The sequence below is a fragment of the Polypterus senegalus genome, chromosome 16 (genome assembly GCF_016835505.1).
Source record: "Polypterus senegalus isolate Bchr_013 chromosome 16, ASM1683550v1, whole genome shotgun sequence".
NCBI classification, from domain to species: Eukaryota; Metazoa; Chordata; class Cladistia; order Polypteriformes; family Polypteridae; genus Polypterus; species Polypterus senegalus.
Window position 1 is genome coordinate 472579 of NC_053169.1, and position 559398 is coordinate 1031976.

Consider the following 559398-nt stretch of genomic DNA (forward strand, 5'->3'; position numbering starts at 1 on the left):
ACAGATATTCAAATAGGAATACTAGGATTTTTTTTTTTAATTAATGTCTACCACAACTATTAAAACAAGGCAAATCCATCAACATCCCTTTGCACACCCTGAGTGACAAACTTTAAAAATGAGTGTCAACACTCTGTTACCAAGGGTGGAGGTGATTTGATTGCGACAGAACGACTCTTAGGAAACAAAACAAGCAAGTGAGACATTAGGACAACAACTATGACTAAGTGACAATTAGAACAGCAACTAATTACATTGTGATTTATGTGCATTTATTTCTATATCAAGTTTCTCAATTTAAATGTATATACAGCTGTACAATGTAAAAATACATTTTTAAATGACTCTATACAAAATAAAAACTATGAACTTATTTAAATAAGATACAAATAAATAACAGTTATAAACAACATGCTTAGCAAAACCAGCAACTTCAAGCAGATGGCATAATTCAAATAATTAAAAGCAAACTAAAAACACTAACAGTTCCCCCAAGTTAAAACTAGCTAAAATAATTCATATGACATAATTTGTAATTTAATTGTTCCCTTGTTTATTTTGAAATCAACCTCATTATAGTTAATGTATTTAATAATATTTATACAATAGGATTAATTTTCTAGATTGTGTAATCGGACTGGGAAATCGAAGAAAATGAAGACATTGCTTTTCTCCTTGCCTGGGAAACCAATTTTTGGCGTAGCTCTCGAACATCATTCATTAGTTCTCGTTCTCTATTTTCAAACTCTCTTCTTCCTCTGCCTGAAATAACTTAAAAAAAAAAAAAAAAAAAAAGGCACATTTGAACATAATGTATACAACATATGAAATTTTTATTTCTTAGATGAAAGGCATAAATAGAATTTCACTTATAAAAATGGTCTTAAAGGAACACTCCACCCCAAAATGATGTTTTCTCTATCTGTGCTACCCTTCTAAGACCAGTTAAACTCTATGTGATCCAAGCAGACCTCGTGTTGTTTATTTGATACATGGGTTGCCCACTTGCTCTGGTGTGATGGTATGCATCTGACCCCATTCCCTCGTGGCAGCCTTTTCCTCTTCAGACTGGCAACTCATTTTCGAAGTTTCCTTTCAGAGTCACTCATCGAACAGACCACTCTTAGAGTCAAAGTGTTTTGCTGTGAAAATATGATGGTAGTTGCTACAGCACTGGCCTGGGTTAGCAACTCTAACCTAGTTGTGTCAAGCCTTTGCTTTCTATTTATTGCGATTTTCACTCAACCATTGCCCACCACGCAAAGTTATCAGTCATTATCATTACAGCTATAAACTTTGTTCATGTAGCCCAAGCTAGTGCAATAAAGTCGCACCATGCTGCTGTTGCCAGCGTATAATGTCAGACAACAGAAAAAGCCAATAAGACCAATTTTCTCATTTGGTATTACCATTTTTGATTCGTTTGACGCTCCTTCTACAATTTTTGAGTGTTTTTACATTTTTTTCCTAACCCTAGCAACAGGACTGCCACACAGAATCACAGACACTTGTCTTTTTATAAAGGTGGAATACCTCCCTGCGTGGATTTTGCATGTTCTCCCCGTGTCTGTGTGGGTTTCCTCCCACAGTCCAAAGACATGCAGGTTAGGTGCATTGGCGATCCTAAATTGTCCCTAGAGTGTGCTTGGTGTGTGTGTGTGTGTACACACCCTGCGGTGGGCTGGAGTCCTGCCCGGGGTTTGTTTCCTGCCTTGCACCCTGTGCTGATTGGGATTGGCACTGGCACCAGCAGACCCCTGTGACCCTGTAGTTAGGATATAGTGGATTGGATGATGGATGGATAGATGTAATTCACATGCAAGGTCAGATAAAGGGTTTGAGCTTGAAATTGTTAATATAATTTTTTTTCTGGTAAACACCACTGCCATTCTAAACTTCTGAAAATCAAACAAATCAAAAATCACATTTTTATTTTCATACAAGCATCTGCACTTTCATATATTTTAATTAAAATCTCTTTACATAAAAGGGCTGTGGAAATTCAGCAGTAGTCCATGCATTGCTGTTATATAAAAAGCAAGGGAACCTTAGGAGTACGAGACTTTAAAAATAAAAAAGGCAGGTAAGCACTAAAGGAAAATCAGCCTGCTCTAAGTTTATGGTCCTCTTCATTATTGATCTTCTGGATAAAAACAGCTGGAAATATCCTGGCTGTGTATTTTTGTGTTGTTAAGGTATTGGCTGTTTCACTACAAGACCCTGGCCACGCTAAAGCGAACAGACGACTAAAGGAATATTGAATTCTTTCAGCCGTACATAAAGTAAAGTATAATAAATACCAGGAATTTCATAATAAATTATATGCATTTGTATAAAATGGTTAGTGATGAACTGCACGAAAAGTGATACATAAAATAAGAATATATTGATCACACATGTGTTTGTTAGTTTGTGTGTTTCATTTATAATTACTGGTGCAGACTGAATTAGTTTATCCTTAAAAGTCTGTTTTAACTTCAGGAAGTGGGGTTATTGTTATATGCATGACCATGACTTGTAATTCTTCACCTAGGGCTGGTTCCAGCATAGTGCCCAATTCCCCAGCAGTCACAAGCCAAGTGTGGAGGGACTGTGGTATTACATAATTTCTGTTAAATCACAGATCACGTTTGGCACAGTTTCTGTTATAAATCAACAAACACCTATGTATAATTTGAGATACGTGGCTCTTTTGCTTAAAACATGCTTTTGCAGACGAATCTCTTTTGCTGGCTTTGAATGTTTCACAGTGCATGGACACCGCCATGATCCCCTTCAGCAGGGTCCTGCATTCAGTGTGAGCATCAGGGACTTTCCTCATGCTTAATGCAAAAATAAATTCATATAATGCATTTATGTAGAAAGAATATAATCTATACTAATAAAAGGCAAAGCCCTCATTCATTCACTCACTCACTGACTCATCACTAATTCTCCAACTTCCCGTGTGGGTGGAAGGCTGAAATTTGGCAGGCTCATTCCTTACAGCTTACTTACAAAAGTTGGGCAGGTTTCATTTTGAAATTCTACGCGTAATGGTCATAACTGGAAGCTATTTTTCTCCATATACTGTAATGGAGTTGAGCTTGATGGCTGTGGGGGGCGGAGTTTATATATATATATATATATATATAAATATAAAAAATATATATATATATATATATATATATATATATATATATATATATATATATATATATATATATATATATATATATATATATATATATATATATATATATATATATATAAATATATATATATATATATAATGGTCAAAAGAATTAAAGGAACACTTTTTAATCAGAGTATAGCATAAAGTCAATGAAACTTATGGGATATTAATCTGGTCAGTTAAGTAGCAGAGGGGGTTGTTAATCAGTTTCAGCTGCTGTGGTGTTAATGAAATTAACAACAGATGCACTAGAGGGCAACAATGAGATGACCCCCAAAACAGGAATGGTTTAACAGGTGGAGGCCACTGACATTTTTCCCTCCTCATCTTTTCTGACTGTTTCTTCACTAGTTTTGCATTTGGCTACAGTCAGTGTCACTACTGGTAGCATGAGGCGATACCTAGACCCTACAGAGGTTGCACAGGTAGTCCAACTTCTCCAGGATGGCACATCAATACGTGTCATTGCCAGAAGGTTTGCTGTGTCTCCCTGCACAGTCTCAAGGGCATGGAGGAGATTCTAGGAGACAAGCAGTTACTCTAGGAGAGCTGGAGAGGGCCATAGAAGGTCCATAACCCATCAGCAGGACCAGTATCTGCTCCTCTGGGCAAGGAGGAACAGGATGAGCACTGCCAGAGCCCTACAAAATGACCTCCAGCAGGCCACTGGTGTGAATGTCTCTGACCAAACAACCAGAAAGACTTCATGAGGGTGACCCAAGGGCCCCATGTCCTCTAATGGGCCCTGAGCTCACTGCCCAGCAGCATGCAGCTCGATTGGCACTCGCCATAGAATACCAGAATTGGCAGATGCACCACTGGTGCCCTGTGCTTTTTACAGATGAAAGCAGGTTCACCCTGAGCACGTGACAGAAGTGAAAGGGTCTGGAGAAGCCATGGAGAACATTATGCTGCCTGTAACATCATTCAGCATGAGCAGTTTGGTGGTGGGTTAATGATTGTCTGGGGAGGCATATCCATGGAGGGTCACACAGACCGCTACAGGCTTGACAAAGGCACCTTGGCTGCCATTAGGTATCAGGATGAAATCCTTGGACCCATTGTCAGACCCTATGCTGGTACAGTGGCTCCTGGTGCACGACAATTCCTGGCCTCATGTGGTGAGAGTATGCAGGCAGTTCCTGGAGGATGAAGGAATTGATACCATTGACTGGCCACCACACTTTCCTGACCTAAATCCAATAGAACACCTCTGGGACATTATGTTTTGGTCCATCCAATGCCACCAGGTTGCACCTCAGACTGTCCAGGAGCTCAGTGATGCCCTGGTCCAGATCTGGGAGGAGATCCCCACAACACCATCTGTCATCTCATTAGAAGCATGCACCGATGTTGTCAGGCATGTATACAAGAACACAGGGGCCATACAAAGTGCTGCGTACAATTTGGAGTTGCTGCAATTAAATTTTGGCAAAATGGACTAGCCTGCCACATCATTTTTTCACTCTGATTTTTGGCGTCTTTGAATTCAGGGCTCTGTAGGTTGATCATTTTCATTTCCATCAAGCGATGTGGCATCCTTTCGTTCCTAACACATTACCCAGTCTATATCAGTATAGATATCCAGGAGGATTTCTTTTTCCCATTGAGATCTGATGTGTTTTCAAAGTGTTCCTTTAATTTTTTTGAGCAGTGTATATATATATATATATATATATATATATATATATATATGACAGCAACACTCATAACAATGTCAATCATGTTACGTTATTATTAAAACGTTTCCTTTTCTTTTTCACTACTTCTTTAACACACTACTTCTCTGCTGCGAAGCGCGAGTATTTTGCTAGTATAGCATAAAACCAAGTCATATGATAGAAAGGGAGAGGTTCTGCCCTGGTGAATCAGTTAAACAGTGCCATACAACCATTCAACAACTTTTACATATATATATATATTTTTTAAACACCATAAAAGTGCAATTTCAGTTAAAAATACCTAATTGATTTACTTTTACTCTAATTACATGCAAGAATGAAGTATTTTGGCTAACATTTTAACCAAATGCAGTTTAAAACTGACTGCTTATTTAAACACACACACACACACACACATTCTGCAGCTGATTTACAGAACCCTTCCTTCTTTGAGTCACAGATGTTGAATATAATTTGCAGTAACTGAGCACAGCTCTTGAAAGCCATCTAATGCTAATCAATTTAAGAAATACAGTGTACCAAATAGCAAAATACCTAAACTCAGCCGTGCTTTTAAATGGTAAATGTTCTCTGCCTCTGAACTGTAAAGATTACTGCACACAAACAACAACTATATCAAATATTACTTCAAATATTGACTTACATTGTACTGAAGAATCGGATGAGGAAACATCATTTATGCAGCTGTTCTGACGAGGAGACAAGTACGTGTGATCTATTTTGCATTTTGTAGAGCAGGAAGGCTTCGCTCTCAAATCACATAATCTCTCTAAAATCAATATGAGGGAAGGGTCACACACAGTATAAACAAGCCACTCTATGTAATGTTTAGATAATGAACACCAATACATTTGGTTCAAAAATACAGCTTTATAATTGAACTATGGTGCGGTAAAAAGATACATGTGTTACTTTAATGTTATTTTTTTCCTACCATTACACAAAGTAATTAAGCTGCGGGTGCATAAAATTGTGGCAAATGAGAGCATATGGGAATTCCCCACCATTATGGGGCATGGGGCAGTCTGATGAAGCCTGCTCAGCTCTTTACCACCACAACCAGAACAAGGTGACAGCAAATTAATAAGATGAAATCATTTACAGTAGTATGCATTATTCTAGTGAAGAAAAAAAACCTTAAAACTCACATTTCTACTTTGTATTCCTCAATCTTAAAAGTGTATTCCAGATGTTGATGAAAAAAGCTGGTCATATCAGTGAGATATAATGAAATCTAACCAAATGGTTATACTGTAACCCATACAGGTAGAGTAAAGTACCAATTTCACAATCAAGAGAATTCTCAAATGGCCTCATAAAATTACCGTTAAGTGTTCATCAGCTTGAAGAGATTACTATATAATTTTTAGAATTCATTACTCTATTCTTAAAGTGTAATAGTCTATAAAATTGCAGGGTGGCTTAAAACAACTCAACAGCATGACAAGAAAATCATACAGGATATCCAGCACTATGCTGCTGCAGATGATTTAGCAAACACAAATCATACAGGGATCTAAAACCACATCCAAAGATCTCTGTACCAAAGTTGATGGACAAGCCTGTTGGGCTGAATTACCTGTTCTTGTCACAGTTGCTGTATTGTTGCTCCAGATATTACATAACATGCAGAGTTGAAAATCTGAATGAGACTACCAGGCCAATAGGAACACAAAGAACAAGTCCACAGATGTGCCTTTTGAGCTCCACAAAAAAACGTTTTCAGTCATTAAAGCTACAGATGAAACTGACCTTCCAAAGTGGTCTTTTAACGTGAACTATCCAGGAACAGGGTGCAGAAACCAACTGAACAACAAAATGGTAACATGTGTGTTTCTCATAAGTTTATAAGAAGCAATGAAATACATAATCCTGTATCCAAATTAAAATACACATGTCTGTGCAGTTAACTTCTATAAAAGTTAAGCTAGTTTATACTAAATGTTGAGTAAGTGAATGTACTCGCTGAAAACCAAATGATGAGGCATCTTTGTGAAATGTGCCAATAAACTGACAAATTTCCCACAAACCAGTGCAAAAGCTAGATACATTTAGAAAATGGGCCTGCAAAAAATAAATATGATGATTCTGTACTATAAAGACAATACTGCACAGGAAGTAGGGCAGAGAACCAGAGTGGATAATAGGCTCTTTACAACACATTATTAAAAGAGTACAGCGATCAGAAGATAGTACTACAAAATGCAGTATGACATTACTCACTATGTCAGAAGTGTCACTTAAAGCTGCCTGTCTATTTAAATAGTGTCAGTCGATGGATGTTAATACAGAAGTTGTTCGGGGGTCATAAGTCTAATACGTAATTAGAAAGATAAAAGGTTTCAGAGCAAGTGGGTTAAAATAAAAAAAAAAAACTGGGACAGATTATGATTTTTCAAAGAATTACATAATGTAATGAACAACAAACAAGTACTGTATCATTATGTGCTTTAAATAGCTACACTAGGAGTATGATTGGAAAAAAATATCCACTTCAAGTTTAAAATTAAAGAGGAATGCTGAAGTTAAAATATGTTTTCAAGAAAAGGCTGGAAACAACTGACATTCCCATACTAATTAATTTTTCAAATCAACCTTTTCTCATAATCAAGAACATAAAAAACTTGACAAAAGAAGAGGAGACCTTCTGTCCAACAGGCTTGACTGTTTAGGTAATTGCTAAGCTGTCCCAGTATCTCATCAAGATGCTTCTTAAAGGTTGTCAAGGTTTCTGCTTCTGCTTCAACTACATGACTCAGTAGTTTGTAGTAGTAGTTTGTCTCAGATTTCTCAGTGCTTCCCGGCTTCAGTCTTAAATGCACTTTTCATTAGTGTCCTCACATATGTAATTCGACATTTACTTGAAAGAATTTGGCTATGTCTCTTCTGCTCAAGACTAAACAGGTTTAATTCTAGGAGCCTGTCAAAGCAGGACATGTCTTGAAGTCCAGGGCTGCACCTGGTTGCTCACTTCTTCACAGCTTTTAGTTCTGCTATGTCTTTTTTGCAGCATGGTGACCAGAACTGTACACAATACCTCAGACGTGGTGTCACTAGTGCATTATATACTCTAAGAATAAGAATAATAATTCTTTGCATTTATATAGCACTTTTCTCACTACTCAAAGCGCTCAGCAATTGCTCAAGGGCCCAACAGAGCAGAGTCCCTTTTGGCATTTTACGGGATTCGAACCGGCAACCTTTCGATTCCCAGTGCAGATCCCTAGCCTCAGAGCCACCACTCCGCCTATAATAATAATAAGAATAATGTACCTTGATTTAAATTGAACAATTTTTTCTAATTACTTCTGCAACCTGCTTAGACAATGTGAATGTGAAGCCCTAAATCCTATTCAGAGCTTACTTCTTGAAGCAACAACCCTGGATGGGAATGTTCGTGCATCACAGGACAGACATCGTAAAGGGCACGTTTTCACTTACTCACTCACTCAAATTGGTTATTTTAGTGTTGTTAATCCACTTTGAATTACGTTTTAGTACTGCAGAGGCAAAGCCAATGTCTCTGCAAGATGTGCACCCATACACTAAAATTTTGCAAACTTCACATTGCGCACTTTCTATGTTTTTATTTTCCTAAATAAATGAATGTATTACATGACATAAACGAGTAACAGATGACTGCCTCACCTGAAGAACTTTCACTGTGTCCAGATGCATTCTGTCTTTGCTGTACCACGTGTTCCATTCCCCTGGTAAAAAACTGGTTACGACGAGCTTCTGCCAAGGCACTGGCTTGCATCTCCTCTTCCAACTGCGCTTTTTTCTCCACAACTTCCTCCCACTGCAAAGGTAAGAAAAATAAATACTGTAATACTGTACTGTAAGATGTAGGTAAGATGTAGGTAATATGAAACATGCAGGCAGTATGGAGTAGTGGTTAAGGCTTTGGACTGCAAACCCTGAGACTGGGGGGTTCAAATCCTGCTACTGACACTGTGTGACCATGCCTTTGATCCAAGTGGACAACCAAAAAGAAATGTAACCAACTGTATCAAAAATGTTGCAAGTCACCTTGGATAAATGCATCAGCCAAATAACTAAGTGTAATGAAACATTAAAACAGCAAATTAATAAATCACTTTGTAATCATATTTAAGAAAATATGAAAAGAACTGGATCATTGGGACACACATTGAGACCATGGTCCTCAGCCGAAAAAGGGTGGAGTGCCCTCTCAGGGTTGGAGGCGAGATCCTGCCCCAAGTGGAGGAGTTCAAGTATCTCGGGGTCTTGTTCACGAGTGAGGGAAAAATGGAGCGCGTGATCGACAGGCGGATCAGTGTGGCATCCACACTGATGCGGGCTCTGCATTGGTCTGTAGTGATGAAAAAGGAGCTGAACTCAATTTACCAGTCGATCTAAGTTCCTACCCTCACCTATGGTCATGAGCTGTAGGTAGTGACCGAAAGAACGAAATTGCGAATACAAGCGGCTGAAATGAGTTTCCTCCGCAGGGTGTCTGGGCTTTCCCTTAAATTATAAGGTGAGAAGCTCAGTCATCCGGGAGGCGCTCAGATTAGAGCCGCTACTCCTCCGCATCGAGCTTCTGATCTGGATGCCTCCCTGGCGAGGTGTTCCGGGCACGTCCAACCGGGAGGAGGCCCCGGGGAAGACCCAGGACATGCTGGAGGGACTGTGTCTCCCGACTGGCCTGGGAACGCCTTGGGATTCCCCCGGAAGAGCTAGAAAAAGTGGCCGAGGAGAGGGAAGTCTGGGCATCTCTGCTCAAGCTGCTGCCCCCGCGACCTGATCTCAGATTAGCAGAAGACGATGGATGGATGGATGAAATGAACTGCCGTCCTGACCAGGGATGACTCCTGCCTGTAAGGATCTAGTCTCAGCAGCACTGAACTTAAAAAAAAAAAAAACAGGTTTGAATATTTTATGCTATTTAAGAAAACATAAAAATATTAAAATTTGTACCATATCCTCTTCTCAAGCAAATTTTTACATAAACACAACCATAGAGCATACATACACATGTATTTAAAAAGGTACCAGTGTTAATTTTTGGTAAAACATGAGCTACATTTAAATTCACCCCATAGTTCTGAAGTATATTCAAATGCCAAAACACAAATCAGTTCACAACTAGTCATGAGTAGCACAGATGCTCTATTACATCATTCAAAAATGTATTATAACCATCAAAATAACAGTGCACAAATGATGCCAATAACATCTGGAAGGGAGTTATTAAAAGGGCCAAAACTGAAACTAAAACAGTAATTCTCAGATTTAGGCAAGTCTGTTAATGACCATATACTGAAATAGCTCACCTTAATACCCTGCACTTCTTGCATTAAATCAATAAGTTGCCCTTCCTTCTTCCTAGTCTCCTCAGCAAGGTGAGCTAGCTCTTGATAGTGTCGCTCCCGGTCCATATCTGCCATTCTTTGTCTCTGAAGCATTCTTACTTGCCAGTTGGTATCTTCACACAAACGATCTGCCTCTGCCAAGGACTCCTCCAAGATCTGATTGGAGAACATTAAGAGAAATGCAAAAAAGCCCAACATTACCTGTGAGCTAAGTGCTGTTTTAAGTAGACAGGGCTAAATATATGTAGGATGGCTCCTCAAATATTCCCTATGTATCTGCTTCATACCATTGCTGCTAAAGAAGGTGCCACCAGTTACTATATATGAAGATTTACACACATTTCTCAACAAAGACAGTAAAGATTTGACGAAAAATAGACAAAAAAAATGGTATTTGTTTTCACACGCGTGTGCATAGGTGACGGTTTAAAGCAGGGGTGTCCAACTCCGGACCTGGTGGGCCACAGTGCTTGGAGGTTTTCATTCTATCCATCTTCTTAATTAGTGAGATGTTTTTGCTGATGATTAACTTGTTTTGCCTTAGTTTTAATTAACGTGAGTCAGACCCCTTGGTTGTTTCTTTTTCCTTAATGAGTAGCCAAACAATAATGAGACACAAAACCAGCTTCCCTGAAAATAAAGGAAGGTGAAGGTCTCGGTCATGTTGGTCTGCTCAGGTCACCAAAACATCTTGACGGTGGTCTTAGAAAAAACAGAAACTCAACAGTCTGCTGTGGCAGAATGAGAGCTGCAACAAGTCATGATATTCAATAACAGCTTTAATTAACAGCAAAAATTGGTTTCTCATTAAGAAACTGGTTGGAGTTTGACGTTCCAATTTAGCTGGTCATCTGGTGGCTCGTTTCACATCTCATTCCTGTTTGGTTGCCATTTAATGAAGAAAGGAATCACTTCAGAGGACTGAATCCTTAAAAACAGGGCTATTAAAATGAAGTGAAAAGGAGATCATTAGCAGTGAAAACTGCTCACTGATTAGGAAAAGGGTTAGAATGAAAACCTGCAGCCACTGTGGCCCACCAAAACCAGAGTTGGAAAACCCTGGTTTAAGGGCTCAGGTCATGGTAATTCTCAACTAATCCAGTGACACTGAGTGATAACACACTCTCTTTTTCTCCCTCTGCAGACCAGAACACTGACAGCTCTCCTCCAATGACATCACTTCCGGTGTCCAATCACCTGGACACCCCTCTTCCTGCCCAGCAACCATATGACCAGAGGAACCACCTCTTTTGACAGTCAGAATAGGACTCTGGTCTAAGAAGTCTTGTATTGCATTTTAACACATGTTTTTTGTCGATTTCAACTTTATAATAGGCAGGGTTGGCTATAAGGTGCCTGTGTCCTCTGTTTCTATTAATTGGTTCAATCAACTCTCATTACCTGTTATTAAGATTTAGATGAAGTTCACACTAAATTTAAAAAGTGAATACAGGTAATTCCAAAGGTTCAAAAACCTTAACCACCCTATCAGAAATATGAACATTTTCTATAATTGGAAATGTCAACCTTTCCACTTGATGAAAACTGTAAATGAACTGATCTAGAGGAAAAAAAATATTCACTTTTATAAAAAAAAAAATAAAATATGAAAAGGCTGAACCTTTTTTTTCGCAGAGTCCTGGATAACATCTGTGTCTATCAGACTCCGCATCATACGTTCTTCCACCTCAGCCTTTCTTCTCATGGCATCCACTTGTCCTTTTATTTCTCGATTTATTTTCTCCTGTTCTTTAGTAAGTTCCTGGTTATAAAAATGAAAACAAATATGGAAATAAGAGATCAGAATTGAGAACACCAAAATATTTACTTACATTTGATCCAAGTCAAAGCTGTCGATATTTTCTGTTTGCAAGAATCCTTGAAAATTATCACTTCAAGATTCATGCTTCTTACAAATACATTTGACTTTTTAAAAATATACATTTTACTGGATCATTAGTTTAAACTGACCACATGTAGAATTCAGCTCATGCCACTTCCTTTGGCTTGTGGTGCCTTCCAAAGTATGTTATGAGAATGAAAGAACATCCTACACTACACATATCCTATTTCAAAAGAGTTAATAGGACTATCAGGTCCAGACTGTTTTCTTCACATCACCTGTATAAACGAGCTTTCACTGTAGTTTAAACTGGTGGGAGGACAAGGTGAAACACTGTTCTTTATTTTGTGAGGTGATTTAACGGCGTTATTAGTTTTCACCCATGAAGATGAAGTAGATTACAACCACAATATACTGCACTGAATGAAGCCAGTCCTTTACAAGTACAGATTCAAGTGAATCAACAACATTGTCAAACACAGATAGTGTAGAAAAGCAGGCAAATGCAATATGCATTTAAAATGTTTAATCCCTACCTGTTCCAAAATCCTCCTTTGTGTTTCTAGCTCCATTTGCCTCACCTCGATGTCTTGAACCACATTTGCCGTCTCTTGTTCTCTCAAAGATGCCTGAAACAAAAAGCCAAAAAAAATACAATTACAAGAATGTTATGGCAATGAGACACATAGTAAATGTTTCTTTCAACACAAACAAACAATTGCTAATGTTCTTCAAGAAATTACTAAGGGAGGCAACGCTCAAGAAAAGACGAGTAAATCATTCTCATTACAGTATTGCTCACAAAATTTAAAATTACACAACAGAAAAGAATAAACAAATTTACATTGTTATTTTACAAGAGCACAAAAAATGACTGAATATCAGACACACTGAAAATCAGACTTACTTATTTTTTTCAAATGTGATTTATTTCAACCAACCCATTAAGCAAAGGAGGTTCACGTGTATGGCAAGATTTTGAAATTAAATGCTTTTCTTTGACCAGTTGTAATTACATTCTGATCAGTGTTATTCATTAGTTATACACACAAACACACACATATACTTTTCTATTTTTGTTGGCAACAGTGAAGGCAGAAGGAATAGTAATCGGTCATGTCTGAGAGTGTCATGTGACTGGGAAAACTTCATTGCAAAGGACGAAGACTGATGTTATCTGTTTTTGAAATTCTTAATAGAGTTTTATTTATTTATATATATATATATATATATATATATATATATATATATATATATATATATATATATATATATATATATATATATATATAAAAAATATATATATACACATATATAAACTGCTCAAAAAAATTAAAGGAACACTTTGAAAACACATCAGATCTCAATGGGGAAAAAGAAATCCTCCTGGATATCTATACTGATATAGACTGGTAATGTGTTAGGAACGAAAGGATGCCACATCGTTTGATGGAAATGAAAATGATCAACCTACAGAGCCCTGAATTCAAAGGCGCCCAAAAATCAGAGTGAAAAAATTATGTGGCAGGCTAGTCCATTTTGCCAAAATTGAATTGCAGCAACTCAAATTTATGCAGCACTTTGTATGGCCCCTGTGTTCTTGTATACATGCCTGACAACATCGGTGCATGCTTCTAATGAGATGACAGATGGTGTTGTGGGGATCTCCTCCCAGATCTGGACCAGGGCATCACTGAGCTCCTGGACAGTCTGAGGTGCAACCTGGTGGCATTGGATGGACCAAAACATAATGTCCCAGAGGTGTTCTATTGGATTTAGGTCAGGAAAGTGTGGTGGCCAGTCAATGGTATCAATTCCTTCATCCTCCAGGAACTGCCTGCATACTCTCACCACATGAGGCCAGGAATTGTCGTGCACCAGGAGCCACTGTACCAGCATAGGGTCTGACAATGGGTCCAAGGATTTCATCCTGATACCTAATGGCAGCCAAGGTGCCTTTGTCAAGCCTGTAGCGGTCTGTGTGACCCTCCATGGATATGCCTCCCCAGACAATCATTAACCCACCACCAAACTGCTCATGCTGAATGATGTTACAGGCAGCATAATGTTCTCCATGGCTTCTCCAGACCCTTTCACTTCTGTCACGTGCTCAGGGTGAACCTGCTCTCATCTGTAAAAAGCACAGGGCACCAGTGGTGCATCTGCCAATTCTGGTATTCTATGGTAAATGCCAATCGAGCTACATGCTGCTGGGCAGTGAGCTCAGGGCCCATTAGAGGACATGGGGCCCTTGGGTCACCCTCATGAAGTCTTTCTGGTTGTTTGGTCAGAGACATTCACACCAGTGGCCTGCTGGAGGTCATTTTGTAGGGCTCTGGCAGTGCTCATCCTGTTCCTCCTTGCCCAAAGGAGCAGATACTGGTCCTGCTGATGGGTTATGGACCTTCTATGGCCCTCTCCAGCTCTCCTAGAGTAACTGCTTGTCTCCTAGAATCTCCTCCATGCCCTTGAGACTGTGCAGGGAGACACAGCAAACCTTCTGGCAATGACACATATTGATGTGCCATCCTGGAGAAGTTGGACTACCTGTGCAACCTCTGTAGGGTGCAGGTATCGCCTCATGCGACCAGTAATGACACTGACTGTAGCCAAATGCAAAACTAGTGAAGAAACAGTCAGAAAAGATGAGGAGGGAAAAATGTCAGTGGCCTCCACCTGTTAAACCATTCCTGTTTTGGGGGTCATCTCATTGTTGCCCCTCTAGTGCATCTGTTGTTAATTTCATTAACACCACAGCAGCTGAAACTGATTAACAACCCCTCTGCTACTTAACTGACCAGATTAATATCCCATAAGTTTCATTGACTTTATGCTATACTCTGATTAAAAGTGTTCCTTTAATTCTTTTGAGCAGTGTGTATATATATATATATATATATATATATATATATATAGCATCCGGAAAGTATTCACAGCGCATCACTTTTTCCACATTATGTTATGTTACAGCCCGATTCCAAAATGGATTAAATTCACTTTTTTACTCAGAATTCTACACACAACACCCCATAATGACAACATGAAAGAAGTTTACTTGAGGTTTTTTCAAATTTATTAAAAATAAAAAAACTGAGAAGTCACATGTACATAAGTATTCACAGCCTTTGCTCAATACTTTGTCGATGCACCTTTGGTAGCAATTCCAGCCTCAAGTCTTTTTGAATATGATGCCACAAGCTTGGCACACCTATCCTTGGCCAGTTTCGCCCATTCCTCTTTGCAGCACCTCTCAAGCTCCATCAGGTTGGATGGGAAGCGTCGGTGCACAGTCATTTTAAGATCTCTCCAGAGATGTTCAATCAGATTCAAGTCTGGGCTCTGGGTGGGCCACTCAATAACATTCACAGAGTTGTCCTGAAGCCACTCCTTTGATATCTTGGCTGTGTGCTTAGGGTCGTTGATCTGCTCAAAGATGAACCATCACCCCAGTCTGAGGTGAAGAGCACTCTGGAGCAGGTTTTCATCAAGGATGTCTCTGTACATTGCTGCAGTCACCTTTCCCTTTATCCTGACTAGTCTCCCAGTTCCTGTCACTGAAAAACATCCCCACAGCATGATGCTGCCACCACCATGCTTCACTGTAGGGATGGCATTGGCCTGGTGATGAGCGGTGCCTGGTTTCCTCCAAACGTGACGCCTGGCATTCACACTAAAGAGTCCAATCTTTGTCTCATCAGACCAGAGAATTTTGTTTCTCATGGTCTGAGAGTCCTTCAGACCACTCTACCATACAGGCCTGATTAGTGGATTGCTGCAGAGATGGTTGTCCTTCTGGAAGGTTCTCCTCTCTCCTGGTGGTTTCGAACTTCTTCCACTTACAGATGATGGAGGCCACTGTGCTCATTGGGACCTTCAAAGCAGCAGAAATTTTTCTGTAACCTTCCCCTGATTTGTGCCTCAAGACAATCCTGTGTCGGAGGTCTACAGACAATTCCTTTGACTTCATGCTTGGTTTGTGCTCTAACATGAACTGTCAACTGTGGGACCTTCTATAGACAGGTGTGTGCCTTTCTAAATCATGTCCAATCAACTGAATTTACCACAGGTGGACTCCAATGAAGCTGCAGAAACATCTCAAGGATGATCAGGAGAAACAGGATGCACCTGAGCTCAATTTGGAGCTTCAATGCAAAGGCTGTGAATACTTATGTACATGTGATTTCTCAGTTTTTTTATTTTTAATAAATTTCCAAAAACCTCAAGTAAACTTTTTTTATGTCATTATGGGGTGTTGTGTATAGAATTCTGAGGAAAAAAATAAATTTAATCCATTTTGGAATCGGGCTCTAACATAACAAAATGTAGACAAAAGTGATGTGCTGTGAATACTTTCCAGATGCACTGTATGTGTGTGTGTGTGTATATATATATATATATATATATACACATATATATATATATATATATATATATATATATATATATATATATATATATATATATTATATATATATACACATATACACACACACGTAATTACGGATACAGCACACTTTCAACTTGAAAGCTCACTTGCCAAAATAGAATTAGAAATACCTTTAATCAGAATTGTATCTAGACAAAATAATAACTGTAGTTATCCAGAATAGCACATGGCAAAAATAAAAGAAATTAGAGGATTAATTTGACTCCAATAGATCCAGATTTTACTGAAGGCCTGCTTTGTTATTACTAAGCTCTACATTGAATTTTGGTACATCTAAATATTTGTGTGATGCGTTTTGCGGAGGGCCAGTACAGATTTTCCAGGACAACTGGTGCACATCCACTTTAAAAATTTGGTAGTCTACAAAAGATTCAGTAGTAAATTCTAAGCTTGCTAGCATACATGCTCTCTGAATTTTCAAAATGGAGTGCCACATGCATAATGCAGGGAGCAATGTTAAGAGTACATGAATTTAGTTTGTAAACTAAAACACTATGCTGAGCATGAAGTAAACATAGCACATTCTAGTTTCCACTCTGCTCATTATGCACAACTTTTTTTTTAGCAAACAAACAAATGTATAAAAAAATGAAAACAAAAATGCAGAGGATCAGGCTCTATGAAAATAAATCTACTAAATCATGTCACGTACTAGCTCACCACCTCACAGTGTATGGACTCCAGTATTGCGAGTCCTTCTATATGGAGCTTACTTGTTTACCTAATGCTCAAATGGGTTTCCTTCCACAGTCCAAACACAATAAATTAGCCTGGTGTTTAGGTGGGTGTATCTTTTGTGCTACAGAAGACGGGTGATCTGTCAAGGCTTGTCTCTTGTCTTGGATGCAATGCGGCCAGGAGAGGTTTCATACAGGTTAAAGCTAGTTCAGATAATGTATGGAGGTTGGAAAACAAACCACAAAAATTCAAAATCAGAAGAATTGTGCATGACTGTACCTGAACGAGCAACAAGAAATAAAAGTGCTACATACCTTTCTATTAATTTCATCATCCAGTCTATGCAACTCCATTTTTTTCTGGTCCTGCTGATATTTCAAAAACCGTCTCCGGGCTGCTTCGAGAAGATGCAGCTCCTTTATTTTTAATTCACGTTTCATTGCAGCTAACCTAAAATAAACCATTTAGAGTAAAGTGTGTAGCTACCCCATCATCCAGCAAATCACTTTAACCTTGTGAGTGAAATATGTATTTCAATTTTTAATATAATCTTCCACTACAGAATGAACAACATTACTTAAAAATATTAAAAGGGATTTCAATCTTTAAAATTTAGTTTTTCTAACTTTCACTTAGCAGACTTAAAGCAACCTAACAGCATAACTGCTTACTAAGCAATGTTTAACTGCTGTCGAAACCAATGGTTAGATATACCAATAGCTACGTTTCTAATGATGGAAAAACAAGAATATATATTTTTAAACAAACTATTACAGACAAGTTGCCAATGCAAGTTCAATATTCAGTTTGTTTACATGTAATCTCTTTAGAAACCTCATACACTCTTTGGAAAAAAATGTTTTTCAGACTAAGCACCATGATATAAACTTTAAAATGGAAGTGAAATTTCACAGACTGACACACAACAATGGGCATCAGCTCTGTTTAACGTGCTGCCCAGGGCATCACCTATTCCAAAGACTCCCCTATGGCAAATGCCGTTGAACAGTGAAAGCTTAAAAACAAAAAAAGTTGTCTCAACCCCAGATACACTTATTACAATTTATCAGGTCTGAGCTTCTTCTCAGCATCTACTGTGTATATATATATATATATATATATATATATATATATATATATATATATATATATATATATATATATATATATATATATATATATATATATATATCTGCACACTAGACAACTTGGAGTTTTTTTAATCCTATTTTGCCTCTTTATATTTTGTATTGCCCTTGAATGCTACAGCATATTTTGTCAATTTATAGTTTTATATATATACTAGCAAAATACCCGCTCTTCGCAGCAGTGAAGTACTGCCTTAATATTTTTATTAAGAAGAAAATGAAACCTTTTTAAACTCAGGGAAAATATACCAATAATTATTTGTTAAGGATCTCTTTGTATACCACATTGTCAGTTCGGCCCTCCGGTTGTAATATGACCAAGCTGTGTGCTGAGCTTACTCTTGAGCATGTAACGTACAGTTGGCCATGTGAACAGTAATCTTGTCTGAAATCTCACAGCTTGGATTGCTGCTGTCATAATCGGTTTGAGTTTCATGGTTTGTTTCAATTACGACAGTATTTGTAGGACTTGTGTTGAAGTGACATTCGGCATCTGTCAAGCGTTGTAAGTATACAACCGGTTTCATCGATAACTTCACATCCAGCTTTTGAGAGTTTAAACATTCATAAACATCAAAGTGTCCACTACTGAAATCGTCACCTGTCAATCTAAGATGTTTAAGAGGCATTGGCGGTTGTCGAAAGGTGTAAAATATTTAGCCATTTCGGTACACTTGAAAGAGACAACCGAACAATTCAGCAGCAGCCATCAACTCACATGCAGAACCATAGGTGAAGGGCTTAAGCATTTCACTCTTCTAGTGCTTCTGTGTAGTCTAATTATCTCCTGCACCGTCATCAATCCACACCTTGAACCTGTCCTAGTCATTCAATACATAAGACACAATGTTCCTCCGGATATCAAGAGTGAGCCTGATATGGCCATGCAATATGTAACACAGAGAATGGAAAAGGTAGGTGCCATCTCCAGGCATGGAAACCACTCGGTAAGTGACAGTTCTTTGATCGATGGTGATCACCTTGATAGACATGTTAATGCGGGTTAGGTTGGAATGATAAAGGAAATGGGTACCTGAACAATGTAAAGTAAGTCTAAAATACCTACACAATAACTATAATCGTAATAAACAAACAATAAAACAGCAGAGAAGCCGTGGATTAAATAAAAAGGCTGTAGTTATCAGCAGGGAGACGTGAATCCTGTGGCGAAGCAAGGAAGGGAATGTAGAGACCGGAGCGACGGACGGCCTTATATAGGCAGGCAGCCAACAACGTGGGAGACGTTGGAATGGGGGACCCAACGCCGCCTCACATGGTGACCGAGATGCAGGCTATGGACGTATATATGTACGCAAGTAGGATTCAGTTAGTGTTGGCAACCCGTGTACCAAAATTTCTTGAAGATGGGCCCATAAGTAACAAAGACTGTTGAAAGTTCAATATGGCGGCCGACAGTGGCATCATACTACCGAAATAAGTACGTACATTGGTTTCAGTTAGCGCAGGGAAGGCACCTGGAGGATTCAGAGTGTGGAGAAACTCTAGAGACAGTGTGTGTATTAACTTGTGGATTTTTCAGTGAGTATTTGGTGGCAGCGTCACAAAGTTGCTTCCGCAAGACTGGGTAGGCTGCGGAGCTCAGCTCAGAGCGAAATGAGGTGAATGGGAGGGGAGATAATGACGCGACTCCTCCACCCGCCTTAACTGTCAATCCCCCCACAAAGACCGTTTCTCGGAATTTGCATAAGCACAGCCCTTCACCCGCAATTTTAACTTAGTTACAAAGTGATCAAATCTCTCGTTTATATCCTGCATCCTCTCATTAAACATGTATCCCGCATTAGCCGTGGGCATGACAAACGCCAGCGGCAGCCTGTCTATGAACTTGATTTAAACTTTAGGTTTACACCGTGCTTTGTTTCCGAAGTAGCTGTACTCATGAATATGGTTGTATGTGTCACTCACTCGCTTCTTATTGTTTCGCTGCCTTCTCAATTGTATAATGCATGTTTTCTTCAGCGTTTTTTGGAGCTCTTCCTTGTTTTCTACGTACTACGTTGACAGTCAGTTCACATGATTACGTGGGAGGCGTGATGATGCCACACAAAACTCCGCCCCCCCACAGCCATCAAGCTCAACTCCATTACAGTATATGGAGAAAAATAGCTTCCAGTTATGACCATTACGCATAGAATTTCGAAATGAAACCTGCCCAACTTTTGTAAGTAAGCTGTAAGGAATGAGCCTGCCAAATTTCAGCCTTCCACCTACACGGGAAGTTGGAGAATTAGTGATGAGTGAGTGAGTGAGTGAGTGAGGGCTTTGCCTTTTATTAGTATAGATATATATCACACACACACACAGTACAACCCTGGCTTGCATCAGGGCCACAGGCACAGGGACTTCAGAGCTCAGCCTTGTTGGACTCCGTGGCCACCACCAGGGGGAGCTGCATGGCTTAACGAGCCTGTGTGGGCTGGAAAGCAGCCACACCCAGAAGTACCACCTGAATTAGGTTAATCATCACCTGAAGCACTTCTGGGTAGGCTATATAATGAGCCAGCAGTCACCACTCCAGAAGCCAGAGTCGGGAGGAGGAGGAGGACAACGTTTGACGTGAGGAGTGGTGGTGAAGAGTGTGTTTGCGTTTTGCATTGGTGTTTTTGTTCGGTGCTTTGTGGCACTGTGCTGTGGCTGAGGGACACGGGGAAGACGTGGCCCCCAGCTGAAGAAAAATAAAGATTTGTTTTATTTTTATGTGTGCCATGCTGTCTCTCTGTGCCGGGTCGGGCGCCAATATAGAGCCTTTCCACAATATATATCTCAAATCTTTGTATCCTGTGTTGTTCTTGTATGTTGCACCAATATTACAAAGATAAATTCTTACTACAAAATAGTATATTTATATATAATATAAATAAAGTGAATTCTGGTTTTGATTCTGACTTTGCAAAAACAAAGAACTAGAAATATATTTAGTTAAGAAAAGTAATTTACAAGATGCTACTAAACTTTCATATTAACATCTATTTTTCAGAAAGGGTAGAGAGGTGAATCTAAAATACTACAAACATTTTAATCACAGATATAGCATGTACCATAATTAATCATACAGAACATCATGCATCTATACCCAAACATAAAGTAACAAAACAAAAATTAAATGATTTATGTAGGACGAATGTCCAGCAAAAAAGTCAGATCAAGGGTATGAAGTAGATCTTCTAATTATATACTGAGGGATAAAATCTCAGAGCAAACTTCAGGAATTCTAAAGAACAAAAACCACTTTTACCTGCTCCTTTGGTCCATCAGCTTCTGCTCTTCTTCCAATAATAACTTTCTCCTCTGCTCTTCAGCTTCTTGCAGGAGCTCCTGCTGTCTGTACCACGCATCATCAGCAGCCTTACGCCTTACTGCTTCAGCTTGAAGCTCATGTGTTATCTGTCTGAAAAACAGTGCGAACTACATAAGTATTTCTGCCATGTAGCTTATTTGGAACATTTTTCTTTACCACCATTCATAACAAGCAATGTGATAAGTTAACACGGCTTTAAAAAGGTATAAATATACAATGCAAAGCTATAAACAAATATTTTCGGGCAGACAAAAAAGTCTCTTGGAGAGAAGTAGTTTGCTTTAATCCACCATTTTACTATATATCGTGTATGCATGTGTGTGTACACACACACATATACATACTGTGGAACTGGACCCGGACAAAGACAGACGGACATCGTTTGCTCACACAACACACTCATTTATTTACAAATATATTTACAGTTCTGTCAGTGCACTACCCAGTTCCTCCAGCACCAATCCCCCAAAGTCCAGGCCTCACAGTCTCTAGTGCCTTTTCTGGCCGCCTCCACTCCACTCTCTCTCTCTCATCTCAGTCCTCTTCCACCCGACTCTTGCTACTGAATGAAGGGAGGCGGCCCCTTAAATACCAGCCCGGATGGGCTCCAGCTGCTTCCCGGCAATCCCCCGTGGACCCTCCCCCGTGTGGCGGAAGTGCCGGCTGTGCATCCGGAAGCCCTCCAGGTGTCCCCAGTCTTCTTCCCCCCCAGCACTTCCTGGTGTGGCGGAAGTACTGAGGTCCAGGGTTCTTCAGGCACCGGGGCGCCGCGTGGCGGTGGCCATGGGCCCCTACAGGGTTGGGCTTCCAAGCCCTCTACCCGTGGCCCCCAACACAACCAGGGCGGTCTGGAGGAGGCACAAGCCCTCCTCCGGTCCTCCTGGGTGTCCCGGCTGGGCTCCACCCCCAGCCACATGCCACAATACACACACACACAAAGTGGAAACAGAAGGTTTTCAGACCCTCAGAGACCTTACCTTTCCTTTAAATATTCCAGCTCTTGTAAACGAATTCTCTCTCTTTCTTGAGACTGGTAGTCCACAATAAAAGCAGGGTATTTGTTAAACACTGGATACTGTCCTCTGGTTAAGGGCTCAAAGTCATCGAGCATGAACGAGGGATGAATTTCTTTAGGTGTAGTTTCCATTAATCGATAAGCTTCCTTAATTACTGAATTAATGTCCAAGGTATTATGGTGGTGAAAATAGTACTAAATGTGTAAAAACAGTGAATGGTTGAATTAGTACAATGTTTTAAACATAAAACAATCATTACTGTTAAAAGCAAAACAATCAATCTGTAGCATACCTCAAAGTCCTCTTTTAATGAGCAGTGTAGCAAAGCTGATCTGGAGGAAATGATATAGGACACATTCACCATTAAAAGAAAGGATGGATGGTTGGAAAAAATGTTGTCAAACAGTTTGAGCCATTCATCTCGTGTAAGCACCTCTGAAAACACAGTTTCTAGTAAAGGCCAGGCATAAATCTGAAAAGGGATATAGAAAACCATTTATGAAGAAAGAAATGTTCTGGAGTAGGTGGAAAACCTTATTTTCTTGAACAAGTAATTTTTGTTTTAATGAGAGAAAATCTAACTGTATTAATCAATATGTGTTGCTAGTCCGACAAGTTCTAAGCATTATGTATGCTAATAATCATTCAAAATGTTAAGATGAGACATCAACACACTGCCACTCCTGTCCACCAGGCAGTGGCTGCCCCTTCTTGCCTTTCTAGTACTCATGTTGCTGTAGGATAACCACCCTTAGGGCTATTAAGGTATCTAGTAGACACTATTGAAGTAGTCACATAACTTAAATCTGCTGGGGCTTTATTTTGAAGATCTTTTCAGGGGTCTGTGGGATTTCTATAGCCCCTGTGCTGGTCGCTACTCCTTTTATCTTTACAACTTACAGTACATGTACACAGGAGCATATACATTTGGCAGATTTATATGTGACAAAATTGACAACTGACAAAACTGAAACAGCAATAAATTAATGTTTTGAATAAGCAAAAAGTTAAAGCACGTTAAGACCCGTTTTCAATTTTTGTTTCTTGCTTAAAAAAATATTTATACTCAAAAGATAACTCAGCTCATGCATCAAGAAGGTCTTTTTTCACTTTTATTACCTGTGAAGTTATATTGCACTTCACAAAGTGCTGGAGCAATTCTTTGTCATGATGTGAAATAATATTCTCAATCATACTTAGCACATTTAAAGGAGGGTTGGGGAAGTACTCAAACCAATGCTGGCACCAATTCACTAAAAAATAAAACAAAAGGAAAAAATAAGAACAACTTTTAAATATACCAAGTTTTTTTTTTTCCCCAAAATAAAATTGGTAAAGATACTAAAGGTAAACTCACTAATAAATGTGGCAATAACTTCAAAACAGATCAATTGGTTGTTCTGGAAGAGTTTTACAAACGGAAAAGCCACCAATGGAAGATAGCGCGTTTCCCCAAAGATAGCTGACCAGTGAGCCAGAGCGGAGAGTATCCTGTAAAGAAAAAATGAATATCTATGACTAATGCAAGGCATGGAAATAAGAAATGCTTAACTGTCAGGTTAATCAAGTTGAATTACAGCAAATGATTACTTTTTGTTCAGTCTGTAAAATATACTTTTAAATGGCATGTAAAATCTCACAGGAAAGAGATTTAACTGCTGGCATTTATATGTATTTGCTTAGCAGATGCTTTCATCCAAATCAAATTATAAGGCAGATCAACATAGTCGAGTAACATCAGTCTAGGGACTGTTCTAAACAAGTGTAGAAGGACAGGATACATAAGTTGATCACCACAAGTGAGGAGTTACAAAGCTATACAATAAAAATATAAAGAATATGATAGATATCTACAGAGCAAGAAAACCATTCATTCACAGCTTGACAGATCTTCACAGAACAGTTCAGTGTTCAATGGCTTCCTAAACACTTTGAGGGAGTCAGCAGTTGGGATGGAGGTGAGTGAGCAGCTTGTACCACCAACTAAGAGCTACAAATGAATTTAACTTTATCACAATGAATGAGCAATAACAGAATCTGTGCTTTAAGCTGAAGAATAAATGATAGATGATGCTTATACTAAATACAAATGAGCAGAAAGCATAACACACACCTCTGCAAAATTCGTTCCAACCTCTGGCTCTTGATAGGATACTCCTTATGAAGCTGCTGGTATGCAGAATGAGGGCCTTTGTCAATTAAGTTACTATAAGCAGCATGGTTTTCAGGAAGGCGGAGAAGGGAACGCCAGACAAACATCCTAAAACAATAGCAAATTTAAGCTTAATTTGCATGCTTATTGTATTAATTAGAGTACAAGAGATTAGAAAAAGTACAGCTTTGTAAAAACAAGCAAATATCAAGAAACTCAAATCAGTAAAAACAAAACTGCTGTATATAAACATAAAACACTATCTAAATGTATAAAGACTGTTCAAAACATTTTATTTTACAAAATAAACACATTAATACTCTTGTTATGATGTTCAGGAATCTTTTCTGTGCCACTCAAATAAAACGTTTTTTGTAGCTGACTTGACGTCTTGGACAGCGATATAGCACACAGAGGTCTCTCTTCAGAGTGGGGGGACAGTGATAGTCAACATGAGGCAAGGTCAAAGGAATTGGTGAGGGTGACATCGATTTGAATTTGCAGTTTCACAGAGCAGCTTTTGCAACCCATGCAGTGTGAGCAAAGAGGGGTGGGCAACAGCTGTTCTGGCAACCATAAGCGACAAAGCAAATCAGAATAAACCTGACTGGTGTAATATGGACGCTGTATAGCGCCCAACCCGACACAGACGGACACCAGAGGCACGTACTGTATAACAACATTAAGACCTTTATTTTTCTTCATTTGGAGGGCACGTCTTCCCTGTGAACCCCCCAGCCACAACATAGTCCCAAACCACAGTACAGTCACCAAGCACCTTCTTCTCTCACCACCACTCCTCCTCACCAAGCTTTGTCCTCCACCTCCTGACTCTGGCCACTAAGTGGTGGTTGCTGTCTCCCTTTTATCAGGCACCCGGAAGGGCTCCAGGTGGTTGTTTGCTGACATCCGGGTAAGGCAAAACCAGTGCCCAAAGGGGGCCAGCCACTCCTGTTGCAGCACCCGCGGCGGCGCCTGCGGAACCCCACAGAGCTGCACAGAACTCCAAACCCCATGAAGCCCTGGGGGAGTCCGAGGTAGCGCTGCAACCCAGGGGTGCTGCCATCTAGCGTCCAGGGGAAGACACTGGGCTTCCTGGTTCACCGACAAAAGCGTGATAGACATATGCACCCCGACAAAACCGCAATGGACAAATGAGCACCGACAAAATCGCCATAACAAAATCGTGAGAGAGGCCAAGAGAGTGGGACGCCCTTGCTGCAATTCTTCCTACATATGCAGGGCGTGATCTTAAGGACTATCTGCATGCCGCGCTGATGGCATGCCACGTCTCATAATATTGACTTCTAAAATAAACATCATTATATGTGCTTTAAACTAGTAATTCATTTTTAATGAAACTTTCTCGATTTTGTCGGCGCATTTTAATCGGCGCGCATATGTCTATCGCAGGTCGCGGGTCACAGGGCTTCCCACCCTTGTCCCCCTGGCAGATGTGGTGAATGGGCGTCCCAGCCAGGCATGGGCCCAGGCCATCTGTCACACTGGTTATATGGTCCTTTTGAGATAAACAATCAATTTGGATTACACCCTCAACATTATAAATTGTTCAGTGTGCTCCGGATGCTCCCGAATATCATTGCAATTTCTTTAATTGTGTCAATTAAGTTTGAACTCTGGGTAATAGTGATGTAGCAATGTTTCAGCCCTACTTAGGATACAATTGAGTTTCACCCAACCTGAATTCATTAGCTCAAGATTCTCTTTGGATGATACAACAGGTGATCCCATATACTAGACGAAAGTCTTCCTCCATAGTGACTTTGAGAAAACCATTTCAATAGAATGATAAACATTAATGAACATTTAAAAGCACAAAACAAGTATGGAAAAGGATTCTCGAAATGTTGTTTTTGTGTCTCTGTTTTAGTCTCTTAAAGATGTCGTCATTGTGAATTGTGTATAAATGAGCATACTCCTTTAAGAGAAATACCCATGATGCTGTGTGCTTCAACCTGATTGGTGAGTCAATGCAAACAAAAAGAAGCTGCTTCTGGTACTACTGAAGGTTTGCTTGGCAGCAAGCAAGTGAATGAGTGAGAGAGAGAGCAACAAAGATGTACTTTTGTCAATTCAAATGTAACATCTACATTTGAATCTATTTGAGTAGCAGAACTTTAACAAGTGTTCTGATGAAAAACAAGCACACCTGTGTTAATTACATTAATCATTACATCAATCAGTAATACATTTAAGAATACATTAAGAAATATGTTTGTCTGAATAATATACAGTACATAAATACATTACGTCATTGTCTATTGAGGCCACATTTTCAGTGCTAACCTTGATACGGATTTTAGGCCATACCGCTCACTTCGGCTTTGGAACATTGGATGCTTTATTTCGGGAGTCAACAATCTGGGCATCCAACATGACAAATTAAACATGAGCAAGATTTGTACATAAACTGTAAAAAAGATTTTACTGATCTATAGACATGTGTGTCTACATGTCTGAAACAACTTGGCCCCTAGGGGTTCTTTGAAATTTTTTATACTTATTCTTCACAGAAATCTGTCAGAAAAGTTCAGTTTTCACTAGGATATTCTAGATATAACATGACCACATGATCATAATACATTTAGGCAACATGTATCTACTTCAATAATGCAGAGGCCGATGTCATTATTTAAAATATATTTGAAATCACAGCAGCATTTGCTTAATAACCATACCTTTTTTCTGCAGTTTAAGCAGCATATTTAAAATACAAAACTATGCTTGGACATTTAAAGTACAGAAAGATATTTGTAGACATTTACTTTTGATCTTTTAATAACTTTTCTAATATCATACCTGTATTTGGTTGGATATTCCCCAAATTCTTTAAGCAAGGCCTGTAATCTTTTCTTGTTCAACCCCTCTGGCAATTCATTCTGAGTAAAACAAAAAAAAAAATCCAAAATTCCTTAAATGTTTTTTTTTCATTTCAAGCTAATAAGTTGTCAAGCAAAATGAAATTTTTTATTGGCTAACTAGAACGATTACAATAAGCAAGCTTTCGAGGCAACTCGGGCCCCTTCTTCTAGTTGCCTCGAAAGCTTGCTTATTGTAATCTTTCTAGTTAGCCAATAAAAGGGGTCATATTGCTTGAATTCTCACTACATTCATAACACGGTACAGCACCCTAGTACTATAAGCTAATGAGTTCAAAGAAGATAGATAGATGATAGATGATAGAGGATAGAGGATAGATGGATACTTTATTAATCCCAAGGGGAAATTCATATAATCCAGCAGCATCATACTGATACAAAAAACAAAAGAACAATATTTAATTAAAGAGTAATAAAAATGCATGTAAAAACAGACAATAACTTTGAATAATGTTAACATTTACTCCCCCGGGTGGAATAGTCGCATAGTGTAGGGGAGGAACGATCGCCTCAGTCTGTCAGTGGAGCAGGACAGTGACAGCAGTCTGTCACTGAAGCCACTCCTCTGCCTGGAGATGACACTGTTCAGTGGATGCAGTGGGTTATTCATGATTGACAGGAGTTTGCTCAGCGCCCGTCGCTCTGCTACAGATGTTAAACTGTCCAGCTTTATTCCTACAATAGAGCCTGCCTTACTCACCAGTTTGTCCAGCCGTGAGGCGTCCCTCTTCTTTATGCTGCCTCCCCAGCACACCACCGCGTAGAAGAGGGCACTTGCCACAATCGTCTGGTAGAACATCTGCAGCATCTTATTTCAGATGTTGAAGGACGCCAACTTTCTAAGAAAGTATAGTTGGCTCCGACCTTTCTTACACAGAGCATCAGTATTGGCATAAAGCCATAAGCACTGCTAATTGTAATCAATTTAGTAAAACACCAGTTCAGCCATTATGTTGGTTAATGCAGTTTAGTATCACTTGGCAGTTTTAAGACATCCTTAATGACAATTCCTCTTAAGTCATCCACCACCACAGCCGTCAACGGTTTTCTCCGGCCTCATTTTGCACCTCAATGACTGCCTAACTCTTCACACGGGTATTTCTTGCCTTTATCTCCTCGTGCCCACACATTTGCGGATGATTTCAAAGCTTTACAATAATTTGTCTTCCTTTCTTTCAGTGAAACTTCACATATAAATACTAAATGTTTATTCAGAGTTTTATACTTTAAAACTATTTGCCTATCATTTCCCTTAGTTTTTTCCTCTCCTCTTCCTTTCCCTTCACGAAAACCCACTCAGTGTTCATTCAGTCTTTACTACTCATCTCATGTCCATATAATAAAAAAAAAAAAACAGCTTTAAAAACTACTTTATGCCAGTTTCTAAGTTGCTGTCACCCTGTTCTTTACTAATAACATGGTCTGAGTATTTACACATATTTGTAACTATAATGTGTACAATTAATTTTGTTTCACAATGATATATTAAAAACCAACCTCTTTATCTGTAAAAGTGCTGTCGGGTGGTGGTCTTGGCACTCTGGCTTTGATGGTCTCCCCACCTGATTTTGGTGGTCTCTCAGATTTCGTTTTCATTCTCTGATAAGATGCTTGTTTAGAAGGTTTGGACACATTAGACTGTTCAACAACTTTGACTAAAGGTGGAGGGGGCTGCAAGGAAAGAACAAAATCTTAAAAGAGGAAAAGATTACACACACATGTTGTAAAAAATAATAATAAACAGAAATTGAATGTATAAATCAAGTTGTATTGGCAATTCAACAGTTTAAAAAGTATTACTTAAAAGGAAATAACGGTGTTACATTTGACCAACTATTGATAACTTTTAAATTCAGACGCTACCATTCTACAGCTCTGATCATGAACAGTATTACGTTTCATTATTGAGAAGAAACAATGCAAAAAAAAAGACGGTTATGTATACGGTTTACAAATTAAGTATAGCCTTATTCATCTGCTGCTTTTAAAAACTGAGAGAAATGTATCATTTGGAAGGTTTTAAATTCGCTGTTCAAAACCCCTGTCGAACTTTCGACTAGTGTGGGTGCATTTCAAAGCTTGCTTATATATTACGTCTCATTTTGTAAAGTGGTGTTAATTTCTGAAATGTTACTAAAGTGTCAGTCGTGTGTAAACGGTCTGTTAAATGTCTCCCAAGTTTGGACCCCTTGGGCTTATAGCTAAAACGTACAAGAGTCATTTGTCTTGCAAGACTAAATTTGAAACTGCCGGGGCACTTTGAGAAGCGTGCAAGATGAACCTAAGAGCCGAGGTTTATTTCGCATTCCATTTAGACATTTGTATTGTTTTAAATACTTTGTTGTGTTTTGCTGTTTTAATCTTTATGTTTTTAACTTTCCCCAAAAGTAAATATAGATTACTTATTATTGTGTCCGTTATTCCGATGATGCACTGTAAAGTGAACCTGTAACGCACTATGCCTAATATGGATTAAAAGCATCTTATCCGCGGTCACCCCTAGAATAAAAAGTGTTGGGTTCGACAAAAATGTATCTCGCTTCAGGGGGCATTCGCGTAACCTACCTTCTGAATCTTTGACTTCTGTTTTTGAAAATATTTCCTTCAATTTTTAGAAGGACAAGTTCAATTCAAATAAGTTCATCGCGTAAACCTTACCCTGCGATCGCCACGCTGGATGGTATTTTTTACGAGTCGGGGCTCTGCTCGCTGCGTTCTTGGTTCTCTAGACCATTCTGCCCTTTTTTCTTTTATTTCCCACTTAGGTAAATTCTTAGGACCCGTGGTGTTTCTCTGTCGTGTCATCCTCGGCTGTTCTTCACTCAGTCGTCGTTATCTAAAACGAAGTTGTTTCCGTCTTCTGTACGACCTTGCGTAAGGTTCCTCTAGTCTGAAGTCGTGGGCAATTGAATTGGTTTGGTAGCGTGATATCGTCTCTCGACTGGAATGTGATTTTAAAGAATATCACTGTAGCATCTAAAAACACCAATCGCCAACGCCCCCCCCGATTTAAATGTATACGTCGTTTGTATTTATACCCGCTTAGGGCTTTTGGATGATCCCATGTATTTTCTTTCTATGCCTTTAAGTGTGTTGGTACTTTCCTGCACACGTTCTAGGGATGGCGCAAGGTCTCTCACTTTCTCATATATTATATTCAATCCATCCATCCCACTATATCGTAATTACAGGGTCACGGGGTCTGCTGGAGCCAATCCCAGCCAACACAGGCCGCAAGGCAGGAAACAAACCCCGGGCAGGGCGCCAGCCCACCAAAGTATTATATTCAATTCAATTCCTTATTGTCATGTGTACAAGTACCATGTACAATGAAATGCTTGCTTGCATATGCCCCCGCTGACAGTGAACATAGACAAAAAAAAAACACAACACAATAAATAAATAAACGAATATAAATAAGTAAATAAATAAAACCAGAACCCTAGGAATAAATACAGTGGCAGAAGTATATGTGCAGGTAGCAGTAGATGTGACACAAGGTTACTGACTGTTCAGGAGACTGATTGCAGTTGGGTAGAAACTGTACCTGAACCTGGAGGTAACGGTCCAAATGGACTTTAGTCGCTTCCCAGGTGGGAAGAGGGTGAAAAGTGACAGTGCAGGGTGGCTGGGGTCCCGCCCGATACGGTTTACTTTCCTGAGACAGCATGTAGTGTGGATGTCCTGGATCACAGGGAGCTGTGTGCCCGTGATCTGCTGTGCTGTATTCAACACCCGCTGCCGAGCTCTGCAGTCCTGAACTGAGCAGTTGCTGTACCAGGATGTGATGCATCCTGTCAGGATGGATTCCACAGTACAGGTACACCTGTAGAATCTGCACAGGGTTGTGGGGGAACATCGGGGCCTTACTCAGTCTCCTGAGGAAGTAGAGGTATTGTTGGGCTTTCTTGACTACTGCCACAGTGTGACTTGACCATTTAAGGTCATCAGTGAGGGTGACTCCGAGAAACCTAAAGCTGCTGATTCGAAGATTCATATATAAGCATATATATATATATATATATAAAATTATATTATATTATATTATAATATATATATATTTTTTTTACTTGTTTTGAGCACCGTCTCAAAATTTCTCTTATCTATTCTTTACGACAAGCTTCATTTCTCCCCTCACATGCTCCTCCTTTTGGACGTTTCCGCTTATTCTCCGTCTTCTTTCCAATTTCATACATTTGCAGTATGGGAGTCATGTTCTAAAAAGGCACAGACACCGAAGCACTGTGGCTCTGGAGCTAAGCATAATGTAACAGCAAATATTAATATTTTTGCTTTATATATACATTGGATTCAGAAAGTTTTCATACCTTGCCATATTCTGAGCATCATAATGTATTGAAGATTTAATTTTAAATGAATAAACCTGCCATTTTGCCCAACAATCTACACTCAATGACCCATAATGACAAAGTGAAAACGTGTTTTCAGAAAGATTTTCAAATTATTAAAAATCAAAAACTTAAATATCTCATTCATACAAGTATTCAGACCATTAATTCACTGCTTTGTAGAAGCTCCTTTGGCAGCAATTCTAGCCTTCTTGGGTAAAGTCTCTATAAGCTTTGAGCACCTGGATTTGGGCAGTTTATCCCATGGAGTTAAGTCTGTGCTTAAAAGACAGTCAAAGACTTGTGTCAAAGTCACTCCAGTGTTATCTTGGCTGTATGCTTCGGGTCATTGTCGTGCTGAAAGATGAATAAATGACGCTCCAATCTGTGGTCTCATGCACTCTGGCACACATTATCTTATATCATCTCTCAGTATTTAGCTGCATTTATCATTCCCTCACTTTTGACCAGCCTCCCTGCCACTGCCACTGAGAAGCAACTCCACAGCACAATGCTGCCATCACCATGTTACAACATAGCAAAGGTATTTGGCAGGAGATGAGCAGTGCCTAGTCTTCACCAGACACAGAACTTGGAGTGTCATCAACCGTGGTCTCATCTGTCCCAAGAACCTTTTTCTTCATGCTCCAAGTGTCCTTTAAATTATCATATGCCATTTACTCAAGTGTGGTTTCTATCTAGTCACTCTACCATAAACACCTGATTGATGGAGTGCTACTGAGATGGTCATGGTTCTGATAGGTTTTCTTCACTCAGCATAGGACTACTGAAGCTCTGTTTGAGTGACCACTGGTTTCTTGCTTACCTCACTTTCTTGCCCATTAACTCAGTTTCTCCAGACGGCCAACTCCAGGAAGTGTCCTGGTGGTTCCAAAATTCTTCAGGTCACACTGATACTGATAGAAATGGTTTTATCCCCTTACCCTGATCTACAGTATGCCTCACCACAGGTCAACAGAGATTTTCTTGACTTTATGGTCTGATTTTTGTCGAGACACTCAGTGTGAATTGTGAAACCCTATGTACAAAGGGACAAGTGTGCCTTTCTAAACAATGTCCAGTCAATTCAATGGGCATAGGGAGACAACGATCAAATTACTGACACAACTGAAGGGCAATTAAAGCAAACAGGATGTACATGACCACAATTTGGACTCTCAGTATTTATATACACGAGAGATTGCAGGTTTTTTTTTGATAAATTTGCAATCCATTCTGAAAACATGAACAGAAGGAACACCAGTGCTGCATAGTACAATGGGATTCCTCCAAACAAACTAGTTGTGAAAGCTGTACGATATGTTAAAATTCTTACCTTATTAACATCTTGTGTAAGTGACTGTACACTGTAAATATTAAGACTTCCATTTCCCATCAAAGCTACTATGTGGTGTCCATTTGGGCTGATAACCGCAGAACTGATGCCATTGTCAAGACTTCCAATGTCAAATATCAGTTTACAAGTCTGAATATTGATAAATCGCATTATGCCATCTTGACTCAGACATCCAAGGATCTAAAAAGAACAGACACAATTTCATTACATGCCTTCCTACTGCCATTTGAATCTAAAATAAAAACACTTTATAAGCCGATTTAAAAATTGTAAACTTTTGAGACTGATGGTACTGCTCATGTACCACTTGTGTTATGGTTGTGCAATGGTAGAAGAATCAAGGTTAAGGCTTGATGAATGAATTATGTTTCATCAAAGTCAATAATCTAACCCTTATTTGCAACAGTAGCCATCATCGATGTTTCTTCAACCATGTGACAGAGCTGATTTTCAATAAAGTTCAAACAGCGTCTTAAAAGAGACTTTTGAGATGTTGAATTAACTGTATGGAACAGAGCAAAGGAAATCAGATGGTTCAATCAAGACGTCACGGAAGGAAGCTTATATCTGATGAAGAGGTGAGAAAAAGCTATGCCCTCAATTTTGAAGACAAAAAACAACTTGTTTACTATAAAAATCAACATTCATCATTCTTCGTATATTAGCAAGTATTTGTTTTCCTGGTGGAAAATATTCCCATTATGTTAAAATAAAAAAAAGAAAAAAACAGAATAGTAAATATGTAACTTCTTTTTATATTGTGGAATAATTGGAGTTTATGGTTGAATAATAAGACAACAGAGTATTTTATTTCAGTATAGCAGAATTTGCCATTTTTACTAATTCAATACTGATAAAGCAAACATTTGGAAGTGGGTTAAATAAAAGCACTGCTCATCTTCAATGATAAAATATGTAATCTAATATTAAGTTAATAATTTGTGAAATGCTAAAGTAGACAACACAAACCTGGCTAGATCCACCATCAAAAGGATCAGGGAGAAATTCCAGGTGACGAACAGTACGGACTTTTGGTGGCATTTGAATTATTCTTAGAAGCTGCTTGTTATCCAAACACCACAGGTGAAGAAAATTAGATTTTCCACCAGCAACCAACATTCGCCCATCTCTGTAATAACATTGCAATGAAACATTAAAAACGAAAAATAATTGTGCAAAGGTTTATAGCGTCACAGGCTGTTGACAGGTTTTTGTTTTCAATTTGGAGTCAAGTCAAAATGTTGCCTCAAAAAAAAAGAAAGAAAGAAAAAAAAAACAAATAGCAGAACTAAGAATTCAAATTGTTTAACTCCAATTCTTAAATCTCCACACTCGCTTTTTAGTTGTTTTGGGCGAACTGCAAAATCCTCCTTCATTAATGTAACAGAATTTATTAAAGCCTACAAACTAGTTAACACAATGGCCTTGTTATGCAGGCTATCTTACAATTCTAAGGATTACTAAGACTTCAGCATTTAAATTTAAAATGAAGACCCATTACTTTAGCAATCCCTATCCTTATTAAAAGGTGCTATAGGTCAGCAGTTGATGCTGTAAAAACATGTCCTTTACTTATCCTGAATTATCTTCCATTTTCCCATTATGGTCATCATTCGTGGCTAAGAGTATGAGAGCCACTTGCCATTTGTTGAGATTGACAGCTACTGTTACAATTGTTCTCAAAATTGATACCACACTTTATACAACTCTGTAGTAGCAGCAGTAAAAAGAAAAAAGAAAAAAGTAATTGAGCACAAAAACCTGCTCAACACGGACTAAGCTCATCTGACTACTATACTTATGATAGCACACTTTACTAAAGAATGATTTTATGGCATCCTTTGTATTTCTTTGTAAATGAGCTTACACATTGCCTTCCAGAAATCAGCAAAATATTTCCAACACTAGAAACACGCAGGACCTCCAGTCCTCCCACGATCAAGGTTCCAGCACCAGTATAGTCTGTGAGAACCAGCAGCTTGCCCCACAATATGTGCTTGATGCTTAGCGGATGCTGGAGGTGCCACTCTTCTCCTTGCTGTCATGTTATGGACTTCTGCAAATTGTATCACGCTCAGCATTTGTTGCTGCTCATCCTATCTTTCTAACATGTCACCTTCTTGATCAGTTTCTAATGTAGTTCACGGTCGAAAATACGCAAACCCCGATATCTCCACAGAGGCGGCTGCCAGCAACATGTTTTGTCTGACCAGTGTGCAGCACATCTTAAGCTTTCAATTAAAACCAAGATAAAGGTTCTAACCCCAGTGGTTTGCAAGTAATTACATGGCAGGCAGACACTTTTCCATTTTAAAATATAGATGGATTTGGGACAAAGATGCAGAGCCAGGCTTTTATAAACCACAAGTATTTAAAATAATTTTTAGAAAAATCTGCTGATAAAAAAAGATCTGCATGTTTTTCCAGCAGGAATGTTGAATATCATAGTACAACTGTAATCCTGTATATGTTTTTCATTGTGCAATGTTTCTCAAATGACTCAATCTTCATTTTACACAGTCATCACCACAATCACAAATTATCAAATAAGTGGAAACAAAGGAATGAACAACAATGATGTTTCCCTGTGGCACCAATTAGAGCGACTTCCTTTGACCACTGCCAGTCAGTTACTTACGATTAATTGCTTGTTTCACGTCTCTCATCTTTCATCAGCTAGGCCATTGGGGATGGCTCTTGGAATAACAGGATATAATTTTGTTGTGTTTTTTTTTCCTAAATAGATAGGCTGACTTTTTTTAATGAAAGACTTTTCAAAACATTTTAACATTTTCATTTATGGGTCTGGTCTTTTCGGTTTCTTTTAGGTCAAGACACACACAAATATTTTTATAGTCAGTTCAATCATTTTGAAAACTGCAATTTAAAATCCTGGTGGCAGATATAATTTCACTACTTTCTAGCAGCAAAGGATAATAATTTTGGAGGGCAAATGTTTTTAGTGAGGTAGTTACACCTCGAAGATATGGTTAATATTTTATTGTACAAATAAAAAATATTTTTAACTTCCAACTCTCCCCAGAACTGCTTTACCAAGAAGGAATTAAAAAACAATGTGTAAATATATAGATACTTTTATACATCTTAATGAAAGGGCATCTTCAAAACCTATATAAATACATATAAAAAAAACTATACTTTAAATTATATATAAAATTAGTATCTCTTCTTCTTCTTTTGGATGCTCCCTTTAGGGGTTACCACAGAGGATGATCTTTTTCCATATCTTTCTGTCCTCGTCATCTTGCTCTGGCACACCCATCACCTACATGTTCTCTCTCACCACATCCATAAAGCTTCTTCTAGGCCTTCCTCTTTTCCTCTTCCCTGGCAGCTCTATCCTTAGCACCCTTCTCTCAATATACCTAGCACCTCTCCTCTGCACATGTCCAAACCAATGCAATCTCGCCTCTCTGATTTTGTCTCCTAACCGTCCAACCTGAGCTGACCCTCTAATGTTCTCATTCCTAATCTTTTCCATCCTCGTTACACCCAATGAAAATCTAAGAATCCTTAACTCTGCCACCTCCAGCTCTGTCTCCTGCTTTCTGTTTAGTGCCACCGTCTCCAACCCATATAACATAGCTGGTCTCACTACTGTCCTGTAGGCCTTCCCTTCCACTCTTGCCGATACCCGTCTGTCACAAATCACTTCTGAAACTCTTTTCCACCCTGCCTGCACTCTCTTTTCCACCTCTCTTCCACACTCCACATTACTCTGTATTGTTGATCCCAAGTATTTAAACTCATCCACATTCTTCAACTCAGCTCCCTGCATCCTCACCATTCCACTGACCTCCCTCTCATTTACACACGTGTATTCTGTTTTGTTCCTTCTGTCCTTCGTTCCTCTCCTCTTTAGAGCATATCTTCACGTCTCCAGGGTCTCGACAACCTGCTCCCTAATATCATTAAAGATCACATCATCATCAGCAAACATCTAACTCCACGGGGACTCCTGTCTGATATCCTCTATCAACTTGTTCATCACTAATATATATAAAAATGTCAGTCTGTCACACGTTCACTAGAGAACTAATGGGGCAAGAACTTTGATCTTAGTGTTAATCAAAGGTTCATACCCGATATGTTGTGGAAATTCTGGTAGGCACAAAAAAGCCCATCTACTAACCCTAACTACAAAGAGCACTATTTCATTTATGTTAGGTAGAATGCCCAGAGGGGACTGGGCGGTCCCGTGGCCTGGAACCCCTGCAGATTTTATTTTTTTCTCCAGCCGTCTGGAGTTTTTTTTCACCCTGGCCATCAGACCTTACTCCTTTTCTATGTTAACTAATGTTGTCTTATTTTAATTTCTTATTTTGTCTTTTATTTTTCGCTTCTTCATTATGTAAAGCACTTTGAGCTACTTTTTGTATGACTATGTGCTATATAAATAAATGTTGTTGTTACTGATGATCCACCAGGACATGGTACATACAGTACATGTTCAGAATTCATAATCAAGTGTAAGTTCATATATTTGTAAACAATGGCCAGAGAGTTTACACATTTATAACTAGCTTTTTGAAGCATTTCATTTTTGGAACATAGGTCCATGTGTTTCACTAGTAAACACTAAAATCCTAACACCACAATACTCAATATCATTTTCTTTCTCATTATTCATAATTTCTGTCCTTCAGACAGTACAGATTGATCTAAAATAAAATAAAATGATAATAAAGGTTTACTTTTTTAATAAGTCACATAACACCAGTTATTAGATGCTGCCTTACCTGGTAACTGCAAAAGATTTATAATGTATTTTTTGTCCTTCATCAGGCTCAGGTAGCTGGTATTTACATTGCAATGTATCACTCTCCCATGCAAAGATGGAACCATCTTTAAAACAGCTCAAAATGATATTGCTTAGTGGTAAAAAGAAGACCTGGAAGATGAAAAAAATATATAATTTTTTAGAAGAAAAAAATAAAGTGTCATTAGGTACAGAAATAATACTTTACTAATTGCTTTTATTTTTATACATACACAGTGTCCATCATAAAATGCAATCCACTACCTAGGAATTAGAGTGCCATTACCCTAACTTTAACTATATAATTACATTTTCCTTGATAAAAAAAAGAAATAGGGTTCAAAATGATAAGATTATCATAACAATAGCAAGCAAAACTACATTTTTGTTTCTCATGTACTTTCTTATCTCAAGCTATACAGAGCAAGATAGAAAGTACATGCAAAATTCAAAATTTACAGAATTGCTCAGTGTAAAAAAGCCAATATGTGCAAAGCGTAACAGATGAGCAAACAGAACATTAATTATAAATAAAAGATGTGTAGCACACTGACCTACAGGGGACAACCTATGAAAAGGAATAAAGGGGTTAATATTGACATAATTTTAATCATCTAAGCAAGGTGCAGAATAGAAGTTGAGGGACATTAAGCTTAGACTTGAGTCATTCGCTCTGTGCAGAAAATTGCAATACAATGCATGTCCCTACTGTAACAGGCTAAGGGAATTAAACTTCTTTAGTGTGGAGCAGAGATAACTGAACGGGAACTCATTTCAGATTTTCAAAAGCCATCAATAAAACTGATCCATTAGAATGATTTCATCTAAACGGTAACAGTTAAACATGCACTAGGACACCAGCAAAACTTAAGAGGAAGCGCTTTTAATAGTGAAACAGAGTCATCACAGAAAGAAAGGATTGTGTGAATTTAGAACCACATCTGGAGTCACATCACTGAAGCAAAAACCCTGATAAATTTTAGAAAAGCTTGATGGACAGAATGATCTATCGTTTATTAAAAAAACAAAACTAAAATAATCCCTTGTTTACATTTGTGCATTTTATAAAGTAATTAACTCTATGTTACAGTGAAAACAGCTTTTTAAAAGTACAGTACAGTATAGAAAATGATAAAAAAAAGAAGTGATTTGTTTATTTACTTTAATTTGAATTCAAACAAAAACAGCTTTTCATGTTTAAACAATCAATTGCATTGTATTTGGAAGATAAAAGTTTATTCTGAAATTAAAGCCTGCAACACGTTCCAAAAACGTTGTGGTAGGTGTAGTGTAGGGCTAACAGCAATGTGTTGAAATAGGTGAGGCAATCGCGTTATCAAATATATATAAACACATCTACGCGTGGAAGTGTGCGTGTCTGTCTGGTCTGTCTTGGAAGTGCAAGGCTACAGCATGAAGCTCAAAGAAATCGGCTCTGTTGCCAAAGTGAAACCGGCGAGAAAAGAGGAACCTACTTAGCCGCTAATACACAAGCGAGGCAAGCACATCGGCAAAAATAAACCTCAGAGGAAAAAGAACCTCGCTTAGCCACTAATACACAACCGATGTGATTAATTGATCCAAGTACCAGAATTCATGGTTTGTAGGAGCCCGGACTTTTTACAGCACAGGCTTACACACCTAGGAGTATATAAGCAGCTTCCAAAAAAGGTCTGGTCTTTAAAGAGCAAGGGTGGGTTGAGGGTCAGCTTGCCAATTTTCCAACAGATGTGTCAGTGAATGTTCCCCAAAGAGAAATAGGTTAGATTTTGGATATTTTACCCTCTACAGTGTACAATATAACTGAATCTCTGTGCATAAAGGGCACAACCGAAAACCACTTTTGGAACAGCAGGATCTCCGATCGCTCAGACATGACCATCTTAAAAACCACCTTTGTGTCTGCAAAAGATACCATGACATAGGCTCGAGAATACTGCTTACATGCAAAGCAGAAGCCACTGTCCAAAAGCGCCACTAACGTCTCTGGGCTTAGTCTCAACCGAGATGGAAAGGAGCACAGAGGAATTAAGTTCTGTGGTCCACAAAGCCAACACTTCAAATAGTTTTTGGAATAAACAACCACTGTGCTCTCCAGGGCAAAGAGAAAAAGGACCATCCAAACTGTTATCAACATCAGGTGGAAAAGCCAGCGTTTGTTATGGTATGGTGGTATGTCAGTGTCCATAGCATGGGTAACTTGGAGGGGGTACCATTAAGGCAGAAAGATATTTACAAATTTTGGAGTTACATATGCTGCCATTCTGATGCGGCTTTTCCAGCCATGTCTCTGCACTTTCCTGTAAGGCAACGCCAAACCCCATTCTGCCAAGCTTACAAGTGCCTGGCTGCGTAAGCAGAGAGTGAGGGTACTCGATTGGCCTACCTACAGTCCTGATCTGTCAGCACCTGAAATACACACGGCGCATTATAAAGTGCAAAATACAGCAACAAAAGCCCCATACTATTGAGAGGCTGAAGACTCACATAACGGATAAATGAGGAAATATCTAATGGCTAAACTTGACCAATGTATGCCTTTAGTGCCCAAAACGCCAAATAAGAGATATAAAAAGAAATGGTGATGTGACACAGAGGTAAACACTCGACTGCGCCAACTTTTTTAGAACACATTGCAGTCATCAAATTTGACACAAGTGCATATTTTCAAGAGAACAATTCATAAGGTAAAACATAACACCAAAAGTGTTGTAGTGTTTTCAATATAATACAGAGTGCTTAGAATTTACAAATCACTTCTTTAGGTTTTCATTATCATTTTCCATACTGTACCAACCTTACTTTGGGACCGTGTTGGTATTATAACACATTTCATAATATACACACAATAATTGCAAACAGTCATCTATTCATTATTAAAAAAGGTCAAAAACATAAGACTGCTAACTTAAAATTGCAGAAAATGAAAAGATGGTAGGCCTACTCTCACCTAGACAACCATCTCTTTCAGATTTTACCATTACGGAAACATTACTGGTCACAATAGCGCAAACAGTTTAAAAATTCAGGTCTGGCTCCCTTCTTTATTTAAAACTTCTCCATCCAATCTAAACTGTGTGTATTTTAAAATCACTTACTTGAAATATTACTGAACGGGAGTGCGATTCTACTTTACTATACTGTTTCATATATTTGTGTTCTGCGCAACCTATTTTTCCATTTCCACTATACACTCACCTAAAGGATTATTAGGAACACCTGTTCAATTTCTCATTAATGCAATTATCTAATCAACCAATCACATGGCAGTTGCTTCAATGCATTTAGGGCTGTGGTCCTGGTCAAGACAATCTCCTGAACTCCAAACTGAATGTCAGAATGGGACAGAAAGGCGATTTAAGCAATTTGGAGCGTGGCATGGTTGTTGGTGCCAGACAGGACGGTCTGAGTATTTCACAATCTGCTCAGTTACTGGGATTTTCACGCACAACCATTTCTAGGGTTTACAAAGAATGGTGTGAAAAGGGAAAAACATCCAGTATGCGGCAGTCCAGTGGGCGAAAATGCCTTGTTGATGCTAGAGGTCAGAGGAGAATGAATGGGCCGACTGATTCAAGCTGACAGAAGAGCAACTTTGACTGAAATAACCACTCGTTACAACCGAGGTATGCAGCAAAGCATTTGTGAAGCCACAACACGCACAACCTTGAGGCGGATGGGCTACAACAGCAGAAGACCCCACCGGGTACCACTCATCTCCACTACAAATAGGAAAAAGAGGCTACAATTTGCACGAGCTCACCAAAATTGGACAGTTGAAGACTGGAAAAATGTCACCTGGTCTGATGAGTCTCGATTTCTGTTGAGACATTCAAATGGTAGAGTCAGAATTTGGCGTAATCAGAATGAGAACATGGATCCATCATGCCTTGTTACCACTGTGCAGGCTGGTGGTGGTGGTGTAATGGTGTGGGGGAGGTTTTCTTGGCACACTTTAGGCCCCTTAGTGCCAATTGGGCATCGTTTAAATGCCACAGGCTATTTGAGCATTGTTTCTGACCATGTCCATCCCTTCATGACCACCCATCCTCTGATGGCTACTTCCAGCAGGATAATGCACCATGTCACAAAGCTCGAATCATTTCAAATTGGTTTCTTGAACATGACAATGAGTTCACTGTACTAAAATGGCCCCCACAGTCACCAGATCTCAACCCAATAGAGCATCTTTGGGATGTGGTGGAACGGGAGCTTCGTGCCCTGGATGTGCATCCCACAAATCTCCAACTGCAAGATGCTATCCTATCAATATGGGCCAACATTTCTAAAGAATGCTTTCAGCACCTTGTTGAATCAATGCCACGTAGAATGAAGGCAGTTCTGAAGGCGAAAGGGGGTCAAACACCGTATTAGTATGGTGGTCCTAATAATCCTTTAGGCGAGTGTATAATGTGATAGTGTCATGTATTATAAATACAATTTAAAAAACACAATTTATATCATGTTAGGAGTATGGAAGTACTGTAACATCAACAGAAATTTCTAGCAACTATGTTGGCTGGCAATAAAAGTTCAAGTTTATATAGTATATGTTAAAATATAATTGGAAAAAGGGACTTATCTATAATATAAAGCAAGTATTTCATTGACAAGTAGACATGCCAGGTATTGTCCAGGATTGGGCTGTTCCACCCACTGTATATCAAGCAACAAGTTCAAACATGAGCCATAAAAATCAGAACAAGAAAGAAAAAAAAATAATAAAATACTCCACAACTCAATCAAAATCAATTAAGTAATTGCAATAACAACATTTGTTTGTATTACAAAATAGGACTGTGATAACATCAATGCTTTTGCTTGTACAAAGCGATTACTCCTTTTCATGTAAACATTATGCAGATGTTCAGGAGATGCATTTTCCTACAGTCCAAACATAATGAAATGGCATGAATACAAAAGAAGTTCTACTTGTGTAATTGCTAAGAACTCCCTTGCCTTGGCACATGCCCAGCAGCCAAGCAACATTACTGAAGACTTTCTTTTTCTTGTATTTTAAACCACAAACCAAATAATTTCACATCACTACTGCCATGTTTTATTATTTTGAATTACACAAAGGACCAAGACTGTGCTTGTGTAAACCCTCAAACACGCGAGGAGGAATTCATATTTGTTTGTTACAGTGCTTAATGATTATTCTGATGTACAGCTAGCTCCTTAGTCGGTTGACCAGACAAACGTCATTTGCAATAAACAAGCACAGGAGACTGTGTCAGTGAATTTCTAATAGACTTTAACTGAACATGCATTGTTACGTGTGTTTTCCTACTTTTATTATAACACCATCAATATTAGGGCCGCTATACATTTCATCACATCAACCATTTTCCAAACTCTGGAAATTCACTATTAATTAATTAATCTATGCTATTCTTTGTCTACCTAAGTACTATTCCCATGCACAACTATCTTTACAGATTACATTTTATTTTTGAAACACTTGGTTGAATATTTTATACATTTTTACCAATCTGCATAAAAACATGGCTTCTCAAGGCATAATACAGTAAGTTAAAGGTAGATAAGTTTTAATATTGCATTTCCATGATGCTGGATCTAAGTTTAAAGCAATCTGCACTAAAAGAATACTACATCCAAAAATGTTATATTTTATATATTACTTACCTCATGTAATTTGTAATTATGGCTGAGAAAAAAATATAGTCTAATGTTTACATGGAGAATGAAAATAAACTTTCTATGTAGAATGGGCATCTATACCAACATTGGACAACAGCTAACAAAATAAAAAATATTCATGAAAATACATTTCATGTTACTCATGTCATATAATCTATAATATAATTGTGAATTTCCCCTTGGGATTAATAAAGTATCTATGTATCTTCCAAATGTCAAGTCATCCAGTTGTATGCTCACAATGGGCAAAAATCAAGCATTTTTTGCAAAAACATTGGTCAAGAATCCTGTCTTTAAGTCAACAGCTCAGACTAGTGATTTCCAAGGCATAAGCTGCTTAGTATTTATTTAAAAATCTTTTAGCAAACAGAACATGGATTTTGCCCATTGTGAGTTTATAACAGGGTTATTTGTTGTGTGGATTATGCGACACAAGTAATGTCAGATTTTTTTCTTGGATATTTTATATTGTTTGCCGTGATCTACCTTTTGTCTACATACACTCCCGCTCTATCAGAGTTTGTTATCTCTGTTCTCCATGAAAATATGAGATTAAAAAATTTTTGGCAATCAATACAAAACTACAACTGGTAAGTAACATATTAGAAAAATATTTTTTGCCTGGAGTATTCCTTTAACTGCTTAACATAACAGTACATTCTCAAACTGCTTTGATCCAGAGTTGCATTGAGGTGAAGCTACAAAAAGGACATAGCAGCGCTAGAAAGGGTCCAGAGACGAGCGACGAGGCTGATTCCAGGACTACAGGGGTTGAATTATGAGGAAAGATTAAAAGAGCTGAGCCTTTACAGTTTAAGCAAAAGAAGATTAAGAGGTGACCTGATTGAAGTGTTTAAAATTATGAAGGGAATTAGTACAGTGGATCGAGACTTGTATTTTAAAATGAGTTCATCAAGAACATGGGGACACAGTTGGAAACTTAAGGGTAAATTTCGCACAAACATTAGGAAGTTTTTCTTTACACAAAGAACGATAGACACTTGGAATAAGCTACCAAGTAGTGTAGTAGACAGTAAGACGTTAGGGACTTTCAAAACTCGACTTGATGTTCTACCAACAGCATGGATGAAACCAGCCCTGACTGGAGCACCCGTCCATCAAATGATCCACAAACCCAGACTCACACAAGACAAATGTAAACTTACTAATTAACATTACGTGTGTTTTTGAGGATGTTTGAGGGTGACCAGAATACCTGAAAAAAAAGCTAGGACAATATGCAAAATTCACTCAATGACTGTGTGTGCGATTTGAATCCACCACACTGGATCAATGAGACAGCAGCAGTAAACAATGTGCAACCCATTAAGATCCAATCTGTTCAAAATATCCCCATTACTATAATATTCCAAAACTAATGTTTTGAGTGAATAAATTATTTACACAATGCAGCTCCATTGCAAAGGGCTGCCAACTAAATAAAATATCATTACTCAATATCATTTCAGCAGTGAAGACTGCAGGTGCTCTCTGAAATTAAGAATTCTTGTTTCTATCATCCTTGTGGTTTTTCGCTAAAGTCATACTTGTACTGACCTTTTGTATGCCTACAGTCTGACGAACGTTGAGTTTCCTTTTCCTCTGAAAGGTGTCTAGATCCCAGAGCTGAGCTGTATCTGATGAAGTGGTGACGGCAAATCTACCAGATCCATGAACTGAGATTGATGACACGGATGATTCATGTCCTCTCATCCAGCTTACAAGCTCCTTAGTAGCTGTATAAAAGATTCACAGGGGGAAAAAAGTAATTAAGTAAATAAGACAGGTTTTCCAAATCTGGCTTAAACCTAATGTTTATTTGGTATAATTTCTTTTTATAAACTACCAACTGCATTTCATAAGCAGGCTCTTCAAGAATGGTCATGTTCTGAGATGATACATGACTGTTGTAGGTCACAGATTATGTCTTCATTGAGGACAAGGTAAACTAACTGGTGAAACGGTGTATCCTAAATGAAACAGAGCCAAACACTGAGAAAACACTAGTGGTGGATGTTAAGCAATGCAAAAGACCACTCTGACATTTACATGTCAATGGCGAGGATTTGAAGGTGGTGTGCCCTGTGTTGGCTGGCATTGGCTCCAGCAGACCCCCGTGACCCTGTGTTTGGATTCAGCGGGTTAGGAAATGGATGGATGGATGGATGGTGGCACACTCATATCCAATATTTTAACATGATAAAAAAAAAATCCCTTTGAGAGCTTACCAGACCCTGTTCTTTCTGAGAAGTTAGATATGTTATAGGAAGAAATGAACCATCTATGTTATTTAAAGCACTTGTTTACCTGCTCCGTCATTATGTGATGTGACAAGATCTCTACAAAGACAAGAAATGGCTGCAAAGTGTTGTGGTGGCAGTGGTATTACTAATATTGCCATATGTACAGAATGCCATGAAATTCTTACTAGCATGTCTGACCAACATGCAACAGGTCATGTGCACCGTTTCAAAAAAAAAAAAAAAAAATCACAGGATATTATGTCTGCAACTAGACTCATGTAAATGTCTTAAGAATCATCCCTGATCCATTGCATCCCATACTGCCTTCATTTACTCTCCTTCCAACTGGTTAATGGCGTAGGTCTATCACAGAATGGGACTACCAAGATTAATAACAGTACTGACGTGAGATTAATTTCCTTGACATTAGTACCTTATGCACTGATTTAGTGCATAGGTGTTTGTGCTAAACGTTTTGCAGTGTGCTATTGTCCTTATATTAAATTTTACCCGAAAACGTCCACAAAATATAATACTTGTAAAGGTGATGTATGTATGGCAAATAGGTAAGTTAAAGGTCATTAAACTGTTCAGTTTTATTTATTTATTATTACCTGCTTTTTCTGATTTCGGCGTAGTGGGGAAGCTATGGAAACCTGAGCAGCACTGTGTGCAAAGCTGAAAAACCCCTGGGGTGAATACCAGTCCATCACATTGCATACACATAAGCAGTGACCAAATTGTAACTTTCTGAGGTGCAACATTCACAAAGTAGTCAGCTACTCTGGAGATTCCACCTTGCCTCAATTTTAATGAGTATGGTTACGTTTAAAAGTGTGTCAAGCCATTCCATCCAAGGCTGAATCCTGCTTTGGGTAACATAAGATCCTTTTAGCTTGTTCAGAAAATTGACAAATAGATAGCAGTCTATCTTAAAATCAAACTTGCAAATGGTCAGATCAGAAATAATTGTGGGTGCAGCATAACAGACTTTAACAGAAAAGTAGAATTGGTACAATATGGATAAGTGAATTAGTTCTTTTACTGTTTAAAAACTATTACTGTATAGATGTTTGTAGTCAAAGTCTTTAAAATAAAAAAGATGTCCCAGCACAACCCTATATAAAAGAATCATGGATTGTCCATATTTTTTCTTTTCATAATATTATTTTAAATAAAAGTTTCAGTACACTTGTGTTTATACAGTTGACAGTACCTGTATCATAACATTTAATGGAGTAGTCAGCCAGAGCCACCAAGTATTCCGTACCCCTTCGGAGACAGAAGGCCAGAGCAGTACATGCCTGACCAGTCTTTTGAACAAGGGTAAACCTAGAAAATGCAATGATATAGTAAAGAATGATTTACTTCTACAATACAACACAGAGTGGCATAATTTTACATTTTACACCCTTACTTGTTTCTGCTAATGTCAAACATGTAGATATTTCCATGATGGTCCCCTGCCAAGAATGCGTCTCCAGTCGTACTGAAGGCAACATGCAAAAAGCGAATGGTCTTGGTGTGGATCCCTCCAGCACTCCGGAAAACATTAACTATAACCCTGTTTAAAAGAAACAAAAATATGGCATATTAAGAAAATTAACTTTCAATAATAAGCAGGGAGCCACAAATAACTTTAAGGATTTGTTTAATTATTTCAAGGAAACAGAAGACACAAATCCAGCATGCATTTAGCACTCAAGTGAGTAGTACTAGGGTGTTGTACCGTGTTAGCCATTATGAATGTAGAGATGAGCCAAGCAAAGTGACCCCTTTTATTGGCTAACTAAAAAGATTACAATATGCAGGCTTTCGAGGCAACTCAGACCCTTTGATTAGATCTTGCCTGAAGAAGGGGCCTGAGTTGCCTCGAAAGCCTGCATATTGTAATCTTTTTAGTTAGCCAATAAAAGGTGTCACTTTGCTTGGCTCTTCTCTGCACTCAAGTGAGAAATGCATTCAAATTTCATGCCATATATGACTGACACAGAAAATTATGAAGACACTTCACTAAAGAGGGGACTGGGCGGTCTCATGGTCTGGAATCCCTACAGATTTTATTTTTTCTCCAGCCGTCTGGAGTTTTTTTGTTTTTTCTGTCCCCCCTGGCCATTGAACCTTACTATTATTCGATGTTGATTTATTTTGTTTTAAAATTTGTGTCTTTCATTTTTCTATTCTTTAATATGTAAAGCACTTTGAGCTACTGTTTGTATGAAAATGTGCTATAGAAATAAATGTTGTTGTTGTTAAAGGCTTGGGGGTACAATCTTTGTTTTATAACAAAAGCAAGACATGCAAGCTGTAAGAAGGGGTCACAACTAAAAGAATATATTTTTCAAATGAATCGCACTCTCCTAAACCTTCTTATTGAAGAAGTAAATCAGATACTTTTTTAAAAAAAAATTTTCAGGGCTATGTTAAGCTAATGCATATTTAGGTTACCAATACCCATATCCTAATCATATTCTTAAAATCATACTGTAAACTTGTCCAGGGTCGCAGTGGCTTCATATTTCTACCTGTGCTAATCTAACAGTAAGCATCCATTTTAATCCTCTCTTATTGCTCTCTGTTGAAAATGTTTTCACATTGTAAAGAAGATGGCAGGTTGAACTTTTTCTCTCCAAAACATTGTCAACCCATGGAACTGTGGGTTTTCTCCAGGTACTCGAACATTCCTTCCACATCACAAATATGTGCATTCTAATTTTACCGCAAGTTAAGAGTGTGTGTGTATGTGTGTGACAGAGAGAGAGAACAGGCCCTTTAAAGGAAACACACTTCTTCTATGGTTAGCTCCTGTGGAGGGTCTGGACCCCTGCTGTCCTAACTAAGCAACTTTCAAAATATTAGGTTATGTTGGACAGAGCTGTGAAACAATAAGTGCACCCCATAAAAAGGTATGTGTTTTGTATGTATGGATATTTGATTTTCTTCTTCTTCTTCTTCTTTTGGCTGTTCCCAATAGGGGTTGCCACAGCGGATCATCTTCTTCCATATCTTTCTGTCCTCATCATCTTGTTCTGTCACACCCATCACCTGCATGTCTTCTCTTACCACATCCATAAACCTTCGCTTAGGCCTTCCTCTTTCCTGGCAGTTCTATCCTTAGCTTCCTTTTCCCAAAATACTTCATTTTTAAAAAATATTCTTCAATTACTGTTTTTTCCAGTTAAGACTGCTGGCAAAGCCTTTTTTTTTTTTGTTTTTTAACTTTAAGAAGGTCACACATGCCTATATTTCACCCTGCCTGGATTACTTTAATTCTCTGTACACCGGGGTTAGGTGGTCTTTTCTGTATCGCCTACAGCTCATTCAAAATGCAGCCGCTAGGCTTTTAACTAGAACTCGGACGTGAGTACACATTACCCTGATATTGGCTTCTCTTCATTGGCTACCTGTTAGTTTTAGAATCAATTTCAAGCACTTATTGCTTGTTTGTAAATTTGTAAATGGTTTAGCACCGAGTACACCTTACCAGTCTCTTCTTAACCGTACGCCCATCTCGGTCTTCAAGATCGTCTGACCAGTTGCTGGTATCTCGGACAAGGCTGAAGCACAGGGGCGATTGTGAGTTTGCAGTGGCTGCTCCACGGCTCTGGAACAACCTAACACTACAGATTAGCTTTGCTCCGAAAACTGACCATTTTTCAATTCAGACTGAAAACATATACTTTTCCAAAAGGTTTTTAATTCAAACTAAAAAGGGCTGTTGGTTTGTATTTTATATATTGGATAGCCACTGTACATTATACACGTTGACTGCAATTATGGAATGTTTTTCGGTTATACTAGGTTATGTCATTTATTGTCTTTCTATTATTATTATTTAATGTGCAGCACTTTGGTGTTTTTATATAGGTGCTTTATAAATAAAGTTGACTGGACTCAATTAAGGCAGTCAAACTAAAAAATAACAGTGAAAATGTTTACTTACAATTATTTACACACAAAAAAAAAATCTGAATTGTAACTGTGGATAAAATACATTATATGTACAACCTTCGCATCAAAAGCTGGTGTTGCCTTCTTCAGCAGAAATAACCTCTTGAATATGTTTCTTGTAATTGTCCATCAGTCTCATTCATTAACTTAGAGACATTTTTGTCCACCCCTCTTCAACTGTGTGATATTCACGGACTTTCTTGCATATCCTGTCCACGTCAATCGCCCCTCAAGCACTCAATTCAGCTAAAATTTAAGCTCTGATCGGACAGTTCCACAGCCCACCAGTTCTTCTTTTCGGGATTTGCAGGAGGGTTTTGTGTCATTGTCTTGTTGCTTCATTTTTGTTTCTTTAGTACAACATGAATTCCACGGTTGATTCTATGATGGCAATCTAGCCAGGCCCCGAGGCAAAAAAAGTAGACCCAGACCATGAAGCATGACAATTTGAGAAGTAGCCGTTCAGGCAGAGAGAGGCATGTTGCCATCATCCAGAATGGAGTACTAGCAGTATAGCATCTTTAAACTTTAGAAATTGATGGAAACACACATCAGTGTGGACGGGGAATTTGTAGAGCTGTAAACAAAGTATACATTTGAATAATATCAAATAAATAAGTCACATTGACTATGAAAATTAACAGGTTGATTATTTGGTATGACCCTCGTGTTCTATGTTTTTTCAGACTGATTACTGGGTGGATGTAAATTTAAAAAAGCAGTAATAAACAAGTTCATACTGGTGTCTGCACTTTAGAAACTCACTGCTTTATTCCTTTCAGAAAGAGGTCGGAGTCAAGATACTAAACACTGACCAGTGACTGTAAAAACAAGACTGCTCGATTAAGACTAAAGGAAAAGCAAAGAAATCCCACTTAACTAGGAATGGATTATTTCTGGGTCTTTACTGGGAAAACAACCCAGAAAAGTAGGAGCAATATATGGTTTCTAATTTCCCATATTCGTATTTATTTTTTTTTATGGTGCATTGTTTAGCAGTGTAGCCTCTCAGGTGGGTTTGAAATCTTTGCCCCATCCCGTACTAAAACGCATATATTAGGATAACCGACATCTGTACACTGCCTCAGCGGTAGTGTGGACCCTGGAATTGACTGGTTGCCCCCCTCAGTCGGTTCGTGCCTTTCACTCGACGCGTCTAGGTCGGACAAGGGAGCCTGAAATCTCTGCGACCCTGAAGGGCATCAAGCGAAGCCGGTTTTAAAATATTACGTTCTTCTTTATTTTAATAAACTAGCCTCCTAGTAGACATTTGAATCGAATAAGAACTGAGCAGTTTGTTATCTTTAGTTGGGACGATCTGCCACTGTCAGACCATTTGTCTCATGTAGTTAAGCGGCGGAATCTATTCAATGAATGAACTTCTAGAACAACTGCCTACCATCTCGCAACTCAACGTGTACAGCATAGAACCAAACTAGGGATCGAATGATACACTTTTACACTTAAAAGAACATTCAAAATGCGGCAGCGTCCCTTAGGAAGCCCTTGTCAAAACCCCAAAAGGCAGCTAACTGTAACAGAAGTCCCCCCCGAACGCCTCTCCACTTACCCGTCACTGAGGGACGGTATCGGCTTTCTGTACCAAATCTTGCCGTGCTCTTTTGATCCAATGTCCGTCGTCTGCATGTCTGAAGACACCGGGCCCACGGTCAGCCGTACCCTTAATGAACTCGAGGTCGTAATTCACTTCCAGCCGAATCCCTGGCTTGAGTTGGTTTCCAAGGCATGAAAGACACAACTCGGCGCCTAACGCAGCGGGAAATTTAAACGGTTTCGGTGTCCGCAAGTTCGTTCGATATATCAAGGCCTGACGTTGGGTTCACATTCATCGTTGCAACAAGCCAAACAAGGGTATCAAAAAATAAAACGTTGTCGAGCATTGGCTGTACTGTAATTATAACAAAAGGGATATGCAATTGACTGTTTACGCTCGACAATCCAAGAAGGAAAACAATCAGAGACGATACAGGAAATGTACCTTTAGGCACGAGGCTTCATGGGTAATGTAGTTTTACTCCGCGTGCGCGTGTGTTGCCGGACTCGCAGTTTTCCAGATGGTCGAATTTAAGGTTTGCTCGCTTTATGTGTTTTCTTTTCACAATTAAATCGATTCATTCGTAGAAAAATGCCTCTTTGTATACATTTTTTATTCATAAATATTTTCATTGCGAAATTGATGTTAAAAGTGGTGATACAAACAAACTAAGTAACTTTTTAAGGTACAAAAATATGGATTCTCGAATTCATAACAGTATATTATGTTTTTTACATCTGACAGGGCTGTTTCCATAAATCTAGAAATGTTAAAAGTGAAGGGGTGATTTTTTTTCCTATATACTGTACTTTGCATCCCACTCCAGTCCAGTTGGTGGCGGTAATGCACCTTAAGTTGGTCTGCCAACCACCATAATAATAATGCAAAAGAAGAAAAGAAAAAATAATGTAAGCCTGTCGCAGTGTGTGGATTTGGGGATTCGGCTGGTTTTGCAGCTTTCTGAAGTATTTTGAGTTTTCTTTGCAAATAAAACAGCCATTTGCTTAAAGCTTTGCCTCTTTTAATGGAGAGATGCAGATGGTAAAGTCACTGTCACTTATCGTGCCCAGTTTAGCTAATTGTGACCCCCCCCTTTGCAGATGGGGATTTGTAACTTCCTATTTAATATTTTTGCCTTTGCCAAATGGTCAACATTAAAACTACAGTAGATTCAAAAAATATTCCAACCTTTCTCTATTTCGCTTTGTGCTAAAATAATTTATATTTATTTTTTCTTATCTAACTACATTCAAAATGCACAGAATGACAAAGCGAAAGCAGCATTTTAGAACGTCTGGTAAAGTTATTAAAAAAAAAAAAACTTAACACAATGATACACATATTCATACCCTGTACTATGACATGTACTGTATATTTGATATAATGCATCCCATTCGATCGGTCATCAATGATGTTTTTGGAATCCATCTGAGGTCAATTCAGTTAATTGGACTGAATAGGGAAGGCACACACCTGTCTGCAGAAGCTCAAAAAGTTGGGCAAAATCCAAGCCATGATATCAATGGACTTACTTGCCTATAGACAGGATGGTGTGAAGGCACAGATCTGGGGAAGGCTACAAAAAATTCCTTCAACACTGAAGGTTCCCCAGATCACAACTGCCTCCAGAATTTTTAAATGGAAAAAGTTGGGCCAACAACTATCGAGAACTTGCCATCCAGACAAAACTGAGTAAATTGGGTTGGGGTGGGGAGACCATGGTAAGAGTGGTGACCAAGAACACAATGGTCACTCCAGCTGAGCTCCAGAGAACCTATGTGGAGATGGGAGAAACTTCCAGAAGGACAGGCACCACTGGAACACTCTACTAATCTGTGGCTTTATGACTGAGATGCCAGGCAGAAATCTTCCATCAGTAGAAGACACATGGAGGGCCACTTGAAGTTTGCAAAAAGACATGTGACTGTGAGAAACAATGATTTACATATATATATATATATATATATATATATATATATATATATATATATATATATATATATATATATATATATATATATATATCCTTTATAACTATATATATATATATATATATATATATATATAGTTTTGTGCAAAAAGTATTCAGTCCCTTTGAAAGCCATCATAATCTTCTTCAGGACAAAAGATTTGTACAAATACTTATCCATTAAGTATTTTAATGTGAACATTTATGCTGTAACAATAAATTTCCAAAGTCAAAATAAACCAAAGTGGCTGAAATGCAGAATTTAGTGCAGGAAAAGTGGATGAAATTTGATGTCGCCTACATCTACAAACTGGTGGCATCAACGTCAGACAGAATTGCAGTTGTTCATTACTCATTACACACTATTTGATAAGATTTATCTAGAAGTGACTTATTTTTGTTTTATATATATATATATATATATATATATATATATATATATATATATATATATATATATATATATATACTGTGTGGTGCTGCTGGTGGGGAGACAAGAGTACAAATCGCCTTGCATATACACACACCTCTGATTCATAACTTTAAACTACACGGATAAATCTATAATTATTTCACAACACTACATCAACTAATGAGAGTGCAAACCTCAACGGAAATCCGTAAATGACAGAGTAAAATTAATCGATTAGCTTTTTCACAGGAACAATAATCTGATCAAAATGTTTAGGAAAATATCTCTCGAAATACAATCAATACAAACGATATACCATATACAAAAAGAGACTTCGTGTTCTCCTACATTGCTCGTTAATTCAACGTATCAACGTATTTATTCAACGTATGGTTCCTGCTTGCATACGCATGATACCTTCTAAAACAAGCTTGCCGTCAGCCCCAATTTGCCGTCTAAACCTTAATTTAGTCTGCAAGTGTCGTTATGTCTATTTTTAGAACCGAAAGCCAATCCTTTAAAAGCGCATCGTCACCGTGAACACTTAGCTTGGTGTTTTCACCGTTGGAAAGATGAATGTTGATTGACAAGCGATCACCCAATGATAAGAGGGAGACGGGAACAGGAGGCCAATAATAAGCATTGACGTTTCCTTGACCGCACCCATTAGTCGCGCGCATGACTTTTCTTAAAGGTAATGTCGCTTTTTTTTTCCTCCCCTCACAAGCAGTCGCAGAGAGGAAGTTCGCGTGTATGCAGAGGAAACAAGTCGGGGACGTCCACGTCAGGCAACTCACTTTCACGTTACAGTACCAGTCATTTCATGGAGGTTAGAACGAGTTGTTAAAGTGAAGAGTTCGCAATTGGAGAGGTAACTTTGGATTGTGCTCGTCTTTGGAAGCTGACAAAACTGCAAAGGAAAATCCACGAGTGACACTTTTACAGTGAAGATGTCAGATATTGGCGATTGGTTTAAGAGCATCCCGTTCATCACTCGATACTGGTTTGCTGGGTCAATTATTGTTCCTCTGATTGGAAAACTTGGACTAATCAGTCCGGTGAATCTGGTATTATGGCCGGATAACTTTCTTTACAAATTTCAGGTAAGGGGCGTGACGGCTTGGACACCTCACTGTACGAATTGCTGATCACCTTTTTACGTGTAAAAACTCGAGATCTGTTCAGATGTTTTCACGATTTTTTTTATTTTGATATACTTAATTATTCGTCGTTGGGTATTTGTTTGTAGTGTCATTACATTATAAGTAAAGGGCGGGCGATTTCAAGTATGACTTAATAGTGGTATGTTGTTAACAGCATGCACTGTAGATAAATCTTTAATATTTGTAATCAGTAGTACCACCTATCAACTGAAATATTTGCTAGAAATCAGTGGCTCATATAAATGACAAAAATATTTCTACAGTGTAGGCTTTTCTCGTAGTAGGCCGTGTAAGTGGGTATAGCGTGTTGATAGTAGATAGGGGCGGGCCTTAAGACTGAAATGTGGCTTGGCCAATAAGAGGAGAGGATTAGGCCATTTAGTCCCTCCTCCAGGAATAGTGTAACGTAATTTCCGTTATTCAAATTGTTCTTCTGCAGGTGGAAAACAAATGCATTGTCTTCGTCAGAAATACTTTGAGATCAGTTTCAGTATTTTTGTCCGCTGCGTAGGAGAAAACCCGCAAATAACATAAACCATTAGATGTCTACCCGTGCAAGACGTCTCTCTTTGTGGGTTTCCCTGTATTTTTTCACCCGAAAAACCCTCATTTTTGGGCCACTTGAGGACCAGATTTTGTGCAGGAAATTACACCTTTATGACAAAGAGTAAACCTGTAAGTGTCTTTGCAGAAATGAGAAGCGCTTGAAGTTGTGCATGACGCATAAAGCAGACCCAAGGAGTTCAACCTTTAATGGAATACACGAGATCAAAGTTACTTTCTTTCAGAATTTTTTTTTTAAATGGGGAACGGTAATAAAGGCCAGTGGAGTATTGTTTAATGCTTTTTTGAGGTTGCTGATTACGAATATGATCAACATTGTTGCCTCTCACAACTTAGACCCCATGTACCTTCCATGTGTGTATTTTGAAGGTTTACTTTGGGTACTCCATTGTTTTCTCCTCCAATTTCATGTAGGTTCACTGTTATCCCGTATCTATTTTATCCAATCCAAGGTCACATCTGTGTGGTGTTTTTGTATAACAATGAAGCCCCATCCTTTTATGTAGTTTGGCCTGCTTGACTTCATTTGGGTTAGGCTTTTACTCAAGACTATTCCCTGCAGTTCACAACAGTTCAGAAACGCTGACACTTATTCTTACTCATCCATTTGGGGTCATCGGTTAGCCTAACGTGTGTCTTCACCCAAAGCATACTAGCGCAAGCAATAACTTAAAACTCGGGATGATAATCGCTGTACCCCAGTGGCGTCCATGTCACAGCAAATAGAGGAAAAATAATGCCAATAGTGTGCATCATCAGAAAATTAAATACAGGCAGAGGATGTTTGTGAAGTTCATTGTCGTGTGTACATAGTAGAGTGAAATTTACAGTACACATGCATGTCTCCTTGAAACAGTTGAAAAATAAAAACAAATAATATACTTAGCATGCAATATATATATATATTATATGTATGCAATATGTATATAAACTGCTCAAAAAAATTAAAGGAACAATTTGAAAACACATCAGATCTCAATGGGAAAAAGAAATCCTCCTGGATATCTATACTGATATAGACTGGGTAATGTGTTAGGAACGAAAGGATGCCACATCGTTTGATGGAAATGAAAATGATCAACCTACAGAGCCCTGAATTCAAAGACGCCCCAAAAATCAGAGTGAAAAAATTGTGGCAGGCTAGTCCATTTTGCCAAAATTTAATTGCAGCAACTCCAAATTGTACGCAGCACTTTGTATGGCCCCTGTGTTCTTGTATACATGCCTGACAACATCGGTGCATGCTTCTAATGAGATGACAGATGGTGTTGTGGGGGATCTCCTCCCAGATCTGGACCAGGGCATCACTGAGCTCCTGGACAGTCTGAGGTGCAACCTGGTGGCATTGGATGGACCAAAACATAATGTCCCAGAGGTGTTCTATTGGATTTAGGTCAGGAAAGTGTGGTGGCCAGTCAATGGTATCAATTCCTTCATCCTCCAGGAACTGCCTGCATACTCTCACCACATGAGGCCAGGAATTGTCGTGCACCAGGAGCCACTGTACCAGCATAGGGTCTGACAATGGGTCCAAGGATTTCATCCTGATACCTAATGGCAGCCAAGGTGCCTTTGTCAAGCCTGTAGCGGTCTGTGTGACCCTCCATGGATATGCCTCCCCAGACAATCATTAACCCACCACCAAACTGCTCATGCTGAATGATGTTACAGGCAGCATAATGTTCTCCATGGCTTCTACAGACCCTTTCACTTCTGTCACGTGCTCAGGGTGAACCTGCTCTCATCTGTAAAAAGCACAGGGCACCAGTGGTGCATCTGCCAATTCTGGTATTCTATGGCGAATGCCAATCGAGCTGCATGCTGCTGGGCAGTGAGCTCAGGGCCCATTAGAGGACATGGGGCCCTTGGGTCACCCTCATGAAGTCTTTCTGGTTGTTTGGTCAGAGACATTCACACCAGTGGCCTGCTGGAGGTCATTTTGTAGGGCTCTGGCAGTGCTCATCCTGTTCCTCCTTGCCCAAAGGAGCAGATACTGGTCCTGCTGATGGGTTATGGACCTTCTATGGCCCTCTTCAGCTCTCCTAGAGTAACTGCTTGTCTCCTAGAATCTCCTCCATGCCCTTGAGACTGTGCAGGGAGACACAGCAAACCTTCTGGCAATGACACATATTGATGTGCCATCCTGGAGAAGTTGGACTACCTGTGCCAGCTCTGTAGGGTCCAGGTATCGCCTCATGCTACCAGTAGTGACACTGACTGTAGCCAAATGCAAAACTAGTGAAGAAACAGTCAGAAAAGATGAGGAGGGAAAAATGTCAGTGGCCTCCACCTGTTAAACCATTCCTGTTTTGGGGGTCATCTCATTGTTGCCCCTCTAGTGCATCTGTTGTTAATTTCATTAACACCACAGCAGCTGAAACTGATTAACAACCCCCTCCGCTACTTAACTGACCAGATTAATATCCCATAAGTTTCATTGACTTTATGCTATACTCTGATTAAAAAGTGTTCCTTTAATTCTTTTGAGCAGTACTGTATATATATACATACACAATCATATGTAATATTTAGAATATTCATTTGCAAGTATGGACAGATGTCTGTAATACAATCAGATTGTGCTAACTGTTCATTTACTCAAATCTACTCATTATCAATATTATGTAAAACTAGCCACACCACCTGTTGAAGACATGAATAGAATCATTAAAAAATATTGGCTATTTCGTGCTCTGCGTGTACTTTCAGTGCCTTTCCTCCATGTTCACATGTGCCTGAACCCCTCTTGACCGGTGCTCCGTCTCTCGAGTGCGCTCCCGTACAGCCCACTACTCCGGCTCTCTCGTTATTTCCAAGGCGACTTTCGCACTTCCTGTCCGGTTTTCTACTTCCCATCTCTAATGGCGACACGCTCCGCGGGCCTCCTATGCCGTTACTCCCCCTCATGCGTCTCACATTTGCACTTCCTCTTTCGTCTCGCCACCAACACCAAACTGACCAATCAGATTGCTCAAAGGGACTGGATACACACACACACACCCTAGCGTTTTATTATGTGGTAGAGAGAGGCCTGACAGAGTGCGCCGCCGTGGTTTGATTCCCAGTCCAGTCGCTGAGTGAGTAACGTTTGCACCTCTACCCTATGTGCGTGACTTTTTGGTTTCTAATCATGTCTCCAATGATAAATGGGTGCTGCTCAGCACTACTCCTATCATACTGTTCCCCCAAGTAATCATATTCGTTAACCCTATCCTAAGACGGCATTCTTGGAGTGCAAATCATTTTAAAAAAGAAAAAAAAAAGCGAGGGGTTAAATAAAAGGCGCCGCATTACAGGAGGTAGTGGAAATAAATCACTAAACACAGAATGCGTAGGTACAAATAAGAAAAATAAAAATGAAACAAGAGCCCTGATTGGAGGACATGTTCGCTTGGCTGGTACAGCTCAATATATTAGAATATCATTGAAACGTTAATTTATGTCAGTAATCCATCCATCCATTATCTAACCCGCTATATCCTAACTACAGGATTACGGGGGCCTGCTGGAGCCAACACAGGGCACAAGGCAGGAAACAAACCCCGGGCAAGGCACACACACACACGCACACACACACTAGGGACAATTTAGGATCGGCAATGCACCTAACCTGCATGTCTTTGGATTGTGGGAGGAAACCCACGCAGACACGGAGAGAACATGCAAACTCCACTGGGAAACGAACCCGGGGTCTCCTAACTGCAAGGCAGCAGCGCTACCCACTGCACCACCGTGCCATCCTATTTCAGTAATTCAATTCAAAAAGTGAAATTTGTATAAATTCATTACACACAGAATGATCCATTTCAAGCATTTATTTCTTTTCATTTGGCTGATTATGGCTTATAGGTTATGAAAACCCCAAATTCAGTATGTCAGAAAGTTTAGAATATTGTGAAAACGTTCCATATTGTAGACTGCTGGTGTCACAACTCCACTCGGCTAATTAACCCAGAAGACCCCGAGCCTTGAAATGGTCTCTCAGTCTGTTTCAGTAGGCCACACCATCAGACTGCTGACCTGACAGACGTCCAGAAGGCAGTCATTGAGACCCTCACTCCACAAGGAGGAGAAGCCATAAAGGAAAGATGGCTGTCCAAAGAGTGCTGTAACCAAGCATATTAATGGAGAGTTGAGTGGAAAGAAAAAATGTGACAGCAGAAAAAGGAGCTGTCATTACTGATTTAACGTAGTGCTATTGTGAAAATAGCCCCGAATTGTCCTTAATAATGGCTCCGAAGTGCTAAAAGTACATGTAGTGATGCTGGTAGTTCTTCAAAGCCTAAGACAAACTGTGAGGTGCTTCCCGTGAGTGAAAAGAACCAAGAATGGAGGAGCCGGGGAGTACCTGCAATAGGCTAGGATATGTTTTTTAAGATATACATGTAAAAACGTGTTTAAAGTGTACGTGTGTAGAATCATCATCTCATGAGGGTTAAGCTAAAAAATTAATCACTTTTAGTCGAGAGAGAGCGCACAAGTATAATAATGTACAATGTATTTAATTATCATTTAACGTTGGTAATGTCTTATTGTGCGTAGTTTATCAATTAATCTTTATCATAGGTATGTATTATGAAGGATACCAGGGCATCAGCGAGCTCTAAACCCCCAAACACGAATACACAAAGAGGTTAAAATAACGGAAGGTTTATTCAGTCCACCCTCACCGAGTATCACAAGCGCACAATAAACAAGTGTTCTCTTTCTCTCCTTAATTCTCTCACCGCCACACTGCCCTCCTCCAATCAAGTGTTGCCTGCCTTCCTCCCAGCTCCGACTCACCCGGATAAGGGAGTGTGGTCCCTTTTATTACAGACCCGGGAGCACTTCCGATGCCAGGGCAATTGCCCAATGGAAGCACTTTTGGGTCACATGGAAGCCCATTATAACAGGGAGCTTGTCTTTCTGCAGCGCCCTCTCATGGCACCCTGTGACCCCAGCAGGGCTGCCCTGCTAGACTAAGGTTCCAACTGGGCACGGATATCTGGGGCTGCTGCCATCTAGTGGGCTGGGGGCAAGGGGAGAGAAAGAAATCCTCAGTGGCATCTTTCCTTTTCAGTGGGCTGTCCGTCCATCACTTCTGGTCCTTCTTTCTGGGTCTGATCCCTTTCTTCTCCCCAGCTAGGACGCCCATATGCCGGTTAGGAGCCTTCCATCCAGGAAAGGAACCATCCCCTCTTCTGCCGTGGATGCTCATCCAGCCCTTGTGGCATCTACAGTATGTAAATGGAAAACAGTTTATATACAGGGTTCGCTGCTAGCCGTGGTTTCAGGCATCGACGTTAGGCCTTGGAACATGTCAGCTGTGGATCTGCTGTACGTAACTTAGGTGTGAGAGGTTTTGCCTAATTCCTCTAGATCAGTGCTTCCCAGACTCGGTCCTGGGGACCCCCTGTGGCTGCAGGTTTTCATTCTAACCCTTTTCTGAATGAGTGACCTGTTTTTGTTGCTAATTAACTTCTTTTGAACTCATTTTAAATGATTTGCTCTTGAAAACTCAGACCCCTTAATTGTTTCTTTTTCCTTAATTAGCAGCCAAACAATAATGAGATGTAAAATGAGCCAAAACAACTGGTGTCCATCATACAATACCTGAAAATAAAGAAAGGTGAAGGTCTCGGGAATGTTGATCTGCTCAGGTCCTCCAGTGCGCTTAGAAAGAGAAAATCAATAATTTCAGAAATGTCTGCTAATGCACCACGAGAGCAACAACAAGCCACAGAATTAAAGATCGGGTTTAATTAATAACGAGAACTGGCACCTCATTAAGCAGCTGGTTGGAGTGAAATTGGTTTGCGTTTGAGGCCTGACTTAGTCGGCCTTCTGTTGGCTCCATCACTTCACTTTACATTTCTGTTTGGGTGCCATTTAAGGAAAGGAATGAAGACATTCAGGGGAACAAATCTTAAAAAAGGTAATTCAATTAAAATTCAATTAAAATAAATTCACAAGAAGTTAAGTAGCAGCACAAACAGGGTACTCAAAAAAAAAAAAAAAAAAAAAGGGGTTAGAATGTAAACCTGTAGCCACGGTGGTCTTCCAGGACAGGACTTGGGGACCCCCTGCTCTAAATCGGGGGCACACTGTGGCTGCAGATTTTTTGTTTTTTTGTTCCAATCAACTTCTGTTTTTAATTGGACTCCTGGGCTAATTAAGTGATGTGTTATTTCCCAGATTCTGTGTTTTGTGAACAGTATAGAAATTAGGAAACTGAGTTTGTTTAAAAGAAATATTAAAATGTACTAAGCAGTTATATGGGAACAATGTTTTTTTTTTTACTTTTTAACAATATTTTCATCTTGATTTTCATCCTACTTTTCTAGGTGTTCTAATTGTTTAATTAATCCATTATTTACTAATTAGTGGGTCTGACACTGAAGTACTTGCAGCCTTTGATCATTCAGTGTTTGCCTGGGTGTCTGCTCTTCTCGTTTTAATTGTCATTATTAAGATACAACGAAGGGGGAAAAACTGCACAGAGAGGGGACAAAATAGAATGAAATCAACAAATGAGAGTTAAGCATTTAAATCTTTAGCAAAAGCAGAAATATTTGTAAATGTCTTATAAATGTAAACATCATGCTGCTGTGCTTTTCTGAATGTAAAATAAGAGAAAAAAAATACCAGCTAATGAAATGTCACTGATTATGAATCTGGTTGGAACAAAAACCTGCAGCCACAGGGGGTCCCCAGGACCGAGTTTGGGAAGCACTGCACTATATATATTTATGTGAATTTCCCCTTGGGATTAATAAAGTATCTATCTATCTATCTATCTATCTATCTATCTATCTATCTATCTATCTATCTATCTATCTATCTATCTATCTATCTATCTATCAGTGTTTCCCAACCTCAGTTCTGGGGGACCCACTGCGGCTGCAGGTTTTTTTATTCCAATCAACTTCTGTTTTTAATTGGACTCCTGAGCTAAATAAACACATCACTTAATATCTCCCAGGTTATGTGTTTTGGGAACAATATAGCAATTAGAAAACCATCCATCCATCCATCTACCATCCAACCCGCCATATCCTAACTACAGGGTCACGGGGGTCTGCTGGAGCCAATCCCAGCCAACACAGGGCACAAGGCAGGAAACAAACTCCGGGCAGGGCGCCAGCTCACTGCAGGGCACACATTAGGGACAACTTAGGATCACCAAATGCACCTAACCTGCATGTCTTTGGACTGTGGGAGGAAACCCACGCAGACACGGGGAGAACATGCAAACTCCACGCAGGGTCCTGGGTCTCCTAACTGAGAGGCAGCAGCTCTACCCACTGCGCCACCGTGCCACCCCAATTAGAAACCTAAGTTTGATAAAATTATATAATATATAATATAAATATATATATATAATATATAATAATAAAATAATACATATATTATTTTATGAATATATATATATATATATATATATATATATATATACTGTATGTATGTATGTATGTGTGTGTGTGTGTGTGTGTGTGTGTGTGTGTGTGTATATATATATATATATATATATATATGTATAGATATGTGTGTGCACCAAGCAGGTATATAGGAATGATGTATTTTTTTCTTTTTAACAATATTTTCATCCTACTTTTCTAGGTGTTCAAATTGTTTAATTAATCCATTATTTACTAATTAGCGGGTCTGACACTAAAGTACTTGCAGCCTTTGATTATTCAGTGTTGTTTGCCAGCGTGTCTGCTCTGCTCCTTTTTAATTGTCATTATTAAGATACAACGAAGGCTTAAACGGCACAGAGAAAGGGCGAAATGAAATGAACTCGGCAAACGAGAGTTAAGCATTTAAATCTTGAGCAAAAGCAGAAATATTTCTAAACGTCTTATAAATGTAACAATCACGCTGCTGTGCTTTTCTGAATGGAGAATAAAAGAAAAATAATAGCAGCTAATTAAATGATCAGCGCTGTCAGGTGTTGTCACTGATTAGGAATCTGCTTGGAACAAAAACCTGAAGCCACAGGGGGTCCCCCACAGGACCGAGTTTGGGAAACGCTGCTCTAGATGACTAGAAGAGCAGCGGCCATACAATGCAAGAAGCTTTTATTAGGGTTAGCCAGACCAGTTTATAGCGTCATTGCAGTCACACATACAGTATGTGACGTTCATCATGCCGCACGTTGCGACCCAGCTGGAGAATCACAAACACGACGGTCTCAGACGTACACCACGGGTCACTAACGTGCTTTGGTGCATTCGGACATTCAATTTATGAAACACGGCATTAACGGTGCCCAGCTTATAAACAAGAGATTGTCATCATTTCTTTATGCAAGTGGAGCCAGAGGCTGTGAAAATAAAAACCTGAAGGGTAAACGTAATGCTGCAAGCTAATCCTAAATAAAGCTTTTAAGGTCCACTTTTCCACTAATTCTTTGACAAATCTATGTTAATAAAGACAGACATTTTTAACTTCATGTCTGGGCATCACTCAAACAGCTCAACTGATTTACATAAAATTAGATATGTAAACTCTTCTTGGTCCCAATCCGAGTATACGCGTCTTTGCCTGAGGCAGCTTTGCTGGGTAATCTTGCCATGAGGCACATTATTTTCTTACATTACTAGGGGGCTCTGCCCCCTGCTTGCTTTGCTCACCAACCCCCGGTTTTGGTTAACCGGATATACAATTTAAAGAGATTGTTATTTTCATGGGAATTGTTACATATGCATTATTTTCACTTTTACTTTAAAATGTTGGTTAAAACAATATTTGGAATTAACTTTTCTTCAAGATCGCATTGAATTTTGATTCTGTGTTTGGAGTTTCATCGTGACAACGTAACATATAACTGCTCGTGAGTGAATTTTGTTTCTTTCTCTCTAATAAATAACCCAACTTTTTCAAATGTTTGTCCCTGTGATTTGTTAATTGTCATAGCAAAAGCAATTCTAATGGGAAACTGTGAACGTTTTAATACGAATGGCATATCAAGATCTCCTTTTGTGTCTAACGTTATTCTCAGAATATGTACTACATTACCTTTCTTGTTGCCCATTTAAAATTTTACACGTTCGAATTGTTCGACCAGTTGTTAATACATTGCATAGCCCATCACTCGTACATAAATTACGCAATAACATTACGATGCATCCTTCATTCAACAGTAATTTGGCCAGTGGAAGACCGGACAGTGTTAACGGTTGTAGATATTCTTCATGATATTGTAAGTTGATGTTTTCATCTTCCGCACCATCACCACCACTGCCCTCATCCACCTGGAAAGAGGAAATACATATGTAAGAATGCTGTTCATAGATTACAGCTCGGCTTTCAACACCATCATCCCCTCAAAACTCGTCTTGAAGCTTGACGACCATCTGCAGATGGATTTTCTCTTTCCTCACAAACAGGCCCCAGGTGGTGAGAGTTGGCAAACACACACCCTCATCACTCATTTTAAACACAGGAGCGCCACAGGGCTGTGTGCTTAGCCCCCTCTTGTATTCCTTGTTCACCCACGACTGTGTTGCAAAACACGGCACAAACACCATCATCAAGTTTGCAGACGACACAACCATCATAGGCCTTATCACTGACAACGATGAGACGGCCTACAGTGAGGAGGTGCTGGCACTGAGAAATTGGGGCCTGGATAACAACTTGTTTCTTAATGTCAGCAAAACCAAGGAGCTGATCGTGGACTATCGGAAACAGCAAGGCGGAGAACACCAGGCCATCTACATCAGCGGCGTAGAAGTTGAAAGAGTTAAGCCGCTTCAAGTTCTTCGGAGTAAACATCATCGAGGATCTCTCGTGGACCCTTCACATAGACACTGTGGTTAAGAAAGCTCACCAGCGGCTCTACTTCCTGAGGAGGCCGAGGAAGTTTGGCATGAATGCCAACATCACCTCAAACTTTTACAGGAGTGTGGTCGAAAGTCTGCTGACGGGTTGCATTACCGTCTGGTATGGGAGCTGCTCTGCCAGCAGCCGGAAAATCACTACAGAGAGTGGTGAAGGCAGCAGAGCACATCACGGGCAAGAATCTCCCTGCCACTGAAGACATTTACCTCCATCGGTGCTTGCGTAAGACGAGCAGCATCATAAAGGACCACAGCCATCCAGCACACCAGCTGTTCTCCTTGTTACCGTCTGGCAGACGATACAGGAGTCTGGCTGCTCGGACTACAAGACTTAAGAACAGTTTTTACCACCAGGCCATTCGACTCTTCAACATCAACACCTGAACACCCACATACTCTTACGTTACACCTACATTGCACTACTCGCACACAAACTGTACCTGCATACACTCTGAATACTGACTGGAATATGCATCTGTACTTTATAAAACATTATCTGTGCAATAAGTGTCATTTGTACTTGCTGCTCATTCAACTCCTATTGCTCTATAACTTCTTTTAAAATGTACACATTTTATTGTATATAGCCAGTCTATTTTTAACTTGTAATTTTTTTGTTATTTTTAATTATTTTTTAGCTTTATTGGATCTAGGCTGAGTGACTTGTTTTTCTCGTTATACACATTTCATTGTATGTTGACCCTGTGTTAACCTATATATGACAAATAAACCTAAACCAACTGTTTCAGCAGAGTCTATTGATATGCATGTAACGAATTTGCCATGTAACCGATTGACACTTTTCGCGTTAATTCGTTTGACTTCATCGTTTCTAGGTGCCATATTTAGATGAATGGGTGATTCTAAACTGTATCCTTGTAAAAGTGTGTGTGTGTTCATAAGGAAGCCCTATAATGGATTGGTGTCTGTCCAGGTTAAGTGCCGAATGCACCTGATGACCGTGGGTCTTGTTTGAAAAAAGTTGTAAGTAGGGCGTGACTTGAAAGAATCTCGTGGCAAAAGTCTCCGTCTCGCAGGACTTCCTTCCAAAAAGTCACGTCTCGTCGCAGGATTTTTTTTATTATAATAGAGAGATGAGAATGGGAAACACTTTAGTTTAGGGTACTGCAGGAATGCATTTGTTGCGCATTTACTCTTGTGTAACGAGATTTTAACAAAGGCTTCCTTTGGTCGTTGAATGTAACATGTAGACTACGGTGAAATTATACCTTGCTTCTGCTAATCATTTGTAAAATGAAAGTCTAACTTGAAAAATTACACAGGCAACCAAGTACAAAATCGTGCATCTGTTATTAGGGATAGTCAAAGATTGTCGAATCAAGAGGCTCATTGTCTGTTCAAAAGTCAAGCACCAATTGGCGCGTTTACATGCGCTTCAATAACACGGTTATTCACCGTGACCTGATTTCTAAAATGCCGTGTTATCTTTTAGAGAAATAGAGAAATTGGATTATCGGGTTATTGGCTTCTGTGAAACCCGATTATCTGAGGTAGATCTCTCCAGGATTTAATCTGTCAATGTGGCCATTTAAATCCATAATGGGGTTACCGTTAAGGATTTTGTTGTCTGCGCATGTATTTGCTTCACGCGCACACTTTCAGCAGCCTCTGGTAAAAGAGTCCACAGAATACATCTCCAGGAGCAAATGTTCAGGCAATCTCGTTATTTATTCTCCTGACTGAAGTTAACCGTGTCAATATTTCAGAAATTGATAAATTAAGCTGAACGTACAGTGTTAAACTCAGCCACACAATCTTGAGAACAGTATGGTAAAACGTTGTAAGCAATACGTTACCTAGTCAGATTACTTTGTAAAGTAACGAGCAATGTAACGCATACCTTACTAAGATAAAAATACTGCACTGGGTATAAGGCAAGAAGCACACATACTGGTATGCCAGGCCTTTGCAGGGCAAGCATCAGTTGACTAAACAGGTTTACAAAATTCAAGAAAATTATCACGGGCATCATGCTTATTTTGGTATTTATGGTGGATGATAATGATGACGTGCACATTTTATTTTGCCAAATTACAAATACAAATCAATTATTGTCTAAGTGTAACCAGCGCTTATTTCTCCTCCATAAACTCAAACTATTTAAAGTAGACAAGGACCTCATGTTGTCCTCTTTCTCGCAGTCTGATCCAGTCTGTGGTCACTTTCAGTTTCATGCCTGGTTTAATAGTCTGACAAACCAAAACTCAAAAAAGCTCCAGCAGATTGCAAAGTATGCAGTTAAAAGTTATTGGGACTGATGGAGATGATTTGACAAGTGTGTGCGTGTCAGAGGGCAGGCAATGTTAAAGAAACTGGAAATCATGTCAACTGATGACCGACATCCATTACATGGAGAACTAAAGTTCACTAAATCAGGAAGGAGAGTCGCTTTGAAAACCCACACAAATCGCTCCAGAAACTCCTTTCTTCCTAGTGCCATATGACTTTTCAATAAGAAATATCAGAGATAATGATTAAGGTTTTGATATATATCCTGTAACCTTTTTTTTTGGTGTAAATATGTATTATCTAACTGCCTTACCCTTTACCTTACCTTACCTTACCTTACCTTAACCTTTCTTGTTTCTATTTGTCTGTTTTATTTCATTCTGTCTGTTATTAGATGCAACTGAGAAGGCAAATTTCATGTTTTCTTGTGTAAACGTAATTAGGGCCTGGATAACAACTTGTTTCTTAACGTCAGCAAAACCAAGGAGATGATCGTGGACTATCCGAAACAGCAAAGCGGAGAACACCAGGCCATCTACATCAGCGGCGTAGAAGTTGAAAGAGTTAACCACTTCAAGTTCTTCGGAGTAAACATCATCGAGGATCTCTCGTGGACCCTTCACATAGACACTGTGGTTAAGAAAGCTCGCCAGCGGCTCTACTTCCTGAGGAGGCCGAGGAAGTTTGGCATGAATGCCAACATCACCTCAAACTTTTACAGGAGTGTGGTCGAGAGTCTGCTGACCGGCTGCATTACCGTCTGGTATGGGAGCTGCTCTGCCAGCAGCCGAAAATCACTACAGAGAGTGGTGAAGGCAGCAGAGCACATCACGGGCAAGAGTCTCCCTGCCACTGAAGAAGACATTTACCTCCATGGGTGCTTGCGTAAGACAAGCAGCATCATAAAGGACCACAGCCATCCAGCACACCAGCTGTTCTCCTTGTTACCGTCTGGCAGACGATACAGGAGTCTGGCTGCTCGGACTACAAGACTTAAGAACAGTTTTTACCACCAGGCCATTCGACTCTTCAACATCAAACGTGTGACTAAATAAAGAAACCCGAAGGGGAACTCCAGAAGATTACTTGTGGATGTAAACGCCGATTGTTAAGACACAAGGTTTCGGCCTAACCGGGTTATTCACCTTAACCCATAAACACCCTCAGTGCTCACATCATAGCATTTAGGCTTGAGCTGATTTCCCAAAAGGGCCTGTGTGCTCTCGTTGTGCTCCTGTGGGGTTCCCAGAGTTACTTCAGTTTCTCCTCCCAGTCCTAAAAATGTGCTTTTGAACTTTAACTGGAAACTTGTAAGATACCCCAGTGTGACTGAAATGGAGTCTCTGTTCTTAATTGTATTTGTTACAATCCGCTTTATCTGTATCTCTCTGGGATTGTGAACAGAATACAATGAATCTGAGTATTGATGAACACACATATGCAGACTCTGACACTTGTTTGTCGTATTTATAGCGTAATGAAACGTGACGTATGACAGAATTACAGAAGGGGTTAAGATGACCATTCCATTGGTCAATTAACAGTTAAGTCAATGGGTGGATCTCAAAATAAAAGGATTAGCAAGTTTGTCACGTATTCTTACTATTATTACCTATTACTGACATTATTAGAGACCTATATAGCTGCATTCATGGTGCTCTCAGATTTTATTTTATGAAACCCATGTTCATTTTGTTTTGTCATATGCTATAATAATTTGAATTACTATATATGACTTGGTCAATAAAAATTGTTTAGCTGTGTTGTCTTATTTTTACAGATCTGGCGGCCAATCTCATCAACACTGTACTTTCCAGTAGGCCCTGGAACAGGATTTCTTTATTTGGTTAATCTCTATTTCCTTTATCAGTACTCTTCGAGATTAGAAACAGGTACGAGCCTGTTCTTTTTAATACGGAGTTTTTCTTAAATCATGTAAATAAGACTAGAACAATTCTGCTTTATAATAAATACATCTATATCTTTTCCTCCAGGTGCTTTTGATGGACGGCCAGCGGACTACATGTTCATGTTGCTCTTCAACTGGATTTGCATAGTCGTATCCTTTTGGTTATTGAAGCTCTCGAAGGCAATGGTGTGACCTTTAAAAAAGATTTACGGTAGTCTCCTGTTATGTTGCCACAACAAAGCACTATTTCGTTTATTATATTCTTCTAGTTGTGCAAGGTAAGATGGTGTGCTGGCCACATAGTATTTTGTTAATAAGCAGTGATGTCTGATGGGTTGTTACCGCAGGTACCTTAATTGAGTAATAGTAGGAGGAAAAGCATTCTGTTTCATGTTATTATATTGAACAAATATAACTTTATTCCAAGCAACCTACCTTAACTTGTATTGCTGGGGTTTTATTAAGTCTGATGTGGAGACACAAACACATAAAATTCTGAATTCTTTATGCTAGATATCCACTTAAGTAGCAGACTTTTCCTCACTCTAAATAGTAAATACACACACACACACACCAATCTGCCACAACATTAAAAACGCCTACCTGATATTGTTTAGGACCCCCTCATGCTGTCAAAACAGCTCTGAGTCCTCCAGGCATGGACTCCACAAGACCCTGGAGGTGACCTGTGGTATTTGACACCAAAATGTTAGCAGCGGATCTTTTAAGTCTTGTGAGTTGCAAGGTGGGGCCTTCACAGATCAGATTTGTTTTTAAAGCACGTCCAACAGAGATACAGGTAATCACCTTGAACTCTTGGTCATGATCCTCAAACCATTCCTGAGCAATTTTTTGCAGCATGGCAGGGCGTGTTGTCCTGCTGAAAGAAGCCACTGTCATCAGGGAATACCATTGTACCACTGCCATGAATGGGTGTGTGTGGTCTGCAACGATCTTTAGATAGGCGGTACTTGTCAAAGTAACATCCACATGAGTGCCAGGACCCAAGGATTCCTGACAAGAGCATCAAACTGCCTCCACTGACTTGCCTTCTTCCCATAGTGCATTCTGCTGCCATCTCTCTCTTTCCCAGATAAATGATGGCACGCACACCTGGCCATCCACATGATCTAAAAGAAAACTTGATTCATCAGACCAGGCCACTTTCTTCCATTTCTGCATGGTCCAGTTTCAATGCTCACATGCCCATTGTAGGTACTTTCACTGGTGGCCGGAGGTCAGAATGGGCACTCTGACCGGTCTGTGGCCAGCATTTAGTTTCTCAGCAATTTGTGCTACAGTAGCTCTTCTTTGGGATTGGACCAGATGGGCCAGCCTTCACTCCTCACACGCATCATTGAGCCTTGGCTGCCCATGACTAACCACTGCATGTTGCGAACATCTTACAAGACCTGCCATATCGGAGATGCCCTGCCCCAGTCGTCTAGCCATCACAATTTGGCCCTTGTCAAAGCCGCTCAGATCCTTATGCTTGCCCATTTTTCCTGCTTCCAACACCTCACCTTCAAGAACTGACTGTTCACTTGCTTCATAATATATCCCACTGCTTGACAGGCGCCATTAGGTAGACAGACAGATAGATAATTTTTTTAATCCCAAGGGGAAGTTCACACACTCCAGCAGCAGCATACTGATACAAAACAATATTAAATTGCAGAGTGATAACAATGCAGGTATAACAGACAATAACTTTGTATAATATTAACGTTTACCCCGGGTGGAATTGAAGAGTCGCATAGTGTGGGGTCTCCTCAGTCTGTTAGTGGAGCAGGATGGTGACAGCAGTCTGTCTATCTCTGAAGCTGCTCCTCTGTCTGGAGATGATCCTGTTCAGTGGATTCTCCATGATTGACAGGAGTCTGCTCAGCGCCCGTCGCTCTGCTACAGATGTCAGACTGTCCAGCTCTGTGCCTACAATAGAGCCTGCCTTCCTCACCAGTTTGTCCAGATGTGAGGCGTCCTTCTTCTTTATGCTGCCTCCCCAGCACACCACTGCGCTCGCCACAACTGTCTGATAGAACATCTGCAGCATCTTATTACAGATGTTGAAGGACGCCAAACTTCTAAGGAAGTATAGTCGGCTCTGTCCTCTCTTGCACAGAGCATCAGTATTGGCAGTTTATCATCCAGCTGCACTCCCAGGTATTTATAGGTCTGCACCCTCTGCACAGTCACCTCTGATGATCACGGGGTCCATGAGGGGCCTGGGCCTCCTAAAATCCACCACCAGTTCCTTGGTCTTGCTGGTGTTCAATTCAATTTTTGAATTAAGAAAATTAAATTGCACTATTGTACTTAACGAGAAATTTAGAGGTACAGGAAATCCATGAATTGGTGTGTGTAAATAATACTTGTCAATTGCATTTTTATTTAGTAGTTGTACTAATATGTCCAGAGCCATCGCCTGTATTTGATGTGACATAGTGGCACTCATTGATTTGCTTTCCAAAAAAATCCCAAGAACACATGCAAATATTTTGAAATGCTGTATACACAAATGGGCATTGTATGTTTGCCTAATGAAGTAAACGCCTTGTGCAGGGCTAACGTTTTTCTTCAGTCTTTGTGTATTTTTTTTAAATGTAGCCTTCCCGCCATTGAACTGGCACGTTACCTGTGACATAGGATGAAATGTCACTCGTGGGATTCACATTAAACACATCCCACTACATTTTAATAACCAATGGGTCCAATGAAACAGTTATATTTCAAAGTAATGATTTGTAAACACTCACTCCTTTTTTTTTTTTAATTATTTGAATGCAACCACCATGTAAGCACTCCGCACAATCATAGATAGGAAACAACAAACGAAATATAAAAAAAAATAATATAACCCATTTATTAAACACACCACTCAAGGGATATTATCGCAGTTTGACTTAACTCGGGCAATTTATCCGAGTTACAGCACAAGTAAGGTTCACACATAGAAATCAACACTAAATATTATATATATATTGTAAACAAGGCGCTATATAGCAACCGACCCGGCACAGAATACGCAGAGGCACGTGTTCACACTCAAGGATCTTTTATTTTGTTTCTTCAGCCGTGTGACACGTCTTCCCCATGCCACACAGCCCAAACACAACCAAACACTTTCCTGGCACCACCACTCCTCCCAGGCAACCTCGTCCTCTTCCTCCCGATTCTGGCCTCGATCGCTGGGAGTCAGGCCCTTTTATACCCCACCCGGAAGTGATCCAGGTGCCTGACCAGCTGGTCTTAATTGCACCTCCGGGTGGGGCTGATAAACCGTCCAGTGTGGTGGCTGGTTCTCTGCAGCACCCCCTAGCGGCCACCCCATCTCCCAACCGGTCTGCTGTGGTGGACTCCATGTCCCATGGAGCCACGGGGGAGATTGAGGAGGAATCCACTGCCAGGGAGACTGCCCCCAAGCTCCCCGGGGAAGGTATTGCAATGTCCATGATGGCTCCCCCGGGACGTATGCGGCAGAGGCGTCACAATATATATAATTAAATTGTTGCCGTGCTTAGTTGGAGCTCATATGTTGTATACAACTTCACATGTACTCACGGAACTTTCACTGCACTTCACATTTACCTCCGTGGTGAAACTCAGGAATCTCACAGCTCCGTCTGGGATGACGCCAGTAGCTTCGTCTTGATGTGGGATTTATTTACGTTCCCTTTTTAAATAGCAAATTCATGTAAAGTAGGCATCCGATTCTTCATTTGTCTGTCCCTGCCCCTTTTTTTTTTTCAAAGCCAAGCTAAGCTCTCTTTTTCATCCGCGTTCCAATGAGCAAAACCCGCTCGATGCCTCTCGCGTTTAACACTGACCACCAAAAAAAAAACTTTTCGTCTCTCTCTTTTTTTTTTTATTTTAATCCGCTCTCCACAACCTTAGTACCAGCGTTCTCTTTTCTTTTCTTTTTTTTTTTTTTAAATACTCATTCAACACTGTCCCCCACCTCGCTCTGTCTCCATCCTCTTCCTCTCCCCTCAATCATTGGAGTACTGAGGACGCGCTGTATCTTGACTGGTAGTAAATAGCGCCAATCACATCTCTCGTCCTGCTTTCCCCAAAGCATAGAAAAGAAAATTTAAAAGTTGTGTCACTGAGGCGTGGGCGGCATGGTGGCGCAGTGGTAGCGCTGCTGCCTCGCAGTTAGGAGACCCGTTGGGGTTCGCTTCCCGGGTCCTTCCTGCGTGGAGTTTGCATGTTCTCCCCGTGTCTGCGTGGGTGTCCTCCCACAGTCCAAAGCCATGCAAGTTAGGTGGATTGGCGATTCTAAATTGTCCCTAGTGTGTGCTTGGTGTGTGGGTGTGTTTGTGTGTGTCCTGCGGTGGGTTGGCACCCTGCCCAGGATTGGTTCCTGCCTTGTGCCCTGTGTTGGCTGGGATTGGCTATGGCAGACCCCCGTGACCCTGTATTCGGATTCAGCGGGTTGGAAAATGGATGGATGGATGTCACTGAGGCTTACTTCTAAGTTTACTATTATACCCGACCAGTAACGGCGCCCTGCACGATAACATGCAGTGAATCCACTTGACTTGAGCATTCCTAGTTTTCCTCCTCTTTCTCTGCACGTTTATCATTCGTGTGCTCAGAGGTTGATGCGCCTGCTGGTTCCTGAGCAGCTGCTCTTTTCTCCACCTTAGCGGCCCACTTCTTCTCTTCTTCCGTCGACATCTCTTCGTGTTAAAACTGATTAGGTCAGTTGTTTGTGTTGCAATTACGTAGTACATTTTTAAAAAAATTTTCACTTAAGCTGGTACTTAAATAATAATGATTTAAAATATGAAGCGGCAGGGGAAGTGACAGCGAAAGTGGTGTGGATGAGAATGGTGCCTGTACGCATGCGCCGCATGCTGCTGAGTTGATTCTCCATTTTCCAACCCGTTGAATCCGAACACAGGGTCACAGGGGTCTGCTGGAGCCAAACCCAGCCAACACAAGGCAGGGCGCCAATCCACCACAGGACACACACGCACCCACACACTAGGGACAATATAGGATCGCCAGTCCACCTAACCTGCATGTCTTTGGACTGTAAGAGGAAACCCACACAGACCCGGGGAGAACATGCAAACTCCACGCAGGGAGGACCCGGGAAGCGAACCCGGGTCTCCTAACTGCGAGGCAGCAGCACTACCACTGCGCCACCGTGCCGCCCTATACAATTCTACAATAAAATAAAAATAAAAAGAGGAATAACCTTGGAGGTCAATCTTCATCCCGAAAGCGGATAGTAGACGTCACGTAGTATATGTGTACCAAATTTCAGGTCAATCGGTCAAATGGTTTGCGAGCTACAGGTGATTTAAAATCCTGGACAGACAAACTGACAGCCACGGTAGCGTATCATATATAAAGACTAGGAGGGTGCCACATAAAATTCTGTATTAGTTTTCAAAATGTTCCACAATGATAGTAGTTTTGGAAGTTACTACACCCTGATTTTTGCTTAAAATGGTCTATGTGTGAAAGTCAAAAATAGCAGAATGACGTTTGCCAATTCGGTTCTTTTCTCTGACCCTGAGCAAGTCACGTAGCTCATCTGCACTCCAGTTAAATGTAGTTGTGCTCTACCCTGGTGATGTAAGTTGTTCTGGATGAGGCTTTGGCCAAATAATGAAAAAGAGTAGTAAAAGACACACTTCTGTGAAAATGATCTCTTGTTTTATGTTATTTCTTTTTTTCTTTAGATGTACAAACTTATGGGTGTGAAATAGAGAGAGAGAGATGTGAAAGGCACTATATAATAGATAGATACTTTATTAATCCCAAGGGGAAATTCACATAATCCAACAGCAGCATACTGATACAAAAAAAAAACAATATTAAATTAAAGAGTAATAAAAATGCAGGTAAAAAAATGTTACTATTCTGTTCAGCTCGATCTTAAATGAATTCCTTGACAGTCTCTCAAACAGATCACTGGTATAATAATGGATATGCAGGTAAGGGTGATATGTTTCTCCATTTTTTTGTAAATATACAACAGATTTGAATCAGTAGCAGGTCTTAATAATTTCTTTCTGCCAAAATATTTTGCTGACAGTTGATGCTTAGTAGTGGAGTTGCATAGGGAGAGCAGCGTGAGTTTTATAACACTGGGCAGAAATGTGGAGTCGTAAGTCTAGCAACGCGCCTAAAGTGCACCACCTTTCTAGCACTGAAATCAGTAGATCTCTGTGGTCCTAAAACATTCCTAGGCTTCTTTTGAAAAGAGTAAGGTGCTCCCCAGTGTCTTGGCAAATCTGTCCACCACAGCCTCGTCCATTCTGGTCCCCTAATCATTCCCTGGCCCTTTGGGACTAACAGTCTCTCTCAGCCCTTCACTACCTCATAGCTAATGAACGCTGAAAGCGCTGTCACGAAATGGCTGCCGTTGTATCATCCAGGTAGATGCTGCACATTGGTGGCGGTTGAAGTGGCTCCCCACTGTCCATGTAAAGTGCTTTGAGTAACTAGAACATGTAATTATAATTAGAACAAAATTGTAAAAAAGAAGATTGGTCTAGGGCAGTGGCTTTTAACATTCAGTCCTCGGAGCCTACTGTGACTGCAGGTTTTTGTCCCAATCCATTTCTTCTCTTAATTGGACTCCTACCTCAATTAAGCAAGCTGTTATTTCCGAGTTTTTTTTTTTTTCTTTTTTCACAGGGAAATAATCATAACCATTACAAACTGTTTGTGCTATATTTGTAACAAATTTAATATATGTTAGATGAGAAAGAATTTATTATTTTTCCTTTTAAATACTGTTTTTATTTTTCAATGTTCTGGTTATTTGGACCACGATTTCTGAATCTTTTTTTCCCTCACAACCCAATTTTGCACTTCTATGTGTCTTGGAGAATCACCTCTAATCATTAAGGTAGGGGTGGGTGTGTGAGTGGGACATTCCCCTTGTAGGGTTGCTACTGCAGACCTTATTGGAGCAAAATAGTTTGCTTAAACTGCCTGCGGTGACCCATCACAAGACACTCTACAAGTGACTATAACTGTGAATCTCGACTTTGAGTGACCCAAGTTCAGACAACACATGACCCATAGTTTAAGAACCTATGATTTAGATAATATCTCTCACACACACACACACACACATATATACAGTGCATCCGGAAAGTATTCACAGCGCATCACTTTTTCCACATTTTGTTATGTTACAGCCTTATTCCAAAATTGATTCAATTATTTTTTTTCCTCAGAATTCTACACTCAACACCCCATAATGACAATGTGAAAAAGTTTACTTGAGGTTTTTACAAATTTATTAAAAATAAAAAAAACTGAGAAATCCCATGTACATAAGTATTCACACCCTTTGCCATGAAGCTCAAAATTGATGCACTGTGTGTGTGTGTGTGTGTGTGTGTATCCATATATATCCATCCATTGTCCAACCCGCTGAATCCTAACTACAGGGTCACGGGGGTCTGCTGGAGCCAATCCCAGCTAACACAGGGCACAAGGCAGGAATCCAATCCCGGGCAGGGTGCCAACCCACCGCAGGACACACACAAACACACCCACACACCAAGCACACACTAGAGCCAATTTAAAATTTCCAATCCACCTAATCCCTGTGGGAGGCAGGGTGCCAAGCCAATCCCAGCTAACACAGGGCACAGGGACCCACACACACCAAGCACACATTAGGGACAACTTAGGATGTGTGTGTGTGTGTGTATATGTATATATATATATATGTATATATATGTGTATATATATGTATGTATATGTGTATATATGTATATATGTATGTATATGTGTGTATATATATGTATATATATATATATATATATATATATATGTGTATATGTATGTGTATATGTATGTGTATATGTATGTATATATATGTATATGTATGTATATGTATGTGTATGTATATATATGTGTATATGTATGTATATATATGTATATGTATATATATATATATATATATGTGTGTGTGTGTGTGTGTGTGTATATATATATATGTATATAGGGCGAGTGGTAGCGCTGCTGCCTCGAGGGTAGGAGAGGCCTGCGTGGAGTTTGCATGTTCTCCCCGTGTCTGCGTGGGTTTCCTCCGGGTGCTCTGGTTTCCTCCCACAGTCCAAAGACATGCCGGTTAGGTGGATTGGCGTTTCTAAATTGGCCCTAGTGTGTGTTTGGTGTGTGTCCTGCGGTGGGTTGGCACCCTGCCCAGGATTGGTTCCTGCCTTGTGCCCTGTGTTGGCTGCGATTGGCTCCAGCAGACCCCCGTGACCCTGTATTCGGATTCAGCGGGTTGGAAAATGGATGGATGAATATGTATGTATGTATGTATGTATATAATGCGTGTGAGAGAGAGAGATATTGTCTAAATCATAGGTTCTTAAACTATGGGTTATGTATTGTCTGAATTTGGGTCACTCAGAGATTTTTTTTTCTATAATTTGCTTGAACATTCTAGTTAATTTTGCGACTTCTCTCATCATGCTAAGTATCTCTTGCAGTAATGATTTAATTGCGCAAATCCGAGAGACATGCAGCGGGCCAAGGGGGGCAGAGCCTTCCCTACTCGAGTGCCAGCCTCAGGGTGTTTCTTACCTCCACTTGGCTAACGAATGAGAGAAGTACGCAACGGATTTTTCTATAATTCTATAACCAATGTACCACTATACTGCCCTAGGTGAAGTGCAGGGGCTTCTTTCATAAAACTTTGCATGGATTTGAGTGTGAAAATATGCCCATAACAAATAAAACAAAATCCAATTTATAAAACATGGTGTATGTACATTTCTACGTAGTCTACTCTAGTTTTTTCCTTTGTGACATTTCTGTGTTATAATTGATTTTTCTATCTTCCCCCCCAGCTGTTGATGATCCCCCTTATCATGTCGGTCCTGTATGTGTGGGCTCAACTGAACAGAGATATGGTTGTATCATTTTGGTTTGGCACTAGATTTAAGGTAAAGTATGATATTTGCTTTTAAAATCGAATTAGAAACGAGAGAGCCTGGTATTGTGGAGGGAGAGCAGTTCTTATGCAGGAGGCGTAATGGCTCATGTATTCATATCTAAACTTTAGGCCCTCTATTAACAGTTCACAAATAGAAGTACTACAAGATCATGAAAAATTTCACATAAGAGGAAACCATTCAGTTGGTCAAGCTTAATAATTTAGTTAACAGCTAAGACGTCCCAATATCTCATCCAGACACATCTTAAAGATTCTCAAAGTTTCTGCATCAACTACGTGACTCTCTGGTTGTAAGCATTTTCTGCCCACACTAAAGAATAAGTTTGGAGTATTTTTCAAGTCGAGTTGTTTCCTCGCAATGCTCTATGTGCATTTGCCATGCAGAATTGTGTTCTATAATTAAGTGTTTTCTATAAATTATAAAAAAAATATCTGCACTGGCGCTTTACAATGGAGGCTATGTGGCACAGGGGAAAAGCTTAAAAACTTGCCAAATAAGCCCATTTTTGTGCTAAACAGTTGTAAAGTACTATTGTTTTTTTTTTATTTTCTTTTTGATTTGACATTCTTTTATTAATCCACAAGTGGAAATTGTCTTTTTGCATGACCTTTGGAGGCCAAAGCACAGGGCCAGCCATTCTACAGCACCCTGGAGCAATTTCTGAGTTAAGTGCCCACCAGAGGAAGATTAGCCCTGCTGGCAGTGATTAGATTTGAACTGGCAACTTTCTGGATACCACCACGGATCCTTAGCCTCAACTCCACCTTTTACACTTACACTGTAAAATAGTTCATACTTATCATTTTTGAACAGAAACATCAACGTTATCAGATTTGTCCATTTTACAAGAAATCCGCTGTGTGTGATAGCTCAGCACTTAGTCCTTCAGCACAAAATCACAGCAAACGTTTTTGTGCCACATGGTTGATTTTTATTTTGATTTACAGTAATCCCTCCTCGATCGCGAGGGTTGCGTTCCAGACCCCCCCGCGATAGGTGAAAATCCACGAAGTAGAAACCATATGTTTCTATGGTTATTTTATATATTTTAAGCCCTTATAAACTCTCCCACACTGTTTATAAATATTCCCCGCAGAGTTATACAGCATAATCCCTTTGTATTCTCTTAGATATTAGGTAAGATTCATTGAAATTATGTATATAAACACACTGTTTATATACAGTAAAACCTAAATATTATTTTAAAGATATTGAGTGTCTCCGATATCACATGTTACAGCCATTACGATAGACAGGCCACCAGCAATAAATACGTACAATGCAACAATAAAAATAGTATACAGTACAGTAAATGTGTGTGTACAGTGACACTAAACGTACGTACATGTACTAAGTACTGTAAGTAGAAAATTAATTATGGTTACTCACCAACAATGACACGATGACTTGTCCGATAACAATGAGTTTTATTTTACTGCACAACAAAGGAGAGCGTTACAGCCCTTAAAGGAGCCACTTCAGGCGATTGTGTAGCACTGCCGTTGTTCTTCTTCTGGCAGACTTCAATCCAAATCCCTAAAGCAGATTCCATCCAGACTACTGCCTTATTACATCCACTTACAACTTGTTTTGCACCCTGGTTAAAAGGACACTGCGGCCGTAGATCTTATATTCCTTTCCTACTTTTTAAATAAAAAGAATCGTAGCCTTCCACAAATCCAAAACGTTTACCTTTTCGGCAGTCGTTAACATCTTCCGTTTGCGCTTGGGCACGGCCCCTGAAGAAGTAGCAGATCGTTTTGGAGCCAAAATGAAGGACTTGACTATGCACAAAGATAAACATAAAAGTTAACTCTTTACACAGAGAAACACGTTGATGCTGAATGAGCGAGACGAGACTTCCTGGTTAACACTGCATTCAGCAGGCAGGAACTTAACTGCGTGCTCTGATTGGTTAGCTTCTCAGTCATCCGCCAATAGCGTCCCTTGTATAAAATCAACTGGGCAAACCAACTGAGGAAGCATGTACAGGAAGTAAAAAGACACATTGTCTGCAGAACCCGCGAAGCAGCGAAAAATCCGTGTTATATATTTAGTTATGCTTTCATATAAAATCCGCGATAGAGTGAAACTGCGAAAGTCAAAGCGCGATATAGCGAGGGATTACTGTACTACCATATTTACGTGAGAGCTCACATAAGCGAACAGAAAATGTATCCTTACCACAAGAAAAATAATACCAGGAATATGCGATAAAATGACTTTCTAGATCCCTTTTGTTGTCTCGAACATGCAACGGAAACACAGAAGGCATATTATCATATATCGAATTCTTTGCCATTTCGCCTGTAAGTGTTTGAGTTTTTGTTTTCCAGTTTTGTTTTGTGTAGGAATGATATTTTTAAAAATGTATAGAAAATGCATTTAGAACAAAATTCCATGGGGCAAATGCATATATGCCATGTTTGTGAACAAATCATAATGACTTGAAAAATACCAAAGGTATCCTTAAAGTGGGAGTTCACAGATGCTACAAGTTAATCTAAGTAAATAACACCCATAGACACAGGCTTCCTAGAGGACAAGGGTGGAAAACATCCTGTGATAATCAAATATTATGTCTGCTGTCTTTGAACTTTTGCCCAGCATTAGTGACTGTACTTTGGTTTTTTAAAGGTGGTGATCCATGTAATAGACAGGCAGTGTGGTGTAGTGGGTAACGCTTTCCACTCCTGGCACCATGTGTGACCCTGAGCAAGTCACTTGACCTGCTTGTGCTCCAATTGGAAAGCCAAAAGAAATGTAACCAATTGTATCATAAATGTTATAAGTCTACATATAAGTATATGTAAATGTAATTCCTAAAATCAATTCCCACTCCTACTCCACTGTAATCTTCTTCTTTCAGCTGCTCCGGTCAGGGGTCACCACAACAGACCATCTTTTCCCATATCTTTCTGTCATCTGCATCTTGTTCTGTTACACCCATCACCTGCATGCCCTCTCTCAACACATCCATAAACCTTGTCTTAGGCCTTCTTCTTTTCCTCTTCCCCGGCAGTTCTATCCTTAGCACCCTTCTCCCAATATACCCAGCATCTCTCCTCTGCACATGTCCAAACCAACGCAATCTCACCTCTCTGATTTTTGTCTCCCAAACATCCAACCTGAGCTGACCCTCTAATGTCCTCATTTCTAATCCTGTTCATCCTCGTCACACCCATTGCAAATGTTAGCATCTTTAACTCTGCCACCTCCAGCTCTGTCTCCTGCTTTCTGGTCAGTGCCACCGTCTCTAACCCATATAACATAGCTGGTCTCGCTACCGTCTTGTAGACCTTCCCTTTCACTCTTGCTGATACCCGCCTGACACAAATCACTCCTGACACTCTTCTCCACCCTGCCTGTACTCTCTTCTTCACCTCTCTTCCACAATCCCAATTACTCTGTACTGTTGATCCCAAGTATTTAAACTCATCCACCTTCACCAACTCTACTCCCCTCATCCTCACCATTCCACTGACCTCCCTATCATTCACACACATGTATTCTGTTTTGTTCCTACTGATCTTCATTCCTCTCCTCTCTAGAGCAGATCTCCACCTCTCCAGGGTCTCCTCAACCTGCGCCCTACTATCGCTACAGATCACAATGTCATCAACAAACATCACAGTCCACGGGGACTCCTGTCTGTTCTCCTCTGTCAACCTGTCCATCACCAATATATATAAAAAAGTCTGTCACACGTTCACTAGAGAACTAATGGGGCAAGAACTTTGATCTTAGTGTTAATCAAAGGTTCATACCCGATATGTTGTGGAAATTCTGGTGGGCACAAAAGAGCCCATCTATCTCACTACCGTCCTGTAGACCTTCTCTGTCACTCTCGCTGATACCCGTCTGTCACAAATCACTCCTGACACTCTTCTCCACCCTGCCTGCACTGTCTTCTTCACGTCTCTTCCACAATCCCCATTACTCTGTGCTGTTGATCCCAACTATTTAAACTCCTCCACCTTTGCCAACTCTACTCCCTTCATCCTCACCACTCCTCCTACTCCACTGTAATGAGTAAAGAAATTCCATCTTTGTTTGTAATAAACGGTCTTTTGCTGCTGCTTAGTAACCATAGTCTACACAACAGCAACATTTGACTTCAGAGCAGGAGTGAAAATTTTAAAAATGTGTAGAAAATGCTTAAGTTTAGAAAAGAATTTCATGTGGCAAATGCATATAGACTTAGACTTCAATGTTAATGAAACAAAGGGAGATCTGTGGAAATTAAATACAATTTCCATAGTTAAACAGAACAATTCTTTCAATATTAAAAATAATCTTTGTGTTCCACTATTAAAAAAATCTCCTTTCTCGTTGTCTACTACAACCACAACAACACAGTCCTCCAAAAATAGCCTTGAAACAATTTTGAGTTCATAACTAGGCAGTAATTTAGTGGTTATACAATGTTATAAAAAAAAAAAGTTATACTGTGTATTTAAAAAAAAAAAAATGAAAGGTTTGGGAAAGTAATTTTGTTTGTCTTTACCGTCCATCCTTTGAGTTGTTTTATTGCCAACAAGTTACCTATTTCTGTTTTGTTTTTTTTTTTGTTTTTAATGAAGGAAAAGTTGATCTGAATAAATCTTGGTTTGATAAAACGTTTTCTGTCTTTCTTTAAAAGAATTGTTAAAGCCACTTTTGTATATTTCTAATTATTTAAACAGTTGTGATATGGTTTCCACCCTTATTTTTAAGAGATTATATAAAGAGAGTTAACGGTCTTCTTTACAAAAACATATCTAATATGTTCCAGTCAATGAATAATTTTTTCAAAGCAGAAATAGTGTAAAATATTTTTTTGTATGTGGTTCATTCATCTTGTAGTTTTTGTCTATTTCTTTTCTCTAGGCCTGCTACTTACCTTGGGTAATTCTTGGGTTCAACTACATTATTGGAGGATCGTAAGTGATTTCTTTTTTTTAATTTTTTAAAACCATTACAAACCCTGGTTTTCTCAGTGATGGCTCTGGTGGGGGGCTAACATGAGCAGAAATAGTGTTGTGGGGGACTGAGGCCAAAACAAAAGAAGATAAGAACAAAGGATACACTACAAGCAAATCTTTCACTTCAAAGTTAAACATATTTATATATGACTAGCTGTCCCCCGCGGCTCTACCCATGCAAGCAGTGAAACAGGACAAACTTTAAAAATCTATAAACGAACAGGTATCGCTAGCTAAGCGGAGGCAAGGTACTCTCTAACACGTGGTGAGAGGTAGACCGAATCGAATGGAGGCTGGCACATGAATGAGGAGGGCCCCGCCTGGCTCCCCAATCCTGCGGTCCTGCTCGGCCTCCCACTCCTGACAACTCGCTTCCCCCTCCCCTTGGAGGGCAACCTCTGTCTCACATTAGAATGAATAAATCGCTCCTGCAAGTGAACTATAATAGTCTGCGTGATGAGAGAAGTCGCTAAATCAACCGGAATGTTCAAGAAAATTCTAGAAAAAAAACCTGATCTAAATCCGTTAAGTAGTTCTCTCATGAAAAGTAGACAGGCTGACAGGCCGACAAACGTTCGATTTTATATATATATACACTGCTCACAAAAATTAAAGGAACACTTTAAAGAAACACATTAGATACATCAGATCTCAATATGAAGTTGGATATCTATACAAATAACGACAGGGCAATGTCTTAGGAACAAAAGGATGCCAAGTCTTTTAATGGAAATAAAAGTTTTCTGCCTACAGAGGGCTCAATTGTGTAGACACCCTAAAATCAGAGTGAAATGAAGATGTGGCAGGCTAGTCCATTTTTTCAAAAACTTAATTTCTGCTACTCAAAATGCTTTTCAGTATCTTGTGTGGCCCCCACGAGCTTGTATGCACGCTTGACAACGTCGGAGCATGCTCTTAATCAGATGACGGATGGTGTCTTGTGGCATTTCCTCCCAGATCTGTATGAGGGCATCCCTGAGCTGTTGTACAGTCTGAGGAGCAACCTGGCGGCGCCTAATGGACCGAAACATAATGTCCCACAGATGTTCTATTGGGTTTAAGTCAGGGGATCGTGAAGGCCATTCAATTGTTTCAATTCCTTCATCCTCCAGGTACTGCCTGCATACTCTTGCCACATGAGGCCGGGCATTGTCGTGCATTAGGAGGAAACCAGGACCTACTGCACCAGCGTAGGGTCTGACAATGGGTTCAAGGATTTCATCTCGATACCTTATGGCAGTCAGAGCACCATTTCCTACGCAGTAGATGTCTGTGCGTCCCTCCATGGATATGCCTCCCCAGACCATCACTGACCCACCACCAAACCTGTCATGTTGAACACGTTGCAGGCAGCATATCGTTCTCCTTGTCTTCTCCAGACTCTTTCACGCCTATCACAGCTGCTCAGGGTGAACCTGCTCGCCTGTAAAAGTACAGGGCCAGTGGCGGACTTGCCAATTCTGGTGTTCTTGAGCAAATGCCAGTCGAGCTCCACGGTGCTGGGCAGTGAGCACAGGGCCCACTACAGGACGCCGGGCCCTCAGGCCATCTTCATGAAGTCTGTTCCTGATTGTTTGGGTAGAGACATTCACACCAGTGGCCCTCTGGAGGTCATTCTGTAGGGCACGAGCAGTGCTCAGCCTGTTCCGCCTTGCACAAAGGAGCAGGTATCGGTCCTGCTGATGGGTTGAGGACCTTCTACGGCCCTGTCCAGCTCTCCGAGAATAACAGCCAGTCTCCTGAAATCTCCTCCATGTTCTGGAGATTGTGCTGGGAGACACATTAAACCTTCTTGCTGCAGCACGTGTGGATGTGCCATCCTGGAGAAGTTGGACAACCTGTGCAACTTCTGTAGGGTTAAGGAATCGCCTCATACTGCCAGTAGAGATGATTACTCAAGCCAAAACTAGCACGAGTGGAAAACCAGCCAAAAAGATCAAGAGGGAGAAACTTGAAATGACCTCCACATGTAAAACCAGTCCTGTTTTGAGGGTTTTCTAATTGTTGCCACTTTAGTGCACCTGTCGTTAAGTCCATGAACACCAATACAGCTGAAAGTGATTAACAATGACCTCAGCTGCTTAACCAACCAGAAAATTATCAGACAGGTTTAATTGATTTCATGCCAGGCCCAATAAAAAAAAGTGTTCCTTTAATTTTTGTGAGCAGGGTATATATATATATATATATATATATGTACATAAGACACATTTTGTGCTGAAATGTGTGAAGGTTGGGAACAGGCACTGATACAGCATGCTGTTGCACCCACCACACAATAAATCATTTCAGGATCCCAAAATTGAACCCGAGCACAGCCGTGCAACGGGTGACACCTCAGCACCACACTAGTTTGAATGGAGTGGAACAGTGTGAGGTTTTACACAGTGGCTGGAGTGCCAGTCCTGCCAACAACCCCCAAGTTTTCCCTGCAAGTTGGAGGACCTGGATGCAGGTTCATATCATACCCCAGACGGAGCGATTGCAGGTTAAGGGCCTTGATCAAGGGCACAAGAACATGTACCTGTAGTGGCCCATTAAGGTTATACTTAGTGTATCTTACTAATTTTTTCCCTTTATAATTGAAATTTTAAGGCCTAACTCCAAATTAAACTCCCAACCACCCACGCCTTGGACTCCCAACTCTGTTAACCTCGGTAGCATTAACCCTGAATTCAATGTAAAAACGGTTAAGCCCGAGTGTCTCGCAAGTTAAGCTGTTATGATCCAATGTACCGTATTAAGCCCAACTATTGCTCAGCACAGTATTTTGCTGCCTTCTAGTGGATTTTTTTTCTTCATGCTGGGGAACAAATCATGCCTATTTATATCTGTTTTAACACAGTAGTTCTTCAATATTCATGAATGAGGCAGAGCCTTCAACAAAATACACAATGGCGTGTAAATGAAAATCTGTAAAGCAAATTTCAGAACAAACTGAACCATTAGTTGAATCAAGCAATAGCGATGACAGAATGGGTCATCGGATGTCGACATAGATAGAAAAACTGATGCACTGCATGACTAAACCGCTGTGATATGCCTGGCAACTTCAGTCACGTAGTGGGTTACAGTAAAACGAAAAACGATTGCAATCAGGTGGAAGGACGAGAAAGACGTTCGCCCCCTAAGTGCTGTTCACAATGTAGCAGCAGAGTCACTATTCCTCACTCTGTGATGGCCTACAGTAACACAAACTGCAGCCTCCATCGTACGGATTAGACACTGACATTATACTCTCACATGTACAAGTGACAAGACAAAATATTATAAAAAAAAAAAAAAGTACGTAAAGGAACAAGCATCTGCTGTCCAGATCGCGGTGTCATGGTGTGCATTGGTGGCTATTTCAAAACGCATCACATGAAGGACGTGTACTAAATCTGCATCGGTGCAGCAGTGGAGACTCGACAGACGTTTCCTATCATATTTATGTTGACCTTGTGGTATTTTCATGTTTCACGTAGCCACATTTTTTTTTCTTCTTGTTTTTAACATTTTTGGCCCATTTGTCTGGTGGTAAACGTAATGCTAAGGAGGTTAACAGTTGTCTTGCATTGCAGTACAGTAAATGGTTTTCAAAGCTCATTTCATTTTAAAGTGCAGTAAACACATTTTTCTATGTATCAGTTAAGTTTTAAAGTGACAGTACCAGGGTATACATTTTTTTTTTTTTTTCAAAAAAAGAGGTACAATGAAATGAATCATTTTGACTAACTCTGGTCTCCATATTTATACCTCCACCTTTATTTACAGAATTGTGAATGAACTGATTGGAAATCTTGTTGGCCATTTGTACTTCTTTTTGATGTACAAGTACCCTATGGATCTGGGAGGCAGAGTGCTTTTATCAACTCCACAGTTTCTGTAAGTAGCAACAAAACCACATTGATTTACCTAGCAGGTTTTGATACACGAAATGAGGTCAAATTATTTTACAATAGTAATGACTTAACAGAGTTACAAAAGAAAGAAAAACTAAACCATTAAACCAGTAGACAGTTTTCTATGTCATGACATTCTTGATGTTCTAAATTACAATTTATCTTCTAATAAAATATATTTTTTTTTTTTGCCCTCTTGTGGATGCCGGAGAACATTACAGCCAGACATGGACACCTGATGTTGGGTGTTTTATCTATATACTAGCAAAATACCCGCGCTTCGCAGCGGAGAAGTAGTGTGTTAAAGAAGCAATGAAAAAGAAAAGGAAACATTTTGAAAATAACGTAACATGATTGTCAATGTAATTGTTTTGTCACTGTTGTGAGTGATGAGTGTTGTCATATATATATATATTTACACACACATACATAAACATATATATATATATACATATCTATACATATACACATATATATATACATATATACACATACATATACATACATATCTACATATATACACACACAGCTATTTCGTATCAGTGCAATACGCTGTTTGTTAAAACGGATGACTCCGCTCTTACGCAAGTCTGCGTGGATATTATGAACTATCGATTTGTTCAAGTTCTATTTAAATTTTAAATAGAAGGAATTTTTATTTAGTCAACAGAAATATCTTTGGTAGGAATGGTAAAAACAGACAGGAATATTATTCGTGAATAAATCAACTCAAACCTTAAACAACTTATAATATTTTGCTCTCCATAAAAATTTATCCTGTCTAAATTATACAAGTTAGAAATAAAGTAAACGTTAAAAGAACAAACATTCACATTTCTTTACTCTTATGTAATTTTATATAAAAAATAAACTTAGATTTTAAATATCCCAAAAGATTTTGCTCTCCATAAAAATATATCCTGTCAAAATGATACAAATTCAAATATGAACATGCTGCATAACAAAACCTGGAAATATAAATCAAATGTGTTCCTTTCAGCAATAACAAATCAAATCATTCAGTTGTCTTTGCTCATATGTCATTTTAGAGCTGGACGCCTGGCATCTTTTTTTGGCCACAGGTTCGTTTATGTGTGGTGTGAGGTTCTGTGTTGTGGAGATTCTCAGGATGGATTGCAGGTGCGCTCGGTTTATCAGCAAAGTGCGATTTGGGAACACCGTAGTGACGACTTGGTTTAACATTACTTGGCAACAGGGAAAGTGAGGCAAGGTGCACTGGTGCATTTGTGTCTCCCATAAAAGCAGCTTCACTTGAAATCACTTTGTGATTGTGCACGGGTTAAAACGTCCGCTGAAGTGTCAGATTCTTATTTAATTATGCTGCTTTCTGTATCTTCTGCATTGCATTCAGGTTAACCTGATGTTTTGTCTCATAGTGCCGTCTTAGATTAAATTCTGTAATTACAGCCACATTAGCTCCACAAATGAGACACACGGGTTTAGTAAACATATACTCAGCCTCCCATCGGTTTTTAAAGGCTCTATTTTCAGAATCAACTTTTCTCTTCAGCATCGTGTGAGCTAGCTTCGCAATAACTTGATTAACTCGGTAAGTGTTCGGCAAGGCAGCTGAAGCGCTGCATTATGGGATCTGTAGTTTATTGTGTTACCAGCGCTTCATATACCCGGGCTTTAATAACAATAATACAGTATATAAAATGATCTCGCGGGCTGGATATAATTACACGCCGGGCGGATGTGGCCCTGCCCTTGAGTTTGACACATATGGACTAAATAGAACTTGAAAAGATATATTTTTCAAATGTGATCGCGCAATTCAGATAGAGTTGACGCAAGACTACAGCCTGCATGCCTCAATAAGTCATCCTCCCTCGCTCTTACTTTTTACCGCTCATCTAATGAATACACTGAGTATGGCTTTACCAAAACAATCATTGATGGCAAATAAAGTATCCATTATTCGAGTATGTAGATCGGGATATATATACATATATATACCCGCGTATGCAGCGAGAAGTAGTGTGTTAAAAAGCTAGAAAAAAAGGGAACATTTTAAAAATAACGTAACATGACTGTCAATATACAGTATTTGTTTTGTGAGTGTTACTGAGTGTTGCTGTCATCAAGGATTTGATTATCATTATTTCTTTCAATCAGGTTCGTATTTGTAGGATGTGTTGTGTTCAAGTTACATTCCGTGTTTGTCAATCGTTGTAAAGATGACAGGTTTCATTCATCGATTCGTTTCTTACTGCATCAATAAACAGCTCGTCTTCTTCTTTATCTGAGACCTGACACACTGCATGCACGGGTTTTTTTTACACTGTCTTCCTTTAGCGGGACATTGACTTTTTCCAACGTGTGCTTTGTTTTGGATTTATGAATATGCTTGTATGTATGAGACGCTTCATATTTTTGCTGCCTTTTCAATTGTGTAATTCGGTTTTTGTTCAGCTCTTTGGAACTGTTGCTTTTATCTGTGCACTGCGTCAGTTCACGTGAGCCTTCGGTGTACATGCATCGAAGGTTCCCAGCTGTGCTGGTGCCATCTCGTGCTATGTCCATGGCTGTATTTAATGTTACCTTAGTCCTGGCACTTAAAACTTTCTCTCGCAGTTTCGCTGAGTTTGTACCAAACACCACCCTGACCATCTCATCTTCCTCTGCATAAGCACAGTCCTTAACCCGTGAATATTTAGTGGAGTTTGCTATTGGATTGCCGCTGACGGACGGCCTTATATGGGCAGGCACTAAATTACAAACGCCAGCGGCAGCCTGTCTATGAACTTAATTTAAAGTGTAGGTTTACATCGTGCTTTGTTTCCAAGTAGCAGAACTCATGAATATGGTTGTATATGTCACTCGCTCGCTTCTTATTGTTTCGCTGCCTTCTCAATTATATAATGCATGTTTTCTTCAGCGCTTTTTGAGGTCTTCCTGGTTTTCTATGTACTGCGTGATTACGTGGGAGGCGTGATGATGTCACACGAAACTCCGCCCCCACGGCGTTGAAGCTCATCTCCATTACAGTAAATGGAGAAAAACTGCTTCCAGTTATGACCATTACGCGTAGAATTTCGATATAAAACCTGCCCAACTTTTGTAAGGAAGCTGTAAGGAATGAACCTGCCAAATTTCAGCCTTCCACCCACACGGGAAGTTGGAGAATTAGTGATGAGTCAGTGAGTGAGTGAGTGAGTGAGTGAGTGAGGGCTTTGCCTTTTATTAGTATAGATATATAAAGGAGAGTTGGGATCGGAGAGACTGTGTTTGTGGGTTTGTGGAGGGATTAAGGCCTTGTTCACACGGGCGTTAAGTTTTTGGATAAACGAACTTGCTCTGAACGTCCTGGACGTTTATGTTGCATTTTGTGGTGGCGATCGATTGACTTCTACACCGGCGTTCGTTTGTCTCTGTCTAACACCAGCCTGCAGCCCAAATTGTAGTTTGTGTGTTAACCTGTGGAGGCAGTGTTGGGAACTGGATATGAAAGCCCTTTTCGTTTTATTTGAGGTGCTTCCTTTCAATATGGACCATTTTGCTATGTTAGATATTAATCTTCTTGTTTTAAAAAATACTCGTAATATGGCGACGTAGGGAGAGAAAAAATCGGCGCCACTACTGGGTTCATCCTCTGACTGCACAACGTCGGGTTCAAGGAAGTTTTTTTGTGCTTTATGAGGAAATGCGAAAATTTCCGCGCAAGTTTTTTTAATTACTGTCGGATGTCGGTTTCCACTTTTGATTGTCTGCTGCAGCTGGTGCAATGCCACATTGCACGCCGATCAACCAATATGCGACTTGGTGTTAGCCCCGAAGAGAGACTACTTGTCACTTTGAGGTAAGGAAACAGTAGTCGAGTGTGCGCTTACACCGGTGTTATGCACTGAAATGCCGATCCCCGCTCCTCCGAAGCGTAAAATAAACGCGTAGAAAACGAACTAGAAGCGGTTTCCTTGTGTTTGTTGGGTTTTGAACGCCAAGAAAAAGCTGCATGCAACGTTTTTTTGATGGCGTATTAACGCGCAGCCGGACAAACGCACGTCACCAAAGCCCGTGTGAACACTCTCATTGACTCCTACGTGTAGAAAACACTCTGCGCTTGATCCGCTCACCGGACGCTACGAACGCAAAAAAAACGCTCGATTTTAACGCCCGTGTGAACAAGGCCTAAGAGTTAAGGCGGGTGGGGGAGTCACGTGATCATCGCCCCTCCCATTCATGTCATTTCATTTCGCTCCGTTATTTTTCCTTAGTGTTTAGTCCTTTCTCCTTTACTAATTTACTGTTTAGTACCTGCGGTATTTACACAGTCACTCATAAATGGGGAGAAGACTCCGTGCATAAAATGGGTATTGAAACTACCTTGGAAGACATGCAATCAACGAGGCCATTAAACGAATCACATGAGAGGTCTTCTAGGTTGGTAAAAAAGCGCTTGGCTGCCAAAATCAGATGATTAAACGAATCTCAACAAGAATCGACTTCTACGTTAGAAAAAAAACAATTCGCTGCCAAAATCAGGCGGTTAAACGAATCTAAAGAAGACAGGATTTCTAGATTGGGAAAAGGACGATTGGCCGCTGAAACCAGGCGGTTAAAAGAATCTGAAAAAGACAAGACATCTAGATTGGAAAACCACGATCCGCTGCCGGAACTAGCCGGTTAAACATGCAGCGAAGCGTGCCAGGTCTGCTAGTCTTCTTCTATAATACGCTACCGTGGCTGTTCGTTTGTCTGTCCAGGATTTTAAATCACCGGTAGCTCGCAAACCGTTTCACCTATTGACTTGAAATTTGGTACACATATTCTACGTGACGTCTACTATCCGCTTTCGTGGTGATGATTTGTATTACTTTTTATTTTATTTTATTGTAAAATCAAGTCTCGGCATCGTGCAACAGTGTGGCCGTGCGGCGCATGCGTATGGGCGCCGTTCTCATTCCCTACCACCTTCGCGAATCATTCTTGAGTCAGATTGAAGACTTATTTAAATGCCAGCCTAAGTGAAAAATGAAAGAAAACGTACTAAGTAATTGCAGCACAAAAACTGACTTAATCAGTTTTAACGCGAGAAGATTCCGACGAAAGAAGAGAAGCAGCGGGCCGCTAGGGTGGAGAATAGAGGAGCTGCTCATGAAGCAGCAGTGGCATCAACCTCTGAGCAAACGAATGCTAAACAGAGACGGAGAAAGAGCATGAAAACTAGGAATGCTCAAGTCAAGTGTATTCACTGTACGTTATTGTGCAGTATACTGTTCCTGGTTGCTTTATAACATAGAAAGATTATAGAAACATGAATTAGTATAAATGCATAAAACATTAAGTTTGAAATAGGGATGCGATGTGTTGTTTTCTTTTTTCCTCTGGGTTAAAATTTTTTTGTAGTCTGTTTAACACCTTAGGACAGGAGTCTGCAGTTAGAACATTAGAACAATCCAGATAAGAACAGGCCATTCAGCACAGTGAAGCTCTTCAGTCCTGTCCATTTAATTCTTATAAAAAAACATCAAGTCGAGGTTTTGAAAGTCCCTGAAGTCCTACCGTCTACCACACTACGTGGTCGCTTATAAGTGTCTGTGGTTCTCTGTGTGAAGAAAAGCTTCCTGATGTTTGTGTGAAATTTCCCCTTAACAAGTTTCCAGCTGTGTCCCCGTGTTCTTGACGAACTCATTTTAAAGTCACCGTCTCGATCCACTGGATGAATTCCCTTCATAATTTTAAACAGTTCACTCAGGTCTCTTCTTGCTCATCTTTTGCTTAAGCTGAAAATAAACGTTGGCTCATAAAAATGAACATATCAGGAGTGTGATTTGAACCCATGCCTCCATATGGAGACTGGAACACTCTGATAGTAGGGAAAGAAGTGAAGTCCTTGAGTTTGACCCCATCGACAAAGTGGCCATCTTGACTGGACCTAAATGAATTGTTTGAAGGAGATTTCTATTATCTCTTCTCGCCAATTGAAACATTTTAATGCATACAGAACTGCAAGTTTTAAAAATAATTTTATTGAGTCACGTTATGAGTTTTCATTACCGGTAGGCCATAATCAGCAAAATGAAAAGAAATAAACGCTTGAAATATATAATGAAAGTTTCACTATTTGAATTGAATTATGTTTCATGTTGCGTTAAAGGTATTTGTTGCGTTGTACGTTTTCGTTCTGTTTGGCTTTAAAATTAACACGCAAATACTTTTTAAACTTGCATTTTTTCTGCAAAATTTCAGTAAAAATATTGGTAATGAACTTTTTGTCAATATCGCAATTGAATTTTGATTCTGTGTTTGGACTTACATCGTGAAAACGCAACGTACAACTGCCTGTGAGTGAATATCGTTTCTCTCTATTTAATAAATGACTTTTTCGAATGTTTGTCCCTGTGATTTGTTGATTGTCATAGCAGAAGCTATTCTAACGGATAAACGTTTTAATACAAATGACATATCAAGATCTCCTTTGGTGTCTAATGTTATCCCCAGAATATGTGCTACATTACCTTTCTTGCCGCCTGTTAAAATTTTACATGTCAGAATTGTTCGACCAATTTTGAAAACCACTAATCTTGTTCCATTGTGTAGCCCATCACTCAGACATCAATTCCACAATTATATTACGATACATCCTTCATTCTACAGTAATTCGGCTGGTGGAAGACCAGACGGTGTTAATGCTTATACATATTCTTCATGATATTGTAAGCTGATGTTTTCATCTTCCACAACATCACCGCCAACTGTTTCAGCAGAGTCTATTGATACGCATTTAACCAATTTGCCATGTAACCGATCGACAGTTTTCACGTTAATTCATTTGACTTCATCGTTTCCCTGTGCTAGGATTGCCCGTGTACTCATTTCTTCTGTTGATATTCTTTAATAAGATTTGGACGCAATACATCTTCTTTTATTGAGAACTTAAAGTGAGGAAAACGTAAAAATTTATAAGAGCTGAGAGCGCAGGAACTATGTCTGACAAAACCATTCAGAAGAACGAGAGGTGAGAGGACCGTGGGCGTGATTAACTCAATCGTGCAATGTCATTTTTTTTTGTGTTCATTAGGAAAATACAACAATGATACTTTCATGTCGATACAACCAATTTAATGTGAATACGGGGAAAAAAAAATACATTCTATATATCGGCTCTGATAAGAACAGAAGTGGTTGAGTTGTGTGTTAGCAGTCGACAAGCCACACAGGTGGTGCAATGATAGCGCAACTTTTTCACAGTAAGATTGTGAGTTTGTGTTGTCCCCATGTGACATATTGAAAGAAAGAAAAAAAAATGTATTTTTTTTTTATTTAACAAAAAAAATTCCACTGTGCACCCATGGGGTAGACGGCCGGGGGGGGCACACCCCCTAGTAACCCCTTAAACCTATAATGGTTATGTTATATCACATTGATGATTTAAAATGGTTTCCTTTTGTATTTCAGGTATCGTTTCTTTCCCAGCCGGCGGGGTGGAGTGTCTGGTTTTGGAGCACCTCCACCTAGCAGGAGACCAGCAGGCAATGAGCAGGATGCAGCTCGAGGAGGATTCAGACATAACTGGGGTCAGGGACATCGACTAGGAGATGAATGAAGGTTTTTTTTTTTTTTTCCATCGTATGAGCAAGGACTTTATACAAAAGAAAAAAACAAAAAAAAGTACTCTGTAAATTGATTTTTCTTTTTTTTTTTTGTCCCCCTCAGAAGGTGAGGTTTTGTGCAGGGGTTCTATCTAGTGTCCACGTGAGGACTGTGAAGTATTGATAATGAAATAATGAAAATCTAGCTGCAAATTTTGAAGCACATTTTCTTGATGCTGTCGATTTGTACAGATAAAAATCTTAAAATGATATTATTATTTAGACAGCCAAATGTTGTAATAAAAGTGCAGAAACAAAAAGGTTTCCTCATAGGTGACTTCTGGTACGTCAACATCTTTTTTTTTTTTTCCCTCTTTCTGTGAGCATGCATTTTTTTTAAGCTTAAAGACAAAAAATTTGCAATTACATTTTACTGATGTAAAGTTGGTTTACTCCCATCTTGCAAAAATCTTGTCTTAAATAAGTAATTCCACCCAAAAGTGCTATATTTTTATATATTACTTTACTCCATGGAGTTTGTAGTGATGTCTAATATAAGGTTTTACTCACATAATTTTAATGCAGATGATCACATTTCTTATACCATATAAATGAATGGTGACCAAAGTCAGACAATAGCAAAACGTCTCAAAATGTCCATGGGAGGAAAAGAAAAAAAAAAAAAAATTGCACGTTATTTGTGTCTCAAGCACTTTGTCGTGATCTGCTTTTGGGTCTCGGGGATGATGCCGGTGGGTCTTGAGTTGCTGTTGTTTATAATGTCAGTGTGTCGTGAGTGGGTTACGACGGGTCACTTCTCCCACGATTGCGCTCAGAGCACTTTGCCTTGTCAAGCTCCATTTAAGGCTCGATTTCCCTCAAAGGGGAGCCACTCGGACGATCAGGCTTAAGTCCCTAAGGAGGACCCTGCGAAAGACACTTAACATGGGAAATAGTGGGTTGTGACGCTGGCATAATCCATATGTGAAGCAGTCCTGGGCTAAACAGATGTATTTTTACTACAATATTGTTAAAAATTGGCATATACTGTCATGAACTAAACTGGATTACGTTTAGACACACCCGAGCATTGAAAGTGTAGACTTGCCTACCGTTGTTACATTTCAATTCATATCTACAGTTGGAGTATCTTGCCATTATTTAGCATCGGTCTGTGAAACTCGTACTTGTGCATATCCGAGATGATTCAGCAAGCAGAGGCAGATTCTCTTCCTGATAATACACTGAGGTTCACTCAAAAGAGGCCTCGAATGTTCTGTAATAACTCATTAGGATGAAGAAAACTGAACGAAAACAACTTGCAATGTGCTCCGCAGTATATGGACCTTTGAACAAGCCGGGATGCCCCTGCGTCGGAGCGATGAGGTAGGTGCCGGACAACTGTCGCGACATCCGTTTGCAACTTCAGGATGCATGTCACTCGTACCCCTTCACTTAGTCACTCGACTTCTTATCAGGATGGTGGTGTAGAGTATGCAGCAACGTGTCTTCATGGTGCAAATTTGTTGGATCACCAATTCATTTAAGCGATGTCAGAATCGACAGGGTGATCGTGAGTTAACGGAAGGTGACTTCCAGCAAGTTGGAGCAACGTGTCGCACATTGGCAAGGAGCATGGCAGAAATCGAGTCCTCCTTTGGCAACATGGCCATTTCAAAGGGGACTTTGCCCACTACGGTCGGCGGATCTGACGCCACCAGACGTCTTCCTTTGGGGTCTGCTCAAAGGAAAAGTCCACCGGAACAAGCTTCGCTTGGAAAACATCCAACGTGAAATTGCTGCTATTCCACCCCGATAGGCTTGGTGATATGTTCAGGAACATGGACCGCCGCATCAAAATGTGTCTGGCGGAAAATGGAAACCACTTCCAGCATAGCATACCATGCCATCGATTCATATACGTCAAGGTGTGGAGCGTATTTTGTTGGTTCAGATTGCTTCAACCTAACGGGAGTTGCAACAGAATATTTGGGGCCTCTTTCGAGTGAATCACCCTGTATTTTTCACTCACTTTTCTTTAACTTTTAAGTTTTAGTTGCACTCTCCTCTCCTGTGAAATGCAGTGTTAGCCAATGACTAAACTGTTACTGGGCTGGACTCCTGACCAATGAATGAGGCGGATCTACAATGCAAGGCTAGTTTGTGTCTTCGCATCTTCTGGTTTAGTTCACGAGAGAAGTGACTTGTTTAGCGGTATTTTAGTGAGAATACACGTGTTCTGTGAGCAAACGACGGGATGACTTGACGTGTGGGTTGTGCAACTCAAGTAACGCGCGAGGTTTTCACGGGCATTTTGATACCATTGACTGTTGGTCACCATATACGCCAATTCTATCGGAAACGTTCTCTCCGTTCCACGTGAAAACATGAGATCGAATGTTTCTTGTAAATAACTACAAACTAAATAGTGTAAGTAACATAGCAAAGTATCATTTTTGAGTTGAGTTTTCGTTTAATGCTTTTTTTTTTAACATGGAAGAACGTCTGAGATTGAACGATTCAAAATCAAAAGTGCAACTTAAGCATCGCCAAGATGGGAATGTAATCTTCCAGAGTTTCTGCCGTTGCGAGGGACGTTGTTGTTTCTTCTTCTTCTTCTTTTTTGTTTTCTGTTCCTAACCAAAGGTGTCTTATAATGTAGAACTGATGATGCCTGTTGTTAATATAAGCAGAAGTCCCTGTAGATTGGAATAATGTTGTAGTGCAATATTCTGTTTATATGTGTGATCGGAATCATTCATTAGTTTAATTCATTTTTGAAATTGCCTGTCCTGTCTGATTGTGGTGTCACATTTTTGGCTTAAACACTTGCCATGAAACAAATTGGTTTTGATAACAGATATGTTAACAGTTTATATTCTGCAGATTATTTCTGTCATTTAATATTTTTACAGCACTGGCACCTCGCAGCCCAGCATTGGATAAGCAGGTTAGAGAATAAATGAACGAATGAACGGACAGATTTATTACACGTGTCCCTCTCCTGTGCTAGACATACTGTATTTGTAGAGCTTTTTGGATTCTCAGCCTGCATAAAACACACAACTTGATTTGTTTTTTTTTTTTTCATAATAAAATGAATCATTTTCTACAAATGACGTCTGTTATACGCCCATAACTTTGGCAGTGTGTGCAGATTTAGTTGCACTTCTGTGCCCTCTTACTTTATTTTCAAGCGAATATTTGCCATTTGGCCGTGTGTGCTTCATTTATTTACAGATTCTTCAAATGCATTTCAGGGGTGTCAATGACATTTTTCTGTTATGTGTTTCTGGGCCCGTTCTTTAGATTACAAAAGAATCAAATTACTGCAAAAGAAACACCGTTAACCATTTACAGCGGCCCCGTGTGTGTGTGTGTGTGTGTGTGTGTGAAGCCTTTGGAATCACCGGGTTTTCTGGATTACAGTTGAAGTCGGAAGTTTCCATCCACTGAGGACGAATTCTTTAAAACTCACTTTATAAGCCCTGCATAGATTTTATACTCACTAACTATAAATGTGGCATTTTGTTTAAAACCATTGAGTTTGTGAAGGGCTAAAGTCCATTTTTTCCAACAGTGTTCACAGACCTCAGAGATTTTCACTTTTTATCGACTAAATCGCAGTGCCAGTCTCAGTCACAAGTCTCCATACACTTTGGTAGCTTTGACTTTAATTGTTTCGCTTGAGCCAAACGTTTGGGTCGCCTTCCAGAAGCTTCTAATGATAAGTTGTTGGAACTTTGGCCCATTCCTCCAGGCCGAACTGGGGTAACTGGGACAGGTTGGTAGGCCTCCTTGCTCACAAATGCTTTTTCAGCTCAGATTGAGGTCAGGGCTTTGTGATGGCCACTCCAACACCTTGACCTTGTTGTCCTTAAGCCATTTTGTCACAACGTTCGAGGCCTGCTTGGTGTCCTTTGTCTGTTTGGATGACCCATTTGCGACTAATCTTCAAGTTCCTTGCTGGGCTCTTGACATGTTGCTGCAGTGTGTCTCCGTCATTTTCTTTCCTCGCCATACCACCCACTTTATGAAGAGCATCAGATCCTCCTGCAGCAAAGCACCCCCACAACATGACACTCCCAAAACCCCTTGTATTGTGCTTGGTGGCTGAGATGTTGTTCTTTGGCTTGTATGCCTCACCCTTTTTCCTCCAAACATAACGATGGTCATTATGGCCAAACAGTTCGATCTTGGATTCATCAGACCATAGGACATTTCTCCAGAAGGTCAGATCTTTGTCCCCATGTGTCATTGCAGTCTTAACTTTTTTATAGAGGTTTTGGACCTGTGGCTTCTTCCTTGCTGTGCAGCCTTTCAAGTTATGTTGATATCGGACTTGTCTACCTGTTTCCTCCGGCATCTTCACAAGGTCCTCTGCTGCTGTTCTGGGATTCATTTGCACTTTTTGCCCCAAAGTCCGGTCTTCTCTGACAGACTAGAGTGACGGCTGTGTGGTCCCGTGATGTTCATACTTGCATATTATTGTTTGTACAGATGAACATGGAACCTTCAGGCATTTGGAAATTGTTCACAAGGATAAACCAGAGTTGTGGAAGTCCACCATTTTTTTTTCTGAAGTCTTGGCTGATTTCTTTTGATTTTCTGATTATTTCAAGCAAAGAGACAGTGAGTTTGATGGTCGGCCTTAACTTCATTCCACATTTTGACTCCCAGTTTGGCGAATTGGCTATCGGAAGTTAATTGTCTAAAAGGCTTGACATCATTTTCTGGAATTTTCCAGGCTGTTTAAAGGCTCAGTTAACAAAGTGTGTAAAAACTGAAAATGAAAATAATAAAAACTGAAAACTCTGTCTGTGAATATTGTTGGCAATTACTATAAAATCTGTGGAGGGATTATAAAGTGAGTTTTAAAGAATTCACCCCAAGTAATGTAATGTAATCTTGAGACTTCAACTGTAATTGGTCAGAAAATGTAATCTGATCTTCGCTGAGCTAAGGCAGACATTTTGACAAACACAATACGCTTATACTAATAATTCAAATAAGTACAGCCAGTCCCCGGGTTACGTATGAGATGGGGACTGTAGGTTTGTGTTTGTATGTAAATCAGAACGGGTCCATTATTTTAATAAATGCTATTGGTGGCCGACTGTAACTAACCAAGTGCTCTGCCAATGAATGATGGAGTTTCACTCCTCTCTGGTCTTTTTATTATTTCTACTTTATTTTCCATGGTGATGGTTTTTCTGTTCTTTACTGTATCATCAGATTTGTGTTTCAGAGACATTGCTGATGGGTGAAGACAAAAGGTTAAGATGAGCTCTTCTGCACAGCACTGTATACACTATCACAGCAGGAAGGCACCCGTCGTCAACACGTCTCATGTACTGAACAAGTGTGTAACAGTCCAAGCAGGCTTGCTATTGAGAATGAATGGGGGTGGCGAGGGGGGCGTCACCATTCGCCCACCACACAGTCCCCTCCATTACAGTATGCTGCCTGCAGCGTCTGCCCTCCGAGAATGAACAGGGTGTGACCAAAGGCGGGTAGTGAATCGCTCCCATTCAATAGGCAGCCACCTGAGGCCCCATTCACCCTCAATGGCCTCCGTTCAGCCACAACCGGGTCACGGCTTGCAGCATCACCAGCCGCCCACCGAGAACGAACTGGGCAGCTGTGTGTGGTGCATGGGTGGGCGGGTTGTGAAACGCCCCCCTCCGCTCCATCCAGTCAGGAGTAGTAGCTGTGGTGGGCGGGCAGCAAACCGTCCCATCAAGCCTCAGTCCTGCACATGAGTGGTAGCTGTGGCCCCGGTGACTGTGGACCCCGGGTCACCGCTTGCCGCCCACTGAGAATGAATGGGGTGCGGCCCTTACTGCCCCATTCATCAACCGGAGCCGCCCGAGGGACACTACACTGCGCGAGCAGCGAAATCGCCTCCGTTCAGCCACTGCTTGCAGCGGCCCCAGGCCAAAGATGACGGAGCGGCAGTTACTGAGGCGCCTGCGTCGTGTCCCCCAGACAGAAGAAGGAGCAGCTGCAGCCCCGTTTGTAAATCATTTGTCGGATGTCCGTAACTTGGGGACTACCTTTGCAATCAGTAATTCTTTATCGAACACACCCATCAAAACATTTAGTGTGCTGTGCAAAAAGTAAGTGAACCCGTCCTGGCTGAATTTCCTTTATAAGCTACAGATCAGACCAACAGAGTGCAACTGCATCCCAAAATACCTGTGAGGTCAGTCACGTCACACGTCAGCATCCTGTAACCCCACAACGTCGGTCACAAAATGCCCAGTTACACTATGGCTGAGAATAAGAGTTGTTGGGAAGGTTCTATGACTCTGAGGGCATTTAGGTGACCTGCGTCCTACCTATTGTGGCCTGCAGTTAGACGCTTCTCAGTTAGACCTGCACAACGTTCAGGAGGAAGTCTGAACCGTTCTTCCTTATAGAGCTGCTTCAGCTCAGCTAGGGGTGCAGTGAGAAACGACACACTCTTAGAAATTTGTCAAACGGTACCAATTTTTCGTATGCTATTTTTACTGTGGTTGAGAACATCAGGATGACTTTGTTTCTTGTCCCCCTCATGCCAGTAGAGCCATAGAGGAGAAAAAAAATAGAAGACAAAGCTGCAGCGGGTGAGGCTACCCCCTTATCCACGTGCCAATACTGTATGAAATGGTGATAATTCATGTCCCGTATTGCACTGTTAGGAAAAAAAGATCAAAAAAAGACGGGATACCAATATGCCACACTGTTGACGGACAGCAACTAATGTCTCCTTTTACGTATGAGGCGAGATGTAACCCCGTCTTTATCACATCACATCACGTGATTACAGACTAGTGCCTGAAGAAGGGGCCTGAGTTGCCTCGAAAGCCTGCATATTGCAATCTTTTTAGTTAGCCAATAAAAAGGGTCATTTTGCTTGACTTGTCACTACATCCATAATGGCTAACATGGTACAACACCCTAGTACTGCTGTCATATGTTGTGAAACAGTTGCCAACACACCGCCTGCTGTCACATTTAGGACAGTACATGGGTTTCTCTGCACACTTTTCTTGTGTTTTTATTCTGCTGCTTGCACATGAGGGGGTAGGATGTCACTGCCTCAGAAAGGCGTTTACTGTCCCAGAGGGGAAATTTGGAAGTAGCAGTAAAATATTGTTACACAGCTGCAACAAAATAAGGATATGACAATTATTTTCAAAGTTAGTGTAAATCGGCCATAAGAACTACTACGAAGAACTTGCACAATACATGATAATAATTCAGAACTCTGAACATCCCAGATGATTCTGCTCCACTTGGGATGAGACAGGTGGAGAAAATAAGCCAAACTAAGGAACTGCTTATTTATTCTATACAGGAGTAGACATAAAGGTGGTACAATCCTGCAGGTACTCGGGGGTCCACATCAGTGACCAGCTGAACTGGTCTATTAACACAGAGGAACTACAGAAGAAAGGGCAGAGCCCAATTATTCTTAAGGAGACCGTGTTCCTTTAAAGTGGAAAGTGACATCTTTTTTACAAGTTCTACAGCTCAATGAAACTCGGCGAGGTGTGCTGGGTCACTTACAGAGAGGCCCACCAAATCAACAAGCCGATCAAGAAGGCCGGCTCAGTTACGGGGTGCCTTCTGGACCTGCTGGAGGTAGGAGTGGAAGGGACAATGAAGAAAAAATAAAAAAAAAACTGATGGACATTTCTGATCAATTCTGCACACCTGTCTTTGGGACACACAAGCATGAAAGACTTTGAGCCAACAAATCAATCAACATGACTATGTTAAGAAACACTCCTAGGGCTGCTTCATGCCTACAATAACACACCTTTATCATACCTCACTGGGAATGCTCTCTTGACAAGTCGAGAAAGGTTTTATTTTATTCTTCTTCTTTAATGTAAATCTTGTGAGAGTTTCAAGGGAATTGTTTGTTATTTTTCTAGAGCTTCTGTAAAGGCCACATTTCCATTGGTCATCTATCAATATTGTACAGGGCCTTTCACATTATCTATCTATCTATCTATCTATCTGTCTTGCCTACTATACTAAAATCAGGATCTATCTATCTATCTATCTATCTATCTATCTATCTATCTATGTGTAATATAGTGGTTTTCATTATCTACCTATCTATATATCATTTAGCACCTTTCCTATCTATCTATATATCATACAGTACCTTTCACATCTATCTATTATATAGTGCTTTTCATGTCTATCTTATCATATAGAGCCTTTCACATCTGTATTATATAGTGCCTTACATATCATGTAGCACCTTTCACATTTATCTATTATATAGTGCCTTTCACATCTATCTATTCATATCTATTTATCTAAATATTTATTGCTCTGTTATGTCTCACCCTTGGAAACTTAAATCAGCAGAATGATGGCATGTGAAACTTTGGAAACCCAAGGAGGGTTGCTGTCCATGTTATAAGTGGTCTGTGGTACTCTGCGGGTTTTTAAATAAACAATCGTGTCCCGAGTGCGTGCAGGCACAGGACGGGGTGCGGGTGTACGCATGATGGCACCACTCCAGTGTTGATTGCGGTGCTTGGCCGATTGTGCAAATTCAAGCGGATCAGTCAGGTGCCTCATTCATACCTTGGAGTGGACGGAGGGTCACATTTGCACCCAATCAGGCCCATATAAGCGAAGCCTGAACTGCAGAGTAGAGGTCAGAAATACAAGAACAGACAGAGACGGCAGGATTGGAAGACGCCAACGTGCGAGGGTGGAGGCAGGTGGTCGGGAGCGAGCGTCAGTGAGAGGGCCCTGGGGCTGAAGAAGGGGCGCTCCGATTAGGCGGTGGTGTCGAGTAGGAGCGGCCTGTTAGGCGATGTCTCCCACAGACGCTAAAGGACAGGACGTGGGAGATGTTTGTGGGGGCTCAGTGTTGCACCCCATCGATGCCAGTGACCTGGTATTTGGGACCCAAGGCAGGTATTAAGGGTTTAGTACACCAGTCATAAGGAGATCTCCTTTGGGTGCAGGATCCAATCCAGGTAAGCCAGGGAGATGTCGGATTTTAGAAGGCTGCACCAGGGTTTATGATTTTTTTTTTAAAGGACTTCTTCCTGCTGTGATTTTTAACCTCATTTTAGATAGATAGATAGATAGATACTTTATTAATCCCAAGGGGAAATTCACATAATCCAGCAGCAGTATACTGATACAAAGAAACAATATTAAATTAAATAGTAATAAAAATGAAAAAAAATTAAAATAAAATGAATGTTCGCATTTACTCCCCCGGGTGGAATTGAAGAGTCGCATAGTGTGGGGGAGGAACGATCTGCTCAGTCTGTCTCTGAAGCTACTCCTCTGCCTGGAGATGATCCTGTTAAGTGGATGCAGTGGATTCTTCATGATTGGCAGGAGTCTGCTCAGCGCCCGTCGCTCTGCCACAGATGTCAAACTGTCCAGCTTTAATCCTACAATGGAGCCTGCCTTCTTAACAAGTTTGTCCAGGCGTTAGGCGTCTTTCACCTTTATGCTGCCACCCCAGCACACCACCGCGTAGAAGAGGGCACTCGCCACAACCGTCTGGTAGAACATCTGCAGCATCTTACTGCAGATGTTGAAGGATGCCAACCTTTTTAGAAAGTATAGTGGATATATGTATTGGATATTCATTTAGAATATTTTAACCTTCACTACCACTTTGATTTTATTGGATTATTTGTTTGTGGATTTGATGCGCTGCACTTTTGAGCACTGTTTTTGATTTTTGGTTTTAATAAAAGCACTGACACTTGTACACCCACCCCTTGCTCTAAGTGTGTGTCCTCATTTGCCGGGCTCATTTCGGCTCGTGACTAACAACAGTTCGGGTTTAAGACGCTAATGGACCATCATAGTCTGACAGATCAACTTGCTTTGGTTGAAACTGCTAGAGTTGACTTAGTGCCCAACATGCCTCATAGAACAGACAGACAGACAGATACCACTAAATTCGATTCCGTTTTGTTTAAAGTGAATTCAGAATTTAATAATTGACTTACCTCACTTATGACTTACAAATCCATACACAGCCCACAATCGAGGGAAATCCATTCAAACTGTAAGGAATTTTTACCTTAAAAGTTCTTTGCCAGGTCTACTGTTACTGCGTCCTGAAATGGCTGTAAAAACAGATGTTGAATTGAAAACCAAATATCGTTAGTAAAGGAATAATAAGAAAGGAAATGGTTTGCTTGAATATGTAGTGTTTTTATTGAATAACAGCAGATGGACAACGGGTTAAAAATCTTTCATCAGTAAAACGTTAGTGTATAAACCTCCCCAATGTGACACTATTGCAGAATTGCAAAGCTACAAAGTATGTAAAATATGAAATCCGCACTGTTCCTCTAAATGCACTGATGCGTCATTATTCCCCTTGAAAGTTAACTCTGAGCACCAAACAGACTAACACTACAGAGCCGCTTGTTACACTGGTATATAAGGCTGAAGGTTCAAATGGATAATACTGTACGAAACAGCGCCCCTAACCCCCCCACCCTTCATCTCCCTATTGCACTTCTAGGAAAAAAAAAATCACCAAAAAAAAAAGACGGGATACCAACGTGCCGCACTCCGATGGACAGCCACTAGAGTCTCCTCGGTGCGTGTCTGAGGGCCGACGACTGAAATCAAACTATCAGAGAATATTATCGAACACGTATGCTGCCATAGTAGTTGTGGTTCTAAGATTGTAAAACATACTGTTAGGAGATCTATTAGCACTTACTGTATATAACGTTAGAGTAGTAACTTGCACCAATTAGAAATTTAACAAAATTCCTCAAACAATACAGAAAAATATTTACAAGGTCAATTTTTGTTAAAATGCAGTAGTACAATTATGGCACTCTGGAAAGTTGCTTGTGCAGTCTCCTTTTTTATATATATATATATTATTGAAATGCAATAATTGATTTCCAGATACGAAAATATATCTTTTTATCATTTTTTCTCTTCAAATTGAAGATCTTCTGTACAAACGAGTCAAAGTTCACAAGTCTGAGAACAAAGCAGAAGAGACAAAGAGAACAGAACATTAATCATTTTGTCACTTTTTTCATACCTTGTAGTATTCTCTTAAAAAAAGGATCTCCATGACCATGAAATCTTTTAAGTGGGGCCCGATATGGATGGATAGATAATCGCTTCAGGATACCGAATTCAAATCCCATTTTTTGTGGAGTTTGTATGATCTCTCCCTCTGGTTGCTTCGATTTTTTTTTTTCTCTTTTTCTTTTGAAACATACCCGTTAGATCAGTTGGTGACTCAAGTTGGTGGTTGACTGGCATCCCATCTGGAATGGATTTCAATTTTCTACACCGTCTTACTCCACTTGAGGGTTCTAACCGCAGCAAGAGCCCATCTATCTATCTATCTATCTATCTATCTATCTATCTATCTATCTATCTATCTATCTATCATATAGTGCCTTTCATATCTATCTATCTATTTATCTATCTATCTATCTATCTATCATATTTCTTTTCTTTTGAAACATACCCGTTAGATCAGTTGGTGACTCAAGTTGGTGGTTGACTGGCATCCCATCTGGAATGGATTTCAATTTTCTACACCGTCTTACTCCACTTGAGGGTTCTAACCACAGCAAGAGCCCATCTATCTATCTATCTATCTATCTATCTATCTATCTATCTATCTATCTATCTATCTATCTATCTATCTATCTATCTATCTATCATATAGTGCCTTTCATATCTATCTATCTATCTATCTATCTATCTATCTATCTATCATATTTCTTTTCTTTTGAAACATACCCGTTAGATCAGTTGGTGACTCAAGTTGGTGGTTGACTGGCATCCCATCTGGAATGGATTTCAATTTTCTATACCGTCTTACTCCACTTGAGGGTTCTAACCGCAGCAAGAGCCCATGCAAGGCAGGAACACCATCTATGACAAGACCCTCCCTTTCACTATCAAATTCAAAGCCTTGCATCCGTCCCTTGAAATCCCCCTTGACATTATTGCCAATCTGTTTCACAGACCTGATTATAACTCTAGGTGTATTTCCACCCCACATGCGTTTAAAAAAAATGAAAATAAAATAAAAATTACGAGTACTGTCTCCAGATACACAACACTGATCTTTGTGCGCTCGCAGCGCAGCATCGCATGGCTAACTGTGCAATTGTGCTGTCCACAAATTCGCACAGTTAGGAAGTGTATGATGCTGACCAGTATACTGTTAAGGTGATGACATCAAGTGTCACCCACTCGACAGCCTGTTAACTCCGCATCATAAGCAACAACAACATTTATTTTTATAGCACATTTTCATAAAACGATGTAGCTCAAAGTGCTTCATAAGATGAAGAAAGAAAAGTTAAAAATAAAAATATACAAATAACATTAGGCAATCTTATATAGAAACGTCTACACGTGGAAGTGTGTGTCTGTCTGTCCGGCCCGGAAATGCGAGGCTCCAGCATGAAGCTCAAAGAAAGCAACTCTGTCGCCAAAGTGAAACCGCCGAGAAAAGAGAGAAACTCTCTGAGCCGCTAATACACAAGCGAGGCAAGCGCGTCGGCAAAATGAAACCGCTGAGAATAGGGAACGTTAATCACTAATGCACAACTGATACGATTGATTGATTGATTGATTGATTGAAGTGCCAGAATCCATGGTTTCTAGGAGTCTGAACTTTTTACAGCTAGTAGTAAATAACAAAGAAAGAGAGGGAGGTCAGTGGAATGGTGAGGATGCAGGGAGTAGAGTTGGCAAAGGTCAAGGAGTTTAAATACTTGGGATCAACAGTACAGAGTAATGGGGATTGTGGAAGAGAAGTGAAGAAGAGAGTGCAGGCAGGGTGGAGTGGGTGGAGAAGAGTGTCAGGAGTGATTTGTGACCGACGGGTATCAGCAGGAGTGAAAGGGAAGGTCTACGGGACGGTAGTGAGACCAGCTATGTTATATGGGTTAGAGACGGTGGCACAGGAGACACAGCTGGAGGTGGCAGAGTTAAAGATGCTAAGATTGGCAATGGGTGTGATGAGGATGGACAGGATTAGGGATGAGGACATTAGAGGGTCAGCTCAGGTGGGATGGTTTGGAGACAAAGTCAGAGAGGCGAGATGGTGCTGGTTTGGACATGTGCAGAGGAGAGATGAGGGGTATATTGGGAGAAGGATATTAAGGATAGAGCTGTGAGTCAAGAGGAGAAGAGGAAGGCCTGAGCGAAGGTTTATGGATGTGGTGAGAGAGGACAAGCAGGTGACGAGGGTGACAGAATAAGATGACGAGGACAGAAAGATGGGAAAAGATGATCCACTGTGGCAACCGCTAAAGGGAGCATCCAAAAGAAGAAGAAGAAGAAGTAAATAAAGAGTTAAGTAAGGTCAAATGGCAGGGAGGACAGAAAAAAAACAAAAAAACAAAAACTCCAGAGGGCTGGCGAAAAAATAAACAAAATCTGCAGGGGTTCCAAGGCCACGAGACCACCCAGCCCCCACTGGACAAACAATACCCACATTGATAACAAAATAACAAAAACATATGTGGGAAAACATATTTTGAAAATAAGTCTACAAAAAAAAATTCTAAATCAAAAAATAATCTGACAATTAACTCCCAAAGCAATAGAGTGTTTTAAAAGGTCAAGAAAATGGCTGTAAAAATATAAAAGAAAGTCCATATCATGAAGAAATAAATCAAAATAATGTCATTAATGTATTAATTTAATTACAATAAGAACTTGTGATTATACGGTTGTTCTTGTTCATCTGTGAATTATGCCGGATTATACAATATGTGACAGAAGATTTTTGTGTGTAAATTGATGTACTGTATTTACTCGCATATAAGTCGGGTCTTGAAACCTGAAAAATTGGTCATAAAATCAGACCCTGACTTATATGCCCGCTCAAAAATATGACAATTAATTTTTTTTTTAAAACATCTTCTTGCTTCCTCCAATCACAATTCAGTTTCTCAGACTCATCGAATTTTGTTGTAGCACCGCAGTTACCAGTTTCTTTTGCTACTTCAACAACGTTTAATTTAAAACCATCTCCATATTTTCTTCTGATTGAACGCTCCATCGTAGATAAGGGATGCTCTTATTATAAAGGTGTATGAGGGTGTGAGATACAAAAAAACACAAATCAGTGCTAATGTCACTTCGGAATAGTTTGGGTATTACCGTGCGGTCGCGTAGGCACAATACATTGAAAACAAAGGCCGTGTGCTCCGTGGTTACTCTCTCAGGTGGGCGTTAGCATATCATAATCTCTTGCACCAATAGCGTGAGTTTTCCGCAATTGACTTATATGACTGACATTATAAAAAAAACAGAAATTATACAGTAAAATCAAGCCCCGACTTGTCAGCGGGAGAACTTAAACGCAAGTATATACAATAATTGAAGATAGGGCTTGTCTGTAATATTTGTGAATTTCCCCTTGGGATTAATAAAGTATCTATCTATCTATCTATCTATCTATCATATAGTGCCTTTCATATCTATCTCTCTATCTATCTGTCTATCTATCATATAGTGCCTTTCATATCTATCTATCTATCTATCTATCATATAGTGCCTTTCATATCTATCTATCTATCTATCTATCTATCTATCATATAGTGCCTTTCATATCTATCTATCTATCTATCTATCTATCTATCTATCTATCTATCTATCTATCTGTCTATCTATCTATCTATCTATCTATCATATAGTGCCTTTCATATCTATCTATCTATCTATCTATCTATTATATAGTGCCTTTCATATCTATCTATCTATCTATTGTATAGTGCCTTTCATATCTATCTATCAGTCTATCTCTATCTATATTACAGTGGCATGGAACAGTTTGGGCCCCCTTGCCTAAAATGTCTATTGCTGTGAATAGCTAAGTGAGCAGAAGATGAACCAATCACCAAAACTCTTAAAGTTCAAGATGACACATTTCTCTTTTAGCATTTTATGCAAGATGTGTGTATTGTTTAAGTTTTGTATGATTGTACAGTGAAAAAAGGAAAGGAACACCATGCAAACTTGGGCACCTCAAGATATTTGAGGTTCTCAGATAACTCTTGCCAAGGTGGTCTCAGACCTTCATTAGCTCATCAAGACTATGGCTTGTTCACAGTCATCGTTGGGAAACCCCATGTGATGCAAATGTCAAAGCTGACTAAAATCTCGGACTCCTCAAATCTCATCCCAAGAATCAGCAGCCATGGGCTCCTCAAAGCAGCGGTCTAGCACTCTGAAAAGTAAAAGAATTGATGCTGACAAAGCAGGAGAGGGGGCGACAAGAAGGTATAAAGGTAGGCCCAATCTGTTTTAAAGCTTTAGAATTGGAATAAATTTGCAAAGCTTTCTGTTTTCACTTTGTCATTATGGGTTAGAGGGGTAAACATCAATATCAATGTAAGATTAAATCGACAACACAGTAAAGTGTGCAGAAAGTAAAAGGGTTTGAATACTTTATGAAACACTGTATGTGAGTTACATCTACCATCCACTATAATATCCAACCATCCCTTCATGTTTTGACTGTAACAGCCAGAGTTTACCCCACCTACATCTGGTCCAAGGGGGCTCCTTAACCCGGTATGTGGCATCAGCCCATCGCAGAACACACCTACCCCATGCCTACAATTATTTCTTTTAATCTTAACAGTTCACCCGCTCATCCAGCTAAAAATGTAACTGACCATCCCAAACAGAGTCAGTCTTGGTGTTGCCCAAAGGGATAGTCAGTTCAGTTTGGACAAGCTGCTTCTTACCTCTTGTTGTGTCACTTCTGAAGGTTTGTCGACCACTTTGTTCAAATCCTCCTCCCTCGTCTCCGGCGTCTTGCTGCAGTGCTGATGGAGTATCGGCGTAACAGTTTTTGCGCTGTCCGTTGTCGGACTCTGTCCATTTTTCCTCTCACCATTCATCTTCTGATATTGTTCCATCCAATCCAAAGTTCCAGACTTGAGTCCCGACCGATTGTCTTTAAACCAGCGAACGATATCCGTTCGAGACAATCCCGTTTTAAGTGCTAACTGGTCGTACTCCTCGGGCGATGGCCACTGAGTTCGTACAAAGACGCCTTTCAGAAGTTCCTGAGAGGCCTTACTAATGGGGACATGACTAAGTGTGGAGATGATCACTGAAAGTGCTGATGCCTTAGTCTGTCCTCCATGACCCAGTATTCCGTTGTGTGCTCCTTGGTCAAGTGCTTTTTCTTTATCAGCATTCACAGAGTTCAAAAGGACTTCTTCAACACAGGTTCTTACCTTTTGTTTATCTAATAAACTGTCCTCAGCATCTGTTTTAGGAACCCTGGGGTCTCCTAAGAAGTTATCTGTATCACCTTGTGACGGAAAGCAGGTTTGATGTAAGGTGCGCTCCACCGTCTTGGCTGGTTCTGGGCCACTGCCCTTGCAGTTTTTCAACGACATCTCGATATTGGGATTCTGAGGCTTGCTTAAGTCGTGAATTACGTCTTTCATTAAAAAGTCATTTATAACACCCTTTTGAGTCCGGTAGCGTTGGTCGCTAAACCACTTCTTAATCTCACCTCTTGAGAGTCCGGTGGCCTCAATCAGTCGGTAGACCTCCATATCTTCTGGAAATTGCTGTTTTGTAAAGCTTCTCCTAAGTTCAGAAAGTTGTTCCTTTGACTTCTTTCGTTCCAAAAACAAATGAGATCCGTTAAACTCCAAAGATGAGGACTGTGAATGTGTAACTTCGATAACGTTTGCCCGTTTCACTTGCTGGTCCACAACTGGAGTGGGTAAAGGCCGCTTGGTTGCCTGCATGTTATTCGCTACAGTAACTGTGATTGGAGAACAAGTCATCGTTGACCCATTCGCCATCTGGGTCAGCACCAAACTAGTTTGTCCTAGAAACTGACAAGGGACGGTGTGGATTAGGGATGGTGGGGTTTCAGTTGTCGATGACAAATGATTAGGCAAAACGGCGAAAGCAGGCTGCACTGGCAGGATGGTGCCATTGAACATTTTCTTTCTGGCTTCTTCTACTTCCTCTGGTGACCAACTAATGCCTTGCTTTAGGCGCTGAGCTGTAAACCAGACTTTTATTTGTTCCTCAGGATGTTTTGATGCTGCAGTCAGCCAAGAGAGTTCTGCTTGGGTTGGATAGGGGAACTTATTGAATGCAGTAATAAGAGTTGTGTTGATATCTAACAGTGGATTGTATTTAGAAGTGTTCAGAGGAACAGCAACTTTTGGTACCAAGCTGTAGTTGGGAGGTCGCTGAAGAGAGGGCATAACATGAGACAGACCCTCTTGCACTGTAGGATCTGGTATGATCACTGTTCCATTTATGGCAAATGCTGGAAACGTGTCCTTAATTATCAGCGGCCTAGGAATATGTAGATCATCGGCCCTCCGGGGTATTCGGTTGGTCTCCATTTTGGCCTTTCCAGTTTTCATAGTGGAGGTTTTGTTCACAGGTACAGATGAAGGAGCGTCACTTGTGATCACAGTGGCAGGGCTCAGGTTGATGACGCTATTTGAGCCCTCGATGGTCTGTTCCAGAATGGTCTGGATGTTGTTTTTGATCAGCTTCAATTTGAAGTTGTTCACCCCGGGGTGAGATTTGAAATTGTGGTGAGATAACGTGTCGTACTTCTTTGTGCTGAAGTTGCATTCGGCACAGACGTAAAGTGGGTTGAGAATAACGTTGGGATGGCTAGAATCCACATGCTCAGTAAATTTATTTAAATCTTGCGTAGAATAAGGGCAGTACTTACATTCATAGCCGCCTTGTGGCTTCCACTGATGTTGTCCATCCTGTGATATTTTTTCCAGCATTGCATTCACCTCTTCATTTTGGTCAAGGCTGCCCGAATTCCAGGTACCATTGTCTGGTAGAGTGTGTGAAGACCCATTTTCTTTGACTTCATCATCAGTGCCTTTGACCTCTTCAGGGTCATTATCTTCATCCAGTTCGGATGCCCTCACCATACATGGAACAGTTGATTTCCTTTTGCTGGCCATTGCCCGGATTTAACATGAAACTGTATTTCAGGTTCAGATAGTGGTAAGTGCATGTATCCACGAGTGCAAATGATGAAGACTGGAGCCCAGTCTTACTGTATGGATGGAATGCTGAGGTTGAATGACCTCCAATATCCACTCCAGGGGAGTACTTCAGGAGACCTCATCCCAGACTGCTTGACCTAAAATTAAGAAATGAAAAAGACAAAGTGTGAAACCAATATCAGGTAACGCAACGTCCAGTCAGAGGGGATGTCACACGTGATGACTGCAGTTGCAGATCTCTTGCCCAACTAGGACCAGCTGCGGATGTCAAATAGGAGGTAGGTCCATAAGTATTTGGGCAGTGATTCCATTCTCATAATTTGATTCTGTGCGCCACCACAATGGATTTGAAATGAAGCAATCAAGATGTGATTGAAGTGTAGACTTGCAGTTTTAATTGAAGGCGTTCAACAAAAGCATTGTAGGAGCCATTTAGAAAAGACAACCATTTTTACACATGGCTGCCCCATTTTCAGGGTCTCAAAAGTATTTAGACAAACTAACATAATCATGAATGTAAAGATCATTAACAATCCTCGATTGAAAATCCTTTGCAGTCAATGACTGCCTGAAGTCTGAACCCACGGCCATCTCCAAGTGTTGGGTTTCCACCCTGCTGATGCTCTGCCAGGCCTTTACTGCCGCTGTCGTCAGGTGCTGCTTTGTCATTGGACTTTCTGCCACCAGTTTTGTCTTCAGCAAGTGAACTGCATGTCCGGTTGGGTTGAGGTCAGTTGATCGACATGGCTATTGAGGAATATTCCACTTCTTTGCTTTGAAAAGCACTTGGTTTACTGTCATGGTATGTTTTGGCTCCTTGTCCCTCTGTTCTGTGAAGCGTCGTCCTATCAGTTTTGCAGCATTTGTCTGAATCTGAGCAGACAGTACAGCGCCCTGGACACTTCAGAATTCATCCTGCTACTTCATATCTATATATATAAAGGAGAGTTGGGATCCGAGAGACTGTGTTTGTGTGTTTGTGGAGGGATTGAGAGTTAAGTGGGGTGGGGGAGTCACGTGATCAACTCCCTTCCCATTCACGTCATTTCATTCACTTCATTCCGCTCCGAGCTGACGTGGTCTTGCGTTCTTTTTCCTTAGTGTTTAGTCCTTTCTCCTTTACTAATTTACTGTTTAGTACACGGTACTCACACAGTCACTCATAAAAGGGGAGAAGACTCCGTGCAAGTATTGAAACTACCTTGGAAGACATGCAATCAACGAGGCCATTAAACGGATCTCAAAAGAGGTCTTCTAGGTTGGAAAAAAAAGCGCTTGGCTGCCAAAACCAGGCGATTAAACGAATCTCAACAAGAAACGACTTCTACGTTTGAAAAAACACGATTAAACTTCCCAAATCAGGCGGTTAAACGAATCTAAAGAAGACAGGATTTCTAGATTGGGAAAAGGACGATTGGCTGCCGAAACCAGGCGGTTAAAAGAATCTGAAAAAGACAGGATGTCTAGATTGGAAAAACCACGATCCGCTGCCAAAACTGGCCGGTTAAACGTGCAGCGAAGCGCGCCAGGTCTGCTAGTTATCAATAAACATCAGCGATCCACTTCCAGAGGCAGCCATGCATGATCACAAGATAACACGGCCTCCACCGTGTTTCACACATTGGATCGTGAGCCATTTTCTCTTCACCATACTCTTCTCTTTCCCTCATTCTGGTACTTATTGATCTTAGTTTCATTTGTCCAAAGAAAATCGTTCCAGAACTAGACTGACTTTTAAGAAATGTTTTCTGGTAAAATCTAATCTGTCCTTCCTATGCTTGAGGTTTACCAGTGGTTTGCACCTTGTGGTAAACCGTCTGTCTTTACTTTCATGATGTCTTCTCTTGATTGTAGACTTTGGCCATGGCAGGCCTACCTCTTGGAGAATGTCCTTGGTTTGGCTAAATGTCATGAAGGGGTTCTTCTTCACCAAGGACAGAATTCTGCGATCATCCAGCACAGTTATCTTCAGTGGTTGTCCAGACCTTCTGGTGTTGTTGAGCTCACCGGTGTGTTCCTTCGCTTTAAGAATCTACCAGATGGTTGACTTGACCACTCTTGGTGTTTCTGCTGTCTCTCTAAAGGGTTTGTTTTGTTCTCTCCGCCTAATGATGGCCTGTTTTTACTTGCATGGACAACTGTTTGGTCCTCATATTGAGAGATCACAGTGACAGCGTCCAAATGCAAATTCCACACTTCTACCTGCTTAATAGTTAATGAAATAATGAGGGACCTGCTCACACCTGGCTATGGAACAGCTTGTCCGTCAAATGTCCGAATGCTTTTGCAGCCTTAAAAGTGGGGGGGACCATGTATAAAAATGGCTGTCATTCCTAAATGGCTCATACAGGGTGCAGCAGAAATAACTCCCACATTTCGAAAAATCACTGTGGGGGTCCCCAAAGCGGGTAGAGGGGTGCAGTCCATTCCGTTAGGTACGGTACATAATAAAGTTTTCAGTCGTCACCTTGCCGTGGTCGGGTGAGGATTGAGGCTTTTTTCAAAAATGGCGAATCTGTAGCTGTGACGCAGAGGGTGTTTCGCACGCGGTTCGGTTTACGTGCTAATGAAAGTATTCCAGACCGGAAAACGATTTTGCTGTGGGTTCAAAGAGTAAGGGCAACAGGAGGTTTTCAAACATCGTCCTCGATCCTTGGACCAACTAAAGGAGACTATTCAAGAAGTGTGTATGATATTTCAGTTCAACCCTTTGAAGTAATGCTGAACGCCTACACTTTAATCATGTAATTATTTCTTCATTTCCAATCCATTGTGGTGGCGGATAGAGCAAAAATGATGAGAATTGTGTCACTGGCGCAAACTGTATGTGACTGCATAACAACTTCTCAGCACAGTTTCACAATTTCCAAAGTATTGCAAGCGCGCCTCTTTTCTCAACTCTACTTCAATGTTAAAATTGGAACTTCATCAGAGCTTTCTCAGCTCACAACCTGCCTCGGTGAAATTAAAACCTGGATGGTGCAGAACTCTTTAAAATTAAATTGCAACAAAACTGAACTCCTGCAAATTGGGACTAAAATGCAACTTAATATAATGAGCTCCGTCCCAGTCCACCTTGGCGGTGATCTCATCAGACCTGCCTCTACTGCAAAGAATCTCGGTGTCATTTTGATTCCTCCCTCTCTTATTCCGCCCACGTAAATCACATTAAGAGACTTTCCTACTTTCACCTCCGTCACATATCCCGTGTTCGCTCCTTCCTCTCCTTTTCTAATGCTGTGAAACTTGTCCCTGCTTTTATCACATCCGGCATCGATTATTATAACTCCCTACTGGCAGGTGCCCCTTCTAATCTTATATCACAGCTCCAGCTTATTCAAAACTCGACTGTAAGAGTCCTCGCTCGAACCAGCAGCAGCAAGCACATCACACCCATCCTGCTCTGTCTTCACTGGATCCTTGTGTCTTACAGAATCGAATATAAAATCCTACTAATAACCTACAAAGCCTTAAATAACCTCGCGCCAAACGACATCAGTGACCTTCTCCATCACTATGTGCCTGCCCGCTCACTAAGGTCCTCTGACTCTGGTAATCTTGTTGTGCCCCACACTAATTTTGGGATTAATAAAGTATCTATCTATCTATCTATCTATCTATCTATCTATCTATCTATCTATCTATCTATCTAATCTACACTCCATGGGTGACAGCAGGGCCTTCAGCTGTATAGCGAGTGCCCAGACTCTGGAATGACCTACCGAAATGAATCAGGTCAGCTGACTCCATGAATTCTTTTATAAAACAACTCAAAACTCATCTGTTCAGGAAGGCTTTTAGCTCTACTTGACTTCATTCCCCTTCTCTCAGTTTACCTCCATGTCAAGATGCTCAGGTAACCTGTATGTGTGCGAGACCATCAATCATGTTGTCTGTTGGGCTTTCTCTGAATTTACTGTCTTAATCTTCTTTATTTATTTATTTGGTTTGTACAATGCTATATACTGTATACCCTGCCGTTCTTTCTTATATTCTGGAAGTGCCTTGAGCATGGGAAAGGCGCTATATAAATAAAATGTAGTATTATTATTATTATTTTCCTGACAGCCAATAACATGCTGCCTGACGGAGCTGGTACCCGCGTGATCGGTTTATATGTCAATCAGGGTCTCAAACAACGCCAAATGAGGTGTGAGGCCTCGCCACAAAAAGCAGGCCAAGAACTTCAAAAGCCTGCCAGAAAAGGTTCAGCCCAATACAGCCAGACCCCAATTACTACATGCTGCCATTAATTACAGTGGTGTGAAAAACTATTTGCCCCCTTCCTGATTTCTTATTCTTTTGCATGTTTGTCACACAAAATGTTTCTGATCATCAAACACATTTAACCATTAGTCAAATATAACACAATTAAACACAAAATGCAGTTTTTAAATGATGGTTTTTATTATTTAGGGAGAAAAAAAAAATCCAAACCTACATGGCCCTGTGTGAAAAAGTAATTGCCCCCTGAACCTAATAACTGGTTGTTCCACCCTTAGCAGCAATAACTGCAATCAAGCGTTATGATAACTTGCAATGAGTCTTTACAGCTCTGGAGGAATTTTGGCCCACTCATCTTTGCAGAATTGTTGTAATTCAGCTTTATTTGAGGGTTTTCTAGCATGAACCGCCTTTTTAAGGTCATGCCATAACATCTCAATTGGATTCAGGTCAGGACTTTGACTAGGCCACTCCAAAGTCTTCATTTTGTTTTTCTTCAGCCATTCAGAGGTGGATTTGCTGGTGTGTTTTGGGTCATTGTCCTGTTGCAGCACCCAAGATCGCTTCAGCTTGAGTTGACCAACAGATGGCCGGACATTCTCCTTCAGGATTTTTTGGTAGACAGTAGAATTCATGGTTCCATCTATCACAGCAAGCCTTCCAGGTCCTGAAGCAGCAAAACAACCCCAGACCATCACACTACCACCACCATATTTTACTGTTGGTATGATGTTCTTTTTCTGAAATGCTGTGTTCCTTTTACGCCAGATGTAACGGGACATTTGCCTTCCAAAAGTTCAACTTTTGTCTCATCAGTCCACAAGGTATTTTCCCAAAAGTCTTGGCAATCATTGAGATGTTTCTTAGCAAAATTGAGATGAGCCCTAATGTTCTTTTGCTTAACAGTGGTTTGCGTCTTGGAAATCTGCCATGCAGGCCGTTTTGCCCAGTCTCTTTCTTATGGTGGAGTCGTGAACACTGACCTTAATTGAGGCAAGAGAGGCCTGCAGTTCTTTAGACGTTGTCCTGGGGTCTTTGTGATCTCTCGGATGAGTCGTCTCTGCGCTCTTGGGGTAATTTTGGTCGGCCGCCACTCCTGGGAAGGTTCACCACTGTTCCATGTTTTTGCCATTTGTGGATAATGGCTCTCACTGTGGTTCACTGGAGTCCCAAAGCTTTAGAAATGGCTTTATAACCTTTACCAGACTGACAGATCTCAATGACTTCTGTTCTCATTTGTTCCTGAATTTCTTTGGATCTTGGCATGATGTCTAGCTTTTGAGGTGCTTTTGGTCTACTTCTCTGTGTCAGGCAGCTCCTATTGAAGTGATTTCTTGATTGAAACAGGTGTGGCAGTAATCAGGCCTGGGGTGGCTACGAAATTGAACTCGTGTGATACACCACAGTTAGGTGATTTTTGAACAAGGGGCAATTACTTTTTCACACAGGGCCATGTAGGTTTGGATTTTTTTTTCTCTCCAAATAATAAACACCATCATTTAAAAACTGCATTTTGTGTTTACTTGTGTTATATTTGACTAATGGTTAAATGTGTTTGATGATCAGAAACATTTTGTGTGACAAACATGCAAAAGAATAAGAAATCAGGAAGGGGGCAAATAGTTTTTCACACCACTGTATGTGCTGATACTGAACTAACGGGAACGTTTTGAAAAGTAACTGGAAGAAAAGGTGTAGTCGAAAAACCAAAAAGAGTCGAAAGCCACAGAATTCAGATGCACCATTAACAAAGCCGAATTACCAGCATGAGCCGAAACCGGAGAAAACTTTCAGGAATAGGATTTGATTTGAACAAAAGAACGACTGACGAAAAGGGTTTCCCAACTTGGATGGGAAGTGAACTTTTTGGTGGCCTTTTAAGAACCCGTCACATCATTGACAAAACCTCTGAGGTCACGCAGTTAACAACATGGAAAGCTTCATAACGATGAGAGCACAAATTGCGAAAACTGCGAAACAACAACAATGGAGGCCAGAACAGGACCAATTGTCCTTACAGGTAAACTTTTTGAGTATCATCAGGAGATACGTTTAAGAAAACAAACAAACAAAAAAAAAAAATGGACAACCTGGGAAATCACTATTAAAAAGACAAATCCAAGATGTGAAATGAAATCAAAGTTAAACGAACAGGCAAGAGGTCAAAACTGAATGAAACACACAATATTATTTAGAGCAAGGCTTTTTGATAGTGTTTTGGTATCTGCAGATCGAATAATGAAATGACCCTCTAGCCACCATTTTATCTCATCTCTGAGGCCGCGCCCCTAGAAACACAGGGAAGTGGACCTAACAACAGGAACTCAATATGGAGGCAATAAGGACCTAAAATGGTGTCCAAAACACAGCATGTAAACCAGGGGTGCCCAATGTGTCGATCGCGATCGACCGGTAGATCTCAAAGGCAGTGCAGGTCGATCACGTTGCATTCAAATAAAAATTTTTTTTTATGTTAGTCTATCAAATATCCTCCCTATGGCATTTGCCACTTGATTGACACACAGGGCGGCCAGTCTGAGATCTCTTCTCTTCTAACACACTGGTCATCCCGCACGCATGATGAAACGGGCGAGCTACTGCTTCCGATTTATATCGACTAAAGAAGGGATTTAAAAAAAAATTGTTTGGGGAGGCTATGGGCTGGATGTGGAACTGGAGGAGGATTTTTTTTCTCTCACAATGTCACAATCGAAGTGCGTTTGTCTGATCTGTCGATCTATCAGTGCTATTCCAAAGAAGGAAAATGTGGAAAGGCCCTTTCGAACTGTTCATAAAAAGTACGAAACTGACTTCCTTCCGAAAAGCGATCTGAGAAAGAGAAAGGAGAGGGAACTAAAATCACAGTTAATCGGACAGCCGTCATTTTTCACTCGGCTGAATTCAAAAGCTCCTCAACTGCATTATTCGGCTCTACTTATTTATGTGAGTCAGCCTTTTCCCACATGACGATTATTAAATCCAAATACTGTACCGACCATAAATGTATTGAACTGTTATTGTGCCATAAAGGTTATTCAGTTATACAAGGTACGGCAACATATATTTTATGTATAAAGTATACTCAGTAATACTCACTTTATAAATGCTATATATATATATAGCACTTTTAATGTAGGTAGATCATTTCGACCTGGTCTTTGTAAAAGTAGCTTGCAAGCCGAAAAACTGTGGGCACCCCTGATGTAAACCATAAAGAACTCTGAGCAAAAAAATGACAGAAGCAGAATCCTTGAAATCAAAATCCCCAAATTCAAGTGCGAGGTAATACTATTTAAAAACATGATATAAATAACGTTTTAGATCCGGAAACCAAGCTGTTAATCCATCAACTCATAGTAAAATCGAATTTTATGTTATAAAACCCCTCCAAAACAAAGAAAATCAGAAACAATAATAGCATACACAGACCCAAAATGGGGAAACTGGCTTATAAAGTTCAAATTATACTTTAATGTCCCAAAAATAACCAAACTATCTCACGGGGGGAGAGAAACTGTGAAAACTCTGGCTTTAAGAGACAAGTCGAAATGCAGAATCTTTCTAAATGCAAAGGTTTATTCACAAAAACAGGAAACCTAAATGCTGACATGGAGTTGATTAAAAGGCAATCCTAGGCGAACAAGTCCCAAAACTCAATCGAAGAGATTTTGCAAATCATTTAATCGTCAAAATACTCTCAGAAGCAGTGAATGGCGTCTATCAGTAAAATTACGAGGGACGTTCAGACAGTTTCCGCACTTTTCTGTTTTCGTTGGAAATGGTGAAGTTCGGGAGGAGTAGTAATTGGTCGTGTCTGAGTGTCATGTGACTGGGAGAACTGAATCACAAAGGAAGGTGACTATGTAGAAAAGCGATGTCATTTGTTTTTGAAATTCTTAATAGAGTTAAAAAAACAAAGTGAGGGAACTTTCTGAACGTCCCTCATAACATTAATTTGAATTGTTTCATTCAGAATTTAATATACAGTATATATTACAATTACCTCTGATCAAAACAATGCATATTGACTAGCTGAGTGATTTTAATTATTAATTTACAATTTAACTTTATTCAATAATTTGTACACCTGCATAAAACTAGTAACAAAATGTAATCATTGTAAAACATACTATAATAATAATAATAGTAAAAGTTACTGGTAGAAAACCATTTTTCACATTAACATGAATGCAATGTTTAAGAAAAGCAAGGCCCTGATCCTGCAATTGCTGATCGCTTTGAGTAGTGAGAAAAGCGCTATATAAATGCAAAGAATTGGTATTATTATTATTATTGAAAGCCCTTTGTTTTGGCTGGTGAGAAAGAAAGGTTGCTTTTGTGATGTTTGATGTGCTACATATTCACCAATTTATCAAAAACAAGCGGCCATAAATAATCGGCTCTCACAACCACAAAAAAAGAGAAAAAATAAATACGTTCAGCACACACAGAAAAGCGACTTTGCTAACCATCAAGAAATGTGTGTTTCACGCAGTACAAAGGTGTGAGGGTCAGCAGGAACAGAAAAGCGTTCCTTATGTAAATATGCTAATTTTATGCAAATGTGGAATTGCAAGCCATTGTGACTTTACAGCAGCGTTTCTCAACCTCTAAGTATTTGCGACCCGAGTTTTCATAACAGTTGTAATCGTGCCCCCCTAACATTTTTTTGAAATGTAGATGCGTATTTTAGTATACCTACTTAACTTTTATTGACATTTATCTAACTCTATATTTATTTTTCTAGTATGAGAATGTAGTTTAAGTTAAGTTGTTTCATATTTTTTATTCTTCTTTTCTTTTTTTCACATCCTCGCGCCCCCCTTTTTGTGACTTCCCCACAGATTGAGAACCACTGCTTTACAGCAATGCAACAATTATTCATAAAACAGTCTTGCACACTGAAAACAATTAACTGACCTCAAGAGCCACAAACGTTGCTTATATGTTCATTTGTGAATATTTATCTGTTTAAAATCATTGTTTTAACCATATACTGTATTACATATATTTTTTTTAAATATATGGTTAATGTAATTTATTTTGGAGATTTGTTGTTCACGTTTCCCTCCAACGACTCAGCTTGTAAATTCTGTAAGTTCACAGTCGAAAACCTTCTGTGAGTGCCACGTTTTGTGTGGCGCTGAATGGCAAAATGTAAAGTCGTATTTTCTAACTCTCTTGTTAGCTATCAGATACACGCTTTCCAGATAATTTTTATAAGTTGGAACAAAAAAAATTCAAAAAATGCTAAACTACAAAACAGGTGGCGTGGGGAGTGCTGTGACAACAGAGTGTCATTTGTAGAATGCCAAACATCCATCAAACATCCAAGCTGATTTCAGCGGGGTTGTGGAACGTGTGGGGCGGGGCCTTCCCCATTCTCATCGATAAGTGGGCGTGTCTTTTTGCTCCGAAAGCAGTACTAGTGGAGCAGCTCGCAAAAGTATCAATCGACTTCACGTTTTCGTCTAGGCCAGGAATGCGTATGAGCAGGCCCCAAAGTTCTGCTTGGGGGGCGTCGATGTCAACTGGCCGTAGTTCAACCATTAATTAACGAACAGATGTTGTTGGTCCTGTCTTGCGCCCTGTGTTGGCTGGGATTGGCTCCAGCAGACCCCCGTGACCCTGTAGTTAGGATATAGCGGGTTGGATAATGAATGGATGTTGTTGGTTTCCATGTATGTTAATCACTTACCACGTTACTTTCTCTGTTTTAAAAAGTCAGTTTCTTTGTGTGTACTAATTTTGTTATTTGGTAATATGTAAAATGTATATTTGCGATTTACCTGAGAATTTGCCACAGCGCTCTTCGCCTCCTCTCGGTGAAGAGCGCTAAACAAAAATAAACTAAATTGAACTGAATCTGAAGAGGTGGAACATCGAATTATCAATGTAACAAAAATCCAAGTAAGAGTACACCTACAACTTGTTTAGGGTGTGCTTGACTTGATATTTGGGGGTGATTAGCACGCGGAGCCGGGTCTGCGTATGAGTTGGACTGAGGCGAATCGTCCCACGAGCCTGTTGAATGCGCCAAACTCGTCCCTGTTGTTTGAGCCGTGTAATGCAGCACACGGCGAGGCTGCATCGATAAGTCGGAGTGCGTGGCAGGCCTGCGGGCTCATACCTACCTACCTACAGGTTTGCTTGTTTGTTTGTTTTTTCTTAAAATGTAGATTATGTAATAGTGGAAAAAAAACCCACCAAAGACTGCCAAGATGTCAACTACCAGCGCACATTATCACACTCTGTAAACAGTTCACTATACTTTAAAGGTTAAAAGAGTGCCATTTAGCTGTCAAAGACGATCGGAAGCATTGTACACTGTGCTGTTTCAAAATTAATATAGCGAACAAATAAAATTCTGTTCAACATTTGAGTGAACTATTTCACTATAAACACAAATGCATTTTATGCTAATTTCAGAAAAAGGAACCTGAATTGTCTGCGCATTCATTTTTAACAGTAAAAACCACTCCTGGAGTCATGCATTTAAGTATTTCATTATAGCCTGTACTGTGTACGCATGATAATAAACCTGAATTAGTATAAGTGAGTTAGAAAATGATTGAACGAATGAAATATTTAAATACGGCACAAAGGCTAACACCCCTTCCTCACATCTAACTGGGATGAGTTGAATTCATCGGCCAGTGTATAGGTGTCCTCATACAATCTGTCCGCGTCTCAAAGACTTCTCCACAAACTCAGAACTTGCCCACTATGTGGAAGTCTGTGTACATGCAAGACGGTACGGACACCTTCAAAAATATCGGTTCCTTATCGGCCACAGGGTTGTGTGGGTCCTCGTAGAACCAACCATTGCTTGACAAAAAGTCATTTAACACTGGGAATGGTTCTCTGCATATTTGGTTCTTTGGATCCTGAAAAGGGTTCTAATAAGTGGACAAAACAGAATTCTTTAATGTGTAGTAAGTTATCTCTCAGGACACTAATAGTCCAGGAAACCTGAACATAACCCGAGTTATTGTATGCAACAATTATAATTTTAAAATCATAAATTGGTATTTCAGAAATCTGTTCTCTGTTCGTGGTCACCTCTTAAATATCGAATGATCTTCCTGGAACTTTCGCATGGATGGTCCTTTATGAACCCAAAAATGTTTCCCCTATGGCATCGCTCTGAAGAGCCACTCTGGCCCCTTTATTTAAAAAAAAAAAATGCAGTTATGAGTTGGCATCCCGTCCACTAATGGAGGTCGATGCTGCCGAGATTTATTCTGATTAATAGCTTTCTAGATACACGGGTTCGGAAAATTCACGTCATTACTCATTGTGATGGCAAACAAATCCCTCTCGATATTTCTGCAGCAAACTAGGAGCTGCACATTTCGCACCGTTAATGGCTTCGCTCGTGGAGATTCGGCACTTGCTGCGATGCCCATCTCCCATTTGAGAGCCCCCGATCCAGTGTGTGCGTGTTTTAAAGCCACCTTGTGGCAGCTGTCAGCAGGCACACACAGGCTGAAAACCACAAACAAAAGGCAGTGAGGAAATAGTTGAGGGCAGACCCCCACATGGCTTTGAAGTAAATCAATCAGGTGGAACTCTCAGCAAATCGCAGCATCTTCCCGCATCCCGAGGACAAGTTCAAAAATCTCAGAAGAGTTAGGTGCTAGCTGGTGGGAATATTCCTGCAAGGGAGGATTTTTTTTTTCTTCCTTTTTGGAATTCGAACAAAGACAGGAAAAGCGAGCGTAGCAGAAGGGAAAAAAAGCGAGGCATGCTGGTTTAGCCGTGAGTGAGTGACACATCCACGGCGCAGCGTACACCGCGTCCACGCAGCCCTCTCGTCCGATCGAATGCGATCCACCGCACGTAGGACACATATTGTATTACCGACATTGTCCGATCAGATCGAGATGTTCTAGCAAAATCTAAAGCGGGTCTTTCGACCCGCACAGACCGCGCTTTGTGTGCATTCGCAGCTGGCTCATTGGTTTTGCTGGTAGGCGTCACCACCATTTCCTACATCATAACGCCACAAATCCGAAGGCACTGTACGACGCTGTACATAAAGGATCGACATCCAGGCTTACAAATGTATCCACCGTCATGCTCCAAAAACGATCATGTTAAGACAACGGGCGACAATGTCGGGTTATATTTTTCCTACGATACAGTATGCCAAAACCTCCAAAAATAACGAGAAAATATACAGATATCCGAAGCGACGTAACGCCATGTCGAAATCGGAAGCCATATTTTGCTGGTAATTTCGACATAGGGGGGTAGACATGTTTTTTTACCTCCTCCTCCTCATCCCGATTCCTTTCACATTTTGACAAACGTGTTTATTATAACTAAAAATGGCTTAAATATAACCCTTCAATAGCTGTCAGTCTGCTCCACTATTTAAGGGATCATTGTGAAATTCTGTAAACTTCGCGGCACAAGTTCTAATTTCAGACCTCCACGAAACAGATTTTAATACATCCATTTAAATGATCTAGGTGAGTGTGTACCCAAGGTATATGACAACTGTAGGAAACGGACGACCCGATGAGGTAAGAGCAGACAGTGCAGTTAAGTTTAGGACTTGTTTCGCTCACCGGCTGCTACCGATCGGAATCGCCAAACGCCGACTTTCCGAGTTTTCTTACCTGCCCTCCGTATCTGTGGTACACAACACGGGGTTACGCGGCGGCGCAACACCCGAGTGAGGCTCCCGCTTTTCTGCCCTAATGCTGATCGCCGGGATTAATTGTAAAGATTGTAACCGAAGCCTAAAGACAACAGTGGGGGGGTGAACAAAATTCTCGATCAGAGGGGGATCTACGCCAAAACCCACATGATCGCCAACGTCAGCGTGCGTATTTGCATACGATACCAGAAGCGCTGCCACCTTCGAGTTTTTATATTACTTTGGACTTGAACTTGAGAGATGCTTCAAAAAATCTTTAAATGCTGAAGGGGTTGGGGTCGGCCAACGGCGTTTCTTTCACTTTCTCCGAAGAGTTCATTGGTTATTTAGTTTTCTTTTTTTGAATCCAACTTGTTAACGACAGCAACCGAATTATTTTTTTTTTAATATTTAAATTTGAGCAGGGTCTTGCCGTCTGCACGTTTGCGTCGTTGTCACCAGTATCGTGGGCAGGGCCCGGGTTTTAAAAAAAAATAATCTATGCACCGCCACACCACGGCTAACACTCCAAAGGCAGCGATTGCTTTTAATGAGCTTGAATAGCTTGGGAAAATATTTACCGCTAAAAGAGTGGATTGTACGGACTAAGTGACCTGGAAACTTCGCTTGTCACCCACTGTGGACAAAATAGGGGGAAGGGCTTCATCGGACCTGCACCTCGTCACATTTTAGTGTCCCCTCGTGGGGGAGGCAGGCCATCAAAGTCAAAAATCGGTGACGCTTCACAATCGAACGAAGGCGCTTTCCCGTTTCTGGGGCTTCTAATAAGGACCAAATTAAATACTGTTAGTAAATGGCCCGCATAACCGTCGGCCTGTGCTTAAACCGAACGCACGCACTCACGCACTTCAGCGCTTGTCAGACGAATAACGAGTTTTACTGACTGAACGGTCCTTTTTAAGATACACGAAGCAGAAAATGACTAGATGTTAACGAAAGCACACTGGTTACACCTGCACATGAAACTTAATGGAAAAAAGTGTGACCCCTCAGTTTACACATGCACTTCTCGTGTAGCTTATTCAGTTTATTTTTATATGGCGCACTTCACTGGGTGCAGGCTCAGAGCGCTTTATAAGTTTTAATGTCATTTTTTATTGTATCAATATTAAACACACATTAGTAATACAAGTTATCCATTAACATTGAATGCAAACTTCAAAAAGAAAAGGATACTTTACATACAAGAACAGTTAAACCGTTATGTAAAAGACGGATTCAGATATTAACATTACAATCTGTTAAGAAATGAGCGGACAATTACCCCAATTTCTTCATCGTCTTCCCAGAAGAGATTTTTTAGGCATATATATATATATATATATATATATATATATATATATATATATATATATATATATATATATATATATATATACAGTATATAGATAGATATATGAATCGTCTTTCTTAGGGAGTCAATAGAATTTTCTAATTACGGATTTGACGGACCTAACAGACATTTCTTCTGTTTACCACTGATAAAGCCATCCAAGTACACACCATTCAAAATTTCCTCTATTTTATTCTTGGTTTTAGCTTGCAATAATTTTTTAAGGGGACGATAATGAGACCTGTTGTTCATTTGTCTCTGAGCCTCATAAATATACTGAGACCTACCCATTATACTGTATATATATATATATATATATATATATATATATATATATATATATATATATATATATATATATGCATTTTGTAAAGCACTTTGAGCTACATTTTTTTGTATGAATATGTGCTATATAAATAAATGTTGATATATATATATATACATACAGTGCATCCGGAAAGTATTTACAGCACATCACTTTTTCCACATTTTGTTATGTTACAGCCTTATTCCAAAACGGATTAAATTCATTTTTTTCCTCAGTACTAGGTTGTTGTACCGTGTTAGCCATTATGAATGTAGAGAAAAGCCAAGCAAAATGACACCTTTTATTGGCTAACTAAAAAGATTACAATATGCAAGCTTTCGAGGCAACTCAGGCCCCTTCTTTGCCTGAAGAAGGGGCCTGAGTTGCCTCGAAAGCTTGCATATTGTAATCTTTTTGATATTGTAATCTTTTTAGCTAGCCAATAAAAGGTGTCATTTTGCTTGGCTTTTCTCTACATTTTTTTCCTCAGAATTCTACGCACAACACCCCATAATGACAACGTGAAAAAAGTTTACTTGAGATTTATTTTAAAAATAAAAAAACTGAGAAAGCACATGTCCATAAGTATTCACAGCCTTTGCCATGAAGCTCCAAATTGAGCTGAGGTGCATCCATTTCTCCTGATCATCCTTGAGATGTTTCTGCAGCTTCATTGGAGTCCACCTGTGGTCAATTCAGTGGATTGGACATGATTTGGAAAGGCACACACCTGTCTATAGAAGGTCCCACAGTTGACAGTTCATGTCAGAGCACAAACCAAGAATGAAGTCAAAGGAATTGTCTGTAGACCTCCGACACAGGATTGTCTTGAGGCACAAATCGGGGGAAGGTTACAGAAAACTTTCTGCTGCTTTGAAGGTCCCAATGAGCACAGTGGCCTCCATCATCCGTAAGTGGAAGAAGTTCGAAACCACCAGGACTCTTCCTAGAGCTGGCCGGCCATCTAAACTGAGAAGGGCCTTAGTCAGGGAGGTGACCAAGAACCCAATGGTCACTCTGTCACAGCTCCAGAGGTCCTCTGTGGAGAGAGGAGAACCTTCCAGAAGGACAATCATCTCTGCAGCAATCCTCCAATCAGGCCTGTATGGTAGAGTGGCCAGACGGAAGCCACTCCTTAGTAAAAGGCACATGGCAGCCCGCCTGGAGTTTGCCAAATGGCACCTGAAGGACTCTCAGACCATGAGAAACAAAATTCTCTGGTCTGTTGAGACAAAGATTGAACTCTCTGGTGTGAATGCCAGGTGTCACGTTTGGAGGAAACCAGGCACCGCTCATCACCAGGCCAATACCATCCCTACAGTGAATCATGGTGGTGGCAGCATCAGGAACTGGGAGACTAGTCAGGATAAAGGGAAAGATGACTGCAGCAACGTACAGAGACATCCTGGATGAAAACCAGCTCCAGAGCGCTCTTGACCTCAGACTGGGGCGACGGTTCATCTTTCAGCAGGACAACGACCCTAAGCACACAGCCAAGATATCAAAGGAGTGGCTTCAGGACAACTCTGTGAATGTCCTTGAGTGGCCCAGACTTGAATCTGATTGAACATCTCTGGAGAGATCTTAAAATGGCTGTGCACCGACCTGATGAAGCTTGAGAGGTGCTGCAAAGAGGAATGGGCGAAACTGGCCAAGGATAGGTGTGCCAAGCTTGTGGCATCATATTCAAAAAGACTTGAGGCTGGAATTCCTGCCAAAGGTGCATCGACAAAGTATTGAGCAAAGGCTGTGAATACTTATGTACATGTGATTTCTCAGTTTTTTTATTTTTAATAAATTTGCAAAACCTCAAGTAAAGTTTTTTCACGTTGTCATTATGGGGTGTTGTGTGTAGAATTCTGAGGAAAAAAATGAATTGAATCCATTTTGGAATAAGGCTGTAACATAAGAAAATGTAAAAAAAGTGATGCGCTGTGAATACTTTCCGGATGCACTATATATATATATATATATATATATATATATATAAAGGTGGGTAAGAGCAGGTTTACAGTTGTGAGTATGTGAGGTCAGCAATTTGAGCACTTAGGAGACTAAACCTAAGTGCACTGGGCCATTGTGACATTCTTTGAGTTAATAAAGCTATCATGTCTTTTTCCATACAAACAACTGCTAACCTACTTTTTCCCACCCCTGTATATATATATATATATAAAGGTAGTTATAAAGCTTTTTTTTTTGGATGTTTTATATATGGGATGGCACAGTGGTAGTGCTGCTCCCTTGCAGTAAGGGGACCAGGGTTCACGTGCCAGGCCCTCCCTGCGTGGAGTTTGCATTTTTTTCTTGTGTCTGTATGGGTATCCTCCAGGTGCTCAGATTTAATCCCACAGTCAAAAGGTATGCAAATTAGGTGGATTGGCGATACTAAACTAGTCCTAGTGTGTGGTTGATGTGTTTGTATGTGTGTGTTTGCCCTGTGATGGACTGGCATCCTGTCCAGGAGATGGTTGGAATAGGCTCCAGCACCACTGCGACCCTGTTAAGGAAAAAGCGGGTTAGAAAACGATTGACAGAAAAATGAATATTTCATTTTGCCCATTTTTCTTAATATTCACTCCTATAACATACCTGGCAATACAGCATAACCTAAAATGAATTCTGACATGAACAGGCCAACATAGCTCATCAATATCTATATATTAAACTGTTTCAAAATAACATTAATCTGTAAAAATCACTTTGTTTTTTGACATATGTTAATTTTAAATAGGTTGTTGAATATTTCAAGAGCGCTATTTAAATTAGTGTAACCTTTGACCTCCTTTATTTAATAATAATTTTTTTTTTTCAAAGTCAGTCAGGCAGTCATTTTCTAACCTGCTTTGACCAAAACAGGGTCATGGGGGTCTGCTGGAGCCTATCACAGATAGCACAGGGCGCCAGTCCATCGCAGGACAAACACGCACATACACACACACACCCACCAAACACATAGGCCTAATTTAGTATTGTAAATCTGCATAACCTGTATCCTGTGTGGACTGTGGGAGGAAACCGGAGCACCTGGAGGACTCCCACACAGACATGGGGAGAATATGCAAACTCCACGCAGGTAGGAACTGGCATGCAAATCCTTGATCTCCTTACTGCACGGCAGCAGTGCTACCATTGTGCCACCATGCTGCCCTTTCTTTTTTTCAAAGTGTCTCTGGTAATCCTTTCACAGGTAGACCTCCCCCCTTTTAAAAAAGTGAAAACACTGTCACTCCATTCTGGTCTACAGGCAGTTAAAACAGACAATGTCAGACACAATCACAGTCCTGGAGACCTTGGCCAACCATTGGCTGCCCACCATTTCCTTTGCATTCTACAGTCAAAGTCTGTGCTGGGTTGTCTAATATGAAAATTCACGCAAACTCCACACAACAATTGAGTACAGAACTTCAGTCTTGTAGGATGCTGAATCAATCAGTGAGGCTGATGTGGCAAACGCTGAACATCCATTCTCTCCATACTTAACTGCATTTGCCCTAACAGCTCAAATGAAAGACGTTAGAAAATACAAGTACAATGAAATATATAATAAATGGCAAAACTGTTTTTCCCCACTTGAACTGAATATAGAAAATCAATGACATGAATATACTTTACAAAACTTCCCTGAAAATATTTTTGGGGTTTAGAAAATGGTTTGATGCTATATTATTATAATACATGAATACAGCAAAACATGTGGCATATGGGCATTTATTACAAAAAAGTAGAACTGTAAATCTGTTTGTATTTACTGAATGCCTCACTGCCTTTCCAGAACAAGCTCATATTTGTCTGCAGGCTCATAATTCTAAATAGTGTACCTCATGATGGATGTTGAGGTAATAAATCCAAATGAAGAAAGTGGCCTCCTGAAGCAACTCAAGTTTATTTCAGCTGCCATATCTACGGACCACGAGAGGGCAGCTACCCTGGTTGGTATGGGGGCCACGGGAATGAAGCATGGAAGCTCAACCCTATAGGGGCCTATGGTCACCGCTAGGGGACGCCCGGATGTCTGAAAAGCCCTGGAGTCAGCACTTCCGCCACACCTGGAGGTGCTGGGGGAAGGAAAACCAGGGACACCCGGAGTGCTTCCGAGTGCTCGTGCGGCACTTCCGCCACACCAGGAAGTGCCGCCGGAAGCTCATCGGGAGGCACCTGGAGCACGACCAGGTGAACATAAAAGGGGCCGCCTTCCTCCACTCAGTAGCTGGAGTCGGGTGGAAGTGGACGTAGCTTGGAGGAGAGGAGTGGAGGCGGTGAAGAGAGAGGCATTTGTGAGAGGCCTGGACTGAGGGTGATTGGTGCAGGGGCACTGGGTTGTGCGCACTTGTAAATAGGAGTAATGCACAATAAACATGTGTGTGGTTTGAAACCATCGGTGTCTGCCTGTCTGATGTCTGGGCTGCTCTCCATACTATCTATCTATCTATCTATCTATCTATCTATCTATCTATCTATCTATCTATCTATCTATCTATCTATCTATCTATCTAATCCTGCCAACTACGCTATCTATCTATCTATCTATCTATCTATCTATCTATCTATCTATCTAATCCTGCCAACTACGCTATCTATCTATCTATCTATCTATCTATCTATCTATCTATCTATCTATCTATCTATCTATCTAATCCTGTCAACTACGCTATCTATCTATCTATCTATCTATCTAATCCTTCCAACTACACTATCTATAATCATTGTCATTGCAATCTACAGGGTGGCCCATGAAAAACTAGCCCGCCTCCCTGGCGAAAAAAGGCGCCCTTCCATAAAGAAAGAAAGAACTTGAAATGCAAAAATCTTTACTCACTCTTTACAGAAAGTGCTGAAAATGATTCTTTGTGGAATGGAATACATGTCGCTCAGCTCGTACTCACACGTTTGCACTATGTCTACACAGCTTTCGTGATGAGGGTATTCAATCGGCGCGACACTCTGGCAGGAAGGCGGGCTACTTTTTCATGGGCCACCCTGTATTATCATTGTATTATAAATGTAAGTCGCCCCTTGGATAAAGGCATCAGCCAAATAAGTAAATATAAAATGTAAATGTAATGCCTTTCATATCTATCTATCTTCTTCTATAATACGCTACCGTAGCTGTTCGTTTGTCTGTCCAGAATTTTAAATCACCTGTAGCTCGCAAACCGTTTGACCTACTGACCTGAAATTTGGTACAGATATACTACGTGACCTCTACAATACGCTTTCAGGGTGATGATTGCCATCCAAGGTTATTCCTCATTTTATTTTTATTTTATTGTAGAATCAACTCTCTGCAGCGGGCAGCCCTGTGGCTCATGCGTACAGGCGCCGTTCTCATCCCTACCACCTTCGCCATCACTTCCCCTACCTCTTCATATCTTAAATGATTCTTGAGGCAGATGGAAGAAGTGAAAAATTATAGAAAACGTGCTAAGTAATTGCAACACAAACACTGACTTAATCAGTTTTAATGAGAAAAGATGCCGACAAAAGAAGAGAAGAAGCAGGCCACTAGTGTGGAGGAAAAAAGAGCTGCTCAGGTAGCATCAAGTGCATCAACCTCTGAGGAAAAAAATGATAAACGTACAGAGAAAGAGCAGGAAAACTAGTTATGCTCAAATCAAGTGTATTCACTGCATGTTATCATGAAGTAGGTAGTTACTGGTCTATCTATAATCATTGTCATTGCATCTATTATCATTGTATCATAAATGTAAGTCGCCTTGGATGAGGGCATCAGCCAAATAAGTAAATATAAAATGTAAATGTAATGCCTTTCATATCTATCTATCTATCTATCTATCTATTATATAGTGCCTTTCATATCTATCTATCTATCTATCTATCTATTATATAGTGCCTTTCATATCTATCTATCTATCTATTATATAGTGCCTTTCATATCTATCTATCTATCTATCTATCTATCTATCTATAGGTTAACATCCTGCTACTGATGCTGTGTGACCACGAGCAAGTCACTTCACCTGCCTGCACTCCAAATGGGAAAACCAAAAGAAATAATAACTTTGAGAAATGCTTCTATGAATGTGGTGGCCCCTGAATCATTAAGTACAAAAAAATAAGAGAATACATTTGACGAATTGAAGGCTCATTGCCCTATCTGTCTAGCACATTTTATTGAATTTCTCGGGCTAAATTGAAAATCTAAATTGATGGTATATGAGTGATTGTGGGTATATGTTAAGTGTGTGTTGCAGCAAACTGGTATAACCACCCAGGATTAGTTCCAACCATCTACCCTTGGATGTAGCTCCCAGAAACGTATCCATCTATTTTAATATTTAGTTAGTCCGGTTCACAGTTGTGGGGGCCTTAGCATATTCCAGAAAAAGCAGATGCAGAGCAGGATCTAACCCTGAATGGAATGTCAGTCCATCGCAGTCAGAGCTACAGTATCACATGGATAATAAACCACACTGTTTGTGAGAACTTAGAAACTACCAACTAGACTCAAATAAAAAACATGAAGATGTGAGACTTCTGAACTGGCCACCGTATCATCATGCTACTAGTCATCAAATGGTCTAAACAGGTCTTGAACCTCTGTCTACCTGGTGGTGTTCAAGACACAAAGTAGCACACAAGCCCACCCTTCACTTCCTGCGTCTCCTTCTTCAGATCCATGCTTATCCTCCTACAGCAAGTTGTCTGCGCTCCCCATCTTCTCCACTCTGCACTTAGTAATTCAGTTCAACCTCATGGTGAATCACATAGTCAAGGTAATCAGTGGGAATGAAGAGGAAGTGCATTTAGGACTGAAGCCAGAAAACACTTCTTTATTTGAAGAGTTGGTGACATGTACAGTTGGGGTCAAGAGTTTCCATCCACTCATATAACAGACATATATGTATTGGTCTGTCAATGGTTTCTACAACTGTTATTTTATGTGGCAGAATGATTGTACAACATATATCTTTATTACAAAAAAAAATCAGAAATTTAGTGCACGTTTTAATTTATTGTGGATTTAATGAAACCATCACAAGGTCAACAATATCCGTACACCTACTTAGATTATTATTTAAGTGGTACTGAAAGTTCCAAAATGTGTTGTAATTTGGTGCCTCTGAACTGCATGTTAGTGATCATCATGACTGACTACAGCAGTTAGCGTCTTCGTTTTGGGTTTGTTTGACAGCAGCACTCATTAGATTGACCAACACATGTTACAAATTGGAAAGTCCAAGGAGCTCAGTGCATATGTGACTGAAGAAGATGCGAGATTTGTATGAATCAAGAATCTCTCTTAGAGCCATTTCTAAACAATTTCAGATTCCAAGATCATCGGTTCAAACAAAAGTTCTGTGGAGCTGTAGACGCTTTGCCAAGGTCTGGAAGAAGACCCAAACCGTCACCCTCAGCTGATAGGAAATTGGTCGAATGGCCTGATATAATACTAGAACCACCACGAAACAGGTCTACTATGAACATGAAGCTGCTGGAACACCAGTGTCACTGTCCAGTGCCAAGCCAATTTTACATGAACAGACACTGGCGCTGTATAAGAAGGGTTAGACCAGACTGTACTGCCTGCGAAGGCTCAGGTGTTTTGATTCATTTAGCAAGCTGCTGGAAATGTTCTGTCAGTCCATAGTAGCCAGTGTGTTGTTCTAGTGGTCTCCTGGGTAAGCAACTTGAACTCAAAAGAAGCACAATGCCTGAAGAAACTTATCAGGAAAGTCTCCTCCATCACAGGACAAACCCTGGACACAATGGAAGCTGCTGTGGAAAAGAGGATGGTGGCTAAATTGGATGCCATCATGAAAAATCCTCTCCAGGAGGCGCTCTCTCTTGGAGTACTTCTAGCCAGCGGCTCATTCCACCATGGTGTACCAAGAAGCACCTCTGGTGGTCATTTCTGCCCGCTGCTATCAGGCAATGCAATGCCTCCTCTAGACCCTCTACTTGTTAAATTTCTTTTGCAATATCTGCACAATATACATTTTTTTTTTTACTTATTTATTGATTGGCTGTGTTATTTGCCTGATGAGTCCGTTTCTTATGTTCCTGCTAATATATGCATGTGAATTTTCCCATGGGATTAATAAAGTTGACCTAATCTAATCTAAAACTGACACCTTCAAGCTCGACTAAGTTTTTTAGTTGACCACATGGACAAAGAAAAAGCCTTCCAGAAGGAAATCAAAGGTCAGATGAGACACATTTTGAGGTGTTTGGCCACAATGACCAGAGGTATATTTGGAAGAGGCGGCACGGTGGCACAGTGGTAGCGCTGCTGCCTCGCAGTTAGGAGACCCGTCGGGGTTTGCTTCCCGGGTCCTCCCTGTGTGGAGTTTGCATGTTCTCCCGTGTCTGCGTGGGTTTCCTCCGGGCGCTCGGTTTCCTCCCACAATCCAAAGACATGCAGGTTAGGTGGATTGGCGATTCTAAATTGGCCCTAGTGTGTGCTTGGTGTGTTTGTGTGTGTCCTGTGGTGGGTTGGCACCCTGCCCAGGATTGGTTCCTGCCTTGTGCCCTGTGTTGGCTCCAGCAGACCCCTGTGACCCTGTTTTCGGATTCAGCGGGTTAGAAAATGGATGGATATTTGGAAGAGAAAAGGCGAGACGTTCAACCCCAAGAACACTGCGCCAACTGTTAAGGTCTGTGGGTGGTACCTTCATGCTGGGGGCTATTTTGTTGCCCGTGGAAGTGATCTGGTGCACTGCACAAATCAGAAGGAATAATGAAGAAGGAGGATTACCTCAGAATTCTTCAGCATAAACGCAAACCGTCAGCTAGAAGGCTGAAACTTGGATGGAACTGACAATGACCCTAAGACACACATAGAAGCTGTATTTTGGACTGTCTAAATCAGACTAACATTAAGTGTTTAGAATGGCCTTCCTAAATCCCTGAAGTAACCGTACTGAAAATATTTGGATTGTGCCTAAATGTCAGGTACGTGACAAGAAACCAACAAATTAGACTGAACTCTACCAGTTCTGCCAAGCGTAGGAGTCAAATGCCCAACCAGAATTCTGCCAGAAGCTTGTTGATGGCTACCAGAAGAGTCTGATAGAGGTGAAACTCGCTAAATCTGGGGTCCCCGGTGGCTGAAGGATTTCATTCTTACCCTTTTATTACTTTGTGGCTTGTTTTTACTGCTAATTAACTTATTTTGAATTAAATTTACTTGATTTGTTCTTGAAGACTCAGACCCCTTAATTGTTTCTTTTTCCTTAATTAGCAGGCAAACAATAATGATATATAAAATGAACCAAAACAAGACCAGCAAACTGTGTCCATCATAAGATATCTGACAATAAAGAAAGGTGAAGGTCTCAGGAATTCTGATCGGCTCAGATCACCAAAACGTTTTAATGGAGCTCTTAGAAATGAGAAGATCAAACATTTCGGAAATGTCTGCAATTGCACAGTGAGAGCAGCAACAAGCCATGGAATTAAAGAACGGGTTTAATTAACGACAAGACTCAGAGCCTAATTGAGCAACCGGTTGGAGTGAAATTGGTTGGAGTTTGAGGCCCTGACTTAGTTGGTCTTAGTTGGTGGCTCCCTCACTTCACGTTTCATTTCTGTTTGGGTGGCATTTGAGGAAAGAAATGAAGCAATTCAGGGGAACAAATCTTAAAAAGCAAGTCAATTAAAATGAATTCAAGCGAAGTTAATCAGCAGCCAGAACAGGTCACTAATTAAGAAAAGGGTTAGAATGAAACCCTGCAGCCACTGGGGAGTTGAGGACTGCTGCGCTAAAGGGACAGTGCGCCAAACATTAGGTGTTTTATGGATATTTTTGACCCTGAGATGATATCAGAAAGCCCACGAAACATTAAAACCTTTGCACTCAACTTCTGATTCTGTTTTCTTGTAGTAGTTTGTGCAATCATTCTGCAACAGCAAAAGAACAGATGTAGAAATCACTGAAAGCCCAAAACTCCACTGACGTACATGTCCGATAGATGAACGGATTTAAGATTATACATGATAAACTTTATTAATCCAATAGGGTTATTCAAATGTACAGAGCAGCAGAAACATATAAAAAAAAGAATACAGACCAACAGGACATGGAGCACATCCAATCAATCGATAAATCGGTGGGCAGAGGGGAACCCCCAGAAAACGTTAAAGCAGAAATCTCAACCACAAATAAGAAGTGTCTGGATGAAATATTGGGACGGCTTAGCAACCCAAACAAGTGACAAAATGACCAAATTGTCTCCAAATTCTTTATGTTCTCATGTTCATTAAGACAAGTATCGGTTTGTGAAGGTTCTTTAAATCCCAGCACGTGGCATTCCCAGGTAAATTTGTAAAGTGAAAAATTTTAGCTTTGGGTATTATGAAACCACATCGATTAAACTTTACTCATATTTTAGAGCCGTTTTCCAGAACAAATCCTCCGTAGCACAAAGCTATGCTTTACAATGCAGATCCATCCATCCATCCTCCAACTCGTTGAATCCGAAAACAGGGTCACGGGGGTCTGCTGGAGCCAATACAAGGCAGGAACCAAACCCACAAAGCACACAATTAGAATCGCCAATACACTTAACCTGCATGTCTTTGGGAGGAACCCGAAGGAAACCCACGCACACGGGGAGAATATGCAAACCGGTTCTCCTAACTGCGAGGCAGCAGTGCTACCACTGCGCCACCGTGCCGCCCAACGCTGAGTTACATAGACTATGTGTTAAATAGACTATAAATATTTAAATAGCAAATGTCATTCCCCTAAAAAACTGACAAGCTGTACCTGATTTCTTTGTCGTATTTAATATATGAAAACCGCCAAAATTTTCAACAAAATTGCGCAGCCTGACGTCCCATGACGCGCGCATAATAATACGAAATTGGAGGTTACTTCCGGGATTTCAGCCAATTACAGGAAGCGATAGCAAAGTGACCCGGATGTTCTACTTCTCATTCAGCATCAGTATGTAAAAGAAAAGGAAGTGTGTTTTTTTTGTTGTTGGTGTTTAATAATAATAATAATAATAATAAATTTTATTTAATAGGCGCCTTTCTTAGCACTCAAGGTCACCTTACAATGAAATTAAACAACATTAGTAAAATAAAAACAAAGAGAATAATAAATTAAAAAAGCAATAATTAGCAAACAGACAAAAATAACAAAATTAACTTGCAAGGTGCTTTGTGCAAAAGGCTTTATTTCCCCTTTATGGGCGAGTTTTCCTAAATAACAAGTACACATCACAAGGTAAGCCCTTATGTTCGATAACGTGAGAAAGGTAAATGTGTTTTTGAATGTGTAAAGTTGTAGCGACTCGATAGTTCAATTGGCAATAAGGAGTTTAAAACCGTTTGTTGTGACGAGAGTGTTCGGGAGTGAAAAGGGGCGGCATGTGATCTGTTTGAAAAGCTGGTAGATAAATCAGTAATATTCGTTCAAGTGTTGCATGTCATTTTACAGAATGGTGTTGTACAGCTTCTTGCAAGCTTAGAACCGAAGTATTAAAAATGAATGATGGTGTGCAGAAATGAAAAAGATGTTTTGCAGATTTCAGTGGGTTCATTGTTAAAAATATGCTGCTGTTTTTATTCCTTAGGAAGCAATATGATTATGTGTGTACCTCACTAACCAATATATCATCAGTATTTGTGCTTTTGCAAATTTAGTACGGAACTGACGTCAGCTAGTAAAAACTGATTATTTGTTTGACAGCCAGCTCCTTCGAAGCCCACTTAGTGTTCTGTTAACCCCCGAATAAACGAACCAAAAGCGGTGATTTTTTTTTCCCCCAACAACAAAATGTTATGTGTTACAGAGATATAAACACCACGACCTCAACTCAATCGCAGTAAGAAAGGCATGTCTAGTGGCCACTGCGGTACTGATGCCGAGTCGGTATACGTGCTCCGTCTCCGTACATAGGCGCTGTTCCAGCAGATGACGAAAGATGTGGTTTGTCATATTTTTTATTGTCTGTTTCTTGCGCATGAGAGGGTAGAATGGCAGTGCCGGACCCGCACGATCGGCGCGCCCCTTGTGTTACTGTAGGCTACCACAGTACATTGACAGCTGCTGGTTTGTGAACAGTGCTAGGACTTGGCACCGTACCTTGCCCGTGCACTGTATCCACGACAGTCCTACCCTGTAACCCGTGAGACTTTCGTCAGTACTTATTATTTCAGGATCAGGGACATATACCTTCTGCATAGATGTACATTCCATAGTTTGTACAGTTTTGGTGCTGGGTGACTGGCTTCATCATTGTCATCTTTATTAGTGAAATGTAGGTATTTCATAATGAGTGAAAAATAACAGGCAGTATGTGAATCAGTACCACCTCTAGACTGGTTTACCCTCTATGCCCCGTAGTGTAAGGTGACTGAAAAACACACAAAGTCGCCAACAACTGTGACATCCTAATGGTTTACTGTGACTTTTCATGCACTGCTCAGCATGGTGGTCTGCTTCAACAACTTTTCTCCAGCAGACCATCATTAACATATCGTAAGTAGTCCAGATTAGGGGTGGGCAAAGTCAGTTCTGGAGTGCCGCAATGGCTGCAGGATTTTGTTGAAACAGTCAGCCAAGTCAAATTGGGGAGCAGTGTGTTGCCGCACCTGCCACATGACAAAACAGCTTGGGATCCTAATTGACAGCCCCCACCCCAGGTAGACACACAGTCCAGTCCCACCCTCCGGAAATGACTCGCTATCTGCCACAGTCAGGTGTTAAGTGGGTGTCCCCATGCCCTGGCCCAGCCACTCGGGTCCCCAACAGTTGCTTAATTAGAAAACAGTCCTTGCCAATAATTACATTTCATGGCCTGTTAGTGCATTCTCATATCCTAGATATTTTTTTTTTCCTTTCTAAGGATATCATGCAAATAATTTTAAAGACTAAAACGGATGAGTAATTCTCAGTCCTTCACTTTTTTCTCTTCACTTTCATTTCAGGTATTTAATTAAACCAAATAGTGCATGATAAACACACATGGGTGTAAATGGAAACAAGCTAAATGGAGAAATGTTGGTGTCATTTGTCTCTTATTGTTAATAAGGAGAAATTAAAAACCGAGAATACGGCTGTTTAAAATAAGCAAATAAGTGTTCAAAATCTTAACGAGCGAGACAACTAAATTGAAGCAGAAATGGTACTTGAGCAGTAAGTGCTTCTTATTGACGAATTGGGTTTTAGCAAAAACCTGCAGCCACTGCGGCCCTCCAGGAGCGACTTTGCCCACCCGTCGTCTAGATAATCATGATCAACAGATATCTTTAGACCAAGTGTATCTGTAATTGGGCAACAAGGATGTGCAGGATTGTCCACAGTAGTATGATGCCAGCACCAAACGTAAACATCACTGAAACTCGGCAGGTTGGAATCTGCCAAACAGGTGTCAGTTTCACTTTGTGTGAAGATGGCTGATGACCAATTCACATTGTCTTCACTGTTGGTTGAGTCGAGCAATGGTTCAGTTTCAGTTTTGTCCTCAAACTGTCTTCAAGGCTTCTCATTTCTCATTGTGTTTTTGGTTGAAGGCTACACTCCACTCATTAATGTTAATTAAGTACAAAATTATAAAATAGCAGAACACACAGAAATATTCCTAATTTTTTACAGCATAATGTTATTTCATTTACTAGATTGCAGCAGCATACCGTCACAAGTGTTATTCGGGCTTAATTCTGTAAAGTGAATCATTACATGTCACCCCGAGTCTGTCTCAAGCTTGTCCGTATTTACGTATATTCCGATCCCAAGTCACGCTCGGGATTAAGAATCAGAATATCTTTATTGTCATTGTAACAAATACAGCGAAATTAGCTGCAGTCCCTGCGGTGTCAAAATATAAATAAATACAACAACAACATTTATTTCTATAGCACATTTTCATACAAAAAGTAGCTCAAAGTGCTTTACATAATGAAGAATAGAAAAATAAAAGACACAATAAGAAAATAAAATAAGTCAACATTAATTAACATAGAATAAGAGTAAGGTCCAATGGCCAGGGGGGACAGAAAAAAAAAAAAAAACTGCAGACGGCTGGAGAAAAAAAAAAATAAAATCTGTAGGGATTGCAGACCATGAGACCACCCAGTCCCCTCTGGGCATTCTACCTAACATAAATGAAACAGACCTCTTTGGATTTAGGGTTCTCACGGAAGGGCTTGATGATGATGATGGTCACGTGGACTTCTGGCTTTTAATCCATCCATCATTGTTGGAGCATCATGAAGCTTTGAGTAGCCACCACAAAGAAACCGGAAAAAGAAACAGAAGAGAGAGTTGGGGTCAGTACGGATTTTAGAGCCACCATGAATAGTTATTGTGATGAATTGAACATACAGAGTATCAGGATTAAGTTAAATTAAGTTAAATTGAAGTTATAAAAAGGCCATGTTAAAGTAATGTGTTTTCAGCAGTGTTTTAAAGTGCTCTACTGTATCAGCCTGGCGAATTCCTATTGGCAGGCTATTCCAGATTTTAGGTGCATAACAGCAGAAGGCCGTCTCACCACTTCTTTTAAGTTTTGTTCTTGGAATTCTAAGGAGACACTCATTTGAGGATCTGAGGTTACGATTTGGAATATAAGGTGTCAGACATTCCGATATATAAGATGGAGCAGATTATTTAAGGCTTTATAAACCATAAGCAGAATTTTAAAGTCAATCCTGAATGACACAGGTAACCACTGTTGTGACATCAAAACTAGAGAGATGTGCTCGGATTTTCTTTTCCTGGTTAGGATTCTAGCAGCTGCATTCTGCACTCGTTGCAAGTGATTTATGTCTTTTTTGGGTAGTCCTGAGAGGAGTGCGTTACAGTAATCTAGTCGACTGAAAACAAACGCGTGAACTAATTTCTCAGCATCTTTCAATGATATAAGAGGTCTAACTTTAGCTATGTTTCTTAAGTGAAAAAATGCTGTCCTAGTGATCTGATTAATATGCGATTTAAAATTCAGATTACAGTCAACAGTTACCCCTAAGCTTTTTACCTCCATCTTGACTTTTAATTCTAATGTATCCAGTTTATTTCTAATAGCCTCATTGTACCCATTATTGCCAAAATATAATTACAAAAGGATAAGAAGAAATAAAGTAGAACACAAACATTCAACATAAGACCTTAATTGCACATGGAACACTATTGCACTTCTGCATTGGAGGTGATTAGGTGGCATTCTGTGCCCTGATAGCAACAGGGTAGAAACTGTTGTTCAGTCTATTAGTCTCTGTTTTGATGCTCCTGTATCTTTTGCCTGATGGCCACAGTTGGAACCTGCCATGACCGAGGTGTGAGGAGTCTTTTAAGATGTTTTCCGCTTTCCTGAGGCAGCGAGAGCTGTGCACTTCATCCAGAGAGGGTAAAGAGCAGCCGATGATCTGCTGGGCAGTCTTTATGATCCGCTGAAGTGTTTTCCTCTGTGCTGTTGTGCAGCTGGAAAACCCCACGCAGAGGCAGTAGCACAGGATACTCTCAATAGAGCAGCAATAGAAGGACACCAGCAGTTTTTGGGGGATGTTATTTTTACTGAGGGCTCTCAGGACATTAAGTCTCTGCTGAGCCGCCTTCGCCAGCTCAGCTGTGTTCACACCCCAGGACAGGTCTTCCATGATGTGGACTTCCAGGAAGTGGAAGTCTGACACCCTCTCCTCACACTTAAAAACCATGGAGATTAAACAGCTTTTTCGTAGTTAACAATAAAATAAACTTTTCTGCAAGGTGTACTGTATGTAAACTTGCATCATTATAATCGGAGAAGTATTTTAAAACACAGATATTCCACATTTTAAAAATGCACAGGTAGAAATAGATATAATAGGTCACATCCTCATTTTAGCAATTTTGTGACCAGATTGGTTTCTTTGTTATTGTTTATTATCTATGTATTTGTTTGTTTTTTGTTTGAGTTTTGCTGTGTTCAATGTGGGTGTACTGATCTAATTCACTGGTGAACTTAGCGCACGCCTGTATTTAATGCATAGAACAGTCCATTAAATTAAAAATCCATTGCACTGCACACCAAAGGGAATGTGTGTTGAATGAAAACTGTGAAAGTAAGGTGGATCAACATGATGTGACCCATTTTTACCCATGCAGAGCCTTAATATGGAGTATTTGTGTGTTTTTGTTTATACAAACCGGATTCCAAAAAAGTTGGGACACTATACAAATCGTGAATAAAAACTAAATGCAATGATGTGGAGGTGCCAACTTCTAATATTTTATTCAGAATAGAACATAAATCACAGAACAAAAGTTTAAACTGAGAAAATGTATCATTTTAAGGGAAAAATATGTTGATTCAGAATTTCATGGTGTCAACAAATCCCAAAAAAGTTGGGACAAGGCCATTTTCACCACTATGTGGCATCTCCCCTTCTTCTTACAACACTCAACAGACGTCTGGGGACCGAGGAGACCAGTTTCTCAAGTTTAGAAATAGGAATGCTCTCCCATTCTTGTCTAATACAGGCCTCTAACTGTTCAATCATCTTGGGCCTTCTTTGTCGCACCTTCCTCTTTATGATGCGCCAAATGTTCTCTATAGGTGAAAGATCTGGACTGCAGACTGGCCATTTCAGTACCCGGATCCTTCTCCACGCAGCCATGATGTTGTGATTGATGCAGAATGTGGTCTGGCATTATCTTGTTGAAAAATGCAGGGTCTTCCCTGAAAGAGATGACGCCTGGATGGGAGCATATGTTGTTCTAGAACCTGAATATATTTTTCTGCATTGATGGTGCCTTTCCAGACATGCAAGCTGCCCATGCCACACGCACTCATGCAACCCCATACCATCAGAGATGCAGGCTTCTGAACTGAGCGTTGATAACAACTTGGGTTGTCCTTGTCCTCTTTGGTCCGGATGACATGGCGTCCCAGATTTCCAAAAGAACTTTGAATCGTGACTCGCCTGACCACAGAACAGTCTTCCATTTTGCCACACTCCATTTTAAATGATCCCTGGCCCAGTGACAACACCTGAGCTTGTGGATCTTGCTTAGAAATGGCTTCTTCTTTGCACTGTAGAGTTTCAGCTGGCAACGGCGGATGGCACGGTGGATTGTGTTCACTGACAATGGTTTCTGGAAGTATTCCTGAGCCCATTCTGTGATTTCCTTTACAGTAGCATTCCTGTTTGTGGTGCAGTGTCGTTTAAGGGCCCGGAGATCACGGGCATCCAGTATGGTTTTACGGCCTTGACCCTTACGCACAGAGATTGTTCCAGATTCTCTGAATCTTCGGATGATGTTATGCACAGTTGATGATGATAGATGCAAAGTCTTTGCAATTTTTCGCTGGGTAACACCTTTCTGATATTGCTCCACTATCTTTCTGCGCAACATTGTGGGAATTGGTGATCCTCTACCCATCTTGGCTTCTGAGAGACACTGCCACTCTGAGAAGCTCTTTTTATACCCAATCATGTTGCCAATTGACCTAATTAGTGTTTATTGGTCTTCCAGCTCTTCGTTATGCTCAAATTTACTTTTTCCAGCCTCTTATTGCTACTTGTCCCAACTTTTTTGGGATTTGTTGACACCGTGAAATTTTGAATCAACATATTTTTCCTTTAAAATGATACATTTACTTGGATTAAACGTTTGATCTGTCATCTACGTTCTATTACAAATAAAATATTGACATTTGCCATCTCCACATCATTGCATTCAGTTTTTATTCACAATTTGTTTAGTGTCCCAACTTTTTTGGAATCCGGTTTGTATATTAATAATTATTTGCTTTCCTTCTAGTCACCCTAAATAAATTCCAGTGATGGTTGTCCTTCTGGAACAGGGGTTCTCAACGTCCCCCTGTGGCTGTGGGTTTTTGTTCCAATCAGCTTCTGTTTTTAATTGGAATCCTGGGCTAATTAAGTGAACTGTTATTTCCCAGATTATGTGTTTTGGGAACACTATAAAAATGAGAAAACTTAGTTTGGTTAAAAATATATGTATATGTATATATGTATGTATGTATATATATATATATATATATATATATATATATATATATATATATATATATATATATATATATAAATGTACTAGGCACTTTATATAGGAATGATGTTGTTTTTTTTTTTTGTTTTTAGCAATATATCCATCTTGATTTTCATTCTACTTTTCCAGGTGTTCTAATTGTTTAATTAATACATTATTTACTAATTAGTTAGTCTGATGCTAAAATTGTTGCAGCCTTTCATGATTCAGTGTCGTTTACCTGGGTGTCTGCTCTGCTCGTTTTTAAGTGTCATTAATAAAGAATAATACAATGAAGGAAGAAAACTGCACAGAGAAAGGGTGAAATATAATGAAAGCAACAAAAGAGAGTTAAGCATTTACATCTATAGCAAAAGCAGAAATATTTCTAAATGTAAAAATCATGCCTCTGTGCTTTGTTAATGTAGATTAAGCGAAGAGAAAAAAATTACCAGCTAATTAATTGAGATCAGTTGTCACTGATTATAAATCTGGTTGGAACAAAAACCTGAAGCCACAGTAGGTCCCCAGGACCGACTTTGAGAACCTCCTGTTCTAGAGGCTTCTCCCATCTCCACATAGGTTCTTTGGAGATCAGCTAGCATGACCATTGAGTTCTTGGTCATCTCTCTCACCATAGCTCTTCTCTCCCAAATTTCTCGGTGTGGTCTGGTAAGAGTCAGGGTCATTCTAAACGTCTTCCATTTAAGAAGTATGGAGGCCAACTTTGCCCTTAGCAATTTGTTTATATTAGTTTCAGAATATTCTGGGGTTTAAGAAGGACTGGAGAAAGTAAAATTATGCATTTAAAATGTGTTCAGTAGTTTTGCAATATGACGCACTGCTCAGCAAAGCACTTGAGATTCAATTACTGTATTAAGTGAAGAATTAGAAGGAAACAGGATGTAGTGGTTATTAAAATGGGGAAAGTGGCAGCATTTTGTTTTAACTTGTATCCTTATAGTAGCAATAAAAGTGATAGTAAGCATTTATAAAATCTAGAGTGAATCTGCACATAAGACCCATAGAATTTAATCCCAGATGCAGTTGTAGTGTAAGACAGGTGTATTGAGCATTTTAAAGTTTAGAAATTGGTGGGTGAGAATGATTTTCATCTTGATGGCCCTTTTTCCTCCCCTGTTTCACACAGCACCTTTATACTGTATATTATGTTTTTGCTATTCTACAGTAAGATGAGTGCTGAAGCAGCAGACCGTGAAGCTGTGACTTGCAGCCGACCCTGCACACCTACACAGACATCATGGTTTGAATTTCTCTTGGACGATTCCCTCCTAGAACGTCACCTACAAAACCTATGTCCTGGTAAGATGTTTACACAATAAGCAAAGAGTGTTTTATATTTTAACTGCCATACTTTTTTCCCCCAAATATTTCATTTGTTGATTTGGTTTTCTATTTTGTGTAATTTTCCAGATCCTGCACCTGTGCCACTCATCATTCAGTTTCTGGAGCAAGCTTCAAAACCCACAGTGAATGAACAGAACCAAGTTCAGCCTCCAGCAGATAACAAGAGAAACAGGACGCTCAAGCTTCTTGCTCTCAAAGTGGCTGCTCATTTGAAGTGGGACTTGGATGCTTTAGAAAAAGGGTGTGATTATTATTATTTTATCAAAAATATGACAAGAAAAAGTACTTAAATTTCCATTTGTCTATTATTTTTTTTTTTTTATAAATCCACAGTCCATTATTTTTTATGTATTGTCAGGTCACTGCATTGTTTGAGTATGTCTACAACATTAAAAGCAACACATTATCATTAGAATGGTTTAGAAGAAGGTTTTAATATATTTTAGTTATGGTATAAAATTAATACAGCATCATGTTTCAAGATGTGTCTTAACATTAGTTTTGCCTTTCAGTTTGTCAATTCCAGTTCTCAATATGCTTTTGAATGAACTGCTGTGCGTTAGTAAAGTACCACCAGGAGTTAAACATGTGGACCTCGATCTCTCAACATTACCTCCAACTACCACTATGGCTGTTCTTGTGTACAATCGATGGTAAGATCTTAATATTAAATTTCCTCTTAAATGATTTATGGTTCCTCCACAAACCAGAACTAAATAAAGCTGGGTTGTTAATGTTATATTTTATTTTCATTTATTGTTTACTTACTCTGTGACCCTGCTGTGGATAAGCGGTTTTGGAAGATGGATTGAAGGATGTTTTACTTACTTGTGCATTTTGTACATTATAGGCTGTTGAGTAGAAATTGTTACCTTCAACATTGTTTCTTCAGTCTAATCCTGTAAAAAATTACTTACATGCACAGTAATGAGTAGATACAATATACTGTATATCATGTGGAATTAATCTGTAATGTTATTATAGACACTATTTTTAATAGAGCAGAAGAGCAACCATCCATCCTGGTACTTAGAATTGTTATATTATTACAGATATCAGATTTTTAAGAAAAGGTTGAAATTTGCTGGCGTACATTCTTATTTTATTAAAAATATTTTTATTCTCTCTCAGGGCTATTCGAACAGCAGTTAAAAGCAGTTTCCCAATAAAGCAAGCAAAACCCGGACCACATCAGCTGAACATGTATGTTGTGTCTAATATTAAAAATGTTAATGCCATTCTTCTTTGTACATACTGATTGATCTTCATTTAAACATATTTTTGATGCACGTTATTTAGGCTGAACCATGTACAGCAGGAAAAGGAATTAACAGAAAACATTTTAAAAGTGGTGAGTAGAATTTAATTATTTCATCAAATATCTATTTTTTTATGAATGATGACAAATGGCACTTTTCAGTTTGAAGTGAAGAAACACTATTTTTGAGAGAGAAATATTTTTACAATTAATTATTAAGCCATGTAAAATGTATAACTTACATGTATAATTAATTATTTTAAATATAATTATTACTTACAAAAAGTTAGCGCTTGGTAGTTTTTTTTCCCTGTTCTAATCCTCTGAAGGTATTTCTTTGTGGAATAATCAACATAAGTCTGCTATTGCAGATTTGATCCACTTCTGTCTGAGTGATATCCAGGTGGATGGCTCCCCATGTTCATCAGAGACCATTAGATGTTCTATTTTACTATTTGCTTGCCGGTTACTGGGTCAAGACAATGAATGGTGTGATAGATCTTCTTTTAAATAAGAGTCTTCACAAAGCATAAATGTTTGGGGGACCGTCCCCGTATAATATCCAAAGAACAAAGAAAGATAAAAACGCGTTGTATAGGATCAAAAACAATAAGTATTTGACAATCATTTATGTCAAGATGGCGTTTTTATACAGAGACAAAACAAAATGGAAACTGGAAGTGAGTTGGCAGGAGATGACGTCGAAGCTGTGGGATGGAAGCGACGTCATCAGTGATGGACTGGAAGTGATGTGGCATGGGGAGTGATGTCATTGGGAGGAGCCGGAAGATACGTCATCTGGGTTGGATGGATGTGACGTTTTAGGCTGCTATCTTTAGAGTCCGTCTGTGTATGTTTACTTCTCTTCTTTTTTTCTGACAAGAAGAAAGAGAGAGGCATCGTTACCGTATATCCACCCTTTGTCTCGCGATGTTTCACTCACCTTTGAGCTTACCGACTGTCTCCTAAGCGCACGTGTGTGACAATGGGCCTACCAAACCTTCTGTAAAATCCATTTAAACAGCAACCTTCTCTCTTCTAGAGAATTAAATTGTATTTTTCTAACCTTGTAAATATAAATTCCTGGCTATTTTTTGAATGAATAAGTAGAGGAGAAAAAATACCATTAGAAAGCAAAAAGTGTGTAGCAGATACTTAATTTTGGGTTGTTTCCACCTCAACTATCGTTAAGAAAATACGAAATTTGACGAACAAGAGGAAACCATTCAGTCCATCAGTCTCATTTTTTTAGCTAATAACTAAGCTTTCCCAATATGTCATCCAGATACTTCCTAAAGGTTGTTAAGGTCTTTGCTTCAACTCTCGCTAGTTTGTTCCCAACTCTGACAACTCTTTGTGTAAAGAACTGCTTCCTTGTCTCAGTAACAAATAACGTCGTCAGGAACAAGGAGACTGACATTTTTCATCTCAAAATACACTTCATATTATGAGCATGAAAAATACCTATGCCAGAAAAAGAAACACATTTTTAAAATCAACAGTTTTATTCAAAACAGCTGAATCCAAAATCTTGCAAAACAGTTTGCGTTAGAGAATTTCATTTTTGGGACCAACCCTTTAGATCAGTTACAGTGCAATATTATTTATGAAGTGAAACAACAGTGGAGTTGATTTTACATGTCATATAGAGGAGGATAAATGAGCCCTCATTACTTTTGTTCTTTTTTCATGAATGTTTCAAATGAATAATTGGTTCCAGTTGAATTAAACACCTGTTAACAAGAAAATTAACATAATTTTTAATTTGAAATATAAAACGTTTTCTAAGGGCTTTAAGTAAATTGCACTGATTTTAATTTATTTTTTTACAGAACTCTTGAGTATTTTTTTTTTTTTTGTTCTTCTTGATGAATTATTAGATGCACTGCTTTTAATGCACATGCTCCAGCTTATAGGATAATAAACTCTGTTTACAGTCTGCTCCAGTAAAAATAATCCCAAGAACTAACGTGACAGCCAGTTTTAAACTAGTAGTATAATTACATCTGCTGGGTATAATTACCCAGCAGAAAGCTTGTATTTGACAGATTTTAAACTATCAAGGATAACTGTTTATTCCTGAAAGTGCTTATTAAACAATGATCTCGCTGCCCTTGCATAACTTACAGTTGTTCTGTTCTTCCATTATTGTGCTAATAATTGAAAATAGGTTGTCGGCAACATTTTATTGTGTTTTATATCGCACTTCTAATTAAGTTTGTATATTTCCTAGTGTTGTTATTATTTAAATTATTGTTGTATTTTTTTCCTGAGATGATGATAAATGATATTCACTATAGATGCAAAAAAATGACATGTAGTATGACAGTCTTAATGCATGATAGAAAAGCGCTGGATCTGCTGAAGCTGAAACTTAAAAGGTGAAAGTAGGACTACTACAACAACTATTACTTTATCATATATAAGTTTCAAGTGATGGCAATTACAAGTATTTTGTTTAGATTAAGGCGATGGTGAACACATGCTTTCTTTTATTGATGAGACCTGCTGAATAACTGCAATTGATTACTTTCAAAGAAACTGATTTTTGCTTTTTATAGCTTAAAGAGCAAGCAGATGACTCGATTGCTGTCCTAGAAGCCATCCTAGGAATGAAGAAGGATTTCTATGTTCACACAATGAGAACTCTGGATCTCCTGGCTGTAGATTCATGTACTTCAAATGGGGAGACTGAATGTTCAACTGCAGGGCTCAAAATAAGCAAAGATGAGCTGCATTGCCAGGTGTATTTTCTGTTACTAGCAAATGATTATTCTGAGAAAACGAGGGAATAGGTTTAAAATATAACAATTAGATTTTACCATGATCAATTTGTGAAAATTTTTAACAAATATATCATTAATGCACAACAGTGTGACCCACATTTTTTAACCATGGAAATTTGAACTTCTTGCTTTATTTATTTTAAGGAAATGATCCAGCATCCTGAGTTCAAGGCCATTAGACAGGTTTTCTGTGGGAAGTCTGTACATTCTCCAGGTTTGAGTGGGGTTTTCTCAGACTAGTACAGTTTTCTTCCTCCAGGTTAAGTGAATTGGCGATTCCTAATTGGATCGGTAGCTTGAGTGTGGGTGGGTGTGAGTGAGTGAGCCTTATGATGGACTGGTACCCCATTCAGGGATATTTTGTACCATGTGCCTACTATTGTCGGCAATAGGCAAAGACCAACCCAATACCCACCCATTATATAAAGGAGGACTGATATTGCATTAGTTATCTAAGGCAGCGGACCCTTTTCATTTTTCAAACATTAAAAAAATATTTTGTTTTTTACTGTAGGTTTCATATGATCTGGGCACAGTCTTCTTTCAGCAGGGCTGTTCAAATTCCTCGTGTTATGAAAAGGCCAGGGAACATTTCTTAAAAACAAGAGAATTGCTTGCTAAGGTATTTGATAATCACTGTATTACTTCATGAATTAAATAAAATGTACTGTATAGCATTGTTTAACCAATTAGAAAGAGTAAAATATACACACGGTAAATGATAAGCACCGTCTTTTACATTTCTTTGCTGAATAAGCAGGTTAATAAATACTGGAGTGATTAAATTTTATTTTTTTAGGGATATTCCTATAGCCTAGATGAGCCAAGTTATGGTACATACACTAAAACACATCTTAGTAAAGATTCAGTAAGTAGGGTATAATTGAGCCTTTAGCTTAGTTGTTTTGCAATTTTTGTGTTTGTTAGTCAAAAAGTGTGAAATATATGATTTTTTTTTCCCTGTGTTCTTTGTTTCAGCTTGGTGCAAGAGCAGTGCATTGTAAGATTGATGAAAGCAGGTTAGCTGGATACTGCCAAGCATGTGGGGTTTTGACTGGATTATCCAAGGGTGATGATGGGCAATCTGTGATATATGGCAAGATACACGGCTTAGTCAAATCGGGAGAATATAAGGTAAAGAATGCTAAATAGTGATGTTGTTTATAGTTTTCTGTAAGTTTATGTGTCATGTAGGTCCCATTCACAATTAAGTTATTTTGTACAATGATTAGAGTAAACATTTTGAATATGAAATGTGTAACAAATGTGGGTGCTGCACTATATGTAGCAGCAGAGGAAAAGTACAATAAAGATATAACACACATGCTTAAATAATCTGGAGAAGGCATTTACTTTCTAAAGCGCATGCCTATTTCCCCATGGGATTAATAAAGTGTCCTATCTATCTATCTATCCATCCATCTTGAAAGTTCAGGTACAACCTTTTTCAAACTCCTGGTTAGACAAACAGTTTTTCACCTTAAAAAGAAATCACCTGCTCCATACACGTCTCTTTGTTGTCAATTTAACATTTTTGCCTCCAGTTTTAATGACAAGAGGTGTGTGCTATCTGTAATTTAAGCAATACCTATAAAGCAGTTTCTGTGCACTCCACCAGAAAACTGCCATTTGACAATTGTTTCAATTCCATCTGCACCAAATATCAGTTTTATGCTGCTGCCAGTCTTATAACTCCGCTAATTATATTTGTATGGCTGTTCCCTTTCCTGTATGAGAAATTGTTATGCTTATATCAGCCATTTTTATTATTTAAATGTTTTTAAGATTCTTTTGATTCTTTTTATTTTGTGGTGTATTTGAAATATTACTTTTTCTTTATTCTTTTTTTTTTCTTTACCAGGGAATAGTTGACATATTTTTAGAGGACAATGTAACCTTGAGTTTACCAAATCATTTTAGACAATCTATTCTAAGAGAATTCTTTCAGAAAGCACAGCAAGGGTAAGTACAATTCCACACCCTTCCTGCAAATCGGTCAACAATTTTATGCAAGAAAATACAGTAGTATGGCTGGGAACATTGCCCATTAAATAAACAGCATGGTGGAGCAACAGTTTTGTTTTCAAACAAAAACAGTAGTGTGGACGTAGTCTTGCATTCATTGCTTCCAGGTTAGCCTCCAGCGCCTGTTTAGAAGTTCTGGAATAAGTTAATTAAGTGTAAAGATAAGGAGATAAAGCAAGACACAGGACTATTTATTTAGCCCAGAGGCCAGAAATTGAAAATTAAATCTATACAGAAATTTGCTGTATGGACCTTCTGTGTTTTGAGGCTATTCTAAGACCTAATAGGCATTCATAGCCAGGAATGTGATGGCTTTTGTCTTCCCCTGTTATGCCGTCCCATTAAACTCCAGGATGACGAGAGCTTTTAGAACAAACATAATAGATATGGAAAAGAGTATAGAAGTTTGACCACAAACCATTAACATTTTAGTAGCAAATGGTTTTTAAAATATATATGCTGTGTTTTCTTGATTAGGTAATGTAAAGGTATTTAAATAATGAAGCCCAGTGCTGTCAATCAATAAAGATAAAGCCCGACACATTTCTTTTTTGTCTACTTTTGGAAATCTGAAAGTACTGCATAGGTAACTTTATAGTACTAGCTGATATTAGTGTGGGAATGATATTCACTGTATGGGCAACTAGATCAAACATTAGATGAATAATTCATATCCTTATTTTGTGTACTTGCTGTCTTTATATTTTTGTTCAGGAATAAAACTCTAGATGAAGTGTGTTATAAAATCTGTATATGTAATGGAGTGCGTGATGTCCTGGAGGGTGAAGTAATTAGTCTTCGATTTCGGCAGCTTCTGCTGAAACCAACAAAAGAAAAACTTGACTTTCTGCTTGAGGTAAGACTTTGCAACTAGAGAGTATAGTCATTAGGTATAAGCAATTCAGCAGCTTTTTATTAAACTGTATTTTTTAAGGCTTTATGACCTTAATCACAAGGTTATGCATAGCGAATTTAAATTTTGGAGCTTGACTTGCAATGCTGAGCATAGGGCTCCAAACATTCAGTTTGTATCAGTTAAATCGTTCATGAACTTAATGTTTTCTTAAAAAGATTATTTGATAGCTTCTTTATTTTGTAAGTGTTCAGGATTAAAGGGGTGATCAGTTTTTGAAGAGACATTTACATAAAGCTGTTTATTCTGAATTTCAAAAAGATTTAAAATGTATGTTTGCAGGTTTGCACAAGATCACTGCCTAAGGAGAAAGCTTCAGAAAGCATGAAAAAGAAAATGACTTCTTTTTTAAAGTAGGTGTTAATTCGTTTCATTCCTCTGTCAGTTTTATATTTTTTTCATTTCGGGGAAGAGTAAACCTGTAACCCTTGCATTAAGATCAGCTCTTGAAAAGTACAAATGGTGATAAAAAAAAACCTATGCTACAATTATCATAACTTCAAGATTTAGATTTTTTTCCTTTCTTTCTGCTGAATTATTAAAACCCCAGTAACCGCTCTCTGCACAATAACACCTGCTGCTTCGTGAGCAGCTCTTCTTCTCTCCACCCTAGCGGCCCGCTTCTTCTCTTCTTTCGTTGGCATCTTAAAACTGATTAAGTCAGTTTTTGTGTTGCAATTACTTAGTACGTTTTCTTTAATTTTTCACTTGAGCTGGCACTTAAGTCTTCCATCTGCCTCAAGAATGATTTAAGATATGGAGAGGTAGAGGAAGTGACTGTGAAGGTGGTAGGGATGAGAACGGCGCCCATATGCATGCGCCGCATGGCCACCCTGCTGCCGAGAGTTGATTCTACAATAAAATATAATAAAAATAAAAAGAGCAATAATTCCAAAACTTCACTTTTAATATAAAGCTGTAGTGCAGAGTTTCAGCGTAGTATATGTGTACCAAATTTCAGGCTACAGGTTATTTAATTTGGTTGACCTTTGACCTTGGAGGTCAACCGTCACCTCGAACGCGGATAGTAGTGGTCACTTAGTATATGTGTACCAAATTTCAGGTCAAACGGTTTGCGAGCTACAGGTGATTTAAAATCCTGGACAGACAAACGGACAGCGACAATAGCATATTTATAAGAAAGATCTGGTCACAGAAAAGGGGTTAAGAATGCCTCTTCTAGATGCAAAATGATTTTGTGACGGTATTTTTTTGTTTTTTAAGGAAAGCTACCTCCATGTGTTTTCATACATTCTTGACAATTGCTCCTATTAAAATAATATTGGCCTTCGCAATTTACTATAAGTCTAAAGACTATGTCATATTAGAACACTTTTCCAGCGACATAATCTTTCTGAGTTGAAGGCACGCTTCTGTGAAGACCACTCCCATAGTCTGGCATACCCAGCGACTCACTCCCACTAGTCTCCAAACAGGTTTGATTTTTTTCTCTTTAGTTGTAGGGATGGGCTCTGTGTATGTGAGAGCTGACAACCGATTAATGCTTATCTTGTAGTACATTGCATCTAATGCAGTGACAAGGAATAAGGAATGTGGGTGTTTTGGACCTTACAAACAGAAGAGGTGCTCCTCAGTTTGATGTCTCATTGTTTATGTACCACAACAAAAAGGAAATATAGAAAGGAAAGGGCTGAGATTGCAGTTCAACTTCCCATATGCCTATTAAGACTTCACACAGCACCGACTCTGCCAGACAACATACTACCTGCTTGTCAGAGAAAAGGGCGAGCTCGACCGTGCTGATAAATTTGATGTGCCCAGTGATTTTCAGTCATTTAAACTGACCTGGTCCTGCGATGAAGTCAACAAATGAAATTTAACATACCCTACAACTAGCAGTCCTGTAAGGTGGGATTGGCTTTAAAAGATATTAGTTATAGACATGGAATAGTATGGCGGCAGTTGCCCCAGTACCCTTCCTCACAGTCCTTCTCATGAACTTCAGTCATCACAAGCTTAGCTTCTTCCTTTGTAGATGTGCATTTGGATGCTAATAAAGTGGAAATAAAAAATAGTCACTATTCCAAGAGGGTATATGTACTCTCTGAGCAGTAGCTCCATGACTATATGTTTATAATGTTTTATATCAGGGGTCCTCAATCACAGTCCTGGAGGGCTGCCGTGGCCACAGGTTTTCATTCCAACTAGTTTCCTAATTAGAAAGCAGTCCATGCTGATAATAAAACTTGGTATTGAACTATTTGACTTGAGCAGTTTTAATTGCACTGTAGCGTTTCCTTCTGTGAGAACATTATCCATGTGTTTTGTGGACCCAAATAGATTTAAACTTAATGGTCCTTCCAATTCCCCTCTCATTCATTTCTAAACATTTTTTATCACAGATACTTCATGGTACGCATGTTAGCTGGAGAGCTGCTGGTTTATTGGTTATCTGCATCTCATTATTGATGTCTGATTAAGACAGTGGTTCTCAAGCTGTGGGGGCCCAAAGATGTGAAAAAAAGAAAACAAGAATCGAAAATATGAAAAATACATCTATTGAAACCAAAACAAATGAACTTAAACTACATTCTGATACTAGAAAAATAAATATAGAGTTAGATAAATGTCGATTAAAGTTAAGTAGGTATAATAAAATATGCATCTATGATATATCATTAATAAAAAAGAACAAATTGGTATTAGTAGGCTCCTTTCAAAAAACATTAGGGGGGTCCGATAAAACCTGTTATGAAAACTTTGTTCGCAAATACTTAAAGGTTGAGAAATGCTGGATTAAGAAAATGGGTAACAATTAAAACTTAAATGCAGCTGCTAAAATCTAAACTAGGCAATTAAGGGTTCTGAATGGTAACAGGCAACAGGACTAAAATTTAAGCCCAAAAAATGTATTGCTTTAGTAGTAAATGAAAGGATTCTAATTAAGAAATTGGTTAAAGTGAAAACCAGCAGCCATAGCAGACCTCCAGGACTGTAATTGAGGACCTCTGATCTACAAAGTAACAAAAAGTTGTCATCGATGAATAAAGGCACTAACATGGCATAAAGTTAAAAACCAACTTTCATTATCAGCAAAGATTGAGTTCTAATTGGGACACTGGCTGGAATGAAAACTCATAGCCACTGCGGCCCTCCAGGACCATGATTGGGGACCCCTGTTTTATATGATCCATAATTTATAAAACCATTTTAATTCTACATCCCAAACCTAATTTATATGTATGGAACAAAAGGATCTTGTTACTGATGACACATCAGTGCACATTAGGAGTTGGAATTTCCAAGTACAGTATGATACTGCATTATTGTGACACCTGCATCATTATACAAAAATACAGTTTTTAGCAATATATTAAATAGTGTTATTTGATTTTATGATGCATTGCATTTTTTTACGTTTTTTGGTTTAACTGAAGTTAAAGATTAAATCGTACCTCTACACGTCAAAATGTCAGTCTTTGAAATTATTTGTGATTTCTGCATTAAGTATAAATAAACCTTCATCTGATTCTACTGGGTTTAGAGGAGAGAATTGCTGTGACATTCTGAAAATAAAATTGAACCTAAACTCTCAACTTAAGAAGTGGTCTGTCCAGGTTTATAGAAATGTTTTTAGCTCCTCCATTGCTTGTAGTGAGTCTTCTGTTGGGCTGCACTTAGTCATGAAACACATCATATAACAAATGATGCATCACAAGCATTTTCTGTTCCAAAAAGGTATAGGCGAAGTATTGCCATGTAAACATTTACTGGATTGATTTTGTTTTTCTCTGCCTGTAGTACAAGTACAGTATATTTCTAAAATGCCTGTCTTTAACTGTACATATTTTAAACGGGATTTGTTTTTCAGTCAATACACTTTCTTTTCTGCTGTAGAGAAAAGTCAAGCAAAATGACACTTTTTATTGGCTAACTAAAAGATTACAATTTTCTGCTAAAAAATTAATTTTCTTATGTAAGATACAGTATAAAGATATCGTGTAAATAAATGACATCTTTCTGCTAAGGAATCTTTTATAGTTTTAAAAATTATAAGTATTGCTGACTTAATTCATATATAGCATATGCCTTTTGATTAATTCATTTGCATTTTTCTTCTAAACTTCAATTTAAAATTTAGTTTAGTTCAAGCTTTAACTTATGTGCCTCTATACTTTAATCTCAGGAATCTTTGTCTCAGCCTCGAGGACCTCCAGCTTGTTTTCATGCTTTCTTCCCATGAGCTCTTCGTAACATTACTGAAAGATGAGGAAAGAGTAGCTCTTGTAAATCAGATGAGAAAACGGTCATCGGCCATCAATCTGTCAATGAAGCCTTTGACTTCCTTTTATGATATGCCAGGTTAGTAGCTCTTCAATACTGGAAAACTGTGGAATATCTTAAGAAGAAGAAAAAAGTAGTAGTACTCAAAACAGGATTTCAAAGAAATATATAGAATAGTTGGCCAAAGGTTCTCGACTGTATTCATTAATAGAACCCAATACATTTTTGTTTGACAGGACCTATCATTTATTGGATTGTTTGCTCCTACTGTTTGTCTGCATTCACATTTTTCCAGTACTGGGGTTTACATCTCTCCATGAGTTTTGGAAAAATGATTACCGTGTACATAGGTGTATTTAATATATGTGAACTTTTTTTTTTTTTATTCCCTTGTGTCAGTTAATTTGTTTCTTTAGATGCTGAACCCGCAATTACTGCCAATAAACAGGAATAATCTAATAGCCAGTTTGTAGTAATTAATTTTGCACCTTAAATATTTGTGTAATTATTTAATTCTGAAATGCATGATTTTTACTATTTACTTTCACTAAGCGTTGTGGGTGGAAAATGGTCTCACAAGAATTGTCTTGATTTTAACTATTACATCACATAAAGGGTTAAACAGCCTGTACAGCGAGAAACGGGCTATTCGTGAATAAACTAAACAGAACTGAGCATACCACTGTTTGCACTCTGCTGCTCCTGTTTGAAGTCGGCAGCCCCTGCTAATTCTGCTGCTCTCACTGGCACTGGCAGCTATTAAATTATAGTAGGCATGTAATGAAGCAGACCTTTGCATTTATTTACTACAATGTGGTCTGACTCATGTATACATTCTTCTTTTATGGATTTATTCACTCTGAAAGTTCAACTCTGCTTTCATAAGCTTATCAGAAAAGGTACTTTATGTATCTTGGCGCTCTGATATGCTACAGATTTAAATGAAATGAATATAAAAAGGCTTTGTGAAATCAAGGTTAACATTTTATGTTGGCTTTCATTCCTAGTGCTATTTTTGACACAACAAACCTCGAGTTGTACTTTTTAAATTCTTACTAAGGGGATTTTTAGATGGCTACAATAAAAGTAGAAAGTGGAAAATTACGTAAGTTTAATTAAGTTAGGAGTTTAGTTTAAAGCAGAAAATAAACCCAGCTGTGGTCTTTGGTTAACTGGGTTAAATAGTCAAGGTTCACCGAGGTTCTAAAAGTCAGATACTGTATTGATTAACAAACACAGTACATCAGTCTGATGCTAATAAAAAGAACAGAGACAGTTGTCTTCCTTTAAACACATAAAAGCAGTTATATAAATTTATATATACAGTGCCTTCAGAGAATATTCAGACCCTTCCGTTTTACCATTTTGTTATGTTGCAGCCTTAAACTAAAGTCATTTAAATATGTTTTTCCCCTGACATCAAGCAAAACTCAATACACCAGAATAACAAAATGAAAAATGGATTTTAGCAATTTGAGCTAATTTATTAAAAATAAAAAAAATGAAACTATCACATTGGTCACAGGTATTTAGACCCTTTGCATTGATACTTTGCTCAGGTGCATCCCATTTTATTGACACCTTGTCTGGATTCACCCTGTGGTCAATTCAGTTAATTAGCGTGATTAGAAACAACACACAGCTGTCTATAGAAAGTCCCACAGTTGCACAGAAGCCAGGCCTTGAGGTCAGAACAATTTCCTGCAGAGCTTACGGACAGGATTGTGTCAAGGCACAGATCTGGGGAAGGCTACAAAAACTTTCTGCAGCAATAAAGGTTCCCAAAAGCACATTGGCCTCTGTAATTTTTAAATGAAAGAAGTTTGTAATGACCATGATGCTTATTAGAGCTGACCCCCTAACCCCTAACTGAACAACTTAGGGGCCCAAATAAGCTATTGTGATAAAGATAGATATGATATATATATATATGATATGTTGTGATAAAAGTGGCAGTTAAATACACGCATGATTCTTTATACACCATTTTTAATTTTTGCATTATCTGGTGTTAAGTTCTTTTAATGACAGTTTTGTTTTACCATTCACTTACAATAGGAGTACATATGGCACATTGCATTAAGAGAAATAAAAGTGTAAACAATGGAAAAAAATTGGAGGAGAAAGTCAAGATATACAGTATTGTCTTGAATCTTATTTGCGACTTTTTATTGAAAATTCCGCAAATGGATTAAATAGAGACAATTCTGTGTGTGCACTGTGTTGAGCTAACTGAATTCATGATTGCTTCTGTCTTATAGCTGTGCATCATCAATATACATGTATCTATTGCAAAATAAATTTATGGCGGGTGCCACTTTTAACCCATCTAAATGGATTTGTAATTTGTTTTATTTAAAGTAATCCAGGAAAATCAAACATGACGGATAAATGTACCTCTTCAATTAAATATAATAAACATATACAGTGATCCCTTGCTATATCGCGCTTCGACTTTCACGGCTTCACTCCATCGCGGATTTTAAATGTAAGCACATCTAAATATATATCACGGATTTTTTGCTGGTTTGCGGATTTCTGTGGACAATGTGTCTTTTAATTTATGGTACATGCTTCCTCAGTTGGTTTGCCCAGTTGATTTCATACAAGGGACGCTATTGGCAGATGGCTGAGATGCTACCTAATCAGAGCACGGATTACATATTAAATAAAACTCCTCGATTATATACGATATTCTGCTTGATTGTTTGATTTTCTCGGTCTCTCTCACTCTCTCTGCCTGACAGAGGGGGTGTGAGCAGAGGGGCTGTTTGCACAGAGGCTGTTTGCCTAGAGGATACGGACGCTCCTCTACAAAATGCCACTTTATCGCGGTGCTTCGGCATTACTTAAAAGCACGTATCGATTTTTTTGATTGCTTGCTTTTATCTCGCACTCTCTCTCTGACATTCTCTGCTCCTGACGGCGCTCCATTGAAGAGAAGATATGTTTGCATTCTTTTAATTGTGAGAAAGACCTGTCATCTCTGTCTTGTCATGGAGCACAGTTTAAACGTTTGACTAAAGGGTGTTATTTCATGTCTAGAGGGCTCTAATAATGTTAACAGTGTGGGAGAGTTTATAAGGGCTTAAACTATATAAAAATAACCATACAAACATATGGTTTCTACTTTGTGGATTTTCATCAATCGGGGGGGGTTTGGGGCTTCTGGAACGCAACCCCCATGATCGAGGAGGGATTACTGTAAATTAATTTTAAATGAATTCACACTAACAGTAAGTATTCTGAAAATTACAAAAAGTATGAAAACATAGCACTATGTGGTGTATACCATATATTCTTAAAGATGCTATATTTGATCTTTAAGTGTGACAAATCCAGAATTGTTGTTTATCTCCTGTTTGCCAGTTTGAAAGTTTCTTCATTTTTTTTTTTTTGCAGCTGAGTTGTGTTGAGAGCAGTAGTGATGAGGTTGGAAACTTTCCATAAAAAAATAGCAACAATATTTTATATTTCTTTTAATTTCTGATTTAATCTATCAAACTGACAGATACTACAATCTTTAATAAGATAATTATTCAAACTTTTTTGTTTTTATGGTGTACATGTCTCATTTCTACACATTGCTTTTCTTTCCTCAGCAACAGCAAGTGTAAGCATAGGACAACTAGAGCATCAGCTGATCTTGTCTGTAGATTCGTGGAGGATACGTCAGATTTTGATTGAGTTGCATGGTATGACTGAACGACAGTTCTGGAAAGTTTCTAGTAAAGTAAGGAATTTTATTATTTTAATATTGATGGTTGACTCTTTTCACTCTTATCAACAATAAGTTCATTTTACATCCATGTTAATGTGGAAAATATCAACACCAATAAAGAGATTAGTTGTAAGCACATGTACATTTACTAATCGCACTGTTGGACTTTTCACACTATGTTGGTCTGCAACATGTTTTGTTTTTCATGTTGAAAACTGCGTCAGGGGGAAAACTACATTACACTTTTCAGTACAGTTGTTTACTTTATTTTACAGTGCCTTACAAAAGTAAGCAGTTCTTCTGAAAATCATCACCATTCTCTGGATTTCAAAAGATAAACACACCTATTCCTCCAATAAGTGTTTTTAATGACAACCAAATGGCTCATATTTAAAACCAACATAAATAATTTGTCAGAAGTATATTTCTAAAAACAACAAAGTTGGAAAAAACAGTGCTTGCATAAATATTCAAACCCTTAAGGGTCCACTTCAGTATTCAAAAGGATTCAGTCCCCTTCCAAGTCCTCATCATTGCCTGAATTTCAGAGAATGGTGGTGAACCTTTAATTTTAAAAGATTTTTCTTCTATAACGTAGCAAAATAGTAATTCAACAAGGTACAGTTTTAGGCTCTTTAAGGCAAAAATTTCAGTCAGTGTTCTTTTAATGTTAATATTTGCTGCCTAATATTTTAGTAAAATATTTTGTAAACATGCATTGATTCCTGCCATATTGAGAAATCCAGAATTTTTGATATGAATTGATTATTCTTATGCACTGATTACAGTGTTGATTTGTTTTGTTTTTTTTTGCAGTGGGAAGTTCCTCCAGATTACAGCAGTGTGATTTTAGGAATTAAAGACAACCTTACGCGGGATTTGGTTTACATTCTTATGGCAAAGGGCTTGCACTGCATCGCCATAAAGGTCAGGTCATCTTGATTCACCACATTCTCTTTGTATGTACTGTATTAACTGAAAATGTTAACATTTCTTAAGCCTTCGATTGTTAAGGAATTCATTTATAACAATGTGTCTTTAGTGGGATAAAAGTAAAGCCTTTCAACTTTTAATGCAGACGTTGCAGTGTGGATTCAGAACTAGAAGATAACGTATTTAAGGACTTTGATATACTTGACAAAGTACAGTAGCATGTAAGGAATCAAATCCAAAACAGTCCACTACAGAAAAAAACATCAAAAACATTTTCAATTGACAGTGGACTCGGACAATATTCTACATACTTCATTTTGTTGCAGATTTATTTTTAAATGGTTAAATTTGCCATTTTTGCCAATTTTAATCTATATTCAATAACCCATAATGACAAAGTAAAAACATATATTCAGCAAGGTTTGCAAATAAAAAAAATAAATGTCTCATTCATATAAGATGCTGAAGGTGGCAGCATCATGGTATGGGGACAGGGAGACTGGTCAGAATTGAGGGAAGGATAAACAGAGCCAAAAACAGAGAGGTCCTTAAAGAAAACCTGCAACCTCAGACTTGGACAATGATTCACTTTTCGGCTTCTGTGTAGCAAGATTAGATATTAAATTTAATTAGCAGTAATTTTAAGATTTTGGAATGTTTCATATTTAATATTTTTCCAATTGTAGGACTTTATTCATGCCAGACAACTGTTTTCTGCCTGCCTTGAGCTGGTGACAGAGTTTTCCCCAAAACTGCGTCAGGTAATGCTGAACGAAATGCTACTTCTGGACATCACTGCTCATGAGGCAGAATTTGAAGGAAGCAGAGAGCGGCCACCTCCTGACCTCGTAAGCAGAGTCAGGGGCTACCTGGAGATGAGAATACATGGTGAGAAACAATGGAGAATAATTATGCTAGTTCTGCCAAATGCGGATTTCTCTCAAGCAGAGATGACAAAGATCTAATGTGCACTATCAGTATTGGGCAGATAAAAAGTGATGGATTACCTATTTGGAAAAAAAGTATAAAACCAACCTGATTCCCCAACAAATATAACCTGAGAAACCATAAAAAATCTTGTGTCCATGCTTAGCATTAGCTGCCATAAAACATAAGAAAACTAGGTTTTGTTCTGACATGAGAACAACGTTAGTGATGCGCTTACTACCTGCAAGAAAATTGTGGGTAATTCTAAACACTCATAACTCTCTACATTGCTCAGTCCATGAAACTGCCATCTAAATTGTTTGAGTGATGGTTGTGGACACCTTTCTTTAGGAATAAGTTAATATAATTTTGGTTTATAAAATGTGTGTTTTCTTTCCCTCTTTCCTTTTGACTTATGGTCATTTTGAATCTGTGTTTTTAAAATTGTGTATGTCAGCTGTTTCATAGCTCAGGTGTTTTTTTTTTTCTTCCTTATTTTAATAATGACCTTATTCTCTTCTAGATATTCCTCTTCGGCAGATTTTAGGGAAGGAGTGTGTTGCGTTCATGTTGAACTGGAGAGAAAATGAATACCTGACTTTGCAGGTCCCTGCAACACTTGTGCAAAACAATCCATATGTAAAGGTGAAAAAAAAATGTTTTCAATTTCTGATAAAGAGCAGCACTACTCGTTGCTCCGGGGACCTGGCTTGGAATCCTCACTTGGTCACCATCTTTTAGAAGTTTGCACTTTATCCCTGTATGCGTGTGTGTGTGTGTGTATTGGTGGTCTTGGGGCACTCCATTATCTTCCCATGCTACAAAGATGTGTATTTTACATCACTTCATAACTCTTACATTGGACCTGAATTCAAGATTGGTGATGTACTGCATGTATTAGAGTAACGCATGGCCAACAGGCATACTTTCCAGGACTGTCTCCTTACCAAGATGCGATCCAGCTCCCTACAACCAGAAAGTGTCATAAGCAGATTCAGAATATATAGGATAGTTTATACATTTTAATAAATTATATTGTCCATTCCAAATTTTCTGTACAGAAGTTGTATTTTATCTTCTAAAAAAGAAATCGTGCCAATGATTGTTCATTTTCACTTTCTACCTGTGTGGTCACAGTGTTGCCTTGATACATGGGATAATGGTGATTACGGGGTCATGATGTGTGTGTTGTGATGGGCTATAGTTGAAGTATCAGTTAAGAGTTTGATAAACTAATGTGATTTTTGAAGTAAATATGGACAATATGTAAAAATCTAATATATTTTAATTGCTTGAAATTTCCAAATTAGTTAATTGTATTATTGTGTAGTAATTGTTTGTAAGTATTCAATAAAATAAATCCAGAAAGCAAGTTATTGTTAAGGCTATGTTACTACTACTACTACTTCTACTAATACTAATAATAATAATAATTTATTATTGTTACTACTATTGTTTTTTGTAAGATTAATTGCATTATTGCTCTTATTTAATGTTGTCTACCAGTTTCTTCATTGTTATGTTTTGTTTTGGTTTTTTTTTTTGTGCTCCAGTTGGGTCAGCTGCTGGCAGCCACCTGCAAGGAACTTCCAGGACCTAAAGAGACAAGAAGAACAGCTAAAGATCTTTGGGAAGTTGTTGTACAAATCTGCAGTTTTAGTAGCCAACACAAACGAGCCAATGATGGAAGAATTAGCTTAATAAAGCACCGAGAATCCACTTTAGGGATTATGCACAGGTATTCCACAGTGTGTTGAATGCTAACTCTTGACCTGAAATCACAAGACAATCTTGAAATTAAGCAAATTTATTTTAAATCAGAGTGACAAAGTGGTGTCTCATGGATCTACAATCCTGGGTTTGAATCTGACACATGGCTATTGTCCATATTGATTCAGCATTTTCTGCCCATGTCTGCATAGGTGTTTCTCCTGGTGGTCCAATATTTCCTCTGTAATTCCTTAACTTGTACAGGTTATGTTAAATGGCCCTGTGTGAATATGAGTATGGGTTTGTGTGGGAGTGGGACCCTTTCATGGACTGGTGTCCTGTCCAATGCTAATGGGATACTCCTGCACCCTAATCCTCCCCACACACCCCATCCCCAAAATCTCCTATCAACCATGAGTTGGATTGAGTGAGTTTGAGAAAGAAATGTTGTATTACATTTAAGAAAATGTGCACACAGTATGAAGTCCAATACAAGCATTTAAAGTGTAATGTATATTTTTGTCTGTAATTAATATAAAACAGAGAATTCTTTCTCCGCAGATTCATTTTAAGAAGCCATAGTGGAATGTATATGGCATATGAAGTAAAGTGTACATTGAAAACTTATTAAAGTGTGTGACTTCTTTTTTTTAAATAAACAATCCGGTCATCTAAGTTTTGAGTAAATTTAATAAGGGACTGGAAATAAACACAGAAATATAGTACTAAATATTGATTGCTATGTACTTAACAAGTAAATAAGTAAATACATGACCAGGTAATTCCACATACTGTACTTCTTTTTGTGTTGTGTGGAGTGCCACTCATTTCTTGGCTTGCTTAACAGTATGCAGCAGTGCGTGAAAAACATTTGTTTGTTAAATGTTGTTGCTACATAACAGATCAGTTGTGGTTTACTCTTTTGCTGTTCACCTTGATTTCATTCTTCTGGTATTATTTAACATTCAGTATTGGAGAGATTAAATATATTGAATAATATTGCACAAATTAAGTATTAATAATGTTTAAGTATTTTCTGTTAGAACAAAAACTAGGGAATATGCAAATTTGACATTTGTACATCCATGCTTACAATGAGTTTCTTCTGGCTTTCTAATTGTAGGAGTGCATTTGTGGCCTTTATTCAGAAGCTGAGGGTGAGTCTTTTTACAGTTTAAAGTCTTTGCTTTTCCTTATTATACTGTACGTTTGACAGTATGAAACCTAATGCGGTATACAGTTTGCATTTTTGACAGTAGGTGTAAGAGGTGATACCTGAGCTTTCTTGACCATTCCCATGTACTTTTTCAAAATACATTGTGGGAACGAAATATTTATTCCACATATTTTGTCATGTTTTACAGTGAATTCACAGTAATGCCATTGCATTATTTTTTTCAGTATTATTCTCATTGTAAATCACTGAAATCCATTTGTCAGTGTTCTTAAAACAATAAATAAGAATCTACACCACTTTTATTATTAATGGCACAAGAAATAAATTCATAAAATAAAATACATTTTTCTGTACTTCCATAATTATTCTTTAGCAAGATTAGAAATGACATACTTATGAAGTATTTATTGCAATCATGTTTTTAATATTGCTTTTTTGCTTGTTTTGACAAATGTAATGTTTTAAGAATGTGGGAACTGAGTTTCCAGGCATGCATTGCTGTTAACACTGTAGGCGATGAAGCCTCTTGTGCAAACGTTCTGAGCTGGCACTTGTACCCACTGTGCAAGTCACTATATTAATAGTAAATAACAATAAGTGTTTCAGATTTTCACTCAGGCCATGACAAGAATGACGATTCATATGCAAAAGTAGATTTTAGTTTTTGCAAATGAAATTGGTTTGGGAAAAAAAGTCTTTACTGTAATCTATCCTTAGCCACTGTTAGAGGATATCCAAGCGGAAAAGATTTTGTCTTGGCTGTGCCCAAGAGAAATACCGGATTAGGAATACTCGTCTGCTCCTTGTGCTGTTGATGGTGCAGATGTTCAGTTAAAACTGAGTTTGTATGCGTTGATTTCTTTTTACCCTAGGAAACACTCGATATTAGTAGAAGCTGCACAATACATGTTTGTATCTTGTTTTCTTTCTAATTTTTAAATGCGATTCATTTGTATTTTGTTATCGAATATCTTGGCAGTCGGTTACATGTTCAGTGAATTGAATATATCCATGTTGTTCTATACGTCCTTCTAAAAACAGAATTTTGTTTTCTTCCTTTGACAGGAACCACTTGTGCTGACTACACTTGTGTCCTTATTTGTCCGGTTGCACAGCATTGTACGGGTTAGTATGAAACCTTGGTGCTTTGTGGTTTCATTTCACAATGTGTGGTCTTTCTTGTCAATTGATTTTTGTTTTTTTCCCCTTTTGCATCCAGGATGATATTGTAAATGAAGTAACTGCCGAACACTTGTCTATCTGGCCAACATCTTTACCCAAGTATGCTTTTTGTTTTTCTTATATTTTCTTGTCAAGTGAAGACGATTTTAAGTAGTCGTAATTACTGAACATGTTTAATTAGAGTATTATGTAATTTAATTGCAATATGAAGTGTGCCAGTTATGCAAAACTAGAGATAACAGCCATCCTTTGCTGTTCATGAAAGAAGGCTGTAATATTGGACAGGTGCACAGTGCTTATGGCTGTAAGCTCAAAAGAAAGAAAAATGGATAAATAACTTGGATGCTTACATACTTTATGTTTACATGTAAATTGTGTGGTAAAATGCTTGTGTGTGTGTGTATATATAGCATTTCCTTTTATACAATATCATAAGTAAATACTTCTTCATTGGATTTAGTTTTCATTGCGTTTCTGTATTAAGAACATGTACATTAAGAGCAAAAAGTTCTATTGGTATAGACCAGGGGTCTCCAACTCCAGCCCCGGAGGGCCACAGTGACTGCAGGTTTTCATTCTAACCCTTTTCTTCTTAGTGACATGTTTTTGCTGCTAATTAACATCTTTTGAAATCATTTTAATTGACTTGTTCTTGAAGACTCAGACCCCTTAATTCTTTCTTTTTCCTCAATTAGCAGCCAAACAATAATCAGGTACAAAATGAGCCAAAACAACTGGTGTCCATCACACAATATCTGAAAATTAAAAGGGTGAAGGTTTCAGGAACGTTAATCTGCTCGGGCCCCCAAAATTTTTTAACAGTGCTCTTAGAAAAGAGAAAATCAACAATTTTGGAAATGTCTGCCATTGCACAATGAGAGCAGCAGCAAGCCATGGAGTTAAAGAACGGGTTTAATTAACAACAAACATCGAAGTCTAATTAAGGAACTTGTTGGAGTGAAATTGGTTAGAGTTTGAGGCCCTGACTTAGTTGGTCTTCTCTTAGCTCCCTCACCTCACATTTCATTTCTGTTTGGGTGCCGGTTAGGGAAAGAAATTAAGAAATTCAGGGGAACAAATCTTAAAAAAAGCCGTTCAATTAAAATGAATTCACAAGAAGTTAATTAGCAGCACAAACAGGACACTCATTTAAAAAAAGGGTTAGAATGTAAACCTGCAGCCACGGTGGTCCTCCAGGACCGGAGTTGGTGACCCCTGCTCTAGACTAAGTAATGTGTTTGGCCATCTGTAAAAACTGACAATGATAGATAGATAGATAAGAACTTTATTTATCCCGAGGGAAATTCTTTTGTCATATACATGCTCAGTGCAACAAGAGGAATAAAGATAAGGTAATAAAGAGTTAAAAAGATCAGTAATAATAGTGCAAACAGAATAACTAAATAAACAGAATAACAACATAACTCTCAACAAAATATCAAATAACTATAACTAATAGTTTCTATTATAACTATATAACTTATTTGTGCAAAGAAACAAACAACTATAACAGATATAATAAATTACATATTATTAGTGCAAGTGGTAATGAAAAGTGGCTAGTGTTTATGCTATAAAAAAAACAAACAAATAAATAAATACCAAAAATATCTAAAGTTTACTGTGTGATGCGGATGGAGGAAATGGCACATGTGCTTGCATGCTGAAATGTAGTATAAAAATGAGTGCAGAATTACAGTTATAAACAAATACATCTGTATCAGAGATGTATTACAAGAACAGAAATGTAATAAAATTGTTTCTATGTTTTTACAAATAAATCTCAGCTAGGATTAGTGACTTGCTCAAGGTCACACAGCAAGTCCAAAGTGACAACTGAGCTTGAAATTCTTGTGCTTGAAAATCCACTGATGCGGCTAATGGACTACGCTGTCTTGACTGCTAAACCAGTTGATTAACTAAAAACTCAATTGATGTTTAATTTACGTCATATATAAATATATTTTTGTGGCATGCTAGTGTAGTGGGAACACTCGTGGACAAGTCGGTGTCTCTGGGTAGTTTGGTTTCCTCCCATATTCTAAAGAACGGCATGTTAAATTAATTGAGGATTCTAAACTTCCTGTGTTTTAAAGACTGTGGGTGTGCATGCCAAGGTGCCTAGAGATAAACTGGTTCAACATCAAACGTTGTGTCCAGTAGCTTTGCATAACTATATAAAGGAAAATAGACCAGGAAAACAGATTGACAGATGAATTGGTATGCAGTTTATCTTCCTTCAGTTCTGCTCTACACTTCAGCCCAGATTTTGAACAAATACACATTATACAGTACATACTGAATCTGTCTGGCTTCATTTCACTGTGCCATTGATACTTGGCAGTAGTACATGAACTTTTGTTTTTGCTTTTATTTTACCCTGGTCAGTGTTATCAGCTGTTGGACATTAACTTTTTATTAAGGATATTTTCATGAATTGAAAGCATTATTCCCACAGTGGTTATAGATAGCACAGACTAGCAGTTTTTGTCTGTCCTTATTTTATGTGATATGCTTTACTGAAAATCACTTTTTACCCTTGATGTCAAATTTTACTAGATAATTTGAAATGGTTTTCCTTACTATCATATACTCTTGTTTTGTTTTGTCTTTTTAAGTATTTTAAAAAAGGAAGTGTAATGTGAAGAACATTATATATAATAAAGATGAAGTAAATTGTATGTGTTTTTGTAATTCTTCCCCATTGTTGTTTTATAATGTAGTGGACCATTAAAAAAGCTTTATCTAGCTTTAGCATAAAACAGAATACATTTAAAAGTAAATTTTTTTCCCCTTCATATACCTGACCACCTGAAATATCATCATTTTTGTTGTCTTGTTGATCTGCTCTTCTGTCTGTGTTAGTTTGCAGTCTGTAGATGTGGAGGCTGTTGCTATCACTTTGAAGGAGGTTGTGAACCACGCATTGACGCTAAATCCAACTAACCATTCTTGGCTAATTACCCAAGCAGATATTTATTTTGGTAAGTGTTTCAGATTTGCGTGATGCGGAAATAATTGAATGATATATCTATCTATAGGTATATCTATAATTCTGTAATTCTGTTTTAAATTGTTCAAATGCAGTTGCCAGAAGGCCATTCAGGCAATAGTATGACTTGTTGTAGAGAAAAAAAAAACTCCATTTTAAAGATTTTAGTGAATTTCAAAGGAACAGGTTCACACAAAAAAAAGATAATACACACAAAAAAGGGGAAACTTCTTCTTTCTGTAGTCAGAATCTAGGTGTAGGATATGGCCCGAACACAGATAGGCAGACAGCGATGGTTCACCCAACACATGTTTAATATACATACTATTTACAAATAAGTGCAATACAACCCCAAAAGTCCAGGCCTCACAATGCCTTTTGTCTCTGTCTTCAGGCCGCCTCCTTTCCTCTCCTCCAAGACCTTGTCTCGTCCTCCCGACTCCAGCCATCGAGTGGAGGGAGATGGCCCCTTTTATCCCCACCTAGACGGGCTCCAGGTGCGTCTCAATCAGCTTGAGTGCTGGCGGAAGTACCGGCTGCGCACCCGGAAGCACTCTGGGTGTCCCTGGTCTTCTTCACCCCCAGCACTTCCGGGTGTGGCAGAAATGCTGAGGGCCAGAGCTCCAAAGGCATTGGGGCATCCCCTGGCGGTGACCACGGGCCCATGTAGAGTTGAACTTCCAGGCTCAGTTCCCGTAGTCCCCAAAGCCACCAGGGCGGTCGCCCCCACGTGGTCTGGGGAAGGCGTAAGCCCTCCTCCGGTCCTCCCGGGCGTCCCGGCTGGGTACCACTCCCAGCCACCTGTGACATAGGTTACATTTTTTTAAGGTTTCTGTCAGTTATCACATACACTAGGATTTACGTTTGACCTACGTACATGACGGTCGGAAAACTGCATGCCCTTAATGGCTGTCTGCCCAAGAGTTGATGGTTCTTTCTACTGGTTCAATCTGAGAGATGCACTGCCGTCACACAGAGCTAACATTAAGAACATTAGGGGGGGGTTAAACTGAATCTTCTGTTATCTAAGGCCACATTATATTCAAGTTCAAAATTAAGCAAACTAAAGTAAATTTACCATTAATATTAATGTAATGGATTTGGCTGATGCAGTGTCATTAATGCGTCATAATCATATGCCTTATACCGAACAGAAAAAGCATGTTTGATTTCCACTGCACATTTCAACAGAATTATTCTCATTAAGTTTCTGAGAACAGTGTTTGTGTTAATAGACTGCATATCGCTTTACAAGAGCTGATTTCTAAATACTAATTCATGTTGGAGATATTTCATTCTTTAACAACATCTGGCTTTTTAACAGACAGTTAAAATATTAAAAATAAGTCCAGACTTGCATTATGAGCTTGTATATAAGGATGCTACCCTTCTACTAATTACATATCTGGTGGTTTATAAAATCATCCATTCATCCATTGTCCAACCTGTTATATCCTAACTACAGGGTCACAGGGGTCTGCTGGAGCCAATCCCAGCCAACACAGGGCGCAAGGCAGGAAACAAACCCCGGGCAGGGCGCCAGCCCACAGCAAGGCACACACACACACACCCACATGGATATGGATTTATTTATTTACTTTTTTGTTACTTATTAATATTCTTGCCTAATCTTTTTTTCTTTTTCTTTTCTTGTAACTCTTTCTTTGACATCTTGTAAAACACTTTGACCTTGTATGGGAGTATGCTATATAAATAAATGTTGTTATTAAATTAGTGACTATGATCATGGTTTTAAATGTTAAGAGTGATTTTAAAAAATGACAATCCAGAAAACCTTTCAATTATGACAAACACTAGTGAGCATTTTAAGCTGTCACGAATCTGACCGTTGTCTTGCTTTGCAGTCACCAGTCAATACTCTGCCGCTCTGCACCACTACCTTCAGGCTGGAGCTGTGTGTTCGGACTTCTTCAATAAAGCAGTACCTGCAGATGTCTACACAGATCAGGCAAGTTTTGTGCCCTGCTTTCAAAATCCAGTTAGTTTTAACCACATACAAGTTGCTCTTTTTCGCTTTACGCTCTTCCCTACCATAACCTATTGTCTATAGGGGAAGGAGCGGAAGGTTTAGATTTGTCAAAAATTTTGATCTTCGTTTTCCGGTATATCTCGATGTTTTACGGTCTCCTGATACCAAAAATGTTGCTATCTCAATGACGGATGTGTGTGTCTCTGCATGTGTCTGTGTGTCACAGTTTCTTGAGATCGGTCTAAAGCTAAAACAGGTGGACAGAAAAATCCCAAACTCGAAACTTAAGCCTGTTATGAGATGACGATGTGCTGATTAGTTTTTGAGCCAAATCGTGCAAGAGAAAGAGGCACTCTAGAGCAAGAGTTCCCAAAGTGGTCGATATCGATCCCCTGGGGTCGATAGTTTCAATAAAAAAATTTGGGGGTCGACGACAGCTTAAATAGACCCCCTTACTACTGCTATTTGTTTACTTCAAAATATCTATGATTCCAATAGGTACCTAATTAAGAAGTAAAATAATTCAAAAAAACACATTACATACCAAACTTGCGAACGAAAAGGTAAAATGTGTCATTAAAAGAGTCACACGTAAGAATGCATGAAAATACATGTAGCACAAACATGTCTGTGCATTGTATTATCGAACGTATCAAAGCAAGTGCGGACATGAAAAACCGTTGCATGTCCGCACTTGCTCGCGGTGGGACGAGGCGACGGATATTCGATATTAGCAGAATCTATCAGTCTTGTACTGTCATGCTTTCATGAAACACTATAAATTGGTTCATTTAATGTGACATGTACTTATTTGTGATTTGAACTTTGAATATAATTATTTATTGAGGAGCAGTACAACGAAAAAAAATCAGAGGGCACAGTTTGAACAAAAATCTTCTGTTTCAAGTAAGTGCATACTTTATTGTTTTTTTTATTTTTATCACAGGGGCTGTTGAAATTGTTTGTTAATAAAAGTTTTTATTTGTTCAGATAATAATATGACTGAACCAAAAAAGAAATGCAGACAGTACAGCTTGGACTATTTGTACTTACTTTGAATTTACATATTTATTTCATAAATGTAAAAAAAAAAAAAAAAACTCTGCTCGCATTTTTCTACTTTAATTTTTATTAGTGCAGGTTTCGATATTAAATGTTGCACAAGATAATGCCATATTCCATAGTCCTTTTATCTTTTTCAATCATTAATTACAAGCGATTAAAATGAAAAGTTTGATATCTAGTGAAATATTTAATATCGAGTACTGTACAAATGTATTAATTTGAGTAAGTAAAGTAAGAGACTAGGGGGTCGACGATTTTAAAAGTTTTTGGTAAAGGGGTCTGCGGCCGAAAAAAGTTGGGGAACTCTTGCTCTAGAGGAACCATCAAATACCCTAATTCTTCAATGAATTATGAATTCTTCTCGTCACTTGCTATCGTAATGACTTATTTTATGATCAGAAAGATCAGCATCAGAGCGGTAAATAATTACTGAAATGTTATAGAATAGTTCGGGTCAACTTGGTTCCTAGGGCGCATAGCCTAACGACGCTCACATCCAATTTTATTTTTTATTTACCTATTATTTGTTATCATTGAGCTAATGAGATTTTGTGAAAATTTTTTATATGCCATAATTTTTAAAAATAAATAAGCAAAGTGCTTAACCTTGTGTACAGTGTTGCCAGGATTAGCTCTGGCTAGCCATAACCTTGAATTAAGATAAGTGGGTTCAAAAACGGAAGAAATACGCACCATCATTCAGGTTACCAGTAACCAATTTCTTGCCAATGAAATTGGTTTTTTTTCCTGGACATATAGTAACACTGTGAGTATTTTATGTGCTTTCAGGTGCTAAAACGAATGATACGGTGCTGTTCACATCTAAACTGCCACACCCAGGTGAGTACGTTATTGGAGAAGGGAAAAAAAAAAAGACTGATGCGAGGGTTCAGGTTTTATTTTGAAATACAGTTAATAAACACAGAGGTAATAGCAGACACCTAAAAAATAAATCTAAAATTCTGTCTAGTGTGTGATGTAATGTTGCATGTTCTGTCATATCTGTCAAGTACATGAGCATATGATTGGGCAGCTGAGAAGTTAATATTAGTGGCTGCCAAAAGTGCAGCAGATGGGCAATGCCACCACAGGGAAGCCAGATTTGCACATCCTGTGCTGCAGTAGAAATGGGAAATGTGGACAAAATGGTGTGCATGCTTTTATGCATCATTCCAATTTGAAACTCTGCACATATGATTTGAAAAGATGTTTTATGGTGACATAACTAGGTTCTGCTCATCGCCTGCCAAATATCATCTCTCTGGTGAAACATGGTGATGACAGCATCCCAGTGTGGTGATACTTATCAGATTTTTGGTTACACTGTATATGTATGCATTGGTGAAAAAATCCTTCAGTGGATTGTAAGACCACTGGCCACAGGGTTTATCACAACACTGCAGTGACCAGTAAGTGATTTGATTTCTGCACATTTATGCAGCATTTAAACTGTGCAAAACTCAATTTAGATGCATACAGGTATTCGTCCTTGATGGGTCACGGAATGAGACGTCTTGTTGAGCAGGATCCAGTCTGGGAAGGGCCACATCATAAGTTTGAACCAATCAGAATGGGATTAGAGTCTGTGTTTTCACCTGTCATTATTATAACACTGAGGTGATGTATCCAGCAGGGGGTGCTCTTTCTCCCCTGGGATGTGCCCTTTCTTGATGCAGAACAGACTAGAGCCAATACCATCCTCTTTGTAATCAATGGCAGAAATAATTACACGAGAGAAATATGATACAAAAAGAGCGATGTATTTAACTTGCTTTAAAAGATCACATGTATTCTCAATAATGCAATGTATGATCATATATATTCAGGCCGGAGAGAAGCCAAGGGACATCACAGTCAAGTGGGGGAATGCTGACAACCAGATGTGCCATGTGGCGGACATATTGATGGCACAGAGGAGCTTCTGACTTTGTGCTGGATCCTTGTCATTATAACAACTCACATATTTACATATTCATGGAATTCTTATCAGATATGGGCAACTACCAGACGGGTTGTGTGCCAAAATAAAATCTTCTCCTGTCCTCACCATTGATGGCTTCTGCAGACTGTGGCTTTGTTTTGGTCAAGCAGACATCAGCACTTTTAAAATCACCTGCTTGTGTGTCCTTCACAGGTTTTCTGTCCATCTCTCTTTTGTTTGCCCTCTAGTTTTCATTTATTTATCTCCCTAGCATTCACTCTCTCTCTCTCTCAGTTGAATCGCATGGCTTCGAAATAAATTTCACAGATTATATTGCCACAAAATAAACTTCTTGCTATAGATGATGTTTTCAGAAATGGACGGCTCTGAAAAGTTTTTTTGAAAAGTCTCTTTTTGTGAGGTTATAAACGATAGGGTAGTGCGGACAAAAGGCAAAAAATGAGGACTGTTGTCTACAGTTTTTAAACTAGAATGTAACGTGGATGGGCACTAAATGTCATTTTTATGATTGAATGCTTCATTGTAACCATGGCTGTATAGAACTGAAACAAGATGGTGTGTGTGTATCTCAGCTGCTACTTAACCTCCTTGCTGTTAACCCCTAGCATGACTTAGGCACGGAATTCTATGCAGTTATGGTTAAGCACAAGTCCGACTCGGGGTGACGTGTAATGAGCTGCTTTACAGTTTTAAGCCTGACTAACACTCGAGACAGTATTCTGCTGCCATCTAGTGGATGAAACAACATCACATTGCAAAAAATCAAATATTTCTGCAAATTTTGCCACTGTAAGGTAACTCTTCAGTATTCATTAGTGGACAGAGCCTTCAACTAAAAATACATTGGGAAAAGAAAAGCTGTCAAGGCAATTTTACAATAAACAATTTAAGCTGAACCATTGCTCGAATAAAGCGATAGCGATGACAATGTGAATTTGTCATCAGACACACAAAGTGAGACTGATAAATAATATGGTACTGTACGACTAAACCACTGTGAAATTTGGTCACATGAACTTTCAGCATAGTGGTATGGGTAGCTGCGTGGCAAGAAGGTAAAATAATTGCGATCACATACAAGGACAAGCAAGACTTTAGCCCCCAGTGCACTGTTCACAATTCGGCAACGGTCAGTATTCATGTCTGGGGAACTGTGGAAGTTATTAAGCCTTGCGGCTGCAATAATACAAAGAACTCGTCGATCATGCAGGTCGGACACTGACATTCTAGCAAGCAACAAAATAAAATATTGTAAGAATAGTGTGCAAACACAAATGCGTCTACTGTCTCAATTGCAACATGAGGCTGTGCATTGGTGACTGTCTCAAAACATGTCACACGAAAGACGTGTACTATATTTGCATCAGTACAGCAGCGGACACTGGATATGACTTTCCTGCTCTATTTATTTTGACATTTTGCTATTTACTTGTTTCTGTTACACCTAATAACATTTTCCTTGCTGGGGGGAAAAATGGATGCTTTTGGCTCGTTCTTCTGGGGGTAAATCTAACGCTAAGGAGGCCACAGCTTGGAGCCCACATGAAACATAATTTACTTTCAAATTATTACGCTTTGCTATTTTTTTAATATGGTTAATTACTCGCTGTAATGTAAAATAGTTCTTTTATGCGTATGTAACAATTTCCATGAAAATAACAATCTGTTTAAATTGTACATCCTCTTCCCCATACGCGAGTGGCAGAACTGCAAAGTGGCTATAGCGTGTAGCGTCCACCCGGGGGTTGACAAGCAAAGCGGGCAGGGGACATAGCCCCCTACTCGTCCACAAAATAAATTACAGTATATGCGTACATTGTATGTAAGTCTCTTGATGCTTATGACTGATGTGTATACACACTCTTAATAAAAACAGATAGAAGTGAAGCCAGAGGCGATCGATAGATAGATAGATACTAATTTTAGCATAGTAGGCAAGATAGATAGATAGATAGATAGACAGATACTTTATTAATCCCAAGGGGAAATTCACATACTCCAGCATCATCATACTGATAAAGGACAATATTAAATTAAAGAGTGATAACAATGCAGGTATAACAGACAATATCATTGTATAGTCACATAGTGTGGGGTCTCCTCAGTCTCCACACCACCGCGTAGAAGAGGGCGCTCGCCACAACCGTCTGATAGAACATCTGCAGCATCTTATTACAGATGTTGAAGGACGCCAGTCTTCTAATGAAGTATAGTCAGCTCTGTCCTCTCTTACACAGAGCATCAGTATTTGACAGTCCAGTCCAGTTTATCATCCAGCTGCACCCCCAGATATTTAAAGGTCTGCACCCTCTGCACAATCACCTCTGATGATCACAGGGTCCATGAGGGTCCTGGGTCTCCTACAATCCACCACCAGCTCCTTGGTTTTGCTGGTGTTCAGGTGTAGGTGGTTTGAGTCACACCATTTAACAAAGTCCTTGATTAGGTTCCTGTACTCCTCCTCCTGCCCACTCCTGATGCAGCCCACGATAGCAGTGTCGCCAGCGAACTTTTGAACGTGGCAGGACTCCGAGTTGTATTGGAAGTCCGATGTATGTTGGCTGAACAGGACTGGAGAAAGTACAGTCCCCTGCGGCGCTCCTGTGTTGCTGACCACAATGTCGGACTGTGTGAGAAGGTATCTTAAGGATATTTTATTGGGTTGTATCCCACACATAAGGCGCGATTCTACTGCATCGTATAAATACTGCACATTAAACCTGTTGCATAGTTTCTAAAACTTCTGCACAGCTGACTAAACGAAATGTGTTGACCCTTTTCTTTACCACAGGTGGCAATTTTGTGTCAGTTCCTCCGTGAGGTGGACTACATGACGGCTTTCAAGGCCTTGCAGGAACAAAACAGGTAATCGGTTCGTGCTGAGTTAGGGCTGTTTTTAAAAGTTTAACGTTACCCTAATCACGTTCTCTTTGTGCAGCCATGATGCCATGGATTCCTTGTACGAGTACATCTGGGATGTGACTATTTTGGAATATCTGACCTGTATCCTTTCCTGAGTGGGTTACAATAATTCATCTGATCAGAACAGGCCATTCAGCCTAACAAGCTCACCAATCCAATTTATGGCCCTTCAGAGAGAATTTGTTGGTGCCAGGCTGACAAATTGTTTCTCAAAGGTGGTTGATATATTTATTTATTTATTTATTTATTTATTTATTTTCCTTCACCACACCTTTTAGACATCCATCACAAAAGAGGAGAAACTGAAAAACGACAAATAGCGGTAAGTACTTTGGGATGAAACCCACTGGAGATTTGAAAGGTGGAGGGTCTTTTTCCTTTTGGACCTTTCGATTATTTGATGTTAACTCTGAGGAGGAAAGAATTTAAAGTTAAGTTGCTTACCAAGTTTTTCAGTCACAGACATCATTTAGATAATGGAGATAGTTGGCAGTGCGCTCTCATATGTACGCCTGTACGTACCCAGAGACTCACGCCAACTAGCCTACACCTCGCTTTCGGTTTGATTTTGTCTTTAGTTGTAGGGGCATCTCTGTGTGCGTGAGAACTGACAGCCAATAAATTCTCAGCCAGAAATAACAATTTGTACAATGAAGTGACGAGGAATAAGAAACACGGGTGTGGTCTTCCATTTGTGAGGTCCAGAAGCTCGTCTGGATGATGTGTCTTGTTTTATGTACTAAAAAAAGAAAACAAAGGGCAGAGACTGCGGTTCAACTCGCCATCCCTGTTAACCCTTTGTACAGCACCGGCTCGGTCAGGCAGCACGCCATTGGCTGTCATGAAAAGGGGAGAGAACTGTGCTGAAAGTCAACATTCATTCACTGATCGTGCATTGCTAATCCAAAGCCGGGTTGTGGCAACAACAGTCTTGCCAGTGAAGCCTTTCGGTCTCTTTCCCCAGACATACTTTCCAACTCATACTATGGGTTCCACAGGTCCTCCCAGCAAGCCCTGGGGGTCTCCTCTCAGGTGGTCATACCTGTAAAACCTCCAGAGGGAGGCGTCCAGGAGGCGCCCAAATCACTTCAATTGGCTCCTCTCGGTGCTCCTCTCCTGAATGTCTGTGCTTCTCTTCCTATCTCTAGGGTTCTTTGAAGTCGTCATTCAGTCACTAAATGAGTTTCCAGTCATGTAAATTGACAGGGTCTAGCAACAAGATCAGTGACGGGGTTGGCATGTCTGACATGCACACTGACTAGAAATCACAAAGTGTGACATCGGCCTGAGGTCTAAATGTCTGTCTCTCTGTTTGTCTGTCTACTAATTAATAAAACACCAAGGTCTGTGGGTCCGGTCCCTCGGAGCAATCTGATTGGTCAGTTTGGCTTTGGTGATGCTATGAAAGAGGAAGTGTGAGACACACAAAGAGGAGTAAAGGCACACACTGAGAGAGTCGTCTTCTATGATGGAAGGTACGAGACTGGACAGGAGATGACAAAGGCGCCTCGAAAATAATCTATGCAGAAGGGCCTATGGGATTGCGTTCGAGGAAAAGGAGACATTCACACGTGCAAATACAGAGCAAAGGCACCAAGCATGGGACACGTGGGGCAAAAGACAGCAAATATGGTTAAACTAGCCATGTGCGGCCAACTACGTTGCACGTGTTAAAGTTGTCTGTGACGGGCTCCCTGTTTAAACGCGGCCGCCAGTCGTGAACTGAACCCTTCGTCGCACAGCATTATGATTTTTTATAAGGGAAACAAAATTACAAAAGAAAACCCTTGGGTATTGATTCGATAGGAACAGTCCACTCAGAATCACTGTCCAAATCGTAATTACGTGGTGGTGTAGGAGCATTTCTGCTTCTGTCCGTTCACAGTCCATCTCGTTTTCACGACGCTATCGTTTCCTCTCGCGATCTCTTCTCAACCTTTCTCTAATCTCGCAGGTTGCTTTGTGGCAATCCAAAGAGTAAGGCAATATACACGGAGGGGACACATAGGTATCCAGGCTCTTTAAAGCATAAATAGGGATCACTTCACGGACATGTGAGCAAGCCACGGTACAACTGTGAGACGCGCAGCACTCGCCGGCTACAACGTAACGATAATAATTTCCAGAACGTGCTGTTACGTTGTCATTCATTTTACCCACTGTCTGTCTCTCATTCATATGTTACGTAGGCACGTACCTTTTATCTTCGGCAATCTCATTCTCTAACCAGGCCTCAGGAGCTAACCAGCGTAACACTGTCCACCACCCCTTTCGTTATTCTGGCACATTGTTGACATCCGTGAGTAACAACAACGTACTAAACTGGAAGGTGGTCTACACATGCGTGGAATTCACGGACAAAGAAAGATCAAGATCTAAATGAAGATCTCTTTAGTTAATTTAAAGCACAACAATTTGTTTAGTTTGAATGTCTGTGTTTTGAGGTGTGACTGGCGTACTGCAGTCTTCAGTAGTATAAACCTGGAGGAGATCCTTAATGCAATGTCTATGTTTTAGCTGTCTCTCTACTGCCATCTAGTGCTTCTTCTTCGAATTCATTCGCGGACAAACAAAGATCAAGATCCAAATGAAGATTATATAGAGAGATATACGAGTAATCAGCGTAACACTGTCCACCACCCCTTTCGTTATTCCGGCACATTATTGACATCTGTGAGTAAGAACAACGTACTAAACTGGAAGGTGGTCTACGCATACGTTGAATTCGCGGACAAACAAAGATCAAGATCTAAATGAAGATTATATAGAGAGATTATTCTATTACAGGCACTGTGCCTGTTTGCAGATACAAAGAAGGGGCGCCACATATTCATTCATTTTTTGGTAAAATCAGTCGTCGTGTTCTTTGGGGCAAAGAGGAAAAAGACCATCCAAGTGGCTATCACTGCCAGGTCCAAAAGCCACCGTTTGTAATGGTAGTGGTGGGTGCATTAGGGCCCATGGCATGTGTAACTTGCATATCTGTGAGGGCACCTTTAATTCAGAAAGATGATTTTTAGTGCCCGATGCCATCCTTTCCAGGGACATTTCCTGCATTTTCCAGCAGGATGTAACCAAACCACATCATTGTGCCCGGATTACAAGTTCATGGCTGTGTAAGCAGAGAGTGCAGGCACTCGACTGGCCTGCCAGCAGTCCTGACTTGTTTTGGATTGAGAGTGAGTGCCACATTATAAAGTACTATAAAATACAACCACGAAGGAGCAGCTGAAGACCTGCATAATGGATGAATTTTGATGGGGGTTCCTTTTGGTAAACGCCTCCATCTTGTGTCTTCAATAGGCTCATTGAATGGGTGATATGACACAGTGACAAACACTCGACTGGCCCATCCTGAGCGTGCTGCAGTCATTAGATTTGACATATTTAAAAAACCAAAAGGAAATCCGTAAGGTAAACCAACCAACAATGTGGTGTTGTAGCGTTTTCAATATAATACTTGGGGTTGGGAGAGAATTTGCAGATTCGCGCTTTTGTTTTTACTAGCATTTTCTATCCAGTTCAGCTTTTTTGGACGTGTGTGTGTGTGTGAGTGACCTGTACAAAAGTCCCATATATATATTTTTTGTTTAAATATACATTTTGTATTTGATGTTATTGGCGTGGACAAATCAGTGGAAAAAGTGCTATATGCTCAAATGAAAAGCGGTTGTCCCCTGTATACCTGCAGGCCTTTGAGATGTCGTCCAGTAAAGCAAAGCAAGTGTGACAAGAGATCGAGTGTTGCTTGTTCTACAAAGAGAGTCTAAAATGGCCTGGACACATTTTTGGGAACTCCTAGAAAAGACCCTAAATAATTGGATTCAAGCAATTTATTTTTTCCCCCAAGCTGCTTGTTTTTTTGAATTCTTATCACATACGTCTCCAGTCATCTAATCAGACGATTTCAAATGGAAATACCAAGTCACTGTCCTGTCTGGGGTCATTTGTGTGTCCCACGCTGAACATGGACCACAGAAAGCAAAGAGGAGAGAGTTACCTGAGAAGATCAGAACGGAAACGATAGACAAACATGTTCAAGGCAGACGCTAAAAGACCATCACCTCCCAGCAGTTTCCTGTTCCTGGGACAACAAAGCAAATGTTATGAAGAAGTTGAAGATCCATCAAGCTGTAGCCAAGCTCCCTGGGCGTCACTGCAAGAGGAAAATCAACCATAGAATGGCAGACAAAAAGTCAGGGACAACTTCCAAAGAGGTACAAGCTGAACTCCAAGGTCCATCAGTGCCTGATCCCACCATCGATCGCCTTCTGAGTGACAGTGGGCTCAGGAGGAGAACAGCAAAGCAGTTCAACAATATGTAAGACAAATGGTGAAGTATGACATGTTGAACTGGCAGCTGCATGTCACAAGTGTCGTCAGGTTGTTACTGAGCCCACATTTTAATGAATAATTATGGTCTGGCACTGGTGCGAGTAAGCAGACCCATTAGTGCTGTACTATATTACACAAAAGCTTAAACGAGTATGCATGTGTGACTGGTGCTGCACCTGTCACTTGTGGTCCCTAGAGGGTGCTGTTGAGCCAAACTCTAATGGAAATAATTAAAAAGGAAAATTTTGTTTTTCTTTACACCTGTTTTACTGGCTTGGTAAGTAATTAGGTTCCGTACCTCAGTATCAGTCAAAACAAGAGTTCTACTGGGTCAGCTTGTCCGATTCCACCATATCAGTCAACACTTAAGTGCTGCTGGGTCGGTAGTTAAAGTATGCTGTTTTACTTCCGTATCAATGAATACATAAATTATATCCGGCCGGCAAGTAAATATGTTCCATACCTCCATATTGGTCAGCACAAGCTTTTACTGGCTAGGTAAGTACCAGTACCTCTTGATCAATCAGATACTACATAAGTTCAACATGCCAGCTTACCACTGCTTGGTGTGCATTATTCCTGCTGCTTCATACCTCCGCATATGAGTGAGTGTGCACTGAAGTGAACGTCGCAGAAAAATTAAACTTGGCTGCTGCCGGCAATGAGCACATCTCGCAACCGTCAGGCAGAAGAAATCACACCATAACGGTAAATTCTGGGAGGAGTGAGAACTTCAGGTCCAGGACTCTAGCGTAGCACACTTCATGATTGCTAAGGGCTCAGCTAGTAATTGGTCTGCAAGAGCTGAAGATGAACGTAATGAGGTGCAGGGTGTCAGAGTCGGAATTTGTTTTGTGGCGCATTTTAAATGCCAGGCAGCGGGTGTGGAGAGTAAATTGTGTTCACTACACTCACGCACATCTATCTTCTGTTGTTCTGTCGTTTTCAGATCAAAGCCATCGGACAGACAGAACTGAATGCAAGCAACCCAGAGGACGTGTTGCAGCTCGCAGCACAAAAGAGAAAAAAGAAGTTTCTCCAGGCAATGGCAAAATTGTATTTTTAAGGTTTCTATGCAATAAATACAAAACAGAATAAATGCAGTTTATAATTTATATTCACCAAAAAAAGGTACATGGCTTTATTTTTCTCTTATAAAATAAACATTCAGGACAAAAGTTCTTCTATATATACATTTTTACAAAATACATATTTACAGTAAGATACAAAATATATTTGTAAACCAAAATAAGTATTGGCTTCATAGCACAAATCTACACCATACATCAGAAACAGAAGCTTTAGGTGAGGTATTTGAAATGTCTTCTGGAACAACCTGGACAAAGTTAGAACTGGCTCTTTGAATACCACAATGTGTAAAAAAAAATCAAATCCGCTTCTGAAGGAAGAACATTGCAAAATTACTGAAAATACTTATAAATAGGAAATATTATTATTTTAAATTATCTAATGTCATTAAGTTAATGTAATTCACAAGTCACATATAAATTACATCTCGAGCCAACTACATATTTACATGGTAAACAATTCCTGTTGCACTCTTCCAGGCTCGCCACCTATTAGAGGAATGTAAATGGAGGTTCACTTCACATAACACTGCAGGGAAGACCCCCAAAAAAAAAACTGCATTTTGCATAAACGTGGCTCAGACTCCAGCTTGCACAGTTTGGCAGTAACTAATTCACAACGTTGTTGAATGACACACAGTTCGTTACTTTTCCCCCAAAATATTGTTTAAAAATCTAAATAGTTTCTGGATAAAAGGCCTCATTTAATGGTAACTAATCAAAATTAAGGAGGACTACGTTAAAAAAAAAAGGCATGGCTTTTAAAATTGTAATAAAAAATAAAAAGACATAAATGTGTTGTATTCAAACAAAGCTTGGGGTAATTAGAATGTGAAATAAAAATCAGCGATTTTTGGAATGTTTTAAGTGTTATCGAAACTCCAAATGCAGGCCAGATCCTGGGTACGAGGGCCTCTCCGTCAGCACCAGCGGTGACAAACTCTGCTTCTGACCCCCTCGTCAACATGTCTCTGTTCTTCAAGCTGTGTTTTTTTTTTTTTTTAGGGAGAGTAAGGAAGGCGGCTAGACGATTGCTTACTTAAGGTACAAGATGATAACTTTTCAGTGCTTTTTGGTGGAGTCAGGATTCCTCCCACAGATGCTGGAGATAAACATCCTGGTGAAACTTCAGTCTGTTTCTTTAGTGCAACATCCTGAAATTAAAAAAGGTAAAACGTTTAAGGTTTTGACAAGTGACTATCACTAGGATAAAGCCAATATGGACATTTGTAATAACCACGTTGCAAAGGACAAAAATACTCCCTACTGATATTCCTTACCTTTAATTACTATGGCAAGTGTTCTACTCGCACTTTTAAATTAATTACAGGTAAATAACATTATAAAGTTTTCACAGGATGAGTAATGGTGGAGAGTAACACATTGACTGCCACTGTGCTAGTAGGTACATTTGTTCCTGACACCAATGTAAAGTTGGGGTGTTCTGGTGTTGGCGAGACCATCAGGAGGCGCTCACTTTGTGGATCCCATTGCTCCTTACAGTAACAGTTGGCAAAGTCCCGACTCTCTGTAGTCCAGGGGCCTCCAACTCCAGTCCTGGAGAGCTACTGTGGCTGCAGTATTTCATTCTAACCCTTTTATTAGAACAATCTAGACGAGAACAGGCCATTCAGCCCAACAAAGCTTGCCAGTCCTATGCACTTATTTGTTCCAAAAAAACAGCAAGTCGAGTTTTGAGAGTCCCTAACGTCTATCTGTCCACCACACTACTTGATCGCTTATTCCAAGTGTCCATCATTCTTTGTGTAAAGAAAAACTTCCTAATGTTTGTGCCTATTTTACCCTTCACAAGTTTCTAAGTGTTCCCGTGTTCTTGATGAACTCATTTTAAAATACAAGTCTCGATCCACTGGACTAATTCCCTTCATAATTTTAAACACTTTAATCATGTCACCTCTTAATCTTTTGCTTAAACTATGTATATTTTTCTTAATTAGTGACCAGATTTTGCTGTTAATTAACACTTTGCCTTATTTTTAATTGATGCACCACTTAAGACTCAGGCCCCTTCATTATTTATTTTTTTCCTTAATTAGCAAACAATATTAAGACACAAAATGAACCAACACACAAACAACCACCACCTCCGCCCCTCACACAATAACTGAAAATAAAGAAAGGTGAAGGCCTCAGTAATGTTGATCTGCTCAGGTCCACAAAACATTTTGACAGCCAGCGCTCTTAAAAAAAAAAAAGAAAATCAACAGTCGTGGAAATGTCTGCCATGGCAGAATGAGCACCGTGGAATTAAATAACGGGTTTAATTAGCAACGAGAATTGGCTTCAAATTAAGAAACTGAATGAAGTGAAGTTGGTTGGAGTTTGAGGCCCCAATTTAGTTGGTCATCTGTTGGCTCACTTCACATCAAATTTATGTTTAGGTGCCGTTTAAGGAAAAAAAGAATCAGATTCAGCGGTCAGAGTCTCAGGAAAAGTCAATTAAAATAAAAGGAAAGAGTTAATTAGCAGCAAAAACTGATCACTTACTAAGAAAAGAGTTAGAATGAAAACTTGCAGACACAGCAGCTTCCCAGGGCTGGAGTTGGAGACCCTTGCTGTAGTCATTAAAGATCTCTGGGCAACTTTCAAAAAGAGTAGGGTGTTTTCATTTCCCAATGTCCTAGCTAAATTGCCCACTATGGTCACGCTGACCCCTAAATCACCCCCTGCTCCTTAATGACAAACTCTGTCCTCTTCACTACCTAACAGCTAATGTGTTGTGAGCGTACTGGTGGAAGAATGGCTGCCATCTCATCCTCCAGGTTGGTGCTGCACATTGACGGTGATTGAAGTGACCTCCCTATTGTGTCTGTAAAGATCTTTGAGTAGAAAAAGACAATTAATTATTATTAGTATTAAAAGGAATGCTCCACACAGAAATGGTATTTTTTATGTTACTAACACCACATGTTATGTAGTGATGACTGAGAAAAATATTTTTAAATCTCATACCTGGAAAAGTCAAACAAAAAACAGATTGCCACAATACTGAGCTTTTCAATTGAAGACAATTAAAAATGAGGTGAGTGGCATGTCTTCAAAATTATAAGTGCAGTTTTAATGGCAATTTCCTGTTTATGATGTACTCATAAAAAATTATCAAAAAATGCATGTGTTTTCATGTTGTGAGGAATTGACAGGATAACTGACCAAAAAAAAAAAGTAAAACAATTTTATGCACTCGGCAAGGAAGAAACAATGTTGGAGAATTGCAAATATGGGTAATATGTGGGAAGAACAGAAAGAAAGTGCAGTTTGACAAAAAGCAGCAACAGTTAACGATAGACATAATGGATGGACTGGCACACCGAGTGGTTCCTTACTGGGCCAGGATTCCATCATGGAAGGACAGTGTGGATAGATGAGTTCCCCTCTAGTTAGGTTGGTTTCCTATTCCCTTTTTCATTCTGATGTAAGTTATAATGGATGGACTGCAAAGAAACGTTCATCCCCCCAGTATGACAGGTGGCATTTCTTTGAATGATTTTCTCATACACAGTTCTGCAACCTGACCACCACTTTGAGGGAGCCATCCATTTACATGAACACTTGAGCTGATGGACCCTTGGGAACTGATACTATAAAGTTCAAAGGAGTAGGGTGTAAGGTAATTTGCTTGTTCCCTGCACATCCTGGATGAGCCTCTGATGTGTACTTAGTGAAGGTTGTTGCTTCTTGGCTTTCAAATTGAGCTTGTGTTGGACTTAGGAAGTCATGGAAATGGATGGATGGATGCTGGGAAGGATATTTGTATAGTTAACTATTTTCACTCTACATTTTAAAAATGACCTTTTATTAGATATATTGATAATGAGCAGAATCCTTACCAGCATTGCCAAGTAGTTTGTGTGAGTTTGGATATTATGTCTATCGTCCGTTGCAATCTTCTTAAATTCCTTTGGGACTGCAGGCGAGTCTCCCTTTATAGTTTGAACAAAGGGTAACATCCAGTTTACACAGTTTGAAATAGAATCCCAATCAAGTCCTGTAGAGCATGAGAGAGGGAAAAAAAGAAACAATAAATTTTACAAATTTCATTTAGCTTAACCAACCAATTACAATCTCATGTAACTGTAACCCTGAGAATGACTTTGGCATTGTGTGCATTAAACAGAGTGGTAAGGTGTTGCATATTGATTTGCTCATGCTTATACAATACACACCACAATAACGACCCCATTAAATATATTGTAGTGTACAGCTTCTAATAAAGTGATGACAACAGGTTTACCAGGCTGTAGAGTAAAGTATTTGTCAGGTAAGGAAATCCCTGAATCAAATATTACATTCCAACATCGCCCAGCTATACATCCTCAGCAACTCCTCATTGTTCATTTTCAAAACATTAAGAGGCTGAAAGGTCAAGTTTTAAATAGGAAATAGAGAAGGATAGGACTAAAAATATTATTTGGGGATGGATACAAGTACAAATAGCCATTTGTAAATGAGCATGATAAAATAGAACATTATTCAAGCTCCCAAAGCACAGTGGGCCAGATGCAGAAGCTCCTTTGAGAAACTTAACTTCATTATTGTACCTTGTGCCCTAGTTAATATTACAGCCACCATGTGCAACACAATTGTTTCTGTTTTCAGTTTCTGTTTTGTAGGAAATATTCAAATATCCTTCAAGCATAAAGTAAGAATATTTGACAAGAAAATAACTTGAAATGCCAGCCCCCAATGCAACTGATCTCCATTGGGGGAAAAAAACATTCTGAACATAAAATTTTGTGTTCCTCTTCCTGACAGTTGACTTCTAGTTTGGATGAATTGTATATCCATGTGTAACTGTGCACAATAATGATTTATGACACTTAGTTTGTCATGTTAAAAACAACCACAAGCTTACCTGACACCTTCTGAACCAGCTCAAAGGACGTATAGTGGTAAAATGCAGCAGCTGCCAATACGCCATACTGATGCTCCAAACAATTGATATCAAGAATGCATAAATCTAAAAGCTAAATCATAAAAATGAATTAGTACTGTTTCAGTTTAAACAAATGATTCTTATTGACAAGCAATGCAGGTTCAAATGGGAAAAGCAAAAATAGTTCAGGACAGAACATTTTGGACCAAGTAAACTTTATACAGTATAGAATAGTCAAAACACCAGCACAGAATTCAACACAATATTGATCTTGTTCAAGAATAGCAACCATGGACATTTGATGTCCTCCTAGAGATTTTTATGCAAATGTAATAAATTGTAAAATTAAAAGAAAAAAAAAAAAAGAAACTCACTTGTGCTATTTGAATAAACGTCTCTTGATGAAATTGAGGTAGTAAGACATTCCTTTCTTCATCTAAAGAAGCCATCTGGATATATAACTTTAGCCATGAGATAACAGTCTCTGGGCATAAGTCCCAGTTTAATGCCTATTTAACATTGTAGGAGACACAAACAAATTTGAATTAGTATGATTCCAATCCCTTTCTGTCAGTCAGTCAGTCAATCATCCAACCTGCTATATCCTAACACAGGGTCACAGGGTCTACTGGAGCCAATCCCCTGCCAACACAGGGCACAAGGCACGAACAAACCCCGGGCAGGGCACCAGCCCACCACAGGGCACACACACATACTAGGGACAATTTAGGATCACCAATACACCTAACCTGCATGTCTTTGGACTGTGGGAGGAAATCAGAGCACACACGGGGAGAACATGCAAACTCCACGCAGGGAGGACCCGGTAAACTAACCCAGGTCTCCTTAATGCGAGGCAGCAGAGCTACCACTGCACCACCGTACCGCCCCCAATCCCTTCCTGCTTAATTTTATTTTTAAACGGTCATGCTGTCTATCCTTGACCCCTAAAAACTGTAAAGGCACTGCAGTTTCCTTGGCAATGGCTCTCAACTGTACAATCAGAGTAATTTAAAGACCTAAACAGAAAAACTTAAACAATCTAAATACAAATCTAGTAAATGGCATTTAAACAGGATAAAGGTCAATGGGTACTAACAATGCAATAGATCTGATTAAAAACCAAATAAACCTCATTTTATAGAAATTCATTCATTTTATGCACCTTGGGTTCTTTGACAGGTTGTGATAGAGGAACTTCAATCCACACACTCTAGTGCCATAAAAATGGGCGCCATTTAACCATGCAATCAGTTAGATTTATTTATTTGAATTTTTTTTTTTCAGAAGTCAGAATTTGGAAAAAAAATAAAAAGTTAAAATGTTCTTGCTTTTGGTGTGTACAATGTGAAGTCTTTTATTGACAATTTTTTTAATTGTTTCAAAAGTTTTTCAATATTATTATTTAGCCCTAGGTATGTTTACCACGTCTTTTGACTTTAACTTTGCTAGCATTTTGCAGTTCCTACCAGGCCGTAAAAGCATTGGCGTTTTTCTTCTGCATAAATAAAATCTAACATTTATCCCACTGCCAACCAGAAGAATGTTTAAATGGTGTGTGAAATAGACCTCCATGAGCCCTATTTTTTTTTTCCAAACTTTGCTAAAGTCTTTGTAATTTGGTCCACACTATAAAAATATGATTTAAAAAATTTTAAACTTCTGTTTAGCTCAATATTTTCTTTGTTCTTTTTTCCAAAATTATGAAGATGAATTAAAAGCAACCCAATCACACTAACATTTTAGCAAATAAAAAACCTTACCTTTAATACAATTAATTCCATATCTATAATTTCTTCAACGGTGCATGCACCATCCGTTACATAGGCAAACTCGTGTAATTTGGGAGGGTAAATTTCCTAAGTAAGAATACAAATTAAGCAAATCATTAAAAATGACAACTTAATACTCTTCAGATCAATATGCTTGTAATGCACTTTATTGGTAAATTACAAATATTTTTTATTAAATGTTATTGATTTTATTGTAATCACACAACATTCCATACAAATAGATCAATTTTAACAAAAATAGGATTGAAAACAAATTAAAAATTTAAAGTAAAATGTTTAAATGCAACTTTTTTTTAGTATCAGTCCTAAAGAAGTAAACACAAAAGTGCTCAGTGGGCAAGCTATCCCTTTACATTTTAACCTGTTATTTTAGACACAAAATGTACAAACACTTTCTACCCGTACTCCCTTTATTAACTCTTAATATTAAAAAAGGAAAATATGAGGTAAAATGATAGAACCAACACCAGTCACTAGAAATAAGACACCAGCTAAAAGCAGAAATAATGCATGCAATTAATTCCAATTGAAAAATCTGTCCATCCATTTTCCAAATTTTCTTATCCCAAGCAGGGTCTAAGATGTTTGTGTAGAACAAAACAAAAAACTAAAAGGCATGTATATGATGGGTGGCAGGGTGGTGCATAGGTAATACTGCTGCCTCGCAGTTAGGAGACCCGAGTTCGCTTCCCAGGTCCTCCCTGCGTGGAGTTTGCATGTTCTCCCCGTATCTGCGTGGGTTTCCTCCCACAGTCCAAAGACATGCAGGTTAGGTGCATTGGCGATCCTAAATTGTCCCAAGTGTGTGCTTGGTGTGTGTGTGTGTGTGCGCACCCTGCGGTGGTAACCCTGTGTTAGGATATAGCGGGTTTGATAAATGAATGGATGGATGGATATGATGTAAAGGTTTTGCTTTAGTTTGGAGGAAAAAAAAAAAAAAACTACAGAACATCTTAGAAATGAAACCAAACAACTCTAGAAATGTTGATAAAGAAACTGAATATTTTGAGCCTTTTCTTTCAGTCACACACATGCATGTTATATTTATTTACAGTCAGCACATATTTCATTATTTTCTGCCTTAGCACCAAGTCACAGTTTTATTGTTTCTACTGTATTATAAATTTCCTAGTTTAACATAACCAAACCTTAAAATGCAAGATGGATGAAAATGATGCTGTTGCAAGGGATATTGAAAAGAGCCTTGTACTTTATTTTTGAATTGGATAAATGCTAATACATTAATAGGGGTTAAAGGGGACAATACTTGTAAAGTAATATTAAAATATGCAGCATTTTAATACATGTGTTTTGTTTTGGTTGACCTTTAGTCTCTTAAGTGGTGGCATTTTGTTGCTGAGAGAGAACACGTGATATTCTGTAACCATATTAATAATTTACCAGAAAAGGCTGTCACAGCAAGGGAGAGATGGCTACAGATGTGGAAGGGGTGGAGTACTTGTTTATACTTTTCTTTCCTTTCATAAAACATTAACGTATATGAAAATTGACCTCAGTAATAAACACGTTTTTTTACATAACATTTCCATTTAATAAATAGAGCACAAAAAAAGAAAAAAAAAAAAACCCCAGTAAAAAATGTATATAAAATAAACTTGGACACTAATTATGCTAAAAAAAAACATGACAGTATATAAAGCACATTTTTGTGATACTAGTAAATAGTGTTTCTTCTATGATTTCCACACTGGCAGGTTAAAGAAATAGTTCAAATAAAATTCAACATTAACCTTAATTTTTTACTTTGAGAAATGTCTGTGGCAGACAGGAATTAAGTTTTTGACTTGCTTGCTAATTTGTAATGAACCTTAGCTGGTTGCAATACATAGAATGACAGAAAGGAAAGTTTGGCAATTTAAAACCCGACAAGTTGTACGTTTTTCAATACACTGATATTTTAAATTTTATTTTTTTTTTTTATATTTACTCCTTCTGTACTGTCAGTTTCATTCTGCAGATGCAGGGTTTGCTGTGGTTATGGTTTTAAAACCATGCAGTATTTACAGCCTTTGTTCTAGACTTTCATATGTACACTGATCACACCTTTCTCTGAACCGAACATTTGATGGCAGTGAAGCAGAAGTGTATAATTAGGTCAAATGTATTGTTATTTTGAATAACATTACCACCACATATGGATTGGATGTGGACCCTAAATCAATTCCTGGCTGAAACGTGCTCTGTGTGAATTTTACATTTCCTGTAGCTTGTATGGGTTTTCTCCAGGGACCTCTGTGTCCTCCAGTGTGTGCACATCGTTGAGCAGGTTTATGTAATCAGATGGACTGACCTCTCAGAAGTGGCCAGGCATGGGCATGTGTATGCTGTGATGGACTGCTGCCCTCTCGAGTGCTGAATCCTGACTTACACCAGGCTCCGCTCCTCACACTACTGAATTTTGATTTTTAAATCACTGAAACCAAAAAAATATTTGTACTACACTTATTATTTAAGTGCATGTTGGATTTGATTCTGATAGAACTCCACATACTTAGCACTTAAAATTATTACAACTGAAAATATTCTGTATATATTTTGAGATGATCACTTGACGTGTACAGTCAGGAGTCAAGTCCAAATAAAAGTGCTTTAAAGCACTTTTAAAGCAAATGGCATTGGGAGGATGCAAGATAAATATAGTTGAGAACCCAGAAAACACTGCAAATAACATTCTGATTGAATTAATTGTATTTACATAGGCATTAACAGGTCATATGAAATGATATGATAACTGGCAGTGATCTGTAAATTGGCATCAGCTCAGGGAGGCAAAGAGCTCACTACATTAAATACTTTTATACATGCAATGTTAGGTTAAATACTTTGTTAAATAAGGATGACCATTTGCGATTTAAAAAAATTCTTTACTCCTGCTTTAATGTTGTTGTGCACTCTTGCTTACAGAAAATTCTCTCCGACTATGTTTTAATTGTTTATGAGAATAACTACATTTAAACAATGGCACTGTGATGCCTATTGTTTTCATTTTACCTGCTATTGCACTTGTAACTAAGAACATTAAAGGAGTTATGACATGCTACAAGTGACACATTAGATCTGCATTTCAATTGATTTTGACCATCTAATAGTCTCCATTTAAGTACATTTTGAGTTGTTCTCCTTCCTTATACATTACAGTAAGTAACCAAGCACTTGAAATTGTGCCTCATATGGTCCAATGACCATTCTGACATGAAAAAAAATCTACATGTATTTTTTAGACACCTATCATTTGGAATCATTCTTTGTTTTACAATTCACAAAAAATAAATTAACATAACCAATGCTCCAATTTAGTAATGGAAGTGTATTATTTAAAAAAATTAAACTGAATTAGTGTTCAAACAATTCTCAGTTTGAAATTGTACGTGCTGCATTTTCACTGTCATTTTGTGTAATTTACTTCGAGTTGATTTACATTGTCGAACGACTCACTGTTTGAGACACTATATGGCAGTTTTTCTATTTACATCATCCAACAAAGGACCATATCATTTTGTTATAAATATTGTAAACCCTTGTTGTTTCTTGTATGAAACAATGAAAATTTTAAAAGCATAGATTCCACTAACCCATACATGTTTGTTTTACTACTTTGAGAAACATGAAATTCTGAGTTGTGTGTGAACTATTCTATTACGTAACAAGACACAAGTCACACTGTAAGTGTAGGAGTCAATCTGAGGGATGCGTTAAAATCTATTCATATCCCAGATGCTAATTCAGCCTGCTAGAATTGTGGAAGATCTAAATATGCAGCAACTGTCTCAATGAAAACCAAGTAATTATTCAACCATATTACTTTGCTGCAACCTCGGAGGAAACACAATTACACAAAAGGCTGACAATACGTTCTTGTGCATGGGAGCAAACTGATCAAAGCAGAGATGATATGAAATATACAAGTTTGTTCCTGGAATAATATACCACAAGAACCATCTGAAACAAACTTGAAAAATACTCACCTCAATTTTGGAAGCAATAAAGAGTGTTGTAATTCCAATTAGTTGTAACATATTTTTATTGATATTCTCCTGTGTTACCATAAACCGATCAAAGTAATCTTGAGCCAAATAGAAAGTTTCCCGATGCAGTGAATATACTTCACATACCTAAAAGAAATTAAAAACAACGCTTGGTACCTTTTCACCAATACCAAGACAGATAATTAAAGCCATCACCCATCATATATGGTTGCTATGAGGTACAGGTTTGCAAAAAGATGGCATTCCTTTATGTGCATATCACTGACTAACTACCCATCCATCATATTTCCAAAAATGCTTTTATGATTAGAGGGACATGGGAAGCAAAAGAGCAATAGCCAACCCTAGACTGGCCATCAGTCCATTTATTACAATGCATGTTTAAATTGGTCCAGTTTATTGCCTTAAAATGCTTCCTTTTAGCTAAACAAGTTGAATATGTATGTAAATATGTAGATTAGTGCTTTGGCATTTTCATTGCACTGCACTGGAAATGATACTCATTTGCCATCTTGCAAACTTAAGAGTACGCTAGGTAATCTGTTTTAAATAATCCACAAGGTTTATACACATACAAACATACACAAACCACAGTAAAGCTGAAAATAAGCATGAAGCTAGTACAACCTCTTCCATTTTAGTGTTATATCCCCAGTACTTCAACTGCCAATGAACTAAGAGCAGGTAGGATGAGTCTATAAGAAGTCTCCTCCAAGCATCACCACATTACAAAGCAAAGCGTTACATTGTCTAAAATATGCATGTAAGCCTCTATTTTTCTCTTTTATAGATTCAACCTACATTTTCTAACTTGTTTATCTAGGTCAGGATCAGAAGTAGCCAGTCCTTGTATTGGCATCACTGATTGCAAGGTGAGAAACAAGCCCAAATGCACTCATACCAGGCCAGTATAAATTAACATTATATGTAGATTTGGGGGGATCTGGGAGGAAGGTCTATACAAAAAAAGTGTCCAGGATGGGATTGAAATCAGGTCGCTGTAACTATGAGGAAGGAGACTGTGAGATTGTACATTTACACAAGGAAGAAGGTGGGTTTAGGAAGGAGGACACCAGGACACCACTTATAAAACAACCAAAAACAAACACACAAACTCACCTCTAGCAGCCAGTCAAGAAGAATGGCCCTCATTTTTGGTTGCAGCATTGGATGCTGATATAGAAAGCCTTTGTTGTGAGTGTATTTTACTTCTTTATTTAACATTCTTAACCACACATCATCAGAATTTGCCCAGCTTCAATTAGACAAGGGAGAAAAAAAAAAAAAAAAGATTTTTATTCAAATGAAACAATTTTAAGCAAAAGCAAATAAATCAAAATGAAACTATATTTTATAAAAGGATGAATTACCAGAATTAGGAGTATATAATATATGTTTGTGTACATTGATGCCACCATATTCAGTAAAAACAGAAAATTGTTTTTTGGTACCTCTTAAGGTTAAGCTTGTAGTAGGACTTAAGACACCAAACTGTATTTTTATTCAACATATGGCTTTTGATTGCATTTTTGTATTCATATTAATGTGCTACACAAGTTTAAAAAAAACACTCTTTATATGTGACCTTGTTTCTTCCATTTCTATCTGTACTGACTCTCAAGAGAAAATGATAAACCTTTCATCCTTTTCTATGCAGATTTTGATTTTCTGTAGTTTATAGGAGTACTAGGGTGTTGTTTACAGGTTAAACACTCAAAGCTTCTTTGTTATGTTTAATTACAACAAATATAACATTTTACCAGATTCAAATAAACCTTGTTGTAGAAAGGGGAAAATGGCAAACTACTAAAGAGTAAACAACTTATTCATATGAATATGTAAACAAAAAATAACTTACCTAAGATATGGCAAAGGTGATGGCTTTATAAATAGGTTTTTAAATCTATATTGTTTAAACCCAGAGAAATCTGTGGTGGTCTCAATTTCTTTGTGAGGTGTCTCAATTAGGATGCAAGGACTCGAAACTCCAGGTGCCCAACAGCTCTGCAAAAAAATAGATAAAAAAAATTCAATCGATACATATATATATATATATATTTTTTTTATTATGGATGGAGAAAAAAGAAAAACTTCACCAATCACAATATGTGTTGTTTATGGCTTAGGTTACCTCTTGGTCTAATCATAACACACTTTGTACCAATGCTCAGGTCCATATCAGAGGACCTGTGTTTGTTATTTTCTGAAATTGACATTACTTTAATTCACCCTACTTCGATGCATAATATTGTTCTACTGTACCCATTAAGTATACTTTTACAAAACACTATGCACATCTTTGAATTGGGGAAAAAGGAAACTGACAGAAAAAAAACAATTAGTTTACCTTAGTGTATAATAAATAAGGCGGTCATTTTGGAATCATTACTGATTAATCTAACCTTATGTCCTTCACGGTTTTCATTATCTTGTTGTAGAATGCACTAAGAAGGACACTTAATGTATATTCAATCTTAGAAATACTTAATCGATCTTCACTTTCATTACATTATGTATACATCTGTAGTATTAGATGTCCCTGATTTAAATTCTTTGCTATTCTCAGAAAACCAAAATAATTCAATTTTCAGTAATGCCTCAAAAGCATATTGTAATCTTTTTAGTCAGCAAATAAATGGTGTCATTTTGCTTGACTTCTCATATGACACACCTAAATGATCACTCATATAATCAAACAGTTTTAGAAATCATAGAATAGTTTAAGGGAAGTCTCCACAAAAACTGAGTGATTATGCAAAAAGACGACGACTAGTGAGGGAGGCCATCCGCTGTGAAGGATTTACAAGCTACAGAAGCTAAGACTGGAGAGACTGTGCATTCAACAACTGTTGCCTGGGTGCCTCACCAGCCATAGTTTTATGGGAGTGAGGCAAAGAGAAAGCCGCTGTTAATAAATGCATATGACATTTTGGTTACTGGAAGAAGGTTTTATGAGGAGTCCAAAATGGGGTTTTTTTGGTAATCAAACTAAAATCCATGCTTCAAGGTAAATTAAACAAACACATCATCCCCACCATGAAGCATGGCAGCATCAGGCTGAAGGGATTTTTTTCTCTGCAGCTGCACCCAAAAGGCTTGTGAAGTTAAAATGAATGCAACAAGGCACAGGGAGATCTAAAGGGTGCAAAAAAACAAAAAAACCTGCTCCTTGAGAGAAGATCTGTTTCTCAAGAAAACAACAACAACCCCAAGCATAAAGCCAAAGCAAAGATTAATGAGGACAAATTGCTCTGTCCAGATATGCAAAGCTTAGGGAGAGACCTGTGCACACTGACTCAAGGCTGTCATGGCTGCCAATGGTGTAATAAAATGTGAAAACTTCCAAGGGATGAAAAATTGTTATAGTCACTCTATTTGCAATCATGACTGGCTTTAGGTTTTTATATATAATTGGTTAAAAGTTTACTTTAGCTGTTGTCACACCTTCCCTAATTAAGTGAAAAGATCTGAATGTTAACTTTTCAAGTACAAGTGATTCAGTGTTCCTTAAGGATCCATCCAGCCATCCATTTTCTAACCCGCTGAATCCGTATACAGGGTCACGGGGGTCTGCTGGAGCCAATCCCAGCCAACACAGGGCACAAGGCAGGAACCAATCCTGGGCAGGGTGCCAACCCACCACAGGACACACACAAACACACCCACACACCAAGCACACACTAGGGCCAATTTAGAATCGCCAATCCACCTAACCTGCATGTCTTTGGATTGTGGGAGGAAACCGGAGCGCCCGGAGGAAACCCACGCAGACACGGGAGAACATGCACACTCCACGCAGGGAGGACCCGGGAAGCGAACCCGGGTCTCCTAACTGCGAGGCAGCAGCGCTACCACTGCGCCACCGTGCCGCCCTCCTTAAGGATAAAATATGAAAATTCTCAATGGGGTGAATATATTTTATTTGGCATTTTAAGCATTTACCCCCACATTTTATATGATGGATAGGAAAGGTATTATATAATAGGCATGTGAAAGGCACTATATAATAGACAGAGATACCGTATCCCTCTCAATATAAAACACACACACATGTATATGCACACCATACACTATATATACTATATATAATACTGTGTGTATTCCTGTTAAATCATGGATAAAAATAGTATCAACAATGCTTAACCCCATCCCCGCCTAAACAACATATACAAGTGCACATCCATCCTTGTTTTAAACAAGCTATCCATTTTCTAATTCTGGGAGTCAGTGTCTGTCTTGGCAGCACTCAGCACAAGGACCCTGGCACTCCCTCCCTCGCTCGCTCGTTCGCTCATACAGGACCAGTTCAATAAGACGGACACGTTTTTTGGGTTGTGTGAGGAAAAACTATGCAAACGTGGAGACAATGATCACATTTCTGGTTCCTTGGCTGGGGTTTGCACCTATGGTGCCAACCTCTTCACTGTCCTGTATATAGTGTATACTATGTACTGTAAATACTTACACGTACTGTATGCACATATAAATATTACAACTAAAATTAGAAACACACACACACACATAGAAAAGCAAGAAATCGAGCAAAGCGGCTAATCACAGTCGTTACAAAGCTCTTCGATGGAGGAGCTTCTATAAAAGAGCATAAACTATTTCTTGCTAACCTTACATTTTATGCCCGACTGCTGAAGTGCCACGCAAGGGACAAAGAGTGGTCTTGAGCAGAATTAGGCGGGCACACAGATGGGCGGGCGCAGGCGCGCGCGCGCGCACACACACACACACACCCGCCAAGCAGCAGGCGCGCCAGGACAGCCCGAGCCTCAACAAATGCGCCAGGCGGCTCACGCCGGTCACACAGCAGCTGTCATCACACTCGCGCTTTCTATCGCCACCAGCATATTTGTCGGGGGATGGGTGGGGGGTGTTAAACCCGCGGAAAGAACAATGATAACCCCCATTTAAAGATTATACGTGACCCCCAGGTAGTCGATTCGCCAATATCCCACTAACCTGTATTTCGTAGTTATGTTTCTTGATTACTGTTACCTCCGGTTCGTCCTGCAAAAAAGACGAACAAGTTTAATAACGCTTTATATATACACATATAAACGCAAATATAACTGCATACAAACATACTTTTATATACACACACACTAGATGTCTAATAAAAAAATTAAACTCCTCCCTTACTATTTGTATTTCAGATCTCCTTTTTCTAGTTGTACTGCTTCTTGGGGAACATCCAATGTCATTTCTGGCTTGTAATCGAACACTGCAAAGATAAGTATTAAATAGTATTAAAAATGTTTACGTAAAACTTATGTGAAAAGAAATATCAGAGTGCTCCCTATATATAAAAAGATCACCAACACAGATGTATGACATAAAACTCACCTGCGCCTTGACATCCTGCTGAAAAAGAGCTGATAGCTATAAAACAAAAAATATATACATAGTTTAGCCACATGTGCATTGATAAAGGTGACAAATCATCGAAATAACAATTGAAGCAAATTGCGGAACTACGCAAATTCAACAGCCAGTTGAAAAGGACACACGGCGGCAAAAGCTTACGAGAAAAAAAAAAAAAAAAAAGTAGGCAGACACAACGGAGAGGCACTGCCGGCTCCTCAAAACATAATCGTTTAGTATAAAAAATTCAAAATGCAACCCCCGCTGTAGTGTGCTGTATTTTTTGAGGCCAAACGTGGAATGAAGAGCCTCGCTGAACAGGCGCCGCTGGTTATTTTAGGAGGCTTCAGGCTCACCCTTCTCCGCGCCAAATTGTGCAAAAGCGGGCAGGACCGTTTTGGTCACGTACCTCAAAGGGCTTCCCTGCACGAGTCGCTGCCACACACACAGAGAAGCACAAATATACAAATATGTATAACGTGTGCTAATATTGCCTGCCTATTTCAAACAAATAAACGAGCTGACATCTGTAATCGTTACTCTTGACGTGCAAAGGGAAATATTCAATGACAAAGTCCACTATACCTTACTTTCATTTCATGTCCTTACAAAAAAAAATACAGCACTGTCAGGATTACATGAGCAGTTTTTCAAATACAGAAAACAATCCGATAACGTTATTAAACGACTTAACAGATGCAGCGTCCACAGATAATTACCAGAAAAGTTGTCCGAATAACCAACTCGATCGTAAATAAAAAAATATAACAGCAATGCACAGCGCCTGAATTGTCCTACAACGATTATGCCAGTACTCCTTTCCCCCTTTCGAAGGGGTAAATCATTGTATTTTGCAAATCCCGCGCAGTTTTCTACGCGCCGATTCCCAGCAAAGCCGCCTTACCGGAGGAGTGTGACTCTGCAGAGTGAGCGAGCATCAGTGGGCGCCGGCGCCAAGTCTTAAATTGTACCGGCACCCCTGCTACAGCGCATGCGCCCGTCCGCCGAGTCGGCCCTCCAGGGGCATCGCTTTCAGATTCGAAACCGCGGACGTTTCATCGTTCCTCCTGATGTATATCTATATGTTGCAAAATTATACATCCATTAATAGCTTCCACACTGGCTAAGAAAAGGAGGATTACATCGAAAGGACGAATATAAATTTTCTCTTCAGGCGTCTGCACGTTAGGCTTTTTTGTTAGATTTTTCATACTGATGATCCATATAAAAATAAACTGAGCAGCAACGGACACAATATTTATTATTTCTTCCATTATTGCGAAGTTTTAGCTTTGATTTATTTATTAATGTATGTGCACAATCGCCTTAATTTATTTGAGGCTGCGGTCACCAATATGCAAAGAATCGATTGGGTTGTACATACGCGTTGGGGTGGAGTTACGAGTGAGCATCAGCCAATGAAAAGAGTGTAAAATGGAGCCAACGTGAGCGGTACAAAATGTAAACAGACAGCAGACTTCCTGCTTCCAGTGTGACGTACCAGCAACCCCGGATGCGGCGTCCAAAATTTGAACAGGTTACAACGTGAGGCGGAGGTTTTCTTCCATTTGCATTACTTTGTGCATAACAAGTTACGAACGCGTAGCCCTTTATATTAACAATATGGAAACAATAATACTATACGATATACGGATCAACTTTTGTACTCGCTCAACAATCCCTTCAGAGACGATACGCGCTGCACCGCAGAAGCCCAGTTCAAGGTAAGAGTCCATCTCTGTCTTTTGGTGTACAGACTTGCACAGACAAACTTTTTGAAAGACAAGAATCGGATTAAACGAGATCAGTCACATTTAAATATAGGGTAACGTTTTTTGATACTGACTGAAATTTATTGTGTTAAAAGATAATATTCACATTTATCTACTGTATATTAGTAAAACTGCACAATGTATACTGACAAGTAATTAAAATCGCGTGAAACGAGATGTTAGAAGTCACACCAAGTAGATCGCATTTCCATCTGTCCATTTTATTATTTTTAGTCCCTGCATCTAGTTTAATTCATATTGTTAATTATTATTATTTATTTAACAGACACCTTTATTCAAGGCGACTCACAAAGTAAGTTATAATACGTACAGGAATGATTAGAAGGTGCAAGCATCAAAAGCAACAGAGGAAAAGCTAAAAAGCAAGCAAGAGGGACTCATACTAGTACTACTACTTACTATAATTATACCAGCAACTAGACTAAGACACACATCAGTATCTTAAACTCTTTTGTCAGTACATGATCGATCCTGTAGAAGAAACACTAAGCATTCCAAAATATTTAAAGAATAGGTATGTTTTCAAGATACATAATAGGAGGAAACTGGGTTCTGTTCAAAGATCATTCCACAGCTTTACCATAACAATGGAGAATCTTAGAAGAGAAGGAGCTGTCAATTGCTGAGGTCAGAGCAGAACTGGATACAAGGAGGAAACCAACTCTAGATGGAACAAAAATCGAATAAATCAATGTCAGTTAACCAATTAAGGCAACACACTTTAAATGGTTATAGTGAAACACAAATATAACAGTCAAAACCAAAGCAGATAATACTCTACTAAAGCACATACTATAACTATACCAACATTAAGTGTCACAAAGTACACTTCACAATCCTTTGTCATGACCCTTACTGCCCTCTTGGTATCCCTCGTATGTTTATGCACTGTTTTTGATTTTTGGTCCTTAACTTCTCCCTCGTCTTCTCTGGTTGTTTTTTTACAATTCCCCTTTTGCTTCCAATGTTTTGTTTACTACATCTCTTTGGCCTGTCTCCCTTTCCTTGAACATTTATTTATTTGGGCTCCATAGTTGTCAAATTACTTGTTGCTTCCCAATGGAAACTCACAGAATTGAGCACATAAGGGAATTAACTGGACATCTGCCTTCTCTAATCTGATTTACTCGGACTTAAGTTTTGTGGACTAACAATGCATCTAGCAAGTCCTTTCAGAACTGGTATCTTCCTGGTTGTCTGGTTTGATCCTTAATTCTGCAAAAATGTATGACACAGTAGCTTCTTTATTTGGGTGTAGCCGTGTTTGAGCTGGTATAGCCTAGGTGTTGGCATCCTTGGAATTCCCTTTTGTATTTTTTAAGTATAGTTATATAATTTGTCAAATATATACACACTCTTTAACCATATACATAAAAATCTGCTGTGCCTACAACATGGCTTTCAATCAAAAATTAATAAGCTACTAGCATTTTACAATGCTGCATGGTGTGCTAAAATTCCTTCAGACTGTGATTAATTTGTAAGTCAACATGTCCAGACTCTCAAATGAAACACAAACACACACACATTCCTCCAGAATTGGTCAAATCACGTTAAGGGGTGCCGAAAACATGTGATTTGGTTAAGGTTGAAATGATGACCCAGTCAAAATATTTTCCCCATTTACACCAATCGGCCACAACATTAAACCTACCTCCCTAATATTGTGTAGTTTAGGTCCTCTTCATGCCGTCAAACACATCTCTGAGCCAGTGATGCATGGACTCCACAGAACCTCTGAAGGTGTCTTGTGTTAACTGGCACCAGGATGGTAGCCATGGCCAAACCACCTTATTTTACTTCTCCTTGGCAGAACCTCCACACTTTTTGCCCCACCAATCTGGTCGTTCTCATCTCTTTCCTTTTCCAGCTTTGCTTACTGTACCACCTTCATTGGCTTACCTCACCCCCACACACCATAGTTAACGCCTGACACAGATTTCACAAAGTTTACCCTTCAATGCCAGAGACACGCCTTTGGAAGTCACAGTGGGGAACAGCTCCTGGAATTTCTTCCACATACCTGTCACCTAAGTAACAGAGCATCGTAACTTTCTGCAAAATAAGTCAAATTTGTAAATCTGAAGTTATAAATCGTGATCTTTTGAAGAGAGACACTTTCACGTCCCGCAAGTCACGTCATACTTACAACCCTTGGAAGCAAGTCCTGTGATACACATGCAGAGTAGGTTAGAGATAATGGAAGTAGGAAAATTCAAAAGTCTCAAATAAATGAGAGTAAAGATCACATTAGCGCAAACAAACGGAAAATATTACTCGGTGAAGTAACGGAACAGTGTTTGAGGATGTCTGGGGGAGAAGAGAGACAAGGCAGTGACTATAAACGTTCGAAGTGTCGTACGAAATGCAGATCACACAGCACGGGAGCAGCAAGCCAGCAGCTGTTCAAGCAAAGAGGAGGTAAAAAAAATGAAAGAAACAGTTATTTGTTTCCCATTGTTTCACTGTTTAAGAGGGGTTTCGGAGGAGCGACTGCATCTCCCTGGGGTGCGTTCAGCCCCTCTCTTCACAACGACACATAGCCATAGTGTAAAGATTGCATTAGCGCACACAAACAGAAAATATTACTCGGTGAAATAACAGAACAGTGAAAAGAGATCGAATAGTGTTTGAGGAAGTCTGATGAGGGAGGAGAGAGACAAGGCAGTGACTATAAACGTTCGAAGCGTCGTACGAAATGCAGATTACGAGGCACGGGAGCAGCAGCAAGCCAGCAGCTGATCAAGCAAAGAGGAGGTAAAACAATCAACTGCTTTTTGATTCTCATTGTATCGCCGTTAAAGAGGGATTTTGGAGGAGCGACCGCGTCTCCCTGGGGTGCGTTCAGCCCCCCTCTTCACAACGGCACATAGCACTTGGCAGGGGGTGGGGGGAGCAAGGGGTTGGCGAGCGAAGCAAGCAGGGGGCAAAGCCCCCTTATTACATCACAAAAAAACATAAGTCTTCCCTCCATTCTCAAACGTAGTACAAGCAGCAGTGAGCACAAGGCAGGAGGCAGTCTGCCAGTTCCATTTCTGGGCCAATTTAAAATAACCAGTAAACCCATTCAGTGTGTCTTTGGGGTCTGGGAGGAAACCCTAGCAGATAATAACTGGGTGCAGAATACAAAGTCTGTGCTGCAGCAGCAGTGGTGGTCCTACATTTTTTTGTGGCCCTGAAGCTTGAACTGTTACGGGGGGCTCTTTCAAACCAGCAGCGAGGTCTGAGTAACCACTCTTATCTCCTTCAACCACCACAAACTGTTAAAAAATATAACGACCACATCTCAGATTTTGATTTAAACTGCTGTACTGAATTATCTTGCACATCAAAGTCACTGGTTTGAATACAAAAAATTCTATTCCTTTTAGTTTTATAGTTTTATTACCATTTCATTTTCACTGGATTTTAATTGTCAGTCAGTCAGTCATTATCCAGCCTGCTATATCCTAACACAGGGTCTCGGGGGGGGTCTGCTGGATGTACATAGGTAAAATTGTTATTATTTATTGTAATAGTATTACAGTATATGTTTAGGTTTTATAATATTAGTCAGGCAAATAAAAAGTTACCAGAATGTTGTCCTTTACAATGACCGCAAACAACAAAATATGCTTTCATTTTATGATTATGACTAAAATTTTAATTAGCATTTAACCTTTTGTCCTAAATGTTAATAGTGTTTATGATTATTTTAATTATTTTATATTGAGTATATTTAGAATGAAACATCCTAAATTTCAATTTTTCTTTAAATATTTTTGTTTATGGCTAGCCTACATGATACTATAATAACCTTTTCATTTTTATTTGAACTATTAGTTTGTATTGAATTAAACTATATTAATAATAATATATTTTTGAAACATCCCTTCTCATTCAGTGGACACCTAAAATGTTTAAGCGATGCAGAATAAAGTCACTTCCTGGGCCCTAAAGCTTAAAACTTCACGAGTTTCATAGGAGATCCGTCCCTGTGCATGATAAACTAGGCAATTAAAAATAAAAAAAAGTACCAGTCAAATGTAAGAAACGCAAATCTATGAAGAAGTGTAGATAAAAGCCCACCTAAAAACGCCAAACAGTAAGCCAGAGCACCAATGTTTAAAACTCTTAAAACAAGGGACTTTTTGTAGTTCACATAAAAAAATGTAACTTCAGTCACGAATCCCTTTCAATGTCTGCTGAACACGGCCTTGTTCTTGTCTGAATCAGCTTATGTGAATAATTTTCCACTTTTAATAGAAGTTTTAAGCATTGCGAGGTCACAATGTGACACTTGAAACACAAGATTTTGTTTTCTAGTAAGTCAAAGGAAGAGTCTTCAGTATTCTAAACCGGATTCTATTCATCATCTTTGGGGCTTCTGACAATGAGATTCTGACCTGTCATTGTTTACACACGTCTTAAACAACTATTATCATACACCGATCATTTCTGTATTATCTATATCTATTATTTATTTATTATATATCTTACACATCAATATTGCTGCTACTTCTTTGTCCTATCTTTGCACAATGTCTTGTCTTGTTTGTGTTTTAATTTTAAATTTTCATTTATTATTTGAACATCATGTTGTTACACTGTGGACCCTGAGCTTTGCAATTTCGTCTATCTATATACTTGTATATGGTTGAGATGACAATAAAGTTCACTTTGACTGTCTACACATTTTTGTGTTCTCTGCAGTGACAGTCAATAGCTGAATGCACCTCAGGTAAGCCATCAGTAACGCATCGCCTGGGTGTTTTGTCAAGCAGATGGATTTTTATCTTGTAGGGCAGGAGTTCATAAACGCTAGGATTTCACAGTGGAGGGTACTGTATCATTGGCTCCAGCAGACCCCCGTGACCCTGTAGTTAGGATAGAGCTGGTTGGATAATGGATGGATGGTACTGTATCATTGGCTCCAGCAGACCCCCGTGACCCTGTAGTTAGGATAGAGCTGGTTGGATAATGGATGGATGGTACTGTATCATTGGCTCCAGCAGACCCCCGTGACCCTGTAGTTAGGATAGAGCTGGTTGGATAATGGATGGATGGTACTGTATCATTGGCTCCAGCAGACCCCCGTGACCCTGTAGTTAGGATAGATCTGGTTGGATAATGGATGGATGGTACTGTATCACCGTTGTGACACCTTTGTTGAGGTACAGTACATTTTTTTCCTTGATATTGCAGACTCATGCAGGCTTATTGGTAGCTCTTGCTCTGAGACATGAAAAGGATTTTAGTATTTTGCAGTAATTCCTCTTGTCAAAATCAAATTTGTGTTCGTAAGAATTGTTTATGGATGCTTTGAAATCACTTGGGTTTTTTTTTTTTGACTCACCGGTTACCGTTTGACTCCTCTTGGATGTCTAGTTATGCATGATGTTGAACTTTTTTGGCCCCCCCCCCCTATTTTTGGCCCCCTAGACCCTCATTTGTGTATCATATTTTGTGCAGGAAATTGCACCCTTATGGCAAAGAGTAAACCGATAGAAGTCGTCAGCAAAAATTATCAGAAGAACTAAGGGGTTGGGGATTGATTTTTTTTCGATCCTATTTTTGTAAAACTTGATTTATTTGTATGGAGTGTTATTTGATTTTAATAAAATCAATAAATTAAAAAAAACAAAACTTGAAGTCATGCATGCCACATTAACTGACCCCAGGAGTTCACCCCCAAATGGGGTACAAAAGGTCAAAGTTACTCCTGTTCACAAAGTTTTGCAAAAATTGTTAGTACAGGCAAGTGGAGTGACATGTTATTTCAAGGTTGCTGATCACAGATATGATCAAAGTTTTGATATTTTGATTCCTTACCGCTGGAAGCCGGAAGGTTAAAAATAACAAATATAAGCATGTGGGGTATCATTTTGGATGATATCAAGGTAAGAGATTATGAATATGATGTAATTTTTGATCCTTTACTAGGGACATAACCCTCTATGGACCTGAAAAATGACGTATTTCTGTTACAATTGAGAAATTTAGACTTGAAGCACACAATTTAATATTTCAGATCTAGGACGCAGTAGTCTCGTTTATTATTTACTTCAACCTCACAAAGTAAATCACTACATTTATTATAAACACCCTGAATTATGTCAGCATGTGCTATATCAAACTTTGTTTCTTTTCTTCAGCTAGATGACATGCTTTCTGGATAAGATTTGCAATGCTGGAAAGGGTCAAGTCCTAAGAGACAGTATTTGGGAATTTTATTTTGTTCTTATCATGATTTCAGCCACATATAATTTTATAGATCAGTGCCAAGGGCTTGGTGAATTCTTAGATTCTCAATGGATCAACACATTTCATGTAGACATTTACTGTCCTCGACAGCGGTTGTCATCCTTGAATTGAGATAATTTGAAGGTAAAGATGTAATACAGTGATGCTCAACTTCAGTCTGGTGTACACCACTGCGGCTACAGATTTTTTTGCCGCCTTCATCTTTTATGTATACTTCTCGCTTCGCTCGTCAACCCCACCGGCCTGCACTACGCGCCAGCCACTTCACGTCTCTGCCGTTTGCGTATGTGGATTTCACTTTCACCAAACAACAAATCTTAATTCTCGCAGATACGCTTCTTCATTGGGAAGAAACACTACTTTTCCCTGATGGCAACACGAGTTAGACGATCTACAAGTCTCCAACTCAGCTTTAATCTGAACAATATATTCGATCTCTTTTCGCTGTTCCGTTATTTCACAGAGTAATAATTTCCATTTGTTTGCGCTAATGTGATCTTTACTAGAATTTTTTTGAGACTTTTGAATTTTCCTACTACCATTATTTATGTCTAACCTGCTCTGCATGTTTATCGCACCAACGTTTTTGAATTCTTTACGACATTCTACTTTGTCATCTACTCTTTGCCTTTTATTTCTGGCCCCGGATGTGGTTAAATCTCTTGGCACAAAGTCTCGTCTCCTGGGACGTGAAAGTACCTCTCTGAAAAGGTTACGTCTCGTCCCAGGCTAAAAAGTCTTGTCTCAGGATTTTTTTTATTATAGAGATATTACATTTTAGTACACTTTCAAGTGTATTATTTTTCTAACCAATAATGGCGCTCTGCACGATAACGTGCAGTGAATACCCTTGACTTGAGTATTCCTAGTCTTCATCCTCTTTCTCTGTACGTTTAGCATTCGTTTGCTCAGAGGTTGATGCGCTTGCTGCTTCCTTAGCAGCTCTTCTTCTCTCCACCCTAGCGGCCCGACTGCATCTTAAAGTATCTATCTATCTGTCTATCTTTTTGCGTTAAAACCGATTAAGTCCGTGTTTGTGTTGCAATTGCTTAGTTCGTTTTCTTTAATTTTTCACTTAAGCTGGCATTCAAGTCTTCATATCTCAAATCATTCTTGAGGCAGATTGAAGAAGAGGTAAGGGAAGTGACAGTAAAGACGGGAGGGAATGAGAACGGCGCCCGTACGCATGCACCACACAGCCACCCTGCTAGCCACTGCCAAGAGTTGATTCTTCAATGAAATAAAATAAAAATGAAAAGAGGAACCACCTTGGAAGTCAATCATCACCCCAAAAGCAGATCATAGATGTCACGTAGTGTATTTGTACCAAATTTCAGGTCAATAGATCAAACGGTTTGCGAGCTGCAGGTGATTTAAAATCCTGGACAGACAAACGAACAGCCACAGTAGCATATTATATAAGAAGATAATTTCTTCAGTGTTTTTTTTGTTAGTGAACATTATGCTGAAGCTGCTACTGTCTTGTTGATTTGCTGTACCACAAGGTTCCCGGAAACGGGTGCAGAGAAACAGGATAAGAAGTACATCAGGTAAGCCTAGTTCTCTAGTTCTATTAACGTAGTGAAAGTTACTGTGCCTTCAGTAAGTTCACCTGACCTGGGAATACTTCCTGTGGTGCTCTTCCAGGTCAGGAGGAACCACCCTGGTTCCACAGCAGTTAATTCCCAAGAGCTCCCCCTGGTGGCTGCCACAGAACCCAATAGAGTAGCCCTATTGCACCACAATTCGCATGCTGCCCTGGCAGTTTCCATACCGGGGCTTGCCCGTGTATGGAGTAATAATCTGCCCATAGCATGTAATCTCCCAGTGTCTTGTATTCCTGGTCACCCATCCAGGAAAGAGAGACTGTGAACCACCCCAGGTGGGTCCCTTCCCCGCCCAACATGTCCAGCTGCAGCGGATAGGATGTCAGCCCTGGTGTACCTGCTGCCATAACTTGTCCCTCTCATGTCCACATTGTGGCACAGAGGAGGAAGATTGCAGCTCACTTCTTTTGGCTGCTCCCGTTAGCGGTCGCCACAGCGGATCATCTTGTTCCATATCTTTCTCTCGTTTCTGACCATCCCTTATTTTGGCTTTGTGGCCAGGTAAGAGTGCAGGGTCCTTCCCAGCCAGGACACCAGCCACTCCATCACAGACAATAGTGAAAAGAAGCAAGTCAACTCAGATTGTGGAGGAGCCAAATAAAAAAAAACACTTTGTCTCATTATAAATCAGAAGTGACAGGAATTATTATTATTATTAAAACCATTGCATTGCTAACTAGCCGTGCTACCTGTCAAAGTTGGGTTGAAACCCATGCAATCAACGTAGACCTCAGTGTTAACATTTGCAGTGCAGTGTGGCTGTGTCTCTGCCGTCCGACACGTGGCGCATCACAAGCTTTGGAGCTGCTTTTTATGAATCCTGTACCAAATGGTAGGTAACAGAGACAGACTCCACGTGGGCTCTGGTTCTTTTACTAAGGTGGATGCTTTGAAAATATTTCTTATACAAAATTACATGAAAAATACATGAATGGACAAAAACCCAAACAGACATCTCTCTCTTTATAATAGGATTATTTATTTATTGAATGTTTACATTGTGAGGACACACAAATATTGTGATTTATAAAGATACAGGTTACTTCTCTTTAACACTTTTTTTTTTACTTTATCAAAAAGAAATTGTAATTCTGTCAGTAAGTGCAAATAGCACAAATGTAACTTTACAAAAGAAGTTAAAATGAATTCAGGAGAAAATAAATAAAACTATAGATCCTACACCGTATTTTTTATGTATTTTTTGGCAAAGTGCTGTATCTTCCAGTAAGTCGAGTTCATGAAGCAGAAGTCTGTTCATTTAGGTAGCTGTGAGTTAATACACTTGAGGAAAACAAAGATGGTCTACTTCGTATGTACAAGCTATACACAAGTGGTTCAAGCAACAAAGCTGCCTTTTGGTTGCTTCAGGTACATCACTAGGATCAGAGCCATTTGTTAGCCTCTCTTAGGGCCTCCACCCAACATATCACACGTCTCCAAAGCAATCTGGCTGGGGCACCCATTGGCCGCGGGGCCTCAAGCAGTTGCTTAACACGCTTGTGCCAGGATGTGAGCCTGACAGATGGTCAGAACAAACCTATTTATCAGAAATAAACCAGAACTTTCAGCTTTCAAAGAACGGTACGCAAATTCATTTATTAAACTTGTAGCCAATTTCCATTGGCCGTTAGATTCAGAAAATAAAGAATTTCAAGATGTACATAATTATGTATTAATTAGTAACCAATAGAAAGCCGTTTTTTGACATACACAAATGCAAAGATTAAAAAAAAACTTTAGTGCTTCAAAAAGGAGCAAAATAATACACTTGCAGGTTATTAGAAATAAACACTACATTGTATACATATTACACGAAAACACACACAGCGTTTATTTTCAGATATCATTGTGGATTTTACATAAAGTTTTCAAATATCAAGTTTTTGCACATAACTGTTCCAGCCTTCTTATAACAAGATTTGCAGCTTATTGTTTTTTAGTGAAGTCTCCATAGCTTGAATGCAAAATTCTTTGCTTTGACCAGTGCATGCGTTTTGTTTTTTTTACATTTTTAAAATTGTGAGAATTGCTACAAATAGTGACTAGAAAATCTATGGTTTGAACAAAAGTCAGCTTTAAAGTCTGAATTGTTACAGCGCCCCTTATATATTACGACGTCAAAAGTTTAAATGGCCAAAAAATGAACAATAAAATGTCAACGTGGTCACCCTTCCTTCTAAATGTTACAAGTTAGAAAACGTTTTATGAGGACATAGCCAGTAGGCTCATTTGACTACAAGCAGAAGGAAGGCCTTGCGGCAGAGTACATCCCTGATTGATAGATGCTTGGGGGCAGAGCTGGCACAGTGACATACCAGCTTTCAGGGACCACTGAAGTTTCCTTAGTCCATTTAGTGGACAAACAATTAAAGCAATGCAGAATCGCGTAAACTAAAAAAAGAATGTTAAAAAGCAAAACAATATATAAAACAATATATAAAACGATATAAAAAGCTTCACATTTTGGAGCACACCGACCTAATGAATGGTACAGGTCTCTAATCATCTTGTTTATTTAAAAAAAAAAAAAAAATCTGACCTTACCGTGACCCTGAACCGGATTAAGCAAGTTTGTATGTTTTTTAAATTTTGTTATTGCATTTTGGAAAGGAGACTTTGATAGTCGGTCATGTTTATATCGTTCACGTTTATATCGTTCAACAACAACAAAAGCACTTATTTGCAGATTTTTTCGCTCGGTGACGAGAGTCGCTCGTTCAATACAAAGACAACACACCAGAACCATTAAGCATTTTGAAATTTGTGCTCCTCCGTGCAGTTCTTTCAAACAGAAATTAATTTTTTTTTGGCTGTGAAGATTTTCTTGAATGATGTAAACTCGATGCACTTAATTCAATCCCCTTCTTGTATCCAGTTGTTTAAATTTCAAATTTGAAAAAGCACTCAATTAATGTTATCATCGCGAAAGGTCATTCTAGTAGTTCTCGGGTACCAGATCAACACTGTCTGTACAAAATGCCCAGATTTCTAGCAATAATTAAAACAATCAAAATTTCGAAAAGTACAAAAAAAAAAGTTATTAAAAACGTCCTGCGACATTTTGATAAATGTTTAAATGGTCAAAAGATGTAAAGATTCCCAAATCGTCGCTATTAAAGAGTACTTTTTAGGTAAGCACACACAATATTTACACATCTGAATAAAACGTTATGGTACAACACCTTAAATATTAATGAGTCCTGTACATTTATGTAAAAATAACCGTGTATTTATAAGCGCACTAAAATTGCTGTCAAGTAATTTGTAAAGTGTACAGCTGAACTGTTGCTGACCCTGAGAATCATTCAGAAAAGTACAAAGTGTACGATAAAAGGCAGGATTAAGACACTTTTCACTCTCCTGAACACGGCCTTTTGCATAAAGCAGCTTGAGTACGAGTTATTTCGTATTGTATATACAGAGGCACATACCACATAAATCACACAAAAACGGATATGCAGTACGGTTTTTATATTGTATCTTCTACCTAAGAGCATTACACTTACACTCTCACTGTACCCACTCAAGAGGGAGACATTTTCCCGACAATTCATCATACGTTCGATGTGATTTAATTTATCCTGTGCTCCCAATTACCCAATTGTGAATTAATATGTAAGCTATTTGTGCACAGATTAGTGGAGTATACAAAGAAAAGAAAAAAAAAAAAAGGTAACAGAATTTCCAGGCACAGCAGACATGATTCAAGTTGCATGTGCTAAAAAAAATAAAAACACAACACACACAAGGTTTTTTAACCTTGATTAAAATTTGACTTGCCGTTAATAGAGACACTCAACTACTTATCACAAATAACACACACTTTAAGAAACTTCACATCAAATTTCATTCCAAGTCCAGAAACGCTACATTTTCACTTCTTGCCACAGAAGCTTTAAAATACATTTCACAATTATGTCCGATATAGCAGATTTAGTGAAATAACAGTAAGGGTGTCAAATCAGCTAGCGCTGTGCAGTCTCAGTCTCGAGGTGCTGTAGTGGTGGACGGTTTCAGTTTCTAACAACCTGAAGATTCTTGTAAATCAGGGGTTTGGGGTGATGTTTCAAACTCGGACCCTGGAGGGCCACAGTGGCCACTGGTTTTCATTTTAAACCCTTTCCCAGTCTCCTGTTGCTAATTTAACAGACATCTTTTGCCTTGATTATAAATTAGCCTGCTTAATTGTTTCTGTTTTCTCCAAGCAAACAAGGGATGCAAAGCAAGCAGATGACCTACTAAATGAGGGGTCTTGAACAGCCCTGAACTACGTGGAACACTGAAGGTATGCACCACTTCATTACTCAAAGAGAGTTGGGAGAATCTGGACTAGACTACCGAGATGTGTCAAGCTTTCTGTTTCAGTTACAACATTTTAAAAAGGATCTGGAGCAGATATTTGGACCACTTAGCCAGTCTGATGGACTGAATGGTCCCCTCAAATTTGTCAAATTCAGCTATTCAGTGAAAGACACGGGTGCAAATGGTATCTTACTTAGTCTGGTCATTTCTGGACTCTCTTTGCATCACATTATTATTGCTTGGATGCCAGTCAAAGAAGAAATTGAACAATTAAAATGCAAGTCAATTAAAAAAATGCACCACAGTATGTTTAATTAGCTTTAGTAACTGGTTAATAATTGAGAAAGTGGCAGAAACGAAAAGCATCTGGGAGGAGATATTTAAGTGCCTTGAGCATGGGAAAGGCGCTATATAAGTGTATTATTATTGTTTGGACAGCTTAGCCAAATGTTCAAATCTACACTGTATATAAAGTACAGCCACCATGGCCCACGGGGACATCACTGTTGCAAATGATCATCACATTTCCGTTGTATTCACTTCCTTCAGGAATTTTAAGAATTATCATTTGTGACATCCGTAACGTCCAGTGCCCTATCTGTCGGCTTTGTGTCCGATGCTAGAAGAATAGGCTCCAACCTCCCTGAAACAGATTAAGTGGGTTAGAAAACGTCATTTTTGATGTCGCATTTTCTCGTCCCATTCTGTTTTTGCATTTTGGGAGAAGTGTGACATTGGTGTTCATATTAATCTTGATTTGCAAAAAAAAAAAAATAAAATGAACTAAAGTCTAGCCTCTTTTTTTTTTAATGAAATAATTTAATGGATACAACAATTGCTACAAATAGAAAGTGGCCATAAAATGTAATTACTGGCTCACAGATAACTTCTGTTTTATATAAGGAAGTGACGACAGGTCAGCAGTCCATCACAAGTTGGTGTCCATGGGAATCCAATTCTCTTGTGAAGCTACCAGTTGGAATGGCATTCAAGGCAATATTTCCCACTGACGCTTACACATCCCCATACCACCATGTGCTGAATTGCCATCAGACTGGTTTATTTTTGCATTTAAGAGAAATCTGGACTATTAATTACGGTAGACATATTAAAGATTATGGGCTTGTAGAGAAGGCAGTGGACAAAAACTACTGGGTCACTAGTCCAATCCCTGCACCTGCCACAATGGGAAACCACCAGAACTTCACGTACCCTACTTATAGTCACATTGTAAAAATATTTTATTTGAGCAATTGTATCATATCCCTCTATTTGAAAAATACACTGGGATGTCTTTGTTATGGATAGAAAAAAAACAAAACAAATTTAATATACCCAAGTATCATTGTTATAAATTTTAGATAATCGTCTCTCTGCGTCGAGTTTGGATCTGCACGAATGTTCACACGTGCCTTAACATCAAGGATGAACATTCAGATTCATAAAATTCATAAAAATCGTGACCTTGAATGCAGTTGTGGACAACATTATTGGCACCACTGCATTTTAGGTGTGTTATGTATGGGTATCTTGAGAAATAACTGGAGATTTACCAACTCTACATTATTAATATTTAATAGTATGCCCAGAAGTAAGGAAGGAAAAGAAAAAAATGTTTGTGGTAACTTAGATGGAGTAGTTGATGGAAGCAAAAAGCTAAAATATGACCTGAACAGGATTATTTGCACACTTGGATGAAGAAGAGAATTCCATTCCCATTGCAGTAAAACTAGTTTCGCCTATGATCAATTGACATTGCTCACATGACTAAAATGAACCAATGAATGATGGCTTTAATATTTAAAAGGGCCACATTCACTCCCTGTTCCTTTTTCACAATGGTAAAGACAAGAGAAGCACTCAAAACCACCTGAAACACCAATATCACCTAACATCAGATTGTAAAAGAGTATAAAGGCCATTTCCAAAGACCTTGGGATTCCGGTTTCTACAGTCTGTAATGTTAAGAAGCTTTCTACTCATGGAGTTGTCAAGAAACTCCCAGGACGTGATGGGAGGAGGACAGTTGATCCAAGAAGTCTTGGAAAATGAGGGTGAATTATTAAAAATACACCACAACATCCAGCAAGTTCAAGGCATGCCTGAAGTATTCTGGACTGGTGGGTTTAACCTGCACCATATGCTGTGCACAAAGAAGAACTTGATGGAGGAAGGCCTACTGCTCAAAGACAGACGTAAAAAAAATCTTTGCCTGAACCCACACTGAGAAACCATAATCCTTCTTAGAAAATGTTCTGTGAACAAATGAAACCAAAGTTGGTCTCTTTGGCAGTACAGACCACGGGTACAATTATAGGTGAAGAAATTAAGCTTACAAGGAAAAGAACAGCATTCCACAGTTAAATATGGTGGAGGTTCCATAATGTTGTGTGGCCAATTCAGGAAACGAAGGCCGTGAACGTATTAAAGGAATCACAAAGTCCGAGGATTACAAAGGGATTTTAAGAATGAAATGTGCTACCTAGTACAGTATAAGCAATCTAGGTACGAGTTGAAGGTCATGGCTCCTCAAGCAAGACAGTGACCCAAAGCACACAACCAAATGTAATGACGAATGGTTTTAAAGAGGCATAAATGAACAGTTTTAAACTGGCCAGCAATGAGTCCTGATCTCTACTTAATTTGGAAACTTTGGAAAGACCTGAATTCTGCCGTTAGGGGGAAGAGAGGAATCCTGCACAGATGTTAGAAACTTGCAGACGGCTACAAGAAATGTTAGAAGGCTGTCAACATTGCCAAGCGTCGTGCAACAAAATATTAGTGAAGAGTGCCAATAATAAAGTCCAGGTCATTTTGTTTTTTATTCCCCTCAGAAATTATTACATCTTGGATGCATTTTTCTTGTTATATCAGCTTTTATATCATCAGGATCTTTCATTAGGATGTTCACAGTTATATAATTTTCCCATAAAATACCTAAATAACACAAAGGTGCCAATAATGCTCGCATGATGCAAACGACACATCTGTTCCGATAGTTCAAAATGTATTAAGTATGAATTTTTCCCAACTCCCACACAGAGTGGACACCACTAACTCGGCATCTGGGCTGAGAGTTCCGACCCTGGTATGAGAGCCTAAGACAAAGAAACACTTAATTTAAAATGTTTAAAAAGGTTTTTAACTTTACACTGTACTGTACATCTGTTCATTTTAAACCGTGGTACAATAGATTTATATGTTTAAACATTTTACAAACAAAGCTGGCGTAATAAACCCCTTTATTTATATATATATATATATATATATATATATATATATATATATATATATATATATATATATATATATATATATATATAATAAAGGTGGATGTGGTATTTTTAATTATAAGCCACTGTACTAATTCAAATCATCAAGGAGTCAGTATTTGAGCAAGTGAAGGATGAAAACAAAAAGTATATAAAAATACGCGTACACTATGTGTATAGTGTAGATTTTTAGCCCAATGACTTGAGCTGCTTGAACTAAGGAAGGACATTTAAAACAGGAAGCTTTCATAAGCAAGAATATATTCAAAGGAGTAACATAAAAAAAAAACACTATACACACACATTTTCCAGACACCGTCATATTAATAATTAAACTGCCTCTGGCAGGGTTGCTGTATGAAAAAACCACCTTGTTTATTTGCACGAGAAGGACACTCTTTGGCAAGGTTCTGGCGACGTAGGCTGCTGCGTGTTAATCTCTGCCTCTGCACATTCTCCTTGGCACGAAGAGCGAGTCGTGTATGCTTGGCTTCTTGCAAACTTGTGTGGGTGGCAATCGCAGCTGCATAGCAGCCAATATGTTCTCCCATTCTTGGAAGGCCTCCAAGCCTGAAACCAAACCAAAAAAAAAAAAAATACACACAATCATCTACAGCAGAACCGTGTCCATGAAGGTGTGCTACAAAAATGACAATACCACCCCAAGACACAAACATACACATGAACATTCTATCCCACTTTTTATTTTTCTATATGAAAATTGAAATTTTATGCCGTATAAATAAGTTGATAATGCAGAATTCTACTGTCTTCTCTTTATATTGAGGACCACATAACCGTTCTAAAATGTAAGACACTTATCACATATCATTGGGGGGGGCCCAAACATTTGCATGGTTCTCCTTTTCTTTTTTCACTGTACAATTATACAAAACAAAAACAACACACTAATCGTACATAAAATACTGAAAGGAAATGTGTCATCTAACTTTTAAGCCTTTTGGTGATAAGTTCATATTCAGCTCACTTAGCTCTTCACAGTAACAGACACTTTAAGCAAGGGGGCCCAAACTTTTGCATACCACTGTATTTAGAACTTCTATTCACTGAGAAAAATGTGAAACTTGGCAAAATGGCTAGTGCCGTTTTTTAAACAAAAGAAAAGTCAGAACTGTAGTGCAGGTGTGTGAGAAAAACAAAGATGAGGGGCCACAGAGCACTAATAGGGGAAGAGGCTAATCAGGTATGCAAGTGCATTTAGGAAGATCTGCACGGCCAGCTTTCATTTGCAGCTCTGCAGGGTCTATTAGGACAGTGCATACACTATGGAATAAATATTCTGAGTAGATGGAGAAGAGACAGAAAAAAAACACAAAAAGTAGGACCAGAGGGAACCAAAGACAGAGAAAGGGCCTTTCGGGTGAAAAGTCTCGGTGTGGAGCGCGAAGTTGAGTTCCCAGGGAGACAAATTGAACCTGCTGAGCAGCGGTTTAGAGCAGGGGAGATGGTGGGCTCAAGATGCATACCTGTGGAGACCGGCAGAGACAGTAGGAAGGCAAGATGAAGATGGGAGTTCAATGGCATCTCGTGCCTGCTGAACAAGTTCAGATTGAGAGCAGAGACACAGGAAGTTCACTAGTGGAATTTTATGCATTTTAACTATTTATTGGATTACTCCACTCCACTGTTTTTACGAAATGTATGAAATTCTGGCTTACTCAGAAATATCGGGTTTGGTTTTGCCGCAGCTTCCTCTGCATAGAAATATAAAATGATAAATTGAATTTGAAAGAATGGGTAACAGCCACATTAAAATGTAAAACTGCCAAAGAGAACAGGACTGCATAAGCCCATTTGGGAGCAGGATGGGGTGGGACTCGGCATCAAGGAGAAAGAAAAATGTCTTCATATGCTGACCCAATGCTGTGCGCCTTAAAGGTTTTTTTGACCCAGTACTTACTTTTTTTTTGTCCCAAACCTACTTTCTATTGATTGACCAACTTAACCTGTAGTCCCCTCAGTGATGTCAAATAATTCCAACTTTTAGAACAAATGACATTTAGGAAGTTCCTATGGGTGGATTTCAAACACAAAACCTGGTCAAATTTGACATTGTAAGTGTTAACTCAACCACAGGGCTACTAAACTGAATCTTAATCCAGAAGGTACCCGGTTCAGAGTGTGGATAATCCTGAGCAAATCACAAAACCTTTGTGTGCTCCAATATCCGATTTTAATAATAAAATACTGGCCTATAGTAGGGATGAGCGGTACACCGGTACTCTATAAGCATTTTGTTAAACAGTACTTCTGGAAGACCTCATGCTGAGCTCTTCGTATTTCCCCTTATCTGACAAGCCAGAGCTTTCATGGGGGGTCAGGGCCATCTTAACAGCATCATAGGACCTCGGGCAAAGTAGTGCGCTGTGGCCCCTGTTTTGATAGCAGAACAGGAACAAACATAGGCATCAGAAACATTGTGGGGCCCCCGGCCAGTGCCCATACGTTAAGATGGCCCTGCATGGGTGACCCACATCCAACCCAATCTTCGACGGGCTCTTAGCTTAAAAGTATGTAGGCCACCCAAATTTTGACATGATGGATAATTCAAAGGGGAACAGCTGCTTGTAGTCAATGCTAAGTGCGACAATGGCAAAGCAGAGAGGCATGCAACTTTGTGGCGCAACGGGGAGAGTTATCTGTTAATTGCATCGGGCCGTTTCAGTACTGGTACCGAGCTCCGAAAACTCGTATCGATACTAATGTCACAATTTTAGTACCAATCCAACACTAGCCAGGAGTTAAGCAAAACAACCTTACCGCAATAAAAGTTATGCTGCAGTTTGGGCCCAAATGCACTACAAAGTCATTGCTATACAGCAAAGTCAACTGCAGTTTTGCTTAAAGTCAATACGTTTCTAAAATTTTACCGTTTATAACAATGCCCAGGTTTCAGTCTGGTTTAATGCTTTGTTTCAGAGTTATCTTGTCTAATGACTCCTGACACAGTGGTCACATCATGTTCAGGGAGAGTGAAAATGAGTAAATTAGATTAGATGAACTTTAATGATCCCATGGGGAAATTCAAAGTTAAAACATTAGGATTCTATTACAAAAATTTCCATATATACATACTAGGGGCTCTGCCTCCTGCTCGCAGCGCTCTCCAACCCCTGGGGTTTGGTTAACCCGATATAGTTATTTTCACTTTTATTTTAAAACTTCAGTTAAAATAATATTTGGAATTAATTTTTCTGCAAGATCGCATTGAATTTTGAATCCGTGCTTGGATTTACATTGTGTCAACGCAACGTATAACTGCCCGTGAGTAAATATTGTTTCTTTCTCTCTAATAAATAAAACAACTTTTTCGAATGGTTGTCCCTGTGATATGTTAATTGTCATAGCAAAAGCTGTTCTCACAGGAAACTGTAAACGTTTTAATACGAATGGCATATCAAGATCTCCTCTTGTGTCTAATGTTATTCGCGGAATATGTACGAGGTGTGGCAGAAAAGTAATGAGACTGGCAACACTGCAAGCGATCTGGCAACGCTGCGCTGTTGTCCTTGATAGAGCACGTGTATCAGTACCCTCCCATAGCTCAGTGCGAGTTTCAACTCCTTTCGTTAACTACGTGATTTTTGTGACTGCTATTAGCGAAGTCGTGTTTTTGGTTGTGCGTCATGCAAAATGGAACAGCGGAATTTGGAGCAACGTTGTGCTATTAAATTTTGTGTTAAGCTTGGAGAATCGGCAAGTGTGACGTTTGAAAAGTTAAAACAGGCCAATGGGGAACATTCTTTATCCCAAGCTCAAGTTTTTCAGGGAGGCCTTCAACTTCGAAAACCAATGAAAACATCGAACGTGTGAACACTCTTGTGAGATCAGACCGTCGTTTAACATTAAGAATGTTGAGTGAACAATTAAATTTGAACAGATTTACCGTTCATCAAATTTTGACTGAACATTTGTACATGAGAAAGGTCTGTGCCAAAACGGTGCTGAAAAACCTCACAATTGAGCAGAAGGACAATCGAAAAAACGCATTCCTGGGGTTTCCCAGCTCCCTTATTCACCTGACCTCAGTCCGTGTGACTTTTTCCTAAACTGAAAAATGTCCTCAAAGGATGTCATTTTGGGACTTTAGAAAACATCCAAAAGAGTGTGACGGACATGCTGAAGACCATACCGGCTGAAGACTTCCAGCACTGCTACCAACAGTGGGAACAACGTCTCCATCGGTGTGTAGCTGCCCAACTACTTTGAAGGGGATAACATTGATGTTTGAAAAAAATAAAAACTTTGGTAAATAAAAAATCAGTCTCATTACTTTTCTGCCACACCTCGTACTACACTACCTTTCTTGTCGCCTATTAAAATTTTACATGTTAGAATTGTTTGACCAATTTTAATACAACTAATCTTGTCCTATTGCATGGCCCATCACTCATACATAAATTATGCAATAATATTACGATACATCCTCCTTTCAACAGCAACTCGGCCTGTAGAAGATCGGACAGTGTTAACGCCTGTAGATATTCTATGGGATATTGTAAATTGATGTTTTTATCTTCCGCACGATCACCAACAACTGCTTCAGTATAATCTATTGATACGCATTTAACCAATTTGCCAAGTACCTGATTGACAATTTTCACATTAATTCATTTAACTTCATCATTTCTCGCTGCCATATTTAGATGAATTGATGATTCTAAACTGGATCTTCGTATGTGTGTGTTCATAAGGTCCCGGTTAAGTGCCGGAATGCACCTGATGACCGTGGTCTTGTTTTAAAATACTTGTAAGTAGGGGGTGACTTGAAAGAATCTCATGGCAAAAGTCTCCATCTCGCAGGACTTCCTTCCAAAATGTCTCTTCAAAAAGGCACATCTCGTCCCATTAGTTTTTTTATTATAATAGAGAGAGATTACAGAAAAATTTTTAAAAATCCACACACTGTACTGTGCAAAAAAAAAAAAAAAAAAAGTAGTAAGTCACCCAAGAAAATGACTGTAAAGCTAGTTATCTGGGCACGGTGCTTTATATAACATACTGCTGCAGGGCTACCCAGTGCTGACTGGGGTGGAATAAAATGTAAAGTGTGGTCACTAAATAAATTTCAGTAGAAGAAAAAAATTTTGGCCCCAAACCAAAATTTCACTGAACAAACCCACCTTAGGGGAACAACTTTGGATGTCTGTGCCAAGTCCCAAAAGTGCCTCCTAGGAGCACTTCCCCATTTTACTGCAGGTGTGGTCACTAAATGCAGTTCCCTAAGGGGAAAAATTTCAGAGCGAACTGTAGCCTGTACTCTTCACCTGTACAAATGAAGAATCTCCGTAAAATCTGGCAGAGATCGGTTATAACGGTGTGGATTTGCTTACAGGACAAACACACAAGCACCAAATACAGCTTTTTTTTTTTTTTAATCTGAGCACAAACACCCATAATGCTTAATAATACCAAAAATTGATTACGTTTTTCAAAAATATATGATTTCATGTCAACAAAATAAAAGCAACATTTAACCTGGTGCTTACTAAGCATCACAAGCAAGGATCATTCTGCTCCAGTCTGTAAAACGGCACCCTGAGCATTACACATACTGCAAGTCTTACACACAGGAAGTAAAAATGTTAGGTCTGAATACGTACTGGGAGGTCTGAAAATCGAGAGTCCACCTTCTGAGAAGGATTTAGGAGTCGTAGTGGACTCAATGCTGTCATCTGCCAGACAGTGTTCAGAAGCCATGAAGAAAGCTAACAGATTGTCAGGGTATATAGCGCCTTGATGTGGGGAGTACAAGTCTAATGTGGTTATGTGCTGGCGAGGCCTCAGCTGGAGTACTGTGTGCAGAAATCAGTGCTGGAAACAGTTCAGAGAAGAGCAACTCGGCCGATTCCAGGACTACAGAGGAAGAAGAATGAAGAAATGAGGCGTTTCTGTTTAAGCAAAAGAAGATTTAAGACGAGTCCTGACTGACCGGTTTAAAATGATGAAGGGAATTGGTCTGGTGGATCGAGACGGTGACTTACAAAGGAGATCATCGAGAAAACAGGGCCACAGTTGGAAACTTAAAGGTAAATTTCACATGAACATTATGGAGTTTTTCGTTATATGGAGAACCACAGACCATAGTGACCAAGTAGTGTGTTAGACAGTAGGACTTTCAAAACACGACTTGATGTTATTTTGGAAGAACCGAGTGGATAGGACTTGTGAGCTTTGTTGGGCTGAATGGCCGGTTCTTGCCTAGATTGTTCTAATCTTCTTCACAAAATGATAGCTTTTGCCCTCCTTCAGACTTCTTGGGCATGGCGCTAACCCTTCTGTACATAGTCTGCAAGCTCAAATACTCCATAAACACCTTTCACAGCAGACCAGACTATTGACTAGACACAAAACAAAAACCTTGAGGCTTAAACAGGAGCCTTTAAAGTAACAGACAGACTTCCAAAAAAGGAAGCAAACATACCTCAGTATTGATTTTTCAGTAGACCTTCTGGTAGCTTCCTTCAGGCCATGGCGAAGGCTGTGCACTGCATAGACAGACATGCTGGGATGCTCTATGAGGAGGTTCTCCAAGGGGCTCATCTCCACCAGAACTGGGGCATGCCCACCTGCAGTAAAGCATGGAGGAGGCGTAATAAACCAGCTCTCCTCCAATGCACAGCAGTCCAGCTGGAGGAAGACGAGGTCACCGGTGTCACCAGGCACTTCTTGAGAAGATGAGGAGCTGGTCAAAGGGGTGTCGTGCTCAAAGGAAGAAAGGTCCTTCTCACAGGCATCTTCTGTAAAGGTGTTAGTGTGGCCATCTGAGGTGTTGTGTGAAAGTTGACAAAGGGGGACAAAAACAAAATGAGAGTGGAGTAGGGAAGAGAAACAAGTCCAATGAGAAACAGAATGAAAGGGGATACGGAGAATAGAATACATCCCAATTCATGCAGTACAATAAAGATGAAGCCGACATTCGCCAAGCAAACATCCTCAAACCATTTAATATAATTCAAGGTTCAGGGGTCTGTAGTATTGTATTGGACAACCAATTTTGTGTTTTAGAGTTAATTTGAACCACTTCGCAGAGATCGGTTTTCACTTTGACATCAAGTTATTATTTTTTTCTGCTGGCCAATGTCCAAAAATCCAAATTAAATCCAAGGTGATCCAATGTTGTAGACGAATAAAATATGAGAACAACCAAGGGGGATTACTTTTTATAGGCAAAAAAAAGGTACTTGGACCCCTTCACTTTTTACTCCGTTTGTTCCATTGCATCCACTGCTAAAATCTTTTGAATTCATTTCCTCCCTCATCAAGGAACACTCAAAATACCCCAGAATGACAAAGTGAAAACACAATTTTAGAATTTTTTGCAAATTTATAATAAAAAAATGTAAACGGATTATCATACCGACACAACTATTAAGGTGCACCTTTGGCAGCAATCACGGCCCGGAGTCTTCCTCGGTGTAGCATGACGAGCTTTGCACATCCGGATTTGGGGGATTGTCTGACCTCCTTCTCTGCAGAGCCGCTCACGCTGTGTCAGGTGGGATAGAGACTGGCGGTGGACAGCTATTTTCAGGTCTCTCCAGAAACAGTCGATTGAGGTCAAGTCCAGGCTCTAGCTGGGCCACTCAAAATATTCACAGAGTTGACTTTAAGCCATTCCTGTGTTGTGCTTGACCTGCTGGAAGGTGAACTTCTGACCCAGTCTCTGGTCCAAAGCTCCCTGGAAAAGGTTTTCACCAAGGATCTCTCTGTGCTTTCCTCTGTACAGCTGTCCCTCAACCCCGTCTAATCTCCTTGCCCCCTGATGTTGCCACCAATGCCATGGTATTGCCCAGGTAATCAAGTGGTGCCTGGCTGCCTTCAGATGTGAAGTGTAGAATTGAGGCTGAACCGTTCAATTTTGGTTTCATCAAACTAGAAACCCCCTGTTTCTCATGGTCAGTGTCTCTTTTAGGTGCCTTTTTCTGCATACTCCAAGTGGCTTATATGTGATTCTGTCATACACCCCAGATTTATGGACTGTTGTAATGTTGCTTGTCTTTCTGGAGGCTTCTTCAATCTCCACACAGGTTCTCTGGAACTCAGCTAGAGTGACCACTGGGTTCTTGGTCACCTTTCTAACCAAGGCCCTTCTTCCCTGATTGTTCAGTTTAGCCAAACAGCCATTTAAGAATTATGGAGGCCACTGTGCTCTTAAGAACCTCCAACGCAGCAGCTATTTTGTTGTTGTCTTCCCCAGATCTGTGCCTTGACACAATTCTGTCTTCAAGCCCTGCGTGTAATTCCATTTGACCTCGTGGTTTGGTTTTTGCTCAGCTGTGGGGTATTCTACAGACAGCTGCGTGCCTTTCCAAATCAGTCCAGTCAACTGAATTGACCCCAGGTGGACCCCCAACAAGGAGTAGAAACATCTCAACAATGATCAACAGCATGGGATGCACTTGAGCCACACCACAAGTGTCATGGCAAAGGATCTGAACACTTGTACCAATGTGACATTTCAGCTTTTTACTTTGAATAAATTTGCAAAATGCCCTAAAATCCTGTGATCCTGCGGTATTGAGTAAAACAAAATCAGTGTAAATGGTTTTAGCACAAGGCTGCGATATAACAAAATGTGAAAAAGGTGTAGGGGTCTCAATTGTATCTGAGGGCTCTGTATACCACGGCAGCCCCCAAGAACTCCAAGTTACGGGGAGAGAGCCCACATATTCTGTTAGGAAACTAGAGTAACCGGTCATTGTAGAAATCAAAAACTAATCAGTAATACAGAGCCCACCAAGATTCTGTTTTGTACATTCCTATTCCATTTTATCCTCTCCTGTATTATTCAGTTTCCTCGATTTGTAGCTTCAATAATGAGACAAATTCCTAACAACTATGGTTCCTATAAACAAAGCTTTAGATCTTGTGGAGTCAAGTGCCAATGTCAGAAATGATTTGTTACTGAAAAGATTACCCACACTTCCATATCACTTACCCAAATCCACAAGAATCCAGTCGTCCTCCTCTTCCTTTTCACTCAAGTCAGGCTCTGTGTTTGCGCCATCAGTATATGCAGGCTCCCCAAACAGGCAACTGGTAAACTTCTGGAACATGGTCGAAGGAGGAAGGAAACGTTTGGCTGCAGCTTTGTGGCGAGTGCTTTACGAAAGCGCAACGGGAGCTGCTCAGACAGGTAACTGTTTCTATTATTAAAGTGCATAAGTGTCAAGGTTCATATGAGGGAAGTACTTGGAAGGTTATTCATAGTTGTGGCTGGTCGCGGAATGCCCTGCAAGGCAAAAACAAAAGCATATTACGATAACCTCTTCACCAAAGTAGATGCTACCGTCTAGACACAATAATACATAAAAAGGCTCTTTTTATATTATACAGAGAGAGAACAAGGCATTGAGCGGCTACAATAAAGGAAATCTAATTGGCACATGTCACAGACATTGCACATCATTATTGGCCTAAAACAATACAAAGGGGGAATGAAAAACATTTCCTCACATAATGGAAGGCCCACTACAGAAATGCTGTTCATTAACTTAAATGTGATGTTACGGGAACGACAGTCAGTTATATACGACAAAACGAGATTCGTTCTGGACAGGACTGTAGTGCGGTGACACACATACGAGGCATGACGGCACAGCTGCTGCAGAGCAGGTTTAAATGCCAGCCAGATGGCAGTCTGTGTATCGTTTGCTCGGATTTTATTTTATGCCAGGCACTTCAGTATCTCTAATTAGCTCAGTACAAGTAAACTTGAGTGGCTAGTTCTCAGTGTGGATGAATGGAACTTTGTGCCCAAAGGGAAAATTTGGCTTTTCACAGCAGCTCTCTCTCTCTCAATATATATATATATCTGTACACACACACACACACACACACACAACCGGTGTCGGAGCTTGGTCTGCATTGCCCGTTTCCAGTGAGAGTTGGACTCCACCAGGGCTGCCCTTTGTCACCGATTCTGTTCATAACTTTTATGGAGAGCATTTCTAGGCGCAGCCAGGGTGTTGAAGGGGTCTGGTTTGGTGGACTCAGGATTGGGTCACTGCTTTTTGCAGATGATGTTGTCCTGTTTGCTTCATCAGGCCGTGATCTTCAGCTCTCTCCGTTGCAGCTGGGATGGGAATCAGCACCTCCAAATCCAAGACCATGGTCCTCAGCCAGAAAAGGGTGAAAAGTGCCCTGTCAGGGTTGGGGGCGAGATCCTGCCCCAAGTGGAGGAGTTCAAGTATCTCGGGGTCTTGTTCACGAGTGAGGGAAGAATGGAGCAGAAGATCAACAGGCGGATCGGTGCGGCGTCCACAGTGATGTGGGCTCTGCATCGGTCTGTCGTGGTGAAAAAGGAGCGGAGCCATAAGGCAAAGCCCTCAATTTAGCAGTCGATCTACTTTCTTACCCTCACCTATGGTCATGAGCTATGGGTAGTGACCGAAAGAACGAGATCGCGAATACAAGCGGCTGAAATGATTTTCCTCCACAGGGTGTCTGGGCTTTCCCGTAAAGACAGGGTGAGAAGCTCAGAGTAGAGCCGCTGCTCCTCCTCATTGAGAGGAGTCACATGAGGTGGCTCGGGCATCTGATCAGGATGCCTCCTGGACGCCTACCTGGTGAGGTGTTCCGGGCACGTCTAACCAGGAAGAAGTCCCGGGGAAAACCCAGGACACGCTGGAGGGTCTATGTCTCCCGGCTGGCCTGGGAACGCCTTGGGATTCTCCCAGAAGAGCTAGAAGAAGTGGCAGAGGAGAGGGAAGTCTGGGCATCTCTACTCAAGCTGCTGCCCCCGCAACCCGATCTCAGATAAGTGGAAAGATAGAGTGGGTACAGAAAGTATTCAGACCCCCTTTAATTTTTCACTCTTTGTTATATTGCAGCCATTTGCTAAAATCATTTAAATTAATTTTTTTCCTCATTAATGTACACACAGCACCCCATATTGACAGACAAAAAAAAAGAATTTTTGAAATTGTTGCAGATTTATTAAAAAAGACAAACTGAAATATCACATGGTCCTAAGTATTCAGACCCTTTGCTGTGACACTCCTATATTTAACTCCGGTGCTTTCCATTTCTTCTGATCATCCTTGAGATCACCTTCATCTGAGTCCAGCGTCCAGTGTTTGATTCTACTGATTGGACTTGATTAGGAAAGCCACACACCTGTCTGTCTATATAAGACCTTACAGCTCACAATGCATGTCAGAGCAAATGAGAATCATGAGGTCAAAGGAACTGCCTGAAGAGCTCAGAGACAGAATTGTGGCAAGGCACAGATCTGGCCAAGGTTACAAAAAAAATTTCTGCTGCACTTAAGGTTCCCAAGAGCACAGTGGCCTCCATAATCCTTAAATGGAAGACGTTTGGGACGACCAGAACCCTTCCTAGAGCTGGCCGTCCGGCCAAGCTGAGCTACCGGGGGAGAAGAGCCTTGGTGAGAGAGGTAAAGAAGAACCCAAAGATCACTTTGGCTGAGCTCCAGAGATGCAGTCAGGAGATGGGAGAAAGTTGTAGAAAGTCAACCATCACTGCAGCCCTCCACTAGTCAGGGCTTTATGGCAGAGTGGCCTGTCGGAAGCCTCTCCTCAGTGCAAGACACAGGACAGCCCGCATGGAGTTTGCTAAAAGACACTTGAAGATTCTTTGGTCTGATGAGACCAAGATAGAAGTTTTTGGCCTTAATTCTAAGCGGTATGTGTGGAGACAACCAGGCACTGCTCATCACTTGTCCAATACAGTCCCCACAGTGAAGCATGGCGGTGGCAGCATCAAGCTGTGGGGGTGTTTTTCAGCTGCAGGGACAGGATGACTGGTTGCAATCGAGTGAAAGATGAATGTGGTCAAGTACAGGGATATACTGGACAAAAACCTTCTCCAGAGTGCTGAGGACCTCAGACTGGGCCGAAGGTTTACCTTCCAACAAGACAATGACCCTAAGCACACAGCTAAAATAACGAAGGAGTGGCTTCACAACAACTCTGTGACTGTTCTTGAATGGCCCAGCCAGAGCCCTGACTTAAACCCAATTGAGCATCTCTGGAGAGACCTAAAAATGGCTGTCCACCAACGTTTACCATCCAACCTGACAGAACTGAAGAGGATCTGCAAGGAGGAATGGCAGAGGATCCCCAAATCCAGGTGTGAAAAACTTGTTGCGTCTTTCCCAAGAAGACTCCTGGCTGTATGAGCTCAAAAGGGGGCTTCTACTAAATACTGAGCAAAGGGTCTGAATACTTAGGACCAGGTGAGATTTCAGTTTTTCTTTTTTAATAAATCTGCAACAATTTCAAAAATTATTTTTTTTGTCTGTCAATATGGGGTGCTGTGTGTACATTAATGAGGAAAAAAATTAATTTAAATGCTTTTAGCAAATGGCTGCAATATAACAAAGAGTGAAACATTGAAGGGGGTCTGAATACTTCCTGTACCCACTGTAGATAGATAGAAAAAGATTTGTCACATCTCCCAGTACGGTCTCAAGAACATGGAGGAGATACCAGGAGATGGTCCGTTACGCGAGGAGAGCTGGACATCAACCCAGCAGCAGGACCAGTATCTGCTCCTTGGTGCGAGAAAGAACAGGAGCAGCATTGCCACAGCCCTAAAAATGACCTCCAGCTGGCTACTGGTGTGTACGTTTCAGACCAAACTGTCCCAGACAGACACCATGAGACTGGCATGAGGGCCCAACAGCCTCCAGTGGGACTGAGCACATGTGTGAACCGGGCGCCAGTGGCGAAGCTGCCAATTGTGGTGTTCTCTGGTGAATGCCATTCGAGCTGCACAGTGATGGGCTGTGAGCACAGGTCCCTTTTCAAGGTTTTAGAGTGTAGACTTGCACACTAATATGGTTTCTTGTATCAATGTGAGACGAGATCTTTATTGTCACATGCACTGTGAGTGTAGTGGGGGAATAATTAAATAGCAGCACATATGTAACGTAATTACAGATACATCAGCAGGTGGGTACTGTAACAGGGCATCTAAGATCAGGTTTCCAAGAGTTCAGTGGACTTGGGGCCTGGGGTCAGAAGCTGTCCCTGAAGATGATGGCAAGTGGTTGAGGCATCTTCAAGTCCAGCAGAAGGTATCAGAGTCTGCAGACCAACGGCGACAGACTGAACAACAGCTTCTTGCCACAGGTAGTTAGGCGACTCAACTCGGTGTTACCTCCGTCCCCGGGGTGTCCCATAGGCTCATATCTAATTACCCTTCTGCATTCCTGGTCCACTGTACACCACCTATCATCACCGACTGCCATTTGTCAATATGTCGTAAATTTGTACAGATGTTGTTTCTTGTTGTGCATTGCCTTATGTAAATCTACCCAACCCCTGTATTGCTTCTCTAATAAACAAAGACAGACCCGCCATACATGCCCAGCCAGAAGGATGCTGAAAGTAGCAGTTAGATGGATGTGAGGGTCCCCTGCCAGGATCAGTGCCAATGGAAAGACTATGAGAGACTGCACCTAGGGAGCCTCCGAGCAGCCATGAGTCGAGGTAATTCTTGGTAGCAAAAACCAATCAGGTCGCTTTCTGCTACCAAGAATTGAAAGCTCGGGCCAATCACAGCCCGTATCGGCTACCAAGAATTGGCCAATAACGGATTGGTCGGCTACCAAAACTCAGAAAGGGCGGGCCAACCTCTTGTCAGTTAACGTATTCTGCAAAAGCTCGTAAAGTCGGCACACCGGCGCTTTTCGATTCAATTTGAACTTTCTAAAAATGTTACTCACGAGTGTCGGTTTGTGCAGATAGATTTACATTCACGTGCACATTTCTGAATGATTGTGTTAAACATTCTTGGTGCTAAACGTGTAAAGACAGATATAATAAACATTGAATTGTATAATCAGTTTCATTTTTTATACTTGACACTAATTTCACAAATCGTTCATATCAATGCTAATACAGAATAATAATTATAGTTATACTCTATATTAATGATGTTATAAAATATGCTTATAAAATAGACCTACACCTTTAATACTCACGACGATTCTAATTGTGCTGTAGAACAGCTTTATAGTATATAAACATTTCCCTTTGCAATATTTCCAAATATTTATTTTTACCTACTTCAAATTAATTACATGTCAGCATCAACTAGAATATTACTTCCCAAATTTTATAAGTACATACAAACTCAAGGCTGTGCACTATTATGATTTATTCATTCTTATTGTAGCCCTCTTGATTATCTGTGCGGCCATCTCAGGCCATGGCACAGGTGCTATATAAGTAAGTGAAATGCATTATTATCTGTTAGAATTGTGATTCAATAGGATGGGCAGGCAGTTTCTTTAAGTGTGACTTTAACGGTGTGTGTTGTCCGTGTGTTCCTTGACAAACCAATCACTCATTAAGCACTTTTTGTTTAATCAATAAAGAAAAACAAACGACTACATCTGCAATGTAGGATTCAAACCACTGTTCGTTGAAGTTTTTTTTTTAATTTATTTTAGAGATATACTCTTCCATTCAGCAATGTCCCATGAGCAGGATTCGAACCCGGGTCCCTGCAATAATTTCTGGTAGATCGTCTCTCAAGAATAGCAGCTAAACCTCGACTAATACGCGATATTCTGGGAGCAAAGAATCACCCTCTGGACTTGGTAGCGATGCTCTGCCGGCATGCCCCCCAGTTTGGGCCCCCCTCCAGTGGCTCATAAAAGCTGTGGTTCAAGAGGGCAGCCTTACTGGGGAGGTCTCCACTAATTTGTTCCTGCTCTAGAAGTGCTTCACTGGCCAAGAACCTCAGGGGCCGCCATAAAAGGAGCCAGTCTGCCACAGCCCGAGAGTCAGGAGGGGGACGACAAGGCTTGTGGGGGGTTAGTGGAAGGAAGGATTGGGATAAAAAAAAAACAATTGAGGTCAAATAACAAATGACTTCATTTGAACCAGGGACTCTGGAGCTCTGCTACACCCCCTAGTGGTCACACTGTATCGTCATTTTTTATCGACTACCACGGTGTGTGTACCCGTAGATGGTATGACAATGAAACCCACCTGACTACCTGTATTTGAGTGTGGGTGCCAAGTTTTCTTCTTTGTACCTCAGTTTATTGCAGTATCTTTTTTTACATAAATACATGCATAAAATAAAAATGCGACCATTACAATGCACGGCATTTACAGTAATGAGTAGATTTTGTCCATAGCTGGTCTTCCATATCTTGACAAACCGTTCCCTGACCCAAAGCAACTTGAGAACCACTCGCTATATCGAATACAAAATTCATGAGGGTGTACACTGCAAAAAGAAACGCGTTTTGCTTCTACTGGTATTACTCTTGACATGTCATCTCCAGACTTTGATCAACACCCGTTAGTTAAAATAAAAAATAAGAGTTGGAAACGTATGGCTTGCAATACAAAATAAACACTGTTTGATGTTCGTGAACTTTATGATACTACACACTAAAAATATTACCGTAACGGTGCGCAAAAAAGTCGCATTTGGTGGCGCGACAGTTCGTGTGCTCAGATCATCTGTGCCATACTATTCCAAAAGTCAGCTTCCCGAATGTCCTGAACGATTCTTCCGAAGCTCTGGTTGTTCCTCTCCGCCCCTCAGTTAACGGCCGTGTCCCAAGGCGAGCGGACGTTACAGTTTACACACCGACTCGCCGTTTCCGCATGCGCATTACGCAGCAAAAAAAAAAATGTATATCGAATAATTACGAAGCACGGAAGCCGCGTTACGTCGCTGTGGGTTAAACAAGCCTCTGGACTGGCCGTTTAACGGTGTCCATCGCATAAGGAGACGGTATAACCAGCACATTAGTCTGGAATGCGGAGGTATTACAATCGTCAAGAAAGATCGCGTCCATTTTTTTTTTCTTACTTGATATGGAGGGTATCTCTAACAACTGGAGCCTCCGGGAGGGCTGACGTTACGAAGGAACAAAACCCGCCCGCATCTCGCCCTTCGAGTGCTCGGTACGGGCCAAGCGTCAGCTCGCCCAGTCTTTTGTTTTTTTATTTTTTCTTCACTTTATTTAACCATCAGTAGAGAAATGCAGCCATCGGGCAACACGAATGACATCCTTAAGTGTGCCGTCTTTCGACTCGGGTTCCACCTGATTATATGTTTTATTATTATTCTTTTTAATCATTAATCAAACATTAAAATTAATTTGCCTATGCAGCACGTTTGTATTTCACTCTGTCCTAACCCCCGTAGCGAAGCTACACCTCGGGCTGTTTCTCCTTGTTTTCCGGAGACGCGTCTTTACACAAAGAACTCTCACCCACCTGCAGTTACTTTATCTTGTCTCACTTGTAAACTCTTGGAAGGCAAAAAAAATAAGGCTTGATAAAAGCTTTGAGGTAGAAAGACAAAAAAAAATAATAATAGTAAAAAATATACATAGATTTTCTTCTCAGAAGAAAGTATAATTAATTTTCTGGACCTTCCTAATCCGCGCACAACATTTAATCCACTACTTCCTCGCACTTCCCTAGGTCCAAACTGACTTCTTTGTTATTGTTGTGGAGTATTAACAGCTGATCGCTAGTGACGTTTCTGGGCCCCGCCCCCATTTCGGATGACGTCACACTAGAGGCCAATGAAAAGGGTTCTCCTACTCCAAGGTCTCGTTTCAAAAGGTTGTCACTAACGCACGTGATCTGAGCCAGAGCGACAACTACAAACAAGTCCGGGCAGCGAGGAAAAGGAAGAGGAAAAAAAAAAACGTTCGATGGAGAAGTCAAGTTACCTCAGGAGACCGGGAGTCGCTAACAGACGCCGTTCCTCTGCCAGCATCAACATTTGACCGAATATGAATTATGATATTTGTATCCGGCCTACGTAGAATAATTCGTTTAGCTTAGCACTAATTTATGAACGCAGCATTAGATCCGTCATATGATGAAATTATTGATTTTGAGTAACTGCTGTGATTAATAAGGTAGATATAGTTCAAGCTGCTTTTTATTGTACATTGTACAGTTATTCTTCTAATGAACAGCCAGGTCGTTTATCACATTAAGCACTTACAGGTTCACATTTACTAGCCTTCACTTCACTTTTGTCTTTACTTGTGCACAAGAGACTTCAGCATTAGTTAAGTTGAGCACACAGGATTCCAGCATTCTTAACATTTTTCAGAAATCTCAAAATAGTCCTTAATTTCACAATGTGAAATAATAAATTGTAGAGAGGGTCAATAGAGCCATACGATCCATGGCTGACACTTCTTTCGACGAATATTAACTTGTTGTCCAACATGCCGATGCATTTCAGGACTTTACTTACTTCATCAGGACGAGACACTTAGAGACCTAAAGACAAACGGATTGCTTTCTTCTTATTGAGGCTTCGACATTCCATATAAATACAGTGCCCCCTCCATGATGTTCGGGACAAAGACCCATTTCTCTTTGATCAGCACTCCACAGTTTAAAATTACAAATCAAACAATTCAGACATCGTTATTAAAGTCATTTCAGGGGATTTGCAGACATTTTGGTCATACAACACAGTCCCCCCATTTCACGGCCCCACAGTGTTTGGGACAAATGGTGTCACCCCAGATGTTTGTGATCCCTCAGGTGGGTTTCATGGTTTCACAGTACACCTCGGTTTGCTTCTACCCTTTGCAGTCTGTAGTCGCCATTATTCAACATGAGGGTAAGAGCTGTGCCAATGAAAGTCGAAGAAGCCATTAGGAGGCTGAAAACAAGAATAAAACCATTAGAAATATTAGAAAAACTGTAAGATCACCAAAACCAACTGTCTGCCTATGCATGAAGAAGAAAGAACACGCTGGTGAGCTCAGTAATCACAACGGGTCTGGTAGGCCAAGAAAGACCTCCACTGCTGATGACAGGAGAATCCTCACTGTGGTAAAGAAAAAGCCCCCAAACGCCTGTCCGATAGATCAGACACAGTCTTCAGGGGGGCCGGTGTGTGTGTGTGTGTGTGCGTGTGTGTGTCTCAGAGACAACTATCAGCAGAAGACGTCACGAACAGAAACACAGAGGAGGCCACACTGCATGATGGAGACCACAAAAGCTGGACGGCAAGATTACAGATTGTGAAGGACTTGAAAGAGCCTGCAGGATTCTGGGAAAAGGTCAGGTGGACAGACGAGACAAAGGTGAACCTCATCAGAGTGACGGTGAGAGAAATGTGTGGGGACAAAAATGGAACTGCACAGGATCCAAAGCAGACCACCTCATCTGTTAAGCATGGCGACTTGGACATGTATGGCTGCCACAGGTCCTGGCACACTTCTCTTCATTGATGATGGAACTGCTGACGGTACGATGAATTCTGAGGTGTGGAGAAACATCTGATCTCCTCAGGTTCCAGTAAATGCACTTCATCCTAACACAAGATAATGATCCAAACATAAAGCTGAGGCAGTGCAGGAGTTTTATCAAAGCTAAAAAAAATGGAAAATTCTGGAATGGCCAAGCCAGTCACCTGATTTAAATCCATTTGAGCTGGCCTTCCATACGCTGAAGGGGACAAGCCCCCAGAAAGATGGCTGCACGAGAGACCTGGCAGAGCATCACCAGAGAAGACCCTCAGCGTCTGGTGATGTCTACGAGACACAGACGTCAAGCAGTCATTGCATGTGAGGGATTTCCGACAAAGTCCTAAATATGAGGGCTGTTATAAACCTTATAGTGCCACACCTGAAATGGGGGGACCGTGTAGAAAATGTCTTGTGTGACCAAAATGTGTTCAGTGAACCAAGAGAGTCGGGGTCATCAGGCGCTGTACAACTGAACACCAGCAAAACCAAGGAGCTGGTGGTGGATTTTAGGAGGACCAGGCCCCTCATGGACCCCGTGATCATCAGAGGTGACTGTGCAGAGGGTACAGACCTATAAATACCTTGGAGTGCAGCTGGATGATAAACTGGACTGGACTGCCAACACTGATGATCTGTACAAGAGAGGACAGAGCCGACTATACTTCATTAGAAGACTGGCGTCCTTCAACATCTGCAATAAGATGCTGCAGATGTTCTATCAGACGGTTGTGGCGAGCGCCCTCTTCTATGTGGTGGTGTGCTGGGGAGGCAGCATAAAGAAGAGGGACACCTCACGTCTGGACAAACTGGTGAGGAAGGCAGGCTCTGTTGTAGGCACTGAGCTGGACAGTCTGACATCCGTGGCAGAGCGACGGGCGCTGAGCAGACTCCTGTCAATCATGGAGAATCCACTGAACAGGATCAGGAGCAGCCATCAGAGACTGACTGCTGTCACCATCCTGCTCCACTGACAGACTGAGGAGACCCCACACTATGCGACTCTTCAATTCCACCCGGGGGGTAAACATTAACATTATTCAAAGTTATTGTCTGTTATACCTGCATTGTTATCACTCTTTAATTTAATATTGTTCTTTATCAGTATGCTGCTGCTGGAGTATGGGAATTTCCCCTTGGGATTAATAAAGTATCTGTCTATCTATCTATTATATAGTGCCTTATCTGTCTATCTATCTTCCATCCATCCATCCTCTTCCGCTTATCCGAGGTCGGGTCGCGGGGGCAGCAGCTTAAGCAGAGAGGCCCAGACTTCCCTCTCCCGGCCACTTCTTCCAGCTCTTCCGGGAGAATCCCAAGGCGTTCCCAGGCCAGCCGGGAGACATAGTCCCTCCAGCGTGTCCTGGGTCTTCCCCGGGCCTCCTCCCGGTTGGGCGTGCCCGAACACCTCACCAGGGAGGCGTCCAGGAGGCATCCTGATCAGATGCCCGAGCCACCTCATCTGACTCCTCTCGATGCGGAGGAGCAGCGGCTCTACTCTGAGCCCCTCCCGGATGACTGAGCTTCTCACCCTATCTTTAAGGGAAAGCCCAGACACCCTGCGGAGGAAACTCATTTCAGCCGCTTGTATTCGCGATCTCGTTCTTTCGGTCACTACCCATAGCTCATGACCATAGGTGAGGGTAGGAGCGTAGATCGACTGGTAAATTGAGAGCTTTGCCTTACGGCTCAGCTCCTTTTTCACCACGACAGACCAATGCAGAGCCCTCATCACTGTGGATGCCGCACCGATCCGCCTGTCGATCTCACGCTCCGTTCTTCACTCACTCGTGAACAAGACCCCGAGATACTTGAACTCCTCCACTTGGGGCAGGATCTCTCCCCAACCCTGAGAGGGCACTCCACCCTTTTCGGCTGAGGACCATGCTCGGATTTGGAGGTGCTGATTCTCATCCCAGCCGCTTCACACTCAGCTGCGAACCGATCCAGAGAGCTGAAGATCACGGCCTGATGAAGCAAACAGGACAACATCATCTGCTAAAAGCAGTGACCCAATCCTGAGTCCACCAAACCGGACCCCTTCAACACCCTGGCTGCGCCTAGAAATTCTGTCCATAAAAGTTATGAACAGAATGGTGACAAAGGGCAGCCCTGGCGGAGTCCAACTCTCACTGGAAGCGGGCTCGACTTACTGCGGCAATGCGGACCAAGCTCTGACACGGTTGTACAGAGACCGAACAGCTCTTATCAGGGGTCCGGTACCCCATACTCCCGAGCACCCCACAGGATTCCCGAGGGACACGGTCGAATGCCTTTTCCAAGTCCACAAAACACATGTAGACCGGTCGGGCAAACTCCCATGCACCCTCAGGACTCTGCTAAGGGTGAAGAGCTGGTCCACTGTTCGCGACCAGGACCGAAAACCACACTGTTCCTCCTGAATCCGAGGTTCGACTATCCGACGGACCCTCCTCTCCAGAACCCCCGAATAGACTTTTCCAGGGAGGCTGAGGAGTGTGATCCCTCTGTAGTTGGAACACACCCTCCGGTCCCCCTTTTTAAAGAGGGGACCACCACCCCGGTCTGCCAATCCAGAGGCACTGTCCCGATGTCCATGCGATGTTGCAGAGGCGTGTCAACCAAGACAGTCCTACAACATCCAGAGCCTTAAGGAACTCGGGCGTATCTCATCCACCCGGGGCCCTGCCACCAAGGAGTTTTTGACCACCTCGGTGACTTCAGTCCCAGAGATGGGAGAGCCCACCTCAGAGTCCCCAGGCTCTGCTTCCTCGTGGAAGGCATGTTAGTGGGATTGAGGAGGTCTTGAAGTACTCCTCCCACCGACCCACAACGCCCCGAGTGAGGTCAGCAGCGCACCATCCCCACCATATACGGTGTTGACACTGCACTGCTTCCCCTCCTGAGGCGCGGACGGTGGACCAGAATCTCCTCGAAGCCGTCCAAAGTCGTTCTCCATGGCCTCTCCAAACTCCTCCCATGCCCGAGTTTTGCCTCAGCAACAACGAAGCCGCGTTCGCTTGGCCTGCCGGTGCCTATCAGCTGCCTCCAGAGACCCACAGGACAAAAAAGTCCTATAGGACTCCTTCTTCAGCTTGACGGCATCCCTCACCGCTGGTGTCCACCAACGGGTTCGGGGATTGCCGCCTTGAACCGTCACCTTATCGTGGTGGAGGGGTTTGCGTGTCCCAATGATCCTAGGAGCTATGTTGTCCGGGGCTTTATGCCTGGTAGAACCACCCAAGGCAAACTGGTCCTAGGTGAGGGATGAGACAAAGCGGTTCAACAAACCTCAATGATGGCGAAACCTTTGGGCGACGTTTTCCCTTGCCTGGGCGGGTCACGGGCCCCCTCTGGAGCCAGGCCTGGAGGTGGGGCTCGATGGCGGCGCCTGGTGGCGGGCCTGCACCCATGGGGCTCGGCGGGCACAGCCGAGAGGTAACGTGGGTCCTCCTCCCCATGGGCTCACCACCTATGGGAGAGGCCAAGGAGGTTGGGTGCAGTGTGAGTTGGGTGGTGGCGGCGGGACCTTGGCGGTCTGATCCTCGGCTACAGAAACTGGCTCTTGGGACGTGGAATGTCACCTCTCTGAAGGTGAAGGAGCCTGAGCTAGTGCGCGAGGTCGAGAGGCTCCGGCTAGATATAGTCGGACTCACCTCGACGCACAGCTTGGACTCTGGAACCAATCTTCTTGAGAGGGGCTGGACTCTCTACCACTCTGGAGTTGCCCCCGGTGAGAGGTGCCGAGCAGGTGTGGGCATACTTATTGCCCCCCGACTTGGAGCGTGTGCATTGGGGTTTACCCCAGTGGATGAGAGGGTGGCCTCCCTCCGCCTTCGGGTGGGGTGAAGGGTCCTGACTGTTGTTTGTGCGTATGCGCCGAACAGCAGTTTGGAGTATCCACCCTTTTTGGAGTCTCTGGAGGGTTGCTAGAGGCGTACCTTCTGGGGATTCCCTCGTTTTGCTGGGAGACTTCAATGCTCACGTGGGCAATGACAGTGAGACCTGGAAGGGCGTGATTGGGAGGAATGGCCCCGATCTGAACCCGAGCGGTGTTTTGTTATTGGACTTCTGTGCTCGTCATGGATTGTCCATAACGAACACCATGTTCAAGCATAAGGGTGTTCATATGTGCACTTGGCACCAGGACACCCTAGGCCTCAGTTCAATGATCGACTTTGTGGTCGTGTCGTCGGACTTGCGGCCATATGTCTTGGACACTCAGGTGAAGAGGGGGCGGAGCTGTCAACTGATCACCACCTGGTGGTGAGTTGGCTTCGATGGTGGGGAAGATGCGGTCAGACCTGGTAGGCCCAAGCGTGTTGTGAGGGTCTGCTGGGAACGGCTGGCAGAGTCCCCTGTTAGAAGTAGCTTCAACTCCCACCTCTGGCAGAACTTCAACCACGTCCCGAGGGAGGTGGGGGACATTGAGTCCGAATGGGCCATGTTCCGTGCCTCTATTGTTGAGGCGGCTGACCTGAGCTGTGGCCGCAAGGTGGTCTATCTATCTATCTATCTATCATATAGTGCCTTATCTGTCTATCTAATCATGACGTCTGAATTGTAATTTTAAAATTTGGAGCAGAGGGGTGAATCAGGGAGAAATGGATCCTCTTCCCAGACATTTTGGAGGACGCTGCATATGCCCTGAAAAGGATATTCACAATAAAACGTTCCCAATAGTGAAGGATTCTGAAACACTCCAAAGGCAAAATGTCTGCAGTCTTACTTGTAAAGAATCTCATCTCTGTTTAAAGAGCGCTAAACTGGGAACCAGTTCTGGTGTGCCAATAACCCCAACATGTCACTTTATAAGTAAAACTGTAATAGTACTTTAGTGCAGTGTGCCTGAATGGGTCCCGTGCTCTTTCCATGGCCCGTTTAGGTGCCTCACTACCCTTAAAAGGCCCGCACGCTTTCGCCACACTTGATGGAATTCACTTTATGACTTTGACGGCTTGCTGTTTGCATAGACATCCCTGTCACTGGTGATGGAACGGCAGCTCATACTCTGTAATAAGTGTATATGTTTAATATGTCGCTGTGCTCGGTACAAAAATAGTTTATAAATCAATTTTTTTTTCTGCTCACATGTACAGCTAACACAAAGTCAGATTTTGCACACAGGAGTTCACCGTATAAGAACTGCCAGGCAAGCATTAGAAGACAAGACGGGGACAACTGCGAAATGGCCAACGTGTACAGTTTCCGTGTGTCAGAGTCAGCAGTCAGAAACTGTATCCTATTTGCCTTGTTTTGAATGCCATATTGGGGGTCTGCACATGGAGAAAGGGTATAAAGCTTTGGACCATCGCCCGGCACACCTTTTGAAGCCGACGAACATATTGGAGAGAACGTCATCCGATCTGGAAAATCCAGCGCAGCGACGAAAATGGCAGACTTTATACAAACTGATGACCCTGACTGAATACTCCCAAACTGGGTTCTTGTCATGGCTTCCTTTGTCTGTTATGCCGCGTAATCCGGCAATAAAGAAAGCTGTTATCTCTCCTATGTGATTTCTTACCACTGTATCACTAAGGGAGGGGTAATCGCCTTTTTATATTATCTCTCAATTATTAAAAAAAAAAATCTCGGAAGGAGGCGAGACGTGATTTTCTCGGAGACACTTTAAGCGTCCCATGAGACAAAAGGTCAGCTGCTGTACAGGCTTTTAAACGTTCGAAGCGCCACATTAGATGCAGATCACTCCGTATCTCTTTAGCGTGCGTTCAGCCCCCCTCCTCACAATGCGAGTGGCTGGCACATAGCGTGCCCCAGGGAGGTGGGTGTGGGCGAGCGAAGCCCCCTAGTATCTATATACAGTAGTTTAGCGTTATATAACATGCCACAATTACAAAAGAAGTTATTCCAACAATCAATCAATCAACATTTATTTATATAGCACATATTAATACAAACAAATGTAGCTCAAAGTGCTTTACATAATGAATAGAGAAATAGAAGACACAATAAAAGATAAACATAAGTCAACATTAATTAACATAGAATAAGGGTAAGGTCCGATGGCCAGGGTGGACAGAAAAAAAAAAAACTCCAAAGGCTGGAGAAAAAAAATAAAATCTGTAGGGATTCCAGACCAAGAGACCGCCCAGTCCCCTCTACCTGACATAAGTCAAACAGTCCTCTTTGTATTTAGGGTTCTCATGGAAGGACCTGATGATGATGGTCACGCAGACTGCTGGATACACCCTCCCTTTGAAGTTGTTTTCCCCAGTGACCTCTTCCAACTTCTCGAAACGGCGCACAGCTCTTCAGAACAGCCGCGTGGTCTTCATTTCCCCTCTGGTCGTGTGGTTAGGTGGTGCAGCAGCAGGGTGCTGGATGGTGTGCCATCATGCAGTGAAGCCGAGGTGTTTGATCTGTCAATTACAACTGAGCAGGCCTCACACGGCTCACTTGCAATTCTATTTTCCACCCTTGTTCCCTGCTCCATGAACCTGAAGCTCCACCGCCATCCACACAACCCAGGCCAGTGGGCCTTTAGCAGATGGAGAAGCTATGGTGGAGCTGCTGAGGTAGAGGTCTCTCTCGGGATATTGGATTTCCGCCTTGAGACTCTGCAGCAACTCCTCGCAAGTCCATTACGGCCTCTGAAGTACACTTGGCTGAATTGGACAGGAGGTCTTATCCTTATCCCACTTCTCACACCAATGTAGCACCGGTGCCAAGTGCCAGAATGGATCCTTGTGCTCTTTACATGGCTCTTTTAGGTGGCTCGCTATCCTGAAAAGGCCTTCCCGCACTAGATGGAATCCTGTTTGTCATTCCTAGAGATGTCCCTGCCGCTGGTAATGGAATTCCAGCTCATACTACGAGTGACTCATCCCTGGCTGATGCAACTTGTCGGCTCCATTACAATACAAACAGCTCTATTAAAAACTCACAGAGCTGCCTCTGTTCCCCTCTCGCTGGATCCGACGGGTGATCACCAGCAGGAGGTCGATTCTACCATTTCTTACCTCATCAGCAGAAAGGAATTGCTTCCCAATGCCAACTACCTCATTGATGAAAACCCACTGATATCTCAGTTTTACTCTGCCCCCAAAATCCACAGTTTGAGCAATCCTGTTGTTTCTGCAGGCAACGGCCCCACTACTCATAGATCAGCTTTCCTCAACCACTGGTTGAAGGTCTCCCTTAATACATGAAAGCAACGATGCTCTCCAATCGTTTGACAGTCTTGGGTTTCACAGCCCTGCTTGCTTATCTTCATCATGGACCTCCCCTCTCTGTGCAGTCATTCCTCACGCTGAAGGTCTCATTGCCCTCAGTCAAGGCGTTCAACAGACATCCAGTCTGGGATCCTCCCACGAACAACCTCATCAGACTGGCAGAACGGGTTCTTGCCCTCAGTGCTTTCTCTTTTGATAATAATAAATAAAGTCAGTGGCGTTGTGGTGGGTACTAAAATGGGACCTGGCTATGCCAACATCTCCTTTAGCTGAGCAGAAGAGCGTTTCTCTCTTCTCGCTTTGTGCCGGACCTGTACAAGAGCTACATCGATAATTGTGCTGGTGCTGCGTCTTGCTGCAAGCGTCAGCGAGGAGAATTGAATAATGCCTTTACAAGTTTCCATCCATCTCTTACTTTTACAGTTGACTTTTATACCACAACTCTGCCATTTTTAGATACCAGTCTTTTTTTTTTTTTTAATCAGATTTCTATAACTAAAAATGGATGCTACTCTGTTGGGCACTTGAGTATGGCCCTTAACCAGAAAAAGTGCTTCAGGGGTGCTGCTGTACAATGGCCGACACCTGTGTGCAGACCTCCTAAGGTCATGCAAAAAGACATTTTCTCCTCAGGGATTAATAAAGTATATACAAATCAAAAACCAAACACCTCTGTCTATTCCAATCCGCCCGTTCTTCTCACACAGTGACCTTCTTTACAGCTCCTTCCATCGCCATCATGCCAAGATACACCTCTCTGCCTCTTTCACGGTTCCTTGGACTCCTCTGCCTCTGCAATGATGAGGTAGACTTCTGTAATGAAGCATGAGGAGTTTCTGCATCTACATATAAGAGGATACGCTTCTCACGTTGTGGACAAGTCCCTCAGTCAAACCAGAAGTAGCATCCACTCTAAGAGGAACCACAATAATGAAACCCAGAGCCCATCAGTCTCGCTCTCTCTCCCTCACCCACAGGTCAATAACTAACATTTCCCAAGTTTGCAGACTGGTCCTTCCACAATGTCCTGAACTAGGAGTCCCAAACACTTCCAATAATGCCCACTAGAGGGGGGTATCACTGTTAAACCCCAGCTAGTAATAAGGGCAAGCACTGAAACTTTATAAAATAAAACATTTATTCTTCACAAAATGTATTGCAGTCACAATGATGCTCCACGGAGCACAAAGGCAAAATGGAATTGTCTGAAACACGAAGGCAATCCAAATCTAAGACGTCCCAAAACTGACTCGAAGGGCAATGTCAAAAAACAAAGCAGAATGTCAAGAGATTGAATGTCACAGAATTCACCATAAATACCATAAATACCACAACTCACCACTCCCAGGCACGTCTGAAATGAACCACCAGGAACTGAAGGAAACCCTCTGAATTTATTGGGGTGGGGTGGGCAGCAGTTCCTGACAGGGGTCTCCGTCTCTTGGGGGACCTCCCACAAATACATGGACTATAACACAGGTACCTTATATACATAAAAAAAAACAAAAACAAAGAATAATGCAAATAATCAAATATGAACAGAAAACACACAAAACATGAATGGACACACATGAGCCTTTTTTCTGATCTCCTTCTGTCGACCACCATCTGCAGCTCGCCTGCCTCACAGACAGCCACATTCCTCACCAGGCACTTTGAGCTCTAACAGTAGCCACGGTCTCACTTGCAGGTATGGTAGCTTACGGGCACCTCCCATCCAGTCTAACGGAGCTCGAGAGGATCTGCCACAAAGAATGGAGCAAGTCGCCCAAATCCAGGAGTGCAAAGCTTGTACAGACGTACCACAAAGACTCAAAGCTGGAATTGCTTCCACAAAGTAGATAGATAGATAGATAGATAGATAGATAGATAGATAGATAGATAGATATAGATAGATATAGATAGATAATGAAAGGCACTATATGATAGATAGATACTTTATTAATCCCAAGGGGAAATTCACATAATCCAGCAGGAGCATACTGATACAAAGAAACAATATTAAATTAAGTAGTAATAAAAATGAAAAAAATTAAAATAAAATTAAGGTTAGCATTTACTCCCCCGGGTGGAATTGAAGAGTCGCATAGTGAGGGGGAGGAATGATCTCCTCAGTCTGTCACTGAAGCTGCTCCTCTGCCTGGAGATGATCCTGTTCAGTAGATGCAGTGGATTCTTCATGATTGACAGGAGTTTGCTTAGTGCCCGTCGCTCTGCCACAGATGTTAAACTGTCCAACTTTAATCCTACAATGGAGCCTGCCTTCTTAACAAGTTTGTCCAGGCGTGAGGCGTCTTTCATCTTTATGCTGCCACCCCAGCACACCACCGCGTAGAAGAGGGCGCCACAACTGTCTGGTAGGACATCTGCAGCATCTTACTGCAGATGTTGAAGGATGCCAACCTTCTCAGAAAGTATATTCTACTCTGAGCTTTCTTACATAGAGCATCAGTATTGGCAGTCCAGTCCAATTTGTCATCCAGCTGCACTCCCAGATATTTATAGGTTTGCACCTTCTGCACAGTCACCTCTGATGATCACAGGGTCCATGAGGGGCCTGGGCCTCCTTAAATCCACCACCAGCTCCTTGGTCTTGCTGGTGTTAAGGTGTAAGTGGTTTGAGTCGCACCATTTAACAAAGTCTTTGATTAACTTTCTGTACTCCTCCTCCTGCCCACTCCTGATGCAGCCCACAATAGCAGTGTCATCAGTGAACTTTTGCACGTGGCAGGACTCCGAGTCATATTGGAAGTCTGATGTATGTAGATTGAACAGGACCGGAGAAAGTACAGTCCCCTGCGGCGCCCCTGTATTGCTGCACACAATGTCAGACCTGTAGTTCCCAAGACGCACATACTGAGGTCTGTCTGTAAGATCCATGTCCAGTCCACAATCCATGCCACCAGGTGTGAGTCTACTCCCATCTCAGTCAGCTTATCCCTAAGGAGCAGAGGTTGGATGGTGTTGAAGGCGCTAGAGAAGTCCAAAAACATAATTCTTACAGCACCACTGCCTCTGTCCAGGTGGGAGATGGATCGGTGTAGCATGTAGATGATGGCATCCTCCGCTCCCACCTTCTACTGGTATGCAAACTGCAGAGGGTCGAGGGCGTGACGGACCTGTGGCCTCAGGTGGTGAAGCAGCAGCCGCTCCATGGTCTTCATCAGATGTGACGCCAGAGCAACAGGCTGGAAGTCATTCAGTTCACTAGGACGTGATACCTTTGGGACAGGAGTGATACAAGATGTTTTCCAAAGCCTTGGGACTCTCCCCTGTTCCAGGCTTAGGTTGAAGATGTGCTGTAGAGGACTCCCCAGTTCCAACGCACAGGCCTTCAGCAGTCGTGGCGATACTCCATCTGGACCCGCTGCTTTGCTGGCACGAAGTCTCCTCAGCTCTCTGCTCACCTGGGCTGCTGTAATTGTGGGTGAGGATGTCTCACCTATGCTGGTATCAGCAGAAGGATGGGTGGAGGGTGCAGTACTCCAAGGTGAGAGTGGGTTAGGGTGGTCAAACCTGTTAAAGAAGTTGATCATTTGGTTTGCTCTCTCCACGTCTGTCTCGATGGCGGCACCCCGCTTCGAGCTGCAGCCAGTGATGATCTTCATCCCATCCCACACTTCCTTCATGCTGTTGTTATTGTTAAGTACTGAATAAGTCTATGAAGGAGAGATTTCAGTTCTGGATTTTTAATAAATTTGGAAACTTTTCTGGAAACGTGTTTTTACTTTGTCATTATGGGATACCGAGTTTAGACTGATGGGCAAAAATGGCACTTTTAACCATTCAAAATGAAATCTACAACACAAAATGTGTAGAAATTGAAAGTGTCTAAAAATACTTGTTACACAACTACATTTACAGACATCTAAAGCGACTGAACTGAACTAACAATGTAAGCACACATAAAGGCATTCAGAGTTACTTAATGTTCATGAAATACACAGGGAAGAAACACAATCAAAGTAAAAAAAAAAAAATACGTATTTTATTAAAGTTACATACCTCAACATAGCCATTTCACTTAATAAGCTGAAGGAAAAGAAGGTTATATAAAAAACACCACATTAAGCATTAAAATCTGAACATTATTTAGTACCATATTGTTTTTATTTTAACACTTATCTCTATTTATTAAAAAACCACATAATTTTGATGCACAGCAGGCTTGCCATCTTTTATTATATAACAGATAACCAAACATGTGCTTAGCTGTGCACTCAGTGTGTGTGTATATTATATACAAAAACAGCATTTATGTGTGTTTTTCTGAGTATGTGTATGTATGCATATATATATATATATATATATATATATATATATATATATATATATATATATATATATATATATATATATATATATATATATATATATATATATATATATAATATACACACACACACACACGCATATACTGTATATTAGCTAAGCACCAGTTTGGTAATTTGTAAGCAACATTATTATTATTTCAGAAAGATAAAAAATCTTCCATCCTTAGCAAAATTCTTTTATAAATTATTTTACAGATTTCTTCAGAAATTAACTTTTAAAACATATTCACTTATACCACAAACCTGTCTACAGACAAATACATTATTATTATTATTATTTTAATACAATTTAAACATATGCCTGCTTGAAGAATGTATGGAAGGATTGTTCTTCACAAGGGGCATGGAGGTGCAGTGCTTAGCGCTGCTGCCTCACCCTTCCATAGTCTTGGCTTTTGAATCCTGACCCGAGTTGGCAGGTGCCTTGAGCATGGGAAAGGCACTGTATAAATAACGTACATTATTAATATTACTCTCAATGCCTGCATAGGATTTCCTCCCACATCCCATAAACACGCCTGCCCTGTGTTATAGATCTGGGATAACAGGTCATTTCTCACTCAGCTGGGAGGTCATGATGAAGGACGAGTAGAAGGGGATTAAAGGAAGAAAAGTCGAGGATGTGTGCTTGTGTGGAACGGAGACCTGTAAGATGGTATTTTGTTAAATAAACAAGCCTTTTGAACCTGCAACGTCATTGATCCAGTTGTTGGCTGGGGTTTAGGGCTCTGCTGCATCCCCTGTAGGCCACACTTTATAATTGGCCACCATAAACTGACCCAGCATGAACGAGAGTGCGTGAGTGCATCAGTGTGCCCTGTGATGGACTTGGGACGCCATTCTGGTGGTCAATTTAGTTTGGACATTGGGGTATATCCTACTCTTTTGAAGGATGCCCAGGGATTTTTCTATTGACCACAGGTTTCATGTCTCATTCAAAAGGACAGTGCCAATTTTTACAGCACTGTACCTCCATCACTGCACTGGGGTATTGGGAGCCACACACACACCACTTGGTAATGGCCTCTCTAACACCAATGGATGGATATTGAGTTAATGTGATTGGCTGCAGGCTGCTAGGAAATGATAACTATTGTTTTCCTAATGGTATATATTGTAAAATAAAGTTCTCAAATCCACTTAATCCAAATCAGGTTCATGGTAGCAGAAGCACTGGGCACAAGTCAGGAGATGTCCTGTAAAGGGCGACAGTGCAATTCGGGGCGTTATATACTGTACTTCTATGATGTTTTATTTATTTGAGTCTTACCAAATCAGATCTGTTGTTATGGCACTAACAAATAAGTAAGCCTAATGCACTGTAATTTATATATTTAAACATGTTTTTGAAAAAGAATATAATAAAAGCTTGAATATAATGAAAAAGTTATATGCTGGGCACAGATAAATCTATTTACTTTAAATGTTTTATGATAGTTTACTGCTTATCATTAGGGCCTATAAAAATTCAAGTCTAGACCTCATGAAATGTCATCCCACCCACAATTCTTTTCAGCTCATTTTTTTACCATCATCAATTATTGAAAGCTGAACCCCTAGGTGGGACACAAGTGGCATAGCCGATAGTGCTGCCACCTCACGGCCCTTGGACTCCAGCTGAATTCCCTCTGGTGGAGTGCGAGTGCTCTCCCGGTGTACATGAGGGTCCCACCTGGAACTCCAAAGACGTCCTGTCCGGTTAAGTGACCATGCTAAACTGGTTTGGTGTGAGTGTGCTCTGTGATGTTGCTCTTCTCTATCATCTGAATATTTAAGTCGGCACATACCGCTCCAACTTAACAATATAAGAATTGTTGAATGTGTCCAGTTTTAAATTCAGTGACGAAACTACCAGGTAATTGAAATAAAAACCCACCCTACTCTGTGAAGTTGGGGGCGTAAGGTTTCATCAGGACAAGGAATCAAAATGCTTTTGTAAATTTTGTGGTGATGTACTTGTGGTGACTTAAAGTTGACTGCACTTGCAAAGGCTATTCAGCAAAAATATAATGGAAGATGACACAAATCTGTAATTATATTGGGAACATTTAAATTAATTGCCATCCTACACTCTGTATTAAATATATGCACCTTCAGGGAAAGAATGTCATTTGATAGCCGTACATATTTTCTAAGAATTAAACAAAAATGTTATCTTGGACTGTGGTAGGCTGGTGCTCTGCCTGGGATTGGTTCCTGCCTTGCGCCCTGTGTTGGCCGTGTTGGCTCCAGCAGACCCCCGTGACCCTGTGTTAGGATATAGCGGGTTGGACGATGACTGACTGACTGTTATCCAGGAAAATAAAAATGATTATCTGTATTAGCTTAGCACACATATGTAATTGAACATACTGTACCTGAAGTCCAGTATCACAGATGAACAAATTACAATAAACCGCAATATCCATCCACTAATTTTCTAAGTTCGGCGAAGGCTGTGGTTTTACAAAAATATATACACAGGTCTGTGCAAAAGTGAGTCAGGACCTGATTAATACTCCGCTTAGAAATATAAAGCATAAATAATACACTTGTCTGATCAATAACACTATTAAAATAACACCTCATTCACTGTAAACGTATCTGATAAATCTAAATTTATGACTAATTATAGTAATAAATAAATATCCAAATGTCCAAACCAACATTTAGTACTTTACCCAAATCTGATGCTCTATACACAACGAAAGGTGCGACTCCAAAGTTGGAAGTGATAGGCGACAGGGATGCTGGATAATATTATAAAAGCGGATTCTTACATTTTTGGCATACATTCAAACATACAGTTGTAAGAATGAAAAAGTGAACCCTTTGGAATTCCCTGGATGTCTGCCTTGATCTTTAACAAAAATGTGGAGTGATCTTCATGCAAGTCACAATTCTAGGCAAACACTCTCCAGCTAAACTAAACTGATGTCAAGCTTAAGAGAGTCTGGGTGATGCAACAAGTCAGTGACCCAAAGCACACAAGTAAATCAACTAAAGAAAGGCTGAAAAAGAAGACGACTGCTGCTTTGGTATGGCCAAGTCATAGTGCTGACCTTAACCCCACTGAGATCCTGGGGCGCGACCTGAAGAGGTCTGTGCAATAAATACAACCCACACATGATGATGAACTGAAACCCATTTGTAGGGAGGAATGGTCCAAACTTTATCCTCAATGTTGTGCAAGTCTTATGCTGCCTTCCAGTTACTTTGGATGTCAAAGTTGGGAATGACGTCACACCCAAGTTGACTGTATTCCAGTAAAAAAATTTGGAAAAACAGTACAAATGCTTCTAGGAAAAACTTTTCTGTGCTTGCTCTTTCGGAATGCAGCTACTGAACAACACACTACATGGCATTTTGTGCATCCACACACCGTAGCAACGTGTCCACAGATTGGACAGCACTGTGCGTACGACTGATTTAATGAGACACATATACAAAGAAGTTCTAATAAACAGTATAATACTACAGGCTTTCATGATGCATGTCACCATTTGGGATTGCTGTCATAATCTGAAGCGAAAGAGACAGACAGACAGACAGATAGATAGATATGAAAGGCACTATATGATAGATAGATAGATAGATAGATAGATAGATAGATAGATAGATAGATAGATAGATAGATAGATAGATAGATAGATAGATAGATAGATAGATAGATAGATAGATAGATAGATAGATAGATAGATAGATACTTTATTAATCCCAAAGGGAAAATTAAACTCAGACCAGCCCCGTGTTTCCAAGTAGGAAATCCAACTTGTGGGGGCGTTCCAGTTGAAAATTCCAAATAAGAACTTGGAAATTCAGACTTCCCAATTCAAATGGTGGAGGTTGTTGCTGCTGAAGAAGGATCTACAAAGGATTAAAATTAAGGGTTCACTTAATTTCTCCAGCCTGCACTCAGAATGTTTACTCAGTGTGCTCAATGAAGGCATGAAAAGTACAAGAGTGTGTGTGTGTGTGTTATTAGTTTAGTCAGATTGCATTCGTCTACAATTGTGATTTTAGATGAAAATCACACCACATTTTATTAGGAATCAATGAAGAACTCCAGGGAATTCCAAAGGGTTCACTTTTCGTTTTCTTGTCACTGTATGCACTTAATATGATTCTTCCAATTAAAGTTTTTAAAAGCACTTTACGTCTTAGAAACATGTCATGGTAAACTAGAAAAAAAGAGTAGGTAAACAAAGCCAGCTTTTACAGTCAACTCAATGGTAGTCATAAGAGCAAGAACCTGAGTGTAAATGCTTCTGATGTTCTATACAAATTAAACTGATAAGCAAATTAAAAAGTACAACTTTCATTTTAGGAACGTGAGACAGAAACCGTACTGACCCAAATTTCCATCCACTTTCAAGAACAGAAGCAAAAGGAGCCAAAGTCAGTCCCAGCTAAATTTCACAGTACTGTAAGTATACATTCAAAGAATTTTCAGCTACTTCTCATTTGATACCATTCCAAACTACAGAATCATCAGAACAACGACAAAGTACATTCAAATGTACATACAAAATACATCTTTCTGGTTATTTCTTAATGCAAAACTGCAACCTTGTATCTTTGTATTGAGCCTTTCATATAAAATAAAAACATCATGCATTTTTAAATACTGTATATACTGGGTGGTCCAGGTCTAAATTATGCAACTTTTAATGCAAGATTGCCTGTTATCGAGAAAAGGCGAACACATCACACCTGCTGTTCGACTGACAACTGTCTCCCCGCCATTTTGGAATGCAGGGCAGGTGCTGCCATCTATCGGCAACAAAAAGAATTTCTTGTGAATTCTCTATGTAATAAACTTAATAAGTTATAGCGTAATGAAAATTGCATAATTAGATCTGGACTACCCTATAGTATATATATACTGCATATGTCTACAAATATAAAACTGAATGTTTAAAATATGGTAGTGAAATTCTGTACAAATGGCACACTAGTTGCAAGGTCTGACAAATACTGACATTTTTGGACCTGCTTCTTGAAATAGAGGACTGCATAAGTTGTAATTCAATTTACTAGATTTAGTTAAAATACCAATTAAATAAAAATCCAAAAGCATTCTTTATGGCAAACCAGCAGGAAATCAAGCGTTCATGAAATACCCAAATCTGTACTGCCTTTGTCAGTCCACTCTGCAAACGCTGACTTGTAATATTCACCATTGTCTATCTTGTTGTTTACTTCATTCAAAGCATAATAGGAGTAAGGATCATGTTTAACACAAGAAAATTTTCTGCAAACACAGATCAGGTTGACAATGGCAATTGTAAGGAATCCTAATCCCAGGGCTGAAGTGATAGTAATCCAAACAGTCCTAAAATATAACAAAAAAAATAAAATTAGATACATAAGGTCATATCTAGGCAGTGCATTTTTAATTTGACACAAACAATGTATGTAGTCATTCCAAAATCACTCTTTAAGATATAAATCTGAATTCTCAAACCCACTTAATCCACATCAGGGACTTGGGGACCCTGCAGCAATAAGCACAAAAAAGGAAACACACCAAACACTCACACAGGGTCAATATACAGTTGTCAAAGGGCTATGGCACATTATGTAACTTTCCCAGTGCTTTTCCATCGTAGCCTTCATTGACATGATTTTAGCAAGTCAGAGGCAGTCAGGGGTGTTTTCCACTGAGGTCCAGCCTGACATACCCAGTAACTCCAGATAGTCTGTGACTCACCCCTCAAACAGAATGGAAAAAGAAAAAAAAGAAAAAAGATTGCAGCATAACTTGCCATACCTGTTCACCCTTCATATAGTGCCGGCTCTGTAAGGCAGCACATTATTGGATGTTTGAAAAACTCGCCAGCACGACTACACTGATACGTCAACACTCCATTGGTAAATGGGACATACCCTGCAATTATTATGGTCCAGCAATGAGATCCACAACTGCGTTCAGCCAGTCTGACTTATCCTATGACTAGAAGACGTGAGTGACATCATCTTGACCTGACTGTTAAAACCTAACCCACGTGTCTTTGGTAATGTGGGAGAAACATTGGGAGTACCTGAAGAAACCTCTCACAGACATAGAGAGAAAGTACAACAACAAGGAGTTGAACACAAGGTGTTGGATTCAAGGTACTGGACCAATAAAGAATGACTTAAGAACATTTATGTTGCGTAGAATGCCCAGTGTTGGGGGGCTGGGCTGTCTTTTGGTCTGGGTCCCCAGCAGATTTTGGTTTTTTAATTTTTTCTGTCCATCCTGGCCAACTGACCTTATCATCAGACTTGTACTTGCAGACTTAATGCTATATTTAAAGACTATATTTCTCTTAATTATCCATCCATCATCCAACCTGCTATATCCTAACTACAGGGTCACGGGGGTCTGCCATAGCCAATCCCAGCCAACACAGGGCGCAAGGCAGGAAACAAACCCTGGGCAGGGCGCCAGCCCACTGCAGGGCACACACATACACAAACACACACCAAGTACACACTAGGGACAATTTACAATGCACCTAACCTAACCTGCATGTCTTTGGACTGTGGGAGGAAACCAACGCAGATACGGGGAGAACATGCAAACTCCACGTATGGAGGACCCGGGAAGCGAACCCGGGTCTCCCAACTGCGCCACCCTCTCTTAATTATACAGCTATCATATGTGAGAATTATTTATTCATTGTATACATCTTATTCATTATTATTCTTTCCGAATTTTAATATGTATTTCTTTTGCTTGTAACTATTTCTTTGACATTTTGTAAAGAACTGAGTTACATTCTTTGTATGGAAACGTGCTATTAAAATAAATGTTGCTGTTATTGTTGGATTCAGATGCAATAGAGATAACAACTGTGCTGCTCTCAAATATCAAACTGTGAAAATGATATTGATCTTGAATGTGTTCTTAAGCAGAACAACAAAAGTATCACTAAAGGCATTCTTCTAACAATATAGTAAATAGAAGGAGCTTTTTATTTATTAATTTATATACTTCTAATGTATATAACTATTTCCTTGCCAGATGCATTTACTCAGAGGAACTTCCAAGGTCAGCATTGTCTCAGCTCTCTCGGTCTTCTTGCACTGACTAACCTGGCAGTATAGGAGGACTCACGACCCCAGATTCTTCAAACACTGTTTTTTTTCTAGTTGCAGGAATTGCACAAGAACTCATCCAAGATGAGAAACCATAAGTTCACAGAGTTCTGCACCGCCCAGGAAGTCTTGCAAAGGCACTTTGGTCTCACCTTTCTGATAACGGTGCCAGTGGGGCCACGGGCCAAGGTGGGATAGAAGTTTACTTGACCTCATCAACAAGTCAGAATCACTTTATGGCAGTCATTTCCAGGCATCCCAGAGACAGGGAAAAAAAAAAAAAACAAGAAGAACCCAAATGGATCTTTATGTTGTCACACACGTGCGCATGGGAGGCAGCTAAAGGGCTTGAGTGAAGGCAGTTCGGAGGCATGCCGGGATGTGGCAGAGTACACTGACTCTTTTTCTCCCTTGCCTGTAGACCATTCCCGGGGGATTCCACCTGGCTCTCTTGACATCACATCCGGGACCGAGCCAATGGAAGTCGACCTCACCAGCTCCGGCCCCTCTGAGGTCACGTCCGGCTGTGATCCAATGATTGAAGACCACGTGCTCGATCCTTATGACCTCACTTCCTGTCTCCCCCTTTAAAAACCTGCCCCTTTTCCCTTTTCCCTCAGTCTTGTTTTGGACTCCGTTGTATGCACTTCAGTGCTAGTTATTTTGATAAAAACAACTTTTGCAGCCGGGATACCATATGACACGGGTGGCTGCCCCAAACTTTTATCTGTTCATGTCTCGTTTTTGTGACAATGTTCACAATAAAAGAGCCACAATTCCTGTCCTCACTGGTAGGATAATTGGGCTTTCTACAAGGGCCTAGAAGTGCCACAGAGGAATCTCTACAAGTCATGAATTTCTAGAGCCATATAAAGAGGTACATTCCACTTTAGGAGCATGGCTCTTGAGTTTCAATTTGGAGGAGTCCCTAATAAAGGTAGTAGTAGTTTATTTATATAGCGCCCTTCACAGATAAAAGGTCACAGAGCACTGAACAGCAAATACAGTGTAAATACAACAGGTAAAACAAAACATAAACAACACCAATAAAAACAATAAATAAACAAACGGAACTATTCAGCACTGATTAAAAGCTTGTTTAAAAATAAATGATTTTAGTTGTTTTTTAAAAGAATCAACAGACTCGACTCCACACAGACCACAAGGCATGCTATTATAGTCTTGGTGCCACAGGCTGAAAGGCACGATCCCCACAGGTTTTTAGCTGAATGCGTGGGACAACGAGAAGGCCCTGTTGCCCAGATGTGAGAGTCCGACGAGCTGTATGGCGTTGGAGCAGGGTGGTTAGGTACTCAGGAGTCTGTTCATGCAAAGCTCTGAAAGTAAGTACCAAGTACACCTCCAGTGCACAGGAGACAGGGAGAGGCAAGAATGTGAGCGACAAAAGGCAATAAAAAAAATGAGGAGAGGAGCCATCTTGAATTTTCAATACCCTTTTCTGTGGTGTCCAATGTAGAGCCAGGGCAGCCAATACCATCAGACAAAATGAGCTGTGACTACATATACTGCCATATACTGTACATACACACACATAAATACTAAATATGTATTGATATATTTTTCAATTAGAGCACAGTCAGCCAAAGTGACTTCCTGAGTGTCACACAGGGAGTCAGGAGCAGGAACTGAGACAGGAACCTTTTGGTTTAAAATCCAATGTCATAAAGATTGGGCCGCTTTTTAAAAATACTACTACTTAACTTCATGACGAAATCTACTCCAAAATTGCGACAGTTAAGAAAAGGGAACACAAAACACTTTACAAAGAGATGCCAAAGTCCATGTTTATTGAAGATTGGTAAAGTTGATCAAGCTGTATCATTTCAGTTAACTAGCGAATGCCAAACTCAAGGATACTGGTGGAAATTAAGAGGAAATATATTAAAAGAAGGAAGATAAGGAAGCTGTTCTTTAAACAAACCATTGTGTGAATCTGAAATTACATTATGTAGTTCAAAAAGGTGACCCCGTTAAGTTTAGTAAAGGTTGAAATGTTGGGAGATTTTGTAGTGTTATGACAGGCATTTACAGCAAATGTATAAAGAATATACATGGCGACGGGCGCTGAGTAGACTCCTGTCAATCATGGAGAATCCACTGCATCCACTGAACAGAATCATCTCCAGACAGAGGAGCAGCTTCAGCAACAGACAGACTGCTGTCACCGTCCTGCTCCACTGACGAGACCCCACACTATGCGACTCTTCTATTTCACCCAAGGGGTAAACGTTAACATTATACAAAGTTATTGTCTGTTATACCTGCATTGTTATTACTCTTTAATTTAATATTGTTCTTTATCAGTATGCTGCTGCTGGAGTATGTGAATTTCCCCTTGGGATTAATAAAGTATCTACAGTATCTATCTATCTATCTATCTATCTATCTATCGATACTAAATCAAATTTGATCCATCCATCCATTATCCAACCCGCTATATCCTAACTACAGGGTTACGGGGGTCTGCTGGAGCCAATTCCAGCCAAAACCGGGCGCAAGGCAGGAAACAAACCCCAGGCAGGGCGCGCCAGCCCACCACAGATCAAATTTGAGAACAATCTATTTAATACCTCCATAATAAGGGCCTGCACAGACATTTTGTCCTTTTTCTTTTTCATTTTGGAATTCCTATTGACTCTTTTACCACCTTTTAATTTGTAAAGGTGGAAGTAGTCTCTGGGACAGTTTATACCAAAATCTGAGCTGCAACAATACTGGAACAGTTTTGTTTTTCAAACTAACATTATTAAATAAATACATTTAGTGTAACCCCCTTACTTATCAAGATGCCACTCATACACAACCTTTATTAAATATCAAGGTAAAAAGTCTTTACATAATTAACCATTACAAGCTCAATCATTTCAACTATAATTATTAGAAATGAGGCTGCAGTTACATCTAACTTGCCAGATGATAGATAACATTAGAGAACTTTTGTTTGTTGCCTATAGAAAATCATCATGATCTGTCAAGTTCCTTACCTTTTGTCACATTTAATCCTGGAAATGCAAATAAATATAACTATTTCCAACTGTACTTAAACATTATAACTCTCATACTAAAAGTGAAAATAAAACATTTTAAAAATCCTGAACAATTATTAAAATGTAATAAGTGAAATACCTGGTTTGGATAAGTGATCTGCCCCTTAGAGTAATAATTATCAGCTTGCTCAGGAATAACCAATCACACGCCATGCTAAATGGACCCCGCCTGACATCAACCACAGTAGTTCTGATTACTTCAGAATAAATCGATCTATTCCTTGAGAATTCCACTGCTACTGCAAGGCAACCCAAGGAATTCCACATGGATGGATAGGTGCTTTCACAAAAGCTCCCAGATAAATGTGTGGAAAGGCTCAAGTTAGCTACGAAAGACGAACTATCCCTCTAAGTACCATTCAGAGCATTACTAAGAAGTGGAAATTGTATGGCACCACCATCACCTTGCCTAGAAGACAGCATCTCTCCAAACTGGATGACTGAGCCAGAAAGATATTGATTAAGAGGCTAATGGTAGCATGAAGGACTTAAAAATTGTTCATGGCAAATATATGTCTGCCTGTGCATGTGACAACAACCTTACAAGCTTTAGACAAAGCTGGCCTGTATGGCAGAGTGGCAAGAAAGAAGCAACTACTGAAAAAGTGCCCCACTGAGTCTCATCTGTGCTTTGCAAAAAAACTCTTTGAAGATGCCATGTGGCAAAAGATTTTATGGTCAGACAATCCTTGAATAGGTTCCAGCTCATCATAAGTTGAAAACTCACTCACACGCACACATGTATATTAGGGGGCAATTTAACATCGCCAGTCTACCTAACCTGCATGGATCTGTGCGGGGAAACCAGAGCACCTAGTGGCACAGGAAGAACATGTAAATTTCAACCAGGCAGCACCTGGGGCTTGAACCCCAGTCTCCTTGTTGTGGGGCAGCAGCACTACCACTGCGGCCAGCATGCCCTCCATTTCTTAACCTATTCATCTGGTGCATAATCATGGAGGGCTTCCCATTAGCACTTTTTCTGTAGCAAGAAAGAGTAACAGTGGTTTATATGGTGACACAGTGACAATGCTACTACATCACATCTCCAGGTAACTGTACTCCAAGTCTGACCCTATATTTTCTGTGTGGAGTCTACACACTCCTATCAGCCTAACATGGGTTTCTCTGAGTATATTAATTTTCTCTCTCATCCTAAAGTACTAACATTAACTGGCCACTGTATACTAAAACCTGGACGCGAATGTGCTTGAGTGTGCACTGCAACAGACTAGCCTGTCATTCAGGGTTAGTTCTTGCCTTGTGTCTTAATACTTTTAGGAGAGGCTCTGGCTCCCACGACACTGTATGTAAAAGTGGATGGATTATTCTCACACACTGGATGATCTTTTAACTGACTCATGGTTCATTTTAGTCTGTACTTAAGGCACTATTGTAAATCTTGCACTTTCCTGCATCACCTCTTATCGGTCACTAAATCCTGCTAAGCAGTTAAAAGTTTGAGACCTAGTTGAAGCGCATATTCGATAGACAGATATAGTATAATGGCCAATGAATTATTACATTTCTAAGAAAGAGATAAATGATGCGTCTGTGTTTGATGGGGTTAATACCTACCAAACATTTGATTTTTCACATGTTTCCAGAATGCTTTTTCCTTTTGACCGAGGTTTGTCCTTCAGATGGTAGATCAAAAAGAATTAAAACCACTAAAAATAATAACACTACTAAAGCAAGCCTTTAGCTTCCTTATCCTTTTATTTATCTCGTATTTGGAGGAGTGTTCTCCTGCAAATACTTTCATTTAGTTCTGGAAAGTAATACTGGGACTTTCATACTCCTGCAACTCCCAGACACATACAATCTGTAATTAAGCACTGAAACTTGTTACACTGAAGGGCTGAAGTCATTAATCTCTTTTGTAACGTGACTATCAAGCTGTTCCAACAGATTTGTGGAATGGCCTTGACACCGTACTGCACTGCGGTGTCCATTTTAGAACAATCTCACTTCTGATTACTACCATATGTTATGCTTCAGCATTATCTCTTGTTGGGTTTAGGCCATATCGTTAGGAGGTTAATGGTTAAATCAATAAATACTGGTCATGTCATTTTTATAATTATCTTCTGGTACATTTCTGCTAGATGCATGTTATTTTAGCAATATTAGCTGAAACAAATCACACATTTTGTCAGAAATACAACATCAGAATTTTGTCAAATGTTTTGTTAACATCTGTATAAATCTACGTTTAACCAATTCCAGTTGTGCCTCCGTGTTCTCATGGAACTAATTATTTTAAAGCATTACCATATATCAAATTTATATCCACTCTTTATAATTATAAATTCTCGTGGTATTTACAGTATTAGTATGATGGAAAGTTTTGGCTTCTTCATTAATGCCTCCTTACATATTCCTTTTTCTCCCAGCTTATTATAAAGCAGTTATGAACTTCTTATTATTTTTCATATTGTATATCTCCTGTGACCCCTAATGAGGGTGGGTAATTAATGCAAATTGTTACAAACACGTGTAAAATACACACACACACACACACACATACATACATATACATATACACATACATATATATATATATATATATATATATATTTAGTACATGCAGAGTGGGATTCTAAAACATGATATGAAAATCTGTTTTGAGGACTGTAATGGAAAAAGTATCTGTCTCAAATAATCAAATAATAATCTGTAAAAAAACTGGGCCTAAAAAAATCTTTTCTTAAATAAATACTACTATTATGTGACCTATTAAAGCACTATATAATTCAATAATAGTAATTTTCACACAGTTGTGAAACTGCTCATCTATATATCAACCAAGCAAGACGCCGGACATGCAATATGCACATATCACATCTGGTATCAAGTGCTCCGCTTCATAAAGCCAGTGTTCATTGTTTATAACCAGAATTTAAAACTGGCCAGTAATTATTGATTACAGTTTCAAGAGACTAAATAACAGGGCAGTTCATGTTTTAATTCATTTCAATTCATGTTTTAAGTTTACTAAAATTTACATGGTCAAATTGTTAAGCTATCTGACGATTGATGCAGCGCTACCTTTGTGTTTTCAGGTTGAAAACAAGACCCACACTATGTAGTACATAAAGCCCGTGGCAATGGTTTTCTTCACCACAGTGAAAAATATAATTAAACTGAGTTTTAAGTTTTCCCACCCTGTCCCTCCTTCTGACAGCTTTTCCAAGGAGCAGACACAAAGTAATTTAAATGGCTGAACGAAAGAGGAATTAGTTAAGTTTGGGAAGGCAGCATTGCTGTTGTCTTTGGAGATGATGCCATCAACGCGCCATTAACTGGCTCAAGAAAAGGGTTAACGCTCGCGGGGATGGAGCTTTACAGAAGCAGGACTGTACAGAACTTCAATATATTTTTTTCTTTACTATACTGGGTGATATAAAATCATATACACAAGAATACAGAGTAATAAGTATGCATTAAATGGAAAAATGAACTGTTGTGCAAGAAGTAAATTCTAAAATAAATTTAGAAGTATTTTTTGACACATTTTCTTTCTACAGGCAATTTGAGGAAGTAAGAGATAAGGCTCACAAAATGATTAAAAATATACTGAAGGGACAGGGCATGACTGATTATTAGGGAGTGCTACACTTCCTTGCACAAACAAATTGGGTATCATGTGGCAGACAGTTAGATACACTGTTAGGCAAGCATTTTAAAACAGACCCTAACCTGAAGAAAAGGGCAGTTTTAAAGAAGTATTTGTGAAAGATGGGGAAATGAAAAGGCTAAAATGTTTTGTTAAATAATAAGGAAAAAAAACATATGGCTATAAAGAGATTAAAGAAAAAATATCATTTCAGAAAGAAAACAAAAGATGGTGTAAATATGTTGTGACAGATCATGTAACTGTAAAATACAAATCATGGGATGTTTTATGGGAACTCAAAAACACACCACATTGTACACTGAAATAGACAAAACTAGGAATTAAAACAAAACAAACTAGACTTGATGTTATTTTGGAAGAGTGGTGAGCTTTGTTGGGCTGAATGGCCTGTTCTCGTCTAGATTGTTCTAACATTCTAATGAAGAAAAGAAACCAGATGCAGCCAAAAGTATTGTCACCCCTCCACTATTTAAAAAAGAACCGCAATTTACGGGAAAATTTATCATGAAAAAGCCAATGTCAGCAGTGTCCTTCTGCTCTTTAGTAATTTTACAATCCAGCATTAAAAGCGATTTTCTCCCACTTGAGATCTCAACCTTTTTTTTAGTCCTTTTTTTGTTTTCTTTACAATAATGTATTCTAGTTGAAACTTATAAAGTATAAAAGTACACCAAAAATAGCAGCCTTTCTTTAGGCCGTATATCAGAAATCATTTTCACTCATAGGTGCAACCGTTAGGTAGACACCTTAGAAATAAAATATTTGTAAGCCTACTGTCTTACATTTTTAAATGACCAAAATGTGTACAGAAGGGCCATTCATAATATCAAACAAGCATTCAAAAACCTGAACAATTACTGAGTTGTTTACATTCTGTCTGGTGCCTACACAATTTCAGTAACTTGTTTTCAGCAAGCATTAAACCTTCAATATTTTCCCACAGGTCTACTTCTCAAGTGAGAATTTAAAATAATCTTTTCATTATCTGAATTTAGTTGAAGACTTACTCTGAAAAGTTAAACGTCTGCTTCTGTAACACAAGAGTTTTCTTCCAAGTATGAAATGATTGTGAATCGAGACACTGAGCAGCTGTGAACACAATATTACATTTTGTTACTTATCAGTAGTTTCCTGTAAAAGAGGAGCATCTACTGTACTCAAAAATTAATATTCAGATCGGTTCAGCTAAATATGGAAGACATGCCAACAAATAAAGTAAGTCTTTACTGTAAGTCTAACTACATTATAAATTTCTAAATATACAGTGCCTATAAAAGGTATTCACTCCCTTAGATGTTTTCACATTTTATTATTGTAGAACATTTAATTACAGAGGATTTGATCTTATTGAGACTAATAAACAGAAACAAAAAATCTAATGTCAAAGCGAAAGTGTATCTCTGCATAGTGATGCAAATTATTTATAGGTATAAAACACAAAATAATTGATCACACAAGTATTCACCTGCTTCAAGTCAGTATTTATTAGATGTAATTTTGGCAGTCATAACAGCCTTGAGTCTGCGTCCACAGGTCTCTCTCTCGCTATCTCTATTAGTTCTGTACATCTCGACACTATCGTTTTTCACCCCATTCTACAGTATTTTGTAAAACTGCACATTTTTTGCCAGGTGTCACTGGATCGTGAGTGAGCAGTGTTTTTTCAAGTCCAGTCATGAATTCTGAATCGATATGAGATCTGGACACTTGACTCAGCCACTCCAGGACATTAACATTATTTCTTTGAAGCCATGTCTGTGTAGCTTTAGCTTTATGCCTAATGTTGCTGTCTTGCTGGTCTTCTCCCAAGGTGCAGGTTTCTCGCACACTGCATTAGGTTCTTCTGCAAGATTCCACTGTATGTTGGTGCATGTGAATTTCCCCTTGGGATTAATAAAGTATCTATCTATCTATCTATCTATTCATTTTACCCTCACAAGCCTTTCAGGGCCTGCTGCAGAGAAACAACCCCACAGCCTGATGCTGCCACCTCCTGGAGTTGGTGTGTATTTCATAATGAAAGTGGCTGAGTAATCTGCTACGGTCAGCACACAAAACAGTTGCCTTGGGAGCAAGACTCAATGTTCCTTTATCTTTGCACATCAATGCCCTGTTGCACACTCGAAAAAGGTGATGTTTGTCTAAACACACTGAAACATTCAAATATGAACATGTAACAATGTTTTCAGATTTAGCATACATATACAGAATTAACAAAATGTTTTTAATGTAGAAAATTAGAATAGTTGCCATATTACAATGGAAAGATTTTTTTTACTTTTAAGTATATAGGAGAAAATGATGGCTATCATGTAGAACTAAGATAATTATGTTTACCCAGTTCTGAACTGTCTATACATTGCTAGTCAGTAATGTCTGACAGTAGTGGATATACAAACAAAATTACTTAATAGACAACCTTCAGTCTCTAAAGTTGCTTTATAACCAGTAGGGTCAAATTCATTTTTAATTTTAACATCCCAGACCTATTCATATCAATTTACCTCAATTTTTCATGTACTGCCTTACCAATTATAATGAAATGTGAACTTTCCAACACTCCCACTCATACACACTGGAACAGTTTACATTTATGAATCAAACTAGTACTCATATCTTTGAAGTACCTGGAAAAAACAATGTAAGGCTGCTCAAACTCAACACAAGCAGTGACCAGGTCAGACGTGGAATGTGACGTGGAAACCCTAACTACAGTGCCACAACATTCCTGAATGCATAATCAGATTATTTACTTGCCTATTTCTAAGGTGCCTTTTCCCTTATTACTTTGTATTTCCATCCCACACTTGCCTTCAATATTTAAAATGAATGTAATAGCACCCATTGCTACTGTTAGTATACCCCACTTTGTAACAATGGCAGTGAAGGTGAGGAAGAGCACAGAACGATGGTGGAGGACTTTGTTATGTAGAGCAGAGACTATCACCTGTAACTACGCACTGCCAAGACAAATAGTTGGTGGTAGACTTCCAACGTGAGATTAGCCAGAATGACAGAAGAGGAGGCACATCTGAACAGTACAAGTTCATGGTTACTGTGATGTGCACACAATAGAATGAAATTCTTACCTGCATGTCTCCCATACACTAGTGGCAATAATACAATACCAACATTGACATAAAAATAAAAAAACATTATCATACAGTACCTCAAATGCAGCAGATTACATATCTATCTTTCTATCTACTGTATCAATCTGTATATACTGTCACACACATGTACATGGGAGACAGTTTATGGGCTCAAATAAATGGATTTCCCCACCGGACCTGGTGATGGTGCTGCCCTCTAACTCTTTCTCCCTTGGTCCTGCAGACCAACTCAAGATACCTCAGCCTAATTCCTCTTCCGGTCCTCAGAATTTGTCTCCTAATACCATCAATTCCTTTTCCGCCCCTCATGATCCCACCTTTCCATGATGTAATTTCCTGTTCGAGTCCCCAGGATTCCACCCTTCAATCTACATCACTTCCTAAACCCACCTCTTCCTGTCTATTGTTTGTGTGTGTGTGTATATATATATATATATATATATATATATATATATATATATATATATATATATATATATATATATATATATATATATCTCGGCCATCTTGTAACCTCAGTCAGTTCTGTCTTGAACTCAATCTGGATAAGACTTTGTATCAATCTCTCTCTTTTTTTTTTTGCTTGTGTGACAAGTATACGGGGTGGAATCCCCAAATCGTTATGCTCTCTTGTGTCTCTATATTTTACAATACACATCCACACACAATATAAATAAGAGAACATGTACTTGTTATTATGAGTGAGTGTATAACAACCTTGTAACCTGTAGAAAAAAACTGTCTCTGAATCCAGTGGAAAACACAGACCTGCTATGTGAGGGTGAGAGTAGACACTTCTTTCTGAGGATGCAAAGGTCCTTTAACATAGGTGACAAGTTGGCAATAATGATTAGCATGCTATTCTATCCTGTAATCTGCTGGGGGTATAACACAATTTCAGAGAATACTAGGTGACTGAATAAACCAGTCATAAAGGACAGCTGTATTACAGGAATGACCCTTGACTCTTTAAAGACAGTGCTAGAAAAGACTCCACAACGGGTAGTTCTAGGATACCTTTAGCCACTGGCTGATCCCACAACAGTGTGATAAGAGGCATTACTAGGGCTCTTTTTGCGTAAAGCCATCAGAATGTATTAAATTTCTTCCTATTCTTTCTGTCTTCACCCTGTCCAGTTAAAATAGACACATTGGCAGTATACGCCAATGTGCATCAAGTATATTCTGTGTATGATTCTCGATCCTACATTTATGCAATAGTATGCACTTGTTTTTACTGTCATACATTATGACTTTATATTCTATATTGCTGTTGAAGCAGGTGAACTTCCTCTTAAAGAGTAATAATGTAATCAATCATAGTGCCTTTCACATCTTTGTGTATATATATGTCCAAATGCCATGTGAAATATAAAGGAATATTATTAGTATAACAAAATAGACATCTTCAGATACAGATTTAACTTACTTCTGTGTAATGTTCTTTTCATCTGCTCCAGGTAGGATGCATTACATTTTCCTGTTTCAGGATGGCACAGACAAGGATGCTCACATTCACAGATATTTTTGCAGGACTGGCCATAGAATCCTAAAGGGCATTCTGTGAAAGAGAATACCAAAAATTAAATTTCAATCATAAAAGTGTATATTTCCAAAACACATACTATTGAAATGAATCATCTTACAAAAAAACAAATACACCGTGCATTTACCATTTTATAGATAAGCCATGAGCAGGGTCTGTGAGTCTGGACTGCCTGCAGTATCAACAATGATGCTTGACTAATATGATGTATAGTTTAAGCTGTCAGGGATGCCAGGGGCCATGACCCAGCCGGGACGTCATGAGGGACCAGATGTGGGTCTGTGCCCACCCTGGATCACGTGGGGGTTGCCTTCCGGGTACAGGGTATGGAAGCTCCACCCTGTAGGGGCCCGTGGTCACCGCCAGGAGGCACCCCAATGCCTTGGGGACCTGTTACCCCAGCACTTCCGCCACACCAGGAAGTGCTGGGGGGGAAGACTTTGGACGTTACCCGGAGAGCTGCCGGGAGGATAGCCGGCACTTCCGCCACGCTGGGGCGTGGCCAAGGGAGGAATGCCGGGAACACCTGGTGCTCATCCGGGTACTGAATAAAAGGGGCCGTCTCCATTCATTCGAGGCTAGAGTCGGGTGGAAGAAGGACGAGGCAAGAGAGAGCTGTGGAGGCAGCCCGAAGAAAAGGCATTGTGTGGCCAGGACTGAGTGTTTTGGGGTTTGTGCACAACTGGGTCTTAGTGACCATTATTTGGGTCTGTGTGACCATTGAATTGTTATAAATATTGTAAATAAACGTGTGGTGGTTGAGAACAACATGTCCGCCTGTCTGTGTCCGGGTCAACTCCCACAAAGCATAACCTCCCTTGATTTGTCCTATTAGCCTGCTTGATCACTTCTGTACTCTCAAGACATGATCAATAATTAATAAGAGCTATTGGATTAAATCTGCACATATTATTGTTCTTCTAAATGTATTTTGGCTTGATTATGAATATTGAAAATATAATTGAGATTGTATTACCATCACTGCAGTTAGCACCCATCCATCCAGCATTGCAGACGCATCCACCTTGAAAAAAGGAGATTACTCTTAAAATGTTTTGAAATGACTATCAAAAAGTTTATTTGACTCGGTTAGAGCATCTGCAAATATATGAGCAGAGCACAGATACTGAGCATTATAATACAATGGGCAATTACTTTACATCCATCCATTTTATATAATCTGTTTTCACTTTGTACAAAGTTGTAGGAAGCCAGAGTTTATTTGGACACCAGTCGACCACAAAGAAGATTTCATTTACTCTTATGAGGCTGCTATGCAACCGTATTCATGGTTTTAGATGGAGGGAAAAATCTAAAACATTAAGAGGAAACCAGCATGAAAAAATATGCAAATTTTGAATGTTACTGTTGTGTCTCCTATTATACATCCAATTTACAAAAAAATAAATATCATCTGGTACACTTTGCAAAATTACAACATTTTGAAAAATTATTTTACTCTAAAGACTACTTAAAATAACTAACATGGGGTTTCCCACTATTTACTTACTGTATCAGAGAATAACTCAAATAACATTAATAACTTATCCTAACTTAATTAAAACAAGTTAGTATGTATAATTCTCCTATGAACAAACTTCATATTGCATGTTACAAAAGTAATATCATGAAACCAAAAGATTCAGTCAGCTTTTACTCACTTGGCGAACAGTAGCCATGGCCATCACAGAATGAAGGCTGACAGTCCAGGCTATTGCATGAAGGGCCTTTCCAACCCTCTGTACATTGGCATTTTCCATACACGCAGACACCATGCCCACTGCAGTCTTCTGGATCACATGGAGGCTCGTGTACACATAAGACAGTGGATATTTTTCTAGGGCACCTCCACATAGGATTTGAACTGCAATGTATTTTTATAACACAAATGAATATAAAAAAAAAGATCACAGACAAATACATTTAGGCTTGTAATTTTAGTTCATTCTATTTACTGCTCCTGCATCCCAATAATAATGTGTTTGGGTATTTGATAATGAATGCAAATAATATTTTCCTAAAATCACTATAAATAATGCATCAATTTTACAGACACATACAATGAAACATTCGTCATGAAGCACAGTTACTTCAGTAATGGTTACATTTAATAAGGGACAAGTGTGCATAATTAACAAACATATTTATGAATAGCCACTGTATTAAACATAGTAAAAGAAACAAACATGCCAATTGTTACTATATCCACTCTGTTGCTGTATAGAAAAGGAAAACATTTCTGTCTGACCCAAGATGATAATCTGCAGGACAGACAGTCATGAAACAAGTAACAACTAAGAGTGAAATGTCGTGGGGAAAGTTGCAATGCTGAAGAGCATTACAGAAAAAAAAAAAAAGAAGAGGCCGCTTAGCCCAACATAATTTGCCAATCCTATCCACATGATTTCTCCAAAATAATATTAAGTCAAGTTTTGAATGTTCTTAAAGTCCTAGTGTCTACCACAATACTTGGTCACTTATTCCACGTGTCTGTGGTACTCTGTGTAAAGAAAAATATTGTGATGTTTGAGCCAAATTTACCCTTAACAGTCTCTATTGCGTTACGGAACAATACAAATCTTTTCTTATTCTCCTTATAGGTGCAATATTTCAATAGTCATATTGATACTGGTGACAGTCACAGGAAAACTAATATTTGATTAATTTATTCATTCATTTTCTAAATGCAGAGCACTCTCACAAACACACACTTACACGCATATAGAGACAATCTGGATTCAGCAATCAACCTAAAACAAACAAAAAAAGCAGTACTAACAGACCTCTCATTCAATAATATGAAAAAGAAAAGTAAATGTTTACAAAAAAAAGAAATAGTTATATCACATATATACACAGTGAACGAATTTCAAATGATTAAACGAAACACATAAACAACAATTAGTTGTTCACAAATTTGATGGAGAAGCTGCACCTACTGTGCTGGAACACACTGTTTTGTTTTTTGCTGAAAGAAAAAATGAAAAATCAGCAACTGCCTCGTCTCACATACCAGTGATCTGATGGATAGCTTGCGAGAGAGCCATTTATAACCAGAGTAGCAGAACCACCACCATCAAGGTTAATGGCATTAACCACACCTTGCTCTTGTAAAAACTTTGCCACTTCCCATAGGCTTAACCTAAAAGAAAAGAAAATTAAAAGTAAGAATGTCTTTTTTAATACACGCTAATTAAGTGGAACCATACAACACATCAGTTTTAATCTTTTTCCTTTGGGATCATGAAATATACCTGTCCAGTGATCACATCAGACCCAAAGTAACAACATGAGTTGCAGTTTAGTTTAGCTACACATACATTATAAACCAGTTATTTACATTCTATAAAAATTTGCTATTAAGAATAATAAATTATCACTATGAAGAGTAAAATCATTTTAGCATTCCAATCCCAGTTTATTCTGTTGAACTCTGATAAAAATAAAATATATGCAGGCACAGGGGGTAAAATATAATAAATATTGCATAAATCAAAAGCTTTACACTTTCTAACTAAAAATATGGCTGTAGCAAAAGCCTGCCACCTTTGTGGTTCTCTAAGACCAAGACTGTGTGCCCCTGTTTAAAACAACCCCACTCCTGCAATGTCTTCAGCATCTTGTAAAAAGATTATTTTAAGAGACTTGACTGGACATGTCTATCATTTTTGATGTGTTTTAGTAAATTTACAGACTCATTTTACTCCATAGTTCCACATCTGGTTTTAAAGGCACTATATTATAGATTTCTTCAGTTTTTGAAACTGAACCACAACTTTTTTTTATTCTTAATTTGAGGGTCTGCTGTAATAACTGCTTTGCTAGTAACTTGTTATGAACAATCCAGAGTATTCATTAACTCAAGCAATAAAAACAAAAAATTACTGAATGATTCTTACCCTCTCTCATTTGTCTGCCCATCCATGTGGAATAAAATGAGCTTTCCTTCTTTGTTATGCCCAACTGCTGTTCTTGCAGACACCACATTAATAAACTTTTCAAATTTTCCTAAAATGCATATTTGAAAAACATAATTACAAAAACTTAACGCTAAATAACACATAAAACATTATTATAAATAAATTCTCTGTATGACACCAAATTATAACTTAAAATATGCTATTCAAGGCAGGACATCAAAGAAAATCATGCATCAAGGCCAAAATGAATAGTAAGAAACAATGGAAGAAAACACTTGATACACAGACAAATGAAGCACACAAGTTGGTAGCAAGTGACACAATTGTTTTTTATCTGCAGCTCAGATATGTATATCCACTGCGTAGCAGTATTCTGGTTACAACCTGTGAGGACACACCCATAACTACTAATGTGCATCCTAAAAATGGATGCCCAAAAGTGTGGCAAAATGTGCATCCGCCTATAACAGAATAATTCCTCAAACATTATACATAGCAGCCGACTAGCAGCTGAGCAATGGCATAACAAGAAGGGAATTGGGTCTGGGTGCGAGGTTGGGTTTCCTATGCCAAAGTTGCTGATTTTTTTTAAGGTTATGATTCGCTTACCTGTTTCTTGTGTTTCTTCACATTCAGCTTTTTTGCTCTCATTCACGTAGATTGTCCCATTTCTAAGAAGCCAAATGACTCCACTAATTAACTGAACAAAAGGGTTTTTTTGGTCCAATACATCATCTTCAGATAGGTAACTGCATAGAAAAATATAAGGAGAGTATTCTTTTTCAAACTGATTATTTTGTTAAATGTGAATATACAGTATAATAATAATAATAATAATAATAAAGAAACACTTATCATAATCCTCGCACTCATATTATCCCAGGTTTAGGATACAAGATAAAGTTTTATAAGTTTTCTTTTTCTTTTAACTTTTACTGAATTTATTTAAAGCATGTAACATTCCATACAATCAAGACAAACTTGACAAAACTAAAGTCCCATAGTTTTCTAATTTAAAAAAGTGGGACAATTTCAAGCTTAGTCTGTGATAATTTTATAGCGCCGTCTTATCTTCAGGTGACACGCTGACATAACGATTAGTTTAGCTGCCGTTTTTGGATTACATTTACATTTACTTGCTTAGCAGACATTTTTATCCAAAGGGACTTACAAAGGAGTGCAACATGGTGGTGCAGGGGGTAGCGCTGCTGCCTCGCAGTTAGGAGACCTGTGTTCGCTTCCTGGGTCCTCCCTGCGTGGAGTTTGCATGTTCTCCCTGTGTCTGCATGGGTTTCCTCCCACAGTCCAAAGACATGCAGGTTCGGTGCATTGGTGATTCTAAATAGTCCCTTGTGTGTGCCCTGCGGTGGGTTGGCACCCTGCCCGGGTTTTGTTTCCTGCCTTGCGCCCTGTGTTGGCCTGGATTGGCTTCAGCAGACCCTGTGACCCTGTAGTTAGGATATATCGGGTTGGATAATGGATGGATGGGACTTACAAAGGAGGGCTACATGGTGGTGCAGTGGTAGTGCTGCTGCCTTGCAGTAAGGAGACCAGGGTTTGCATCCCAGATCCTCCCTATGTGGAGTTTGCATGTTCTTCCCATATCTATGTGGGTTTCCTCCGGGTTCTCTGCTTTCCTCTGACAGTCCAATGACATGCAGCTTAGGTGGACTAGCAATACTAAATTAGCCCAAGTGTGTGGTTTATATGTGTGTGTGTTTGCCCTGCAATGGACTGGCATCCTGTGCTGGCAGGAATGGACTACAGTACTCCCTGCAACCCTGTTCAAGAATTAGCGAATTAGAAAATGACTGACTAACAAAGCAGGTCAATATAATTGAGTAACATCAGTTTAGGGTCTGTTTTGGACAAGTGCAACAAGACACGTTACAAAAGTTGATCGCCACACCAAGCAAGGGGCTATAAAGCTAACATAACAAAAACATGAACAACTAATAATATGACATCTGACAGATAGAACAGTAGAGTTATCAATCGCTTCTTAAATACAATAAGGGAGTCAACAGTTCAAGTAATAGCTACATATGAAAAGAGTCTTGATTGAGATCTGATACCACGCAGGGATGGCATCACCAGATGCTGTCCACTAGCAGACCTGAGTAGTTGAGAAGGAGCATTGAACATCACCAAGGGCTGACCCACTAACCACCCTGTAGGCAGGAATCAAGGATTTGCACTTAATCAGATTTAAAACTGTACATGTATTGCAGGAGACAATGTCAGTAGTGATGATATTAGAAGAAAACAAACTTGTCACATTAAAAAGCTGAATCGGCTGCTCAGGTGCCACTGTGTATGTCAATGGGTTGTAAGAGCAATGATCCAGAAGAAATGTCTCATATAGTTTAGTGTACACAAATATCGTAAAAAAACACTTAAAAAATATTCAATTTGAGTGTGGGTGTGCCCTGGAATGGAATGGCTCTCTGATTAAGGCTGTTGCCCACGTTCTACCCAGTGCTGCCAGGACAAGTGCCCCTCATGACTGCGAATTTAGCAAAGCAGTTTAAAAATGTACAGTATGTATTAGACATTATTTGATATTAATAATAATAAAAAAAAAAAACTCTGCTCAGTTTACTTTTAACTTTTTTCTCAGGATCATCGTAATGTACTTTGAGCTACTGTTTGTATGAAAATGTGCTATATAAATAAATGTTGTTTTTGTTGTTGTTGTACTGCCTAACTAAGCAAGATGTTATTTCCCAGTTTCAGTGTGTTGGGGTCAGTGTAGGAAATACAAAACTAACTAACTAACGTATTTTCAAAGATCTAGAACGCTGACTAGAGGGAAACAGTTCAAACAGGTGGTGACCAGGATGTGAAGGATTTTAAATGATGTTTGTGGCTCTGGTGAGATAGCAGGAGCGGCCAATATCTTCTTGGGAGGGCAGACAACAGACAGTGATTTTTTTTGTTGTGCTAATTGCGGGTGTGACATTTTCCATGGGGAAGTAATGCCCTGAATGTTTACATACTAATAAAAAAACTGGGCGCAGTGATCCATATACCGGTAACTTTACAGTCAGATGAGGACAACCTTTTCTTCTGCATGATGTGGCAGAAACATGCAGGTAATCTTTAGCAATGTGAATCATGTTCTCATATCTTGCTTGGTCACATAGGAAAAGTGCAAAATACTCTACGGTGTCTGAAGTCATTGTTCATTTAGCTCTCATGCAGACTTCTTTTTCCTTAGCTATTCCCAATTTATATGGGGTCTCTAATTTTTTTGACTAGACCTCTCCAATTTTATATTATTTAAGCAACTATATCATTTTAGGATTTAAATGTATAAATGTGTGTATACTGTCAAACAGTGACAGTGAGTGCACTTTAATGGGGTCTTACTTGGCATTAACAAATAAAGGGGTGAAGATTAACCCAGTAACCTCATTATACTTTATTTTCATACTCTGGCCAGGAGATAGATTATAATTGGCAAACTTGGAAAACTAAACCAACCAGCCTGTGTGCATGACCACTATCATGGCAGACCAGGCATTTTGTGACCTAGAAGAGACAGAGAATGCACCCTGCTAATGCACTAGAGTAATAGAAAGGGGCACAGAGGTGGAGGTGACAACCTTTTTGTTAAAGCGGAGCTGTGGGCGACTCTAACCTAAGTTGTTTTGCTGGTATTATTTGAAACAAAGTTAAAAAAAAAAGAAAAGTTTTAAATACCGGGGGGTTTTCTCCTCTAAAAAGGATCTTCAGCTTCTCTGAGCTGTTTTTCTATGTGTCACTAATCTGGTCCATTATATATCTCCCATCTATCCATTTTCTAATCTGCTCTACTCAGTGCAGGTTCAACAGGAGCAGATGCCTATCCCAGCAGCGTAGGGCACAGCAGGAATCCATCCTGAATAGGACATGATTACTTGTGCACCCACAAAACACTATTGTTGATCCAGTATTGTGTAAGAGAAATTAAAACACAGGTCTAACCTAGCATGTTTTTCATATGTGTAATGCAAGATATGAAAATGGGCCATTTCCATAGTGGCATGTCTCCACTATGTTTCTGATGTGATACTCTGTAGCTACTACTTACAATTCTTGAAGGCATCAATTTAATTTCATGTCAGTTTTCTTTGACCAAACAAGCTGTCATGTCAAAGGGAGAAGGATGTATATAGCTTTAGCCTGAGGTCTAATATATTCTGTTAAGCTTGGTTAAGGCTGTACGTCCTTTCCAAATGTGGCTCCTTATTTCCCCTTACAACATCAGCATCACACAGCACTCATGCAACTTCTCGGACATTTTAAGAGATAACTTATTCGGCCATGCAGACATTTTTCAGCATTGAGGTATTGCTTTTGCTTGGAGGTGTTTTGTGAGCCACTGCAGAACACTGGAGACACCAGCCAGCTTTGCAATGTTGTCAACAAATCCCAGATATAGAAAAGTCTCATTTGGCTACACAGTCCCACAGTGTCCCAAATTAGAACTGGCTGGCCTTTTCTTTTGCTATGCTGGCAAAATTATTGAGAGCAGGTTTACATGCTGGGTGCCACAAATGAGTTAAATATGTCAGTCTTAATTTTTGTGCTTTGACTTGCAATTAGAACAGTGCATCTAGAACATTTGTGTTTCATATTATAACACATTTCACTTCCTAAATCAGACAAGCAACCTTGGGAGGTTTTTCATTTCTTCCCATAGTCTTTGTCCCATATTTGTAGGACGTTAGACGGTACACTACCTTTAAACTTGAAAATTAATTAAAATAACTGGCAAACTATTAAAAGCCTGCAGATCATCTTGCTTAGTTTTCAGGTTCACTTTCCATAACCTCTGGGGAATAAAAAAAAGTGCTGATGCCTTTTCTTTCACCAGGCTACTATACGGTATGTAAGCTCATGGTACATGACCTGAAAATGCTGCACATTATCTGTATAATGATGTATGCATGCATCCAGTGATTTTTATTTTATTCTTTTATCTGTTGTTTAGAATAGCATATGAATTGATCACCTTTGATGCACCAAAGACACATTATAAAATACAAAAGTATGTAAGAATGCAAAGTTTATGTTAAAGTTGATTAATACAGCATTGTTATTGTTCGGAATACAATTAGTTTACAGTTATTTTATACTTTTCTCTGCTTTCTTTTCCACAAAATGCTACCGCCATATGATAAAAAGGAAAGTGCAGCTGTCTGTGATGTTGGAATAAAAGCGGACACTCTAACTGTCGACGACACCCACTGCATCAGATTTGTTTAGGGCTAAGCTTAAAAAAAAAAAAAATAAGGAACTATTTAAGTACATTTATGTTAGGTCAGGTTCCCAGTGGAGACTGGGAAGTTTTTGTGGCCTTGAAAGGCTACAGATTTCTTTTTTTTCTCTCCAGCATTTCATCCTTGGATTTTTAAAAACATTTTCCCACCCTTTCGGTAATCTCACCATAGCACTGGACTTCTCATTAGATATGTTTATAAGGAATCTGCTTTTTCTATTACTTGTACATCTGCATTGTGTAAATGTGTATTGATTTATTATCTACTGTTTTTGCTATATAATGTATTAATTCTAATTTTTGTGTATCTCTAATTTGTTTTAAAGCACTTTGCGCTACATTCTTTGAATGGAAATGTAAAATAGAAATAAATGTTGCTGTTCCTTTCTGCAGGCGGCATGGTGGTGCAGTGGTAGCGCTGCTGCCTCGCAGTTAGGAGACCCGGGTTCGTGTCCCGGGTCCTCCCTGTGTGGAGTTTGCATGTTCTCCCCGTGTCTGAGTGGGTTTCCTCCCACAGTCCAAAGACATGCAGGTTAGGTGGACTGGTGATTCTAAATTGGCCCCAGTGTGTGTGCTTGATGTGTGGGTGTGTGGATGTGCCCTGTGGTGGGTTGGCACCCTGCCCGGGATTGGTTCCTGCCTTGTGCCCTGTGTTGGCTGGGATTGGCTCCAGCAGAACCTCCGTGACCCTGTGTTCGGATTCAGCGGGTTGGAAAATGGATGGATGGATATTATCCAGTTTACTGAGTACAATGAAATTCTTTTCTTGCATGTGCTAATCAACATGTAACATACAATGTAATACAAAGTCATCAAGTAATACTGTAGACTCAATTTTCATATACTCTAAAAATTGATAGAAGCAGATTTGTAACAGCTGTTATACTACCGTATTACTGGGAATTTATTTTTTATTGTCAAACCTATTAGCAATTTTTTTTAGCTTTTTCTAATATTTGAAGTATGCCTGTTCTAAAAATCTTTCCATTACATACATACATCTGCTGTGTGAAGTTGTGTGGATTTACTACTTAAATCATTGTGTACATTTTTTGTTAGTGTTTTACTAAACATTTCTGAGTGCACTCACATAAAAAGTGCTGGAGACAATACTGATTATAAACCGAAACAAAAATTACACTTGCACTAAACAGAAAGAAAAAAAAAAACTTACCTACTTGAAAAACTCACTGGCATGAAAAACACTTTCAAAATCAATGCTCCAATGATTTTTCCGTTTTATAAACTGCTTCTCCTATTGTTTAATGATTACTCAGCACGCCTTAGTATCCAAAACAAAGCTTTGCAGAACATGTTTAGACCACTCGGATTCTTTCAGATGGTTTTCATAAATCTCCTTTTTCACTTTAGCTTAAGTTTTGTTGGCAAAAGTTCCAGTTGTGTCATGAATATTTGTTCTTTAAACATTTTTAAATGTGATTAAAGATTTAAGTACAGGGAGTTTTAGGACTTTGCATTTACTTCAAATAATAATATAAATACATCAATCCCCTGTAGGTAAAATGCATCTGTCCCTATATTCTTGCATTTTTTCCACCCTAAGATAATGTGCATATGTCCCAACACCCCTGCCAGTTTAAGAAGTAAGGCTGGAAGTCTTCAACTGTAATGTGAATAGGTTTGGTCTTCAGGTTAGCTTCTCGTCTTATCCTCTTCCTTTAGGCTTCATTTTGATTTCCAAAACAGATGATGAAATTTGGGCTGATTTCTAGTCTTTGTTTTAGATGTTAACATTTCTTAATAGTGAAAAATTTGATTACCAGCTGATCTCTGTGATAAGTTGATAATCAACTGGAGCCACCTTTTTTTGTTAAAATTCAATCTCTACAAGGAGCCTTTCTCACACTGAAGCGGACCACTTTCATAGAGCTTTCTGTCTGCTGCTGCTGCTTAGCCACTGGACACTTGCAATCAAACTCTGTCTCTGGAAAGAAATCTCTCTTTCCACTTTTTGATTACGGATATATAATCTGTAACTAAGGAACTAGCCCATCTGTTGTGGCTTGCTGATATGAAGACTGAACCTACTCAGTTTGTATAATTCTTTATATTGCATATTCTTGTTGTTTTTAATGCAGATAAATAAAATGTTTAAGTAAAAGCTTAAACTCGACATCTCTGTAGGAGTTTCTACTAGCATGACAGAGAGCTGGGTTGTCTATTTTTTATCTAGCTGCAGTTCCTTAAAGTCTCAAGAGGACACAGCTCTCAACTGGTGATAAAACGGAGTTGAAGTAAAGACATGAGCAGCCTGCCATTACAGGTCTCTATGATTGATCAATATGTGGGGTAAAATACAGACAACAAGACTGGTAAGAGGTTGTAGACAACAGCTGTATAGCTGGTTATGATGTTTCTTCCTATCTTCCATTAAGAAAGAGCATAACAGGTTAGTTGGTACCTTTTGTGTTAGGTGCGCCTGATAGCAGATAGCACTGGGTCAAGGTGTAACAGTAGCTCTTGATGCTCACTTTGCAGCTCGTGTATACTTTGAAGTCTTTTACAGAAAGTCATCAATGCGGCAATTTTTTTAATGTTTCCCTAATGATGATGGGGATGCTGTTTTATTGTTACTACCCTAAAAAGTGCTTTGTGATGACGCTAAAAAAGCCTATGTCATTAATGGAGGATGGGAAAACTTGATACTTTTCCCATTGTCAGGACATAGTGGTGAGCTAATCAAAATGAAAACATGTAATTTATAAATTTTTGAAATTGTTTTGCCAGTTTTATTTAAAAATGATATTTATATTTTTTTCATCTTAAAAAGCACAATCTCATTAATAAACCCTGCTTGTTAAATAATGAGAAATTAATATATTTAAAATGCAATAACAAAAAAACAAGTAAAAAGCTACACAGAAAAATATATAAAAAAATATATACTAAACAATAATTACACATTACATCCTGAAAACATAATATGGATTAAAATATAAACAACACTCTTCAATATTGGAGCTCAAGAACTGAATACTGTATTAAAATAATAACCTACTTGTTGAGTACTAAACACTGACATCTTGTGTCTATGGACTGTACACAATCCAGCACTGATACTGAAATGATAATACCACTATTAGTAGGTGAATAAACATAAATAAATTCCCTATGAAGATAATTCTAAATTATCAAGAAAAAGTATTGCTTTAAAAAAAACTGTACTTGCTATGCTTTGCTACTTTTTACAAAGACAGATAGGTCTATATTTATCTGTATTTTCTCTTCTGAGTGTGTACCCCAGCCTATAAATAATATGCTTTATAGTAAGGTAGAGTGTTATAAACTATTACAGCAAGACCTTAGAAGGATATAAGAATCTGCCAAGGCTGTTTGAAGTCATTTTATACCAGAAAAATGGGGAGGATGGATGGAGGGTAAAAGGAATTTAAACTAACATGAAGTACAGCAAATTAATTCAACAATACCTAATCTTTTCACAACTGTTGTAATTGACAAATATCTTAAAATGCACAATACATTGCTTCCTCTGTAATATCAGTACTGTTGCTATTTCTACTATTATGGAAGGAGCTCTGCAAAGTTACTTGCACCTGTCTAAATTTCTTTATTTTGTGGTTTAACCAAAGCTTTCATTAATCCATATTTATAAATATGTCACGATCACCTCTGTATGAATGACAAGAACAACTGTACTAGGCAAACGGCAATTTAAATGAAATGAAGATGATAATTGTGAAAGTATATACAGTACAACTGATTGTTTCCTCGTACTAGCTATGTAATCTTGCAAGTCTTAAAAAACAAACGATAAATTTGTGAAGGAATTCAAGTACATACCCAAAAACAAGTGTGCCATCTTTTCTGATACCAAACTGGGCATTCTGAATCCCTTTACTGTTTCTCACTAATTTTCCATCACTTACAACATTTCCAAGGCACTCATTAGTGGAAGTATCAAAATATCCTCCATTCTGCGCAACAAGGCATTTTCTCGGACGAGCGGTTTCCTCTACTGTAGCAGTACGCCGTTTAATACATCCTTCAGGTTCACCGGGCTCTAATACTGAAACTGTATGAAGAGGATTGTTTATCACAGTCATATGGCCATGAACTGACTTTTTTCCTCCTTCTGTGGTAGGAAACACTGACACAAACACATTGGTAACAGCTACAGGAAAGTCAGTAGTTTTATCACTGATCCATGTTTCATGAGTCACATTGCCAAAGATCACTGGTTGACAGTCTCTTACATGACGGTGGCTGTGCCGAGGACCGTGGCCCCATGAATGTGGATATGGCAGTAAAAGGTCACTGTATAATGAGTTCCTGAAAAACAAACCATTTTAAAATTAAGATAATATAGGCTCCTACCAATAAGAACAGGCTATGATAACCAGAGAATAATCTATGTAAACCAACAGGGTCAAAAATACGTAAGGGGAATATTACAGCCTGAGTAATTTGTGACAACAGAGTGAATATAAAACTACACACTCTTATTTAAAATTTCAGCTTTTGTTGATGTAAAAAATGCAAATTAGAACAAATCATGCCAGACGCTTACCTTTAAAAAAAGTTGTAATCAATATCTATTTAATATATAACTCTAAACACTTAATTTTTTTTGAAAAATAATATAAACAGGATTTAAATTCCCTTGTTTTACAAGGCATACACCCTTTTGATAGGAGAATTATTTAATTTGCTCTTACCAGACTTCAACTGCCGTGGGTTCTGATTAACTCTGAATAAATGTATTTATCTCTGTAGGATTTCCCTGAAAGTTTCACTATGGTGATTTTTACAGTCTGTTCAACAGTGCTTATGAATTGCCCTCTGTAGGAGTTAATAGCAAAATCTGCGAAATGGTTAAAAGCCTGAGCACTTTAGCAAGGCACTATAAACACACAGAATTTAGTAGGTTCAGTAAATGGATGAATATACTAGGGTTGTTCAAAAAGTTTCTGCACTTTTTTATAACTCTATTTATTAAGAATTTCAAAAACAAATTACATCACTTTTCTACAGTCACCTTTATTTGCAATTCAATTTTCCCAGTCACATGACACTCTCAGACACGACCAATTACTATTCCTCGCACCTTCACGGTTTCAACAAAAATATAAAAGTGTGGAAACTTTTTTAATGTCTGTCATATATAAAGTGGTTTAGTTATTGGGATAGGGTTACTCTTTTGTTTAATCTTAATTTTTCTGGTTATATTTTGGTTATTCAGCAGTTCTCAAATGTGCTAATTTACCAGTATTTGGCAAGTTGTATTCTATGTTTTTTTTGTTTTTAAGATGTTTACCAAATAGTTCTAGATTTAGATTATATACATTGCCTTTAGTAAGTACTCAAGCCTCTTCACTTTCTTCACATTTGGCTAGGTTGCAGCATTATGTAAAGAGCACAGTGGCCTTCATAACTCCTATATGGAAGAAATTTGGAATAACCACAACCCCCTGCTAGATATGGCTGTCCAGTCAAGATGCACAATCAAGAAAGAAGGGCTTTGATATGAGAGGTGACCAAGAATCTGGCTGGGAGAAACTTCCAGAAGGACAAATACCATTTCAGCTCTCCATTAATCTGGGCTTTATGGCAGATTGACCATACAAAACATGAAAGCCAACTTGGAGCTTGCAAAAAGGCAGTTAAAGGAATATCACACTAAAACAACATTCTCTGCCCTGATGAAACCAAAATTGAATTGTTTGGTCTCAGTTCTAATCATCACGTCTGCAGGAAGCAAGGCACAACTCATCATCTGAGCAATACATGTACAACAATGAAGGGTGGTGATGGCAATAATAATAATAATAATATATTTTATTTATATATGTCAGGCTGTAGGGTTGTTTTTAAGTGGCAGGAACTAGGAAACCAGTAAGAATTGAAGAGAGGTTATTGTTAGGTAGAATGCCCAGAGGGGACTGGGCGGTATCATGGTCTGGAATCCCTACAGATTTTATTTTTTCTCCAGCCGTCTGGAGTTTTTGTTTTTTCTGTCCCCCCTGGCCATTGAACCTTACTCTTATTCGATGTTAATGTTGATTTATTTTTTATAATTATGTCTTTCATTTTTCTATTCTTTAATATGTAAAGCACTTTGAGCTACTGTTTGTATGAAAATGTGCTATATAAATAAATGTTGTTGTTGTTGTTGTAGAAGCTAAACAAGATAAAGCACAGAGGTATCCTTAATGAAAGCCCGCTTCAGATTTCTCTGGACCCCAGACTGGGTCCAAGGTTCACCTTCCAACAGGGCAAAGCAAAGACAACACAGGAGTGGCTTATGGTCAACTCTGTGAATATTCTCAAGTGGCCCAGCCAGAGCACAGACCTAAACCCAATCAAATATCTTTGGAGAGACCTGAAAATAGCTGTCCACTGGCGGCCTCCATCCAACCTGACAAAGCTTGTGAGGGTCTGAAGATGAAGAATAGTAGAAAATCCCAAAATCCAATGCGTGATGCTTGTTGAGAAGACTCCAGGCTGTAATATCTGCCAAAGGTGTTTTATTGAAGTACCGGGCAGTGGCTCTGAATGCTTGTCTCAGTGTGATTCTGTCATTTCTTTTAATTTTAATACAATTGTAGACATTTCTAAACTCCTATTTTCTCTGGTCATTCTGTTGTATTGAGTGTTGCACGAGAAGGGGAAAATTTATTTTAAATGATTTCAGCACAACGCTGCAGCATTACAAAATCTGTAGAAAGTGAAGGGATCAGGGAACTTTCTAAAGACACTTTATATAAGTATGAATTTTCTAACCCACATATGCCAACTTCGAGTCACAGTCCCTGTAAGACATGTAATGACTTTAACTGTGTGCAATAATACTTTTAGATTGTTATCTATTTCAATTTTACACCATTAAAGTGTCACATGCAGTGCCTTTTACTCAAGCTTTGATCAAATTTTAAAACAATTAGTAATACAGGAAAATTAGCCTGTGAATAAATTTACAAGCTGTACTGTACAAGATGTTTATTAAATACAGGACCTTCAAAAAGTATTCAAACTCCTTCACATTCGTATGTTGCAGCCTTATGCTAAAATAAATTACACTTTCACCTTATTAAACAATACTTAATACCCCAGAATAATAAAACAAAAAGATTTTAGAAATTTTACAAATTGATAAAAAAATAAAATTATATTGTTATGCATGTAAACAAGTTCAGTTTCCAGAATTATGTGAGCTGCTTGTTTTGAACGATTAAGTGTTTTAGCGCGACTACATGTCAACTAAGTACTGAACTCAGCCCCTTGAATGAAGTTTTCATACACTTACGGAAAGGGAATAAAGTAGGAACCGGTCAAACGCTGAGCACGTTCACATAACACCCAGGATGCACTTCGAGATACGAATAAACAACACAGAGATCATTTAAAGAATATGAACAATTCACACTGAGAAAATTCGAACCATGTTTTCCGGTGTGGAGAGGCAGCTGCACTAACTACTGTGCCATCGTGCTACTCCTGTTAAGTGGCTAAAACGGACACATTACGAAATGGGTTGGCGGTTCAAAAAGTGTTATCTTCAAGCCGATGTTGATCTATACAACGACAGATCATCTAAACTTAAGTAATGTAGGAATGTTACTATTTATTTCAGGCTGATTAAAACATATGTTCACTTGTAGCTATCTTAAGGAACAACCGAAATAAATCTACTTACTCAGTATTAGCAGCCTCCGGCCAGTGCAAAATAAATAAAAGCGTTAAACTGTTTAAAAACACGCAGGCTGGTTTTATCCTACAAGTGAGGAAAATGCAGGAAAAGCAGCAGGCGCGGAGGACCATTTTGCGAGCGAATCTCCTGACTTCCGTGTGAAGACAGATCACGCGCCCCGCTTCCTGCAAGCGGGTCCGGCTTGAGGAGGCACGTGTGCCTTAACGCCACGCCCCGTCCTAGCCAATCGCTATTGAGTTGGAATGTCATCCTCAATATGGCGGCAATCATAGACTGGAGGAGACGCGGTCGAATGTTTCAAAGATTTGTTTTTTGCGACAGACACCTATTCAAGTTAGCGCGAAGAAATGCATCTCTATCATCAAAACCTCCAGCAGTGCACTTGCAGAACGACCAGGAGCACTGCCTTCAGCTTGTCCGGTAAAGTGCTGATATATGAATAATTAGCATGTATGAGAGCATCGTGCTGTTTGTGTTGCTGTTTTCATGTCGCGGCGTATTTTTCAGAGTATGTTAAATTTGAATTTCTGTTGAAAATATAACGATTAACGCTAATCCTAAATTTCAGTGGCGCAAGTTGCTATAGTTGGCAGATGACGACGAGGTAAGATACAGAGGTGCTAAGTTTTGCATGTATAGAGTATGTGTGAGAAGACAAGCAAAATGACACCTTTTATTGTCCTGCTAAAAAGATTACAATATGCAAAAACTTTCGAGGTAACTCAGACCCCTTCAGGCAAGATGCAGATATTTGGTATTGGATAAAATATTTGAACATACTTTCTTTAACGTACGGTCCTTTCCAACAAACACACAAGTGAATCCAAGCTATAAACATGCAATTGCATGGAAAAATGAGCGCTCTTTATGAAGTCTTTACACACATTTAACCAAATGCTTCTTGATAGTTCAAGGCTCAAAGTTAACTTTGTCATTCGAAACCGCAGTTTTAAGGAGTCAAACAGACAATCACGAGAGGTACAGTCGTTTATCTAAAGTAAGAAGAGTGGTAGAGTAAAGAAGGACACAGTAAGGGTCAACAGGGCAGACGTGTGTCCCCAACCGCATATGCAGTTTCCTAACCGTAAGAAAATGTATAATCTAGTGGCAGGTTGAACAAGGCGAGTTTCGTATTTCAGAGCTCTGGAATGATAACACTAAAAGCAGAGACAAAGTCCCTCTCGTGTGTCCCTGGCCTCTCAGGTGTGTTAGTAAATAAAGCTTAGGCACAAATTCATTGCATCGTCCACAGATTGGTTAACTCTGCGCAAATACCTGCGTACAAACACACCACAGCGCAAAATAATCCAGTGCATGAATTTAGCTCAAGACAATAACAGAAGTTAATATGTCACAGATAAAAATATGTATTGCACTGTGTTAACATTTTGATCATTGTTTATCAAGAGTCTAAAGGCTTGTGGGTCAAAACCGTTTATGAAATCTGGCAGTTCTGCACTGCATACTTGTGTGCCACAGGGCAGACAGTCCATTGTGAGTGTGGTCTCTGATAATGCTGGTGGCCCTGTTTTGGCAGCGTTTGCCGTAGAGTTCCTGTATCCCCGATGATATTCTCAGCCGCTTTCTCCACTCTTTGCAGGGGAATCCAGTCTGGGGTTAGCTCTCTTCATGCTTCGAAGGAACTGCATGCTTGTGTCCTCTCTTGACTAGTGAGGAGGTATTTTGCGTCCAGGAGATACCATTTGTTACCTCCAGGAACTTAGTGCTTCTTACTGTCTCCATAGCAGAACAGTTGATACAAAGAGGAAAGTGGGTGCCATGATTTTTCCTGAAGTCAATATTGATTTATTTCCTTGGATTTATCGACATCCATGATCAGGTTATTGTTCTTACACCTGAGCACTAATCGTTTAATCTGCTGTCTATAAGCAGTCTCGTCATCACAACTAATGAGACCTATCACGGTTGTGTCGTCCTCTAACTTAGTGATGTGGCGCATGCAGTATCAGTCACAAAAGTCATGGGTCATTGTGGTAAAGAGTAGTGTACTCAAGACACAATTGTGATGATGTTGAATGGTTTTTGCTCATTTCATTGTTCATTTAAGTAGCTCACAATTCTTAGAAGGACTGCTTGCTTTTGCCATGCTAGATTTATTAATTTGTGATAGCAACATGCTCTGCCTTTATATTTAAAAAAAAAAAAAAAAAAGATTCCCATGTAGTTAGTACTGAAGCTGCTCACTTGAATGATGGAATGCTTGCTCATACTGCTGCTCACTTGGGACTGATGACATCCTTTGTTGATGCAAAATTCAGCATCATTACAGTGTTTTTGCAATCATTGTGGAGTGTCAATTAATCCTAGGCTAATCTGTGTGTTTTACTGTGCTGAGCTACTCTCATGATGAATTCTTCTGTGTTAAACTCTCGCAAAGAGCAAATAGCACCCTAGAATAACATAAAAATGTAGGCATCACAGTTTTCCCCTGAAGTATGCAACCCAGTTCAGGGTTCTGATCAAAAGTGTGTCCAATTTGCCCAATGTATGTTTTACTGAAATAAACTCCAGTTATATATATTATGTGTGCAGTGAACTTTCTGCTGTTAAAATTGCCTTCCTTAACACAAGGTTCATTCATAGTAAAGTACCAATCTGGGACTAACCTGCATTGTATCATAATGCTGAAATGTTTTCTATTTTGAAAAGTTATTTAAATAATACAATTTAACTTTGTACTTGATAAGTAAATCTTCTTCCTTGGCACAACACCATAACATGTTTAAAGCCTGTAAGATGTTTCATCCTGCCTTTATTACTTCTATAATTATACAATTTCTTGAGAATTTTAATTAATCTACAGGTATATGAAAGATTAAGTGTTTCTTGAAATGCTTTTATATTTTGGCAGAACACGGGATTATGAAGGCTTCTTGTGTTCACTTTTGCTACCTCCGGAATCCCGACGATCTTCAATTGCTGTGAGGGCCTTCAATGTGGAGCTCGCTCAGGCAGGTATTTTATCAAATGTTTTTCAATGTTTGTATTTAATTGAGAAACAACTATGTGTATATTAAAATTAAAGCTTTAAAGTGCCAACACGTTAATAATAAAACATTTTCAGATAATAGACTATTGGGATACAGAGTAAGAAATGTATTTTAATTAAAAACTTGCATTTTAAAAAATGCAATCTCTTTACTGCATGGGTTTGTTCATACTTTGGACTTGTATACCAGAAATTTGGTAGCTCGATTCATTTACCAAAAACATTTTTTTTTTCCCCACAGAAAAGTATATAATTGGAGATGTTTGTTGTATTGTGCTGTATGTCTATTATTATCATTTAGATGAAGAATATGTCCCCATTTTGGAGCAATTCGTGGCAGAAATCCCTAGTATTCCAAAGACATTGCAAACATTTTCTTAAACCTGTAGTTGTGCCTCTTAGTCAGTTTTATAAATGCCATGTCACCTCATAAGGAACTTGATCACAATATTGTGTATTTAACCATAACTAGAAAATTGTCTTATTACAAACTGTAAAAGAAGTTTAATATGTTCATCTTTGGATACTCCAGGTTCCTCCACTAAAAGGCATGCTGATTATAAATTGGCTGAGTGAATGTGGACTCTGCCGTTGGATGGCTTCCCATCCAAGAGTGATTTCAGCAGCCCTTTTTCATTTTTCTACTTCATTTCATAGGTGATTTTTGTTGTGTGGACAATATAGCATTGTGAGTTTATTTGTCTATTCTAAACTATTCAGTAAAAAACAAAACAACACACAATAACACTACTAGCTACTCTCACTGGCCAGCCATGGAAATACAATTTCATTGTACTCTCTACATGTTGCAGCACTACCACAACGCAAAACACTTACAGTTTTTTATAGTGTTCTGTTTAGGTACTGTCTCGTAAAGTTGGCAAATTGTAAACTTTTTAAATCATTCATGTATTATAAAGTAAAGGAACTGAATAGATGAATTTATGAGTGCATGATTGTCATATTTCATTTTTTCAAAGTGCTGAAATCATGCAGTGGTGGGTGTTGTATTATTCTCAGGCAAACAGATTCCTGAGACAGCAGTTGCACCTTTAAAAGAAGATTTTGTATGCCCTCAGTAACATTCCTCAATTTTCTTGAAACAGGTGTTGTGTTTTATTTGTACGTTTGTGAGAAATAAAAAGATGTGTTTTCTTAAGATTAATTCTCTGAAATAAATATATATGTGCACCTAAAATAATTCACTAGAAACTAAGTGATACCTGTGTTTTTGTGTTTTATAGATTAAAGACCTGGTGTCTCAAAAAACTATGGGTCTAGTCAGAATGCAGTTCTGGAAGAATGCACTGGAAGAGATCTTCAGGGATGACCCTCCACATCAGCCAGTAGCTATGGAACTTTGGAGGGTCTGTCGGATGCTTTATAATATAAAACAGTAAAACAGATTGTTTGGCTACTGCTGCCTGTCTTAATAGTTTGGTTAACATTGTGAGTGGTTAATGAACATATCTCAGATTTTAAGAGATAGCTGTTTTACATTAATAGACACGAAAGATTTTCCAACTGTTACTTTTCACAAGAAGGCCTTTCCAGGTTTCCGTGATATTTTAGGATTATGAACAATATTGCATTGCTTTTTCTCATAGGCTATAAAAAAACACAGACTGACAAAAGGATGGTTTTCAAGAATCATTAATACAAGAGTAAGTAATTTATTACCTACTGATCTTAACATATTATTGTAAGAAGCGTTATTCAGTTAATGAATTCTCTTGTTGCCAGGCTTATGGTAGGTGACATTTGTGTATGTTTTTTGCTTTTACTTTAATGGTTTTCAGCTCACCGACCTGTTTGAATCTGCATTAGTTTAATGTGTATGTACTAGCATGCATGAGGAATAACCTATTATCTCTGTATATATTAATATTTGGTTTTAGACTGATAGATTTGGGCTGATTAGAAAGACCATTCCCCTTATTCCTTCTTAGGATTACACGTTTTCAGCAGCAAAATATATGGTAATGGAATGTTCATTATTAGTTCTTTTGCTGTATGATAAAGTGTATTTAGTGTTAAAGCAGCAGAATTCATTAAGATGTTAAACAATTTTTTTTGTTTTTGTCAATACATATTTTTTAATATTGAAAGGATCAATAGTTCAGTTTTTCAACAGACCCTTTGTTAGGGAATCACGCTGGTCTTCCTCCCTCAAAAACCCTAAGGCAGTGAAAATCTTTCCATAGGTAAATTGTGTTGTTGATTCATATAAATAGTTGCAAGATGCAATATGTATGAAGTTTCATATGTAGCCTAAACACAGTTTGAGAAAGCCTTGCAGGATTTTTGCACTGCTAGGATGCTGTTCTTGGCACCAAGATTCATTTTTTGTTCTAGTTTTACAATAATCCTAAAACTGATTAATGTGATTCCACAGTTAAAAAAAAAAATATATACATTTTGAGGACAATATGCTAAGTTTGCACGCATTATGGTAATTCAGAAATAGTTTTTTTATTATTCTTTGATCAACTAGCAGCACGAGGAATAAGCAATAGGCTTCTAAAGGTATTACATTCATTCTTTCTCTAGTTTCTTTTCATAAAGTTGTTTTTATATTGAGAATTAAACATTTCAGTACAATTTTGATTTGGTTTTTTCCTTCAATCCATTTTTGGTAGACTGCATGTTTCATTGGGAATTCATGTGTTCAGAACCTTGTTTTCACTGTGAGACACTGTGCTGTTTGCAGAGGCTACAAAGATGCATTTCTAGATGCGCATTATAACATCAACAAGCAAGACCGCTGCTGACATAAGTATTTAGACAGCATGGTCACAAATTGTGCGTTTCTAAAGGGAAATATAAAGACGCACATTGGTTCACCGGGACTTGGACATTGTGTGTAAATCAAGAGAATAGAGTCCATAACTGGAGCAGTGTCTTCTGATTAACACAAAATTGCCTTGCTACTTAGTCAGCTTACATACAGGTGCTCCTTTTGAAGCCAAATGTGGATGCTGTACAAAACATGCACACGATTTCATCTTCATCTGTTTCTGTAATGTTATCAAAGCATAAAGTAATTGTATTCAGCACCTCGTACAGTCCAATGTTGTGATACTTGAAACAAAGAGAGTTAGTTTTCAGACTCAATTTGTTGTTGTCATCATCACAAGAAGATATATGCAACTTGCACAGCTGCACTGTTGTAAAGTGTGGCTTTATATTTTGCAGGAGGAAGATTTAAATGACCGGGCCTATCGTAATATACAAGAGCTAGAAACATATGCAGATAACACACAGTCATCTCTTCTGTACTTATTATTGGAAACACAAGGCAAGTGTTTTAACATTTGATTAGTAAATATGAATAATAAAGATCCATTGCATGCAAAAGCCATCATCTACAGTACTTAGTGAATGTATTGTAGAGGAGGTTAAATGTTGTCAGAAATTGCAGTTTGTTTGGCCTGATAACTGAAAGCTCCAAACTATATCATAGAAATGACAAGGATTATTTAAGTCAGTAACTTTACCTCCAGGAGTATGGATGGGACATTGATGGGAGGTTTAGGAGACTTGCAAGTCTTCAAGGGGGTGATATGGTAAGGAGACCCAAGGGTATGGAAGTAACTTTGGGCCATTAAAAATTATGTTTGCACAGGAAGTCAACTAATGAGACAACTTGCAAGTTTAATTTAGTACTTGAAGTAAGTAAATGAGAACACATAAACAAGGTTGAATATCAATTTCTCAATGCACCACCGAACATTTGCAACTCTTCCAAGTTGCCTACTGATTTGAATTAAAACGTGCTTCAAGGTGGCCACTTGGGTTTTGGTGATATTTGTGTAGATGTATTGTAGTGGTGGACATCCCTCTGTATTTGATAAGCTTTTCTTTTTTATAATAAAGTAACTTTAATAATGAGATCTATATTACTAATACATGTCAACCAATTCTGACTGTGTTTTTCTATATAGCTACTGGTGTGCATTCTGGAATGAGTTTAATACATCAAAAGCCAATATAAGCCACTAATTATTGCATAAAGTGTTAAAATGCATAGTACAGCACATGCCAAGAGTATAACAAACTTCAAAATTCACTTTAAGTGCAGTTTTAAGAAGGAGTGAATGCAAATGGTCTAATTTCAGTGTTTGAAACCACCATGTATAAACTCAATAATATTGCTGTATTTACCTTTTAGCTTTTTATAATTGCCATCCATGTCAAAATGAAAACTCTAAACTCCCATTTTGAGAAGAATTATGCAGTCAAGGTGTTACCCACTTTATCTTTTATTCTTTGGAGATCCTTGCACAAGTAGTATTCTCTATGACTCCAGACAATACATTGCGCAGTATAAGCAATGTTTTTAAAAGACAATGCCCATGACTGCCTTAAAGGTAACCAGAAATTGACACAAGCTTTGTGTGGACTGGTGGTTGGGCCATTGGACTTTAAACCCACCCTAGGATTGTGGTTAGGTCTAAGGCCTGATTTGCTAGGTGACTTTCTGCTGGTCATTTAACCTGCGTGTGGTTTAGCTGTAAAAAGAAAAAATGCTTTTTAGCAAAAGTACAGGGGATGAGTTATGAGGAAAGATTAAAAGAGCTTTTCAGTTTAAGCAAAAGATGATAAAGAGGAGACATGATTGAAGTGTTTAAAATTATGAAGGGAATTAGTTGAGTGGATTGAGACTGTTGTTCATCAAGAACACATGGACACTGCTGGAAACTTAAGGGTATTTGCACAAACCTTAGGAAATTTGTCTTTACACAGAAAACCATAGACACATGAAATAAGCTACCAAGTAGTGTGGTAGACAGTAGGACTTCATAGGGACTTTCAAAACTAGACTTTGATGTTATTTTACAAGCATTAGGTGGATAGCACTGGCAAGCTTTTTTGGGCTAAATGGACTGTTCTCATTTAGATTGTTCTAAAGGTCTAATAGCATTATAGCTCTATTCCTTTAAACCACTTTGTGATGTAGTAGAATTGTATAAAGGTTGCTTGTTAGCCACATAATCCTTGGGAGAATTTCTGCTTTTTAAAAAGTCTCTATTCTGTAATACTTAAATTTATTAAGTTATTTTCCTGTATTTTACAGGAAAGTTTTCGCAAACAGTAGCAGAATCTGATAATTGGTGTCGAAGGATAGAAAATTCCCTCTAGAAGCTCTTTTGATTTTGACAGTGTACAGTATTTAGTTTCTAATAATATTTTGCTTTTGCAGTACAGTTCTATGTAGAATTTATGTTCCTGATAATCTTTGTATACCTTACCAACAGGTGTAAAAGATATCCATGCAGACCATGCAGCTAGTCACATTGGGAAAGCGCAGGGCATTGTCACCTGTCTACGGGCAGTGCCATACCACAGCAGCAAGAGAAAAGTATATCTTCCAATGGATATTTGCATGTTGGTATGTGACATTATCATTAAAGCTATCATTAAAAACTTTTACAGGTTTAATCACAAAGGCTTAAAATTAAAGTGGGTACAAGGTGATTTCCATTTGTATATTTGGGGAATGAAAACATTGAAGTGATCATTGAAATAAATAACAGCATGTTTTCATGTTAATATAAATATAGTATTGTTTAATAATTCTGTGCCAGCTTTTTGAAAGTCTTATTCTAGTGTCTTTAGATTGAAGTTTGCTGTTTTGCCTTTTTATTTTTTTTAAATAATTCTTTTTTGCTCATTTCTCTCTTTCTGCCTATTGGTAAATGCATACGGAATCATCAGATTAGTCTTCCTAATTGTTATTTTCACACAGATTTTTGTTTTTCTAGAATAAAATTAACAATGTAGATTGTCGTAGTTTTGTAAAGCAATAATGTTTCATCGTGCGTCTCTGTTTAGCCTAAGTCATTTGCTGCCTACGGAACTACGGTGTTTCAAAAGAAATTATGACATCCCCAAAAGCAAGCATGCATGCTAGACAGGCAAATTATAGATCTGTTAAAGATATTACTATGAAACAAAAGAGGAAGCTCATTTTTAAATTTGTCTTTTTTTTTTTTTTTTTTAATAATTTCTTCGAGTATGTGTTGTAGCAGACTGACATGTTGTCAAACATTGTTTCCTGCCTTTTGCCCAGTTCAGCCTGAATAAGCATTGGCTCAGAACAGACATTTAATAGAGGCAGTTTAGTCATAAGTTAAATAAAGAGTTGAATTAAAATACTGATTATGATTTTGATCCTTGGTACTATAATGGTTTTTAATTTCTGTTTTAAAATTTGTAAAAATTAAGAAACATATTTTATACTGCTATTTTTTGAATAGACATACTGTATGTTTTAATGCACTGATACTACTTTTCTGTTTCACATCAAACCTGTTCTAACATGATGTCATTTTCGATTGGTCAATTGCTGCTTACAAAGTACTTTATGGTATTATAAGTCTAGTACAGTGCACCTCCTTCACTACTGTAATTTTATCTCTGCTTGTCATACAGAATTGTTATTGACAATGCATAATATGTTGTCAGTATTAGGATGTATTTTGCTGCTGTCTTCACCTAAACATTTTTAGATCCTCTCCTGTCATTGTCCAAGTGGAATCTGCACATTCTTCTGGTGATTGTGTCAACTTTACCACAGGTACTTGGGTTTTCTTCACATATCCAGAAAGACATGCAAGTTAAGTTAATTTTCCATTCCAACACACTGTGTGTCGCATGATAGGTTCAAATACCCCATGTGTCATTAAATTGGATCAAGCAGACTTGAAAAAGCTATCCTTGAGTTTGGATGCTTGCTACTTGCAACTAATTAATTAACACTTGTTTAATTAACACTTTGTTTTAAGTTACCACCATAGTGATTATTTAAATGGAAAAAAGTGAAATTAGAAATCATGCCTTCATCTTAGTTTCATGTAATTTTTGTAACGTAACATTCTTAAACTTGCTCAATTAAGGGCAGTGTCACAGAGGTTAGAACCTCTTTTGGAGGCACTGGTCTTAAAGGCAGGAAAAAGCCCTTGACAAGATGCCAGTCCATCTCTGAGACCATTGATGTTCATACCCATGGAACCAGTTTAGAATTTTAGATTATTCTAACTAGCCTGTATTCTGATTTATGAGAAGAAAATAATGTAGAGTATACAAACTGCATATTAACTATGTCCAGGTGCTTGATTCAATCCCAAGATACTAGATCTATAAGGCAGCAATGTTTCCTTCTGCACCTCCCTGTCACTTGTATAAATGTAAATACATTAAACATATAATATAAGAATAATTACATGAAATGAACCAAATTAACTACCCAAGTAACATACTGTAGTACCCAAGATTTTTAAGGAAATCCGGAACCACATGGCTTGTGTAATGGGGTCGTATCTGCATTGCAAGTGTTGAAAAAAAGTTACAGCAATTTAATTTTAAAATGGTTTTATCTGTAGGTGTTACAAAATTTATAATTTGTTAAAAATTGAATTGTTCTGCTAAGATCAGTTAAGCTTGGCAAGTTTACTTTTAAGCTTGGCAAGTTTACTTTTATGCCACTAACCACTGTTTGCTATTAAATAGATAAAATAAAAATGTCAAGGTTGGAATAGTTTTTTATCCTGAATACATATACAATTGAAAAGAGATGGTGAACTGCGATTGCTATACAGGTAGTCTCCAAGTTCTGGACATACGACTTACGAATGGCGCCGCAGCTGCTCTTTCATCTGTCTTGGGGACGCGACGTGGATGCCTCAGTAACTGCTGCTCCATCATTTTGAGCCTGGGGACGCTGCAAACGGTAGCTGGAGGCGGGGTGGGGGGGGGAGAGGTTTGGGGGGTTTTGGGTTGGGCGATTTTGCTGCTCGCACAGTGCAGTGTCCCTCGGCCGGCAAACAGTGACCCACGGTCCATAGTCACCGGGGTCGCAGCTACCGCTCAGATGCAGGAGAGAGGCTTGATGTGGAGGTTCGCTGCCCGCACACCATGCCTCCGCATCTACTGCTCCTGACTGGATGGAGCAGAGGGGGGTGTTTCACTGCTCACCCACCACACACAGCTGCCCCATTCGTTCTCAGTGGGCGGCTGGTGATGGTGCAAGCGGTGACCCGGTTGCGGCTGACAGGAGGCCTTTGAGGGTGAATGGGGCGGCCTTTAGCATTGTAGTGTGCCTCTGGTGGCTGCCTGTCGAATGGGGGTGGTGGTGGGCGATTCACTACCCACCTTTGGCCGCACCATGATCAGTGACGGTGGGTGGACGCCAAAGGCAGCGTACTGTAGTGTGTGGTGGGCGGATGGTGAACCTCCCCTCGCCGCCCCCATTCACTTTCAATAGCAAGGGTGCTGGTACTGTTACGTACATAGCAGGAAGTTGTCTCTTGTTCAGTACATCAGATGTGCTGACAACAGGTACCTTTCTGCTGTGATAGCATGTACAGTGCTGTGCAGAAGAGCTCCTCTTAACTTCTTGTCTTCACCCTTCAATAATGTCCCTGAAACACAAATCTGATGCAAGTGTTGGTGATACAGGAAAGAAGAGAAAAACCATCACCATGGAAAATAAAGTAGAAATAATAAAAAGGTCAGAGAGAGGTGAAACTCCATCATTCATTGGCAGAGCACTTGGTTAGTCGGTCAACAATGGCATTTATTAAAATAGTGTACCTGTTCCGACTTGCAAACAAATACAACTTAAGAACAAACCTACAGTCTCTATCTCCTACTTAACCCGGGGACTGCCTGTATTCTGACTTTTCGGAGAATGCTATATATAAATGCCTTCAGTTCTTCCCATATCTCAGATAACCATATTTGAGAATTTAAATAAATTGTACTTGTTTAAAATATGGGTGCTTGTGTTAATATGCCTTAAGATAAAGTGGTGCCTTGTCTAAGTCAGTTCCAGTTCTTTATGCTTTTCTGCAAGAGTAAACTTTGGATTTCCCAGGCAATATACTGTATAAAAAGGCAGATTTTGTTTGTCTCTTTCATATTTGGATTAAAATGTGTTAATATTGCATACGTGACACTCAAAATGCATGAAACGTCTATTCTTTATTTACACAAGTCATTGTTCTTGCAGCACGGTATTTCACAAGAAGATATCATGCGAGGAAGCCAAGAGAAACCTGTCAAGGATGTTATTTATGACATTGCATGTCAAGCTCATGTTCATCTGCAACATGTATGTGTGGTTTTTTCCTTTTTTTTTTTTTTTTTTTTTACATTCTCTTAACTTTTATTACTGTCTAATTTTTTCACCATATTTGTAATGTCATAGAAGTCAAGTTTAAATGTGAGTTAAGTATTTCAAAGGGAATAGGCCCTTAAAATTGAGGTCATACCTAAGTGGTCAGCAACACATATAGTAAGCATAAAGAGAAACCTATATTTAATATTTAATTTAAACAGAAAGTTCTATGATTTTTTTTTCCACGTCTTAGCTTACAGAAATTTTTCTGAAAGTATTGCATTTTAAAGAAACATGTTGTATGTTTTTGTTTTTCTTTTCTCTCTAACCGAAAAAATTAACTCTTAGCATACAGAAGTGGTGTAATATTGATCATTCACTTACTTTCTTTAGGTAGAGTGTTAATCTTGGTCATGAAGCAAAAAAAAGTGCCGTCATATCTCAGCTCTCTCCTGTCTAATTTGAAAATATTTCTGCAGAAGGCCCACTTATTTAAAAAAAAAAAAAAGCTTTGATCTTCGAAAACGGTCCCCTTCATAGCCCTTGTGATTATATATAGCCATTGAAGGACTTTACATTGAGGTGGTGCTGAAACCATGCAAAAGTAAAAAAATTATGATTTTCTGATATATAAAATAAAGCACTAAATATGAACAGTAGATAATTGGTGGTTAAAGTTTTTTCCATTAATTCTTAATATGAACACTCATACAACTAGTATAACTTCACAGCATTATCTAACTTCCAGTTTTTCTACGAGGACTCAGATATTTGTACATTAAGACTTTGGAAGGATTCAGAAGGTAACAGAACAACACCTGCTTGGTTATATACTTCTGGAGTGGAACCCTTGTTCAAACTGTTATTCATATGCTTCCTTCAGTATTGCTGCCATTAATATCTCCCACCTATTTATTAGCGTTCCAGTGCTAAATCTTTCACATAAAATGTTAAACCAATGTAGGACACACTTCAAGACAGAGATGCTATTATCAGTTGCGCCTTTCCAAAATTATATTTTCCAGCCTTCTTTAACCTACATATTATTTAGTTGTAGTCAGTAGGGACTGGAGACATCTGTATTGAAAAATGTGGGAAATGAAATTTGACCTTTCACAACTTACATTCTTCTACAGTCTCCTGGTATAATTCATCTTAAAATTGTGCATAGCACACCTTTAACTGAGCCAGAATTAACTACATCCAATAGGATTGATCCTAACTGAACAATGCCATCAAGCACAGGTTGCGCTAGGTCATACGATTTAGGAATAACCTCAGACCGTTTTTGTGTAAGACATTTGCTTTTTTGTTGGATAGTGGTGGATTTCTGGTGCCCAGTCCTTTACTTGAATTACTGCTCTAATATAATAAGGAATCAAATTATACAACTGAAAATACATAATGATATTAAGTAATGCATTGCTTGTTGGTTGATTTCTCTTACTTGCTTGGAAGAATCCTATGTCCTCTTTCATAGCTCAGTGAAAATTTGATGTATTTATGTTATTTAAAACTGGAAAAAAAAAATCAAATGTTCCTTATAAGGAATGGTCCCAAGCTTCTTCACAATATGGCAAGAATCAACTGTTATTTTGAAATAAGCCTGCCAAGCCTCTCCTCAGTTTTGTTCACAAGGCTGTTTGAACTACTTGAGGGAGAAGGTGATGTGTTGATTATGACTTACTGTAATTTACCTTAATGTTAATCACTGACATTTGCATTTTGAAGCTCTTCCATATGTACATAGTTGAGTGAATAGGAAACTAAAGAGTTCTGTAATACAAACTGCACTTTATTAAGAGACTGATAGCGATGCGCATTGAGAATCGTATCATATGTGCAAAACAATGACATTCTTTCTCCGACACATTGTGAATATTTATGTAGCTAAAATGTATAATTTATATTCTGGTTTTAAAACAATTTATGTAACAGTAGTCTAATCTAGATTTTGTTTTAGGATATTTCAGTCATAAGCTTATAATGCTCTTGAAAAGGTCCAGTACATACACAATTCTTAATCTTTTCTCTCTTTTATCTGTATTCTTCTGTTCTAGGCTAGATCATTCAGTGAAAAATTACCACCAGCAGCAGTCCCTGCATTTTTACAAACTGTAAGTTTTAAAGTTATACAGTAATTCAGATAGAATAGTTACTTATAATTCTTTGTCATATTTGATTTCACAGCAATTTGCTGATGGTACTTACTCAATTTGTACCATCTTGATTCTGTAGCAGGGATTTTGGCAAGAAATACCTTTTTAATCATTAAACAAACTACAGATTTGTCTTAAATAACTGAAAAGTACTTGAGGTGCTTAAAAAATTGAAAGAGTTACTAAATTATGCCTATAAAAATTTCAAAGAAATTCATTTTTTTCAGTTAACTTTAGTGTGTTACCTGTGTATTTACTAGACATTTACAAACATTACATTTTAATATTTGACTTGGAGACATGTGGGTTCTGTAAAGTTATTAACAGTCAGACAGATTAATCATTGATAAGTAGGTGAACAAAATGCTGTCAATCCATTTCCCAAATTTTCTGGATTTAAGATGTTCACCTGCTAATGCTTCTAAGCTCTAACATTTAATTCAGTTTACTCCTGTTACGCTCACTTCACTGAGTGCAAGTGCAGAATTCTCAGGTAAACTGCAAATGTAATTTACTAATTATGTACACTGAAAGACAGATTTTTTTAAACAGGAAAACAAAGTAGTTTGAACCAGGTTAATATAAAAGGAACCCAAAATATGGTATCTGTCCAGTAATTAGTTGTTGAACAAAACAGCTGTGTTAAGTTATTTGATGCATCTTGAGAATCTCATCCTGTGATGAATTGTATGGTGGTATGTTATTTCATTCTAGTTTCTAATTAAGTAAGAATTACATTATATCAGTGGTAGAATTACAATACAATACAATTTATTTTTGTATAGCCCAAAATCACACAAGGAGTGTCGCAATGGGCTTTAACACTAGAATTACCAGAGCCTATGAAAAAACTCGTAATTCCGTCCCACCTTAAACTGCTTCTTAAATCCCTTCACACCTCTCCGCCAGCGCCCTTTGTCTTCTAAATGTGCTGATAAAGAGAAGCTCGGAGCAGCCGGCTATTCCATCCCCCCACCAATTTAGAACGTGCACGAACTTCTCTCAGCTCATGCCTTGATTGAGTATCTGGGAGTGAAGTGGAGTTTTAGAGTGGAAATAATAGATCGTTGTTTGGAACACACGCATTTCATGTCTGTTCCGTTTCTACAGTAATCTGTGTCAACACATTGTTAAAACAGAAACGTTTTTTTTTCTAGTAGTAGATGACAAAATGTAGGCATAAACTATATAATGTATGAAGCCTGAAGTCCAAATAGCAAAGAAACATTTTCACAAGAATAACAAAAATTGCACAATTTTTAATTCAAAAATATAACTGCAGAAACAAAAAGCCGCCTAAACATGTGACATTGACACCACTTTATTGTAACTGCCTCCGTGGCTCAATAGACTCACCCCCCGCTTGGGAATCAAAAGGTCACGAGTTCGATCCTGTGCTCCTCCGTTTTGAAAAGTAAACTGCTCTTAGTCTTACTGTTTTAAAATAAAAGCATACATTTCATTTCAGTATGTAACAGCCGGTGCAATTTATGATCCTTGTAAAGGCTAGCTTTTTTTTTTTTATTCACTTTTCATTCTCTCAGTCGCGTTCAGAATCAATCCATACAACCCCATCTGACACGGCTGTTTTCACTAAAGACGCGCTATAGCTCTGCAGTGTACCACGATGCATACTAACGCCAAACACCCTCAACCCAGGAACATATATTGGTGTAAAAGTATAACAAAAGTGCACTTTTATTCAAGTGCACTTTTTCCATCGCCTTTTCCTGTAAGAAGCAATGTACACACTTCTCTCTATGCTGTGGTTTCTATTACACACCTGAAAGAAAGAGACAATACATGTGAAAATATCCAGCATACAGCAACATGCGGGGACTGGCAGGAACACTCAATAAAACTGAATAAAAAGAAAATCAAGTGACGGAGAGATACGAAGAAGGCAGCTTCGCCAGCGTCTGTGTGTCAGAACCGGGTGGGGGGGCGTTAGTATGCATCGTGGTACAACGCAGAGCTATAGCGCGTCTGTATTCTGTTTCTTTTGTACTCCGGCACGCAGAGGAGAGAATAGTAAAGAGCAGTAACCGGCGCTATATGCAATCATCAGACACTCCCCATCTGCCCGTTGTTTTGTTATACTTTTCAATACTTTTATACTGCTCAAACGGGCATGCTCAAAAAATACACGTGTAATGCCACGAAAAGTGCACGCAGACACTTCATTTCGCAAACAAAACAAGTGCACTTTTATTCAAAACTACCTGTATAACCGAAGAAAAAAGAAAGCAAATTACAGTAGGCGATTGATACGACAGCTTGCATGGTGCAGTGCTAAGAAGTGCAGATTTTCATTCCGTGCTATATAAAATCATCACATTCAAATATTAACAGTTCCCACACACCCAAGGACCGTCCTTCCTACATTTACGACACGTGTACTTGTTGCAGTGTACACACCTCTCTGTGCTATGGTTTCTATTACACTGAATGAGCACCTGACACTGCACTTTCTTCCCTGGGGGAAGGTCCCGCATCAGAGAATTTCCAGTTCCTGCATAAATTCACACCCGATCTGACGCTGTTCGTTTTCAAATAATATTGCATTAGTGCGATTATATTTTCACATGTATTGTCTCTTTCTTTCAGGTGTGTAATAGAAACCACAGCATAGAGAGAAGTGTGTACATGGCTTCTTACAGGAAAAGGCGATGGAAAAAGTGCACTTGAATAAAAGTGCACTTTTGTTATACTTTACACCAATATATGTTCCTGGGTTGAGGGTGTTTGGCGTTAGTATGCATCGTGGTACACTGCAGAGCTATAGCGCGTCTTTACTGAAAACAGCTGTGTCAGATGGGGTTGTATGGATTGATTCTGAACGCGACTGAGAGAATGAAAAGTGAATTAAAAAAAAAAGCTAGCCTTTACAAGGATCATAAATTGCACCGGCTGTTACATACTGAAATGAAATGTATGCTTTTATTTTAAAACAGTAAGACTAAGAGCAGTTTACTTCTCAAAACGGAGGAGCACAGGATCGAACTCGTGACCTTTTGATTCCCAAGCGGGGTGAGTCTATTGAGCCACGGAGGCAGTTACAATAAAGTGGTGTCAATGTCACATGTTTAGGCGGCTTTTGTTTCTGCAGTTATATTTTTGAATAAAAGTGCAATTGTGTTATTCTTGTGAAAATGTTTCTTTGCTATTTGGACTTCAGGCTTCATACATTATATAGTTTATGCCTACATTTTGTCATCTACTACTAGAAAAAAAAAAAGTTTCTGTTTTAACAATGTGTTGACACAGATTACTGTAGAAACGGAACAGACATGAAATGCGTGTGTTCCAAACAACGATCTATTATTTCCACTCTAAAACTCCACTTCACTCCCAGATACTCAATCAAGGCATGAGCTGAGAGAAGTTCGTGCACGTTCTAAATTGGTGGGGGATGGAATAGCCGGCTGCTCCGAGCTTCTCTTTATCAGCACATTTAGAAGACAAAGGGCGCTGGCGGAGAGGTGTGAAGGGATTTAAGAAGCAGTTTAAGGTGGGACGGAATTACGAGTTTTTTCGTAGGCTCTGGTAATTCTAGTGTTAACAGGCCCTGCCTCTTGACAGCCACCCAACCTTGACTCTCTAAGAGGACAAGGAAAAACTCCCAAAGAAAACCCTTGTAGGGAAAAATGGAAGAAACCTCGGGAAAGGCAGTTCAAAGAGAGACCCCTTTCCAGGTAGGTTGGGCGTGCAGTGGGTGTCAAAAGAAGGGGGTCAATACAATACAATACAATACAATACACAGAACAGAACAAATCCTCAATACAGTATAAAAAAAAAAAATTTAAGAAGTGCGTAGTAAAATTTAACAATGGATGACATCAAATATGATTTAGATTTGTTTATAGTCCTGGAGACCTCGTCCATCAAGCTGCCTCCCCCATTTGGCCATTCAACAGCTGAATCCGTGCTGGGCCAGCCAATCCGATAAAAGGACCTCTCTTTCCCATGATTCCAGCGATCCTCCATCAGGGATGAATTGAGTGTCTATGTATCTTTAATCACAAGTGGTAATAGCAGCAAAACATTATAATTTTGAATGATGTTCAGATGCGACTGTTTTTTTTTTTTTTCCTCCCCCTCTTCCATTTACAGGTATCGGTTGAAGATTATTTATGTCGTATTAGGAGAGCAGATTTTAACGTCTTCCATCCAAGCCTACAAAAAAGAAATCCACTTCTACCTTTGCATTTATATATCAGCTCCTGGAGGAGAAAGTATTAATGCTTTTACACCTTTTAAAAACAATAATCCTTTATGTTTCTAAGCTATTAGTGCTTGGCTGTGCAACATTCGTTTGTACTTAACAGTATTGTGTATATATAATAGAATAAAGAAAATCATAAGAATTAAGAAGATCTTGTTTGATGCTATTTAAAAAAACTGAGACAAAGTACAGTTTTTCAAGCTGCTTTCATAAGGAACCATGTACACTACAATGAGAAAATGCTAATAGCCTGTTCTGAATAAATCTTGTGTTAAAACCAAATACCAAATGTAAATTAAACTTTTATTAATTCCAGATCTTCTAATAAATTCTTTTATCATACACAGAGGCATGTTTAAGATTACAATGTAATCTGTATCCTCATTGGAGAAGAAATCTTCATTGAAAGTTTGCTCTGTTCAAGGTTTGACTTCTTTCTTTCAATCTAGAAGAGATTTATTTATACATGTACATATGTTTAGCTGACACTTTTATCCAAAGCATATTACAAAAGACACCAACATAATCGAATAATATCAGTTTGGGAACAGGTGTTACAGGACAAGAGTACAAAATTGATTACCATGAGTGAAGAGTACTGTACAAAATACAAACTACAGTAGTTACAATTTCCAGATTTCAAAAGCTACCAGTTAAAATCAAATACTGTAGATAGAAATTCACTAAACAAGATAGTCTTCAAATGCATCTTAAACACATGAAGGGCGCCAGAATTTTGAATGGAGGTGGAGAGCTTGTTCCACTAGCCAGAAGCCACAAATGAAGAGTCTAGACTGAGATGTGATGCCATACAGAGGTTCACTGTTCAGTGGAAGAGGAGCATAGGACATCAGAATTTTCTCTATATTGTTTTCAGATGCAGACCCACACACTACTCTGTACCCAAGCATTAAGGATTTGAACCTAATACGCTCTCCTACAAGAAGCCAGTGTAGTGATCTGAAGAGAGGAGTATCACGTGCCCACCTTAGCTTGACACAGAGCTGTGTGTTTATGCTGATAGTTGGTGGCCTACATGGGTGCATGGATACGAGCCAGCAGTTCTGTTAGTATTTTGTTGGTATTGTGTTCAATGTGGTGGACATGGTGCTGAACCATTGTAGGGCACTCGAACTTGGTCACCCTAATACAGCACCAGTGTAGGGTCTCATTTAATGTGAACCTTTTAGGATTTCCAAGAAAAAATTAGTAATTGGAAGTTTGCATTTCCTCTAATTTAAGGACTTTGTAAATATGCAAATGTGGGATTCATGCACAACTGTACAGCTCAATAGGAAGATGTGTTCCTAGTTAGTAACATAAAAGATGGAAGATGTTCTTTAAAGAAAATATTACATTTCTTAGTGTAGGAGGGTCTGGGAGGTGATTGACCCCAGCTGGTAGATAGGGGTTCAATACTTCAGTTGGTAGACACAGAGAAGCAGTATTTGTTAGTTTTATATATGAGTGCGTCAATAATTATCCACACTTCTGTTCACCATTGTCTGTGTCGGGTTTCCTCCTAAACCCCCAAAGATATTTAAATTAGGTTAAGTGTTGTCTCTCTGAAACACCTGTGTCTTCAGGTGACACTGACTTAGTAGGTTTAGAATGTACAGTGAAAAATGAAATTACATTTTAACTAGTCAAAATTTTCAAAAGCCGATATCTGCCATTGCATTTCAATTTTCCCAGTGTCTCCTATCAGTTACAGATATCTCTAATTACTTTTAGCCTAGTTACAATCAGAATACCTTCAACTATATTTTACTAAATACTAAATTTTAGATTCTCAGAATCACAATTTAAGTAACAGTAAGTTAGACATATCACGTGTATTACTGCAGCTCTAATCGGTCAAAATAAAATTGCAGACTAAATTTCCTCTTGTTACTTTTCCCATCTTTAATTATAAGTTCAATTGAAGTCATTTTAGCTTTGACTATTAAAAATTGGATTAACACACATGTTGGATAATCATTCAGGTATTATGAGATGTTACGAGCAGCCATAAATGAAAGCATGCTGATTTTGCAAGGTCTGATAAATAAGTTACTAGCAAGAACAGTTGTATTTTTGGTGGCCGTGGTTTTATTTTAATATTAAAATATTTAATATTAAGTACAGGAGGGTTCGATTTTTAAATTGAAGAATGTTTATAATTGTTCAGTCCCAGGTTATCGAACAAAAATAATAGACTTACAACATAAACGAGTACGTGGGTTACATCCAATAAGCGAGTTCAATTTTAAAACCACCTTTGGGCTGGCTCTGCATCTTTCGGCGTCCTACTGACATCACATCGCACTAGACCGCACCGAATGCTGGTTTGCAGACTTCCCTCCTGGGATTGGCCAATGGCCAGATAGCGTGAGCTGCGCTCAGCCGCCTGATCTGAAACCGATTGGACAGCGTGTTGAATAGGGGCGGGGATACCACAAAGAGGACATGTGCTTATTAGCATACAGTTAATTTACATAAAGCGGGCGGCCTCTCCTGGAATGCGAAGTGGAAGAGCATCTTCAGATGCAGAGTGGATGTGGCGGACTTAGCCAGATGACATTCTCAAATTGTGCATGACAATTAATAATTTGGAGGTATCGAAGTATTATAATAAAAAGATACATTTTCTGAATTATTCCTTTAAATTTCTGAAATCCTCAGGGAAGCGAGTGGCGTGGATCATCTCGAACAATCGAATGACGTGGGAAGCAAGTGACGGAGGAAGAAAGATGAATTTTTAAACCATAGAAAGGAGGCCAGTTCAGTGACAGTCAAGGATGCAACAGCAGACGCGATAGATATTGGAATCGGGACATCTGCCACCATCACGCTCAGTTACTGGAGGTCGATTCAAGCGCCTTCACAAACTTCACGGGACACCATTGAGGATAACGCGAGTATTCTTGTATTTAAAGCCTGTGAAAGACAGACATGTGGACATTTCTGGGCATCGCCACGTTTACCTATCTGTATAAGAAGAGCGACGCCGCATGGTCCTGTCCGAGCAAGGAGGTCATTCTGACGGCCCTGCTCTTAGTGGCGCTGGCCTTCCTTCTGTCACGCGTGTCGGCGCCTTCCTGCTTTCTGAGGTTGTTAGCCGCGCTGCCCCTCTCTCGGTTCTTCCTCCCCGAGCACGAGACACGAAACAAACAGGTAGGGGACGAGAGACGCTTGTTCATGGTGTACCACTGCATCCCCACCATCTGAGTCTTCATGTACCTGTGGGCACTTTTTATTATTTTAGTCATCATGTGATGATGTGTGAGGGGATAACGAGCATCGAAGTGATTCATGGAGACATGTTTAATGTTTCGTTTCTCCGCGAAAGAATCGGACAGACTGCAGAGTACATTTTTAAATACAGTGATTAATTTCTCCAACTCGATTCCTGTTAATGTAACAGTGATACATTTTGGTGTTACACTTTTCCAAACAGATTAATTTTAAGTAAGTTGAAAAGCGGTCAGCCTCTTATTCTCGAACCAGTTTTATTCTGCCAGGTCACGGAGCCTAACCTTGCAGCAATGGACGCAAGTCCATGTGGTACGACAGTTCATCACGTTTGACGCGCAGGAATTAAACGAACCAAACCAAAGTCTGCGAAATGAAACTTACAAAACAGTTGTAATTGGCAATTATTAATTTTATTTGCATTCATGAAGGTTGGGAGCATCCGTTGCCTTACGCACCACAAGACGAACCACGTGGATTGAGACACAACATAATAAAAAATATAATTAGAATGTTTCAATCACGTCATATATAAGTGCAAAATAAAATAAAGTTTAATGAAAACATAGCAAAGTGTACTATTTATTTGTGTATACAATATTGTTCAACATCAATTTAATACTAAAATGTATAGTCTAATATTTTTACACATATTCCTAAAGAAAGCACCAAACCGTATTCTTTATCTTAAAACGTCTCTCGTTTTTGGCACCAATTGTTTTGTTTGTTTTTTTTTTCGTTTCGTTGCCCGTTTTTCGTTCACGTTTGTTTGCAACGTCCCCATAAATCATCCAGCAGTAGTCCGCCATCATATCACCCCGACGTCCCGGGTGTGTTGTTTCCATTTCCTTGATATTCTGATGGGATATTTCACCCTGCTCTTCACTCGAAAATTTCCAAATGTGAATACACAAGGTGAACATGGAGATTCATGTCGCATCCCAGTTCCTTAAACTTAACCAGTAACTTTTCACAATTTATTTATAATTTGGATCTTTATTGTTACCTGAAATTACTTCTTTGGATGATACTTTAGCCTTTCAATCCAGGTTGTTTATTTATTACGCCATCAAATTCTGTTAGCAGAAAGCAGTTTTCTAATATCGAGTTCGGACATCTTTCAGTTAAGCCTCAGACAAACCTAAAAACCTACGACACAAAAACCATAAAACTGACTTCATCTATTTGATAGGCTTTGCCAGACTGCGTCATTAAACCAACCTTAATAAGAGGCGGTGATAGCAGCGCTTTTTATGAATCCACCAAGAGATATCTGATGACGTTTTTGGCACCAAGCTGCAGCTTTCAATTAGGTGGCCATTCCTTGTGAACCCAACGTCGATTCTTAAGTCTTGTGTCCCACTCACAGGGAAAACCTGGGAATTCTGTATGTTCTGAGCGCTGACCCATAGGCATTTTTTAGGGATGATTTTCAAAGCTTTAAACTTATAGAGGTTAATATTAAAAATTATTAAATTCAAACAAATTATCATGAAAATAAAATACTGATATTTAATTTATCCATCCATTTTCCAACCCGCTGAATCCGAATACAGGGTCACGGGGGTCTGCTGGAGCCAATCCCAGCCAACACAGGGCACAAGGCAGGAACCAATCCTGGGCAGGGTGCCAACCCACCGCAGGACACACACAAACACACCAAGCACACACTAGGGCCAATTTAGAATCGCCAATCCACCTAACCTGCATGTCTTTGGATTGTGGGAGGAAACCGGAGCGCCCGGAGGAAACCCACACAGACACGGGGAGAACATGCAAACTCCACGCAGGGAGGACCCGGGAAGTGAACCCGGGTCTCCTAACTGCGAGGCAGCAGCGCTACCACTGCGCCACCGTGCCGCCCGATATTTAATTTATAATGCAAAAAAAAAATAATTGAAAGCTAAAATGTCAGTCAGTATATCCTAACTACAGGGTCACGGGAGTCTGCTGGAGCCAATCCCAGCCAGCATAGGGCGCAAATCGGGAACAAACCCCGGGCAGGGTGCCAGCCCACCGCAGGACACACACACACACCCATCAAGCACACTCAAGGGACAATTTAGGATCGCCAATGCACCTAACCTGCATGTCTTTGGACTGTGGGAGGAAACCCACGCAGACACGATGAGAACATGCAGACTCCACGCAGGGAAGATCGGGTCTCCTATAACTGCGAGGCAACAGCGCTACCTGCCCAAGCTAAAATGTAATTTTGTGAATAAATATTGCATGATGAAGAAAAAATGTTTCATTTTTTAATTTAGAGCTCAAAAATATGTAACAAAATCATATGAGATAATGAAACATTTCTAATGTATACCCCCGTTTATTGGGACAATTTAGAGTTTCTGCAAGAAAAGCATAATTGATGCTCATTTGCAATGTTGGGTTTTCTTTCCATTCAAATCAGTTTATTGTTGCCTTGTATTCCAACTGCAGTGATGTACGTTTGGCATCGATTGATGTCCTCTTGTCAGTTGTTATTTTTGGAGGCTCTTTGGCAAACTGCACTTCAAATCAGTTCCGTTTGCTGATGCATAGTGCGCTTCACTTAGCGCAGGCGCAGAGCGCTGTAACCGGTTCAGAAGTAAATGTATGACAAACTTCACAACTGGCCAATTTCCTGATTTGTACACATAAACACGCAGGTTTGTTTAAACAAAACGGAAAAGCAAGGTAGTTTGAAATTGACTTACATACATGGAACCCAAAAATAATGTTATCTGCTCATTGTTGAACTGTGGCTTTTGTTCTCAGGTTCTTTTTACATTCAAGTTATTTTGTCAGTAAATATTTAGTCACCTCATCGCCTTTTATTTTGCAGTACACGATTAACGATTAACACCATAATAGAGCGAAATATCCATCCATGTTGAGGAGTCAAATCGTTCACGGGGCAGGAATCGATAGTGGACGGGCGCCATTCACATCGGGGCTAATGTCAAAGGTCCAGTTACCGTATAGGATTCATTAATGAATATGGAAACACGTTTGTATAATGTCTGGAACTGCGGCGGCACTTTTTATCAGTTGCCTTGTCAGAAGTAGTCTTTTTTTTAGTATTTGAAGCAGAAACCTTGACAACTTTAAGAAGAATCTGGATGGTATATTGAGACATCTAAGCACTCGGGTCCCAATCCCAATGGTTCGTCGTGTGGTATGTGCGCCAACCGAAGAAAACGGGTTGGATGGACGGAATGACCTCTCGTTTGTCAAATTTGTTATGTTCTAGTTTCCTTTTTATTTCCGTCATTCTGGTGTGCATTTGTTTGCCGTATTGTAATAATATATATTTATTTTTTCTGTTAAAAGCCACATTTCTCTCTTTATCTTTTATATAGTGCCTTTCATATCTATCTAGATTACATTTATTTATTTGCTTGACGCCTTATGACCAGCTCAGTCACACCGTGTCAGTAGCGGGATTTAAACCCACAACCTCGGGGGCTAAAGTCCGAAGCCTTAATCATTACATCACATCACATTGCATGCATTATTATTGCTAAATGCTACATTATATAATGTTATGTTTTATTGTTATGTCATGTAATGTTAAATCTTATGTTGTGCTATGTTATGATGTTATACAATGTTCTGCTTCTGTAAAAAGCCAAATTTCCCCCTGGGGACAAATAAAGGTCGGTCTATCTATCTATGTAATCCTGCCTACTATACTAAAATTAGGATCGATCTAATAATTTTCAATGACATGCTATTCAAACAATGATAACAGATACAATTTACTTCAAAATGAACAAAGAAACGAAAGCGAAAAAAATTAAAGTCAATCCTCACCTCAAAAGAGGAAAAACGCGTGCGTGCAAAAACTATAAAGCAAAAATAAACAAAAAAACCTTAAATTATAAACAAGTTGAAAGTCAATCACAGGCTCTGAATGTTTATTCTAAAATGATATTAAGGAATCCAATAAGAGAGAATTTGGTTTTTTTTCTTATTTGATAAAATATCTATCTATCGATCTATCTCAGCCCTTCGAGGTATAGCTAGCTCGTTACAGATTTATTGGTGACGTGGCTTTTTCGCAGGAGATGTGAGGAAGCCGTCCGTTACTCCAATGTAGAAATACCTGCGCTCATTTTTATCCTGGTGTCGATTTTCCAGCTCCATTATCCTGCTCATTGTTGCCCGGAATGTTGCATCTTCTTTTTCGCCTTCGCTCGCAGTCTGTCCGCATGAAACAACAACACGACTCCTCGCGGATCGATTTCGTTCAGATTTGTCTGTACAGATATTTTCCAAGAAAATGCTTCGACAAATTTCAGTTTACATTGAGAATATCTCGGAGAAGGCGCACGGTCCAAAAGTGTTGAAATTTGAAAAACTCCTGTTTTAAAAAGCACTGGCGACTTTTCCAAATCGTCTCTCTTAGGCTACAACAGAGAAGCATTCCGTGCGGCTCAATTGCTGATTCATTTCTTTTGATTTTTGATTTACCATAAATAGATTTTATTTCAATTTGTACATTTTTGACCTTCACTACCCGTTAACCGCTCCTGAAACCAAACACAATATCCTGACACAGTCGCCCTGATTCAATCACTTATTTTTATGTTAAATAAACATGAAGTATAGTTGGCCATCCAGAAAATAAGTCCCCAAAAAGTAAACAGGACATCAACCGATGCTGTTTTCACATAACGTCAGTACGAATGCGGGGTCAATGGACGCTAATTTAGCCTATTATGGGCTCATTTTTTATTGTAAAACGCTATTAAAAACAGTTATGTACTGCAACTTCCTTACAATATGCATAATTGCGTCTTACTTATTTTTGGATGACTTAATACACAAAAAACAGATATCTGTATTGAAATAAAAAAATTCAAACTCCCCGAATGCGCTCTATTATGGGCTCATTTTTTATTGTAAAACGATATTAAAAACAGTTATGTACTGTAACTTCCATACAATATGCATAATTGCGTCTTACTTATTTTTGGATGACTTAATACACAAAAAACAGATATCTGTATTGAAATAAAAAATTTCAAACTCCCCGAATGCGCTTGATTGTGACGTCACATGCACGTTCTAGGCTTTTGCATGACAACGGCGGGTGACGTCACTAGTCCGTCGTGTCCCGCCGTGGTAGGACAGACTCGGCTAACCTTCTGTGCCTGCCGTGTAGTGGCTGCCACGCGACACCGCCAGCTAAATAAATAAATAATCATGCCGGGATGACAGATGCCAAACGAGCGGTAGCGCAGTTCCTGCTTGTTTTATTTAGTGTTGTACCATCACGCACTTTTTTTGTGACTTACAATTAAACAGGGTGGCCCGTTTGGCTTCCAGCTTGTTCCGTGGGACTCCTCTAACTTACTCGGACGATTGTAAATTACATAATAAACAAGAATAGCTACGTCAGATATTTAAAATATTAAAAAATGATTCCGTGTAAATGTTCAAAGTCCAAATTTACTCGATTAGTCTAAAACGATATCCCAGATTCCTATATTTGAAATTTTATCAATTTTAACCTTTTGAGTGTGACTGTTTGAGAGTTAGGACCACCAGTATATCAAATATCAAAAATATGATCATATTCCTAATCATTTGAAATAGCAAAAAATGACACTCCTCATGCCAATATTAATTATCAATCGTCATTTTTGAAAACTTTTGTGAAATGGAGTAACATTGACCCCTTGTGTTCCAACCTCTGGGGTTGGCTGGTGTCGCCTGCATAACTTCAAGTCCTGATCATTTTTGCTGAAGACACCAATTGGTTTATTTTATTGTAAGGATTTCATTTCCTGCACAAAATATGATGGGTGGCACGGTTGCGCAGTGGTAGTGCTGCTGCCTCACAGTTAGGAGACCAGGGTTTGCTTCCCGGGTCCTCCCTGTGTGGAGTTTGCATGTTCTCCCCGTGTCTGCGTGGGTTTCCTCCCACAGTCCAAAGACATGCCGGTTAGGTGGATTGGCGATTCTAAATTGGCCCGTGGGTGTGTTTGTGTGTGTCCTGCGGTGGGTTGGCACCCTGCCCGGGATTGGATTCCTGCCTTGTGCCCTGTGTTGGCTGGGATTGGCTCCGGCAGACCCCCGTGACCCTGTGTTCGGATTCAGCGGGTTAGAAAATGGACGGATGGACAAAATATGATCTGCAAATGGCCTACAAATGTGTTTTACTGCTGTAAAAATGGTAGGGGGTCTCAAAAGGCTCAACGTTTGTATAAGCAGACATCAAGATAAGTCTAATGGTATATCAAATGTTACGGGGTTTTGTACCAGAGAATCAGGAGGAGCCGGACAATGGAAGTGATTTGAAAGCAATCAGAAGTAATTCTTGCTGCTTCATCAGTTTGAAATTTGTAAAAAACTTTTTCCGATCTTTTCTTGTCTTTTTTTTTTTTCCAGAAGATGAGTTGTCAGGATGATGGGAGGTCTTTGGATTCAAGTAAGACAGCAGCCTCATCGAGGAGCGCCTGCCCTGTCCTCCGTGACTCAGAGATTGTCATTGTGGGCGCTGGAGTCCTTGGTTCAGCCATGGCGGCTGTCTTGGGGAGGGATGGTAGGAAAGTGACTGTAATCGAGAGAGACATGAGGGAACCGGACAGAATTGTTGGGGAACTTCTGCAGCCTGGTGGATTTCGAGCCTTGAAAGAGCTTGGACTTGAAGGCAAGTCAGCATTGCACCAAGAGGTTATTTTCCATACAATATTGGAGTTGAGGTTCTGGTCATCCACCTGAAGCTAAGCATGTTTGGGCCCGGCCAGTACTTGGATGGGAAACCATTTAGGAAAAGCTTGGGTAGCTGCTGGAAGAGGAGTTGGTGTGGCTATTGGGGGCGCTTACCCTGTGGTCTGAATGTGGGTCCCAATGCGCCAGCGTAGTGATGGGGAATAAGACCTAAATCATAATGCATGTCTGTGAGAAGCCATACCACATGCACCTCAGAATAGAAGAGGTCATCCACCTGAGGCTAAGGGGGGTCAGTCCAAACCAGTACTTGGAGGGGAGACCATCTAGGAAAAGACTGGATTTCTGCTGGAAGAGGTGTTGGTGAGGCCAGCAGGGCCTGCTTATCCTGTGGTCCGACTGTGGATCCCAATGCCCCAGGACAGTGATGGGGACCCTGTGCTGTGAACATGGCACCGTCCTTCAGATGAGATGTAAAACCGAGGGCCTGATTCTCTGTGGTCATTCAAGGTCCCTGAACATCCTTCATAAAGAGTAGGGTGTGCCCTGATGTCCTGGCTAAATTGTCCACCACGGCCAGGTCATTCCAGCCCCCTAATCATCCCCCGTCTCTAATGTGTGGTGAGTGCACTGGCAGAATAATGGCTGTCATTACATCACCCAGGTGGATGCTACACATTAGTGGCTCCCCACTCACTATGAAAAGCGCTATATAAATGTAATGTCTTATTATAATGATTATTATGATTATTTTCTGAACCTGATTATTCCAATTCAGTGTTGTGGGGAGCCTATCCTAGCAGCAGCAGGGGCTGAGCAGGAATCAGTCTAGGACAGGGCAGTCGTCTATCACAGAGCCCACCCATGCAAATACTCGCACTCAGACAGAAGAAGTTTGGATCACCAGCTAACCTGACAAGCATGTCTTTGGGTACATGGAAGGGAAACCCAAGTACACAAATGAAAAACGTGAAAACTCCATAAGGACCAGGATTCAAACCAAGAGGGGTGCCAACTAAGGGTGGGGTGGTCCTGGCAGGAACACCCCTAGACAGGGAACCTGCCATCGTAGTTAGGACTGTCACGCACATGCCCAGTGGTCCGTACCTCACGGTTATGATGCAATCTAAGGCACGACATTAGACCCACTTATTCTATTCCAGGGTTGCTGGGGCCCAGAGCCTGTCCTGGCAGCACTTGACACAAGGCAGGAAACAACCCTGGACAGCATAGCAACCCAATACACTTAGACTGTCTAGAGTTTGTTTATTTAAATATCTGTTGAATTTATGTATAGAAGTATACATTCTCAAAAAGGGACCAAAAGAATAACAGCACAAGCAGCCAGTATGATTCTCCTTTGCAGGGTCACTACGCTGAGTCTCACCGTGAAGGTCATCTAGTGGACCAGAATAAGAGAAATGAGTTATTATCTATATATATATATATATATATATATATATATATATATATATATATATATATATATATATAATTCACTAAGGCAAGACACCCATAGAAAGCACGCTGGAAGGGGCGTGGATTCACTAAGCCGCCAACAAGTAAGACACCCATGGCGCACGCAGGAAGGAGCCACGCCCACCGACTCTAAGACCATTGGATACGACGACAACTCGCAGAACCACGCCCACCAACTCGGACGTGACGACACAGGAAAACCGCCATCATTTATGTTTGTATGTCGTAGAGTCCACATGCACCTCTGAGCCACGTTGACTGTTCATAGAGGCATGTTTCTCGCGGAAGTGAATCGCTATATGCAGCGTGTAAAACAGTTTGCGAGGGGTCTCCCATGGGATCCTTAAAACAATCCTTTAAAACTGAGGTTAAAACACAATGAAGGGAGCAGTCTTGAAAAACCAATAAGCCCTGTGCCTCTGTTTCACGACCGTCTCACCTGCTTCACCATGATGGCCCTGCAACAGTCGAGACGCTCTCTCGGCAGCCGATCTTCTCTGTGCCTGACCGGTTCACACGGCGGCACCACATGACCAGGCGGTGTGTGTGCTTCGAGAACGAGGGTGGACGTGACAGGACTATCTAAGACGAGGCATGTTTGTCGCGGATGTGAATCGTTGTATGCAGCGTGTAAAACAGTTTCCGAGGGGTTTCCCATGGTCTTAGACTTGGTGGCCGCGTCTCTGTCAGTTGCTCTTGCGACCGGGCACATGACCAGGCAGTGTGTATGCTTCGAGTGCGAGGGTGGACGCGACAGGACCATCTAAAGAAAAATCATGTCGCGGATGTGAATCGCTGTATGCAGCGTGTAAAACAATTTGTCGCGGATGTGAATCGCTGTATGCAGCGTGTAAAACGCTGTATTGTATGTTGCCCTCTCCAGAGTTACATCTTTTCATTCACCTACAGTCGTATACACAATGAAGTAACCAGTCTTTAAAAACCGAGTTTTCGGTTACGACGCACGACCGCATGCACCATAGCAAACTGTTTTACACGCTACATACAGCAATTCGCATCCGCGACAAACATGCGTCTTCTTAGATGCTCCTGCACTTTGCTCACACCGCCCTCCCACCTCGCTACCACCGTGGTTGGGTGTCTTGGTGGATTATATATAGAAGAGTGGCCAAAACCGCACAGAGCAATGAAAAGTCTACGTGAGTCACAGGTGCATCTGGACTGTGCAAAGACGACAACGACTCGAGTGACGAGGTGGGCACATGAGCGGGCAGTGCATACTGAACGAGAGATCAGCAGACTAGCATGACGGAGGAAGCTGAATGGACGTCCTTCTCCTCTCCTCCCGTTCCACCCTCCGCACCTGAGCGCCGCACAGACGATTGTGTGTTGGTTCGTTCCGTGCATTGTTACAATGTTGCTTTTCTTGCTGATTTATTGCATTACCGATTTTTCAAATGTTAATTTTCTCCCTGTTGTTACAAATCATTAAAAAACCAGCCTGATTATGCGGCGTATGGTACGCCGCAGGTTGGGTAGTTTTTATTATTACTAGTACTGTTATGTTTTATTACTTGTTATTTAATTTTTTTTATTTATTATTTTATTGACCCTCTTTAATATCTATATGCTACCCTTGGGTCACATCATCCTCAAGCATGGAGTTTCATTCCATTGCTATGCCAATGATACGCAGCTCTATGTGAGACTGGATTCGACTTCTCTTACACATCCATCAACTTTTTCCTCTTGCTTGGATGAGATTGAGGCCTGGATGTGCAAGAACGTCCTCAAGCTGAACAGCATTAAAACTGAAGCTCTTTTAATTGGCACCCAAACCCCCTCAACTTCATTCCTCTGTAACTTGTATTTCCTTTTCTGACCGTACTATTGTTACAAATCTGGGTGTCAAGTTAGACTCCCATCTGTCATTTGAAATACACATCCATCACCTTTGTAAAATTGTATTCCTTCTTCTCCGAAATATATCGAAACTCCGTCCCTCCCTCTCCCTCTGTGATGCTGAAAAACGGGTTCATGCCTCTGTCTCATCCAAACTGGACTATTGTAATGCACTCCTCATCGGGATACCCAACAAGAGCCTTGAAAAGCTCCAACACATTTAAAATAGTGCTGCAAGAATCCTGATGAGGGTGCGGAAATATGAACACATCTCACCAATCCCTCGGTCGCTTCATTGGCTCCCTATCCATCTCCGTATCGAATTCAAACTCTGTTTGTTTACTCACCAGTGTATCCATGGAAATGCTCCACAATATCTCAAAGAGCTCCTTATATTACAATCCACTACAAGAAACCTCCATTTTATAAATACCTACCGCCTTCGCCCCCCTGTGGCCAAACTTCATATAATGGGAGACCGAATGGCCTACCAGAGAGCCTGAGAACACGGCAGATTGTGGGCTGTTTGAAAAACCAGCTAAAGACTTTGCTATTTTGGAAAGCTTATTAACAAGAATGCTATAATTATTGTTGTTTTATCTCAGTTTTTTATCTTGACTTGCCTTTGTTTAATCTTTTTATGTTGCACTTTGAGATTTACTGCTAATGTAAAGTGCCCTATAAATAAAATGCATTATTATTATTATTATTATTATTGTTATTACTACATGGCGATATAGCAGTAAACTGAGATGAACTGAATGCCCATCAGTTTTCTAAACCTGCTTATCCAGACGAAGCCACATTTGTGTATTTATCTACAAGTACACTGCAGATGTTTTATTGTATCAATGAGTAAACGCCAAAAATTACTGAAACTTTTCTCTAATGGTGATCCAGGTGCAGTCGAAGGTGTCGATGCTCACACAATAAAAGGCTACATGATTCACAACAGCGAGACCAGAACTGAGGTGGAAATTCCTTACCCTGTGGTAGAAAGCGCAGTTCAATGTGGAAAAGCGTTCCACCACGGACGCTTCATCATGGGCCTGCGGAGAGTAGCATCTGCTGAAGCCAAGTAAGTGGTGGTCACGTAACTCTTTGTAAGTTGTACGATAATGAAACCTCATTATGTGAGATGTTACCAATTTTATTCATTTAACAAAGCAGCACAGTGGGCTACTGAGTACTGAAGTCTTTGTCGCCATGAGAAATCACCAAAACACAAAGGACAAACCGGTTTTTGTTTTTAAACACCAGGTGCACAGTGCCTTTGAGAAGTATTCAACCCTTGGAAGTTTTCACATTTTATTGTTATACCGCATTGAATCACCGTGGGTTTTATTTGGCTTTGTTGACACCGGACTCCTTAATGTCAACGTGAAATGGATCTCTACAAAGTGAACCAAATTAATTACACATCTAAAAAACAAAATGGCCCAATTGATTCATCAGCCTATTGCTTTCAGAAATCACAGAATTCATTTAACACTAGAATTACCGGAGCCTACGAAGAAACTCGTAGATCCGGCCCACCTTAAATCCCATCGCACCTCTCCATCAGCGTCTTTTGTCTTGTAAATGTGCTCATAAAGACAAGCAGCCTACTATAACATCCCCCCACCGACTTAGAACGTGCATGAGCTTCTCCCAGCACATGCCTTGATTGATTATCTGGGAGTGAACTGCTGGAGTTTTAGAGTGGAAATAATAGGTCGTTATTTGGAACACATGCATTTCATGTGTGTTTCGTTTCTACGATAATCTGATTAAACACATTGTTAAAACAGAAACGTTTTTCATATTTTAGTAGGAAATGACAAAATGTTGGCATAAACTGTTGACCGCCTGCCTGGGGTTTCAATTCATAATACCCATAATATCTTTTTCAAAACCCAGAATGACCAGGCCAGGAATCACACTTGGGCTGCTGGGGCTTTGCGGCGCCAGTGGTAATCACTGTGGCTCTTTGCAGCTTACAGAAAGTTCAGACCAGGCTATCTAAATAGATCAGTGCCTTCTGCTTGTGACAATGACATTTAATTGAAATAAAGTTATTATCAGTGCACATAATTAATAATATTTTCATTTCAATAACAAGAGCTTGTGCAACTTTTCCATTTTACATGTCTGCCTTCCTTAGCTGTCTGTGCTGCCCAAGATGTTGGATGATAGTTGGTTCAATGGCTGGATGGATGAATGGATGGATTTTTCTTAACATTTCTCTTCTTTTATGACTCTGGTGTGACTTTATAATAATAATAATAATAATAATAGTAATCATTTACATTTATATAGCACTTTTTGCACTCCTCAAAGCATTTTACATGGAGAGTGGCGAGCCAACACCAATGTGCAGCTCTGACAGCAGCCATTTTGTGTCAGTTCAGTCTCCACACATTAGCTGTTAGGTAATGAATGGGTGAAATAAATAGCCAGTTAGAGACAGAGGGTGATTGGGGGTGCCAGAGTGACTAGGCCATGGTGAACAATTTAGCCTGGGCATCGGGGTACACCCTACTCTTTATGAAGGATGCCCAGGGATCTTTTATGACCTCAGAGAGTCAGGACCTCATCTGAAGGACAGCACCATTTTTACTGCCCTGGGGCACTGGGGTCCACAATCAGACCACAGGGTAAGCGCCCTCTGCTGGCCTCACCAGCACCTCTTCCAGCAGAAACCTAAGCTTTTCCTAGATGGTCACCCATCCAAGCACGGGCATGGACTCACCATCCTTAGCTTCAGGTGGATGACCTCTTCTGAAGTGCATGTGGAATGGCTGCCGATAGATGTGCGTTATGATTAAGTTCTTATTTTATTATTTTTGAAGTTATTGGGTTCCGTTGGGAGTTTTGAATCGTGAGACACTCAGGTATGTTGTTTTCATGTAGTGTAAGCTATTATTTATTATTATACTTGGAATATTTTTGCACAGTTTTGATGCCATTTTGTTTTTCCATATGCACCACTTCCATCACCGTTAGCGATGGTATAAAGATCAGCTAGAAAGATTTGTGATTATTTTTGGTCTGTTTGGTTAACAAATTTTGTTTTTGATATTCTAACTATGACTGGAGTTTAAGCAGGGCTGTGGAGTCAGTAGATAAATCCTTCAACTCCAACTCTGACTCCTTAGTTTCCGGTACTTATGTCTCTGACTCCCTGACTCCGACTCCTCTGTATTTAATATACTGATTATTTTCCATGTTGAATGAAGGAAGGCAACATACACGCCGTCATTTAACCACAGAACTACTGGCTAGGAAGCTGACTCTCTGCCGTATTGGCCATTTTAAACAAAAAGACATCAGGCCACAGCACACACCTCCACCTACACCATTACACTTGTTTACACTCACATGAACTTGTTAAACAAATTATATTTGAAATAAAAGGAAAACACTTTTTGTGATGTGCCATAATCCAGATTATGATATGTGGATGTCAGGATGTATACTCGCTCATGCATTGGGCGTTATTCTCACATCAGAGAAGTACTTCATTAGGACTGTTGTTTGTGAAATGGGACATTTGAACTTGATGAATTTTTTTTTCATTACATTTTAAAAAATTATTAGGAGTCGGAGTCGATAAATTTTTGCTGACTCCGATCCCAACTCCAGGTACCCAAAATTGTCTCCGACTCCTCGACTCCACAGCCCTGAGTTTAAGTACAGTATTGGGTTTAGCTTGACAGCAGTGTTCACTGATTTATTGTAGGTTTCCCTCAATGAATATTTAATATGTATTAGTTGAGTTAGGGCGGCACGGTGGCGCAGTGGTAGCGCTGCTGCCTCGCAGTTAGGAGACCCGTTGGGGTTCGCTTCCCGGGTCCTTCCTGCGTGGAGTCTGCATGTTCTCCCCGTGTCTGCGTGGGTTTCCTCCCACAATCCAAAGACATGCAAGTTAGGTGGATTGGCGATTCTAAATTGGCCCTTGGTGTGTGGGTGTGTTTGTGTGTGTCCTGCGGTGGGTTGGCACCCTGCCCAGGATTGGTTCCTGCCTTGTGCCCTGTGTTGGCTGGGATTGGCTCCGGCAGACCCCCGTGACCCTGTATTCGGATTCAGCGGGTTAGAAAATGGATGGATGGATGGATAGTTGAGTTAGGGTTTTCAGAGTTCAAGGATTCTAAATATGATATTTGCTTTTTGTTTCAGATTATTCTAAAACAGTTATAACTTTCTTTTGGTCCGTCTAAACTAGTGGCGGTAGTGCACTGTGTGAGCTTAGGCTTTCCAATATTTACAACAGTCTGCTAATTTATTTGATTCTTATCAATATCTGTTTCATCAGTAATGTTTTCCTATTTAGTATACTGTAATATTCACTTATTTTTCTTTATATTTTATATATTTTTTATATTTTCAGCGTACAATTTATTGAAGGCACTGTTACAAGTCTGAAAGAGGAAGACGGTCGAGTCACTGGTGTGATATATAAAGACAAAGAAAGTGGGGAAGAAAAGGTATTTTTTTTCTGTGATATATAGAAAGTTCACAGTAGCAGGTGTTATTTTGCAACCTTTGTAAAGCCCGGGGTGCGTACAGCCCCCCCTAACCCTGACACAGACAGCCCACACAGAAATAGTTTATTTAGACGTGGGGGCGCTTCCTTCGCTCCCCACATCTCAGCACAGTGTAGCACCAAATGGCACACAATGCTCGGCCCCTTCTTTCTTTCTTTCTTTTCCTGTCCGCCTGTACTCCCCCTGGCAGGCTTTGTCCTCCACCTCCTGACTTTGGCTCCCCGAGTAGTAGCTGCTGGCTCCTTTTATAAAACGCACCCCGAAGTGCTCCAGGTGCTTGATGACTCATTTCCAGCAGCACTTCTGGGTATGAGGGAAGAGCTGCATCCAAGGGCTCAGCCGCAGCAACAGCGCCCCCTGGTGGCGCCCATTAAGACCCAACAGGGCTGCATCAAACTCCAGCTCCCATGGAGCCCTGCAACCCAGGAGGGCTGCCACCTAGTGCTCCAGGGGAGGTAATGCTCTGACCAGGCTCCCTCCTCTGGTCCTTGCAGTATGGAGGTGTCCCTGGCCATGCACCACACCCTGTTTTTTTCACTTTTTTTCAATGTTTTCTTATGGTTAGTTTTTATTATGAATTATTTTTTTTATGTAAATTTCTGTTAGTGCTTCTGTGCTTATAATTCATAATTTGTATACAGTATAGTGTCTTTAAATATGCATCCAGTTACGTGTATTCTGGGGGTGGACGTCACTGCTGCTGGGACCTCCTTCTGGTGTTATACACCCACAATATAAATGGAACATAACAGAACAAAAGGCAGCATGGTGGCGCAGTGGGTAGTGCTGCTGCCTCGCAGTTAAGAGACCCATCTGGGTTCGCTTCCCTGGTCCTGTCTGCATGGAGTTTGCATGTTCTCCCCATGTCCGCGTGGGTTTCCTCCTACAGTCCAAAAACATACAGGTTAGGTGCATTGGCGATCCTAAATTGTCCCTAGTGGGTGTGTGTGTGTATGTGCGCCCTGCAGTGGGCTGGCGCCCTGCCCAGGGTTTGTTTCCTGCCTTGCACCCTGTGTTGCCTGAGATTGGCTCCAGCAGACCCCCCGTGACCCTGTAGTTAGGATATAGCGGGTTGGATAATGAATGGATGTATAATAGAACAAGCATAGACACAGAGAAACTAAATAATACCCAAAACTAATATACACTCACCTAAAGGATTATTAGGAACACCTGTTCAATTTCTCATTAATGCAATTATCTAATCAACCAATCACATGGCTTCAATGCATTTAGGGGTGTGGTCCTGGTCAAGACAATCTCCTGAACTCCAAACTGAATGTCAGAATGGCAAAGAAAGGTGATTTAAGCAATTTGGAGCGTGGCATGGTTGTTGGTGCCAGACGGGCCGGTCTGAGTATTTCACAATCTGCTCAGTTACTGGGATTTTCACGCACAACCATTTCTAGGGTTTACAAAGAATGGTGTGAAAAGGGAAAAACATCCAGTATGCGGCAGTCCTGTGGGCGAAAATGCCTTGTTGATGCTAGAGGTCAGAGGAGAATGAATGGGCCGACTGATTCAAGCTGATAGAAGAGCAACTTTGACTGAAATAACCACTCGTTACAACCGAGGTATGCAGCAAAGCATTTGTGAAGCCACAACACGCACAACCTTGAGGCGGATGGGCTACAACAGTAGAAGACCCCACCGGGTACCACTCATCTCCACTACAAATAGGAAAAAGAGGCTAAAATTTGCACGAGCTCACCAAAATTGGACAGTTGAAGACTGGAAAAATGTTGCCTGGTCTGATGAGTCTCGATTTCTGTTGAGACATTCAAATGGTGGAGTCAGAATTTGGTGTAAACAGAATGAGAACATGGATCCATCATGCCTTGTTACCACTGTGCAGGCTGCTGGTGGTGGTGTAATGGTGTGGGGGATGTTTTCTTGGCACACTTTAGGCCCCTTAGTGCCAATTGGGCATCGTTTAAATGCCATGGGCTACCTGGGCATTGTTTCTGACCATGTCCATCCCTTCATGACCACCATGTACCCATCCTCTGATGGCTACTCCCAGCAGGATAATGCACCATGTCACAAAGCTCGAATCATTTCAAATTGGTTTCTTGAACATGACAATGAGTTCACTGTACTAAAATGGCCCCCACAGTCACCAGATCTCAACCCAATAGAGCATCTTTGGGATGTGGTGGAACGAGAGCTTCGTGCCCTGGATGTGCATCCCACAAATCTCCATCAACTGCAAGATGCTATCCTATCAATATGGGCCAACATTTCTAAAGAATGCTTTCAGCACCTTGTTGAATCAATGCCACGTAGAATTAAGGCAGTTCTGAAGGCGAAAGGGGGTCAAACAGCGTATTAGTCTGGTGGTCCTAATAATCCTGTAGGTGAGTGTAAAAACAACAACAACATTCATTTATATAGCACATTTTTATACAAATAATGCAGCTCAAAGTGGTGCAGAAAAATGCAAATAAGTAACATAGAAAGCAATATTATAACAAACAAATGAAACACGAGCAAAAACATCATAAAAAATTAATTTAAAATGCCATCCAGCGCTGAAATGTAACATTTTCTATTGTCATTTTGTAGTAGTAAGGTGATGTACAGTGTTAGCCATTATGGATGCAATGAGAAGTTAAGCAAAATGACACCACACTTTGGCTAACTGAAGAGGCTTTCGAGGCAGTTTAGGCCCCTTCTATTTTCATTATGAAATTCCTACTTTATAAAGATTGCTTGTTTGGATTGGCTTTTGAAGCCAGAGTTTTATGGGGGTTTTTTTTCTCTGTCTTATAAGTAATGTTTAATACATTTTGGGACTTTTTATACATTTTGAACTTTTTTTGGGGGCCTGTATAGGCCGAAGCCTGCACGTAATAGTTGGGAACAAGCTGCATAGAGGTGAGGCTACATTAAAATAGACGAAAAGCATACTGACTGTTGATTAATCTCTTACTATAGCAAACTTATGGTTTTGTTTTGTTAAAGGAAATCTATGCCCAATTGACAGTGGTTGCTGACGGATGCTTTTCCAGATTCAGGAAAAACTTGATCTCTGGCAAAGTCAGCATTTCATCCCATTTTGCTGGCTATATCATGAAGGTAAGGATGAACAACTGATGCGTGTCTACCATTTAACATGTTAATACAGGACACGCATGCAGCATAGCTATATGGCTGTCATTGCAACAGACCTTCTGCTTAATGAATAATCCCTTCAGTATGACTTCAAAACTGTTTTTCATTATTCCAGTTTCGAAATGTTAATCTGTCGACCGTACGTTGTTTTCGTGCTTTTTAGGAGTGTAGTGTGAGACCGTTCCTGCTAGAAGAGAACTAATACAGGTCAAGTAGCAGAACACAACCGGTGAAAGAAACCTCTGGCCCATCACACTCCATATTATGAAGGTGCACTCATGACTGGCATTTCTTATCCAAGGCCAGTCTACTGTCATATCCAGACAGAATTAAACATTAAGGCCGCCATCATAGCAGGCTTCCATATTTCTGGTGGTCTTTATATGATGGACTCCCCCCATTGCTGCTCTTCTTCCCAAGGGCAATGATGGACAGGGTGGGTTTGACTCCTTTACATTGCGTTTTAAGATTGATAGTATTGTATCTAGAAAGGAAGTGAAGTGCATCAGTCTGTTTTTTTGTGAACAAATCTTTATTAAAGTCAATAAACACAGGAAATTATTACTACGTCTATTTACTTTAAACAAAATAGCTAGAAGAAACCCCCATCTACCCCTGGCACCCATATCCTGTCCACCAAAGAGCACCAAGCTACCAAAAGACTAAATGAAACACTGTGTAATAATGTTACTGAAAACTATATTCACTATTATTCTTTATTATGAAAATGAATGCGAGAGTAGAAGAGCTACAAATCGAATGAAGGTATAAATCAGTCCTTGAGTAAGTGCTTGGGTGAGATCTGTCAGACAAAACCACCTCGCTCAAGCAATCGGATGAAACAGGCTTGAGATTTCTGAGATTTTCTAGATGACTGATGTCAGTTTTGGTTTGTATTCTGACGATATGTATATATATCTGTTTCTTTTAGAATACACCGCAATTTAAGGCAAATTATGCTGAATTAGTTTTGGCTAACCCCAGTCCAGTCCTCATCTACCAGATCTCTTCCACAGAAACACGGGTCTTGGTAGACATCAGAGGTGAAATGCCAAAGAATATAAAGGATTATATGATTGACCACATTTATCCACAGCTACCAGGTACTGAACACATGTGGACTACTGAGCGGTTCATATGAGATGCTTTTCCTAATTACATTTTTAAAGAATTTATCGATACAACTAAATATACTAAAAACATCAAATCATATTATGAAAGTAATTAAACTCTTAATTATATTCCAAGATCACCGTGAATTTTACTTTCACAGCTAAAGGTTTGTGATTACTAAAAAGTGTCTCATATGGTGCACTCCTGTGTGCATGTCTGCCTGTTATTGGTAATGAAATACAGCAGCAGAAAACCTCAATGACGAGCAAGGTGTCTGCATAGAAGATGGTGTCAGTGACTTATTGGGCGGGCTGAAGAAACAACACTTGAAATATTTTTGTTCACCTCCAGTTTAATAAATTAGGCCCAGATTTTAGCATTAAAATATTACAGACTAAGGTGTCCAAAAATGTAAAATCATTATCTGTGAAGTAACTTTCCCTGAAAATCAACAGGCTTCTACCATTTTATAGTGCTTAGAGCTGTGCCACGTTTCATTTGGATTGAGCGATTCCTTTTTTCAATCATTCTGTCCACACACCCACATCCAGACACTCAGACAGAAAGTGGTCCAGTCACAATCTAGGGTGCCAAAAACATGACAATCTGTTGAGTACTCAAATTTGAAATGTTAACCCCATCACAATATATTTGCTATATACAGTATAAAGTATATACAAGTTGTTTTGTCCAAATTGGAAATGATTTTATCATTTTATAATGTTAATAACTGTGCCATGTTTCATTTAGATCAGTGTTTTCCAAACTCGGTCCTGGTGCAGGCTTTTGTTCCAACCAGATTCCTAATCAGTGACAACACCTGATAACACTGAGCTCATTTAAATTAGCTGTTTTTTTTTCTTTTATTTATTTGACATTCAGAAAAGCAGGATTTTTACATTTATAAATATTTCTGATTTGCTATCGATTTAAATGCTTAACTCTCTTTTGTTGATTTCATTATACCTTGCCCTTTCATTGTATCTTAATAATGACAATTTAAAACGAAGCAGATCAGACACCCAGGCAAACAACACACTGAATAAAAAGGCTGTAACTACTTGGCGCTTTTCCACTGCACAGCACGGTTCGGCTCAGTTTGCGTTTCGACTGCAGTTTAGTACCGCTTTAGAGTGGGCGGGATTATTCACGTGTCGTTATAGTTGCGCCGCCTCTACTGCCGTGACATCATCGTAAACGCGCCACAAGCGACCTCCTGAAAAACTTTTTCATTCCGCGTCGCCCCATCCAGCTCTCGCTGGATCCGCTCCTCGGCTACCAACGAGAGGAACGTCTGTACTTCCTCAATAGACCACGAAACAGCCATTTTTGGTTAAAACAAAATGGTGCGTCCGAACCTTCGCTGGCTGTGCTAAAAATCTAGCGGGTCTGTTGTGTCTCGTGTCGCAAGTTCAGTGACGCAGTAATGACGATTTTCTCCGGCCAATCAGTGACCAGCAGAGTTTACACGTCACGTTTTGGTAACGGTTCGGCGCGCTTGGAACCTCGGCTGAGGTGGTACTAAAAAAGAACCAGGTACTGTTCCCAGTGGAAAACCCCCCAAACGTGAGCTGAACTGAACCGTGTCGTGCCGTACTATGCAGTGGAAAAGCGCCACTTTGCACTAAGTCCAAAAGTTTTCTTTCGCGGCGCATCGGAGAGACTGCCCATAAATAAAGTCGTGACGAGAATAAACACTGTATGAATTTTTCTAGATAAAGTTTAATCAAAATTACCGTAAATAAAAAGCGAGTGATAATCGTTAAGAATTAAATTACAATGAAGTATCGAATGCTTGCGTCACAACAAAATGTTTTTCACCACAAAAGAACTGGAAAAGGTCACTGAGTTTACAAAGTTTACTGTGTTGATCAGCGGAGTCAGAGCGAAAATAAGGTTAATGTTTCCATAGTAATACTCAGACAATTAAGTGGTGAGAGCTGCAGCTACAGCGATACTCTATCGTCAGCAAGAGCCGAAATGTAGCGTTCGTATTTTCTTGTTCTATATTTGCTCCTCCTTCTTCTATCCGTACAGTGAGCGAGATCTTCTAACAACGAGACTTTAAGTCTCACGAGATGTGTTTTTGACGCCGCCGGTGTTGATATTATGATAAATTGTGAATAGCGAAAATTTTAACTTGCATTCAAAATAAATACATTTGTTTATTCAACAATCTGATTAACCGGTATCTGTTTTTCCAACATAAAATATCTTTTTAATCAGCCAAAAGTTCAAAAACACTAGCAATTTTAAATATTTTAGAAAAGTTTTCGCGGCATCCCAAGAAAATTCCACACCGGTTGCCCGACAATGCACTAATTAGTAAGTAATGGATTAATTAAACAATTAGAACACCTTGAAAGGTAGAATGAAAATCAAGATGAAAATACTGTTAAAAAGAAAAAAAAATACATTATTCCTATATAACTGCTTGGTACATTTTAATTATTTTTTTTTTAACAAACTTAGTTTTCTAATTTCAATATTGTTCCCTAAACACAGAACTTGGGAAATATCAGTTCACTTAATTAGCCCAGGAGTTTAAAACAGAAGCTGGTTGGAACAAAAACCTGCAGCCACAGGGGGTCCCCAGGGCCGAGTTTGGGAAACACTGATTTAGATTCTGACACATACAGACATTACCTGGTAGCTGAGTCATGGCAGCTGGACTTCTTTCTTGTTAGGTCGATACGTTTCACTGCTCATCCAAGCAGCTTCTCGAGTCTGAGGAATGTTGTTAGAGACCACAGTTTCATCCTCCAGGTTAGTTTTACTTCACACCTGCCCTGAATAGGCGCGTTGAGTCAAACAAAGGAAGGGGGAGGTGTGGGTAGATGTAACCATCACACCTTTAACAGCCCCTCCTGCCCCCATAAAGCGGGTCGTTAAGAGTGGTCCGCTTGGTGGAGGTGTAAATTGGGCCTGATTTTACTGAGGATGGACGATCGGGCAGCTTGATAAATTGAAGACAGGTTATGCCTAAGGCCTCCACCTCAAGGTGGCTTCCCTCACCCCTCTCTCAAACCCACCTGTCTTCTCTATCCAATATCTGGACGTTAATGTCCTCAAATGAGTGTCTTTTGTCCTTCAAATGGAGGTACAACGGTACAGCCAGAGTCCCAGGACCAACAGAAGAACCTGGTTTTTCCATACATGGCTGGTGTGTCCGAAAAGTTAAAAAGGACTTTTGGAAAACACCACATACCTCTTCAAATAAGTGTCCTTTGTCCTTCAAGTGGAGGTACACAGCTGATTCCGGCCCTCCATTTTACTCCTTCTGTGCTGGGCCATCCTCCTGTGTAGCGGCTGTTTGGTCTCTCCAATGTACAGTTCAGGGCTCTCTACTATATACTACATTGCTGTTCTTCTGTTTCGGTATCCGGTCTTTGGGGTGGACGAGTCTCTGTCTCAGTGTGTTAGTGGGTTTGAAGTGGACAGGTATGTGGCGTTTTCCAACAGTCCTTTTTAACTTTTCGGACACACCAGCCATGTATGGAATGACCAGGTTCTTCTGTTGGTCCTGGGACTCTGACTGTTCCGTTGTGCCTCCATTTGAAGGACATTAACGTCCAGATATTGGATAGAGAAGACAGGTGGTTTGAGAGAGGGGTGAGGGAAGCCTTGCATGTGTAAATCAACAACCCCTCACTCAGCAGAGGTGGAGGCCTTAGGCATAACCTGTCTTCGATTTATCATGCTGCCCTGTCATCCATCCCCAGGAAAATCAGGCCCAATTCACACCTCCACCAGGTGGACCACTCCTAATGACCCACTCAGTGGGAGCAGGAGGTGCTGTTAACAGTGTGACGGGTACATCTACCCACACCTCCCCTTTGATTTGCTCAATGAGCCTATTCAGGGCAGGTATGTAGTGAAACGAACCTGGAGGATAAAACTGTGGTCTCTAACAACATTCTTCAGACTGAAGAAGCTGCTTGAATAAGCAGTGAAACGTATCTACCTAACAAGAAAGAAGTCCAGTTGCCATGACTCAACTACCAGCTAACTTCACCTGGATGACTGAGAACCTTCACAGACATACAGACATTATGTACAGTATCAGAGAACCATCATGCATAAAAGCACAGAGTCAGGTTCTTACAAAGTGTGTGTTTTAATTTGTTTCAGAACATTTAAAAGAACCTTTTCAAACGGCAGTCCAGAATGATCGAGTGAGAACTATGCCTTCGAGCTTCTTGCCTCCATCACCTGTAACTAAACCAGGTAAAGTACAATATGCCATATCAAATGAATTGAATTGTAAAGTTGATGGAAGCCTTTTTGTCAGACTGAAAAGATATTACATCAGTTCCAAAACCAATTTGTTTAAATACATATCAGTCCAGGGTGAGTCCTGGATGAGCCTCAGAATCATTTAGGGGTAACAGGATGGACTTCTTTTGCCGTGATTACACCTTGGTAGATCTCCCTCTACTGGCCCCTGGTGTCTCTGGACCCCTAAGCTCCTGTCAGGATTAGCTGAGGGCTTATCAGTCAGTTCCTTATGTTAGATTGTGAGACACCCCTGTAAACTGCTGGTTGACCTGCTCTTTCGTGTTCTGGCAGAACATAACATGTTTATATTCAAGCCACTTCTTGCACTGATGCCCTAATGGACCAGACCTATATTTTCATTTACCCAGTCTTCCTATACTTGTAAATCAGGACCTTATTCCAGGTGCATTATGTATGGTTGGTTCTGTCTATGCTGTTAAGACAGGCTCTGGCCTACCATTCATTGTGTTGTCTGTCTGATTGTTATTCCAAAAGGTGGCGCATCACAAACATTTTTAGTAATAAAATGCATTGTCAGATGACACACCACAATCATTAAAAATGCTTTTACAAATCCCATTGCAAATGACATATCACAGAGACGTATGCATTGCATGGTGCACTGCAAACATTGGTACTGATGTCTACGTTGACTACGTGGATTTCAACCCATTATAGACGGGCAGCACAGCTTGTTACTTTGTGATCTGATTGCAAAGCAGCTGGATGGTGAATAAGACAAATGGTGGCTCTCAGACAAAATTTGGAGTGGAAGATGCGATTATCCATGTACTCCATAAGGCTGGACAAAGCCAGCAGCACTGTGAAGATTCTGCTTTTTGATTTCTCCAGTGCTGTCAGCACTATTCAGTCATTTCTATTAAGGGGTAAACTCCGGGATATGCAGCTGGATGAGGCTGTGGTGTCCTGTAAAATGGACCCTCTGTCAAGCAGACTGCAGTCTGTGAGACTCAAGGACAGTAGGAGCAACACTGGAGCACCATATGGAGCAGTCTTGTCACTTCTTCACCCTATAGAACTTGTACTATTAATAGAGAGATAGATACTTTATTAATCCCAAGGGGAAATTCCCATACTCCATCAGCAGCATACTGATAAAAATAAACAATATTAAATTAAAGAGTGATAACAATGCAGGTATAACAGACAATAACTTTGTGTAACGTTAACGTTTACCCCCCCGGGTGGAATTGAAGAGTCGCATAGTGTGGGGTCTCCTCAGTCTGTCGGTGGAGCAGGATGGTGACAGCAGTCTGTCTGTCGCTGAAGCTGCTCCTCTGTCTGGAGATAATAATAATAACAGCAGGTCACTTCACTGGCAGAAATTCTCAGTTGATTCTGCACTAATGGGATGTTTCGGCAGAGGAGAGGAGTTAGGTGGAGAATTTTGAGAATTGTCAGCAACCTAGAATCAGACAAACCAAGGAACTGCTTATTGGCATCAAAGGGCCCATATGACTGGTCACTCTTCAGGGAGTGTGTGAGGAAAGTGGTGCACTCTTATAATTACCACATCAATGACAGGCTGGACTGGTTCCATAACAAAGGGGAAATACATATATAAGAAGGAGCAGAGCACAGTTCCCATTTGGGGACAAATAAACTGTTATCTATTGTGATAGATGGCCGGCAGCTGAGCCTGGCCAGGACTCCCTGAGACTGGAAAAAGGGGAAAGGAAACTATTTTGGGACATTGCCTCTCCCAAGACTCTAGATGGCAGCATCCCTACAGTATAGTGATGCCCCAGATTCCCACAGGGCACCATGGGATATGGAGTTCAGCATCATAGCCCTGCTGGGTACCGTGGGTGCCGCCAGGGGATGCTGTAGGACACTGGGAGACAAGGTTCTCACCAAGCCTGGAAGTACTACTAGGTCATGAGAACGGAAGCCCAGGCTGATTTAAAAACTTGAGTTCTCCATCTGACACGGAAGTGCTGGCAGGTCACGAGGATGGAAAAGCAGAAGCACTTCTGGGTCAGGCAATATAAAATGGGCTGCTGAGAACCCAGCTGGTTGCCTGAGTCGGGAGGAGGTGGACAACGCTTGCTGGGAGGTGTGGAGGAGGTAAAAAAGAGAGAGAATCATGTATATTGTGATTACTTGCCTGGAAACCTGTGGCTGTGGTGCTTGGAGGGCACTGTAGAAGAAAGAAAAAGAATTCACATTCTTCTTAGTGCTTTTACCTTGTGTTCTGCATGTCTGTCTGTTGGGTTTAAGGGGCAACAGTGACTCCTAGCGTCCACTCTATCTATCTATGTGTCTATCTGTCTGTCTGTCTGTCTATCTAATCCTACTAACTACGCTAAAATATCTATCTATCTATCTATCTATCTATCTATCTATCTATCTATCTATCTATCTATCTATCTATCTATCTATCTATCTATCATATATAACCTTTCACATCTATCTATCCATCTATCTATCTATCTATCTATCAGGGTAGTATAAGTTATCGTGGTAGACTTTTTGTTATGCAGTAATATCCCCTCTGGCATCTCCCCATTCTAAGGTGTTAGAACATCAGGAACCACTGTGGATCGAAGACTGTCTAATAAACCAGCAAAGGAGGTCTGAGCATGGGACCTTCCTAAATTATGTACTGCTGTGAATCAATGGCCTCATGTATGTGTTCTCACAGTCTACCTTCTTAAATAAATTCCTGCCCGATCTTACCACGGCAGCTCTTGGCGCAAAGCAAAAACAGATTTTTGGTGAGATTACAATTCATCGCACACAGATACCTACAACGCACAAGTTTAGAATTATCAGCACACTTTCTTAGATGTCTCTGAATTATTGGAGAGCACCAATGTCCTTGGAGCTAAACCGAGTCTAACAGTAAATTTGTGTGCAAAATCAACGCCATCCAGGCCAGGAATTAAGTCAGGGTCTGAACACGGTGAGGCAGCAATGCTGTGTAAATGGAGAACCCAGAACAAACCGAAGTGTTATTTTGTCTTTAATTTAATCTTACAAAATGGCTTCCTTCATACATAACATGCAGTACTCTGATACTACTTGCTGTCTCTCCAGTGATATGCACTAGTATAATAATATATAATAATGATGTTTCTATATAATTTTATAGGAGTTTTGCTTTTGGGAGATGCCTATAATATGAGACACCCTTTGACTGGAGGGGGAATGAGTGTAGTTTTTAATGATGTCAGAATATGGAAAGCCCTTCTGCAGAAAATTCCTGACCTCTGTGATGATACTGCCATGCTGCAGGTAATAAAACAAATGTCTTGTACGGGACATTTGGACTTTTTTGATAATGGTAAATATGCTTCAAGATGATCTTGGAATATATATGACAGCCTAACACCCACAGACAAGGTTTTCATATAAAACTGTTTATGTTAATAAAAGATTCAAACAGGAATACACCATCCAGAATTTATATTTCTACATGTTACTTACCCCATGTAGTTTGTAGTGATGGCCAAGAAAAGTTTTAATCTCATGTTTTTATGAAGAACAGAGATAAAAGGTTTATGACATAATACAAGGCAATGGTGACCAATACTGTATGTACAACAGCAAATGGAGTGAAAAACATCTATGGAAACAGAAAGGAAATCTCACATGTTGCATAATCCACATGTCAGGTATCAAGTCACATGCTCAATACATGCAAAATGCAAAATATTGCTAAAATATCATTAAATAGATTCTTCCAGAAAAATCAGCACATTTCATAAACAGGAAACGCAAGTCACATGGGATTGGGTTTTTGTTTTAAAGGTAAGACTCTTGACCAATAAGTGAGAGGAGGAGGCGGATCTTTCTCGTTCAGTCCCCATCGCCAACTCACTGTGTGACGTGGAGTAAGTAACTCGACCTGTCTGTGTTTCCGTTGTAAAAAGTGTAGGGAAAGACAGGGAAAGAAATTTGACAAACACGTAGAAAGGTCTTATGTAAAGTAAAAATGATTAGTGGACAGTGTAGGCTGAGCATTTGGACAGTAAGCCACAAGGTGGTCAGTTCAGTACTTGCACCAAAGTCATTTCGTTGTGGTTCAGTTTTATAAAAATCTGATGTGTCCCGCACGTAACTCTCTTTAGATAAAGTTGTTAATTTGAATTGAACCTGATCACAATACTTTCACTACACAGTTTATTGAGTATAGCAACAGTATGTATGGTATATACATTATTTATCTATGTCTACTGGATTGAGTTTCCTCAAAATCCACAAGCCACTTATGTTTTACAATGCTTATAAATGTGCCGAGTTTCATTCATGTTTTGTATTCATGGAAATGCTCGGGTTCTGCTCCCACATCCCCTGTCAGGTTAACTAGGGTTTCTTTCACTGTAATCTGACAATAATCTTATCTACTACAGTATATAATAACATGCTACTGTCTGTGTGCTTATGTCCAGTTCCTCGTGTGGCTTTGGTCTGATTGGTCAGTTTGACAAATTAGTTAAAATGGAGCTTTTCAAAGACAATGAAGCGAACAACGTAATAAGGGATGTTGGGTCACTACTGTAAATACTAATGAGACACAACCCGAGTCACCTTCAAAAATGAGAAGTGCACACAAGAATATGAATGATGTTTTCAAAGCAGGTAATGACTGACCATCTCTCACTGGTTGTAGTCAAAAAGCAGACAGAAAGTAAGCAAGGTGCCTCGAAATGACAGAGGCAGGCTTTATGGGAACTTAAGAAAGGAAGCACCTGGTAAGAGAGTTTGAGACACACAAGGATACCAAAGAACACTGAGAGTTGACTTCAAAGATGGGAAGGATTTGCAAAAACGGAAATGATGTTCACAGTGGGTAATGGGGGCTTGTCGATCAAGGTTGGTCTCTCTCCTGCTCTGGAGGGGAGATGCCCTGGGCAGCTAAGGAGATACTCACAAACTCCTGCTGGGTACTATACAGTTAGGATTTGTTCTGGTGGACCAAAGAGTCACTTAAATATGATTTCAAGTTGCAAAGAGGAAATCTTGGCCTGTTCGTAATGTGAAAATACCAGACAACATTTTAGAAATACTGGATATCTTAATCGAAAAGGTTAAATGTACTGACTCTGTAGTCCGACTGGGAGGGTGATAGCAGAGATATCTGGGGGGCACAATTGTAAACGGCCTACCGGATCTGAATCTGGCAAGTGAATTGTTGTTGGATCTCAGTGCTATTCATGGAGTGTCAATAAGGAACGCCATGACTAATTTTTTAAAACTACTGTTGTGTGTAATTTTTCAGAATCTTACCTTACATATAAACGTCTACGTGTGGAAGTGTGTGTGCCTGTCCGTCCCGGAAGTGAGAGGTGAAGTCGGGGTAAGGGCTTCACCTCCGAGGAACTCGCTTAGCCGCTAATGCATAAGCGAGGCCAGCATGTCGTCAAAACGAAACCTCTGAAGAAAGACAGTCACTTAGCCAATAATGCACAAGCGATGCAAGCACGTCGGCAAAACAAATCCTCCTAGGAGAGAGGCGCCCAGAGGAGTTCCTTTCAATTACCAGACATCTCTACATTTCAATTTTTTTTCTGACGATTTCAATAGTTTGCTTTTTACAGCATGGGCTTACACAGCTAGTACCTTTATAATCAATAATAACAATAGTAGTAATAAATGTATTGGTTATTTATGCTTTGGGAAATTACAGCTTTCTGAAAAGTATATTAAATTTGTCACCAATGAATATTCTCTTTATTCTTCTAGGCAAAGAAGAAATTTCACTGGGAAAGAAAGACTTCACATTCATTTGTTGTGAATGTCTTGGCACAAGCCCTGTATGAACTGTTTGCTGGAACAGATGGTAAGTGTTCCTGCATTATTATCGATATCTTTAACTTGATAATTAGTACCTTATCAGCAGTGACCATCAATATGATCCAAAGGCCATGTCTCTCATGATGGTGGTTGGACCAGCCATCAAAGCCACCCTTGGTGCAGGCGTGTATTAATACTAACGGTTCATATCAAGAGGTAATAAACAGTAATACGTGAATCCTGCTGAATTTGTTTAGCATTTAGGAATCACGGAAAGGCTTGGGAATTTTAGCGATCTCTGTGGAATGCACTGAAGTCAAAGGGGAAGGGTATTATAATGGTTCAATGGTCTTGTAAATGTTCTGAAGGCACTTTGCTTGGGAGATGTCTGCCAAGTATGCTGGACTGATCATTGTGGCCAAAAATGTGACCTTAGCCATGAAGCACTGTGCCTCCCTGAGATGGTATTAATAGAAGGACTTACCCTCAAACAAAATATAATAACGGGCCAGAAACTAGCAATAAGTCAAAAATATATATATACTATATATTCCCACCAGGTAATGCTCGTGGTTGGTCAGCCAGTCGGCAAACATCCGCCCTGTCCTCTCAGTTTCGAGAAGCAGATCATAGATATGTTAAAGCTTTACCTGGTAGGTAACAACCCAAATAATCAGATTGCGACTCGTCCTTTATCTCTCTCTCTATATATATTTCTTACAGAACTTGTGTTGTTAAAGATTAGTGTTATATATTAGGGGGTAGTAACCGTCACTACCTGATCTGCACTACAATACAAGGAGCAAAACATATTTAATCCAGTAGCAAAAACACAACCTACAATAAATCTGTACAGAATAAACAAGTATTTTCATAATATTCTCACTGTGGTCAGCTAATGTACCTCTCAAATAAAAATACTTGGGAGTTGTTTTTAAACACATGATGGGTGCAAATCCTGCCGGAGTATTGAATGGGAAGTGACATCACGCATGTATGTATATGACATAATATGACCCTTCACACATGCGCAAAGCAGATTGGGCTCTGCCATAAAGTGTGAGGTGGAGTATCCTTACAGTACACATGCATGAAAGGTGTACGTGTTGTCACAAGAATGAGACCATGACATCAAGAAGGTTTGGGGCTGCCACCATATAATATTCCATGACTGCAAATGGATACATTTTTAAGACAGAAGTTTCTTCGAAGGAATCCCAAAAGTGAACTGAGGTTGGTTTGGTAGCATGGCAGCTTTATATGCCAAGATCGGAAGTGATGTCATCTGTGGGCCCGGAAGTGATGTCATCAGTGGCATCAAAGCCGGAAGTGACATCATCAGTAGCGACAGAACCATGTGGGATTTCTCGTGAACGGTCTACAAGGGATTGAGAAAGAAAGACAGTGCACCTCACCCCCCCATCCCCCCGGGCTAGCATGTAATTACTGTCATTCAGGCCCTTTGACTGCCTCCCAATCGCACGTGTGTGACAGCGTACGCAACACAAGCACAGATTGATTGAGTAGTGATATCCCTATCCAGCATTGGCTGATACATCTCTGTAATGTCACAGTGGCCTTACAAAGCATCACAAGGAACAAGGAAAAAGATGTTTGCCCAAGCCAGCTACATAGAAAATTTTGAGGAAAAAAATATGGCCAACAAGGTCACTTTCAAACCCAAAAAATTCACTACGAGAAACATTTTGGGTACTTTTACCAATCAATGCTATGAATAAGTTGTTTTTTTGTTTTGTTTTGTAACTTTTGCATATTTTCTAAAAATAAATAAATAAGGAATGGTGATTTTTTTTTAACATTTTGAATTCTTTTCCCCATTTTCAGAATCCCTGCATCAGTTGAAGAAGGCCTGTTTCTTGTATTTCAAACTGGGTGGCAAGTGTGTTACAGGACCTGTTGGACTGCTGTCCGTGTAAGTCTTTAGCTCTGTTTTTCTAATTTAGGAGGTGCTATTGAAAAAATGCCTTGAATGGGTTAAGTGGGTTAAAAACGGTTGGATAGATGAATATTCTGTTCATGATTCTCAGTGGTAAATTGTTGCATTCCTTAATTGTGTTTTCCAGTCTGTCTCCAAACCCAATGACGCTGATCGGCCACTTCTTTGCTGTCTCCATTTATGCCATTTATTTTGCTTTCAAATCAGAGCCTTGGATTACAAAACCTCGTGCCTTCTTCAGCAGTGGGGCAATTTTGTACCATTCTTTGGCGGTCATATTACCTCTCATCTACTCAGAACTAAAATATTTGATTTACTGAGACTTCTGCAAGTGAGTAATGAAAATGGACAGTGATAAAAAAAAAAAAGTTATTTTTGTTTTCCAAGTATGTTTGATTCTTATTGTATAGTTAGTAGCATATCATCGTTTAAAGTTCCACCTGTTTAAAAACAAACAAAAAAAACTTCTGTGGCACTTTGCCATTTGCTTACAAAAGAAAACGTTTCAGGATATCGGACATTATGACGTTTGATCTTTGGTCACATCTGCCAGGATGGAGTCCACCACTGAAAAAAAAGCATTTGCGGAAAACGGATAGGAAGACTGTGCATTCTATAATATTGCGACTGCAGTATTAAAAAAATGAACACTATGTGAATATACTCTTAAAGATATTTCTAATTTTATATCTGGCCTATGGCTTTATTGTTAATTGATATTCCAGTATTAAAATTTTTATTTGTAAATAAAATTGCTAACAAAGGGAAACATGGGAACTTGAACGTTTACGTATTTTACCTTTCGCTACTTGTCTGTATAATATTGTGCCTGTTATCTATCTATCTATCTATCTATCTATCTATCTATCTATCTATCTATCTATCTATCTATCTATCTATCAATCTATCATATGGTGCCTTCTATCATATGGTGTCTATCTATCACAATAGAACTGAAACAGACAACATGAAGGTTGGTGAACCTCCACCATGAGCCCCATTTAATGTCAGAATAAAACTGGCAAAAAATAATCAAAAGCAAAACAATGGGGACCGTCGTGGCCCACGATCAATGATCTTTCAGTCGAAGTTGTTCTGCAGCAGTACCCCGTCTCCCTCAGAGGCTGGTTTGTAGGTGAACGCCGAACTTCTGGTTGTACAAATCCTTAAATTCTGGAGGAAGTAGAAATGGCAGGACTCCCAAGCCCCGGGTGGATGTGATCTCACAGACTTTCTGGCCAATCACCTTTTTTTTGTATAGACAAGATGGGAGAAGGACTTAACAGCCATGCTTTCTTACGTTGAATAATAGGCGGATCCCCTTCATATCGCTTGCCGTTGTCCAGCACTAGTCACCACTGGGTCTCGTTCAGTTTGAATCTTTTTTATGTACTTCTATAGGAAATGAGGAGAGATTTAACTTAGTTAATGGATTATCTGTTTTTCCTTTGGCAATGCTGGTAATTAATTAAATCATTTGGTAAGGCTCCTGCTTTATTTACCTTTCTCTGTTGTAAGAGGTGGTCCCCAGGCATTAGACCTATATCAAGGTAACTGAAGTCCACTCATTTTAAGTAACAAATTACTGTATTGATAAACCCAGACGTATGCTAGCTCCATACTCATTGACAGGATGCAGACAGACTAGACATACTGTATACCATTGAGAGACTGACTGGTTATTTGCTATTTAGAGTTCTGATGCATCTTGGCACAGAGAGTTTGATAACGCCAAGTTTTTAAGAAAGATGTCTAAGGTGGTGTGGAGTTGTTGCTGACCCGGGTTCAAGTGGAGGATTCTTCTTGCATTGGGCTGCACTCTTTCTCTTTGCTGCATGGTGTTCAGTGATTCTACTTTCTCAGCTCACCTTCTGCTGTGTCATAGGGAACAGCTTTCCTCCTTCTGTTTAGGTGCTGACGTTTCCTTCTTGAAGTAATGGCTACTTCTCGGTGGACTGGATCTCAGCTACCCAGAAAGGGAGCAGCTCATCAGCTTTTTGGCGTTTGCAGAGTGTGGGCAGAGTGTCAGAGAGACCCTCCATGGGAGTTCAATGAGAGAATCTTCTGATGAGATGAGTGCAATTGGTTTATGAATGAAAGTGGAACCTCTCACGATTGAATTTAATGTCACTTCCAGTTACAAACAGGTGCATTGTTCTGTTCATCGTAGTTATCAATCATTGATTTACAGCTCTTTGTTTAAAGGCGGAGTGGTGACTCTGAGGCTAGGGATCTACAATTGGAAGGTTGCCGGTTCGAATCCCATAAAGGACAGAAGTGACTCTATCCCGTTGTGCCCTTGAGCAAGGCCCTTAATTTGCATTTGCTTTGTCTTGGGTATGACGTTAACCTGCAAGCAGGTCTTCCAACTTACAGGGAAAACTTGGGGTTGGTGGCAGGGTTGGCATTCCAGGCACCGTAAAACAAACCTCACACTGTTCTAGTGTGGTCCTGAGGTGTCACCCACTGCACTCGGGTCCCAATCCTTGTGGTATGGCATGCGGTGGGTGCAGTAACGCACGATCAACGCCTGCTGCCAACAGCTCTCTCTCTCTCTCTCTCTCTCTCTGTTCAGGCTTGAGTCTATTGTGCGCCTTCTGGCTCAAGAACTCAGCAGAGGGGCTTTTACAAAGGGTTCTATTCAATAAGGGCACGCACAAAAAGGCGAGCTACAAAAGGGCGACCTCAATTGAGCGCGGCGAATAAAGGTGTTCGTAGGTAATTTTATACGTTCAATCATCACCTTTATCTAATAAATTTTCTGTAATAATTTTGTTGCGTTTGCCTTTATTCGCTGCGCCCAATTGAGGTCGCCCTTTTGAAGCTCGCCTTTATTTACGCGGCCTTATTGAAGGATACCTTTACAAAGATATCAGCCCAACTTTGATTTACACCTTTGTGATCAGGTGAAGTCCAGGAACAAAGTAATGTTCAGCCACTTATTTTGGAATGTAAGTGGTGGGTTTTGTGCAGCTGCCTTTTGTGATGGACGGCTGGCATTTCAGTCAGGTTGGGACATCCCTCAAATGAAGACAGCAGCCTTTACAGGACAATACATCCCCCGGGACGCTAGATGGCATCTCCCCTCGATCAGCATGGGACATGGAGTCGGGTTCTTCAGCCCTGTTGGGTGCCGTGGGTGCCACCAGGGGGAGCTCACCAAGAACCAGGGGGGATATTACGGTGACGTTAACCCGGAAGTACTTAGGAGTCAGGAGGACGGAAACCTGCAGTACTTCCGTGACAACTAAAGAAGGTGTTTGACCCGGAGACGGAATACTTCCGGGTCAGGGACTTTAAAAAGGACTATGGGGAAACCCCAGCAGATCGAGCAGGAGTTGGGTGGTAGAGGACGGAGCTGCTGGGAGTGGAGGATTGTGGATTATTGTTATTATTATTGTATTGCTGTATTATTGGAAGAATTGTGGAGTGTGCGGTGCTTTGTGCATTATTATTGAAGAGAATAATTAAAGAATCTTCTTGGTGTTTTTACAAGTCTGTCTGGTGGGGTCAACGGGGCAACAGCGCCTCTAGCGTCCACACTTTACAGGCCTAGCAGAAAGGGCAATGCCCACTTCTCCTACACTTTCAACACAAAAACATGAGATTAAAAGTTTTATTGACCACCACTACAAACTACAAGGAGCAACAAAGGAAAGATTTTTTTGTTGCATTACTTTAAATATTATAATATGTTCAAGAATAGGTTTTCAGTGACATCTACTGGCTAAATAAGCAAGATATACAGTAGCAGGGTATAAGGTGGAGTGGAAAATGTGAATAAGTAACTGCAGTCAACTTCTAACCTCGTATCCGGCTGTTTTTTACAATTGGGGTTCCACTGTGACTGCGGGCTTTCATTCCAGTCAGTCGCACTGACCACTGGCTCGCTCATCTGTCTCATCCGTCTACTTCAGGGGTGTTGAACTCCGGGCCTGGAGGGCCACAGTGACTGCAGGTTTTCATCCTAACCCTTTTCCCTAATCGGTGACCAGTTTTCAGCGCTGATTAACTTATTTTCTCTTCATTTTAATAGCCTTGTTTCTAAGGATTTGGTCATCAGAATTTATTCTTTTCTTTATTAAATGGCAGCCAAACAGAAACGAGACGTGCAACGAGCCAACAGATGACCAGCTTTACTGGGATTTCAAACTCCAACCAATTTCACTCCAACCAGTCTCTTGATGAGAAGCCAATTCTTGCTGTTAATGAAGCCCGTTATTTAATTCCATGGCTTGTTGCTGCTCTCATTTTGCCATAGCAGACATTTCTAAAACTGTTGATTTTCTGTTTTTTTCTAAGAACACCGTCAAAATGTTTTGGTAACCTGAGAGATCAACCTTACTGTGACTGGTGAGGCAAAAGAAGTTAATTAGCAGCAAAAACTGGTCACTAATGAAGAAGATGGTCAGAATGACAACCTGCAGCTATTGCGGCCCTCCAGGCCCAGAGTTCGACACCCGCGGTTTAATTGTTTAGCTGGAGTTTTTCATTCATTCATCTTCCAACCCGCTGAATCTGAACACTGGGTCACGGGGGTCTGCTGGAGCCAATCCCAGCAAACACAGGGCACAAGGCAGGAACCAATCCTGGGCAGGGTGCCAACCTACCGCAGGACACACACAAACACACACTAGGGCCAATTTAGAATCGCCTAACCTGCATGTCTTTGGATTGTGGAAGGAAACTGGAGTACCCGGAGGAAACCCACGCAGACACGGGGAGAACATGGAAACTCCACGCAGGGAGGACCCTGGAAGTGAACACCCGGGTCTCCTAACTGCGAGGCAGCAGCGCTACCACTGCGCCAAGCTGGAGTTTTGTCTTTTCTTATTCAGCATTCAGAACAGTGTTCTATTATGAGATTTGCATTGTGGAAGACAGGAGGCACTCTCAAGCCCCAAACCCCAGACACAACTGACATGCAAATAAAGGATATTTATTCTTCACAATCCAACGATTACATGAACTTATTTGGCGACTTACAACATTTATGATACAATTGGTTCCATTTCTTTTGGTTTTCCAATTGGAGCTCAGGGTCCCACAGTGTGGTCAGTAGTGGAATTTGAACCCACAACCTCAGAGTTTGAACTCCAAAGCCTTAACCACTACACCACACTGCCTGCCTCTCACAATTAACAATGAATTCTCTCCCTTCTCTCCTCCTTCTTCTTCTCCTCTCCTAACTTCCTCCCACAAGTGTTGCCTTCTGCCTCCTGACTCTGACTTTCTAAATGAGGTTCAACGATTCCTTTCATCTTGGATCCAGGAGTACTTCCGGTGCCAGGGTATAGCCTACTGGAAGTACTTCCAGGTCAATCAGAAGTTCCCTAAAGCAAGGAGCTGCACTCACAGACCCAAGCAAAGGCAGCCTCACTGCACTACAATTCCCAAGATTCCTTGGGGGGTATCGGAATGGGTCCTGAAGCCCAGGGATGCTGCCATCTAGCAGGTTGGGGGATGCATATAGTTTTGAAGGGAGGCCTCCCTTCATCATTCTTTCACATTGGCCTCGCGGCCGGTTAATGGAATTGAAGCAATCTGGAAGACACCGTTACAGAACGCAGGAAGCGTTTGGCCAGACACATACCGATACTATGTCTTCCCACTCAACAATTTCCAAAGCTTTCCATTCGCTGGATACTACCAAAGAGGACATGAAAAACAGGCAGGCCACATACTGCTCAACTTTTTTGGGGTACCTAAAAACTGTCGACCTACCGCTGGATGAAGCTGCAGCTGATGGAGTCCACTGAAGAGCACTAGCTGTTCAATGAGCCAAAGAGCGTGGGAGGACCTAACTAACTAAAGTGAATAATAACAATAATAATTCATTACATTTATATAGTGCATATCTCACTATTCAACGTGCTTTTCATAGAGACTGGGGAGCCACTTCAGTCACCACTAATCTGTAGCATCCACCTAAATGATGTGATGGCAGCCATTTTATTCCATTACACTCACCACACATGAGCTATTAGGTAGTAAAGAGAGCAAGCAAGAGATAGCCAATCAGAGACAGGGGAAGATTAGGGGGCCAGAATGACTAGGTCATGGTGGGCTATTTAGCCAGGACATTGAGATACACCCTACTCTTTACGAATGAATGACCAACACATTTGAGTGGTCCCATGCAATGTCGTGTGAGTTTCTTACGCACGGAACAGGCAGTGCAAGGTGTACTTCATTCCTCCTCCTCTTTCATTACAGCTGTGTTTTCAAGGGTCACAATCATTTTGAGTTTTCACCTCCGTATTTAAAACTACAGTTCAAGAGCTTCGAGACAACTAATATTATCTCTCTGTTATAAAAGAAAATCTTGAGAGGAGACTACAGTATTGCCAAGAGATTTTTTCAAGTCCCGCCCGCCTCTCAACCATTGTTTAACCTCGCCCGCGGTCCTCTCACCTCTCATTCAAGTGAATGCTTTTGTCAGACACAGTTGCTGCGCTCTCAGCTCTTAGAACTTTTTACCTTTTCCTCACTTTAAGTTCCAATAAAAGAAGACTTATTATGTCCAAATCTTATTGAAGAATTTTATCCTGAAGGGATATCAACAGAAGAAATGAATACACGGGCAATCCTAGCACTGAGAAACGATGAAGTCAAACGAATTATTTCGTGAAAATTGTGGATCGGTTACACGGCAGATTGGTTAAATGCGTGTCAATAGGGTCTGCTGAAACAGCATACAAGAAAGGCAAACAAGCATAGAGGAAAGGCGACAAGAAAGGTAATGTAGTACATCTTCAGGGGATAACATTAGACACCAACGGAGATCTCGACACGCCTTTCGTATTAAAATGTTCACAGGTTCCCGTTAGAATAGCTTTTGCTATGACAATTAACAAATCACAGGGACAAATATTCGAAAAAGTCGGTTTATTTATTAGAGAGAAAGAAACAAAATTCACTCACGAGCCGTTAGTTATACGTTGCGTTGTCACAATGTAAGTCCAAACACGGAATCAAAATTCAATGCGATATTGACGAAAAGTTCATTTAAAAAATTGTTTTTACTAAAGTTTTACAGTAAAAGTGTAAGTTTAAAAAGTCTTTGCGTGCTAATTTCAAAACCAAACAGAACGTAAACGTGTAACGCAACTTAAACGCAACATGAAACATAATTTTGTTTCAATTTATTACGTTTTACTCTTTTTTTTACTCTGGTTAATTAGTCGCTGTAATGTAAAATAGTTAGGTCTATTATGCATATGTAACAATTCCCATGAAAATATCAATCTGTTTAAATCGTACATCCGCTTCCCATTACGCGAACGGCAGAACCGCAAAGTGGCAATAGCGTGTAGCGCCCGCTCGGGGGTTGGCGAGTGAATCAAGCAGGGGGCAGAGCCCCCTAGTAATATAAAAAATCATATGAAGTATAAATGTAAATGTAGCACCTGGAATTGTGACCTATGTTCATATATATATATATATTCAGATATATACTTAACATTTATATTAATATTTATACTGAGGTTGTTGCTTCTTTTTAGTATTCAGTGACATTTGCACCCGTGCCTGTACTGCTCATCACTAATGGTCAGACTTTTATATACAACTAAGCGAGTAAACTCCACAGGAAAAGGTGAATTAGAAACGAATATGGTAAAAAAAAAAATTAACTTTTAAAAATATGGTAAAAAATGCGAATTTTGGAGTTTTGTTTAAATGTAAATACGCTTGCACATATGTCTGAAAGCAAAATAAGAAAAAAAGACAAATTAAACAAGGAGATCATTTCGAAGTAAGACTGAATCATTTTTTTGTGAAGCTGGTTGGAATGAAGCCACAGTGATACCAGAGACCTGAACTTGGGAACTCCTATAGGACATACAGTAACCAAAATAAATGTTGAATCATTTCAGGAATACTGTCACAAATAACACATTTGTCACCTGTATTAATTTTAAAATCTCTGGAAAGCAAGGGTCTTGATAGGATAAAGCTTTTTCCTTTTCATCAGGTTATGTTTATTTTTAAAACGTGCAATGTCCTCTCTAAATACATATATTGTATACTGTATGTCTAATAGGGTTTTTAGAGAGACTTTTCGACTGTAGAAGGTACAAAGTAAACAGAATCTTGCTGTCTGTCGGACCAGGTTAACATGAGCACCGCTGATCTTTTGCAGTTCAAAATCCCCGCCCCTATTTTAAGTACCGTCTTCATGAGGAGTTCGATTGGCTTAGGAACGTGTCACTCAGTGAGTAGTCTAATTGTTCCCACCCAGTTTAAAGCAAAATTCATTCTTGGTTGTCTCCCGACGTATGTGTGAGACTACTAGTTACACCACATTAATTGGATATCTAAATTAATTATGTATTTATTTATAATATTTTTATTAAATTGATATTTGAGGATTCCTTAGTAAAAATGTTTCTCTTCTCCGAAGCGATGCCAAGAAACACTTACAAAAAAAAAAACCAAAACGACTCCGCTTTGCAGCCGGAAACAGAAAGTGTGCAGTCAATGTGTCATATGACTCGCTCACATGATGAGGCGACCAGCCCGCGGAGGCTGTCACTCACTGGACGTGTCCGTTTGTTTCTTTGGTATAGTCGGCTCGAAGATGGAGATTTGGGGCAATTAATGAAGAATTCGCACGGCACATCCAGGCGTGTCGTGATTCCTCCAGTGAGCCCAGTGCCGCTTCTGCTTGGGTTGTTGGTTGATAGTCGAGCACGAGTGCAAGGCACCGCAAAACAGACTTCATTATGGTGGATTTTTTAGCCGAAAATAATCTGTGCGGGCAAGCTATACTGCGAATTGTCTCTAGGGGAAATGCTATCATTGCAGAACTGCTGCGGCTTTCCGACTTTATCCCCAGTTTCTTCAGGTTAAAGGACAAAGTCGATCAGCAAAAATATGGAGAAATTGTTTACGACTTCAGCTATTTTAAGGTAAGTGTATAATGTGGTCGAAAAATGTTCTGTGAATGAGGAGCAATTGGCTCAGCCAAATGAGTATAAATGAGAGGCAGTAGTAAAATATCCTGTCCATTCTATTAACGTTCTCATAAGGGTTCAGCTTGAGCCTGTCCAAATAATCAGTGGGCGCAAGGCAGGAACATCACCTGGACAGGGCGCCACTTCATCACAGGGTGTATACACTCCTATAAGGGGACAGTTTAACAGCACCAGTTCAGCCAAGCTGGATACCCTTGGATTCATGGACGACAAAGGGGGAGCATTCAAACTCCTCAAAGGAAGTACTGTACCTGGAACTTGAACACCATTCTCCTTGTTGTGAGGCAGCAGCGCTACCACTGTGACACCCTTTGTAGGCATCCATTTTCTCAAGCAGTTTCCAGTTGAGGGTTGCGTGAAGTGGCAGCCAATTCCCAAACTACTGAATGAAGGCACCAATTCGGCATCAGGGCTCATGCAGGTTAATACAGGATTATTATTTGCATATACAGTACAGTGAAAAAGGGTTTACCCCCTCTCCTGATTTCCTTTCTTGTTGCTTATTCATCACACTCCATTGTTTCTGATCTCCTAACAAATTTATTATAATACAAAAGACCGACTGATTAAACACAATACACAGTTTTTAAACGATGATTTGATTTATAGAAGATTAAAAAGTTCAACATCTATATCACCTGTGTGGGGGGAAAAAACAATTAAACTGTATGAATAAACACAAATAGATGAATTGAGGATGGGGAGCAAGCACTTTTTCACAGCACTTTATACAAGAGCTACCCAGACACCTCATACATGGCAGAGGGATGATGTGTGAACAACACATAAATGAAGGCAGGATGTGCCATCAGTAAAGATTTATTTTTATTGCAATTCCGTTTACTCTTTTATGAGTTTTTTATTCATGTCCCATACATTTTAAAAATATCATTAAAATGTGGCCTGACAGGACTTAAACAGTGCCAGTGGTCCCAGGTTTGAATGATTATGGGGCGCTAACTATGCTCTTCTGTGGCATCTGTCTTTGAGAGAAATAAAAATCGTTTTGCAGCAAAGAACAATTTGTAAAACATTAATAATTATTAATCTCAGTAGTTCAGTAATAATGGTGAAATTGCGTAGAGTGTGTAGAGTGCACAACAACGGCTGTAACATACATACAATTCAAACTGAGAGTCAAGTGAGAGTCGGGCAGCCTCCTCCCTAAGCAGCACCCCTGGCGGATCCCCACAAAGTTCCAGCAACCAATGCCAACTTTTTCCAAGGTTGTTTTTTTTTTTTCTAGATATTTATACCTAGAAAGTAAAAAAAAAAAATAGACTAAGAATATATTTTAAGTTAGACTGTACTGGAAATAACTACAAAGTTTGACGAAATAGCTTTTGTGTGAATCCCGACTAGCTAGACAGACAGAAATTCTATTTTATTTATATAGAAAACACATGTTAAAAACACCCCACAATAACTTATTTATGTGAGGTGAATGGATGATGCATCTGAATCCTCCCATCAGTTAATTTTTTTTATACACACAGCAACTTTAAGGGAAATATCTTTATAAATTATCCTTAAACAGTATGACGCTGGATTTGAAGACGTTGGTGAGTTTTGGAGATTAACTCTGTAATGTCCCTTTTGACTGATCATGCTGTTGATGACACCACAGTAAAATGTATAAAGTAGCTTATAAACCTTTTAATTATTGTTTGGTTTATTATGGGTTTGCATATACAAATAAATTGCCTATCTATCTATGTAGTACTAGGGTGTTGTACCGTGTTAGCCATTATGAATGTAGAGAAAAGCCAAGCAAAAAGACCCCTTTAATTGGCTAACTAAAAAGATTACAATATGCAAGCTTTCGAGGCAACTCGGGCCCCTTCTTCAAGAAAAGATTAAAGTAAACATTAAGACGCAATACATCTCGCCTGAAGTAGGGGCCTGAGTTGCCTCGAAAGCTTGCATATTGTAATCTTTTTAGTTAGCCAATTAAAGGGGTCATTTTGCTTGGCTTTTCTCTACTATCTATCTATGTATCATCTTTCAGATCTGGTATATATTGCTTTCCATATCCATCCATCCATTATCCAACCTGCTATATCCTAACTACAGGGTCACAGGGTGCTTTCCATATCTACAGTATCACAGGTGGGCAGATTCAGTCCTGGAGGGCCGCAGTGGTTGCAGGTTTTTGTTCCAAACCTGTTGCTTAACTCTTTTAGGGCGGATGTCGACTTTTGTCGACAGGAGGGGTTGGGGGCGATAATCAGCTGTTAATGGCGACAAATCTCACTGTCACGTCACAGGCATTCCCTCTGTGCTTGGAGGAATGCTAGACTCGACTCGGCAACTAATCCTAGCGTGTGCGTGAGTTGCGAAATGTAAACAATGGCAAGATGGCATCGACATGTGACAAGGGAGCGAAGCGAGTGCAGAAAAGAAAACACTCGGCAGACAATGTTTTGCACATTATCGCGGAGTCAGACTAAAAACCAATACTTGTCAATGATTTAATTTCATGGCTTGCTTGTGCTTTAACTCTACCATGTCAAGTCATTCTCATATCCTAGATTTTTTTTTTCCTTTCTAAGGATATCATCCAAATGATTTGAAGTCTAAACGGTTATTCTTAGTGCTTCACTTTTTTTCTCTTCACTTTCCTTCCAAGTATTTCATTAAACCCAATAGTGCATGATAAATACACGCGGGTGTAAATGGAAACAAGGTAAATGGAGAAATGCTGGTCTCATTTGTCATTTACATGTTATTGCTAATAAGGAACAATTAAAAACCAAGACTGCAATAATTTTAACGAGCGAGACAATTAAAATGAAGCAGAATTGTTACTTGAGCAGTAAGTGCTTCTTATTAAGCAATTGGTTTGGAGCAAAAACCTGCAACCTCTGCGGCCCTCCAGGACTGAATCTGCCCACTTCTGGATCTATTATAAAATGCCCTATCTATCAATCTTTCTATATCTATCAGTTATATCGTCCATCCATCCATTTTCTAACCCGCTGAATCCAAATACAGGGTCACGGGGGGTCTGCTGGAGCCAATCCCAGCCAACACAGGGCACAAGGCAGGAACCAACCCTGGGCAGGGTGCCAACCCACCGCAGATCAGTTATATCGTGCCGTACCTATCTATGTGTTAGTGCCTTTCCTGTCTGTCTATCCGTCTATCTATTAAATACAGTATATATAGTGCCAGTCACATATATTATGTCTTTCAGATCTGTTGTATATTGCTTTCTGTTTCTATGTATGTATTATATAGTATCTATCGATCTATCTATCTGTCTATCTACAAATAGTGCATCTCTTGTCTGTCTATGTGTAAATTATATACAGTGGTGTGAAAAACTACTTGCCCCCTTCCTGATTTCTTATTCTTTTGCATGTTTGTCACACAAAATGTTTCTGATCATCAAACACATTTAAACATCAGTCAAATATAACACAAGTAAACACAAAATGCAGTTTTTAAAATGATGGTTTTATTATTTAGGGAGAAAAAATCCAAACCTACATGGCCCTGTGTGAAAAAGTAATTGCCCCCTGAACCTAATAACTGGTTGGGCCACCCTTAGCAGCAATAACTGCAATCAAGCGTTTGCGATAACTTGCAATGAGTCTTTACAGCTCTGGAGGAATTTTGGCCCACTCATCTTTGCAGAATTGTTGTAATTCAGCTTTATTTGAGGGTTTTCTAGCATGAACCGCCTTTTTAAGGTCATGCCTTAGCATCTCAATTGGATTCAGGTCAGGACTTTGACTAGGCCACTCCAAAGTCTTCATTTTGTTTTTCTTCAGCCATTCAGAGGTGGATTTGCTGGTGTGTTTTGGGTCATTGTCCTGTTGCAGCACCCAAGATCGCTTCAGCTTGAGTTGACGAACAGATGGCCGGACATTCTCCTTCAGGATTTTTTGGTAGACAGTAGAATTCATGGTTCCATCTATCACAGCAAGCCTTCCAGGTCCTGAAGCAGCAAAACAACCCCAGACCATCACACTACCACCACCATATTTTACTGTTGGTATGATGTTCTTTTTCTGAAATGCTGTGTTCCTTTTACGCCAGATGTAACGGGACATTTGCCTTCCAAAAAGTTCAACTTTTGTCTCATCAGTCCACAAGGTATTTTCCCAAAAGTCTTGGCAATCATTGAGATGTTTCTTAGCAAAATTGAGACGAGCCCTAATGTTCTTTTGCTTAACAGTGGTTTGCGCCTTGGAAATCTGCCATGCAGGCCGTTTTTGCCCAGTCTCTTTCTTATGGTGGAGTCGTGAACACTGACCTTAATTGAGGCAAGTGAGGCCTGCAGTTCTTTAGACGTTGTCCTGGGGTCTTTGTGACCTCTCGGATGAGTCGCCTCTGCGCCTTGGGGTCATTTTGGTCGGCCGCCACTCCTGGGAAGGTTCACCACTGTTCCATGTTTTTGCCATTTGTGGATAATGGCTCTCACTGTGGTTCGCTGGAGTCCCAAAGCTTAAGAAATGGCTTTATAACCTTTACCAGACTGATAGATCTCAGTTACTTCTGTTCTCATTTGTTCCTGAATTTCTTTGGATCTTGGCATGATGTCTAGCTTTTGAGGGGCTTTTGGTCTACTTCTCTGTGCCAGGCAGCTCCTATTGAAGTGATTTCTTGATTGAAACAAGTGTGGCAGTAATCAGGAAATTGAACTCGGGTGTGATACACCACAGTTAGGTTATTTTTGAACAAGGGGGCAATTACTTTTCCACACAGGGCCATGTAGGTTTGGATTTTTTTTCTCCCTAAATAATTAAAACTATCATTTAAAAACTGCATTTTGTTTACTTGTGTTATATTTGACTAATGGTTAAATGTGTTTGATGATCAGAAACATTTTGTGTGACAAACATGCAAAAGAATAAGAAATCAGGAAGGGGGCAAATAGTTTTTCACACCACTGTACATTTTAAACCAGCTTTTGAGAGAGCTGTCATCGCAGGCCATATTAGACATCCATAAACAAAAGACCAGTGAGTGTGTGTATGGAGCAGTCTGCTCTTCTCTCGCACAACCACAGCCACGACATGGCGCATGCACACACTTTTACATTTTTTCTGCGCCTGCACACACCTCACTTCTCACTATGAAAGACCAGTCTGCAGCAAACGCCTCCACGCAGCAATGACCTAGTGCTAATGACACAGATGAAGAGACAATGATGAAATGAAACAAATGCCGCGGCTCAACAAAGTGCAAGTGAAACACCTTAGCAACAGAGGGCAAGGTGTGAATTTTTTTTATTAAAAACATTGTCTATCTGGAGGTACTTTCTCAAAACAAAGATTAATAGGACTCATATGCCAGTGATATGACGAAGGTGTGGTATCACCAATGTCTTGTTATGAAAACTAGTGGGGGCAGCAATCGCAGGTAGGTCCACGTCCTCTGCCCTGGGTAGTTCTTGAGAATTAGCTGACACCTGTCCAAGTTCACGAATATACAGAGTCTTCGGGTTGTTTTTTGTCTTGAAGACCACACACAGCTAGTGTAACATATTTTGAATTTTGATGAAGCATTATGCTTTAAAAAGATTCAAGGTGGAAAACCGTTTAAACCTTTGGGTTCAGCATTAGTGAAATGTGGATGCCAGTATTGACTCCCCATACCCGGTCAGTCCATTTGTTGCATAGTACTCTCTCAGGGTGGAAAGCCCACATGATTATGGCACCTAAAGCTTTCCTTACTTATGTTGCCCATTCTATGTTAAACCAATGTGACGTCTATCAAAATATTCAGCTTTCTTTGTGTTTTTGTTTCAGGGTCCTGAATATTATGAAAGCAAGCTTGAAGCCAAGCCTGAGCTTCAGGATTTGGATGAGGAGTTCAGAGAAAACAACATCGAAATTCTGACCCGTTTTTATCTGGCATTTGAAAGTGTCCATAAATATATTGTTGACTTGAACAGGTGAGCTTTACATGAAGAAGCGTAAGACAAACTATTAAGATCCTTACTTTAATGGTGGTAGACTACATGTGTATCCTTGCTCATACATGCAGATTGTGCTCTATAGATTAAAATTCATGACTCTGGGTTGGAACAAATGGCAAGAAATTCAACAGTGTAAACGATCAACAGAGAAACAGGGCAAGCAGGTTGTGATGGTGATGTGATGGTTGGCCTGTTTTCCTTTTAAACAATAAATCTGTGTTGGATACCTGCCTGTTTTGTATAATAAAGCATTGCCTTCAATTTTATGCCCTGGTTGAGACCATATTGTTTGTGGACTTATTTATTGCAATGTAGAGCTGCATGCATTATATCTCATCATTCCACTACCAATGCAAGGTTCCTGGCACTGTTTGTCGGTTGCATTTGAAGCTGCATATGTTGTTATAAGGTTTTTGAAGTACAAATTTCAGGCTTGTCCTCACTTAAACACTAGTTAAATCAGTGGTCAAAATCCCACTGGTGATTTTTAAAGTTCATAGCAAATTGTGATCACTGATCATATCAAGTCTAAATACAATATTTTTTCCTACTTTTTAACTTATGGTAAAGTTTGAAATAATGGTCTTTTTTTTTGATGTAACTTTCATAGGTTAGTCCCTTAAGTCATGCATGTCTGATCTTTATTGTGGTGCTACTAATGCTTTCTCCTTTTATTTGTTTCATCTGCTTAAGTGACTTAGTCAATTAGTCTCATTCAATTGGAAACAATAACTGTGTTCCAGATACCTCGACGACCTGAATGAAGGCGTTTATATTCAGCAGACCTTAGAAAGCGTGCTGTTAAATGAAGATGGAAAGCAGCTTTTAGTAAGTTATTACAAACTCACTATTTTCCATTTCTTGTATTGTAATAGTCTTTATACTTGTCTTTCTTTATGTATCTACACTTTGTTGTAACGTGTGGTAATGTATCATCTAATAAAGGCGTTAAAAGTGCTTTAGGTGGGGTTTGCATGCTCTTCTTCCATTCCTACCAGTTTCTTCTGACATCTTCAATCTCAGGTCTAAATATGTGTGATAAGTTTAAGTGACATCTTTAAATTGTAACTGAACTAAATGCAACAGCATATTTGTGTGCCTGGTGATGGACTGGCTGTACAAATAATGCTGGTTCCTGTATTTTGCCCACTATTTTTTTTTTTTATAAGCTTTTGGCGGTGTGTATAACGCTGACCTCAAGAAGAGGGCATAACAACACTCTCTAACCTGTTTAGTCCAATTAGGGGTTGTGGGGAACTGGAACCAGCTGTGGCAGAATCTGGTGCTAGGCAGGGTGCCAGTGGACTCGAGCACACACCCACATTCACACAGGACTAGGTTTTTATTCGCGTTTAGCCTACCGCTCATATCTTTGGAGATTTGTGAAGTAAGTCAATGAGGTGTAGTGGTTAGGGCTTTGAACTCCAAACCCTGGGCTACTGACACTATGTGATCACATGCAAGTCACTTTACCTGGAAAAACAAAAGAAAAAGTAATGTGAACTATCTCAAATGATGTAAGTCAGCCAAATAAGTTAATCTGCTGTATATATGTAAACCTGAATTCCCAGACAGAAGCTCATGCAGCCATGAGTAGAAAATGCAAGCTCCACACAATCAAAGACCAGACACAGAAGTCAAAGCTAGGACTCTGGAATCATGAAGTGGCAGTGCTCGCTGCCCGGTTAAAAGGGTAAGACTTGTGATAGCTTGTTACTACTTGCAGTAATAATTCATTGGTTTGTTTTTTACCCTTTTAGTGTGAAGCCATTTATTTATATGGAGTCATGTTATTGGTTATCGACATGAAGATTGAAGGAGAAGTAAGAGAAAGAATGCTGGTGTCTTATTACCGATACAGGTACCTTTAACATATTTATTTATTATTATTAACTATTACATATGAGAGTCTGCGGTGGGCTGGCGCCCTGGCCGGGATTTGTTCCCACCTTGTGCCCTTTATTGGCTGGGATTGGCTCCAGCAGACTCCCGTGACCCTGTATTAGGATAAGCGGGTTGGACAATGACTGACTGACTGACATATGAGAGTAAAATAGTGTCAATTAAACATTATCTAAAATACCATCTTAATTAGTTCCAGGTGTTCCAAAAAAAAGAAGTTGGAAACGTAAGGGAAAATTTCACACAAACATTAGAAAGTTTTCTTTTTACACAGAGAACCACAGACACATGAAGTAAGTTGCCAAGTAGTGTGATAGACAGCAGGACTTTAGGGACTTTCAAGCTAGACTTGATGTTATTATGGAAGAATTAAGTGGAGAGGACTATTAAGCTGGCGGTGGCGCAGTGTGTAGCGCTGCTGCCTCGCAGTTAGAAGACCTGGGTTCGCTTCCCGGGTCCTCCCTGCGTGGAGTTTGCATGTTCTCTCCGTGCCTGCGTGGGTTTCCCCCCACAGTCCAAAGACATGCAAGTTAGGTGGATTGATGATTCTAAATTGGCCTTGGTGTGTGGGTGTGTTTGTGTGTGTCCTGCGGTGGGTTGGCAGCCTGCCCGGGATTGGTTCCTGCCTTGTGCCCTGTGTTGGCTGGGATTGGCTCCAGCAGACCCCTGTGTTCGGATTCAACAGGTTTGAAAATGGATGGATGAACTATTAAGCTTTGTTAGGCTGAATGGCCAGTTCTTGCTCAGATTGGTCTAAAGTTCTAAAGTACAGTATAGTGCATGGTTGTGATTTAACAAAAAAATGTTTGTGTCCTGTAAGTCTGCACTTCCAGACAAACATCAAGATGAATAAAAGTGTAAATTTCTATTTAGCATCACTTGAATTGTTGCAATACTTAGAACTGATAAAACAGTCCCTCAGTAAATTCCAGACCCTCCGAGTGATGTCGTCTTTCAAGTTGAAGCTGCACAGCCATTCATATAGCAAACCATTTTAGCATTTAACCTTTCATGCTAATTCCTGTTTTTGACATTGACAATTATATATTAATTACTCTGAATTCTAATTAGAGTAAAATGTAGTAGTCATGTTTTCAACATTTAGAACTCATGTTATAGATATTTTGACTTTGATTTCTATTTTGACTAGTAGTAGTAGAGTGTTGTATTAGGTTTGCAATTATGGATGCAATGAGAAGTGAAGCAAAATGGCCCCTTTTTTTGGCTAAATGAACAGATTACAATATGCAAGCTTTCGAGGCAACTCCGGCCTCTTCTTCAGGCAATTTGTCAGTTGTCTAGTAGAAAACTGATGGATATTTTGCATGGACTTCAGATATTGAATTGGTGAGATTAGAATTGCAGGTATCTTTAATGAATTTGACTTAAAGATATCTGAAATGTAATTTTTGACATCTAATATTTAATTGCAACAAGTTAAATGTAATTAATAATATCTGTAGTTCACATTTATCAAGGCATAATTATGAATATCTGCCATTTGAGGTTTGACTAGTCAAAATATAATTAATTACAGCCTCTTTGACTTCTGTGGAGTTTTCAGATAATGGAATAGTCCCCTCGGTTATATTTATTGCAAAGTACACAATAGATATCTGTTATGTGCATAGTAATAGTCAATACTGAATTTTAGATTTCTGTTAATTTTTATTTTGATTAGATATCTCAAATCTAAATTCTGAAAAGTATAAAGCTTGTTTTAGACATCTAAAATATAAATCTTAAATTTAAATTCGGTGTAGTAAAAATCTTGTTTTAGATGCCTAAAGTGTCATTTTTAATTTGTTAGAATGTCAGTATGACTCTTGCCAACTGGTTGAAAATAACGGTTTGATCATATGTATGAGTCTCCTATGCTTATTGGCAAGTGGATAGAGCTAAAGTGTATGCTAAATAAAATTGGGGACAGTTAAGTGTTGCAGCGTACAAGTTCATTCAGTACATGTGGCAATATTACTACTTAGAACATTGTCGGGTAACCGTTGTGGCGTGGAATTTTCTAGGGGCGGTGCGAAAACTTTTGTAAAATATTTAAAATTGCTAGTGTTTTTGTACTTTTGGTTTTTTAAAAAGATAATGTTTAAAAAAAAAATTTATGTTGGAAAAACAGATCAGATTGTTGAATAAACTAATGTATTTATTTTGAATGCAAGTTAGTGCTGTTCACCATTCATCATAATATCAACACCAGCGGTGTCAAAAACACATCTCGTGATACTTAAAAAGTCTCGTTGTTAGAAGATCTCGCTTACTGTACGGATACGGAAATTAAATCTAAGAAATGATAGAGACTTCAAATGATCGACAAGGAAATGCGCGTCTGTCTTTCGAAAGTTGATCTTCGCATCAATCTCATATGTACTGAAAAACAATCTCAACGTTCACATTAATTAAATTTAAGATTTTTCCTTTGATTCCTTTATTAATAAAATGTCTTTCAAACTTGTAAAATGAACTGTTTTTATTGCCGATTGTCCATAGATTGTGTCGTCACGACTTTATTTATGGGCAGTCCCTCAGGTGCGCAGCGAAAGAAGATTTTTGGACTTAGTGTGCCGCAACTCGAAAAAGGTTGCCTTTCACTGACTTAGAACATAAGAAATATGACGAACGAGAAGAGACCATTCAGTCCATCAGACCCAGTTGTTTAGATAATAGCTAAGCTTTCCCAATATCTCATCCAAATTCTTCTTAAAGGTTGTCAAGGTTTCTGCTTCCACTCCATGTCTATGTAGTTTGTTTCAGAGTCCCACGACTCTTAATGTAAGGAAGTACTTCCTGGCTTCAGTTTTAAATGCACTTCCCCTTAATTTCCACTGGTGTCTGAATACACGATTCATCCTTAATGGACTTATATGGACACAAGTGAAAAGTAAGAATGTGGTATTCATGATTGTATTTGTGATTGTGTAATTCATATATCCTCATACAATCACACAAGGCAGAAGTACTGGCAAATCATATAGAGCAAGAGGATGTGCCATTGCTCAGTGGTCTTCCCCAGCAAAATATGAAGTACTGTACTAGAGATGCAGCACACAAAGGCACCCATCCAGACTTGTGGTTGTCACACTCTCAGCTCCAATGTGAACCGTTTTTTTTTTTTTTTATTCCAGATGGTAAATGCTGGATATACTTGGCCATATTGTAAAATATAATCCTGAAAAAAATAAGCTTTTTGGACCGTTGTTTTGTTTGTTTACAAGCTTTAGAAAAAATCTGTTTTTTTATTCAAAAGCTTTTAGGGCATGTTGTGTTTAAATACACGTATTTATTAATAAATGTGTTTATTTATTAAATTATCTTTCAATGTCTAAAATGTGAACTGACAGGTTAAGAGACTTGCTCTGGTTAAAACCAAGTGTGTCAGAGGGATGAATAATCTGAAAAACGTGTGCGGTTTACAGTCCAGTGATTTTACTGTTGCGTAACCTAAACAGGATGCTAATGGATCAATTGGAGGTTGTGTTTCTCATTTTTTTATTTTAGATGTTTAGTTATTGTGCATATGCAAAGTGGATTGCACAGTGGTCAGCACGTTTTATCTCAAAGCTCCAGTCATTGTCTGTACATTATGTTTGTACATAGTCCATATGTTGGCTTGTATTATTCTCTGGCTGTTCCAGTTTCTCTCCACATATTAAAGTAATAAGTTGAATGTTAGATGAACTGGTTGAATCTGTGTGAGTAAACCTGCTTTGTGATGGACTGACACCCTTTCCCGGGTTATTCTGAGGCCTGTCCCTGGCACTAATAGGATTGGGCTGCGGTCTCTACAGCTTAGTTACAAAATGCAAATATCAACAATAATACAGTTACTTGGACGAGAGTAAAATTGTTCTGACCTGATTGGAATGTATTATGAGTACCAAGTGGCATTTGGTAAGGAGTATGTGGGTGGTATTGGGTTCAATCATCGCTGAATATTTTAATCTCGTGCTTCTGTGTACATATATTTTACTTTGGGTATCCAGTTTGGGTCTCTCTTTCATCATTTGGTTAATTTACATGAGTACAGTTTTGAGCAAATTCAGTCAAAAGAAGGGAACCTAATTAATATTTATATAGTAACATGACATTTTCTATACCCGATATATGCATTTTTTTTTTTTTTACAACAAGTTTGAGTCATTAGTTTAATATATTTTATGTCAATTTTGATATGCTTTTTGCTTCTAGTGCTACACGTTCATCTGTGGACACGAACTTGGATGATATATGTAAGCTGCTACGCAGCACAGGGTATTCTAGTCAGCCAGGAGCCAAACGACCTGCAAACTATCCTGAAAGTTACTTTTCCAGGGTACCAATCAGTGAAACCTTCATCAGCATGGTGATTGGCCGTCTACGCTCAGATGATATCTATAATCAGGTAATAAATGAACAAGTCACTTTTTCACAAACTAACTAAATTTTATGGCTTTACATACTGATTGCAGAGTATTCTGCTTTTTGAGAGTTGTATTATCCCCTTTTAATGTCTGTGGGTGATGTGCTGTTATGATGTCAGTGTGGCGGTAAGAATGACGACGTCAGTGTGTTTGAATTTTGAATGCCATCTCTCTTAATAGGCAAGCAGCCAAGCTAGTAGAGCAAGTAAAATACTGGTGAGTTAGAAACTGTTGATCTTCAATGTGCAGATATTTAACTTTCAGTATGACGTTAAATAGTCTTTTTGTGATGTTCAGTGACAGAAATAAACAAATTTAAAGCACCGTGTTTCAGTGTTGTGTAATAATAAAATGTGAAAACTTCTAAGAGGGTGAATGCCTATTATAGACACTGCACATTGTGCAAAAACCAAAGCCCCCCTTCTGTAGGTTAGGAGATTGCATTTAAATTCACACCACAGGTACATCCTGCAAGCAGGTCCTCCAACTTACAGGGAAAACTTGAAGGTTGGTGGCAGCATTGGTATTCTAGGCACCATAAAAAAACAAAAAACCTCACTGTTCCAGTGTGGTGCTGAGGTGTCACCCTCTGCACTCGGGTCCCAATCCAGGTGGTTCGTTATGTGGTGGGTGCTGCAATGTGCTATCAGTGTATGCTCCCAAAAATTGGTACATGCAGCCTCTTTACATGTGATCTTTTTTATTTTTATTTCTTTTAAACAGAAGACATTGGGTTGATGATTAAGTTTATACCTCCTGAGACGCAGTCCAGGTACAATACTGGATTCTTGTGAGACAGCACTGCAACTAACATGTAAAAGAGCAGGATGACAGAATAATGTGTTGTTTTGGTCCATGTTTCATACAGGATCATAATAGTTATGTTTCTCTAACTATTTAAAAAGTAATAGGCTTTGATGTTAGGAGCAAAAGCTAAAGGTTTCCCATTGCTGGTTTCAGCACGTCTTGGGTCTGTCCTGGAATTTTTCCATTAGCCATTTCTATTAAACCACTATGGGAACTACAACTTCCTGGAGAAGCAGTGGTTGTACTCCGAGGTTCTTCTGTATTGTTAGGTTCCACACCCTATCATGGAGAGTGGTCCAAGCCATTATGCACAGAAGATTAATTTCAACCACTTGAATCTTATTACCGGTAACTTGTGGCAGTAGGTGAAGATGAGGATATAGACTGACCATCGGAAGCCTAATCCTAGGATGTAGGTGATCCTTCACCATCATCGTCTGGCAAATCTATTAATGCCAGACCTGGCTCCATATTTGCAAAGTGAAGAGCGAGAGTCAGATTAAAAAGTCAGTTCTGTGATTTCAAATACATTTTCTTAAAACAACAACATGTATTTCAATAGCACATTTTCATACAATAAATTCGGACATGAGCGTCAGTAGGCTTTGCTCCCTAGGAACCAAGTTACCCAAACTATTCTATAACATTTCAGTAATTATTTACTGCTCTGATGCTGATCTTTCTAATCATAAAATAGGTCATTGCGATAACAAATGGCGAGAAGAATTCATAACTAATTGCAGTAATACAGTATTTGAGGGCTCAATATACATTAATAAATCGTTCTTTAAGCAATTAGATTCAACAATAACCTCATTTATTTGGAATTCTAAACATCCACGCATCAAAAGAGCGACCCTACAAAGGCAGAAGGCGGCATGGCTCTACCTAACTTCCAGTTTTATTACTGGGCGGCAAATATACAGTCGATAAGAACCTGGACACAAATAGAAGAACATACACAGGCATGGACCGCAATAGAAGTCAAATCCTGCAGTACTTCTTTGTATTCCCTGCTCTGCGCTCCAGTAAACACACGTTATCGGCAATACACTAATAACCCAATTGTGCTCCACTCACTTAGAATATGAACCAATGTAGAAAGCATTTTAAGACGGAGAAGCTTCTTTCTGTGGCACCCCTGCAAAAGAACCACCTCTTTTAACCTTCACAAACATATGCAGTTTTTAATATCTGGAAAAAATTTGGAATTAACTTGCTTAGAGATCTTTATATAGACAACGTCTTTGCATCCTATGAACAATTACATTCCAAATTTAACATTCCAGCTACAAATTTCTTTCACTATCTTCAAATCAGGAACTTTGTTAAACAGAACCTTCCAGATTTTCCTCATCTTGCACCCTCATCCACCCTGGAAAAAATATTGCTGAATCTCAAGGACTATATATCAAGCACATCTGTCTCGACTAAAACTCTCCAAAATGTTTCCAGGACATGATCCAACCTGCGAACGTTGCAACCAAGTCCCAGCCTCACTGGGTCACATGTTCTGGGCCTGCACCAAATTTACATTATTCTGGACAAACATTTTTAATTACCTCTCAGATAGCCTTGGTCTCGCAATCCCTCCTAACCCATTAACAGCTGTGTCTGGTGGTCTTCCAGAGGGGCTTAAAGTGGAGAAGGACAAACAAATTGTGATTGCATTCACTACACTGTTGGCACGCAGACTTATTCTGATAAACTGGAAGAACCCAAACTCTCCTCTTTTAAGTCAGTGGGAAACTGATGTGTTATATTATTTGAAGTTGGAAAAAATCAAATACTCAGAGGATCTGTACAGACTTTTTTCAAAACATGGCAGGATCTAATCAGTAATATTTTAAAATAAGTTTATAAAGCAGAGAGAATTTATTAATTTAGGTATTTTTACAAGCCTTAAATTTTACACCGTTTGGCTTGCTCTCTCTCTCAGGGTGGGGATCGATCTGTTCTTAACATAATTCTTTTTTTGTAAAAACTTGATTGCTATGTATTGATTGTAATAAAATTAATAAATAAAAATTTAAAAAATAATAATAAATAAAAAAAAAAAAAGTCAGTTCTGTGATTTCAAATACATTTTCTTAACACAACAACATGTATTTCAATAGCACATTTTCATACAATAAATTCGGACATGAGCGTCAGTAGGCTTTGCTCCCTAGGAACCAAGTTACCCAAACTATTCTATAACATTTCAGTAATTATTTACTGCTCTGATGCTGATCTTTCTAATCATAAAATAGGTCATTGCGATAACAAATGGCGAGAAGAATTCATAACTAATTGCAGTAATACAGTATTTGAGGGCTCCACTAGAGTGCCGGTTTCTCTTACACGATTTGGATTAAAAACTAATCGGCATATCGTCATCACATAACAGGCTGTTGTCCAAGTTTCGAGTTTGGTATTTTTACGTCCAGCCATTTTAGCTCTAGACTGTCCTCAAGAAACTGTGACACACAGACAGACACGCATCCATCATCGAGATATCAATATTTTTGTTATCAGCGGACCTTAAAAATGATGAGATCTGTCAAAAATCATTTTTTGACAAATCTAAAGCCTTCACTTCTCCTCCATAGACGATAGGTTAAGATGTGTGGAGGGCACAAAATAAAAATGTAGCCTAAAGTGTTTTAGAAGATGTCAAAGAGATAGTTATAAGAAAAGAAAAAAAATAAAATTATCTAAGAATAATAACGAATAAGTAAACAAAAATGGATAAATAAATCCATGCAAGCTTCTATAACATAAATATATAACTGGTAGAAAAGTAGTGTCCTTATATACGGTACAATTATATAACATTTAAGTTAAAGATGAGTGCGATGATAAGGTCAGATGGCCAGGAGGACATTAAAAAAAACAAAACAGTATGTTAGTATTAAAGATGACTTAATAGCAGATTAGGGAAATTACCATTATTTCTCCAAATTTCATCTAACTTACCCCACTTTGGCTTGTTATAATGTCTTCCTTCATTCTGCTATAAACATATTTATTTGTGTCATTTGTTCTGCTTTTCTTGTAATTCTGCAGCTGTATTGTGTAGCACTAGATTTTCAACCTCCAGTATTACTAATGAATTTTTTTTTCCATCAAAGTTTATGTCTGGGTTTTTGTATCAACTAAATTTGTTTTGAGATTATAAAAACTATATATTTATGATGCCAAAACTGTGAAATAAGTTACTAACTGACATAATGTAATATATAATAAATTATTTGTTGCTTTTCAGGTTTCTGCCTATCCTTTACCGGAACATCGCAGTACAGCACTTGCTACACAAGCTGCAATGCTTTATGTGATTCTTTACTTTACACCAAATATTCTGAACACGCAGCAAGCAAAGATGAGGGAGATTGTGGATAAATACTTTCCTGATAACTGGGTTAGTCTTTTTTTTTTTTTTTTAATAATTTTCTTCTTTGTGTATAGCATTTGATTTCTAAACCTTGAATATACAATGGTGGGCACTATGTTATCCACTAATGGTATTGCTAAAGCATTCCAACATTATCAAGAGGTTCAGTTGTTATTTGGTCAAACAGTTAAATGGGCATGATGTATGATCAGAGAGACTTTGATGGACCCATTATCTCCTAAACAGCTGTCCTTCTGAGATTTTCACATATTACATTTTGTAGTGTCTACAGGGAATGTTCTGATGAGCAAACAGTGACAGTTCTATAGGTACTTATGAAAAAAAATCCCAAGTATCAATGCAGGTGCATGGCCAGCCCGTCCCCTATCCACCAACTTGATTCTTGGAATTTGAGTCCTTTCACCATCTCAACACTGGTCCAGCTACGTCATCGGTCAGCTCTTATCTGGTTACACCCTTCATGCCAACATTTTTTCAGAGCACCCACATGAAACCGTACTTTTCACAATTAAGATAGAAAAGAATGACTATTTGAGTTTAAGCATCAACCAGGAACCACTGTTAAATTAAAATTAATAAATTTAATATATTCTATAGATCAAGAGATATTTTTGCATGCTTTTGCACTGTCTATGAAACATGCCATGTTAAATGTAAGGATTTTGTCTTTTAGGTCATAAGTATTTATATGGGTATAACAGTTAACTTGATGGAAGCCTGGGAGCCATATAAAGCGGCAAGAACAGCTCTTAATTATACTCTGGATCAAGCAAATATTAAGGAGCAGGTATGGATAATATGATCTCATAAAAAACAGTTTTAAATATATTGGTATTTTTAAACATATATTTGAAAAACTTAAAGGAGATAATATGATAGTAATGGTTCATTTTATAGTGTTTCTGCTAACTCGAACATTCACTCCACTACTTTCTCTGCCTAAAGTTCCTTCTCTCTACCTAACAACTCCACACTCATGTGTGGTCATTTATATTTATACCACACCATAGATTTACACTCTGGGGTTATTCAGAGCTCACGTCTTATCAAGCCCTTGGCATTGCTCAGTCCCAAATTGTTCTTGTTAAAATGGAGGCTCCATCTCTTTCCCTGTAGTAGTTGACATAAGTCAGGAAACAACTGTAGGTTTGCATATATTTGCAATATGGGAACTAAATCGCCCCCATGAATTTGGGAGAATATAATAATTCCACACAGATGGTGACCAGGCAGCAATTCACACTGAGCTTCCTGGCTCTTAGATGATGTAACACAAATTTCTGTTACTATTCTGCACAGATTAATTATTAAAAATTAATAATTTGAAACTGTTTTTGAGCCTTGATTACAAGTAAGCAAACAATTACTAGCTCAAAGAGGGAATATTTTGTCAAGCTGTCTAATTTCAAATAACAGACATGCATGTATTACAGAAGTCCCTTGTTATCTTTTCTTTTCCCTAGTCCTTCATAAAAAATATAAGCTAGCTTTTTTTGTTCCTCTCAGTCATAGCTTTGCTTTTTGTTATTCAATTTTTTTTAATTTTTTGATCTATTGCTCACATAATCTTCAAGTTAACAAAACTAGCTATGGAGTTTCAAACATAAGGAGGCAGAGAGTACATAATTTAATTATCTTTGCGCTAAGATTAGACTCGATTCTCCCTCTCTCTCTCTTATACTGCTTAATGAATTTTTTGTAAAATATGATGCATTTGTTTTATCAATGTATTAAGTATGCTTTTGACTTTGGTCTTGTAACTTACAGGCAAGTCGATATGCTAGTAGTGTAGAAGTGTTGCGTCCCCAGGTTCAGCAGTTTCTAAAACAAGGATTTCTTCGAGAAGAGTATGTTTTGGACAACATTCCCAAACTGCTTAACTGCCTTCGTGACTGCAATGTGGCCATTCGTTGGCTGATGCTTCACACTGCAGAGTCAGGTGAGAAAATTGAGAGTATGACAAATGTATACCCTAGACTAACAATGTAAATAACGGGTATCTAATTGGTTTCAAAGAGACATATTAATGCATGTAACTCTGGTCACTTGTAAACGGAACCCAAGAAGTGATTCCCAGGGATCACCGATTAATTTAATCAAATGAAATGCCTTGCCTAATAATAAGTATAATGTCAAATTTGCAGCTTAGCTACAAGCACATATGTGGGCTCTCATCTAAATTACTGATGAAGGATTTACTGTAGGAACATAAAGGTAAGGTAAATGGAGAAACCAGTGGTACATTTAGTCATATTTAAAGGCATGAATAGTTTTTTTTTTTTTAATCAATTTAAGTACAAGATTGTTTGGCGTAGACTAGGGTTGTGGAAACAGCAAAGGAAATGTACACTTTGACAGGTCCGTACCTTCTGTAAAAAATTAACTCTTCCTAGTATGGTAATACATTCCCATCAGGTAGGCTAAAAGCATTAGTGGATCAACATGAAAAAGACATTAGCAGAATATTATTTACAGATCCTGAAGCATTGTTTGTCTTCATGAAGCAGGTATGTGACCGGTGTTGTCTGACTTGGAAGTGAATTTGCCATGAAGTACAGTTAATGTCTGTAATCAGGAACTGTATTAAAGGTAGAGTCTCACAATACATTGACAAATGTTACTATCAGTACAGCAAGAATAAAAACATTATGAAAATACAATAGTTTACTTTCCAATAGAGAGAGTAGGAGCAAGAATAATTATCATCAGAGATCCACAGTGGAAATATAATTTCTTTTTAAGGTCACTTTTATTTTAGTTTCATCTATGTGTATTCATTTTGTTCTAAAAATTCCAAATACGAGTGAAAAGCGCAGACCTCCGGGTGTATGGTTTTCTCAGTCATTGTCATTGCTACATTCTGTATGCCACACTTGATGCTCAACACATGGTGCTGCTCTTTTTTTTTTTTCCTTCCTGTTATGGTGTTTGTTGTTACGTCTTCTTCAATGTGTGCGATTTGGTTGACGATCAGCAGATAATGTTGGTCTTTTTGCCATGTTATTTTGTTTGCCGATCGCTTTGGTGAAAGAAACCCACCAGTGCAGGTCTGTTTACAGAGGCTGCTAAAACCTCTAAAATCTTTTCAATTAGCAGGACATATCAGGTATAAGCTTTTGATCAAGACCAAGATCACCGTTCTAACCCCATTAGCTTGTGAGTAATTGCGTGACAAACAGACAGACCTTAACATTTTATACATATAAATAATATAGTTGCAGTTACACTAGTTAGTCTAACCCTGTAAAGTTTGGAAATTCAAGTAAATAATTTACACAGATATATACATAAAGTCTCAAACCCATTCAATCTACTTCACAGTCATGAAAGCCAAGACATGTTCATTATGATAAATTTTACAGTTAAGTTTTGTTTAAAACATATTCCCATGGGACACTGCACAACACAAATCTGAATTTTCTGTCCAGAAAGCTTGCTTTTAAACTGTGTAAGGAAGTAGTTAATTAATTTTTGCACAATGATTATAGTCCTGTAATAAAAAAAATGAGTAATCAGTTGTATAAAGATAGCTACAAACAAATGCTAATTTAATTCTGACTGACAATAGTCTCAGCTAAAGGCAAAATGTGTAAATTTAAGAAAAACGTATGTTGTTAATTCTCAATTAACAGCTTCAGTTAAAAATTAATTTATTTTGGTAAAGACACATATTTGAAGTGATTTCCTGTAGCATGTGCTAATAAATTATTGTTCTTAAAGTATTTTTATGTGGAATCACGAGTCGATAAATGATAATATATATGATACTTAAGGCATTTTTGTTTTTTTGCATTTATTTATATACATTTAATTATGTGTTTTACAGCATATGACCCAAATAACAAGCGATTTCGTCAAATGAAGGATCAAGTGATTAATGACTCCAAATATAATGCAAAAATTCTCTTTCAGTTGTTACTGGATACCTCTCAGTTTGAGTTTGTTCTGAAAGAGGTAAATCTGTTTGTAATACTTTCTTATTTTTAACTTGTTTTGTATGTTATATGAACAGATGTATTTGGAGACTCAAAATACAACATGAGCAGAATTTTTGACTTTGCTCCTGTGTTCATTTAGTGGTTCATTTACTGTCATTGTATAAATGCGTTAAGATTCCTCGAAGTCTCTGAAAGTCTCACTTATTTATAAAGTTTCTTTATATATGCTTAGACTGAACCAGTTACATTTTGATTAATTCATATATGTGTATTTCATGTGTCATTTTAAGAATTTATCCTTTCAGTCTTACTTTGTAGTACAGTTGAGAAAGAGAAACTATTTTTTTGGATCCTACATTTATGTTCTATGTTGTTGCCAGAAGAAGTTAATTTTCCTTTAGGGAGGAATGAAGATTTATCTGATTCCCAGATAACGGTCCATTTCATTATTATGTAGTGCCTTTCATATCCATCTGGCTGTCTAGTGTCAGTTTATGTTGCAGGTACATGCCATATTACAATGTGGCAGATTTTAGATTACATAAAGTCATACATTTATGTTGATTTTTTACTAACAGATGTTCAAGCAAATGTTGTCTGAAAAGCAACAAAAGTGGGAAAATTACAAGAAAGAGGGTTCAGAAAGAATGATTGAACTTGCTGAAGTGTTTTCAGGTGTCAAACCACTAACCAGGGTTGAAAAAAATGGTAAGTGTTGTTGTTTTGCCCCAAATCGTGGATGAGCTTTGATAGATCTAAATGGATAGCTTTAATAATTCCCCACCAACAATTTAGCATTAGGCAAAAAGAAGGACCTGTTGTGGATGCCATTAATGTTTATGGCACCCTCATGCTCAGATACCTTCTCAAGTTCATTTATGTTGTGTCAATTTAGATCCCCAGTTTTAGGGAAGGCAAAAAATATATTTTCCGCTAATAAATAAAATTAGCTACACATTTATGAAATACCATTTTTTTTGTCAGCCTTGCTCTCTTTGTAAGTACAGTAATGTAGTCGACATGAGTAACCACTACCTTTTGTGTCCCCCCATTTTTAAAGTGAACTGACTCAGGTAATCGTTTTTCAGTCCTGGTGCTTTGATGTTATCCAGAGCTACGACCCTGGTGGAAGTCCTAACATGAAAGAACTGTTGCAGCTTATCCTTGTTTTCTCTTGTTACTTATTATTACAAGCAGAAAAGTCTGTGTCTTATTTTGAAAGTATCAATGATGTTATTGTTTATCTTCTTTTAAGTCCCTTTAGTATTTTTATATTATTCTACACAGAAAATCTTCAGGCTTGGTTCAGAGAAATATCCAGACAGATTTTATCTTTGAATTATGAGGACTCAACTGCTGCTGGAAGGAAAACTGTTCAACTTATCCAAGCTTTGGAAGAAGTAATGAGTTATAAACTATTTTATTTGTTACATTTTCTGTTTCAGTGACTGTAATAACATACTTTAAATATGTCCACAGGTACAAGAATTTCATCAGCTGGAATCAAACCTACAGGTCTGCCAATTTCTGGGAGACACTAGAAGATTTTTGCATCATATGATAAGAACAATTAACATTAAAGAAGAAGTTCTGATTACAATGCAGATTATTGGAGATTTGTCCTACGCATGGCAGCTTATTGACAGGTAATGGACTGGCTTTTTAAAGATGTTGCCCATTTAGGCCAACAGTGTGTCTCAACGCCTATGGTGTTACACTTTACACCATAATGCTGTTGATTTATCGTTGACTTTGTGTCCAACCTTTTAACTACTCTATGGAAACAATAGTACTGTATACTGTGCTGAGAAAATGTTTAGTGTCTTTATTATCAGTACTGGTCAGTAGCATATTGAGGGGAGTCTGAATGAAAAAAAGATACCAGAGTGGAGTGCTTCTTTCATTTATTCTTTGCTGAAAAAAGTCAAGCATGTAGTCGTCAGGTGTGAAAATCATGTTGACCTGCTCCTGCAGAGAACTCAGCCCAGTTAATGGAATAAGTAGGATGAACAGTTTAAATACTTTAGTTAGCACTAAGCCAGGCTAAATTTATTTTTGGCCCATTCCATCAAGTAAAGTTGTGAACATGCAGATTGTACAGGCTAATCTTTATTTTCTGGTCCAGCTTTAATTCAGTACAAGGATGTGTACTTTATCTAAATAAATATAGCAAATATCAAAAACAGCATTTTTTTATATAGCACATTTTCATACAAATAATGTAGCTCAAAGTGCCTTACATGATGAAGAAAGAGAAAAAAAGACAAAAAAAAACCCAGCAATTAAACACCAGAGTTACAAAAAGGAAAGGAAAATGTCTGACTTGGTCAAGGATAAAATGAGCAGTCATAGTCCCAGTGATGCACCATACAAGCATATTGGCAGTGGTATAAAGGAGCCCCAGGAGTATTTCTTGAGAAGTGTCATCTGAATAATTTGTTGGCTGAAAGTACTCAATGTTAGCTTGTCATGAACAGGATATGTAGCATTGTTCATAATGGCACTCAGTTTTGCTTTCATTCTTTCCTTCCCAACTACCTCCACCAGGTCCAGAGGCTGTCCCATAACTGAGCCTGCCGTCTTAATTAGCTTGTTGATTTGGTGGGCCTCTCTTGAAGTGTCACCGTTCCAACGCACTATAGCATTTAAAATTGCACTGGGCATAAAGGAAGTCATATACAACGGCAAATGGACCAGACAAGGAGAAGTTTGAGGGGGGTCTGGGAGAGTTTGAGGGGTGTCTTGGCCCAATCTGGTGTCTTTGGAGAAGTAATCTCCATTTGTTTAAAAAGTGCTTAAAAAGAAGATACTCTGTGTCTGCCAGGGTAGCTGTGATAGATGGAAAGAAAAATTCTCCATTTTGGGCAGAGGGAATGTTGTTAAATATGAAGTAGAGCTTGGGTGGAATTTTAAATTGCATGATGCTCGACTTTGTAAGCATGTAATATCTGCACACTTTTTTTTATGTCACAGACTCCTAATATTCCACATTGCCAAGTGAATAAACTACAGTTTAGTTAACCAGCTTTGATCTGTGATAGTTTGAAACAACCTATGTGGATGTGTAACTCAGTCAAAAAGGTGGGTTGTAAGTAAACCAGTGCTCCTGTGAAAGTAGGTTATCTCTCTGTCATGTTGATCCTTATTGATGACCTAATGCTTACTGGGACAACGTTGCATATGGAGCATTTGTCAGTGTTTAGCCCATTTCACACATGTAGTCTATTATGGGAATGTCCTGTTAAATTCCTGGGTTAGGAGCCTATGTGAACAAAGCTAAAGTCAAGTATCCCAAGAAACTTGACTCTGACTTCCCAGGTCAAGATCTAGCATAATTCCTGGAGATTTCTTTGATTGGAGTAGACTTGTATGAAACCAGAATATTGCACGGAAAATGTCCTAATCGATATGCAACATAGTCACTGCCATTAGTACAAGTGGACCAAACACGAGAGATCATGAAAGTGCCGAACCATTTGCTTAATGATTTACAGAATGTTATTTGTTTTCTAAGTTTAGCTGTTTGAAAATTATCAGGTTATTGGATGAATGCACAAAAAGTGGAGTTTCTCTCTATTCAAGCCAATGAGAAATTCTACAGCCTGGCTGCCACCAGACTTGGCTGCATGCTGTTCGCAGCCCCTGTTTTTCACAATCATGGAGGCATTGTCGTTGGATTTGAAGCAGACACTGGACGTTATGCATGGAAATTCTCTTTAGGGAACTAATCTTTTTGGAACAATAAAGTAGAGTAGAATACATCTTTAGAGCTTTGATTTTTTTTTTTTGTGTTTTCCTCTGCTGCTTTTCAATTTCTGATCCATTGTTTTATTTATGTCTTGAATAGTCCTTTATAACTTACATCATGCAGAAATAATTCAGTAGAACAAACGCAACACTTGGCCATTGCTTATTACCATCCTGTTTTGTATTGGACAAAAAAGGTAAATAATGGGAACCTTTTCTTCGTCTTACAGGTTCCTTGACCCCCTTACCTTCGACCGAATGTGTGAATAGTGCCAGCCTAGGAGATTGCCAGAATTTAATTAAATAGATGGTTAAAACAGAAATGACCACAATTCTTTGTGTGAATGATGTTTCATTCTGCACATATTTGTAGATCCATCTCTGTTGGTGACGGGTTGGTCAGGCACAGGCTGCATTTCCTTTTACAATATGGCGTTTTCTTTCTTTTTTTTTTTTAAATCAGTTTTAGAAAGTGGCCAATGGATATTTATATCTGATAAGTGATTACACTTTCTCTGATTTTTTTTTTTAATTCCTGATCTATTTTTTGTATTTCGTTACAGTTTTACATCCATCATGCAAGAGAGTATCAGAGCAAACCCTTCAATGGTTACGAAGCTGAGGGCCACTTTTATTAAGGTGTGTGCAGAAGCAGTTTTTTTCCCCCCAAAGTTTCTGTATTGTGACTATTTCTGACAGGATAGTCACTCTCGCAAGTGCCAAACTGTCCCAATAAAAAAAGTTTAGAAAATGAATGCTGTTTAAGATGTTGATGTATGTTGTAACTGTTATGTAAATTGGACAGGTCCCACCAACATTTGTAGTGATACCACTCATTTTTGCACAGCTTTTCACTAAGTTTAGTTGACCTGAAGTGACATTACTTAAGATTACGCATGTCTCTTTCTAACAGTTGGGTCATTTGGAGTGTGGTTTGGTGAAGCACAGGATTACACAGAATTTGCAGAAGAAAAAAAGTAATGCTTAGGGAGAAGATGTTTATTTAATTTCTAGTCAGTTTTGACTTTTGCTTGTATTGGTTTATATTTTTGTTTGACATAAGCACTGTTATTTGTTGCAAGTTTTTGATGGCTGTGGCCATATTATATATTTTAACAATATCCACTAGCAATCACTGCCATTATTACACTTGACATTAAAGTGTGGGCCATATTTAAGGCACGCAGTGTGGCATAGTGGTTAACACTTTGGACTTCAAAATTGTATCTTGTACATTAAAATCCCTCAACTGATGCTGTGTTACAATGACACAATGTCACTTTACCTGCCTGTGCTATAATTGGTCATTAAAAAGGAATTAAACCAATTGTATCTCAAATGCTGTAAGTCACCTTGGATAAATGTGTCGGCCAAATAAGTAAATAATAAGATAGTGGCCTGCATATCCAAACACTATCTCTTTGGGTTAAAATAACAATTTAAATTTGTGTTACTCTTCTCTCTATATATTTAATGTTAGAGAAAGACAAGACCCTTCCAAGATGATTTTAGTTTTAGATTCTGTGCTTTGTTTTCTAGACTTAGATTTTTGTTTTGAATTTTGGTCCAGTCATTTCGTTCTTACTTTACCGATCACTAATACTCAGACCTTTTTGCCACTTAGTTATTGTCTGTATCTCAAAGTGTATTCATCCCTTGGTCATCCCTTTAAAATCCCACTGGGCACTCTCTTTCACCACATAGTGTCCATAACAAGCAGGACATGTAGGCTTTGACATTGAATTGATTCTATAAAATATTACAATTTAATATTAGTAGAATTCTTTGGAAGCACTCATTCAGACATAAAGGTTCCAGGTAGATGGGTATTTGTTTTTATATATATATTTTATATATATGTGTGTGTGTGTATATATATATATATATATATATATATATATATATATATATATATATATATATATATATATATATATATATATATATAATGTATGCCATTCCTCTTTTTTTCCAGCTTGCTTCGGCACTTGATCTGCCACTTTTGAGAATTAATCAAGCAAACAGCCCTGACCTTCTCAGTGTCTCTCAGTTCTACTCTGGAGAGTTGGTTTCCTATGTCAGAAAGGTATGAACAAAAATTATCACAATAAACATGCTTGAGTATTAGGAAACCAGAGTATGGGTGATGTCATGAAATGAAGTAAAGACAAAGGGGATTTTAGAGGACTAAGTGTGAGAAGTTGGGAGCGAAGGCTGGAGTGGTTTTATAAAAATTCCTTACACAGGAGACCTGTAGAAGTATGTAAAATTATGCATTTAATAAAGTATGTATATATATATATATATATATGTATATATATATGTATATGTATATATATATATGTATATGTATATATATGTATATGTATATATGTATATATATATATATATGTATATATGTATATGTACTAGCTTCAATTTATAAGCAACACACTGAGTTACAGCTAAAATAAACTAAACAGTTATTTTTATAGAGAGTTTGTAATTATCTTCCAATCAGAAAAATATGGATTAGGTACCAAATAATGTATGCCAAATGGCTCAGTAGAAATTTTTGCACGTCCTGATTTATGTTTAATAAAAAATGGTGAATTGAATTTAATTTGGTGAGCTATAATGGGCTGATTGGCTAGTTGTTGGTTAGTGATTTTCTTTTTCTCCTTCATGTCAAATTGAAATCAATGCCATCCTATCATTATCAAAAAATTATATTTGGAAACTGACAAACCATTCCTGATTTCTTTTCTTATGACTTAGGTACTACAGATCATTCCTGAGAGTATGTTTACATCTCTTGCAAAAATTATTAAACTGCAAATCCATGACATTATGGAAGTACCAACTCGCCTTGACAAAGACAAACTACGAGATTATGCACAGTTGGGAGCACGTTATGAGGTGTGTCTTGATCACAACTTAGACATTTGCTGTGTATGATGCAGGATTGTTGAGAAACATTTTTAAGATTTCTAAATTACAAATTTTTTGGCTTCCGTTAAAAAAAAAATATATATATATATATATATATATATATATATATATTTTTTTTTTAATGGAAGCCAAAAAAATTTGTATTGTTTTTACAAGGACTTGGACATAATTGTGCAATTACCAGGAAGCTAAAATAGCCAAGACCTAAATGGCCCTGCACTTTGACAAGTTTTTTTGGCAACGTATTGTGAATTGTTCATATATTTTGTCCAGGGAGGAAATATTCAGAAGATAGTTAATATATACATTTAGTTTTACATTAATATTGTATGATCAAACATTGTTCTCTAATGAGATTCGGGAGGCAAAACACACAAGAAAAAGTAAGAACTTTCAAAGCTCCTATAGAGAGAAACTGAGTGCAGGATTTTTGAGTAAAGCCATTCTTTCATAAGTTGATTATTATGGTTAAAAAGGAAAAAATAAACATTAAACCTTTTTAGGACACCCCTATCTCATTATACTAATCTGGTTCTAGACTTAACATTGGTATTCTGACCTTGTTAGACTTACGTTATAGAAGAAAAAAGAGAAAGGGAAGTCTATCTGACAGACTGCCTGTAGATTGTGACATGTTAGCAAAACAACCCAACGTAACAATTCTGTGACACAAACCACTTTGGAGTCTCTGTGACTTGGGTCCTCCTATGGCTTCTCTTTCGCCAAAACTACAATTATAAAAAGCGAAACTCTGCTATCAAAACACAGAGCAGGTTACAAGGCATAAAGAAGTGCCCTCTTATCCATATTTGACTCCAAAGATATAAATATAGATGGTAAAAAATACAATAGTGAGTTACTGTAGTTATATCTACTTTGTAATATAGTGGACATTTCTTCCTCAGAATTTACTTTCCATGCTCTTATGGACTCGGATAACCTTCTGTTTTGTAGATGTACCCATGCTGGTAGGATTTTTTCCCCTGTCCATTTTATCTTTTTAATGTTTTGTTTCAGGGGAACTGATTTCTTATTTGTATGCAGTTTTATCAGCTGCCAGGACATACACTTATTTAATAATATCAATATATTTATTTTAAACTAAAAGTGTTTTATTTTTCATCAGAAAGTATTCAGGAATCATCTTATTAAAATTACTGAAAACTGTTTCTAATATTAAGCATAATTTAGAAATGTGTTCTGTATTTTGATGTTAAAAATCATTATTTTTATCCTTATCTGCAATTGTGGCTTGTGTACACATTGAATTTTATATGTACTGCATATATTTTTTTAAAAAACTGACACACTTAAAATTACAAACTTCATCTTCTGTTGATAGTAGCAAACAAATGTTAAATCATTAATATGACTGAATGAACGGCTATGCACTATACACTAGCACATCGCCCTATATATTTACAGCAATTCTGTGAATTGTTATATTAGCACAGAGTTCACTGTAGCCTTTATTCTCTTAAAGACTAAGATCTTTTAGATTGTTGCACAGTATTTGAGTTATTCCAATTATGTTGTAAATTTCTGTCTTTGAACTGTACATACTGTCTAGCTGCCCATCTGTTTATTTTCTTTTTCATACATATACTGTATATTCTTTTTCTTTCCAGGTTGCCAAATTGACTCATGCCATTTCAATATTTACTGAAGGTATCCTCATGATGAAAACCACACTAGTTGGTATCATAAAGGTAATCAGTTTTCATAAAATTTAAATCTTGGTGATATGTTTTATAAATAGATCACTTACCCTTTATTTTTTTTTCTTGAGCCAAGCTAGTTAAGTTCTCTCCCTCCAGTCAAACTATAAGGCCTCCATTTCAGATGTGGATTGCTCTTTTTCCTTTCATGAGCCCACTTCAGCTCCTAGTGCCTTTCAAGGAAAGCCTGATGACCTAATGATTGTATAGTTTAAAAATTAAGGCTATTTTATGGAGCACATCTCAGTTATAAGGCCCTACCTAAGTGAGTAACATTATTATTTGTACCTGCCCATGCCAAAATGAACAGACGCTATGTGTCTCCTAGAATTGCCACTGTACTACTTATGTTTGTGTAGAGATTTTTTAAACACTGTCTGGAGGTGGTTCCTTCTTTGTACCCTATATTTGCTGGGATAGGCTCTAGTCCCCCAATTACCCTGCTCAGGATTAAGCAGGAATGGAAAATTGTATGGTACTGTTTGCCACTGCACCGCTCATTGTTGTGCATAGATTTTTTTAACACTGTCCAGGGACTGTTCCAATCTTGCACCCAGTGCTTGCTGGGATAGACTGCAGCTTTCCAGTGACCCTGCTTAGGATAAGCAGGTTTGAAGATGGATTGATGAATGAGAGAACAAATGTTTGTCTTCTGTGTGATGAATAACATGGTAAAATAACTATTTTTGAGTTCATTTTAAAGGTGTTTACTTGGTCTTTTTTTATCTGTAACTGCCAAGTGGTGAGAAGTCGTTTGTTGTGATCATGATGTAATGTAAAGAAAAATTCTAACTGGAAGGCAGAAGCAGAAATCCAAGTATTGGACTGAAAAAAGAAAAACAGGAGTGATTGAGAAGTTTGGTGTTTTTGTAGAGTTAGTTGGGCAGCCTTATTACATGGAGATGTCTAAATATATGTTCATACATCATGGACATCTGGATCAAAGAACAAAAGTAATATTAGATTAAATACTAATCTTTTCTGAATGAAACTATATGGTGCTTATCCTTTTATCATTCTGCCTGCAGTTATGACATAACTAAAGAGTAAGTTAATGTAAAATGACAAAAAGCAGTGCTTTGCATATCTGACTGCTATATTCAAAAATAAGCCTGTGTTCCAGCAAGTTTTAAGATTTGGCTATTTGCAGTTCTTTTTCATACAAATGCATGATTTTAATATTTAAAACACTGACGCTTTTTATTTGCATATATATTTGTCAACCTTGTCTTTTGCATGCATTATTTATAATCCTTGACACAAAATGTGTTATATGCAACAAAGAAGTAGACAGCACTCATTCCAGTGTTGAACTTTCACCTGTTCTTCTCATTCTGTACACTGTTAGATTCTGTATGCTCAGAATCATTTCCTGTAAACAAGCATTGTATTATTTTAAGTGTAAGGCTTTTTTGAAACATAATTTACTTCTCTTTTTTCTTTTCAGGTGGATCCAAAACAGCTATTAGAGGATGGAATACGAAAGGAGTTGGTCAGAAGAGTTGCTTTTGCACTGCACAAGGGTCTTATCTTTAATCCGAAAGCTAAGGTATCCCAATAAATCAGTGTGTGTTTTAATTAAGAGCAAAATTATTAATTTTTTAATGCCTGCAATGATTGTAGTAACTACAGTATAAATACTCTGAATAACAAACACTTTTCTGATATTTCTCTAGACTAGTGAATTAATGCCAAAGCTGAAAGAAATGGCTGCAACCATGGATGGATTTTACCGTTCATTTGAGTATATTCAAGATTATGTGAGCATCTACGGGCTTAAAATATGGCAAGAAGAAGTGTCCCGCATCATAAACTACAATGTAGAGCAAGAATGCAATAACTTCTTGAGGACAAAGGTGATCATTGTTTTTACAATACACAATACACACAACACAAAATGCAGTACTATTCCTCAAATGATAAAATCTTCACCTCATACTTAAAATTACTTTAAAAAATTACTGTTAAACATGAAAACACCCCAAAGTACCTAAACCCATGACGCATAATTTAAAAGATGAAGATCTAAATATAAAAGTAAGAAGAGGATTGTACTTGATCCTGTCCACTCATTAACAGATCTCACTACCGTTCTGTTTTCCACTATAACTGCACAAATTAGGATTCTCCTTCAAAAAGTTTAACAAAAAAACTATACTTATTAGAAGGTAACTAAGCAAGAGAACCCATTTGTAGGATATGTTAAGATAGAATGGTGGTAGTGACTTTTTTTTTGTGTGTTTTTAAATAGCGTACCCTAGTGGCTAAAGCATAGGACTTTAAAAGGCAAGATTGTCAGTTTAATTCTCATTTCTGGATCCATGTACAGTATGACTTGAGCGGTGGGTCTTTGACTTGTTTAAAAAATAAACAAATGTAACAACATGTCCCTAATTAACCTTGCAAATAAGGAAAAACGGTTTGCATTAATGGATAACTCTCATGGCCATTAGGTCCCAAAAATCCAACCTCGTTGAAAAAATTGAGCAAAACTGTGGTCATGCTTCACATTCAATAGTTAGGAAAGGTAATCTTAGCGCCTGTCTGCAGTGGTCTCAAAATAATTCAGATTAGTAGCATGTATGACTGCAAGTCAACAGTATGAATACAGTTCATAAATACATCAATAATATTCTATAAATTTCACTGTTCTTAAATAAACTATCATGATATCTGTACTTTTCCATGAGAAAAACAAAATGGCTTGTAAGCTGCAAGCCTTAATGTCTTCTAGTGTGTGTGTGTGTGTGTAACAAGGCACGCAAAAAGGTTATTGGTGCTTCTGATTCTGAATCTAATGTCTTGTAGTTGTCCATTTAGAGTTTACATTTTCTCTTTGTGTCATGTTATATTTTCTCTGTTTATTCCTACAGTACATCCCCAAAGGCGCCCAGATTAGGTTAATTGGTGATTCCAAATTTGTCTCATGAGAGTGAGTGAGTGTGTAAGTGAGCTCTGCAATGGACTGGTGCTCCTTTCTGCCTTACACACAGCTCTGCCGGGCAATGGGCTCTGACCGCTTGCATCCCTAAACTGGAATATTTGAGAATGATGTGTTTAGTTAACCATAGGAAGCCTCTATATACAATTTTTACACATTTATCTTTTGAAAGGTGACGCAGATGTACATTTTTGCTTTATATATTCACATTTCATTTTTTTTTCCAGATTCAGGATTGGCAAAGTGTATACCAATCCACTCATATTCCTATACCTCAGTATCCACCTGTGGATGAATCTGCGACATTTATTGGTCGGCTTTGCAGAGAAATTCTAAGGATCACTGATCCCAAGTATGTAATATATTATTTAAAAAAATCTATCAGGGTAGTATTTCATTTACAAATCTTTATGCAAGTTAACATGTTTTGTGGAATTTTTAGTCAAATCACGGCCAAATACACAAAAAAATTACTTTGACAATCATGTTACGTTATTTTCAAAATGTTTCCTTTTCTTTTTCTTTACTTCTTTAACACACTACTTCTCCGCTGCGAAGCGCGGGTATTTTGCTAGTTGGTTTAATAAAGCAATTTGGATAAACAAATAGGTAGAAATGCAGGAAATACCTTTCATATGTTGGACTTTTTTAATGGTCTGTCTCTCTGTTTGGGACCTTTTGTGTTACAACTCAGATATATTGCCCAAACACAGCTACTACCATTTAGTCATTCCTTAATGAATTATCAACAAATCTAACACACATCTTTTTGCCTAATTTCAGAGTGACTTGCTACATTAACCAACTGAATACGTGGTATGACATAAGAACTCATCAAGAGGTCACCAATAACCGATTGTTTTCGGAGATTCAGAACACACTAGGAACATTTGGTTTAAACGGCCTGGATAGACTTCTCTGTTTTATGATTGTCAAGGAGCTACAGGTAACCTCAAAACTTTACACATTTGCTTTGGAATGTTCACATTACTTGTTCTTTTAAACAGTTTGATATTAAAACAAACACAAATTAATTGCTAAAGCTCTAATTTAATTGATAGCATATGATAAACTGTCATTATTTAACACATGGAGAAAGCACTTCACTGCTTAACAAAGATTGTTTTACTGTGAAAAGCTTGCCTTTTAGGTTAAACAGCAAATCACGTCTGGCCTAGTGTGAGTAGAGGTGGGTCTGAGAATGAGTGTACCTTTCAGTGGAGTGACTTTCTGCCTCAGGCACTCCCTGTTACCCTGTACTACAAAAGGCAGAATACTCTGCTTAAAGATTTTTTTTTTTAATTTGTTAGTTACTCCATGAATTCTGTAGTTAAGGCATACAAAAAAATGTAATGTGTTTTTAATGAGAATGACAATAAAAAATGTTTATGGTATAATAAAAGCCAGTGGTGATCAATACTGTAAAATAGGAAACAATATGAAAAAACATGTGCCAGTTATCTAGTTGTTTGCTCACAACATTCAAAACGCATGCATTTTTTTTTTTAAAAGTATTGTTAAATAGACACTTCAAGAAAAATCAGCACATGTTATAAACAGGAGATAAAATGCACATGGAGTTGAGCACTGCATTTGCAGTTAGAGGTAAATACCACAGAATTTTTTTTTTTTGTTATTTTTATTAAATTAAATGAAAGTGAAAGATATGGTAATAGACTCCCGGGTATTAAAGGCTATGATGACAATTGTCATTTTTCAGAATTTACTACCAAAGTCTAATAAATGACTGGCTCTTCTGGATTAGCTGATACATTGATGGCAAGTAATGTCCTTTGATTGCATAAAATGTTTGGATTGAACTCCACAGGCTACGGGTTTCCTTCAGGATCAAGTTGTTAAACAATGACCTAAGCTTAGAATGTTTGAGTGAGTACTGTAGGCATTTGATCTTAAATTAAATGAGATGAAAGATGTGCTGTTAGTTGATATACCACATGCCAAACATATTATGTAAACCGTATCACTGTGCTTCGAAGTCCATTGTTTAGATAATGTTAAATAGTTTTTCTTATTGTAGCAACATTCATCTTTTGTTAAGATTAAGATTGTTTGTACACGTCCTTGAGGCAGGCAACTTGAAAAATGATGAGTTACATTTATTTATTTATTTTATTAGTCATGCATTTGTTTTTCCATATGTTTTGGGTATGCACTTGGTCCAATTACATATATTTAACTCTTTACCAGTAGTTAGCATTTATTGTTTGCTTATGTGTGTTTGTGTCAACTATGTGAAAGTAATTACAGACAGTGAAAAAGTACTTGGGAGAAAAATAGTTCAGGGTAGTCAGTTTGAATGCATCTATCATTTGCCTTAAAAAAAAAAAAAAAGTCTTAGTGTTCTTCATTTCTAGGGAGCTGTCTTATTTATATTCTGTAAGACTCGTGTTGGCCTGTGTTGAACATCAGTGGCTGTATTAAAGATAAGTGGAAGGATGGTTATAACTAAAATAACTTATCTGTTTGTGAAATTTGCAGATTTTTCTGAGTATGCTTCAGAGGACAATCCTTAGAGACAGATATTTACTCGACATTTTAAGAGCACTGATGAATGCTGTGTCTCCTGTGAAAGGTATTGTGGGTAAGTGCAGTATGAATACATTCATACATATTATATGATTAATATACATTTCAAAACTCAGACTATAAACTCTGCACATGTAAGTCCTATTAACTAAGAGGAAATTGAGTAAGTCAGTTTCTCCAACCCAATTTGACATCTCTGTGGTCTGCTTTGGTGTGAGGGAAAAAATGGATACGTTACAGCAGCATTACTGTAGTCACGCCTGGGCCTGGTGGGCCACAGTGGCTGCAGATTTTTCTCCTAACCAGTTTAGAAGACAGACCTAGTTGATAATATATGGTAATTTATGATCTTAACAGATGCAAGTAAACACATAAATAAACAGCGTTGTTATTACATTGAAGTAAATTGCACTATATTTTCATCACTAACCTAAAGGTAAAAGTTAGACTTACAATTTTACACGTTAAGTAAACTGAGTGTTTTTTTTGTTTTTTTTTTTTGCAGCAAATGCTTCTAAAGTTTACTCTACAGCTGTCATGAAAACTCAGAAAGTTTGGACTCCTTATTTAGAGGCGATCCAAAAGGTAACCATGTTAAAAATACTAAGAGTGGTTGGAAACTATAGCTGTACGGAAAAATACTCCAAAAGTGCTCAATTAACTTAGTACAGGTTTGGACACTACAATCTTCCTTTACTTATTCATTAGTTACTTGTTGCCAGATCACACAGACACAGTTAACTACCCACAGGGCAGCACCTTGTACATGTTTCGCAGAACAATCAAATAACTTCAGGTAATGGCCAAATCTTTACAGCTTCATGGGACAGCATTGCTTTGCAGAATGTGAAGATCTTCTGCAGTGTTTACTACATTTCATTCGGTGACATGTATCACACATCAATTTACAGTGCAAGACAAAACCTTTCTTTAAGAGCCATTTTAAAATGGAGATTTCACTGCATTGCTGGTCTGAAAGTAATATCTGTGATAATTGTGTTTAAAAACTACATATAGCACAAATATGGAATGTCATTTATGAAAAAATGTAAAATTAAGTAAGACATCAAATTTTTATTAAATTATCAAATTATTATGAAATACAATGTTATAGTTTATTATTATTATTATTATTACAGATTTTATTTCAAACAGGCCTCAGATGACGATATTTCATAATCATTAGATGGCTCTTATTTAATTATAAATAATTATGAATTTTTAAATTCTTTATTGACTCATTTATATATAGTTTAGCATAAAATTATTTTATAATTGAAATTTAATTTCATTTTGGAATAAATGGTATTCCATAAAGAGACAGTAAACAAATATATTTACATTTTCATACATACATGTATATGCACACAAAGAGTTTTACAGGGTCGTTATTGCCACCTGCATAGAGTACGGTAAAACTCTTAAATGGCATGGGCAACTTGTTGCCATAATTAATGGGTATAACTACTTTACCTCGAAAGTTCTATCTTTAGTACCTAAAATAGAGCCTGTGTCCCAACTGTAACCTGTCCTGGTCCATTCACTGACTGGCACACTTGTCCACACTAGATTTCTCAAATCAATTCATATCTCAAATGTCGTGAGATAAGTGAGGACATGTGGACAGGGTTCAATTGTAATGGGCTCACCATTAGTGTACAGTCTAATGCCTGATTAGTCACTTTAACTAACACAATATTTCTTAAAGTCCCCTTGAGAAGATGCTTGCTTTCCCAAAATATGGGATCATAACAGGAGTTGCTATACTCTGTAACTCGGTGATTGTCTAATTTGAGAAAAAGTGAAATATAAAGTACGATTCTGTTACGCTTGCCTTGATTTCTTTAGAAACATCAAGATTTTGATCAGCTTGTTTAATAAAGCTTAACTTATTTGAGAGATGCATTAGTTTGTGGGCTTCTTTAAAAGCTCCATCTGGGTTGATGACGTGCTTTTTCATTAAACATGTGTGCTTGAAATCATTCTTTATTAATTTACTGTTGTAATGGTCTTTAAATTGGTTAAGTGATAAATTTTGCAATAATCTCAGTGTTTCAACCTACATAACTTCCTTCGATGGCCCAGTATCCATTAAAACTGAACGCTTTATTCCAAAATTCCCATCACATACCCCATACATATCCGTCAAAGTTGTCTGAGTTTTTACTTATTTAAGTTCTTACTTATTTAGTCTACCTTAATTTTTTTTTTTCATTATTTATCATTTTTAGGTTGGCCAAATGCAGATTTTGAGACGCCAGATAGCTAATGAGCTAAACTATTCCTGTAAATTTGATTCTAAACATCTGGCAGCTGCCCTGGATAATTTAAACAAGTATGTATCATGGCATTCTTTTGTCTAATTGTGCTTTCAATTAAGGTTTTCCAGCCTGATTATGGAGTTAAGATCTCAGTTTTACTGTAATGTGCATTATTATGTAATTTTAATGTTATATCTTGTATTTTAACCATTAGTCAAATATAACACAAGTAAACACAAAATGCAGTTTTTAAATGATGGTTTTTATTATTTAGGGAGCAAAACAACCCCAAAGAATAAGAAATCAGGAAGGGGGCAAATAGTTTTTCACACCACTGTATATACAGTATAATAAGCATTACAGTATGTTGTTACCTTTAAGTTAGCATTAGGTTGTGCATGTATTTGACAATTTTTTGCATTCTATGAAATGCACTGCTATTTACTTTCAGGGCTTTGCTAGCTGACATTGAAGCCCATTACCAGAATCCTTTGCTGCCATACCCAAAAGAAGAAAACACTCTTCTTTATGAAATCACAGCATACTTGGAAGCAGCTGGTTTAAATAACCCATTGAATAAAGTAAGTGCAATTGATCACCGTTTGACTGAGTGACAAGGGCAAAAAAGTGGAACATTGTGTTGCTAATTATGACCATAGGAGAAGATTGAATGATGAAAGCCTTCTCTGTTTGGTCATCATCTTTAGACAGAATGGAGACTCTTGAGGCATTCTACTGTACTAAATAGACGCAGCAAGAATAGCCTCAGAATTGTTAAAACTATTGAGAAATCAACAGAATATTTTATCCTTACCAAGCTAAGGCTACACCAAGGCTGTTTACTGCAACAGTCTTGGATGTTTCTAAAAGGTACACTGGTCAAGCTGCCAGTTTTTCCACATTTTAAAATGTATTTAAGAGCTCATGTGTCTTTTGTGTCTCGGCAATTGCTGTTTATCACCCAATCTAGCAGAGGCACCTGTATGACATTACTACAGTAATTGTGTGAAAATGCTGTTGGCTTAGCTTGGTATTTGAAAAGAAACAAATTCCACTTTAGAGACTATCTTGCATTGGAACTTGAAAGGCAGAGACAGGTTAAATTTGTTGGGTATCCAACAAGATAAAGGTGTAGTAAAAGATGACATGAGACATTTATAAATTTATCAAGAAAAAGTAGATTTGGTCTGTTTTTTCGTATACTGTACTGTATGATGGCAATTTAAATGAGAACTTTCCATTCCTGTCGTTACTTTGGTAATTCACAAATTAAAAGTTAAAATAAAAAAGAAAACCGCAGGTCACAGGAATTTTCAAGAATTTTAAACACTAAAGAATAAAATAACTCTGTATAATTATTATTCCTGCTGTTGGTTTTTTTTTTTTCAGATTTATGTCACAACAAAGCGACTTCAGTTTTTCCCTTTGGTGAACTTTCTCTTTCTGATAAGTCAGCTCCCAAAAATGCAATATAGCAAGAACCAAGGTAATGTATTTATTTTCTTATTGTATTAGCAATGTGTGATGTATTTAAACACATCAATGCAAAATTAACATTATGAAAGAGATTTTATGGAATGTTTCCCATTCCAAAATTGTCCCTAACCCTATGCCAGTGATGCTCGGGTAGACTGTGCTTCTCTGTGTCAGTGAACTAGAATGAGCAAGTTCAAAATATGGATAGATGGATGTTTTATTGTTTATTTTCAGTTAGGACCTCTCAGGGTAGCATTGTCTCCATTTCCCACCGTTTACTGCATGCTAGTAACTATATAGTAAAGTGTAGAATTCTTCTTTGAAAAAGCTTTAAGGTAATATGCATTGGCTGTATTTTTAACTTTTTAAATTGTTACCAGAAAATCCATATTTAATTATTTTTTGTTTTTATCAACTAAATTTCAGGTAGGACTAAAACTGAATGTGGTGAACAGTAACAATTATGGCCTTTTCTTAAAAATTATTCATCAGTACAAAGTTCTGCAGCTGTAGATTTGCAGCATACTTCACAAAGGACATTTTTTGTTTGGCTGTTGATCCTTTTTTCTTAATTGCAAACTATACTTTCTCCTATTTTTAGTTCCAGCAGGACTCAAATGTGACAAAAATACCACTGACTACATTTTTTCCTGTTTTTGAAAAATACATTTTACTTGTTCAATTTTTATACATTAAGCTTATCCCTACATCCGTTGGAAACAATATAGGCAGATCAATTGCTGTCCAGCCAGTTAATGTTTATTTTATCACAGAACAGCCCACCCTAAGGGCTTTTACAAAAAGTGCACATGATTGTAGTTTAAAGCAGCTAGGCCTGAAAGAGCAATATAGAAACATTAAAAAATATTAAACCACAGGGAACTAAACAATGGAAATAGGTGAAAATAGCTATTGGAGGTAATTGACAGTAAAAGTAGATAAACATTACAGTAGAGTTGGATTTGTTAAAAGGAGAAAGAGACTGTTAGACAGATTGATTGATAAGTAGGGGAGCCACAGCACTCTTGTCAATGTTGACATTCTTTAAAAAAAAAAAAAAGAAAGAAAATTAGTTTCAGTTTTGAAGACTGTCTTTAAATTGCCTTACATAGCTTTTAAATAAACTTAACAGAAAGTGTTCTGCAATTGTTGCACGAAAGTAGTCCTGTATCAGTGTTGTTATAGACGAGTGCTGCAGTTCTCCCCTGGAGGGCAGAGGAATGGGTCTTAAAAAAATCCATTAGTTACACTGCATCTAGTCCCGAGGCTCCAAATAACTAAATACAACAAAGGTTATAGTCATGCTAAACTAAAAGTTCCCAATCACTTTGATTGTCTTACAAGCACACAATAGTTATTATATCTAAGCACAAAGCTAGTATGATCTATAGTCATGGCACTATACAAGCATTTGGTTTTGCATTTGCTTAACTCCCATCAGCTCTCAAACTGTTGCTTACTGTACACACTAAAAGCACTCAGCCCGTTCGTAGTCATGTCAAACTCCTGTCAAATGCACAATAAATCTAATAGCATTTCTGTTACGAGCTCTACGCTCTTGTTTACATATTCTATTCAAACACTGCATCAGATCTAAATATTCCTATTTTAAGATGCCACACAAATTCGATATAAAAAATGTTACTTTCACACCAATACCTCAGGGTAAAGTGATGTGAAAGACTCACTGCCAGTTATCGCAAACGCTTGATTGCAGTTGTTCCTGCTAAGGGTGGCACAACCAGTTATTAGTTTAGGGGGCAATTACTTTTTCACATGGGGCCATGTAGGTTTGGATGGTTTTTTTTTTCTTAATAAATAAAATCATCGCTTAAAAACTGCATTTTGTGTTTACTTGGGTTATCTTTGTATAATATTTCAATTTGTTTGATGATATGAATCATTTTAAGTGTGACAAACATGCACAAAAATAAGAAATTAGGAAGGGGGGGAAATACTTTTTCATAGCACTGTAGTTTATTATAATGAGTAATCAAAACCATTTTTCCCCTTTTAGGAATGACTTGTAGAAAACCTACAGACCCAGTAGACTGGCCTCCTCTTATACTTGGTCTCCTCACATTACTGAAGCAGTTTCATTCTAGATATGCTGAGCAGTTTTTGGCCTTAATTGGTCAGTTTATTCGTTCTCTCATGGAGCAAACCACAAGGTAATTCTTTCTTTAAGGTTATTGATATTTTGAATGTGTTTACATTTTACACTTGCTGTGCCAGCCATCTAGAAAGGGTTGAAATGTAAGTAATCAACATAATGTAAGTAAGTTAATGTTTGCAGTGCATTGTCTATTGGAATGTATTTTGTAAAGTGTGTAGTAATAAAATGCACTGCATTTTTCATTCCAACAGGTGGTGCATTACAAACATTTGTAGTAATAAATTGAATTACTTCAAGTGTTTGTGATGTATTATATTAGGCACAGGTCTCTTTTATATGCGATTTGGTGTGGGATTTATAAAAGAAGTGTGAATGTTTGTGACGTGTCATCTGCTGGAATGACAAATGCAATGTATTTTATTCTTACAAATCTGATGCGCCATCTGGTAGAGTGACAGAGACTTTGCATCCAGACAGATACGCAGGCATTTATCCTTTTGTTACGGTGGATTTTTACTTAGTATTTTTGTTTACAAGGGTGGTGTAGTGGTGCATTGCCTAGCTGTGTTGCATCAAAGATCCAACATCCTGGTTTTAAATCCCAGACCAGTTACTGTCTGAACAGAGACTCCATGTTCTCCCCATGTCTCCATGCCGCCTTTTTTTCCTCAATACTCTGGTGTCCCCCTTAATTCTCAAGATACGTGTGTTAGGTTAATTGACTATTCTGAACCGGTCCCAATATAGTTAAATATGATTGTGTGTAAATGAGCCCTGTGATGAACCGTCGCATTGTCTAGTCCCTGGATGGTTTATGTCTTGTACTTAGTGTTGCTGGGATAGGCCATGGCTCACTGTGACTATGAATTAGATTATGCTGGTTTGTAGAATTTTCTGTTATGTTACTATAAAGAATTACACAATATTGTGACCATAGTGAAAGTGTATTTATTGTAATTTAATGATTCTTGACTGTCTTTAAAACAATGTTGACAATTTATATTCCCTGAATATAAAATTTAGGAGCTAAATGTTGATTAAAAATGTTCACATTAACATTCACGTGAAAGTGATGAATTCTTCTTAAAAAGAGATGTCCCATGATGGGAATTTAAGTGATGTGATAACTAACACTGTATTTGTTACACATATGTAATTCTTTAGTCAGAAGATTCCAGAAATGCCATCAGATGTCATTGGAGCCTTAATGTTCATGGAAGATTATGTGCACTATACAAAACTTCCAAGAAAGGTAAGATGTCTATAGATGGCAGATGTTAATAATCACTGCACACATTTTGCTTTTGGTTATCCCACTGAGAACTTACAGTAGCAGGGGTGTCAAACTCAGTTTTGTTGAGGACTATAAATACTGTAACACTTTTTATATAGTGGATTCAGAAAGTTTTCAGATCCTTTCATTATATGTGCTTTTTATTGTGTTGTAGGTTTAATTTGAAATCAATAGATTCTCTATTTTTGCCCATGATTGTACAATCAATAACCCATAATAACAAAGTGAAGACATTTTTTTTCCAGAAAGGTTTTCATATTTGTTCAAAATCAGAAACTGAAATCCAATCATATAAATCCCTCATATAAAAATACAAACCATGAAGTCTAAAGAACTGTCTACGGACCTCCACAATCAAATTGTTTTGATTTCGAGCAGGACATTGGGATAAACCCATTTCTAAAGCTTTGAGTATTCCCAGAAGCACAGTAGTCTCAAGTTTCATTATGGAATGAAAGACGTTTGGAACCACCAGGACTCGTCCTAGAGTTGGCCGTCCAGCAAAGCTGACTAATCTGGCAAGAAAGGCCCTGATAAGAACATAATGGTCACTCAATAAAGCAGTGTGCCTTGCTGGCTTGTAACTGTGAGTGTCAGGTGTAAATAATTAAAGGGCACTCTTTATTTCTTAGGAGACTGCATTTATTTTAATTTGTTTAGTGATGTCCTTCACAACATCTACAATTCTGTAATGGCCAGTGCATTTTTTCAGCACTGTGGTGTGCTGGGCCGGTAACATCACTTAAGTGAGGCCCACCAAATCAACAAGCTAATTAGATAGATAGATAGAAATTAAAAAGGAAGGCTCAGTTGTAGGACACACTCTGGACCCCCAGGAGGAAACCGAGAAGGAGAGAATGATAACAAAACTGAGTGCCATTATAAAATATGTTGCACATCCTCTCCATGACATTCCAACACTGAGGACTTTTAGCCAATGGATCATTCAGCAAAGGTCTGTCAGAAAATGCACCTTTATACCAACTGCAACTGCACATTCAGAAGCGCCTTTTTTTTTTTTATTTTTAATTTTCTTCCTTTTAGTCATTCTGTTGTGAGTTCAGAACATTGTGTGTGTATATAATATATATGTTGTGGCGGATGGCCAGGACCCATGCCCGGCCGGGACACCCCTTTGACACTGGGACTGGGGGAGCAGCCATGGAATGCAAACTATGTCCCCCAGAATGCGTGGTGGAAGCCCTGCTGGGTTACATCAGGGCTACAGGCGTGGGACTTAAGGGCTCAGTGGCCACCACCCGGAGGAGCTACACGGCTTAACAAGCCTGTGTGGGCTGGAATGCAGCCACACCCGGAAGTGTAGCCTAATTAGGCCAGTTACCACCTGGAGCACTACCGGGTGGGCTATAAAAGGAGCCTGCAGGCACTACTCAGGGAGCCGGGGTGGGGGGGAGAGAAGAAGAAGAACGATAACGATGCTTGCCGGGAGAAGTGGTGGTGAAGACCCATTTGCTTTTTGGGTGCTTTTGTGCTTATGGGACTGTGCTGTGCCTGTGGGACATTGTGAAAAGGGGAAGACGTGCCCATAGGCGAAGACAATAATATTATTTGTACTCATGCCTCCCTGTCTTTGTGCCGGGTTGAGCGCCTTTATAGCGCCTTTTCACAATGTATATATACTAGCTGTTTCCCTGCAGCTCTGCCCACATAGTAGTGAAACAGGACAAACTTTAAAAATCAATAAACAAACGCTCCAAAATGTGGCAATAGATAGAATGACTCGAATGGAGACTGGTGGGTGTGAGTGAGGAGGGGTCTGCCCAGCTCCCCACTCCTGACGTCACGCGTCCCCCCCATATATATGTATATGTGTGTGTGTGTGTGTATTTCTTTATTTAAAGAACTTTTGTAAAAAGTCTAATTTCCTCCCTTGGGACAAATACATTTCTATCTATCTGTCTTTCTATCATTATATACAGTTAAAACCTATATGTGAACCTTCTGTTAAAGGAAGCTTTAAGAAAGCTGTTGTTGCAGGCCATATGTAACATATTTTAAATATTGATGAAGCAGGATGCTGTAAAAAGGTTCAATGGCTGGGTTTGTCCCATAGGCCTTGAGTTTGACATCCCTGAATTAGAGAATTGGCCAAAGAGCAGGTAACATTTTTCAAGATACCACACTGTATGTGCAAAGCAGTACAGCGAAGCATTTTTTTCTTGATCAAATGTTTAAATTTAAAGTTTGTATGCAAAACTCAAGCAAGCATAACTAGCAGCATGTTACAGAATTTGTTCTTTTTTTTTCCAGGTTGTTGAAGCTCATGTGCCAACTTTCATCATTGATGAATTCCGAACAATACTCTGAGTCCAATTCAAAAAAGAAGCAATGCATTATTGCTGTAAGAGATCAGTATGACATCATTATTTGTAATGGAGTTGGACTGATTTCTCTCTGTTTTCAAGCACTTGTGTAATGTAGGAATCTGAGTTCACATTTCTAATGTATTCATTTGAATTGACATTCTAACTTTGTATTATTGTAACATGTAAATTTTCCTTAACATAATGTAAGCAAAGTTAGTTACCAATATAAATAATTTTTTTTTTACTAAAATGTCCTCTATTGTTTAATAACTTTATCCACCAAACTATTACTTTATAACTCTCTTACCATACAGTATGTTTTCAATGTCGTAATCAAGGCCATCCACCATTCCAGTCTTTAGCAGATCCTTGTACAGGTGCTGGTCATAAAATGAGAATATCATGGCAAAGTTGATTTATTTCAGTAATTCAATTCAAAAAGTGAAACTTGTATATTAGATTCATTCATTACACACAGACTGATGTATTTCAAATGTTTATTTCTTTTAATTTTGAGGATTATAACTGACAACTAATGAAAGTCCCAAATTCAGTATCTCTGAAAATTCGAATATTGTGAACAGGTTCAATATTGAAGACACCTGGTGCCTCTCTCACTCTAATCAGCTAATTAACAAAAAACACCTGCAAAAGCCTTTAAATGGTCTCTCAGTCGAGTTCTGTAGGCTACACAATCATGAAGAAGACTGCTGACTTGACAGTTGTCCAAAAGACGACCATTGACACCTTGCACAAGTAGGGTGTGTTACAAAAGGTCATTGCTAAAGAGGCTGGCTGTTCACAGAGCTCTGTGTCCAAGCACATTAATAGAGAGGTGAAGGGAAGGACAAGATGTGGTAGAACAAAGTGTATAAGCAATAGGGATAACCGCTGGTACCCTGGAGAGGATTGTGAAACAAAACTGTGGAGGAGATTCACAAAGAGTGGACTGCAGCTGGAGTCAGTGCTTCAAGAACCACCAGGCACAGACGTATGCAAGACATGGGGTTCAGCTGTCGATTCCTTGTGTCAAGCCACTCTTGAACAAGAGACAGCGTCAGAAGCGTCTCGACTGGACTGCTGCTGAGTGGTCCAAAGTTATGTTCTCTGATGAAAGTAAATTTTGCATTTCCTTTGGAAATCAAGGTCCCAGAGTCTGGAGGAAGAGAGGAGAGGCACAGAATCCACGTTGCTTGAGGTCCAGTGTAAAGTTTCCACAGTCAGTGATGGTTTGGGGTGCCATGTCATCTGCTGGTGTTGGTCCATTGTGTTTTCTGAGGTCCAAGGTCAACGCAACCGTCTACCAGGAAGTTTTAGAGCACTTCATGCTTCCTGCTGCTGACGAACTTTATGGAGATGCAGATTTCATTTTCCAACAGGACCTGGCACCTGCACACAGTGCCAAAACTACCAGTACCTGGTTTAAGGACCATGGTATCCCTGTTCTTGATTGGCCAGCAAACTCGCCTGACCTTAACCCCATAGAAAATCTATGAGGTATTGTGAAGAGGAAGATGCAATACGCCAGACCCAACAATTCAGAAGAGCTGAAGGCCACTATCAGAGCAACATGGGCTCTCATAACACCTGAGCAGTGCCACAGACTGATCGACTCCATGCCACGCCGCATTGCTGCAGTAATCCAGGCCAAAGGAGCCCCAACTAAATATTGAATGCTGTACCTGCTCATACTTTTCATGTTCATACCTTTCAGTTGGCCAACATTTCTAAAAATCCTTTTTTTGCATTGGTCTTAATTGATATTCTAATTTTACGAGATACTGAATTTGGGACTTTCATTAGTTGTCAGTTATAATCCTCAAAATTAAAAGAAATAAACATTTGAAATACATCAGTCTGTGTGTAATGAATGAATCTAATATACAAGTTTCACTTTTTGAATTGAATTACTGAAATAAATCAACTTTGTCATGATATTCTCATTTTATGACCAGCACCTGTATATGATAAACCTGCTTTGTTCATCCATCAGTTTTGAAGCCCACTTATGCTGAGCAGGGTTGCAGGGAAGCTGGAGCCTGTCTCAGCAAGTTTCAGGCACAAGGCAGGACAACGCACTCAAATACAAGCATGCACTAGGACCAGTTTAGCAATGCTGAGAGTACGAGTCCAATTCCAGTACCAGCAGACACGCGCTTGTCTTTTCTTGGGTGGCCTGACTAAAGCACATAGGGAAAAAGTGCACAGTGACACATGCAGGCAGCTAATGGGGTTGCTTTTTCCTTCTCAGGCAGTTACTGTGGAGAAAAGTACAGAAATGTAATTTATTGAACAAAAATGCTAAAAAGGATCACCTACTCATAAAAATGTTAGAAGGTTTAAGTTTTGTGAATTTCACAATTCATAAAGTCTAAACAGTTCTAAACTGCACCCAATAAGTAACCACATAGTTATTCATCTCCTGTAATATGATTATATCCTCACTGGTGTAGCCAAGTGGTTATAGAAGTACTGTACCAGAATTAGTTCAGTGGAGATCACCTGTCTGGGGTTTCAATTGACCTGAACGTGGAAGGGCCAACATGTGGTGGGTCTTTATGGCTGTCTGACTTACAAAGCGAAAACAAAAGGGCACAACATGCAATACAATATAAAAATGCAATAAAAAGTGATAAGTTCCAAGTGGTTGAATACTTTTTAGAGGTGCTATAGAAATGGGATAAATAATAAAATATTGGGATAATAATAAATAACGTCTGTGCCTATTGCTGAAGTCACCGGAGAGCAGTGTTATCTGGGAAGGGGGTTGTTGAGACGGATTCTGGGAAATGAAATGGGGTTTTTTAATCGAATTTTGTATTTATTGCACAAATAAATTCAGGTGTGCAAAGCTTATAGAGTCTTACCCAAGACAACTCGAAGCTGGGATTGCTGTGAAAGGGGTTTCTACAAAGTACTGAATTAAGCGTCTGAATAGTTCTATTAATAAGACATTTCAGGGTTTTTTTTTTCTTCAATAAACGTGCAGACCATTTTGAATTCTTGTTTTCTCTTTGTCATTAGGGGTTATCGAGTAGATTGGTAGTCAAAAATGGCAAATTCTTCCATTTAAATTTCAACCTGCATCACAAAACTGAGCAGAAAGTGAAGGCATTTAAAATTTTCTCAATCCACTGTGAAGATCGCTATGCAAAAATAAACTTAATTGAATATAATTTTATTATTTGTGAAATACATTTTTGCAAAACATTTTCAAACTGAGTGTGTATACAAATTGTATTGTATTTTAGCAGCATTATTCAAAACGAATATTTACATGTAGTCCCGCACAACGGCACTAGCGTCACATTGATGAAGTCACCGGAGGGCGGTATTATCTGGGAAGTGGTCGGCAACGAGGATTCTGGGAAATAGAGTTCACTTTTTTTTTAATCGAATACTGTGTTTATTGCACGATGTACGCTAAAAACTACAGTTACCAGAATACAAGAAGAACCACGCTCGCGCAACAGTCACCAGCCGCGGAAGTTGAACGATGTGAACGAAGAGTACCTGGAGAAAAACCAAAAACAATAAGCGCAAATGAATTAACTTTTAAGAGTGAGTATTAGGAAACGTTTTTCGGAAGGTGACTCAAAATTTCAACAGTGAATGTCCGTAAATGTTTATACTTGTATCCCAAGTCTTTGCTAATAGAGTGCATCTTCTCAGCGTTATAAATCCAAAACATTGCAAATACTCGGCTGCCAATTTTATAGAGATAGGAGTATTGTAGTGCAAGTTAAACTAGTACTTTCGGCATTTAAGAGCTGAATGTAAAGTAGGTAAAACTGAGTTTGGCTGATTCGTTTTCATTTGTTTCATGGTCCTATATTATTTTCACAATAAAACAAAGTTCTTTTTAAGAACATAGGTACCTTTTGTTTGCATAAATTTGCAAGTGTGTCGAAATGAAATGATTGGTATTTCTGGATGGTTGAGGGTGCTTCCCTGTTTAGTAAGAATAATCATTTGCATTTAATCATTAAATTAAAATTCTTTTGCAGTATTTTTCTACAATGCTTGGCTTTAGTCGTACAGTTTGTTCTTCATTATCATCTTTGGAAACATGTCAGGCCTACCTAAACACAGGGATTGACCTTGCAACCAATCTGGCCCTCGAGTTAACGGAAGCTGGAGGTGAGTAGACATTACAGACTTCGCGAACAATGTTGATATGAAGGGGAGGATTTTATTAGTTTAATGTCCAATGAGATTTGCAGTGGACTGAAACGCTGTCAAGAATTGGCACCAGCAACCTGTCTAATGCTGCGGAGATTAATCCTGACCCCTGAACTGTATTATCGGCTTCAAGAAATTGCAGGAAAGGGCAAAACTCTGACAGATCGAGTGAGGTATTCAAGATAAGCATTGAATTTTAGTGCTCCTTTATATTTGCTGGTTTCTGCAACGATATGCTTAAGTTCATTCAGAACCATAACATTGAAACTGGGGATAGGAAAATCAGTAGTTGACAGTTTTATAAAAAGTGAGAAGCCTAATGTAAACTTGATTATTTGGCAGTTAATAGGTCATTCAAAGAAAGCAACAGCAGTTAACAGGATAAATGAATACGGTACAGCTAGGCAGAAGCCCATCTTGGCTACCAGCCACTGAAAACCTCACTAAACTTGTTGCAGAGGTGAACAGATTTTTACAGTTTCCTGTTTACAGAACACAACATGCAAAGTCCTCACTATCAACAACGATAAAACCGATTGTAATTTGCTTTAAAAACAAGAGATGAGCAGGTAGAGCTCAGGATGAAAGGCGGTACAAACATGTCAGGCAATCATGCCACAAGTTGAAAGTATGGAGAAAGAATCAAAGTGCTGAAGATTTAAATCTGTGAAACAAAATTGAGATAGTGTCATTGATTTGGGTACGTGCAAATGCTGTGCTGAATCATTCATCTTTGTTGGTGATATAATTAATGTTTATCATATGGGGATTAAAGTTGATACAATAGAGCAGTGGTTCTCAATCTGTGGGGTGGACCCCCCAGGGGAGCACAAAGTAACAAAAAGGAGGGGGGCGAAGATGTGAAAAAAAGAAAACCAGAATCAAAAATATGACAAATACATCTATTGAAACCAAAACAAGTTAACTTAAACTACATTCTGATACTAGACAAATAAATATAGAATTTGATAAATGTCGATAGATGTTAAGTATACTGTATATAATAAAATATGCATCTTTGATATATCATTAATTAAAAAAAGAACAAATTAGTATTACTGGGCTACTTTCAAAAAAAGTTAGGGGAGCGCAATTAAAACTGTTATGAAAACTCGGGTTGCAAATACTTAAAGATTGAGAAACGCTGCAATAGAGTGTTACAATATTTTTAATCACAGTGCATCATTGGTACTGCACTCAAACTAAAATATTGGGTTATTTCACAAAAGTATTGATTTATTTTGCAACAATTATTGCATTATTTTGCAAAAGTATTTTGAATGCCTGCAACTTTTTTGTTCAGTTATAGTCCCTTGATTGCAAGGTACGTGTTTTCTTCACCTCTCCCACTATGCTGGCAGCAGCAGGTTGGTTCTTGCCATATAATTGGTGCTGCTGTGATGATCGCTGGCTTCCTGGTGATCCTAAACAATGCAGATTAAATTTACCCTTTAACACGTACAGGATTAATGCATACCTATGATTTTTGTTCACTTTTTATCACTAGATTGCACTATGCAAGTTCTTAATCTATCCCTCACTAGCAGTCGTGGGACGGCCAGATTGTGTGCATGCATGTTGATACTGATCATACCACGCAACATCTTTTCTGTAATAATGCAATAAGTTTGCAAAATAATGCAATATTTATTGCAGAGTAATGCAATGCTTTTGTGTAATAATGCAATTCTTTAGCAAAATAATGCAATTCATTTTTGTTTTAAGGCAGGAATAAGCATCTGTATGATACATTAAAGATTGTATCTTCTTTTTTGTGGGTGTGTTGATTTCATATTCCACAGATATGGTGCACTGCAAAGATTAGCACTGCTGTAAAGATTGCTGTTCCAAAAGCTTGGTTCACATCTTAGTGTGTCCTTCATTATGTTTTGTTAAAGTGAAGAAATAACATGAAGTGTGTATATATACAGTATATGTGTGTGTGTGTATATATATATATATATATATATATATATATATAATATAAAATCCTGGGACGAGATGTGTTTTTTTCAGAGATATTTTCATGTCCATCGAGACGAGACTTTGTGCCAAGAGATTTAACCAGGCCCGGGGCCAGAAGTAAAAGACAAAGAGTAGATGACAAAATAGAACGTCGTAAAGAATTCAAAAACATTGGCATGATAAACATGCAGAGCAGGTTAGAGATAATAAAAGTACAAAAATTCGAAAGTCTCAAAAAAATGATAGTAAAAATCGCATTAGTGCAAACAAACGTAAATTATTACTCAGTGAAATAACGGAACAGCGAAAAGAGATCTAATGTATTGTTCAAATTTAAACTTTTAAGTTGGAGACTTGTAGATCGTCTAATTCGTGTTGGCATCAGAGAAAAGTAGAGTTTCTTCCAAATCCACATACACAAGTGGCAGAGACGTGAAGTGGCTGGCACGTAGCACAGGGGGGTTGGTGTGCAAAGCAAGCAGGGGGTGAAGCCCCTAGTCTAGTCCTATCTATCTAGATTATATATATTTATTTATATATTTATATATATATATTTATTTATATATATATTTATCCATCCATCCATTTTATAACCCGCTGAATCCAAATACAGGGTCACGGGGGTCTGCTGGAGCCAATCCCAGCCAACACAGGGCACAAGGCAGGAACCAATCCTGGGCAGGGTGCCAACCCACCGCAGGACACACACAAACACACCCACACACCAAGCACACACTAGGGCCAATTTAGAATCGCCAATCCACCTAACCTGCATGTCTTTGGATTGTGGGAGGAAACCGAGCGCCGGAGGAAACCCACGCAGACACGGGAGAACATGCACACTCCGCAGGGAGGACCGGAAGCGAACCGGTCTCCTAACTGCGAGGCAGCAGCGCTACCACTGCGCCACCGTGCCCTATATTTATTTATTTATTTATTTATTTATTTATTTATTTATTTATATATATATATTTATATTTATTTATATATATATAGATATATATAGATATATATAGAGATATATAGATATATATAGATAGATATATAGATATAGATAGATATATCGATATATCGATAGATAGATAGATATATCGATAGATAGATAGATAGATAGATATATCGATATATCGATAGATAGATATATATCTATATCCATATATCTATATCCATTTGAGTCGCTGTACCTTTCGCCACATGTTGGAGAGTACCTTGCCTTCTCTTAGCTAACGATACCTGTTTTTTTTCAGCAGACATTATCTGCAGATTGTTAAGGAGTAATGTTTGACATTTTTGAGAGAGAGATCACAACTACGTGTGTTTTAGAGAGTAGCTGCTGAGTGCCAGAGAGAGAGATATCATGGCCATGTGTTGTTCTCCCCACGTGGGGGACACTCTCCCATCAGAGCTGAACACGATCAGATACAGTGCCAACATCTGTTGATTTTTTTAAAGTTTGTCCTGTTTCAGTACTATGTTGGCGCAGCTGCGGGGGACAGCTAGTATTGAGTATTAATCTCTGCACACAGAAAAATTGATGCACGCAGCCTGGAGGGCAGCACTCCATGGGAAATGAAATAGAGAAGTTGTAGCATGGAGAAAAGTGCTAGGAATAGAACTGGGATGTTCATCTGCTAACCGGCTGGTTGAATTTCTAATGTGGATAAGCCAACCCACAAAAACAATTAATATTTAAAACAAGTGAAGCCTGTATTAGTATAATTATGTTTATTTAAAACGCATAGATTGTATATATTTTTGGCAGTAGATACTCCTGTGTGCCTCACATGGAACAAAATATCAAACATTAAGCTCTTTATTAAAACAAAGGGTTTATAAAACACACAGAATGAGGATTATGAATGTTTTATTTGGCAGAACACAAATTACAGTTTATGAATTAATCTGTATAATGCACAAGCACCCATAAGTCTCCCATCTCGTCGTCATAATCCCTTTTATCTTCCTGTAACAAGTCTTGTGGTCTTTGTTACCTCCTTGCTAGTGAGCTGTTGCCAGGGTATAACCACCAAGACCCTCTGATCATAGGGTGGCTCTATACTCCTTCCTGTAAACTACCTGTGGGACAGTCCCCAGATTTACTTTTTTGGTCAGGAGTGACCCTGGTAGAGTTCTGGTCATCTGTAAAAACCTAGCCTCTGATACATCAAGTGGACACGGGGTTCTTTCAGTGTTGCTGTTTAGATTCTTGCACTCTAGTGCCCCACCATAGTTATTTGTGGAGAACTTGAGAAAAGCTTCCTTTAGTGGAAGAGAAAAGACCCTCCTATGGTGGCTGATTCACATTATTACCAATGTGGATCTTTCTTGGGCATACCCAACTTGCTCTTTTGCCCAGATTTTTCCCTGGCACTTCTGTCCCAGGGTGTTGAGCAATTCCTTTTGTAAAATTCATTCTACACACTATAAAAGAACATCTCCTTGGAAATTAAGAATTTATGTCATTTTTATTTAAAAAATCTAGTTGCAAAATGCATCGTGGAAAGGGTTTAACTTTCATTTTTAAATTAAACAGTGCATTCTCAGTAAGTTAGTGTCAAAAGCTCCTGGATTTCTTTTCAAATGGAATTCTACATCTTGATCATGATGCAGATTTTGGTGCTGATATAAATTTATGTAAATATTTATGAACATTTGTGAGTTGGTAAAGTTATTTCCACCTTCACCAGACTCGGTAATGATTTTTTTTTTAATGTTTTTATGTCATTCAGGAAGTATAGAAGATGTGAACAAATTGGAGCAGATGGTTTTAAAATCTGTTGCCTCAAGTCAAGATCTTACTAACTTTACAAAAGCAGTGCAACAAGCTACAGCCCAGGTAAAAAAAAAGGGGGAGAAAGGTCCAATAAAGTTTATATGGCCGCCATTCATCTGTAATCTTACTGAGAACAATTACTGTTTCCTGTATATATTGTACATTGAAATCTGTATTTTTGTCTATGTCTTGTAAAATGGATTTTTTTTTTCTTGTATAGAGTAAATCAGTTGTCTTACTCTCCTTCTAGTAGTTGCTGAGTGAGATAGTTGTTGAATGTTTTGGTAGGCCTTCTCTTGTTTTATTATTTTAGCATTTTCTACAATTAGGTTTTAAAGATTTGGCTCACATGTCTGCCAAAAAGTGACTTGAGAGGTTGAGTCTCTTACAAAAGGGAGTCTAGATTGTTATGTACCAAGAGCAGACACTTGTACTCTGTTTTTTGCACTCAGAGTCAGGGGGACCATTCCTTAAAACCTGGGGACACTGAAATGGGTTGTGGAGTTGTGGGTTTACCATTTTAAATAAATAATTAAATAAAAGTGTATTATTACGAGGGGGTATGTCACTGCTTCATTGTATTTTAACTCTGTGTTTTGGTGATTTTAGTAGTGAGTTATGTTGCTGGAACATAGGAAAATGGGCTTTTTTAAATTCTGTATCATTTGCCATACATCTTCGATCAATGTGAATATTCAGAAAATATAAAATTGATTATTGAAAGGTTAGTTAGTAAAAGACTGATAAGATAAATGATGTAAAATAAAAATTACAAGTAGATTTCTGATTTGTCGATTTATTTATAATCTTATTTTTCTTATTGACCCCCGCCCCCCATTTCTAACTAAACAGCACAGTGCTGCTACCTGGCTGTCACTGAATCTTCTATCATAGTTCAATAAATAATTAATGGACAGTGTCAGGCTCCTTTTATGTTGAACAGTTTCAAACTACTCTGTTTCTTTATGTAGTCATTATGTATTTAGTAAACTCTGTAGTTGCATTTTACTTGAGAATTTACCACAGTGCCCTGTACCTGCACTTGGTGAACAATTCTATACAGAAATAGAATGAATAAATTAAATTGATTCCAGTTGCTAGTTAAGATCATTTGTCTGACATATCCTGCACTCTGATGCCTAGTCTCCTCCAACTCTGTGTAGAGATAATCCATTTTTTCTAATGCAACAACAGAATTGTTTCATTTTTCTTTTAAAACATGTTAGCCCAGTGCTGCTGCTGTTTGTATTTTTAATGCTGTGCATTGCTAATTGCAGTACGATTAGGATGAATCTGTAATGAACATGGCCCTCATTCTAATGACTTTTCACTCAGAGTTCTGCAATGCATATGTTCATTCTAGCTAGAAATGATGATGATTTAAAATAAGATGATTTTGGGCCGTCACGTACAGGACAGAGAGGAAAAAAGTAGCACAGTCGGTCATGTAACTGCTCCACTACTAAAATCTTTGTTCTGCAGCAGCCACTATATGATAGCCCTGTTCTACAGACTTTTGGAAAAGGTGAAATAAAAAATTTTACTTTCAAGAAATGAATATATGAACAGATAGAAGGCTTCAAGTCTGTTTTCCACCTAAAATAATTGGTACATATTTTTCAAGAAAGTCTTTAAATCTTATGATGCTTGAGTTTAAAGAGCTGTACAGAATAATAGACACCCATCATTTTTTTTTTACCATTCTTTGTGTAAGATATTTCACAATAAGGTGCAAAAATCATAATAAACTTCATGTTCCTGTTGTCAACATAATATTTAGTAATCCATTTAGAGGCTGTTATTATACTGTATATGATTCCTACTGTATCTATATTTAGAAATGTTAATAAGGAGACATTTAAATACTTTCAGCACCTAACTAGTGTCATCCATCAATTGTTAAGTATATGAACCTTGCACCACCTAATTCCTTTCAATTAATTATAACTGTTATTTGATTTCAAGATAAAAAATGAACCACCAGAAAGCATGTCTGAACTAGTTCAAGAAAAGTATGTTGCACTGCAGAAAGCCTCTAAAGATTTATTGCTAAAAGATGAAAAATTTATCAAATTTAAGGAAAACCTGAAAGAAGCAAGAAGACAAGGTAAGTAGCTTACTTTCAATAACTGTTGTTGCTCGACAATTAAAATGTAGATGGTATAGTTATGTCAGTATTGAAATAAGCAAGTTAAGCTAACAAACGGATACAGAGTTGAATCTTAAGATTAAAGTTAGGAGTAGAGATGATAGAAATGTTCAGAGTTTTCAATGGAATGTGTGCTGATGATTCCAGCTGTTACATTAATGTGAGCTCATTAACTAGAATATGACAACAAAGTTGTTCATCTTCAGTATCCATTGGTAATATTATGATTCAAATTTATATTGAGATTGATTTTTTTCTAGCATTTAAAGTTGTTAAAATTTGTATTGCAGTGCCTGCAGAAATATTCAAACCTTGAATGTATTTAAATTTTGTTGAGCTACTGTGTGAGAAGTACAGCACCATAGCACAGATCCAGTGCCTGTAGTTTTTTTTTTTCTTCTCCTTTGTCTCAGCATGTTTTTGTCCAAGTATGCTTTTCCTATCACATCTCAATAGTATGTTTGGGATTCACAATTTGCCCAGTGTCGGTGTGTACTTGGTGGGTTGACTTGCACCTATTTCTGCCAGGGTACACTCTAGTCCCCTGTTACCCTCAATAGGTTTGAGACTACAATGGTGCTTGAAAGTTTGTGAACCCTTTAGAGTTTTCTTTATTTCTGCATAAATATGAGCTAAAATATCATCATCAGATTTTCACTCAAGTCCTAAAAGTAGATAAAGAGAAACCAGTTAAACAAATGAGACAAAAATATTACACTTGGTCATTTATTTATTAAGGAAGATTATCAAATATTACATATTTGTGAGTGGCAAAAGTATGTGAACCTTTGTTTTCAGTATCTGGTGTGACCCACCTTTGCAGCAATAACTGCAACTAAACGTTTCCGGTAACTTCTGATCATTCCTGCACACCGGCTTGGAGGAATTTTCACCCATTCCTCCGTACATAACAGCTTCAACTCTGGGATGTTGGTGGGTTTCCTCACATTAACTGCTCACTCCAGGTCCTTCCACAACATTTCAATTGGATTAAGGTCAGGACTTTGACTTGGCCATTCCAAAACATTCACTTTATTCTTCTTTAACCATTCTTTGTTAGAACAACTTGTGTGCTTAGGCTGGTTGTCTTGCTGCATGACCCACCTTCTCTTGAGATTCAGTTCATGGACAGATGTCCTGACATTTTCCTTTAGAATTCTCTGATATAATTCAGAATTCATTGTTCCATCAATGAAGGCAAGCCGTCCTGGCCCAGATGCAGCAAACCAGGCCCAAACCATGATACTACCACCACCATGTTTCACAGATGGGATAAGGTTCTTATGCTGGAATGCAGTGTTTTCCCTATCTCCAAACATAACGCTTTTCATTTAAACCAAAAAGTTCTATTTTGGTCTCATCCGTCCACAAAACATTCTTCCAACAGCCTTCAGGTTTGTCCATGTGATCTTTAGCAAACTACAGACGAGCAGAAATTTTGTTTTGGAGAGCAGTGACTTTCTCCTTGCCATGCACACCATTGTTGTTCAGTGTTCTCCTGATGGTGGACTCATGAACATGAACATTAGCTAATGTGAGATTTGCCTTCAGTTGCTTAGAAGTTACCCTGGGGTCCTTTGTGACCTCACCGCCTATTACACACCTTGCTCTTGGAGTGATCTTTGTTGGTCAACCACTCCTGGGGAGGGTAACAATGGTCTTGAATTTCCTCCATTTGTACACAATCTGTCTGACTGTGGATTGGTGGAGTCCAAACTCTTTAGAGATGGTTTTGTAATCTTTTCCAGCCTGATGAGCATCAACAACTCTTTCTGTGAGGTCCTCAGAAATCTCCTTTGTTCGTACCATGATACACTTCCACAAACATGTGTTGTGAAGAGCAGACTTTGATAGATCCTGTTCTTGAAATCACACAGGGTGCCCACTCACACCTGATTGGCATCCCATTCATTAAAAACACCGGACTTGAATTTCACCTTCAAACGAACTGATCATCCTAGAGGTTCACATACTTTTGCCACTCACAAATATGTAATATTCGATCATTTTCCTCAATAAATAAATGATGCAAGTATAATATTTTTGTCTCATTTGTTTGACTGATTTCTGTTTATCTACTTTAAGAACTTGGGTGAAAATCTGATGATGTTTTAGGTCATATTTATGCAGAAATATAGAAAATTCTAAAGGGTTCACAAACTTTTGAGTACCACTATATTTTTAAAACATAAACATTGAATAAATGGAAGTAATTTTCTCCTTGTTTTATACAGCTTCCTGAACATTTTATTACTGAATAACATGGTAGTATGAACAAAGATACATTGTATGTTACTTAACTGTTTACCCTGGGTAAGTAATTTGCAGGAGAATGTTTGGCATCAGTTTATACAGAGTGCCCCTGAATAAATCTTTTAAGAATTTAACACATTAGGGTTTAGAGGATTTTTATTACAGATTTGCTAAAAAATATGAAGCTTGGTCTGGATATTTGGTGAATCAGTGTCTTATAAAATAATTCTAAAGATTCCTAATGGAATTCACGTGTTTGGCTGTGTTTCTCAAGGACATTTGCCGCCTTGATCCGAAATTGCTACATTGTTGAATTTTCCAAAAGCTGTTTGTTTGGGAGCACGAATTGTCACTCCCCATCTAAGGTCTTCAGTAAGCTGAGGCATGTTCTCCTCTAGAATCTAGCTCTGTTTAGCTTAAGCTGTGGGCTTAAGTCACTATTGTTTCTATTCTGGTAAGTATCCCAAGTCTTGTGGAAGAACCACCATAATATGTTGCTGCCAACACAGTACTGTATTTTGAGGTTGGCCTGTGCAACCTGGAAAATAGATTCTTTTATGTATACCCAATTGTGCTCACAATAACAGGCATATTGACCTCAAAATAGGGAGTAAAGAATTAAATATTCCAGTATTAGAGAAATCTAACACTTTGCTTGATTTTTGAAGCTGGTTTAACTTTACACATATAAGGTGAGGTGCAGTGGAGGCAAGGGTGCACATCTTCAGATTCTCATGACCATCCCACAAAAATACAGTACATGAAGATTTCTTGTCTGTTGTTGAGTTTGTAGCTCTCCAGATACATATATATGGCTTAGCTTGGGGGAAAATACTCCCAAAGAGAGGATGGAATTTTCGATTAGCAGTCCAGTGTTGAAAATTGAGAAAGACAGAATTAGCAAGCAGCCAAGTATCAACTTATCAAATGCTTATCAACTTGTTCAAAAACTGTTTACAAAAAGTAGCACAAGAAGCAGTAAGGTTTCCCTGAACTCCTGTATCCTATATAGAATATTGACTAGAAATGATTTTCATATATTGTCCAATGATTTTCATAAAGGTTAAAAACTTGACCATGCTTGTATACATGCAAACTGAAGGTCTGTTTAGATGTGTGAATATAGCTTAAAAGTCATGTCTGCATAAACATTAAAAACAAAAACTCACTATGCGATTTTGTTATTTTTATGGATCTCTTCACATGTATTTTAGGCAGTGTTATATGATAAAATGTTTTCCATTTGCAGCAGGCTTATTGCTTTGAATTCAGACCGCTGACCTGATTTCTAAGCTAACCAGAGCATGAAATATTTTACTGCATGATTTCATATTTTGCAACATGCTTCTTTCAAGCACTTGGATACACCATTATTTACTTGGCCCTTTCTTAGAATTAGTTAATGGCTAGCTAGTCCCTCATAGAGGCTAAAACTGCGAAGGCCTGCCAATGTAATTGCAAATTTGTTGGGTTTACCTATCATAGATTTGAAAATCTTAAATCTGTCTGCACTATCTTTGTGGGCCTGGCTCAGCTATGTCTTTTTTGTCGTGTTGCTCAATTTTGAGGGGTAATCAGTCCAAATAAAACCTGGTTAATTTTTTTTTTATTTATTCCCTGATAATGGACTTCTCTTGTAATTCTGCAGATATTTTTATATTCTTTGTTTATATTCTAATGTTTATCTCTCGTCTCAAATTGCCACCTTATACAGATGTGCTAACCTCTTTTTGAAATTATGTCAACAAATGACATGGGCACTGGTGGATGCTGTTCAAATTTTAGAGTGACCTGGGAATTAAATGTGTCATACCTAAGCTCATTCTACTTTGTATTAGTATAGGGAGCTAATAATTCATACATTCAAGACAGTTCTGATTTTTAATTACAATTAATTAAAATTAAAAATTGTAATTATTTTTAATAGTTTTAATTACTCATTATCAGTATAGAGTAATTTAAATAGGTAGGTGATGAGGTGTACCTCTAAGGTGTACTTTAGTCTGCAACATGACAAAAAAAGAAAAAACTCAAGGGGGCATCAGTGCATTGTATAATCATGGAAGCTATATTGGCTTTGTTTATAACCTTCAAGACTTCAAAGTATAAGCCATTTCAATATTTAGTACAGAATTTAAGAAATACTAAAAGATAACTTGCTCAAAGTCCATTGCACATTTTTTTTGTTATTGGAAGGCTTAGTATAGTTAGTCATCGTACTGTTCAGATGGACCCTTCTTTGTTTTGTTGTTTGTGAGGCAGATGAAAATGAAGTTTCAATTTAATTGTCCACAGTTTTGTTTGTGTTTGATCTTTTTTTACTGGAACCAGACTTCAGTTTCTAGTTAGAAAAATTATAATGAAAATGACACACACAAAGGTGTTAAATATCACTTGTATAGTGTGTTTAACAAAATAATAGTAACATTGTCAAAATGTTTGTTTTCCTATTTATCACTCTAAAGCCTGGCTTCAGGAATGAATCATAACATCCCTCTTCCACACTAGGTTCTCTTAGTCTTATTCAGCACTGAGAGCTGTTTTTGTATTGTTCTTTATCTGGCCCCATCTCTTATACTAATTTGCCACAAGCATGTCCTCCATGCAAAAGTCACAATCCTAGAGTTGCCGAGTTCATTCTTCTTGTTAGGGTGACTAGCTCAGTAATACAGATGGGCCTTGGATTCAACCACTGCTACTTTGGATTGAGACAAGCCAGTTAGTTAATTTGGTTTAGGCATATAATTAGTATGTCACATGTTACTTCTTTTAGGTTATACCATGAAGGACCTGAAACAGGTTTTTGAGGAATGTATAGCCTATTCTATCCTGCTGTTTTTGTTACCACCATGACCACTACCTGAAAATGCATATCAAAGTGGAGGACAATGAAGTAAATAATAAATATTAAATAAAGGACACTGACTTAACAGGACACAAACTCTGATAGCTATTTGGGGGTTATTTTTAGCAATTAAAAAGGTTAATAAAACACTCAACTGTAATATAAAAACATTTGACTATAAACCATGAAGTACTATTTTTGAGTCTGTTAAAGAGTACTGTAATCCTCATTCTACAAAAAAGATAATAAAGCTCTAGAGGTTTTGCATTAAAGAGAGGTAAAGGTTACCTTTGGATTAAAGCATGAGTTCTTCTCTAAACAGTTAGGGAAATTTTAGTTTTGAACAGAGAAGGCCTGATTATTCTTTAGAATTTCACATGGTCATCAATAAAGCTATCCAGAAAATTCTTTCCGTTAGAGACAGAAGTACACACACTAGAAGTACTGGTGAAAGTTAAGGGGATGTATATATTAAACTGAACACCAAGTAACACCTTTTTACATAAACAGTCATGAAATCTTTAAAAATAAATAAATAAAGGGTTCTGACTGTGAGTTATACAGTTGACGTATGGACTTTTACAACCATTTAAAATATCTAAGATCTGGACTTAATTTCTTTCCTCTTTTTTAAGTTTCTTATGTTTTGAAAGTGTAAGCTTGGATCTGTATCTGCATCTTCAAGTTATTATCTATCAATGGCAGTGCAAAAAAAAAAATGAAACAAACCTGTATTTATACAGCAATATAGCAAGGAGAGTGTTTTAACCATATTACTTCAAAATGAATGGCAGTCAGACAAGCTGGGAATAATCCTGCTTCATAAAGCGTGAAGCAATTAAGGAAGGAGAAGAGAGCTACAAGCACTGATGTTCCTGTGTTTCTGGCCAAGAAAATCCCATAGCCATGGAGAGGTATATTTTGAAAGGTGAAGTTTTAAAATGACTATGTACAAGTTTCAGTTTAAAATTTACTTTTTCTGTTCGTTTGATTTTGCACTAAATTCAGTCAGTCAGTCATTCATTGTCCAACCCGATATATCCTAATACAGGGTCACGGGAGTGTGCTGGAGCCAATCTCAGCCAACACCGAGCACAAGTCAGGAACAAACCCCGGACAGGGTGCCACCCCACCACAGGGCACACACACTAGGGACAATTTAGGATTGCCAGTGCACCTAACCTGCATGTCTTTGGACTGTGGGAGGAAACTGGAGCACCCAGAGGAAACCCACGCAGACACGGAGAGAACATGCAAACTCCACGCAGGAAGGACCCGGGAGGCGAACCCAGGTCTCCTTACTGCGAATCTTAACACATGTATTACAGCATTTTCACAAAATTAGTTGTAGCCATAGCTTGGAAGTATGCAGACACCTTTTTATCATGAATGGTGATGTGATATCTAGTATATTATATTTTGTGGAGTTTTAGCAAGACTTGTTCAGACTGTAATTAAACCCAAATGTCTGTACTTCAACATTTTACCTTGGCTTTTAGTGAGGCCATTAACATCTTGGGTAATTATACATGCAAAAGTATTACAAATAACAGTTTGTGGGATATAGGATGACAGCATAAAGCTGAAACATCCCTTCAACATAACACAAATGTTATAAATAAGATTTCACATTTTTACACATTCCTTTATTAAAACGGGTTTAATGGTACAAATGGCAAGTCCATCTGCTTCAAACACGTTGTACATTTACAAACCTCTTTTCACTGGATATGCCTTACATTCCTCCTTCTTTGTCCATCTTGTTGTCTTTTTCATTGGACATTCTAGCCCTTGCGTTCCTCTTACTTTTTGCTTGTTGATGACTTTCTTTGTTGGACATTCCAGCCCCGTTGTGGACAGTAGACAACATGATGTACATCGCACAGTTTACTGTATTATCCCAGCCACTCTTTGCTCAATTGACTTTCTTCATGGCTTCTGTTGAAAACATTACTCCCAGTTTTTAGAGACCAGTACTGTGGAAATGTTTTAGGCAGGTGTGAAAAAATGCTGTAAGCTAAGAATGCTTACACAAATAGAAGTATTTGTAGTTTATTTTTATCAATTAACAATGCAAAGTGAATGAACAGAAGAGAAATCTAAATCAAATCAATATTTGGTGTGACCACAGTTTGCCATGAAAATGATGATCATTAGCACCTGTTTGGTGTAATCGATTAGTCATATACCTGACTATAATCCTACAAAACCAAGACTTTGTGCAAGTGTACCTATAAATCTTGATGCTGGTTTGAAGGCAAAGGGTAGTCACACCAAACGTTGATTGGATTTAGATTTTTTTTTTTGTTAGCTTATTTTGCATTTTGTAAATTGAATTGGAATTTATATTTGTGAAAGCATTCTTACCTTATAGCATTTTTTCACACCTGCCTAAAACTTGTGCACAGTGATATATATATCTCACTCTGCACAAGTTTTAGGCAGGTGTGAAAAAATGCTATAAAGTAAGAATGCTTTCACAAATATAAATTCCAATTCAATATATGTATGTGTGTATATGTATGTATGTATATATGTAAGATTGTGTGTGTGCATATGTACAGTGGATTCAGAAAGTATTCACTTTTGCACATTTCAGTGGAGTGTGGCTTTAGTAAATTTGCAAACCTTTCTAAAAACATGTTTTTACTTTGTTATTATAGCGTATTGAGTGTAGTTCCTAATCTGCTGTGTGTATGTATATATACTGTGTCTAGATAGATACATAGATGGATATAGTGGTAGTTAAGAATGTTGTTAAGACTAATGTTATCTGAATTTAATCTTTGTTAATAGAAAAGTGCTTCTGGTGCACATGTTACGTATACCTCAGTTGCAGGTTCAGCTAATGAACCCTGACTTCTGGTCTGTTTGTTTCTATGTATAGTTGGTGTAGTGTGTGGACAGAAATTTCTGTGAAGGAAGTGATGTCAAAGCTCTTCCTTCATCTTCCTTCTATTTGTCCTCATTTCTGTGAGTAAAGAAGGAATAACTGTCAACAAATTTTGTCGACTTTAGACTCAATAAATGTTAGTAATAATAGTGAAGCTAATTTTTTTTTTAAAATAAAATTCCACTAGGTAACCATCAGGGCTGACTGCTTTCCCCACTTTAAAGTGAGTTTATAGCATCTACTAATTCTGAAAGTGTCAGGTTTATCCAGTTCCACAGCACTAAGAGTATCTAGCTGTGGTATCTGTAATGAGTCAAGAAAATCATTACATTATGCCTTATGGACTTGTAGTACTCTGAATGTGTAGGTTATATTTGTATCGTCAATCATTTTTTCTTTGTCTGTGTTATTAATTGCTGTTATTGCATTACAGACTTCGTGCTTGTGGATTTGTTAGACTAAGATCTTATTGGCCTTCCCTCCATGTTCATAATAATAATGTTGTGATATAAAGATAACCTGTTCAATTTCTTTAGTAGTCAAGAGGTTAAATTGTGATTACAAAACCTGCCTTTTCGTATAAAGTGACTCATCTGGAGACCTGGCGTATTTTAGATCTATTTTGGTAATCGCACAGTTTGTAGCGAATCATAACTTATCAGATCCATGGAGGTTTTTAAATTCTAAACTAAGAGCATATTCCCTTTTTTCACTCGTACATCACTGTTACTCAAGAATTGATTATTTCCTTATAGACGATTATTTTTTGCCCACTATCAAATGTTGTGTGACATTATTGTTATCTCTGACCATGCCCCTCTGATCATGGAGCTTAAATTATTGTGTCCTACACACTCATCTCATACCTGGTGTCTTGATCCCCTCTCATTACCAATTTAGAACTGCACAGAATTAATATCCAAGCAAATGTATTATTTTCTTGAGACAAATGCATCCTCCGAGGTCTCAGCAGGTATGCCCTGGGAAACTCTGAAGATATTTTTAAGAGGACAGATTATTTCATATCTTTCTCACAAAAATAAATCTGAAACCAAGAAGGTGTCTTGAGTTAATCAGCGAAATTACCAGTTTTCTGTTACTAAAGATACTCCATTATTAGAGTGTTGAAGACAAAATGTTTTGGTGTTTTTTTTTTTTTTGGCTTTCTATTTTGCAGAAAATGGGAAAAAAAAAAATTTGGCAGTCTAAAAATCAGTCCCCTTTGGAAGTGGATAACATTGCTATTGTTGTGCCACATGTACAAAGGTACGAAATATCTTTGCTTTAAACGATTCTCTTTATTTGAACAGATGTTTTTACTTTGCAAGTGGCACGTGCTCCTTGAAAATAGGTACTTTTATGCAACAGCCTTTACTGATTGCCTAATCTTTCTAAAGAACACACTCACCCACGCTCATCCACCTCAGATAACTCAGTTTGATTTTTGATGTTGGTGAAACTTCTTTAATTGCTGTTAAGGTACACAACAGGAACAGATCAACATCATTACAGAATAGGAGTCACTAGGAAAATCAGTATCATGAGCCAGTTTCTCAGTGATTGCCAAATTCTTTACTCTTTTGCTATTTGGATAAAAAATTGAAAGGTGTACGTAACAAAATAAAACATCCCATTGACAGTAAACCTGTTCTGAGTATAAATCAGCCAGCAGCAGCAGGCATTAGCTGCTATTTTTATCACCTTATTCTAATATTGCTTAAAATAATTAGTCCAGTAAATAATAATGTTGTCCTGAATAAGCATCTTATCCCTGCTTCACTCTGCAACAAGAATATTCTGGAAAGTTTTTAGTTTTATAAGTTAATTTTGTGCCCAACATTTGTCATGTTTTGCTGTTTGTCTCAGAATGTTCAGACATGAAAAGGGCCTTGTATTTCAGCTTCTCAATAATGTCTAAATATTTGTGGTTCTGAGATGGCTGAGCTATCTTTACATGTTTGTATAAATACTCTTCTGATAGACTGGTGCCCTGTCCAAGGGCCAGATTTATAAAACGTTCGTATGCACAAAAAGAAGCCAGAAATGTGCATACTCATATTTCCTTACAAAAGTAGGATTTATAAAATAAACTTGATGATCGAACATGTGTATGTTTGCCGTCACTCTGACTCATCCATATACAACATTTTCAGATAAAGGAAGAAATTACAATGTCCTTGATCATTTAGGAAAATGCAGGTAAGGAACAACTCATGCGCACAGTATGTCATATCACAGAGCCATTGTCATAATGTTCATTGAAATGACAAACATATTAAACCTTAAAAGTGTTTAATGTCGTATACAGGCAGTACTTTAGTATCCTTTTAAGAGGGCCAATGATGCAAATTTGCATTGAAGATTGCTTGGCAAGAATGAAGCTGCTTTTGTTAACTGTAAGCATTTACAATACACTAATGCACATGTCATCCATGATGTCAAAATGAGAATGACAAATGTGGCCTTGGTCAGCCAACGATTTAAATTTACTTTGTCATTCTTGTTGGTAGTGACTGTGGTTGCTGGCTTGATAGTAAGGTAACTGGCTGAACTGTTAGTGTTTTATATGACCTATAATATTTATTGTTTCGGCAATCATATTATCATTACATGTGCCAGGTGACAGTAGATATCTACTGAGTTGCTGGCACCTTAAGTCATTCCACTAACCTGCGCTTCAATGTCATGCTGAGGGCACCATTGACACAGGTGGAAGTGTTTCGCTACCAGATAATGAAAATCTACATGTGGGAAGAGAGTAAGAGGTCTGTGGCATTGTGTGAGTTTTTATTTAATTAAAAACAATGTGGTTCAGGCTCATGGGTGGGTGTGCAAGACTGTAGAGCTGTGTAACCACTGGGGTTCCAGTGTGGATGTGAGCTGATTGCTTGATTGGCATAATTTATTTTATATCAGCACTCCATGGGTTGCAGATAGATAGATACTTTATTAATCCCCAACAGGAAATTTACATACTCCAGTAGCAGCATACTGTTAAAAACAATATTAATTAAAGAGTGATAAAAATGCAGTGCAAGTTAAAAAATGCAAGATGGAGAGTGCAAGGCAAGTATAACAGTCAATAACATTGTATAATGTTAACGTTTACCCTCCCGGGGTGGAATTGAAGAGTCGAATAGTGTGGAGGAGGAACGATCTCCTCAGTGGAGCAGGACAGTGACAGCAGTCTGTCGCTGAAGCTACTCCTCTGTCTGGAGATGATACTGTTCAGTGGATTCTCCATGATTGACAGGAGTCTGCTCAGCTCCCATCGCCCTGCCACAGATGTCAAACTGTCCAGCTCTGTGCCTACAATAGATCCTGCCTTCCTCACCAGTTTGTCCAGGCGTGAAGCATCCCTGTTCTTTATGCTTCCTCCCCAGCACACCACCGCGTAGAAGAGGGCGCTCACCACAACCGTCTGACAGAACATCTGCAGCATCTTATTGCATATGTTGAAAGACGCCAGCATTCTAAGTAAGGAAGTATAGTCGGCGCTCTCCTCTCTTGCACAGAGCATCAGTATTGACAGTCCAGTCCAATTTATCATCCAGCTGCACTCCCAGGTATTTATAGGTCTGCACTCTCTGTTGCGTCTATACAAACGTAAAAGAAAGCCTGTGGAGAATGGGAGAAAAATCCGGAAAATCAGTGAGTAGGGATTACCCACGAGAGATTGTGTGAGAGAGTGAAGAACTGGACAAGCAAGTGGTGCAGAAGCTGGAGGCTTCACAATCTGGAGATGAGCCTGGCGAGGAGGTAGCAGAAAGTGCTGACAAGACAGGGTCGCTTCTGCTGAGCACCCAGGGAGCAGGAGTGACCAACAAGGCTCTGAAGGAAAAGTTGGTAGGATAATGGAACTGGACTTGGGACATCACAGCAGGTGACTTGCTCCGATGGCTGTGGCACAAGCTAGTTTTTAAAGGTTGAGAAATTTATGAGAGGCACCAAGGCCCTGAAGAGACTGAAGTCGTTCTGATTTTAACTTTTTATTTTTAATTTTTACGAAATGTGTTTATTGCAGATTTTATCACCATGGTAAGAGAACTACTTTTTATCTATTTATCGGATTGAATTTATTGCACCACACTTTCCTTATTATTCAACACGTTTGAATAAAAAGGCACAAAACACTTTTACGCCACCCTTGCTGTATTTCACCCTACTTTCTCCTGTGTTGTCTCGTCATTTTCCATTCCATCCTCGGTTGATGTCTATCAATATCTTAAGTTCAAGTGGAGTATGTGAGCTGGGGGCAGCTAGGGGATTACACTGCAGCATCATGATTGCATATATATGAGATTGATTAGCATTCTTCATATATACTTGTTTCAGGGAGGCAACCAGGTGGGGTTCTCACATTTGTTCATTTACAAGGTGACTGTGATTTCTAAAGGTAAATTGCATAGAAAGGTGAGTATGCCATGTTTAATAAATTGGGATTTGTTTGGCATACGCATTTTCCCGTTTGTTGGAATACACTTGATGTCATGCAAAATTTTAAACATGGGACCCAGCTGTTGCTCCTGCTTTGTGCCTTATGCTTGCTGAAAAAAGTTCCAGCTTCCCTGAAACTATCAGCATAAAGCGGGTGTAGAAGATGAACGAATGTGTGTACTAATGCAAGTTAAATTTATGCCTACATATTTAAGTAAAGTAGAAAATCATGTCTGCATTTATATATCACAATTACATTATTGATTTTATTAATAAATGCAAGAAAGAATTTCACTGTAAATTTGATCCTATAAAACTATTTACTGCTCACTATGTTCCCAATATTTGATACTGCAAGTTAAACTTAATTTGCAGTATGACCTTTAGGTGTGGCTTTGTAGGTCAGACAGATAACTACATAGTCAAGGTATTTAAATTAATTGTAGTTGCATTAAGTATAAATGTGCAGCTTCATTCCGTTTTTCATTATAGTAATTTGCATCCTTTGACATATGTAACTGTGAGGGACATTGAACAGCCAAAAGTGAAAAGCAGTGTTAACCTCTGAGATTACGTCAATATTCCTTTAACTAAGCAAGCTAAATCACTTGTTTCTGTGCTGCATGATGAGGGATGAAAAGTGCAGTGTTGGACGTTTGCATTACCAGTAACGAGTGATTCTCCAGAATCAGAATATCTTTATTGTCATTGTAACAAATACAACGAAATTAGGTGTAGTCCCTGTGGTGTCAAAATATAAATAAATATAGTTATTAAAAGATAAGAATAAGAAAAAAATAAGATAGAACACAAACATTCAACATAAGACCTTAATTGCACATGAAACACTATTGCACAAGATGTCATCTATTGCACTTCTGCATTGGAGGTGATTAGGTGGCATTCCGTGCCCTGATAGCAACAGGGTGGAAAACTGTTGTTCAGTCTATTAGTCTCTGTTTTGATGCTCCTGTATCTTTTGCCTGATGGCCACAGTTGGAACCTGCCATGACCGAGGTGTGAGGAGTCTTTTAAGATGTTTTCCGCTTTCCTGAGGCAGCGAGAGCTGTGCACTTCATCCAGAGAGGGTAAAGAGCAGCCGATGATCTGTTGGGCAGTCTTTACGATCCGCTGAAGTGTTTTCCTCTGTGCTGTTGTGCAGCTGGAAAACCCCACGCAGAGTCAGTAACACAGGATACTCTCAATAGAGCAGCAATAGAAGGACACCAGCAGTTTTTGGGGGATGTTATTTTTACTGAGGGCTCTCAGGAAATTAAGTCTCTGCTGAGCCTTCTTCACCAGCTCAGCTGTGTTCACATCCCAGGACAGGTTTTCCATGATACTCGGCACATCTCAGCATGATTCTGCCATATTATGTATTATCTGTTGTGGCAGAAGGCCGTGGCCCATGCCCAGCCGGATCAACACTGGATCCACTACAGAAGCCATGGGATGCACACTACATCCCCCGAAACACTTGGTGGCAGCCCTCCTGGGTTGCATCGGGGCAACTTTTATGGAATACCAGAGCTCATCTTGGTACGGCTCCGTGGCCTCCGCCAGGGGGAGCTGCATAGTGCTGCGCAGCTTAACAAGCCCGTCAGGGTAGGAGCGCAGCCACACCCGGAAGTACAGCCAGAAGTAGGTGAACGAGCACCTGCAGCTCTTCCAGGTGGCCTGTAAGAGGAGTCTGCAGCCACTACTCAGGGCGCCAGAGTCGGGAGGAGGTGGACGAAACTGCCCTGGGAGGAGTGGAGGAGAAGAGTGTGGTGATTTGGGTGCTTTGTTTGTGTTGTGCCTGTGGGGTTCATGGTGAAGACGTGCCCCACAGGTGAAGAAAATAAACGTTTTTGTTTGTTTTATACGTGCCTCTGGTGTGAGCCTTTGTCGGTTCAGCGCCAATAAAGCACTAATACCACACTATTGATACCTGATCATTGAGCCTACTCATTTAAAAACCTAACCAATGTCTTTGACAATAAAATGAGACTATCCCATCTAATGACACCTTTATTTTGTACTGACATTGAATCTGATAACTATTGGCTACTGATTAAAGATCAGAGATCAGACACCTAGAACCACCATGACCTGCTGCTGCTGTTAGATTGTACACATTTATTCAGCCTAGTTATTAGAGGTCTCCCATTCCTAGCCTGACTTTTTTTTTTTTTTTTTAATCCTTTTACTGTCAGAGAATATCCTTCCCATTAACATCAAATCTATCCACTGTCATGAAAGTTAGACTTGAAACATTTATACTATGCATGTTCCATTCATAATTATAGTCTTGACAAAACTGGAGGATAGAGCTGCACTAGCTTGTTTCTAAGCAAAGCAATTCAATAGATACCTACCAAAGGAAAACAACTGTTGGTGACTAATTTTCCTACTCAAAAACAGGACTGACAGCTAAATGGTACTTCTCCACTTCTGCTGTCCTTTTGTTGTTGTGTGTCTATTAGTTACTGTATGCAATGTTTCTTAATTCCAAGAAAGGGAAGAAGAAGACCTTCGCTACTTTGAACTACTTCCAATACAGTATGTGTTCATTTCACTATATTGCATAAACAGTTCCTGGAATGTTCCATGGAAACCAGTGTTTTATGAGTTGCTAAATTTACAGGGAGTTGAATATTAACAAAATGCTTGATTGCACTATGTAAGCAAAAACAGCTAAAGAGTGACTCAGCGTGTGAGTCACAAGCTGCAAAAAAAAAAGTTAAAAAAAGCAGAGTGACTTTGAAAAGACCTACACGTATAGTTGCCTGTTTATTTTGGGATTCCTTTGTTTCAGCATGTGCTAAATTATGGCACAATATGTTGCTTCATTTCACTAGGGAAAGGTGGGAGACTTGGTTAACCTAATGTTTCCTGTGGTTACCTATAAAACATAGTGAAACCATTAAGCTATTATTTACTTGAAAAGGTTGCTCCAGTAAGGTTGTTTGGCTGTAGATGCTGAAATTCAAGTCTTAAACCAGTGCCTATAATATATTGCTGTTTTAAATGTAGGATCCTTTATTTTAGAATTAGGAAACACTACAACATAAAAGTGTAAACAACTTTTTTTTTTTTTTTTCTGTCCACCCTGGCCATCGGACCTTACTTATTCTATGTTAATTAATGTTGACTTATGTTTATTTTTTATTGTGTCTTCTGTTTTTCTATTCTTCATTTTGTAAAGCACTTTGAGCTACATTTTTTTTGTATGAAAATGTGCTATATAAATAAATGTTGATTGATTGATAGAAAGACGTCATTCAGTCTATCATGTGATTTTGGTTTGCTATTAACACTTGTGTGGAGCAGTTGTTGCTTTTAATTGTCTGTTTGCTGTACCCTAGCCTTCAGAGAAATAAATTCCATACCATTGACTTGGCAGTGTAAAACATGATCCAGTTTTGTACTTTGTAGGTGGTGTTGTACTTTGGTGCACTTGTAATTTCTTATTACCACACTTGCCATGCTGAGGAATACAACAAAGTCTTTAAAAATATCACCATAGATCATTGAGCCATTTTTATAACTAATCCTCCCAGTTTGTCAACTCAGGTGGATTTGGGACCTTAACTCCATCCACACTTAATAAATATGTGCATCTGTGCTCTCATATTAGCTGAATTTCAAGCAGGGAATTTCTGCATGTTATCATAGACAAGGTACTATGTACAAGGTCAGTAAGTGGTCAGAAGATAGATAGCACTCGCCACTGTTTGGCTGCATTGTTTTGGGGCAGTTGGCTACTTATAGCAAATATAGCGAAGCCTAGCACAAACCTGATCACTCCAATGTAGAACTTTATATTTGAATCACGGTCATTTTCGCAAGATCTTTCTCATTACTGAGAATTTGTTTGTTTGCTGAAATAGTTGCTGTAATTTCTTTATATACAGTACAGCAAGATTTATATCAATTTTAATACTGCCTAATACTACACAATTTACAACAAACAGTCATCCAAACTAATAGTCATAAAGTGAAGCTACAGCTTTTTCATAAGTATTTGCAGTCACAACCATTAAAATCATGGGACAGAAACAGGAATTCCTATAAGACCTGGCTAATTCTGATTTTTTTTTTTTTGTAAATAGGGTAACAAAAATAAAAATGAACAGTTATACAGAGTTGGTGTCTAAAATGAGTCATTACACGATGACTGTGAAAGCTGTCAAAATACTAGTGTAAACACTGTAGAGAGTGTAAAAGAGGAAAGTTAAAAATGCATCTTATAAAAAAAACTATTTGGGCTGAGTTTATGAAAGCATACGTGTAACTAGTTAATACCTTTGTAAATAAAAAAAATGATTTTGTTTTCACCTTTGATTAAATTTGTGCTATTCTGTTGTTTTTGGATATAAAACACAGTACTTTATATGTGACTGCATTTTTTATTCCAGCTGGACTCATTAAGAATAATGAGGAAGATAATCAAGAAGATCTTGATGACGACATTGCTGTTACTCAGAGTCAAAAGAACTTCACATGTCCTATTACTCAGGTATTTCTTATACTCAGTTTGTAACATTGATAGGTATAAATGATGATATACATATCCTGGGTGTTATTCAGTACCACAAGACACATTTTTTCAATCATTTTTGATTATTTTTGATACATTCTTAAAAACCCAAGTTACCACAATTGAGAAACAAGCTACATAAAACTCATTTACAGTGAAACTTACCCAGTAATCCCAGGCATTCTAGGATTGTCGTGCTCAATATGTTTTTAATTCTGAGCCATGTACATTAATATTTCTAGAAAAATATGTACATGTCCACTCTCAAGTTGTTGTTCATGCATTTATCTGAGAAAGTCTGCTGTCACAGTGCCCTACTGTTTGTTTTTTTTGCCCATTCCCAAATGGTGACAGTAATTCCCTCCTCCCCCAAGTCAGGCAAGAGCAGTGTTTTGGGGGGTATTCCGTGTAAAATTTAAAAAAGAAAAAAAAAACTTAAAGGGGCCAACGTAGCAAATATGATACATGTTGCAGTTCAACCCTAGTTTAGAGTAAGTGGTTAATAACATCATTACTTGTAGAGGTACAAAAGGTGTTCACATTAAGAACTTTTTGGAAGGACAAAGTATGGACATCTGTTGGTTCAAAATCACCTGACACAATTTCCTAAACCTCCTCAATGCACTTCTGGTCTGAATTGTATTTTAATTTTTTTCATTTTTGTTCACCTCCTCTTCTCTAATCTTTGGAAATGAATTCTGCCAAGTTAGCTAGATGTCTCAAACTTACTAATTAATGCACCTCATTGATGCCGCATTGAATTTCTAAAAATATTTTTGCTTAGCCTTCACATTTGCTTTTCATTACTAGCCAAGACTACCACCTTTAGAAACTCTGTGGGCTGTTATGTTACAGTATTGGATGATGGGAAATTAGGTCTTAAGATTTTCAATTTTGTTCCCCGGAGAAGATATAAGAATGTAGATCGATGCATTGTCTGTGGGAGGTAAGGTTCATAGGTGTAATTAGGTGTGCTAGTGTTATGAACACAATCTATGAGCCATTTTAATTTGTTTAAGTGGACCCTGTAGCCCATTACTCTCACAGTGCATTCATGTGCTAAGTTCCTGGTGAGCATTTCAGTCGAGAGAGCATGCTGGGATGCAATGCTGTGTTAATGGGGTTGTTCTTTTTCTAGTGTCTCTAATATTTTACAATAATGCCAGTTGGTTTTTTTTTTATTGTTTTTTTTTTTAAATGTTCAATGTGACTTAAAAGTGGGTGGCAGAGTGGTTAGGACTGCTGTCTCACATCTCCAGAGACTTGGGTTTGAATGTAGTCATTGGCACAGGATGTGTGGAGTTTGCGTGTTATCTCTTTAGCAGAGTGTTTGTTTTTTCCTTCAGGTATTCCAGTTTTCCTGACACATTCCAAACATGTGCTTGTTATTTGGGTTTTGTTTTTTTTTTTGTTTTGTTTTTTTTCCCCCTTTGGGTACATCACTTTTCTTTTCATATTCCAATGATGTGTGTGTTGGGTTAATTGGCAACTCTATACTGGCCCAGTGTTAGTGCGTGTCCTGTGACAGCTTTCATTCCCATCTTCGGCTCAGTGTTGTCCTGGTAGGCATTAGCTCCCTATGACCATGAAGTGAATAAATGGGTTAAAAATAGATGAATAATTTTATTGCATTAAATTTAACTTGATATGACTGTTTATTATAAATCCACAGTAAATTTCAACATATGTCCAAATTTTACAACTTTCCAATTGTGACTGTTTATTTTAAACTAGTGTAAACTCACTCTGTAGTGCACTTAACTCAGGCAGCTTACAATTTTAAAGTCTGTTTTAAACATCTGTTTGCTTATTACGTTGTTGGATAATGTTTAAAGACAAGATTTTGCAACTTAAAGCAAAACATTGTCTGCCAGTCAGTAGTAGTAGTAGTTGTCTTTTGATAAAAATTGCTATGAAAGTATGGTTTCCTGTGAATTGCTAGGAAAGTTTGACATTTTCAATACACTTCCTAAAAAAAAGTTTTACTTTTAAAAAGATATTCTATAAACCATTTTCGGAATTATTTGGAATTAGAATCATTTGGCAATGTTAAATATAAAATTACACATTTTTGATTTGTCTCTTCAATATGTGAAAAAGGTATTGTCCCAAACTGTGTGGTGATTTAGGATTTTTTACAGGTGCTTTTTAGTAATAGATAAGATACTGTTTGTTTCCTTAAAAATGCAAGTATTATATATTTGTTTACAGCAGAAAAAAGTGTATATCTTTTTTTTCTATAGGTAGAAATGGTAAATCCAGTGAAAAACAAAATCTGCAATCACCACTATGAAGAGCAGGCTATTCTCAAAATTATAAACAATAGACAGAAACAAAAAAAGACTGCACGGTGAGTAAATTGTAAATTGAGAAATCCACATATATTACATTCTCATAGAGAATGCATCAGTAATTTTATGAAAATAACTGTTCATTACTTGAGTGACAATGCACTTGACTCTCACCTGTTAGGAACACCTAGCAATAAATCACTCTGCACCATCTGTAGCAATTAGATTTTTCTGACAGTGTCAGTGTTCCACTACTAAGTACAAAAAAATAATTATAATGCTCTTACACGTAACAGACTATTTCTTAATGTGCTGTCCCTCAAGAGCTCTTTTCTATACACATACGCATGCACAACTCCTCTCATCAGAACTGGTTAGATTCTCAAGCACCTGAGAAACAGAAGGGTGTGTAGGAAACCAACCAAGGGATGACTTGGCTTAATCTTTCAAGTTTTTGCAATTTATTTATATGTATTGCACTGTACACTTTTTGCAAAAATATTTAAAGCAAAAAACAGTATCAATAAGAAACAGCATTTGGTATGAATATGCACATACTGATGGATGTGATATAGGCTAAATGACTAAAGCATAATTATGATAGACATGCAGGAGTATTCTTACACATTAATTTATTGCTTGTTAATGTTAATTATAATTTTGACTTGAATTCCAAATGAAATCTGACTGAATGAACTTGTATTTATTTTCCAATGTTGTTTGATTAATTTGTTGTAGAGATGTATTATCCTATTCATGTCCTTTATTAACTCATTATACTGTGCCCAATTATCTACTTGGTGTTCTTTGATAATTTAAATCACACCTTTTTTTAGCTTGGTGATATGATTTAAATTAGAGGTGCTGAAAGGGGAGTAGGTAAAATGCATAATTGTTAATTTTTTCCCTTAAATGAGGCGGGAATGTCTTTGTGAACTGGTTGAACCATTTCCAGGTTGTTTCTTTGTTTTTTTTACTGTAAATATTTTAATTTAAGGAGTAGAAATGTTAGAAATCTAAAATTTATATTTTTATGAAGCTCAAAATCTGCCTTTATTTTTAATGGAGTGGCATTATGTACAGTTCAAAAAACTTTTTTTTTTTTTTTTTACATCTAACTACTGTCAAGCTGGAGGAATTGTAGATATAAGCATTTATGTTAAACACAAATCAAAACTTATTTCATATTTTGGACTGGAGGCCTTTTGCTGCTGCACTATAACATCCTTATCAATTGTTTTTTTTTTCCACAGTGTTTGCAATTATTTATGCCATGCTGCTTTCTTAGAACTGGTGTTGAAATTGATTTATATTGTGGAGCTTTACACTAGGCTATCAGTAAACAGACAAAGATGTGTTTGTTCCTGCCCAGAACAAAAGAATTAAGCATGTTTTGTGCACATCTGCAATAGAAAAAGAGGCTACTTTTGGCCATCAAATAAATTGGAATGCAAGACATACCACACTGCAAAATGAAAGGTTGTGTCTTACCAAAAACCATAATGCTTATACATAAAGTCAGAGTCAAGGCTACACCAGTGCTTTTAGAATCATTGTGACAGAAAACCGTGAGTGTGGCAATGAACAACACAAAAGGAATGTTGTATAACAGGCTTGGAGAGGTAATTGTTCCTGACATATCTGATGTGTTCCTTGAAATGATCTAGAAGCTATTTCCCTGTTTGGCTTAGGTAAATAGAGCATATTGTATAGTGCGAGATTGTTAGACAAGCATGTGGACACTTTGTGATTTATTAATTAATTTATGTAAATGAGCAGACAAGGTTTACAGTTGTTGCAGCTGAAAATGCCTGGTGACAATCATTTTGATAAACAACGTCTTTGGAAGTATTATGAAAACAAAAGATGATTAGTGCCTCATTTTACTAACCTAATATATACTAACAAATGTAAGATATAGTTATATGTACATATTAATATGTAAATTATTTATAAAGAAAAATTACAACAGAATGGCTATAGAATGTCCTAAAAGCAAAGGATTCCACTCTTTTAGTGATGCAGAACCATAAGTTAAACAGTAAGTGCAAGCTCACCAAATGTAAGTGTGTTCATTTAAAACAATATAATGCCAAAATTAAATGTTGACTTTTTGAGGGGTTCGGCGAAAGGTTATGTCAGCGGTATGAGGAGAAGGTCTAAAAAATCCTTAGAACTTTATTGTGGAAGTCAGTTTCATAACTACAAAAAGACTGCCATCTGATGAATATGAAATGATGGAAGATATGAAGAGTAACTGGTGCTATTAAAAGGTTAAAGGTGCAAATCAGCAGGTTTGTAATAAAAGCAAGGTTTTCAGTTGTGGATAGTCATTCCATTTACTAATCTTAACTGGTTGGATGGTGTATTGTATAACGGTGTAGTAACAGCAAGTAAATCTGAGATATACAGTGGGTACGGAAAGTATTCAGACCCCCTTCAATGTTTCACTCTTTGCTATATTGCAGCCATTTGCTAAAATCATTTAAATTAATGTTTTCCCTCATTAATGTACACACAGCACCCCATATTGACAGACAAAAAAAAAGAATTTTTGAAATTGTTGCAGATTTATTAAAAAAGAAAAACTGAAATATCACATGGTCCCAAGTATTCAGACCCTTTGCTCAGTATTTAGTAGAAGCCCCCTTTTGAGCTAATACAGCCATGAGTCTTCTTGGGAAAGATGCAACAAGTTTTTCACACCTGGATTTGGGGATCCTCTGCCATTCCTCCTTGCAGATCCTCTCCAGTTCTGTCAGGTTGGATGGTAAACGTTGGTGGACAGCCATTTTTAGGTCTCTCCAGAGATGCTCAATTGGGTTTAAGTCAGGGCTCTGGCTGGCAGTCACAGAGTTGTTGTGAAGCCACTCCTTCATTATTTTAGCTGTGTGCTTAGGGTCATTGTCTTGTTGGAAGGTAAACCTTTGGCCCAGTCTGAGGTCCTCAGCACTCTGGAGAAGGTTTTTGTCCAGGATATCCCTGTAATTGGCCGCATTCATCTTTCCCTCGATTGCAACCAGTTGTCCTGTCCCTGCAGCTGAAAAACACCCCCACAGCATGATGCTGCCACCACCATGCTTCACTGTGGGGACTGTATTGGACAAGTGATGAGCAGTGCCTGGTTGTCTCTACACATACCGCTTAGAATTAAGGCCAAAAAGTTCTATCTTGGTCTCATCAGACCAGAGAATCTTAAAGTGTCTTTTAGCAAACTCCATGCGGGCTGTCATGTGTCTTGCACTGAGGAGAGGCTTCCGACAGGCCACTCTGCCATAAAGCCCTGACTAGTGGAGTGCTGCAGTGATGGTTGACTTTCTACAACTTTCTCCCATCTCCTGACTGCATCTCTGGAGCTCAGCCAAAGTGATCTTTGGGTTCTTCTTTACCTCTCTCACCAAGGCTCTTCTCCCCCGGTAGCTCAGCTTGGCCGGACGGCCAGCTCTAGGAAGGGTTCTGGTCATCCCAAACGTCTTCCATTTAAGGATTATGGAGGCCACTGTGCTCTTGGGAACCTTAAGTGCAGCAGAATTTTTTTTGTAACCTTGGCCAGATCTGTGCCTTGCCACAATTCTGTCTCTGAGCTCTTCAGGCAGTTCCTTTGACCTCCTGATTGTCATTTGCTCTGACATGCATTGTGAGCTGTAAGGTCTTATATAGACAGGTGTGTGGCTTTCCTAATCAAGTCCAATCAGTAGAATCAAACACTGGACGCTGGACTCAGATGAAGGTGATCTCAAGGATGATCAGAAGAAATGGAAAGCACCGGAGTTAAATATAGGAGTGTCACAGCAAAGGGTCTGAATACATAGGACCATGTGATATTTCAGTTTTTCTTTTTTAATAAATCTGCAACAATTTCAAAAATTATTTTTTTTGTCTATCAATATGGGATGCTGTGTGTACATTAATGAGGAAAAAAATTAATTAAAATGATTTTAGCAAATGGCTGCAATATAACAAAGAGTGAAAGATTGAAGGGGGTCTGAATACTTTCCGTACTCACTGTATATGGAAACTGATTTTTGGACTATGAAGCCACATCAGCTTAATTGTTAATATATAGATTTCTTGTGTAGGGCAGGATTTAAGATCAAGTAAGTAGAAAGGTTGGACCATTATTGGATTTTGAAGAAATTGAATTTAAATATAAATTGTAGTTTGTCAGAGAATACTGTATTAACAAAACTGACTTCAGCCCCACACCTCATAAATACTGCAAATGGTCTTTAGTATTATAACTTGGCATACTGATGTATTATCTTAGATGAACCTTTTAAAATGGGAAATGACCTTTCTTGTTTCTTCTCTGACAGATGTCCGGTGGTTGGTTGTGACAATACAAATATAAAACCGTCTGACCTGATACAGGACCTAACACTCAAGAGAGTAATTGACAAGCAAAAGAAGCATGATGGGCATATTTAACTTTGAAAAATGTAAATTGAATGTATTGTGTTTTTAAGGTAATATTTTTAAATAGCAAAAACATAAAAAATGTAAATTTCCATTGTTGAAAGCCATAAAAATTAAAATAATTTTTCAAAAGCCATTGACATTTTTTACAGTGTATTAGTAAGCTGGTTCACTAACTTTAACCTGCAAGAGAACACATTGCAAGGAGTAGGAGAATCACTTACACTGACCCAGCAAAAACAAGTTGTGTGAGCTACTAGACTAACTCTATATTGCAGTAGAGCACTCCGATTAGTCTTTAAGTGAGGTGTCTAGAAAAAAATGTAATATTGTTCTTGTGTGTTATTCTTCTCTTTAAAACAATTGAAAAATATAAATCCTTTAAGCAATGAGGGGACAGTTTTAGGACTGGGCATTATGGATAAGCAGTTTTAAAATGTAAGGTTAAGTCTGCATTTATTTTAAGAAGTAGCGCATGCAGCATATTTGCGACATACATATTTGTGTATATATATAATATACAGTATTCTGATTACTTGTTGAATATTTTTAACACTGTGAAGCTGGTAATTTTACAATTTCGATATTAGCATAGAACACTTCCTGAAGCTGCGGTGGGCTGGCGCCCTGCCCGGGATTTGTTCCTGCCTTGCGCCCTGTGTTGGCTGGGATTGGCTCCCGCAGACCCCCGTGACCCTGTGTTTGGATATAGCGGGTTGAAAAAATGACTGACTGACACTTCCTGAAGAGATTCCTTTGACTGTTCCATAAAGTCGCTGAACAGTATTGTGATGGTACAGAAATCTCACTTAAATACACTTGTACTTTTTTCCATTTGTCATTATTTGTACATAAAAATGTATTGTTATTGGAAAGCTTTACTAAACTATATTGTTTTAAAAATGATTAAAATTGTAAATATTTTGAAAATGATTACAATAAAATGTTAAATACAAGTTAATGTTTATTATTCTTCTTGAGACTGATTATAAAGAAGAAAATTGACCAAAGCTTTTCCTTAGGTATACTGTATCTGTTTTCATGTAATTGATGAGAGGGTGGGTTTATATACAGAAGCTTTAATTCATGTTATCTTTTTATTCAGTTTTTTTGTTATAACAGACATGGAAAATAACGGGAACACAACACACAAATGGGAGAAAATCACGCTCCTCTAAAAGCACACAGATGTCCTTAAACATTCATAATATTGCCAAGGCTGAAGACAAAGTCCTACATGTCAAATGTAGTATACCATGTTACTTAAATGTAATCTAAGTACATTCTAAATTCCATTTAGATTAATTTGAATGAATGTTAGCCTGGAGAGGTCTACTATTTTTTTACATTTAAGATGACCCACTTAAAGGTTTTCGAATTCTGTATCTGTCCTGGTGTCTTTATAAGCACAGGGAATTCCAGTCGATTTCTCACATCGTGCCTGAAGAAGGGACTTGAGCTGCCTCGGAAGCCTGCGTATTGTAATCTTTTTAGTTAGCAAATATAAGGTGTCATTTTGCTTGAATTCTCATTGAATCCATAATGGTTAACATGATACAACACCCTTCTACTACCGTCAGAGGAACAAAGGAAGAATGTAGGTACAGATTACTGTATATAGCCCAATAAAATAGTACACAGCACAGAATGAAATGCAGCTTGCACTAATGGATGAACCGGACAGCATTGTCCTTAAACCCAGCATCCCGTTTTTGTGTCCTAGATAATGCCTGTTTCAAAATATTAATAAACTAATATTTTAAAATGTTTTTTTTGTTGAACTTATGAACTATTGCATGTACAGTTTATAAGCACTGAACATGTAGTGTCCTACCTGGAGATCCTCTCATAGCTATTGATTCTGCCGGACTCCAAGGCATATTTCAGTGACTTGGATGTTTTCTTGTCTCCATTCCAACTTGTGCAATTTTAAAGAGTTGTTTGGAGTATTCTTTTGACTTCATTGTGTGGGTTAGGCTACCATACTGGCTTGCAATTTAAGTTGGACCTTGTAGATGAAAGCAATGGAAACCCCAGGCAGGTGATCTCCTTTAGACTAATCACAAAACTTCTAAAGCCAGTTGACTGCACCACTGATGATTTACGTGTGTCATATTAAATGCTTATGCCATCAGTTATTTTGTTTTATATCTGTAGTCAGTTTAGACCATTTTGTGGAGATTTGCTTTCACTTTGACATTAAAGATTATGTTTCTGTTGATCAGTGTCAAAACAGCCAAGTTAAAGCCACTTCGATTGAGTGTCGCATAACTTCCAAGAGGTTGAATACTTTTTATTGTATTGTATTTTATATGTCAGATAAACTCAATTTGTATAAAGAACAAAAATAGAATAAACCAGTGATGAGGAACTACTGAGTCAGTCATACTTTAGAACAGAAATAAATTGGCTTTGACTCCAGAGGCTCAGTATAATACAGCTGTGTAGACAATGAGTATATAGTAGTAAATGGGTCTGAAGAGGTGGATGAAGCTACTTACTTGTTCCAGGAATAACCAGTTTTGCTACACATGCTATGTAATGGTTGAACTGTTGCACTTTTTATTTTAGGTCATGTAGCAGTGGATGTGACACAGGCTTAGCTGAGAAAGAATGAGTGGTGGTTTCCAAGCAGCTGAAGAATAAGGAAAAAGACAACAACAACAGTTTCTAGAATGACTTCCACAAAAAGAGTTACAGTAAAAAAAATGAATCAGACTATGAAGGTAATCGGTTAAAGAACAGATTATTGGAAGGAATGAATAAATTATTGGTACAACAAATTATTCTTAATTCTTTAAGGAGGAAACACTAGGTGGTGTAACATTACACTTGTGAAAAGGCTGCCAAATGATAACGGGGGGGTTTCCTCAAGTGCTCTGCTTTTCCCTATATCCCAAAAACATATTGGGTTAATTGGTGACTCTAATTGGTCCAGCATTAGTGTGCAATTGTAGTGGACTTGTATGTCGGCCACGGTAGGTTGCAGCCTTGTGTCCCATGCTGCCAAGGCAGATTTTAGCTCCATACAGTTGTTTATGGGAATACATAGATTGCAAAAGTGAATAAATGGATATATGGTAACATCTTTAAGTGATAACTGCTTAATCCAATTCATTATCATAGAGATCTGGAGCCCATCCCAGCAGAACTGTGCACAAGGGCATCCCACACCTGCTCATGCACACACTTGCATTGGGCCAGTTTGGAATCACCAGTTAATCTCGCTTACATGTTTTTAGTGATGTGGGAGAGAAACTCCACATAGAAATGAGCAAAATGACCAGTCTTCACATAGACATCATCAACATGTGCGATCCATACTCGTGACAATGGATCTACAGGCCTATCCGCTATACTGCCTAATGTTTCCTCGCACAGAATTACAAATTAGGTCCATAGAAGTAAAATGCTCAGGGGTCATCAATACTGCATGTTTGCTGTGTTAATGTGATGTTATTGTAAGCCTACAGGTTTGCATGTAGTTCAAGTGGGTGAGCTTTCTTTGGATCGTACATGAACTGATCATTGTAGACAAGGGTGCCCTCATCGTATACTTGCATACTCCAGGGGTGCTATGCAATGGCTGACCCCCAAAAGGTAATTAACAAAATATATCAAATCAAAAAGTACCTATTTAAGTACACATGCAGCAAATAAAGTCTTTTGTTACAGCTTTATCTGCTAGATGTTAATCAAGCCTCTGGACTAAAAATGTCCGATTACATGATTGCACACTATCCATAACTCATTATGCACATTGCTTAGCCTGAGAGGGTGATGCTAGCTTAATGGAAAAAAAAAAAATAATGAAGTGTTTGAAAACCTGTCACAGATTGGATTGATGCATTAACAGAACAGATGCTTCATGAAGAAGGTAAGGAAGACATAATTGCAGTATGAATGATGTATTTTGGGTGCAGATTAAAACGTTTTTAAACTGATGTCTTTAAGTATCATAGCTCAGGGGTGGAGTTTGTTCTGGCTTCCCTGCGTGCAGGACAGGAATCATCCTGAGATGGGAAGTCAGTCCACTGTTGGGAATATTCATGCATGCACCAAACAGCAAGTTAAATTAGTGCTGTCAATGTAAGTCTTTAGGACTTGGCAGAAAACTACTGAAAATCTGCTCAGTCATGGGACAAAGTCTTAAAAGATGGGGACTGGACCATTTCATTCCAGGGCTCTGGAGCCATAAGGCGGGTGTGCTAACTATCATTCCAGCATAAAGTAAGCAATCAAAAAGATACTATACAGCACCTTACTGTAGTGAATATCATTGGGGCACTTCAGAAGTGTGGAACTGTAGTGTAATTACTGACAAATGCACATGTTTAATACTGGAGCTCAGGTGGTTTGTCTGACAACTTTGCTCAATATCCCAGTGAGTGGGAGATGGCGACTGCCTTGGCAGCCTTGTGGTTTAACATCCATTACCTTATTCGTTAGTCTGCACTGTCTACCGTTTGAATGCTGAAGAAAAATGTTAGCATTTTTTATGGTTTCTTGTATGTAACATTTTGCATGCCTGCTTTGACTGTTTAAATGTGCCCAGTGTAGTACCTGCTGTGTCCTCTGCTACGTTTATCATATAACATTTGTTGGCTTACAGTGCTTGGACCTCAATTTGATTTCTGTGTTTGTGGGTTTTCCATTTTTTCATCATTTTCTGTCTTGGGTTCAAAAGTTTGCTGTTAGGTTAAATTGCTGTAGTGTAGATGTGTTTGAATTTACCAAAGCATTTTGTTTAAGTGAATTTGCTGAGTTCACTGGTGGCCTTGTTCACTGAATTTTTCCCAGTTTGCTATGATGCTTTGCAAGGCCAGCGTGACATCACAGAGCTGTAGCAGCCAATGTAGGATGTGCCACCTCTGTTTTGTACTTAACTGCACACTCGGTGGGGTTTACCCATACCACCTGTGCACGTGTCCACGGGAGAGCTGTCAGTAGTAGCAGCAACCATCAACCTCAACAACCCAGTCAGTCAGACGGAGGGTGGCAGTAGCTACATTCACTGCCAGCAACTGGACTGCATCTTGACCAACTATCTGAGGCGCATCAGTGCATGTGGGTCTGTGAACTTGGTCAGAATGCGCAGGAATCGCTGTGCTGTCTGACTGTGCTTTCAGTACTGTAGGCAGAACCAGTCCGACTGATATTTGTAAAAATGAATGAGTCCTGGATCAGCTGAGATTTCTAGCTCCTTACTGCTAATTCCAGGGACTAGATGTTTGTCCCACTCTATTGCATGCCTTCTGTATCTCTTACGTCCACTGGGCTTGTGGAGTGCAAGTCTCACTGAGTTCATGTTTCCAGCTTCTGATGTCTGCAATAAATGTTACTGTTCTGAAATTAACTTCAATTGCTGTTCTCTTAGATGTTCCACTGGGGACTAAGCCTTAGTGAATCAATGCTTCCTGCTCCTGTTGCCTGTCTGCATGAAATTTTACTGTTCTGATATTTAATTCTGTTAATTTTATCTAAGAGAGGCATGGTGGTGCAGTGGTTAGCACTGCTCACTCAAAGCTCAGGTCACATTTTTGGTCACAATAATCAGTCCAGCATAGTAACTGGATGCTTTTCTATCCCTCAGGGAAAGACCATTGCATCATAGTAATCCATTCAAAATTAGGTCAGCTTCTACTTCCCCATTGACTTCAATGAATACGCCTGGTTCAGTGAAATGCCGGAACATTTTCACAATTTTGTCAACCTTGCAGAGAAGCAGATTCAGCAGTGTTCATTCATCACATTGTAACTGAGATACATTCCTGATGACCCTGAATCGGGTAAGCATACCAAAGGTTTGTATGACCTACGTTACCTTTCTTTATTTATGTTTCAGACATGGTTCTTCCATTACTGTGTTGCTGATTGACCTGTTTATGCAGAATCAGGCACAGGGCAGAAATCATCATTCCATCCCAGATGCATTTGTTTATCTAATGATTTTGTCCAAACTGACTTACAAATTGTATAACTGACCATATGTCTTTAAAGGTGCAATAGAGGCTCTTTAGTGAAATGCCATTGAGGAACCCCTTTTGGTTCCCTAAAGAACAATCCACATGAATGTTCCACAAAGATCCTTTATTAAAATCAGGAACTGGCTCCATAAATAACCATGAATAGATAATAGCAGATTTATAAAATAGAGAGTGTTACTGAGTTTAAAGGAATCTTCCTGCGAAAAATAACGCCGGCTATGTTCGGGTTTTCTTGATCTGTTAGAATCCCGCTCAGTAGCCTACTACACATTTTTCTACAAATTAGGAACCTTTTAAATGTCCAAGAAAATAATTTCTTATTCAAAGAATCCTTCCCAAAACGAAATGGTTCTTTGTCAAGCAATAGTTCAATGAGAAACCACTCAACTCAGGGAAGAGCTGTTTCAGAACCTTTACTTTAGTAGTGTATCTACAGCTTGGAGCACTGGTGGGTTGTATCTGCGTGGATTTAGCACAGGGATTGAGGAGCGAGGTTTAAACCAGCAACTGTGTTTACAGGCCACAGTGACTGCAGGAAAAGGAAGAAAAAAACTGAAGCACCATCAGTTTGGAGGTCTGCCAATGTTATATAAATGATCAATTCTGGAGGAGACTTACCTGCAGCAGGTGTGTGTGCAACATCAGGGCAACATTAATCTGACGGCATTTCTTTAGGCTGAGAGAGAACAGTGATGCTCTAAGGAATCCCACTAAAGCACATGCAAGTCATGGAACCATCCGTCACTCCAAAAGAGGTCTGATTTTTCATTTGTGAAGGATCGCAGCCAGCAACTGCACCACTTGCGCTTCAGATGTTTGATCCACCTGAAGTTACTGTAAACATGTTCTGGCAGGAACCAAACCTGGATGGGATGCCAATCCGTTTTCTCGCACACAGCCGTGCAGACTCACACGGGGTCAGTTTGCTGGCGTCATTTAACTGAACAAAGACGACATAGAACACGATGATAATGTAAAGTAAGTACATGCTGTGCTCGGACGGGATGTATAGCTAGGGGTATATTCGGTGCCAAAGTGCCCACTAATTAGAACTACTCTAACCGAAACAGTACAAAGCCTCACATTTCAAAGCAGTCTTTTAATGTTGATGACTAAAAAGGGCAATGTACGTTAGCGTTATGTAATAATAATAATATTATATCGGCCACATGGTTCAGTGAATCGGTCGGGTTAGCGCCCTCGAGTCGCGCACGCGATTCTTTCAAAGAAGCCGAGCCGGAATGTGCTCCTCAGTTCTCGTTGGAGCTCAAGCCCCGCCCAAATGCCGCGCGTGTGACTAACAAGACCCGCTCGGCCGGGCTCGCTACCTCACAGACCGGCTTGCGTAAGCACCGGAGTTATCATAGCGTACTGGCACTGCTTTGGTAGTTAGCTGTTGTGCTGTCACCGAGATCAGTGCTACAACACTCTTGTCACCACGACAGGCATTAGGGCTGAGCTACTTAAAACTCTGTGGGATTATTAACATGGTCACGCTCCCCGATTTAGTGTAGGCTTTCTTTGCATAACGTCTGTATCTGGTGGTGCTTGTGAGAATACTTTGCACCTAAACCGGTCTTCATGAGTCATAACGTAGACTGTGTTTCGTCGATGTCCATTCCACACAAAGCAAGATGCAGACCGAAGCGAGTGGACGTCGACGAACCTCTACCCAAGTGCGCGAGACTGAACGATTCTCTTACCGACGCATGTTCCATAAACTCGCCGTCACCCCCGGTGCCCCACAGCGCTACTGCGCTACAGCAGGGACCCTCTCAGATTGGAGTTTACTTGCTGCTGCCCATCTCGGATAGGAATGGCGCATACCGGGCTCTGGATGTACACTCCGGGGGCGAGTCACTGTGCAAGGTAAGGGTATAAGACACAAGGATAAGTGTATGAACGTAAGTTAAGACTCGGGAGACAGGTGCGTGTCATCTGGGGATTGCGTGTGTGTGAGATGGAACATCATATGGACAAGTGTGTACAGTATATGTAAAGTGAAGACTTAGGGGTCGATGTGCATGTGTGTGAAAGCGTGAGGAGTCAAGACATGAAGGTAAGGAGGTATGGAAGGTGAAGTGCGAAAGATGTTTTTTTTTTCGTTGATGTATAAAGTAGGTGAAGTGTAAGATACGAGTACGGGCGTATGTATATATATATATGTGTGTGTATATATATGTATATGTATATGTATATATATATATATATATATAAGGTAAAGGTGTGTGCAAGTAAATTTAAGACTTTAGAATTGATAGAAGTGCAGAACGTAAAGACACTTATGGCAACTGTTTGTATGCAAGGTAAAGAGTTGGGAAGAGATGTGTGTCATCTGAAGGGGTGAAGACAAAGATATTTGTCTTGGTGTCAGAAACAGAAAGACATACAGGCAAGAGTGTTTGTATAAAGTAAAGACCTAGAGATGAATGCCTATGGTTCAAATCTATGTGTGTGAAGAGTTGAGACAGGATGGTAAGTGTGTGTATGTATGTGTAAAGTGGACGAGGTAGTGTGTGTGCACAGTGAAGACATTGGAGTCGGGGAATATCGAGGTGAACTGTAAAGACATTAAGTCAAATATATGTATATAAGGTAGAGACCCAGGCACAGGTGTGTGCATAAGGTAAAGACTTGGGAGCAGGTGAGAGAATGTGAGTGTAAGGTAAAGACCAAGGTAGGTGTGATTATATAAAATGTAAAGTCCTCAGGGGAAATGTATATGAGGTAAGGCAAGGACACAGATGAGTGTGTGCAAGGTAAAGACAAAGAGGCAGCTGAATGAGCAATAAGAATATTTAAAGAGGTAAAGATCCAGAGATGTGTATGTGGGTGGTAAAAATACCGGACCTGTGTACTTATGTAAAATGTAAAAACAGCATAAGTAGAAATGTGGTGGAGACCAAAGGGCATGGGTAGATGTGAAATGTAAAGACATACAGACATGGGACGCATATAAGGTAAACAGTTTGGAATTGGAATAGTGTGGGGCATCATGAAAAGCGAGGATATAAGGACGTGTAGTGAAAATCGTGATGTTTCTAACAGAAAATGGAAAAACTTAAAGAGGTAAATGCCTAAGGGATAGGTGTGCTTGTGTGATATAAAAAGGCATATAGAGGAATGTACATGCGTGCGTGCGTGTGTGTGTGTATGTAAAGTAAAGAGCTTGGAATAGGTGTGCTAGAGGAGACATTAGGATCAGTGTGTGTAAGGTGTGTGAGGAGCAGATGTGGGTTCAAGTTAAGGACTTTGGAGTAGGTGTGTATCAAGGTGAAGACTAAGAATACATTTACACATGCAAGGAAAAAACCTGGTCACAGGTGTTCATATGTGTGCAAAGATGTGTGCGTAAGGTACAGACGCCTAGACAGGTAATGTGTGAAAGTTAAGGATCTCAAGGCAAGTGTACGTATAAAAGAATTAAAACAAAACAAAAAAAACTGAGGATAGCTGTAAGCTTGAAGGGTGAAGACATCAAGGGAAGTGTACTGTATGTGTGCAACATGTTGGCATGTTAGCCTGTGTGTGAAAGAGAAGGATGTTGGGGGGCATCGTGTATTGCGTGTGAAGGGGCAGCAATATATGAAGGGTGCATTGCAAATAAATGTTGTTTAGCAGATGTGGGGGTCCAAAGCAGCAAAATTAAAGACAGCAGGTTTAGTACATGTGTGCACACCACAGGTTATAAAAAAAGAAAGACACCCGGCCCTGCACTGTAGTGAGAAGAGCACATGGCACACCGGTGTATGCCTAGACAACCACATTTTTAGGTAGTGCCTTTCATTTCCCTAAATCATGAAGACAAAGCAAATAGTATTTGATTTCACACACATTACAGTAAGTGATGCAGGAGTGCATATGCAGGGGAATTGCTAAGAGACACAATGGCAGGATGATGATTAAGAATAAGAATGACAACCGAGCAAAAGACACATTGACACCAAAGCAGCCTCCTAAAATTGACTCTTAGTGTGTGTGTGGAATTTGAAAGGTCCAGATAAGATGAATTTAGCTCTGGCTGGTTGTGTGTGTGTGTGTGTGTGTGTGTGTGTGTGCGGGCACAGCTGCAAGTATGGGTGTCTCTTTGTGCAGGAGCCTTGGTTCAGTGTGTCAACTAAAGGCGGCTCCAGATTACTTGTGCAAGGTGCAGGCTGCAGGTAGCAAAGTAAAAGGCATGAGGTGCCCGTCCATAGACATGTTTTTAATGTAAAGGCATGATGGGAATCGCAGAGGTGTACAGTACATGTAGTCCACTCTGTATTTGGCTGATATGGATGAGTGCATGTATGCACATGGACTGGCTCCAGTGGACTAGTGCTGTTCGGGTAGGCACTGGCTACCTGTTAGATCCAATTAGATAAGCTGTTTCGAAAATTGGGTCATGTAGAGCCACCTCAGACCTGCTGAGTGGGCTCCTTAATGCTAGGCACTCATTACAGGATAATCAGCCTAATTTTGGGCCAGATTTGGGCAAAAGGTGTCTTGATTTCAGGTAAGACAATTATACTCCCAGATCATCCGGTTGGGTGAGGTATGTAATGATTAATCGTAACCTCCCTCTATTTTCAGAAATTCTTTTTGTTTTACGATTTTTCACTACAAAGTAATGTACCTGGTAAATCATTACTGCAAGCTGAACTTGACTGTTGTCCACCATGTTTGTGCTTGTGATAAATTCTGTGAGACCCCAGGTTTGGAAAGTTGGAGCTTAGAGTGGAGAGCAGCTGCCGCTGCATCTCTTAGCTTACATCTGATTTGTTTGTGTTGTATCAGATGAGGGCAGCACGGTGGCGCAGTGGGTAGCGCTGCTGTCTCACAGTTAGGAGACCCGGGACCCTGCGTGGAGTTTGCATGTTCTCCCTGTGTCTGCGTGGGTTTCCTCCCACACTCCAAAGAAATGCAGGTTAGGTGCATTGGCGGTCCTAAATCGTCCTTAGTATGGATGAGGGTGTGCCCTGCAGTTGGCTGGCGTCCTGGCCGGGGTTTGTTCCTGCCTTGTGCCCTGTGTTGGCTGGGATTGGCTCCAGCGGACCCCTGTGACCCTGTAGTTAGGATATAGCGGGCTGGATACTGGATGGTTGGATGTATCAGATGAAATCTTTCTTAGGTGGGGAGAATATAGCAAATAAATAAGGAGGCAACATTAAATGGAGCGTTGTACTGTATGTTGTGCATTTATTTTGTTTATGGCACCAGAGATTGGTGACATGATGGTTTGTCATGCAAGTATGAATTTCACAGTACACTGTACAAATAACAGTACTAATAATCTTAATGTATTGTGGTGAAGGGAAGACACCAAGAAGCCCAAAAAATGTTGGGGTGCCAACTGGGTCTCCCCTGTTTGATACATTTTCCATAAACACAGAAGAAGCAGGCACATGATAGTGCCAAACTATCCAAATCAATAGGCAGGGGTGGCCTAAAGACAAGTCCTACTTATCCATAGAGTGGGTCCAGTGTGACGGAGCTCCATCCTGCAGTTCGCTCTCCTCCAAGTGAGACGCCTCCTTCCAGGGATGGTCTGCTTTTATAAGATTGTGGCTGGGAGGAGTGGAGTCAGTTGCCCTCATGGGGCGTAAACTGGGCGCTGTGTGTGAGAAAAGAGATAGTACTGTTAGCGACAGTGCCCCCTCATGTCCGAGAGTGAACGTGGTCTGTCATGGATGATGAACACTATGGTTGGAGGGGCATCCATACTGGCGTAGTTGGTTTTTCATTTCTTGATTGCAACACCAAAATAAGGGAAGGAGAGTGGGAGACTACCTTCCAGTACTATATGATCTCCACATGGAGTGGGTGGCAGCATCCCTCTTGGTGAGCTCCTATTTGGATACCTGGAGGGCAGCATGGGAGTTGTAGTCCCAGTGGGCTGCCCCTTTTTAGGTTCCTTGAGTACTGCTAAGAGTAGGCACCCTTGTCCAGTTCAGGTTTTGCTTGATCTGGAAGTGCTTTGTATGAAGACACTGGCAGTACCCCCAGTCTGGCTTAAGAAGGAATCCTCCAGCTTACCTGGTGTGGTTGGCATCAGGAGAGAGAGAGGGGGTAAAGTTCACTTGGGGAGGAGTGGAGGAGGAATAGGAAAAGAGAGTAGAAGGAAGGAAAGAATAATGAGTTTTGCACTTGCTGCTTATTTCAAGAGGGCATCATCTGGGGTGGGTTTCTCATATGTGAAAGATACTGTGCCCTCATTGAGGAGTTTCTTTTAAGCCAAAGTCTGAGTTGTGTTCAGTTAGGTCAGGGGTTTGGAGTACAAGTTGCCCCCTGCAGGCCATAACCTATACATAAGACGAACAACATAAAACTTATTATATACAGTATGTGAAACAACACACACCGTCATATATGTATGTATGCGGTGGGCTGACGCCCTGCCCGGGGTTTGTTTCCTGCCTTGCCCCCTGTGTTGGCTGGGATTGGCTCCAGCAGACCCCCGTGACCCTGTAGTTAGGATATAGCAGGTTGGATAATGAATGGATGGACATATGTATGTACTGTATATATGCACGTGTGGATGTACTGTATACTTTTATTCATTTTGTATATTTGTCTAATCCAGCTTTCAGTATTACAGATGCTAGATGTCATTGTAGCAAGGCTGTTACTGTTAGAGTGCTGCTGGGTCAGGTACATAACAGAAGGTTGATGGTGGTCATTAGCGCTGCTGCATTATGAATCCAGTGTCCTAGTTTTGGATCCCACACCAGCTTATTGCCCGTGTGGCGCCATTGTGTGGGTTTACCGGTCACAAGTCCAAAGACGTACAAGTTCAGTTAATTGGTTATTCCTAATTAGCCCTGTGTGTGTGTGGTTGGTTGGGTGGGCCCCTGCAGTGGATTAACACCCCGTTCAGGGTTAATCCTGCCTTGCACCCAATACAGCCTGATCAGGATTAAGTGGATTTGAGATAATCATGTTGCTTATACCTCATCAGAATTCCTTAAGCTACTTTATTGAATCAACTGTTCTTTTTCTCCTACTCATTACATTTCACAGGTGTTTAGCATGAAGCAATATCAAGATAAAATCCTGCCTTACACCACCCTTCCTGCACACCAGAACATTTCCAGCATTGTGGACATCATCATGGGAGACTGTAACGTCTACGTGTTTTTTGAAAGAGACTACGGAGATATGCACACCTTCGTCAAAGGCTGCAAAAAAGTTGAAGAAGACACGGCTGCCAGGCTCTTTTATCAGATCGTGTCGGCTGTGGCTCACTGTCACCATTCAGGGATTGTGCTTGGTGACCTGAAGCTCAGGAAATTCATTTTTTCAGATGAGCAGAGGCAAGTATAAATGCAGGAATCCTATTAAGTACGTCTGAGTGTTTAAAAGTGTACCTGCCCCAAAGCACAGCGGGCTTGACATTGTGAAGGGACTGCCTACTGAGAGGAGAACACAAACTATTTATGGATATCCGTCCACTTGACAGCGTAGGCACGAGAGACCATTAAGGGGTGATGTGCTCTGTATGTTTAAAGGAATTTCACACTTCAAAAGAAACTCTAGGGGATAACAAATAACGAAACGGGTTCCCCAATCTGGCATGTGGTGACGGCGTAAGAGCTTCCACATGCACCATTCTGCTGCCCATTACAGAGGGCATAAGGCCAGAAACTCTAAGGGATTTTGTTCATTTAAACAAGTAAGTAGGCTCAGGAAACTGTGGGGGTATTTTGTAGGTTGTTCCTGGAACCCAGAAATTAGTCTAAAGTAGAGTTTTAAAATCCAGAATCTGACCAAATGTTGGATTAGGAAGTTCATTAATCCAAGGTTTCCAAACATGGAGGTGAGGCAACCTCTAAATTCAGGCTGAAAATTAGAGGCTATTATGCTGTTGAGATAGTAGATTTGATGTGAAAAGGTGGACAGGCCAAAACAATGGACATTCATCTAGCTGTATTGATTCCACCAACCTTGGGTGCAATGAAGGAACCAATCCTGTACAGAACAGGAGCCCATCATAAGGAGCAAACAATGTCTATATAATGGTCCAGTTTAGTGACACCAGTCTTTGAGGTGGCTCAGAAAATGGAGCATGCAGAGGAAACTCACATGAACACTGAGAGGATATGCAAACTGCACACATTTAGTGACCAGGAGTCGAACCCCAATCTGTGAGGCACTAATAAATAAGGCCATCTTCATGTGCCAACATCCAAAGAAACAATGTGAGATACAGAGACCCAGTACAGTTTTTGCCTTTCATTTACAGTTTGTCTTTTTTGGCATTTAATCATCCCACTGTTGCATTTTTTAATAACTAAACGAGAAATACTGACTATTTAGACAGAATGGTGCAGTGGAGCCTGAACCTGCCTCTGCCTCACTGAGCGGCTCTGTGCAGTTCACTTACCCGGGGTGTGTCTCAATGATAACAAACTATGTATGTAAAGAAATGGCAAATCTAAGGAGTACTGATCTTGTAAGTTACTTTGGATACCAAGTAATAATAGCAGCATAGTAGCACAGTGTGCAGCACACATGGACTTCAGAGATCCAGCACCCTGGCCTTGAATTCCACTCCCACTTGCTGTCCGTGTGGAGTTTGTATGTTCTCCTTGTGCCCGTGAGTGTCTTCCTCACCAAATTCCCAACAATGTGCCATTTAGGTCAATGGGAATTCTGATTTGGCCCGTGTGTAAATGTGGTTATATGCATGAATGGGTCCTTCTATGGACTTGCTCAATGCTGCCGGAAATAGGCCCTGGCCCACCATGACCATCAATTTGGATTAAACAGGTTTGAGACTGTTATGTCTTAGTTATAATATAATTTACAGCAGTTATGTTCATGCATATGCGTAAATAACATAAAGATGCAGATATAATATATATATATAGTGGGGTACAGCCCAGACACAGACAGGTAGACATGATGATTTCACCACACACGTTTATTTTACACTTTAGTATTTACACTTAGTGAGCACAAACCCAGTGGCGCAGCACCAATCACCCCTTTAAGTCCTGGCCTTTTCACAATGCCTTTTCTTCTTCTGACCGCCTCCACTCCTCTGTCTCTCTCCTCTCCCGACTCCAGCCATCGAATGGAGGGAGGCGACCCCTTATGTACATGCCCGGATGGGCTCCAGGTGTTTCCCGACACTCCCCTGTGTGGCGGAAGTGCCGGCTGCGCACCCGGAAGCACTCCGGGTGTCCCCAGTCCTCTATCCCATGCACTTCCACCACACCCGGCGGCCTCCAAAGGCACCAGAGCGCCCCCTGGCGGTGTCCACGGGCCACTACAGGGTTGAGCTTCAAAGCTCTGTACTCGTGATCCCCAAAGCAACCAGGGCGGTCGCACCCTCGTGGTCTGGAGGAGGCTCAAGCCCTCCTCTGGTCCTCCTGGGCGTCCCGGCTGGGCAGCAGCCCCAGCCACTCGCCACAATATATATATGTGTGTTGAAATAGTGAATATTTTGGAAGATAAGAATGTACACATGTGGCTACATAGTTGCTACCTCTCACCTCCTGAAGACGGGGGGCAAATCTCCACTCTGCCATTGTCTCTGTGGATTGCCATGTCTGCGTAGGCCTCATAGTTTTAGTCTCATGTCACGAGGATGTGCACATTAACTTAACTGTTGACTCTACATTTGCTCAGTGTGAGTGTGTTTAAATATAAAGCATGTTATTTTAATTGTTGGCGTGTGTTTAAGTATGCTTGTCAAGGGTTGGTTCTTGCCTTGCACCCAAGACTTTTGGACCCTGTAACTATTAAAATGGACGTATACAGTATATTCAGACACTCATACTTAACACATACATGCATGTAATGCGTTGTGCATATTTTCATCCATGTAATGGTATTGTAGATTTTATATTGTAATTTATAATTTTGTAATTAATAATTATAGTTTGTAATTTAAATGTATCTGTATCATTATAGATAATAATAGCAGCAGTAGTGTCACATGCACAGAGTACAGTGAGATTCTTACATGCAACACATCAGCACTCTCTGGCGCCATAATAAATGAAACAATGTTTTCAATTCATGCCGAAGAAGACCTACACACACTGTTTTACAATTAGTGCCCTGTCTCGGTGTCACATAATAAATTGGTGCTGAGGAATCAACCTGCTGTGCCCTAGCGTGTAATTAAGTTTTACATCTGTCACAGTCTTGAGTTCAAAATCCGGGACTTTTCAAATTCAAAACCGTCACGGTTTGACACTTTTTAACTTGTGGAGGCGTCAGACGGAACGGTGGTGGAGGATGAGAATATTGTTAAATATTCTATATAATACAGTAGACAGATGCTATAGTAAATGGACAATTTGAAAGTCACTCTATGACTTAGCAGGGTGTCGATCTCCAGGCCTGGAGGGCCGCAGTGGCTGCTGGTTTTCATTCTCACCCTTTTCCTAATCAGTGACCAGTTTTCACTGCTAATTAACTCCTGTTCCCTTCATTTTAATAGTGCTGTTGTTAAGGATTCGGTCCTCTGAAATGATTCCTTTCTTCATTAAATAGCAGCCAAACAGAAATGAGGCATGAAACGAGCCAACAAACGACCAGCTAAATCGGGGCTTCAGACTCCAACCACTTTCACAGTGAGAAGCCGATTCTTGCTGTTAATGAAACTCGTGATTTCATTCCATGGCTTGTTGGTGCTCTCATTCTGCCACAGCAGACATTTCCAGAACTGTTGATTTTTCTGTTTTTTCTAAGAGCACCCTCATAATGGTTCGGTGAGCTGAGAGATCAGCCTAACTTAGACCTCCATCTTTCTTTCTTTTCACATATTTTGTAATGGGCACAGGTGAGCTGGTCATTTGGATTCTTGTTGTTCTTTGTGTCTCTTTATTGTTTGGTTGCTAATTAAGAAAAAGGAAGCAACTAAGGGGCCTGAGTCAAGGTAATTAAAATTAAGGCAAAGGAAGGTAATTAGCAGTAAACACTGGTCACAAATTAAGAAGATGGTTAGAATGAAAACCTGCAGCCACTGCGGCCCTCCAGGCCTGGAGTTCGACACCACGACTTACGACTTCGACGGACTGACAGTTAGGAAAGTTTGTTTATTATCATGGAATTGTTACTTGCGTGTCTCCTCTGAATAGACACAGTGATACAATGCCAACAAAACAACACATATAAAACAGCAAAACAAACGGCATATATAGAGGTTGACATACTGTATGTACAATTATAATGAACATGTTATGTGTTTGTCAAGTATGCAAATACACCCTGTTGAACCTTTCCGTGGTAAATGTTTTGCATGAATTCCCTATTTGTACAGGACATTTTTCTCCAGGCAGAGTTTAGTGACCACACCTGTGCTTTATGAGGGTAGTGCCCCCAACGAGGCATTTTTAGGACTTGGCACAGGTATGTAAAGTTGGTTCCTATGGTGGGTTTAGTTAGTGAAATTATGGCTTGGGGGCAGCATTCTTCCCACTGGGGAGTTTATTTAGTGACCACACCTGCACTTTATTCTACCCTAGAACGTGTAGTATATGATATAATATACAGTATATACTGCATAGATATATAAAGAATACATAGATAGTTTTGCCTCACGGTTAGGAGACACGGGTTCGCCTCCCTGTTTGCATGTTCTCCTCGTGTCTGCTCCGGTTTCCTCTCACAGTCCAAAGACATGCAGGTTAGGCGCATTGGCAATCCTACATTGTCCCTAATGTGTGCCTGGTGTGTGTGTGTGCCCTGCGGTGGGCTGGCGCCCTGCCCGAGGTTTGTTTCCTGCCATGCGCCATGTGTTGGTTATGATTGGCTCCAGCAGTCCCCCCGTGACCCTGTGTTAGAATATAGTGGGTTGGATAATGGATGGATGGATAGATAGTTTTTATTATGACTTGACTATTCAGTAGTCTTGCTGTTTACAATCTGAGAGCAGAAACTGCCCCGTAATCTACTGGTACGAGTGCCAAGGGTTCTGCGCTCTTTTCCCAGAAAGAAGAATTGAGAAAAGTGTGCAGGATGGCTGAGATTTCCAGTAATCCTGTTTGCCTTTCTAAGGCAGCGAGTTTCGAGTATGTCCTGAACAGAAGGCAGCTTTGTGCCAGTAATATTCTGTGCCATCCTCTTTGGCACTTTTAAGTTCTTGGCCTGGCTGCGATGTGTGCACCATTAGAAGTTAGTGAGCCCTGATGGAGAAATTTGAGCCTCCCTCAGTCATCTGAGGAAGTAAAGTCTTTCTTGACAAGATCCAAAGATGTGTTGTGCCCACTTCGGCTCGTCGGTGATGGTCACTCCAAGAAATTTAAAGCCACTCACCCTATAAACCGTGTCCTTATTGGGTACAGGTGGGATAGAGGTCTGCCGTCTACTTCCTGAATTTTACGACCAGATCTCTGGCACTACTTAAGCATATAATGCTTGTGTCACAAAATGTGACCTTACTTTCAAAACCCCACTTTATTAAATTCAGCACCTGCCTGGACGATGTGCTGCTGGAGTTATTTGGCTCCAAATCAGTAAGTTTTTTAGCATTTTATAATAGTAGGACGTGTCCAAGCAATAGTAATAGCTGCCAAGTTTTTACTTTTTTTTTTGAGTTGTCATGTCCACTCACTCATAAACTGGCACTGATGCACTGGCAGAGTGGCATCACTCCAAAAGTGCTCAAGTTGTGTTCAGGGATGCCCAAAATGTGTACGTATTTGGGAAAAGTGAAAAATGTGACCTCATTCCTATGTTTTCTTTTATAAATTCATAACAATATGACTGCGGTGGGTTGGCACCCTGCCCAGGATTGGTTCCTGCCTTGTGCCCTGTGTTGGCTGGGATTGGCTCCAGCAGACCCCCGTGACCCTGTGTTCAGATTCAACAGGTTGGAAAATGGATGGATGGATGTACAGAGAAATAATAATTCACTTCTGCCCTAGAGTTAAATGCCCAGGTCCTTAGCCTCCTGCGTTCCACTGATCAGATTATTTTTCTAAAAAAAAAACTTGGAAACGTCCCGCCTGACACCCCCTCAAACTGCATTTTTTTTTTTTTGTTTCTGTTTTTATGTACAAAGTTTCGTCATTCTGCTGTACCTCCTCCTACATTCTCAAAAAAGAAGTCCTTAACAACGTCAGCCGGTGCCAAGTGTCATCCATGCCAAAAGCAGCCAGTTCCTCTTTTATTTTTTTTTCTCTCTCTCTCTCTCTTGTTTTTCTCCCTGTGCTGTAAACGTTGTGAGCGCATTTAACTTTCACTTTCCTAAAAGTGGCCACTTGAAGGGTCAAAGAGCCGCTGAGCCTTCGTAAAGACGCACACTGGCCGACTGCAGGGGTTTCGAGACGGGGTTTAAAGTTACTGCTGATCTTGTCTTATAAGGGATGGCAAGTCCAGGTGTCAGATGATCGCTTCCACCTTTGCGCACAGGAGGTGTGTAAAGAGAGACATTCTGCAACCTGCGTGTTGACAAACTGAGGAACTTCTGTAATTAGTACATACACCACTGTGTAGGAATCAGCAGTTGTCGAAACGCTGCGTTGCATTTCACATTGCTAATTTTGAAATCCGTCTTGCACAGGCAGATAATGTCCAGTGTTGCTAATGCCGTTGGGGCATTTCAACGCTAAAATTAGACGCAGTGCAGGCTGCTTGGTAAACTCTTGGAACCCGAGTAAGACACACTTTATTGGAGCTTGAACTCTGCCCCTGCAGAGAATTTCCACTTCCATGTAGGTGTTATTTATTTATATAGCACATTTAAAACAACTAGAAGCTGACCAAAGTGCTTTACATATAAAAGGTAACAGTATGAAATAAAAGCCAGATAAAGAATTAGAAAACATTATACATGCATGAACACACATATACCAACACACAAGCATAAATAGCTTATATATAATTATGTAGGGGCGGCACTGTGGCGCGGTGGGTAGCACTGCTGCCTCGCAGTTAGGAGACCAGGGTTCAATTCTTGGGTCCTCCCTGTGTGGAGTTTGCATGTCCTCCCCGTGTCTGCCTGGGTTTCCTCCCACAGTCCAAAGACATGCAGGTGAGGTGCACTGGTGAGTCTAAATTGACCCTGGTGTGTCTGTGTGTGCCCTGTGGTGGGCTGGCGCCCTGCCTGGGGTTTGTTTCCTGCCTTGGACCCTGTTTTGGCTGGGATAGGCTCCTGCAGACCACCGTGACCCTGATATCTATAATAATAATTCATTACATTTATATGGCACTTTTCTCAGTACTCAAAGCGCTATCTACACAGGGAGGAACTGGGAAGCGAACCACAATCTTCCACAGTCTCCTTACTGCAAAGCAGCAGCACTACCACTGTGCCACCTGTGACTGTGAATTTCCCCTTAGGATTAATAAAGTATCTATCTATCTATCATATAGTGCCTTTCTATCTATCTATCTATCTATCTATCTATCTATCTATCTATCTATCTATCTATCTATCTATCTATCTATCTATCTATCTATCTATCTATCTATCTATCTATCTATCTATCTATCTATCTATCTATCTATCTATCTATCTATCTATCTATCATATAGTGCCTTTCATTGTCTGTCTGTGTGTCCATCTATCTATCTCTATATAGGATATAGCGAGTTGGATAGTAGATGGAATGGATGGATAATTATGTAAAATAAAAATGCATACACAGTATGAACAATATAAATAGAAAGATTTAACCACTCAAACTCATAAGCTCAAAAGCAAGGGAATAAAAGTGTAAAAAATTGTGAAGTGTGGGAGCTGACTTTATTACGAGGGGCAAACTGTTCCACATTTTAGAACCTGCCACTGCAAAAGCACGATCTCCCCTCCGCTTCAGCCGTGTGCGTCGGACAATAAGCGATAGCTGATCCGAAGACCTCAGCTGCCTGGCTGACGAATATGGAACAAGAAGACCAGCTAAGTACGCGGGGGCCGACCCCATGTAGGGCTTTAAAAACAAAGAATAAAATCTTAAAACAGGGAGCCACTGAAGAGAGGCCAACGCCGGAGCGAGGTGCTCCATTTTTTTGTTCTAGCAGCTGCATTCTGCACCATTTGGAGGTGAGACAGTGTCGTACAACAACAGCAACATTTATTTCTGGAGCACATTGTCATACAAACAATGTAGCTCAAAGTGCCTTTACATGACAAAATAATTAAAACTAGGGAACACTAATTAACATTGAATAAAAGTAAGGTCCGATGGCCAGGGAGGACAGAAAAAACAAAAAAAAAAAAACTCCAGATGGCTGGAGAAAAAAATTAAATCTGCAGGGGTTCATAGGCCACGAGACCACCCAGCTCCCTCTAGGCATTCTACCAAACATCCATCCATCCGTTATCCAACCCGCTACATCCCAACCACAGGGTCATGGGGGTCTGCTGGAGCCAATCCCAGCCAACACAGGGCACAAGGCAGGATACAAACCCCGGGCAGGGCGCCAGCCCACCGCGGGGCGTCTACCTAACATAAATGACCTCAATCATTTAACATCAGACGGGATATCCCAACTTACAGGGCATTACAATAATCCACATGAGGCATAACAAAAGCATGGATGAGCTTCTGTAGGTCATTGAATGACAAGAACGGCTTGGCTTTATTGATCACCCTGCTCTTTACCACAGCATTGATCTGTTTGTCAAATTTAAAATTTGAATCCAAGATCATCCCAAGATTTTTAGCACATGACTTTAAGTACTGGACAAGTGGACCCAACGTGCTAGCAATGTTTCAGTTGACCAAATAGAATGACTTCAGTTTTTAACTGCAGGGAGTTAAGTGCCATCCAGTCCTTTATATCATCTGGGCATTTAAAAAGCTTTAGTCACAGACTCCATTTCACCCGACTGCAACAGGAAGTAGATTTGGGTATCATCAGCGTAACAATGTTAGGGGATACTATACTTGTTTAATATAGAGCAGAACGGTAACATACAGTGGGTACGGAAAGTATTCATATTGCAGCCATTTGCTAAAATCATTTAAATTAATTTTTTTCCTCATTAATGTACACACAGCACCCCATATTGACAGACAAAAAAATAATTTTTGAAATTGTTGCAGATTTATTAAAAAAGACAAACTGAAATATCACCTGGTCCTAAGTATTCAGACCCTTTGCTCAGTATTTAGTAGAAGCCCCCTTTTGAGCTCATACAGCCAGGAGTCTTCTTGGGAAAGATGCAACAAGTTTTTCACACCTGGATTTGGGGATCCTCTGCCATTCCTCCTTGCAGATCCTCTCCAGTTCTGTCAGGTTGGATGGTAAACGTTGGTGGACAGCCATTTTTAGGTCTCTCCAGAGATGCTCAATTGGGTTTAAGTCAGGGCTCTGGCTGGGCCATTCAAGAACAGTCACAGAGTTGTTGTGAAGCCACTCCTTCATTATTTTTGCTGTGTGCTTAGGGTCATTGTCTTGTTGGAAGGTAAACCTTCGGCCCAGTCTGAGGTCCTCAGCACTCTGGAGAAGGTTTTTGTCCAGGATATCCCTCAACTTGGCCTTATTCATCTTTCCCTCGATTGCAACCAGTCGTCCTGTCCCTGCAGCTGAAAAACACCCCCACAGCATGATGCTGCCACCGCCATGCTTCACTGTGGGGACTGTATTGGACAAGTGATGAGCAGTGCCTGGTTGTCTCCACACATACCGCTTAGAAAAGGCCAAAAAGTTCTATCTTGGTCTCATCAGACCAGAGAATCTTATTTCCCACCATCTTAGAGTCCTTCAGGTGTCTTTTAGCAAGCTAGGCTGTCATGTGTCTTGCCTCTCCTCAGTGTGTGGAGACAACCAGTCCTTTCATGTGACATGGTCCTGTGACAAGATCAGCAACAACAGTCAGCAAGTCTGACATGCCCCACAACTAGAAGTAGCATAATGTGACATCGGCCAAAGCCAACTTTCCATATAAAAACTATTATTATTATTAATTAAATAAATAGTCACTGGTTCAATGTCAATGAAAACTTGAGCACTGAAGAGATTTATTACTATTGCTTCAAGGCAAAAAGGCAGCCTGCCAAGCCATAAAAGAAAATATAAATTCAATTCAATTCATAAATGCTTGCTTATCTGATGATGTGCTAAGATAGGAAGTTATAGCACGAAAAAAAGGAAAAAGATCAGAGGAGAGATGTAATCGGGGGCAAGCAAAGTTCATAACTAGGAGATCACAAAAACGTGAGGTGAGTCAAAAGGAGCGACAGAATTTGCTACTTAAGTGCAAAGAAAACGAATCAAAATCCACGGCAAGTTGCCATCTGCAATTCTGGATAGAGATGTGACCTAAGAGATGACTTTTGATCCCGTTGCCTCAGTAACATAATGGGCCATGTGCCTTGTGCCTTCAGGTTGTTACCAAGGAAACCTGTAAACAAATGGCAATGACACCCGGTAAGGAAAAGAGCAATAAAACGATAAAAATACCCAAGTCTTGCAGAAGTGTCAAAACCCAAAGCTATCAAGTCCTTGTATAAAACAAACCAATTAAGGGGAGAAAAAGCCAGGAAGACTGCGTGAAAGTCCAGAAAAAAATGAAAATACGAACCACCAGTATGAACCAACGTTTTCCATTATGTGGCCACAGGGAATATTGGGCATAAGGTAAAAATCAGCTGTACCTTGGCATACCGCCCCAAACCCCACTCCCTTATAACAGGTTGTCAAGGCTAAGGATTTGGAGGAAACTGCAGTCCCTGTAGAAACTCATCAGAGACATAAGGAGAGCTGCACCACCTTACCATTGCAACATCAGACCAACCAGTGGAGTTTACAGGTACTTTGGACTCCATTAACCTCACCGGGCACCGTGCCATCTAATGTGTATAGAGAGAGAGTGGAAAAAATAGGACAAGGTTTGCATTCAGGTCCAAACTTGTCACTCGTTTTTGACCCGCTGTCACAAAATGCGTATATCCTGTTTAGCTCCCGTACGATGCTTTCTATTATACTTGTTTGTCCCAAGATCAAAGCTCTCGCTAGGCCTCTTAGTCAGCCCCAGAAGAGTTTCTGCGTGAGTCATTTTTCTCGGCTAGAAGAAAGTTATTGTTTTTGGAATGTTGAGACGTGAGAATGTTGTGGTAAAAGCGCTGTAGATAATCCCTTAAAGAGATATCTTTTGATTTCTCTCTGGTCCTTCTACCGAACAATAATTCCTCCTGGATGTATCATCTTTCCAGAAAAGGTTAGTGATTAGGTAGCATTACTGCCAGTAAAAGAACAACTGCTTGGCGCTGGTGATCACCACACTCCATCTGTGTGTGCTAATGGGGCCTGGGCTTTCTTCATGTGGTCATCATGGAACCAGTCACACCAACAAGAATATCTTGAGGGGCATCAGCAGCATAATAAATGTGGCACTGAAGGTAAGATGATGACTTGACATAGAATGGTTCAGCCAAGTGGAATTTAGCAGGCCAAAATGCTACAGGATGAAAAGTAGCAGACAATGAAGCTATTGAGGGTAATTTTCGTTAAGCTAACTTGTGTGTAAGGCTAACATCCAACGTGGTGATCATGCCTACTACGCTATTACAGAACTACAGAGGCGTCTCATTAATAGAACATGCTCAGTGTGTATTTTGGCCTAAATGTGTGATACTGTTGGCTTCACTTTTTTGGTTGCACAATTTGTTCTTTATATGCTGTAATCACATTTTTGTGGTCAGAAGTTACCAAATCCTTTAAGTTTGATAAAAAGAATCTGTTAACGCAGAATAGTGAAAAATATATTAATCAAAGAAAGACATACAACAAAGATGGAAAGGTTTAGACACGCAGAACACGTGTGGTGTATGACAACAGTAGTGATACTAATCTTGAGGAATGATGGGAGAAGTGTTTGGAGAAGCAAAGCAAACCCTGTTGGCGTATTACTGGAACTGTCTGAACAATGACGGATACGACTTCTGAAAGTGGGGAATCACAAATTAAAGTCCTGGCTTGTTCATAGTTGATTCCCCTAAAAGTAACATCTTGTTTTGTATTTGACAGGCCTTCTCTACGGTATTCCTGTCCATCGGCCCGTGTCTCGTTTTATGTCTGTCAGTTTTTTTTCCTCTTTCTCTGTGTTATCATTAGTGACCAAATTATATTTTATGTTGTTTCCATCTACCATAAATTTCTTCTCCGGGCACTTCGCCTTCCCCGTATGGTTCAGTTGCTGACATTAGTTTACAGCAAGTAGTGATAGCGGGATGCGCGTAATTCCATATCACTTTTGGACCTCATCATTACAGATTTTAACGAAACTTGACAAGATAATTTGGTCATCCGAGTAACCCATGGAACTGAAATTGCACACGTCTTGGATCAATATTAAGGGAGATTTAAACTAATAGAGTTTGAACTTATTGGGCTCGAGTTATGACTTTGACTGGTGTGGCATGTGGCTGGGGGTGGAGCCCAGCTGGGACGCCCAGGAGGACCGGAGGAGGGCTTGTGCCTCCTCCAGACCACGAGGGGGCGACCGCCCTGGTTGTGTTGGGGGTCACGGGTAGAGGGCTTGGAAGCCCAACCCTGTAGGGGCCCGTGGCCACCGCCAGGCGGCGCCCCGGTGCCTGAAGAACCCTGGACCTCAGCACTTCCGCCACACCAGGAAGTGCTGGGGGGAAGAAGACTGGGGACACCCAGAGGGCTTCCGAGTGCGCAGCCGGCACTTCCGCCACACGGTGGTGTGTCTGCGGGGGATTGCCGGGAAGCAGCTGGAGCCCATCTGGGCTGGTATTTAAGGGGCCGCCTCCCTTCATTCAGTAGCGAGAGTCGGGTGGAAGAGGACGGAGCTGAGAGAGGAGTGGAGGCGGCCAGAAGGAAGGCACAAAGGACTGTGAGGCCTGGACTTTGGGGGATCGGTGCTGGAGGCGCTGGGTTGTGCACTGACAGGACTGTAAATATTCTGTAAATGAACGTGTGTTGGGTGAGAAAACGATGTCCGCCTGTCTGTGCCCGGGGCTCGTTCCACACTGGCATCTCTCCCTAAATGTAAGTTGCACAGAAATGGTTCCCGTATTGTTTTCAAGCTTTTTGCCAGCTCTGTATATTTCATAAATACAGTACTATACGATGTATATCCTCAAAATGAAAAATTACCATTTTATGAGTGATTATAATCTTGAAAAGTGAAAAAAAAATGTTTGAATTGGTCAAGTTTTTATTAAAGCTAGCTTATAATGCAAATGAGAATAGTCCAATGTCCCCTGCAGATATTAAAAGGGCCAGTCTGTTATGACGTCGACTGTAATTTAATTATCTCTCTAAGGCCTGTCTGTATATTGCTGTAGTCGGGCTCTATCGGGTTTCTAAGTGCCAGCTCACCGTGACGCTGCCTCGGAAACAGGAAGTGCTCTGAGCGTTCGACACCCGAAGGTGTCACGGTGGGCTGCCACTGAGAAACCCGGCAGAGCCCGACTATAGCAGTATACAGACAGGCCTTAGAGAGATAATTAAATTACAGTCGACATCATAACAGACTGGCATTCATGAACACATCCAGAAAATGTATTTTCACGTGCTATCAGACTATTCGGAACTTCCAGTCGTGACATTTCACTTCCCCAGCTGGGTGCACTCTGATGGTTCGGGTTCGACTCTGTGAACACTTCTTGATTCTGGGAGCCTCTTCAACCCGAACTGTCGACAGCCATGAATCGAGATGAGCAAATAAGGACACACACATGCGGCAAGGTGTAGGTGAAAAAAAGGGCCAAGTGCTTTTATTAAAATCAATCAAAACCGAGTATTCAATAGTGGAGTGCATCATCCATAATAATTAAATAAGTAATTCATAAAATGAAAACCCAGTGTCCATGTAGAGTCTCAAATAATCCATAAATAAAAGTTAAAATTCCAAAGCAGGAATCCATTCTGAAATCTCTAATTCCTAAAACCGACGTCCCCTCATCTTTAACCCGTATGGGATCCTGCAGACAGGCACAGCCAAACTTTTCTTGTAGTCTCAGGTCCCTACTGTCCCATGGGCTCCCAGCGGGGCACCAAGCCTCGCCTCACACCTCCCGCTCTCACTGCCACTCCTTGGCCTTGCATGACAGCGGGCATCGGGCCACTCCAGCTACAATCAGAAATGCTCAGCCTGAATGGCCCTCTTCGGCGTCCCCAAGTCGGCCCTACGCTCCTCCGAGGGGCCTCATTCCATCAGCACCCCGCTGGCTCCCAATCCTCCCTTCATTCTCCCGTCTTTAACCTCCGTATCTTTCTTTTCTTTTCGTTCCCCGTCTTCTTTCTTTCTGTTCTGCCCTTTTCCTGGCCGGATTGGCGCGGGTGTGAACGAGGCACCTGCCTGACGCTCTCCTTCACACGTGTCTCTGTGATCAGTCAAGCACCCCAATCCACCCTGGAGTGAAGCTCACCTGCGGACACCCACACCCGTTTGGAGCCCAGCCCTTCCTTGGACGCGATTACTTATTTTAAAACTTGCCCAACGCCACGGACCACCTATCACGTGCATTCATGGGGGAGAAACTTGAGGTCTGCACAAAACATAAAGATGGACTGCCTTTCTCATGTAACTAAAGATCAAAATCAACAGATTTAATGTCTTCTCACTGCACTACAAATGCCAGTCAACCAAACACATGGCATTTCTGGCTGACCAGGCTGGATTTTATATTTTCCACAAGGTGAAAGGTCAGCATGACATCACCATCGGGTTTATTTCTTCTGAATTTTCCGACTTGAAGCTCTGCTTTTGTTGGGCTTTCCGACTCCTAATTATGGTATGTATGCTAGCATTGAGCCGCTGGGTTGCATTTCCAATGCTTTTTAAGGTTTCAGATCTGCTTGTCTTTTCAGTCTTCAGAGTCCCAATGTGCTTCTTTAACTTTAGTGTTTTTTTTTGTTTTCATTTTCAGAACCCTTTTGAAGTTAGAAAGTCTAGAAGAGAGTCACATCGTGAAAGAAGGCGACGACTCGATGTCGGAGAAGCATGGCTGCCCAGCCTACGTCAGCCCGGAGATTCTGAACACCACAGGGACATACTCTGGAAAATCTGCCGACGTCTGGAGTTTGGGGATCATGCTTTACACTTTGCTGGTGGGACATTACCCGTTTCATGATTCTGACCCAAGTGCTCTTTTTTCTAAAATAAGGAAGGGACAGTTTTGCATTCCCGAAACGGTTTCTCCGAAAGCCAAGTGCCTCATCCGCAGCATCCTCAGACGGGAGGCTTGTGAACGGCTGACGGCGGCCGAAATCCTCTTGCATCCCTGGTTCCGGGAAGCTATGAGAAGGGACTGCGTCCAGGAGGTCTTCCAGACGCCCGATCAAACTGTGCCCGAAGTCCCTTCTCTTCAGGACGATTTCTGCTCGTTCCTGTGCTGAATGAGTGAACAACGCGTTCCAGTGTGTTAGGGGGAGCAAACCATTTCAGCCTCAACTTCTCGTACTGTACTTTGGGTGTTACGCTTGTACCAAAATCTGCCGAGGCTCAGGCCTAATGAGATGCCAGCCTTTGGGCCGAACGACACCTCAGCGATGAAGAAAAGTGGAAAAAAAAAACCAACGAAAAAGAATCGAGATCTCCTGGTGCACGTGACGGAGAAAAATTGCACTTATATTTTTTTAAAAACGAAACAAGTGAGCCGACCTCAGACTGCGTGTAACAAGAGACAACCGCCATGTAAGGGGATGCATTTGTACTTTAGGGACGGCGCAGTGCGGGCAGAGCGTCGAGTCTGATCTGCCGTTCTTGTGTGCACATCGAAACGTGAGCCGTGTGTGATATTGAGATATTGAGGGCTGCTTTTCACGAAAACAAGCTGGGCGGTGAGGACGTGTTGCACTGATGAGCTCATTGTTGGGAAACGTTTGTATCTGTGATACAATCTGACTACTCTGTGTGTGTGTGTGTGTGTGTGTGTGGAAAGGTCTGAAAGAAAACATATGGTAGGATCCTGCACAGCGCATGTACAGATGCTTATTTGTAAAAGTGCAGCCAAAAAAACAAAACGATAATAATAAAAAAAAAACCCTCCAGTTTTGATTGAGATGTTTGTGTTTGTGAATCATCAGCGTTGTGGAATCCAACTTCAAACAGAGGTGTGTTTACAGCATGCATGACCTGTTAGTCATCGCCAAACAAACGGTGTTGCAATTTGAACTTTTTACAGTCGGGTGGCGTGTGGGCATCGCCTGCTGTAGTCTGAAGCATCTTAACTATGTTGGTAGTGTTGGCTTATTGGCTGATTTCCTTCCATTGAAGTATTTTTTGTCATACTGGGAAGGTTAAAGGTTGTGATACCTCAACCAGCTGACGGCACCTCATCTTCGTAAATCAAAACACATTTTAAGTAAGTCGAGGCCTTTGAATCCTGGTGGACAGTCTCGGCGAAGAACAGGATGGACGTGCGTCGTGGGCCGAATGGCCTGCTCTCGTCACAATTGCGATGTTCGTTAAAAGGGAAGCCATTGCTAAATAAATGAGTTTTTCTATGGATCATTTGGTCCACAGACAGTCCGTAGACATAAAGGTTGGGTGAACTGGCATTGCTAAAGTGTGTGTGTGTTCACTTTGCAGTAGACTGGCGCTCCGTCCTGGTTATCCTTCCTGCCTTGTGGCCCATGACTGTTGGTACGGACCGGTGACGTGCGGTGAGGTTCATGGCTGGTGAGGCACGAGTCACATTTACAAATATATGAACCCCAAAGAGTCACTTGTTCACTTGGCACATGGACTACTGGTTAGGTTTCATATCTCATCAGCATTCTTCACACACACACACACAGGTAAGGCGCGTACTTGGCAAAGAAAGACCGTGACATTTATTGAGAGCACATTTGGTCCTCACCCTCCATGTGTTCTCAATTTGCCGTTGCAATTCCACACTTCCGACTCATTCAATACAAATGAAAGTATAGAGCGGTGTATTAAAACGGATTTCAAATTTGACCTTAATTGAAATATTTCGTTTTTTATTCTGATGCTTTAAGCAATTTTAATACAGACTGTTCAACAAAAGGATAACAAGAAAAACAAAATATATTATTTAACGACAAAATTTAGTTTTTAAATATTGAATTGTTTTTTTTCTTAGTCTGATCCCATTTTTTTATAACATTGAAAACCGTTTATGTTCTTAATTTTACTTGTAAATGAAGTCCATGCGCCTATCTTTCTCTGTCCCTCCTTATTTTCCTTTAGTTTTAAAAATCTTATTTTTTTGACTTTGGCAGTCAGTCGGTACAAACACTAAAACTAAACGGCCCGCTGCTGTCTGCTTGACTTTCTGACGTCACTAACTTATCGGCGCCTCAGCGTAGAAGAACAGCAGCAACGAGCACCTGTTGGGCTCACATGCGCCCCCTACAGGGCGGCACGGTACTCTCTGCTTGTCTTGTGCCTTTTCACTGCGGTTTTATGTCCGATCAGCAAGACTAAATAGTAGTTCACAGGCATTCCCTTCTCTGGTATGGACTCCAGCTTCCCAATAAATCCTGGATAAGCAGGTTAGGAAAATGGAAGGGTGGGTGGATTCTAAATTAAACTGGGAATCCACACGGAAGGACTGTTTGAGCTTTTAGTCCAGTGGGAGGACTTTGGGAGGAGAAGTAGAGGCCAGCGGACCACCCTGCATTTTCAGAACATCAGTGGTGGTGATGATGATGAGGAGGTGAAGGGCAGGAAATGCAAACACACGTGGGCAGTTTTTAGAGCCCGAGACTCTGGAAGTACTCGGGCCCTTCAGGTTTATGGGGTGTCCAACTCCCCTCAAGTTTTGTTTGCAGATCAAAAATGAAATGCGGGCGGCAACTGGCACCAGATTTTCCTTTACGAACAAGACACGCGGCTCCTCGTCTGCCTGTCAGAGTCTCCTCTCTTTATCGGCTTTTCTTTTCTTTGGACATTGCAGAGGGTTAGGAAAGCCAACAGCGGCCACAAGATGGAAATCAGCACTGAGTGAAGAAATGACGTGGAGTGAGAGCCGCAGTCCGGACACGGGTGTGAAGTGGGCAGCGAAGAAAAGCGAGTCTGTTAACCTGTGCATTACTGTGCGCCGCTTAATCACATTAAAGAAAGACTCGCCCAGAAGCAATATTCTGTTTAAATATCACTTACCACATGTGCTCCGGAGCGATGGCTGCAAAAAAAAAAAAAAAAAGAATCTCCTGTTGTCATGCAGAATAAGAGAAGTTTAACGTATAATGGAATCTGAGAGTCAGCAATGCCGGACAACAGCAAACGACGTGAAAAACGTCAGAGGAAACGTCACTCCTGCTGCATAATCCACTTGTCTGTTATCCAGTCGGGGGCTAAAAACGTGCAAAAACTATGGATTCTTTGCTAAAATATTATTAACATTTACTTCAAGGGAATAGCTTTGTAAACTGGTCATACAAGGGATCAGTGGCTGGGATTGAATCTCCTGCTTTATTAGGTTAGATTATTAATCCCATGGGGAAATTTGAACTCCTTAGTCGCTAGGGGGCCACACTGCTTAATTAATGAATTCGCTTTTTAAACCTGAACTCTCACAAGTGAAGCCATTCAATACACACTGGGACAGATAAACACCTGAACCACTAGGAGGCGACATACACCCGGCTAAAAATTCACCTTTATAAGTCGTCTGGAAGAGATATTGGGATATGCGTACTAACTACTGTAACTAACTGGCTTGACGGACTGAAAGGTCTCATCTGTCAAATGTCCTTTGTTTTTATATCCTTATTATTATTACTGAGTAAAGTGGTTCATTTGGGTCAAATAGGGCGAGGAATGAACCTGACCACTTTTGAAATACATTTCAGCTTTTCAGCCACTAGAGGGCACACTGCCCAGCCCTCTAATACGACTCACAGTACTGTTACGTGTCTGTTTAAAGGCGACACTGGCGCATAGACATTTGCAGCGAGTCCTACAGGGTATCAGTTGCAGCCTCAAGTTCTGCAGTTCAGCTCCTTAGCCACTAGGGGGCCACACTGCCTACTCGTGCAATTCACAGCCTGCAAGTCTAAATATACTGCGCTGGCTTGTAAGCCCACCTGTACTGGTCATGCAGGGGATGGAATTTACAGCCTTGTGTTGTACAGTTCTGCCCCTTAGCCACGGGTTAAGGCAGTGGGGGGCACACCACTTAATCATTCAAAAATAACATCCATTTAATGAACTTCTCAACCATTCATTTTCATTTTGTGTCTTGTAGTTAAACACCCAAACCACTAGGGTGCGACACACCCCCTGTTAAGGATACTGAGAATATGGAAGAGTATTTATTAAAGTTTCTATTAACTGAGCAAAGTGATTAATTTGGGTAAAATAGGGAGTCAATGGCAAGGAGTAAACCTGACTGCAATTCGTCTGTTAGCCACTAGGCGGCACACTGCCCACTAACTGTCCTTGTAAACTCAGTACTGTACTGGCAAATAAAGACGTCAGCAGAGTGTCACATGGGAAGCCAGTAGCTGGCACTGGATTTCCAGCCTTATGTTCTACAGTTCATCTCCTTTGCCACTGAAGGGCACACTGCCCTGTAACTGAATTCTTAATACTTTTAAGTGTCCCGTATAAATAAAGTGGTTTGAGTGAGCCGTACTGGGGGATCAGTGGCTGGGATTACATTTGCAGCTTTCTAGTGTACAGTTTGACTTTAGCCACTAGGGGGCCACACTGCCACCTAATGAAAGGCAGAATTCACAAAAATCTGAAGCCTGTGGGCTGTTTATTAGAAGCTGCAGTTCTTAGCCACTAGAGGGCGCACTTCCTACCAGTGCAGCAGAGAATTCACAAAGCTGGGATTGTTGGTATAAAGGGAGCTCTGGTGGGTGAATTGACTGGCTGAGGTTATAGCAGGACTGGCGTGGCCTCCTTCTGTTTTACACTTCAACACCCTGGTCCTGTGTGTCCACATCTCAATGTTGTGCCGATGCCCCGTACTCCGTTTCTATTTTATATAGCGCCTTTCTGTCAGTCAACACAGTTTTATCCTTATATTGAAATTGACTTCAAATCCTTACAATGCCTGCACTGGTAGGCTCACTAACTTACTCAGCGTCACTTAGCCAATGATGCAGGCTAACACTTGGACAATATAATTTCTGACAGTATATAGCGCCTTGCTATAGTGAAACCCACCTCTTGACCCTTAAACTTTATATTGAAATTGATTTAATGTTTTTACAGTGCCATCTCTGACAAGCTTAGTATCGTAGTGAGGGTCACTCAGTTATGCTGCGAGCTGACCCTGGCGCCTTATGATATTATATAGCGCCTTTCCGTTAGGAATCCCATCATTTGGGCTTTAGCTTTATACTATATTTGATTTAATCTTTTTTTTTTCAATACCAGCATTGATAGGCTCAGTGACTTACTGAAGGTCAGTCACTCAAAGATGCAGGCTGACTTTTGAACCTTAGGTTAAAATATAGCGTCTTTCTATAGTGAATCCCACCTTCGGACCCATTGTACAGTAGGGGCACTGACCGGCTCGCTGACTTACTGCAAGTGGTTCAGCCAAAGCTGCCAGCTGACTCTGAGATCTGATAATTACATACCACACATAATGATATATAGCGCCTTTCTGTGGTGAGTTAGAAAACACCGACCCCACATTTTAACAGGATCATTGAGCAAATGCAACAATAACCCACCCACCCCATAAGAAGACAAAGAGAGAATCCCGGAATAAATGCAAAGGTGACACGGGGGGCACGCGAAGCGGGGGCTTCTCCTTGTAAAGCGCCTTTCGCCGTCTCCGGTTCTGGAAGGCTGCCTCCCGAGCTCTTGGCGTTGCCGCACGCCCCGGTGTCAGGTGTCTCCTCATCGCCGTTGCGCAAGCGGCCGGTTGAGTAAGCGCCGAGGGTCGCCGACGTTACACACGCTGGTGCGCTGCCAAGGGATGTCGCACGCAAAGTCCGATTAGCTAACGCGATTGTGACTTGAGATAATGGGCGCTGTCGGCCAGCCTGTCCTGTTAGCTTCTGTGGAAATAAAGTAATAAAAAGAAAAACAAAAAAAAAACGACTTTCACAGAATGGCGGATTAGAGATTGAAAGGAGAAGCCGTGCGGTCCGGCGCTGCACTTCTCAGAAATAAAGGGGGCCCGCCGTCTCATTTGGACGCAAAAGAACCAAAGCGGGCACACGTTGGGGTCGCAGGGTTGGGCAACGGCAGACGACGCACTCCAGCCGGGGCTGCCGGAGCCAATTCAGTTTCAGTTACGTCAGGGGAAATGGCAGACACGGCTAGTCACCCGCTACCGGAGTCTTCGTCACCTCGGGCTGGCAGGCGGGCAGAGCTGAGAGCTCTCAGATGAAGGCAGGGGGGGCCTCTGTGGTTAAGACGTCATCGAAAGGCGCTGTATAAAATAAATACGCATCGCGTGTTCACAAAACCATATCGGGCCAAAGTGGGTATCTTTTAGTTGAGCACCGTAGCCCCTTGTGGTTAAAATATTAAAGTGAAAATTATCAAGAATGGGTGTGTATTATCGAAAGGCACTATATAAAGTCTGCGGTGGGCTGGCACCCTGCCCGGGATTTGTTCCTGCCTCACGCCCTGTGCTGACTGGGATTGGCTCTAGCAGACCTCCGTGACCTTGTGTTAAGATCTAGCGGGTTGGATACTGCTGCGGTGGGTTGGCACCTTGCCCAGGATTGGTTCCCTGCCTTGTGCCCTGTGTTGGCTGGGATTGGCTCCAGCAGACCCCCGTGACCCTGTATTCGGATTCAGCGGGTTAGAAAATGGATGGATGGGTTGGATAATGACTGACTGGCTATATAAAGTTGACGGGCCGCTTACACTCAGCGCCATACCAGTGAGAATCAGGACAGAAGGGGGTCTCTTCAGGTGGGTAATGCCTGGTGGTTAAGATGTTGACGTGCAAATCGTTTAGATATGGAGGTTACAGCCAAATAAAATACGAGCTGTTTGACTACACTCAGCTCAGCAGCGTGTCTGTTCATATCAGGTAGTTGGCATGGCCCCCTCTAGTGGTGAACGACTGTAACACACAACGTTCCCATTTTTGGTCGATCTGCTAATAAAATAACAGAAAATCTGTAGCTTCCCGTGGATCTTCCCGTTAACTGACATTGAATGGCTTTCGTGAGAAAAAGGGGCTAGACTGCCACAACAGCCTCCTCTCTGCCAGTCATCACATCAACTGTGACAGGCACTATATAAAGCAGCGAGGGCCTGCTCGCACTCACTGCCATAAGCAAATGGTTAAGAAGCCGGAGTGTAAGGCACTTTGGGATGGTGCACACAGTATAATGGTGTGTGTCATATATAAATGTGTGCGTATACACATATGTGTGTGCTGTACTGTATATTGCGTATATACTGTAAGTGTAATATGCTGCATGTATTTATATGGTGTGTGTACAGGGGCGTAGCTCGAGTTCCTGCCGCTCGGGGCGGGGCGGAGGGGGGCGGTGCTTCAATTTGCGGCTCTTCAACATTTCTGAATATGTTAATCTATTTAAATAGAAAATTAAAATGACATACAGAAAAAATAAGATCAATTCTGCATAGATTTATTTATATATAGAGAAACAACAATAATTTTTCACATATAATTATTTATAAGCATCAACTAGACAAGAATATAGTATAGACACACTGATAAGCCCTGTTCTGATTATTAGTTTAATATAATTACGCTGCGAAAACCAGAACCAGTGTGATGTTCGAGTGATTCGGTTTATGTTCTGCGCAGAGCAAGACCGCATTCGAATTGATAACGAAACAAAATTATAAATGAGTTGTTTATCTTCCTAGAAATTATTATCGGTGTAATTTTTATGTTTATTTTTGCTGTTGCCTCATAAATGTGTCTGATGGCGTCACAGAAGGACAGTCTGAAAATTATTTTTAAAGCACTTGTGAATAAAAATCAGAGAATTTTACTTTTTCCGAACCCCGCTGCTCACACACGAATTGTCCTGAGCCTTTTGGCCAATAATGCCGCCCCCAAACAATGTGCCACCCGGGTGTGGACCGCCTCCTCCGCCCACTCCTAGCTACGACACTGTGTGTGTACATATATTGTGTATTTGTGTATGGTATACTGTCATATATATCTGTAGATAATATCGTTGATGGTGGCGCAGTGGTAGCGCTGCTGCCTCGCAGTTAGGAGACCCGGGTTCGCTTCCCGGGTCCTCCCTGCGTGGAGTTTGCATGTTCTCCCCGTGTCTGCGTGGGTTTCCTCCGGGCGCTCCGGTTTCCTCCCACATTCCAAAGACATGCAGGTTAGGTGGATTGGCGATTCTAAAAAATTGGCCCTAGTGTGTGCTTGGTGTGTGGGTGTGTTTGTGTGTGTCCTGCGGTGGGTTGGCACCCTGCCCAGGATTGGTTCCTGCCTTGTGCCCTGTGTTGGCTGGGATTGGCTCCAGCAGACCCCCGTGACCCTGTATTCGGATTCAGCGGGTTAGAAAATGGATGGATAATATCGTTGATTTCCCATACTTAGCATATTCATTTCAAATATTTTCTCTTCAGTTGTTCAGTGTGGCCACCTAGTGGTTAAGACAACGAAGTGTAGGGCACTTTGGGATGACGTGTACTATACATATATATATATACTGTACTGTATATATATGTGAGTTTGTGTGTGAGGAATGTGCTGCGTGTGTGTATCATATATATATATATATATATATATATATATATATATATATATATATATATATATATATATATATATATATATATATACAACGTCGTGATTTCATGTGCTTAGCAGCAAATTCATTTCAAATTTATAATAGTTGTTCAGTGAGGCCCCCTAGTGGCTAAGACATTAAAGTGTTCACTATGAAATGTGATGGTGCCTAGACAATTATGTACTGTGCTTTATATAAAAATGTTGAAGTATTACAGTATATCAATTTGTATGATATATACGAGTGTGTGTGTGTACAGTATGTGCTGTTATTTCTACTTGTATAAAACAATGCAATCTCCTGTGAGGAGCGGCACATTCATTCCAAATTTAAAAGTATCAGGATAAAGCAGTTTTGGAAAATGGATGGATGGCTCTTTTTAAGTGTTCAGATGAAAGGTGCTATATAAATTCACTTTGGCACACAGCAAAGTCATGGGTTCAAATCCCAGCCTGCTCACTGTCTGTGTAAAGTTTGTGTGTTTTTTCCCTTCATGCCTTTTAGTTTTCTTTTTATCAGATGGCAGCTTTAAAGTCCTGGCTTCAGATTCCAGGTTTTTTTTTGCTCTCTGTGTGGAGTTTTTCCATTATGTTCACATTCCCATGGATTTGCCTTCTCACACCCCTTTTTTCTTCCACTGAATAAGTGAGTCCTTGAATGGCAACAAGGTGGCAAGGTCCAGGGTTCAAATCCTTGGCTGACTGCTATCTGTGTGGATTGTGTTTGGTGCCCGGGTTCTGCCCATTGCTTGCTCTCTCTTGGCCCTGTTTGGCTTTTCTCATAACTGTGTGCCCAGCAACAGCCTGGCTCCTCAACTGACTAGAGCAAGATTTGAACCCAGGACTCTGGATACATGCGGCACCAGGTTTAACCCTTTGTACACCTTCCCAAAATAGCCTATCTGAAATATAGTATTTTAAAATATTTTTCTGATTTTGAACTTCATGTCACAAATTTATTTTAAGTGATGCCAGGTATGGACTGGCACCACCACTAAGGTGAATTAGGCATTCGCCTAGGGCACAGATCATAAGGGGAGCAAAAACCCAGCCGCATGTGTCAGCTATCCCTGCATGAATAAGCTTGGCCTAGGACACCAAATAACCTTAACACCTGCCATACCTGACTTCTGGTATCGCTCTGCTATGGCTGCATCACTTGTACCGTTTAGCACATAATCTTTATTTATTTATTTTGTAAACCCATTTACTCTGATGTAGGATCTCAGTGTTGGTCGACACTATTCCAGCAACATTAAGCACATGATTTCTCCCTAGACAGAGCTGTAAAGAGCCCCTGTACAGACACACACACACCATTACCCCACCAAACTGTATGTGTCTAACTGTAAGAGCAGGACGAGACAGGCCACTTCGGAGACTTGAATATGCACTGCAGACAGCTTACTAGTGCCCCCGTGTGGCAGTGCAATAGACTGCAGTCAACCTACTGAGGAGTTCAAAGGAATTGCTTATTGTTGCAGTATGCCTTTCATTTTGCCAGATTATCATCTTGTCCTCTGATTCCTGGTTTGGACCCTTCACTTTCCCTGCCCGCGTCTTTGCTTTGGGGTTCTTCCCCTTGTCTTTCTAATTCCCAGAGACATGCAGTGTTTCTTAACAAAAACCAAACTACTTGATGTTGATGCCAATAAAATAAAAGATCACAGCATTAGAAAATCATGGGCTCCACGCAGGGCTGGCACCACCATTAAGGCAAATTAGGCATTTGCCTAAGGCGCAGATCATAAGTTGGTTAGGGGGCTCATTAATAAGCTTGGCCTAGGGTGCAAAATAAGCTAGCACTGGGTCCAGGATCCAGTTGATCCTAACTCAATCACAATATGCTGCTGTGTAATTAAATGATTAACAAGCCATTTAAAGAAATAATGAAACTCAGCGCAAGGGGCAGCGCAAGTTTAAGTGTAAGAGCTGAAATAACTCTGAAAAACTGTCAATTCCATGTGCTTGGCTTGTTCCTGCAAAAGTGTAAGGAAGACGCTTCAGACTGACTCGTCCTGTAAAAATGTGAACTGGCAATTTGTCTCACTTCATAAAATCACAAAACCAAAGGCTGCTGTTAACGTACCCTGGCTGAGTGGATGGCCCCGGCCCGCCATACTATGAGGCCGCTTGTCATACTCAGTCAGCAGCTCCGTCACTTAAATCCGCTACGCTGGAATGGCTGCAAGTGAAACACATGAGATAAAGTATAGTGAAGACATTAGATAGAGGATTTACAAGGAAAACGACTGCAGTGTTAACTGCCATTTCTTAATAACGTTACAAACTGAGGGAACAGCTTTGCTTTCTCCTTATCGCCTTCTCCTGCTTTCTGAGCATCAATTCTTTTATTTTTCAGAGTGCTAGGCAGCTGTTTAGAGGAGCCCATGGCTGCTGATTGTTGGGTTGAGGTTTGAGGAGTCTGAGAATGTGAACAAAGCCATAGCCCTGATGATTTAATGAAGCTCTGAGACCACTTTGGCAAAAGTTATCTGAGAACCTCAAATATCTTGGGGTGCCCGAACATTTGCATGGTGCTCCTTTACTTTTTTTTTAACTGTACAATTGTACAAAACTTAAACAACACACTAATCTTGCATAAAATGCTGTAAGGAAACGTGTCATCTTTAACTTTATGCCTTTTGGTGATCAGTTCATCTTCTGCCCACTTAACAGATATTTTAAGCAAGGGGGGCAAACTTTTACATGCTGTTGTATGTATGTATATATATGTGTGTGTGTATATATATATATATATATATATATATATATATACAGTATGTATAGATATACACACACACACACACTAGGGGCTACCCCACTGCTCGCTTTGCTCACCAGCCACTTCACATCTCTGCCGCTCGCTTTGTGAAGAGGGGGGCTGAACGCACCCCAAGAACACGTGGTCGCTCCTCCAAAACCCCCTCTTTAACGGTGATACAATGGGAAACAAATACATTTTTTTTACCTCCTCTTTGCTCGATCAGCTGCCAGATTGCTTCTGCTGCCGTGCTGCGTGATCTGCATGTCGTGTGGCGCTTCGAACATTTAAAAGCCTGTACAGCAGCTGTCTTTGTCATCTGTTCTTTGTCTTTTATTTCCGGCCCTGGGCATGGTTAAATCTCTTGGCACAAAGACTCATCTCGCAGGACGTGAGTTCTTGATATTTTTTAGTATATAGTTTTAAAATGGAATAAGAATCTGAAAATCTAACAACATAACATTAGGGTTTGATACAATCTGAAAAGAATGATACAAAACATATATATGTAGGTTTTAAAATAAGCCAGATTTAAAGCATGACATAAACAGTCACTGTTGCACTTTTAGGATTAGGATTTTATATATATGGAGTAGATATATACTGTGTATATATATATATATATATATATATATATATATATATATATATATATATACAGTATATGTATATATATATATATACAGTATATATATTGTGATGGACAGCCGGGTCCCATGCCCGGCCAGGACGCCTCTGCTGCATACGTCCCGGGGGAGCCACCATGGACAGTGCAATACCTTCCCGGGCGCCTGGGGCCAGTCTCCCTGGCCGTGGGTCCTTCCTCAGTCTCCCCCATGGCTCCATGGGACATGGAGTCCACCACAGCCCAGTTGGGAGATGGGGTGGCCGCTAGGGGGTGCTGCGGAGAGCCAGCCGCCACAAGGGATGACTTACCAGCCCCACCCGGAGGTGCAATTAAGACCAGCTGGTCAGGCACCTGGAGCACTTCCGGGTGGGCTATAAAATGGACCAACCTCCCTTCATTCAGGGCCAGAATCGGGAGGAAGAGGACGAGGTTGCCTGGGAGGAGTGTTGGTGCCAGAAAGGCTTGTTTATAGTTTGTGTTTTGTGCTTGGGACTGTGTATTGCCTGTGGGTCACGGGAAAGACGTGCGCCCACGGGGAAAGAAAAGAATAAAGCCTGTGTGTTTTATACACGTGCCTTTGCGTGGTCTGTGCCGGGTCGGGCGCTATATAGCACCTTTTATATATATATATATATATATATATATATATATATATATATATATATATATATATATATATATATATATATATATATATATATATATATATATATATACATACACACCACAATGATAAAACCACACTCTGACAAAAAAAGGCCAAGGGCAACCAAATTTTGCCAAATTATTAGGCCTAAAAACTAGAGAATGCCTTTGTGTAATTCAAAAATCCCTCTTTAAAACACAAGAGGATAACAGAGGCAAAGAACTAGGAAATCCAGTATAGCAGGGTTCTGTGCCATTGCTCAGTGCTTTCTAGTAAGAATTTAAGATCTTATGAAAGGAAATTACTTTCCTGGCAGAGTACGTAGTGCTGTAACAGAGATGCAGCTCGCCACTGACACCATTCCTGAACCCTCCCCACCTGATGCTGAACCCTTATTTGTCACAGTTTCAGCCCCACCAAGTGAACCAAGTGCCCTAGCAATCTAAACGTGGGTATAGTTAATTAAATTATTTTTTAAGGGTATGATGATGTTACTTCTTTAAAGGGTCCATATTAGGTTTTATCAACGGGCTTTCATTTAAGTGCAGATTCAGCTCACGTGGGGTACATCTTTTGAGCCAATGTATGGAATTTGAATGTTGCTGCTAAGACATTTCCATTTGACACTGATGTTTTGATGATATCTTGTCAAATGAGTGTAGTGTATGATCTGCACCAATGATGACTAATAGACAAGCAGATAACTGTGGTGCTATAATGATAATAATATTCTTCTGAAACGTGTGGCAAGAAAATGTGAGGGAACCTCTTAATAAAGAAACCTTTGACATTATGGGTGATTGAGTGTAGATTGATGGGCCAAACATGGTAAATGCATTTTGAGGGACTGCCGGAACCCTCGCCTGGCCAGGATGCCCTCGACATGGAAGGACAGGGGGAGATGGTATGCATGCAGCAATGTCTCCCCTGAACTGTTACATGGCAGCCCCCTGGGTTGTGGCAGTGCCATGGTTTCCCACAGGGCATTATGGGGAAATGGAGCTCTTGGTCTCGGCCCTGTTGGGTTCTGTGGGTATTGCAGGGACTGGGGAACCCGGCAGTACTTCCGAGCTATGGCTTCCAGGTGTAACAAAAATGCCTACCATTATTTGGAGAACCACAGCCAGAGACAGGAGGATGAAGGTCACTGGGAAGACCAGAGGAGGCAGTGACAGACAGTGAGAGAGAGAGAGAAGAAAAAGGAGAGACAAAAGTATTGCTGTGTGCTGCTTTGGACTGTGATTGTGGTGTGGGAAATGATTGGGAAAGAGTTTCCTTAAATATAAAACTGTTTTGTTTATTTTACACTTATGTCCGCACCTTTGTGTCCGGTGTTTGGGGAGCTGAAGAACCCATGGGTGGCCACAATATCTACTTAAAACTAAATCTGCAACACAGAAAAGTGTGCAGGGGTCCGAATACTTTCATAATTCACTCTATCTTCACTAAAATCTTAATCGAAATGGCCGTCATGGCTCACACAATCAGGACTGCCTTTGTGCTCACACCAAGTTTGAGGCCAGAAGTCTGCTATCTTCTTATAATTTTTTGGTAAACCATCTAAGTTATCTTATATAGAAGATTGTAACAAACCATACATTATTTTTTATATTGCACTTATTAGAGAAGTCTACTACAGCGTTCAGCACAGAAGCGATCAGCAAATTGAATCAAATGATTTTTCTGTCTAAATGAGATGCTGAGTGAAGTGAGCGCATCTAGAGTGTCGTCTGGAGGAGTCATCCCCATTACTTCTCTCTTGCACTATTTAATCAGGCATAACTTCCAGTAGACAAATATAGACAAAGTACTTATTAAAACGATTACTTATGTAATATGTATTCTTGAATGTCTTGTAGGAATTTGTCAAAGCACACTACATTAACAAATATTAACTAGACATTATAGTTTCAATTCTGAGGAAGAGTGAGGTTTTATATGTCTGTATTTGTTCAAGGTTTCTATCTTTGCCCTTTTTCTAAGGCTTATAACATAGCATTATGTAACCTATTTCAGGGGTGTGGATTATTAACCCTTTGTACACTTCACTGTTACATTCTCCCCACTAAACTCCCCATTCTTGGCTAACAGCGGCCATCCAAACACAACTGCAACTCCCTGGAAAAAGACTGTTTTTGGTCTTCGGTTTCTATTGCTTGTTTATTTGCTCTTCGTGCCGAGTGTCGCCTTTTGCTTTGAAGCTCTTCCAGAGAAAATTGCCTACTGCAATATGAATTTTGAATCCTGGTAACATCTTCTGGATTGAAACTTAATATATACGTTCTGAGATTGTTCAGGAATGGTAGATGGACTTTTCAAGGTAAGGTAGTTCTACTCACTAAACATAAATAGATTTCCGTCCACGCTAGCGTTTTCACTTTGTTTATGAAACTATCTCCGCCAACACTAAAATGACCAAAAACGCATTTGACGTAGCCTACAATGAGCATGTGTGCATTGATGGGAACAGGAAGAGGAAGTGTCCTCCATGCTAGACATTTATTTGCAGCTTGTGTTTACACTCGGAGGACAGCAATGGTGAACACGACAAACAAAAAATCGGATTGTTTTGTTCAGTAAGATGATGAGATGGAATTGTTATTGGGAGTAACAGGTTGAAAACATGGAGTGAGGAAAAGGTGACATAATAGGCACGAACCAATCAGAGTCTACATTTTCAAAACTATCCGCTTTCACCCATCTACACTGCAAAGGCGTTCAGGCATTCACTGCGAGTGCATTCAGAAGTTACCAAAACACCACAGTGCTGTGGATGAAAAGCAAAAACAGAGGCTAATGTCTATGTTTTTAAACAAAAATGTGGCAGTGTGGATGTAGCTTTAGTAACGTATGAGACAACGCACGGTGTGTTACTTTTTAGCCATTTGATTAAATATTAATGTTTTTAGTTTTATATGACATCTGCACTGCCCTTTTGCACAATTTTGTGCTACAACTCATTTTTGCAAAAGCGGTGTGGTTGTCACCCATCATTTTTTGAAGTTTTTTCTTCTTTGGAGTATCTCATCTGAGATTGTTTTTTCCATCATGTACTTCTGGGTTTTCCCTAATAGCTAGTCAAACCGAAGCAAGTAAAAAATAAGGGAATACTGGGATATGGAAGTTTTGATCCAACTCCACCTCTGCATTAGCATTAGACAGTTGGAATTCTGGAACAATCTCTGTGTAAACCAAATGACACTGTGCAGCCACTCCAGCTGCAGATATTTTCTGTGGTCAATGAGCGGAGTCAACATCCCATTGCAGCAGCTGTTGGTCTTGTCCCAAGTGCTGCTGGGTTAGACTACAGCCACACCAACACCAGATTCGGTAAATGGATGATTTATTATACAGGCCTGAATTGGATTAAATGTGTCAGAGGATGTTATGTTATGCTACTACCATTTGAGTAAATAATGCATGAGCACTTTGGTATTTACAGCACAGCATATGACTTCATGCACACAGTTGATTATAATATATAAAGAGTCACTGGAGTCTTTTGTCTTAATGCTTAAAATACTGAGGCTGACTTAAGCTGCACAATAGAACGCTTTGTGAAGCCAAGCTTATTATGCAAGAGGCTGCGCTGAATAATGCTGCCATAATTTAAGATCCAATGAACAGGATTAGGCCTAATCTGAGAAGAAGAAAAAAATTAAAAAATGGGTTCTGCATTTATGAAGTTTTGCTCATTAATGCACACCACAACACACCAAAAAGGATCATTTCAGTTGACTCCTTTGAGCACCGCTACTCTACGCCATTAGGGTGTCATTACTAGAAATGTGTATTTATAAATTAGGCTGGTGTAATGATTAACACTGCCAGAGTCCTCGGTTCAGATGCAGACTTTGTCAATGTAATGGACGACTATGTTTTCATTCCATCCAAATGCTTATTTACAACATTTTGGGCTTATGAACCCACCATTTAGTTAGATGTTCCTCTCACCTATCAGCATTTCTGTCATGTCAGGAATTCCATTCCGTCCTCTTTTTTTAAGTAAAAAGTAAATAAATAATTAACCACAGAGAACAGAACATTTCATTCCTTGTACATTCTTTCCTTGTACTTCTTCAAGATATTTTATTAGAACAAATTAGTTCATGATGATACACATACTGAGGAAGAGGACAATAATTCAACGGATTACGTGTAATTTCTCTTGTTACTTACAAGTTGCAGTTAATTCATTTCTAGTTGATAAAAATAAGAAGTTAAGAACTTCAGTTAGTCATTTTTAACCTGCTTAGTCCTGAACAGGGTCATTGGGGAGGCTGGAGCTTAACTCAGCCAGCATAGGATGAAGGCAGGAAAAAACCCTGAGCAGGATGGCAGACTATCACAGGGCAAACACACACACACACACACACACAAACATACCCCAACCACTCACCAGGACCAATTTAGTATGGCTAATCCACCAAACTTGCATGTTTTTGGACTGTGGGAGGAAACCCACGCAGGGAGAACATGCAGACTCCACACAGGGAAGACCCGGATGCGAATGCTGGTCTCCTTACTGCAAGGCAGCAGCACTAGCACTGTGCCACTGTGCTGCCCCGGTTAAGATCTTAAGCACTTTAATTAAAATAAAACAAAAAAAGTTAACAACAATACAAACACATCAATTCATAAAGATAATCTTGTCCAGTAAAAGTCAGGTTGTGAAAGCATCAACACAAAATAGAAAAAAAGGGTGAACAGACGTCAAAATAAATTAAAATGAAAGACTTATGTGGCCACTCTCCAGCACAATATGTTATACTTTTTACATTTATGTTATTTAGCATGGGTTTCACGCATGGTGTGTTACTTTTTAGCCATTTCACTTTGATTAAATATTAATGTTTTTAGTTTTATACGACATTTGTGCTGCCCTTTTGCATAATTTTGTGCTACAACTCATTTTTGCAAAAGCAGTGTGGTTGTCACCCATCATTTTTTGAAGTTTTTTCTTCTTTGGAACTGGTTTAGGAACAATATACATTTTATTTTTATTTAGCCTCACATATTATTTGTGCGACACAAGTAACGGGTCACAAGACTGTGTTCATCATGTCTGTGATGCATATGGAATTTTTGATATAAATATGGCTGTGATGCTAGTTGATATTATCCTTCATTTAGATAAATCTCAAACCTTTAATGTAATTAGTTGCTTTTCCAAGTAGAAAAAGTGCTATGTTTATTTCAGCTTTGTTATTTTTTTGACGTTTGGTTTGCCCCAGTGCTTTGGCTGCTCGCTATATTTCTCATCTCTCAGTTTTAACCTTTGCTTGGTACTGATTTTGGTTTTTGTTATTAACTCCTGGCTTTTTCTTCGTTCACTATAATCCCTGGAGACTCGGTCTCATAATAGTAATGACATCTCTAGGTGCCTATGTCCTTTATCATTGTCCAAGTCTGTCAGCACACAAACACACAAAAAAAGGATTTAATGTACTTCTTCTTCATTTCGAGGTGTAGTGGTGGCTCTGAAGCTAGGGATCTGCGCCAGCAACTGGAGGTTTGCCAGTTCGAATCCCATAAACTCCAAAAGTGACTCTACTCCATTGGGCCCTGAACCTGCAATTGCTTCAATCTGGGTATGACATTAATCCGCATCCAGCCCTGCAAGCAGGCCCTCCAACTTATGGGGAAAACTTGGGGACTGTTGGTGTGATTGGCACCCTCCACCATAAAAAAACCTCACACTGTTCCAGCGTGCTGCTGAGATGTCGCCCGCTGCTCTCTTGTCGCAACCCAAGTGGTTCATTGAGTGGTGGGTGCTGCAACACGCTATCAGTGCATACTCCCAATCTCTCTTCTTTATTAAAGACTCCTTACTACACACCCCTCTACTTTGCTTTTTGATTAACATGTAGGCTTTGTCACTTGGGAGAATTTGATCTCTCATCATCTTTAGAGTGTCTTGCTCATCTTGTTTCTGTAACAGCATTGCGGCGCAGCTGTCTCATAATCCCCATGTTCGTTTTGTTGTCACATCATCTCCAAGTATATATTGTGCTATCCAAGTTTGTTGGGAAACTCTAAGAATTGCACTAAAAAAATATTTAGTGTTATTTCTTCTCAGTTAAAGACTCTTTGCTATGAACCCAACTACTTTTGATGAATGTTTAGGCTTTGTCACTTGGGTTTAGACTTTGTTGTTCATCATGCAGAGGATAGCAACCAAGTGCATCCCAGAACCTAAGGAAATGTCCTACAACAACAGACACAGAGAATTAAGCCTGTTTAGCCTTGGAGACTGCGTGGGACCCCAAATCCAGGTCTTTAAATTTCTCAATACCTCTGTCTTCCTTATCTGAAAGAACTACCTCACCTCAAGGTCAGAAATATAAGTTCTGTTTGTTTTAGGATAGATTTGTACCTTGCATCTAAAGGTGCCAGGATAGGCTGAAAACAGTTTTCTCCAAATAACCAAAAGCAGACAGGCTATGCCAGGCCTGATTTAACAGTCAATTCAGGATTACACTGCTGAGTTCTAACTTAATTTACACATCAATGCATTCAATCTGCTTTTTAATTACAGAGTTTCAGGAACCAGAAGCATTGGATTCAGAGTGAGAATCACCGCATGATGGGATACCAGGTTATTGCAGGTCTCACCAGCACCAGTCCAATTTAGAGTCACCAGCCAACCTAACAAGACCTTCAATCTGAAAAGACCAGCACACATTCCATGAGTAAGAAATTGAAAATCATATCAGCGGACAGTTAGAGAGTGAAGCGGTAAGAGAGACTCTTTTAAAATGGACACATCTGAAAGCAAGGTCACTGGCTTGGCAGTTCATCAACACGGACATTCTGCTTTCCCTTTAGGCAAAATGAGTGAAACTGCAAATAACAGAGGACTTCAGATGGACTCGTCTCTAGACACTCTAATGCTAATTAGCAGATTATGTAAGCGCCACTGAAGCTAAATTGTTTCAGACAGACACGCCAAACTTAGAGGACTAAATCTAAAAAGATTACAGTGCAGACAGACAGATAGATAGACAGTACAAGAGTTGCATGCACAGTACATCTAGAAAGTATTCAGACCCCTTCACCTTTTTCACATTTTGTTGCAGCCTTGTGCTAAAATTGTTTACATTATTTTTTCCCCTCAAGAAGTAACACAAAATATCCCACAATGAGAAAGCAACAACAGGATTTTAGAAATATTTGCCAATTGACATGCAGAGCCAGAGCTTTGGCTCATGTGCATCCCATTCTATTGATCGTTATTGAGATTTTTTTTGGAGTTCACCTTTGGTCAATTTAATTGATTGGACTAATCAGGCATTAACCAAGCCGAAAAAATTCGAAGCACAGATCATGGGATCACTTGTGAATAAGGATGGGGGGCTACAAAGAAAAATGTTTGCAACACTGGAAGTTCTCAAGAGCTCAGTGTCTTTTGGAACAACTGCGATTCTTCCTAGAGCAGGCCATCCTCCTATACTGAGAAACTGGGGAAGAAGGGCCCAAGTAAGAAAGTTGACTAAGACCCTGATGGTCAGTTTGATTGAGCTCCAGATAACTTCTATAGAGATGGGAGAGACTTCTAGAAGGGATCACTGAAACACTTCACTAATCTGGGCTTTGTAGCAGAGTGACTGGATGACACATAAAAGCTTGCTTGGAGTTTTCAACTACATTTGTGCACCCCACAGTTTATCTTCTTCTAGTCCTCAAAGCCACAGAACAGCCACACATTTTAGGCTACCTCCATTTTGAATCTTTAACCACACTGGACTTTCCACTTCTCATCTGCCTCTCTTCAACTGTCCATCTGTTATAAATCTCTGCTTTTCCATATGGTGGGCACTGTCATCTTAAAGGCATTATGCAAGCTGTCTAATTCATTGGTCTCATTTGTCCTCTCTAAAACAAAGGACAGCCTGCTGAACACATAGAACTTCCAGCTTAAAAGTGTTTGTAAACAGTGAAGCATTTCCTCCTATATTGTTTTACCTTATAGGTAGAATGGCAGCACAGTTCCAGTCGTCACTGAGGTGATGGCATGTTCTCTCCTTGTCTTTCTGAGTTTTGTCCGGGTACCCCTCTTTTTTTTTTTTTTTTTTACTGCATTTCAAAACACACAACTTAGGCTGATTAGGAACTACACAAATTGAGGCAGAGAATCCTGCCTGACGCTGCTGAGACAGGTGTTATGACCCCATGAGTCCATCCTGGAATAGAGAAGGAGAGAGGTTTATGTAAGCTTTGAAAAAAGGTGATTTGTCATTATTTTGAACAGAAGATGACTAACTAGATAGAACAATGTGATAGATCAATATATATTGAAGACACTATGCAACAGATTGATAAATGGATATAGATATGAAAGGCGTCATATGATAGATAAGACATTTCTCAGATGTGATCAATTGGCTGAATGTACTTAGGCAAAATTAGAGGACACATGGGTGTTGTGGTCACCGATTCCTATATAATGACATGTTTGTTGGTTTGTTGGTCAGTCGGTCGGTCTGTCTGTCTGTCCCCTTCTCAGTTTGGATGTTTCCAACCCAGAACCAGATCAGTGGCCCCTACCTGACAACTTTTTAAAGGTATCTCGTTGAGGAATTAGGGCTACTTAACGTGATGGACTGAATCATCCTCTCTCATTTGTTAAACCTGTTATAGTCTTTGTGCCTTTGGACTGCAGGAGAAAGTGAAAATCCAAAGACAAAAACAACACAGGAATGTGGAGAACATCAGACAACCAACCAGAAAGAAAGCATTCCAAGTGAGATTCAAACAAAGAGTATTACAAAAAGTATGTTGAGCTATCAGTGCTATTAGCTGCGCCGCCATCTACTGATTATTTTTTTGTTCCATTTTGATGGCAATAAGATAAAAACTGTGACCAGATTCCTTGACCAGGATTTTTTTCATTATGGCCCATTTGACAAAAAAACTCAACTTCTTTGATGTTGCTTAAGTAGGGCATGCCATAACTTGTTCACAGGATAAAACTAAAATTGTTGGCAAGATTTGTTTATTACAGAAAAAAAAATCATGTTTTTCCACACAGTGCAGGTTAAGGTGGCTAAGCTCTTCAATCCTGTATTGTACAGTAGATTTACTACAGCAGGTCAGCCTCAGCAGCATTCCAAGGCATTTCGTAACGACTTTGTGCATTTAATTTTATACATAAGTGCCTGTAGCTTTCTGCATTTTGTGTACATGATGGTATCTTTTTTCTTATTATTTATTATATTATCATATTTTATTTTCTGTAAAACTAGGTCCTTGTGAAAGTGATGATGCATATTATATTACACTAGCAATGGTAACCAGCACTGTGCTGGGGTTGGTGGTGGCACCAACCAGTGTTGCCTGGGGTGAAAGCACCAACTAAATTTAGGAACTAAAATATAGTCAGTGGTCTTTCTCTGTACAAATGGGAAAATCTTTGCCAAATCTGGCAGAGGTAACTTCAACAGGGTTTACTGGTATACTAGATAATCACAGAGATGCACATTCAGCTTTATAACCCGATCTTCATAACCCACTTACCCTGGGCAGGGTTGCCAGGAAGCTAGTGTGTATCCCTGCATGCACTAGGTGCAAGGCTGGAACCATCTCTAGCCAGGGTACCAGTTCAATATGTTATATTATTTTATATTATATTGCACAGTGACACAGAGGTAGTACTGCTGCCTTACACCAAGGATCAGTGTCAAAAAAGCCAAATTAATCCCATTGGGATTTAATGTTATGTTGCATAACAATAAAATGTGAAAACTTCTCAGGAAGTGAATACAGTATATAGGCACTGTATGTTGTAAATTTTGTTACTGAGTATGTTTTTGTTTTTTATTTTGTAAATATGGCTTTTCTCATTTATTGTTTAATGTTGTTCATTGCCGATCTATGTTGTATATGTCTTGCGCCCTGTACAGTGGCCTAAAAGACTGCTGCCATCAGCCTATATTGGGCTGAGAGGTTTCAGTCCCTGGCCGAGACACTGATGTTACCACTTCTTTTGTTCAATTCATGATTGTATGGATTTTTTACATTAGATTTTTGCTTTTGTAAATTAGATTTCCTTATTCTTTGGTGAATAGACTTTGGCATTGTTTGTGTATTTCAATTACTGGATCTCAGACATGGCCCACTATCTGCAAACTTGACCAACTTATTGTTTATATTGTTATACAAAGCAGCTGCCAGTGGCTTAGCCAAGAATAAAATTCAGTGGGGATTAGAAAGTATATGAATCATAATTCAGTCCAGGTTCAAACAGTTGGATATTGCATATATTTATACCTAAGATTTCTCTCGGCTTCCCCTACGGCATCAGCCCAGCACTGACCCCTGTTGGAGACCACTTTTAACACCACTTACAATACTTCTGAAAAAGTTCCCCTTACCATAACCCTTTGTTCCTGGTATTTGAGCCAACTTTGTACCTGCCTACACACTGTGTCCTGAATTCCCACTTGTTTCAGTTTCATCACTAACATCTCAAGCGGTACCTTATCTAAAGCCTTCTGATAAATAATATCGTAGGCACCTCTCTTATCTTATGCTCTTTTTTTTGTTTCCTCATAGAATTTCGGCATATAAGTGAAATACAATCTCTTCTGTTAGAACCTATGCTGACTAGTTCTTGAAATGGGCTGTTTGATCTTTCCATTAATAACTGCACCTATTAATTTACTTGTGATGCATGTTAAACTTACTATCCTATTGTTACTTAAGCCAACCCAACCACCCTATTTACGTAATAGGATAAAATTAAAATGGTAAAATTGAGACAAAGTAAAAAAATACACATTTATTGGGAAAAAAATCTGAAAAAAATACAATGTGGCCTTCAGTTCTCTAGATAACCGTGTAACTAGATGGTGTAATTGCATAAGCGTACCCTTGATCCTACTGATGCTGACCTTTTCAGACTGTACACAAAGTACAAGATATTAGCAGGAGATTAAAAAAAGAAACTAGGACATTGTGAACATTGCCACTAGAAGCAGACTTCTTTTGAAATCATCGGCGGTTTCTTTTGGTGCTTTCTAGATTGTACACAATACAAATTTTGCTGCAAGTCACATTACACAGTTCTTTTCAAAACAAGATCTTCAAATCCCGGAAAAGCAGAGAATTTCTGATGAGGAGCAAAATATGTCCACAGCTCAAATGTCAATAGACAAAAAGAAAATATGGAGCTAACACAGAGCGGTGGCTTTCTAGCCTAACATTCTGTTAGCCTTGTTGGTTGCTTCTGTCCACCATCTGAATGTAGATAGTGACAAGTCCAGTATTGATTTTTACATTTTCCTCATAAGGAATATTTTCAAGTTTCAGACCTTCCGTGGTGTACTCAAACCTTATATTTCTACTTTTTACATATAGTACTTTACATTTACTTACATTTAATTGTATCTGCCCAAGCCGGTATGCTGTCCAAATCCTAAGCAACGTTTCAGGTGAATCTCCATTATCTGCCTTTCCTCCTTGTTTGCTATCATCTTCAAATTTAACCAGCATATAGATTATAAAGAGACTTTTAGTGACTTTATGATTATAACAACCATCAGCAGTAAAATATCTTTTGCTTATAGTAGAGGCAATGAAAAAGGTGAACTAAAATCCACAAACACTAAGCATCATTATAAGAGAAAAAAGTATAGTAAGCTGTAATTGAATATAAAAATTAAATGTCTCAAACAAACTCATATATCCAAATTAGATTAAAACACACACACAAAGATAAAAGTGATCATCTTTCATACATTCTGTGGCCAAAAGTAAGTGGACACACCGGGTTCAAGTTGTTCATTGTTCACAGGTGCATGAAATCTAGCACATAACCACTGGCAGTAGAATGGGCCATACCGAAGAGCTCAGTGACTTTAAATGAGGCACTGTTATGGTAGGCCACTTTTGCCACAAGTCAGTACGTGATATTTCTGCTCTGCTGGATCTGGCCTGATCAACTTTAAGTGCTTTTATTGCAAAATGGAAGCATCAAGGAGCAACTACAGCTCTCAACCACAAAGTGGTAGACCACATAAAGTCACAGAGCAGGGTCTCCAAGTGCTCAAGTGCATAACATGTAAAAATCACTTCTTCTCTGTGGCATCCCTCACAACCAACTTCCAAACGGCCCCTGTAAGAAACATCAGCCCAAGAACTGTCTGTCAGGACCTCCATGAAACGGGTGTCCATGCTAGAGCTTATGATCATTGTATGCAGTGCCAAGCATCGGCTGGAGTGGTGTTAAGCACGTCACCCACCATTGGTCTCTGAAGCAGAGGAAACATGTTATCTGGAATCGTGCTTTATTATTTAGCAATCAAATGCATGAATCTGGGGCTGGTGGATGCCAAGGGAATGCTGCCATCTGGACTGCATAGTATTTATTGTAAAGTTTGGTGGAGGAGGGATAATGTCAGGGTTTAGGCTAGGGCCCTTAGTTGCAGTGAAGAGCGATGTGAATGCCACAGTATACAAAGACATTTTAAGCAATTGTGTGCTTCCAACTTTGTGGCTACAGTTCAGGAAAGACCATTTTGTGCTTCAGCATGACTGTGCCCCAGTGCACAAATACATGGAAGAACTATTGGCCTGCACCGAGCCCTGACCGCAACCCGACTGATACAGATGGGAAAATGATAAGTGTTGAAGCTTGTGTCAGTCAATCTGACACATAGTGAGTCAAAACACAGCTGTCATGTGACCCGTGACGTTTGAAGCTTCGAATGTCATCAGTGCTTCACAGCATGCTTTATTGGTTTGACAGTGTTGCCGCTAAATTAACAGGTAGCTTATATAAAATGCATCATTCTCATTCAACAATGGTCGGTTGTGAGGAGAGAGAGATTTGAAGAGCTTTGGTGACAGATGGCAACTAACAGCGGAAAACAGAGTTCAAAAGTTAAATAGTATAAATGGACAAGGACCTTAGCAGAATAAAATTAACCCAGTTTTTTCTGACTCTTACTGGTGACATCAATCAATCAATCAACATTTATTTATATAGCACATATTCATACAAAAAAATGTAGCTCAAAGTGCTTTACAAAATGAATAGAGAAATAGAAGACACAATAAAAGATAAACATAAGTCAACATTAAATAACATAGAATAAGAGTAAGGTCCGATGGCCAGGGTGGACAGAAAAAACAAAAAAAACTCCAAAGGCTGGAGAAAAAATAAAATCTGTAGGGGTTCCAGACCAAGAGACTGCCCAGTCCCCTCTGGGCAATCTACCTAACATAAGTCAAACAGTCCTCTTCGTATTTAGGGTTTTCATGGAAGGACCTGATGATGATGGTCACGTAGACTTCTGGCTTTCAGTCCATCAATGTTGTTGCATCATGATGCTTTGAGTAGGTGGTGGTGGCGCAAGCCGCCACCACAAAGAAACCGGAAAAAGAAACAGAAGAGAGAGTAGGGGTCAGTATGGATTTTGGAGCCACTGTGAATAGTTATTATGAAGAATTGAACATACAGAGTATCAGTATTAAGTTAAAGTGAAGTTATAAAAAGGCCATGTTAAAGTAATGTGTTTTCAGCAGTGTTTTAAAGTGCTCTACTGTATTTGCCTGGCGAATTCCTATTGGCAGGCTATTCCAGATTTTGGGTGCATAACAGCAGAAGGCCGCCTCACCACTTCTTTTAAGTTTAGCTTTTGGAATAATGAGACACTCATTTGAAGATCTAAGGTTACGATTTGGAATATAACGCGTCAGGCATTCCGATATATAAGATGGAGCGAGATTATTTAAGGCTTTATAAACCATAAGCAGTATTTTAAAGTCAATCCTGAATGACACAGGCAACCAGTGTAGTGACATCAAAACTGGAGAAATGTGTTCGGATTTTCTTTTCCCAGTTAGGATTCTAGCAGCTGCATTCTGCACTCGTTGCAAATGATTTATGTCTTTTTTGGGTAGTCCTGAGAGGAGTGCGTTACAGTAATCTAGTCTACTGAAAACAAAAGCGTGAATTAATTTCTCCGCATCTTTCAATGATATAAGAGGTCTATATAAGAGTGAGTGCTGCTTCACTTGCGCTCTTGAGAGTTTGCCTTGACCTCAGTTAACCACCAGATGTCACTGTTCATAATGGGGCTGACGCTTCAAACCTTAGAATCTTTTTCGGCACAAATAAAAAGAAAGCCTCAAAGCTTCACGAGGCTTCATTTTCCATCATTACCTAATGAACACTTTGGGCTTGATTGGAACTACGATTATGAGGGATTTATTCTCTTCCGACATCACCTGACCTCACTTAATGCTCATTTGACTGACTAGGCACATTTCTGTAATGCAAACACATAATCACCATTAATATAAAAGGAAAACATTTTAAGCGGTCTCTGGCTTCAAAGATGCCCCCCAATTTTGCTCAGAGAACAAGAAAATAGATTAATATTGACAGAAGTAATATAACATCAGTCATCAAAGCCAACCCTAATATCACGCTTTCCCTTCTTTCTTTAATATGACTATTTACCTCCGTTTTATCATTCAGATTTTTACATTCAAACGAATGATTTTTCTTGGGCTTTTCCGACTTTTGTATGATCTTCTTGAAGCCTTGATATTCTTGGAAATGCAAAAAGACGCGGTAGTAACACTAACACACACGACGTATCGATTGAACGACCGCCGCACGGCGCCAATGCGTAGCCCCGCCCACATCCTGTTACGGTTTGCTGCCGCAAGGCGTGCATGAAAAGACCGCGAAGATGATCACGTGGCTAGCAATGGCCGAGCGCGCGTTTGAAAAGCGTCCTGGTCTCGGTTTTTGTAACTGCGAAAATTCGGCAAAGCAGTGTGATTCATAAGAGGTAAAAATGTGTTAAACTGCCTTATTTGTACACTTCAGCTTTCTTAAATATGCGGTTCGTAATTTGAAGGAAGCCTGTAACAGAAATGTATAATGCCTTTTTTGTATATTTAGAACATTCCCGATCGTTAAACCAACACCCGTGTCTCCGATACACGAGTGAGCAACTGGACTGGCGAGCCGATTCTTCTCAGACCGACCATCAACAATCCTGAAATGGATTCGGTAGGTTTGAAAATGGATGAGATTATTTTGGACATTTGCTTTTAAACTTGTAACTCACAAAGTTTTGCTACTGGAGCTTATTCTCGCCACTCTAATATTTAAAAAAGGAATTATTATTTTTAATAGTACTACTTTTGTAAAATTAGGGCATTTTTTGTTTGGATGGCGGGTATAATCTTTACAGAAACGTATTGTCACCTCTCAAAAAAAGCACCATTTTGCAATGATTATTGTGTTATTTTGCAATAGTTTATTTAGCAGAGGGATTGCATGCTGCTGCAGGTTTCATCGTGCACGCGCCTGCTCCCGTGAACTAGTGACAGCTAATGAGAGAAAGGATGAATCAAGTGACAAGAACTAAACAAACGTTATAGGTATACAAGTTTTAATCGGGGGAAAAAGCTTAACAACTTTAGTACAGATGTTTTTTCATCGGCAGAGTGGTGGTGCCGAGCTGCCATGCCTGCTTTATTGTGCCAGGGTATTTGTGTCTTGATTAGTATCCGTGAGCCTGCTTAGCAGTGGATAATTTAAGTTTTAAAACTGAATGCTGGAAATGTATGAGTGTATCTGATGCTAAAATAACATTTAGTCAATGTGCTGTAAAGTAAATCACATCATCCCCTTTTTCCACACTAACACTAGCTGCTGCACCACCAGATCACACTGTTTTTAACAGTATCTATAATACTTGTACTTAATTTGTTTTGCTACTGGATTACAAACAGTCCACTCTTGTGATTGGATGTGTGATTGAGCCCTGCAAAGGACCAGCGTACCATCCACCATGGTTGATTCTTGCCTTACACCCAGTGCTACTGGGATAGTTGCTGGCTTCTTGTGACCCCAAACTGGGCAGATTAAATTTAACCCTTCGCACATGTAAGATTAAATGTACAGTATATGCTTAGAATGTCTGTTCAGTTCTTGTCACTTGATTGCATGCTATGCATGTGCTTAATGTCTCCCTTACTAGCTGTCACTAGATGACTGGAGCATGTGAATGCTCTAGGATACCGACACAAGTATGCAATATCTATGTGATATTTGCAAAACTGATTTTTTTTTGTATGTGGCAGGAATACACTTCCATCTGTTTTCAGTTTCCATACTGTTTAATGTTTTAACTTGTGTAAACATTAATTGTTGGATCATTGAATGTTCTGTGATTCATAGACAGCTAGGCAAAGCAATACTCAGATTTTATTTGCAAAACTGAAGATGAACAAAGAAAGGTCGTATGACACCATGATTACTTCATATTATTTGACTTTATTATATGGGATTTTTAAACTTTGCCCAAATGGAGTAAAACCTACATAATTTAGAGTCTTCAATTATCCTAGCATGCACGTGTTTGGAATGTGAGAGGAAAACCAGAGTACCTGGGGGCTTGTTGACTTTGGTCATAGAGAACCAGTACACTCTATACAAAATTTTGACTCCTGATATTTTGAGTTATAAGGAAACGGCAGTAACCATACCAACACCACCCATTATTAGATGAATGTTTTCTTACAACATAACATTCTTAAAAGGATTGTAGGGGGTTGGTCCTATAGTAGCACTGGGTACATGGTAGGAACCATTCCTGGATGGGGCTCACTCTCCTACACACACACACATACTTCATGCTGACAAAAGAATCAAATTGGCATTGCCAATTAACCTAACTTGCACAATGTGTCATCCTCACACCCAGGACACAAAGGTGCAACAGCCACACTAAATGCTGTGCCACTGTAATGCAGAATGAATTCTTTTAAGCAATACTTGAAAAATGAAGACACAACAGAAAAAAATGTGTGCCTTCCAAAGCTGCTTCTGCAGGAGCTGGAGCCTATCCATGCAACTGAGAGCACAACACAGAAACCAATATAACTCTGGGCACACACCCGCACAAACTGGAACAAATTTAGAGTGGGCAATGGGCCTATTCAAGAAGGAAACCAGAATCAGTGTCAAGACTGGTAATTGAACCCAACTCCCTTTTAGCATTGAGGCAAGAATGCTGACTACTACTGCAGCATTCCAAACTGTAAAACACTTAAAAGATGAACATATTCTTTTAAATATGATAATGGGTTCTACACCACCACTCCTACTTCATTCTAATTTTCTGAAGCATTTTTCAGTAATTATGCAAATAATTATAAAATGATTGGCATGAAAGAATGTTTAAAGTATATGACATGGCCAGAATATTTATAGATCAGCCTCTAAAATAAGTTTCATAATCTATGAAATTGACAAAGTCTAGACAACGGCAGGGAAACATTATATAAAATGTTAAGGTACTGCAAAAATAAACCAAACACACTCTAAGCAAGCACAGTCTTGTTAGCTACTGCATGGAACAAACTGTTTAAAATCCTTCCGGCTTCCAACCCTGCTGTATTCAATACAGGATCATGGGGTGATGGAGCATTGTAAAACATGAAGTAGATTGGCACCCCATCCTGTGTCCATTCTAATCTTGACGTCTGATGTGTCTAGGGTAGGCTCCAGCCCCCACAACCGTATAAGTTGATTAAAGGGGTTTCAGACAAAGGACTAAAGGATTTGGAAAGACATTCTTATTCACTTTCTAAGCCCATTTTCTCCAATATATAATTGCAGGTAACAGGAACAATATAAACTAAATATAATTAACATTCCCAAACCTAATTCACTCATTTCAGGTTTGGGGGAGCAAATTGTATTCCTGCAACAATGACCCTAAAGGCAAAAACCAATCCTGGACAGGGTGCAAGGGCCTCACACATATAATAAAGAGTAGCACAGAAGTGCTTTTGTTGTTCTATCACAACTCCAGCCTTCGGTTTCAATTCAGCCTGCAAACTTTTTGTGTGAAGTTGGTATATGCTTCCCATTTTATCTATTTTATTCCCCCCACATCTCAGTAAAACATATGTAATTTAAAATACTGGTGGTAGTCCCATAATTAAGCCACAGATTTTCTGAACCCACCTTCTTCTGTAAGAAGTTGAAGGGAGCCACATCCTATTATATCCACTTACTATTTGCTTCAGTACAAGGTTATGAACAAATGGGGTCTTTCATTATATTCTAGTCATACGTCTTCTGAATTGACCTTTTTCCAATATGGAAATGACAGGAGAGAGCCTGTTTTCATATCCATCCATTTTCTATACCTGCCCTTCCCAAATAAGTTTGGGGTAGTGAAAGCCTGGTATTGGTTCATTTCATAAAACCAAATTCTTTGATAGAGATTTCCCAAGAAACAGCCTTCTATTCTAGCCATGTCCATTATTAAAGAGGAGCCAAAGCCTATTATGTATATCCATTTTCCAGACTTACTTTTTCAGATATACCACCATGCAGAAACACACAAATATTTGTTTTTAATTTGTCATATTTACTAAAGGGTCAGTGGTAACCAGAACCTAGTCTATAAGCCCATTTTCTAAAAAATGCTTTTGTAGACATACAGCCACATAAATACAGTAGTCTTGCATCCATCCATTTTCTTAATCTGTTTATCCAGGGTAGGGTCATGGGGAGGTCAGATCCTATCCCAGTAAGCATCAGGTGCAAGGCAGGAACAATCCCTGGACAGGGTGCCAGTCCATCACAGGGAGAACGCACTCTCTCTCTCATGCACACGCAAGGGGCAATCTAACAACACCACTCAATGATTCTACCCTTTTTCAGTACAAGGTTAGACAGACAGTCGGATCCTATAACATCCATTTTCTAAATCTACCTAGAAGGTTACAGAGAAACATACTTTTAAATTATATTCTAGTCATCCGCTTTTTGAACTAAATTCTTCCAATGTGGAGCAGAGGGAAGACAAATCCTATTTTATATCCATCCATTTTGTATGCCTGCTTTTCCCAATAAAGTGTTGGCAGACGCAAAGCCTAACATTAGTCAGTTTTATAAACCTGCACTGTTTGGCACAAACAATAATCTTATATTTACACCATCTATATACCTGGCTAGCCCTTTTCAACAACTGCTTGCAGAGGTCCTGGCAGAGCCTGTCATATCCATTTTTTAAATCTGCTTTTTTTCCTTAGAGGCTTATGGGGAAAGAGGGTCTTACATTGTATCTGTTTTATTTTCCAAATCTATATTTTCCAATATGCATTGAAAGCAAATTGGAGTCTATTTTGCATCATCCATTTTCTAAACCAGCATAGTGAAGGCCTACTATCAGTCCATTTTATAAACCTGCATGCTTTGATATAAGGTCACACAGCAGCGTTCTAGTATCCTAACCATCCATTTTCCATGTTGGCCTTCTTCAGTGAATGGCAGAAAACAGACCATCAAAGCCCATTATAACCCATTTTGTAAACCTGTTTTTCACAACACAGGGCCTAAAGTAAAAGCCTAACATTACTCCATTTTCTAAACACATGTACTTTGATGTTCGGTCATTTGGAGGCAGAGTCTTATATTTTTGCCATTCATTTTTCTGAACTTGTTCTCTTTAGTAATTAGTAGAAAAGGGCCCAGAACACCTACATCCATCCATTTTCTCAAACCCCCTGCCTCCCCCACCACCAATATGTTGCATTGGACGTACACATCTTCTCCATTTGCCATTTCAACACGCCTGCTAGAGTAAACAGTTTATATATTAATATACTGGAGGCTGATACACTCATTTTCTAAACCTTTCATTCATACAGGTATGTTAATCCTTTCCACACTCTTAAAATAACTGTTGTAAAGTGGCACTTTATTGGGTTGTGAGGTTCCTAGTAGAACCATCGCTTGACAAAAAAAATCTTGGAAGGATTCTTTTGAGTATAAAATTTGTTCTTTGGGCATTGAAATGGTTCCTAATATGTGGACAAAACTGACATGTTTAATTTATAGCAAGCTAGCTTACAGAATACTGACATATCAAGAAAACCCAAACTTAGTCTGTGTCATTGTTTGCCGCAAGAGTCCTTTTAAAACCAAGGACCCACTTACATTTTCCAAATGTGTTATCATCTATTCATTTACTGATCTAAATATAAAGATTCTTCTGGAACCTACTTGTGGATGGTTCTTTTGGAAACCAAAAATGTTTTCCCAATGACCTATTTGTAGAGTACTACTTGACAGCTTTACTTTGCTTTTAAGAATGAATATCTGCTTAATTTAATTTAGGGTCGTGGGGGGTCTAGGCCTACCCATGCAGCACTGGATTCAAGGCAGGATACCACACTGGACAGATAGTCCTATTACACAGTATCCATCAGCTTTCTGTTAAGTGGACCCTTAGTCTTTACTGGGAGCTTCGGCTCAACACAAACTCTGAAGGTAACAACAGTCCATCTGGGGCCAGTGCTATGCTGCATATACATGTGTGACTTTAAGGACATTTAACTATTCCAAAATTATATTTCCACATTTAATTATTTGAAAAGCAGCATCCACTGTGCCCCACATACTGTAATCTTATAACCATTCTATACCTTTCAGCCAAGTATGAAAACTAGTAATTTAGCCAAGGTCTTACAAACACACCAGCAATTAAAGATGCCAAGTATGGTATTTAACAAGAGAAAGTGACTAAAAATGTACACTTTATTCACTCGTTGAAGAAGAAAAAAATGCATTGTTCATTTCTTTCAAACAAAAGTCCGTAAATATGCACTCTTAAAATGTGTGCATTGGAATTTAAAATACACATCCATTTCTTGCACCTCCGTAATTCCGTCTAGCCCTTGTTACAAAGCAGCAGGGCACACCAGCTGATCGCTCACATGCACCAGTAACACTGCGTTTTGGAGGTGTTGAAGTTTCAAAGGTGCTCATTTAATCTTTTTTCAGATCCATCTGATTTAAAATCGGCAGCCACTCGTTTGACGAGGTATTCGTAACGACAGCAGCCAAGTTCTGAAAGTGGCTCACAAGAATCCGTAGCAACGGGCGATACACATAAGGCGCATCTCTCGGGTGCGTCTCCACGCACCGCATGGGACAGAGAAGTGAGCAAACTTGCAAAACAATAAAGGAGTGTCATTCTGAACGGGTGCAACCGCACCCCGAGCCGCCTTCAGTTGTCGTTGTGGTCAGCTCTCCCTTCCTCCTCCGTGTTCAGATGACTGGCTAGCTCCACAAGCACCGCGCTCTTTCCGATCTGATCGTTTCTCCTTTTTTCCATTATCAGGTCTTCCAAACTCTGAAATTCTAACGTGTGGCTCTTTTTCTCCGACAGCTGGATTCTGAACATGTACGGCTGTTTGCCAATCCGAATTTCACCGCCGACCTTAAACTCCCGTCTGCCGAAGCGGCACCAGGCGGCGAAGCACTCGGAGTTCCTCCAGCTCAGGTCCCTATCCTTGGTGCCCACCTGCTCCATGGCATTTTGGACCACAGCTTCGGGGTTTAACGCTTTAAATTTGTACACGTCGTTCACAATGCGCCCCCTTCTCCCCTGACTGGCATCCGTCAGGAAATCGTTTTTGATCTCCGCCTGGTGCAAATGAACCACCTGGAAGTCTCCAACGTACACAGCCCAATGCGGGTACTGGCTTTTGGCCACAAACTCCACCAGGTCGCCCGCTTTGCACTTGTTGAGCAGATTTTCCGGCGAATAGATCCTCACGTCGCCTGCTCTTCTCTCGTAGACACACTCTCCCCTGTAAAAGACGGCGCACTCCAGCTCATTGCACTTCTCGTACTGCTGTCCCTCTTCCTGTTCGGGATCGCCTTTCCCTTTGGCGTTAGGATCGTCCAGGTCGTCGTCATCGTCATTCGAAAAAATATAAGAAACGCCAATTCGTGGACCGTCGTCTGTATCCAGACCGTTAGGGTCGGCGGTGGGAACTTCTTCGTAACTTAGGTGAGTCAGTTTCTCCACCTGATTCCCCATAACCGCTCTTGTATATCCCGACAGTTTCCACCTGTTAAAGGCGGAGAGAGGGAGGCAGGGAAAGAGAGTGCTCCCGGAACAGCAGCAACGTGTAATACGAGTGAGCCTCGTCCAAAAAAAAGAACAAACTAATTTAATCCTTCCGTTGATGAGTCCATCTGGGATGGCAGTCGTCCTGTCTTAATGGCCAAATGCAAATAAAACACAAGCATGCGGTCGTCGGCAAAGCGGCTCAGACGGTGACGCCAATCGCCTTCTGCTCAGACTACTACCTTCCGCACCAGGTGTATACACACCTGCAGCGCCAGCGGACAAAGTTATACAAACTTTAACGCACTTGAACACTTGGTTAAAAAAAGTGAGAAGACTTCATTCGGCGGTGTAGTATGCCTTCGCAATGAAATCAGTCGAACTGAAAAAACACTCCTACACGAGATGAAAGTGAGGTGACCAAGTCTCCCGGCCCAGTGTGCACGGAGAGCGATCAAGAAAGAGAGAGAGATCGGTTTACGCATGTGTGCATTATTTAAAGGGGCAGCGCACGATTGAAAAAGAGAGCAACTTCAACTCGGAGTCACTAAAGGGTTACTCCAGGAAGAACATGTCGCGTCTATTCGTTTAACCCCGCTTTGTCCATTACAGGACTCTGGCTAGCTGGAGCTTGCATTAATTGTATAGAATGCCCAACAGGGTGGTCTCACACTGACAGGTGCATTTTACATTAGAAAGACACGTAAATTCCGGTTAAGTAGCTAAATGCGCACAACAGACCGTTCACATGTAAGTGACAACAGGATGAGGCTGTTCTTCCAATGATAAATACTAATTCGCCCTATTTGTTTATTTAGTGTTCACGTATGCTCATCAGTGCAAATAAAATCATAATTCTCTGTCTTGAAATTTTCAGTGATGTTTTTAAGAATCTTTACCTATTTTACACAATAACGACTTTCAACCCTCAGAATGGATCTTGACTCTTTATTTGTCTATTTGTTTCTGTGTCAATTATGCAAAAACAGCCAACCCTATTTTAAATCAAATGTAGCATGTCTCATGGGATATTAAAAATTTCTGTAAGGGGATGGCAAAAATGCATCTCTCCAAAATGACTGAGTCAAAGTTAATGACATTTCGCATTCATATTTCTGTTAAGAAAACTTAAAAACTCAAGTTTAAGCCCTTTCAAAAGTTTCACCAAGAAAGAAGTTTGTAATGGAGGGGGCACAAAACCAGAACCTTGTAATCATGCGAAAATGATTTAGCCTGATGGTAGTGAATTTGTCATATTGTTTAGGTTGGACCCATTTTACAGTGAAGAGCACATTCCATGTCAGTGATTCAATAGAAAAAGTGTCCAAAATATAGGAAAACATGTGCAAGGCCTCACTAAGGATCATTAAGGTAGGGAATAACCGAACCACAATGCCCAAGGAGACTCGCATTTAATCCAGTTAGCCTCAAAACTGCTAACTGCTGGCCTCCAGCCTAGCAGACACCAAACAAGGTGTGCTGAGAAAATAAACAGAATTGTCTCATGAATATAGCAAAAGCCCCACAAGAGGAGGAGCAATTGTAAACCCTCGGCTTGGGTACCAAAGGGCAAATTAAGAATTATTAATAATAAAGGATTTATGAACAAAAATAGAATAATACAAGGAATAGCTCAAAAGAGCAAAAATAAGGTAAACAGAGTTGCCAAATGGCAGTCCTTAAGCAAACAAGACCTAATACATACAGTAATCCAGAAGCAGAATCCTTAAGACAGGGCAGACATATAATCAAGAAACCAGAAAATCCAAAGAAAATGGCAATACTCAGAAAACTCCTACTTAAACTGAATGTTCTCCTACACCCGAGCTTTTTTTCCTATGGTTAAATAGCCAGAGGGTGGACCGAGCAGCAGTCACCTCGGGGTGAGTCTACCTCCTAAGGGCTCCAGCCACAAAACACAAGACTGTACATGATATGTGTGTGTGTCAGTGCCCAATCCAGGTATTGAACTTTGCTTGATGGGATAGGCTCAAGCTTCTCCATAACCTTGGCTATGGAAAAGTTGGTTTGGATGATAAATTGATGTTCAATAGAGGGAACAACCCAAAAACAGGTAGGTTTTTGTCCTGTTTTCATGCCATATCAATGTCAGTATCAAATATTAGGGTGTGTTCTCTGGCTTAGGATTATTTTCTCTTTCTGTGTTTTGTGTATTTTTAAATCATATTTCATATGCTTGTTATACTTATGTATTTTTGTAACAACAGCTCTGTTTAATTATTATTTACTCTGTACTGCTTGTTCCCTTGTCTCTCTTGTGTTTTGTGGGTGGAGCCCCAAGTGGTGGGTCAACATGTAGTCACCATTGAAGGACAGCGCTCCGCTTATTGACTGGGAGGCTGAGTAGTGGTTCAGTAACACTGAGGTTCCTTCAGTGGTTCAATGTGGTTAATTATGGTTATTTGAGAAGTGCACATTTCATGAGTATTGTCTTTCTGGTTTTTGAATTGTTGCTTCTGTCTTGGGTTTATAATTTTCAGATTTCAGATAAGGATCTGTTTGTTGTGGTTTGCCTTTTTAGGCTGTGCTGTGCTGGGCTGTCTCATATGGTGATAGAATATTTACATCCTTTGATTCCAGGGCTCGCAGAGTCTTCATATTGAATTGGTAATTCTGGACAAATTGGATGGATAATTAACCTAAGAATCCACATATTTTTAGAATTTGCATGTTTAATTTTGTATACTCACTATTGCCACTCTGTGGTCATAGGTAGTTTACTCCAGGGCACAGGGCAGAAACAGATTTGACCCTGGATGGGCAGCTCAAATATTGTTCTTCAGTTAACCGATACTGCAGTGTTTTCCACTTTTGCACAGGATATCCTTTAATCTTAGATTAAGACAAGACACACCTATTTCCCGAGACCACTTGTGGTAGATTCTGCCAAATCCAGAGAAATATGCAGACTACCTTTTAAGATGAAGGAGGGTTTTTCAAAATAAATCTTTTGCATGTAAACTCACTTTGTTCAAACGAAACAATGCAGGTAACATAAACTATTATAAATAAACATTATAAGACCGAATACTGTCAGGAAAAATCATTGTGAAAAACAAAGAAAAATGGATAGGAAACCACCCAACAAGCAAAATAAGCAAATGCTTTTGGCACAGATTTATTTCTTTAGTAAGGGAAGATTGTTTTGAAAATATCAGGAAATATGCAGTGCAAAATTTATATAGGAAATTTTATTTTTAATTATTTAAAAAATCACCTACAGAGTAAATTTAAAAGCACTGTATCCACCCCTTGGCAGAAATAGCTTTCAAAATAAAATGTGTATTATCTAACAACTTGAGTTTTTTTTTTTCTGTTAATCATTGTCAAAAGACCAGATTAAATCCACTTTGATTGAATGTTGTACAACAGTAAATTGTGAAAACCTCCAAGGGGGTGAATTCTTTTCTTAGGCACTATAATTTTGGATCATGATGGTACAGTGATCACTGTTGCTGGGTCGTACTTAATAAACTTGGATTCAGATGTCTGGCCAAGCACTGTCTTTATATTTAATGATTTTGTTCATTATGTCTCCTCCTAGGGCTTCATTTATAAATGTATGGATTTGATCGTGAAAATATGTACATGCCAAACAGAAAAATGTGTAAGCTAAAAAAAAATCTGATTTATAAAAACCTGGCGTATGCATGTTTCTATGCAATTTATCTTTATACATCACAATCATCTTGTAAGTGTGTGTTCATTAACACACCTTAATGCTAATTGGCCTCATACGGGATGCTGCAGACATTAATTGGCTTGTAGAGCAGCCTACCTTCTGACACGTCACAACTCTGCCACCTGCATTCAAGAGCATTTGACTGTACTCTGCAGCTGAGGGTGCAAGGTCATGTGCAGCATTATAGTACCTCTACTATGTATTTTGGGGGTCCAGGAAAAGTGTAAGCCGTCAGTGTCTAAGCTGGTAGCCACTATCACCTGGCATATGTAATGACATGATTGCTGATATGATGTTCAGCCAGTTACCTCACTAACAAACTAGCCACCACATACAGTACTGTCACGTCTGCCAAAGCTACTTTCATTCAAAATAACAGAATCACGAATTGACCCAGGAAATGGGGACATGATGTTTGTTAGTCTCATTTTGGCATCACGTTTGACTTGTACGTTAATGGAATGTAACATGTTATGTTTAACAACAGCAGCTTAATTTACGCTAGATGCCCTTATTTAAATATGAGTGTATGTTGTGAATCAGTGGCGCAAAATGGAGAAAAGGGTGTAAAGCTTCAAAAAAAGAAGCAAATCCAAACCATAACCTCCACTAGTCTTTTTAGAGACGTGCCTTACCCCAGGCAGCCAGGAAAGCTAAAGCCTTACCGAGGCAGGCTTCAAGGCCTAGTCAAGCTTCAAAACAGTTCAAAAACACATTTGTTTCCCAAATCTACAAAAATATCCTCCATGGGGACGGAAACTATAAAACCTTTAGCTTAAAGGACAAGGCCAGTGAATAATCATAATAAATAAAAAAAATGTATTTCAAAAATAATATTTAAAGAAACAAAGAAAAGGCAAAAAAGTTGAGAAACCTGAATAAATGCAATGCTCACAGATAAGCACTCCTCAACAGTCAGTGAAAGTCTGCTGAGACCATCTGAACAACCTCAGTATAAAGACTTATGGTGGTCTCTAAGGGAAAAATCCTGTTCGCACTGTAACACTCATACATAAGGCTCTTCAGACTCCAACAATATATATAAGCATAAGAAATTTATTTTACAAAAATGCATTATACAAGAAGTCACTCTTGCATTGTAATCTTGCATGTGCTAACAATCTTTGTTAGACAAAGTCATTATTGTGTATGAATATAAAAAAGCATATTTAACATTTGAATAACATGTTAATCTAACATACATAGATACATATAGGGAACATCAGATCATCCCGTATTAGGATAGAGAGATACAAAATAATTCATTCCAAGTCAGGAGCAACCTTGAGGGTCTGCTTACCAAAATTAATTCATCCTACTTAGAGCAGTTGAGCAAAAGGCATTGTAACTGAAAAGCTTAATGGACTAAAAGTGAAATGGAAATGTTTTATACAACAGGTCCCACAGTGGCTTTGTCTCTTGGAATTCCACCCACAAAATGGGCATGAGGCATATGTTCAGACAACTTAAATACTCCACATATAAATACTAAATCCTAAATAATCATGTTTTTAACAAAAATAACAAAGCTACAAATAATAATTCAAAAGCAGAATAAAAAGAAATATAAAGAAAACTAGGAAATAAACCCTAGTTGAAACATAACAGCCAGACATGGAAGTGTAAATCAAAAACTGATTTGTAAATTCTCTTTAGTATATTGACTGTTACGTTTAGCAAGAGGAATTTTCCCCCCACTCATTCATTGTGCATGAATGAGTGACCTGAAGACGCCTTGAGGGACCTGAAGAGGGTCAATGCCCACCCTGGATCACGTGGGGACTGCCTTCCTGGTTGCTTTGGGGGCCACGGGTAGAGGGCTTGGAAGCCCAACCCTGTAGGGACCTGTGGTCACCGCCAGGGGGCGCCCCAATGCCTTGGGGACCCTGGACCTCCACACTTCTGCCACACCAGGAAGTGCTGGGGGGAAGAAGAAAAGGGACACCCGGAGAGCTTCCGGGAGAACAGCCAGCATTTCCGCCACACTGGGGCGTGTCCAGGGAGGAATGCCGGGACACACCTGGAGCTCATCCGGGATGATATAAAAGGAGCCGTCTCCCTTCATTCGAAGCTGGAGTTGGGTGGAAGCAGGACGAGGCAGGAGAAGAGAGAGAGGAGGCGGCCCGAAGGAGAAGGCATTGTGTATTGGCCAGGACTTTGAGGTTTGTGTGCACTTGTGAACATTGTATATATTTGTGTAAATAAACGTGTGGTGGTGATTTACAACATGTCCGCCTGTCTGTGTCCGGGCCGCGTCCACACCTGTCATACCATTGTAATCTGACCAGAATGGGGTTTGGCAAAGTACTGATGGAAAATTCAAGGACGTACCAAGAAAAGATGTTGCATCAGAATTGCACATCTTTTTGCATTAATGGTGCCATCACAGATGCACCTTGCCACACTCCTATACCATGACTGACATTGGCTTTTGTACCTGACGCTGATACCAGTATCATTTTGCTGTTTTACCTGGTGAACACAATGGCTGTTTTTTCCAAAACCTATTTGAAGTGTTGACTTGTCAGGCTACACCCCACAGTTTCACTGTAATACTGTTCACCTCAGATGAGACTCAACCTAGAGAAGTCGGCAGCACTTCTGGACAGTGGCTTCTGCTTTGCACAGTAAAGCCTTAATTTGCATCTGTTGATGCAGTAGTATTCCTGAGTCCATGTCATGGTATCCATTACAGACACATGCTGGTTTGTTAAATAGTAATGTCTGACAGATCAGAGCTTATGTACATTTAGAAGTGGTTTATGAGCTGATATTTGACCAGATTCCTTGAATCTTTTAATTCTACTGTGCAATGTAGGGGGCGAGATTCCCAAAATTGTACCCATTTGTCTTTGGGATTATTCTCAAAGTGCTGTATTTGCTGACTCATCTATTGGTAAATTGGTGAGCCTCAACCCATCCTTGCTCCTGAAGGACTAGGCCTTTTTTGGAGGCTCCATATATATTATAACATGATTGCTTAACCTGTTTCACATGACTTTATTTCAACTTGTCACATCTTTGATAGTTCTAAACTACACCAACCAAGTTTTTTGAAAATTGAGAAGTCAAGCAAAATGACCTCTTTTTAGGCTAACTAAAAAGATTACAATATGCAAGCCTCAAAATCTTTTTAGTTCGCCAATAAAAGGTGTCATTTTGCTTGACTTCTCACTAGATTCATAATGGCTAACACTGTACAACACCCTAGTACTACTTGAAAATTGTTAAAAGCATTAATTTTGGAATAAATATATATCTTCAAAAAGGAATGCAGTTGATTAGGGACCTCATCTTTATACTGTTTTTGTTTGAAAACAAAGTCTAAATTTACAAATCAATCATTGTTTTTATCAGCATTACCCATACTGTTCCTACTTTTTTGGGGTTGTACTATAGTGTTTAACTGAAAAAAATCTAATGAGGCACTATATACAGTATTTGTTTAAAAAAAAAAAAAAAAGATGAGCGAATTCATAACATTTTAACGTTACACAAGAATGCCTCCTCACTGTGTTTCAGAAATGTACATTTTGCTGTTGTTACTTTGTGGATGTGTGCCCTGTATCATCCAGTACCATGCACACGGCTTCCAAAACAGAGGTCAGACAAAGGATAAAAGCAAAATTAATTTTTAGTTTCGGGCTGGGATGACAACTTTGGAAACACTTGAGTAGCTTCCCAGGTCTCTGTGGGAGTTGCTAGGCCATTTGAGATATGGCAGTCATTTAACACTCTTTCACCTTTCAATGGGTGTTCATTCTCTTTGTGTTGTGGTTTATTTTTAAATCACAAGTCCTTGGATTTGGGGAATGGAAGTTGGATAGCACAAGTTAATTTTTTTTTCTGTTTTTTTTCATTCAATTTTCACTATTGTTCATTTGTTATGGTCATTTCTTTCCATTTATTATTTAGTAGATGCATTTAATGTATCATTTATTTTTGTTCTTTGTGAATTATGTATTTAATATGTAGTTTCTATGTATCTAACAGTGTTCCTCCATGTTTTTTTGTATTTTGTGAATGAATCCCTAAGAGGTAGGGCCACCCATACCTCACTGATAGCGCCTTATTTATACTTACCACGTAAAACCTGCGCATGCTGTCAGCAACCAAGATGCATTTATACTTGTGGTGTTTTATTCAATGTGTTGATATTATCCTACTCAACAGGTGACAGTGTTTGGTCAGTGTCGCATATCTAACAATTTTCACAGCCAAGGAAGTGAAACTGCTAATAGACAAAGAATTATGCCTGTTATTACTGGCTTTAAGATGAAAAATCAGTGAAGGTGGAGTGTCAGGCCCAGTAACCAAAGGTGGTGAAGTGAAGCCAAGTATATTTTTGTGAGAGGATGGCCAACATGATGCACGTCACTGCATCTGACTTAATTTTTGCTGTGTTGCTCTTGTAACCATTGCAGACGCGTCACATTTAAACCAGGGTTTAGGGACAAGCTCACAGACTTTAAAACTAGACAGGGAAAGTGACTTCCTTCACTGCATGTACTTTGGGGAGGAGGGTTGTATGAGTTTTGCTGTTTTTTTGGTTTTTTTTTTTTGCTGGGTTTCTGGGCTCCCCTGGGGTGAGACTTATTTTTAGTCATGCCAGTTAGTTTTCTGGCCATTTGTTTGTGTTTTTTGGTAGATATCTTTGAAGACCTTTCTTGTTTTTTGTTCTATTGTGTGGTGCTACAATCACATCTTTAGATCTCTATAGAGTTGCCTCTTTGATGTGTGGATATTTTTGACTTCCTAAAAAATGTGTTACAGTTGAGTCTAACATATAGGGATGTTCTGACTGAGATATACAGCATTAAACCATTCTGATAACTTCATGCTTTGTCTGGCATGCAAGAGAACTCACTGGAAAAAAGCTTGCCTTGTAAAACACTGTTTGTATATGTGTGGGAATTCTACCAAAAGGTGCAAGCAGCCTGCGTGCAAAGGCAGTTAATTTTTAACTTCATATTCCCCATTGCATTCATATCTATACCAATCAAATGAGCTGGCTTATCTTCTTTCTCCTCCTAATCAAAGTAAATAAACTCTACCTCTAACTGAGCTCAAAAATATAAAGTGACCATCACAACACAGATTAGGGATCATGGCAAGAGGCTGCAAGCTGCCGGATCAAAGATCTTTAGGGCTGTGCATCTCATCGAAATGAAAACCTCTATTCTGGTTTCTAGCCTGGAAGTCCCCTCCACCAGCAACCCACAAAACAGTAGTGGAATTTACCATGGTGACCATGTAAAGGTGACAAGTATTTAGGTCATAGATTTTTATAGGTTGTTCTCAGGATCATGGCCCCTCCAAATGCTTGAGGGTGTGGGGGGGATCTCTTTCACATTGCAGTTTCTTGTAAAGGTAACACTTTAGAATAGGTGTTTTAAGGAAATGCACTATAGTGGATTTCATTAGTCTCTTGGATTGCTATTAACACAAACAGCAGTATATTACTCACAGCCACTACTGTAAAGCGTTGTCCTAGGTGCTTTGTAAAACCTAACAAGGTTAAATGAATACTTCACTCAAAAATGATTTTTATTTATATATAAATACATTGCTTACTTCATGTAGTTTGTACTGATGGCCAAGAAAATTTTTAATCTTGTATTTTTATGCAGAACACAGATAGGTTTTTGAAAGAACGGGTGTCTATAGTGACCATTCCTAGACAAAGCAAACTTTATTAAAAAGTCCATGAAAAAACATCTCTATACATAAAATCCAATGTCTGTCTGTCTGTATGTCCGCTTTTCACGAGAGAACTACTTAACAGATTTAGATCGTTTTTGTTTTTTATTCTATAATTTGCTTGAACATTCTGGTTGTTTTTGTGACTTCTGTCATCGTGCTAAGTATTATAGATTGGTTGTGGCACCAATTTATTTGCACGAATCCGAGAATCAGGCTGTGGGCCAAGGGGATGGTGCAGGTGGGCAGGGCCCTCATCACTCATGTGCCAGCCTCTGTTAGAGTCACTCTACCTTGTGCAATGTGTAGGAGCGTACCTTGCCTCCGCTTAGCTAGCGATACCTGTTTTGTTCAGCAGACATTATCATCTAGAGATTGCTAAAGAGTAACGTTTGATGTTTTTGCTCTTCTCCCCATGTGGGGGACTCTCTCCCATCAGAGCTGAACACGTTCAGATACAGTGGCAATGTTTGATGTTGAAGCATACCTACCTTCCACTTGGCCAGAGATACTTTGGCAACTTTTTACATTTTTTGCCAAAGAGATCACAGCTACATTCTTGCCCCTGGTAGCAAAACCAAAAAATTGGGTATATCAAGGGGCCCTCAGATACGAAAGATATCAATATAAATTCTTCTTTTCAATACAAATTATTACATTCTTAAATTGATTTTTTTAAAGTTTGTCCTGTTTCACTAAGTGGTGGAGCGAACAGCTAATTGTTACTAAAATATTGTTAAAATAAACCACAAAACTCTTGTGAATGAAAATGGAACATACTCGAACATTTATATTCATATCCACAACTGGAGTTATTTAGCAGGAATTTGTGAAACTGCTTGGGTAAATTGACCATCTACAGTGTATCTGGAAAGTATTCACAGTGCATCACTTTGACCACATTTTGTTATGTTACTGCCTTATTCCAAAATGGAATTAAATTCATTTTTTCCCTCAGAATTCTACACACAACACCCCATAATGACGACGTGAAAAAAGTTTACTTGAGATTTTTGCAAATTTATTAAAAAAAACAAAAATTGAGAAAGCACATGTCCATAAGTATTCACAGCCTTTGCTATGAAGCTCCAAATTGAGCTCCGGTGCATCCTGTTTCCCCAGATCATCCTTGAGATGTTTCTGCAGCTTAATTGGAGTCCACCTGCGGTAAATTCAGTTGATTGGACATGATTTGGAAAGGCACACACCTGTCTATAGAAGGTCCCACAGTTGACAGCTCATGTCAGAGCACAAACCAAGAATGAAGTCAAAGGAATTGTCTGTAGACCTCTGAGACAGGATTGTCTTGAGGCACAAATCAGGGGAAGGTTAAAGAAAAATTTCTGCTGCTTTGAAGGTCCCAATGAGCACAGTGGCCTCCATCATCCGTAAGTAGAAGAAGTTCAAAACCACCAGGACTCTTCCTAGAGCTGGCCGGCCATCTAAACTGAGTGATCGGGGGAGAAGGGCCTTAGTCAGGGAGGTGACCAAGAACCCAATGGTCACTCTGTCAGAGGTCCTCTGTGGAGAGAGGAGAACCTTCCAGAAGGACAACCATCTCTGCAGCAATCCACCAATCAGGCCTGTATGGTAGAGTGGCCAGATGTAAGCCACTCCTTAGTAAAAGGCACATGGCAGCCTACCTGGAGTTTACCAAAAGGCACCTGAAGGACTCTCAGACCATGAGAAACAAAATTCTCTGGTCTGATGAGACAAAGATTAAACTCTTTGGTGTGAATGCCAGGGGTCATGTTTGGAGGAAACCAGGCACCACTCATCACCAGGCCAATACCATCCCTACAGTGAAGCATGGTGGTGGCAGCATCATGCTGTAGGGATGTTTTTCAGCGGCAGGAACTGGGAGACTAGTCAGGATAAAGGGAAAGATGACTGCAGCAATATACAGAGACATCCTGGATGAAAACCTGCTCCAGAGTGCTCTTGACCTCAGACTGGGGCAATGGTTCATCTTTCAGCAGGACAACGACCCTAAGCACACAGCCGGAGTGGCTTCAGGACAACTCTGTGAATGTCCTTGAGTGGTCCAGCCAGAGTGAAAATGGGCGAAACTGGCCAAGGATAGGTGTGCCAAGCTTGTGGCATCATATTCAAAAAGACTTGAGGCTGGAATTGCTGCCAAAGGTGCATCGGCAAAGTATTGAGCAAAGGCTGTGAATACTTATGTACATGTGATTTCTCAATTTTTTTTATTGCTAATACATTTGCAAAAACCAAGTAAACTTTTTTCACGTTGTCATTATGGGGTGTTGTGTGTAGAATTCTGAGGAAAAAAATGAATTCAATCCATTTTGGAATAAGGCTGTAACATAACAAAATGTGGAAAAAGTGATGCGCTGTGAATATTTTCTGGATGCACTGTACATGTTGAAGCATCTCAGATATGTGTGTAAATATGAGGAAGATTCTTGTCCTGATATTTTCACTCGTTTTTAACTTTTAATCTTTAGTTGTACTCGTCTCTCAGTGCAGTTATCAATGTTGATCATGTGAATCCCAGTGTAAGCCAATGAGTAAACTCTTACCGGTCTGGAGTCCTGACCAATGAATGAAAGGGAAGAGCGTCTTCAATTAAAATGCTAGGGAGAATCTGAGTGTGTTCTGTTTTTGCTCACAAAAGTGTTTTTTGTAAGTGTTTTAACATTTTAGTTTACTTTTGGGACATTGCAAACATACGACTGGGACGACTTGACATTGCGGATTAAGAGACATAAGTAATGTGAGACTTTTTTATTACCACGCTTATTTTAACTTCACCTGTTTGTTGTCTGGTACAAATCTTGTAATCGAAATTTAACCCACTTCCTATTGTCCAAATGACTTGAAATTTTGCACACTTACTTCCGATGATTATACATGAATCAATAGTTTCACTAATTGATCAATTAATCCATGTTAATTAAGAAATGAAATTTTCATATGAAGAATAAAGATTTCACCAATAGATGGTGCTAGTAACGGACAGAAATATTAAAGGAAGTGTTAAAATATTGATTACAAAATTATACTAAAACAAACCCAAGACTAAAAATTTGACCATTTTATATATACTTTTTAAAACCACACTTATATTAAGTCAAAAAGTGTACTAATAAGAGCTTTGTGACATGGTGCATTATCCTGCTGGAAGTAGCCATCAGAGGATGGGTACATAGTGGTCATGAAGGGATGGACATGGTCAGAAACAATTCTCAGGTAGCCCGTGGCATTTAAACGATGCCCAATTGGCACTAAGGGGCCTAAAGTGTGGCAAGAAAACATCCCCCACACCATTACACCACCACCACCAGCCTGCACAGAGGTAACAAGGCATGATGGATCCATGTTCTCATTCTGTTTAAGCCAAATTCTGACTCTACCATTTGAATGTCTCAACAGAAATCAAGACTCATCAGACCAGGCAACATTTTTCCAGTCTTCAACTGTCCAATTTCGGTGAGCTTGTGCAAATTGTAGCCTCTTTTTCCTATTTGCAGTGGAGATAAGTGGTACCCGGTGGGGTCTTCTGCTGTTGTAGCCCATCCGCCTCAAGGTTGTGCATGTTGTGGCTTCACAAATGCTTTGCTGCATACCTCGGTTGTAACGAGTGGTTATTTCAGTCAAAATTGCTCTTCTATCAGCTTGAATCAGTCGGCCCATTCTCCTCTGACCTCTAGCATCAACAAGGCATTTTCGCCCACAGGACTGCCGCATACTGGATGTTTTTCCCTTTTCACACCATTCTGTGTAAACCCTAGAAATGGTTGTGCGTGAAAATCCCAGTAACTGAGCAGATTGTGAAATACTCAGACTGGCCCGTCTGGCACCAACAGCCATGCCACGCTCAAAATTGCTTAAATCGCCTTTCTGTCCGATTCTGACATTCAGTTTGGAGTTCAGGAGATTGTCTTGACCAGGACCACACCCCTAAATGCATTGAAGCAACTGCCATGTGATTGGTTGATTAGATAATTGCATTAATGAGAAATTGAACAGGTGTTCCTAATAATCCTTTGTGTGTGTGTGTGTGTGTGTATATAATATAAATATATATAATATAAATAAATGGGTGTTATTGATATTGTTTGCTGTTATCCAGTGTTAATCACCATAAATGCCTATTCTATCAGAAACTTCTCTGTTCTCCATTAAATCATGATATTTTTTTCTCAGCCATCACTGCTAACTACATGGGTTATGTAGCAAAAAAAATATAACATTTTTGGGTGAACTATTCCTTTAAGATCTTGTAACACAGTTGTAAGTGACAATAGTAGTAGTAGTGACAAATGCACCCGTGCAGCCCCTGTTTTAAAGAATTACTGACTGGCCTCATCTCAATTTTTACCTTAATGTCTATTTAGACCCATACTGGCACTAGAATGACACCTATGTGTGGAAAACTCTAGTCACTGCTTATAGCTATTTCAATATGAGGTTTTATTAATGATTCTTGGTGATATGCTGTACATATTTGATATGGATACAAGTCATAAACATTCAAATGAGAAGTTTCAATAGGTTCTATTTTTATTGTAAAATGCTTAGTTTTATACATTACAATTAGTAATAATAAATATTACTTGAATGGCAATAAACAGGTACACTAGACATGAAAAACACACACAAATGCACAAACCCCATACTGCAATAGCTTCAAGAGCTTTGAGACCTTTCTTTCTGCATAAAAATCTTAGCTTTTGCATCTCATTGAATATTTGTGGATAAATACCCCTATAAAACGGATACAGCTTAATAGCATATGTACAGTATGTGCTATGGGACATACAGAGAAATATTAGCTTCCCAGTGGGAACTTTCAAGTGAATGCCCTGTATTGTGGTAGCTCCCACTGAGACAATTTACAGAAAACAATGCAACCTATATTAGTTAGGTTGTTATGAAACATTGACCTCTCTTCTCAATAATAAAATGCTTAAAAATGCCAAAAATTACATTTTAAGTTTGCTTTGTATTTTAATGGTTTTAGTTTGCTTATTTTTCACTTTAAGACCGCTAATCTTTTATTGCCTTTTGTGAAGATCAAGTGGGCACATCAAAAATAACTTTGCATTTCTCTCAAAATGCTGAAAGAACATTTACAAGTTGGGGTATGTAAGATTTCAATAGTGCTGGTACTGTATGTAAGATTTCAATAGTGCTAACTATGAAAATTACCATAGGAGTTAAATGAAGCACAAAAACAGATACTCTCGTCAAAAAAGATAATGATCTGAGCCAGACTGATCTTATCTAGTTGAGAGATTCAGTTCTCAGAATTTTGCTCAATTTGTGGCAGAGACATCACAATAATTTACACCAACATAATGAATTGCAGTCCTTGCCACTTCACTTTCCACATGTTCAGTGAAGTGTTTTATGGAAAATGGTGACCCGTTATTTGTAAACCTCAATTCATTGTCACATTCCATTAACCTTCTACATAACGTACTTAAAACTGAATTAGCAATGTATCAATCCAGCCTTAAAAAAATAAGCAGTATAATGGAGGTACAGAATGTTCCATCACATGCTGGCTTGGACTGACATGATGATCCAAGCAGGTACGATTCCTTCAGCTACTGGCCCACAACAAGCCTTTGGCAGTATGATTACGAAGAGACCTGGAAAAAAAGAAACAAGCCATGAGAAGTGGTACGTATGCAGTAAAACTGAACAAGCTGTTGACAGCAAAACCTGAATGTATGAGCCTATGTGTCCATTTCTTTATAAAGAAACCCCAACTCTGCCTTACTGTATTCCAGGATATCTGCCAATATGCTGTAATGATTAATGCAGGAATACATAGTGCTATGTACTTAAAATAACTGGATAATTTCTGACAGATAATGTCTCAATATTTGCCTACTAATTTCCAAATTGTATTTTCTTCCATGATGAGATTGAAAAGGTAGGTATATAGAGTAAGCATCCAAACAAATGTGTATCAGACCACTTCATATGTGTTTTTCTTGTCCTGGTTTAATGTCATCTGTTAAGTCACTACATGTACACTACTGTATCAAAAATTGGTATACAGTCCTCAATTAAAAAAAAAAAAAAATTCAGACAGTATGGAAAATGCTAATAGAAAAACAAAAAAAGGAGTGATTTATTACTTTGTATTCATTCTGTATTATTGTTGTTGTGCTTTCATTATATTATTAGATTATTACTTGTTTCTGGCTTTGACCTTTGCTTTTTATTTTTTCCTTCTGCACTGGTGGCTCAGTTCTGATTGTTTTCCTGGTTGTGTCAGTTGGTCACTCATTTTAATCACTGTTTTTGGATCATTTTCATCTCTTGGTCGCTGCGCTCGCAATACATAATACATATCCTATTACAACAATACTCATGTGGCACAATAGGAAACCTGACTCTGGGATGAAAAGTTGTGAGGGAGTCATGTAACCGGTCATCCCCTGCATTTAACTGTTGTCCAAACAAACCTCTTTAAAGCCACAAGATCCAGTAACTGCAGGTATTAAGTGTCTTATGCTTTCTGACTCAGTCATGTAGTTCAATGGTGGCTTTAGGTCCACATGGCCTTGGTATTTCTTAGCTTCTTTTATTTTTGCGAATAGCGTGGTGCTGCAGTGCCTCATATTCAGTGTCCTTAGTTTGAATCCCAAACCTGGTAATTGCCAATATGGATTTTGCACATTTTCCCTGTGGATTTTCTCTCCCATATCCCCAAATAACTGCAGGACAAATTAATTACCAATTCCAAACTGGTCCATGTCAGTGGATCATGAAGAGTAGTACCTTGTCTATGGTTGTTTTCTAGTCTTATGCATTATTCTCCATGTATACAGGCTGTAGCCTCTTGCCGACCACAAATTTGATTAATTGGGTTTCAGAGTGACACATATGCTATATAATGACACTTTCTCAACAGCTATGAAAAGGGCATGTTAGATTCTCTTTAGGTTGCAAAAGCAGCAGACCAATTATTTATGCAGTTGTTTTATTCTGCTAAAATTCCATTTTCACTGGAGAAGATTCTGGCAAAACTAGAGGTAAATCAGCACTCTATCCTGATTAGGATGCTAGTCATACACAAAGCAGATTTACTCTGTAACAAATCCCAGCAAAATGCCCACTAGTCTGTTTTAAAATAAGATTTATCTTTCAACTTACCAGGTATGGCTTTGAAAATTCAATTTCAGTCATCTTCAGTTTCTTCTGGTTCTGTCTGTTCATTGTCTGTGTCCTCCTCTGCTATAGTTTCTTTTACTTCCATTGTACTGTTATCCCCAATAATTACAAACTCTGCACGAGAGTCAATTATTTTTATGTCTGTTTGTGGTGGTGGCGGCGGCGGCGGCGGCGGCAGTAGCGGCGGTTTTAATGCCTGACTGCTGTTTCTGTATGCTTGAGGATGAGTGGCTGTGGGAAAGAAAAAAAAAGTAAAATCATTCTTTAACTTGACATTAGATTTCATGTTATACATTTGTGTCATATTGTAAAAAAGGATGGGCACTTCAGTATCTAGATCATCTCTAGTCACTAGGCGTTTCTCTCTCTATTATAAAAAAAAATCTTGGAAGAGAGACTAGGGAGATGAGACGTGATCTTCTCGGATCTCCTCGGAAAACAATTTGGTGTCCCGCGAGAGACACTTTAACATCAGTGAGACATGGCAGTGAGACAACATTTAAAACAAGTTCACAGACATCTAACCTAGCAGTTGTTGGAATGCTTTTGGCAGACACGCTCCATGTGCTCCCAGCTCTTAAAACGACGACAAGCAACAAGCAGAAGACACAGCTCGCAGGCAGCAACAAGCCAGCAGATGATCCGACTGCTACTCCTTAGAATGCGATAAACCAAACACCGCCACTTCCCCCTCCTTCCCCTTCACAACGCGAGCGGCAGAGACGAGAAGTGCCAAAAGAACAGCTGCTGTACAGGCTTTTAAATGATTGACGTACAGGGCAACAAGCAAAATACGCAGCTTGCCAGCAGCAGCAAGCCAGCAGATGATCCGGCTGCTTCTCCTTAGCGTGTGTTCAACCACCATTTCCACCACCCCCCCTCCCTCCCAGCTTCACAATGCGAGCAGCGTTAATATGTCCTGTGAGAAAGAGATTTAACCATGCCCAGGGCTGGAAATAAAGGACAAGTACAGTATTGTTTTTACAAAAGTTTTAAAGTAAAAGTGAAAAGAATGCACATGTAACAATTCTCATGAAAATAACAATCTCTTTAAATTGTATATCTTGTAAACCAAACCCGGGGGTGGGTGAGCGAAGCCCCCTAGTATTATTAAAAAAATTAAACATTTTCGTATGGATGGTTTACCCAAAACATCAAGGACATTTAAAAGCAATACAAAGCTGCCTCATAGACTCTGCATCCAAGGTTTCAAAGCCTCCACACGGTTGCTGTCTGTATTGAATCTGCACATTTCCCCTGTGTATGTTTCAGTTTTCTTCAGTGTATTTCTATTTCTTTCCCACATCCCCAGAGATCTGATGGTAATTTTGGTGATAACAAACTGACACTATGCTTTTGTAAGCAAGTCCCCTTGTGTTCAGTGCTGCCAGAACTGGCTTTGGCAACCCAATAGCAAATATATTTAAAAATATTATGTCAGCATTTGTGTTAAGTGAATCATGTTTGCTGTTGTACTCAGAATTTACACTGGTGCTATTGATACAAGGTTTTTAAAAAGTATTCATCCCCTGGAAGTTTTCACATTTTATTGTTATACGACATTAAAACACACCGGATTTGGCTTTACTGACACTAATCAACGAATAAAATACTCTTTCATATCACAATGAAAACATTGCTGGTGCCACTAATTAGTTTTAGAAGTCATAGGATTAATTAAATAAAAGATGACCTTGTCTGGTATTTTAATTGATTGTGGTCTAAATGCACGTTATCTGGAAGGTCCTATTTGTAATGGTGGCCTAACCTACACAACAAAGACAAAAGATCACAACAAGCAACTCTATGAAAAGTCGATGGAAAATCACAAGTCAGTGGAGGGAGACAAGAAAATATCTAAGATACCTACTATCCAGTTAAATCAAACATTAAAAAATGGAGAGAGTTTGGCACAGCTGTAAATCGGCCTACCGCAGGCCGTCTACAAAAACTGTACAAGATGAGTGAGGTAGGCCACCAACAGAGACCTCTGATATAAGACCTCTGCTATAACTGTGAGTAGGGAGACAACAACCGTGCTCAGGTGCTTCACCTGTGTGTGTGTGTGTGTGTGTGTGTGTGTGTGTGTGTGTGTGTGTGTATATGTATGTATGTAATTTTATTTTTTGGCTGCAAGATTAAATTCCATGTTTGGGGATGCTTATCTGCAGCTGGGATTGGTAGGGTTGTGAGGAGAAAATGAATGCAGAAAAGCACAGAAAATTTCTGATGGAAAACCTGATACAGTCTACAAGAAACTTGTGACTTGGCAGAAGAAAAGCAAGAGAACAACTCAATTAATATAGCTACACAGGATTGGGTTAAAAATGACAATGTGCTAGAGTGGTTAAGTTAGAACCCACAGCTTAAATCCATTTGAGAATTTGAAAAAGGATGTTTACGGAGCTTGAGTTTTGTAAAAACGCATGTGGAAAAATTGCAGTGTCCAGATGTGCAAAGCTAATAGAAAGTGACCTGTACACACACAGAGGCTACTCAAGGCTCTCATGGCTGCCAAAGGTGCATCTACTAAATACTGACTTGTTGAGGATGAATACTTACAGTATGGGGTCAATTTATTTTGTTTTATATTTATAAATAATTTAAGACAACCCTACAGAGATTTATTTTCACTTATACAAGTCTTTTTCTGTTGATCAGTATCAAAAAGGTCAAATTAAATCCACTGTGGTTTAGTGTTATACAACAATAAAATGTGAACAATTTTCAAGGAGGTGAATACTTAATAGGCACAGTAAACATTCCAGGCAGTTGATACAATAACAAAAATTACTTTAAACAATTTTTAAATACTTTTTCAGCTTGTGAAAATTTGTGAATTCAGAAAAAATACTTCCTATATCAACAGTAAGATGTACGTTTTCATAGTCTTTGACTGTACTATTCCAACTTCTACCTTTTTAAAAACGCTGTCACAGCCACACCCTACGACAACAAACACCAACTCGCGTTTTTCAGACTCGCTTAATAGTCTGCTTCTAATCAGAAAGTCTTGCTAAAACACTTAACTCAACAATGGAAGATCATTTAGGCATACAGCTGGGCTCATGTAGGTACAATCAGTAGCATTTCAAACACTAACCGTGGAAGATGGTGCTTACTCTGGCAGCCGAAGCACAAGGTAAAATGCTAGTTTATCACGGAGCATGCTCTAGTAGTAAATGTAGAGCTGCTATTCAGTCGGGCAACACATCTTTGCACTGTAGGACAAAACTGGAATCTACACATAAATCCATGAAACATGGGCAGAATAAGCTCTACACAGATGTCACCCAAGTGGGCAATTAGACTAGTGTCCAAGCAAAATGCCATCTTTCCTAGTATGAAAGCATTGATATAGAATTAAAATATATATTTTATATTAAAATTAATTTAAAGTTACTTTTAAATTGATCAGTTTTATATAATGATTTATTATGAACCTAGCACCATTCAAATTGTAATCCAGGTTTAGTAAACACGCCCCCTCAAGCAGACTTGCCTTCCATGTCATTCTTCACTTTGTCTTTCTCTGCTTTCAGACACCATGTACATAATTATGCACTTTCAAACCTATTGGCTTTTTTTTTTAATGAGTGACAAGATCCATTCTCCTTACTGATTTTATGTAATGCTCTACCAATAAAAACAGCAAATTTAAGCTGCAGCCAATTGGCTTACACTGGAAGCCAATTCCAAATGCCCACATGTACTCCTGATAAAGCACGCAGACCTATTTTCTCAAGCTCTTGCATTACACAAAGCTGCTTAAGGTGGAAAACTTTTTTTTTTTTAAACCAGTCTTTTTGCTGCTTTTAGAGCTAGGAGGACACCTGGTAATGAGTGACAGAGTCTCTACTCTTGAATGTATAAAGAGAAGTAAAAGAATATTTAAACATTATGTTTATTTAATATTACAATACCATATTGTTTTGCTGGAAGGCTTTGGTCCTTAGTATCTTCTGCTTCTTGCTTCATAATTGAAAGAGTACTATCGTTTCCAAAAATGCATCCATTTAGTTGAGAATTATAAATGGTGATTGAATAATTAACAGTATTTCCACCTGTATAATAATAAAAAAATAGGGTTAATAAAACTATATGAAATGCATTTGTTACCATATTTAATTTGTATATTGCTCACTTAGTAATGATAAAAATATTAAAGTTAATAAATAAAAGCAAAATATAAAAACACTATAATTGTTCAAGGATCTAATTAAAACAAAGAGTGCAGAAATTCAGTCCAACCCAATGCACAAGCAACAAGTTTTATGACAAGAGAAAGTACAGTATATAGCGTGAACTGTAATTTAATAAAAAAAAAAAATGCCTGAAACAAACAACTAATATTCAAATTAAGTAAAAAAAAAAACACAAGAAAAAAAGTGATAATCTTTCATAAACTTCTGGCCAAAAGTATGTGAAAACCCTTCCAAATGATTGAGTTCATATGTTCAGTTAACAAGTGCATAAAATCAAGCACATAGCTATGCAAAATGTAATCAACATTTATTTATATAGCACATTTTCATACAAAAAAAATGTAGCTCAAAGTGCTTTACAAAATGAAGAATAGAAAAATAGAAGACACAAAAATAAACATAAGTCAACATTAATTAACATAGAATAAGTAAGGTCCAATGGACAGGGTGGACAGAAAAAACAAAAAAAAAAACTCCAAAGGCTGGAGAAAAAAATGAAATCTGTAGGGATTCCAGACCAAGAGACCACCCAGTCCCCTCTGGGAAATCTACCTAACATAAATCAAACAGTCCTCTTTGTATTTAGGGCTTTCATGGAAGGACTTGATGGTGATGGTCACGTGTTTGTAATGACAAACACTGGGGTGTACTGAAGAGCTACGTGACTTTAAATGTGGCACTATTTGCCCTCTCCCAACTTAAGTGTTATTATTGTGAAGTGGAAGAGCCGAGGAGCTACGACAGCTCAGCCATATAGTGGTAGACCACACAATCTCACAGAGCGGGGCCAGTGAGTTCTGAAACAAGTCAAAATCGTATATCCTCTGTTGCATCACCCACAACAGAGTTCCAAACTGCCTTTGGAAGCAATATCGGAACAAAAACTGTGCGTCTGGAGCATCGTGAATTGGGCTTTCATGGCTGAGCATCTGCACATAAACCGAACATCACACAAACCTAACATCAATACTAGGTATTGGGTGGAGAGGTGTACGGCACACCTCTATTGGCCTCTGGAGCACTGGAAATACGTTCTATAAAATGATGCATTATGCTTCACTATCTGGCAGTCTGATAGACGACTCTGCATTTGGTGGGTGACAGCAGAAAGCTACCTTCTAAACTGTAAAGTTTGTCGGAGGAGATAATTAAGGGAGTTGCACAAGGCCCCTTGGTTCCAGTAAATATTACTGTTAATGTCACAGAATACAATTCCAACTTTGTGGCAACAGTTTGGAGAAGGCCCTTTTCTGTTTTAGCCTGATTGTGCACTTTTGAACAAAGCCAAGTCCATAAAAACATGGTGGAACTTGAGTTTCTGGAAAGGAGCCCGTTCTTATCCAACATCAGTACCTAACCTCACAAATGCTTTTCAGGATTATATTAGATAAACTTTAGTTATCCCACATCAATCCATACAGCAGTAGAAACATAAAAAACAAGAATACAAACTCATTAAGGACTGATACATTCAATCAATAAATGTGGAACCGCTTCAGTCTGAATGGACACAAATTCCCATAGACACATTCCAAAATCTTGTGGAAGGAAAAGTGAAGTCTGTTGTAACTGCAAAGGGGGAGGCCAACTCCATATTAATTAATGCCTTTGGTTTTGGAATAGGGTATCCAATACGCTCATATGGACATTTGTGTTATTTAAGAATTCAGAGTTAACACTGATGGCATCTCAAATACTACTTTATTACTACTTTTTCCAAATAAGTGACAGTTGATAATAAACAAGTGCAAACTTCCATTCCTGGGCATTATTTATTACTTATATAACAAAATGAGGCGAGGTATTAACATTTTATCAAAACTTGGAGAACTGGTCTAACAATGGTTTTTCTGAATGGCTGTCACTTGGAAGGGCATTCATATGAAAAATGTGTTTGTTGATTTGCATATATTTCACTGCGCTCTGTTCATGTGACAACAATAACACTAAAATAAATTATTATATAATTTACTTCTAGGAAGCCAATATCTCTTGTACATGTAGCAACACAGCATTAGATACTTGGGAGGCTTGGTGATAATGGATAGAAGGCAGATACACGTTTAGGTTTTGATGCTGTGGCTAGACTACAGAAATGGCTGTAAGAATCCTGTAATTTTGTTACAAACTTTATTACAGCAGGAGTTTGGAACTAATCCCCCATCATTTTGAAAGCATGGATATTCTATTTGTTATATGGACATAATCTCGTAAAATTGAGATCGGACACCTTACAGCTTTATAATTGGAAAAAACAGTGTAACTTAATGTTTCACTCTCTAAAGCACATTTAAAATCTAATGCATTATCTAGTCAGAAAAGGTATAATCTTAACTTGGCATGCAGAATACTGCAAGGCACAGTTAACATTTTCACTGGTTAAAGATGATACAAGCAAGACCATAGGGAGGATGAAAGCAGTTTTCTGATAAGCCATGAATCTGGGCCTGCACTTTACAGGAGTTGCTTTTTTGGCATGGAATGGCAGCAAATCCATTTTTAGGATTTTTTTTCCTGCCACCTACAATTTTTTTTCCCCTCCTTGTTAAGTGAACAAACCTTAACTGCCCATGTAAAGCAGAGACTGAAGACTTAGCAAGCTTCAGGCCTTTCCACTATGCCTTTTATTACAGTAGATCAGCTGCCTGAGGCAATCCCCATTTTAGCTGCCCCATTTTCCCCCCATTTATTTTTTTATATTTATTTACATGCTTACATTAATAAACTTAATCTGCATACAATATGTGTTGCAACACCAAACTTATAATAAAATACTCCTACGATATATTATGTCCTCAGGACAGAAGGCAAAATAATAAATCATATTTTTGGAAAACATTTTGAGAATTTTTTTTTTTTTTGTAATTTTATTATAATCTTATTAAAAACAATATCAATGTAAACATTATTCACTTCTGCTTGTCTCATATATAATATATACAATATGTATAACTTTTGTGATGGCAAAGTTGAAGGCACATGCACACTTATCTAAATGTCGTCAGTTTGAAAACTCAGTCCTGCTAGCTAGAAAGTGCCTCCTGTTTTTAACTAAACACATGCATTACTAACTTGCAAGGCATTTAACAGATATTGTACCTTTTGACTGACACTTTAATTTTAACATTCCAGAAATTAACAATATGTTTTAAAATGACAGTACAGTAGACCCCCCGCAAAGTCACGGTTCAGAGTTCGCGGACCCAGTCATTCACGTATTTTTCCTTAGAACCTGTCTAATAATTGTTAGCGGGAACCGCAAATATCTTCCACAATTTTTATGGCTTTTATCGTGGCAATACTACAGTGTAGAGAGAACGGGAAGCAACTGTAGTGGAAAACGCGGCTTGGGATGGTGAAAGTAGCCAATAGAATTTGAAATTGCAACTCCCAGCAGTCCCTGCAGTGGCTCTGATTGGTCTTCTGCTGAGGGTGCTGGGGTTGTTGGGGTCAAAGGATGTCAGCGCGGCTTTTAAAAAGGGGGCCGGTGACCAAAAGCAAAAAAGAAAGTTTTTGTAATTTGTGTTAGAAGTTCCTGTCCGTCTGCCTTCTGTTGGGTTACCTGTACTTATTCATTTTGTCCTGGATCGTTTTTTGCGTCTGTATTGTCTGCCGTCTGTCTGTGTACATGAGGACTGTAAGTGGATTCATGGCCACCCTGCAAAGAAAGGAGGGCTCCTGAACTCATCCACCCGTCTTCACCATTTCTGGAACTAGCGTTAGGACTATCTTTACATTCTCTTTCAACATGCGGATCTCTGGACTATCTATTTTCACCATTACATTTCATCCGTTGCCGTTTTTCATGATTTACTGTGTGTGTTTTGTTTCTGCTTTGTTGTATTTAATGTGTAATCGCCATAAGGGGAACAGGGGTGGTATCGTTTTATTTAATTTTTCATTAAATTCTTTATTTGCTGTTTGATTACCAATTTGCTTTGTTTTTGTCTCTGTTTGTGAGTGCGTGTGGGTCGGGCCAAGGCTGGGTGCGTCCCTGGAATCTCCACCATAAAAATAAATAAATCACCGTCTTCTCGAAAGTTGTGATTCTTAGCGGCACCAAACCACTACTGTGTTTATTCATTTCTCCTTGCTGCTGATTGACTGTGATGCATCCCCAGCTGAGTGTTCTTGCATTTTCCGTTTTGTTCCTCTTAACCCTTAAACGGCCACACCCGGCTATACAGCAGTCGTTTCCCAGTGCCATTTGTAAGCGCACATTAGAGGATCAGTCCGTGCCGTACATTCGTTGAGCAGCCAGCTCATGACCACTGCCAGCCCCTTGTGAACAGGGGGGCTGAATGCAACCCTAGAAAATATGGATGCTCCTCAAAAAACGCTAATAAACTACTTTCACATTGCTCCCTTACTTGTGGCTGCTCTGTCACATGATATGATTCTCACGCGATGCTACGCATACTTAAAAGCATGAACAGCATCTGTCCTTTTTGGCCGATTGCTTTGTTTCTCTCTCTCCTCCCCCAGACATCCTCTGCTCCTGTTGAGGGTCCCACTCCTGTTGTGCTCCCCTATGATGTTTATCAATTCTTTAATCGAGAACTAACTACATACTGAGCTTGTTTTACTTCTGAAAGAGACATGTTTGTTTGAAGTGTTTGAATAAAGGTCCTGTCTCTGCAATCTCCTGTGTTTCTGTGCAATTCTGTGACCCAAGTGTGACACCCTGCAGCCTCAGTCCCTGGGATTGAGCCACTGCACTAGACTAGCCTGCCAGCATCAGTGCTTGCCTCTGTGTGCTTGTGTACAGCCAGTTCTAGCGCAGTTTGCTCAGTGATTTATATCCATGGCATCAGTTGCCCTTTGTACATATTGTTCCAGTAGTTTTTAAAAATTTTTCCAGTTCATTAGCAGTGTGTAAAATGATTAGTGTTGCAGTAATTGTGATGTTCTTTGCTTGAAAAAAAGTGTTCCATTAAAATTTCACTTTTTCTTTATGAATTGTGACATTTTACTATTTTACATTTTAGCACTGCGGGTGACATATCAGTACAGTACTGTACAGTATGCAGGTTTACCTTTACATTCATTTTTTAGGTAATATATTAAGCTGAGTTTGAAATTAAAGTGTTTTGGATGCATATTTAGAGTTTAAACTAAAAAAAAATAGGCTTTTTTTTTAACCACATCCAAAATTAGAGGTTTTTCACAATTCATGGGTGCTCTAGGAATGTAACCTCCACAAATTTTGGGGGTGTACTGTATATACACAATACGATATGTTAAAATCAGAAGAACTAACACCAGTATCAGTTACTGACAGGTAGCTTGAAATGTGCATGGGCCATTTAGATACATGGAATCAAACCTTGTGTTGAAATGATGCAAAATGCAGTTGAGATATTTGTAACTTTTAAAATTAAAATATTTCTTACAATTTTTAAGGCAGTATATACATTGAGCGCTTGATATGCATATAACTCTTATGCTTCATACTTTTCCATTTACAGTATTTATTTTTTTAATTATGTGTGAAAATACAGTACCTCCCTGATCAAAGTGCCATGTGAGGTGATCATCCTGCTGCCTCATCCCACTCACTCACATTTGTTAGTCATTTTTTTGGCTGATTATTTCATATTAACTATTTTTTTTAGCCACAGTCTCATCATATTCCATCTTTGCCTTTACTATGAAATGTGTTTATCAGAGGTTAACTAGACTAGTTAAGCTACAATTTTAAGGCACTTTATTTAGTATTGCAATTTTGAAAACATAGCTAATTATAGGACTTATTAACAAATTGAAATCCATTTATTTGGGTGTGGTATGATGATGCAGTGGTCACTGCTGCTACCTAACTTAATTCAGCATCTTGGTTTTGATTTCCATGCCCAATCATTGCCCATATGGCATTTGCACATTCTCACTACATCTAGATGAGTTTTCCACACACATTCATAAAGGCAGGCATGTTAGGTTAATTGGTAAATCCAAACTGAGCTCTATCCAAGTTGGGACGTGTATGAGAGAAGGCCATGTGATGGACTAGCACTTCCTTGGACAGGAATTGACTCTGGCCTCATGTGGGTTTGAAAATGCTGTTTTAATTTTGCTTCCATTTACGTTTTCTGTTAACATAAAGGAATAAATGACCATCAAGAAGTGCATACTGGCGGTATAGTGGCTAGCACTGATGCCCTCAATTCTAAACCTAATTCTTGACAATGTGAAGTTTGTATGTTCCTTCTGTACAAGAACATGTTTTCTCCATAATGTGGTTACCTTCTTTATCCTGAAGATGCCCCTTCAATTACAGGTAAAGAAATTGGCTCAGTTGTGGGTGCTACGTTTCTGTCGACAGCTAGATCCTGCCTTCTAACCAACGATGCCTAGATCAGGTTAAGCCTGTACTGTACGATATGGGTTCAGAAAAATGGCATTATCTAGGCACAAATTGAATTGTCTTCCCATTAATGGTGAATGATGTTGCCAAAATATGTACAATTAAAAATATTCTGGATTAAAATGATATATAGTAAATAATACATTATATGTATAAGATTCTTTTAAATAAGATACAATGCTAGAGAATGCCCAAAGAAAAAACCTCCACGATCTGGTCAGCAAATAAATAAAAATTACATATGAGTAAATAAAAAAAAAAAACTATGTAAATATTTGCATCTTTATCTTTGCTAGTATTTACTCTTACATATTTTGTATATAGCTTGCATGTCCACTTGTGAAGCATGCATATATTTTAATAGTAACACTTGATTGCTAATTTCTTCGTCTTCTGCTGCATTTTGACTACTCTTATGTTTTGGCTGGCTCTTTGACAATTAGCTTGCTTAACAGTTAGACAATACACTATCATTTGTCCTTCACTTGTGCTCTGTAAGAAGCCAGTTAGGTATCCAAGAAAGTATATACTGTACACACTGCTGAACTGACAAGAAATTCACTCACCTCATCCTGTCTGTATGTGCATGTGGACATGAATTCTTATGGAACCTGATCTGACTTTTTGCAGTGGTGGATGTAAATTTAGTGCTCCAGTGTGTTTGATGAACTGAAATAAATCCAGCTTTCAGATGTATTTTTTTAGCTGCTTTGTAAATCTTAGATATTGTTTTGAAGATACACTTACTGTTTTGTACAGTGTGCACCTGCATGGCAGTCAATAAGAATACAGAGAAGAAGCTACTGTATACCAAGAATAGTGAAAAGCTGCATGTTGCTGAAGGCAGCTACAAATATGTCACAAATGCTGAAAAAGGCTGGGAAATTCACTATATTACTCCCATTAAACAGTAACAATAACAAAAGAAAGATTAGTCATAAGGCATTTTTTTTTTTTTTTGGTCAAGACTAGAGGAAATTAGCTGCCATTGCTGTATGTTGCAAACATTTAGTGTTCGGTAAGTCATAAGTCAGGCACAAAAGTAACAGGACACTTAAAGACTCATATGCTTATTTAGGTATAATTGTTTAACACCTCACTCATTCAGAACAAGTTGCCCAGTGGCATTTAAGCAGTGTCATTTATATTAATGTAAATTAAATAATGGTAGGGTTATAATTGGCAAGTTTACATTTGGTGCTCCATAAAGGGTTATATTGTTTGGTAATGATTAACTGAATGTACTGCCAACTAAAGAATGTCATATACTGTAAGAGGCCTTAATGGCAAATACCTGGGAACAGCAGTTCTAATGAAATAGTTTAGATTCATCATGTGAACCAAAGTAAATTTACACAACAAAGTGACTGCTATAAACAAATCAATAGTGCAGTAAAACTAGTATAACATTACTAAATTTCCACCATGAAGTACTGATGCAACAAGCTATCTCAACTGCAAATGAAAGAATGCTTTTACTTCTGCAATACTTTTAAACCAGTATTATTCAAATATAAACTAAAGTGTTATGCAGTGATTAATAGACACAGCAGATAAACTGCATACAGGATGCTATATCAGAGAGAAAGGTAAGAAAACTGTCATACCAGCCGAGTTCTGAATAAATTTAAAACTACTGAAACCTCAATGTAGTTTTATGTACTGTATAAAATATTTTCTACATCCTTGACATTAAGTACCTCAACAGTTTTAGACAGCAGAAGCCAAAATTGAATTGTGTTTGTTTTATTATTAGGAATAATAATGTATTTTACGCTACTGAAATTAGTTCATTTCATTTTTACCAAATGAAAAAATAAGAATTTCAACAATAACTCTGTTATATCCTCCATTATTTTATTATTATTAGTGAAAAACCTAAGTGATCATGAAATGAACAATAGACACCCAGATTGTCATTTTGAAATGTGAAAACATGCTTACCAGTCACTGGTGCTGGTACAAAATCGTCTTCCTTTTTGAAATTAAAAGGTTGAACTAGAAGGGGAAAAAAAAAACAATTTAATTTATATGTATCATCTTCACAATATGTTCAGTGTCAGCCCTTTATATGAAATATGCAATTACAAATATAAATAGCCAATGCATATGTAATATATACAGTACATATTTGAGCATTGTTTAAAATTAAACCGACAATTGAATAGTGTGCCAGTTCTAAGTTGTGTGGGTTTTGGCACATTTGCAGTCATAATATATTAAAGATTACTTCCTTCTGTGAAGTGAATTACACAATAAAAGGCCCTAATATTGATCCTGTGCTTTTTTTTTTTTTTCCCTTTTATATATAAACTTTATTGCTGTTCCACAATGGGCGGTTATGGTGGTACAAATATTTTGTTACCGCTTTATGGCTTTGTCAGAAAAGGTAGAGGGTAGAAAATCAAATATATCCTTACACCATGCTTGTCTTTTTACATAAATGAAAAAGTACTTTTTGATATTAGCAGATATCAGAATGATCTTGTAGCCAATTTCGCTAGATCACTAACGTGGGAGGCCCTGGCCTGTCTTGTGGTCCTGCAACATGACTTGATATTTTGCAACATGGCATGCAATTTTAGTGTTATGGGAGGCAGTGGGAAGTGAAGGTATATGATGGAGGGGGGACAACAAGCATCACTGGGTTTTTAGGGTATACCTTGCTGATTTAGATAATGTGTGTCATCACAGCAGCCTATCAAGATACAGAAGAGAGTACTGAGAAATTAGTGCCACACAGCTCTTTACAAAATCCTCCACAAAAAAAACACAACTTCGTTCAAATAAAAATAACACAGACACCTCTTGTCAACTTCAAGTGGGCTTTAATGTGTCGTCTGGCCACTCTGCCATAAAACCTAGATCAGTGGAGTGTTGCAGTGGTGGTGGTCCTTCTGGACGCTTCTTCCATCTCCATACAGGTTCTCTGGAGCTCAGCCAGAGTGACCACCTGGTTCTTTGTCACCTCTCTTATCAAGACCATTCTCCCACAAGTACTTATTTTGACTGAGTGGTCAGCTCTAGGAAAAACCTGGAAGGTTGTGGTTGTTCCAAACTTTTCCATTAAAGAATTACGAAGGCCACTGCAGGAATTTTTTGTAGCCTTCCTCAGACCTGCATCTCAACATAGTTCTGTCTCTATGCTCTGCAGGCAATTCCTTCAACCTCATGGCTTGGTATTTGCCCAACTGTAGGACCTTCTTTATACATTTTTGTGTTATTCTTAATCCTGCTCTATCAACTGAATTGACTGAAGCAAGGTGTAGAAACATCTCAATGATGACCACTAGAATGGGATTACCCTGAGCCAAAGCAAAGTGTCTGAATACTTGTTTAAATATTTTTAATACATTTGCAAAAAATTACTAAATTCCTGCTTTCACTTTGTCATTCTGGGGTACTGAGTATTGCTGGATGTGGATGAAAAATGAATACTTTTTTTTTAGTATAGGCTGCAGCATAATGTGAAAAAAGTGAAGTGGGGGCATGGTATATATGTGAATGACTAATAATTTCAGAGTTGAACTGTGTGGTGCATACTGAACTAAATTGTATATTAGAAATGGCTGAATTCCATTCCTTTTCTGGAATTTTAATAAGATGCATTTTCTCATTGTTTTCTATCATTATTTTTTTTTTTATACTGTATATTGGAGGAGCTGTCTGAATCTTCATCCAAACTAGCCAGCATTACCTCAGGAAAGGATATGGGTGAAAGACTAGAGAATTTGGATGGGTTGCTTTTAATGAAATTTGTAATTTGTCAGTTAAAGAAAAAAAGGGTGGAAGAGCAGACTTGGAACATAATAATAAAGATGTAAATGCATTATTAATGTAGATCTCCAAATGTCATACTTCCAAGTCACTTCTACAAACTGAGTACAGTAAAGAAGCTGGTTAAATAACATTTATTTATATAGCACATTTTTTATATATGAAAGAAGCTTATAGTGCTTAAAGAAGGTTAATAATGGCTGAAAAAGGCGATTATTCTGTATAAATTAAGAGGTAAAAGTTTCTCAACCACAAAATGTGCCCTACATTTTTTCAATATATTTAATAAATAGCGAACCACAGATTTTCTGGTTATTTTTCTGATAATGTTGAGTGCAGCAGAAAGTAAAGCATGCAAAGAAAATGTACAACAAGATTTCCTTTCCATGGCTAACCAAGCACTTGTACTTTTGTGGATATCTACTAATTTTCAGCTTATTGTTTATTTCCCAATGGGATTAATAAAGTATCTAACTATCTAAATATTTGCAGAACAGTGACATAACTGAAAGTGATGTAGAGCCATGACTTTTCATTTTGTTTACTTTGAGTTGTTTAATTTTTTGGTGCATTTTGGCCACCATCCTGTATTTTAACGATCTACATTAAACACCTGTCATTAGAACAGTGTATTGCATTTCTAGGGGCGTGTCCTCAGAGGTCGTGACCCATGGGAAATCGATCCATTGGGTTAAAAAGTCAGCTGAAAGTCACTTCATCTAAATTGTAGATTCAAAACCCTTCTCTACGTCATTTGCTTAAAACTTTTCTTTTTTGATTTTTTTCTTTTTGGGGTTCTGGCATTTTTGCCAATGTTTTTGACAATTATGGTCTATGATCTGCCAGTTTTGACCTTTTTCTGTACCATATCTATATCTCCTGATGGTCACAAAAATGACTTAGCTGCTGACATAACAAAGACATTAAGAGTTTTGGACGAATGTTCATATTCACTATAAATATTCTGGCAACTAAAGTAAAAGATGAGAAATGTTCTTGTTTGTTTAATTTCTTTAGACACAAAATTTGCTGTTCTAGTTTCGTTTTAGCACGGTTTCCCTTTTATTCACTTTGTTCTTATTTGCCCATCCTTATTTCACTGGATCCTTAATGCCCAGCTTTGAAGCAAAACCTTGTTTTGAGTCATAACCGGTACAAGACTGGAAACACTTGTCAATCACATGCCGTACTCCCTTAGCAATCTGTAATTGCCAAATTATAGATAAACTTTGGGCCTGTGGAAGTACCCAAATGAAACCTGTGCACATACTGGGAGATTGCTTAAACTCCACCCAGACAATTGACTGGGAATGTGTTTCAAACCTAAGACCACCACAAACCACTGCACCATCATGTCACTGTCATTCCTGAGTAGTAACTTGTAATTTTAAACATATAACATTTCTTTTGCCTTATATCCACCTTAATATAAAGAAGTGGCCGTCATAATAAAATGATCAAACAAGATAAAGCAGACTCAAATCTATTTTGTTTTCAGCGGAAAATAACCCTGTGGTTTATGATACAAATACTCTAGCTGTGTTTTCTTCAAATTAAAAAAACAAACAAACAAATATAACACCTTGTTTTCCTGTAAGCTGTGCATTTAGGGATGGATCACAATCTTGTAGGGCTTTATAGAAGATCATACATGCTTTTTGTCCTTTTCGGGTGATAGCAGTCAAGAGTTCCGATGTCTTCTGGAAGGTCACTGTTTTAGACTGGATTATATCAAATTCATAGCGGGTGATGACATGGGCACTAAGAAGATGACTTAAAATTTTCTCTACCAGTGGCCATGGCATTGACGTACATAGCTCATAGCTCTGACTCTGTAAACTTTTAACTGCAGTAAAAGAAGAAATAAGCAGAATTATTGTGGTAAACATTTTTATTTACAAAAGTAAAGTGCTGACATAAATAAAAGTCTGCTTATAGTGAAGATTAACTAATAATAATAAGTAAAAGCAAGGGTTAACATAAACAATCATAATGATGTATATTCATAATCACAATGATGGTGGGATTACAATATATAGTACTTAATTAAGTAAATCAATCAAAAGAGTATATGGCACATATATACACTAAAAAGTTGTATGAATAAAGAGAGAGAAAAAATGTTCTTCATTAATACAAAAGATACAAGTGAAAACATTTATGGAAAATGTATGTATAAAAAAATACAAATGTCCTTTACAGAGTAATCTTATCATGTTTTGTGAGATGGGAATGTCCCTTGACTTTGTGGCCCAAGTTGAACTTTTTCCAAGTATCTTTTCGGGGTTTCCTGTATTTTTGCACTATTGCATTTTTTTATAACTATTTTTACTATGTTCACATGTTTATTTTATCAGATTACAACTGTTGTATTCAATGTATGCACATTTCCTTGTATAAACTGTTTTATGTTTTGTAATGTAGTTATTTACTTTAATATAGGACTTTCATTTTATACGTTATTGTTGTTTATATGTATACATTTCTATTCAACATTAATTAATTAGTTATAGAACTCAAGTAAAACCGTCACTTCTGTAATTTAGTTCATTGATCATAGAACTCAAGTTCTATCATCACTTTTCTCTTAACTCCTCTATGGTGTCACTGAGTTGCTTTTCAGCTCATGAATTGTGGACACTGTTCCCAGCATAACCTCTTTTTGTGGATTTTTGCATGTCCTTCCTGTAATCGCCAGGATGTTCCTTACATGCTCCGGTTTCCCAACATATGCCAAAGGTCTACATGTTAGACTGATTTGGTATCTCTAAATTGTCAAGATATAAGCACATTTGAGGCTGGCATCTTATCCAGGGCTGTTTCTCTGGCTCCCCATAAGCCTGTAATGGACTGAACAAGGCAAGAAAATGGATGGGCACTTTGGGTAACTGACAAAAAATGTGCTAATGGGCTATTTTCCAAGGAGTACATCAAAATACAAAAGGGGCAGATTGGGTAGTGCAGTCGACTAACAGCACCAGGGAAAATGTTTAAATCCCAGGCCTTTCTCCGCTACATGTAAAGAGCTTGTGTTTTCTCCCTGTTCTGACTTGGGCTTTCTCTGGATCTGAAGTTTCATATGACCTCCCAAACAAGGGTCTGTTTGGTTATCTGGCATTTGTACCCTAGCTTGAAGTGAACGTGCCTGTTGTATCCCCTTCTCAATTTTAAATACAAATCAATCAAGTAATTTGGCAGCATAAATGCATAAGATAATTGTGAGGCAACACCACTTAACCTGTGTTAAATTACTTTGGGAATTTTCAGAGTTACCACTTATGTCTCGCCTTTCTACACCATTCCAGTGAATTTCCAGTCAGAGATTTTGGAATAATACAAGATTATTTTTCATTTGCTGTTTGGTATGTACATAAGTGATAAAAAATAAGATTTTTTTGTCAAAACATCTGCTTAATGTATTGTTTGTATTGCATTGGTCCCAGTACAATTAGACTAGCTGTTCTTGAGTTCAGTTCAAGAAGCCCTTCATCCCCATAACTACAGATTTTCATCCCAGTCATTTCTGATCATGCTCCACTCATATCAACCAAGCAGGACTCGCATTTTTCTTTTTCTTTCAAACTCTTTTTACGTATGTCTGATTTGATAGGTTTATAATCGTGAGGATCAAAGTGAGCAGGGAAGTGTGTGCTGAATAGTGGACTGCTGTGGACCCTTCTTAATATTAGGCTTTTTTCAGCAGCATATGCTAAGGTTCCTTTGTGAGATGGGCCTCAGGGTGCGCATTGAAGTTACCCTAAAAGTAGATGTGGCTATGCATGTTATAATCTTCTCTATTCAACTTCACAATCTTAGACTACATGTTTATTGGAATATATTATTACTTAAATGCTTATTGTAAGAAATGTCTTTTAAAATCAAGAAATGTAATAAATTTATTATCAAACAAATATACTGTTTAGCCCTGCTTCGTATTAGACCTACTAGTGTCTGAACGTTCCTTAATGTCGTTGGTCACAAAATACTTTGCCCAAATTAATGTTTCTGCGGGTGGCACTCTGAATCTGCAAGGAAGTGGTTCAAAATAAGACACCATATGAGAAGGTTGCATAGTCCCTCACCCCGTTTTCCGTCGTATTTCGAGTTTTTTTCGATATCCAAAGGTGTGCGGCGCCCCCTCGCTGTCATAATGACCAACGGAGTATGGATAGGCTCCGGTTCTCTACAACTCTATAGTTCACTCATAAAACAGACGGACGCACAATTCTATCTAAACAAATCCACACTCGTACACTCAAAAGGAACCATCGTGTACTGCTATTGTCAAAACCGGACGTCATGGTCTGTGCACACAACGTGTTTCTATCGTGTGTCGCTTCCTATTTCTCAGTAATTTAGTATCGTAGGCGTATGTTCAGTTCGATATATAATTACAGGCCAAACACAATATACATACAAAATCGTGCATAGCTAAATAAAAAAAATGAAAAAGTCGCGGGAAGTGAACTGGTGACCGCTCACTCAAGCCCTTTAAGAAACACGCGTGTTGTAGTGTTCGATATGCGGTTACTTTTAAATGGGAAGTTAAAACAAAACATGGGTCTAAATGCCACTTCGTATTTCTATACTGACAACGTTCTCCCACGAGTTTTATTTTCCAATAACTAATTTTTATAACTCGAGAAAAATACAGTAAACACTCGCGACAAATCTCACACTCGCTCAGAAATATAAAACAAGGAGTCGAACGGTGACCTACCGTAACAAGGCATGTTTTTAGCGAGTCTCTAAGAACGCTTAACCAGCTGTGATCTCTTCCAAAGTGTTGGTCAGCCTCGCGCTACTGTCGTGTTAAATTGTTAGAAATTCCAGGCATGAAAAGAAATCCCCTGCCAACTCGGCATCACGTGATCGGCAAATTTCCAACAGCAACCCATGGTAAACACGATGACGTCACCTAACCGAAACGGGAAATGAACAGAAAGTGAAAGTAATAGTTTAGACTGCAGTTAATTCATCCATCCATTATCCAACCCGCTATATCCACACTTCACGGTCACGGGGGTCTGCTGGAGCCAATCCCAGCCAATACAGGGCGCAAGGCAGGAAACAAACCCCGGGCAGGGCGCCAGCCCACCGCTGGGCGCGTGCACACACACCCACACCAATTCTCCTAGTAAATTTATATAAGCGAATAAGAAACGAATCGGGCATCTACCGTTTTTATCCGCCTAAAACATAAAAATAACTGTTAATTGAGAATAATCATAAGGCAGAGTTGCCGATGCACTCGTATATCGGATTTATTTTGAGGTCAAAATAATCGAGTAAACGTCACAATGGGGGCCTGTTTGGGAACAAGTGCTACAGGACGAGGATAAAAAACTGTCCATCACACGAAAACGGCCCAGAACAAAATGCAAGCAGGATACAATTCCATTGTTACAAGAACCTATCAGTATGGCAGAAAGGCATAGAACAAGGAAAGTCTTAAACACACCAAGGGAGTCAAAATTTCAAATGAGGGTGGTCTACCACATAGGAGCTACACATTAAAATAGTATGGATTATAATTTGATGCCATGCAGAGGTGGCATCACTAGAAACCATTTATCAGCAGACCAGAGTGGTCAAGAAGTAGCAGAGGACCTCAGAAATGTTTCCTTATGGTGCTGATTTGCTGACTACTCTGTAGGTAAGCATCAAGGATTTGCACGTAATATGTGCTGCTACAGGGAGCCAATGTAGTGATCTAAGAGGAGTGATATGCCCGATTTGGCAGTCTTAACACCTGATGTGTCACTTCATTTTGATTCATTTGCAACAATTTGGTAACACATGCTGGTACTCCTGTCGGTCGAGAGTTGCAGTAGTTCAGACGTGACATAACCAAATCATGGACCAGCATATTTGCTGCATACTCTGTTAGATGCAGTCTGATCTTACAAGTGTTGTATAGAGTGAACCTGCAAGACCGAGAGACCATTGCAACATGATCAGTGAAGGACAGCTGGTCACCCACCGATCACCACCCCAAGGCTGCTTACTGATTTGTCAGGTGTCAAGTAAAAGTGAGTTGTGCTGAACAGAGATGGGGTGTTGAATAGATGAACAAGGTGGGATAATGCAAAAATTCTAGCTGATACTGTATGGCCCTCTGGAGGGAATGACAGGTACAGGTGCATATCATCGACCAAGCACTAATATGAAAAAACCATGAGACAGGATGCCATGAATTTGTTGTTGCAGCCCAGGGTGGCCATTCACTATTCCTACAGAAACAGAAAAATAATGTTCCCCATATAGACTCAACTATATATTAACATAACCCAGTATTCTCCAATCCACTTTTTCCAATTCAGAAACACTGAAGACCAGAACCCATCCTGCCACTGTAGGCTGGATGCAAGCCCATTGCAGGGCTAACCTGTATGTCTTTAAGCATATAGGTGGAAAACCCAAGCAGACATGGAGAGGGCACACACAATGTCCTGGTGCTGGATTGAAACCTAGGATGCTGCACCTGTGAGATGGCAGCACTACTCACTGTGCCACCATAGTACAAATATATATTTTTTCCACATATTCTTTGTACATTCTGCTGGACAAAGATGATGCAAAATCACCTTCAATTATTGTATTTAATAGTTGAAGCAAACAAGAACATTTTGTCAAGTTGTTAACACCCATCAATGAACTGATTTTATAGTTCAAGTGTCCTGAGATTGAATTTTGATGTTGTCCATGTGGAAATTGCATCATTTCTCCACATCTGCATGGGTTTTCTGTATTTGCTAGATTAATCTGCCCGAGCATTGGTAGGATTTTGTAATGTCCCCAGTGCTGTGGGGATACTCTCTGGCCTCCAGCAACCCGGAATTAGATTAGGCAAGTTTTAAGTTGTACAGTGTAGGCTCCAAATTCCATGGACTGGGACAAAATGGGTATGGAAAGCGGATGAGTATATTGCATATTTTGCACACCACCATCTCTCGTAGTAATTGATTTACAAAAGCACTTTATCCTTTGCACTGTATACTAGAAGTGCTCTATTATTATTTGCAATTCCTCTTCCTTAAAATGTAATTAACCATAGAAGGAAAATGAAAACATCTTGGCATATTAACAACACGCATTTTGTGCCTGCTGAATGTTACATGTGTAAAATCCCTAAAAGTGGGAAAAAAAACAAAAAAAAAAAAACAAAACTAAATTTACATTTCAAAAAGATTCTTCATTATCCTGGTGGATATTTTTTACATTAAACCCCTAACCCAATTAATACAATTTCACAAAGCTTTATAGTTCAGAGATTCTAAATAATTTCTAATCAAATTAGTTATTTTTAAAATTAGATAGTTAAATTATATTTAATTGTGGTTTAAAAATACTCTTTTAATTAAAAAAAAAAAAAACTTTTTGTGGCATTTGTAATTTAGTCATTTTTTTCACCATTCACAAATCAGAATTGGTACATTAGCTCCTCATTGTAAAAATCTTACATTGCAACCATTAATTAATTTTAGGATGCACAATTAATAAATTAGGATTCCCTATTATTTCTGTCCTTATTAGATTAAAATTCAGTTTTCCTTCCATAATGCTGCTATTCACATAATTCAAGGAATCAAAAATATCACGTTCTAGTGTTGTAAACTTTGTTCTGAGATTTTTCAGGTAAGGATTACAGATGTATCGCGGTCTGGTAGTTCTGCTCACCAGTCATGGTGCTGGAGAGAGGCGACGTGTTGCATAATGATTCACACATACAAGAAAGAATTTCAATGGATTCTGTACACGTGACAGTAAGGAACCTATATGCTTATGAATAGTTTATCTCCCTAAAAGTTATACAAACTTCTTTTTAAGTTTAAAATAAGACACACATATACAGCACAATGGCTTTAGTTACTTAATCTGATGTGCAGCATTATAATTCCTTTTTATTTTAGTGAGACTGTAAGAACTTAAATGTGTTTACATTGACATTCAAAACGTATATGATTCATTTAAAATTGCTTACATTATGCCAGAAAGTCCATATTTTATAGATTGCCTGGTTTACAGAAATATTTCTGGTTCAGTTGTGAGTAACGTCAAGAATTGTACTTTGATTGTCCACATTCACCTTCATCTAGACAATATAGAAAGTACAGTATACTTTATTTTAAATACTAAAGTATATTTAGTTAAATAGCAACATTTCTTTAACAAAGCTAAAATGGACCTTATGTAATGAAGTATATCTTTTTATGGTTTAATAATGACAAAGTAGACATATTTGGTCTAATATTAGTATTTGGCAAATAGTAGGTGAAGGTTCAATGCTTCTTTAAAGCATACAAACCAAACAAAAAGGTGGTTGTTTATTTTCTTTCAACATATCTTGCCTAGGGTCCTCCCTGCGTGGAGTTTGCATGTTCTCCCCGTGTCTGCGTGGGTTTCCTCCGGGCACTCCGGTTTCCTTCCACAGTCCAAAGACATGCCGGTTAGGTGGATTGGTGATTCTAAATTGGCCCTAGTGTGTGCTTGGTGTGTGGGTGTATTTGTGTGTGTGTGTGTCCTGCGGTAGGTTGGCACCCTGCCCGGGGATTGGTTCCTGCCTTGTGCCCTGTGTTGGCTGGGATTGGCTCCAGCAGACCCCCGTGACCCTGTGTTCAGATTCAGCGGGTTGGAAAATGGATGGATGGATATCTTACCTAATATTTAATATTCCACTTTTTAAATTATTAATGCCCAATTAAATGAAGATGGGAGCTGTCTTAAAAATGCGAGGACAATTCAACAGTGGTGGATGATATTTTGTTTCTGTCTTTCACTTAATTGTTCTATCCATTGAGTAACTATATTGAGAAAGTTAAGACTTGCGTAATAAGTACTTTTTATTATTAAAATGAAACATAATGAATTAAAGGTGATTAAACATTCCTCCTCCTTTTCCAGGCTCTGAGTAGATCTTTAAAAGTGCATTTAAAGTGGTCCTCACATAATCTACAGTAGATTAAAATGATTTTACACACAAAATGTACTTCTGTTACTCTCAATAGTCGAAAATAACACTCCAGTTTCACAGAATAAATTAGCATTTAAATATTGTTCTTATGCACTGTTTATTTTGTACTTATGAACTATAAAACAGTAGACTGGTAGTATGCAGGTGAATTCACTCTGAAACTCAAGTTTTTTTCCAGCTACAAAACTGATGTTTTACCTTTTCTTTGTGATTTACAACAGTGTACAAGTGTTCTTTAAAAAACAAAAAGAAACAAAAATACAAAAAGTCTGTCACAACCAAGATAAAAATTGCAAGCAAAACATTCAGAAATGCATAGAGGTATTAATTATCTTTATATAATATGTATATAAATTACTTCAATTTTACCAATTCAAGATTATTTTCTACATACAATATTAACTACATATCTCATTTACTTCATTATATCAAACATCCAACCTCATTTTTTTACCTCATTGTCTCTTTACTTATTTGAGCAATTGGGGAAACATGAAATTCGCTGGGACTGCAAAGATTGTGCCTGTTTAAAATAATATTCTGTACCTGAAATTACCACATATGTTAAAATTAATAAATAAATACACTGAATACAAATGTTCTACAGTATGTACGAAACTAACTTCCATTACTTTTCCATTTCCTGTTTACAACTTGAAGCAAATGTCATTATTGCCCATTGTTGTAGCTGCTGCTATTTAACACACTTGATGTCCATGTCAGAAGTATCTTTCTTTTTAGTAATTTTGTTGTGTATTTTGAGGAGAGTTCTTGTTGTTTGTTATAATATTTATTTCTTGATCTTCTGTAAAAAGCTACATTTTTCCTTTTGGGGCAAACAACTGTCATGAAGTACAGTAAATGTTCAACTTCTTATACATAGTTACACAATTTTCTTCTAATACTGGGATTTGCAGAAATATCTTCATATCTACTGTCAAGGATTAATAACACTAACATCAGTTATAAGTTAACATCAGAATTGTTACAATATTTTACATAAATTTTGACATTATCATGGAAACTCCTTAAGTAATTTATATATAGTACTAGACAGAATAGCATTTTATACACATTCTTATAAGCTTATTCTTTTTTGAATTGTTTAGTATATTTTTATGTAAAACAGTGTGAACATTCTCTGTGACTCTGCCTCAGAGTACAGTTTTAATATAATAATGCAGATTTTAAATGGATTTATGAAACTACTCCACCTTTTTAAGTAGCAATGGTCTGCACTGCACCAAAATAAAACTGGTGAACTTTATAGACTTACTTGTGTTGAATCCATTTCTGAAACCGTAATTTCTCTATGAGAAACTGTACCATGAGATATTGAATTCAAAGAAAATTCCATTTTGTTTTCTGACTTAAGTATTTTTCATGCTCAGAATATTAGTGCTTATTTTGAGCTGAAATATGTCAGTCTTCCTTTTTCTTAACATTACTTGAAGTGGAAATAAACGAAATTCAAGTATTTGCTACACATTTGTCATTCTCAGGTTTTTTCTTTTTTTTTTTTTCTCTCACTAACTAAACCCTACCTTTCACATCTAAGGTTCAGTAATGCCTCAGCTGTCTGACAATGAAAGTTTTTATTTTTAAAGTCTCACTTTTGTGAAAGTGAAATCTGTTGCTTGCTTGCATGAACAAACTGGAAATCTTTGCTACATTTGTGGGAAATTCATCTTTGCAGCACTGTGAAAGTTGCTTACACCACTTGTGAACAAAGCCTACCATCTTTATTTTGGTTGCAGTGTTGGCGATCAGGATAAAGTTTGGCTCCTACATTACAAATATTGTTTTTTAATTTTAGATTCCAAAAACTGGATGAGATTGAGCAATTCTGTTCCGAGATTTAGATTCAGCACTCTGATATCTAAAAAGAATGCCTAAAATGTTTGATGGGAGTGAATATTTTTTGTATGCCAGTGTAATTCAATTCCAATGTAACACAGTCTGATCCTTATATAGGACACACAAATATTGTAGAAAATGTATTTTTGGGAGGAAGTGAACTGTCAGTACACTCTACCCAGCAATTTTTTTAACTTGTTTCAAGGCTAACAAGATCAGAGCTTATTGTGGTGCCAGCATAGAGTATTACTTTACTGATGTTTTCATTAAGCAGAAACTTGTTTTAAAGTTGTGGAATACTCGAGCAGAAGAAATTGAATAAAATGTGGAAAAAAGCCTCTTACAGTTTCAACCATGGACTGACCATCACTTGTATTTGAGGTGTTGTGTTGTTGTAATAACAGTATAAAATTAACAAATTACAATATATCGTAACAGTATGTTCTCCTCAGTAAAAAGAGTACTTTATATATGTAAGTGATATGACAGAAACAAAAATGCATGCTTATAGTAACATATTCCATCTTCCAACACAACATAACAAATTACTTTTGTACAACAGTTTCTGAATTGTTGCAAACATGGTATGATGAATTGCCTAGTGAACATGGCATGTGCACATGGGCAAGGGCAACTCAAGTTGGTGACAGGGCTCAAAGATGCTCTGGCTGACAGAGTAACACTTGTACTGGTATTGATAACATTGCTGTTATGTCACCGCAGTGTCAGTTTTATGAGCAGGGGGCTTGGAGATAGATGTTTAAATGGAAAAGGGTCAAAAACAGAAAAATCAGTAACACAAGCAGCAAAGTTAAAATGAGAGAAGAAAACCATAATCAAAAATTCAAGAGCAACAAGTCAATAAACAAAAGTATGTTTTGAATAGAAAGTTATTTGTAAGGATCGATTTTCAAAAGGGGCTTTGAATTAGCAACTTGGATGAGGAAATGAAATCCTGGACTACTTCTTAACCTGTTGCATTGTTACCTACAGCTCACACACCCAAGGACACACTCCTAACAGCACATGAAGCTGCTGAAAATGGTGGATGAAATGGTCCAAAATATTTTATAAATATTACAGTGAATGCAGCAAAATTAACGTCAGATTCACATTCAGTGGCACAAAAAGAAAACCCAAAAGGATTGTTGTATCACTGAAACAATGGAGAAAAACATACAAAAATCAGAAATAGAGCCAACTTGTAACAATTGCCATGCATATGCCTGCATGATACACAAAGTGCAAGAAGCAGAGGCAAAGTACAACAGCATATGAGCATGTCTTATGTGAAGGATTACTTTTATTTTTTTTTTTTGCCTGTAAAGGACTAACATTTGTCTTTGCAAGCATGTTGCAGTTTATCAGTACCATATACTCTGTATTACTCATCTTTATGTATTTTTTGAAGTGTGATAAGTTGTCTTAATGATGTAAGAAGCTATCGTTTGATTGGTTGGTATTTTTGTATCTTAATTTATTTCAGTCTTTTTATATAATTATTGCTGGGTTTGTGCACTCTTATTGGGTTTTGAGTGCAAGGAATTCATTTATGATTTTTTTTTCTTTTATTATGACTTGATGTAATGATTTTTGAATTTTTATTTTGCTATTTCATTGCCTTTTTTATGGGTGCAACCATTTTTTTATGTTACCAAGGTTACAGCCAGGATGTGTACAGTCAAAAAGGTCACTATTTACGTAATGTCTCCATCCAAAACTGCGGGTAACACCCATCATTGCAGGTCAAAGAAAAGAATGAATTTGTTGGTACTTTAACAACCTTTTTGCTTTCCTTTTTGACATTTGATTTTCATCTTACCGTTTTCCAGCTTGATGTATTGATTGCTGATGAAGACCTTCACTTGCCCTCCATTTACATGTCTTCTCCTAAACCATTTTTATCTTGTGCTATTTTGTTCCACCTTAGCACAACATTATCATTTTGTGCTCTTTTGTTGTATCTGTTACTAGGCACTTGCTAGAAAAGGTCAACTAAAAATGTGAAATGCATGGCTTTATGTGGTCAAAGGGATTAAGGTTAGTATCGGACATTTCCTGACTTGTCCACATTTGTGGATATTGTTATTTCTCTTTGCAATTTGAATCTTTTTTTTTTTTTTTTTTATTTTCCAAGCTCGCAAATTTCAGGTCTATTGGTTGACCTGTCCTACCAAAGCATATATTCAATGATGAAGACAAAGAAATTAACACACACATATCTAGATCTGTAAATGTCAATATGCACTGAAAATTAAGACACCCCATACCAATCTGTCTACTTCATCTGATTCATTGTGTTTTGTTTCAAATTAAATGTCATGTAAATTGTTGAGTTCATTCAGTGTCTTGTTTCACTCTACATTTGTTTACATAATTAAATATTTAAGTTAACGGATTGTACAGTACAAAATTGTGCTGTATTGTAAAACTTTTCTTACATGGCAGTACTGTACGGACCATTCAATACTATTTTTTTCATTATGTTTTTTTAGAAAAGTCCACAACACTCGACCATCCACCAGCAGTGCCAGTCTTGTTATGCCAAAGCATTACCAAACTCTGTTCTAAGATGCAGGTTTCTATGTGCATATCCCTTCTTCACTAAACCACTGGTGACAGTGGTCATGCAGTAAACAGATAAATGATTTCCCAAAACAACTGTAATTGCATCTACAAAAGAAACTTTGTTAATTTCTAATGTAAAATTTTTAAAAAGTAAAGTAAGAAAAAACTATAAACTGTATTCACATGTGAACAAATACTATAGAATATAAGGATAAGCTTTGTGAGGTAGGCAAATTAGCAAAGAGGAGACTTTCTTTACACAAAGAAATGCCATATAATAATGTGTGTGTGTGTGTGGACACCAAAACTCTTGTGTTGGAGCAGTAATACAGAATTGATAATAAAAATAAAAAACAAATGCACTGCAGTTCTCTCAAAGTTCATGGAAAGTTTGGAAATCAGAAATGTTATGTCATTAAACCAAGCCTTTTATTAAAGTTTATTATTAAGTATTTCAGTAGGCATATATATCTTAACTCCAAAATATAATTGACAGGAAGAGTAGCAAAAAACCTTTTGCAGTCCATCAGCTTATCGATCCTAAAGCCAAGTAAACCCTACCTGACCTCCGACACACTCGAAGAAGAAACATTTACAACTGTGTCAGCTGAAATTCACAAAAAAATAAATGAAGAAAAGCAAAAAAAAAAAAGAAAAAAAGAACACTTGTGTTAAATATCAGCCAGGTATTTTTTGAGGTGTATTTCACCAATATCATAATATTTCAACACATGTAGGTACGACATACTGAAATATTGAATTGGAAAAACATGATGGTTTATATTTAAATAAGTTTAAATAAACTTATGTATTAAATCAATTATCAGTTCAATGTGAAACCAATAAGACACATCCTACATCCAGACCTTAGATAAGCAAGTTGTTCAATGCTATTAAAACCTTCATAGACTTTCTAGTACATTTTTGGTTTTGTCCATCTTATTTGCTCAAGCGATATGGAAATATTAAGAAAAGTATAAGTGCTATTTTAAGATTAAAAATTTTAGAAAGCTTTAAGTGTACATTCCAACAGGGTCATTAAATACCTGACTAACTACAGTGTAACTAGGTCTTATTGCATGCTCTTAACAGTACAGGGAAGTACATATCTCTCAGTCTTATTTCATTTCAAGCTCTTTTTGGTATAAACCATGAGATTATTCATGGAAAATAATTAAAACTTATTTAGTTTAACAAGGTCTTCATGAGCCATAGGTAATGTTTTTTTAAGGTAAAATTGTTCAGTGTTTATCAAAATTTAAAAAAAATTATAAAGGAATACTCCACCCAAAGAATATATTTTTTTATGTGTTGCTTACCCCATGTGATTTGTAGTGATGTCCGAGAAAACGTTTTTAATCTTTTTGTGTTCATGGAGAACAGAGATAAAAAGGCTTACAATGGCAAACAAAATCAAAAGCATCCATGGATTATATATATATATATATATATATATATATATATATATATATATATATATATATATATATATATATATATATATATATATATATATATATATATACACATATATATACACATATATATATATATATATATACACATATACTGCTCAAAAAAATTAAAGGAACACTTTTTAATCAGAGTATAGCATCAAGTCAATGAAACTTCTGGAATATTGATATGGTCAGTTAAGTAGCACAAGGGGTTGTTAATCAGTTTCAGCTGCTTTGCTGTTGCACTAGAGGGGCAACAATGAGATGACCCCCAAAACAGGAATGGTTTAACAGGTGGAAGCCACGGACATTTTTCCCTCCTCATCTTTTCTGACTGTTTTTTTCACTAGTTTTGCATTTCGCTATGGTCTGTGTAACTACTGGTAGCATGAGGCGAAACCTGGACCCTACAGAGGTTGCACAGGAAATCCTACTTCTCCAGGATGGCACATCAATGTGTGTCATTGCCAGAAGGTTTGCAGTGTCTCCCAGCACTGTCTCAAGGGCATGGAGGAGATTCCAGGAGACAGGCAGTTAGTCTAGGATAGCTGGAAAGGACCATAGAAGGTCCTTAACCCATCAGCAGGACTGGTATCTGCTCCTTTGGACAAGGACAAACAGGATGAGCATTTCCAGAGCTCTACAAAATGACCTCCAGCAGGGCACTGGTGTGAATGTCTCTGACCAAACAATCAGAAACAGACTTCTTGAGGGTGGTCTGAGGGCCCAACATCCTCTAGTGGGCCCTGTGCTCACAACCCAGAACAGTGGAGCTCGATCAGCATTTACCATAGAATACCAGAATTGTCAGGTCCACCAGTGGCACCCTGTGTTTTTCACAGATGAGAGCAGGTTCACCCTGAGCACATGTGACAGACGTTGAAGGGTCTGCAGAAGCCATGGAGAATGTTATGCTGTCTGTAACATCATTCGGCATGACCAGTTTGGTGGTGGGTCAGTGATGGTCTGGGGAGACATATCCATGGAGGGACGCACAGACTTCTACAAGCTAGACAAAGACACCTTGACTGCCATTAGGTATCAGGATGAAATCCTTGGACCCATTGTCAGACCCTACGCTGGTGCAGTAGGTCCTGGTTTCCTCCTAATGCACGACAATGCCCGGCCTCATGTGGCAAGAGTATGCAGGCAGTACCTGGAGGATGAAGGAGTTGAAACAATTGAATGGCCTTCACGATCCCCTGACTTAAACCCAATAGAACATCTGTGGGACATTATGTTTCGGTCCATTAGGCGCCGCCAGGTTGCTCCTCAGACTGTACAACAGCTCAGGGATGCCCTCATACAGATCTGGGAGGAAATGCCACAAGACACCATCCGTCGTCTCATTAGGAGCATGCCCGACGTTGTCAAGCATGCATACAAGCTCGTGGGGCCACACAAGATACTGAAAAGCATTTTGAGTAGCAGAAATTAAGTTTTTGAAAAAATGGACTAGCCTGCCACATCTTCATTTCACTCTGGTTTTAGGGTGTCTACACAATTGAGCCCTCTGTAGGCAGAAAACTTTTATTTCCATTAAAAGACTTTTGTTCCTAAGACATTGCCCTGTCGTTATTTGTATAGATATCCAACTTCATATTGAGATCTGATGTATCTAATGTGTTTCTTTAAAGTGTTCCTTTTAATTTTTGTGAGCAGTATATATATATATATATATATATATATATATATAAATATTATAATCCATGGATTATATATATATTGTGAACTGGGACCCGGACACAGACGGACGGACATCGTTGGCTCCACCACACACTGTTTATTTACAATAATTATTTACAAAAAAGTCACGTGCACAAACCCCAGTGCGTCTTGCACCGATCCCCCCAATTGTCCAGGCCACACAGTCCTTTGTGCCTTTCTCTCTTGACCGCCTCCCGTCCTCTCTCTAGCTCTGTCCACTTCCACCCAACATCCACTGCTGACTGGAGGGAGACGGCCCCTTAAATGGGAACCCGGATGGGCTCCAGCTGCTTCCCGGCAATCACTCCTGGCCACACCCCAGTGTGGTGGAAGTGCCGGCTGCACACCCGGAAGCCGTCCGGGTGTCCCCTGTCTTCCTCCCAGCACTTCCTGGTGTGGCGGAAGTGCTGGGCTCCAGGATTCCTCAGGCACCGGGGCGCCGCCTGGCGGTGGCCACGGGTCCCTACAGGGCTGGACTTCCAAGCCCTTTACCCGAGGCCCCCCACATAACCAAGGTGGAGGCCCCCTCGAGGTCTAGAGGAGACACAAGCCCCATAGATAGATAGATATAGATATAGATATATATAGATATATAGATATAGATAGATATATAGATAGATATATACAGTAATCCCTCGCTATATCGCGCTTCGACTTTCGCGAATTTTAAATGTAAGCACATCTAAATATATATCACGGATTTTTCGCTGGATCGCCACTTTCTGCGGACAATGGGTCTTTTAATTTAGGTTACATGCTTCCTCAGTTTGATTGCCCAGTTGATTTCATACAAGGGACGCTATTGGCGGATGGCTTAGAAGCTACCCAATCAGAGCATGTATTACGTATTAACTAAAACTCCTCAATGCTAAAAGATATGCTTCCAGCGTGGCGCTTGTTTTGTTTGCTTCTCTCTGCCTGACGGAGGGGGTGTGAGCAGAGGGGGCTGTTTACACAGTGGCTGTTTGCCTAGAAGATAGGACGCTCCTCTACAAAATGCCGCTTTATCGCGGTTCTTCTGTATACTTAAAAGTACGTATTGATTTTTTGATTGTTTGCTTTTCTTAGCGAGCGCTCTCTCTGACATTATCTGCTCTTCACGGTGCTCCTTTGAAGCATCCTTTGAATGTTTGCATTCTTTTAATTGTGAGAAAGAACTGCCATCTCTGTCTTGTAATGAAGCACAGTTTAAACGTTTGACTAAAGGGTGTTATTTCATGTCTAGAGGGCTCTAATAATGTTAACAGTGTGGGAGAGTTTATAAGGGCTTAAAATATATAAAAATAACCATACAAACATATGGTTTCTACTTCGCGGAAATTCATTTATCGCGGCAGAGTCTGGAACGGATTAACCGCGATAAACGAGGGTTGACTCTCTCTCTCTCTCTCTCTCTCTCTCTCTCTCTCTCTCTCTCTCTCTCTCTCTCTCTCTCTCTCTCTCTCTCTCTCTCTCTCTCTCTCTCTCTCTCTCTCTCTCTCTCTCTCTCTCTCTCTCTCTATATATATATATATATATATATATATATATATATATATATATATATATATATATATATATATATATATATATATATATATATATAACTTACTGCCTCACAGCTCAGGTCACATTTCTGCACACAATAATCAGTCCAGTGTAGTTGGCAGATGCTTCCCTAGCCATCAGGGAGACTAAACAGACCATTGCACCATTATCATCCACTCAAAACTAGTTTTGTACCTCCTTCCCCACTGACTTCACTGAACTCACAGAAATTGTTATGGTTCCTAAACATCACCATGATTTCACTGAACTCGTGGCAAGGCAAACTGCACGGTTCTCTCATGTTTAGTTTTGAGCATACGACTGGATAACTGACATGTGGATTATATGGCACGAGTAAAGTGATATTTTTTTTCCCTTGGATATTTTTGATCTGGTTTGGCATTGTACAGAGGTCGTTACTTTATCATAAACCTTTTTTTTTTTTTTTAATCTTCATACTCAATGAAATAATGACATTAAAAATGTTCCATGGTCATCATTACAAAACACATATGGGGTAAGTCACATCATAAAAAAAAGCAAAAAAAACATTTTTGGTTACAGTATTGCTTTAACATTGGCTATCTAAAAATTCTTGGAATCTATTTAAATATGATAATGAAGTTAAAAATAATAGATCAGTGAGAATAAAGAAAAAGGACAGAAACTAGATTGAACACAAACACTAACATAATATTTGATAAAAATAACACAATGTACAGATGTCAACATGCTGTTAGAGAATGGCATAAAGATGTATTTTTCATGAAACAAATGTCTTTACATACACTTTTTTCCTCTTCTGTCATTGTTTTAATAAAAAAAAAGTATGAATATAAAAATTCACTCCCTCCCATCCTATTGTTATCTTGACCTATAAAATTTACAAATCTGAACAGAGCCAGATTATCAGCATTTGTACTTCTTTCCAAAATGTATTCACAAATGTTTAAAGCAGTATTTTGATAAACTAGAAGGTATTTTGCAGAATTAAGAACTAAGGAAGAGTTCAGGATAATTTATGGAATGGGGTCTTTGTAGATAATGGATACTTGATGAACAGCTCATCTGGTAACACCATAATATTTGAAAATGAGGATTAGGATTCTTCCAAAATAAAGTAATTTGTTTCAATCCTATTTTTTGTAAAAATTGATCTGTTTGTATGGAATGATTACAATAAAATGAATAAAATTATAAAAAAGTAATTACTATATAGGCTAAATAGTCAAGCCACAAGAGTTTTTTCAGAGGTATAAAATGTTTTAAAGTGAACACAAGTACATTAAATCAAAATGCAAGCAGACAACCATTCCGGTATCCAGAACTACTGTATTTGTTTGCTTACTTATAGCAAACATTAATTAAAAATGTGCAGAAAAAAGAGACAGAGGAAAAACTAATCTTATTCCCATCTTCAAATCATGGCATCCTAAGGTTAACATTGATATCACCATCATCATTATGATGGACTGAATAAGTATAAAAAAGGGATTATCATTAGAAAGACCCTTCTTCAAAATAATAGTACATGTTCTCAATAAAATATACCATTGGAAGTTATTTCATTCATTCGTTTTATTAATCTTCTTAGCCAAATTAATAGAGAATCACAGGAAGGCTTAGTCTCTCTCCTGGCAGCATGTCACATGAAGCAGGGACTCCAACTTATTGCAGGGCATTCTCACACATAAACTTACACTAGGCCAGTTTACAGACACCTCTTTGCTAACATTTTCTTTAATCCTGTATGTTCAACAGATTATATGTTCCACTAGGTTTATTAATTGTATTCTTTAATATAACATAACAATCTCAAACCTGCTTAATTCAATTTAGAATTGTGTGGGCCAGAGCCTATCCTATGTGCAGCAGACACCAAACCACTGTTTGTGCAAACAAATAACATTTACATTCACAAAGGGGGGTGTAATATATAGCATCAGCAATTGACACACACATGTTTGGGGATGTAAAAGTACAATAAAAGACCACAAAAACATGGGATGATGCTACTCACAATACAGTACATGACACAACATCAGTGTGAAAACTTAAAACAATCTTGTATTTTGTTACACACTGTGATTGATGTAAGGTGTCAACTCCCACAAATGAAAAGTAGCAAAATTTTAGTAACGACAATCCCTAAACATTGCATGCCTCCCACTTAAAATATGTTATTGCAAGTTGCTCTAAGATGCAAATATGACACTGCTTTTAAGCAAAAGAAAACACATTCTCACAATTCGACTTATAACACAAAACAAATAATGGTCTTCGGACTTCCTACTTATCATAAGTTATTAAATGTGATTCAGTTAAAAATTTTTATGTTTTTATTTAAAGGTATGCCATTTTTGAATGTGATACACTAAAAGCATACCTGCAAAAAATGAATATAAAATTGTATTTCAATTCAAATAATTGTATAACTTCTTTTTTGTTGTAATTTTATGTGTTTTGTAACACGGAAGTTTATATTTTTTGCTAGGTATAGATTAATTATTTATCAGTGCCACAGGGCATGATTCTTCCACCCCACCAAATCAGTAAACAATGCCACCTACCAATGAAAATAGCTTAGAGAAAATATTGTACGATATATAAAACACACAAAAGAAAATGTCTAAAAATTATGAAAATGAAGCAGATATGCTCAGGGATGTCCACAATGGATTTTCAAAATAAGGAGAAAGAATGCTTTGAAAAAAGCCTCATGAATAAGTGCTTGAATAGTCAGTGGTGGGGGGGTGGACTTTCTAACACAATGTTTTACATCGGAACTTATTAATCTCTTGTGTTGTATCATGTATTCATTAAGTATTATGTGTCCACAGAATGGTACACATAAAAATTATTTAAATAATTTAATGAGTTGCATTGTAAACAGCCAAGCAGAGTTGCCTTTGCAAATGTATTTGTGTGTAAATGTGCTAAATGAAAATGCGTGGTGCTTCAGAATTCTCTCTCTTCAACGATTTTAAATGGAACAATAGAAACTGTTATTGATCCTAATTGCCCGTAAGGCAGTCGTGGTTAATTGGTTAGACTGACCTTAATTGGCCTGTTTATTGACCAATACAAAAGCAATGTAGTAATAAATCTAAGGAGGACTAAAGTGACTGCCATGCATGGAGAGAAACTCTGAAAAGTACTCCAGAATGGAGATTTGAATGAAGGCCCAGTCTGAGGGTTATATAAAAAGAAATATTAATAATACATTTTATTTATGTATTTAAAAGGACACCTCAATATTTCTAGTATTAGAGGTAAAAGAAACATTAAACTAGTAGGAAGATAACATGTTTCATTATGTTATGAAGCCTATGATCTGCAAACCAACCTTAATTATTTTAATTCAACATTTGTCTCTGAGCTGTTTAAGCCACAAAATAAGATCCTTGTCCATAATTAAATAATTCAAACTAAGTTTAACATCCATCCATCCATTTTCTCAGCATGCCTTATCCTGAGTAGGGTCGTTGAGAAGCTGAAGCCTATCTATTCCAGCAAGCACAGGGCACAAAGGAGGAAACAATTTATGGACAGTTAGTCAGTCCAATACAAATTGAAGGCACAGACGAGTACACTTTATTTGACAGATCATTACCAAAATATATATAGCTAAAAAGGCAGAAGTGTATGCATTTTGAGGCAAAAGGTATATATACATTTAAGAGAAAGGTTAGATACCTTCCAGAGCAGTATTAGAGTATTTTTTTATTTTACTTTTGTAGGTATTCCCTGCTAACATCCAAGCAGGGGAGACATTTTCAGTGCAATTTTAAAATGGGAGTAGTCTAGACTGGTAAAAAATTACTCTGATGATGTTCAAGTGCACTAGAAAGTCAGATTCTGCTTTTCTTTATTAATATAAAATTACCCATGCCGAAGCATGTATTTAATAAGGGACATTCAAGAGGAAAAAAGAGCTTAGAATGAAAAAAATAAAAATATATAAATAAAGACATAAAATACTATCAATGTTGCCATGCAAGCAGCCATCAACAAAACATTGCAAGAAAAAATGTATAATTACCACTGATAATAGTATACTTGATAGAAGGAAATGCTGTTAGCTAATAGCACTTTCAGAATTTTGAATGATCCATTCAATAGCATCCCACCCCTAGAGCAACATATAAAAAATCATCAAACTGGTTCAGTTTTATTTTACACGAGGAGGAAAACAAAACATTTATAATACATTGATACAAATTAGGGGCTGCCCACATTTTTCAATTCAAAAGTCAGTACCACTAACATGATGTTTGGAAAGAAAAGAGTAGAGCTCTAAGCCCTGGTTTATGAGGACTTATTTGACATTCCTTTTGACATCAGCAGCTGCAACAATGGTAGACTGAATGGTTTGAACAATGTGTTGGGGTTAGGGAGGGAGGCTTGCGGTAAAGTAAAATAAGTTGAAAATAAATGTGATGTTAGATGTTGTACTTTATGCATGGAACCTATCTTAACAGCATTGAACATAAGGCAGGAACCAATGCTGGAAAGGACACCAGTCATTCAATCATGCTAACACCCACACAAGATCAATTTGGAACTACCAATTAACCTGACACAGACAATAATGGGAATGTGAGAGAAAAATCCATTCAGATACAGGAGAACATGCAGACTCTACAATAACAATGACTGAGCATAGAAGTCAAATATACGGTGCTGAATCTGTGAGGCAGCAATGCTAACCACTGCACCCCCAATGTATGTATACATTAAAGAATATACAGTATATTATTTTATATAATAAATGTGCCTCCTATGCAAAAATACGTAAAATGAATCATGTTCACTCCCATGGGTGTTTTCACATTTTATTGGTACTGTATACAGTATTCAATCGCAGTGAATATAATTACGCTTTTTTTGACACTGATCAACATAAAAAAACACTTTAATGTCAAAATGGTCTAAATTAATGACAAATATAAAATACAATTATTTGATTACATAAGCATTCAGCTCTTTCACTATGACACACCTAAATCATCACTGATGCAGCTAATTGATTTTTGACATCACATCCTTAGTTCAATAGAGAGAACCTCTTTGTAGTCAAGGGCTTTGAATTCATTGTAGTATAAATGCACCCAAGTACCAACTTGTGATGAGTTAGTATGGTGGCCTAACCTATAGAATATAAACAAAAAACACTCCAAGCAACTCTGTGAAAAGCACAAGTCAAGGGATGGAAATAAGAAAATATCCAAGTCACTGAATATGCAGTTAAATTAATGACTAAGAAATGGAAAGCATACAGCACAGCTGTAAATCGGCCCTAAAGCAGACAGGCTACAAAAACTGAGTGATCATGTAAGAAGACGAGTGAAGACTGACAACCCAAAACCTCTGAGAGAACGTTGAAAGAATTTCAAGCTACAGTGGTTGGCACTGGAGAAACTTAACACAAATGTTTCAGAAAACAACTGTTACCCAGTTGCTTCACTAGTCGTACCTTTATGGGAGAACTGTAAAGAGAAAGTCAATGTCAAAAAAGCAGATGATCCTAGCTAGAGTTTGCCAGAAGACGCATGGGATACTCTGAGGTCAGCTGGAAGAAGGTTCTATGGTCTGAGGAGACCACAACTGTGCTAAATGCCATATTTAAACTGTACATTACCAAAAATATACCATCCTCACTTGTAATGCATGGTGGCAGCAACATCGGGCAGTGGGGATGCTCCTCTGTAGCAAGTTTTGGAAGGCTTGTGAAGATAAAATGACTACAATAAAATACAAGGAGATCCTGAATGAAATCCTGATGCAATTTGCAACTTGTGCCTTGAGAGAAGATTTGTTTACTGGCACAATGACCCCAAAGTAAAGCTAAAGATACACAGGAATGGCTGAAAAACAAAACTGGAGCAGCCGAATCAGAGTCCAGGCCTCAATCGAGAATTTATGTCTGAACTTGAAAAGGGCTATTCACTCATGACCCCCATGACACCTGACACAACTTCAGCAGTTCTTCAAAGGAAAATGGGAGAGAATTTAGGTGTCCTGGTGTGCAAAACTGATAAAGACAGAGAAACACCTGTTCACACAGATCCAAGGCTCTGTGTTAAGGCTCTACTAAATACTGACTGGACGTGGAGTAAAAACTTGTGTAATCAATTATTTTGTGTTTTACATTTGCAGAGATCTGTTTTCATTCTGACATTAGATGCTTTTTTTGGACAGTATACTGTACAAAAAGGCAAATTAAATCCAATGTAATTACCATATAATATGTGAAAACTTCCAAGGAGGTGAATACTTTTTTTAGACACTGTAGCATACAGTGGGCTGCCCCACATACAGCGTACCTTGTGAGCTGAAAATTAAGCAATTCAAACTGTGCTGATGGTATTTTTTTTAACATACTGTAAGTGTGTGTGTGTATATGTGTATATATGTATATATGTGTGTGTGTGTGTATGTGTATATATATATATACACATATATATATATATATATATATAATAAAACAAATCACAGAACAGTGACATTTTAAGAATTAATGTACATACCTTTCTAGCATTAGTTGATATGGTGTGAGCCATCAATCCTTCCAGGTAGCTACTTAGACCAACACCCTTAACTGTGATTACTGCTTCTTGCGTTAGGACAGTTCTGTATAGAAAATGCAGAATATAAATGACACATTTCTAGTATATGAGGAACAAAATCAGGAACAAAACACAAATATATATCTTTTTAAAAACTTACACATCTGGGTTTTCTGGATGTGGTATGTACACCAATCTTTCATCCACTGACACAAAATTAGTTAGGCTTAGCTGAAATGCAGAATTATATGCAGTGAAATAAACAAACACCAATAGTATATTTAAAACCAACCGTTCAAAATCAATATTCGATCTACTGTTGTGAATATAATTTCAAAGTTTTTTTTTTTTTACACAAATACAACATGACTGAATGTGAACTACATTTTACCTTCTGTCTTGCTACTCAAAAGGTAGCTACAATCTGATAATACATATTATTTATATAGTACCTTTCCCGAGCTCAAGGTGTTTAGACAAAAATTAACTTTTAAAATTACTAAAAAGAGATCCATAAGAATAAATGGCGTGGTCTCCTTCTTTCTCCTAGCAGTGAAGGCCATCTATGTTTACAAATCCAGTTAAAGCCATGTGTGTATACAAAACAAGGCCCAGGCCAGCACTGGATTTGCATCCTGTCCAGAGTTGATTGCTATCTTCTACTGTACCTGATGATGCCGACATACTGTAATAATTTACAGAGTGCTGTTTATGAAAGTGATTAGTAAAAATCTGGACAAATTACAGTTATTCACAAAGATATGATCTCAGCAAATGGAGAACAGGCAGATTAAGTGACTTGCACAGGTGCATATAGTGCCTTATATACCAAATGGGGTGGCATGGTGACACATAGAGCTGCATGTTCATGGGCTCAGAATCCCGGGATAACATCTCATGCCCTATCACTGTCTGTAAGTGTTCTGCACTTGTTCCCCATTACTGCATGAATTTTCTCCTAGGTTTTCCCATTTTCTTCTCGCATTCCCAAGATACTGTATATGTCTGATTGAATGGAGATGCTAGTGTGTGTGTGAATGTAACTGGCTCTTATGATAGACCAGAGTTGTTTTCTGCCTTGTGTCCAAAGCAATTGAGAAACGCACCAGTCCCCCACGACACTAAATTGGACTAAGTGGGTGAAAGTTACAGGAGAGGCAAGTTGGCGTAGTAATGATTGCCACTACTGCAACATGAATCCATCTCCTAGCATTTGAAATGCACACCTGTTTGCTTTCTTTGTGGAGTCTGCACATGCTCCCTGTTTCTGTGTATGTTTTCCCTCCCACATCACCAAAGACATACTTGGTAAGTGGATGAGCAACTCTCAGTATGAGTGATTGTGGGTTTACTTGCGTGTGAGCCCTGTGATTGGCTGGTGATCCATCTAGGGTTGCTTCCTGCCATGCACCGAGTCTAGGCTACAGAGCTACACGTCCCTAAATTAGGCTAGCAGGGTTGCAGGATATAATGTTATGTACATTATAGTAACTAACATTTTAATTTTATCAGATTGCCCTATTTTCTGTAACAAAATCCTCCTTTACAGATTGATAAACCAGGTAAAGAAGCAGTGAAGTTTATATGTTACATGCCCAAGTGTGACATGCCCTACTATCACAGGTATGGGCAGGTGAGATTTTAGAATTTTCTCAGCACCAATTATTGGCCTCAGGCTGCACATGCACTTCTTCCAGCAGCTTTCATACCTGAAAAAATACTTTATTATTTAGTCTAGTAACATTTATTTTGTTATTAATGTAAATTAATGTAAAAAGATACAAACATTGGTTGAACAGAGTTCCATTTTCTTTTCAACTGGATCTACAATGGAGTGCTCTTTAATATAGGTAACAGTTCGGCTGGTTCCCAATATCTAAAAACAGAAGATTAAGATTTTTAACTTTAAAAAATACTTTAAAACATTACTACAAGGTAAACTACACTAACAGTTTTATAGTGAATACATTTTTGTAATGTAATTAGAAAAACAGTGAACTGTAAGTATAATTTTACTTTAAAGCATAGAAAAAATGGTTGTGACAAATACTGTATATTTATAAGTTCAAAAGTTTTAATCACGTTAGAAATTAAATTTATACATAACAAAATGCAGGTGTCTTAAATTCTAATATGAACAACATATGGCAAAAGATCTGATTTCTGCTAATCGCACCGTAACCAAGCAAGTTAAAATTCAAAAATGTTCACTACCTAAAATGGTAGGCAATTTTTTAAAAATGTGATTAACACTGGAAGAACACGTGCTTCTGGATGGATGCTGAGTCTGTGCTTCAGCAGGAACTTTCTGGTTAAACTGGTACCACAGTACAGTAGACAGTAAAGGATATGTTAAGATCGATGCTAAGATCTTATTGTAGGCCAGCATTCCACGTGCAGTATGTTAATTGGGCATTCTGAATTGTAGGTTAGAACTGTAGGTTAACTGGGTAATAAAGATCTGAAATGTGGCACCTGATGTTCTCCTAATATTTGTCAGCAGATATCTAACAGTGCAGATGGGCTTCTTGCCCACACTGAGTTACTAATCATGGCAGACCACTCAAGGAGGAAAAAAAAAACATTTTGGGAGGAGTCCAAACAGTTTTTATCAGATAGCCAGGCTTCAAAACACATGTGTCACAAATGTAATGTGTCTCTTTGCACTGTCCACACTTGCTGCACACAACCCATTTGGTGATTGGTGACTTTTTTGTGCTTGGTGGGTAGGAGACTGTCCATATAATGCTGTTCTAGCAAACGTGAGAGGTTGGATGCCTTGCAATGTAGAAACATTTTCTAAGCAGCCAAAACCTCACCTGCTCAGTCTTGTGCAGTATATGAGAATGCAGATGATATGAGATTGAAACTAGATCTGGAGATCCTTCCCCAACACATTTGTGGTGTAACAAATAACGCACAGCTCATGGTCATCTCCAGAACCTCTAGGGCTACTTTTCTGTATCATTTTAGTACTTGGCATAGTGGTGAGGGATATGATAATGGCTAATAAAGACGATCTACACTGCATATGCAATCACTGCAATCGAGCACACAGTCAGGTTTCTTGGCGAGTCTGCCATGCCTATTTCTTTTGCTGCCTTCAACTATTTTGCCATCATGTATAGTAGACAGCATTATTACTTCTCTCTTGTTTTTCCACTTTGAACCCATTATTTGTCTGCTTTTCCATACAACAGTATCACCATTTATTAGCTTGGTGGAAATTACTGCTTCAGGTAAGTATTAGTGATTTATGTGAAGAGTTCCACAAAGGTAAGTCTGTCTATTCAAAAGCTGTTGTCATTCAAAATATTTCACCTTCTGACAAGGATAAATAATCCATTTAAGAGTTATTAAGAAAACTAATATGTTCCAAAGAAACATTCCCCTCCAATAGCTGGTGCTACTGACGCAAGGACAGAGGCCCACATGGATTTGTGGTGTTTATCTCAAATTTTGTCACTACCATCAGCAAGTGGCAGCAGAAACCGAGATTCTCAGACAAAATGACATTTTTCTGACTTTCAATCATTTCGACATTCACATGCCCACTATAGCCTCATCTTCTTATTCTTAGCTGGAAGTAATAGAGTGATGTCTTCTATGTCTTTAGCCAATCCTCGCTAGCATGCAGCTTTAAAAAAAACTGTTATTGTAGGATTTGTGGCTTTCCTGCTAGCTTGAAAGAGTCTGGCAATTTCTTTCTATCCCCCTATAACTTTGCTTTATCAGTCCATTCTCTGTAAACTCTTAGAGACTATAAGGAGTGAAAATCCACTCCATACTAAGGCCCAAGTGACTCCGATCATGTGCCACAGCCATTCTAATGTTGGTCGAACAACAATTAAAAAAACTAGATCATGTCTGCTTACCAGATAACAGCACATTGAGTTAAAGCCACTTGCTTGGCCTCTTTGGAGAGAAACACAATTTTTTTAATGAGAAAATGGACCTCATAAAGTAATTGCTTAATAAATCTGTATTGTTTTCATTCATTAAAGCAACTAACAAATATACAACCATTAAGATAATGAAAGCGATGTCTTTTTAGGCTTTTATATAAATATCTGACATAACAGTTGTTCTGTTACTTTTTAAACCCTGAAGCTGAGCTACAATCTCCAAAATAAAAAATAAAAAAAAAAACTGAAAAGTTTACCGCTTTAACAATGCTAGGCAGCCCCCACTCAGTACTGAGAAGACGATGGCTATGAAGCCTTCCTCGAGTGTCAAGTTTTCTATCAAGCACATCAACTCCAAACACACTGGGGTTCATTGGGTTGGGGTACTTCTTCATAGCAGCATTGATCACAGTCTCCCATGGGTAACTGTAAAAACAGAAGCACAAATGGTTTTAGTTACTGTACTTTCAGGCTGAATATGTGAATCAACTTAGCTGTAATAATATCTATGCCCCCTACCACAGACATGATTTCAAATGTGTGTGGAGTTTGGATGTTGTCCATGTGGATTTTCTCCAGTTACACCAAATTCTTCCAAAATTCTAAAGATGTGCAAGTATGGTTGTCTGATTATTCTGAATTGGACTGTGGTGAATGAATGTAGGTGCAGCAATGAGTGGTGAATTGACGATGTGTTACACCACAATGCACATCTAGTCTGAAGATTTGTACAGTAATAAACTGCCATTGGCAAATCACGAATCCGCAACATCTGGCTCAGAAGTGGTCTCCTTCCAGTGTAAGCTTATACGAGAGCTCCACTAGTCAGCTGTGCAGATTATCTCTGAACACTCCAAGCAGAGTGCTACCTGGTGACCTCAGCTGATCTTCCTATCAGTCATTACCTTTTCTATGCAGTGTTGCCAGTACATTCCATCCATCCACACTGTTAATCCCATGCTTGTCCCCAAGTGAAATGCTTTGGACTCGCATTGTGAAGCATCTCATTTTGAAGGGTTGCACTACAGTAACTGCCGGTGGTCAGTCATGAACCTGCAATTTCTGGGCCACAAGCGATCTCCCTGTAGTGTGAGCTAATAGGGGAGCTCCATTAGTCAACCGCGCAGAGACTGTCTCTGAACACTTCGGGTGACATTAGCGGATCAGTCTCTCTCTATGTCAACCCTTTCTACGCAGCCACTTTTGCAGAATGCTTCTCGTGAGTTTGGTTTTTAAATTCTCAGATCAATTCATTGCCCAGCTAGCAATAATCATCCTTGGTTATGCCTCATAGGAGAACTACATTGTTCTGTTCTTGTGGCCAAGTAATGCTACTGTTAATCAAAAAGTAGTGTTTGATGTTAAGTTTATTAACAGAACTGAGTAATGTTTTGCATATTTCAAATGACAAGAAAATTTGATTGGGTAGGCAAAGTGAATTAGATAATGAACAGAATACTCCAACCAAAAATGGTTTTATGTATTGCCTACCCCATGTACTTTGTAGTGGTGGTTGAGAAAAACTTGAAATCTAATGGTTTCATGAAGAATGGGGATAAAACATTTATTACATATTATAAGCCAATAATGACCAATGGTGCGAAAAACGTTCGTTGGTGAAGGGGACTTAAGTTACTCATGCAACTTGCATAAATCACATGCCAGTTATCCAGTGGTATGCTCAATTTCTAAAATGCCAACCTCCCATGTGTGTAATCTGTGATGGCTGCTATGTTGTATATTGCAAAGATTTGATGGTATTATGTAAATATGCCTAAAATGGGCAAACTAGAATCATTCATCTTCAGGCACGAAAATAAAATGTTGGTGTACTGTATAGTTTTAGGTGTGCTGAATCCTTTTCTGAAATTGGAATTTGGAAAATAAAATTGATAAGCCAAGAATGTATATTTAGAAGGTTAGAAAGATTCCCTTTTATTGCCCAGAAGAGAAAGTTGTTTAACTGGTTTGGACACGGTAAAGGGTTCCAACGGGTCAGGGAACCAACAGGTCATTGCTCAAATGGAGAGACGTTAGTGTTAATTGGAGCCAGTCTTTTTGTTGGTCATTTTACCATTAAAACACTCTGAGTATAAGAGGTAAAAAAAAAAAACCTGCAAGTTGACTACTTTTTGAACGTAATTATTACATTTAAAACAATGGGTATAATATTCATTTCTCAAAAACGGGCTGTGATAAAGCAGTTTTGTTGCCGAATTAAATTCAACATTCTCAGATTTATGAAGAATTCCTAAAATTTTTGACGATTTTTTTTTTTTTTGCAGGCCACTCTAATAAGCAAATCACTTTTACTTTGGTTTTATTTGGTGTAATGGCAAGAAGAGATTTTTCAGTTATAAAAACAAATATAGTATGCTACTGTATACTTGGCTAAATGTACAAATATCATGACGTTAAATAACACCGATAACCCATTGCTTAATAAAAACGTACAATACAAAAGTAGTATGGATGAGAAGTAAGCTACACCAAGGCGCGAGATGATATTTTTGGAAAAACAAAACGTACCTGTAACCGTGATGCCTTTTTACCTTTTACTTTACGATGACGGGGGCACTCCTATTGTCACCTTTATGTCCCCGTGTATCACGCCGCACACTTTTATGCAGTAAAGCCATGCCGTAATTGATCATTTTTGACTAGTCTCGCTCATACACTTACAGAATAGATTCAAATACCTAAATATATGCTCCGAACTCCACATCTTCATTGTGTCTGCTGTTAGCAAAAGCACCGTAGCCAGTAGCCTTCACACCAGTGAGCATTTCGCCGCTCTCTTCAGTCCCGGCCTGCTCCTCCCGGCGCTCATGGAGTCTCCTCTCTTCCTAAGCAATAGCTTGCTGGTGTTTCTGGAGGTTTCCTGTGCTTCTCTAGGTTTCAGGAGTCGCTATGCTTGCTGCCTAATCCGAAGTGTTAGCACAGTCAGCTTTTAATTTTATTGTCAGTAACCCCTTGATCGCATCCTCCGCACAGAACACCGAAGCTCGAGTCAGCATTCGCTTGGCGCAGATGGACACACCACTGAGTGGGCGTCGCTTCATAGAGAGTTTGACATGCGGCTGGCAGATAAGGAGGATTATTCATGCACTATTAAACATTTTGAAACTGTTAATTAAATATTTATTTGTTTCCCACTTATTTTTTATTTACAATTTTGCCACAAATAATCCGTCGTAAGCAAATTGAAAGTCATTTGTTAATGGAAAAGATGACGTTTATAAACCTTAAAGTTGTTTCCTGCCTTATTTTCACTGAAAAATTACACACTTTTACAATAATAATTCATTCTCAAAATTAAACCGGGCTTTACTCAAGCTGCAATTAATAAGTAATACTGCGACAAACGCACACCCCACCCAGTGACACTCATAAAGATTGTTCGGTTGCCATCCTATTTGTCTCTTAATGTGGGAGTGGTTAGTAATTCGAGAGAGGGGTTTTGCGTTGATGGGGCGGGCTCTATTAATATTATCATAGAATAGGGCGGTCTTATCCAAATAACTGTCGGAAATGGGTTAAAACGTTTAATGGGCGGTGTTACTCAAAAGTTGTTATAGGATTGGTACGTTATGCGGAAACGATAACCACGTGACGCTAGTGGGCGCCAATTTCGCGTTTTTCTTTCACCTGAAGTAGATATTACTGCAGACCTCAAGATAAGGTGACCATCCGTCCCCGTTTTCCTGGGACAGTCCCCTTTTTCGGACAACTGTCCCCACTCAGAAACATGTCCCCGGTTTCAGCTGGTTCACTTTTTTGAATGTATCTCATCGCCAAGATAATTTGAACTCGGCGCACGTGCGCGGTGTTTTGACGGAGGTTCTGCTTTACCGCATTCTGCAACTTTGGCGAGAAATCACATGATAAGCTTTCGCTTTGTACTCTGTAGTGTTTAGAGTCCCTACTCGTGCTCTGCCACTGCATGTGTCCACGCGTGGCTTGCTTCTGGATGCGAGAGCAGCGTGGCGGCTCTTCCACCTGTTTCTGCAGTTTTGGCGCGGTGATCCCTGTGATTCAACATGAGTGCTAATCGGAAGTGTCAGTTCAATGATGGGATTCAGCGTGAATTTTCGTATTTGCGTCCGACCCCGGGTGCTTCTGTTGTGATTTGCGGCGTGTGCGACTCAGTTTTCCATCGGTAGTGTTGGGAGAACTTTAATCACGGAACACGAGGGGAGTAGTCTACGCTCCTCTAGCCCCCCCGTGTCCCCGGATTGGCACAAAAAATTCTGGTCACCTTACTCTAGATCCACCCATAATATCTCCTGTCTGCAGCAATGCCCTTTTCAAAGCACTAGCTGTAAACCTCCGGAGCAAGCTAGAAATAAACGGCAACGCTGGTGCAGTTAAAATTGTAAAGGAGTGTTTTCACATTCAAGGCCGTATTCCTCATTTCAGAGGCGGTGTTCATGATGGAAGACAAACGGCACCGTTTGAAAACGGCTTGCTTGAGTATAGCGCTTAATACAGAACTCGAGAACGGAAAGGGACAAAAAGAATTAAAGCTACAGATTACGGAAAGACCCCGATAATCCATACTGTACCAAACCATTTTCTAAACCCGCTTAATCCTGAGCAGTGTTCTGGGGTCGGTGGGGGCAATGACAGTTTAAAGCCCATACTAACCAGCATTGAGCGCCATTAACAAGGCGTCAGGTCGTTGCAGGGTCAACACTCGTACATACGGATACACCACACACATACACACACACAGCATCACCAGTGCAACAAACAAATCTGCTTGTCTTTGGATCGTGGGACGAATCTGGAGCAACCGGAAGAAACCCTCTGAAACACAAAACGAACATGCAAACAAAGAGCAGGGAGGATTCATGACCCGAACCTGGTCAATTTGCTGTGAGATCAGGCAGGCTAAAATAGAAAAATATAAACATTTACCCAGGAAAAAATGTAAAGTATGTATCAAAAATCCCTGCTGCTTTTCATGTAAAACATTACTGTAGCAGAAATGCCTTTTGAACAGTACACGTTATTGTGGTGCAGTGAATTAAACGATAAAGAAAGTGTGTGGGGGAAAAAATAAGGAATTATCGATGCAAGTTGAGAGAAAAAAATACTACTTTTTTATTGCTGGTGAATAATGAAAGCTGCCTTATGCTTTTTGCACCTGATACCTGGTGTATCCAGATTTTTATGTTCAGGTTTTAAGATTTCTGTAAACACTCTTTAAATAATTTACATAGATATAGTTAGTTATTTTAAACTACCTGGTTGGCTGGTGGGTCAAATAGGTTCCAAATTCTTTTTGTATGTATCGCTATTCCGACAAAGTTGTATTTTTTTTATTCATGATACATAGATCTGATGTTTTTCTAAGAACATGAAACTAAACAAAAGAGAGCCAAATTGCTTTGTTTCCTGCAGTGTCATGCTTATAACTCGTACTTGCAGACACATTTGCCAGTGGTAATTTCACACATAGCATCTTTTGAGCACTTGCCATCTGCAGATGTCCTGCAGTGTAACAATATGAATTTAGCGTGGGTGTTCATGGTTGTTTATAGATGATCTGTCTAATGTATTTTTATTAATTTTGTGGATTTAGATTGATACTGATACATTATAAAATCAACATTTATCGATCAACATTTATTTATATAGCACATTTTCATACAAAAAAATGTAGCTCAAAGTGCTTTACAAAATGAATAGAAAAATAGAAGACACAATAAAAAATAAACATAAGTCAACATTAATTAACATAGAATAAGTAAGGTCCGATGGCCAGGGTGGACAGAAAAAACAAAAAAAACCTCCAATAGCTGGAGAAAAAAAAAAAAAATCTGTAGGGATTCCAGACCACGAGACCGCCCAGTCCCCTCTGTAAACTAAAACTGTATTCATTTGAAGAGTCAGACAAACTGCATACAAGCCAAAAAAATTCTCATATGTACCTTGTATGTTGACTTTTGTTTAAAATTTTCAAGCTGTGATGTGTAGTACATTGAGCAGTCTGGTTGGCCCAACCTTGACTGGTCACTTCTATATTTTAAAATTGCTTGCACTTGAATAGATGAAGTATGTGGATGAGTTATTGGGAAATCCTAACTTTAGCTAAACAAGCAAGCCTGACGGTCCAAGCCTGAACGGTCCCTTGTTTGTCACCTTTCTTGTATTTTGTTTTCTTAAAAATTTCTTCTGAACACTTTGAAATCACTTCAGTTTTTTTGTCTGATGCCTCCTGACTCAGCTGTATGGAGAAAACCATTTCACTCTTCTTGATATCTAGTTATGCAAGACGTTGAGCTTTCTGAACCTCTATATCTGAAAAACTTTTTTTTTTCTTTTCTTTTAGGCCATTTTTGGATATTTTCTGCAGGAAATGATATCCTTACGATAAAGAGAAAACCAATAGGTGGCATCAGCAAAAATTATCTGAAGGACCTGATGTTGTGCCTGCTACATCAACCAACTCCAGGGGTTTACTCCCTAAATGGGTACAAGGGGTCAAAGTTACTTTTTTGTTTTGTATTAAAACTTTGAAAAAATGGGGATTCATAATATAGGCATGTGGAGTGTCATTTTATGCCATTGTAAGGTTGCTGATCCCAAATGTGATAATATTTTTGATCTTTGATTCTTTACCAGTGGTCCTAGCCCTCTAAGACTCACTCTCAAACATACATTGTGGGGTATCATTTTAGACCATTTCAAGGTCAGTGATTATTAACATTATGTTATTTATGATTCTTTACTAGGGATTCAGCCTTCTGTAGACCTCTATCAGGTGGGTGAAAAATGACAAATGTCTTTTACGATTGACTATTTAGACTTGATTGAAGTACACATGTTAATATTTCAGATATTTATGCAACTATTCTTGTTCATTATGTTCTTCAACTTCATGAAGTAAATCATTACATTTCTTATGAGCACCACAAATTTGGGTGGCTTATGCTAATTCATACTTATAGTTAAAAAATATTAGACAAATTTGAACATGTGTCTTAATATGTAATCTTTTTTGTAATGGAAAGTAATTGATAATGCAACTTTCTAGGTCCATGTGTTAGGGCTTGGAGTGTATGTATCAGACAAGATACATTAAAAACAAGTCCAGTTTTCTTTTAGCTCTCATCTACTGTTCGGTTAAATGGCGTTAACCTTATTAACCCTACTATAATAAGGTATAGGGTGGGTTGATTCTTGTGGGAAAAGCTGTGGCTGTGGAGTATGTGGGTTCAGAAAAAAAGATTGATGGTTGTTGTGGCTTATGTGAGAGGTACAAAACAATTAATACAAACTGTATTTTTTTATTTTAATGAGAAAGCTACATATTACAGATGGAGGAGGAAGGGGCAAAAAAGAGATGCCGACTCCAGGATGAAGGTAATGATATTTTATTCATATTATTTTTTTACAGCGCTTTAGACATCTCAAATTGCAGCACAATATGATTAATATAGACAAAACATAGAGAAAAAAAAACAGTAAATGACAAAGACAAATGTAACTATTATACATCTTAACATAAACTAACCAAAGCAATGCATAAAACAAAGAATTGTTGACAGGATTAAAACAGATTTTCAATAAATGGAGGTCCGTGTCTAGCTTCGCTCTTAAGTTAAACTGTCCGACTTCTTATTTATTACTGTTACAGATGTGTAGACACTCCAATTAGAATTATGGCTGAGTCATGAAGTGCTGGGTGTGGATAACCTCAGTGACAGTGGTAAGTGGCAAAACTATGTGCTTTATTTCTGTTCTCAAGCAGCACAAAACATTTGAAGATATGTTATAAACTTAACAGATTTATGTCTATTCATACAGGTTCCTGGTTTTGGGGATATTTAGTACAGAAAGGAGAAAAATGTCCAGGGTCTTAAGCTCCTAAGCATGCTTTACATATTTAAGTTCTTTAAACGATTTGGACCAAATTGATGTGATTAGTTGCATTCTGTAAATATATTGCCAGCTTTTTAATTGATGTGACAAGTTCAATGGTTTTGATGTTACCTTTTCTGGCTTTTGTAAACTCTTGACACTAAAAATAAACAAAATTCCTTTATGTTGTTGTTTTTATTGTTGCATTTCTTGGTTGAGATTTTTGATGATGCATAGAGAATACATGCACCAGTCGGAGTTGTCATAATTTCTCACATATCCCATGTAAGGGAATTTATCACTGGCTTAAGTATTTTTTACTTAACTAAATTTAAGCAGAAACTATAGTGTAGGAAAAAAATGTTTGTGTTTGGTGGTTCAATGCAAGTGTACTGGGACTTAACTCTAATGCGTACACAATATTTAGAAATAGGCAAGAAGTAAAAATCAGTAGGGCATGAGTGCAGCTTAGACTCATGGACAATGTTTAGACAGTTTCTTACTAGAAAAAGGTATCACCAATCTTTTTTTCCCCCCTATTCAGTCTTGTTGCTCAGTAGAACATTTCAATTTTACTGTCATGTACAGCTGACAAATAATTTATATAATATGTCCTTTTAGAAGCAGTGGTCCAATTTGATGGGGGAATAATTATGTTTGAGCATTAAAATGATTAGGGTAGTGTGTCCACTACACTCAAAACAACCTCCAGTTCCCCCTTACAGAGTTGCTGGGTCTGGAGTCCATCCTGTGAGCACTGGGTCCACCGATGCACACATCCACATTCACACTGCGAGAAATCATCAGTTCAACTAAACCTATCAAAGCACATCTTCAGGGAGTTTTTCTTGAACGAAAACCCATGCAGGCAATGGGAGCACATGCCAACCCTGAAGGGACAGTGACCAGATATGAAATTTAGGCTACCTACTGTGCCTCCAAAAATAAGATAATTGAACAAATCATTGTAATCTTGGGATGCTTGTACTTTTTTTGTTTTTTACCAAATGGGATTCCCTGTTACTACCTGGTGGCTTGGGGACAAAGTTCAGAAGCCCTATAGGTAGCATCCTGTAAGTGACTCCAGGAGAAATACAAGAAACATGCTGACACTGTAGACCCAGTGCCGCTGTTAGGTTATTTTGCATCCTAGGCCAAGCTTATTAGTGCGCCAACCGATTGTTCGGTAGCTAACCCATGCAGGTGGGTTTACCCTCCCCTTATGATCTGTGCACTAGGCGAATGCCTAATTTGCCTTAATGGTGGCAGTGGCCCTTTTCAGATGGTACCTTTAATCGAGTCAGATAGAGGAGGTATAAGGAAACTGCAATTAATTACTTTGTACTGACATCTCTGTAAACCCGATCCTCATATTGGTATTTTTCATCCTTTTGAGTAGAAACTTGCCCTTTGAGCAGGTTATCCTGTGACCTCCTGTATAGCTAAGTGCCTTGAGCATGTAAAATATATAAAGAAAAGTGTTATTATTGTTAAGTAGATTCCAGTCAGCTCAACAGTTAGACACCGTTGGTATATTCAGTGTTAATGTTAGCAATGACTTGTTTTTATTGGAATGTGTTTTCTAATGTATGTAGTAACAAAATGCATTACACTACTGTTAAGAATCCTATATTAAATGTATGACTGCAACAACAGAAAAACTGACACTGCAACTTAAAAAAAAGGAAAACTTACATAGAAAAATATGATGTGAATTAGCAGGAATAAATTGTGTAAATGCTGTAAATAACAAATTCCATCAATAGCTATAAATGATACTCTGGACTCACCGGTCTTGAATTTGAGACCCCCATGATCAGAAATTCAGGAACCCCCCCTGTGTGTGTCAATGGACTCTTCTATCAGCCTATTTTCTATCAGTTTTTTTTCTTTTTAAAGTTTCTTTAATTAGGTTATATTTTCAGTTGTATACACCATCTTTGGAGTTAAAATTGTAATGGGTTTTATTGGTACTCATGACTTATGTCTTGGAATGGGTTTGTCAACAATGAAGCTCTCGAGTGACAGTGTCATGAGTGACAATGTAGATATTGTTGACTGCAGGTCCACTCTGAACTCATTTCAATTGGGTGATACTTCTGCATTTAGAGTGAAAGGCTAGGCCAATACTCCAAGGTTTATTGTGGACTAGGCCAGATAGTCTCTGTATGGACCTATACAAAACTATATGTCCCTGATTGACTCAGTCATTGGCCGAGAAGAAATTTTTGACCGTTTGCAGACAAGCTATGGCAAAATGGTTTTGACTACTAGATCATGCTCTGATGCCCAGTCTCTATGAGATGTTAATTGTGAAAAATAATCAGAGAAAATCACAATGCTTTTTTTTTCTTTTTTTCTATTTAATACTTGGAAAGGACCATCTTAGTGTTGCTCTGTGGTGGTTACACATTAGTAAAGGTGGTAGCATGTCAAGTCATGCCATTTTCCATTCTGTCTTTTCTATGTTTCGTAAACAAAAATATATATGCTGAAAAATAATTATCAACACTACATATGTGATACAAAAAAAAATTAAAAATCCTTTATTACTATAAAACTTTTTTTCATAGAAAAATGTATTTTTACAACATGGGACAATACAAGATATTGTTGTTAAGCTACAGCAATGGTTATTTTCTGCTGTATCATCATTTTTTTTTTTTAATTATTAACTACACTGTGTAGTTAATTATTAGACAAGTGAGTATTTTGACCATATCATCATTTTTAATGCGTATATTCCAACTCCAAGCTGTATTAACTTGAATGCTTATTGGATTTAAGCACGTCAGGTGATGTGTATTTGTGTAATGAGGGAGGGTGTGGCCTAAGGAGATCAACACCCTATATCAAGGTGTGCAGAATTATTAGGCAGCTAGTTTTCCTCAGGCAAAATGGGCCAAAAAAGAGATTTAACTGACTCTGAAAAGTCAAAAATTGTAAAAAGTCTTTCAGAGGGATGCAGCACTTTTGGAATTGCTAAGATATTGGTGTGTGATCACAGAACCATCAAACATTTTGTTGCAAATAGTCAACCGGGTCACAAGAAACGTGTTGAGAACAAAAGACGCAAATTAGCTGCCAAAGATTTGAGAAGAATCAAACGTGAAGCTACCAGGAACCCATTATCCTCCAGTACTTTCATATTCCAGAGCTGCAACCTACCTGGAGTGCCCAGAAGTACAAGGTGTTCAGTGCTCAAAGACATGGCCAAGGTAAGGAGGGCTGAAACCCAACCACCACTGAACAAGAAACATAAGTTGAAACGTCAAAACTGGGCCAGAAATATCTGAAGACAGATTTTTTTCAAAGGTTTTATGGACTGATGAGATGAGAGTGACTCTTGATGGACCAGATGGATGGACCTGTGGATCAGTAATGGGCACAGAGCTCCACTCCAATGTGGAGGTGGGGTACTGGTATGAGCTGGTATTTTTAAAGATGAGCTAGTTGGACCTTTTTGCATTGAAGATGAACTCAAAATCAACTCCCAAACCTACTGCCAGTTTTTCGAAGACACTTTCTTCAAACAGTGATCCAGGAAAAAGACCATGATTTTTATGCAGGCCAATGCTCCATCACTTGCATCGAAGTTCTGCACTGCGTGGCCAGCCAGTAAAGGCCTTAAAGATGAAGGAATAATGACATGGCCCCCCTTCCTCTTCTGACCTAAACCCTATCGAGAACTTGTGGGCACTTCTTAAACGCTAGATTTACGGGGGAGAAAAACAATCCACCTCTCTGAAGAGTGTCTGGGAGGCTGTAGTCACTGCTCCACAAAAAGCTGATCGTCAACAGATCAAGAAACTGACAGACTCCATGAATGGAAAGGCTGTTATTATGACTGTTATTGGAAAGAAGGATGGCTATATTGGTCATTGATTGATTGATTTCTTTTTTTTGAAATGTCAGAGATGTTTATTTGTAAATTTTGAGGTGTTTATTATTCTCACTATAACAGATGAAAATAAACAAGTGAGATGGGAAAATTTTCATTTTTCCTTCAGTTGCATAATAAATCTGCACACTAATAGTTGCCTAATAATTGTGCGCACATATGTATTCCCCTGATGATGTTCACACTCACATTTCCGTTGTGAAACATTCAGGTTTCAGGTTTATTAACATTTTGGATTGACTGATAGCACTGTGTTTGTTCCATATTAAAATTAATCCTCAAAAATACAACTTGCCTAATAATTCTGCACTCCCTGTATATTTTAATGTAATTTCTATCAAATGCTTTTTATTATTTATACATTGGCTATACATTTAAAGAGTAATACTTTCTATACACTGTTTGGGTGGGCCCACCATGATCACACCATACTTAAAAACTCCCTCTGGCTATTTAAGGCCCAGACTAGAAGATCTTGGGTTGTGGTGCCTTATAGTGGAAGGATTGGTTTGTTGAGTTTCGTTGTCTTGTTTGATTTTTTTTTTGGATTATTTTGCTTTGATTTGGTGATTTTTAGTTTTTTTTTTTTATCCTTTATTGGACATATACAATTTCTTATATTAGGAAGTTGTCATTTTTATCATACCCCCAACTTACTCTCCGGAGAGTTTTGGAGTAAGAGTGCAGTGACAGCTATTTGTACAACTCCCCTGGAGCAATCGCAGGTTAAGGGCCAAGCTCAAGGGCTTAACACACTAGCATTCTTTCTGTAACTGCCAGGATTCAGACTGGCAACCTTTGAGTTACCAGCCCAGACCCTCTAGCCAGACAGCCACCACTCTGAATTTCTGTTATGGACTGTGCTTTGGGACTTGTTCAACTTTTAGGCAACTCTTTTTTCGTTTTGTAGGGCATTTTTGCAATTTTCTATTTTTTTGGAATATATATTTTAATCTATAAAGAATGTAGCACGGATTTTACCACAGACCAGTGTTTTCAGTTTCTCTCCTTTGAGAGACATCTTAAGAAAATTTGGAACTTTATGGGCATTTTGATCTCTTTTGGAGGCCTGGCACTTGGATTTAATGTCATGATGACTGAGATGAAGCCTGTTTTTGTGTTCCGGACCAGGAAAATACTAGTGTCTGTGTTTTTGAAATTTTGAAGCATTAAATCCTTTTTACTATGTGGTGTGCAGTAAATCATAACAATTCTGTATTTACTTCTATTCATTTCTGTTCCAATAAGATGCATTGTTTGATGTTATTATGCTTTTAGGCAAATATCTTTTGATTTCCTTTTGAATTTTCAATTGCTGTATTCTGTAATTTAAACTGATTACATTACCAGTGTCTTTTTTTTTTTTCCCTTGCATTGTTCTTTTTTGTTTACATGACTGATTTGCTCCTGCACAATTATTTAGCTGGGAGCTTAAAATGAACACTCCAGATCATAAGCACTTTATTAGTAATCTATAACCTTTACTTTCATTATAATGGTGTTGCCCTTTTTACAGAAGCCTTACCGGTAATTACTACTAGAGAGAGAGATAAACCATTAATTGTAATATCTATTTGACAAACATATTATTTACAGGGAGGCTTCATGGCTTGGATGGAAAATGTCATGCTTGGTGACTGTTTGGAATTTACAAATTCTACTATATATATATATATATATATATATATATATATATATATATATATATATATATATATATAAGTCTGGTGTGTCGGATGTTTGTAGATATTATTAATCAGTAGCAGTGTTTCCTGACAAATTACAGTATCCTATTTTAATGTATAATGTCATATACAGTAGTTCTGAGACAAATTATGAAATGCAGATCTATGGTCACGAAAGTGATAATTCAGACATTGATTTCAGACCATTGTGATCAAATTCACATTTGCTGCTTCTTTTATTAATAGTTTGGATCAGTTTGGGGACAGATGGCATTGCAGGAGGTGGAATCAAAATCATTCAGTCAAGAGTCAGTAGTACACATTTTAAAATAATATTCAGTAGTTGGAATTTGACTGATCTTATTTAACGTAGATGTAAGTAAGGGAAATAAACCTTGAACAATAAACTCCTGAAACACATTTTTGTTGATAATGTGGCTGCTGCTTAGTGACAGGAAGTATCTGGCAGTCGGGATCTGACAGTCTCTGGCAATTTGGACCACACAAAAATGACTCGTGTCGGGGAAAAAAGTAGAGAATTTAGTTGAATATCTGAATTGTTACAGTATGTAAACATTATTTGATAATTATTGTACATTAATTGTAATATATATTAATAAATAAAAAATATTATAAAACATTGTCACAAGATGCTACATGTCATCTTGAGGTTCATTATAATCACACTTTGTTAAATTGTTTCACCTCAGACAGGTGCATTCATAGTACGCAAAATGTATGTAGGCTACCTAATATTTAGGAACACCAGTGTCTGTAAGGCTACACTTACACTGCTAGTTTCCTACAAGTCAATTCTGATGTTCTGTCATATCTGACATGGAGTTAGTTACCTGCTGTATAAACACCAAAATGTCACATGGAATTATATGATGAGGTCTACATTTTTTTTTGGTTTTGAAGATGACCTGTGGACACGTGCATTTCTGTATTGTGGGCTGGCTATGTCCAGCTTCTAACACTGTCAGTAGCATAAAGGAAGCTGTATCACTGCCAGTCAGTTTTGTTTCCTGTCTTTGAGTCTGAATTTGGATTCTTCTTTTGACTCATGTTTTATCTCTGTGTAGACTTTTGGCCTTGAATTATTATGAAGATCAAGAATACATTGGATCCAAGTTCCGATACAAGTTAATTTCTGTTCAAAAACATCACTTATGCAAATTAGTATAATCAATTTGTGCTTAAAGTAAAAAACTTTTAAATTAAAATTCATTAAGATTCAGAAAAATGGAATAGGTGTCTTTGTGCAGGTAAAACTAGACTGATGTGTTACATAAATAAAGTTGAAGAATTATTTGGTGACATGGTAAAAAAAAAAGGGCTGTAATGTAAGCAATCATAGTTACAGAATAGGCAGCATATTAATTTTCACATGCCAGTTATTTCAGAGTGCTGTCTAAATTCCTAAATGTACTGTCTATTTCTAAATGTAGGAATCAGGCATTGTTTTTAATTATATTTGCAACTATCAAAGTAATAGTTCAATATAAAATGGAAAAAAAAAATTCTCTCATCAGTCTTAAAGAGTAAAATAACTCTAGCTGGACCCTGCCTTTCCTTATTCAATATATGTTCAAATAATTACTT

At 39.1% G+C, this 559398-nt stretch overlaps 15 protein-coding genes and 1 long non-coding RNA gene across 25 annotated transcripts; 8 read left to right on the forward strand and 8 right to left on the reverse strand.

Moving 5' to 3' along the window:
• Positions 1 to 327: 327 nt before the first annotated feature.
• Positions 328 to 52049, reverse strand: tbc1d31 (TBC1 domain family, member 31). The gene is made up of 22 exons (XM_039738399.1): positions 51614 to 52049; positions 47510 to 47656; positions 47309 to 47424; positions 45407 to 45585; positions 38166 to 38317; positions 34375 to 34534; positions 33385 to 33585; positions 29197 to 29370; positions 27620 to 27699; positions 24761 to 24907; positions 24005 to 24138; positions 23767 to 23900; positions 22940 to 23119; positions 22609 to 22841; positions 21569 to 21721; positions 17479 to 17614; positions 12576 to 12668; positions 11818 to 11958; positions 10158 to 10352; positions 8506 to 8659; positions 5501 to 5626; positions 328 to 771 (listed from the first exon to the last, which is right to left on the reverse strand). The coding sequence occupies exons 1-22, from the start codon at positions 51688 to 51690 to the stop codon at positions 620 to 622; spliced, it is 3264 nt and encodes a 1087-aa protein (XP_039594333.1). The 5' UTR covers positions 51691 to 52049; the 3' UTR covers positions 328 to 619.
• Positions 52050 to 54678: 2629 nt separating this feature from the next.
• derl1 (derlin 1) lies at positions 54679 to 98278 on the forward strand. The gene is made up of 8 exons (XM_039738998.1): positions 54679 to 55082; positions 69564 to 69675; positions 69778 to 69842; positions 75617 to 75643; positions 78530 to 78625; positions 83507 to 83559; positions 87358 to 87468; positions 94908 to 98278. The coding sequence occupies exons 1-8, from the start codon at positions 54930 to 54932 to the stop codon at positions 95053 to 95055; spliced, it is 765 nt and encodes a 254-aa protein (XP_039594932.1). The 5' UTR covers positions 54679 to 54929; the 3' UTR covers positions 95056 to 98278.
• A 7630-nt stretch (positions 98279 to 105908) lies between these two features.
• On the reverse strand, positions 105909 to 126090 carry zhx2a (zinc fingers and homeoboxes 2a). Its single transcript, XM_039738079.1, has 3 exons — positions 125910 to 126090; positions 110788 to 113195; positions 105909 to 106033 (listed from the first exon to the last, which is right to left on the reverse strand). Exons 2-3 carry the CDS (start codon positions 113011 to 113013, stop codon positions 106019 to 106021), a joined length of 2241 nt encoding a protein of 746 aa, XP_039594013.1. The 5' UTR covers positions 113014 to 113195; positions 125910 to 126090; the 3' UTR covers positions 105909 to 106018.
• Positions 126091 to 138636: 12546 nt separating this feature from the next.
• Positions 138637 to 184427, forward strand: ints8 (integrator complex subunit 8). 2 transcript variants are annotated; one of them, XM_039737826.1, is made up of 28 exons: positions 138637 to 138787; positions 146724 to 146857; positions 146969 to 147143; positions 147415 to 147555; positions 148034 to 148105; positions 148202 to 148253; positions 150722 to 150904; positions 151461 to 151568; positions 151925 to 152080; positions 152808 to 152908; positions 153686 to 153827; positions 154167 to 154237; positions 158032 to 158207; positions 161732 to 161862; positions 162667 to 162777; positions 163470 to 163671; positions 164234 to 164355; positions 165264 to 165448; positions 166544 to 166577; positions 167663 to 167722; positions 167817 to 167878; positions 170645 to 170763; positions 172637 to 172740; positions 174616 to 174666; positions 178560 to 178633; positions 178707 to 178771; positions 178969 to 179012; positions 183975 to 184427. In XM_039737826.1, exons 2-28 carry the CDS (start codon positions 146728 to 146730, stop codon positions 184089 to 184091), a joined length of 2988 nt encoding a protein of 995 aa, XP_039593760.1. In that variant the 5' UTR covers positions 138637 to 138787; positions 146724 to 146727; the 3' UTR covers positions 184092 to 184427. The 2 variants fall into 2 exon arrangements, with proteins under 2 accessions (XP_039593760.1, XP_039593761.1); XM_039737827.1 differs by lacking the exon at positions 138637 to 138787 and adding an exon at positions 146080 to 146206.
• Positions 184428 to 185085: 658 nt separating this feature from the next.
• On the reverse strand, positions 185086 to 202723 carry ccne2 (cyclin E2). 3 transcript variants are annotated; one of them, XM_039737830.1, is made up of 12 exons: positions 202554 to 202723; positions 200163 to 200198; positions 199959 to 200040; positions 199779 to 199826; positions 196666 to 196811; positions 195927 to 196062; positions 194787 to 194933; positions 190771 to 190866; positions 189382 to 189516; positions 188987 to 189098; positions 187962 to 188119; positions 185086 to 185267 (listed from the first exon to the last, which is right to left on the reverse strand). In XM_039737830.1, exons 2-12 carry the CDS (start codon positions 200174 to 200176, stop codon positions 185115 to 185117), a joined length of 1227 nt encoding a protein of 408 aa, XP_039593764.1. In that variant the 5' UTR covers positions 200177 to 200198; positions 202554 to 202723; the 3' UTR covers positions 185086 to 185114. The 3 variants fall into 3 exon arrangements, with proteins under 3 accessions (XP_039593764.1, XP_039593762.1, XP_039593763.1); XM_039737828.1 differs by lacking the exon at positions 202554 to 202723 and adding an exon at positions 201085 to 202137; XM_039737829.1 differs by lacking the exon at positions 202554 to 202723 and adding an exon at positions 200900 to 201078.
• A 14736-nt stretch (positions 202724 to 217459) lies between these two features.
• Positions 217460 to 233840, reverse strand: tp53inp1 (tumor protein p53 inducible nuclear protein 1). The gene is made up of 4 exons (XM_039738583.1): positions 233636 to 233840; positions 226360 to 226653; positions 223843 to 224182; positions 217460 to 217967 (listed from the first exon to the last, which is right to left on the reverse strand). Exons 2-4 carry the CDS (start codon positions 226475 to 226477, stop codon positions 217721 to 217723), a joined length of 705 nt encoding a protein of 234 aa, XP_039594517.1. The 5' UTR covers positions 226478 to 226653; positions 233636 to 233840; the 3' UTR covers positions 217460 to 217720.
• Positions 233841 to 251971: 18131 nt separating this feature from the next.
• nagpa (N-acetylglucosamine-1-phosphodiester alpha-N-acetylglucosaminidase) lies at positions 251972 to 282629 on the reverse strand. Of its 2 annotated transcripts, XM_039738943.1 has the most exons (10): positions 282447 to 282626; positions 278594 to 279082; positions 270115 to 270254; positions 269485 to 269593; positions 268599 to 268727; positions 267247 to 267449; positions 266562 to 266609; positions 265469 to 265600; positions 261934 to 262015; positions 251972 to 252467 (listed from the first exon to the last, which is right to left on the reverse strand). In XM_039738943.1, the coding sequence occupies exons 1-10, from the start codon at positions 282569 to 282571 to the stop codon at positions 252245 to 252247; spliced, it is 1680 nt and encodes a 559-aa protein (XP_039594877.1). In that variant the 5' UTR covers positions 282572 to 282626; the 3' UTR covers positions 251972 to 252244. The 2 variants fall into 2 exon arrangements, with proteins under 2 accessions (XP_039594877.1, XP_039594878.1); XM_039738944.1 differs by lacking the exon at positions 278594 to 279082 and having other exon boundaries at positions 282447 to 282629.
• Positions 282630 to 282680: 51 nt separating this feature from the next.
• ndufaf6 (NADH:ubiquinone oxidoreductase complex assembly factor 6) lies at positions 282681 to 301120 on the forward strand. 2 transcript variants are annotated; one of them, XM_039738949.1, is made up of 9 exons: positions 282681 to 282881; positions 285334 to 285433; positions 286716 to 286838; positions 287079 to 287135; positions 288667 to 288769; positions 290730 to 290863; positions 294485 to 294586; positions 296653 to 296709; positions 300865 to 301120. In XM_039738949.1, exons 1-9 carry the CDS (start codon positions 282718 to 282720, stop codon positions 300991 to 300993), a joined length of 969 nt encoding a protein of 322 aa, XP_039594883.1. In that variant the 5' UTR covers positions 282681 to 282717; the 3' UTR covers positions 300994 to 301120. The 2 variants fall into 2 exon arrangements, with proteins under 2 accessions (XP_039594883.1, XP_039594884.1); XM_039738950.1 differs by having other exon boundaries at positions 282780 to 282881; positions 285334 to 285437.
• A 167-nt stretch (positions 301121 to 301287) lies between these two features.
• sqlea (squalene epoxidase a) lies at positions 301288 to 335732 on the forward strand. Of its 3 annotated transcripts, none has more exons than XM_039738948.1 (11): positions 301288 to 301400; positions 310592 to 310853; positions 315116 to 315293; positions 318585 to 318681; positions 321706 to 321819; positions 322787 to 322958; positions 327100 to 327195; positions 330362 to 330504; positions 332956 to 333052; positions 334852 to 334939; positions 335091 to 335732. In XM_039738948.1, the coding sequence occupies exons 2-11, from the start codon at positions 310595 to 310597 to the stop codon at positions 335281 to 335283; spliced, it is 1437 nt and encodes a 478-aa protein (XP_039594882.1). In that variant the 5' UTR covers positions 301288 to 301400; positions 310592 to 310594; the 3' UTR covers positions 335284 to 335732. The 3 variants fall into 3 exon arrangements, with proteins under 3 accessions (XP_039594882.1, XP_039594881.1, XP_039594879.1); XM_039738947.1 differs by lacking the exon at positions 301288 to 301400 and adding an exon at positions 303446 to 304132 and having other exon boundaries at positions 310595 to 310853; XM_039738945.1 differs by lacking the exon at positions 301288 to 301400 and adding an exon at positions 303447 to 304132.
• Positions 335733 to 343454: 7722 nt separating this feature from the next.
• Positions 343455 to 388049, forward strand: washc5 (WASH complex subunit 5). The gene is made up of 28 exons (XM_039738134.1): positions 343455 to 343875; positions 349701 to 349846; positions 350614 to 350698; positions 351631 to 351731; positions 355973 to 356165; positions 360239 to 360391; positions 361059 to 361172; positions 362153 to 362324; positions 364212 to 364339; positions 364902 to 365031; positions 365611 to 365723; positions 365803 to 365969; positions 368634 to 368709; positions 370046 to 370156; positions 370828 to 370968; positions 372630 to 372710; positions 374167 to 374268; positions 374396 to 374575; positions 375888 to 376012; positions 376444 to 376606; positions 378160 to 378262; positions 378713 to 378792; positions 380439 to 380542; positions 380920 to 381049; positions 381858 to 381954; positions 383962 to 384115; positions 385225 to 385312; positions 387626 to 388049. Exons 1-28 carry the CDS (start codon positions 343690 to 343692, stop codon positions 387680 to 387682), a joined length of 3480 nt encoding a protein of 1159 aa, XP_039594068.1. The 5' UTR covers positions 343455 to 343689; the 3' UTR covers positions 387683 to 388049.
• A 3019-nt stretch (positions 388050 to 391068) lies between these two features.
• Positions 391069 to 423084, forward strand: nsmce2 (NSE2 (MMS21) homolog, SMC5-SMC6 complex SUMO ligase). 2 transcript variants are annotated; one of them, XM_039737920.1, is made up of 8 exons: positions 391148 to 391242; positions 391689 to 391821; positions 396558 to 396664; positions 398567 to 398708; positions 415579 to 415679; positions 417944 to 418050; positions 422308 to 422457; positions 422998 to 423084. In XM_039737920.1, exons 2-7 carry the CDS (start codon positions 391701 to 391703, stop codon positions 422417 to 422419), a joined length of 690 nt encoding a protein of 229 aa, XP_039593854.1. In that variant the 5' UTR covers positions 391148 to 391242; positions 391689 to 391700; the 3' UTR covers positions 422420 to 422457; positions 422998 to 423084. The 2 variants fall into 2 exon arrangements, with proteins under 2 accessions (XP_039593853.1, XP_039593854.1); XM_039737919.1 differs by lacking the exon at positions 391689 to 391821 and having other exon boundaries at positions 391069 to 391242.
• A 6595-nt stretch (positions 423085 to 429679) lies between these two features.
• On the forward strand, positions 429680 to 450825 carry LOC120516324 (tribbles homolog 1-like). The gene is made up of 3 exons (XM_039737918.1): positions 429680 to 430263; positions 435394 to 435686; positions 450180 to 450825. Exons 1-3 carry the CDS (start codon positions 429976 to 429978, stop codon positions 450646 to 450648), a joined length of 1050 nt encoding a protein of 349 aa, XP_039593852.1. The 5' UTR covers positions 429680 to 429975; the 3' UTR covers positions 450649 to 450825.
• A 26866-nt stretch (positions 450826 to 477691) lies between these two features.
• Positions 477692 to 552243, forward strand: LOC120516662. The gene is made up of 7 exons (XR_005630882.1): positions 477692 to 477772; positions 477886 to 477996; positions 550676 to 550817; positions 551079 to 551107; positions 551651 to 551709; positions 551984 to 552055; positions 552154 to 552243. It is a non-coding gene; the product is annotated as an uncharacterized LOC120516662 (long non-coding RNA).
• LOC120516659 (protein LRATD2-like) lies at positions 479249 to 485330 on the reverse strand. Its single transcript, XM_039738505.1, has one exon. It carries the CDS (start codon positions 484838 to 484840, stop codon positions 484022 to 484024), a length of 819 nt encoding a protein of 272 aa, XP_039594439.1. The 5' UTR covers positions 484841 to 485330; the 3' UTR covers positions 479249 to 484021.
• On the reverse strand, positions 498779 to 520777 carry si:dkey-29h14.10. The gene is made up of 6 exons (XM_039738506.1): positions 520495 to 520777; positions 517357 to 517620; positions 513942 to 513995; positions 505352 to 505492; positions 501411 to 501659; positions 498779 to 499894 (listed from the first exon to the last, which is right to left on the reverse strand). Exons 1-5 carry the CDS (start codon positions 520505 to 520507, stop codon positions 501436 to 501438), a joined length of 696 nt encoding a protein of 231 aa, XP_039594440.1. The 5' UTR covers positions 520508 to 520777; the 3' UTR covers positions 498779 to 499894; positions 501411 to 501435.
• Positions 523165 to 547741, reverse strand: prelid3a (PRELI domain containing 3A). 2 transcript variants are annotated; one of them, XM_039738507.1, is made up of 7 exons: positions 547038 to 547741; positions 544596 to 544764; positions 542220 to 542309; positions 540594 to 540664; positions 540395 to 540497; positions 537907 to 537996; positions 524829 to 529780 (listed from the first exon to the last, which is right to left on the reverse strand). In XM_039738507.1, exons 1-6 carry the CDS (start codon positions 547067 to 547069, stop codon positions 537943 to 537945), a joined length of 519 nt encoding a protein of 172 aa, XP_039594441.1. In that variant the 5' UTR covers positions 547070 to 547741; the 3' UTR covers positions 524829 to 529780; positions 537907 to 537942. The 2 variants fall into 2 exon arrangements, with proteins under 2 accessions (XP_039594443.1, XP_039594441.1); XM_039738509.1 differs by lacking the exons at positions 524829 to 529780; positions 537907 to 537996 and adding an exon at positions 523165 to 523869.
• Positions 552244 to 559398: the final 7155 nt, after the last annotated feature.

Bases quoted from the DNA above. Each gene is read 5' to 3' on its own strand.
- tbc1d31 (XM_039738399.1), bottom strand. From the start codon at position 51,690: ATGCAGACGACGGACATTGGATCAAAAGAGCACGGCAAGATTTGGTAC. The intron at 29,371-33,384 runs GTAAGAATTTTA...CTTTCCTTGCAG, and splicing joins TTACACAAGATGTTAATAAG to CCCCCTCCACCTTTAGTCAA. The intron at 24,908-27,619 runs GTATGATATTAG...CTATTGTTTTAG, and splicing joins GAATATCCAACCAAATACAG to GATGTTTGTCTGGCGTTCCC.
- derl1 (XM_039738998.1), top strand. From the start codon at position 54,930: ATGTCAGATATTGGCGATTGGTTTAAGAGCATCCCGTTCATCACTCGA. The intron at 75,644-78,529 runs GTAAGGGTGATA...CTTCCCCCCCAG, and splicing joins GTATAATAATGGATATGCAG to CTGTTGATGATCCCCCTTAT. The intron at 83,560-87,357 runs GTAAGTGATTTC...CTTTATTTACAG, and splicing joins AACTACATTATTGGAGGATC to AATTGTGAATGAACTGATTG.
- zhx2a (XM_039738079.1), bottom strand. From the start codon at position 113,013: ATGGCCAGCAAAAGGAAATCAACTGTTCCATGTATGGTGAGGGCATCC.
- ints8 (XM_039737826.1), top strand. From the start codon at position 146,728: ATGAGTGCTGAAGCAGCAGACCGTGAAGCTGTGACTTGCAGCCGACCC. The intron at 147,144-147,414 runs GTGTGATTATTA...TTTGCCTTTCAG, and splicing joins TTGGATGCTTTAGAAAAAGG to TTTGTCAATTCCAGTTCTCA. The intron at 174,667-178,559 runs GTGAGTACGTTA...TCTTTACCACAG, and splicing joins ATCTAAACTGCCACACCCAG to GTGGCAATTTTGTGTCAGTT.
- ccne2 (XM_039737830.1), bottom strand. The intron at 196,063-196,665 runs GTAAGTTATTTT...GTCTAATTGAAG, and splicing joins TCACCTTTGCCATATCTTAG to CTGGGCAAATTCTGATGATG. The intron at 189,517-190,770 runs GTAAGGTTTTTT...AATGTTAAATAG, and splicing joins TGGAATTAATTGTATTAAAG to GCATTAAACTGGGACTTATG.
- tp53inp1 (XM_039738583.1), bottom strand. From the start codon at position 226,477: ATGTTCCAGAAGTTTACCAGTTGCCTGTTTGGGGAGCCTGCATATACT. The intron at 224,183-226,359 runs GTAAGTGATATG...ACAACACCTCAG, and splicing joins CTGGATTCTTGTGGATTTGG to ATGGCCACACTAACACCTTT. The intron at 217,968-223,842 runs GTATGTTTGCTT...GTTTGGTTTCAG, and splicing joins ACTGAAAAATCAATACTGAG to GCTTGGAGGCCTTCCAAGAA.
- nagpa (XM_039738943.1), bottom strand. From the start codon at position 282,571: ATGGTCCTCCGCGCCTGCTGCTTTTCCTGCATTTTCCTCACTTGTAGG. The intron at 262,016-265,468 runs GTAAGTTAAATC...TTGTGTTCACAG, and splicing joins GAAAAGAACATTACACAGAA to CTGCTCAGTGTCTCGATTCA. The intron at 252,468-261,933 runs GTAAGTCTTCAA...GTTATATTTTAG, and splicing joins CAGACGTTTAACTTTTCAGA to GACTGTTTGGATTACTATCA.
- ndufaf6 (XM_039738949.1), top strand. From the start codon at position 282,718: ATGGCGGCAATCATAGACTGGAGGAGACGCGGTCGAATGTTTCAAAGA. The intron at 282,882-285,333 runs GTAAAGTGCTGA...ATATTTTGGCAG, and splicing joins CACTGCCTTCAGCTTGTCCG to AACACGGGATTATGAAGGCT. The intron at 296,710-300,864 runs GTAAGTTTTAAA...TTCCATTTACAG, and splicing joins TCCCTGCATTTTTACAAACT to GTATCGGTTGAAGATTATTT.
- sqlea (XM_039738945.1), top strand. From the start codon at position 303,911: ATGTGGACATTTCTGGGCATCGCCACGTTTACCTATCTGTATAAGAAG. The intron at 304,133-310,591 runs GTAGGGGACGAG...TTTTTTTTCCAG, and splicing joins ACGAGACACGAAACAAACAG to AAGATGAGTTGTCAGGATGA. The intron at 333,053-334,851 runs GTAAGTGTTCCT...CCCCATTTTCAG, and splicing joins ACTGTTTGCTGGAACAGATG to AATCCCTGCATCAGTTGAAG.
- washc5 (XM_039738134.1), top strand. From the start codon at position 343,690: ATGGTGGATTTTTTAGCCGAAAATAATCTGTGCGGGCAAGCTATACTG. The intron at 350,699-351,630 runs GTAAGTTATTAC...TTACCCTTTTAG, and splicing joins AAGATGGAAAGCAGCTTTTA to TGTGAAGCCATTTATTTATA. The intron at 376,013-376,443 runs GTATGTAATATA...GCCTAATTTCAG, and splicing joins CTAAGGATCACTGATCCCAA to AGTGACTTGCTACATTAACC.
- nsmce2 (XM_039737919.1), top strand. From the start codon at position 391,098: ATGTACGCTAAAAACTACAGTTACCAGAATACAAGAAGAACCACGCTC. The intron at 396,665-398,566 runs GTAAAAAAAAAG...TTTGATTTCAAG, and splicing joins TGCAACAAGCTACAGCCCAG to ATAAAAAATGAACCACCAGA. The intron at 418,051-422,307 runs GTGAGTAAATTG...CTTCTCTGACAG, and splicing joins AAACAAAAAAAGACTGCACG to ATGTCCGGTGGTTGGTTGTG.
- LOC120516324 (XM_039737918.1), top strand. From the start codon at position 429,976: ATGAGTCATAACGTAGACTGTGTTTCGTCGATGTCCATTCCACACAAA. The intron at 430,264-435,393 runs GTAAGGGTATAA...TACATTTCACAG, and splicing joins GGGGCGAGTCACTGTGCAAG to GTGTTTAGCATGAAGCAATA. The intron at 435,687-450,179 runs GCAAGTATAAAT...TTTCATTTTCAG, and splicing joins ATTTTTTCAGATGAGCAGAG to AACCCTTTTGAAGTTAGAAA.
- LOC120516659 (XM_039738505.1), bottom strand. From the start codon at position 484,840: ATGGGGAATCAGGTGGAGAAACTGACTCACCTAAGTTACGAAGAAGTT.
- si:dkey-29h14.10 (XM_039738506.1), bottom strand. The intron at 505,493-513,941 runs GTAAGCATGTTT...ATTATTATACAG, and splicing joins TGTACCAGCACCAGTGACTG to GTGGAAATACTGTTAATTAT. The intron at 501,660-505,351 runs GTATTGTAATAT...TCTTTCCCACAG, and splicing joins CCTTCCAGCAAAACAATATG to CCACTCATCCTCAAGCATAC.
- prelid3a (XM_039738509.1), bottom strand. From the start codon at position 547,069: ATGAAGATGTGGAGTTCGGAGCATATATTTAG. The intron at 540,498-540,593 runs GTAAGTTTTTAA...TTTTCTATACAG, and splicing joins CATCCAGAAAACCCAGATGT to AACTGTCCTAACGCAAGAAG. The intron at 523,870-540,394 runs GTATGTACATTA...TATATTGTCTAG, and splicing joins TATCAACTAATGCTAGAAAG to ATGAAGGTGAATGTGGACAA.